Source organism: Aulonocara sp. 'chitande type north' Nkhata Bay, linkage group LG18 (assembly GCF_057382095.1).
Source record: "Aulonocara sp. 'chitande type north' Nkhata Bay isolate Kocher_YH1m ecotype deep benthic linkage group LG18, A_spYH_male_GT1.1, whole genome shotgun sequence".
In the NCBI taxonomy this organism is placed as follows: domain Eukaryota; kingdom Metazoa; phylum Chordata; class Actinopteri; order Cichliformes; family Cichlidae; genus Aulonocara; species Aulonocara sp. 'chitande type north' Nkhata Bay.
Genome location: NC_141361.1, coordinates 16913162 through 17440103, shown reverse-complemented (window position 1 = coordinate 17440103; position 526942 = coordinate 16913162). Strand labels below are relative to the sequence as shown.

Genomic DNA, 526942 nt, shown 5'->3' with positions numbered 1-526942 from the left:
GAAAGCCCAGGCGGGTTGCATTAGCTGAGGTCTCCCTTATGCCAGCCACTCACCATTATAAACAGGCCAGGACTTTCATTGAGACAACAGGAGGGCTGTCACAGCAATGACACAACTCTATTAAAATAATTACATCTCTGTTTAATAAAAGGCTGACTCTTGGTCCAGATGGATAACCTTGATATTTTCCTTTTTTTTGTGTAGCTGGCTATTTCGATAATTGATTGGCCTTTTATGTTGTTTTTAAAGTAAAACTGAATTAATGTAAGTTATGAAGTGTGAAGATGTGTGTTTTTGTGCTTTGGATTGTTGGTCAGACAATAAAAGCAATGGATGATGTCACATTTGGTTAAAGGAAATGCATTTTTCACCTGTTTTTGTTTTTACATTTTATACACTATACTAAACAAATAATTGAATATTGGGGGCGTTTCTTCAATAATGATCACTAGTTGCATCTCTAAGCTGAACATATGGGACATTATTGAGGTCTACAGTGTTTTTCATTGGTAGGATTGGCATGTAGCAAAGATACATATCTGTACTTGAACCTGTGGCAGTCAACAGCTAAAAGCTCTAAAGCCATGATATCCCTTTATTTTCATTTTAGCCCCAAATGGCACAAAAACTGCACACAGAGAACTGCCAGCGTCTGCTGATCCAGTCCCTGTTTTTCACCACTAGGTGATGCTAATGCATCGTGAAAGCTGACGCCTGCTGACTTATTGGGGAGGAAAACGGGATGCAGTCAATTCACGGTGGACTCAAAACGTTTGAGAAACCACACAACCATTTGAAAAGTTTATTTCTACCATACACAAACTGTACAACACAGCGCATATCTTTATTATGAAATATTAAAAGTAATAGGAAGTTTAAATTTACAAACTACCTTAACTGAAAAAAGCATTACATTTTAATGTAAAAGAAAAGAAAAATACAGTACAATTTCATATCATACTAATATCGTTCCACAAAAAAGCATTTCACATTACAAAACATCAAATACTAACAGGGAAAAAAATAAATATTATTCACAAAACTTCCTGAGCAAACAATGTGTGGTATAGGAATTACATATAAGAAGTTACAAAGAAAAAGATCGTTAGATTTAAAGACTGTGATTCAGTTTTTAAAAGATTAAAATTGTTTAAAATGTGTCGAGTATTTGGATAAAACAGGGTCTTGTTTTTCTGTAATTTGGCTCTTCTGCTGTTACATTTTCATCTTCAAAATGTCCTAGGCTACATGTTGTTGATGTCTTTTTGCAGAAATTAAAAGAAATGTATTGCTGAAATGGATAGCTCTTTTTTTTTTTTTTTATCTGGGGATTAACCAGCCGGTCCTTTTCTTTTATCAAAGGTCAGTATGGGCAACTAAAAACACAAAATAACTCATATACAAAAGTGCAATTGATGCAAACAAACAACTGATTAGCCAACAACTATCATTTTTCTATATTTTTTTTATTTTTTTGCTTGTAATGATTGAAACTAAAATGCAGGTTGCAGTGGTCGTCAGCTCGGTTTTGAAATAGCTACTATTCAAATCTGCCCAAGGATGTTCAAACTGTAAGACTGGCTGAAATGTTAAGGCCTTTAAGCAGATAAGAGATATCCACTCCTTCTTATTTGCCCCCTCTCTGCGCTATCAAAGAAAACAAAACAAAACAAATTAACACCAGACTTTCAATCTCAGTCATGATATTTCAAAACCTGACTCTGAGATTACAGCTACTGAGACAACGGCTTTCAAACAGTCATCAGGAACGTTTCCGCCTATGAAAATAATTGTACTGTATATTAAATCAGACACCATTCACATAATACTGTCCTACCACAAAACATAGTACTTGTATATTTTTATGGATTCATATACATTTAGGCACATACTATATGCACACTAAAAGTGTGCACAGAAGGCAGTTTAATATCTATATTTTTTCGTTTTGTTTTTTAAAAAAAAGAAAGACATCTTGACAAAGTGATCGTTTTGATTTTTGTTGCACTCTTTTTGTGGTCACACTATGCAAAGCAGTATCCGACATTCAGTTCACAGAATGATGTTGCATTTTTGCTCAGTGTCACCTCCTCATTGCATTCAGCTGTTATTGGTTGAGTAGAAAAAGGTACAGTACATTTGCATTGCAATTTCTTTTTTTTCTTTTAAATCTTGGTGTTCACTTTGTCTTACCATACATTCAGTCTCCAATAAGGAAAGAAAGCAATGCTTAAAAACATTGATGCTTAGTAGTTTTGGTAGGTTTTCACTTTGAAGGGAGATTCAACTTATGTTCTAATAATAATAATAATAATGATAATAATAATAATACTAACAATAATATAGGTTTTTCAACACTAGGTGGCGAAAGTATGCCATGAAATTGGAATGTGCTTCTATGTAATTTACAATGTGCAGAAAGTCAAACTGATTTCTCAAATATTACGCATTTACAGTTTTTAGAAATAAATAAAAATCGAGGAAATAAATACACTGATGAACAAATATAGTAATAAATAGCAATAATATAAGAGTGACATGAACACATACAGATTAAAATCAAGCAAACCATACAAAATAATTAAGTGCAAGAGGGGTTAAAAAAACAAATCTCACCAGGATAAACATATCGAGTGAATGCAGAAACAGTAGAAGCATTACAAATCTGGCTGGTAATTTTCTCAGTGCAGTGTATTTACCAGAAAATACCAAACACATTTCCGAAAGCCTTGTCTTATACATGCAGCCAAGCCAGCACTCTTCAGTAAAATAGAGCTATCTAGTGTCATTATCCCAAGTCAAAGAAACCTCTTGGTAGCTCCACAGCTTAAACATGGATGCCCTTAATAGCCTGTTTGATATTATCCAAGAGGGCCTTGCACTCTGGAGAGTATTCATGCTCCGAGTTGTTGTACATATCAGTTAATGTGTTCACATAGGCTTCAAAATTATGCTCACCGATGGGCCCCTGCAACAAAAACATGTTTGACTATTAGTGAAAACAGCACAGCAGAAATGACAATTTCAGGAAAATGATTATTTATTTTTTTCTGGACAGGTTAAACACTGTGAGCTGGAGTGGATACTGTGGTCAAGGCTTACTGTACCATTTGAGGCAGCTGAATGTCTGTTAGACTGTTAATAAGAGCTTGGCTTAGGTGAGCCAGCTCCTTCAGTAGGCTATCGTTGTGCTGTTCGATCATCTTGTTTTCCTCTTCAATTGTCTTCAGGTTACATTCCATAGAGGAGATCTGCTTTCGGGTACAAAACAACAGGGATCTCATCAAATTGAGCGGGCAAAGATCTCGCGCCTTTATTTTAACCAATGATTTTTGTGAGAGTAAATACTTACCTGGGTTTGGAGCTGCATCATGTCTGCTTCTATTTTCATGTTGGATTCGTTCAGTTCTTTTATTTCATGATCCAGATGTTGAATATCATCTTTGTTTTCAACACCTGGGTTAGAGGAGATAGTCTAATTTATCATGTTCCAGCAGAGATCACAGATTTTTTTATTTTATTCATTCACTGGGTTTTTTTGTACCAGTATATGTGTCACTAATAGAAAAAAACTTGCCATGCCACACAAAATGTCAGAGTAGCTTACCACTGCTGGCTTTAAATTTGATAGTCATCATCTCTTCCTCGGAGTACTTTTTCTTGATATTTTGTGCGTTCAGCGGGCAACCGGACAAACTAGTTCAGCAGGCCATAAATGACAATTTTAGACAGGAGAAAATCACCGAAACTACTAAACTTTAACATCTTCAAGACTGTGGATAGAGTAAGACTGCAACATGTCGACTAGCGGTATTGTTTAGAGATAAAATGGAGGACAGGCGGCCTCACCTTCTGTGAGTGGCAAACACATTATTGGCATGTCCAAGGCCATTGCAGCCAGGCAAGGGACAATGGGGCAGTTCCTGTTTATTGGACTTCCAGGCAAAGGGCATCCCATTGATGGACGACTCCTTCTGTCTTTTGGCAGCGAGTGGACAACTGCCTGCACTGCGGTGGGATGTGTATTTTCCCGATATATGGCCCTGTCCGTCACATCCAATTACCGGACACCTACCGTAGTGACAAACAAAGAGGATGAGGCGCTGAAAACATGCATACACTACGGAAAAATCTAACTAGCTTGCATTTAATAACATTTGTTATTTTTTGTGGTACCCACTGAACAAAATCCATCCAGCTGCGCAAAAACAACAGCAACTGCTTTATTGTCAAACTGCAAAAAAAAAAAAAAAAAAAAATCTCTGGGACCATTAAAATAAAAAAAAATCTCTTTCAATAACTAGACCGGAAGATTTGTTAACCATTAAGTTGATTAATCCATCTAAATGCTGATTAAAAAATGAAGTCGCCAAAAACTAGAGATGGGCTATGAAAAATCACATTAACTGTAAGTAACTAATCCTCTAAACTTGAGTTTGAATGGGCCCTCTGTTCACTGTATACATTTCCAGGTGGATGGTATTTGTGTTTGAAAACATAAGCACAACTCACATTGAATATCATTAAGAGTTTGTCAGTTGCATTTTCAGGCCTGTTTTCTGCAGGTCAGTAATGGAGTGACATGAATTACAGATAATTGTCATGTATCCCCTCATGCGAAAGAATGTAATTTGGAGGTGGCTAACCCTTTCCCTTATTGATAAAGGTGAAAGGTCACCTGAGATGATACAAATGGCACACATGCTGTGGAGTGCTGCTGCAAAAAGCCTGTTTCAGCATTTTGTTACTCAACAGCAAAGCAGCACTTAGAGGACAAAACAACACCGGTCCCATTACTTACATCTACCACAGGTAGGTAGCTTGATGCAAGGCACCCGGACAATGGAGGCATGCCATATGGCCCACTATTTACAATAATCTAGGGACATTTGCTACCCTCCCCCTTTCTCTTCCTTTCTCTCTTAATGTGTATGAGATCTATTCCAGTTTAATTCCTAAGCTCGTGCCCTTGCATTAGTAATTAAAAAAAAAAAAAAAATCAGTGTCCAGATGTATAAGTAAACAAGGGCTCATATATCAGACTTTGGATTTAAGCTGCAAATCAATTCCATTATATTTTTTTTCCAATAACACTTTAACAGACAACAGTGATTAAGCTCCAAATGAGTGCAATGCCATCACAGCCGGCAATTCAACATTTTCTTAATATACTATAATTATAAAGAAAGCACTCTGTGAAGAGTGATAAGCCAGATATCCCATTCAGAAAATAGAAAAAAAATACAAAAACCCTGGTGAAATCCTGCAGAAAAAAAAAACATGTTACTAATCCTTTGAAAATAATTCACTAATGTTAGGACAAGAGAAGTATTATTTTCTTTGTTTAACTTAATGGCCTCCAGGTACTATACCCCCGGGCACAAAAGCATGACGCATTTTCCCAATGTTTTCTGTTGTTTTATTTTTAAAACAGAAAAAAAAGCAAACAAAAAACAAACAAACATGACAGCATAGGATGAGCAAAAAAGAAAAAAGAAAGAAGAAAAAATCGTACTTAAGCTCTTGCTCATCTTTGTCATCCTTGTTTGGTGTGAGCTTCAAACCTCCTTTTCTGGCACGTGGACATCCTGACAAGCTGAAAATGGTTGGAGACAGTGAGTTAACTTGAAAGAATCTATTCATGAGGTACAATAAAGGCTGGAATTGTACAGGCAGCCGTGAGGTTTAGGAAGTTGCAATTTTTTCATGTTTTTAAAAAAAAAAAAAAGATAAGTTTTACTGCATTAGCACATATGTAGCTGAAATGTGCCTATAGATGGATAGACAGATAAAAAGGCAGTCAAATGAATCGAGAAAAACAAGAAATCAAAAAGTGCAGCGTGTTTTTAAAGTGAGACTTTCACCATCTGTTTGAATGCCATGCATCTGACAAATGTATTTCATGCTCAGTTGTGATGATTTCTCTCAGCTACCTTCTGTGCGAAGCATAGTTCCCAGTCACATGTCCAGATCCATCACAACCAGGTGTTGGGCACCTGCAGGTTGAGAGACACAGAGACCAGGTGCTTTTTACAGCAAAAGACTGGGAGCAGAGCTGGGGATTCATGCTAATATGCAGAAAAGTAGCACAAATAGAAAACAACTTCATGTTGAGTAAATGGAAATCATGCATAATGTGAAGTGAAAAGGGAAAGGAAAAGGAAAGGAAGGAAAACAAGATGACCCAAGCTGAAGCAAAAACAAGCTGCCTAGTTTAATGTGAAAAATCCTTTAGCAACAATAACAGTTTTCAGAACACATACTTTAGTTCCTGAGAGTTGGCTGCCATCAGTGATTTGAGTGTTTTGTCAGCGAGGGGACATCCAGACACACTAGAGAGGATAAAGAGCTAACAGTCATTTTAATTCACTCTTTGATCACGACTGAATTAAATAATCTTAATACAATGCACTGCATATTTATACAAAATTACTTTAAAAAAACACAATTCTGCTTGTTCGTCACGAGAAAGCTTTTTTGTGTCATCACATTTTTAGCACATGACATATGCTGCAAAAAACCCTACGAGCTACAAGTGACAAGTTTTCACTTGTAATAATCAACATAATTAAACAATAAGCATTGTTTCCCTTGTCTATATATCTGCTAGCTGGTACTAATGAGAGTGTAATTAATTACAGTACCTCCGATGTGATGCATAATTCCCCGTCACATGGCCACTGCCGTCACAGCCTGGGGTCGGACAGCTGCATGAGAACACAAAGCATTTAATACGCAGATTACTCCACTTCCCACAGACTTTCCCAAGCTTGAACTGAATCTTTCTTATACAGGGGGAACCTTTTTATGTTCATTAGAGAGAAAAAAAGAGTTAGTACAGCGGAAAGTTTAGTAGAAATTTTTCATTACATTGCTCAACATTCAGTTTAATAATGTCTCTGAATGTCACAGGGGAGGGGATCTGGTGGGGGGGGGTGCTGTGCTGCGGAAACTAGAGGATCCTACGTTTCTCGTGAGGAGACCCAGCAGAGCATGCACTCTAACTACAAAGAGTCAAGAGTTGTGTTAAGCTTAGGTCGGACATACGGGGAGAAAACTCACTTTTTAAATAGATACATTTCTTCTCCACATGAACCTGCAGACATACCAGTTACAATCATATGTAACAGTGAGTTTCATTCCAGTGTTTTGACCCACTATTGGAACAAATGTATGGTTTGGAGTGACACTTTTTCTTATTAATACTGACCATCTGCCAGCTAAAAGGAATGATCACATCACACGTGTCTGGCTCGATAAAGCTGCTGCGAGATGTTTTGCTGTTTAATCCCACATACCTCAGAAGCTCTTTCTTCGAATCCCGTAATGGCAGCTTGGCCTTGGAGCTTAACATGCTGCTATCTCCCTGGTAGTGTTGGTCTTCCAAGGAGACCTGATCATAATCCTCCTGCTGAGGCAGAAATAAAATAACAGCATGACCTTAACTGTCCGAAGTATCAGACATCACTCTGCAATGACCTGAAAGTGAATAATTAACAAAATCCCTGAATAATACTCTTAAAACAAGTCCTGGGGGTTGCGGTGCACGACGCAGACGAGATTACACTTGCAGTAGTAAACCACACATCCATTTAAAGTCATATTTAATCCACGTGTTGTTTGTGATGTACAAACTCGACGTATGGGCCTTCTTTTCTGTGCCATCACCAGATGTTGTGTGTGATGTAAAAGCAGGGCAAATTTGACAACTCTTAATACGTGGTACAAATGAATACCACCTGTGAGATCAAAAGAAACGAAACCTTTAGAGCCCAGATTAGACTCATTCAGACCCTCGGGCAATAGATAAGCACGTCCTCAGTGTAAATATAATTCATACATCTTATAGATTAACAGATTTGGCTCGAGCTTCTGCTTGGCCTTAGAACATGTCTCCATAAATGCTCTTAGAAACACTGCATGTCATTCAGCCTGGGGGCGAGGTCTACACTTGGATTTTTTTAAATTTTTTTAGGTAGGTTTAAGTTTATTTTTAGTCAAACTATTGAGCAAAACTGAGTAAATCTGGCAGCACTGATACATTTTTTGTTTGTTTTAATTCCTGTCGGTAAGGAAATGCTATGAAACAACAATCAAGGTGAAAATGAAATGGTAACACATATCAGGATACTAAATTCCTGAAAATTCATTTTTCCCCCCAGTTTCCTTACAAGATCTGTGTAATCTGGTGACAATGACAGAGAAACTGAAGAATTAAGAATTCAGCGGGTAGATTTTGGGAAATGACTGCAGACGGTATATTTAATAGCTAAATACATGAATAAAACACACACAAAAAAAGAACCTAATTAGTCCTGGAGGGAGTTCAGGCATTAACTTATTTGGTTTATTTTCTTATTTATATTTTGTCTCGCATATAAATTCATCGTTTGACCCGAACATTTCTGATTTGGATAATCCAAATCTTGTTTATTTTACTTCTTTTTTTACCTCTTTGTCCTGTAAAACGCGAGCTTTGCTGAAGTTGACAGGGATGGGGCTCTCCCAGCTGTCTCTCTCACACAGCGGCTGGTAGAAGGCGGGGCTGATGAGCACACTCCCACCTTTGGCCACAGCGGACTCAGGGGGAGACAGCAGGTCGTCGGGAGGCGTCCTGCTCTGGGCTTTTACGTTTTCCTTGCACTTCTTCATGCTCAGGTCCAGGGTGCCGTTTTCATCCACCTCTATGAGCATGTCCTAAAGACAACAAAGGTGAAATGCACAAAATCTGATGTGCTACAGAAGAGTACAATAAATCGGATGTGGCTTATGAAAACAAATAAGCCAGAGGATAAAATTAAAAGGCATTCTCTAATTACAGCCTCAGGAATGTAAATAAGACAGCACAATACCTCATTAATATGACAATGAGGCAATATGGCAGACTTGAACCCCAGTAACATTTCTCTGTAAACACGAAAACTGACTTGAAAAGCAGCGCAAACAAACAGTGTATTTAAATAATACATACGGTGGTTATCTCACACCAGACAAAGTACCAAACTAAGCCAGCGTTAATTCTGCTGAACACAAAAAAAAATATAATCACTGGTGTGTAGTTTTTCAGTGACAGCTGTGTCATCTGTTTTCTGGGACACACAACCAAGATGGCAGCTGGGGGGTGGCTGCTGGTTTTAGGTCATCATTATTATAGCAAAAATTAAAAAGCTTAATGTGGCATAAGTTTCCCCGCTGACAGATGTGTTTGTCGTTTTTGTGCTGAAACGCAATAGCATGATGACTTATGGCTGTTTTATGGTATTAAAAGTTGTACCTCATTAGATGTTAAAATCCTTTCCCATAAATGGAACCAATTATTCAATCCATATGTTTCATTAGACCCTATACATCATTATTTTTTGTAACAAAGAGAAGTGTGTGTGTGTGAGATCTTTCAAATTAATTAAAGGGGATAATTTTCATGAACACTGGATGAGGCCGTCCAGTTTAATTATCCAGCCATTTGATGGTGTGTGTACCTAATCAAAATAACATCACTGTAAAACTAAAGGATGCGCAGACTTTTTGTGATTTATTTTCCCTCTAACGTCAGCTGGAGCTAAAAACAAAGACTCTAAATCTATATGTGTTTTTTTCCATATAACTGACATGTAAATACGGCCTTTAAACGTGCAAAATTATTCCGTTTTCAGCGAGCGTTTTTCTGCATTTGATATTTCAAAGCGTATAAGTTAAAGCACCAGACGACATATCACACTCTAAATATGGCCCCCTTTTTTTCAGACTTGAAAGCTGTTCTTTATTTTGTACGTCTCTCCAAGACAACTAAGCTGTAAACGAGAACAGATGATTAACTTGCTAACACTGTTTTATTCATTCAGTGGGCTGGTACCTGGTACAGGGCCACATTCTCAGCTCAACAAGCTGGGAGACAAGGATCTGTGCTGTGTAGGTGTGGAAACCTTGAATCATCTACAGTACAGTGTGCATGTATGTAACCCACAGAATGCGATCAATATTAATCATGAAGTGACTTGGAAAAAAAGTTGACTACAATGCCATATTACAGATAATGACAGCAGAAGAGATTTTGGATCTATGCTCTTCTCCAAAAAGAGTTTGGATTTTGTGTGAATTAAACTTTTGCTATGTTAACTCCTTTATCTGATGGGCTTAATCCACTCAAATGCTTTTAAAGACTATCTGGTGTAGACACACAGCCTATGCTGGATCATATAACTAAGCAAAATATCCTCTGCCATCTGCAGCGGGCAAGATGCATTCTCAGACAACAGTTCAAGGTTTTTACATGCCAGCTGATGTCGAAACAAAATACAATACCACATGTTTTATTAAAAAAAAAGGCGAGTAGTTGTAATTGAGAAAGAAGGCTGATTGTACTTCTTCTTTTGATGTGATTACACAAATTTTCATTTGTGTACATTAAAGCTTTATAGAGTGGAAACCTCCTTGTTTTTGTGCCACCAGAGTGCCAGGCTCTCTTTGCCAAATCCAGTCTTTTGATGTCTTCCCTTTTTATACACAAATCAGAGTTCCTTTAAAAATGACCACATTAAATACCTTTCCAAGTGGTCTAATTTGATTACCTTTGTGGAGGTTGCCAAGGGCCGGTCGGCGACAGCCTCCATGTTCTTCCGGTAGCGGGTGGAGAGGTTAAGGATGGCGGCTGTCGCTGCTGCGGCTTGGAGACCGTCTTCTTTTTTGAATTGACTCGGCGGGCTGTGTTGACCAGAGGTGGGCAGGCGGCCACCTGGAGCACCAAGGAAGCCAGGATACTGCTGAGGGGCTAAAAGACAAATAATTAGCAAATCATTTAGATATTGAGACACCAGGTGTTCAACCCAAACTTAAAAGTACCCAGAAAAAAGAGGAGATTTTTTGTTGTTGTTTTAGCATCAATCACAGATATTTAAATAAAGGGCAGTCTTTGCAAATATATACAATGTAGATCTGTGTCGTTTGTAGATAGAGGTTGTAATTAGTGGCTAAAAAAAAGCATCCACATTTATCCAACATCCTTATTTACAAGTGTTTTTTTGTTTGTTTTTTTCAAAAAATGTGTGAAACTTACAATCAGGGTAATGCATCATTTCTGGGTCCTGGTTGGTCCCCATCAGAGGCTGCTTGCCGAAGACTTGTGCATCAAAGCTGGCGTAATCAAAGCGAATTCTGCTGTACTTGTCCATGTCTTTTGTGAGGCTAGTTTGTAAGGCTGCTACCGGGTGAGAGAGCCTATAGTTCAGCTGGTTCATCTCGAATTTCTTTATTAGGCCGAGGGCTCTACGAGGAGGAAAACAGATGACAATAAAATGCTTTACCATGGTAAAGAATCGCCTAGGAACTTGTGAGAAAGGTGCTTAGAAAGTTAATATAAAGCAGTAAAGAGCAGACATTGTTTTTAACCATTGAGGGATGCCAGTGCTTTTGTACACTCAGAGTCTGGGATCTGATGTGTGTTGTAGATCCACAGCCAGGTTGCCAGACTAATTAATATAGTAGGAGTGGGCATCCTGCCCATGATATATCCACAGGGAACAAAGAGTTCTGCTCTTTTATCATCTCTAATAGAGAGGAACTCACAGGGACCAGCAACCATTGCTTATGTCTGCTTGGAAAGCTCAAAATAGGCATGTTCTGCTGGGATTGCTGAATAAAAATATTCTACACCGCCCTTAACAGTAATAGTGTTTATCACTTTTTTGCATAACCTCAGTTATGTCTGTAGAACTTCAGTCCACTACAGAGCTCGCTGTAATTATTTTCCTGCATGTGACCACACTGAGAGCACTGAAAACGTCATGTGGCATAATACCTCGGTGAGCGGTCAGGTGTTTGTCTGCATTTCAGGCTCTCATCCTGAGGTTTGGAGACTTTCACTGCAGCAGCGATGGGGCAGCCTGAGAGACTGGTTGGGGAGGAAATCAAACACATTAGCCTAATACTGTAACTCATGTATAAACAGGGTGCAGAGTTTCTAATGGATTTCTCCTGTGGATGTACCTCCGGTGGGTGCTACGGTTGCTGTTGACATGGCCTCTTCCTGTGCACCCAGGCGTAGGACATTTGAGGACGTTCTCGTGCATCGCCAGGACTGAGGGGATGACAAAGAACAGACAGACATGACATAAGCGCAGATAAGCAAAGATAAACATTTCTAAATTAGCAACATGCGAGACATAATCAAGCTTAAAGATTAGGATGGTAAACACACAACGTATATATATGCCGAGCATTTTGGAAATAAAACAAATACATTTTCCTGCATTAAGTGAAGATTTATATAACCGGCACATTAGAGCCTACACAGCAAAGATCCTACAGAGACAGAAGAAGAAGAAAAAACACACACGCACACACAAACGGCTTTTCTCATTGTGAGGAATGCTGTAATGTGGCTGAAATGTAAATAGCTTAGTGCAAAGAGAGAGCGTAACAAGACAGCTGATTATATTCTTCAAAACAAACACGTCGTTAAAGGTCCGCTCTGTATCCTTAGAAACTTCTTTTCTGTACATATCCTCCAATTAGTTTGTTGGAGTTGTCTATTTATTTTTGAATACTGCGTTAGCTAGCCCTTTGATTTGCAAATACGGCCTCCAGTCTAAGAGCATGTGCTTTTTTGAAAAAGTTAATTACTTTTTCTGTTCCTTTTGTAACATTACTGTTTAATGTTGAATGTTTGTTGAGTTACATTGAAATGACTTAACAATCGCCAATGCGGGGGAAAAAAAAAAAAAAGAATTCAATATTCACACATTACAACACATTACAAGAAAAAGAGGGAGGGGGAGAGAGAAAATCCTTTAAGTTTATTTGAAAAGTTTTGTGCACGTCTTTGAATTCAGCTAAATGTATAAGCAGGCCTTTCTTGTTTTGGGCTCGTGCTAAGAGGATTTCAATTACCGTCGGCTGATTGTAAAATGTAAAACTGGTCGTTTTTGTGAGTGTAAACCATCCATTACACTGTTTGCACACACAGAACCGCTTAGTGACTTACTCTCTGGGGGGACTCGGACTTTATGAGGACACCCAGACAGACTCCTGTGATGAGGGTACAGGCCGGTGGCGTGACCAGTGCCATCACAGCCAGGAGTTGGACACTTTATATCCTTTTTATCTGCCCGTGGAGAATCTGTAGAGTCAATAAAGAAAGATTTTACAACTAAAATCTACTAAAGAAATATGAGTGTCATATTATATTGTATATATTGTTCTGAATGCATATTACACAAAGGTAAAGGTAAAGAAACTGAAATATCATGCAAAGTCAGCCTCTCTTTTTTTCACAATACCATCTATTAATCTGTCATTTTAGTTATGGCTGCAGTTTAACGGAGAGCATTCACTTCTTAATGCCCACCCATCGAAAGATTACATCTAGGATTACACATTTAGCTGCAGTCATTTGAAGAATCAGAGGGAAACATGAGAGGTACTTTAGGAGGATTTAAGACTTATGGTCATGGTTAAATATCCAGTTGATTCCTATCAAAATCCAATATTCTGAGTAGACGCAATTCCATCAGAAAATTTTGTTCTTTTTTTATTTTAGACTGTTTATTTATTATTTCACTTGTTGCCAAAATGTTTTTAGTCTTTAAGAGGATTTCCTCCCTCTGATTACCCCACCCCCCTAAAAGAAAATGCTTCTTTTATTCCTTTTAATGTTTTCTGAGCGCCCAATCATCCAAATCACAAGTGGTCCATCTGATTTAAACTGGATGAAACTGGATTTTTCTTTAGATCAACCTTTTTATTTCTTATTACCTTTTCCTCCATGATAGGTGAGTCTGCCGTCCATCTCCATCATTCTGTGGTGCCTCCTCTCGGTGGTCATCTGCTCCATGAGGAACCGGTCCATCTCTCTGTAGGCATGGTGCAGGACCTGCCTTTGCTCTGTCTGCAGAGCTATGGCCTGCTCCAGCAGGCTCAGGTTTACCCTCCCTCGGCTCATTTCAAGGCCTCTCTCGTGGAGGCCCAGAGCCCAGGCGTCTAGCCGAGGCGGCCTATCTGCCTCTGCTTCCCCTTCACTGTCCGCCTCCGTGGGGAGCAGCCTGTATCGTAAAGCTTCAGCCTGAAAAATGTTCGCTCTGCCCAGTGGACCACCTAATTCTAAGTGAGGCTCTTCTTTCACGTGCCCATTCCTGCCTGTAACATCTTCAGAGAGTCTGGAAGGACTGCAGTCTGAGCTGTTCACCTTGGCAGACAGAGCCAGAGGCTCCCACTCGGCTTCCCTCATGTCTCCATATTGACTCTGTGGCGAGGACGTACTGCTCATCCTGTCGTGACTTTGGTCTTCTTCATTATTAAGAAACTCCTCGTCATCTTCATCCATCAGAGGTTCAGATGTGTCCGGCTCACACTGTGGCGAGCCAACAGACGTAACTTCAGACCAGCCAAGGGAACTGCTGGACTTTGCTGCCACATCATGGCAGCCATTTTTGTTAGTCACTCCATTGACTGTGTTTAAGTTTCCATCTAAAACAATAAGACAACACTGATTATTCTACACGTTCAAGTCTTTGCATGCTGAACTTGCTCATTTGTGACCCTTTAGTCACATAGCATGATAAGAATTGTGCGCCCATGGTAATCTTCTGTAAATCCTTTTAAGGTTTTAGATTTTGTGTTACTTTTCTATGAAAAATATCTTGCGAAAAACATGTTTTTATAACCATTTATGGGATTTAAAAGAGTACATGATGCACTGGAAAGATAATCACAAGGTTGTCAGATTTCCAAGCAATTCCTCAAGCATATTTTAGATAACATACATAAACCTTCATTCTGCTAGTTCAACATGAAACCCAGACATGAGGAAGACAATTGTTTTTTCACTTTGTTGTTGTTTCCAATTGGAGCAACAACCCAATATAGATTTAGGACAAGATTATGAAAGGATTTACACAGTGTTGGGTGGAAAACATCAGTTTATAATTAGTTATGTGTATTTTAAAGTGCGAGCCAAGCAGCAACATGTTGTCATCCGAAAAACCGATTTGAAAAACATAATGTACATCTTGTTTCGAGGGATAAGAGCAAGAAAAGTGAAGAGGATTCCTGCAAACAGAGAATAGAGAAAATAGATAAAAGAGACAAATCTCTGTAAGATGGTGCTGTGTGTGTGGCAGAACCTGATTTAGGAAAAGCCAGCCATACACCGCACTCACAAAACTGATGATAATATTTGTTGGGTACAAACGGGAGCCCGCTTTGCCCACAAAAATGAGAGACTTAGTGAACTTGACCCAAACTTGCTGAAAATATGAAATCTTTGGCTTAATTTGATTAGATTAAAAAAAAAGAGCCATTACAGCACTTTAAAAAATAATAATTTTCAGGGCATTTACATGGAAAATTAATGGTTGTCAAAGTGTCAAAAGCTGAACTGAAAATAAAAAAATTATCAAGCTTTTACAAGTAAATTTGACTGAAACTGTTAAATTAAAACAGGTGTTTGTGAAATATTGAAATTACATGTCCAATGTGTGATTGTGTACTGTATGCGGAGCACAGAATAGCTGCTGATACGAGCCTTTCCTATGTTCTACATGCTATTTGCTGCCTGAATTTGTGCATGTAATATAATGAGCTTATTAAGATCTTTATTTTTTTTTTTTTTGCCTCGACATATTTGCTGCTTACTGGGAAGCTGAACCACATATAATATTATTTGAGATTAAAATCAAAGGCGGGATACTGCAGTAGGAGGTAGATTCATTACGAAAAAGTTTTAACGAATAAAAGCTCTTCAACAAATTCAGATTTTTATTAAATCAAGCAAATTACTCAGTGTTTAGCTTTTGGCATTCTGTATCCTATGTGGGTGTTAAAGAAACCACATATAATGTTTCAAGTGCAGATGAATAAAATATGCACGCATGTCTTCTTATATATAATCTCTTTTTTCCGGCTTATTTTGCTGAGTGCTCTAAATAATTCAATTTGCACCGACCTTTGGCCTGCCATCTTTTTGAATAAATCCAAAAATCCCAGTCATACGCACAGAAAGCCACAAGATTGTGTGAAACCTTATGCACTGAAAGTCTGATCAGTGGAACAGACAAAGAGGGTTAGGGTTATCCCTCAAAATGCATCTGAGACAACGTTTTATTAACGCCACTGATCATATTAAGTCATGGTCAGTGATTAACAATGGAAAGCTATCATCTGGATTGATTCAACAAAATCTCTCTTGATCCTCGAAAATCATACAAACTTATGCGCTATTAAAGCTCTTTGGACTGTGAGGGGTTTTACTTTCAGTAGGCTGCACGGGAAGTCTATATCCTCTTAAGTAGCCACACATTAGAGGCCAAACCAAAAAGTAGGATTCAATAGATTGAGAAGATAGATAGAGATGGATTGTGAGAATCAGATCACACAGTGCAGAGGACGGTACAGATACAGGCATTATCAGACAGCTGCGACTCATTAATGGGAGCGACACAAAAACCTAATCCTTGCCAAAACAGCTTTAAAAAACGACAGAAATTATGTGGCACTAATGAAAAAAAAAAGCTAAATATACGATTTCCTGCATTGTTAAGTGCACATGTCTGGTTTGACATGTCTGTGCTTTTACATGCATTTTTGCTCAGGCGACATTACGGTGTGTTACTATCTGTTCCCTGCTGTGAAAAATATTTCGAAAGAGGCATCTAAAGACAAACCCTGTTGAATGAAAAATTAAAGCCAGTTACACATATTTACATTTATGAGGCAAGCAACAAGGGTTTTGTTTTTCATCCAGATGGACTCCCAGGCCTGACACAGCCGCATACAGTCAGACAAGCACACAGACATCCACACACACAAACACACGTATATATATGCACACACACACACATACACAGCAGTGCAATGAAAAAAGGAAAGACACGGAGGAAAAAAACTTGGATCCCTCCGGTGGTTTGTGTGTTGGAACAGGTGAACAGTTTGTACTCCAGAATAGCCATTACCAGCACTCTGCAGCAGGGCTGCAGTTGGCTGGAGTTGAACACAGTGTGGCTCAACCAAACGAGAGGCTTATTTTTCTCCCTTTTTGTTAAAATGCAGATATGACCAGCTCCCTTCTGCAAAAATTCTTACTGCCTCCAGTCCACTTTTCCAATTTTTGTTTTTACCACAGGAAAATAGCCCCCACATCTGACAATCACAGCAAAATATGTTCTGAATATGTTTATCAATATTCGTGTTCTTTTGACACATTCAGATTTTTTTTAGTTTTTAAAAAAATTCTGGCTTGATTTTGTTTTGTTTTAGTGAATATCAGGTTCAAATAAGGGGGAAAAAATATATAAAGCAGTCAATCAATGATAAATAGAAAAAGTATCTGGAATACACAACAACAAAAGGAAACACTGGTGATGCACAGTGAATAACTTAGATAATTGTAATGTAATATGAACCCAGGAAACAAATAAATTCCATTTCCAATGAATCCACACAATTTAGTGAGCTACTCTCCTGGTCCATTTAACTACACACATGTGTACTATAATGAGCTGTAGACATTATGCCTAATTATGTATTAGACTGTGTTAGAGGGCCTAACAAAAGCTTTTGAAAGGGACAATTACGTTTGTTGCTTAGTTACATCGTTAAAAATATACCAAATCAGTGCAGATTATAGTGGGCGAGAATGCACATGTACACCACGAGCATTGTTGCCAAAATGCACAAAATTCAATTTATTAGGAAAAAAGAAAACATTTTTGCTTGTGAGAAGGACGGCGGCATAAGTGAAAATCAACAATTTTTAACTGCTGCAGATGAAGTGTCCCTGCGGGTAAGTAAAAAAAAAAAAACAAGAAAAAGAAATAAAACAAAAAAAAAGAGAGTAAAACAGCGGAACGCCAGCCAAGCAGCGGTGACAGCTCATCTGTTTTTCACAAAAGGCAACTTCAATAAAAATTTTGTAGAAAAGAATGGAGGAAGTTTAATTTAAATCAAAGTGAACTGGTGCACGCCTCCATTCAGTTTCTCATTCTATGGATTCAATTGATTTGGACTGGCTATTGAAAAAGGACAGATGAGGGGTCTGAAATTTGGCCTCATCAAAAGAGGGTAAAGCCACGCCAAAAATATCATGGCAGATCAGCTGTCAAAACTTCAATTTGTGGATGTGAGACACAACTAATGTGGACCCAGCAGTGTAGTCTTTCACTTCCACTGCACAATGACTGCGGCTGCTGGCTGATGGTAGAGGGAGGGAAATATGAATGCAACAGATGGGATTTTAAAATTCAGCGTCAATTGTTCATCAAAACAGACAAAACAACAGGACATCTGTTTACCTGCTGGAGTGTCAATGTTCCTCAGCTCTTCTTTGTCCTGTGGCGGTGCCAGGTCCTCACTCTCCTCTTCACATGCCTCGCTGGGGCTGTAGTGGCGGGGCTTCATCAGCAGGGACTTTCTCTTGTTGATGGGGGCACCCTGCACCCCTTCCTGAGCACTCCTCTTCCTCGCCATGGACCCATATGGGCTGGAGGGGAACAAGGGAATAGAGGAAAAACCCAGCAGGGTCAGCGGAGGCCTCAGTTGGCCTATTTTAAACTTCAGACTACAGGTTTTTTTTAGCAATCACATCTAAGATTTGGGAAGAACGTGATTCCTTTCTGGCTTAAAGGCGAAAATGTGCGCGCACTTCATAAAATGCTTACCTGTGAGTCTCAGTGATGGAGTCAGCCAGCCCTGTGAAAAATAAAGGCCAAGAAATAACAGATAAAAAAAAGTTGTGTTTACATTTCCACTGCAGCAGCACAGCATCTGTCAACATGTTTTTCATCTAAGGGTTTAAGGCAACTGACTACTTTTGGGCTATTAGTCACGAAATTTTACAACATACTGTAAATATTTGTTTTGTAGATAATGTTTTAGGGGTGATACCACATGGGCTACCCGCGCTTTATCCAAGCTTTTAGCATAGATTTTTTACTCCCTTTTACAATGCCATCAGGTATAATCAGCATAAGGATGTAGAAGTGGTCTCTTCATTGATCTGAAAAGCTTTTCATTCAGTCTGCTCATTCTCTGGGAAACCAACAGTAGCTCATCTTTTGACAGTGTTGACAACATGATCTAAAAGGGTAAATCAATTTTCCCAGAGGCCTGCATAAATCTCATTCACAAGTTCTACCCCTACTCCCATGAAGCACGACCAATAATAACACTTTTCATGAATTTTCCCAGTTGTAGTAATAGCTCCAGCGTGAGCAGGAAGGCCTCAGAGGCCCTGAACACTTGCATAATGACATATCCAGTCTAGAGGTTTTCAATCACACAATATATACACACTCCTTAACTAATTTGAGCCAGTGTTCCAATTTAATGAAGTTATTCCCCTCTGAATAATGAAATGGCGGTGCAGTGCTCTTCAGACCGGTAAGATAATACATAAAATTGACAGTTATAAAGTTGGATTGTTGAACTGATACCCCTAGCCCATGGTGATAAGTGGAATGCGTGTGTGTGTGTGCGTGCATATCTGTGTATGTGTGTGTGTGCACATATTTAAAAGCAAACTAAACCTGAAAGCTGCACTCACCTGTGTTACTGTCACATGTTTTCAAGGTTTGCTCCTCACCTTCAGAATCCATCTGCAATAAACCATTAAATGTACAGATGAGCAACTAAAAGAGCCTTTTTAATCCATTTAATGTGTATTAATTAAATTCTCTTAAATTACAAAAGGCTTAAATACTTAATAGATTAATGTGCTTTTTTTTTTTTTTGCCTTGTTTGGCAGGTAAGCAGGGTAACCAGAGCCACTGAGCCTCAAAATCTTTTTTTTTTTTTTTGCGGGGGGGCAACATCACAAAGAGCTCTAAAAACACCAGTAATATGCAAACACATAAAGTATAATGCCAGGAAAAAAAGTTTCAAAGGTGAGTAAAAATGTAATGACACTAAATAATGACATTAAAGTACGGACAGCACCTCAGAGAGTGTGTTTAGACAAAAATAGTTGCTAAAATCCATCCACTCTCGCTGGCTGTTGCTTGTGGGTCCCAAATAAAACCTATTAAACATAATTATTCCAGGCTGATGGTGGCGTATAGTGGTCACAGGCCAGTGAAATCTGTGAGTCATAGGATATGCTGTTACTTTTCCCTGGTAATGGGAAACATGACTCCTCTCTCTCGTTTGCTGTTGTGATTGAAGGCACTGACCTGTCATACATTTATAATAGGGGAGCAGGTGTGGCAGTGATGGACCTTAATTTCCTTTAATAAACCTTTTATGTGCCACACTCTTAATGCCACGCCGGGCCCTCAGAGGTCCTGCTCATAATAGGTTCATTACTTTTGATTACTAGAGCCTATTGAGACAAACAACTCCCAAACACTATAGATTACATTCTGTAAAAATGAATGTACCTCATTAGTTTGTAACACTTTTCCACACAGACATGCTTTAACATTTTGTATAAATGTGTTGCTCTGAAGGCAAAATGTTGGTCTTGCATCATGCAACCTGAGATTATAACATGGACATTAATCAAAGTTCAAATGATGTTATCAGTGCACTGAAATATCACAGCTGACTCATAATGTTACCAGGGTGTTTTTCCCCCCCTTTCTTTATGTGACATTTTAGATGTGCCTATCTTATGTAAATATTTACATAACTTTCTTATATTATTTTATAGTATCTACATTTTCTCTGATCAGTCAAGAGTATTGTGTGTTATGTACGTGAAGTAAGCAAGCTTCATGACATTAATGATTATATTAATAGGAATAATAAGAATAATAGATGGTAAGTATTGTGAGCCTAACCAGTAAAAACTATTTTGATATAAATAGTTTTAGTGGCTGTTTTGTATATTTAACTAGAGCTTCTTTTTCAATCAATCAGTTTCACGTATAGAAGTCTGAGTCTGTTTGTGAGCGCTGCTCCGAAATGGAGACACACAGGCATTTCTGACGCACTGTTAGCAGTCGTCGTGACACAGTACAGTTTGTATCAAATCCATATAACAAGGAGTGACACGTAACAATAAAACAAGGAAGGCCTTGTTAGGTATCTGTGGTTTCCTAACAGGTATTCCTGGCATGGCAACAACATGGGTAAACATGTGATGTGGAGTGTTTACAAAAGCAGAACAAATAGATACAATCAGGGTCAAATGGGAGCTTTTATTGACATCCCCTAAACAATCTGGCTAAAATCATTATGTAAGTTACCTTTTCATTTTTTTTCTCCTATGACAGTTCTTCTCGTTAGTGGATTATACATTTTACAGGGTGACTTGTGATGGTGTACAGGGTAATAATAATAATCTATATCAAACCTCCACATATGGCATTTATAAACAACATTTTGCACATTTATGTAATTTATCATTTATATTTGTCAGGAAGTACAGCCCCAAACCCTCTACACTCACAAAGACAGGCAGGTGTAATAATGTCTTGTCTGTACTGAGAGGAAAAGTCACAATTGTTCACAAACATCTTATGTTAGCAAACATAGACTGTCCTTAAAAATGTTAAAGGGACAGGTTAATATAAAATTTTACCGCTGGAATTTAAAATATGCATATTTTTACTGTATAATATTCTAATTCTAACATATTAACCACCGTAATTATCTGCTAAAAATCAAATTAATTGGTCAGTGATATTCAGTCGAACCAAGTTAAATAAATATAATTTGTTTAAGTTATTCTGCTGATCTTAAATTCATGAAAAAATCCACTTTGTAAAAATTGTAAAGTAGGTGGTGAGACTTTTTTTTCAGATTTTCAAGGTGTGCAAGTCAGAAAAAGTTTAGATCACTGATCTAAATCTAAAAATAAAAATCTATAAAGAAAGATAAATATATAGAGAGTTATATCACACACACACGCACGCACGCACGCACGCACGCACACACACACACACACACACACACACTCACACACACGCACACACACACACACACACACACACACACACACATATATATATTTTTTCTTTCTTTTTTTAATTTCTTCCAACTGTGCACACAATATAGAGGAATAAATGGGATTGCTGTAAATGCACTCAGATTAGAACAGAATATAGGAAAGAATAACGACAACAGTAAATTTTAAAGCTTAATAAGCTTTTACTGTATTTATATTTTGTCTATATGAAGTCACTGATTTATCTTTACTGATATATTTGTGAGTTCCACACCTACACACTAAAAAGCAGCACAAAAAGGAAAAGAGCAAGTGATCAACATTTTGCATACTTTAATGTTGGTGAAACACTAGTGTGTCTTTAAAGTCCTTGCACTGAAATAGTGCTGAGTAAATCTCTCTCTAAACTTTCTACTAGGCTACAAATCCAGTTGAGACAACCTGACATATAAAAGGCAATCATCACTTAACAAAAAGCGGATTCAGCAATAGCCTGTAAAGAGTATAGTATCTGCCAGCCACCCACAGCCCTGCATAAGTAAAAACCAATCTCACTTTATGATCACTGTGGTCAAAGGGGCAGTGGCACTCCACCACTTAGCATGCTACTTATCCAAAACACTGTTACACAAGCATTTATCCCTTTCTGTCCCTAACAAAACTTATTTTTTACTTTGTGTTTACACTCTAGGCTCTGTCTGTGCCACGTCTGTGACAGATTATTTACCTTTGATTGTAGTTTCCCAAGCACTCTGTAGACTAAGATGCCAGATCCACACTGTTCACCCTGGTCGATGATTTCACGCTTGTTATCTTTCAGGAAATGATCATGTAATTCATTATCTATGAAGAAAAAATAAAGACATAAGTACAAGTTTAAAATCTTACCCCACAATCTGTAACTTTTTCACATATCCCAAAACCAACTTTTGGAGGGTTTGTATTCATAAATTTTTAAATTGTTGTGTGAACATGAACATGTATTCAGAAAACAGGTGGAAAGAGCATATTAACATCTCACATGGAATAAGGAACACGATGCAAATTGATTGCTTGACAGGGATCAAATTGCTTGCTTCTAATTAATACAAAACATCCAAGAGGGAAAACAAGGATGAACACAATGAGTACATTAAGCCTCTTCACTTCACAGATCTTATTATGGAATTATTTATTTCTGTTAGCTTTGAAAAAAAGAAAAAAACATCTTCTTAATTATAGCTCACAGAGCGTTTCCCCGGAAAAACAAAACTGGGGGGAAAAGTAGGGGGGTGGGGGTTATTCACTCAGTTTCATTAGCATATGAAAAAGACTCACTACTATTCGGGCTTGTTCGTCATCTGCTGAATCATATTTATGCCCCCCGCACACACACACACACACACACACACACACACACACACACACACACACACACACACACACACACCCCAAGTCCAACATAAATAATGCTTCTCAGAGGATGGTTTCCCTGCGTCTAGGGCAGATTTCTCAGGGGGAAAGGAGGCAGCCTGATGCTGAGGGTCCATGAGATTTTCTATGTGTTAATCTGGCTGCTAGCTGTCCTTGAGCCCAGCCCATTCCCCCCTAACCCCATCTGCTAGCATTCCCACCACAGAGGAGAGAATGGGCTGCGACTGGGGATAGAAAAAGAGAGAGACCTTCCCAGTCCAGCAATCATGAATAACCATTGCCTCGCACCATTATCAGAGAGGCTGGATCCAAGCTGAGATGGTGGAGAGCAAATGTCTGTAAAACACCCCAACGCTCCTGACGTTACTCAAACCGCACTCTCGCATTTTGTTGTAAGTGATGCTATTATTATTATTTTCAAATAATGCCTTATTAATACTGTGCAGCTGCTGTGGATATTCATCACTGACCTTGAGTCTTTGTGTCCCCTTGTTCCCAGCTTATCCGTGCACTTGGGACGCTCTCGTGTAATTAACGCAGACATTATTGTGATGGAGTAAAAAAAAAAAAAAAAAACTCTGAGCAGATACCTCATCTTGAAACCAATAAAGCGGGCCAGAGTAGCAAAGTAAGATTCTGGAGACCATAAAATTAATTACATTATTTACATTTCCTTTAGATAGGGGGGTACAGGCGAGATGATAGAGGCAAATGAGATTACACAAAATAAGATTTCAAAATGTCAGTGCTGCACACTCAACCAACCAACCAACTGTTATGATTAGATTACTCTTTTAATATAATTACTGTCTAAGGCTGTGCGTGTGTGGAAACAATGCATACATAAAACACAGGAGCAGCGTCTTAACTGATTCCCATCCTTTTCTCCGCGAGTCTTTTTCTCTTAACCTTTCTTCAACAGTATCATTTTGAATTATAGGGAACGGATGGGTGCTCTGTGCAAGGTCACTGTCTGGTGTGTACTCCCCCCCCCCTCCTCCCATCGCTCCCTGTTTTTGTTTCCTCTTCCAGAAGCACACTGAGTGAAGGGTTAAAACTGGAATGGATTTAATTATGGAATGAATGGAATTATAATGCGCCTGCAGCAAGTTTTCCTCCTTATTTATTAAAGCAGCTGATGGGCCAGGTTTGATGAGCCACTTCTGGCATAATTGAGTCATCACACAAAGAGGGTTCCTCGCATTCAGAGTGGTTTTATCAGCAGCAAACAGACCTGATTACTGGCAATTACACTCTGATCTAGGGGAAGGAGAAAAAAAGGGTAAATGTGCAGGGTAACTTCTGTGTTTATAGTTTACCCCGGGAATAATTTTCACATTAATTTTACATGCTAAGTGTTTTCTGTTTGTGTATAATAAAGAGTGAACGGCAGGCGATAGCACCTTTTACTTTCATATTTTCTTGTAATGAATTTCTGCGAGGAAATTGTGAACTGATCTCAGTTCATACTGACCCTATAGGAGGTTTGAGAACCAGCCAGACATACAGCCTGCCTAGCTGAAGCTAAAGGGTGAGCTACCTGCTTGGAAAGTGATCCCATCATCTCTGTAGAAGCAGGTAAAACTGTATGCACAGCTAAAATGACAGATTTTGTTGTTGTTGTTTTTTAATTATGTCAGATGGAAAATGGATAAACTTCTGTTCAAAGCGACTTTTTATGTCTTTTTGAGAGATTTCCATGAACACAAGAAAAAATATGTAATTTAGAAGGTGAAGTGATCATAATTTTTAGAAGTGCAATTTATAGGTTTGTTTTTTTTTAACATTTCACAATGTGTAATTGTCAGTTACCTTCATAGTAAAATTGACAGTTTATCAACACTTCACGGCGCTGGCAGATTTGCTCTGTTCATAATATTATTACATATTTTCACCTGAATCTAGGGACAAAAGAGGATGAACAGTCTTGCATTTCCCCTTATATTAACAAAAAAATATTTTGCACAACTCTACTTTAAGAGCTCAGAAAAAGAAAAGTATTAGGCTTTTTTACATGTGCAGTATGTATGTGCAAAAAAATACTGTATCTTAAAAAAGAAAGAATCTGCCAGCAATTTATGAGCATTCCTCTGTGTAATGGAGGTTTCTGGATTCATGCAGACACAGTCAAAATCTTGAAGTCAACTGCGATTTCAGATATAACAGCCTCACAGCTACCCTGACGGCCAAGCAAAGTGTTTGTGCCTTTTGCCAAAGAGTACTTTTATAGAGAAGCGTATTGGCATCTTATCACTTCTCCAAGACAGAGATGCTTCAATAAAAGAACACAGCTCACAGAATTCTTAACAGACAATTAGGAGCCTGGCTAGCCACTAACGCTTCAATGATTTGTTATGATGGCATAACTACAGGGGAAACTTGTTATTGGACAGAGTTAGCAAGAGTCCCATAAAAGAGTCAGATGGTGACACCTTTGCCGAGGTGATTTATGAATCTTGTAATCGCTTTCCAAAGTCATCCCAAAGCCTTCCCTCTAAATTGAGTTCATCTGGAGCCGGACCACACAGAAGCACCAAGTCCAGATTGTTTCTTCTGACATCAAAGAGCCAATTTTTGTTTTTGACCAAATTTCTGCTGCTTTTAGTTCCCTCATCGTATGAAAGGCTAGATGATATGCTATTTTATTTGTGAATTTCAATCCAATTACGGACACCAAAATATTGAGACAAATAAAATTAGTATCTCCTTTCACTGCACTATCCATCAATAGGATAATAAATGGAGCGGCAAACAATTCATCCATTGGCAAGTCTCCAGCCTGCCAAACCGCTCTCATGTTAGTTTGAATCTTTGAATTCTGTCATGTACATGGTTTTTCAAACCTGTCTAATTTGGGGACAGGTGTTTGGGGAGAGAGAAGTTCCAGCCCCGGTGTAACAATGAGCAGAGTAATCCTGCTCATTGTTCCTGCCCAAGGAGCCCCTTTCATGAAGGAGGTTGCATGAATGCTACCAGGTGGTCTGCAATTTGGAGAAACGTAGTAACCGTTCCAGCTAATCCCCCGTCACAAAAGGCAGGTCTCCGGCGCTCTGGGCCTCTCCGGGGCAGAGGGAAAAGTTTACCTTGAACACATAGTGTCTGAAAGGAGTCAGGACTCGAGCAGTGATTCCTAATCAGATTGCGCTCAAGTGAACAGCTCGCATGGCAGCTGTAGTTTTCCCAGGGTTAATTACCTTTCACTGCTCTCTCTAAATGAGTCAGCTGTTCCTGTCATTAAACAACTCCACTCTATCTCTGCTCCTCTGTCCTCCTCACACATGTGCACAAGTGCACACGGGTGTGCACGGTCACGCACACACTGACACTGCGCCACACGCACACGGACATGCCCCTTTGTTTTTCTTACCCATTATATTTAGTGCATTGTGTACGGTGATCAAAGAGTGTTAAAACATTATTTAGATATTAAAGTGACTTTGGTCGAACTGCAAGTCAGTCGTGGCCACAGAAATGGAGGTTGCTGTATTTTTATTTATGCTATGGATGTTTATGCAGATAGAAGGCAGTAGTCCCAACACACCTCCCCTACCCTGCTGAGGAAAAATAAGACCAATCTGTCAAGGTCTTATTCTAAACAGACCCTTTAGTATTAATTGAGCACATATAGGAAGCAAACATGGTCACATATGCGCACACACAAACACGAGCATACGTACATACACAGAAACATGCGGATACACATACATGCACACACAGAGACAGAGTCCAGCTCTGTAATAGTTGTGCTGTCATCAATTCTGAACAATCTGTCTACTCACTGGGCTCAGTGGCTCAGGATGTTGGGGGAGTTTTAAGTGATTTTTGCCACTGTATGGTAAAATCCCTCGGCCACCTGGATTACAAACTCTAGTCCTTTAACTCATGCCAGTATAAATCCGTGTTAACTCGGATTTACCTCTGGCATATGAATTCTCAATCTGCGTAAGCTTTGTTTGGAATGAGTCGAACATAAGTATTTCATGCAGTAAGGATGCCCAGTGGTGAATTCCTATTTCTGTGAAACACACACTGGGACACAGTTCAGGACTAAATCAGTCATCAGAACAACTAGAAAAGCCTGAAGCTGTGCTTTAGTACGGTCAAAAGGTGAGACCCGTATGGCCGCTCGCATCCAGGTGGAAGTGTGCAGTGCTGCACTGTGAAATCCACATAACCATGGTGAGAGATATAAACTCAGAGCTGTACACTGTGGTCAAGAGTTTAATCAGATTCCTCACTCCAAGCTTTTGCTTTGCTTATTGTCAGGCAAACATTGTTTGCTCAGTTGTTCAAACACAAGTCCTGGTCTGCTACCAAAGCGATCATGATAAAATAAAATATGGCATGAGCAGCCTGGAGGATCTAAATTAAGTATTATCCAATATCCATACAATCTCTCGCACTCACACACACACACAGACTTCTGGGATAGCAGAGTTAAGCCAGACTATTTTGTACTTAAAAGGTTAGCAGGGCTGTTTTGTGAGTTTGATCCACGCTTGCCAAATCAGCAGATGGTCCATGAATATGATTATATGCATCAATAAAAGGAGTAATCTTTAACAAAATGTAAATTTGACTTAAGTCCAGGGTTTAATATACAAGATGGACTTTCACCCACTTCCCAGCCTGACAGAAGAGCACGATAAGCTAATGCACTTCAAATTTCGTATTACAGCAGCCACTACTGACGCTGCCTGCTACTATTGTGAAGATCAAAATAAGGAGTCGGAGGAAAGGTAAACGATATCTGCACGGCGCTCAGATGTGCGTGTTTGCACTGAAACGTCCGTTCACTTTGAACGAGCTAAGCAGTAAAGCAGTCGATACCAACCGAGCCTCTCTCGTGCTGTCCTGCCTCTTTTTTACGTTAAACACTCAATGCATTTTAGGCAAAACCGAGCAAAACAACAACATTAAGATATCTGACCATCGCAAAAATAAATGAACCATTATATGTATAAACATCTCTGATGACTGAGAACCTTCACAGATATAAACATCTCTATTTTTTCGTGAATAACAACCAAGTCATAGCTCCGATGTAAACTAACATAAAGTTCAAGCAGCCTTGTGGCGAATGGAAAGAGACGAAAAAAAAGTTTGAGCAGGAATTGAGAAGTTAAGAATGATGAAGTGAAATGTGGTGATCTTACTCTGAGCCACATAAAACAGCATCACTGTTATTGACCCGGCCATGAATCTACTTATCTGAGCCCGAGGCTTACACAGCACATCGCATCCTCACACAGCCACAATCACTTGTCTTCTGCATCTAAATGCACTCGTGTTAACATGTCCGACAGGGCAGAATCGCGAGCTCGACTTACCATGCCCCCTTTAGCCTTTGTTTTGCATCTCTCGGGGACATCGGGGAGGTAGACGGAGCAGAAGGATACCGAGGTGGGGTACAGGGTAGTCCAGAGTCTCGCTGCTGAGGAGAGTGTGTTTGGTTGGGGTTTGTGTGTGTGTATGTGTGTGTGTTGTGTGTGCGTGCGTGTGTGCAGGGACACTGTGATATTCACCCGAAACGCTAAGCTTTTTTTCCCCCTCTTTTTTTGTAGCCTTTGTGTCATTCACTTAACAACCAATCTCATTAGCTGCTGGGCTACAATGGTCTGAATTATTTTCTGTATAAATACACCACATGGTGATCTTCAAGGTAAGACCTCTGAAGGTCTTTTTCTAAACCAAAGAAAGGTAGATAGCCCATAAATAAATAAATAAATACAAAAATATATAAAATAATTAATAAAATGGGGAAAAAATGGATAATAAAAATAAACTGAAATAATTAAACGCAAGAGTCATTTAGAGTGGTTTTACTGTAACAAAAGTGAATGATGATACTTGACGGTATACATACAGTATGCATTAGAATTTGTGCTCCAACTTAAAGGGGGGAAAAAAACTTAAGAGGACTGTCGAGATTAATTATATGACCATAGTTGAATAAAAAAGAAATAGATGTCTTAAAACTGGGTACAGCTTTAGTTATTTAACACTTCGCTTGCTGGTGTGTTGTTGCCGAACCCTGAATGCATGTAAAATGTAACTATTGTAAGTACTTGAAGTCATGACAGCTGTCTATAAGCATCAGGGACATGTCTATTGGCCAACTTGACCCTTGTTAGAAAACAAAACAAATACAAAAAAGAGAATACTGCAGCCTGGGACTGCCGAGCCGGGTCACTGGAGATTTTCCAGACAAACGCCGCACAGGGGAGGGGAGGGGAGGGGAGGAAGAATAAAAAGGACAGGCTCAGAATCTCATTTTAACAGACCGCACACAATCTGGGCTCCCACAGAACTATCTCTGCCTGACCGCTTTCTATTTATCCCTTATCAGTGTTTACCAACCGCTAGTTTTCTTTCATTCACACTGTGAGGCAGTTCTCTTACTATCAGTCAACAGCTGACACCGTGGAACAGCCTCAAAGGCAAGAGGAAGGGATCAAAACTAAACCAAAGCTGTTTAAACAATACAACAGAGGAAATAAATTCATAAATCCTAATTCTTCCCAACCCACAAGGGTATAAGCAGATCCTTTATAGTTAGGCCAACAAACAAAACCACAGCCAATGAGGTACATTACAATCAAGGTAAATTCTGAAATATATTTAGAAGGGAAAAAAAAAGAAGGAAAGAAAGGCATTTAAAAAAAATCCCATGTAGTAATAATTGGGAACATTTCATAGTCTTGCCCCTGTCAGGCAAATATATGTATTCACTTAAACCTCCTTTTTTTCTCTTGTCTTTTATTGTCTTTTCAGGAAAATCCCACCTGATTCAACATTAACGTTTTTAGATCATTTTATTGTATGCTACCAACAAGCTTAAAAACATGTGTGACATTATAAGCAGCTCCAAATATTTTATTAAGATTTGGAATAAATGCCCAGTTACAGTGCTTTGGTTAGAATCATTCCACTTTTAAAGCACCAATCAGTAAAAATACAGCTCAAACCTGTTTTAATTTATATAACATAAATTGCCTTTATCAGTAATTATGCACAACTCATTAAATATTATAATATTGACTTTATTACTGGCTCAATTTGAATCAATGCAATATCACCTCTTTTAATTTAAGGGACATATTTCCACTGTGACAAACTGTGGCTTTTTACATTTATAAAAGAGCATATTTAAACAATACTTTCAGACTGCAGGCAAATTATATTCAAATGTTCAGAGAAATAAATAATAATATTGAAAGGTACTGTTAACACTGTTGCTTTACATTTTTCTCCAGCAGGACAAACAAACATCACTGTTTTTTTCTGGAATACTCTTCAAAAGTTAAGTAATTAATTACATTTATCCTTTCACCAGCTGCTCAACAGCAGATGGATCATTTCTGAGACCTTGTTGAATTAAATCCACATAATTCATTTTCCTGGATTAACTAACTGAAAGTTTGAGCAGTGGAAAAACAGGTAACACATTGTGTATTCGTCTGAAATGTATTTTATACTTGACAATGTGAAGACCCGACGGCAATTTGTTTATAATTAAGACAAGCTCTTCGTGTTTTTTTTAAAGGAGGCCAGAAGTTAAATAACATTCATTTAGTTGTGTGCTAAATACATGAAAATAGGTACAAAACAAATTTGCCATCACGGTCATTTAAAGTGTATTTCAGCTATGTGAATGGGTTTGTGAATCCAGTTTTGTTGAGCAGCAGGTACCATGGACAGTTCCTGGAGGCAAACAGAGGTTACGTTAATGTGTTGTGTAGCAACTAACTTCCCTGTGCTTTGAAGAGGAGGGTGTGGAGCAGAGAGGAATAATGCCTCTTACTTATCACTGCTTTAGCACACAGCCCTACCACAACTCTGCTGCTTTTATAATTAAAACAAAGTGTGGAGGTGCAACTTTGTAACTTCGCTCTCCTCATATGTTTTAATCTCTGTATAACGGGGCAAACTTTTCAAAGGATTACTCAGATGTGTTACACAATACTGTATCATCTGATGTCTTTTTCATGTTTATTAAGAGATGAGTGCTGCCTGTCATGAGATGATGACAAAACTTATGATCAAATGGAGACAAACAGGCACAATGACAAGTGGCATTTAATATATTTTACCACTGAGTCATATCAGTGGGAATTCTTCTAATGTAACAATGACAGAAAGAATCATTTCCCTCACAAAAATAAAAATCACTGGCAAATATAAGAGATTTAGTTTACATTTATATAAGTTGTATAGAAATACTGAAGTATTTAGCTTATATCATTTAGATTTTTTTTTGCTGAAAAAAAGAGAAATAATATTCACGTTTTAATAATTCATACACTAATCTACTCTTGACTCTCATTTAAAAGAAAATGCTCCTTAAATTAAAAAAAATAAAAAAAAATAAAAAAACAGGGATCAGCTTGAAGATGGGTCATACAAGCAGATTCTGAGGCATTAGTGTGCTCCAACTTACTAGTAAATGATGAACTTTTCCAACCAGCATCCATCCTCTTAAATCAATAGTTGCTCTGGAGACTGTTGAGTGCTTTGACCCCTTACAATTTGGTCAAAGCTAAGTCTTGCCCACGTCTACCACAAAAGTTCGCTAGTGGACTGTGTTACTGTCTCACTACATTTGGCATTAGCATATAGTTTTGTAACTTTGCCACAGTTATGATGCAAATGATAACATAAATTCAAAACAGACTGTAGCGCTTCGGCCCTGTGAATTTGTCTAAATCTGAGATTTGTCCTCAGACAATAACACAAAAGCTGATTTGTGGATTTTTTTTTTTTTTGTCAAACTATGATCACTATTAACATATCTTTTTCAGACTTGTAATACAAATTACAGAAAGCCAGGACAGGATGCAATAAAATACTTGACTGACTGCTCAAACACGTTATTGGAACACAGAGTCAATGTTTAAGTGCATTAGGCTCAGTGGTCTTGTATGTACAGCTGTCACTGTCAAAGCCACAGGCAACCTGACAATGCTTTGTCTCTACACACAATACGAACATGTGTTATTCCTAAGACAAGCTTATACTCTACACAAATGCTGTGAACTTAATCTAGGTAGACAGTATCTCATGCTATCTGGATGATCAAAAATAGGTCATGCCTCTCAAAAAGCAGTTTGAGCCATTTAATCTCCTCTCAAACTGTCTGAAACCTGGACAGAAGCTGCGCTCGCTTTCCAGCAAAGATTTTAAGAACACTGATTTGTATCAGGAAAGCAGTGTTCATGTTCATCTGTGCAACATTTTCTACAACAAACACTCCCTGACACAGTTAAAAACAACTGCCAGCACAATTCTTTTTCACATAGTCATGCAAATTCTGGACGAGGCGAGTTCCGCAGCCGAGTAAAAAAAATCAAAATTCAAAAATCTAAGTGTAAATCTAAATAAGTTTCTAACACTTGTGCGTTTCAGCTGCTGCTTTGGATCGCACAGGACAGCATCTAACAGCGTGAGCTAAAAGCCTTGTCGTTCACATTTGCGATACAGCATATCACTGATGACAAATGCTGACCAAACTGACAGTATATTAAATAAAAAGAACTTTGACACCAACCTAGTGCTGTGATCCAAAAAGTTTGATTTTCTCCCAGTCTCTTGATAGCTTAGCTGGTGCTGTGGCTTTGAAAGGTAGTCCCCAGGAATATGACATACTGTGCCTTTGACAGCCTCGAGATAAGCACCTGCGTTCGGGTCCCTTTTTACGTCACACCTCCCCATTCACAGCCCTTCAACATGATGCACATTTGCACATCAACAGCCACCAACCCCCCTCCTCGCTCTACTCCCACATCCGCAAAACACACAAACAGGCACACAAGAAGGCAGATGCGCGCACTGGGCTCTACTCATGCGCGCGTACTCTCACACAGACACACACGCAGGCACCACAGATTTGTGTGCGCTTACTGAGGATGCAGCCTACATGCAGGCAAACACACATGTGGACACATATACACTCACGGTGCACTCACAGATGATTTATTCCTTTTTCTTTTTTTTAACTCCTTCATCCAGACTTATTCATATATTGATCCTCGTTTTATGTGTTTAAAAAAACAAAAAACTTTCCCTTGGTTTGTCATAAGACCAGGGCATATGCCCTCCCAAGCTCCTCATACATCACTCATCATGCAAATGAGAGGGAATGTCACTCCTCAGCAGCAGATGGCCAGGGATGATAACAATGGCTGAACAGACCAGTTTCAATGTCTGCGACTTTATCGCTACGGCAACAACAAAAATAGATGATATGAAATCCTTGTCTGTTAATTTGATTCTCCTCCTTTTTAGTGTTTGTACCTGTCAGCCTGTTTCGTTTCTCTTGGACCATTTCAATGTAAAAGCTTTGTCTGAGGTTTTTCTGTCATCAGAAGTCTGCCTATCACTAAAAGGCACAGACCTGGAAATGATTTTTGGTGACTACGGAAAGCTGCTGCCTAGCAGTTATTCAAGTAATTAGGTGTAATTCCTCCCTGTAGTCCATGTTAGCCTCCTGAGTTAGCTCATGCGTTCGACAGGCCTGGATAGAGACAGGGAAGAATAAAAGAAGAAAGGGGCCCCGAGAAATCACAAATGCAGCTTTTCAAACCACCACCACCACCCCCCAGCCAAAGTGATGTCACCCTGCATCCTGCTGACTCCTGTTCATACAAGCCCCCATAGCAGAGAGTAAACAGTGGAAGCATTTAGCAAACAGGGCCAGATTACAATGACAAAGGCAACCACACTTCTGGGTGGAGCCTGGGGCGAGGGGGGCAAAAGAGGGGGGTGGGTTGGTGAGGCTCAGGATTTAAAATAAGTGATACCCATGAGGGGGCCCCCCCTCAAGATCCAAGCCTAGCCCTTCCCCAGCTGATGGTAGGGGCCACCCAAACACGCTTATCTGATGGTGATGTCCCCCCAGTCCCCGGGGACTGACGTGTGAACACAATATGTAATAATAATGAATTTTCAGTTCTTTTTCCTGTGATTTGTGCATTTGGTTATGCAAGGCTGGGGACTTGAGGATGGAGAATATCATTACTTAAGGTTTGGCAGTTGATCATCACCTTGTTTAATGCCTCATTTGAAAGTCTAATTTCTAACTGTCTTCAAGAGCCAATTCATGGTACACTGTGAAAGAGACATACAAAGAGAGCAGACATGCTCTGTTTTACCCTCTTTTTTCCACAATTTGTACCTGATAATCGTACAAATATATGAAAGTAAAGGATCATCTATGTAAGCATCTCATCACATGGCATGTTCTCTCATTCCTGATGTAGACAATCTCACTGTGAGGCCATGGCAAGCTTGTTCTAAGGGATGATTATTTCATGTCCACGACCAGACATCAGCTTTGTTTGAAGAAAACACAAAAACAATCAACTCGTGTTAAGCAGTCCCGGCAAATTGTGAGAGCATATTGAAGACCGCGCAACAACACCATTTACGAAAATGTAACATTTTCTTTTGCCCATAACATCTGCTCGGATCTCGAAAAAGAGAGAACTCATTCAGAGGCAACATGCAACATAAACTAGTGTTTTGTCAAGCTATTTCATCAACTGAAAATGTGGGCATAACTGGAGAGAGCTGATGGAGAAATGAAAGAGGAGTGGGTTGGACAAAATTACATGTCAAACAAGGGTTCACATTTAAAAAGTCCTGCTCATATTTGTAGAAAGTGTTTGATTGCATTTAGAAAGGTATTACAATGGGTCACATCTGTGTCTAAAAGCTTTTTGCATTCTGCTGCAAATTATGTAAGCAAAGTGAAGTGTCACAGCACCCTGTTGTTTTGAGCACTATACCTTCCTCCTGTGAAACCTACACAAATATGTTTAACTGAATTCTTCTAATGTACTGCAGGATCAAAATGTCAGCGGTATAACTTCAACAAACCCCCTCACTCAACACCCCGCCCTGTAATTTCAACAAAGCAACACGACTAATTTTGCGTGGCAGCCCGTACAGCCAAACAACAATGCATATTCACTGTCCCATTGAATGTGATAGACACGTAGAAATCTATATTGAACTGTGGTTAATTTCGGCTGTAATGCTTCAAGCTCGGTCTAAAATGACACAAATGGTATTTCTTGGTGGTACTGAACCCTCATTGTGCAACCACTTGATGCCGCTTGTTCATCGCCACAAAGTCACATAAAAGGACTGAATTAAATTTTAAATTAATTATTTGCATATGCAAATATGGGTAACCAAACATAAGTACATGTTGTTGATATGGCTCCAGGATGTAGAACTATCTTTATGTTAATGTCAACAGACAGGGAATATTCTTTTGAAAATACAGTGCATTTTTCATGGGGATCATTATCTACACTGCATGTCAGTGTGTCTCAGTTAAAGGAAATGATTAGATTACTTCCCAGCAATCCCCTTTTGGGCGATTTATGTGTGACCGTGGGCAACCTTACAATATGTTTATTCAGTGTCCTTTGAAGAGACTTCAATAACATTTGGAATGTTTTGTGAACAAATGTAGGTTGGTTTTATTTATCTCTTCATTGAACCAATGCCTTTGGAGCTACTGTAGGGCCACGGTTATATTTGAGTTTGAAAAAGTTTCTCCAAACTTGATAAATCCTCCTCTAGTAGGGTGTGAAATACTCTTTTTAATGAACTAATACAAATTACTCTGTAGCCAAATTTCTGTTTTTTAAAAAAGAAACAGGTGACCAAACTTTTGAGGTGAAAAGGGTTATAGGTGAGCTTGTATGTCACTTGCAAATGTTTACTGAAACTACATAGGAAGAAATGTTGTTTAACATAATTACAGTGGCATTAGCATCCATACATCCAGTACATTCAAAATGAAAAGGAGCTTTTATTATTAGCTTTGCATTTATCTGACTGATGAATTAACCAAAGAGCCAAACTTTAAGGTTTGTATGGCAGAAAAGCTGCACACGGGATCATAAAATCCAGAAACCACGGTGATTATTAAGACTGCATCACAATTCTAATTGATTCCATTTTATTTTATGTTTTATATGGCATAGCTCACAATTTGCTATTTACCAAGACGTTTTACCATTGTAAGCTTAAGCCCAAACAATGTAAAAGTGAGAACACAAAGAGTCCACAATTATCTATATAATGTATTTAGCAATTTCAGTGAAAAGCCTCATTAGTCAGCGATTGTTTGTCCTCTTTCTCTTTTTCCCATGTTGATCAGATTTTACAAAACGGGGCAGGTAATCAAGCAAACATTATTTTCACATCTATAAAGTGCAGTCATAGAAACAAAATAATAACAAAATAAGAGTTTGGTTTAAATATATTTACATCTATAAGTATCAGTGGCAACAATCACAACTGGTTCTTACATTTACCAGCCTAAACTGAGAATGTCTGATTGGTTACATTTAATAAATCAGCACTTGATTGGTCAGTCGATGTCTTCTTTTTCAAAGGCCTGTAGACTCACTTTGTTGTGTCATTGAGAGGTTAGGTCCAGATATGAGTGCCCATCTTTTTCACTCAGGCAGGCAGACAATGAAGCAGACACGCCTATAAATGGCGAGATAGGAGCTTGGATGTTCAGCCAAAAACGAGCATCTACACAATGGTAACAGGTGTGTATAATGCATGCTTTGATAATGACCTTGGTGGCTGTAATAGTATGTCTAGACACAACTAACAAGAGGCATTTGTGTCTGGTCTCAGAAGTCCTAGAGGTGCTCCGTAGCAAGATCCTAAGGATAAGATATTCATTAGAGATTGTTGGTCATTAAAACTAAAGGAAAAATGTGTCAGATGTATGTAGGCTACTAAAATAAAAGATTTTTTTCCATGACACTGGAAAAATTAGGTATCAGAAAAGTTTACTTTATCACTCAACAAAATATTTGCAGGGCTGTTTGCATAATAAGCTAAAATCATCTTGAGTATTCAGAGATATGCACTTGAATAAATAGAAAAAAAAACTCCATTAATGTGGATGGCTTGCAATTTTTGATTGCGCCAGATACAGGAAGCTTGCTGACATGAACGAAAATGCAAATGCCCTTTGAGCAAAACAAAGAAATTGATTATGAAGTAAGTTTCTACAGCACAAGTAGCTGGCTTTGAGTGATTAATGGGGGTGGGTCATTGATTTCCTTTTGTTTAGATCTTGGTTAACTTTCTGGAGACACAATTATAATTTGTTTCCAAACAATAAATCCAATCTAGCTTGAGCAAATTAAATTTCCCTATGGCCTCTTCTGCGTCATTTTACATCTGAAATGGATTGTTATCAAAAGGCATTGCATGTAAATGTCTGCTGTTTCTGTTTATATTTGTTACATTTTTGATTAGATATTGTTTTTCTCGGTATACTGGAAGGTGAGCACTTCCTAAGATTAGAAAGAGCTGTTTACAGAGATCTGCATGACTTGTCAGCTACAGTGCCAGGGGTTAATCCCCCAGTTCTCTCTTCAGTAGCTGTTTGTAACACATATCAAGATTTCTGATATCAAATCTATCTAAGTTGTAAGAGAAATGTTGTTCATCTGTTGTCTGAAACATGCTAAAACGTTTTGTATTCACTGAATGAGCACACTTATATTAGCTTTGCTAAAGGTTGGGGAAATATGTTTGAGATATTGCGGCACAATTTACTTGCAGCATATTTACAAGTCAAATTGGAGTGTTACTGACTACTTTATTTAAAGGCTTTTGCCATATTCTTCAGCTTTACAACTTTGAAAACTTCCACAGATCCAGACATTTATACTTCCTGATTTCTCGCATCATCTCTCCAAGATAGTGATAATACGATTTCTGTGTTTTTCGCTGTTGAGAAACAAACTGGATTATGAACAGATCACTACATAAACAGCTTTCTAAAAGGAGGCAGCTATTTTAAAAAAGGCTGAAGAAATGCAAAGAGGGATTTAAATTTTAATTTGAATTTATTCCAGCAAGTGAAAGGTTCTTTTGAGAGGGGATTTCAGCAAAGATGATGGTATTTAAAAGTGATAAACAAGCATCTAAACCTCCAGTGGAAAACAGTCATTCTGCTTCTTTCTAGTGTAGGGGAGGAATTGGGCTTGCTATGGTCACATCCAAAAAATAAGAATAAGTAATAGTAGTAATTAAAATGTAAATAAATGGGATCCGTGGAGATATTTCAACTGATTTCTCTCATAAATTGTGCAATTAACATTTTGTCTTGACACACCTTGCGACTCCGGATGTAAAGCTATATGTCCTCAGGTGCAAATTCATGTTCTCCGTGTACTTGGCATCGCATACTTTTTACTGTATTGGATGCTTAAAAAATCGTTCACACTTATCACATGAAATTTAAATCCTGTGCCTCAACATGACAGAGGAACACCAGGCAAAGTTCAAATATAAATGCTTTACAAATTAGAATTTGCTTTTAATTAAGGATTGTGGCTGTGCGGTTTGAGGCAGTATCTGAAAAAAATCTAGGGATATTTTTTTCTTCTTCTTTTTTTGGTGAATGACTCACTCTGGGCAGTGACATATCACATTTGGCTGACAAAGAATGATTAACCAAGGCTGTCATCTATTATATATATAATATATGGATTATAATGCTGTGACTGGATTTCAAGTGTTTCTATTCTCTACCGGATGACCACTAAACTTAAGCACAGAAACCTATGCCACACAAGAAAGACAAAGAGTTACATCATTTTGTTGAAGAGTTAATCCGATCACGGACAGTGTGTGTGCATTTGCTATCTTCGGAAAATGCCAGCAAAGGCGCTAAGTAAACCTATTTTACAAGACTCCCTCACAAGGATACAGTGCCAGTATCGGGATAAAATTTCACACAGCGGCATGGCTCAGTCACATAACCTAAGCAGGCTTAGGAAAAATGGAACACTACAAAGTATTGCACTTTCTTCTGCTCGTATGTCTGTTGCAGAATACAAAATGCTCAGATGCATGATGTGAGTTTGAGCATGAAAGCCAAAGAGAACTAATGGCTGAATAGCATGTAGATACTGTTGTTAATGCTCCGAGTTGTTTAAAATGGTAGATTATGGAAGTGTGCACCTGGCATTCTGCAGGCTAGCCTGGCAACACTCCTCCCTTATAATTATAATGAACACACTGTAATTCAGGGTTGAGGCTGAAATACGAATGATGTCCTCTGAGACAGCTTGTTTTAATGGTTATGCAGAAGAGTTCCTAGAAGTGCAGATGGCAGATGCAGTGCCTTTGAAGCTATTTACAGATTGTACACTACATGGTATGGAAAGACCCATAGTGTGAAGCCATATTGCTTTTTTGTGCTCCTCAATTAGATATTGTGTTGGCTGTATACTAATAAAGCACTAATAAAAGCTTAAGATGTGATTTTGAATATTTAGAGCAATACTGATAGAGCACGTTAGATATCATGGCTACAAAAGCTTGGTAATGCCTGCACGGCCTGTGTGTTTCTTTCAAATTCTTAGTTTGACCACATAGGGGTGCATTTGCTCAAAACGTGGGTCCTCATGCAGTCCTTCATTACAGAGTTTTGGAAAGCTGGTATCTATTTTTTATTTTTTGGGTAGATGAAACTCCATAATACTGCATGTAAACACTCAGTGTATGGGAGATAATATGCTGCAATCAAGATAAGCGAAACCAAAAGAACCCATATGGACACTTTCTGCTGTCCATTTAGACACTTTAACTTGAAAATATTGTCCACGTTTATAATTTTAACACAAATAATGACTGCCTATTTTAAAGTAAAATGTCGGTACCTGTTTGCATTGAAAATATTCAACCAGTGTATTTTCCCCCCCCATGTAGCCCATACTTAATGTATCTCTCTCCCTGGCACAGTCCCAATCCTTTATAAAAGAGTGTGGAGCTTTTGAATCAGTCCACTGCTGTGATACAAGAGCAGGTATTGAAACAACAAAAATGTTAACTCCAAGAAAAAGTTTTGCCGCATTAAAGTCACACAGGAGCCGCATTAGCATGTGAAAAGAATAAACAGGAGCATTCTCAGTTACACACTCCACCTGGCTGCTAACCAGCGTCCTTGTCAGAAGTCCACCCACCGCACTGGCTAACACTGAAAGACCTCCTGGGGACCGCAGTGACCATTCACTCGGTTCTCTCTTTTTCCCATGCACCTGTGACTGTTTTTGTGTTTGCTATTTTTTGCTTTGTCTTTTTCTGGCAACACTGTATCATCGGAGACACACTTTCCCTCAAAAGGAATTCTCTTGCCCAACAATGTGGTTTGTTTGTTCACCGGATATGGCAGGCCAGAGAGTCAAATGAAAAAAAAAAACACACACAAAAAAACCCAAGTCACTGCAGTAATAATTAAAATTGCCACAAGAAAAACAAGTGGATAGACACATTAGTATGAATAGACTAGAAATAAGAAAATAGTGTACTTTTACCAACTGGTTTCTTGCCGAGTTGGGGGGCTTCACAGGTGCAGTTGGAAAGGCTCTTCTCCTTACTCTCCTCGGACGGCTCATCCGGCTTCTCCATGGTCCTGGACCTTAGAGAGCTGCTTTTCCATTTTCCAAAGGACTTTGCCACAATCGCTTTGTCCGCTCCTTTCATTGTTTTCTGTAAAACACATTTACAGCATGACTTCCCAGGTTTATCCCTCTTGTGAGCCATCTGCCCCCTTTTTTGGCTCTCAATAAACCTGGGCTCATCTTTTCCAAACCCAAAGTAAGAGAGAATTAGGGCATTGTGTGCATATGCATTCTCTTAAGCATTCCAGAAAATTTCCTGATTGCCCTGGCATCTTTTGTAGAGAGAGCGCTTGGACATTGTTTTTCTCCTGACATTTTGCAATCCTGTGTGGAGAGAGTCGTACTGATTGAAACAGTATAAAACAATACTTTGCAAAGTACCCACACAGTAAACAGTAGATGGAAGCTGAAAAAAAAACCCAAACAAACATGTTTTCATATTTAATCCAACTTAAAGGAAATAAAAATAGCACATTATGCCCTAATTGAGTGCTGTACAGTCCACAAATACTATTACAAGGCCGATCAGGATTAGCAGTGGAACATACCTAGTTATCTATTTCTGAGTGCCAAGACTGCTAGCAGTGGGCAACTAAATTTCAAAAGCTGGCAAATCCAGTTGTCTCCTAAATACAGAAAGTACTTAAATCCAGAGCTAACAGAAGAAAAAGACGGATAAAGGGTGCTCTGCATATCACCGAAAAGCTTGTGCACTTTTCAGAATCACTGGCTAGGTTAAACAAATATGCTAAGTAGAGATCAAAACAATCCTTTGATCTGCAGCCTAGTTTCCAGAGGAATGGCTTGGCTGTTGTTGTAAATAACTTGTATAAATCTATATACCATTTGCCTTCAGGTAATATCAAAAGTGCCAGGGATTCACAGGCAAATACCTTGTGGTTAGGAAATAGATCAGATAAAAGCATATAAATATTTCAGCAACACTGCACTCTGTCATTTCCTGTATTACAGCAGAGCTTTTTTAACCCCATATGATCGTGTTACTTACTTTGTTCTATCACAGAGAAATGAGTGAGAAAATAAACTGCATACGAAAATGACTTTCTACTCCTTTCTATTTGATAGTTTTTAAAAAATGTTCCTACCTTCAGCATGCCATTCAGGTCAAACACAGTGTAAAACATTGTGCTAAACTTCATACAAAAGAGGCTTGAAGAATCAGAATGCAGAAGCTATGCAACTTGCTGACTAACTTTGCCCTGTGTTTTGATCGAGCACACAAAGAAAAACGCTGTCCATTCAAAACAGACAGCATAACTCTTTTCAGAGAGGGGGGACCGTGAACAAACGAGGCCATGTCCTGTGCTGCAGTCAGTTTCCCATCAGGCCTGCACAGTGCACGGTGAGGGCCACAGGGACTGGGACCGGCTGACACCACACTCACAGCCAACAGAACAACTTTTGTGCGCACTATCGTCCTTTGGAGACTTTTTTTTTCTGTCACCCAAAATTGGACAACCAGGCTTTTTGGTTTATAGCTTGCTCTACCTCATTGCCCTCAGACTGCTGACAAATTTAAAAAGCAAAAAACTGTCTGGTAAAAAATTTGATTTTAAGATTATATTCTTTAAAGAATATAATATGATTGACATTAAAAAATAAAACATGTTGCAAAGCTAAAAACTCGCAAATTGTGGGTGAACAGAAATTCTGATGCTATTCGACTTATTCAGACTTACTATTTGTGAGCAGACAAATTTCACCAGAGCTCTTTTAAGCAGCGCTCTTACCAGGGTAACTAGACTGGTTGAATAAAAATTGAGAAAAATGAAGCAAGGCTTAAAACATGTTTAATTGCTGGTAGCATGAATAAAGCAACTAGGTAGGGGGCACTTAAACACCAAGTTAAACTAGCCAGCACAGCAGGCAACGTTCACAGACTGAGATGCTTGGGTAACTGATGTACTATCAAAAGTATGTTTGGAAGGTAACAGACAACAAGTTAAGGGATAAGGATGTTTTAAATGGCCTGTGCTGAAACTGATACGCTTTTTCTGACGAGGGGCTGAGAAAAGCATTATATCTACACAAAGATGAACAACCCTGGACTTTTCTGTATCATGTAACCTACTGTAACGTGTCTGTAACATGTAGCCTACATGTTCTGTGGAATGCTGTATAAACTATAAATAAAAGTAGAATATAATTGTATGCATATCACTGACACCCTGTATTATTATTATTAATATTAGAAATAGTGCAAAGACAGCAATTTTAGTGAAGTTAGAAGCTGGCAGGCATAAGGACAACGCTGGAAAAGTTAAACAAAAAGCACCCGGGTTAATTAGGTTAATTAACAAACATGTCGGAGTATTAAAAAACACATTCTAGAGAGCATGGGTTTTTCTGTACTTCACATGGTGAGCTATAGCTATTTCAGCAGATAGTTCAATTTAAAAATAATTTTTGAGGGTCACTGATCTTTGAGCCCTGAGATAGCTGCTTTAAAAATGGACATTATTCTGTAGTAGAGATCAGTCAAGAGCTCAAAAACACTGAAAACAGAAAGCACACTTAGTCCCCGCATCCACAAATACAAGTTAGTCAGAAAGTCCAACATCTACAAAAAAACAAACAAACATATAAACAACATGTACGTGGGTTAACTCGCACATGTGAAGGCACCATTAATGCCGTACGTCTTTTTCAGGGAAGGCCTTGCTAATATCAGCAAAACAATGTCCATCTAACCCTGTACAAAACATGACGCTGTGGTAATTTATTCAGGCTAGCTCACCTGCACTCAAGATCTGTCCCTCACTGAAAGAAACATTATAAAATGAAAAATATAACACTGAAAGTCCTGAACTGTTGAGCTGCTGAAATACTGCAAGTACAGGAAAACATTTGCTTTAAAGACTACAGCAGTTGGTCTCCTCATTTGCCAAACACAGTGTTGTTAAAAGGAGAGATGATGCAACCCAGCAGTAAACATGCCCCTGTTCATGCTCTCTTTTTTAAGGGTTTGTCTTAGTACTCTTATGGTGTACTTTCTGCTGTCTTTGTACAATTATTAATAAAATAAAAGGTTTAAATGATTTGATAAACATCGGACTTGGTATTTTTATCCACATTTTAAACAGAATTTCAACTTCTTGGAAATGGTATTATACTTGCTGTAGCACCGGGACCCCTGGTACAAAACTATTTTTTTTTTGCTGTGCAAAATGTGTTTGCAATAATCTGGTATTTGAAAACACTAAAATGCCACATTTTAAACATGTTTCTTGAATAATTTTAAAAATAAAGCTATTACTGTGAATTATATATAAAGGATGTATGCATTTTAGATTTGTTGTGTGATTGTTTTATGTGCTTTGTGAGTTTGAGTTAACAATTCTTAGGAGGATTGCTGTTTTTATAGAGTGTATATAGACACTTAAATGCCTACCAAGAATCACGTTCTATGAAAATTATGCAGGCACGAGTCTTTTAAGACGAAATATCCCATAATTTCATCGCTACAACCTATTTTTACACCTGACGAGACTTTTTAACCCTAAAAACTTCCCTTAGGTGTCTGGAGGATATCACGGGAGCTTTATCTACCTTCTCTAGAGTCCTGGAAAAGCAATTTTGAGAGAGAACAGAATGTACCATATTCTTGACCCGTCTGCCTCAGATGCTTGCTGTATATGGAACTGAATACTGGACGTGAATTGTATCATTCTCTGTGTCAACTTGTTAGATGGCAGTTGCTGTAGTGGAGTGGTGAGAGCGGCACATATGCATTATAGGAGAAAATTGTGAAATGACAGATTCCGGGTGTGATACTGAGGGAATGACTAACTAATAGGAGGGGTGCTCCAGGCTGTTAGCTTTGAAAAGCAGTTTGCACATTACTTTATCTTGTCAATCAGATTCCTGGAATGGAAGAGGTGACTGATAACTTGAATTAATTATTTTCTTATTGCATGCATGTGTTAATTCATGTTAATTTATGTCCCTTACCGGCCCAAGCCAGAATATCCAGAGTAAAGCGCCACCTCTGGCACCCAGATCACCACACCACTCTCTTTGCATATATTTATATCAAATGAAAGACTTTTTTTTTAATCCTGTTGGAACAAGGACTCACTGCCAAATTTGATTTTTAAATGTACTTTTAAGCTTTTCATGGTTTCTGCTTGCATTTTTTCATAACAACTGAGCATCATGGTGCAGTATTTATGGCTATGATGGGATTTGAAAGTTACAGATTATTTTTTTCTAAGCAAATCCTACACCTTCTTTTCTTAAAGAACACTCAAATAACACAGCTAAGGTCAACCCCGAGAAGGCATACTGCGTTCATACATACATTCTCTTCATCCGTAATTTAATTTCTTTAAAAAAATACAGTTTATCACAAAAATGGAAGGTTTACATTAATAAATCGGGCTTCCTGACTGCATTTCATCGCAAACATGAGCGGCAGCCATTCTGTACAATGCACAGAGCATACTTTAAACAATTGCTTTTCATTAAACATCTTTAAACATTCTGACAAATTTAACTTCCCATGAACACAGAGGATAAGAGGAAAAACATTTCTCTGATGAGAACAGAAACAGCAAGAAGTTCTAACAAGGAAAAGCCTGCCAGGTGGCGAACTGGCTGCACCAACAGAACGCACAATCTGTCTGCTTCTCCTTCCAAACCATTGACAGCTGCCATCACCAGCCTTGCACACTCGCACTCAGTGGCTCCTCAGCTCCCTGCCCATCCCTCTTTAGTGTTTCCTGCTAACCTCAGAGACAGGGTCACCTGGCCCCCTAGTTGCCCGTCTGTGGGGCCCTGCTGGCCCCCTGGAGACTGGCCTGCATGGGGATGCATGGCTAACAGAGGTCTAGTAAATCCTCTTTAATATGCAAACCAAGGGGCTATTCCTTTGACCCAAGACCGTAGCTTTTCTAACAGTGAAATCCAAAAATATTCAAGTGATGTACAACGATGAGATTCGATGAACCGTTTTTGATCTGCTGGCTGTTTGATATTAAGCCTTATCACAGACAAACAACAACATATTCAGGCTGTCTTTAGTCAGGTAGGATATTTCAGTTAAATCAGAGTCATGTGTCGTGTGATGGAAGCAGATTAACCTCCCCTTTTTAAAAAAAAAACAACAACAACAACAACTTACAGTTAATTTATTTGTAAAATTAGAGCAGCAGTTTTGCACTGAGCAAAACCTAAGCACACAGATGCACAGAGGCTAAAGTGAAGAGTGTTCCACAAAGCTAGCATTGCAACTGGGCTAAAAATAAAACCTGGCAAAGTTATTCTGATCCCTTATTGGTCCCATAGTTTGATTTCACATTTAGCATTTGCATTCCCCTCCGCATAAACATTTCATTCTTCCCCTCCTGCAGTACAATGAGACTTGAGTGACTTTGGCAGCAGATTTTGGATCGGTGCTCCTGAATCCACCAGTGTATGTTATCAGCAGGTAAACAAGCTTTCGAACAAAGCCATAATGGAACTGCAAGCGGCATAAAGAGGCTCATCTCAAAAGCTATACAGCCCATCAAAGCTGGTGTCATTTCCTCAACACTGCACTGCAGCTGGAAAATGCATGGCTGTTAGTTACAGTTTAAATCGCCTGTCTATTTTCAGACACTTCGGAACTATTTGTATTGATTATTTACTTGTCAGTAAGCAGCCAGATTACCAAAATAAGACAACAGATTTTAATGTTTACTGGATTCTTCTCCGTTTTTGTTCTGTGGTAGGAAATCAAAAACTGTGTCATGCACTAAATTAAAGGGATTTGCACTATAGGGTATTTGAATAATTATTTTCTACTGAAAATGAAATAGTTCTATCTATATTTGGAAGGATTACTGATGGCATTGAACTTAATGTGAAAATAATTTGCCTTTTAAATACATAGTTAAGCTATATCCTACACTTTCTGCTCACCAGATGCAATCTTGTTAACCACACGCCTGGATGCTTGTCACCAAACTTTCCACATATTTGCCTTTTGGGTACAGCTCCGATGCACAACTAAACCTACGCACTCTCCTCCCAGTGAGTGGAGAAGCCTCAAAGCTTTTCTTTCACATGCTGCATTATCTCTATAACGGTAATTATCCATAAAACTATGCCATCAGATGGTTATGATTTCCAATATGAACCCAATAAATGTGTTTAAATTTTGAATTATCATATTTATGTAGATATGTGTTACTAATAGTGATTATGTTCGTCATGTGGGTAGAAAATCAACCATCCTTATATTCTCACATACTCACATATTTCTCAGACATTTCATCACACATTTAATCTGCCCCTGTCTAAGATTTTCTACTGAACCTGTAGTCAAGGCAGAGAGAGGACAATAACGGATGAGATTATGAAGCATGTCTGTTAAAGCATGTCTGTTTGATCATCATTCTGTTTAGGTGAAGTTCTCTACTTGGTCTCTTCAGTCCCTGACAGCAGATATATAACCTAATCTCTTTCCCTAACCCTTTTCTTAGGCATGAATAGGGTGGAAATGTGATGGCATTAAGTCGATTTACTCCTTGGTTTGCAGTTTCAGCCTTAATGCCTCTTGGCTCTTCTTCAACACACTCGCTCCATTTAGATTTCTAAAATATAAATGTTACGTTAAGGCTTTCCTATTTATTTTCATTTATCCATCATTTGAAGTTCATGCATATATTTACTCTACAAATAATGCTTGTTTATTTGCAGCACCATCTATCTAGTATAGTGTCAGAGATATTGGAAAATCAAATACAACTTGTGTATTATCTTCAAATACAGAATATATCAGCAACAAAGCGCAAGATCTCAGACTGTAAGACATTATTTGTGAGTCGTCTTTGACATCATTTTGATATTTCACATTTACTCATCTAAACCTTCATTTAGTGCCTCTGGCATATGTTGACATGCAAACAAAGGCATTTATAATGTGTCTTTGACTTTTAGCTGATGGCATTAGAGCGCTGCATTAATATACCTGTCCTTACACAATTACCTGAGTATATTTGTAATGAATCTTCCGAGTGCTTCAGAATATTAACAAGTTTTTTACTTTTTCATGCTAGTTATAAATGAAATACAATTTCAGCCTGTGCATGAAAAGCTATAGTCTGTTCCTAATGTTTTGCAAGGGGACTGTTTTCCTAGTGTTCTTTACAATGTTCCGTATACAGTAACCTAGTTTCAGTGTTTACTAACAAAGATGTGAAAGAAACATCAAGTCTTGCAATTTTATTTTTCTTAAATAACCAAGTGCAAGTTGGAAGAAATTTTTTTCTCATTGTTATACCTCTCGATTAAAATTGGTTTTTAAAGTGTAACTGTCCAAACTGCAGAAGGAACTACCTGATTAACTCAGACTACAGTAATTTCTATTTAAATCCTTTTATTATGAAATCAGATTTTCATATTCAATCAAATTAAATTTAAATGACCTGGTTGATCATATATACACACATACGTATATATATATATATATATATATATATATATATATATATATATATATATATATATATATATCAGATGTAGTCTACATAATTTTTGCTAATTGTCATTTCATTAAAGCTCATTATGTATGTGTGTGCGTGTTAAAGATATAAATAAATTAAACTGGTGACATTTAAATACAGACACTACACTATGACTTACTAAGCATGCAGCCAAATTTCACATTCATTACTAAAGATAAGAACTCAAAAATGTTACGAAAAAAAGTCTTGAGACTAGACTAGCTTGAGACTACACATGGCAGTGTTAAATCCCATTCAGCCTGATGAGAGTGACTCCCAGCAGCACTGAGCTCAGTGGGGGGTTGTAAACATTTACACTAAGAGCCTGTCCAGTGCACATGGTTGGTGCTTGCCAGGCACCTCGGTATCGAATGTTGTGTTGCATATTTTGTCATTCAGGCCTGTCCCGAAATTGTAGGAATCACACCATCAATTTATGAAGGAGCCATCCAAATGTGACAACAGGCTTATGCTAAATGGAGAAAATAGAGCTAAACATTGTTAAAACACCCCTAGACCCACATGGTAGAGAGTGCTCGGCGGAGAGCTGCTATGCTCCCCGCTGTGAACTGGGAAAGTGATGTTGGTGGGCTTCCTTCTCCATGAGGGCCGCATCGTTCTTGGGCCCCGATTTGAAGCCTTTTTGAAGTCTGTTTCCTGCAGCACCGTGCCAACATTAATGTTTCCACAAAAGCAAAAATGCTAAATCAAATGAATACACTATACTATGCTATTCCACATTGACTCCTGAATTTCCCCCAGGAAAATTTTAAAAATCATCATTATAGGTGCCATTTACTATATATGCCTTAAAAGCTTCTGCTGTTTTTGTTTTATACAAAATGGTTAGAATGACGTGTCAGTGAAAAATAATAATTGTCGGCTTTCTCCTCCCCAATGAAACATAAAATATCTCACCTGTAATATTAATGTGCACATAAGTATTTGTTACATTTCTGCATCAGAGGAAAGAATGAAAAGGAAAGAAAAAAACTATTGAATCCATTTGGGATCAGTCCTTTATTGTTTCAAAACTCTAGCTTTTACAATACAGTAATTTATTGTTACATGTGATTTGATGGGTAATATACAATGTCTCCCGATAATGAAACACAGTCACAAAGTATTCCTTTCTACATATCAATATTCTATGATAGTGAGAAGTTTGTGCTGATATATTTACTTAGTTCTGACAGCTCAATTAACTTCCCTTTTCAAATCAACAAAAGCATTGTTTTGAAAGTGCATTTCAAGGATTGCAAAGACGACTGTTTCCATTAGTCAGTCATAATGTACATTTCAGTATTGACACAGGGCCATACTGTTTTGTGAGTAACAAACAGCATTAACTACATTTCCAACTACAACATTTATCTGGATAAGTAAATCAAAGAAAATATATCAATATGCATGCCATGAACATTCCTCCATAAACATTTATAATAAATGTATATTTTTCATTTAATTATGCTGATAATGACAGTATTTTCCACAAAAGGACAAATGCTGATAATGAGAACTAATATTGAACATCCAAATTTCGTTTAAGTTTACATACAGGTCAGATGGCATTATGCCACAGTGTATAGGGCATTGCCCTAATAAGTTTAATAGCATTTGGTCCACAATAACAAATCTGGGTTTAAAAGAACAAAAAAAGTGATAGCAGGTGGGATTTTAAAATAAAATGCAAAACCATAGGATGGCGATCTTAATTCTTTCCATTTTTTAGGTCTTTCGATTTTCAAGTTATGAGTTATTATGTGATGTTTCTGTTCAAAAATTAAACTATATAAATATACATTTTAGCTCATTACTTGGCTATTATACTTTTCTATTCCATGGAACAGCTTTCACTCTGTAGAACTTGGTTCCTAAAGGAACCTTGAATCTGTTTTGGGCCTGAAAAAGGAGAGGAAGAGAAGGAGAGAGAGATCATTACAAGAAACAATGAAGGTTCAAACTTTGTACTTAATTGTAAGAACATTACTGACATGACTTTAAAAAAAATCCAACTCTGATTTAAAAAAAATATATTAAAAAAAAAAAAAGACACTTATAGGCCTACAGTTGAAACTGTAAGTAAAACAGGGTTAAATGTTAATCGAATATGTAAACAAAGTATTTTTAGTACTTAAGTACCTTTTTTGCCTGGCAATACTCCTTCTCCATCACCTTTCCAAGCACCCACGGCCGTCTTGAGGTCCCTGATGCTAAACAAGAAAACAAATCGCATCGTTAAATAAACTTAAGAAAATGTTCACCAATTTTATGTGTAAAATAAAGCCAACAAGCATCAGTAGCAAGAACAAAGATTAAACTACATTTTATTTTAGCACCCATGTACACACAACACACAAAGCTCTCATGTTTGATTTATATATATATATATATATATATATATATATATATATATATATATATATATATATATATATATATAAATCAGAAAACAATCAGTCGTGCCTTTTTATTTTATTATTAAAAAAGAAATGTGTAAAATAAATTTCAATGACACAACGCTAAACTCAAAAGGGTTTGATGAAGCTGACCTGGTTTGAGGTCCAGTGCAGTAAGAGACTCAGAATGGAGGAAGTAGAGGGTGGGACCAACTGTGAAGAGCACGTAGTTGTCATGCCTTTCATCCAAGATGATTAGAACCAAATCGCCTACCTGGAAACTGAAACATAAAAAAAGACCAATAAAGAGACCAAATGATGATGAAACCGAATTGCAAAATGAAAACACAAAAGAAAATACATTAACGGTAATCATATGTGTATAATTATACCTACATACATAATAATGTACACAATAATGACAGAAAAACCACACACACATCAGCAAGGACATGTTAAGGCCCTGTGTGTTTCGTTTTTTAAAATTCACTTACTCTCTGATGGCGATTTTGTCTGAATGCCGTGATGACACAGACGACATGCTCTGAGACATCTACACAGAAGAGAAGGGCAACATTACTCACGTTATCAAAGCAAAATTAATAATATTAACAAGAACTGACTTCCACTGGGGATTATTAAATCATTTGTCTGTGACATAGGCTTTGAACTCTTATACTTTTACCACCTGACAGAATTATATCATAATCTAAACTATACCAGTCTTCGAGTTATGCAATATTAGTATTGACTAAATCTTTTCACACCAGAAAAGTACATTTTTGACATTTGTATTAGTATACAAGTTTGTGCTTCACTAAAATTCACCCCTTGTACATTTCAATGATCCTCTTCCTAAAGACTCATTTTTATTCACTGAGCTCGCTGGCCTCCTGGGTCAGGATTCTACTCTTTGATGCTAGTGCCACCTGGTGGAGAAATTGTTTCATAGCCTATAATGAAAATGATAAACTGACCAGTCTTTGACTGAGACGCTTGTTTTCTTCTTCCTTCATGTGCAAAGTCTGCAACATATATTAAATGAATTAGTCAGACATGCCTACACAAACAAACTCTTATCCAGTCAGATGCAATGATAAAGATGCAGCATGTCTAATTACCCTCTCAAGTAAGATTATCCGCTGTTTCTCCTCTGACATCATAGTATCACTACAAAAACAACAACAACAACAAAAATTAACAAGATGCAGTATACAAAAGGTAAAACTAAATAAATAAATCATAACATTTTTTGACTTGTGACCACTTGGCGCTTCTTAATATTAAGAATTTAAAAAATTATTTATTTATTTTAACTTACACTCTCGGTTCCTAGCCTCCCTTCCTTGGACTGTCAAATGTCTCTTCTGTTCGTCCATTTTTGGCTAGTTTATACAGTTGGCTCTCGAAACACAACACAAAAGTCTGTTTCTCTGGCTCGCAATCGATTTGACGGCATCTAAACAAAACTTACTGTCTATGAAGGAAACCTTTTTAGGTTTCACTATGAATTTGTTTGAGATTAACATGTTGGCGCAATAAAATCCACGTACTGCAGCACTGCGAATGCACAGAAATGAACACACTCAGATTCTCGTAGTTTCCTTGTCCAACTTAAACTGTAACTAAAATCTTAATCCAAGGTGCAGTCAAAGAGATCCCACTACCCAACCTATAAAAAGGCAAAAACTGTCCTCAAGTTCCATTACGGCCCTTTTGTGAAGCTCTACATTGTTCCCTGCCCTCTTGCACCTGTAGGGATTGTTCATTGTAGGAGCTACTCTGATCAACTGCGCCTGACAATATGGGAGGATTTTACTGTGTACATTCTTGTGAATACTGTCATTCCCCTGACTTTATGGACTTTGAGTTTAGATAGTGCAGATTCATCTGTCATGTCATTTGAGCACCGGTTGTCATTAATAGTAATGAGCCTTGTGAGGTATGGCCAGTTTGATGCAGACGTTACTGTCTGCTTTCAAAGTAAATGTGAGCTCAATGATGAAATAAAAAATGCACACATAAAAGTGGTCAGAACGGCCATCCAGGGAGCAATCTCAGTGAAGCAGGAGCTGCAAGCTATGCATCACTACGCCAGGAGATGACCTTGAAGGGGATATACTGTTAAAATTTTAACCAGTGATGGTTTATCCAAACTTTTGGACTTACATTACATTGTGCATCACAGATTCCACAAAAACTATTATGTATAGAATAACCAAAATTCTGTGCATTCCTTTTACATGGACCTCTCTATAAACTGTGGCTACAAGATCATGCGCAGGTGAGAAGGTTTCTTACGTATTTTGCAAATGTTGTTTGAAATATAAAGTGTGGAGTAAGGATAAACACATTGTCCAAATGCAGCCCACATAGTTGTTAACCAGGTGAGGTTAGGATAGGATAACTGGTTAGGATACCTGTCCTAACCGTGCTGCTAATGTGTGCTGCTCTGATTTTTCTTTCCCCATGAACAGTAATAGTGTCAGGCACATAATCACGTGGACGTATTTCAGACTCTAAACACAATGTTTATTTTAGAGTAGATGCTTACTGGACGGTCACCATGCTGGCTTCCACTGCTGAATCAACATGTTCGTCATCTCGAATGGCTGCCACAGAGGCCAATCTATCAGTTTCAGTGAGGGGCTCAGAAGAACAAGCCCCAGCAACGGGCAGAGCTCTAGCTGCTGCTGCTCCGGCTTCTGAGGCATCTTGAGCTGAGGGGTTAGGGTTGAAGAAGGCAGAGGACACCAGTGCAGTGCTGCGGAAACGGTTGAGCTCCTCTTCCAAATGTTTCTTTTCCTGCATCACACTAGCCCGGTCCTCAGACAGTTTCTCTATCAGAGCTGGAATAAAAGTATAAATAAAAACCACTGACAAACACAAAATAACATTATTTTTGACAAAAGCCTAAAAATGAATATTATGGCAGTGAGAACAAGCGAACAGGACAAGTAATGAATATTCATGAGGTGCTACCATGATGTCTCATTTCCAAAACTGTAAGAAAAACAGTGTTCAATGTGGACAGTACACACTCACCTTTATCTTTCTCCTGCTGCTGGGTAACTTTATGCAACTTCTCCGTGAGATCACTGATGATCTGCTCCTTTTTCATTTTCTCTCGTGTTAGAACTGTGTTGAAATTTGTCTGGATAAAAAGATTAATAATTATTATTATTAACATTTTAAAAATTTTGACAAGCTTAACAACCATTTTAGTGAGAACAGAGCATTTATATCAAAGCATTAATTATTTCATTTTTAATTGCCAATTTCTGAGGACACAGATCAGCATGCAGCCATGGGAGTTACAGTTGTTTTGTTAGCTTTTACTCCTAGTATTTTGATATTTTTGTATCGTACATCCATGTATTACACCAGACAATAAATAACAAAAGAAATCAAACTGTATGTGCTCCTAACAATTCTGTTTGTTGCAAGTCTCATCAGGTTCAACTACAAAGGGAGATGTAGCAAAGTAAGGTGAGATGTCCTCAATTTTTTTTTTCGTAAACAGTAAATGAAATAATACAAAATCTATAGCACAGTAAAATAAATGTCTGTCCACATATGAAGCGATCTGCTCATCGTCCATAGCATTGTAGCTAGTTGGTCCCTAGAGGAAAATCCAGACTCTGGTTCCCTAGGTGATCCTGAAAAATATTTTATGACCTGTAATATGTAAACGGTGTCATTCATCCAGTTGCCAATGTATTAGTCATCCCTACTTTTACTTAGGAAGGTGGGAAAAAAGACAGAAAACTAAAGGTAGGTTTTATAAAATGGATGAGATCTGACCCTTAAGTACTGAATACTCAGTACACAAGGGTTGTAAGGTCAACACTGAAACTTTTGATGGCATGTTGAAGGCTTTTGTCTATAGGGAGGATGAACTGTATTTAAAATATTTCACACTACCATAACGCTATACTGACAAGCACTTTTTCTACTGCTAATATTTCTCCATGGCAGCCTGCCATGCTAAAATCTTTGCTGCCAAACAAGAAGCGTTGTGCATATATAAAGAAATTGGGTCACCGTGCATCGCTTGTAGCTGACAGCTGGACACTATAGTGGACATTTTAGGCTAAGGTTCACTGGTAACCCTCTTATACATCCCCCGCACTGTCATGTCAGTCAATGGTATCTCTTTGCTCCCACTGTTTGCAGCAATAATTGCTCTCCTCAAAACTGACAGTAGTTTAAATAGGCATCCACCCCTCTTTGCACAGCTAAAGGTTATTTAGCCTGTCAGTGCTGCAAGTCTCTGGTAATCAAATTGCCGCTAGTTTCTTCCTGTGTGTATGCTGCTTCCAGCTGAGTTAGTTTAGGTCTTATCCCCTTCACAAACAGCTTTTTCCATTTACAACACACTTTATGACTGACTAAATGAAGATGGCCACTGCTAATTGCATTCACTCTCCTATGGCCAAGGAAACACGTTAGTGCTACTACTACTATTCCCATTCATCGACATACACAGAGTCTATGAACAGTTTTGCAGATCGTTTGCTACATGTTATAGCTGTTTGCTGTCACCTGGGGGCAGTGTCACAAACAAGCGGTCTGTGGGCTACTCTTGGTAATGCTCTTGTTGGTCTTCAGCCAACTATCTGGTCTTTAGCCAACTATCTGGTCTTTAAGTGATGACGTATGAACCCTGCTTCTAGGTCCAAACTACTCTGCGTTTATTAAGGCTGTTGCGTTTTTAACATGTTTTAATTCCTTGTATCTTTTTCTATTTAATCTGGACAAGCCCCTAAAAAAAGGGCAGTGATCACTGTCGGCCTCTCTCTCAGGTTTTATTACCACTATTCATTTTAACGCTCAGTTTTTAAAATCATACAATGTAACTACTGCCCAGCTCATACAGCAGTATATTATTAACCAACCTCATATTGTGGATGGATTATCTCAGTTGTTCTTCTGACAGCATCCTGCCATGCAATCACATTTGTCCCTAACCATTGCGTTAATTTTTATCGACTGGAAAAAAGTTAGCATTCATCCTCTGGATTCACTGTGTTTATATTATGCTAACATAGCTGTGTTGCTAGCATTCACGTAGCACATCATTATATACAAGCTAGTTCAACTTCAGTAACACTACAAACATCACTGCTGTTTAGTTTTCTGTCTTCATTTATGTCAGAAGTGATAGCAGAGCTGTACATCTTAATTTGTTTCAGAAATCTCTCAGTCAGAACCTGGTATATTATATTTAAATGGAAACTAGCGAGCTAACTCCCTGCTAACTTCTAACTCCATTAAATTTCAGAAATTCTGTTTTTATGGATGCCTGGATGTTAAACTTAATTGTTACACCTGGTAGAGCAGCCACACTAATCATTTTATTACAGATGAAATAATTTAGACAGTTTTTAATCTCTTAGTGATGCCGCAGTGTTTGTTTGACTTTAATCACTGACGAGTTTGGACCCAGAAACGCCTAATAACGTCAGACTTAAAGACCACATAGAGAGGAGCAAAGTTAGAAAATACAAGAGAGCTGAATTGTGTTACATAAATTCTGCTGTGTCCAATGCAGTGACTGTCGGTGCGTGATGATCTTTGATGGTTTTTTTCCCCCACAGTTCCCCCGTTTATTATGAACTCCGCTGTTGCTCTCTTTTCTGTTCCAGCTTGTTTTCAACCAGCAGGCATTCAACCTATGCACAGCATCATCCACGTTCAGTCACATGCGGTTGGGTTTTTGGAAGACTGCACACAAGTATGTTAGCATAGGTCCGCACTCAAATATCAACAAAAGACAAATATCAACAAAAGCAGAACCCTAAAATAAGCTAACAAGAGCAAATACAAACCTGTTGCTCTGCAATAAGTGATGTTTTGATGTTCTGTATCTCCTCATTCTTCTTTTTCTCCATGAGCTCCATCTGTGCCTGCAGAGAGGCCCTTTCCTGTTGCAGAGAGGCCCTTTCCTGTTGCAGACGCTCTTGTAGTGCTGAGTCTAGAGACAGAGGTGCTCCAGCATCTGCACGTCCGTCAGCATGCAGGGACAACCCTTCATCACTGAAAGGCACATAGCAAACAAAGTTATCAACTTAAACTACTTAAAACTAACCATGAAAAACACTTTAACTGAAATAAAAATAGATAATAGAAATCCAGAAGCTACGATGTATGGCCTCAATATTACACTTTATTACTGTACTTTTCCTAACTTATTACATCTTAAATTCTGAAAAAACGACCCATGTAATAATAATAATAATAATAATAATAATAATAATAATAATAATATTAAAGTTAATACTAAAAGGAATGTTAAACTAACCTAAGCACAGGAAACTGTGGAAACTAAACTGAAAACCCAAATTTAAAACTAAAAACAACTTACAGAAAATGCAAAATCATAATACCTCTAACAAAAACATTAATCAGCCAAGTGATGAACCTGTAACTGTGAAAATAATGTGAAGAAACATGAAGAGCAAACTTGTTTTGGATTAAACATTTACCTTTTTGAGGACCGGACCTCATGAAGCTCATTTTCAAGTTGTCTAATCTTGCCTAAGAGTCTCTTCTCCATCTCCTCTTTCTGCTCTAAGTCTTTAAAGACATCTGGTGCTGCAGCCTCAGTGGCCTTTTCTTTCTCTAAATGTTTCTCAAATGCAAGTCTGTCCTGCTCTACTTTTTGCGAAAGCAGGTCATTTTCTTGCTGCAAACTGCTGATAACAGTCCTCAACTCCTGCTCCTGTTCTTGGAAACTATTCAGTTGCTTTTCTTTTTCTTCACAGACAGCAGCCAGTTGCTGATCTAATTCCTCTTTAAGTTTCCGATGCTGCTCAGCGTGGTTCCTCTCAGCCTCCTGGGCTTGCTGCTGCAGGGAAGAGAGCTTGTTGCTCAACAAAATAGTCTCCTCTTCGTGTCTGTCAACAAGCTCTGAGATGCAGTGGTCCTTCTCAATCCTCATGAGAGTCCTGAGCTCTGCTAGGTCCACTTCATACTCTTCATTCTTTAGCTGAAGCTCTTTTTTGACAACTGCCAGTTCTTCACCAAGAACTTTGGTCTCCGCCTCTATTTGGGATTTGACAGCCTCTTCCTGCTGTATCCTGGAGTCTTCAAACAAGCGCTTTAACTCTTCTGTCTCTGATTCTTTGAGGGCTAACTCCACCTCTAACTTGCAGCGGAGTTCTGCAAGCTCAGCTATCCGAGCCTCCAAGTCCTTGACCTGACTGTCCTTCTCTTTTATAGCAGTGGCATGGTGATCAGCTGCCTCGCTTAACTTAACACTATTTTCAACAGCAAGATTTTCCAGAGCCTCGTGGTTACCCTTGGTCAGTGTCTCCATTTCTGCCTTGTGTTCATGCTTCATTCTGTCCTCCAACTCTTTTAAATTGGTCTGTGCAACAACTTCCAGCTCCTGTCGGATCTTCTGCTGACTGCGTTCAATCTCAAAGTGCAGATTCTCAAGCTGAGTGGCCAAAGAGTCTCTTGAGGCTGCAAGCTTCTTATTTTCTTCAGCTTGATCACTGATAATCTGCTCCAGGTTGGTGATCTTATCAGTCTGAATACCATCCGTTTGAATCCATCGCTCTCTCTCATTCTCAAGCTGAGTCAGTTCCTTCTCCTTGCGCTCCATAAGCCCTTCGAGCTCCAGCATTGCACGCTGAACATCTCTAACAATATTCTGGTTTACTTGGTTTTCCTTGGTTAGTGTCTTTACCTCCTTCTCAAAGTCCTGCCGTATGGCCAGAAGCTCACTTTGATGCTGCTCCTTCAACGCTTGTTCATGGGTCTGACAGATGCTATCCACAATATTGTGCACCTCTGTGCTCATACTACGCAGAACAAAGCCAAAGTCATGTTGTTCTTTTAATACTAGACCTCGTAAATGACACAGGTCATCCTTTGCATTTCTTAAGCTGGAATGGGACTCCTCTGCAGCACTTCGATACCTCTCAATAACTTGCTGAAGAACAGCGATCTTTGAGTTCTCTCTCTCTAGTATTGTGGTATCTTGCATTCGCTTGTTATCAATAGCGTTAATGACTGAAGAATACAAAGATTCCACCATCATTTCAGGGCTAATAGGATCACTGATAGGGTTTGGAGAGGTCAAGTTCTCTTCAATCACAAACTCGTTTACAGCAGACATGAAGTCTGATTCAGGGCTTTCTGCCAGAGAATCTAAATCAAGGGATCCCTGCTGTAGGACTGGATCCATGTTTGGATGGCCAATGGTTTCAAAGTCAAATGTTTGTGCATCAATGCTGTCTGGCGATAAGTCCTCTAGAGGAGCTGGGACAGGAACATGAAGGGGTTGGCAGCTGGGGCCCTGAAGGCTGAGAGAGGAAGGAGTTTTGGGCGACACCGCTGTTGTGGTAGCAGGCATTTCAGACTGAGGAGACAATGTAGTTGATCTGTGGGCACTCTGACTACAAGATGCCTAGGGAGAAAAAAACAAAACACCCAAGAATAAATAAATATATTCTTCAAGTTGGAGTTTAATCTTAATACGAAAAGAGAAATTAAACAGTATTACAAAAAAAGAAAGAAAAAAATTAGAAAATGCTTGACCTAAAGTTATACCTCAGTATTGTTTGCTTTTTGATAGTTGTTCTAAGTTATGTGTTCATTTCAGACTAGGACAGCAAATACATATATGTGTAATATAACCAAGGTAAATCATTACCCTTTGTTCACTTAGCAGGTCAGTAATCGTCTGTGACATCTCGTCCACGCTCTGCGCAGCTTGGACCAGCTGGTGAAGTGTCTCTATGTGGTGATTTAAGGGCTCAAAGTTGCACACTGTGGGAAGCCTGCAGAAAAAGATTTTTTTAAACTAAACAAACACGGACATATTGGTAAAAACTATGTTGTGAATTTCTTCAGTTTAAAAAGATTGCTTAGAAGGTCTTCAATTTGATGCAATTAAGAGATAACAGAATAAATTTAGGCCACTTTTCACACCAAGAATCTGTTCAAGAAAGCAAACTGAGTCTAAAGCTGAAACTTATTTCTTGAATTGATTAACTTAATCAAGGATTAAACAGTTGTTAACAAAGTTTGGCTGATCAACTCCAAGTATGTTCCCTTTTAGTTAAGAGAGTACATGGCGAATGAAAAAGAAAAGGCATAATTAACAGAGTTCTGAGACCATGATCACCACAGTAATGGGTAAATAAAGAGCAAAGCCTTAATTCAGTAGAATTAAAACTGTGAACTATGTGATACATGAAACTATGCATCACTGCAGTGACAAATGCAACTGACGGCAACTGAAAATAAAAATAAAGCTCAAACAATACTTTAGATCGTTTACTTATAGATGATCATATCGGACCTTTACTTTATAGTCTTACCAAGTTATAATGATTCTGGTTATTAGCACTTAATTATAGTCTGACTTTTTAAATTAACTTTTTAATATCTAGTTTAAACTGAAATATTTTGCTCTACAGCGTTAGAGAGCCTGCATTTCAAAGTGCAATCTGCATAAAATGTTGTAAGACCACATTCAGACTATATTCAGATTATTCACATAATCTCCATCATAAAGAACTATAAACAACTCCAACTATGACATACTTGGTCCCCAAGTAAGACCAACCACAACATGTCCCATGATTTATTCATTATTCAGTTTCTTACATATCTAAAGCTTTTTATATCTTTATTGTTTTATTTATTTAAATAAACCAAAGATAAATGCATTTAAATAAACCAACAAACAGTGCCAGGGACCTGGTTGAACACTAAACAGCTTATTTTGATAACAAACCATAAATTCAGTTATGTTAACTATTGGTAGTTAACGAATAGTTTTTCCATTTTTTCTCAAAAAACCCCATTTAATGATATTTAAAACCACTAATGATTCAAGACAGTGACTTACATGAGGAAAGGCTGCACCTCAACAGGACAACAAGATTTCAAGTACTGCAGGTCCTCAAGTGAGATGTCTGGAAGTTCATCATCAAACCTTCTTGGCCTTCGTGTCTATAGCCAATTAAGAACCATGAAAAAAATAGACTGTCAAACAGTGTGAAACAATAGTGCTAACAAAGAAAAAGTGATACACACGATAATTCAATCAAACTTACACAAAATGATGTTGGAGGCCATGAATCAAGTCCTCTAAACAACCGATTTCGGAGAAAAGACTTTCCTAAATAATAAATAAAACAGTAACTGGGTCAAAATTCTGTTCTTACGTGGAATTGGTGTGTTATTTAATCAGAGTTTCTCAAAAACACTTACGAAAGAGTTTCCCAAAGGATTCCCGTTTAAATTTCTCTGCCTCATAAAGTTGTTTTCCATCCTTGACAAGTGCATTGGCCCACTGAAAAGATTTAAGAAAAATTTAATTAAGATTATGCAATAAATTAATAATTATGTTTCAAAAACATTTTCACAAGAAGATTACATTCCTTAACATCGTTTTAATGTTATTTAGATTTGAGCATTTAGACATAACTTAATGGAAGGCTTGCAGGCACTCTTCAAAAAAAGCCAATATGTATGCAGCGTCCGTCAAAACGAGCAGTTACATTTTTTGCCAAAAACTACATCAATCAGAGGAGCCATCTTTCAAGCAATTCCCAAAACACAAAGTGTTAACTTCTATTCTTTCTTGTGACTGTGAAATAATAAAGACCAAAAAATTAAGCTCAAATAAAGGAAAGTTTCATCAAAATCATCAAAAATCTGTCTTATTAGTCAAACCTTCTCAGAGCTAAGCACCCTTTTTGCACCTTTACCATAGACCGTACATTGCTTAGACACAAGTCACACACCTTTAGCTGTCATAACATATCACAAATTAGGCATTATTTTCTTTTCTGCTGCTGCCAACACAGCACACCACAAATGGCCAGATGTTAGAAAATTGGACACATCTAGACACTTCATAGCTGATTACAGTAACTTAATTCCCCCTGTTAGCACAGGCTTCCTAATGGTTGCAACTTTGTGTTGATAATGTTATTTCTTACACACTTGAAACAGAGCTGAATTCTCACAACAAAACCCCCAAAGACCATCCATCCATTCATTTCCCTCATCTTATTTAATTCAGGATTGGGTCATCAGTCCATTGCAGGGCTAACACACAGTGACAGACCACCATTCACATCTTTATAATTTTGAATAACCAATTAATATAAAGAGATAACTTTTTAGGAAGTGTAAATACCCAGATGGAACCCACACAGAATCTTCTTAAAAGAAACCCTTTCTTTAGGCTATATATGTGGTTTTATGTACTTTATACTATTTTTCATTATATGATTTCATACTGTACATTGTCATTTCTGTAAATCTTATTGAGATGACTGTTTTTGTTAAATTGCTACATCTGAATGCATGATTAGTTTCTAATAACAGTACTGACCTCTCTGTAGTGGCGCATGAACATTTTTCTCCTGACTACCTCTACAACTGCCAAGCAGTACATCTGGGGCACGGTACTGAGGGCCTCCACCACCCTCACTCTTTCCATTAGCTCGGTTAGAAGTCTGAATAGAGCCTGAAGCTTCTCTGCATCCTGGTCTGCATGAAGCATCACGTAGCAGCACCATCTAAAATTATTCCAATCATTAGAATTTGAAAACATAATTCTCATAATCACATTTTTTTAAACATATATTAAATACAGCAAGGTACAATTTATTAAACATAGGATTAGGGCTGTACGATATAACGATATATATCGGATGACGATATTAAAACGTCTATCATTTCATTTTATGCTATTGTTTGTTTCATGGTGTCACAAAAACTGTTTACTGCAATATTTTTTCATTATTTTGATGGTCACTGTAGTGGCTATATTAATTTCTTAAAGTTCTCTCTTTCTCTTATATTTAATATAACCACACTACAGACGGACAAGTGCCTGTTTTTATGCGCTGTCATTAGCAACAACAACAGTAAAACCATCGCGTGTCCGCTTGTTTATTTTCCACAACCTTTCACAATAAAGCTCAAGCTCCTGTTGAGACTTTTCAAAATAAACTGAATCACGTGAAAGAGTATGCAGAGTATTCACAGATGAGAAGTAAAAAAAGAGCCGTCAGGTGCTAAAAAAATAAACCTTAGACTCAAACGTTAGAGCAGGCTTTTCCCCGCAGCATGCTGTGTAATAAACACTCACAAAGAAAACGGCAGCCGCTACAACTTATGTCTAAAATTAAAACACCTGACTCCAGGTACGCGACACCCAGCTGGAAACACTTCACGGAAGTCGAGCTGCCCGAGATTCACAGAATTTACAGAAAATGTAAAATTTTTGTAATTTATGTTGTTATCAGACGATAGATGTCTTATATGAGATTTTGGTCATATCGCACAGCCCTAGTCAGGATCAGCAATTAATATGGAAAAAGAAATGGTTTCCGGTTTTACTTAAGTCTGACTTGAAGGTTGTTTGCTAGCTCTTGTTTGGCAGTGGTGCACTTCTTTTTAATTTCCAGCAGCTTTCTGTGGTTGTTCAGCATGATCATCAGCTGGTTGGTGTGACTCATACACAAATCAGGCAGAACAGATGTATCCTTCAGGTTTTCAGCCCGCTTCTGATTGGCCAAAAATCCCTGGAAGCAAAAACATGTGAGCACAATTCATAACACAACAAAAAGCAGAGAAAACTATTTAATACTGCTTTTCTTTGCATACCTGAGCAAGTTCTTTCTGTTCATTCACCAACTTCTTGCAGCTTGCAAGCATTTGGTCTAGAGCATACAACCTGTCTTCAAGCCCTTTGATGGATTTCATGTTTTGATTATCTAGCTTGGAAATTGTGTCATGACATTCTGTTAGGAAAGGCTGAATGGTCCGCGGGTCAAGCTGAAAGACACAAAATCAAAGTCAAACCTCTTATTCCAATTTAACACAGCACATTTAAAAATCCACCAAGACCTTTTTAAAAATAGATCAATGACTTACCCTATTGATGGAGTCAAAACATTTCCTTACAACCGATTCCACATCATTGGGCCTGTCCTGGACGTTGATCCAATCTAATAATGTAACATTGAACACGGACGGGTTGGTGAGCTCTGGTGTGTCATCATCTAATAGTGCAGCTCTCAGGCCACCACTGTCAGTCATTTCATTTGATTCCTGGTCCTCAGCTGGCTCACAAGTGGCTGTCCCTGAAGCGGAGAAGGATGCTGATGACTTAGAGGGCATCTGTGTTTCAGTTGTGCAGAGCACAGAGTCAGTCGATTTTTCTTCTTCCGTCTCATCTGAATCCTTTGCAGGGGTTGAGCTGGACTTCTCCATGCTCTCTCTGTAACTCTGACGTGTTAAACATTCCAGCAGAGGTATCTTGGCCATTACTGAAACTGCTGTCCCTAACCTGCAATTATAACAAAAGATGAGTTGAGGCTTGTCTTGATGCATGCTCATCCAGGTAAGTAAATCCCAAAAGGTTGATTCTAGTTTCAGTCTTTGTGCAAATTTACTGTTTATAAGGTTGGAGAAATCTGCAGTCAGCTGAGACTGAAGAAGGCACTTGTATGAGTGACGAAACATTTCTCCGACTGAAAACACTACATCCAGATGATCAGAATCAACCTTCTTGTGAGTTGAGACTGGTTCAATTTCTTTACTATTTTATTTGTTTTAAAAAAATAACATTATAACTACATTATTTAAAATGGTTCCTCTAGCATATTCTCTGTAGACTTATTTACCAATAAAAACACAATATTTTGCATTTTAGGTTTAAACTTATTGAAAAAGATCAGCAAACCAACACTTACTTACATTACACAGTTACACAGTAACACTTACTTTGTAAGTTTCACTTTGATTTCCTCCAGATCATGCTGATAATTTGTATAAGCTGTGTTGAATTTTATAAGCAACTTCTGATAAGATAGGGTGCAGTCATCCAGATTCGCCATTATAGCAGCCCAGCCTTGGTGTTGAAGGTGTTCATCATGAACCAAACGTTCACAGAAAGAGCAAAGTTTGTTGGCAACTTCAAACATTTCCTGGAGGGATTAACAAATATTTAACTCAACATTAGAACATTTTCAGAGTATTCTACAGATGATTGATTAGTTATTATTTCTTGTAAAGAAATTCAGTTGAAAAACATTTCATGGCAAATACATTCAAAAACTTTTTTCAGGCCAAGGTTTAAAAAAATGTTGTTAACTACCAGAGCAAGTTGTGTTCGAGAGGCAACAGTGTGAAAGACAGCTGGCATCAAAAGAGACTCCTCCACCTTGACCTGAATCTCACTCTCAATTGAGAAGGTGGTTTTGGGGATCGTTGGATCCCGGTCAGACAAGATCATCTCTTTGTTGAACAGGAATATAGGGTTGGTTTCCTATAGATAAAAATAACAGTGTTTAGAGCATTATATATATTCAAGGAAATAAAATCAACACCTAACAAACTGAAAAACTCACAGTGCCAGCACTGTAGCTGCAGACCCGTCTCTCTGCAGCCATACATTCTCCTCCATTAACAACGAGGACTTGATGTGGAATTGCAATTTTATATTTGGCTTGGATGGCATGTTTGAGCTCCTGTACACTGAGAAGAGGGAAAACACTTTTTAGGTCACACTAAGCAAGGCGTACTGACCACTGTTTCAGATTAATATTACAATGCCAGCTTCTTACGTTTGGACAGCAAGGTCAGTATCAAATGTCAGTGTGCTGCCATTGTTGACCTGGAACACATACAACTTCATGTTTGATCTCCCAGAGTTTTTCCCTCTTGCCTGTCTTGTTCATTTAGTCACTCACCACAACCCTGCAAAATTACACAATAACGCAAAAAATGTAGTTGAGAACAGACAATAAAAACATCCCTGAAATCATTAAATTGAATTATATATTCCTCTTGATTGTATTTATTTCTCCTGTTTATTATTTATTCCTGCTGTCTTACCATTAATATTTTATCCCTGCAAAGTTGGTGTGGAGCACCCATAATTTTGTTGTGCATGTACAATGACAACAAAGGGCTATTCTATTCTATTCTGAAGACAAGTAATGGTGCCATTTATTCAGAGCACAAAACTACTTGAGCAATATTTATATTATACTGATATTATACTGTTACACCGCATGTTATAAGTAGTTATAACAATATACTTTACAGAGTCTATAGAGTGTGCTTATGCAGTACAGTCATTTAAATTAACTCAACAACAAAAAGGCAATATAACTACATTTTACTTTTCCAAAGACAGCCCGTGCATTGTTTCCTACCGAATAATTAGCCTGGTAGCTGAGTCACTACACGGTAGGCTGGGCTATTAGCTAGTTGTTTGGTAACCAGATAGTGACCCAACATATTATTCTAACCAAAGACACAATCTGTCTTTTGAAACTACCTGAAGTAGTAGATTCTTCACACGGGTTTGCGTTTATTCTGAAATTAATAATGCAAAATGGGCTGCGCTAATTAAAGTTGAAGATAGAACAAAACAGTTTGCGCTATGTTAGCCGTTACAACGATAAACAACTTAAAAGCCACACTGCTTTCTGAATTGCTTGTCTGTTAATTGTCTTTAACAACGTTAACGGTTTGTATATCTGCGGGGCCTCCAATCCTTTAGGCATACTCCGGTACCGGGGTTCATGTTTGCCATTTTTATGTCTACTGAAAACACTCAACCGCTGTTAATAACCTCCAGGCCTCCAGTCCGTCATCATAAACACCGAAGAAGTGGTCACCAACAGCTGCTAGCAGGCTAGCTAGTCAATAATAACCCGTTGACTAACTGGCTATTAGCTAAAACGAGCTAGCGCAGGATAGTCAACACTAACGTCGACAAATTTAGAAACATAAACTAGAGGAGTTACAATCATTAGTTTGGATTTATAATTTATGAGAATGAGATATCATGTCGGATTTTTAAAATAAACGATGTCTTTAGTCTTACCTCACTTTGCTCATCTCCCTCTTCTCGCTCTTGGCTTCGCCTTGGCGAGCTGGCTAGCTAAAAAGCTAGCACTCTAGCTAGCTAGCTAACCCGTTTTGGATTGGCATACATAGAGCTAGCTTAGCAAGCCCCTCAGCTAATGTTGGGTATACTAAACCAGAGTAGAATAACTGACAGTCATAATTAGTTCCACAAAGTAAGCATGCTTCAGTATAATAACGTTCTAATTTGGCAAACTCCAGCCGTAATGGTGTAGCACACGGACTAAACCACTAGTTGTTTATCTCAGGTGGCTACCTACGCTAACACCCTCTCTAGTAGCTGTGCTTGTTTTGTTGTTGTCATCTGCGGATGGGAAGTCCGCGAACGACTCGTTCATCCGTTACGACTCAAAGCATTCAGAGTTCAGTCACAAGCCGAGTAACTCCTGTTTCAGCCTGAGGACCGACTCTTTTTAAATAATAAATTAATAATAATTATTATTATTACTATTACCTTTGACAAATTTATACTAAAACTGAACATTTTATTATCACCACAGTAGTATTTTCAGCACAAAGATAAACTTTTTCTTAAAGTAACTTATTCACTGGCCTTATCACAGTACTTCTTGTGTATTTTTTCTATAATTTTCAAAGTTTAATTTTTTCATATTTAAATTTGAAATGATGAGGAACTTTTGCTTCATTTCTTTTGTGTATTTACTTATGTTTGGCTTACCATGCTGTCTTTTTTGTTGTAAAATCATGCTATCAAAAGTTTTAAAGAAAAAAGTTTTATAACTTTTTTAATAAGTTTTATAAATACAGTTTTACTATTTAATTACTTTATTGTGCTGTTTTTAATGCAACATTTTACTTGTTTCCACCACTTAAATAAATAAATAATTCAATAAATAAATAATTGTCAGGCAGAGGCGAGTCAAAAATGTAATTTATTGTCTCAAAATTTCAAGTTAGGTATATATTTCTATATTTATATGGAATTAATAAAATGAACGAATAAATAAACCAAAATGTGCATTTTTACTGAATAGTTTTAAAAAGTATGCTCTCAACCTACTGCTAAATTTTCCATCAGTATGCATTCGTCACTGCACTTTTCCAGGTGTATTCTGGGAAAAAACGAGGAAAAAACCCCCAATCTGCTGCAACATGAGAAGGGGTGTGGTTAAGGCTGCAGTGTGTGCATGATACTGCTGCAAAGAAAAGGTAGTTTGGGGATTAAGTTTATCACCAACTCTGATGGAAGATAAGACTTTATAGAACACCGTCTTACATAACATCTGAACATAATCAGAAAATCAATAAATAATACAGTAAACACAGCTTGTTTTTATGCGCCTTTAAGAAGCGGGAAAAGAAAAAGCAAAGGAACGGACTTTGTCCGACATTTAGTCAAATCGTTTTTTCCTTGATTGCGTATCTGCTGATCGCACTCTGTGGACAGCAGTCTGTGATGATTCATCGCATTTTCTATCTTTACCCAATTTCTTTTATTTTTAAAACAACCATAATAAAAAGAAGACATATTAGTTATGCAATGTTTAACATTTTTACTCTCCAATGATGATGAGATGAAAGCCTTATATAAGTACACAATTTCTGTTCATTTCACAAAGATATTTGAGTTATTCAGCTAACAGTAGTCCTTGTTTCATGCTAACAGTCAGTGATCCACAATATAAGCAAAGGTTTATTGAAATTGGTTGACAGTATGCATTAAAAAAATCTGATACAGGCACCTCCAACCAAACTGCGCTGCATCATTTCTGTTACATTTTTTTTAAATGTATAAATTCTAATTTTGAAGAATAAACTCTGTAATCTCTGTGACGTTTTTAAGACAAACGCCCACTAGGGGTCGCCATATCACAGGACTTTTTTTCAACCAAACAATATGTTGAAAACATGTTATCACCTTTCACACTGCCACACAGTGCTTCAGTTTAAATCAGGTTTTCTCCCTGCAGACCATCATAACCTCAGATAATGACTATACACTTTAATGGTGAGCAGAATTTCTCCAGTGTAAATGAGACACAGTTATTTGTACTGTTTAACATTACAAGTTTTGACAATAGAGATTTTTTTTATATGGGAATGACTTAACCCACCTAAACCAAGTCTGGTTATTTGCTAAAATTGAAAAACATTAAAAATGAGCATAGACATCATTTTTACATTGTTTTATATTATTATTCTAAGGTAAATATCAATGTCCAAATAAAACAAATAAAAGCACATGATCCCAGGCCTTTTGAAAATGCCAAACAGAAGTTTGGGTTACAGTAATGTACAAACACACAAGTTTCTCAGATTTACAGAAATTAATTTTGTTAGTAAAAACTTTTTAAAAGCATTACAACAACCATAAAATCATCAATCCATTTTGTTCTGCTTCCAGTTCAGAGTGGCAGGAGCCTATCCCAGCTGCCATAGGGCAAGAGAGAGGGCACACCCGGGACAGGTTGCTGTTGTAGGGCTAGCATAGAGAGACAGACAACTATTCACAACTGTTGGCCATTTAGAATAACCAGTTACCTAACTGCATTTTTGTACTGTAAGAGGAAGAGGGAGTATACAGAGATTCCACACAAAAATAGGGAGAACATGAAAACTCCACACAGAAACGCCCAGGCCAGATGATTGATTCAAACCCAGGACCTTCATCCTGCGAGGCAACAGTGCTAACCATTCTGCCATTGTGCCTACTGCATGCTTTTATAGATTATTGCTCCTACATATTACAGAATCATCTTGACGTTTTCTCAAATTAAAGTGTGTTACATTAGGTGTCACCACATGCTATAAGAAAACAGACAGATTTATGTGCTGCAACATGAAACCAGGATTTTAAATACATTTATATTTTTTATAGAAATACTCATTAGAAAGCTTCTTCTTGTAGCCCAAATGTGCTGACTGGCAAAACAATTCAATACCAAGTTAGGATTTTTTTGTTGTTGTAAATAAACTCTATTAAAATTATGACCTTCATTCATTGGTGTTAATTACTGTGTTTGAAATGGTTTTTATAACTAGAAACTTGCACTGGAATAAAAAAAAAGAATCCTCCAAAATATCCAGCAAGGTCATTGTGCTGGTCCAAGCTGAACTATCATAAATCTCTGCGAGGCACATGCTCAGCAAGGCCAGACGATGTCTTCGCTCCACTGGTTACATCCTTAGATGGTAGTTAAAACTGATGTGTTTGGATGGCACCCAAGAAGGTCCAAACTTAAATGAGAGTCACGTCTTTCTCCAGCAATTACTTCAATTAGCTCATGAAATGATGTCAAGTCATGTGCATACTAATAACTCATTAAGCTGTGCATTCAAATTCCCTCTCTTCTCTATAGAAATTCACGTGAAAGATTCATGATGTCTGTGATGTTATTTGTATTCATTTCAGTGTGATGTCAAACCATCTCTATGTGTCATGGTCGTTTTGAGTTTTGGCGAGGTTTAAGGGTTTTGTAGTTTTGATTATTTTTGTATTACACTTCTCTATTTAGTGTTGTTGACATCCTGGCTTTGTGTTATAGAATTATGATTATGTTCTGTGCCTTCAATTGATTAGAGGTTGTTTATCTCCGTTTGTGTTCCCTTTCTGTTCCCTTGGTCTTCTCTCTGTGTTTTGTTTTCTCTCTCTATGTGAAGCTTGTGTGTCTTTATCTTGGTCTCGGTGTTTGTTCCTTCCTGTTTTATTTTGGTGGTCCCTTGTCCTGTGCATTTTGTTCAGTTTTGCTTCCTCTGTCTCTTTAGTCTATGATCCCTCATCAATCTGTGTATAGACTGTCTCGGTCTCTCTTTGCCCATAGTGTAGTTTAGTATTTCAATGCGAAGTTCCATTGTTTCTTAGTTTGTATTCGTATTCCAAGTTTTTCCCCTGAGGCTTAGCAATAAAGCTCATTCATGTGTTTTGAGTCCTACATTTGGGTCCAACCCTGCCTGCCACACAGCCATCCCTAACACTATGAGGTTTGGAGACTACCTAGGCTATTCCATGACCTTAATGTTTTTATTATTTAGACACTCCTTTATTCCATCCGTGGTATGTTTTGGGTCATTGTCATGCTGGATGATCATCCACAATCCATCTTTAGTATTCTGGATGAGGGGAAAAGGTTCTTGTCCAAGATTTTATGGTACATGACCCCATTCACTGGCCCCTCAATACTGTGAAGTCATCCTGTACCCTAAACAGAAAAACAGCCCCAAAACATAATGTTTATGCCTCTGTGCTTGACTGTACTTTGAGTCATTTGTCTTTCTCCAAACACAGCAGCTAGATTTTGGTTTCATCTGACCGCAGCACTTTCTCTGAGTCATTTAGATGTTCACTGGCAAAGTTAAAGCAGGCGTGTAGATTTCTTGAGCAGGAGTGCTGCAAGATTTCAATCTATTGCAATTAGGTGTGTTATCAGTATGTTCTTGGTGACTGTGGTCCCAACTGCCTTCAGATAATCAACAAGCTTCTCCCATTTAGTTTTGAGCTAATCCACTAACTTTCTTATGATCACACTCACCCCTCATGAGGCAAGATCTTGCATGGAGCTCCAGACTGAGGTTGTTTGATGGTTATTTTATATTTCTTCTTTCTGAATAATCACACCAACAGTGTCACCTTCTCTCCGAGTTTCCTGATGATTGTCTCATAGCTATTCCAGCATTGTGCAGGTCTACAATCTTGTCCCTGACATCCTTTAATAGGATTTTCATCTTGCCCATAGTGGTGGAGAGGTTGCAATGGAAGAAAGTGATTCTGTGGACAGCTTTGGTTTATACACCTAATGAGTTGAGATCAGGCAGACAGTCAATCTGTCTCTGGCTTGGTTGCAGGGAACCAAATATTTGACTCAATGACATAAAAATCAATTCATAACTTTTTTTTGTTCTGTTTTTGTGTGTGTGTGTGGTTCTGTTCAACGTAACTGCTTTCATTGGAATTAGGGTGACTAGAGGGCAAGTATCAGCCAAGTGCTGCTAATGAAATCAACTTCATTATCCAATTATCAGCAACTGTGAGAACTTTTATAAAAGCAAAGGTTTTAGCATTCAAGTGTGCTTTAACAATGCTGCACTGTTCCCTGAAGTTGACATCACAGTAAGGTCAGTCAAGGCTAACAGGCAGGTTGGACTCAGGCACAGGACTTGGAAGATCACAGTTAAATGCGTTTATTTATATTGGATAGATATTTACACAATGCAGAAGTGGAATAGCCCTTCAGGGGGGTCCAGGAAGGAGGGGAATCCATTCATCCAACATTTACAGGCAATACACTCTTAATCTCAGAGTTAGGATCACCACACTCCAGCGAAAGGAATCCAGGAGTCTGTACAGAGGATCCACAGTAGCCAGAGACTCAAGAGCAAAGACCTAACTAGGTAGTTCAACAATCTAGCAAACAATGACCCTTAACCACTACCTTAAGTAGTAGCTGCTTCATGAGATCATCGTCACAGATGTGATTGGCCAAAGCAAGAAACCCGCAATGAGTCCCATCCACAACACAGACAGAAACAAACGAGGACAGATAAAGAAGAGACTAGAGAAAACCAAGGGAGAGAGACAGAAAGCCAGGGAGGACTGAGGGACCATAACACTCAGACTGTACAATGCTTCAAAAACCCAAGACCTACATTTCAGACTCTACAAACCCGAATCAGCAAGTTAAATGTTAAGCTTCTTCTCTCTAAATACAACATAGCAATAAAGCTTAAATTTGCAAAGTTGTATCTGAACAAACCATGAGATTTCGGGAATAATGTTCTTTCAACAGAAGAGACAAGACCGAAATGAGATGTTTGGCCTTAATGCACAGCGCCATGTTTGGAGAAAACCAAACACAGCCTATCAGCACAAACACCTTATTGATGGGTGGGGAAAAAACAGAAAAAGAATCAAGATGTTCCATTATTAAAATCCAGACCTCAACCTGAATAAAACACTGTGCTGGGATCTTAAGATAGCTGTGCATAAATGAATACCTACAAAAACCCTCAGTGTCAGTGTGAGAGTCTGATAAAGTTATACAGAAAATGATTACTCAAAGTTATTTCTGCTGAAGGTGGATCAATAAGATACTGAATCATGGTGTGTATTTATTTTTCACAGAGGAGATGCCAGGTCAGAACACAGATAACCAGCTAAGATAGAAACAAAGACAAAGTTCAGTATGACGTATTTGGCTTATACGTGACCACAATGGTTTTATGTCACACCACATCGTGAATGAAGGTTGAATGAGGGGTGTGACTGGCACTTCACACTCAGACTTAACACAAATTTATCATTGCTTCATGCATTTTGACATTTGAACTTACTAAATTACACAATATCTATTTATACTGTGTATGCAGAAATATAAAATATTTCTGCAAAAATATGCAGGAAATCAGTGACTGAAATTATTTAGCTAATAAGTATGAAAGCTTCCCTGCATTTAGCTAGCAGGATGTTATGACTCCACAGCACAGCTGCTATCTGCAGTATGTAAAACAATGGGTATATTATGTGATCAATATTAATATAACTTCATTACAGTGTGCATGGTGCATTGCTAGAAAATGTTTTATAGTGCTCATTTAAAAGTGGCTCCATCTTGTCTTGTCAACAAATTGATCAGCATTCCTGTGCAAGCTCTGAAATAGTTTTATAGCTACGTGGTTTTAGATCTAAACCCTACGGTTTAGACCACAAGAACTTCTTACTGATGTGGGTGAAACATAGCTGGAAGCAAAAAATTAGATCCTAATCTTGCAAGTAAAAATGAAAATCAATAATTCAGAAGGTTTTATACATAGAGCTTGACTATTCTAATATTCACGGTAGCTCCAATTGCAGTGGGGCAGCTCTCTGAGACTCTTGCAGATCATTTGGAGTGAGAAATGAAGGAATTCAGCGAGGGGATTTATCTAATCAGTTCAACTTATGCAGTACTGTGAAACAATTTAAAGTTAATATTTAACTAATTCCAGAAAATGGCTTTATTCAAACTGAAAAAAGGTCATGGGTAGTGTTATACACTGAGTTTCTATTCCTCTTAATCTTTATTTGTGTACTATAGGTGGATATTTGTGCTTCTGCTCACCCTGAACTTGCATAACAGTCAATAAAGATTAAATTAATGAAATAAAGGAAGTAAAATGCAGAGATATTGCTGTAAATGTTTACATTTTTCACATTCTGATTGTGAGAAATGGCCTCGCTGTTTAATAAGACACACTTGGTGCCCTGTTGTGTAATGCAGTTATTATTAAGTAGACTTTTGCCAAAAAGGAAAGCCCTGCAGGAGGCTTGTTCTTGTGTCATCGCCCTTATAACACAAATTGCTCGGATGAAAAGATGCAAGGCGATTAGCAGTGCCAGCCACAGAGTGAGTCCAAACATTCTAAGCCAAAGAGTTACCTGCATAATTCATGTAATCAAAAAGGGAAGTAGCCAACTGCATAGTGCTGAGTGAATATCAATCTATTTTCAGTTCCACCAAATTTAACATGTTGCTCCCTGCTGCTTTATATTTATCAAAAGTGCTTATCAACAAGCAGGGCAGGTAATTGTCATCATTATGCTAATGCGGAAACGGAACATTGTTATGAAATGAACCGACGAGTGACAAGTAGATTAAACAATCATTGTTGCTATAAATGTCGTTTACACCAAAATGGAGTGTAACAGGATGGGCATAGTAATGTGTGCTGAGGAGTTCCATATTTGGTCAACAGATGGTGGCAGAAGGCTGAAGATAACACATGTGCAGTAAAAAGAAGCATCTAGGCTTTTACCCCCCCGCCCCGCCTCATTTTAATCATGTATTATAATCTATTACAGCGGATTTCTGGGAAATACTGTTAGTATCTTTAGAGGGATTCTTAAAATTTACTGAGGTTTTCCTCATCAATGTGAGGACCCAGCTGAAGCAAGTTGTTCTGTTGGAAAAACATAATTCCTCATGAAACTCATAATAATGATCCTAATCTTCAAAACAGCAGGTTGCTCTCGCTGTTGAATTTATAATTTCCTGCTGCTGCGAAGAACAAAAAGTTATGTGTCATACTGCAGCTGTTCATTGATGTGCATTATCATACAACAGGTTTGGTTACATAATACATGAAATATACATGATCAGGTGAAAAAAAACATCCCAAGCATGGTTTTCATTAAGTAAATGCCAACCTTTTGGCTTGCATGAGAAACTATTAGAGCTTCATACTACTGAACAAAAAATTGTGATATTGGTATTTTCTGGATTATATGCAGTTATGTCTCTTTAACATAACTTGATTCAAAAGCAATATTAATCTCTAGTCCGAATACATGTTTTCAGTTGCCACACTGGGAAAATAACAAAGGATGATTACTGCAGTGTGTATTATTAATGACATGGAAAAAGAGCTGCACTGCTGCATGCTTCCTGGAAGCTGAGAGACTGAAATACTTTAATGTTTCCTGTATTATATTCGAATAGCTTTACATTTACTTTTAGATATATAATTTCAGTTTTCAACAGTTTTTCTTCCCTGCATCAAAAACCTAAAACACTTGACATACACGTGCGATGTCACCCAGATTGCATCCATGCCCTTTGTTTTTAGCAGTGCTCAGTCAATCCTTATCAGCAGCACCACACTGCTGCAACAACATTAGGACCTTGACTGGCAGTGACAGTCATCTGGCCTTGAACAGCTGTTGTTGTAGTGTGCGTTCAGGCCAGCAGGTGACTCTGCCTCTTCCTCTTACTGGGGAAGAAATCACAACTGTGAGCCATATAAGAGCACCTCATCTAATTCTATAATGGAAGTGATATAAACAACAGAAAACATGCAGATCATGGGATAAGATGAAGGATTTTTTACTTATGATTTTTTTTAAAAAGATTTGTTGTTGTTGCCTTATATAGCTGCATAGGTATGTCAACAATATGGGACTGCAGCAACTGCAAAAGATAAACTATAGGCTTGTGGTGTTCGGGCCTGTTCTCCCTTGTGTTTTTGAAACTTGCTTTTGTTGCAATCCGTAAAACTGAAAAGAAAAAACGGTATTTTGGAATTACAAGCCAGTAAACATTACTATGTAACATAAGTGAGAATGGTGCAAAGAAGTCCTATAGTCTAAAATAACATCTTGTGTGTGTCTGAGTGTCCACGTTCGCGCACACAAGTGTGAACGTGTGAATGTGTAGGTCTGCATGGGAATAAAATAGATTGAGGTCTTCATGCGAAAGAAAACCCAAACTAACTAACCGCAATGTGACTGCTAATGTAAATACGGAATCTACTTTCACATCTTGCACTAACCCTGGGTAAAGAAAATTATATTGGGGGGGGAGTGTGGGGCTTGCATAACTGTCAGGTAGGTTATTACGATGATGTGCACGTTGCGATTTTCTCCCTTCACCGTATCCAATCACACCCTCCCCCATTCTCAAGTACAATTACGTGATGGGTGACGTTTCAGCATGCGGAGGAGGGCTCTGGGCAGGGACCACTTGGACCAAAGAGGACTAAACACTATTTCATTTCGGCGCAGAAACAACGCGTTCAAGGCAGTGGACCAGGGCGCCGCGCTGAAGCCTAGCCCATTGTCTGCCTCAAACATAGCAACTAAGGAAAATCGGCTTTGACCAAAACAGCGCTATTGCCCATAGGAGTGTCCAAGTGGTAGGCATTGCGGGTTTGTTAGCAACAGAAAAGGGGCCCTGGACAGATCTGGCCAATAACGGAAAATGAATCACAGTCAAGTTTTAATAATATGAGCCGCGTTTTGTTGCAATAGGCGACCAACTATTGATGCTTCTGCGCCGATCGTTTTCCAGACCATCAAATCGCGCGGACTTCTTTTGTTCGCATCGCTTTTATCCCAAATTATAGTCTGCTTCTTATTTGTGTTGCCGCTGTAAAAGAGTTAGTAGCTCTAAAGAGAGAGAGAGTGAGCGAGAGAGAGCGAGAGAGAAGAAGAAGATGAATTTTCAGGCGAACGTCCCCGTGTCCGGTATCTCGCAGCAGTCTCAGCCAGCCATGCCCACTCCAGGAACGGTCCCGGCGCCTGTTCCCGTCCCAGTGCCCCAGTCTATCCCGTCCCAGTTCGGATCCGGATCGTCTGCAAGCTCAGGGGCTGGTCAGTTCGGTTCGGGGACTGTTTCGGGCCAGGCTGCACAGCCCGGCCCGGCCGGCTCGCAGTTTGTTTTGTCCAACTCAGCGGCCATCCGGGCAGAGATCCATCGGTTCGAGTCTGTCCACCCGAACATTTACGCAATCTACGACCTGATCGAGCGCATCGATGACCTGGCACTGCAGAACCAGATCAGAGAACACGTAATTTCCATTGAAGGTGAGTAAAGGAGGAATGACTGTTGTTTTTGTTTTTTTTTCTTCCTATTTCGACTAGTGCTTTTCATTCATTGAGATTCAGGGAAAGGGGGTGTAGTGTATGCGTGTGTTTTCCTTTTTTCCCCCATTCTTTTTTTTGAAGTGGGGGGTGGGGAAGGTGTGGGGGGTCCTCATTTCCTTTCTTTTATGCACATTGGTAACATTGCCCTGGGTGCATAGCCTAGTGTCAACAATCACACTTTGAGGCTGGGGGCGTAGCTGATCTCATAGTCCTGTTTGCGGTTTGAACTGCACCCATGAACTGCAGTGTTAACAATAAACTCTTCAATTGCTCTCACAAGAGACAGCCTGTGCAAATGTAATTAGCCCCCCAAAATTAGTTCTGCTGCTTAATGGCATTTGCCAAAGGGTACCTTGTTTTCCATCTGATGCTGACCTCCAGTAATGGGCTGAGATTTTTTTTCTTTCTTTTAATATTGAGTTCACGTGAAAAAGAGGCTTCCAAATGTGAGATCACGTGTCCTGTGAAAGTAGTAATTGTCCTCAACAATGCAGAGGCAAAATTCAACACTCACATGCAGTCAGGGTAAAAAAGGAGAGAACACATTATGATGCACCACTACAGATGGTGATAGACATGATTGGGTTGGTTATAAAGCCTCTCCTGGGCATATTCCTTGTCGCACTGGAAGTCAATTCCAAATCTTGTGAGCTGCCAAAGCAAGGATGACAGAGGCTGTAAAACATAGCTGCCTTGTATGTGGGAATCAACCACATCATGACAAAATCGACTGAAGAAGATGCACTGTCAGATATAAACATCTGAAATGATGATAGCAGATTCTTAAGCGCTTCTCCACCTTCTCACACGACCGTTTATCAAATCGCTGTGAATCAAAACTCAGAGGCCTGGAAGATCAAGTCTCTGAAAGTGCACATTTCTTTTGGATTTGGACTCATTCCTTATGATTAAAAATAAAGAATCAAAATACAGGCTGAATTAACAATGAATCAACAAATACATAATATAAAAATAAAAACCCAATAGTGCTTTTAAAATTCTGTTTCTAGAATAGGAAAAAGAGTATGAAGAATTTGTGAAATTAGTTTAAGGCAGAAATCATGAAGAGAGAACAACTGCAAATGGAAGCTAATCCTACAACATTGTTATTGTTCATATTTGACTGGAGTTTTTCATTAAAACACAAATATAGCCGTGGTTATGACACAGCATGACACAACTACAGTTCCCATTAAGTTTTGTGAACTCACCATTAAGCTATGATATATGTGTAGTTTAATTAGAAGCACAGGCCAATCTATGGATGGATTAATGTGTTTGCACAAACTTTTTGGGGGTTTTGACCTGGATTTTCACTACACGGCACTGGTCACTGCCATAAAAATGAAAGCAGGATCAGAACATTATACGGCGTGTCTGGTTTTTAGAGCAGGTTCAGTGTGAAAATGGAAAATCATCTCCATGTGAAAATGGAAAATTAATTGGTTGGCCTGTCTTGCCTCATTTCAGCCTTTTGAGGAAAGGATGATATTCTTAATTTTTCTGTTGCTTTGGGATGGTTACATAATTTTCTCTTTTTTTTTTCAATGTAGACATGCCTTTATTCTGTTTGATGGGACAACACTGGAGCCTTTAACGAGTTACCTCTCAGATGTACCTTTTTTACAAGTCAAAAAAGGCTATTCAGATGTCAGTTATCATACAAATGTTTTGTTTCTTTTTCCTAAAAAGGCAAGCGAACACTTGACCCAAAGCAAAACAAGCCAGGCAGTTTCAGTGCTGTTTCCCTGTTGGCTGTCATAAATATGGAAAGCATTCAAGGGACAATTTTGTGGTGCAGAGCACAACTTTTGTTGTGGATTTGTTCTCTCTCAAGTTGGTGTGTTTCCTTCAGCTAAAGAAAGTCTGCTTTTCCTATGATGCACATCTCTGTTGCTTGTGGGGCTCGCACACAAGAATTTCACTCGCATGTGCTGTGCCAGTGTGCCTGCACATGTGATGTGACAATAAAAAGTGATTTGATTTGATTTGATTTGATTTGATGCAATTAAACCATCCTCTGGAAAATAACAAGGCTTTCAAATGTGATGTAAATTTAAGAGAGGATGTTTGCATTTAACTAAATGCGGCCGACCAGTTTATGCACATTGGTTCTACCTTTCTGTTGTTCTCAAAACATGCCATATGGGCTGCATTAATGTACAGTGCATGTTTCAGTTGTATTGAAGCATGCTTTCTAAAGCTTTATCATTATGATGCACTGCATGTTTGACTAGAAGCCTAGTGCTGATGCTTTAGAAGGGAAATTGTCATATTCCAAATGATAAACTGGGATAATATGTTTAGACATTTGTGAATATCTGACACCTAACAACAGAATATGCACAGATATTAACTGAATGTTTCCCTTCGGCTTATTAGTTATCAATTAACGTAGCACATTGTTAGCATTTTTAGGATTAACTGTCTTTTGTTCATACAGAACTGTAGTGAACTGATGTCTCTCAGCATGCACTAGAAGCAAAAAGGCGTTTTTGGCATCCCTCTGATGAGACACTGCAGTGGTCTGATGGTGCTTTGTCATTCTCTTAAATAAGATACGGTCGCCCTAATAACCACAACTTTAAGGAGCTTTGAAAACCTGCAACAGGAGACATTGGTTGACTTCTCTTCACCTGCACTGTGAAACTGCAGATCTGTTCCTCTTCAATCTTGCATCATTGCAGAGTCTGTTGCTAAGGAACCAGTGGCTCGTGCATTTAGCTGAAAAAAGAGTGAATAGAAATTACACCCCTTACAAAATGAATTCCCATCGATACTAAGGTCTCCCTGTTGTTTTGTTGATTAATAAGGCCTTTATGTGATGATGTCTCACCATGCATGGTGATACTTTTGCGGTGATTGATATTTAGGGTGCTGCTTGCTTTCTGGAAGCCATTTCACATTACAGTTGCTATGATTACCATTCAATTTTTTTTTCCTCTTCTACCTTTTTTTGTTATTTTAAAGAGCCGTGTTTGAACATCGCAACTGAAGTTGATCTGAATTAGAATTAGTAGGAAATATATGATGAGCTAGGACAATTTACCAGGGAATACATGCAAGCAAAATGGCTGTGAGCACTAGTAGTTGGAAAATCTTGAAGACGCTACGCTGTTAATCCGAGACACAGGAATAAACATGGCCGGGAATCCAGTTTGGAGAGCCTGGGGGAAAACATTTGTACTGATACACATACGCAGCTTCCTTACATTTTTCACAGACAACCACAGAGGGGTTCCTATATTGAAATAGTATCTGGCTCAAGGCTCTCTGTTTATCAATAGGTTTGTGGTAACTTGATGAATTCCAGCTTTTGTAGGAAAACATCATCAGTAGCGATTATATATAATACACTAATACAGAGCCTAGATGTATTTTAGAGGTGCAAATTTACTAACAAATTTGTAGTGTGAAATGACACAAAAGAGCCGTAACAAATGGAGAACCTGGGATTTCTGGGCCCCCTGTGGATAAATTGTCTGCAACCCAAACCGCAGTTACTGTTGGCCTTCATTGATTAATGCTAAAATGATGACGGTGAGGCTCCTAGTGTGGAAAACCCAATCTTTATCAATTTGGTGAGTGATTACTGTGCGTAATCCCTAAAATGTTTTTAGCATTTGTGTCGGTTAAACTGTTTTCAGTTGAGGATAAATTACCCAGCTTTGAACTGTTATGACATGAAACGTGGAGTATTTTTTTCAAAGGCAAGCACACTGACTGCCAAGCTCATATTTACAGCGAAGTAAAGATTTGCACACTGTCTGCAGTAATCGATTCATTGCTGTTACATACGTATAAGCCTACTCTACAGTGAAAAGGTGACTTATCACATCACAGCCTAATTATTAACATTTTATTGAGTATCTTTTATACAGAGGAGTATATGGATCTTTTCATCTATAATCACAATGATGATCATCATAGGCTGTCCTCCTGCCAGTGATCGCCTCAAAGCCTCACTGCGTACAACAGCTGTTTGCAGACCGATGATTGCACCACTGCACTGGTCAGCTGATTGCAGGCTAAACAAAACACGGAGTCATACAAAATATGTACTGTTAACTTGTAGCCATAATTGCATCCTGTATTTCTGTTAAATGTTGCTTTTATTCTTCTTAATGCACCAGTGATAATTCAGCTAACATGCCTGTGAATACCAAATCAGGCATCTGGCATGAAACTGAATTTGAGCTAAAATTATTTGTTTGACGTAGCAAGTCAAGACAACATAGGACAAACTTATGTTTGTAAATGTAGTTTCTACCGAGTCAACAGTGAACCAGGACCTTGAGAAACATTAGGTTTAGGTTTGTTAAGGGAATAAATCATGTTTTTGGACTTATAAGAAGAATATAATTCTGATAACTGATATATGGAGATGTAGCTGCAGAGATGATATCTGTCATGTGATGATTTTAGGTATTCGTGCGAGTGTAGAGGGAAATTCAGTTAAAGCTCTGCCCTAGAAATATTATCTTTAGTGTTACTCGTAAAGGAAATGCTGATTGATGCTAATTTACATTTTAATCGAATCTATCTTGTATAAGGGCTTTGTTTTCTAAGGACAGTTGCAGGGTAAAAATTATGGAGGTTTGTAAAATTTAAATATCACCTCTAGACTGACAAGAATTGCACAGATCAGTGAAAGACGGAGCAGAGTGGTCTGACTCCTTCCTGCTTTTTTAACCTCACGGTGGCGTTGCACTTTCTGAGTAGCACGTTATGATTTAGGGGCAATGTCCCGTGTGTATTACTGGGGGATTTCCTTGGGTCAAGTGCTAGAATGTCCTTACATTATTCTATATCTCGAATTATAAGTGGATTTCATAAAACTGGAAAAGCTCATATAGCATATTTCCAACTGGCAGTCCAATGTCAGAGCAAGGGCAGCCACCTAAATCTATTGCTACTCAAGAGGGGTGCTTGGGATTTCAAGAAAAGGACTAATAAGCTTGCACAATGGGTTATTGTGTGCTCAAATAGCAATAGGGATGACACAGAGAGATACAAAAAGCACACAGACTGAAGCCTCAGAGCTCTCTGTTGGCATTGTGTGGCACCTAAGCATCTCCCCAGTACACACTGCTTCTCTCTTGTAGTCAATCACCAACAAGAGCACGAGCATAGAGCTCATCCGCTAATCACAAGCAGAGAATGAAAATAATAAATCTTGACTCCTGATCACTGACATGTAAAACAGTAAAATCATAACTAACACTGTTTCCATTGACTGCAAGATGCCATCCTGTAGTGAGTTATGGATGACACTGTTTTTGTCATTTAATTCGAGAATCATGATATGTCACAGGGTCATTAAATAAACATGAAAATGCGGCTCAGCAGAGGTTTAAAGTGTAAGGTGTGTGTGTGGTTGCGGGGTTTGTGTTATTCGACTGGGTGAACTGGGCAGTGGGCCATCTGTGTCAGGCGAATGCTGCTGCTACATTTAGCAAGTGAAATCTCCACAATGTGCTCATTATATTTCAAAACCATATCTGTGAATATGAATAAGAAACTTTCATAGAGTTGGAAAATGTCAGTCAATAACGGCAGCTGGGACTCTTACGCTCTACGTCAGTGTAAATTTCTGTAAAAGTGGAATGCTGTTGTTTATAGAGTAGCTCAGTAAGTATTTACTAGTTGTAGATCTTGTGCCTAAATAAAACCCTCGCATAAATACATCTGTGAAGCGTGGAATAAATTCAGCCGTGGCCCCGTTTTCCACTTCCCTCTCTCGAAACACAAATTGATCAGCTGCTATTAGAAAAAGAAAACTTTGTCTCTAGGATGTGGTGTTAAAATGAATTAGATAAAACTTTTATGATCCAGCCAAGAGATCCACAAATATCTGTACAAATAAACTGCACAGCAAAACTCGGGTCTTATATAAATTATCAGAATTTCACACTTGTTCAAATAAATATATCACAGATTTGCAATTAGCCTATAAATTAAAAAGAAAAAGAAAAAACCAAACCACTAAGCATAGTCATTAAAATATGTCAGAGCAGCACAATGAAGCTTTTACTGCTTTTGCAGGTGGGATAGCAGATTAATCCAATTGCTGCTGACGCTTAAGTATTTGAGGAGCCTTATTATTATTTCTTGTAGGAAAAAATAGGAATCTCTTGCCTTCTTAGTGAAAGTAAGATCAAAAGATTGATAGCTATTCTCATGCCTGTCTTGTCAAGTATAGAGCTGAAGCCTGGGGGCGATTAGCCCACCTTATTGTAGAAGCAACCAGCCAGCCTCTCCAAAGCTTACAACACATTTTATCTTGTCTATTTATTCTACTAGCACATGCCCATGCTACAGTATTGTTAGGTCTGTGATGTTAGTCCATTTTTAGGTGGTTGCTATGGAAAATGATGATGTCATAATATAATCACACATAATTAGTAGATACAAATTAGATGTTACTGTTGCGCTATTAAAGAGTTCTGAGGTGTTCAGGTGCATTTAGCCAGGTGGTTGCTATGCAACATATCTGATATAGATAAGAACCCCCCCCCCCCCTTTCTGGGGCCTAAGATATACCTGTGTGCTATGTTTGATTGCTAAACTCCTATTGTCGAATTTAGCTGACGAACACAGTTTGTTTATTATAGTAAGATTCATGAAAATAAAAGAGAAAATGGAAATTTATTGATTCTTTAATTCTTTGATATTGCTTCATGGATGCTGCTGTGTTCTCCTTACATGTTTAAGCTTGGTAACCAGCCCCAGTTCACCTCTTTAAGTGGGGCAAGGAATGGTAAGCTAAACCAAGCATCACACTCTTACTTTTGGGGTCATACTGGCTTAAATGTCCAAATTGCACTTTACATCTGATGTATGTTGATACTGCAGGGAATCTTTCTCAAATCAAGAGAGAGAGACATCAGAAACATCTGTGCTGGATGAAAGAGCAAGCCAGCGACTGTAGATAGAAAGGACTCTCTTGCTGTAACTCGTGTCTCAGCGGCCTACAACACCACTGTCAAGCTTTCACTCAAGTCTGTTGGTGTGATGTAATGAGGATCTGAACGCTTCAATTGTGCATGAAGCTCCCATGTCAGTCGCCCAAGTGGGGATTAATAAAGTATTCTTCTTTTGATTTCCCATTCACTTGAAGACATTGTCAGATCTGCAGAAATTGAACCGAACCACCCCTGTGCACGGCAAGTATCAGGTTTCAAGCATATTTAATCCTCGAGCAACACTTCTCGTCAAATATATACGTCACAGGTTTATTCTTCAGAGTGTAGTAGTAACAGACTCCCCCCTCCCCGACAGATGCTCACCAGATAACAGGGTTTGCACATGCCTCAGACTCAAACGGCTCTCTGTGCGGGATTGGCCTTTACGATTTCTGTCATGTGCAGCCTCAAAACACTCATGACAGCCCCATTAAAATTCACAATAATGCTGCACTCGACTCCTGACCGCAGGTCAGCAGAGATGAGCTCAACTGGTAAGCTGTAAACAGAGGCTTGGTCAGAGGGCTCGGTGGGTCTGTGGGGTCAGAGTGCCATTTCTGTATCAGCCCTGCTCTCCCCTCTGTGCTGCCACACCATAGCTTATTGAATGTGACGCTATCCTCTACAGCAGAATGTCCTCCATTGTGCCATTGAACAAAGGTTCTCTCTCTCCTGTTGATGGACGCCTTTTTAAAAAAAAAAAAGACTAAGCTGGTCAGTTTAAAAAAAAAAATCTTTTAAATAAAAAATTTGGAATCTACTCAACACAATCTCTTGTAAATAGAGAGTTTATAAGAGATGTTTTTCTCCCTCTGTTTTTTCCCCCCTCTGTCGAACCGTGACATTGTCGGTTCTGATTTAATGTTTTATTGAAGGGAAAAGCCATTGAATCTCTTAGCTGAGTTCATTTTGAATAACTAGGTTTTCGGTACAGAATAAGAGATGCGCTTTTCCCAGCCAAGCACGAATCTGCAGTTGTTCAGCAGCGAGCTTTATTAGATTTAGATGTAACATAGTGGAGAAAATTACCAATTTTCTTAGGATATATGGTGATCAGTATGGTTGTTTTTTTTTTTATTGCTTCAGGGATATTGTGTAATTGTGAAGATGTGACTTTTTCAGTTAAATTTCAGATGACAGACTACAACAAAGAGCAATACCCTCGCATTCACCAAAGTTTGTAGTCATTTTATCCCCAGAGATTTGAAGCGGTTTTGTTATTTCACAGTCAAATAACTATTTTCACGATTGATTAATCGATAAAGTCGTTTTGAGGAAATAACATAAAAAGGCACTTTCCATTTTCCTACACTGAAATCTTGAGAATATGCTGCTTTGAGTTTGTAGTATTGATAAGGGAAAACAAGCATCATCATCATGTCAGCTTTTGCTTTAGGATATTGTAAAGGGATATTTCACCTCATATTTCATTTTTCTGATTTTTCATGGATTAAACTTTTGATTCAGAGATTAAGAGCCAATAAATAGATAATAAAAATAAGCTGGACCCCTACAACTACCCTTAAATTGCTTCTGGATGGCTATAATTTTGCCATTTAACATTATTTTTCAAGCTTGAGATGTTGGCCAATGAAATTAGCCATAGGCTATTGCTTTTTTTTCTTTCTTTCTTTCTTTTTTTTTTTTGAATTTGTGCAGCAGCCATATCCTATGGTGGAAGTGCTCATGTTTCCTGCCAGTGGGGTAGGGCTGGAAGCAGATGGCTGCTGACAGAGGAAGGGGTTTGGAAAGCAGTGAGTGAGCAACAGATGGAAAGACGCATATGCCTCCAAGTCCCCTCAGCTTGCCAACAGTCCCGTGACTAACTGTGGGAAGATTCTGTCCTCATCCAGGTTGGGATGGAGAGAGGATCATGGAGAAGAATGAAGTGTCCTTAGAATAAAAGACCAGTTTGTCTCTGGAAATTCAACTGTGGCAGGATTCAGATCCCATTTAATAGGGGATGAATAGAGAATCGTGGCATCAAATCAAATTGAGTCAACCTGGGCTGCAGCATCAGTTTAGCCAGCGGAGATATGTTAAGCAGAGTCTTGTTTTAGTTATCGTGATATTTTAGGAAATTAGACCCAGTCGCCTTTTCTCCTTTGAAGGGAAATGTGATACAGGGACTTTTCTGGCCTCCGGGGAGCCCAGTTTCTTTACTGAGGACAATGCTGGATAACGGAAGTGTGGCTCCACACAGTATGTGATGCTGTGAATGTGCAGTGTATGATTGCATGCACAGAGCTACAAAGACAGCTCTGGAATTATAAGTTAGTTACTCCTCTTGGAGAGTCACGTAATTGACAATGTGCAGACTATTTAAAGGCAGCAGGGCAGTGGAAATTCAATGTAATTCCCTTAATAGCTCAGGGACGTGTCACAGTTTTTCTGTCTAAGTCAGTCTTCAAGGACAGTTTGTTTGTTTCCACATGAGGCAGGTTGGGTTATTCATGAAAGTTACTGTGGTGTGAATGGATCCCACTGAGCAAGGAGGGGAAGGGCTGTGTTGTTATCTACTGCTATTGCTACTCATTATGCCTGAAAGCCTGCAAATCCTCCTCATAAATATCCCTTTAAAACGGACAAAGAAACCAGTTTTTACTTTTAAAATCCGCTCTCTATGACAATACTTAACTCTTGCCTTAGCAACCATTAAAATAGGATCACGAGGCACATTTGTAGTGGTTAAGGAAGGATGTGTGTGTGGCACTGTGACATTTGCTGTAAATGGAATATCCTTATATATCACTTTTCCTCACTGTATTTCTTATTGAACTTATAGTAGTTGGGAAAACCTTATCAGCGCTAGTTTTTCTGATGTGAGTCCTCCTGTCAGTACAGCTTGTTTAACATGCGCCAGCTAAGGGTTATCACCCAGGTCCTACATTCCTTTTGTAGATGTCAGTGTTTTGAGGGTGTTCCAACATGTCCTCTGGCCTCGTCTTCCCTGTCTTCAAACAGCCCAGGCAGGCAACGTGCCAGGTGTTTGTTTTCTAGTTTGTTCTGCTGCTGATTGTTTCAAATATGACTTTGGCTTTGTGTTTTCCCACAATTGCAAAAAAAAAAATTAAATAAATAAATAGAAAAATGCTCCAGTGGACAGTTGGTTTTGATAAAGTATTCATCTGTTCTGAAGCATCTGTTACTCAGCTTAAGTCTGGATCAGCTCGGATATTTTGGTCACTTGTTTTGTGAATCATAACAAAATTTTGCAGAGCTGTTTGTTGTGAAAGGATGTTTTAGTCTGTGGGAATAACTGGGGAGGAAGTGTAATGTGACCCCCCCAGCCCCTATTTACTGTTTATATCCCCGCTTCCTGCTAGTTGTTCCACTGCTGGGTCCCTCCGGCTATGACCTGTGCTCATGTCATGTGGTACAGTATGTGCGCTACATGTGCTGCAGCCGCTTTAGGAACACAATCGCAGTCTACTCCCGAGTCAGCACCATTTGGCATAAGAGATGACATCCAAGCGGCAAACATCTACTTCCTGTGGAACTCTCTGGAAAACTGGAGTCTGAAAGTTTTTCCATTTCAGAAGTAAATAATGACTTGTGGTGAACAAAAGTAGTAACCTTAATACGTTCTACATGTGTGGATTTAAGGTCATAATTACGCGCTAAGCCTTCGATTTACAGGCGTGTCCAGAGGGTAAAGAGTTAATATCTCTTTGTGTGCTTGGAACCTAATGATTTCTTGGCTGCAGCATTCTCCATCCATATACATAAATCATGAAAATAAGTGGTAGGAGATTTTCCCTATGTGAAAAAAGTAGAGTTACTGGCAGAAAGCTGGCATATTTATCTCAGGGTTCAATCGAATTATGGAAGGCCGCAAGATGCCAGGACACGAGAGGCCGATGCCAAACAGCAGATGGGAAGAGCGAGTAAAATATGAAGAAATCATTCATAAGTGTCATATTCTTAATAAGCTGCCAGTTAGGACCAATGTTTCTATGGAGATTTGGAGAAAGAAGACCAGAATTACCAGAATGCTACAGTGTTTGCCGAGCACCATTTGGTCAGTTCTTAAAAATGCAGCGTTTCTGATACGAGACAGTGCTGCAGACGGAGTGACTGTATCGTCCTCTCTGCGAAGAGACACTCTGCAGTGCCCATTTGAAATAAGCCATTCAGAGTCTCGCTCAGGGCTGTGTCAGTGCAGCTTCTCAATAGCTTCGGTTTGGATGATGAGATTTTCCTCATTGAGGAGTCTGGCGTGAAAAGTGCACTGTTCAGCAGCCTGGCACTCGTTTTTTTCTCCTTCTTTTTTTCCTTCTGAAGATGAGCTCTCCCTCGATTTTGTGATCGCGTTCTGGAACGAACTGCTGGCCCCAAATAAAATACTGCACTGGTAAAAAGGAAGAATTATGACACTCGTGTTGTCATGCAGTATATCTCACGCCCTGCTGTGCTCTTGGGCCCATTCTGTTGTGAAATTGGACCAACTGGTGTCTAGAGATGCACCCTGCCTCCGTATTAAAGCATAGTGAGCAATTTGTGTCAATTCTGTAAGACATTTACAAGGCTTTTATTTCCTTTGCACACCTCTTTCTTAGCACCGCTGATTTGCAGGCTCTGTGTTATTTGCCCAATTGCAAGCACTTGCACAAAATATGTTTAGGCCAGTGGATATGTGTTACTAATGTTTGTGTCTCTGAAGGCCTTCACTCTACTAAACTGTGGCTTTTCACATATTTGGCTTCAAGAGACCTTCTGCGGTTAAAAAAAAAGGTTTCTATTGTTGTGTCAGAATCTGGCATGAAATCTAGATTTGGTCTTAAAAAAACTGGCAGCTAATCGCAGCCTAGACTAATTCAAAGCTCCATTTTGTCTGTTAACACAATAAAACAAATCTTTCTGTGGTCTCTTCATGCCAATAGGGCTTTTAGTAAATAGGACCCTACCTTTAGTGGGCTGGTGAGTGAGAGCCTGGGCATGATTAGTGATCCACTTTGAAGATAAATCCTTTGGCCAGACTCACCCTTGCGGATTGTCAGATGTCACGTTTGGGAAGAGTCCATCTGACTGAAATCTCAGCTTACACCGACAGGACGGGCACAGGTCATTAAGCATCAGCAGCAGTGCGGGCCTGTATTAGTTTGTAAAATGAGTCTTCTAAAGAGAGACAAAGAAGTCATCTATATTGCTTTAGCAGTGTACGAGCTCTGATGATGCATCTACGTCGGTGGCTGAGTGTAGTGCAGATCGGCTGGTGCATGGGTAGGCAGTGGCATGCGTTACGCAACACAAGTAGGTGGCTGGAGTAGGTCTGCATGAGAGTGTGTGTTTGTGGTGTCCCTCTGGTGTTTTCTTTTCTTTTCTTTTTTGTTGGATGTGTGAATTTCCCCGCACGCGAGCCTTTGCCACTGAACCTGGAGGGGTGTCTGTTGAATTCAATAGCCTGAGGAGATGGATGTGTTTGGAGTTTTGCTGAGGAGTAGTGACAAGGTGCTAGAGTAGTGTCATATTCTAGCAGAAGGTCAGGAGTTGTTGTTGTAGGGGTTAGACTGCCGTCTAGGAAGCCCTTTCAGAGAGCTTGTCTGCAAGAATCAGTCTGCACCATTTTTTCAAGATTATAACCATTTCCTTTTTTTACTCCACGCTCTCAATACTTCTATAGCCTCAGTGCAGATAATTGCCCCTGCTGCTGCTGCCTCAGACCCCTTTTGTTTGCAGCCAGTCCATGACTAGACATCCTCATTTCTGACAAAGAAAGAATCAGATCTCATCAGATAGAGTGCCCTGAGGGTAGGTTGACCTGTGGTTGTCTGAGCCTGTGCTGCTGGTCTGGTATATTTGGATAGACGATATAATTCAGCACAGTATTTGTTCTCTAAAACATCCACACTGGTTTATTTGCAGCCGTACTCTTTGTGCAATCACACATGAGAGATATTTTAACCTTTCAGTCAACCCTAAACATGCATTCAATCATTCGCCTTCTATATCCATTTACTTCTGTTTAAGGTCACAGGTGGATGGAGCACTGGGTAATGAGCAGGGAAATGCTTAGAAATGCAACCTGGCTGTCACTGGACGACCACATATTCCAGACAGCCAGATTCACACTGGCTGCAGGCAGTTTTTGGTCCAGTTGATCTGCATGATAGTTGATGAGCCAAATAACACAAAATAATCTCTTAACATCTTGATAATCAATAAATCCCCTTCTCGTTATGGTTTTGAAACAGCGTTAGGATATAAGATCCTTGCAAACCATTTTGTGCTCTAAATTATGTATAAAGTGATTTACAGACACCTCCACTTTCTGTTTATTACTTTCCTTTCATGGGTCGTTGCTTGAATTTTTCCACTTCATGTATTTTGTTGGTCACTGTGTCTCACAACACAGCTACTTGACTGCAGGAGGAACCGAGCAGGCTATTATATGATGCACTGTGTGAATTAACTGGCGTGCTGATGACTCATTGAAAATTCTTCTTGCTGCATATGATCCGTGCTGAGCAATGCAACGCCTCAGTCTGCACTGACTCAAGGACGAGGGAAGCTATGCAAATCCAAACATGGAGTGGTTTAGATGACTGTGAGTTATTGAGTTATTGGACATACACTGGAACCAGGAGGGGCATATGTATATATATATATATATATATATATATATATATATATATATAAAAAAATTTTTTCTCAAGATGGGAACAGTTTGTCTGGTTGTTGCTATGGAGCTTTACTGGAATATCTTTCCTCTTGTGTCCATCTAGAGAGAATAACACCTACTCTAACATTCTTGTTGGATCCTTTGTTTATGAGGACCGTTTTATTGCTTAAATGCTGTAAAATTGAAATAGTCCGTGCTTAGAATATTATAAAATGTTTAGTATTTTATCGTCTTCCCACTGTGTCTGTATATTCATGCAGTAGGGAATTGGTCTGGGCATTTTAATCAAGCTATAGTTTCAATTTCGAGTTTGACTTCTGTTTGCAATAATTTTCTTTGTTAGGGTTTTCTGTGATAAATAGAGTGCCCCCACTCCCCACCCCTACCCACCAAAAGCCCAAACTCATTCCCTGTAATACCTTTGACAGATACAGTTCAATTTAAATATATTTCCTTTTGAGTTTTATTGTTATCTTTACTGTTATTGGTAACTGAGTTTAGACACAAATATTTTTTGCCACAATCCTTCTGTCCTTTTTACATGTGAACTTCTGTGGAAATTGTTTAGATAAGCCATTCCCAGACTAATTTGAAATCTGAAAATCCAACGTGGCCTTCTTCAGTCACAGCTCTAATCAACACTTGAGGCATAATAAAAGTACTTCTTCCTTTTTATTTTTGATTCAGTTCATTTCAGTTTTATTTATACATCCTAAAATCACAACAACAATTGCCCCAAGTCGCTATGATGACTCTCTATGAGCAAGCACTTGGTGACAGTGGGAAGGAGAGCTCCTTTTTGACAGGAAGAAACCTCCTGGCAGAACCAGGCACAGGGACGGGCATCCGTATGCTAGTGTCGAACTTCACTGTGCATTCATGGCTCACCAGGGGCCTGCATACTGATTTTTAGGCTTACCCTCAAGCGCTACCGGGTCTTCAGATGGCTCCTGTTGAAGAAGAAATTATGTCAAATAATGCAGGGCAGTTCTTTTTGTGCAGTTTCATCAGATCAGGTGAACCATGGGTGGTAGATAAGTAGATGGCTTACATGCAGAATTAACTAGTTGATTTAAGGACTGGAGATTGAAGAGCACAAGCAAAGATAATGTAAATATCTCTGATGCCAACAGATGTTTTGATGAGATGTCACTGAGCTGGGCTGTTATCTTGCCATCTGATAAATATCTGTCAAAGATTAAGCTTGCAAACAGTATTTTACACTGCTATTAAAAAAATCCCACTTTAACCTATGCTTGCTTCAAAGACATAATGAAAATGCCATCCAGATAGAGCGTCTCACTGGATGAAGCATACCCTGATGAACTGTGTCTGTTTGCGACGATTTTCATGAATTATTCACTCATTATTTTCAGATACATTATTCTATGCTGTTGCTGAGCTCCATTAGACAGCTTGCGTAAGTTTTGCAAGGAAGTATCAGCAAACTGTCAGCAAACTAAACTATCAGTGAAGATTATTTCCTTTAATGAAAGAGAACTCATCGGGTGGCAGGTTGAGAGTTTAATGTGAACACTGGCAAACTTTAGATCATTACACAAGATACATGCTATCAAATCGATGCATGCATTTGATAGCATGGGTGGTAGGTCTTATGAGGTAGCTCTCAGCCTTCCACAAATTTCATACTTTATGAATTGTGTTTTGAAGTCAGTATTTATAGGGCAGATAAGTAAGAAGGCTCACGGGTCATGTGGTGTCTCATTAGAGTGTACATAGAGTCAATAGATATGATTGATTCATAATGGAAGATGTTGCCTTATTGAGTAACCCACTGAAGTTTGGAGTGATTTATTTTTAACTTCACATCTATTGGACTTTTCACTGATTTTCTTTGCTTCTTCTCCCTCATGCCCCTGATGCCTTTGGCCCATCTCCACGGACTCGGACACATTTAACTCTGCAGGTAAGCCCCACAAATACTGAATAATATCAACACACGACGGGAATGGCTATATTGTTAGACACCATCATTTTTTAGAAGGTTAATTTTGAAAACCCCTGGGTGAATTCGTAGATTCATAGACTGGGCTTTCTGACACCATCTGTGGCTCTCAAAGAAGACTTCCCCTCTGTAGTCATGGAACCAGCTGTTGAGTGTACCTTTGTATCATTAACTGTGCTTAGTGGCCATCTGACAACTGGTCATAGTGATTGTCAATGGGTACCCTGCCAGTCACAGGTCTAAATAAGAGCCAGAGAAGTATAAAAACATTTGCTTTCCATGCGCTTAAATGCTTAAAAGGGTTTACTTTCTGACTTTATATAAGAGCCTTTTCTAAAGTTGGAGCTAGTTTATCCAACCATAAGCCTTCTAATATATTACGTAGGTGGATTGTTTGTTCTAATCTGATGAAGGAGTAAAAAAGGGGAAGAGGGGGTTTAGCCTTGGGTTTCTGTGCTGAATAGATTTGAATCCAGTGTTTTTATTTCCAGCATATGCTCCATGAAAGGTAAGGAACATAGGCCAGGCTAGATCATAAGCAGGACAGTGGTGGTGATTTATTTAGAGGTCTTAGGAACAAAGGGGTTTTGGGAATCTCAGATTCTTTTAGAGCACGGGGGATTCTCACAGTGATAACCTCCAGAGACGATCCCAGATGGGGATGCCATCCTTTCAGCTGGCCTACTTCCCTGCCACTCGTCGCACATAGCAATTTGTGCAATCCGCCTTCACCACTTGTCCTGCTAAGCCAGCCATGTAATTATTGTGTACATTTTAGCCTTGCTGCAGTGGAAGACATTCATCTTGCTGCATGAACAATTTCCATACGGTTTGGACGCTGTACTTTGAGTGATTGTGGTTAGAGCTCCGGCATGGCAGGAGTGGCAGGAATGACAGCAGAAAACGTGTTTCTAACAGGGATGCTGTTATGTCTTAGGTAAAAAGAAAGAAAAAAACACCCCAATCCACATCACTGTGTAACACCACAGAGCTGTGGGACATAATATAGTGGGACTTAAGTACAGTGTGCTACAGCTATTTTCTTTTTCAGTCACCTGCATGATAACGCACGTGAAGCCATTCAGTATTAGCTCAATAACAGGTCTTGGTTGGGAATACAGCTTTGGTGTCTGCTGCTGTGAAGATGCAGCTGAAATTGGTGTCCTGTGAGTTCAGTAGTAAGTCAGTCCTGACCTGAAGGACAACTTTGGTGTGTGTGGTGTAACATGCAGCAATAGCCTTTGATTTATTGGAGGAATTCTGTTTATGAAGTAGTTCAAGAGCTTAAGAGAATATTTTTTAAATGTTCTTACAGTGGCTGCCCTGATATCAGAGGTTCATGTTGCTTAAAAAAAAATGGTAACAGTGTTGTGATGATTTCTATTGAAAATCTGGTGGGAAAAAGGGAAAAAAACAAAACAGTTGTTAAAAAAATATTATTGTGCTACAAGTCAAATTAATCTATAACTACCATAAAATTCATCATCTGTAGTTATTGTGATGACCCCAATTCTCCATAAATTTTTAAACATAAACTTAAAATAAGTGGAGTCAACTCCCTACTCTTCCATTGATTCCCAATTTTAAATTGTGTCTGAAGTTGGAGTCTGTGGTTTGGTTTCTGAACGCTCCAGCTGACAGTTGCAGATTGATTAGGAGTTTCTGTTTACTTCTCTACTTGCTGTAAACATATCGACATGGACCGCATGGTTTTGGCACTAGGTGGCTACATAAACAACATCGAAAGGTTTCTGTGCAATAAAAATCGAATAGCCTAACTTGTAGGGCTTTGATATGTAACAATATCAAATGTGTATTTATCTATGAGACCTGCAGAGTAATTTCCCTTAAAAAAAACAACTAACTAAAACAAATTAAACTGTCAGAGCAGATTTTATCACTCAACTCGTTCAGTAACTGGTGTTTCTAATATTAGGTTATTCAGCATTTGCATTTGTGAAAGACAAAACAGAAAACCTATCACCAGTTCCAGTGTAAACTTTGTTTTTCAGTGATTTAGCTCTGTGTGTAAATGGTACTTGGCAGCAAAGCCTTCTGTACTTGTAGCTGATAGTTGATGGTTCAGTGTTCATGGAAAAGAATTTTCTGTCAGAATTTGTGACGTCTTTAATACAGTGCTGTGCAAAAGTCTTGAGCTCCTCCTCATTTCTTTATATTTTGCTTGGAAAATTAAAAATAGGTGGAGTGATTTATTGAACCATATGGATATACATACAGGAAATACAGGATATAAGGGAATTCATTCTAATGAGCTTAAAAGTCAACATTAGATATGACCTTTATTCTTCAACACAGTGGGAACTGTCTCTTGTTTTTTCCTTATGTAGTTTTCAGGACTAGTCCTCCAGACATCCTGAAGGACATTCGAAGCCCTTCTTTGGATGTTGGCTGCCTTTTGTTCTGTTCTCTTTTAAAAATGATCCCACACTGCTTCAATAATGTTGAGGTCAGGGCTCTGGTAAGGCCTGGTAAGGTGTTCCATGGTATGTTTTTCTATCTAGTTATGCTTTTAGTGCGTTGGCAGTGTGTTTGAGATCACTGACTTGCTGAAAAATGACCTGTTGCCACTGAGTTTCAGTCCAGTTCTTGTGTATCTTGGCGTTACTCAGCCTTTCCTCTTCGTTTCCTGTCTCTAAGAATGGCTTCTTGAACATTTTTGATGAGGCTTCAGTGGACAATAGATGGATAAGTTAAAAGGCCAGGATCTCTGAGGTCCTATGTCAGATCTTTGCTGGATTTCCCCCCCCCCCCGTATTTCTTAAGGATATCAGATTCTTCTCATCTGCTTCAGATAGGTTTTAAGCCTGCCACTTCTTCTTTTGTCCTCCAGTTGTGCAGTTTCCTCTTTTTAAGGAAACATTGAACACCATGTTGAAATTGCCATATTTTCAGCCAGTACCTCTTTGGGAATCAACAAAGCAGTTATAGGTGACTTAAGACTTTTGCACACAACTGTATATTTCCTTTATGTGTGGAGTTTGGATGCTCTTCCCATTCCTGTGTGCCTTTCCTCCGGGTTCTTCTGGCTTCTTCCGCAGTCTAAAGATATGTTTGTTTGGTTAACTGGTGATTTTAAATGCTCTGAGGATGTGAGGTATATAAAGTGCTTAAAGTGCATTGAATAAAGCACTTTATAAATGTACGGCTAGTCCAAAGCACTTTGAGTGGTCAGTAAGACTAGAAAAAGTGTGATATAAATGTCATTCCATTTCCATTATTCTTATAGCTACACTCATGATTTTCCCCACGCATGATCTGCTTCTGTTGTCCATGTTGTAGAATAAAAAATGCTCGTTTAGAGCATATTTCCTCTTCCTATTGTCTTCTTGTGCTAATGTAAATGCATATTGACGTGTATGAGTTGTTCTTCAATAGCCAATGCTGCCTAAACCCTGTTAATGCTTTGCCTGTGATTTTGTCGCATTGAATGAAAATAAGCAATACAGTCCCACGCTTCAAAGCATCCACTTGTTCCATTATCCAACTTGTTCAATGAAAAGGGAACAAGGACATGGATAAAGAGAGACAGTTCACCTTCAAAGTATACCTTGCATGCTTTTAAGCGTGTTGGCTGCAGTGGCAAATTTTAGGAGAACTAGACTAAATAAATAAAAAGGCAAGGGAAAAAAAGTGGTCCAGTGAGTGACTCTGATACGCAAGGCTTCACTCAGTAGAAACTTTTTTTCAGGACAAATCTAAGTGGAATTGATCAAAGCCCACTGATTGGCTTAGCCTCATCTTTTTGTCCGAACCCACAACACGCAGCACTCACCTCAGAAATAATGATTTTTTAAAAAAATCAATATTAGCGTAATGGGTCATCACGAGCATGGTTACAGATCTGATTCCTCATTATTTATTTCAGGCTTGCTGGATGACTAAGCGTCATTTTGCTCTTTTGATCCCAAATTGAAAGAAACCTGTTTATGTCCACACCTCACTGCCTATAATCACATGTCATTTATAATTCTGTTTTAGCTCCTCAGACACTATTTATGAAAATTACCTCATTTACTTAAATACACATCAGACTACAACTGAGCCAGATCAAGGGAGAAAATTGCTTTAAGTATGCCTTTAGGTGCTTTTTTTGGTGCTTTTTGTAACATTGGATACTGTTTGTGTTGTAATTGGTTTGAAGACCTGCGGCCGGACAACAGCACCTGGTGATGATGGCAGGTTTTATGTGATCCATGTGGCTTAGGCCCCTTATTTTTATTTATTTTTTGCATTTCCTGTTGTGTTTCTGTACAAATCAAGGCACTGGACACTGGGTACAGGCAGCACAGGAATCATTCAATGACACCCTGTGGTGTAGTTCACAGCTTCTCCAGTTGAAGGGGGTTACGCAAGATCTGCAGCATCACACTTAAAGAGGAGAGTCATAAATCAAACAGCGCAGTCACAGCAACGCAGCAACTTTGTGTCTGAGTTGCTCTGAGTGCTCTTCATCTCTTCTGCTTCGTTTCCCCTCTGCTCGCTCTCTTTATCCAATCTGGAGGAGATAACAGATAACAAATAAATAAATAACTTCATTGTTCTTTTTCTGAGAGTCTTTCAGTATTTGTGTGGTTAATGACAGCAATTCATGTGAAAATTTTCTTATCCTTTGTCATGTCCCCACCTCTTTCACACTTCTTCACTGCAGTGTCCTTTAAGCCTGTAAATTATAGGCACACTTTTTTTTGCCTGAATTGCCACTTTTCCTGTCTCACCAACTTTCCTGAACAAAGAAGGAAGTCTGAGATTGTTTTTTGCTTACTGTTTCAGCACCAAGTTGCAGGATTTTGGCACGAGCATCTCTTGAACGTCTTCCAAAACTCTGAAAAAACAGAAGCTGATGCAACTTTTTTCACCCATAGTTGAATTTAACGTTTTCATTCAGGTAATTCAGTTGCAGTTACACACTCTTTTTGAACAGATTTATCTCTATTAAAGCCGTAAGTTTAATTAAGTTTTAGATTTCACTTCTGTTTTAAAATGACCGTCTTCCTCTTTTTTTCTTTCCGATAAATACTGTTTTAGAGGTGGATGCTCATATATAATAAACATGGTCATTCATTTAAAATGAATGAGGTCAGCGTATGTGTAAGAAATCCACATGAGAACAAAGCTCAGGCTTCAGATTGCTGTAAATACTCAGATTCCAACAGTTTATTTCGACACCTGGTTTGTGATGAATTCACCAACACTAACATTATTTCTAATGTGGTCATGTCAGGCACACAGCGCAAGGCCTAGTTTGGAATAAGTAAAGGTTATTTTGAACTGTGAATCATACAAAACTACTCTGATGGACTCTATTGAATAAAAATACAGAGGTGCATAAAAGACCGATTTAAAATAAAATCCTAAAGAATCATAAAAAAACAAAAAAACCAAACTGGTTACTACTAGGTATCTTCTTTTTTGCAGAAACACAAGTTTTATGCTCTTTGTGGATAAAAAATTTTTGGACCACACCTCTTAATTTTTGTATTCAAATGGCCTCAGTGCTATTCCCACAGGTGTAGCTGTGCAGTCTGCCATACTAAAGAGTTCACTGAATTTGAGTGTCATAGTGTAATAAGATGCCAACACTGCTACAAGTAAGTGCATGGAATTTCTTCCCTCCTAGCTATTCCAACAACTGAATGTGGTATTTTGGCAAAATTTGAGCAAACTAGCAGACCATGTAAAGTTACAGAGCGAGGTCACCTAATGGTATAGTCAACATCCTGCTGACTCAATAACTGCTGAGCTCCAAACTTCCTCTGGCATTAACGTCGGCACAGTAACTGTGGGCCGGGAGCTTCGTGGCTTGGATTTTCATGACTGAGTGACTCCTGTAGGTGTAAGGTGGATGTGGCCCAGTACTTTTGTTCATATACTGTAAGTGAGTAGTGAGTGTAGGCATTATATTTTTAAGTGATTCCACCTGTCATCCATCCCATTATTGTGAACATGATATCCCAGGAACGTTGGAAGGGAATTTCTTCAGATTTGGCACAAATGTTTACTTGAACTGGAGCATGAACATCTAACATGGGAGGTCAAAGATGTCGCAACACATGCTTTCAGGCACAACTTGGAAAATTCATATTAGAAAATTAGTTTTTAATGATAAAGTAATAGTGATGATCTTTAATGTCCATAGGTCAAAGATCAGGTTTGATCAGATGATGATGGTAGTTAAACTTTTATGTAAAAAAATATGTGGCCTCTCTAAAGAGCTTGTACTGCTTTGACCTTCCAGCACTCCCACAGAATCACGTTATGTTCATAATAAACAGTTTAACACCTCGCTGAAGTACAGAGACCGGGGAGCATCCGGTATCCATGGCCATGGCTGGCATGTGATAGAAGAAGGAGGAGAATGGGACTCAGCCGCCGGATGTGTAGTCAGGAACCAGTCATCACTCTCTTCCTAATCTCCCTGTTCACCCCCCTGTTCACCACCATCTGGAGAGGATGCCAGGGACTGGCCTGGTGGCAGAATTAGACTCACGGGCTCGGAGCGCTGCCAGGCTTGAGAAGAAAATCCTAGAGGGAAAGGGCCTTTTTGCTGTTCACGCTTGTCTGTCCTGCGTCCTTGCTCTGTGGAATTGGACAGCAGCCTATTGTGCTGACGTAGGCTGCCCGGCATCTCAACAAGACAACATCTAGCTCATCTGGCACCCAAAACATGCTCATAAGAGCAAAACCCTTGATTGTGGATTAGTCATTCTCTGCAAAGAAGCATGAGTTTAAGGTGTATTGAAATCAAGCTGCACACAAGATCACTGTAGCTATCTGTAATCAAAGCCTCTTTTATGCTTTCCCCAAACCCTCCTTTGTAGCAACTGTCTAATTCAAAGCAGTTGCAAGGTTAAATTTGTGGTAGAGGTGCCTATCGTTTGAGCTCTACTCCCCTGGAGATCACCAAACTGTAGAAAGCTGTCTTTTGCCAAATAATGAGAGTTTTAGCAAAAATAATGAGTGCAAAGATGCACTGAGGATGTGTTCAGATGTTTCTGGTGTTTGCTGTACGTTCTATAAATAATGCTTTATTTGCTTTGAAAAATGGGGAGCCCATCAGATATCATCAATTCTGACCCTCTTGTCTTTTGAATCGGTGCAAGTTGGCTAATTGGTGATGTGAGCAGAGATGCAGAGTGAAGTAAACCCCTCTCCATGGTTACCCAGGTTTTATGCTTACAGCAGGCCACAATAAGGAACATTTTGTCTCTGTCAGCATGGTTAGTAAGCCAGATGGAATTGAGGCTGCATGGAGGAATAATTTTAGTTCATTCAGTGGACTGCCACTGCCAAAATGTCTGATTATCTCCTCTTTCTGCACCTCCTCTCCTTCATCGCTACCAGTCAAACTAGCTTTAATAACCTGGTGGTCACTGCTTTGCTTTCACCTTTCATATCCTGACAGCTCAGTGGTCTGCCGAGAGACGAGACGAGGACAGGAAGTTATAATATGTCGTTTGAGGAGGCAGGGGTACAGCGCCAATGTTTGTGTGTGTTCACAAATGAGCGGCCTTGACTATGAGCCACGAGAGGAGCTCATCCTCGCTGATGAACTGCCTCTGATAGATTCCCTCCCCCTGCAGTAATATGGGTCACAATCATGAGGGATCTTCAAATGATAATACAGATCAAGTCCAACATGATTCCCGTTTCACTTAGACTGCTAGGATTTTGATGTAAGCGGTTTGTACTGTTTGTACTGATTTTGGAAATGCTGAACTTTTGATTGCTGGCAGCAAAGACCCTAAACACTAAAAAAAGCTTAAATAGTTTTCATATCGGGGGATTTTTTTTCTAATTGTCATTTTGTATTGAGGTCTTTTGTTACAATTTCTTTTAAACATGAGTGCGAGACCACTCTTTAGCCATCCCTAAAGGCACACTTCACTGTCCGGGGTCGACTGTCTGAGACAAATAAAGATCCACAGCACTATAGTATCACTGCGTCTATGCAGGATTTGAACTTGAAGGTGTTCAGTCACAATGGTAGCTTAGCATTGTTTGCTCCTATCTGACCCGCAGTTCCTACGGTCGTGCATTGGTTAGGACTGGGTTTTAATCCACTACCTGGGTGGGGCCTTTTTATCTAGTGTTTGTATATTTTGTGAGTTCTGTCATGCTAATTGGTTTTCTTGTCGTAGTCCAAAGAAATGCATTTTAGGTTGGTTGGCAAATGTAAATTAATTTACTTGGACTTAATCATGAACCGATTTGCTCACTGTGACCTCACATCTACAGAATGTATCCACTAATAGTCTAAAATGACAATTTGATGACATTTTATATCTAAAAAGGTCAAAGGTCAAGACTGAACAGGCATGGATGTAAAGTGCAAGCTGACTCGATGGTGGAGGCATACTTTTAGTTTTTGATTAAGGTGATAATCAGCGCATGGCTCCTCCTCTAAACTAGAATGTAACCTTGCTGTTATCATCAGTAGCAGCTACAGTTCATGTCCCCATTTGCACCATCAGACCAGTTTATGATCTTTTAAGATTTTTAATATGGAAAATAAATAGCCTTGCATAACACGACCGCACTTTGTTTCCCCCGTTGCTGCTTCTTAATTATGAAAGCTGCGTTTCACAAACAGATTTCATAATCTTGCTGCAGTATTCTGAGTTTGAATTCTGTCTAGACAGAAAAAGCAGCGTTTCTTGAGCATTGCTACGTTAGAAAAACATGGAAGCTGGAGTTGTTCGCTTTCCCCCCCGTGAAAATCAATGTTGTTCTGACCTGAGGGATAAACAGTACCTGAGTCTGTTGAAGTGGATTTCAAACAAAATGAGTTTCCTTTTTCCTTTAATTTAATTAACCAGAAAATTGCTGAAGTTCAGGAAGGACAAATGTGTTCCCCGCTGTATATACATAAAAAACCCCAAAAACAAAACATAAACATAACCTATTGGTGAACACATTTAGAGTTTGCGTATTTCCCTTCTGGCTCTAGTCAGCCGCTCAAACGGGGCGATAGTAATCAAGGCCTGGCACGCCGCCTTCGATGTGTATAATATGCGAGCGTATTGTTTGTTCGTGTAGTCGTTTGTAAGAAAAACAGCATGGAGCAATATGGTTTGTCCTCCCATAATGTATTGTTGGTGTCTTACTGTGAAAGCAAGGTTTTCTCCTGTACTCCCTCCTACTCTAACTCCCTCCCTCTCTATCTCTCTCTCTCTCGCACTCTGCAAGGTTGAACGTGGGCGGCTGTACAGAGCATGACAGCAGTGCTCTGTTGAATGTAGACTTGAAATGAGGAATAAAGAAATCCAGCACCCATGGAAACACTGAGACAGTCTTGATAATGGTGCTTGTTTGTCTTTAGGGCAGTGGATGTGCAATTGTTGAGCCGATAGTTGCAGCGCCATTTTGTGGTTTTTGTTTTGTAGTATGTCCACGTTTAGGGAAAAAGGTGGATTGCGAGACTTTCCATTCTATTTTATTTTATTTTAAAAAATTTGAACGTGAAGTTTGTTTTTTTAATCGATGCTGTGTTTGTGGGCCAATTTCTAGTTTGAGTGTGTTCGTGATTTTCTCTGTCATGCTGTATATTTTGTTTGTTCATGCCAGGGGATGTTTGCATCCCATAAAGCCTTTGTTTCTATGTTCGCCTTTATGTAAGCATCCTTTTTCTTCCATCGTCTGCGCTCCTGCTGTGAATTGTTCAGCGAGGGGCTCAGCAACAGTGACACTGATGAGCACAGCATCAGCCTCCAGCAGTGTGTGTGTGTGTGTGTGTAGTTGGGGTTTTGTGTGTGGTTGTCTGTGCATGTGCCTCATAGTGAGTTTTTCTATTTGTGTCACGCCCCTCTTGACAGTGCGATGGCATTGATGAATGCAATTGCAGCTGGGCTGAGCTGAATGTTGCTTGTGATTGTGTATCTTTTCTGCCTGCTCTTTTGTTCTTTTGGTCTCACCCAAAGTCAAACAGCAGAAAGACGTTTTTCCAATTTCTTGACACACTTTAGTTTCTGATAGAGAGAGGGGAAATGGTGTTGATTAGTTGGATGGCTGCACAGCAGTCAAACTGGGTGTGGAGCAAAGGCTGCAGTGGGGAGCTAGTTGATGGGTGACTGTGCAGAAATCGCAGCAGAGTGGATTAAATGTGAATTGAAATTTAACCTAATACTCTTTTAATGTTCTTAGATTTTAGACATTAGAAGGTCATTTAAATGTAAATAGCTAGCCAGAGAATCTCATTTATCATGTGTACAAGTTTATGGAAAGCATTAAACTGTAATTCCCCATTGCATTATGGTAAAACACTGGCAGCTAGATTTTCTGGTGTTAAACTGTTATTTTACTGTGCACCTATCTTATTCCAATACAGTACTGTGCTATTATCTTGGTTTCATACTGTTATTTACTGTTCTTGCTGTAATGTGAAAAAATAACAACAGCAAAAAAACTGTTTATTTTTATTGATGTACTAAAGTAATCTGGAACTATGCAAACACGGTGCCTCGGCTTTGTCAGAGTACCCTGAACTTGTGGGCGTTGTAGCCTAAATATTATATCAAGATAGTTCAGGAAAATGTGCATTTTATTGATGCTTGCACCCGTATTTAAAAGTGTCAGTAAATTAAGAGTATTTTCCATCCTTTTTTTCCAGTCAGTTTCTGTCATTGATGATGCATCACATAATTTGAAGTGTGAATCTATTGAAACAAGATGTTAGCACATGCAGCAGCAGCATTATAGTGCAACAGTAATGACACGCCATTATATTTAGTAGCTCCCATTTTAGGTATTAAATTGTAATGGCAGTGTGACACAGCTCTTGCTCTCAGACATGCCCGGGCTTGTCTTGTTGTCTTGTTGTTGGAAGGGGAGTTAAATGTGTGGCATTGCTGTAGCAATGATATCTAGATATTTTTAGTTCATGTTAAAAATTAAGGCCGGTATTGTCACGACAATGAGCTTTTGGCTCCCTTGCTCTTAAACACTTAACCTTATGGGAATGCTCCTGCATTCAACATGTGAACATTTGTACACCTGAGCCTGACATGATTAATTGGACTCTTTCTTTGTAACTTCTTAGAAATCACGTCACACATCCAGAACAGTCACAGTTTAAATGCAGCATTAAGATTGGAACTGAACCATTGTGATACTACTTTATATTTTTAGCTCATCATCTGTCCATCAACAGTTGACAAAAAGTACTAATTACAAACTTGCACAGATTGTGTCAGGGTCACATTTAAACCAGGACATTCTGCTTCTGTGTGTGACTTAAGTCATTCAAATATGATGCAATGTGATTTTTCCCACATGATGTAGGAGCTGAAAGAATTGAACTGTGTTAACTGGGAATGGTAATGCCCAGAATTCCTTTATTTTATTTTTTACGGCAAGTTGTTAGAGTGTATAGTCTACAGCAAACTCTTGGTTTGAGTGGTTTTATTTCCAATACTTAAGAGCTCAATAAGACGCCCTCTTTCAAAAGAAAAAAAAAAAAATCAGACTCCTGTTATGTAACTGCAATTATGCCAATATCTGCCTGCTTAGTTGTTTTTGTTTGATAATTGATTTTGATCATGACTTTGGCTGTGTTTCACTCCAGCTTCATTTTTGCACATATAATAATTGCTTTGATGGAAACAAGCACATAGTAATTGGAATTCAGATTATACTCATCCATCTGAGCTATTTCAAGATGATCTTAATCATTTTTTTTCGCTGCTCATGGCCTACTTTGTAAAGACTAAAGGCTGCCACTTTTTTTTTAGTTCTTATCATCTCATGACTGATATAAGTCAGCATCTAATTGGCTGTTTCAAAAATTCTCTTCACTTTTATCAGGATGCTGTGGGGTTAAAGTCTGAGCACCAGGTTTTGCTTACAAAAAGCAACAGGCAGATGTGGAAATAAAATCATGAATGAACGGATGAATGAAAAATGAAGTGTTGTGCAAGTAAAATGTAAAACAGAATTTGTCTTGACACTTAAACAGGCACGAGGGCTTTGAGGTTGCCTAGGCAACTGGTTGCCTGTGCGATGGATGGGCAAGTGGGCGTGGAGTCAATAGGGGTTTGTGGGCCGGCGAGAGCGGAGGCAGCCGATTGGCACACAGCACATGCAGCACGGGGGCTTAAAGCAGAGCTCATCATCTGACAGTGGTGTCTACCCGCGTCCATCTGCAGAGAAATGAGGAGGGTCACGGCAGCGCGGCATCCTGGGAGTCCACACCTTTGCCTTTGTATCCCACAACAGCTGTTTGTGAAAATGGCACAGTCATGGGGACTCCCTCCCCTCGATTTTTTTTGATTGCCGCGTTCTCTGGATGCAGCTTTAAAAAGTCACGTACTGCGCCTCTTAACATCAGACTTTTTAGTCATGAGCTTGAGCTAGAAAACAGAATAAGAAATGCTTATTTATTTTTTGATTACTGGTCCATATTCCAAACTAATGTCAAGATTATCCTGGCAATATTGAAACCTATTGATCTCCAATGAAGTCCTGTGATCTAAAACCTCTTCAGAGATGACATACAAAAGCATCAGATCATCACCTACTTGCAGCAAAGGCAACACATTACACACATCTGGCAAAGCTAATGAGTCTTCTATTGTTTGAAAAGCTATGTAATCAGCTAATATTTGCAGCTCTGGTTTACTGTAAAGTGAGACAATGAAAACAACAAATCCTCACACTGGAGAATAATCAGCCTTGAATTGCCTTGCAGTAGTCTCACCACTTTCAGTGTTGACAACCTAGGCATGCAGCAGTGTTTCCAGCAAAAACCACTGAATAGAAATTCAAAGCTCCCTATTAAAGGTCAGAGGTCTTGTGGTTTGCACATTACTGTGCGCTCTAACCGCAGCGAGGACTCCACTGACCCCCACTCTGGTGTTTATTTACAGTTGTGTTGCAAAATGATACCCTTAGCTATAAGACAGGTAGTGGTTTAGCATGAAATAAACAGCTATTTTCACGGGTATATATTTGTTATTCCAGTGCATAAGTGTTGTTTTTGTTTGCAGTAAGAGCCTAATTAGTATTCCCTCCTGATAGCATCTCGTCTGTATAAATACATTTAGCTTATGGGGATGTCAGCAGCCATTTCTCCTCAATCATACAGCCGCCCAGGTCATTTGCATTAAGTAGCCTCTTTTTAGGAGCTAATTATTCACATGAATTTCTAGCCTCTGCACTGTTTTTTCCCCCTCAGGCTGTCACCTCAGCCATTTTGTTCTTACTTTGAGTGAGAGGCTGATCAACAGTGAGAGATTCCACTGAGGATGCATTGTGCGTGGGCCACTACCCCACTGATGAGCTCCTTATGTAATATCCGTCTTCCAACCTCTCAGTGCACACTGGTGGTGGATTGTCCACAGTCAGCGCGACCTGGCAGATTTCACTCTTGTGTGGACACATTTAACATATCTCACCCATGCATGTGTAATATAGTAGCTGCACAGGAATCTGGAATTTCTTTTAGGTAGATTCAGATGGGTTTACCCTAATACACACATGCAGTAAAAAATATGCCATGTGTGTCAGAGGTCATCTTTGTTTCTTTCTGTATCTCCTGTCACTCTGGGTTAAAAGGGCCTTTAAATATATATATATTTTTTATTATAGTCTGTCTAGTGTATTTGGTTTTTATATAGCAACAGTGGCCCCCTGTGGTGAGGCTCTGTCACCACATACACAACAACTGAGGCAGGTTTTGACCTTTGGTGTGAAAGCTCTCTTTTCACATTTCATCTCACAGAGAAATAAAGGACAAAGTGAAGCCAGACTGCAGCAGAATCACTGCAACAAGCAGTATTACCCACCAGCACCGGGGTGGGGGGTTTGCAGAAAATGAGGGTGTCTGTTGTGTTGTGCCCTGCACTAAGTGGGCAGAGCTTATGCTGGGATTGACATCAATCTCTTTCGTTTATTGTGTCAAGGCTGCGCTCAGTCGTTGGCTAAAGTCAGATTAGCCATTTATTTACTCTGCAGCTGTCCCTTCTCCAGACGCAGTGCAAAGGCATTATTGTGTTCGGGTTATTATCTCTGGATCTAGCAGGCGATGGAGTACCCTCCTCAAAAAAAAAAAAGAAAAAAGAAAAAAAAAGAAGAGTCTGTTACAATAATTCCCTTTATCACTCGTCTGGCTAAATTGCCTTTTTTTACCATGTAGGTTTGGTTGGTTGAATGAATGGGAACATCCTTTTCCAACCTTTTAATATTCTGGAATCTGGAATTTTCCGGATCCGGAAGTTTTTCAGCCATTTTCTCTGGTAATTCAGCATTTATGACAGGAGCTTTAAATGACTGTGCTGACTTTGCCTCAAGACGCCCTGCATTTTGATGGCTGAGATGCTCATTGAGAAGTCAGAAGGCATATAGGGACAGACAGAGTGAAGAAATCAATTAAAACATCATTACATCTTCACAGCATTCACGGCATTGCACCGCTGATGGTCTTCACAGCAGCTCTGAATCATGTGACCGTCTCCTCTGATGATAAGGCATAAAATAAGTCAGAGTATCCGAGTCCTAACATGTATAAAGGCGCCTGACATGCAAGTAAAGTGAGGTTCATGAATACTTTGATAGATGGATAAGCCGTAGATGTGTTCTAGCATGAGTCATTGCCGGACCATTAGGAGATATGGACACACCGATAGGATTACAGTGCACTGAGCAGCTGTTTATATGTAAAGAGGATAATTAGCAGCGCTTCTCCCACATATTTTTATTAATAGAATAGACTTCGGAATAGTCAAGAGAGTTTATTTGCGGTCAGTGCCCCACAGGATGCCGGCAAGTACGGCCTCTGTGCAAGTAATGCATTCTCTGTGGTGTTTGTTTCATGCCGAATGTGCGTGTGTCATGACTTTTTCAGTGTGTGCTTTGAAAGCAAAGTCTACTTAGCACAGAGAAAGTGAAAGCCAGCACAAATGAGACTGAATCCCGAGAGCAGCTGCTTATCTGTCAAGTATTTCATGTGCAAACATGTATTTACCTCCTTAGACAGTTTACACAGGATGATGATGATTTGCCATTCGAGCGCCATAGAGATCGACGCCATATACAGTTTCTTGGTTCATGTAAATATTTTCTGTGCTGCTGATTCCCTCACACACACACACACACACACACACACACAAACACACACACATATACGCACCATTCTGATTTTCATTTACGTTAATTGCACTGTGTATCTTTGTTTTTTATAATTTCCACGCCGGACACCAAGATAATTCTTTGAATAGATGGAATTTAATTTGCGACTGCAGCGGACTGTGTCAGGGTGATTCATGAGAAAACTCATATCGGCCGCTGTGAACCCACAAGATCATCACTTCTTGAATTTATGCATAACAATAAAATCAATTTTAAATCTCTCTGATCACCCCGTGCCTTGGTGTAGCACATAAAAATGACCATCACTAAAATAATCATTCATTTTGACAGCAGCAGCGTGGAGATAATCACCCGATGGCAGTGCAAGATGAAAGCAGTGATGTCACCTGCATGCATGCATGTAGATGTTCACTGGGAGGTTGGATAATGATGAAATACGCTGAGGGCCGCGTGGTTCCTACCGATCATCAATGAAATGCACATCAGTTAATGGAAACCATCGTTCTTCTCATTCACTTGCCACAACTGATATGAAAATGCACGCTTTCAGCTTGTTTTCTATTAGAGCGTCAGCAGTTTTATTGGCTTTCAGGTGCTTTAATCATCTGTTTGATGGCGCTCTTTCCATTAGGTAGTCTGCGTCAGCGTGCCTGACTACATACCAACACAAAGGAAGAACATCAAAGGATGTGGACTTGTTTGTTACACACTCCTTGGGAAACCCAGTTTTTTGTGTTGTAGCTTATAATAATTTCAGTGGAGCTCATTTAATTTTGAGTATGTTTTCTTTCCTGTTGCATCATTTCCTCAAATGTCCTAAATTCCAAGACTGCATGCTTTTTAGTTTGCTTATATCTTTGACAGGAATTTGCCTGAAAGAAAGAAACAGACTTTTTGCACTCAATTTATCCACAGTGGGTCACAGAATCTGTTACTGACTCAAACAATCAAGGCTTTCTATTCGAAAACTTGTACAAGCATATATCTTATACAAGAATCGTGGCCTAAAATTAAGTTTTTAACTTAATTAAGTTTTTAACTTAATTTTAGGCCACAATTTTAGGCTCAGATGTGATTGGCAGCATGGGGACAAACAGTTGTTGAGCTGGTCACAACTGCTACACAGCAACTGGTCACAAGGTTTTGCAATTAGCCATACCTTCTTTTTAAGTGGCCACAAGCCAAAGGGACAGGAAGTCAGTGACAACCCCCCCCCAAAAAGCATAGCATATGACTGAAGTAATGGTTAGCATTTAACAGTAAACCACACTGTTTTTGATATCTGTCACAATACACATCTACTCAGTAGTTCGCTGCCTTCTCTCCTTTTCTATTGTTATTCCTGACCAGCTTCACCAGCTCTCTGAACGTTACCAGCCCTGTGTCTTTACAACAAAACTGTAGATGAGGCAAAAGCGAGCGATATGCCAGCCATCCTGCAGCTGTCACTCTGAAGAGGCGCAAAACCTGACACTGCGGCTGTGCTCATCTCATTGGCATGCACCAGCAGTGACCAGGCAGTCGGTTCAGACTCAGTACAGACAAAAGGGCCTATCAGAGAAAAGCGACAGCAGGCTTCACGCGCCTTTACCTTTTGATCCCCAAGCACTGACCTTGACTCCCAACTGTTTAAACTGCCTTTGTTGCTGCAGAGGTAAGACAGGAAGGGAATGAGGCTTGGGATCTCTGTTATTTTTTTGCACCATGTGGTAGCTTTCCATCATCGGCCCTGAAACAGTGGTGTGCTATGGCACCTTTCAGCAGGTTTCTCTCATACCTGATTCTTCCTGCTGGGAGCCCAGAAATAGTGCACTGCAGCAGTGTGTTTCTCCTAGGGGTGGGCCGCCATGTGACCTCAGAAACTACCTATGGAGATGCCTGAGTAAAAATAGCAGAGCCGTCATCTTCTGCTAATACTGGAGATCAGGCTGTGTGTGTGTGGGGTGGTGTGGGGGGGCTTCCCCTGAATTTCATTAATCTCAGAGTGTCTGCAGTTATTTATCACGCAGGATTGCATAACAGAGAATCGCATTAAAGAGCTGCATCTTCCCAGAAGTGCGGATGAGGCTGATGCATCTTGGAGGGTTTGAGGTAGCAGGTATTTGTAATGGTCCAGTTAAAGAACAGGTCTCCCTTCTGCTAGGGACTCTGCTGATGCAGTGTTCAGCAAGCACAAGAGGGGGATGGAGGATTGTGGGCGGATAGGACTGAGTTAAGGATGAAGAGATGCAGAAGGAGAGAGGAGGAGGAGGTGGAGAAGAACCAGAAGGAGATCACATTCTTGTGTCATTTCTGCTGCTGAGGATTGTGTTCCTGTAGCCTAAACCTAAAATTCACAGCTCATTAGCCTGCTTATTTCACTTTGGAGTACAGAAAGGAAGATGTGGCGTGCGTGTGGAGTGTGTATGTGTGGCAGTGTGTTTATCATATCGAAACACATTAAACCTTAGTGGCAAGGAAAAAAAATCAATTGCTGAAAAGTTAGCATGGATTGGAGGTGTAGGAGGTTATGACACTTCAAATCTCAATGAGGCCATAGTGTTGAATAATAATGCACACTGTACATGCTCTGCATACAAGGTGCTTTCTGTTAAATGGATTCAAGAGGACTCTGGAAAATGAAATGTTTAAAACGGGTTAGATCGGCATCTCAAGTGCAACATTGTTCACTCTTGCTCATTAAATGGCCATTTATTGCAATTTAGATGCAATTTTCTTGGCTTTTAATAATTTGTTACAGGTGAGAGGGCGCTAAAATTTTCAGCAAATGGCTCAGTTACTGATATTAGGGCAGGCTACGCCTAACGTCAGTAGCAGTCTGGCTTGGCGAAGAACACGATGTTGACGTCTCAGCAGTGAAAGCGGAGAGATGATGACTGCATCATTCCCATGGATGTTTCAAGGTCTCAACTGTACTTCTGTGGCAGCTGTCTGCCTGGACACTCTCCACAGAAGTGCAGAAGTTATTAAATTAATCTCTTTGGTACAGCAGCTACAGTATGTTCCTCCATTAAACTGACTAGATTGTGACACATCCAGAAGAGAGAAGTCCCCCATGTCTAATAAAGACCACTTGTCAGCATTTTAAAGAATCCAATCTGTGGTTTGGATGTAAGCCCGAAGAAGTGTGATCAGTTAATATAAATTCCAAGTACATTTTATATTTTGCCCGCAGGTCTGTTCACATGATATCTCACAAGCCTTTTGCCCCTCTTAAAAAGAAAATCCCCCCCCAAAAAATCAAAGTAATAAAAAAACTGATCAGTGCTGCTTCTGTGCACTTTCTGTTTCGCTGATTTGACGGTGATTTTTAAAAGGTCTCTCGTTCAAGCTTTTACGTGTTTTTGTTCCACCTCGTCTGTGTCAATACCCGACAAAGGCGCTGCGGTAAAATATCAGATGGAGGCACAGAAGCTTCGCATCGAGCTCTCTGCGGTCATGAGAACCGTCAGAAGTTGACAAACGGGGGGGAAAGTGCTGAGCTTATGTGTGTGCGACATATTACCGTTGTTTCCGTGATTAAGCAAAGCCGTTGTGCGTGTCCTAGCTAGTCCATTACTCTCCTGCCATTTTCAGATTTGGCTTACATTGTAACAAAAGCCCTCCAGCAGGCCTCAGTTTTTTGGAGAGCCAAATTGCAGGAAACACTGTTTGGGCACCATTACTCAGTGTCTCCATGTCAAGTCTAATCAGGTCAGGTTTTGTGATTCATTTCGGCCTGCTGCTCGTGCCCACACCATGCTGGACAGAAGCAAATAGCACAGCGAAGTGTTTCCTCCTTCAGTGTACCTGTCGGGGACAAGATGATAGGCCATTATGTTAAGGGGACCTAAAAATGTCACAAGGAGATGCACAGCTCCATATTGACTTGCACTAATAGAGCTGTCACGAAACTTCACCAAGTACGATACAGATGTTTTCACTGGTGTCCTCAACTTCTTTGTCATTCAGCCCCTGTAGATAGCAGCTGAGCTGGAACTAAGCCTCTGTGTCTGGCTGTCTGGGTGAGGACGCGCTCTCCTCCAGAATACTGAATGTCTGTCATTTCTGATAGAGGTTCAAAACGTTTACTGTAAATGACTTTCAGGTTATTAAATTTCATGCTAAAGTGCCACTTTTGATGCCTTGGAGAGACGCCGGGCCTGTGGAAGTTGCAGAATGGGAGTCGTTATCTGTCAGTTTGGTGGGTTTTTTTATATCTAGATATTGTAAGTGAATGTTTTCTGGAAAACCCACAATCTGCCTTTGATGGATGTTAGTAAGCATGTTTCAATGGCGTTCACTCGACTGAGTGCCATTAAACTGGAGCCGCTGGAGTGGGAATTAATTTTCAGTCACCTGTAGAAGTTTGTCTCCCATGGCTTTTCCACAGGCTGAAGATATGAGATTCTCATCAGTCACAGATATGCTAGTTAGGCGAACATAACAACAATTAATCCCACACTGAATGCAGAAATCGACGGTGCGTCAGAATTCTGGAGCCGTTATCTGTTGAAAACAAATTGCGTAACTGTATGCTGTAAGCCAGCAGCACCGAATCTATTCACATGCAGCTTTTATTTTGCAAACCTGGGGTTCATGAACTCAATTCAAAACAAATAAATGCCCCTATTAGCTGCTTCACAGGCGTGCATGAGGACGGGTCACTTGTAGGTATGATTGTATCCCTCCTGACTTCTTGGTTGTTGTTGTTTTTTTTTTTAATTAATTATGTTTTTTAAAGGCGCTGTTGTCAGCTTCATAACGAAGCTCCCAGCTTATTGTTTCAGCATGCATGGGCGGCACAGGAACGGAGACAAAAGGCGTGGGAAATTACATGGGAGCTTGTGCCCGAATGTGTCGCTATTCTTGGCCCTCTTTTTGGAACAGCACAGGAAGAAAAACCTTGAAAAGGAGTGAAAAGACTCGACAGAATCAGACAATATACTGTAGATTCTGTGGTAACGCAGCAGAAAGAAATATGGCCCACTTACGTATTTTGCACAATTACTAGCTTGTGAAGATGGAAAGATAAAGAAAACAGTTATATTGCAATCGGAACTAAAGTAAAAGTCTCCTAATAGTTTCGAGTTGCTTTACTGTGCTTTAGCAAGATGACAGCTGCGATTGGCTGCTCCATTTATTTTTCCAACTGCAGGGTTGCTGCAACAGGATGCCAGTGAGATACAAGAATGAAGCTGAAAGCCAGATGGTGCATGACAAATTACATTTTGCTGCTAGTAGAAAAAGAAAAAAAAAAACTGAGGGAAAAGATGATCCAGTGATGATCCAAATATAGTCCAACTCCAAGTTTAAAAAAAAGACCACACAGCTTGATTAAAAGGATTTCTTTCTGTTTAAATTGCTTCTCACAAACCGTGCCCTACCTCTGACCTCTTTTTTATTAAGCAACAGTTTAGCTCACACAGATGTCAGCGAATCATTGCACATCCTAGCCATCGCGGCTCGCTATTTTGAGTGGATTAATTCACTAAAAGCGAGCATATCTCTTATCAGCTTCGCAAAAAAGATCATTGAGGATCGCCTTTATGTAATAACACTCCAAATAATGCTTATATTGCTGCTGCTTGCACATTTCAATAAAGATTACACAATATGTGCAATAGCACATCAAAGCTATTAGATAAAAGCAAGTTCGAAGGCAAGTATGAAAAGATGATACCAGAAGTAAGCGGGGGTTTGCAAACTAATGTGGAGAGGAGGAGGACTGGGAGCCACCAGCCCACACAGATCTGCCTGTAAAAAACAAAACAAAACAACAAAAAACAACAAAAAATGTGCATCTCTCTACAGCTTCCTCCTACGTCTTCTTAGTGGTCATTTTGTCATCTTCTGCAAACCAGTATGTTGCCTCCGTGTTTCCCTGCTCATGCCCAGTTAGTGAATTCCAGGCTGACCTTTCCTGCACGCACTTGTTTCATTCTCTTCTGCCAAGTGTGCAAACCTCATCTTTTCTGCACAGTGAATTACTCCATGTGGCATCACATGGCCAGTAGTATGTTAGCTGGCAGGGGCGGCTGTGATGATTACATGACACGAAACTCAAAAAGTCAAGTCTCCCGCCTATTCATGCCCCCATGCACATACAGTAGACTTGCAGATACAAAACATAAACACACAGCAAACAAACACTGATCCCTGGTACTGTTTTATTTTCTGTCAAAGGGAACAAGAAAATTAGCAGTGAGCAGCTTGGATGTCAAACATTTTAATTAGGGCTTATACAGCTTAGGTTACGCAACTAATACACACTCTTGTCACTGTCCCTCTCTCCCCCATTCAATCTTGTTGCATTCTCTGTCTCCGTCGTTCTCTCACACACACGCTATACAAACGCACAAGCGCTCGCTCTCAAAACCTGAATTTTAGAGACAGAAGCGTCTGGAATTTTTTCACAGCCTCCCACAGACGTCCTCGAACCTATCATTTTCTCTGCAGTGGAGCAATGGTGACGTATGCTCGTCGCTAGTGCAGCTGAATTTTAAAAAGCTCTCCACCCACGCTCAATACCACTACTGCAAGCATAATTATCATAAACTTTCCTTGCTGTCTGTAGCCCCTTCTGTGTGTGATTCTCTTGACTTAATTCATTTGCAGATATTAATTCAGCATCGATGTGGGGAAAAGAGGAGTGGTGGGGTGAAAGGGGTCTGGTAAATTTATGTCTTTTTCAAAATTGGCAGGTCATTGTGTAATTAGCAGCACTGTGTAATCACCTGGGCGAAGCGCTTGTTTGCATATATATATATATATATATATGTTTTTTTTCTTGTGCCCGGAGGTTTGTGTGTTTTTACGTGCACAGATCGGCTTATATCCCTCTCAAACTGTTTGTTTACATTGTGTCCGTGGCTGATTCTTGCTTGGGAATAAATACTGTTGCACAATATTTTTTTAGGGGAGGAACACGTTGTTTTAGTCCTGAGCTGTATGCAGTATTCACCTGTGTTTCTGTGTAGGTTTTATTAGATGTTCTGCAGATGTTTGTTGAGGATTTGCAGATCTTATTTGTGGTTTTTGAGGGAAGCCACCGAGTGCTGAATGTGCCACACAGAGACCTGAATATTCACACTCCAGAATAATTCCCCCTTAAGACTGTTAAGGCAATAATTAATTCGAGGGACAGATTTTTTTTCATTTAATTTTTCGGTTTCGCTTACTTGTCCTTGTGCAAGAGTGGCATAATCAGTCAGGAAATACTTCTGTATTAAAAAGATCTGTTGCATTAAAAGAATGTGAGAGCATGCACCGAAGCAATCTTAAAAATAACAGTTACACTATGATTACTGGTTTTCATTTTCACTCATGCTTGAATAAATCCCCCCATACCTTCCCTGGATACTGATTCCTGTGATCTCAAGGCTGTATTATCTCCTGATTGCTTTCCAGATTATTTGATTGCTCTGTAAATCTCATATAGTAGTGAGTTTTGCATAGCCAGTAAAGGTTATATATGTGAGATGTTACTGATATAGTTCCCATTTTCTCCCCCAGTTGCCCTACTGACTCCTGGTCTGTGTAGAGCAAAATTGGGTCTACAGAGGGTTTTTTTAGTGTTAGCACAACTGTTATTATCTCTAGATCTAAATACAGCGTGGAAACAGTAGAAAGAAAGACGTGCAGCTGTGTGAAAACTGACTGCTATGAGTTTGGCATCATTATTTTGCAATATGCAACTGTCTGGAAATCATGCCAGTGATGATTAACGGAGCTGATAAGCTTGGAAGGACATAATTTTGAAGGATTGGGCAATTTGGAACCTGTTCTCATTTCTCATCTCCACCTAAAGCTCCAGGTTAAAACCAACAAAATTGCTTGTTTTTACTGACACATTCTTGCCAGCTAAAATCTTGTTTTCATGATCACTGAGGTAAAGCCCAGATTTTAAACGGGTTGGTTTACTTGAGAGTCAGCCAGGGAATTTAAAGACAATTGACTTCAGTCACTATGTACTGATTTCTGGTTTCTGCTTCTGTAATATTACAGAAGATTCACCTTACAGGCACAGAGTTCAGTTCAGGTTTACATGCTTTGTCTGCCCTGTGTATACGCTTAAGGAGCTACATAGTTTAAAATGCAATCATCCAATTTTATTAAAGATTAAAATTGGTGTTATCAACCTTAAGTTTCCCATGTTTTAATAAATCCTTGTTCAGCCTTATATTTTTTAAAACAAGTGGTCGCTTGGAAACTGTTCCAACCAGTCTTGCCATGTTCAGTCTTTTTTTTCTTTTTTCTGAACCAGGTCAACTGGCAGCACGTTACGTTTAAATGCTAAAGCTTCAGCTAAGCTGATTTGAATACAGTTATCACTAAGATCTTGAAGGAAGCCACACGGGTTCCACTTCTGTCAGCAAAGAATAGGAAACCGAGGCAGCAGTTTACATGAGCTCACCAAAATTGGAAAATGACAGATTACAAATTTGTTGTTTGGCCTGATGGATCTCATTGTGTCATTCAGATGGTGGGGTCAGAATTAAATAGCATGAAAGCATGGATCCATCCTGCTTTGTATCAATGGTTCAGGCTGGTGGTGTAATGGTGTGGGGATATTCTCCTGGTGCACTTTTGGCCCCTTAGTACCAAATGAGCATCTTTTCACCACCACAGTCTACCTGAGTATTGTTGCTGATCATGTCCATCCCTTTATGACCACAGTGTACCCATTTTCTCATGGCTGCTTCTGGTCAAGATAACACGCAGTGTCACAAAACTCGAATGATCTCAAACAAGTTTCTTAAACATAACGATGAGTTCGATGTACTCAAATGGCCTCCACAGACATCAGATCTCAAGCCAATGGAGCATCTTAGGGATGTACAACTGACAAATCTGAAGCAACTGTGGGAAGCTATCATGTTGATATGATCAGAATGTCTGACGAGTGTTTCCAGGATTTATGCCATGAAGAATTAAAGCAGTTCTGAAGGCAAAACAGGAGTCCTCCCTATTTGTGAGGTGTACCTAATAAAGTGTCCGGTGATGGCGTTATTCTGACGAGTGCTCTGAGAATTGTTTTTTGTATTAACCCAAACTACACCCCAACCTTCTCCCTTTTCTCTATCAAAAGAGCACAGCACTTTTTCTTGCATTTTTTGGAAATCCAGAAGATGCCACCAGGATTCCTTTGTTATTAGAGCCTCAGGCAGTCTTGCATGAGGTCAATTAGCAATTCCGAGCTCCTGTGTTTCGTCTGTGATGATGATGATGATGATGATGATGATAATCACAGTACCTGACTCTCTCCAGTGAGGGCAAACATCTCTTCAATCAAGGGGTATTTCTGATAGCTCTGAGTAATTTTCTCCTGTTTCTCCATGCTGCGCTTCCCGAGCAATATATTACATTCACATGTTCACACGAGGCTATATTTAAAGCGTGACATCAACACCTATGAAAAGTCATGAACATTTCTGTTCTCATTAAAGCTTGTTAGTCACTGTGGCAAACTTTGCCACCAATTTGTCACACAGAGCTCAGTTTGAAAAGTTCTGAATAAATGTATTTGTGTTTTTTAGAAAGCAAACAACACTGGAGTTTTTTTTTTCTTCTCCTTTCTCCCCTCATACGTAATGCTGGAGAATACCGGATGCCTGAGGCTTGAGCTGTGCTGATGTGTGAATGAGGTCAGCAAAAAACCATATTCGAGAAGAGTTGGGCTACAGCCTGCTACCTGCCGAGTGCTAATTATAATAAGTCGGGAGGCCGCCTTCAGTCTCTCTTCCTGTCACCCTGTTTGCCGGAGGAAGCAAACCGTCTCCGCCAAGGAGTTTACATATGTACGCGGCCGTCTTCCTCACACTGACTCATGTTCTAATACTGACGAGGAATTAGTAAGCTTTACTCATGTGGCTTGAATGCATCATGCAATCTGCTAGACAGCACCAGTGTTTGTCGCACATAGTGTCTGCGTCTTATATAAACACACTAGTTCTGACTGTCTGCTATGTCTGCTGTTGAGACATTTCCGTTATGTGTGTGTGAGTCTGTGTGTGTTTCCAGCTAATGGTTATCCAGACATCATCACAAGCCCCAAAACTGCTTGAGTCTTCCAGATAAGTGATGTTGCTGTAAAAAAAAAAAAAAGGCCTTCCCAATTCAGCCTCTTAGTTACCCCGGGCTTACAGGGCCACAGAGACCAGTCTGAGTGAAGCTTCTTAGTTTTGAAAGTTTTCTTTGTGTTATGAAATACTTTGTTATTTTAATGTAACTGATATAATGTTATAATTAGGATGCAATTCCTTAGCGACGTGACTGCCCCCCACTGGAAATGTGGTATATTGTGTCAAATGATCTAATATGAAGAGAAATACTGCTGACTGGCAAAAGCCTTGATTGAATTCGATTAGAAAGTGAAGGCGAAAACCCCAACAGGCAGTCTAATTAGGGATTTGACGAGATTGTCCAGTCAAATTTTATAATGATGCCTGCTTTGAATTCAATTCTGATGCCGCCATAATAACAAAAATGAAAGTACTGTAGAGATGATGTGCACGCTGTATTTGTGACACATTTAAAATATAATGTCGTCTTATGGGATGCTGGAAAAGTACCAAAGGGGTTTTTTGGGATGTTAACCTGACAAAGAAAGATTCCAAACGTAGCTTATAGGTGAGATAATAATCGCATGGCGAGAAAATTGTCTTGCAAAAGTACAGAGCGTACCTTTCTGTTGCTGAACGACTAAGGAATGTAGCCTAAGAAAAATTGAAAGAGAAACTCAGGTCGGGGTGTTGGCAAAACAGCTACGCCTGTGTTTGACAAGGTGACGCACAGAAATGAGATAAACGGCCAACACACACAGTATGACCTCCGCTTACAATCAGGCAGATGTGTACACATACACACAGGGAGATACAGACGCAGAGGGTAATTCTGAAACCTCAGAACATGCCAATCCAGTTTTTCAGAAAAGGTTTTCCCTCCACCTTCCATCAAGATACAGTTTCAAGACGGAGAAATATTTAGCTGCAGGACAGGGTTAAACACAAGAGAGGCTCTGTTACCTGGTCAGCACTTTGAAATGCCAGGATTTACCGCAGCACAGGTTTCCTTTGGACCGGACCACAACAAAGACAACAGGATAGTGGATTAACTTTAATCCTATCAGGACTTCCTATGTAGGACCCTGCTAACCAACACCTGCATTAAGGAAAGGACTCAAAGGGAGCGATACCACATGGCCTTTCTGGGCCGCCTCCTCGGACTGTCCATTAGCCGCTCCGGCTTCTGCTTGTTACCACAATATCAGGCTGGCATGGAGTGCGTGCCAGAAATGACAAAATAGGTTTTTTTTGGTTTCTATGCTGGACAGAAAAAAACTGGGGACTAACTGAGCTGCAGATGTCAACAGAAATGTCTGAAAGAAGCAAAGGAAGATAAAAACCCAGGAGTGGCGCAATGAATCAAAGATGATCAATAATCTGAACGTGGATTCAGGCACCTAAATATCTTTGTTTCTTTTTGGTTATATCACGGAAAAGTGCCTCTGAGGTTATAGCTAGAATATGTTGATGTGCTTCGGGAGTCGCAAGCAAACTCGAGACCGGCACGAGATCCAGTGGAGTGAAAAGGACCGTTTACTCGACGATGAGACCCACATCCTTTCAAACCCCTGCTTCCTAGACACAGGTAAAGGCCGAAATTACAACCTCTGACAGCCTGATATGGGATTCAACTTTGCTGCTGTACTTGCTCACTTCAGATTTTTCTGACGGTGCACGCGCTTGGTTAGAGTTTCCTGTAACAATATCTAAAATGCTTTTGATTGTTTTCATTCTAACACCGCTGAGTCAGTTGATAAAGAGACATAAGGGAGAAAGAAATGTGCCAAGAAACACTTCAAATATCAGGAATATCAAACGTACTGTAGATGGCACACAACGGCAATAGCAATTGGAGGACTTTAGGGAGACGTTACGAAAAAACAAAATCAGTTCAAGTCAAATGCTGTTGAGATTTAGCGTTTGGCACAAACTGCAGCAGTTGGGCTGTAACTTTCTGCCTCCCGGTTATTCTGGTTTCCCCACAGTGATGCACTCAAGGAATGGCCACTTGTTGTTGTTGTTGTTGTTATTCTTCTTTCCTCATAAGCAGTGTTGTTAACTTCTGATTATGCATCTGTTTTAGATATATGATTTTTGTCCAGGCAAATCACACCAGCTTTGAATGGTTATCCAGCCGATAACAGTACATGCCCAGTGAACATTTTCCCTTCCAGTGTGCTTTCTCTTGTTGACCACAAAGGGGCAGTGTTCCAGTCTTAACCACACTGGGTGCTGCAGAGTTGTGGGGGTAAAATCTGCCTTGATTCTTTGTGGTGCATGGCTGTCTAAATGAGCTCTGCCCATTACGCTGCACTAATGCACCAGAAGATTGAATAGGCCACGTAAGGCTGCTCAGTCTTTTTATTCTCTGCATTTAATCGAATGCCAGCATTCTCAGTAGCTCAATGTGCTAATTTTCTCAATGAAGTTAGATGCAGGACTGCCCACGCAGTGAATGTGTAATTATGTTTAGATTCAGAGAATGCCATTTTACATAATGTCCAATGTACTGCTTTCTGCCATGGTAACCATTAGTGCTTTAAAAAGAACAAGTTCCTCAACAAAAATAGCTGTCAGCCAATCTTGGAATTAAGTTAAGCTCTCCCATTGAGTGTAGGCTGTATAGTGGGAGCCACTGGAAGGTTGGTGTGTGGTTGTGTGGGTACTCCCATGTTACTCCGTGGCTGTGCTGCATTAGTATTCTCATAGATCCTGGAGCGAGGGAGACATTTTGACTTCTGCGTCCCCGTAAAAGTGTTTAAAACCTAAGCAGCGTATCCCCAAAGCTGATGTGTTTAGGTGAATCAGTCAAGTGTCTAAATAAATACGAGAAAGTTTATAGTTTATTCTTTTCTTCTACCATTGGTCAATCCAAATAAAATGCCCACTTATGGCTGTTTCTTGTGGCTTGTAGTCTGTATATATCAGTGTGTAATCAGCAGAGTCTTATCTCGATCCTGTGTGTTCACTTTTGTCTGTTTATACCTCCGGGGGCTGTTAGCAACTCTGGTGAAATCATGAGGGCGTGTTCAGTGTCCTTGGGATCCACTCCTTGTTTTCCATGTGTCCCGGGGGTTGGAAGGCAGCTGAAAGTTCAAACAGAGACACACTCCCTCATGCTCTACATGGCAAGAGCTCAGAGATTAAGGGGTTTCTCTGCACCGCCAACAACAGGGATTGCTCGCAGTTTGCAACTTGCCAAAGAAGAAGGATGATTCAGTTTTTTTGAGCTGTAACTTTTGTGTCTGTTACAGATATGCCTTTGTTGCAAAATCAGCAGTTAAAGTTTTGTTTTTCTTCTGTGCATCTACTTGCTCGAGACAGGTAGAATAGAGCGGAGCAAAAAGCAGCTACCATCTAAATGCCTGTTTGATTCTGCTGAGGAAAGGAGCCAGAGGATGCAGGTGGCAGCGAGGCTTTGAACTAACTTGTTTGAAGTTGTTTTTTTTTTTCTTTCCTCATGTCAAAGGTGAAAGATTATACCTGGCAGAGGAATTTAGTCTTCAAATGAAGGACTTCATGAGCTGAATCTCAACTCTCTGGCAGAATGTAACACACTGGTTTCAGTGTGTTAATGAGGATGATTGTGTGAATCCGTCTGAATGAAGTGTGATGCTTTTCCTTAGCAGTGGGAACGTGGATGTGACCCCAAGGAGTACAGCTATAGAACAGCAGCAGCAGGAGATAACTGTATACCAAGTCTCTGTAATCTTGAAAGAAACACATACAGATGCACCGGTGTCAGAGCTGGAAATGGGCCAGGTCACTCACACCCTGGTTGGGAATTGTCAGCCAAATGGAGAAATGACTTGTATAGTCCAAATGGAGAAAAGCCCGAGGTTGGGCAAGGCACAGCACGAGCTCAGCAGGTGGCTCTCCCTCAGTAGCGCCGGGAGGCATAGAGAGGAGGTAGTGGTGGAGGAGGATGAGGAGGAGTTGGAGGAGGTGATTGCGGGAAAAATGAAGACAGACAAGTTTTTTAAACCACCTTCAAAATACACAGGAAACTCCTTACTGCTAACAGCTCAACCAGACGCCAAGGAGCAGCTCATTCAGAGCTCAACATCGTGCTCTGCCACCATCCAGGCTAAAGGACTTGTTCATGGGAATCATGACAGTGCACCAGGAAGAAGGTCTCTGCCTTGGGCCCTGCTACGAAGGTCACATCAGGATGAAGCCCTGCTCGGCAGAAGGACGATGAGCATGTATGACGGTCCGGTCAAGGTCCAAAGAGATCGTCAGCCCGAACAAGAACGACGGCTGCTAAGGCCCAGGAGCGTTTGCATGCTTCCAGGCGCAGTCGCAGTTCTGCCAGAGCCCCAAGCCCAGGAATCCTGCAAATGGACAGGAAGTTTAGACAGCCACCAGCACAGGAGCAGGAAGGCTGAGCTAAGAGCAGTGGATGGCCTCAATCCTGTTGTGGCTCAACGGCCATCAGGCCCTGCGGAGGTGAACCTTAGGGTCCGCCAGAGGAGCTGGAAGCCCAGGCCCGTCAGTATGACAGTACTGGAACTAAAAAAGAGGGGCTCTGATGATGAGATAAACAGCGAGAGGAGTGGCAGCCACAGAGGTGGCGAAGGAGAGGGATTTTTCAAAGGAGGCTTACGACGGAAACTGTTTGGCAAAACCTCTCAAGAGAAGAACAAGGAAAAGCAAAATGACAAAGATGCTAAAATTTCCCCCAAAAACAACAAATCTGATACTTCAAGAAGTACACTGAGCTCTTTAAGACGGAGTTTTAGTCTGCGAATCAGGAAGACTCGTCCTAGGGATTTGGGTCCTGGGGTAGAGTCAAAGGAGTACTCTCAGACTAAAAGTACTGCTGAAGAGGCAACGATGCCTCCTCAACCCTTCTCGTACCTCACAGGAAGAAAGATTTCAACTTCCAGTGATCAGACGGAAGATGGAGGCATGCAGTACATTCAGTATCACAGCAGGGGGAAGGTCAAGGTAATGGAGGTACCTCTCCATCCACCAAAACTGACTTCCAAACCAGTTCAGGAAGAACAAAGTATATGGCAGCTCATAGCAAACCGTTTCAGGAGGAAAGACCAGCCAAGCAGTGGCAAAAGTGAAATTCAGCAGTCCCAAAGCAAAGACAGTGGTCAATATCCCCAGACTGGGAATAATAAGTCACAGCCTGTCACCATAGAGACTCTGGCAGGCATTGACTCCCACAAAGGTCAAGGTAAGACCTGCAAGACTGCTGATTTATTTCTCAGCTCAGTGCTCCATTTTATATACCCCCTCTTGCTCACTGCACAGAAAGTTACAGCTCGAGAGAAATAAGGAAGTGCACTTTTTTTAGGCCAAGCAAATGAAAAACATGTGGGGGAATTGTGAGTTTGGATGGCATTCAAAAAAAGTCCAAAGAGTCCTTTTGGAATTTCTATTTCGGGTATTTTATTTCTCCAGTGTTTTTCATGTGTGAACCTCAGTTCGTGTGCACATGCACAGCAATTACTTTGCCTTCTTTGAGGTTTTTGTAGTTCAGTCAAAAAGTAGGTGAAGTGAAATCACCAGTGACTGCAAAGAACACATGATAACAGTTTGTTTTACAGAGGGGCGGCTGTGGCATAACACAGTCCCCGTGCTATCTCTGTGTTATCCTGACCCAGGCCTGCTTATTGGTCTCTCAGAGACGCAGCTTAAAGAAGTAGCATTAAAGCAGTTAGTGGCTGTAATGGGGATGCATTTGGCAGTCTCGCAATGCTAAATTAAGAGGGCTTACATACTGTAATGATGGGGAGAGGAGCAAACGACTTAAGCGCTGTGTTTAAAGGTTAACTCTGACAGTGAAGTGTGTTTGTCCAGTTGCCTGGAAGAGCAGGCAGAGAGGCAAATATTTGTAACTATCTGAATTAATGGCTGTGATTTGCTGCGTTTTGTGCGTCAAGCTCCAATTTCACACCTTTTCAAAGAGACCTAATTAGTCGTCTGTGACAACCTAATAACTTCCCCCGATGTCAAGTTGCACATGTCATGTATATATTCGCAACTTTTGAACCAGCAAAACATTTCTTTTGTTTTAATTTTCATGTTAAATTGAGACTCATGAAGGGGCTGAGGTCAGACTTGTTAATCTCTTGTCTGTTTGTATTCTCCCATGACACGTTACCAAGGATACCTATTGATTTGTTTTCCAGAGTCAAGTGGTATTTGTCCATTTCTTCCACTGCAGTCAGTCAGTCAGTCAAGCTTCAGGAATGTAGGTGTGCCGATCAGCTTCAGTTAAGCTGGGTGTTCAATGCCCTGGGCGGGACTCTGCGCTTGTTGCTACCTGCCTAACTGTTGGTCTTAAAGTAAATTAAATCCAGAAAAGCCGAAGCCCAACTCTTCTGTGACTGAACGCTTGCATACACTCAGGCTGTACTTGAGTGTGTGTATGACGTTTGGGTGGAGGAAGGGAGTTTAACAGGGGGAAGAGTTTGAGGTGTCCCCACCCCCACCTGTCGAGTAAACAAAGCCATCCTGTTGGATCCAGGAGTGGCCAGTGAACTGTGTGCTGAAATGGGGAGTGGGGTGTGGTCTCTGGGGTCCTTAGAGTCGGAGAAGCAGTGTAGGTGGTCAGCGGTGCACATGTGTAGCAGAGGTTGAAATACTGCAGTGGTGCTGCAGATAGAACTCTACAGTAACCTGTACTCTAACCTGTCAATGTAGCTTGCAGACAGGAAAACACTCAGTGATGGGTATTTTTTGGAGTTACCTTTTAGAGAAGAAAATCCCCCCCACGAAGGTGAAATCCAGACTCATTTATCTTAAATCTGACACAAAATATATTCATGAGGATGGAATTCCCTTTGTTTCCCTTTCGCTTTGCCTCCTTCCTGTATGTGCTTTACCTTTCAGATGGAGTGGGCCTTACTTTAAAACCTGCAGAGGGAAAAATAATTAGAAAAAAATGCTTTTGTTTTTGGCGTTCATATCAGCAGGTGTAGTTGAGTCCCCAGCAGGTAGCTATGTTCAAGATAAATACACTTTCAGGGGAAGTTGAATAAACAGTGACACAGCGATAATGCCCTCTCAGCTGCAGCAGGACACATAGGGAGACGGCAAGATATTGAAAAACCACTGAATCGCAGACAGTCTGGTTAGGAGCAGAGGGAAATCTGTTAATAACTGAATGTAACTTGTATATGAGCAGCTGCCACTGCAAATCTCAGCTCCAGTACATTGTGTTTTTCAGAACTGTGGCTCATTTGAAGCAGGATCCTGCTGTTTCACCAAGAGGTCTACCAACCATTTGCCAAAAAAGCTGCAATTTGTGGATCTTCTCTAACTTTGCTTTCAGTTTCATTCATGCATGACTGATTCCTTTGGTTTTTGTTCTTTTTTTATTATTCCTTTTTGTAGCTGCAACGATAACCTCTGGCACATTCCCTTCTTAATTTGACAAACTGAGTCCGTCAGCCTGGGCATTCCACTGCAAGGCTTCTTGAAAACCCAATTTGCAAATCTCATGTTAAATGTGAATTGGGATGTCCAATTTATTTTAAGGGGAAGTGATCAATGCCTTTCTGCAGACAACACAAGGCTCTGGGAGCTTTAAGTAGGCCAGACCATCCAGGTTGCATTAGACGAGCTCGGGGTAAAGATTTTCACCTTGTTCTCTGGTGACTGTGTTTGTCACTTACCTAATTTGATGGAAATGACTGGCTTGTGCTTGGGAGCTCAGCAGAAGAAAAGTAAGAGCTCTTATGCTTGTTTTTTTCTGTAATTTCTTTCTTTTTTTTTTGTTTTTGTAGAGCTACAGAAAGAAGATGCTGCAGGACCGTCTTTGTCATGACATGCATGATAAAAGTAGCCAGACAGGGAATGTCAGTTGGTGAATCATCAGAGTAGAAACACTAATTGCTAGCTCAATTCTCACTCTGTAATTCATGACGGAAGGAAAGTATGGTTGGAAAGTTGGTCAGAGTAAGAGTGGAAGTTTAGATCTCAAGGTTGTCCTCTCTCGTTCCCCAAAAAACCACTTCAGATTCACTGCACATTGGCACGCATGCATGCATGTGCATACGCACAGACTTGCTGCTCACATTAGATTTTCTTTTCTCATGGAATAAGTTGGGGCTTCGCTTGTGCTTCGCTACCCTCAGACTGAGTGGTCATTTTTATCTGAGCAGACGTGAGCAGCGAAGTGAAAGACCTGACAAACATGCTGCCAACAGTTTTACCCTCACAGTTTTACCCTGGTGTCCTCTGTAGGCATCGCGAGTCCCGGGGCTCCCTTGTTTCCATAGGCATTCTGGGACACAGCGATATGGGGATGGTCATATTTAAAGAATGACGTAATGCTGACCACATGGATTCAATTAGGGGTTTTTCTTTTAGTGGGGGAACAGTTCGGTTCCACTTTATCTCTTTCGGGATGGCAAATTTCAGGCATCTTCACCATGATGCTGTTTCTTTGTTGTGTTCTTGATTTCAATATTATTTTAGTGAAAGGCACTCATTTTCTATTGCTTCCTTTTGTTGTTATTATTGTCTGTGAAAGAATAAGTGGTGCTGTTTTCCGGTAGTCAATGCGGTGCTCCAGAGAGGAAGCGATTGTCAGTGGCCAACAACACAATTTCTGCATTGACCTGCGATGACCCAAAATTTCCCTTCATGGCTACACGTTAGTTGGGTTGAGTTTAAAATACTCCTTGTTTAAAATCTGAAAATCATGTTTTTTGGGGGCTTCATTTATCAAATATTATTCTTTATTCATTCTGCTTTATTTCACTAATAACCAGTTCTTCATTAAAAGGACAATCTAGGAACTACTTGCTAATTATATTACTGTACTGACGAAAGCATCTATGTACCCATGATGGCAGGCTTGTGCTAATGATACAGTAACAGGATGTAAACATTAGATGGGCTGTGATGAGACAGTAGAAAGAAAATAGTTCCTATATGAAAGTGCCGGACCATTCTAGTAACAAGGTCATGATACCACGTTTGACAAAAACATATTTGTTGGCACTTTAAGTACAACAAAAAAAGCTGCGTTGAGTTCCATTATATTCAAGAGAAAGCAGATATTACTACAGCCAGTATAAATGACTCACAATCTAGTCAGATAAATAGCAATGCATCCCAGAGGAACATACAGAAAGTTTGATTTTGGGTGAGCTGTTAACAAAGCCTGAAAGACTGGCACCTTAAGATGGGTTCATGTAATTGCCATTTTTGAGCATTACCGCTGGTTGACCTTTCAATAACAAGAAACAGGAACTGTAATAAAATGGGGCGGCAGCCTTATCGGAGATCGCCCCAGAGAGCCGTGACCTGCATTGAGTTTCCTGCACTTAAAAACTGAGGCAGTTTGGATGTCTCCGCTCATGTTCTGACATGTCAAACCCACACTGAGAGGGCTTAACTGGAGGCGTGCTGTTTAAAGACTCCTCTGCTCCAAACAATGGTTGGTGAAAGGCCCCTGTGTTCGGGATGCACTCTCCTCTCCCACAACAAGTGAGACATCCACAGCAGAGTGACGCTCTTTGTAAATGGATTGGAGAAAAAGTCAAGATTTTAACTGATTTTTGTTTTTGTGGGGTTTTTTTTAATGGACAAGTCAAGGGGAATTTTTGGCTCATGTCTCCCCGTCTATGAGTCATTTATGCTTTTAGCATATTTTGGAAAAAAAACCCTGAAACATGTCCTATAATGACACTGGGGTCCTTACTGTTTATGCTTTGTGTCTTTTCATATTGGCATCGCCTGCAGCAAAAAGAAAAACCGCCATAGCTGTGTAATGATGGTGTACGAGTAGTTTAATTGTTATGGTTTAGAGATGTGGAGGGGGTTACCTGTGCAAGGCGGCATGTAGGCTCCTGTATTAGAGATGGTATCTTATTTGGGAGGTTCAGATGGCAAGAAAGCCTTGATCCAAAACAGGAAGGTGGTCTTTGTTCTAATAGATGTTATGACACATAGCTGTACTCCATCTCTGTGGGAAATGGGCACAGCTTGTGGAGCTGTCATTTGTGTTTTTAGTTCTGAGGGTTCACATTGTACTTTATAGTGTTCTGCCCTTTTTCAGAGCTCTATTATCTAGTCAATGTCTCCAAATGTCACTGGTAAACCTACCATGCTGAATCAAGCCTGATAATAACTGCCTTTTAAAACAGATTAGCAAAATCCCCTCCTAAGATTGGGCTGTACATTGAAATGGCCTTCACAGACTGCATTAACTACTTCTTCACACTTGTGTTGTGTACAAATAAACAAATCTAGAGGAAACAGAAGAGTCGGACAGATTGAAAATCGTGGGGATCGATCCATCCATCCATGCATTTTCTTAACCACTTATTCAAATCAGAATCTGGGGGCTGGAGCCAGCTGACATTAGCTGACAAGCAGGGTAGTGGCTCTTGGGGCTTCATCTAATATCGCCGTTAGTTTTTGGTTTAAGTTGCTTTAATCAAAGTGCTTCTATCATTGAACTAAGCCTGAAAAACTGGCACCTTAAGATTCCTTATACTCTGAATGCAGGGAACAGTTTTTCCAGGTATCCGTTGTAACCAGCAGATACCTGGTCCAAGGTATTTTGTGATGTTTACAAATGGAGATAAACTTTTTAAAAAGTTAATTCGTCTTCAGATGTTAGCTGATGAATTTAAGATTGCATTTCAGTAAACGGGGTTCCACTTTTGAGGGGACCTGCATGCAGCTAAGGCCTGCTTGGATTTGATTGGTCGATTGAATTTGAACTAGGAGCGGACTATAGACTGAAACCAGAAAGCTTCCAGCACTAGAAATCACCAGAAGGTTCGAATTCAGCTCATTCATATGCAGATATGTTTCTGGAGGATTATAAAAAAAATCCTACTTTATGCAAATTATTATCACAGAAATATGAGATGCACTGATTGTAATTTTCTTGGCTGATTTTTATTTCTTATTTATTTATTTATCTACTGATTTATTCATTTAGTTATTTATTTAATTTTATTTTTGCTTATTCCAGTTTTCTAAGCTCTATAAGGGACAGCTTATACAAAAAAATCAACTTTTTTTTTCTATGCGGGATATTTTTACACTAAAATAAATTATTACGTTTCTTAATTTCCCACAAACTGGACATGATAGACTCTCACTGAAAGAACTGAGAATAAAGCTACAGATAATTAGCTAAAATGGGTTTCTATACATTTGCCTTTACTTGACATATTTTACCCTACCAAACAAAAGCAGGTTTATCAGATTTATATATCAACACAAATGCAAGTTACATAAATAATATAATAATTATGTTTATAACTTCATCAGATAGCAGCACGTGGAACCTTTGCTCTTTTTTTTTTTTTTTTACTTGGCTAAACAATTTTTTTTCTTTTGTTCCTGCTTTGAGCCCTTGCTCATACCGAGTCTGTAGATACTGAGCTCTGGATAGCTTTAGCTTTAGCCACTCTTCCTTTATTAGCCTCTTTAAAATGTCCATGTTCAGCTGGGTGAGGGTGATTTAAGTGTCTCATTAGGTTTAACATTTCATGGCGGTTCCTCCATGGTTTACTTTGGCCAACTTTGTGTCTTCCTCAGAGCTCAGTAATGGCTGTGAGCAACTATTAGCCTGTGCTGCTGTGCACATGTTGCACATGCATAATCAGACATATGTGAGGCTGTCCTATTGGTCACCAGTCAAGAACACAGCATGACTGTATCTTTTTCTTTTTACTTATTTAAAAATTCTACTTTTTTAAAGTTTTTTTTTTTTTTTACCTGTCTTGTCCAACAGCATTTATTATCATAATTATGATCTGAATGCACTGTTTGCCATACAGATTTGGTTTGCCTAAACTCTATAAATAATGTTTTAATAATTCATATATTTGTATTATTATTCACATAGGATATGTGTAATTTAGCAATGCCAAAGCTGACAAGCAGGGAGGGGTTGAAGTGGTAAAGAGAAGAAGGGGGGAAATTAAAGAAAGATAAAAGAACAATGAGGGAAAATAGGAAAAAGGTAAAAATAAAAGGACAAACATTAGAACACGACAGGCCAAATGGCTATATATTCATAACTACACAACTTTTTCACTAAAGTTGGCTCTATCTATCTGCCATAAAACTTTGATTCAGTGGTTCTGGTTAACATGTGTGCAGGAAATCTTTTTTTTAAAAAGGGCAACAACCCCACAATTCCTTTAAAAATGTTTTACTGTAATTGACTGCTGTGTAAGTCGAAATGCTTGATGTGACTGGTGTAGCATTCAGCATAAAACTTATTGCAGACTCTTTAAATTCAGCCGCTAGCAAAAGCTGTCGGTGCCATATTATAGCTGGGGGTCAAATAGAACAGAACGCATATTATCGCTTAGTACTTTTTGCTTTTGTCATTTACGTCTTCATTTGTCTTTTTCTTTTTAGACTCTTTTGTCAACAGCCAGGAATGGACATTGAGTCGATCAGTGCCGGAGCTGAAAGTGGTGAGTAACTTTTTTTTGTTGTTTTTGACAATCCTGGTGTTAATTTGCCCTCAGAGGTTTCATCTTACTAACAGATTTAAATGTCAGTGGGAAAGCATGTTCTCTCCATGTAATACTAGTTTTGCATTTCACATGAGAGGGAACATTTGAGAAATTGGCTGGACTTTTTCCCTGGCACATAGTGGGTGATTTTTAATGAGATGCGTTGGCATGGCGATACAGGGTGGTTTTGCAGCAGGACACAGGATGAGTGACAGTTTTGGGCTAGGCCAGTGACACATCCTGGGTCCGCTCCCACCCGCCAGTGAAGCACACGCACAACCTCTGCCAAATGCACTACTAACATCCTCACATGATTTAATGCCATACCCACATAAAGACTAGCAGCCTTGAAAGGCTCCGGTCTGCCGTTCTCCCAGTGGATATGATATTTTCAGTGTTAGGGGAATTCATTGTTGTGGCACCTCGAAGAAGGGGAAACTTCAATGGGGGGATTCACAGCAAGCACAAAGACAAACTTCCTTTATTGGCTTCAAACACTTTTAAATGCGTCTGTTGCTTTTTATGTTTCTAAGGTGTTAATTGGCAGCTTCCATGCGGGGGTTTGTTAAATGGACCCGGTAAGACTAAATTAAGTGTCGCAAAAATAGTAATCATTCTTTTCAAAACTTTCACAGAGTTACCGTGCAGCGACAAGGTCGTGCTGAAAGGAAGTTGGTTACAACTCTCAGAAGCTTTTAAAAACGATAGGGGGGAAAAAAGCAGGTTTTGCTTTCTTCCTCTTTGATACCACAGTAATAGGGGTCAAAACAATTCCTGTAGATGAATTAAAACGATTAAAACCATGTGAGAAAACCTCTAATTTTTTTCTGCCGCAACAGTGAGCTGTACTCTGGTACTGTTGATTTCGTGCTGGTGACTTGACTGTGGTTAAATCCTGTTTTATTGTCATCTTTTGATCATCTCACATCAGAGCTAAACGTCTACAAAGAAGAGTGAAGGTTCTGTAGTAGCATAATGCTGATACAGCATTTCGAGATCATAAATCCTATATACCAGCGGGCCACAAAGCCCAGCAGTTAAACAGCAGGAGAATGCTGGTTCTGTGGCACATTCAAAGCCTTTTTTTTTTTGACTCACAGCTTTTACAGCACCACAACTTTTTGCTAACTTTGAATTTATTCATAGCTTATTCTTCTGGGTACCTCATGATATACATACTTCAGTTATAAAGAAGCTAGACTAGGAAAAGACCTTGAACACACCTTTTCTCTTGTGCCTCAAACTTCCCTATAATTAGAACCATACCTGCTTTAACACCCACTAATGATCTGTGGAAGGAGAGGGCGATGGTGGGTAGAGGAGGAGCTGGAGAGGGAGGAGATGAGGCATGTTGCAGTCTTTGTTCTTCCCAGACATGCTGGCATCGTCAGCCCACCCTCAGCCATGCATCACCCCGAAGGCACTGCAGTTTGGTCTGGTCTAGACGGCAGGGAGAGGTAGAACAGGACAGACTACAACCAAAGTCGGGTGTAAATCAGAGGCACTTGGACAATATTTCAAACTCACATGCCCTACGAAAGGGACCTTTACCCCCTTGAACACAAACCATATGGAGTTTCTTTTACTGCCTACTACCTTCTAAAGTTTTTAATTTGATTTTCTTCCACCTAGCCAACACTTGTTTTCACTTCAGGCCAGTGTGTAATAAAAATCTACTTAGCAGAGAAGCTAAAAAATGGAGTCACCTTTAGGTTTAGTGTGAAAGTTTCATTACTTTTTCAAATAATTACACCTTGACCAATTTTAAGAGTAAAAAATAATAATAATAGAAAAATCACACCCACAAAACTACATTTTTCATTTTTTGAACAAGAAACTTGCATACTGGTAAAAAAAAAAAAAAGAGTTAGTCTTTTCAAAGATGCCTTAAATGCAGCACTTCTTCTTTTTTACTTATGTTCTTAAATGCACACACATTGAAATATATGCGCAATAAAAATGCCCAGAACGCCAGTCTTTGATTTTTCAGTTGAGTTCTGATGGTATGTCTCTGTAGAAAGAATAATCTCTAAAACTTTAGTGACTCATACAGCTAGGATTTAAGACTTAGCAGCATAACTAAAGATTAGGAATTAAATGAGATGTGGAGATGGTTTTATTTCTGATATTATTGACCTTGATGCAGTGTTTTCCTTTTTGCCACACACAATTTGCACACACTGGGCTGAAAACTTGCAAAGCCTTTATGATTGAGGTTGAAGCTTCAGTTTTTTGGAAAGAAAATATAAAAAAATAAAACTCAAAACAGCACGACTTATGCAATTTCAGTGCCTTTGTGGTAGGATTTTTTTTCTTTTTCTCTGTCAGGTCACTTGAACCTGTACATCATCTCATAGCTTTTTGCTCTTGGACTTGCAGGGGATTGTGGGAAACCTGTCCAGCGGGAAGTCTGCCTTGGTTCATCGATATTTGACAGGGACATATGTGCAAGAGGAATCGCCTGAAGGTAAGAGCCTGCTGAAGAAAGCGTGGGTCAGGAGGTGGATTACAAACATGATGCCCAGCACAAAGATCAGAGCATTGCAGATTAAATGCAGCATGTTTACCGTGGCTCTTTTGACCTCAGCGCCTCAGCTGCCGCAGCCTGTCATATGTATTACATTGTTGACGATGTGTGAAAAGCTGGTTTTGTCAGCTTTCTGTTAGGATGGGACGGTTGGGTGACCATATTTGGAAGAGTGTAATAGGATATTTAAATAATGAAGAACAGCACTGTTTTTTGTTTTTTTTGCCGCTTCTGTGCGTATTTTTATAATTAACTTCCATTAAACTGTTTTGTTTTGGATTTTGTTAAGCTTCCAAATGGCGAGATTGATAACTGGCTCAGTTCTATTTCTCCCTTCACTGAAAATGGAGGGAAAATGACAAAATGTAACATTTCTAGTAATTTGAAGCTCATTACTAAAACATGCAAGTAAAAGTGGCACTGTAAATGAAGGTTTTTGTCACACTCAGGTGCTTTTTACACATTTAAAGCACTTGATATGAAAGGAATCCTTTTATGTGTGTGTATATATATATATATATATATATATATATATATATATACACACACACACACACACACACACACACACACACACACACACACACACACACACACACACACACACACACACACACACACACATAAACCAAGAATGCCCCCCTCTGGCCTGAAGACTGCGTCCTCTACAAATTCCAGCAAGATGTTGGCAAACCCAGAGTTAACTGATGATCTTTGAGGGGTTTGCAGTGTTTCATTTTAGTGTAATTATAGTGAGGATGAGACATGAAGCGCATAATTAGTTTCTGGCATTTTGCTGCACCATGGGAGAAGGAAAAAAATCCTCATAGCTTAATTAGTCCTTGAGAAATCAATGGCTGAAATGCTGGGGGAGGAAAAAAACCCCAGATCGACCCTTGTTGCTTTAATCAGGGAAATGTATCGGCTCATATATGTCCGTGTCCCTTCACATCGTTGCTCTGATACGACGTACCTGTCTGGCGAACACCGGGCACCTCATTGTTTCTTGCGCTTCAACACTGGCTTCACTCCAGACTGACTATTAACACTGCAGAGAAGCTTCACCCAGCAGAGGGAAGGTTCATCCGTGGCTGTTTCTTCACTGTTTTGTTCCTGGGCTTTTGCTATGATATCTGAAAAAAGGTACTGGGGTGTGTTACTATGGCAACGCCGGATGGAGCTCCGTTGGATTGTGGCTCTGTGTCAAGGTCTAAGCCTCCGTGTAAGCAGAGTATGCTTACTGCGTGTTAACCATGCCTACCAACTCACCGTCTCTCTGTAGGCTGTGTGTGCAATGTTATCACTCGCCTGTTTTTTTTTCTCCTTTATGAGACGTTGAGCACAAATTCACATTATTCATAATTAGTCTTCATCACGCCAGGAAGAGAGAGTGAGGTAGTCTGCCTCATTTATTCACAGCATTGGCTTATTCAGGCTCTAAATAGAGACGACGACATTCTGGATGATTATGTAACTGAGATGTTTGCTTTGAATTTCCATCCATGTTTTCTCCAGAGCCGTATGCTTTCATTACAGATACTGGTTTCTGAGAGTCTCCTCCATAATCCGTTCTGGAGTACGAACATGTTGCCAGCTTCCATGCAAACCCTTTTCTCTGATAAATCTTTGGTTTGCTCTGATGCAATCAGCATTCACACATACAGATGCATAGTTTCTCAGTGCTTTGTCGGAATCTGCAAAGCGCTTTGACTTCAGTAGAAAAATATAAATAAATAAAAAGCTGACTGGTGGTTTATGAATCTCTCTCTCTCTCTCTCTGCATGTTATGCAACCAGCATCCAGCAGGCTTTGAGAGCCCGTGCAAAAGGCTGGGAGAATCCCCGATTTGCAGAGCGGGCTAAAATCGACTTAAAAGCGTGGAAGTGTGGCTCAAGTGCACGCTGACACAGGAATAGTGTCCGACTATTAAAAAGAAAAAATCTGGGGCCCCGCCCACTTACAGCTCCTCTGATGTGTGATCTTTAGTTCTGTGGGCTGGTTTAACAACACGATTTCCAACTTGTTCTTACTCAGTCGTTCCAGGAGTGCACACATCTGCTGCCTTCAACATAATTTTCCTTTTTTTTCGGGGGGGGGGGATACATTTCACGATCATTCGTAGACCTTTTTAAATGTGTGCCTTATTCAGTTTTTGAAACGGCTTTTGGCATATTTTTTTGTATTCATGAGACATCGTTTTCACTCCCAGGGACATCTCTAGCCTCACAACTTTCTCATTTCAATGTTTTTAATCTCCACAGGATCGAGAACCATTCAAATGATATGCAAAATCTAATTTACAGCGTGGTTCTCCCATTGGTGTAGTCTTTATCTGCAGCCAGCTTTGCTAACGGCAAGGAAAATCTATTTGGGCTACAAAAGAAATGAAGAAAAGGGGAGAGAAACTCAAGGCAGTATGGATGCTACGTTCTTAACTTTCCACCAATTTTTCTGGGATGTGACTTAAAGCAGAACAGTTTCGGAGTCACGACACATTTACTGGATTCTGATGTTTATCTCCCATTGCTTCCTTTCCATCCTTTTATCATCTTTTCTAAAATGAAGTCTATTTGTCTTAAGATATCATTTATTACAATTAGCCGGAGAGTGTTTGTGAAGCAAAAGTCGGGCCTTTTCGTGACTCATGGAAGTGCAGTGATAGTGGCGCTGAACTGGTTCCCTCAGCAGCTGTGCATTTGACACGCTAAATGGCAATTTCTCGCCCACATAATTGGCTCCAGAGAGACCTGGTTTCCTGTCAGCATGTGATCCAGGCAACACCGTGTTCAGCAGGTCTAAATTGAGAAGCTGCACTTAAATTCAGATGCATATCAACAAACTTTTAAGAGCCATACATTTCAATTGCTTTCTTCTTCTTCTTCTTTTTTAAATTATCAGTGGGTGTGAAATGTGTCTGCTGTCTTTCCTTTTTTTTGACAACCCCCTGGTGGTTGGTTTACGTTCTAACAGACAATTTACACTTTGATTAATTGACTGGCTGTGGAGTAAACTCTTGGAATAAACATCTCTTCCTTTAGGTGGACGTTTCAAGAAAGAAATTGTGGTGGATGGACAGAGCTACTTACTTCTGATCAGAGATGAAGGGGGGCCTCCAGAATTGCAGGTAGGATCCTTAAAAAGGTCTCTTTAATCAAAAGCTGCTGGGTAGAAACTGTCAAGCTGACAGAGCCTGCTTAGAGACAGACCATTACTTCTCTACAGGACTGTTTGGAGCAGACAGAACTCTGTGGGTGTTCTAACAAAAGCAACAACGGATCGATGCAAAAGCCAAGTCGAGATGATTTTTGTGGTCAAAGAAACAACGCCTAATTATCTTATTAGTATGCGAAATCTGAAGAGTTATGGTTAATTTTTAGGAGAAAATGTGATGTTGTGACACGTGTTATGACAGTGCAGCCATCAAAATCTTATCTTCGATTATTTGTGAACAACGGAGGGCCCAATTTTGAGCTACTGCAGGACTTTGTGACATTGGCTGTCTCCAATTTATATACTTTATCCAGTCTAAGAAACTATGAAGCTGAAGCATCAATGTCTTGATCAATCATCCAGGTAAGGAAACCCCAAAAAGTTTATTCTGTTCATCTGGACGTAGCATTTTCGGTGGGAGAAACATTTCATCGCTCATCCGCGTGACTTCTTCAGTCTTAGCTGACTGCAGGTTTCCCCAGCTTTCCCCAAGAGTACATTTGCAAAAGGAAAATAGCACCACTGGCAAACAATCATCATGATCAAAATGCTTTCCTTTGTAAAGCACGATGTTAGAAATGTAGTAGAGAAGTAAGAAGAACATTGTCATGCTACTTTATTATTTATACTTGAAGTAGAATAAGTAAATCCACTTAATTATGGGAGTGCCTGTGATCACTGGCACTGTTTGTGTCAGCAAAGCATGATATCTGACAAATCTCCTTGTTACACCCTGTTTCCACCTTCACTCCTACAAGGCTCTACTCAGACCGATTTCCATAGATGGGAGGATTCAGTTTCCCATAACCAATCATGAGAGACTAACGTGCCCCCCCCCCCCTCCCCACCCCATGAATGTAACCTAATTTCAAGTCCACCTTGATGCATGCTAATGGCACCACACTGTTATACAGCTGCATAAACCGTGAGTTTAGCCTGTTCCTTCGTTTAACTGCTGTGCCTCAGGGGTGCCAACAACAAACATGCACTGGCCGTTTAAATTTAATATCGCTGTTGTGGCACAAAGCTTGACTACAGCCCATGTCAGTGATTGGCTAATTGGCACTCATGGGACACCTGTTTTTGTAACTGAAAAACTGTTGTTTCATGACGTAATGTCCGGCCAATGAACACGTCCAAAGAGCTTGACTCATTCAAAGCTGGCGGAGCTTTACTTATAAACTTATCTGAACTGATGACTTCCTCATGAGGTCACAGAGGAATGTGACGACATCTACGGTACCTTTTTGTCGCCTAGCGGCCGTAAGCTCTCGAACACATGAAGGAAGGGTTGGGAAAACAAGGGGCAGGGGTCGTCACACTCCTTACTGTACAAAGTCGGGCTTCCAGCAACACAAGCTTGAAACATAGTGTTTGATGACATGGACAAAGAACAAATATAGATTCCTTAAATTTTAGTGAGATAAGAAAAAAAGTAAAGTTAACCCTTATTTATGTTTTTTTTCCATTTGACAGCAGTAAAAATACCATAAAGGTCATTTTTTTTAGCTTGAAATTTGATGACTTTCTTAAAGTGCCCTGATATGCCACATTTGCACACAGAGATGGCCAACTTCTAGCTAACCCATCTAACTAATTTTTAAATAATAATAATACAACAGAATAATAAAAAGTCCAAACTTTATGTCCTCCTTAACATTTGTACTTCATATGTACTTAACATCTTCCAAAAGTCATCTAATGGACAGGATTGAAGTGTTCACCGGGCTGATTCTGGCCCCCAGATTTCTGTTTGACACTCCTGTCTTAAACCAATAACAACATATAAAAGGGGTTAGGGTTAGAAAAAAATCACACTGATGTAAAGGTCTAAAAAACACGTGTCAGATGTGATACACTTGGCGTTACAAAGTTAATACATGCTTTGTGGTCACCCATAATTACAAACTCACAGATTTAACGTTGGTTCTACTGCCCACTTCTTAGACATTAGGATTCACTCTTCCCATTCTCACCAGCATGGTTTCCAGCTGCAGCAGGCAGCTGTTTTAAGCAGAATCTGTGATAAGCCCAGTGTATACTAAACAGCCCAGCACTAAACACCAGTTTAGCAGTGTTAGCAACAAACACACAGGGGCACATTTAGCAGGTAGAAGGCTTTATATGAAACAGGACCCATTTGCCTGGTGATCAGAAACAAATTAATTGACTTTTTATGTTCACAGGTTATACTTATTGGCCCCAAGTTGGCTAGTCACAACATCTTTTTATACACTGAGTAATATGTACTCAGTTACTTTGCACCCTTAAAGTAAATAAACTCTCTCACGTGAGTCTTTCTTCTAACTGCAATGTTATTAATATTTTCTGTTGCTAAGCTTACATAGATTTGATGAGGGATTTAAAAAGATTCAAATGTAATAATCGGATTCAATTAAAGGCCCAAGTATCAAAACCACCAGCCCCGGAGAATATAGACAAACTTGCTTGTGGCTTCATTCACAGGGTTCAGTGTTTCCGGTGTATTTACCCTGCAGTTGTTTTAGCGGCTAGTGATGCCTGGCTTGGCAAAGCTCCGATTTACGCTTGCATTACGCTCGGCGAGATTAGGGAATAGAAATGAGTGCAGCTCAGTTGTCAGCTGCCTGTATAATTACTGGCATAATTAAAGGCCTCCATTATGTTCCCACTCGCAGGAGGCTGAGCACAGTTGTGGTTTGGAAGCTCGATTTGCCATTCAGTCCCTGTGGGGGTCTGGGCAAACGTAAAAGCTGAATAAAGAAGAGGGCATTACAGGAGAATAGTTTGTCACTTGATTGTCACCGTTACTAGTACTGTGGAGTCAGCTTAGCCTATTTCCTGCTGTGGATGTTGAATCAGATTGATTCGCTCTGCTCCCTGTTGGATCATAAACTATCCAGAAATTCTGACATATATAGAGATGACACAGAAAATACACATTTTCCAGTATTATGGTAGCTGTGGGGATAAAGAAAGCAGATACGCATTCAGTAGTAATCATTATTCATTCAGTCTGTTCACCTTGGTCTGGTATCTTGCCTAAAAACATGTTTCAGTGTCCTAAGATTGTTGCTACACTGCCCCCTTGTGTAGATATACATGAAGTACAATAACAGTAAAAGTGCTGCAACCTATTATAAGGTAAAATGTATTCATAAAAGCTAAAACAAATAATGGTTTCCATCCCTGTCTCCCATTATCCCTTTTAAAATAAAAAAAATAGTATATTTTTGTGGTCAGTGCATCAGCGATAATAATGCAAACGTTAATTTGTGCAAATGTTCTTGTGGTAGCTTTTTTCTTTAACACATTACCTCTGCTCTGCCCTCAGTTTGCTGCCTGGGTGGATGCAGTGGTTTTCGTTTTCAGCCTGGAGGATGAGATCAGTTTCCAGACGGTCTACAATTACTTCTTGCGCCTTTCCAGCTACAGGAACACAGCAGAGGTCCCCATGGTCCTCGTTGGAACACAAGGTGCTTGCCCTGCATCTGATATGTATATACAAATGTTCTTTATTGCCTCTTACATAATGAAACTATAGCTGTTATATGCTATTCTTTAATAAGTGAGGTATATTGAATTTATATCTTAATGTCAACAAAAGTCAGGAGAAGACCAAAACAGTTTTTGTGGTTTGAGTGCCGATTTGTTTTTGTGCAAAACGGACCTCTGTTGCTGTCCACACATCATTAAAACACACCAGCAAAGCACGCTGTTGCACATCAGTACCCATCAGTTTTGGAAATATGGAAATATGTAGGCGTCTTTCAGATTCCGAGTATATATTCGGGACTTCTCTGTGGGGGTTTTTGGTGAAAGCTGTTGACACTGGGTATTGCCAGCTTCATTCATGGAATTAAATGTTTGATCCACATCTTTTTTTTTTTATTGCTCTCTTCTGCTAGATGCAATCAGTGCTGCCAACCCCAGAGTGATTGATGACTCACGGGCCAGAAAGTTGTCAAATGACCTGAAGCGCTGCACGTACTACGAGACCTGCTCCACCTACGGCCTGAATGTGGAGAGAGTCTTCCAGGACGGTGAGAGGGGGTGTTTTAAAAGTGCAGATAGGTTAAACAGGAAGGTGTAAAGCGTAGCTTGAATGTAATGACGTTTTATTTTACAGCCCACTTTTAGTTCGATATACTTAGTAGGTTGTTTATCCTGCAACGCTTCAGTCAGTCGAAAGAGCAAACACTTGTCAGCATTTGCTAATTTTAGAATAAACTAGTTCTTCAAATGTAAGGATATATGCTTAGGAACAATGTTGCAAACTTTGGATAGGCATTTTACATTTTTGCTGTTTGTAATGACCTTCATCTAAATTGCCTTATTCCCAGGTTCCATTGCAGGCAAAACATTTAAATTTGCCTCATTTCAATTCCACTCTCAGACTTCCACTTAGGATTTCTTGACAGTTTCTTGAAGAAACATTTAAATTGCAGTTTTTCAAATACCGGATTTTGTGTGAATCCGACTAAGATATGCAATCTTGTCACCTCCTTCCAATTTTAGGAAACACGGTCCAATTTGGTATAACTTGTATTTGCAAAACTATGAGCCTAGTAATTAGTGTAACCCTTATATTACACCCTCTGGAACTGGCTCAAACTGGCAGGGAGGGCATTCACAGAAGAGTTTTTCTCAAAACCAATGTAACTTAATAAAGCTGAAACTCACAAGTCGGCATTATTAGTGTTAGTTATTAGTGTCCTGTTTGCTGTGGAGGTGCTGAAAGGTGCAAAAAAAATGAAGGGAACAGGAGGTTTGAGGGAATAAGCACATTTTTATAGCCTGGAAGGTCCAGCTGCCAGTCTGCCAATGTCAGCCAGTTTCCCCCTGATGCACAGCCTCCACTGTGTGATGCCGCTCCCTCACATGGGAAAATGTTGGATCAACTCAATAAACTTGGATCAACATTTTCCTTGCTTTCCCGTGTAACTTTGTAAAGACGAGAAGAATTTGTGTCGAAATTTCCATAATGACAGTTGTTTCTCTGTTTCTCTTTACCTCAGGCTACATGCAAAGTACTATAATATTTCACATTCAGTAACATATGATTGTCAGTACTGCAATTAGTCATTGTGGAAGTTAGATTCATGATCAAGGCTCGCATGTAAATGTGGACTTCATTCAGTTCGGCATAAATGGCGGAAAAGCACCATCTTGTATATTGTCTCTTTTTCAACTTTCTGGAAACTCTTGAGTTTTTCCCTGAATCCATAATTGAAGTCATGAAACTGTTATTTGGAAACTCGGCTGCTTCAACTCTGGCACATTTTCCCCTCGGGCGGCAGCTCCTTTGAAAGGCTGTCATCCCTTCAGAAAACATCTGAATATGTAACGCTGTGTTCACTTTGCATTTAACTGACTGTTGATGCGCAGGCACGTTGTCTCCCCCCCCCCTGCCTTAATTGCTTCCTGAAGCTCAATTTGAAATAATTAAAAGAGATGAAGGGAGCGCTGGCTGTCTGGAGAAGTCGCCCAGTATCACTCGCACCCTCTTTCTGTATTTGCCATGCTGCAGCAGGCAGCCGGGCGTTATGGTCCCAGCTGTCAGCACGACTTCAGATCATCTCCCCTTCCCTCAATGCTAATTCACGTCACGCAGCCCCGAACATCACCTCCCTCCTTCGACGCCTCGCGCTCAACCCAGTCGCGTGTGCAGCAAATTAACGGTTTACGCCACCACCAGCATAGCCAATCAGGCTGTGACACAATAGTTCCATTTGGCTAACATCACACTATAGAGCTCCATGAATGACAGAAAAAAATTAAAGCAAGTCATTTTGTATGATTACTTTTCTTGGTAACCTTATTGTCCCAGGAGACATGCATAAGCAGTATGTTCCTTATTACCTGCCTGGAAAACAAATGGCCCGAGGAGGTCTAGATAATGTGCGTAGTTGGGAGTGCTAGTTTTCTTTCATTGCTTTTAGCGCTCTACAAAGACTTTTTTTGGCATTTGAATTGCATTAAGACTGAATGTTGTGATGCTGTAGTCCAAATCTACAGCAGTCACAAGGTGAGATGCCTGATGTAGTTTTTCTTCTATCTCTTGCTCTAATGCTGTCAAGAAAGAGTGGAGAATTTTACATACATGCGACCTTTAATAGCTTTTGAAAGAAAGCTATGCAAGTAAACGCATCAATCTGCTATTTACTATAACTAATAGAAAATTATGTCTGCTACTAGCATATCCCAAAGTGGAACTGTTTCTCTAACTTTTTATAATTCTGTAGCTGGTTTATACCTGAAACACATTCTTACAGTCATGTCTAAGACTGGTAGCTTGCCAGAGCCAATTCCTGTTAATCTTATTGTACTGTTTTGGACAGTCTATTTGGGCACTCCTGAATCTCTTTTAGACCCTGTGCACTCATATGGGGAGATTAGATCTAGTCTTTTCTGCACCTTTTACTTTCGCACTTTGTTGAGCAATGACTTTATTGTGTTATGCTGTAAAAGATACCCATTGTGCCAATATGAAGACATACTCTTTTTTTTTTGTTTAATAACAAGAGGATCTATAATGAAGTAACAGCTTCCTGTTCAAAGAGGAAGTTGGTTTTTGTACTTATCAGGTCCAACTACTTAAATAACTGGGAGAAATTTAAAAAAGCATCTCAGACAAGAGCTCGAGTCTCAGGAGATTCATAGTGAGTGAACTGAGCTAAAACCCCAAAGTGTTCTTCAATTTTAATAAATATAATATTTTTGTGTTTGATTTGATGTCTGAATCGAAATAAAAACAGTCAGTTTTATTTGTCAGTTTTTGTCTGTAAAACACAAGGATGCCGCTGACGTGTGCTGATTGGTTGTAAATATTGTAACCAACCTATCAGCCGACGCATTCCCTCGATGGCACTCAGTTTTGTTCAGTGACCATAACAGACATCTGAACTAAAACCACTGAACTAAAACAAAAACTTTTGTGTCAGAAACAGCTGACACAAAAGCTCAAAAGGGAGCGCTATGGGTCCAGAAAGAGGCTTTTGGTTCTGTTATGTCCCTAAAACTTAAAGTGTTTTACTAAAACCTAAACTCCATAAATGTTAAACATAATAAAAATTCATTTTATTTCTGTTTTTACTCCCATGAACATTATATTTTTTGGCTTAAATGGCATATTTATTCTGGACTGTCGCAGAGACCACCTGTTAAACCTGAAGTTGAAGAACGGGAATTCTCTGTCTAGGAATTCGTTGAGGTTTCCCACTGTTGCTCAGCAACCGAGCTACTCTGCATCATCACACGTGATCCTGGGTTTCACATTCTCAAAGTGTAACCCACTAAATCCCTAAAAACTCTCCCAAGGTTGGCTGACCGGACTAGTTGACCGTATCTTGCTGTGTGTTTGCCTCCAGTTGCCCAGAAGGTTGTGGCCATGAGGAAAAAGCAGCAGCTCTCTATTGGTCCATGCAAATCACTCCCAAACTCTCCCAGCCACTCATCAGTCCCCGCTGCATCGATCCCCTCTGTTCACATTAACCAGGTAAGATCCAGATATTCACAGCCCACACTTAAATCCTCCACGTGAATATGTAAAAAATCTCCAGTTTATGTAATTCTTCTCATGGTGATTGGTTGTATTGTTAGTGAGTGGGTAATTTTGTCCACATCATATTTTTCCTAAATTGACCTGGTTCTGTCTCCCCTGTTGTTGTTTTTTCTTTTCCTTTTTTCTTTTTACTATCCTCTCTCCTCTTCTTTCCTCCCACTTTTCCTCTGATTCTGTCGGTTCGTGTTAATCCCTCTCGCTCCCCAGGCGGCCAATGGTGGGGGTGCATTCAGCGACTACTCCTCCTCCGTTCCCTCCACCCCCAGCATAAGTCAGCGGGAGATGCGCATTGAGACCATCGCTGCCTCCAACACGCCCACGCCCATCCGCAAGCAGTCAAAGCGCCGCTCCAACATTTTCACAGTAAGTATGCGACAGCTGATGCAAAGCAACACCCACTCACACTACTAGGAGGCATGTTGCCGAGCGCACTTTTTCCACCAGAGGGAGACAGGTAGCTCAAAATGCATAAAAAAAGCCACCTCTCCTGCCTTCAATGCAGGCAAAGACAGTGTCTTGTTCACACAGCACAATGGGCAAAGGAGAAAAAGACAAAATAAATCTCATTAAATCCCTGAAATGCACCAAAAAATAAAAAAAAATAAAGAAATAAAATGAAACCTTAAAGCAAATATCAAAGATAAACACTGTGGAAGAAAAACATTAACTCTTTTCATGTCCTTTTTCTTTTCTAATTGGATGTAGTGAGTGCACATGAATTAAGTTCCTCATCTCACCCATAACAAACTGGGCCCTCTGCGCTGTCTAAATCTTTGACCTCCCTCCCCCTACCCCTCTTATTTTTGCTAGATCCTTTCTTTGCAGTGACTTCCCTTTTGGGGGAGAGACGGCAGCGACAAAACCGCCAATGCCACTTCTCCTGCCCCGATCAAGCTAAACTTTAAAATCCCAGCCAACCTGTGGCCCGTTTACACGCTGCTAATAATGCATGCTGGCACCCTTAGCACCCCTGCTTCAGACAGAAAGTGCTCTAACTGGCCACTAATCAACTTGCTGAGTCCCCATTTTACATTTGATTTCGATCGCTAAGATTAACTACCACACCAGTATCCCGACACCCCTGTCTGCCTGCTCTTTACCCCATGTCCTGTCACATTTGCCCTTTGCCCTAACCGATAGCGTATATGTGCACTAACCACTCTAATTTCCTTAGCTGTCCTAAGCTTGTCTTTTACTTGTAGCCTCTGCCATGTTTTTCTACCCAGCCTGTTCCCCTTCTCCCCCTTTTCTCTTCCCAGCCTTCTTCTTTGCTGCTAAGCCTTTCCTAAACTCGCTTAGCCGGACCTGGGCCTCCTTAAGCTCAGGGAGGTCTGCAAAAAAAGTACAAATCAGCAAGCTTTAAAATCAGTACAAACTATTCTCTAAAGTTCCCTGGTTGGGGAAAAACAAATTCCCCTGCGAAACCAGTGTCTCATTCACATGCCATCTTTGTATCCAAGTTTTAAATTTTTTCTCTGCAGAACTTTTTGAGCTTTATGAGACAGATCAGGCTATGTGAGATTACCCCTTTCCCTCTCCCTCCCAGTCATATCCCCTTTCTTTCACCAATCTACCTCCCTCTCACCTCTTGCTGTCACCTGTTTCCCATCTCATTCCTATTTCCTCTCTCCTCTCTTTCTAACCAACTCCTTCTCTAACCCTCCCCGATCTATCCCTTCCCCTCCTCTATTTGTCCTACCGCCTTCATCTTGTTGCCCCAGCTGCTGGGGAGCCGCAGGTTTTGTGGCCACCGAGCAGTACAGGCTGTGTGCTAGCTCCCCTTGTTGTCTCCCTTCCCCCCCGCTAGGTAGTGACTAACCATGTCCACCAGAGAAATGAGCCTCTCCCAGTCCGCGTCATGGAGATGCCGAAGCACGCCACCTACCCAGTGTGGGTGCCAGAGTGGCAAGCCGAGCGGGAGTTTCAGCTCATGACCTTCTGAGGAGCAGCGAGCCGAGGGAGGGAGGAGGGAGGGGGAGGGAGGAGGAGGAGGAGGAAGGGACGGAAAGTTGACGGGGCGATGTCGACATTTCTTCAGTGACACTCGAAGAGAGCAATGGGCTCAGGAGAGGAAGACTTGCTTTGCAAAAACCTCCTTGCCATTTTACGAAAAACAGCAGAAAGAGAAAATATTTCATCAACACAACAATGCCGAGGATGTTCCTTTCCTAGCTTTGCACGTCTTAAAAAAGAAATTGGTATCTGTGTTACAAGTTCACAAAAAGTTCTGCTGGTAGATCGCAGGTTGCCAGGCACAATCTCGAAAGTAGGTGAGTAGATTGTAAAGCAGATCTCAGAAGGCCTCAAGAGAAGGTCTCCAGAAAAATGCCTTAATGTCATCGATAGACGAGCTCTGGCAGATCAACAATAGACTCTCTTTAGTCACTACATACGAGGTCCGGTCCTGTTATAAATCTGAGATAATAGTAACACATGTAACAATCATGGCACTGGCATTGGGACTCTTAAAAATGAAGAAAAATCCTTTGCATTGTGCAGTTTACTTAGATAATACTGCTCCAAATATACCAGATATGGTTTACGTAAAAAGAAAAAGCCCCTTGAAATAGATCAGTGCTTTGCATTAATACATTTAGATTTTTTTTTAAAGTAAGTAAATAAAACTCAAAGCTTTACATCAGAAGATCTTATCACTCCGTCTTTTCACCACCCTCACAAATCACCAAACCACAATCATTTCAAGCCAGTTTCCACCATAACTGTCATTGGCCACTAGGTGTCAGCACAGTACACGTTATTCTTTCCTAGTGCTTCCATAGTCAATAACTAAACAATGTGTTTTGTAGTCTGTCTGTGGTTTCCTGAGGTCTTCAGGTTGTCTGTCCCCTTTTTGTGTTGAAAAGCACACTATTGAGGAATATAAATGAATATTACAGCATTTTTATACTTAATTCCATCATTCATTCGACCCATTTATTAATGTCCGCCATTCAGTGTTTCTCCATTCTGTATTTCAGTCCCTGAACTTGTTTCTCGTGTGAAACAAAACCCCAACAACAACACAAACAATATTCATTTGACACTGTTTTTTAATATTTGCAGATTTGTGCTTCTGTTTCCAACCTTTCTTCAACAAAAAGGGCTTTCCAACTCCTTCCGAATTAGAAGAGCATGATGGTTAAAAAAAGAAAGAAAAAAAAAAAAGAGTCCCCCTGCTTTGCCAGTCCTGATAGAGAGGAAATTATTGGTTGAGGACTTTCAGCTTGTTGCTGCTTTACCCTCAGTGCCCTATTGCATTTCGGGTAATGCGTAGAACGTGTGGAAAACGTAGGACTTTGCGTCAAATGCAACCTAAAGTCGAGTCCACTCAAGTGTTTGAGCGCACTCAGAGTAGACCGTCTAATATCACAGCATGAGACAAACTGTAGGGACTCTTGTGGAAATGCCCCATCCACCCCCTTTTTTGCCCTGCCCCACCCTCTACTCACTACCCCGTGCTCTCATTCAGACACGCCACACAAAAAAACAAAAAACATGCTGTACAGTCGAGTCACTTTTGGAACTGTTACCCAGCCACCTAAAGGACACAACCTTTTCCTTACATGACATCACGCTGCCTTTTGCCATAAATGAGGACTCAAGGACTAGAGGTGCCAAGTTGTTGTTCTTTTTTTGTTTGTTTGTTGTTGTTGTTTTTTTCCTTTTAGATTTTCCTCGATTCATTTGGTCTGTTTTTATTTGACTCGCTCTCCTTTTCCAGGACGTTTTGAAGTACTGAATGGATGTTGAAAATGTGATCTAAAGGTATTAGCGCAGAGGTATTTTAGATTAAAGCAGTATGGGGTAAATTTTATGAAGGCCTTCATAAAAGCTAGTGTAGATCGTCAGGGTGTTGAGGTAATACAGAGGCATAATATACGAAAAACAAATGAAACTGGGTTGCACCGACTTGTATGAATGTAGTTAAACTTAACAGTTATTTTCCTTTTATTTATTTTTAATTTATTGGGTTGGGGTTTTTTTTTTTTTTTGTTTGTTTTTTGCAGATTCAATTTTAATTTATTTTTTAATTTATTTTCATTTTCCTCGGTTTAGGTTTGGTACAGAGATTATGAACTCTTGCATAATCGCTTTTCTATCATGAATGGATTGACAAAAATATAGACTGCTGTATATCTTGTATTGTATTTTATTTACAATGGTACTCTATAAAAAGTACATACATATAAGGAATATATGAAATAACTGTCCATCCTATATTTTGTGGGAACTGCAATGTTTGGCTCAATCTGTTGAATATTTTGAAGTGACTTTGTGACTTGCTTTGTATGGTGTCTGTATAGAAGCTAAACAAGTCATCATAAAAAAAAATAAAATGTTGGAAAAAAATATAAACGCCAGAGTTGGTTTACTTGAACTCAGACTACCTCTTTTCCATTGGTGACTGGACATCTCTCATGTTCTGAGTGAGACCATACACACTCATGTCTGTCCCTACCTGTACCTCATCTCTTTATTTGTGTTGGGGTGGGAAGGTTATGATTAAACTGTTTCATGTCAAGTTTCAGTCGCTGTACCACTGGGTTTTCCCCCCCCTCTCCACAGGCATTCCCGGGAGTTTTAATGCTGATGTATTTTAACTTCTCTGACACTTAAATTGTCTGACTTTGGCAGATTGATTTTGTGTCCTTCTAGGTTTTGCAGGCTGGAGGAAGAAATACTACCAAAGCCTTTTTTTTTTTTTTTTTAAAAGAGAGAAAGAAAAATAACCACTCTCCTTTCTTTCCTTTCTAACCTGTTATGACGTTTAACATATTGATCGTGCTATACAAGCACTTATTATTTGACTATGTGAAAGGCACAGCTGATGCTGCAGTGGGTACAGCAGCAGGTGGTCTGCAGGTCCACTAAGGGCCCGCTCTGGGTCTCAGACAGAGGGAAGGATCTACCAAAGGGTTTCAGGGCTGAGTCATGACTCAATGTGTGGTCGTCTCTGGTCTCCTCTGTGTTGAGATGTGTCCAGTGTGGTCTTGGTTTGGTCTCTATTTTTCTTTAAATTTCTTATTTTCATTTTTTTTTGACTTGCACGTCGGTGTTAATGCTGTTTGTTCCGCTGGTCTGCTTGTCTGTTAATTTGAGGCTTCTTTTGAGACTATTTTTTATTTTGCAACGCTTAGTTTACAGCAAATGTTCCAAACACCCTCTGACCCCCAGTCTCTTGCCCTCACGCACACACGCCCCAACACGCACGACCCCACCCAAATTCTCCTCATACCCCCACGGCTCCCATCTCGTGCTCTGTGCATCGCTTCGGTGTCTGACTGACTTTCTTGTTTCCTTGCAGTCACGGAAAGCCAATGAACAAGCAAAGAGCGTTGACAGTAAAACAGACAGCATAGGCAGTGGAAGGGCCATACCTATCAAACAGGTAAGCAGTCTTACTAACCCTTTTTAACTACATTTCCCACAGTTCCTGTGGTAAGTATGGCTTCTTTGGTCTGAGTAGAGGTTTAAAGTAATTTTATATTCAGTGATTTTGGAGAAAAGCCGTATGCTACAAAATCCACTAGATGGCAGCACAACCCAATGTAATAAATGCTTTACAAGCAGGCACCACTACCACTATTATATGGAAATCACACACACACACACACACACACACACACACACACACACACCTATCAAAGTGTACACTTCCAAAAAACTAAGGCGGAAATTTTAAACCCTGGAGAACTGATGAGTTTGGTTACCTTTGACCATTGTTGGGTCATTTTGTTCTCAGCAAATGACACGATCTGTCAGAAAAAAAAGAAATCAACATTAATATTTGATGTGTGATTTTTCTGAGCAGCAACTATAAATTTATAGATTATATTTAAAGCACCATCGTTTAAAAAAACATCCAACTTTGTGTACTGCAATTTTCCAGTCACAGTTTAAGGCTTGTTAGTGGATAATAAAGATTTTTGTGTTTTTCCTCAGCTGTTCCTTAAAGGATATATCTTGTTTTGACTGTGGCTACTAAACAAATATTTACGGGATCTCAGAACATTATTTAGGGTCAGTCTCATCTTGTAGTTGAACCACTGACTCCACCTGATTGTGCTGAACTAATATTTAGTTCATTCATTCATATCTATATATTGTCCCAATAGGCATTTTTTTTTTTATGGCGGCATTTTATTTGATTTTTTTGAGCCATGGTAAAAATGCTACAGCTTTAATGGTAATGATTATTACACAAACACTGCTGGAATATTAGTCTAATATTGGTTTGTTTTAAAAAATCTTGTCATTATTTATTGATTTTTTTTTGTACCTGTGTTTCTTTATTGTTTCCCTATATTATATTTGTTTTAGTCACACGCTGCAGTGAATGGAACAGATGCACAGCAGCAAACCACCGAATAAAGCGTTTTCTAAATCCTTTCTAAAGGTCCGACTGTAAGGAGGAGTAAATGGTACATTCATTAGTAATCACTCCTGATTATATGAGGGCTTTTGAAAATAGGTCAGCATTCCTGTATTATCATCTTTACCTGCAGCTGATAGAGGACACTGTCCTTTCTTTCGAAAATGTTTTGCCAGACCTCCTCGTTCCCTGTGGGAGAAAATTGCCAAGGCTTTGGGTCTAGCTGAAATAATGGCAGGGTGATGCTTTCTTAATCAAAAACGTTCCTTTGTGTTTAAAGTAGAAATAGTTGGCTATGAGGTGATCACTCCGTGGGCAACGATAGTTGTTTGTGTAATGGATAAGGCTTTTTATTTATTTTTTTATTCAGCAATACGAGTTCAAATTATGAGTCTGAGAACAGCAGCTTGAGAACAGCTAAAAACTCCTTTAAAAATGTTTAATACTTCATGATGGCTGTTCTACAAAGATGTAATTTAGGTCTCAGCGAAGTGGCTGCGTTTTTGTAGATCTGTGTAATTCCCTGCAGACGCTCATTAGTCCACAGGTGATCAGGAGTTTGATTTTCACAGATTAAACGAAATCCCCCTCAGAGCAATCTTTAGTGTAAACTCTTTCAGTCTTAGCCCGTGCATTAGTGGGACCTCCTTTCTAAAGTGCGCAGCCAATTTCCCTGAGTATCGCAGCCACTTTTGGCAAGATCAGAACCGATGCTTTATCTAAAGAAAAAAAAAACACTCCTTCTTTTGGATGGGTAGGGATGCAGTTCACATACAGATGTGGAGGGACAGATGGAGTATTTTTGTGTGTGTGTGTGTGTGTGTGTGGTGGTGGTGGGGGAGGCATGTGGAGGGGGACTGACTAGCTGATCTCCAGGCCAGTGAAATGCACAATCAAGGAGATCAAAGCATCAATGCGAGCTTAATTACCACTACTCCCCGCGCCCCCACCCCTCACCCTCACACCATCAGGCCAAATTACACATTGCATGCCCCCCCCCCCCCCCCCCCCCCCCCACACACACACACACACACACACACACACTTTCTATCTATAAAAATAGTGAGTGAGGATAACAATGTACTCACTGCTGAGGAGCCGTCAGCAGCTCTTCACCCCCCACACACCAGCACACACACTTTTTTCCCTTCTCCTGGTGTGTCACAAAGGGCCGGCCTATCAGTCAGCCACAGTGGCAGTTTGCAGCTTTCCTCCTGGTAATCTGACAAAAGGAGAGAAAGACACTATCTCCTCTGTGTAGATATCACAATTGTGTGGACACAGAGAGCGCGTCTGACAACTGGCCCGTTTCCTTGTTTCGCACAAGCTTGACACACTCATCCTTTTGTGTGCGCGCGCGCACCCTCATGTGTGCGTCAGTGTCGCGGGGAAGCGCTGGACTCCGCACCTCTCCTCGTGATGTCACACTATCCCATTTTCTAATCTGAGACAGAGCCCCGATGATTAATTCAATTAAATCGTATGTCAGGCTTCCAGTTATTGAAAGTGACCTGATCTATGATGATATTTATCACAGTCGTAATGGGCAACTGTTCACATAAAATAACAGAAGAATTAGTGTGCATGCGTAGATTTTCGCATAATTGCCTTAGCATCTTTATCGATCTGCTTCACGGCTCTGATGAATAATTTGAAGCTCCACACTGATTGCGTGTATAGATTTGTGTATGGTTCAGTAAGGCCACAAGATGAGGAACATATTTGCTTGTAAAACATGCATTATAAAGTTGCTAGAGGCCCTCTGACTGCATCATTTACTTTGTATGATTAAAGACACGTTTAAAAAGTGTTTACAGTTCTTTTATTGACCATATTGAGAGAGAGCCCGGGCAGTCAGCAACTAATCGATCAAAAGGACACAAGTTTCTTCCTGGACAAAAAATCCTCTTCAAGTATGAATAGTTACAAAAGGGTTAACAGTGGCTTTTGAATATTAAAAAATATATATAGTTTAAATTCTAATTTAATGGCCTGTGTTTTCCCTGTCCTCATTTTCCATCAAAACTTTAAATGGTTTCAAAATATTGTTCTCATTTTTGATTCATCTTGTCTGAAAACTTATGGGTTCTTAAATGTATTCCAGTACAAGTAATTCAGCAATACTTCATCTTAATAAACAACAGGCTGTACCCAGTGGTACGGGATCTGACAGAGCCGGCCTGCTCCCTCATTTTTCAAAGCTTACATTTGGATTTTCTTTTTTTCATTATAAAAATGTTATTTCTACTCTGTAAAGTAAAATTCAATTATTTCAGATGCAGATTTGTTGATAGGATATGAAGCCTGTACTTATGAGCACCAGCGTACAGCCCAGTTGTCAGGACAGTCAGGATTCATTTGTGGGGGGTGGAGGGTCGTGGCAGATGAATCAGGGTCTGGATTAAGATGATTGTCGGCAAACAGCCTGGTGCCCAGGTCACCGAGGGTCAGCTCTTCCTGATGTGTTAATCAGGATTAAAGCCTGCGGGATGGTCCTTACTAGCAAAACACTACCCCTTTGACCCCCCTTTTTTCAGCTCACACACACACACACACACACACACACACACACACACACACACACACACACACACACACACACACACACACACACACACACACAGGGCCGGGCTGTAAAAGCACAAACATTGCCCCGACTTAATCCCCTAATTAAGCAGGCCCCTCCTCACTATTTAACCTCAGAGAGAGCCTCCTGGCCCTTGCACTCAGCAGCCTTTGGTCACCTCCAGCAGTGGAACTCTATTGTTTACTAGTGGATTTACTAAACAGATAAGGAAACCTTGTGAGGCCTTAAAAGGCCCCAGAAGATAAAGTTGAATAGAATAAGAGATGAGTGGGCTTTGAAGAGGGTAGATCACACTCTCTAATCCCAGGATTGAGGGGTCTTCCAGAGTTCAGCATGTTATGTGCATGAATGCAGGGAGGAGGTCTGGCAAATTGGATTGTCTCTGTTTCTGAATGGTCCCTATAGCAGAGGAACTTGTCCAGCTTTGTAGGTTCAAAAGGGCGCAGAAGCAAAAGCAGCATTTCATTAAACCTGTCAGCCGCCGAGCTATAACAGAAAGAGATTAATTGCAATTGTTAGGTAATTGCCAAACTGTTTTTAATGTAATTACTTCCATACTGTTTCATAATTGTCATTTAATATGATGTTTGTTTGCTTTATGGTGTACCTCCAAGAAAATTCTCCATGAAAGCGCAATAACAAATCTGTAATAACAATAACAGCACTGTTTTATGGTATTTAACATCCATAATGGCTCATATCATCGACCGCGCTGCTCTGAGAGGAGCATATGCTCACCGTGATGGCTTGTCTCTTACAGGGAATCCTTCTGAAGCGAAGTGGCAAATCCCTCAACAAGGAGTGGAAAAAGAAATATGTCACACTGTGTGATAATGGCGTCCTCACTTACCACCCCAGTTTACATGTGAGTCCCCCCCACCTCCACACACAGACTTTTGCTCCTTCCTTTGCTATTTCTTTTCCACTCTGCTTTATGGGTTTGTTACACCACTGTTTGTACTCGTGGGTGCTGCTGGATTTTTTTAATGCAGGACTTTTGTAACCGCTGAGCACGATTCTCTTGATGCGATTACATTTGCCACCATTGCTGTAGGAAACTGGATTGCAACCACATATGCACACGATGTCAACAGAGACTTATTGCTGTGTGTAACGTAACGGCCATATTAGCAAACCCTGGGACTTTGAGCTTAGTATTAAAAAACGGGGTGTCCTAGTGGTCATCTCTGCCCACCCTGTGGTGCCAATCCACGGTGTCTGCTAATGGAGACATGGCTGTGCTGCTGCGTGCCTGCCGCGCCCAGGCCTCACGCTGGCTTGTATTTATAATGGTTCTCACCGCATGGCAGCAGAGCCTGACCAGCCTCCCACATCCATCTTTGTCAGAGTCCCGCTGGGCTGCTAATACCTCTTAAACACTCGGCTGGCTGGCAGCAGACAGCTGAAGAGCCCGGTGCTCCACTCAGAAATGCCCGTCTCTGCCCTCGGATTCCCTCCATCACTCTCTGATTCTTCCAGCCTTGCGTTCGGCATGTCTAGATCATTCGGCCACATGAAATGAGCGATATTTTCAGCATCTTGTCTCTAATGAGACAACTCAAACTTTGAAAATGGGCCCAGTGGTTAGACATGAACCCTGTGTGTGGTCTTTTTTACTCTGACATTGTGTTAGTGGTTTAATTTACAAGCAGTTATTAGTAGAGCGGTGCCAGGCTAAAGTGATGTATGTAATTGACTGAACAGGCTATCTCTTGATCATTACAGCTATTACAGGTCATCGGGGCAATCTATGAATCTATGAATCTGTTGACTTACAGAGGGAGGTGAAATAAGGCTGACAGTTACATTAGCTCAAGCTCATTTTGAGCAGTGGAGCAGAGAAGGAGTAAGAAAAGGAGGGGAAAAAAGGGGGGAAGAGAGAGATTGAGGAAAGGCGCGAGGGAGGGAGGCAGCCTGAGAGTGAAAGAGGGGAACCTTTAATTTCGCAGTCAGCCAAGCCATCCACACAATCACCTTCTGTTAATTCTATCTGCTACATCAATTAAATTGTTTGTAGAAACTAATTGAATGTGGCTTAATCACACATCTTAATAGCTTTGCACGCTTCGATCTGGCTGTTAATTCCAGCAATAAAATGAAATGAGAGCGCTCACTGGGTAATTAGCGAGGAGGCTTGGGAAAGAAATGAGTGCTTTATGACACGGTAATAAAGCAGAGGAGCCGGTGGGGGGACGGCAAAGGCCGAGCTCGCCTCTATCTGGATCTTTTTCTGCTGAGCCCAATGATTTTCACCTTGGCTTCCCACATTTGGGCGGCAGTCGCTTTAAACCAAATCAAATGACCAAATTGAAAGAGAATGAGACAGTTTGCATTCATTAAGCCTACCATCTCGCTATTTGGAGAGACGGCGTGGGCACAGGTGATGTATAATGGCTTTACAATCATTTTCCCACTATCACGCAGCCGTAGTGGAAGGTCTAAGATGGGTTGTGACTAATGGGGATGGAAATTGAATAGTCTTTTAATTTGTTTTTCTTCTATAATTCCTGGATTCTTGTTGGTCCACAGACTGTAATCAAGTAGGTAAATTGTGGGATATATCTGGAAATACGAGCTTGTGTAGGGTGAAGGCTGCTTGATACAATTGTCATGCTCTTATTTATTACTTCCTGTAGGACTACATGCAGAACGTGCACGGAAAAGAGATAGACCTGCTGAGGACAACAGTTAAGGTGCCTGGGAAGCGACCGCCCAGAGCAGTGGCCACCGTCGCCCCCACTGCTAGTCCCAAAACCAACGGGCTGACCAAGGACCGCAGCACTTTGCAGCTGGGCATAGGAAACACAGGTCAGAATCCCTGCTTCATTATTTGTCCAATGGGCAGAATTTCTGCTCTTTTTTCACATAAACAGTTATGATACGATAGGATTAATAATTTTAGGGTGCTGTGTCACAACATGAATGACGGTATCACCCTCTTCCTCCCTGCTCTGCGTCCACTACACTTACATTACACTGCACTTTTGTACAAAGAGCACAAATGTGAGCAAAGTCTAATTATTTGAGGAGCTCATAGTTTGCTCAGCTTTGCAGATTTCAGATTTAATATTTTATGTTTAAAAACTTTATACAGCTTAGTAATGTTAATGTTAATGTATCAAGAGAGGCACACTTTGCAGTTTTGGTATAGTTAGCTGGCACACCTGATGCATTCTGCTCATCTAGATCTAAACCTGCACCGTTCTCTCAGCTTTGGGCTCAAATAAACTAGAGCAAAGTGTAGGACTGCACATGTGAAAACACCCTTAGATAGACTACAAATATGGTGGTGCAAGCTTTTTAAAAAAAATTTTATTATGACTTTTTTTTACATCATTGTGGTTTTGGACAAATCTCAAAAAACATGTTCTAGTCATCAAGTATTTTTATTTTGTTGTTGCCATAGTACAACCTTCACTTCATCCTTTGGACTTCGGAGTGTCCAAAATGTAGTCTATTGGGAAATGATTTGTATATTTATATAATCTACTGATCCAGCTTAATCATAAAAGTTGCAATTTTAGCCGTGGTATTGAGGCTAGTGCCACATTTATAACGCTCACTTATGCTGGTAAATTTAAAAGCATGGACACTTTTAAGTTAAGAGAGATCATATATATACATTTCAGGCTCTTAGAAGAAATAAATCATACCTTGAATATGTAATGGTTACTCAATTAGGCTTTTATTACATTACTAATTTTATATTGCCCTCTGTTTGCGATTAATCACAAAAATGGCTCCCAACAGGTTAATTATCTTTCTGTATGTTTCATATATGCAAATTAGCTGCCGTGTAGTATACACACTGATGACTTAATGAGCATCTATGACAAATCTATTACTTCTCTATATTACTGAACAGGGAATCGCAAGTTGTGTTCAAGTAAATGCTGCAACCATGTTTAAGAAACAGTTGTTTATCGTTGTCTTTTAAGTCACTGACCTACTTATTCTCCATCCTCTGTGGTACTGTAGTGGTCACAGAGACAGCAAGCAGTTTAGTCCTGAGCATCGTGCCAGGATTTTTCCACCTTCAGGCTTAAAAATAGAGCTCTTCTCTCAGCAAGCAGTACCACTGGAGGCTGCTGAGAGTCTGGCAGCCGTATAGAGAGGAAGCCCGTGATTGGATTTAGGGGTTAGGATTAAGAGTAATTAATACTAATTAGCAGAGTGATCCCCGAAGGGAGGTGGGGTCCTTCGTCAGCTGTGAAATGGGCACAGTGTTTCCATCATTCAGGCTAAAGCTAACTGGCTGAGAGTGGGTTCAGTGCCAAAGATGTGCCACCAGGGACCGTTAGGACTGTCCGGGCAGGTTACTTTCAAATGTGGCCAAGGTGCTGCCACAGCTGAATGAGTTAATCAGTCACAAGCAGAAAGATGTAGGAGTTTACAGAGCGCAGGACAGGAGATCAAGGTTGTGTCATCCTGCAAAGTGTTGACCTTGAGTGCAGGGTTGAGGAGAGTCGTCTGAGTGGACGAAGGGCGGTGAAAATCAGGCCAGATAAGGTTTTGGGGAGAATAAAACCCACCACCAACTGGGTTGTTTTCTTTCTTGTTGTTAACGCAAAAGTGTTGTTTTCACCTGATAATCATTTCTTGGAAAAGACTCATCAATGATAAATTCCCAACATTTTCAGTTTTCATCTATGTCTGCATCAGGGAACAATGTGAGAGAGATTTGCCTTAATCTCCACTTAGGAAAAGAAAGGTTACAAATCACATCAGGTCTCTCTCCGGGTGGAGGACCCTCTTCTGATTATGCGATCGGGATTTTGATTTCATTAGACATGCAATTGATGAAGGGAACAAAGGGGTAATTTTTCATTCACAGCGTCCAAATCACAAGCCTTGTCTTTGCCTTTGGTAATTCATTCATTCCTTAGATCTAAAGACCTTTATAATCACTGGGAGAAGAGGGATAGCAACCGGGAGAAGGAGGGGCAGAGTGGATGGGGGGAGATAGGAAGATGAAGAGGAGAGGTTGAGAAGACAGAGAGTAAATGTGGGAACGCACGCGCCCGCGAGTTTGCCAAGCGGCCAGGTTTAATTCCTTTGCTGGGTGCTGAGCGGAACCATTTTAAATATGATCCTCCCTGTTAACATGCGTCCTGCCGTGTCACCAGCGACAGATACATTGTATCAAAGTATTAATGGGCCCAGTCACTTTTAATCAATCCTCTGGGAGGGAGAGATGCGCTCACCACAAGGGAGGAAAAGGAGAAAAGTGTTTCGCCCATTCCCTCCCAGCTCTGCGCCATGATTTGTCTCCAGCTTATATAGTGCTACAGAACTAAGAACCACACACTCCCTAACTAACAGGCCAGTAACAACTTCGGCAAGTTGAAATATTTCCCAATCTCTTCAGTCTGAATCCCTCAACCCTGTTGGGTAAGCGAAAACCATCTCCCATATTCCAAATGTGCTTAGCTTAATTATCTAAAAGTGAATGTTGTTTCTCTAAAGTTGCTTTATTGCAACACGGAAGTGCTGCTGGGGATCCCTCTGAGATCCACTGAGAGAGTTAATTGTTCGTATCGAGATCTGTTTTGTCAATAGAAATAGACGTCATCAGATGGAATCTGAAAAGGAGCTGAAATGGAGAAGAAAGCATCCGTAAAAATGTCTATTTCCAAAGATAATACAGGCTGTACTTTCATACACAAGGGCTAAAATCAATATTTTAATGTTAATTTGTTGCGTACAGTTTAAGAAATCATTGTATAAAATGCATAAGTCTGAATGCAAATGCTGTAGTGACTTGTGATTGGACTAGGAGCCGCAGTATGAGAGGCGAAGGGGGACGTCTGGGCGTTGGTCATGATGATGATGGTGGTGGTGGATTACACAGCCGCAGATGATATGTTGCTCGGCCCACATTAGCATGAATGCTTCATTATCTCACTACTTGTACATAATGGGAACAACTCCACGGAGGGGTCAGGCCTCGTCACGGCTCATCAGCCCACTGACGGCCCGGCCTAAAGAGAAATGAGAAGCAAGGCAGAGCTGCTCCCCGCTAATCCATCGCCTGTACTTAACACCCGAGCCTTGGATCGCCTGCAGTAGAAACTATATGGCTTTTGTTATCTCTTTTTACACATGACAATAAAGTCCACAGTGGGTTTTTTTCTGTGAAGAGTTTAAGCAGGAAATGAACAAAAGTTAAATGTTTAGCGTGCTTTCTTTATAAGAGAATCAGTGTCAGAATGTGTTGAAGAAAAGTAGCAATTTGTTTTGTTTTTTGGTGATATTTTTTTAATAAGTAGATGCAGTGGTAAAAGAATTATAGTCTAACAGATAGCAATATTCCAGTATAATAATGCCCCATTACAAATTAAATTATAATGTAATAATATAAGTAGATCATTATGGTACATAGCACAGTATTTTTAATGACTGTGCAGAAGGATGGTTTAATCTATAGAAATGCTATTATTCTAAGCTTAATGAGGAAAGCTGTCAAACAAATAAAGCTGGGCAAAAAATGTAACATCCCAGTAGTCTAATATTTAGAACTAAGCAGTCTTTGTTCATCCGGATTTGCTTATTTTACTGTTTATATTTCATGTAATGTCAACATAAATGGCTGCAATGGTTTTTCATAGAGACTTAAACAGCGACTGGACAGAATGAGGCCTCAAACTGGGGTTTTGGTTCACCCACAATTCAAAATAAATCCAGTTATATTGTCAATAATCATTAATTACTAATATTTTGTATTGTCTATGACACCAAAATCCGTGTGAGAGATTTCCAATTGAGTATTAATCCCTTGAATCTCAGTTTGAGTCATAATGTTTCGTCATTGTCAGTCCACCGTAGTGCCACTGTTAAATCTATAAAATGTAAAGGAGTCGGGCCTGGCTGGAGCTTTGAGTACAGTGTTCTTTTAATGCCACAAGCTGATTATTTCTCCACTGTAATTACATTATCCTCCCCTTTATGCAGGAGTGGTCTCTGGGGACTAATGGATACAGCCATGTATAATTCATTAATCATTAGCATCCAATTTGACAATTAGACATGATTGTTGAATTTTAAATATCAATCGAAGTTGCCTTGGAGTTATCTAATCCTTCCCCCCCCCCCTCTCCTCTCTATTTTAAGGTATCACAGAGTGAAACTTTGCACTCTGTGAATTAAAACACATTTTGAATAGTGGAAAAATGGATTTTCTGTTACAAATGCCTCTAACTTTAAACAGTAACACTAACGTTGGCTCTGGGAAATAACATGCAGTGGTGCACTGCTGTCCAAAATCACATAATAATAAAAAAACACTTACCAAGAGCAAATGTATAGAAGTCAGAGCTTTTTAAAAAAAAACTATATAATTTATGCGGCACGTTTTTGGAAAACAAAGTTTCACATTTTCTTTTCAATTCTCCTACTCCAAGGCTCTCCCCCTCCCCTCCCCTCCTCCCCCCCTCCTCCTCCTCCGCTCTGATTTCAGCATGCTAATTTAGTCGGTGCTCCTCAGCATGATTCCCTCGCTCTCTCTCCCATTCTTGCTGCGATTCTGCTCCCTCCCCTCTGGGACCTGAAGATTAATATTCCTGGGCCCAACAAGATAATTACTGATACTAATTAGACATGATTATGTGAATTTGATACACTTATTACTCTAGATAATGAGTAGGACATATTATCCTAACAAGCACCCGTGCCGCTTAGTTTACTTTACACACGAGCCACACACTATATTTTCTGTTATTGTCACCTCAATCAGAAACTGATATTCTCTTGTAATTATTAAATAAAGGGCCTTGATGTGTGTTACCTGTAAGATGAGGAAGCTTTGTCAAGAAAATCAGAAAATTGTGTTGATTTCCATAACAAAACCTCTGATGTTTTAACCTTCTAAGTGCCAGTGTGATATCTATTGGCCTTATTAAACTGACTTGTTTTTACAATGTCATGCAGCATGTGTGTGTGTGTGTGTGTGTGTGTGTAGACGCCCACGCTACTTTTAAGTAGCACTTACTTTCCGTTACTTTTATTTATTATTTATTTTTTAGAACATATTTTCATGTCACATGAGAGATTCCCATTCATCAGATTAACTGTCGGAGCTGTATTTTCCACCTCCGACAGTTAATCTGATTCCGCTCACATGACTGGAAGCATATCGATGAGTTTTTCAGAGTAGTTAGGACGTGTTGTAGGAGCTACTCACGAGCAGGAGGGAAGGACCCCACATGGTTCAGCCTAGCCCATGAATTAGTAAAGAGAGCCAGGCGTCCGTGGCTTGCCTGATTGGAAGTTAGGGGGAGAACGCCTGCTGACGCCAGTGGAGATCGATGTGGCAGTCAGAGGGATGAGGCGAGATAATTAGCGTTCAGAGTGTATCTTGTTAATTAAGGGCTAATTAGAGGCAGAGGCGGAGGGAGAAGGGTTTTGTGTGTGTGTGTGTGCGCGCGTGTGTGTGCGTGGGGGGTTGGTTGACAGAGATATGTGCACAAATAGGGTGGCAGCAGTGTTGCAGTGCAGTAGAAACTACCTAAAACTGTTAACTCAATTACATCATTATCCTCTGAGCTTGAAGAAAACAATCCTGCAAGTAAAGAATTCAAACAGCTGTATGCAAAATAAGAAACGAGCATTAATTTTTAATTTTTTTTTATTTTCCAGGCGCTTCTCACTCCAACAGCAGCACATCCCTCCAAACGGGCGGGTCGGCGTTTGGCGGCAGTAAAGATGGCATGCACCAGCGCTCCTTCTCTGTGTCCAGCGCCGACCAGTGGAATGAAGCCATCAACACCAGTACAAGCAGCGGAGCCCGTAAGCCCTCCACCTACGCTTTCTATATCCTCACTCGCCTCCCGAGTTCTTATAATTCGCATATAATTCATTATTGCCACAAAGAACAGAATGTATTAAAATAAACTTAAGGGGACCTGATCCTGAGTTGTGGAGTGATGGAGCTGCCATTTGCTGAGCTTCTTCGGCAGGTGAAACAAGCCTCATTTTCATAATTAGCTGATTAGAGCTGTGATCGCTGTGACCTTTTTGGCTGCTGCTCTTTGATAGAAGCAGCATGTTCAGAGGAGAGGAACGGTGAAGGTTAACTTTCCGCCATCGATGCATCTCCTCTTGCTGCCTCCTTGTCACATTTCGCCCTGTCACTGTACTTGAGTGAAGTAAGAAAATATATTCACCATGTCTGCTGCCCCCCCCCCCAAATCCCATCCTGTCTTTACCTTCCATCTTACTCTCTGCCCCCCCTCCTCCTTCTGTTTTCCTCTCTTTTTCTTCCGAAGAGGAAAATGAATGCTTTTCGGGGGTACCATTCATCACCAGTTATTTCCCTCTCTTTGTGGTTGGCAGTAAAAAAGCACTTAAATGCACATCAACAGAATAACAGTCATTTCCATGCATGTTTGCACTCTGGTAGTTCTCATTAGCACGGCGGCGGCTCCCCCCCTCCCCATGGGCTCCCAGGGGCCCCGGCAGTTTAAAGAGCGCACTTTACGAGCGCTGCTGGAGTCCAACTGCACGGCCCTCGTGGTTCCGCAGACAAGCCTGTCTCTCATTTGGAGCTGCCAAACGATCAATTCTGCCTGGACGCAGGCACTTCCATCACCCCCTACCCCTGTCTCCCATCAGCAGCATGCCCAAAGCAGAATTACTTAGATTCGTGGGGTCCTCAAATAAATGAGCATGAGTGTGTGTGTGTGTGTTCGTGTGTTTGCATGTGTGTGTGTGTGTGTGTATATATATTCTGTATGTGTTCTTGCAGAATTTTTGTGAGTGGCTGTTTGTATGTGATTTTGTTTTCCACAGAGCGTGTTTGCATTATAATGTGTGTGTGTGTGCGTCTGTGGGGATGTTTGTGAATGCGGGTTGGGCGACCGAACTGCAGAGAACAAATAGGACTTCCTAAACATTGTGCTATTGGAAATAAGGAGGCTAGAATTTCCTATTTTCATGTTTGGTAAACTGTAAAGCCTTTAATATTAACATAGCTCATTAACCAGCATCCAGTCTTCAACTAAATCAGATACAATTTGCTCCATTATTTTATTTTCTTCAATTATTTTCATGCTACTTTTAAGGTAACCACAAATGAGCTTGAATGAGGCAAATGAGCTGAAAATAATAGCAGAAGCGATGTGTCAAATGATAGATTATGTTAGAGGAAGAGAAGTGTCTCTGTAATCAGTGCATAGTCAGTGCAGACAGTTAAAGGCTTACGCTGAACGCAGCATCAGAAACTTTGCTGAATATCTTGCCGTTAATGTCTCCTTACAGTTTAAGGACGTGAATTAAAGTAGCGGAGCAGATCTGCAATGTAAAGTGATGCCGGGCTGTCACAACACAAACTTGATTGAAACGCAACCCTCTTATCTTCCTTCCTAATGTGTCTTCAATAATCAATAGAGGGTGTTCCGCAGTAACGGCTGCTCATGTTTTGCCATGTGAATTGACTCCAACCATGCCCAATCACTCCATTATCCTTGGTGAAGGTTGCAGGTTAACATAAAATGTGATTCTGAGATGCAAAAACAGCAGATTGATGATTCACTGGAGAATGAATGCATCTTAGCCAGGTAACCATTTCCATATTATTTAAAGAATGTCCTCATTTGTAAACCTATTGAACGAAGGCAGAAGCCAAGGTAGTAGCATCTCTTGAATATTGAGCGCAGATTTTTGATTAAATCCCGGCCCAATTTTTCTATTGCTTGCATTCATAAAGACACCCATTCTTAATGCACTGGATGCTTGTTTAGATCCTGGTCTCCTTCACGCACCTCAATCTTTGAGCCTGAATTAAAAGCAAGAGGCTCAAACAGTCAATTGATAGGCTGGCTGATGACAGTAACTTAAGTCTTTGTCAATGCGTGAGTGAAAGTCAAAGTCAAAAGACTTCTGCCTTTCAGTGTCACCGATGCCTTGAGCCAGGTCTTAAAACAGGGGAAATTGATTAAGTAAAACTTTACATCATTCAAAGGTTATCTTTTCATGTTTTCTGATATATTTTTGGTTTATAATAATATTTCTAGTTATATTTTATCACATTTTATTTACGTTAAATGTATAAAATTGTTTTGTCAGAAATAAGTGATGCTTACGTGGAACAAAGAGTTGATTAATTAAGAAGTATTTATCAGGTTAACCTGTAATAATTGAAATAATTGTTAATTGCAGAAGGGCTTGTGAGCCGTGTCAGTTTTCATGCCAATATGAAAATATGAATTTTTTGACAATGCTGTGCTGATTATCAAAACCTTAGTCCATGCAAAGTTTGCGTCGCTTCCCTTTTTTTAATCCCTTGTGCTCCAATTTATTTTTGCACCATTGCTAATTTATTTATATAAGAGTGTTTTTTTTCTCTCTTCTGAGTTTGCACATCAGCACACAGGTACTTAATGCACAGATAGCCTTTTCCTGTGGCACTGTGTTTTACACCTTGGCCTCCCAATGCGAGGGTGATGGCATGTGGGGCGTTTGATTTCTACGCCAGGCCGTAATGAAGTTTGACATTTAGTTTGGAGAGAGCAGCAGAGCGCGATCAGGCCTTGATTAGTACGCTCTAATTGAGGATAATAAGGGGGAGGCAGTGATTGTTTCTAATTTTTGCCATTAATTGCAGCCGTTGGCTTTGATTGAGGACAGGCAGGGCTGCCATGTCAAGGGGCCTGGCGGAATCATAGTGCTCCTTACCCGGAGCCTCTTGAATAACAATGAAATGACTCCCCCCCCCCCCCCCCCCAATTCTCTTCACCCTCTCCCCCCTGCTGCTCACTCTCTCACCATTTTTCATTCTTATTCATTTTGAGCGTAGCGTTGGTAAAGATGTTAGCAGCGCCCTCTGTCTCACCCATGGCCTCCGTTCTGGAGCTGTCATCTCAGTGCTGGGAGTGCAATACACTGTAATCACAGGTTAGCCTCGTACCTACTCTGCTGCCCAGGTGATCTTGGCTGAGTGGGTAAAGAGACTTCTGGTCCCCAGCGTGCTTCATTACCCAGCTTGGTCCTGATGGCCCTCATGCACGCTAACAGCCAGCTAATAATGCCACGGTGAATTCCTCGCTTGCAGTTTGCTTTCAACTTCATAATTGTCAACTTAACAAATTTTAATTAACCTGCCATGCATCATTTAGAGCTGAGAACCACTCAGGGGCTTTATATAAAACTATTATATCTCACACGCTTTGCTATTGTTGCTTAGTGATGTGTGCTGTAGTTTTAAATGTCCTGCTCCTACACCTGAATATCACAAACTTCTTAAAGCCCAGTGGATGCAAACAAAGGGGTGTGTATACCTTTTTACATATATATATGTTTCAGGTGCAGAGCGAGCTGTGCCGGGGTCATTTTCCACAACATTAAGGGCAGAAATTGATAATTAGAGGTGTTTATGACACGGTTGGGCCCCCCTGAGGGGCAGCCCTCCCCTTTAACCTCAAGCGACATTAAACAAATGCTGGCTGTCACTTTGGAGGCAGGTTGGAGCTCGAGTCTTCCACCCGCCATACGGAGCTGTGCTGGCGGGACAGACGCTGGTATGGAGAGGGAGGAGGAAACAGAGGGTGGGGGGTGGGGGGCACATTGGAGGACCCCTGTGCCCCCAGCTGTCTGAGCCAGCTAATGACTCGTCTCAGGGGGGCTGTTGTAAGAGAGCAGGGAAATTGAAACAGACGCCTTGACTAGGAGCTGCTACATGTGTGGCTGCGCGCTGCCATTCAAAACACCAGAGAGCCTAATATATGGGCTCCAGCTCATGCACTAATGTTATGTTTATTAATGTGATGGCATATAATCAATACATTGCTATTTATGCTGAAATATTAAGATTACCTTTAAAGACACTTCTCCTGTTTTCAAACAACTTAGAGATCGTTTTAATGAATTTGTTAATTTTTCCCAGTAATGACTTTACGGTTTGTATACATTAACTCTCATCAAGAATAATTTGGAGGGCAGGCATAATGATGTTCGTCTCAGGTGTCGTTTCCTATATTTTGCCCACACTCGAGCAGTGTATCCCCGATCCTCTGAGCTCCCCCCACCCCCGCTCAGGCATCTTCAGTCCCCCGCTGAGCCCATCTTACTCCTCCAAGACAGCCCCATCTCCCCAAAGGTAATGACCGAATTAGGCCTAATGTTGTACACTGGCTAATGGCACAGTGCCGCACATTATAGCATGTGCAACTGGCAACGACAACAGCAATAATCCCTGAGCCCCTTGTCCTCCTGCACTCCACCCCTGGGGCTGGGACGGTGCACAGGGAAATGAATGGAGTTTGCCACACTACAATGAGCTTTTGATGGGAGACAATGGAGGAGGCTGCCAGCACCACACAGGGTGGTAAGATGAGAGCAATATGGGGCCCATCTACTGGCCCTCCCTCCCTGCTTCCCCCAGGCCCCTGGCCCCCGCTCCCAGATTCATAATGGCATCCGGAGGGGGAAAGAAGGGAAAGTGATGTCAAATGTCAGGAAATCAGAAAGATGGCAAGCTGACATCCCCCTCCTATCGTCCCATCCCTCCTATCCCTTTGCCCAACGGTAGCACAGGTTAATATCACATTTATAAAATCACTTACAAGAAACAAAGCCGACTCTTAGCCCCCTGTCACTCTCAGACAGTCATATAAAGAGCTTTGCCGCAGGCCAACTTAGGTAACCATTTGTTCAGTGATAGCCCCATACCTGTCCTTCAGACCATCTAAAGCTGGAGTTGTTACACAGTTACTTTTAGAGCTCTCGTAGCCATTTTGAACTCCTCCTACTGTAGATGCAATACTGGATTGTGACAAGTCTACATTTACTTTTCATGATATTTTCAATATTGTAAACACTCAGCTGTCATTTCACAGGAATTAACATGGTGCAAACATACTTTTTCACCCTTTTTAGGACATGTGATAAAATGATTATTATTATTTTAGCTTCAATCTCTGTTTTTGTAACTCATTGCGTTAACGCTTGCTGTGCCACTAACGTAAGAGTTTTGAGACATGTGTATATCTGCAAAATATTAAGTCTACATTGTCCACTCAAAGTCACCTTGATGATATTGATCTGCAAGGGAAAAGTCATTTATGGATACATATGAAGTCATTTTAAAATTTTTAACCCAGCATTCCCTTTTTCATCCATATTCTGCATCTCTTTTTCTAAATGTATCACGCATCATCATAGCAAAAGACAGAAAATCCCGCATGACCTTGTTTTTCTTCACTGTCTCCGTCAAATTTTTCCTTCAGTAGTCGTGAAGTCATTACTCTGTGTATTCGTTGCCTGCAGAAGCTCCAGAAGAAAATCATAATGTCAATTTTTTTTCCCAACATGTCAAATCTAAAACAAAGTTCATCCTCACAGTTCTTGAATAAATCATGATGTTTTTTTTCTATTGTTTGGAAATATTATCTTGACTAGAATTGATTCTGTCTAAAAAAGCAGAACCTTATTCTACACATTTCTATGAGTGATCCACCAATGGGACAGCTGCATTTAATCAGGTTTAAAACGAGCTAAAATTAATAAACATACCTGTCATACTTTACTTGTTTGGTGAGGTTTGATGCCAGTTAGTAGTCAGAACTACGATCATCAAGCTGATGATCATATAGTAAAAATTAAACTTAAAGATAAGGCTGAAAATCCAGAGTGTGTTTTCTTTCGCTGTTCAAAAACAGTAACTGTTTCCCCTTTTATGCTTTTTTTCCCACAGCTAACGGGACGAGTGATCTGACCGGTTCGAGTGTGGGCAGTGCAACGAGTCCTAAACTTGAGCCACCTCCCTCGCCACACGCAAACCGCAAGAAACACAGACGGAAAAAGAGCACAGGCATCACAAAGCCAGATGGCTTATCCGCAGGCAATGAAGGTATGAAAAGTTACAATGCTACATTAGCTAGATGATAAAAGTTGCAGAATGAACAAAAATATATAAATCTTTCAAGTGCTGCACAGGGGACTGACTGGCAAAATACTCACCTACTATTATAGAGACTCAGTTTCATTTTGTGGAGCAAACACACAAAAAAAATTGCGATTGTACATGTACAGTTTGTGTTTCTATGTTTAACACATAGCACCAAATTTACCAGATATGCCATCTAATTCTTTCTCCTTCAAAGTTTTGGTTATTGGTTGCTCTGCACACACACACAGATACATAAAGTTGCACAGATCTAAACAGTAGCCCTAACTGGTAGGCATGAATGTATACAGACAAAAACTATAGAAACTTCTTTGCATCCTTTTACTGTTTTTATTAACATATGTGCTATTCAGTGATCAGATTTAAAATGACTCCTTATAGTCGTCATGGAATAAGTGCATGTAATCTTCTTTATTTTGGCTGAATGTAGCCTATGATACACATAAAGGTGTGTAGTTTTGTATCTCCCTGTGGCCCCCTGCACAGTTCACCCTCAAAGCCTCCATTTATTTTACTGTTGCGTGAATAGCGAATGTGGCCCTCCTCAGCAGGGGAGTGGCAGTCAACTCTCCACCCAATTAATAATGATTCTTCAGTCCAATGATGAATGGACTAGTCTAATTGGATGGCATTGTGAAAACACTGTGGCGCATTTCAGAGGCCATAAAACTGATGTCACCAGAACGGGATGATCAATCAACAAGATTGATACGCTGGATAACAACAACAATGGCATTGACGCCTCCTAAATGGGGCTTAGCATTTATAATCATTATACTTTTTTATCATGGTCTCTGACAGCTTCTCTTTAAAGTCTGAATGGGTCTGCTGACCACATTGTTATATAGAGGGAACATCATCAGCATCACATAGATAAGTGGTATGAGATAAGTGGTGCCCTTTTTATTGCTAGGGTAGTGTGTGGTGACATCGGCTTCTGTAGGGGTAGTCTGGCAGTCTTAAAATATTCTGAGTTAGCCTTCAGAACAGACATCGCTGTTTCCAAAATAGTTGGGACGTTGTATCGAATTGATTTGCAGTCATTTGAAGATTTGTTAAATTCAGAATACAAATGTTGAAATTGAGACATTTTGCTGTTTTTTGAAATAATATATTTCAATTTGATTTTGTAATACATTTATATATTATTTTTTTATAATGGTCACTATATTTTCAGTGTGTCTGCCGCGCTGTCTTAACACGTGGCATGGTCTCGTTGTCTGGATGGCAGCCATTCTGCTCTAAAACCTGTATTTATCATTAAGCATTATGGTGCCTTCACAGATATATAAGTTATCAGTGCTATCACTGAGGTTAGCTTTATTATATCGATAATGCCACATCCACGATTTGCTAAATAAATTACAAACTGTGTACCATGGTGATGAAATCCCACCTTCCTTGCATTTTTATGCTCTTAATTTATTGAACTATATGCCCACGAAGTCTTTCCGTCTCGTCTCTTGGAGATGTATATTCAATAACGTTCCCAATTAACCTAATTATCTGCGAGCAGATTGTCTTCCATGACGCATGCCCCGATTTTTTTGAACCATGTACTTGGGATCAAATTCAAAATGATTATATACTTTTCAAAAGCAGTAAAATCTAGCAGTTTCAACAGACTATTTTCAGCCTTAAAGTGATTTCCAAAGCAGTGCATTCTGTTTTTATTTACATTCTAAACAGCGATCCAGCTTCCAAGAAATGGGATGAGCTGCTGTGTATCTAATCAAGCATCCTTTTTTTTTTTCCAAGGCACCCGTTTCTTCAGTTTTATTTGACATTACTTAGATCTTAATGTATATCTCCTGACAGAATTACACAGTCACATTAAAGTCTTCACTTAGCGATGGCTGGTATTATCGAACCCCTTTATATCTCGGCAATAAGTGTACCACACGGTGCAAGGTTTACTTCAGAGACCGAAGTATAAGAGTAATCAGACAGGAGGAGGCAGATTCTCAATGTTTCTCACATCATCAAACATGCACATTGTTTTCTGTCTCTCTCATTGTTCTCTGCAAGCTTTTCTATTAGCATCAGCTTGTCTGTTCTGCTGAATGCTCTGGAATACAGACGTATCGCTTAAATATTGGATTCACCCAAGTCTGGGATGTGAGTTGTGTCTCCTGTTAAAAGAACAGGAAAGAGAGAGAGGAGAGATGAGGTGGGATCCTTGAATAAATTGCTATCAGTTTATCTCATTTACGGGGCAAATCAGAAGCATGCAATGCAGGCTGAAATTGAATTTTAGTAGTTGTGAAGCATCATAAATCAAAACAGCGTGAGCGTCTTAAGGTGAGAAATCATTTTGGTCAACATGGGACGTGTGGGATGTACATGGGAGCCTGGAGAGACAGTCGCTGCAACATAATTTCCAAATATGGCACTACAGTAGTTAGCGAGGCTTCTCCCAATCACTGCTAAAGTGGAGAGAAATTTAGACTTATGTTAAAACTAAGTTCATTAGTATGAAGATTACAGGCTAAACACTCGGCAGATGGGCTCATACTTTCAAATGGGTTTGAGTCATCCGTTGTACTCTCTTGTAATTTAGCTTTTATTGTGCTTCAAAATGATTTTATTTCAAATTAATGCAAGGCCATGTTTCCACAATCAATTTGAAGCCATATTTGGATAAAGTCAAAACTCTCTGTTACGTCTAATGCGCTGCACTTGCACCAAGAATAGGCACAAGGGACACAGTCCCTAATATCCTATGCACTGTCAGAGCTGTGCGGTGTAATGAACTTCTCATGTGCTTAAAGAATGATGCAGGATGCATGGCGAGACAACTGACAGCCCCGTAATGTGTTTCCCAGCAGCCGCCCGGCGACGAGCTCTCTCGATGTGTCGCTCGCCATAAACCCACTGGAAAATCGATGGCCGATAAAGAGTTGTGTTCAGGGGGAGCCCCCTCTGATTAATGCAGACTGTCAGGGAGCATCATTAATGTATTTCTCTTTTAAAGAAAGTGTATCAAATGCTCATTGTTTTGGGGAGTTTAGCTTGCCCAATGTGAGCTGGGGTGGGGGGTGTCGGGACGGAGGTAAACTGTGACGAGACCTTCCTTGCTGATGCTTCCAGTTTTATAGGTGGAGATATTTATTCTTGCTAAAGTGGCAGAAATTAAAAGAAAATAAGAATGTGTTTGATGTGCAGACGATAACGAGATCTGCAGACGTCCAGTCAAACAAAGGCCGTCAAACTGCACGTCCATTTTTGAAGACTTAGGGAACTTGCTTCAGACACTAGAACATTTTTATTATTTAAAACTTCTATAAGTCAAATTTAAGACGTATAATATCTGCTATTAGATTTAGAAAAGATTACGGTATGAGATCATCAACTAACGTGCCATTTTGACAACTTTTTTGTTCTATAAGTAGGAGTTTAACGTTTAATTTGAGTCATTGTTTTTGTCATTTTTGAGACTTCAGTGCATCTACTTACCCATAAAACACATAGAAAAAACACAAACCGTAACAGATCAAAAACTCGGGCGATGAAGTCAAAGGAGTGTCTGAATGTAGCTCTTGCAAGAGTGATTAAAGGTTAGTTGCAGCGTCAAAATCAAACACTTCCGCGAAAGCGATGCATATTATAAATATAATTTTAGATTTGATGTGACTTACACTCCTAATATTTATAAGTAAATGCTTAGCTGCCTGATTAGAAATCGTAGTAATAGATGCAATTTGAATGTGAATTTGTGTTTTATTGTCTATCAAAGTAACTGTCAGTAACAAAAAGACGTAAAAATTCCAGAAAAAATGAATATGATGAATTCTAGGTGTAAATGTAATGTAATATAAATCTGCATCTAAACATCAACAAATAGGAGACCCTCAGTATAACCTACTGAATCTAAAATTATTAAAGCACTCAGACATGATAATAGTTAAAAACCATTCATAACATTTCACATTAATATGACATATTAAGTCATAATATATGATAAGAAGACATAAATGCAAGATAACATCTTCCTTTTTTTCTCAGTTGGAGGCATTCAGAATAAAGCGTTTGTTTGTGACAGAGCAGAATTGGATTCAGTGTACTCTGTTTCACAAATTAATTTTTGAATTAAAAAAAGTGCAGAAACGGGATAATCACTTTAAATCTTTGAGTAGTTTCATTTAAAATTTGAGCTGATTGAGTTTAAAGTGGCTGAAAGCACTCGATGTAATTTTATCAGCAGTTAAAGGAGAATCGGGGAAATTATTTCTGTGTTTGTAAAAGTGTGGACTCTCAGAATCATAATGGTAACCGCCCTTGTTAAATTACTGGAAAGGTTAAATTGAATCAGTTTGAAGATCGTGGCCAGAATGCTGATGCTGATGGGAACTTCACTTTGGTTGAAAACTGTAGATCATCTTTCATTTAAAAACCATTTAAACTAAATTTGATGTTGTCAGTCTGCCACAGTCGACCCAGTGGAATCATTTTACTTTATATATGAACATGAAGAACTCAAACGGACTTAAATAAGCAAACCCTGAAAACTAAATGGACTTTAATACCAATGTAGCACGTTTCAGATCATCTTTACTGTGGCTAAGGAAGAGGTATAAATGGACTGAAGAAGCTTACCACTGGATGCGGATTAGGAGTGTGATAAGTGTAATAATCTGGAATTAATGACATATTTACCTGCTAGCAACTGGACAAAGAAACAAAACCAATTTGCAGTGATGTTAAATGAGAACGCCTAGCATACAGTGCACCAACCCAACTAGTAACACAATATATTTAAGTGCCTGCTGCAAAATGTTTAACTGCCTTTATAACATTTATAATATTCATTCATCAAAACTTTTTTGGACTATGTTCCCTAACCCAGGCCAGTCGATAGTAAGCTAAAGTTTTGCTTATATTGAGAGTCCGGCTGTAATCCAGTATTCTGTTGTCCTGCACCTTAGTAAAGTAAGGGTTAATATCCTCTGGAGTCCAGCTGGGGATTAGGAAATGGAGGTTTAACTGCCTGTGCTAATGGTGGGTGTTTATCTCAATACTTTGTTTTGTCACTCCCTGACTCGCTCTCATTTCCGAAAGCTGTCCCTGGAGCCTCCACTCTTGTAATGGCTTAGCTTTCTGAGCGCCACAGTACAGAGGGAAAGGAATAACAAGATTCTCATTTGGGCTCTATACACACTGCCCACAGATACATGTATAATTGGCCCTGTTTTCATTCTGCTCTGTTGTTAAATGCACTAGCTATTAGGGTAGTGGTATTGGTGCTGATTTCATGTGTTTGTTTATTGTTGGAAGGTGTGCTCCTCGTTTGTTTGAGCACGAGTGTGTGCGTGTAAAAGTGTGCAGAATTGTGTGTGTCAGATAGATAAAGAGTGTGCTCTATCTCTCTCTTCCTCTCTGCTTTTTTCTTTCGGAGTTTGGTCGTGGTTCCCCTGGGGCCCCTGTCGCAGTAATGGCCTGCTCCTGATTGCTCTGATACAGGTTAGGAATATTGGCTTTAATGATGTGTAAAATGAGCAAGCAGTGCCTGTGACATTTACAGATGGCACCGCCTTGGCCTGTTCTTCCCAACTGCTCGTTAATTCACGGGAACGGCAAGCACTTCTTTAAGTGACTGCCTGATGCATGCATACGACACAAAACAGCACATCCTACACACCAAAACAATAGCTCACCTTATGTACCTCTGCACCTTGTCATTTCAGTGAAGCGCTCACGCAAATAGATGAAATAAAGAGTCCTCAAGGTGAAGAGCTGTTTGCTAAGTCATCTCAAAGGGTTTGTGACACCGGTCTCCAGAGGTCTTTGAAGGGCTTAGACAGATAGATCCAGGGTTGCAGACTGCGTTTTAGACAGCACAGCTGGGCTCAGCACCAAACCCCCTGAGGTGCTAATCTGGTCCACAGGTTCTCGATGGTACATCTGCTGCACATGCACAGCTATAGAGGAAGCACCATCCTCGAGTCACTGTCTTGTCTGTGAGGTTTCAATTTGATTTTTGCACATCAAGTAAATATTTTTAATGGCAGCCAGTCAATAATAAAGGAAGTACTCAATAACATCGGTACAATAACACAAAGGAGACAGCTATCCCCTAAATGCACTTAAAGCATTATGTGTGAATAGTGGATTCAGGTCTAGAAACTCCTGCGTACAAAGTGTAGAAGACAGTATACTAAAATAAATAATAAAGCAAACAAAATATATATCTTAACATAACACAGAGCTCCACTTAGAATTTGTAGTAGATCACTATCCAAAAATTTAATGTTTAACATAGAGAGCAGGACTCGAAGCCCTGCTGAAAACAGGCAAAGCACAAACATATTAAAACATGAAAAAGAAACTGTTATATTAAAGTTTCTGTTATATAGAAATATAAAACTGTAAAGAAAGGAACAGAGAGGAAGGAGAGAGAAATGGAGGGGCGAATAGACTTCCATATGACTCTCAGTGCATCTACATAATGAATATTTCCCTCCACCATTGTGAAATCGTTGGACAGAGTAACGCCTGAATTATGCTCCTGCGCTGAATCTATGCAGAGCCTATGACGCAGCCTGTGCTAGTGGCCGACTCCATCGGCAGCATTTATATCTGTGCGAGTTGCAGTTACACGTTACGAGACACATGTCACGTCACAGCAAAGCACACTTTTTATATGAGTGACAGAAACACAATTTTCTGACTGAAACCCTAAATTTGTCTTATTCTACACTTGTATTCCCAAGATGTAATGTTGATTAAATGATCATATGCTTCAGTGACTCTAGATGTGGCTATTATTATTTAGCAATTCTAGTGTCAGATTGAAGAGGTGTGTCTTTAAAAGTATAACGCAACGAGCCGTACTGGTTGCTTTTCTACAATTTAAAATTAGAACGTAGCAAGTTGAAGCTTGGGCGGAACTGACAATAACTGCTGTATCCCTAATTAATTTGTCTCTGTGAGGAATAATGCATGTCTGACAGTTTGGTATTGAACAGTTTGGCACATAAAGCGACTGGCATCAGTGTAACTTGGTCATTTCAGGCTGAATGTGAGAAGCAGTGTACTTCTGAGAAAACTGGCATCATGTGCTTTCCATCATTAAATGTGATTAATAACCTTGTAGCAGTGGTATGGAAAAGCTGCAGCCTTCCTCTAATGTTTTTGGAAGAATATTTACTGGACTACATTACTGCGGTAGTCGAGCCTGCCACAGATGAATGCCTGAACACGTTTTTCAGGATCATAACAAGTCAGAAAAACAGCCGTCTCTCTAAGATGAATGATGGTTGCTCACAGTCTGTCTTATAACTTCACTTGTTCACATTAACATATAACTTAAATATGAAATCAAAAAGGGGGAGGGGGGGTACAGTATCTTCCTTTGTAATTACATTGTAATTACACAATGTAACTACTTAAGCAGAGGTACTTAAAAAATCTGAACTCATGTAAGTCCAGTGTAGTTAATATGTAAAAAAACAACAACTATTTGCCATCTATTTTTGTATCTTGAAGAAATGTTTTGCTAATTAAAGTGCTTTTGTGTTGCTGCGAGGTGCCATCAAGTTGCGAATGAACCTGTGACTGAACAGTTTTATGATGCATTTAATGTCGGACGAAGATGTGTATCTTTATCTGTTCCTTCCTCTTTAGCTTTATGGCCATCACACTATAATTTCTTTTTTATTATGCCATGCTAATTGAGGGAAATCATAGTTTGGTCATTCCTCACAGTTTGTGCCTCCATTGGCTTTAAATTGTGTTCTTCCTCGTCCGCCCACTCGCAGAGCTGTGGTAATTTACTTCTAATTGGCAAGAACTTGTTGACCTTAGGCTCCCAGATTGATATGGTCAGGAGGTTAATGCTTATGTTAATGTGAGAAGGTGATGGTTCCTCTGTTAGCCGTGTGCTAACCGCAACAATTGAGTAATAACAGAAGCGCTAATGGTGCTTGTACAAGCTCATCATTGCAGGTGCCTGCGAGATAGCAGCGATACCTTTGACACTCGGTTCACGCTCAGATTTACTGAAACACTCTGACCTCGGCTCACGTGGAGCTGAATTGCTGCACTGTGTAGTGGAGCTGCATGTAATGACCGTACATGGGTCACACATAAAGATTCCTGCTGCATACAATCGTGTGCTACCTCCGTGGTTACACCATGTTTCACGTGTGTGCATTACTATGCATGGAGAATTGGATTTGTTTTGTCTTGTATACTCATCAGTTTAAGAAACCAGCCATCCGTCGCTTTTTTAATCTCCATAATGAAAGTGTTTTAATGCCTCCAATTTATTGCCTGGGCAGCCAACAGAATAATTAGCTTTGTTCAGGTTTTTAAAAAGATGAAAACACAAGTACAACAACATTTGAGTCTGAAAATCACAAATTATAATCAGATGCATTAGTTATTGTACCTGAAGGTATATTTGACAAGAAAAATGGATTTCTACTGTGGGTATTGCAATTATTCTTTTTTCTAAATGTAATTTTCTTTTATTTTCTTTCACCTATTTGCTTCTTTATCTTTAATGGTAGGCTTCTATCTTTTTAAAAAATATTGTAATCCCATCAGTGTTTTCTTATGTCACACCAACATAAAGACTTTTTCTACTATAAGTCTAAATAAAGAGGCTTCCAAGTCTTTATTGATTCTCTGTGACCTGAAGTCGATTCCACAAACTAAATCAGATAATTGAAGTCGGCGTCGAGCTAATTGGATTATTGCTTTCCCCCTGAAGAGATGGCTCTCCGCCGCGGCACAGGGATCGCTACATTAGTGGCGTCCATCAGACATCTGTCATTTAACAGCACAGGCTCGTGTCTCACAGCAAGGAGGGTGAATTGATTATGAATGGGGGAAAAAGTAGTAATTTCTTTGATTAGATGATTTGCCTGACAATCTTATCGCCATGTGATAGCCCTCATTTTATAACTCATACAGAAGCCGTTTATTGTTAAGCATCTCCTTGTGTTCAGATTTCGGAATGGATTGCAGTAAAAGCATCAATGCATCTGTGCAATTAAAAAACTTTTAAACTTATTTAATGGTAAATTATGTCAACACGTTTGGCAGTAAAAAGCAGCACAGATAGCTTATCAGTAGAACTATTTCCATTGGATAAAAGCTACATAGGAGGAGAAGAAGAAAAAACCCTTCCTCTTGTGTCTATTTGCCTCCAGTCCTCCAAGCATGGTTTATGCAAATGAGATGACTATTTGCATAGACATAATTAGGTAATTACAAATCATTTGGCTATGAGCTCAAGCATGTGCAGAGACCAGAGACGTTACACGGGTACAGTACAGAGTTAATGAATTGCTGCTGAACAGCAGAATCATTACAGCATGTGTTGGAACATATGTTGTGTCAGACCTCTTCTTTGCAAACGACAGGTGACATTTTCATAAATCTTAGTTAAACACAGTGAATGGATGGAAAAATGGATTCAAAGCAGCTTGGTTTAAAAATGTATCTGTGTGTTATGACGAGGAGGAAAAATTGGGGGATAAAGGATTAAATTTTTGGTAGTAGATTTTAGCATTCAGTCGATTCATAAAATAATTTTTAAGGATATATGACACAAATATTTATAAGCACCTGCTTATCTTGGACTAATAACTGTTGCTGGAGATGTGGCAGTTAATTTACAAACAATACAAAACATCTACAAAAACTCTTTGAAAGCTAGTAATGGTATACTCTGCATGAAAACCCAAATCTGGCCCAGGATTGATATTTTTCCTCCTCTACTTTTTGTTTTGATCCAGAGGATGCTTAATAAAGATTGAGAGCTAATCTTGGACTATCATATTCAAGTGAGAGCTGTACAAACATCATTTTATCAAATGCACATTGTCAGCTTTAAGCAATGAACTCTGTAACTGTCAACAAAGCAGCCTCTGCTTTAAGAAGTAAGAACATGAGCTGTAATGCCATTCTTCTGGTGCTCTGCTCTAACTAACCTGACCAGTGCCAGAGCCTCATATCAAAAACTGTAGAGGACAATTGCCTCCCAGACTAGTCTTTCTGGTAAGACATAGGCAAGAGTTGACCAATCCCAGAGTTTTAAGAGAACAAATGTGTCTGCTGGTGAGATTGCCTCTGATAAAGCATCATTTAGTTGCATCTTTGATTACAGAAGGGTTGACGACTCAAAGAATAAGCAATGTCTATCGATGTGTTTGCACAGATAGCTTCTGTAGAGCTCAAATAGGGGAGGTGAAAGTTGGTGACCTTGACTTTAGCAACCTCAAGCAGATAATGCTCGAGACTCTACAGGTTATAAAGCTAACTTTGCAGTGACTGTGACCCTGATGCGGTATAAGTATTTTTTCTGAGTCTCCAGTGGTTTCTGATTGTCTTTTAGCAATGTGTTTCCAGTTGAACCACCAACACAATTTTTCTGTTTAACGTTGGATGTGTCACCGATTTCTGAGCTGAACTTCAAATCATCTGTTTTAGGTCTAATTCATGACTATCAGTGTCAAGTCAAGCTAATATATTAGCTGGTCAACTTTGCAGCACGTCACTCTCATACAATAATTCTTGTCTATCTGTACTATTTATTGTTAAAAGAGGCTAAAATGACCAAAAGATGTTTTATACACATTCTTACCAAGCATCTAATTATCTAATCAATACTAATATATTGTGTGTCTTTTTTGTTTTGTTTTCCAGAGCAAGAGGATTCCTTTGAGTTCGTGATTGTGTCGTTGACGGGTCAGACGTGGAACTTTGAAGCGTCCACGTATGAGGAGAGGGAACTGTGGGTCCAAGCTATCGAGAGCCAGATTTTTGCCAGCCTGCAGTCTTGTGAAAGCATAAAGAACAAGGTACAGTTTGTCATGAAGGATAAAGAATATCAGAGGAACTGGACAGGGTTGGCGATTATCATCTAATCAAAACATCGTCGTGATCGTCATCATCGTGCTACATTTCTCCCACTTAATTTACATTCCTCTTTTTCTCCTTCTTTCCAACCTTTATCACGCCTTCACCCTCCTCTCTTCCCCCACTTCAAGCTGTCACATGTGGGAGGTTGTCAGACAGGTGCACCGCAGTGTGGGGGATCTCTTATTAGAAGTGACAGACATCAGAGATAGAACACGGCTTGTGTCAGCATACTGGGGAGACACATCCTAATTTTCATATTCATATTTTCTCTGCCTGTGTCTTTTCCCGAGACTTTGAAAAACCTTTTCTCTCTCCCTTTGCTTGTTGTCTATAATTTGAGTCCAGCTATAATTGTTTGCTTTCTCGTGATCGCCAGTGAAATAATTAGTTCCCGTTGATTTATTCTCACCTTCATTTCTCACAGTCTCGGTTGGGCAGCCAAAGTGATGCAATGGCCATTCAGTCCATACGAAACATGAGGGGGAATAGCTTCTGTGTGGACTGTGACGCACCAAGTGAGTATAACTCTCTACGGTTAAAACACATCTGAACACATTGTCTATTACATATGAAATACAGATATTAAAGGAACAGATTAAAGACAAAAAACCCAACATTCTTCCCCTCTTTTGGTGACATAACAAAAGGTAGTAGAGGTCAAGATTTTGAGAGGGTTTTTTAATCTTTAATTTATCACGTCGTGCGTAAAAGCAAACAAACAAAAAAAAAACTTCAGTTTTCATACTCCTGTAACCAGATTCCTTAGTTTTGTCAAAAAATACTTTAAAAACTTTCCATACAATGCACCTACAGTGCAACAGGGCACAAAAAAGTCCACTTAGAACATTAAACACTTTGTAGGAGAGTTGGTAATGCTATATGAAAATTATGACGTCATATTATTAGATAATAAAAGTGGGTTGGGTTTGCATTTGGAGGTGCTGCTACATTTGGGAAGGTGCAAAAAACTACATTTTGGGGACCAAACAGCAACTGCAAAGGTTTTATTTGATATCGAGTCATTTCTACCAGCTTTTCTCAAGTTAGAACTAGTATTCAGCACTGTTAGAAGTACTGCATCTTGCAGTTTTGGCAGATACTGATTATTCTTGTCTGACTAATTTAATTGTACTGGGTTTTTTTCCCTGAAGAGGTTACCAACATTAAACCATACTCAAAATAGGTTCATCACAAATTTCCTGGTGAGGCTTTCAAAGCATCTCTTGTTAATACTTTTAATTTTTTTATTAATTCCTATCTTCTGTCACGCAGACCCCGACTGGGCCAGTTTGAACTTGGGTGCCTTGATGTGCATCGAATGCTCAGGCATCCACAGGAACCTGGGGACCCACCTGTCTCGCGTGCGCTCTCTTGACTTGGACGACTGGCCGGTGGAGCTCAGCATGGTGATGACTGCCATCGGTAACGCAATGGCCAACAGTGTGTGGGAAGGCGCTTTGGAGGGGTACACCAAGCCAGGGAGCGACAGCACCAGGTTAGCATACTTCTACAAATAAAGGTGCTGCTTAATGAAGCGTGCAGAGATTATAGAATGAGAAGGCAGCGCTGTCTTCTCTCCATTAGCTGCCATTTATTAGCCACCCACATTTGAACAGAGGCAATTCACATCGCAAAATGCTCCATAAGAAGCACCAGGGGTCCATAAATGTCAGCCTATTGAGCCAAAAACACAGTATTTTATGTCTGAGCGTCAGTCCATCCTGTACACACTGATCGCTGTGCTTCTCTTGTATCAGTCACTGCTTTGTTGTTATCAACAGTCTCTGTTATGCTTCTGACCCTCTGTCCACTGGAAAACCATATTTCACCAGAGGAATGTGACATCATTTTGCACTTGCCTGATAAATGCTCTGACTAGCTTCATATCCATCATGTTTGTCATTTGATATGTAAGTACTAATCAAGAGAAAATTAGCAAACCAAAACCACATCTGAAACAGCTCTCTGTTCAGGCTTTCTTTTAAGATCCAGCATGTGCCGATAAGTCTGGGACTTTCTCAGCACTGTTTGCAAAGCCAGTGTGTTTTACTTTAGATCCTGGCGAGCGGCTCTTGTTAATATGTTTTTCTTAAATGACACTTTTCCATTCACCTTGTGAACGCCTGTCCTAACCTAACCCACCCCGACAAATACCTTTTCCCTTTCTTCTGAGATCTGGTAGGAGGATTGTTTATCTCTTGGTGACAGGTGAGGCCTAGCGTTCCCGCCTGACTAATGATCTGCTGTGTGGCTGTGCAGGTAATTAAGCACACCATTAGGGCTAAACCCCACCCTGAGAGACAAGCCCTCAGGTCCCAAGCTGCCCTGTCACATATCCATCATACAGGCCTGGGTCATCACTCTGTCTGTCACACAGAGACTGTCTGTAGGGTCTCCCTGGTGGCATTAGACTGTTTAACATCACAGCTTTGTAACTTTAAGAAAGCAGGACGTCTGGTTACTTTCTTTGCTAGTACCTTTGTTTTTACATTTCAGAGACTAAAATCTTTCCAAATTTTAATTAAATATATAATAAAATTAAAACAATATGGCATTACAGGGACCCTTTTTATTGCAAACTAATTAGAAAACATTTTTCATACCAACTTGATAACGTAGATGTATTTTGATAGTATCCAATCAATGTGGCCAACCTGTCTTATAATGAAACATAAATAGTGGTTAGGTTTAAAATTTTAATGTAACAGACTTTAACATGGTAGAGGTGTAACATCTTTGTTTTGTCATTTTAAGCCAATGCTTAGTAGATTAAGACAGTATAATATGTTAAATAGCAAGAATGTGTTAAACATAAATGAACCGCTCTCACTTTATAATGGTCCTACTTTGTAACATGAAAGGACTATTGCACTGGGGCAGCTGTTGCTCAGGAGATAGACCGGGTCTTTTGCTGGTTGGAAGGTCAGAGGTTCGATTCCACAGCTCCTACAATTCATGTGTCGACATATACTCAGGCAAAATACTGAACCCTGAGTCTGAGTGTGTAAATGTTACATAAAAGCACTAAGAGGGTGAATTGCAGTAGAAAGTGGTTTGAGTGCTCAACTATAGCACGATATAAGTACCTGAACCGTTTAGTGAAATTCAAACTGTTGGTGTGGAAGAGAATGTATTAGGAAGATGTCACGTTGGGCTATGAAAGCTTGATGAGCTGGTCATTTATTTTTGTAGTATTTTGGACTACAAATAGGTTAATCGGTTGAAACCTCTAACTCTAATAAGCACTTGAGTGATTATGAGTGGAAACGGTCATCAGTTCCCGGCCTAATTCCAACCTTCGGGTGATACTATGGCTTGATTGATGTGTGCATTTTAGGCCAGTGCACACTTTGTTTACAGTGGTGCTATTTACAAGCCAAAAGTTGCATATAAACAGTTAATATTACACTTATAACATATTGTTGCTACATGCCAAAACTTACTGTTGGAGTTTCATTAATTATGAGTGTAACCTCCATTGCTGCTAATTCATAGTATTTTTTTCCTGTGAGTTTAACCTTTGAAATCACTTATTATAGCTTAGATCTCTTAATAAGAAAGCAGCATAAGGCTGTAAAACTGCAAATTGTATCCTTTATGAACTACTTTCTTTAGGAAATGCATATTTTTCTGCTCACAGTTGGCCCACATAAAATGATCTGTGCAACATTGAGCAAGTTTTCAGTTATTTTTCCTCTTGGATTCATTCTCTGACTCTCCGGCCAGTTCAGACCTGAATGATGGCCTACAGTTGTTTATTGAATGGTATCTGTGTGAAAGTGCTCCACTGTGGACTTGATGAAAGATTATTGATGTTGATTTCTCTCCCTACCGCTGTCAGTCGCACGTCGCCTCGAGCAGGAAGGTTCTTCATTGTCTAAAAAATCCGATCTTATCCCGGAGCAGCATCTCCATTAGTTTTCACTGTCAAACAATAAATCTCATTTGCAGGATAACTAATCTTTAGCCAAAAAACAGAACTTGGAAATATCATATATGGACACCGGTCATTTAGATGCTCTGGACTTTCTGCTCTGCTTTGCATCGGACTATTTTGCTTTATCCTGAATGATGAATTCAAACCAATTTAAAGGGATGCGGTTTCTTTTATTATTTTTATTGAATTCTGACGCCACTTCTGTGGGTGCTTCTCTTAAATTGAGCACCGCGCATAAGGGAGAATTTTAATTGTGTCACACCGGTGACATGCAGCAGCTTTGTGATGGCACCCAGGCAGGCGGTGTATGGCTCCTGACTTCTACTAAACATTAGTGACACCTAATCTAAACGATTCAGTAACTACCTGAATATCAAGTCGGCGTCTGATAGAATGTCTCCTGCAAGACTAGTTTTACCCCTTTTGCATTTTTGAGATTTAACTTAAAAGCACTCATCCACAAGATTGTTTTAGCTTATGATATTCGGGTGCGAAAGAACACAATATATAGATTTGTCGTACGCGGATCTGCACAGCAGTGCAATTGCTGGCGTAGAACAGAATGATTACAGACATCATAATAGAAAGCGTGTTAATATGCATGGATATGTACGTAGGATTACCTGCTTTTGCAGAAGAATGCAAGGTACCAATAAAGCATCATTTGCAATGGTAGTAATTTATTTGCTGTAGTTTTGTTTTTTTAAGCATGAGCTATTAACTAGACTTTTTTGTCCGTGTGAGAATAATGCAATTAATGTAATTCACAAATAAATACCCACGCACCAGTATGCGTGCATTTAAAGGATTTTTGTTATCATTAGATAAATATTTCTCAATGTTTTCTAAGTTGGTGTTAAATTTGAATATTTTTGGAATAGGCATGTTAGACAAAGTCTCTTTGGCTTGTTATAATGCAGTTATAACTGCTATTGATCCACCAATAAATGCTCAGGGCTTTCAGGTTCTAATGAGCCACCAAGTCTGCTGGTTTTCGTGTTCTCTTCAGTTTTTTTAGTCCTCATCTTATAGGATCTCTTCCCAGAACGAAACAAGGAAAGCAGTTCGATTAACTAAACTGCTCTTGTGCTAACGCCTTACAGCCAGCAGATTTATAAATAATTATTTATTGGTAGAGCGGTAAAGCTTCTTCAGTATCAAGTAGTGCCAACATGCTAACAGCAGAAGTCAGATCTGGCCAGGATACAGTTAAATGTGTGATAATAAATCTGCGGGAGCTGTGCATTGTGGCTGATCTCTGCAGTCAGCATATTGCAGGGGAGTTGTTCTTTTAATTAGCACCTGGGAGTCGTTGTGTTTTGCATGTCACCTCTAATTGCGTGGCATGTTTGTGATAGAAAAACACTACAGATTATTTTTACGGAAACTGTGGGAGAGGTCTCGCGGTTAACTTTACCCCTATCCTTTGCCGCGCACACACACACACAAAAAAATGAAACACATACACAAGACACCAAGACTCATTTGGGGGAGATGTCCTGGAGCGTGGACGGATGTGGACGGCTATCCCTCACTGACGTGGGCCTCTCACTGTCACCCTCTGTAGGCTCCGCGCTGCCCTCGGCCACAGGCAGGTAATAGCTCTGATGAGAGCCCTCCACTTTGTTTCAGAAATAATTTGCCACTCCTGCCGCCTGCAGGGGCTGCGTGGTAATAAAAATGAATCACACCGCTAACCTCTCCAAACCTGGCCCCGTTGCCTTTTTTAACCCCTTCTGCTCCAGCAGTGCCACCTTGGCGTGCCCTGCCAAGTTCTTTATTGCTGCTTTAAATAATAATAATAATATCAGCCATAAACTTCTGTTTTAGGATCTCACCAGATTGGCCTCTGTGCTGCATATTAGTTCCCAAAACATGGAGCAAAGCTTCCAGGCTACTCACAGGTTACGAGTGCGGGAACACCAACTCACCAGAGAGATTTTAGAATAGTTGGCCTTGCCAGGAGCCCCGGTGGAGGAAAGGGTAATTAATTAAGACAAATGAATGACTGGGCCTTACCATGTCCTCTGCCTCTGTTTCTCTCTAAATGAAACCCACAGGTCAGTAATTAGCCCTGTGTGGGAGAAGTGGTACTGTAGTCACTAATTGCCCACATGCCACCGGGTTTCAGGGCCAGGTGGACATAGAGGAAGGACTGCTTCATTGAAGAAGGGGCCTAAGCCATGAAATTAAGATTCAATATTGTTAGCATTAAAAAATAAAGACTAATAAAGAAAAAGAATCCAACCCAACTGCTTTATGTGATCGAGATTTTTTTTTTAAAACCTGCGTGCACTGGGACGCACACTTAAGGGGGGCATGTGCTCGTCGTCCCCTCAGCTTTGTATGTGAGGCGAGGGTTCAGCAGGGGTTAACAGCATGAGCATTTAAGGGTGTTAGTCTTGCTGGCACAAAAACACAGCCACTCCATCATGAGGAGGCTGACAACCTCATTAATGTCACAATATATTCAACTCATCCCTCTGCCTGCCTACAGCAGCCAGATGCTTTTCCACTGGCCTTTCTTTAGAGCCCAACACAACAACCTTTTGAATTCTGGTCATCTGTTCAGACCGCACTCTTGAAGCGAGAGAAGCAGCATCAATTCCACTTGTAAAATATTTGTCTTAATTCTTTTGTGTTGTTATTCTCAGAGCAGAGCACACCATGTCTACAGTGTAACCCGCTGGACCATAGGAGGCCTTATTTAGCACTCTTGCTGTGGCGTTTACTGTGTTGCTCCTTCATTTCTTGCCCTTAGCAACCTTTGATGCTTTGGGGCCCAGCTTTCTTTCCCTGTTGTGTGCTCTTTTTTTTTTTTTTTTTTTTTTTTGTTCATCTCAGTAGTTTCCCTCTGAGCCCCCTCTCTGTCTTTCTGCTGCTGCCCCTCTTCCTCACTCTCCCCTCACACACGCACACACCCACCCCTCGGTTTGTGGAAGTGAAGCTGCTGGCTGCATGGGAATTGGTCCCATACAAGTCGCCCACCCCCACTGTGAAGTCTGTTCAGGCTGGTCAAACCCAAAGACCCTTCCCTCTGCCATTTCCACCCTTCAGTGCGTCTGTTTGATGTATCCACAGTGACTCTGGATGATCATGGACGAGTGGGAGGAGCTTAGACGCTTTGATAGTTTAGGAGGACTCGGCATGTGAAAGATGTGCGATGGCCATCCTCCTGTTCCTCCAGGCCAAGGCACCACTATTGCAGGCACTCAGATTGGTCATTCCTGTGGCTCCTCCACCGTTGGCTCCACCCGCTTTGTCTCAGTTTCCCTTCCCTTCCTATAAATTCCTGCTTGCCTTTGTCTTTCAGGCTTGACTAATTATCCTTGTTTGTTCCTCTTTATTTGAATTCAGTCATGTGTTCTTGACTCCGTGGGCTGGATTTAGGAGAATCATTCTGCCATTTGCCACTTAATTAAGTCAGGGTCAGAATCCATTGCTCAACGGAGAGCTGGAGGGACGGAGCTCTAATAGAATTATAAAAGAGGCCTTTCTCCACTGTTAAGGCTGCTTTTATCTAGGTGGGCTTCGCATAGGAAAATGAAAGGGGACACCAGCTCTAAGCAGGAATCCCATTTCCACTTTAGAGTCAGTAAGTGTTTTGATGTTTGCCCAAAGATTACATTGGAATCAAAGCCAGCGAAAGAAAGTTAAACAGCAGTGATCGGCCGTGAGATAACTCTGGATGACGGAGGAAGTTTGCGGCGAAGCAAACACCTCTTCTTTTTTTGGTTGGAGGCGCAGGCATTTTTATTGGGAACCTTAAGGTCCCCTCTAATCCCTAAGCGACAGAGAAATTTAGAACAACTATGTGCTCGAGCCTGGGTGGGGAAATTAGTGTCTGTGTGCTTAGATGTCTGCTCGTATATAGAGAACTAACCATCAGTTCAATTTTCAAAATTCCCCCCCATGCTGTGAAGCTCACTCTCCTTTCCCTCTTTACCTCCCCTGCTACTCTGTCCTGGCACTTTGACATGCGAAATCTGCTGATTTTATTTTTCTTCCTCCTGCGGTGAGGAAGTGTCCTTTTCAAGGGTCTCAGTTCCCCCCCCCGACTGTCTAAACCCTGCCTCTGTTTGGATTGTTTTTCAATTTCAAACAAAAGACAGAGGCGGGATTACCATTTCACTTCCTTTCACACTCTTTCAAGTGGCAGCAGCTGAGGTTTTTTTTGTTTTTAAACCACTGCCTGGCTGTTCTAGCTTTTTTTTCTGGTCTGTCTATTCTTGCTGAATTTAAAGCACAGCATCAGCAGTGAGCGAGGCCTTTTTCTGCAGGTCTCCAGGGCTGATTTCGTAGTGAGGGCTAACAAAGTGCCCTCAGGGCTCCTTTCTGAGTTGTTGACGTCTTCCTAATGGCTCTCCTCAGCCTTTTTGTTTTCACATCTTGGTGCTAACTTTCTGCCTCATTTAGCTCATATCAATTCACTGGGCTTTACGGATTCAGCATCTCATTCAGCGTCCAGCTCTCTGAAGCAAACTTTGGACAACAGGTTGTTTTTAACCCTGCTCGGATTTTTGTTAAAGGTTGTAGAGTTTGCCTTCGGGATTACAGCCAGTCAGTCAGATTTCTGACAAACTTAAATGTCTTTGGCTGTAAAGAAGGGAAATAATGGTGGACGGCAGGATGGCCCCTTCCTGTTCTGAGCAGACCACCGATTCTGAGGCCAATTGATTTGCTAACCGGCTTGTCCCCACATAATGACTGAGTAGGGATTGATGGAGGTCTTACACCATAAAACTGAGCCACAGCAATTGCCTGCTATTAGGGCTGTATTGTTGTTCACAGAATACCCTCTGCCTAAAGAAAAGATTTGCTTATGCTGTAGCGGGGGGGGGGGGGGGCTTTCTCCGTCATTGCTGCATTACATTACATTACCACATTCCCTTTGAGGTCATAATGAAAAAAAAATGTACCCATGTGTCTATAGGAGCAATTACTTTAAGGCTGTTTTGAGATGCGGGCTAAGTAGCTTTATGAGCTGCTGGGTTTTTTTGCAGTTAATCAATCTCTGCTTGGGTGCTGATAGAAGAAGACTTGCCCCTTTTTCATCACATCCTTAACTCCTGTAGTTAGGGCGGGTGCCAGGCTGCTCTGTGCAAGACTGACTGCTTTGTGAAGTAAGCCTGGCAGCTGACATATGAGTCTGAACACAGTTGCTGTCTGCGGTAAGTCGGCAGCCTCGACACCGGGCTGCTAAGGCAATAAAAAGTAGTGGCGAAGTTTGGTTGCTGTTTTTAAAATGGTTGTTTCTGATTGAGATGTCGCTAACAGGATCTGTTGCTAAAATACTGTGAATAGATTAAAAACAACAGTGAAATTATCCTTTTCAGTATCTGTGTAGCCAAAAATTTGACCATACCATAGAGCTGCACTGTTGATGGAAAGCACTTTGTATAAACGTTCCTTTCCTATGATGAACACAGGGAATGCACTTCTGCTGATATAAATTAGTGTGTGCTTCAAAAGTTTATTATTTGCTTTAATTGACTTTTTATTGGTTAGCGCTCCCTTAAACTTTTCCCCTTTTATTTTCGGCCATTTTTTTGCAACTATTTTCACGTATGTGTGTCTGACCGTAAGTCTGTTTACGTGTCTGTATGTTTCAATATATGTACTTATCTTCACTGCGTAAGTTTTATTAATACTGTGAAGCACCCTATTTTTTTGAAAAGTGCTATACAAATAAAAATATTATTATTATTATTATTATTAACCCACAGATTTTTAATCTGTCCAAGAAATATCCAGCTGTTCGGGAAAGAAAAAAAAAAATTTGTGAGCTATGTTTGGGCATTTCAGTTTGTGGGGAAATTGGCGAGGGACCTACAGAGTGGAAAATATTAACAGATAAACTAACAAAACTCACAAATGTAATCTTACATGATGGGTAGCTTAAACCAGAGCATGTAGAACTGACTTACTTCATTTGTGTAAACCAGGTCTTTATAGTAAGCTGATACATACACAATGTTATTCACTGTGTAGAGACAGATTCTTCCACTTCTCATCCAAAGGTAATTTTTTAATAAATGATGATGAAAGCTGGCCATTATTTGATGATGAAATACAGTTGAATTGAGTTAGAGTATCCGTTTGTACTTGCTGCTATGCCTCGACCCGCTGATAGAGAGTCCCACGAGAGCCTTGTCACTCTAGCCAGCGTTGCTGCTTTAACTTATCCTTACAAACCTTCCCCGTTCTGTCACTCACCCACAAATCCAAACAACAGCCTCTTTTTGCTCCTCTTATCACACCGACTGACAGGGTCACCGGGTTAGTACCACACTGGGCATGCTCAGTCATTCGCGTATTGATATTGATTTTTTTTTCTCCCCCTTTCCTATTTGTACAGTTTGTATGTGGGCACAGAATGAAATGGGGGGTCAAGATGGAGAGCAATAGATAGAATTCTGCCTGGTGATAGAGGATGGAGCCTTCCCTCATCCTCTATTCTCTGCTGCGGGCTGGAGTGAAGGAGCCCCACATCCCACTGTCCCTTTCTGGCTGCCATTCAGCCCCATCGATCTGACTCAGGGCCCAGCCACCCCAAGGGAGACTGGGGCTCTGAGACACACTGCCTCTTTTGTGGAGGGGATCCACCAGTTCAGACTGACAGCCGACAGTGCTGATAAAAATACGTCCCCCGCCTTCCCGTATTGTCCACAGCAGACATGCTGTTCAGGATGTGTAACCTTTAGAAAGCTGGCCAGGCTTTAACGGTCATGCTGACGACCATAATCACTAGAAACTGGAATATTGCCCAAAGCGTCACACCCTTTGGCATTCTCTCATCTTTCCAGCACATCTTGCTGTATTATTTCCCACTGTGATAGTGAAGGCTAGTCACTTTCCTGTGCTCTAATAATTTAGAAATGTCACTGCACTCCGGTGAGTCTCTTAGGCCAATTACTCTAATATTTCCCCTGTGTGTCTGCATTTCTCCTTTTGTACATGTCTTTGCCTTTACGTCAAGGCCTCTGAATTATGAGATACGTTTCGAGAAAGTTCTTTAACTTGGGTGCGAAATTGCTCATAGCGTGTTCGTCATGTTTCACCCTGCCTGACCTGTGTTGCCCCTGTCATTTCCTTCCCTCCAGGGAAGAGAAGGAGCGCTGGATCCGAGCCAAGTACGAGCAGAAGCTGTTCCTGGTGGGACTGCCCCAGTCAGATGTGCCTCTGGGGCAGCAGCTGCTTCGGGCGGTGGTGGAGGATGACCTAAGGTTGGTGGTGCTGCTGCTGGCCCATGGCACCAAGGAGGAGGTTAATGAGACCTACGGGGATGGAGATGGACGCACCGCTCTGCACCTCTCGTGCGCTATGGCCAATGTAGTCATCACACAGCTGCTCATCTGGGTGAGTGGGCTCCACTGAGCGTTGTTGGGAGCATTGTTAAAGGTGGATGAACATTTGAAGCAGTGAATTCTGCTTTCACAGCAGAGCATTTGCAACTGTCAGTCATGGAAAAATTATTTTTAAATTTACTTATTAAATGATTTTAAAGTAATTCAAAAGGGATTTTAGGGGAAATTATCTGGAAATCTACACAAACTACTGTTTCATTGTATGTTTTGGTATAAATAGTAGCACTTAAGTACTTAGTATTAGGTGGCATTTTGAATTGGATGGACAACAGAGGTATTTCAGTGAGTAACTGGGCATAATTTCACAACATGGAAGAATTCATTTGGCAATGTGGAAAAAAAGAGGAGAACCTTGGGGGAAGGCAAATGTAGGAGGCAAAATATTATAGAATATTAGTATTTTCAAGTATATTATAGTATATTCAAGTATAAAAACGGCACTCACAACTTAGCAAAGAACCATTTTTTAATTAGTCATCATCACTATGTACAGAGGAGATAAGGAGAAAACAGTGTATACAAGAACTGGACTGAAAATCAGCCCTAACAGGTCTCAGTACATAAGGAGGTCATTACAATGTACAAAGCTTGCCTAATAGAGGCTGTGTCATACATACAGGTGTTCATACCAAATGTTGGCTTTTGTGCTTGTTCAGATGTAACAACGTCTTTCTTATATGCTGTATTTCCAACTTTCTTAGCAAAATACAAAGAAATGGGGGGTGGAGGATGGCTCAAGACTGCACAGTACTGTACCACCCCACCAAAAAAGGGCTTTTCACAGAGTGCTTTCAGGGAAATCAAAAACGTATCACATTATTACTAAATCTAATCAATGAACCTAAATCATAAGCATTAATTCCAGAGGACGTGCCAAAAATAACGTGTAGTTACTTGTACTTTATGCTTATGTCCTAAATTTGGCCTTTGTTCTTTTCTTGCCAACCATTCTCTCCCACAGTACGGTGTGGATGTGAAAAGCCGAGATGCCCGCGGCCAAACGCCGCTGTCCTACGCTCGGCGGGCTGTGAGCCAGGAGTGCGCGGACATATTACTCCAACACGGTTGCCCCAACGACACCAGCAGCCTGACCTCCGTGCCCACACCCAACATGAGCCGCCGCAACCCCAACATCAACAACAACAACGCCCAGTGTGAGCTCAACCGCAGTATCAGCATCATGTAGGAGCCAGAAAGCAGCTGCAGACGAGCACCCACCTAAACCCACCCGTGTCTCCTCCCAGTACTTCCTCCTCTGTTTCTCACACTGTGTAACCCAAAACCAGTACGCACGGATAGGTATCAGGAGTGACGGACCTACTGCAGATATTCCACCGCGCTGACAGAAGCGGGAGCGTTTGGGGTTTCGGACATTGTACATTGTTTATTTTATATTATTATTTTTTATTCCTGTTGTTTGTTAAATTTATTCAATCTCGGTCTGAAGTGATCACGATGAGCTTTAAGCTTTTTTGTTTTTTAAGCGTCAACCAAACAAATGACTTACTTTGGCATTCATACCTACTCTACGAAAAGCATTTCCTTAATGCTTGAACATTTCCTTTTTATGTCTTCCCCTTCTGCGATGTGAACTGATTATACAGTGTGAATGAGAAACTTCCTTCAAATTTCCAATCCTAAGTGTAATAACATAAAACTGTAAAGAATAGTTTTAGAAGTGACAAAACACTGATGTGGGAAAGAAACTAAATCTCTCTTGATATCAGTGGCTGTTGCAGGCTTTCGTAATGATGCATGTCTTCAACACAGCTATCAAACTCTTGACATACTATTCATATACAAAGGCAAAGCAATTATAGTTAAAGAGTCCAAATGATTTAGATACTTAATTTACAGGGAAATGGATTCAGATCATCATAAAGGAGTTGATTGCACAATTCCTATCGGGTGAAATTGAGTCATTTCCTTCGCCACCCTTATTGTGATGCTCGGGTAAAAGTGTCCGTGACTACAAAGGAATTAAAGGGCATAATGTTTTATGACCAGTGAGCCACATGGCTTTGTACGCGTTCCTCTTCAATCAGAATTCATTCAGATTCAAAGGTTTGATTAAAGCAGTGAAACTGTGCCATTACAATCTTTTTGTTGGAGTAATTTCCCAAATGACAAGATTGTGTTGATAATTGACACAGATTCGCGCAATTTCATCCCGTGAGCGTCCTGGAATATCCACTCGCCTCCTGGGGCCGAAGGCTGTCGTATTTGGTACTCTAAAGAAGACTTCCTCTGTTGTTGCTGTGAAATGCATATACTGGTACTGTGTGTGTGCGCGCGCGCGCGTGCGTCCGTACACAACGCTACGATACGTCTGTGCTCGCGTGTTCGTGGGCATTTCTGTTGTTGAAAGGACGCCAGAGAGGAGACAGAAACTGTCAGTGACGATTTGGGATCATAACTGTGTAACAATGTACAGACCACTGTAAAAAGTAGTTCTTCTTCCTTTGCCTTATTCCTTATAAGAAGTTTGAACTTAGTCGATGAGAAGCAGCCTTTTACCTTCTCCTTAAACCTCTGTGCTCTCCCCCTGAGAACCTGTCAGCCCGAAAGCAGGGAGCTAACAACGCGCATTCACGTGACTGACGTGAGACATTTAGGGATTCAAATGAGCAAAGATGTTCATATATATAGAGAGACGAGTATAATTAGTTTGCATTATTACAAATGTACAGTATTCCACAGACGTGATAAGCCAGCTCATTTAGAGTAAGTGGGACTCGGACGTAAAAATGACTTTAGATGGAGTCGGCACAATGTGGGTGTATTTCTCCTTTTATTAAACTGCCATTTGTGAGGTTTTAAAACATCTTGATTTTACGTGTTTACATAGGCAGAATTTTTGTTTACAGAGCAAGTTATGAACTTGGTACCTTATCTACATGGTTTCGTTGTTGCGTTACAGTATTCCTGTTTTCAGAGCCTACTGAAAATGACCATGGGGTCAAAAGAGGGTTTTGTTCATCCAGGCGATGGAGATACTGTAAAGGAAAGTTTTGACATTTAAAAAAAATATATGCTTATTTGCTTTCTTGATGGGAAGATTGTGTACAGATGTTTTTCCAGAGCAGCCATATGAAGTAGTTATCAACCACATTTGGTAAAGGTTCTACTTAGGTACATTGCACCTTGTTTACAGAGCCGTTACCACGATGGAACTAGGCTTAATAAAGAAGTTACTCCATACGTCCCTATATTTCTGGGGTTTCTTGCTCTGGAGTTTATGCACACCTAACAGTCGTATCGATCTTCCTGTCTTCCTCCCAGCAAGAGGCGCATAAGCATATTTAATAAAATGTCAAATTAATCTTTGAAGACATCCCCAAAAGAAATCAAACTGACTTCTTTGAATTTACTAGTACTGTAATGTGATACTGGCCTTATTTCTGATCTTTACTTGACCAACCTGTTTCATTGAGTGCATTTTGTTGTCCAAGGGGATCAGTAAGAGGAGTTAAGCGTGTACAGTGATTACCCTTATTTACATACTGTAGATGATTTAAAAAAAACACTAGAAATCTGCCTGTTTTTCCCCTGAAAACAAGATGAAGTGTAAATATTAGCTTAATGCTTTTATCTGAAGACAAACTCCTGAACTGAAATGGTTTTCGGTCTTCCTGACCAACAAACCGTATTTTGATATGTTTTGTTTTGTTTGTTTGTTTCTTCTTTGGCATATTTTTTTAAGGTACTTCTGTTTGGTCTTGCCGTTATCCGACCATCTTTGGTACTTGTGTATAATGATGTACATTTAACATATTTATAATGCAGTATGTAAATATATTTTCTTGTTTTTGTTTTGTTTTTTGCTCATTTTCCTATTGTAATTCCTTTACATTCAGAACGTGAATCAAAAGCTAAAGAATAACTTGTTGTATGCTTGGATGCTTGGCTGACAGTTGACCTATTAATAAACACTCAAATAAAAACGATGTAGCCTTCCCTGGATTTAGGGAAATCAACGCATTTGTCTTGTGTATGTGTGTGTGTGTGTGTGTGTCGCTCACTCATTATCCATCACACTCCTGTCTCTCCCATCTCTTGTCTTGCTGTGCCTTAACGGTGAAGGTGAGGCTTTCTTTCAAATTAGAAGTCGCGTTTCCTCTTTTGCGTGTCCCTTCATCAAACTTCGTGTCCGAAACAACTCAGCCAGGCCTGCCTCGAGGTAAGTGAACCACCCTCTTCACTTCCTGCTCGAGGGACCCCCAACAGTTGCTGAAAGAGGATTAAGATAAAGAGCTGGGCTTAGTGTCAGGCAGCACAACACTGTGGGGAAAACTGAAAGATCTGTGTTCAGAGGAGTCAAGCCCTCACTAATCCACTTCTTATTTCCTGCTAATCTTGTCTCAGCATATCTTCATCCCCTTCCTCTTTCTGTTGGCCAGCATTGTTTGCTCTTTATCACCTGGTTTCTCTTTAGTTTCTCCTCTTCCTCCCTCTGCGCTGCCTTGAAATGGAGACTGACTCCCCCATGTCACGCTTTAAAGCTCTTAAAAACAAATTTTCTCAACCAACTTCCTTATTAGTAATTGGGTAGTATTGTCTTTGCTTACTTCACCTTGCGGATTAGTGACCTTCCTCTGGAGTCTCCTCAGAGGGAGGAAATTAATAGGGCTAATTTAGAATAACATTATCACCAGCTATCCTTTAGCAGCATTAGATGGGAGGTGTTCGGTTGCTGTCATGAAAAATCAAATCCATCTCACATTCCTTTGAACTTATTTTCGTTTATACTCCTTCTCTTTTTGGCCTCTATGCACTAATCATGAGATATATATCTAACAATTCCTCCTGTTTGGCTTTTGATAGCAATGAGCAACTATTTGGAGGAAAAGTTCAGCTTACAAAGAGCTGAGAGTTAACTCAGATTAAGGTAGCAGGCCATGAAACCCAGGGAATGTAAAAAAATGATATCAAATGAACCTTTAAAGGTAGTCTGTGGGACTATTGCAAGATCAGGTAACACTCTTGTGTTTTGTTTAATAATAATAATTGTAGATTTAAGATTTATAAACCTTCAAGGTCTTTAATGTCAAAATTTAAAGGGTTTGCTCGCACATATCTAAACTAGTGCTTGTCTGTTCTTACCTAGGGAGAAAAAAAAAGGTCTTGTAATTTATTACCATGCCTCGTGTCTTGGCAGACCCCGGCCACTTGTGTTTGTTGTGGTGAGACTGGAGCGCTTGTTTGCACCGCCGTGTGTTTTGATATTTCATCAGGGCTTGCTAAACAGTGAGGAGGGCTCTCTGCCGCCCACCTCTTCTCAGACAAATTGCCTCCGAGATTGCAGAGGTGGGTCTGAGGCTGATGGATGGGCACACAAAGACCTGACGAGACCATATTTGCAAACATTAAATCCATACTTCCCTTATGCAGAAGCTGCTTGGCCGCAGGTCACCGGCAGTGAGTGATGCACCCAGTCCTGATATGAATGCTGCATCAAGGTGGCACTGAACAAATGTTTATCTTACATGTTCCTTGCTGCCTGTCCTGATGTGGATCTGTTCTGTTGCTCCCTGTTTTTCCTCCTCTTTTCAATCTTGCAGTCTCTTTAACCAGTAATTATATCCTCTCTTGCCCTGACCCTCTCTCCTCTCCTGAATCCCCCACAGACTTAAACATCCATTATCAATTCCAGCTCCATCATGTCTGAGCAGTACATCCATGTTGCACCCTGCCCTTCCTGACTGCCCCACGTCTCCATACTCATTTCCCCATCCTCTCAGTGATCGACCTCTCTTTCCCTACTTGCTGCCCAACCTGGCTGCTTCATACCCACCGTGCCATCTTCCTCTTCACCCTCCTCTCACTCCTTTGTCTTATATAAACGCTCTGTTCCCATCACTCTCTCCCTTTCCCTCCTTCTTCCCTTACTTTTTCTCCCCTTCCCCGTTGGCTTTTGCCTGCATTTTGCTGTTAATTTGCCTGAGAATGCATTAGCTGTAATGAAGGCTGAGGGCCGAGGGAATCCTCCAGGGTTCCATTAATCATCCCCCCTCAGACAGGCAACCTTGATTACAAGTGGCAAGAAATTCATTAGAGCCGGGCCTCTGACAACTCTTATCTCCGCCACTAGATCTGACTCATTAGGCAGCCAAATTAAAGCTATGATGGCCCTGATGAAACTCATCGCTTGTTTATCTTGTGCGATTTGATGCATCTGCCCATACATCACTGTAGCCACGACCGTCCGGACCCTCCCAAGAAGTCAGGCCTCCAGTCGGCGCTGAGCAGCCTGCACACTCACACAACCAAGCCAGTAATGAGCTCCCTCGCTTTCCTCCCTCCCTTTCTCTCTCTCTCTCTCTCTGCAGGTGGGAATGAGGGAATAGTTACACGTCTTTGCTGGAAAGAACTTCTGATATTTCAATTTGTGATTCAAGTAGCACAATGGCAGAATATGGAGTCTCGAGATTGAAGTGTTTACTGAATGTGCGGCTTAAAAAGAACAGACTGTTAGAAACTTTGAATGGATTAACACAGTAACCCGAGAAACTCAAGTCTGCTACACATTACTCTCCTCCAGAAAGCTTCTGCACGTTAATAATTCATTAATAATAACAGCAATATTATTTCTTTCCACACTAACAGCTCTAAACCTGCAGGATCTCAGTGATAACAGCCAGTGCCTATCATGAGTTTTGTCATGGCTCCTCATCGTCAGTCCCTCCATGCAGCGCATGCATGGGGTCTGAAATAGCTGTGGCACTCTGGCACAGTGACGTGGAAATAACCAACTATGTTAGTCAGCTCTTGGACCATAATCAAACTTCCACTGCACCTTCACACGATCATCACTCCTTGAATCCCCATGTGAGTGTCACAATCTTAATGCATGAGGTGGACGGTGAAATAAAGTTTACTACTCATGGGTGCCCGGGTCATGAAGTGTCTGTTTATGCTCTGAGGTCAAGCCTGTATTCAACAGAGGCGTGAGGAAAATTAAATGTAAAGATTATTATAGATGTCTGTTGCTATTTGAGATTAGTTTTTTTTAAAAAAAAACCCAAACCCACCTTATTGTGGCAAAAGTTTAATTTCATGAAATATTAATTATCTGAGGAATCCTGCCCCATTATCATATTTCAAATGATAAATAAATAAACGTGATCTGACGTCTACTGAATCTTTCTGGAATCACGAAGACCATCTGATATAAAGTTAAAAAAAAATCCAACATAAGGTTTTGTGCAAGCAGCTCAGAGACAGCGTGTAAACCGAGGACCGTGATGAAAGTTTTCACAAAAACACCAAGCCTTCCTCCTGTAATAGGGTAGCTGTTTCTGGTTAGAGATTATGTTAATACTGCTGGCATGTAGAGTACAATTTCCGATTTGATTTCATTTAGCACCGCTTTTATTCGCTCAGGTCTGTTTCTGTAAGTACAAGACGAGTAACTGCATTTACTAGCTACAGGTCTGTGTATGTATCCTGAAGAAAATCCGCGTTTTAGGAGCAACATAGCTTCTTACAATCATAACATTCATTAGAAATCAAACTTATAAATATCGTCTACTTCGGCCATTGAAACAAAAGATGAAATACTTCATATTTTAGTAAATCTCGAAAGATGTCGACATTTCTGAGGGATATTAGTTGTATTAAAATGATGCATAAAGTATCTCGTATCTATTTGGTGACACAGCACCAATAAATTATGCCTTCAAAGCGGACTTTAATGCGTCCTATTAAATGACTTCTTGTTCATATTTAGTTCTTTTTGGATCGATTTACAAAAAAACATTTTTAGCGCCACGAGATTAAAGAGCTGATGTCTGTTTGTGTCGGTGCAGTGACTGATAGAGAAGTTCATTACAGAGTGTTGAATGTGCTCAGCCTAATGAGGATCCATCAGTTCAGTTGAGACAACATGGCCTCCTAAAGAGAAATCAATCACTGCTGCTGCTACCTTAAAAAAGACTGTTCCACGTCTCAGGTCCTTGATGTATCTAAAATAAAATAAAAATAAAATAAAATAAATAATTAATAGATTCTAAAAGAATTTGCAACTTCAGGAAATTAAGACTAACAGATGTGCAGCAGAAGCTATGAAATTACACAAAAACAGACATTAATGTGCTTCTAACGCCTCACTGAAACTCTCTAAAAAATGCTTTAAAAAGGTCTTCTAAGTCCAAAAAAAATGAACAGAAATATTTTTTATGATAAAATTTCAACGTTTCATCAGGATATATTTTTAGTCAAAACAGCCGCCTGACCGTAGTTTTTTTTTTTTAAATGAACTTGTTCAATAATCTTTCGTGATGTTTAAACAGTAAAGGCCACCTTTGTTTTCATTTTAGCGTAATCAAATGATTTCAACAGCTGTTGCTCTACATTTTAATAACAATGATTCAACCTGGATTCCAGCTTTCGTATAAAGCGATTTATTAGGTCAATATACTTTACAGTTGTCTCTTGTTTGGTCGTTAATTCCTTCACATTTTTTTTGTTCTTCCACAAATAGCTTTAAAAGGTGGTTTCTACACTTGCCAAACAAAAAACGCCTTAAGTTACATGCAAATGTCTCCAACAAATTGTACGAAACACAAAACAAACAAACAAAAAAATAAATCCAGAATAGCTTCATCAAATGAGGACATGCACATAACCAACAAAACAGTTTGGCCCTACATATAAATACTTAAAAAAATCTTTACAGTCGCATCTCATAGTGCTCATTTGTACCAGTTTTTACCCATTTATATTTACATATTAACAGAAACAATAAATAAAAATGAGAGCATATTGCCAAATAATTGGTCTGTCTGTGAGTAAATCCTCTTCTCCCTCAGACAAAATAATTGGAACATCCTTTTTGTGCTTCATGCGTTCAACAAATCAGTGGAACCTAGAGTCAAGTGTTTCTAATAATATTCTTTTTTTTTGGATTTTCATCTCAGTTCATGGCCTGGTCCCTTGCTCTATTTGTTGATGCTGACTCCTCACAGCGAACCTGTTGACGTGCACCGGGATGGGGACCACAATTTTGGGATTTCTCACCGGTTCTCCCGACCGGTTGTTGACGTTGCCCGCTTTGATCCGTTTCCACTTGGCCCTACGGTTCTGAAACCAGATCTTCACCTGCACCTCACTCAGTTTGAGTGCGTGTGCGATCTGGGAGCGTTCAGTCAGAGAAAGGTATTTTTTACAGTGAAACTCCTTTTCGAGTTCGAGTAGCTGCTCGCTGGTAAAAGCTGTTCGTCTCCTCCGGCTCTTCCCTGCTGAGCTGCCGGTCGGTAGCGCCTCCTGCGAGCCCGTTTTTAGTTTGCTCTTCTGGGACAGGGCGCCGCAGTTGTTGCCGTCCGAGAAACTTTCGTTCTCGCTGTCCGCGGAGCTGTCCTCTCGGTCGCTGCAAACTGTGTCTGCTGATTTTAGGTCCAGCTTCTCGTCGTCTGAACTGTAGAGTTTGGTCTCGCCTAAAATGCGAAGATAAACAAAGAACACACGCAAACATACGCATTTAGTGATTTTATAGTTTATGATCCCGCAAATCAGCGGTGACAGCTGCAGATGTCTCACAACGTTGGACGACACTTGGTGTGTTTTGGGGAAAAAAGGCTGGCAGAGATCATGTGAAAGAACTTTTTTCAGAAAAAAATTTCAGAAAAAAATCAGATCAGTCATGCTGAATCATCAGCGGTTTGTTTGTGGTCACTCAGTTGTTCCATAAGTTTCCACCGCAACTGAGAAACTTAGAAAATGCTGCATCCACATATAGACTGGAGTTCTTGGCATTTAGCTCTGTTTTATGCTTTAATAAAGACTGGTTCAGAAATCATTCCAAATACGGCCTTTTAAAATAGCAAACGTGCCTGAAACGGCAGTTCCCTCATAAAGCTTCGCTTTATGCTGCATACTCGGGATTTAGTAAAATGCATTTTAATCAAGAGCTCTAAATGTGAAAAGATGAGATTAACTAGAACTATACACTATACCTGCTAATTCATCTTCACCCAAGAGGCCACTAATCTCCGCTTTATCGCATTTTACGCACAGTGGTCACTTTTACGCGGCAGCCCCCGAGGCTTAAATATAATGAAAGAGAATGACTTGTAGAAGTGGTTGAGCCTACCTGATATTGTCTGAAAAGTTTCCGAGAAGTTGAGCATCTCAGAGCTCTTGTCCCGGCTGTGCAGCTCCTCGGAGTGTGGGCTTTCTTGCCTTCTCGCTCCCGGGTCGGCAGCGCTTAAACGTGGACCAGGCAGCTCTTGTGGTGGATAGAAACTGTCCGGGGGATCCGAGAAACTTGGCATCGTTGTTGTGAGCGCAACCATGGACGGCACCCCCTGTCCCAAACTGGCACAGAACGTGTTGGTGAGTCGTCCCGCAAAAGAAGCCAATGGCGCGAGTGGAGGTATACCAGACGATAAAGGAGAATGGGATAAAGCTTGTGGGATAACCAAAGGTCTGTATGGCATGAACATAGGATAGCCCGTGTAGAGCAGGTGTCCCGGTCTGGGCTGAGGGGTCCCTATCAGGGAATCGATTGAAAACGCCGTCCCTTGCCCGCCTGGTCGCTGCATTTTGCAGGCAAACACTTTTGTTCGGTGAAAACTTGAAAGCAAATGTCCTTCCGTCGACGACGAGCAAAACTTTCAGTTTAAAGAGAGCGTGAATTGAAAGTAGATCCTCTGCTGTGTTGTCATCCCTGGAAGTAGACCTCTTCTTCGGATATCTGCGCTCTAAATGCTTCAGTCAGTCGGACGCTTTGTTGTGTGCACCAGCGCTACCCTTTCCCTCTTATTTGTCACACACTGAGACATAAACACACGCTCCCTCTTTCTATCTGTCCCCTCTTTCCAACTCCTCCCTTCACCCCTCTCTGATGCACAGTGTGTGTGTGCGCGAGGAAAGAGAGGGCGAGAGCGCATTGGTTATCATCTGCAATACAAGAAGAATGAAAAGGGGGTGTTTCCCTGGGGGCTCATCCATCTTCCTCAAATTACGCTTCATTTCCTTATTCAGCCTCTGACTTTTTGGCCGTCTTGAGAGGCGGTAGTTTCCCAGTGGAGACCAAATAGACGAGTCACCCCCCTCATCCACCCCTCCTCAAGCCCTCCTCCCCTTTTGCCAGGTTCACCATTGACTGCAAAACGGTGTGAGAGACTGTTCCAGCCCTTCCCCTTCTATAATCGTTGACCACACCAACCCAATCAGCTATTATTAATTTTGATTGATGATAAGTAATTACTCTGGATTCAAGGGACAGCATAAAACAACGGTGGCTTTTGTTGAAATATTGGGACCGATGGGCATCAGAGTCGGGAGGGAGGAGAGGCAGATGTTTCTCCCATTCTCCGCGGCTAAAAACAATGCGTTTGGCTTCAGAAAGAAGAAGTGCCACGACAATCGCTCCCCGGAGAGAGAGCAAGCGAGGTAGAGAGAGAGCGAGAGAGAGAGATGCTGCTTGCGAAATTAGATTCAGATAAAAGCCGTTTGTAAGGTCAACTTCAGTGTGGACACAGACTCACAGTGGCTAAAGTTACTACCGGTAATCCCCAAATCTAAATCTATAAATCTATAAACTTTAATCTCTTTTGCTGGCCATATGCCAATTAAAACAACGTGTGCTTTTTTCTGTCTTTCTTTTTTTAGAAACTAAATAAAGCACTAATTTTACTGTGCGCTTTTGGAAAAGTAATTTGTCCCTGATCAAAGTCGCATAGGGTGGGAAGAAAAAAAATCTCTTTTCTTAAGCACTGGTTTAATCGCAGATCATCTCACCTTTTAAATGGCAATGGGAACTGATGATGATTAGCCCTATTGAGTCCTGGGTGCCCGGGCTCTCCAACTGGTCGTCTGATTGCATGAGGACATAAACATATCACCACCGACTCTGATTAGCAGTGGAGGGCCAGGGAAGGCTAATTCTTATAATTGCAAGTGACTTCAGCAGCACCTCGCTTTGATCTACTGAAACCATTTGCCGAGCTCGTCTTCCTTTCTTTTTCGGGTTATTCTGAGTTTACGTTGCTGCTCTTTGCGCGCTTTGTGAACGAAATTCTGATTGCCTGTTTCATTTCTTAAAGACCAATTAAAACTGTGTTAAAATAGGGCCTGTGTTCTCAACCTCTTTATGACTAAAAACAAAGTTTTATACGGCAGGGATATAAAAATGATACCGAACCTCTATCTGCTGTCTGTAAATTCACATTAAAGCTGTTTTCCCCCCGTGTAATAATTCTAAAAAGGTCCAGATCGTCTCCATCTAAACTTTTCCACCCAGTAAGTAATGGAACAGAAGAAGCGCTCTTTTTTTCGCCTGTGTTGTTCTAACCTCAAAAACCAAATCTAAAAATAATTTCACAACACACATTCAAATATCTCTAAAAGTTATTCAACATATTTCTGCTTAATTTGATTTCAATTTTAAATTTTTGAGGGCATACTGGATTGGATACCGGTGCTTCCTAAAATATTTTTGTGTTATAAATTAGTAATTTCCAGAAAAACGCGGCAATGACAAAACAGCCAGTAAACACACACAGAGAAAAATGACTACAAGCAAAAACATGACAGAAAAATATAAAAACACGAAACATGAAAAGAACAATGACCAGATCATGCAGCAGTAGTGGAAAACTTTATTTTCATTTAAAGCCTGTTTTAATCATATATTCATATAATTACAGGCATCTCAAACGATTAATGCAAATATTTTGATAGCAATACTCGATGTGCAAAACATAATTACTATGCTCCCTAGCGCTGACCTATGATAATAACTATGTATACAATTTAAAGCAAGTCGTCCTTTTTAAATTAAAGTGTAAAAGTAAGAGAAAAAGAAAAGAAAAAGTGATCAAAAAAGTAAAGAAAATATAAACCAATATAGCTGCAGCCCCACTGCATAATTTAATAATTCTAGTCTGTAGCGCCCTCTTGTGGTGCAACATCAAACGTGTTTCTGCGCTGAGACATGGATCAAAACATGACAGGAAACGACTCTGCGTCTGCCTCCTGAAAATCTTATGTATGGCAGCACGCAACCTAAAAAAAATCTGTGTATTGATTCACATTGTTGGACTTTTCTCACCATCGATATTTGGTACAAATATTCACACTCAGATTGGACTTTTAGTGAATGTATCCTCTGAAATCCAGGAGAAGATAGTTCTTGATGAACTTGGGCAGATCGAGCTTTGGGACCACTTTGTGTACCCGGCCTTCCAGGAATCTCCTGAGACTGCAGCGAGCCAAGTGTTGCAACGAGCGAGGAGTCATTTCCAGGGAGAAGACTGACTCATAAAATTCTTTGTGTTCCTTTTTTGGACAGAAACACACAAAAAATAGATTTAACTGATGAACTGATACTAGATTGATGGCTCTATATTGATGCTTTGATATTCTGAGTTTAGTTTTGCAATCAGCTTATATTTAAAAATGAATGATTAAAAAATAGCTTTCTGAATATAAAATAATGATAAATTACTTAATGTTCTTTTCATTTTTAAAAGCCCTCATATTTATAAGAAACTACAATATTTTTCTCTACCTAAGATGGGTTGAGATGGGTCACTTTAAAAGTATTAATTTAAAGACAATGAAGACTAAAACATTTAACTAAACATAATAATAATAATAATAATTAAAAAATGGTAAACCTAATTCATAATTTCACATTTAAAAAGCTTGCCTTAAACACCTCCTCTGACACGGACTCAACCCAGGTGTCCGTGACTTTGAGGTGACTGTAGGCATTCAGGAGAACCTCAACAGTGCGTGGCGATTTGGAGCAGTGCATCAAAACCTGCAAGGTGCATCACAACTCAGAGCAAAGCAGTACGATTTAAACAATCAACATTTAAGTTCACGAGCAAGCATGTGACTCCATAGAACTGAAGAAATAAAGTAATTAAACACTTGTGAAATGAACAGATTGGTCTTCCCTCCAGGGGTTTAACTGGAAATTATGCAATTAGTGCTAATTAATCTCCTATTAACACTTGCCTAATTAGGAACCAGGCATTTTGTGTAGTGCACGTGGGTTCACTGATAGTTGTAGTCTGTTTCCCGCTGAGAGTGCAACACTTCATGTTGTGCCATGAGATGGTAATGATTTGAATGTGAAGTTGTGAAGTCTGGAATATCGCAAGGAACAGTGTAGTGTTTCAAAGAAATCTTAGTCAAGGTGTTACATGTGCAGTACTTGCTAATTATGCAAAATGAGCCACCTTGATGAATAATTGGCTGTAGCCGTGATAGCATGCTTCTCCACACGTTTTATTCTGATTCCATGTAATATTCAAGCATTTAGGTCCCTACCTTCGGAAGAGCACCGGGCCACACCCGAATGGAGCCGTGGTTGAGCAGAGAGCGGACAATCCTCTCAGGACTATGGGAAATCTTGTAGGCCACCACCTTCAGGATGTTGTGCATTGGAGCTTCACCTCCATAGTCCATGTTGTTAACACAGGCCCCATTTTCCAGCAGCAGATCCACTATGTCTGGGTTCGCATTCTTACAGGCCATGTGCAAAGGAGTGCGTTTGTCCTGTTCCTCAGTGTGGATGTTGGCCCCTGCGTTTATCAGTATCTGACACACCTTGAAATAATTACGGAGATCCTGTGCCTCCTGGGGCTGTGAGCAAGCAGAATTGATGGAGGTGAGACCCTCATAGTTCTGTTTGTCCACAGCAGCTCCATGACGCAGGTACAGCTCAGTGTGGTCTGGGAGGCCATTCCTGGCAGCCACATGGAGAGGAGTGTCATATTCATCTACAGTGCAGCCGTTGATTGCAGCTCCATACTGAAGGAGATACTTGGCACATCTGCAGACAGGATTAATAGAATCAGGTAGATCAGTTGTTCCTACACTTTAGATTTTTTTTCCCTTTCAGATTCAAAGGCATTTTAATGCATTATGCTTTTTGTCAGCTGTTTATATTACAGCAAAATTTACAACTAGGGGCAGCAGCAGTCCCAAATTTAATATATTTTACTGTCACTTGTAGCTTCACCTCCTGCTCCTGGAATATGTAACTCCTGAAGGAGGAAATGACAGAAACAACAGAATGTTTACTCTGCAATAAATACACCTTTTGCTCAGGTAAATATACTCAGGGGTTTTGTTTGCTTTTATATAACCTTGCAGCTACAAGGATACAAGTTCAAGTACTGGTGCTTAAGAGTGACTGAACTAGATGAGGAATGAAAATACCCTTACATAGTTTTACTGGATTTCACTTACTCAAGGGATTCAGGGCTTGTACAAACATGCAAAGGCAGAAGGCCGTCCTCTGAGACAGCATTGGCATTGGCACCGTGCATCAGCAAGAGTTTGGCACACTCTGGTTGGCAGTTTTCACAAGCCTCGTGCAGCGCAGTGGTGCCGCCAGGTGCTAGGTCAACATCTGCGCCGCGCTGCAGCAGGAGCCTCAGGCAGTCCGCGAAGCCTCGGCCAGCTGTGATGTGAAGCGGTGTCGTCAGCTCCTGCTCATAAGTCAGTGACCACAGTCCTGCCAACAGGGAGCAAAAGTGTCATGAAGCCAACATTGAACTCAAGCCATAAAGTATATATGTCACATATATGCTTCAGCAGATATAGTATACAGCAGGGGTGACAAAAATAAGGCCTGGGGGCCAGAATAGGTATGGCAAGGCTTCAATCCAGCCCAGGGGATGGCTTTTGGAAAACATTAGATAGGGAAAACATTTTTGGAAATTCAACTGTATTTTTATATGTTTTACAGCTTTTCCCGCTATAAACTAATAGACATAGTTAAGTAATAGATAAAGAATGAAATGACAGAGAAGTACCTGTTTTTCTTGGTTAAAACATAAAACTTTCAGTGGAACAAAAACCTTAGGTTTTTAAATACATGATAGTCTGAGCTACCAGGCATTTTTTTGTACTTTTACACATTTATCATGCGGGAAAAACTGAGATGTCATGTTGAAACTACACTTCTTTATCTTATATTAAGGTACCTCTGGGATCAGATGTTTGGTTAAACATCCTTACACTGACAAAGTTGAGTTTCACCCGTCTCGCCCACTTAAAATCAAAGTGGACTGTATGTAACCCTCAATGTAATTTGACATCCCTGGTATACAGCGTAACATTTTAATGTACTCATAACATGTTTCATCAAAATCTAGTTTAACCTTGCTGATGCAAGATTAAACATAAAAATTAAGGACCTACTCAGGCCTCTGTAGTTAAATCTAAAGTTCTTCCACTCCTCCAAGTTGCTGGTGTCATAAATTGCATCAATAAGGTAGCCATACTCATCATCATCCACGATACCGAGGATAGTCAGCTCATCGCCCACGAGCAAAGAGTTCCAGAACTGCAGGATACAACCTGTAGCCTTGGCTGTGGCGATCACATCTTCTCTGTATTTCTTTTGTTTGCGCCACTTCACTCTAGGTGCTACGTAAGCCATATTACAGCGAGCTAATTTGTTTTTAAAATGTATTAGTTGTGAGGTTTCTCCTGAAGCACCACTTATGCAGGTTGTTTGTGCAGACAGGGCTATTTCAGGGAGGTGTTATGTGATATTGTGCTTGACCCTTTGAACCAGTGGCATGAGAGCCAATGACTGCATTGCATGTAACCTGCCTAATTATCCAGCTAATACAGTTTTGCAGTCTAAGAAATTAGAAGTGACACATTATTTCGCAACAACAAAAAAGTCCTTCATGATGTTTTGCCAGTGACGAAACAAGTTATTGAAAACGGACACTGACTCAGTCTTTAATGGAAGGGTCACAACTGAATCTAATGGATTGTCCTGTTGCACAGAACAAACAGATGACTCGCAGGTCTGATTATGTGGTGGGCATATGATGGTTTCTATAAATAGCTCTTCGGGTTCTGTGGCTATAAATATTGCATTGATTTATTGAGCGAGAGGCGCCAGATGCACGTTGCTCAGCAATGCACAGCAGTGATTTCTTTATATGTTTTTGCCTTTAGTTTTTTCGTGAAATCACAGGAAATATCGGTTGTGTTCAAACCATTCTGATTTTGGATGCCAATCTCGAGAAAATACGGTCCGATTCATGTGACTTCTTAGATCACTGATGAAGACAGATGTTGTCTCTTACCTTCCCCTCTGGCAGCCCAGCGCATTTCCCCTCCCTGTGGCTCAATGATGAGGTTTGCTGTGGATCCTCTAGGAAAAAAGTGCTGCATAGCCTCCAGGTCTCCTGTATACAAAGCATTGTGGATGACCACATCGTGGCAGACAGCTGGTGGCAGGGACTTCAGCAGTGCTCTGTTGTTGGCCTCCTTCTTCAGCATATAGCTACTCAGATTATGAGAGGCAAGTTGCCTGCTGTACTTGTATCTCTCTAGCGTGTCCTTGTCAAGTTCAAGAGAACGCAAGGCCATGGACGTGAAGACAAAGCTGCCTCTCGACATGCTTGTTGTGCGATATGTGTATGATTATGTCTAACAAGTCCCTTCTCTCTGTTTCTGTTGTTATTTCACTCTCTCTGGCTGATGTCCACTTTGTACCCGCCGGCTGTTCACAGGGTTGATTCACCGAGTTGTTTTGATATTCGGCATGAGACCCTCCCTGCAGCGTGACAAGTAAATGCTATTTTTATGTCTCACACGCAGCCACTCAAACCTCTCCTGTTTGCCTCCAGCAAAGTTATAAAGTCTCTCTGTTAGGCTGCTAGTATCAAACCCAGTGCATGCTGTTTTAAAAGTAATACAATGTTTACTAAAATTACATGTAATTTAGCAAAACCTTACCAAAAGGAGGCTTAAAAACTACTGATTTTCAGTGTGGTTCTTTCAACTTTTCCTACTTTAAATCTATTGAGCATAATAAGTCTGAAAAGTCAGTGGATGTGAACCTTTTTGTCCACTGTTCACCTTCACTGTTTTAACAAAAAAAAAAAAAAACATGTTAAAAAATAAAAAATCTCCAGACCTATAAGGTCAGATTTTGCCATGACATTTTTCTTAGAGGAAGAGCAAATAAGAATGTCCTATTTGTAAGCCCCTGAGTAGCTAGCAGAATGCCTTTTTCAGCTCAGTATTTTTTTTCCAAGAGCTTTAATGGATTTTATGTATCCACATGGCTCCCTGCATTAGAACATTAGGCTGAATGACTGGCAACCGCTGTGTCACTCTGCCCCACGTGTAGTGTTCTGATGGCGGAGGGACGGCACATAATTAAGCCTCTTAAGCCTACTCGCTAGGCATCTGACAAACATCTCTTTTGACTGATGAACAACCATTTTCCAGTAGTAGAAATTCTACCCAGCAGAAAAAAACTAAACAAAACAAAAAACCCAAAACAAAACAGATCTCACAGCTCTGTAGACACCAAGGATGGAAGGGTGACCTTCAATTTGACACCATCACCATCTAATTTTAGCAGTATTTGATACATTGCGTATCAAAAACACACTTTTTAAGGTGTATTTATCCGCCTTCATGTTGGAGTCTATTAAGATGCCTGCAAGCTCTGCGGAAAACAAAGTTTGCGCCACAGGTGGAGAAATACACGATATTGGCGAAGAGGTTTTACCTTCTTTTCTACTCGAAAACACAGAGGCAGAGCCGCATCTCATCTATACCTTAACGACTGTTCTGGTATGGAAATCAAGGTCATTTATTTTATGTTACAGTTGGTAATAGATGCCACATTAAACTGAAGGCGAGTAAGAGTTTCAACTTTGAAAACACACATTACCAGAGAGAGACTAGGAATATTGTTTTTGCGGCTGGAGTACATCCTTTTAAATGATATACATAATGAGTTTATAATATGCATCTGGGCTACCTCCTCTCTACTTTGATGTCTTCCAAATGGCCCGGGTGTCATCAGCAAAACATGTAGGCACTTTCCCGCCTCATTGACTCCCAAATGTATTTTAAATATCATTCCTGGTAACGCAATTATTTAAAACGCTGAACTAAACACTTACTAATGGGGAAAAAGACAGCCACTTCGATAAATTCATTTCTCAAATGGTGGGCATTCGTGTTTCCTTTTTTCCCCCCTTTTCTCTCTCTGTGAAGCGGAGGCAACTCTGATGATAACAAAAAAACATCAGCAGCAGTAACACCCCCTGCCCTCACAGCCCCCTGTGGACATATTAAATCTATGGTTTCCTCACATTACCCACCAGTAGCTGCCTCTCCAAGGCTTTCTGCATTGTGGTCAACCACCTTCCTATCCCAAGGCAGTCAGTAAGAGGCTGGACATCAGCAACGGCCCTGATGAGCGCGAGGCACTTCATTTATGCAATCATAGGCAATTAGTTCCCTCTGATTATGAGGCTCTTAATGCTATTTTGAGTACTGTGTGCCACAGTACTACAGAAAGAAATTAAACTATAGCCCTCCCTCCACACTGAGCAGTCATTTAATATACTGGGAACATAATGAAATGTACACAGTAATTACAGTAATATTAAATGCTAATGTGTTTGCAATTGGCTCTGCTGTTAGCTTAAGAGAGTCAGAAAGACCGTGCAAGTTTAGACATGAATCAATTATCCATCAGGTGTTTCTTATCTTAGTGGTTTATGTGTTATTTCATGTTATTCCTATCAGAAAAAGCGAGATCAGTGCCTGAGCAACTCTGTGCTGGTTAATACGCTAGATACACATTTCAGCACATGTCTCTGCCATGAAGTTTGCATTCAGGTCGTGGAACAACTGATAAGAGATGATAGGCAAGTTTAATTGGCTATTGACATTATCTAAAGACAAGCTAGCTGTTGCACTTACTGTATGTATTTTCCGATTTTAATCCAGGCTCACTTGTTCTAATTTTCCTTGTATCATACTATAGTTCATCCAGTTGTATTAAGCTAGGCACACACAATCTGCTTTGCATATTTCATACCATTAAACATCTTGGATAACTAATCAGCAATGCTTTGCTTCTATACATGTGACACATAAAAGTCTACAACTGGGCTTAGGTGAGGTTTCCTGTTTGCAAATTTTCCTCAAATCTCATCACAATGCTTGAGATGTTGGTGAAGAACCTAAATGAATTTATAGAGCCTTGAATTGAACAGTAGCCCCAGACCATTCAGTGGAAGCATGATTACTTTTTCTGTATTCTTTCAGCCCTTAGCCCACTACCTATAATGTATTGTATGGGTCTTTGCAGATTCCAATTGTCTCTCAATGCACTGATCACCACGCAAATAGCCCTCTGTTTCATCATGACAATTGAGAGGTTCATATTTCAACCTAATAGTCCTGTATAACTTTAACCATCTATCACAACCTCATTTCATTGCGGTTGCAGTTAATACGCGCTTCCCTGCCAAGTGGAACATTTTCTAATGATGCACTCTCACATGAAAACAAGGCAAGTCATCCCAGGCTCTGCATCACTCACTAATGCACCCATCCATAATGTGTTCATAGCAGTCTGCCTAAAGGAGACAGCGATGACTACTACTAGGCATGGGCATAAGAGGGGATATGGGGAAGAGTGCAAGACACAAAACCTAAATGGCCACGATTATTATGAACAAAGTCACTGCCATTAAAGGCCGTATCACCCTCATAATAACGTCTCTAGATGTCATATCATTACCAAGAATACTAGGAAATATCTGAGATGGTATCTCAACAATAACAGTCAGTGGCAACCTGCATTATCACAGTAAGTCTGGCTTTGTGGGACGTTGATAAGTGCAGTCTAATAGGTGTATGTAAAGCCCGATGTAAACACCATCCTAATTAGAGAGACCTTTATCAGTTCCTCCGCTTTATGCAGATTGAACTGGTGCAAACGCTAGTGTCATTATCCTGTAATCAAGTAGCATTCAGCTGATGGTGCCGTCTCTTAAAAACCTGATTATAATGCATAACAAGGACACAGTGTTGCTTTATCTCCTCTGTTAGTTTATAAATATTTCAATTTTAAGGATGACCTAGCCAGATAAAGATCTTGCAGAGGTTTGCATGAACTTCATCATAAGTGAAAAGATTGCTGTATTTTAAAATATAAGTAAACAGAGGGCTAGTGTGTATTTAGTCAAAAACAACACAAAACAAATGTTGACAACATACCAAACTTCGAAACTTATAAACACCACTAAGTTTTCCTTCAATTAAGTAATTGCTCTTATTTTATAAAATTATCATCTCATTTTTTCCATTATCATGATGGACAAAATTTCAGAAATAACTTTTAAAAATTATTTCTTTTACTTTTTTTTCTTCTATTTTCTCGTAGCTGGACAGACAATCCGGAAATGAGTTCAAATGATTAGTGACCAAAACCAAAGACACTTTTTTTGTTTCAGTACATGGCATAAGTCAGCATACACTCACACATGTTAAATAAACCTCCCTTCATTCTTTCATCGTCGTCAGGGTTAACAGGATCACTTGCTAGCTAGCTAAGCTATAGTTTAGCTAATTTTCTAACGTCACTTTTCATAGTTACAACCGCTCAGGTGCTTCTGATAATATCAAAACTGTTATGACGATGATGATGACGATGTCTGAAGTGAAAAAGAGACTATTATTTGTGGTCGTACAGACTATGAGGTCTCGAATCATAATAGAAAGTATACGTTAAAAAATCAAGGCGATATTACCTGGCAGTGATCAGGTTCAAGTTTACATGGTGAAACTGGAGACACCTGTTTAAGTGCCCACCTGTGCCTGCTGCTGTTGTAATCTGCATCTGTAATCAGAAAGAAAGTGTGATGTCATGTTTTAATCAGAACCATGTTTTCAATAGGTTTGTTATGGACGGCATCCAGCAGACATATAGATCCATACATTAGACTGTACCGGTGAAATATGGCAGACCTCTACCACACCATGTTCGCTCATTGTGGTAAGAGAAAATTCGCTAATGGAGCTTAATTTGGACATTCTTGATATATAGAAATATTCAAGCTCCCCGACAAAACATGATAGCATTCAGTGCACTAATGGGTTGCTAAGGTAGAATTTCTAAAGGGTTATTGCTGTTGTATTGACTTTATTGGCTTTTATAAAAGTTATCAAGCCGGTGAAAGGAATGTTAATGTTTAAATGCGGAGTGCTACTGGCTTCCAAATGAGTAATTTCTAGTTTGCCATCACACTGCGGTATACAACTTATGCAAGGATGAAATGCACAAGTCCCCTTTGAAGGTGCATCTGAACGAGATAGATCCAATTACCCCATCTAGTGGCGACACCAGCCACGATGGCTTTACTTTATTGGGGGGGAAAGAAAATAGAAGATCATGGCTTTGTGAAATATTTTAATGACCAGCTTACAAATCTGCCAACTCTCAAGTTTAAATTCCTCAACATAACGCACTGGAAGTTTTCACTTGGAGCTGGTGTACTTGGTGACGGCCTTGGTTCCCTCAGACACGGCGTGTTTAGCCAGCTCCCCGGGCAGCAGCAGCCTCACCGCAGTTTGCACCTCTCTGCTGGTGATGGTGGAGCGCTTGTTGTACTGAGCCAGGCGGGACGCTTCTGTGGCAATCCTCTCGAACAGGTCATTGACGAAGGAGTTCATGATGCTCATGGCTCTGCTCGAAATCCCCGTGTCCGGATGAACCTGAGGGCAGGAAGAAGGGTTGCCATGCAACTTAGAGGACAAAGAAAACCGAGGCAGCCGTAAGGTTCGTTGCGCCTTTCTTCTTCTTCACCCACCTGTTTCAAAACTTTATAGATGTACATCGCGTAAGTCTCTCTTCTTTTGGCTTTTCTTTTGGCTTTTTTCTCAGTTGAACTCTTCCCCTTCTTTTTGGATACGTCGTTAGTCATGTTAACTAGTCAAAACTGCTATATCCACTTATTCAGGAGCGGTTATCCCAAAGCTTGGCTGACGGGCAGCTGCTTATGTAGCGTGCCTTAATTAGTCATTAATTTACTTCACCTGGTTTGCTTCTCTAGGCTAGACTGATAGACATCAAAGTATAGCCAAATACTGACCATGAGAACGGTTATTTATCACAATAGTATTATTCATTTTTTCCTTCGTATTCTGTGTTTTAGTGGCTTTATTTATTTAGTTTTACATTTTTTATTGCAAGTGGAAGTAGATTTCTATATTTAGGATGTTGCGCCTAACAATGGTGTCCACTGGGTGGCGGACTTGCATTAGTTTTAAAGACTCGACATGCGCTTGAAAGCGGATTTCTATACTTGCTTTTGATTTAATTGCAATCCACTTTAATCTTCCTTCTGCCTCGTGGGTCATTAAATGTACCAAACATGTGGATGCTATTAAGCATCATAACATTTATCAATAACACCTCTGAGTTCCATTTGCAGTCATATCCAGTGTTTAGGTGACAATCAGCCAGACATGTAAGGTTATACGGTTTTCCGATAGATTAATGCGCACTGTGTTTATTAAAAATGCATGTCATTATGCGCAAGGTTGAATTAAAGCTTTAACCCCAGCCCCAAAGCCCAGAGTTCATTTTGTTCACAGTAGTATTTTTTAGTGTGACAAAATTAACTCTGCACTCTTAATGGGGCACAGTGGTGCAGAGGATTGGACTGCTGCAAGAAGGCTCGGTAACCCCAGGTGGCCAGCTGGCAGTCTTTTTGCCATCTCCTTGTGCCTGTGAAGGTTTCCCCTAACCGCACCACTCTCCTCCCACAGTCCAAAATATGCAAGTTAGGTTTACTGGTGCGGCACGGTGGTTAGCACTGTTGCCGCACAGCAAGAAGGTCCTGAGTTCAATTCCACCATCAGGCCAGGGTCTTTCTGTGTGGAGTTTGCATGTTCTCCCCGTGTTTGTGTGGGTTCCCTCCGGGTACTCCGGCTTCCTCCCACCGTCCAAAGACATGCAGCTTGTGGGGATAGGTTAATTGGATAATCCAAATTGTCACTAGGTGTGAGTGAATGTGAGTGCGAATGGTTGTCTGTCCCTGTGTGTTGGCCCTGCGACAGACTGGCGACCTGTCCAGGGTGTACCCTGCCTCTCGCCCTATGACAGCTGGGATAGGCTCCAGCGCCCCTCACAACCCTGAAAAGGGTAAGCAGAAGCAAATGGATGGATGGAGGTTTACTGGTGACTCTTAGTTGCCCAGTCTCTTTGTGGCTGTACTCCACCAGTGCTTTAAAGATAATAGAGCAGAGTGAATGGATAGATTGAAAAAAAAAAAAAATTCAGTGTGATGCTAATGATTGTTTCCTGCCACATCCATCCATCCACCCATCCATCCTTTTGACCTCTCCGGACATGTCCCCTTTCACATGTCAGAATTTATGCTTCAGCTGAACTTTTACAAATGCAAAACTTACATTATTTATGATGATTTTCATGATTACTGCTCTCATTAGCAAACAGAAATCACGTGTTTAAATATAGACTGCTGTACTAACTGTTGAAATTTCCTTTTTCTTTGTGTTTATTTTGAAAAACTTGAAATGGAAAACTTTTCATTTGAGGAGTAATACGACTATTACTGCCAGAAGTAAGGACAAATTAATGGTAGCAGGTAATAGAAGTGAGCCCATAGGTTTTTCACTCTTCTCTTTTAATGTTAAATACTGAATACAGGGAGTGCAGAATTATTAGGCAAATGAGTATTTTGTCCACATCATCCTCTTCATGCATGTTGTCTTACTCCAAGCTGTATAGGATTGAAAGCCTACTACCAATTAAGCATATTAGGTGATGTGCATCTCTGTAATGAGAAGGGGTGTGGTCTAATGACATCAGCACCCTATATCAGGTGTGCATAATTATTAGGCAACGTCCTTTCCTTTGGCAAAATGGGTCAAAAGAAGGACTTGACAGGCTCAGAAAAGTCAAAAATAGTGAGATATCTTGCAGAGGGATGCAGCAGTCTCAAAATTGCAAAGCTTCTGAAGCGTGATCATCGAACAATCAAGCGTTTCAGTCAACAGGGTCGCAAGAAGCGTGTGGAAAAACCAAGGCGCAAAATAACTGCCCATGAACTGAGAGAAGTCAAGCGTGCAGCTGCCAAGATGCCACTTGCCACCAGTTTGGCCATATTTCAGAGCTGCAACATCACTGGAGTGCCCAAAAGCACAAGGTGTGCAATACTCAGAGACATGGCCAAGGTAAGAAAGGCTGAAAGACGACCACCACTGAACAAGACACACAAGCTGAAACGTCAAGACTGGGCCAAGAAATATCTCAAGACTGGTTTTTCTAAGGTTTTATGGACTGATGAAATGAGAGTGAGTCTTGATGGGCCAGATGGATGGGCCCGTGGCTGGATTGGTAAAGGGCAGAGAGCTCCAGTCCGACTCAGACGCCAGCAAGGTGGAGGTGGAGTACTGGTTTGGGCTGGTATCATCAAAGATGAGCTTGTGAGGCCTTTTCAGGTTGAGGATGGAGTCAAGCTCAACTCCCAGTCCTACTGCCAGTTTCTGGAAGACACCTTCTTCAAGCAGTGGTACAGGAAGACGTCTGCATCCTTCAAGAAAAACATGATTTTCATGCAGGACAATGCTCCATCACACGCGTCCAAGTACTCCACAGCGTGGCTGGCAAGAAAGGGTATAAAAGAAGAAAAACTAATGACATGGCCTCCTTGTTCACCTGATCTGAACCCCATTGAGAACCTGTGGTCCATCATCAAATGTGAGATTTACAAGGAGGGAAAACAGTACACCTCTCTGAACAGTGTCTGGGAGGCTGTGGTTGCTGCTGCACGCAATGTTGATGGTGAACAGATCAAAACACTGACAGAATCCATGGATGGCAGGCTTTTGAGTGTCCTTGCAAAGAAAGGTGGCTATATTGGTCGCTGATTTGTTTTTGTTTTGTTTTTGAATGTCAGAAATGTATATTTGTGAATGTGGAGATGTTATATTGGTTTCACTGGTAAAAATAAATAATTGAAATGGGTATATATTTGTTTTTTGTTAAGTTGCCTAATAATTATGCACAGTAATAGTCACCTGCACACACAGATATCCCCCTAAAATAGCTAAAACTAAAAACAAACTAAAAACTACTTCCAAAAACATTCAGCTTTGATATTAATGAGTTTTTTGGGTTCACTGAGAACATGGTTGTTGTTCAATAATAGCATTATTCCTCAAAAATACAACTTGCCTAATAATTCTGCACTCCCTGTATATTTCAGTCTGGGCTGGTGTAAATGTGTGATTGTGGCTGTTTGCTTAGTAGTGCCGTGTTTACATCTCTAAGCTTGTGTTTGATCCTGGGCTCTTTCCATCCCCGATACATGTAAGCTTTTCATGCTGATGATTAAGATTAAATGTTTATGCTCCAGGCCTGTATTTATTCCAGGTATTGTTGTTGTTGTTTTATCTGGAATGAAAAGTTTACCGTCCAAATTGGCCTTCAGCATGTGATCTATTCATTAAATAGGATATTCAAGGACGAGTTAGAGCCAACGTGATTATAAAAACATATCAGCATTTGACTTTGTCTTTAAAGCAGTGCGGTTACTTTTTTTATTCTTTGAAATTCTCAGCATTGTTGCATCTTTATGATTTTAGTTGGAAAATATTTTCTCCATATAGCAATAAGATATTTCCTAGCACTGGCACGCTAGTGAACGTGTTAGACAAAATTGCAGTCGAAAGCTTTATCAATCTTGTCTGATCCGTTTGTGCATACTGGAGGTCTTAGCTTCTGTATCAACAGCAGTTTATCTGTTTGATCGATGAGCTCCAAGGTACAGGAAGTAAACTGAATACAAATGATTCACATACAAATCTCTCTAAACGGCGTAGCACCGTGTTATGCTCATTCATTTCCATCATAACAAAGCTTTCTACAGCCTTAAACATGTTTGAAGTGAAATTTGAAATACATACAATTTATTTCCTTATAGGTGTCTACAAAATGTAGGTAAATTTGCTTTTCTGAAATAGGCACTTTAGGTTGCTTAAGGCAACTGAATTCTCTAATGCTTGAAAACTCTGGACTACTTTTTAAAAAACTTGAATCTGCAGTTCTGTCAAGTGGTATCTGCTCATCAAAAAGCATACATAATTTATATATAGCGTTCAGCTAAAACATTAAAGTCACCGATAGATGATGTAACATTGCATTGCATTGTCTGCTAGAAAACAATGAGCATTTGTGTGGATGCGACTGACTACCCACCTAAATATTGCTGCAGACCAAGCATGCCTCTATGGCAAAAGCGCTCCCAGGTAGCAGCAGCCTCCCCCTGCACGATACTGGGTTTGCACCTCACAGCAAAAGCTGCAAAGCATCCAGCTCCAAAAGATCCAACTTGATTGAGCTTCCATACGATGCTCTAATGACGATGATGATGATGATGATAATGATGACAGGTTTCACAGAGGGCCCACTTCACAGCCACACTACAGGAGACGCCCAGAGGTCTAGTGTCCTGTGCCCAAGCTGTTCTGGTGGAAATTAGACAGTATTATGCAATATGGAAAAAAAGTGTATTGCAGAAAAAAAAAAATCCATACTATTTAACTTCACCCCCAACTGGGTGTGGCAGGTAGCTGCCCCTCCCTGTATCTGGTCCTACCAGAAGTTTCTTCCTGTTAAAAGGAAGTTTTTTCTTTCCACTGTCGCCAAATGCTTGCTGATAGGGGGTCATCCGATTGTTGAGGTTTTCTCTGTATTATTTTAGATCTTTACCTTACTATATAAAACAACTTGAGGCAACTGTTGTGATTTGATCGTGCTACAAATAAAACTGAAGTGAACTGAATTAAAATTGAATTGAACTGAGCTTAAGGATTTACTCTTTATCACTGAACAGATGTCGTAGATTTAAAATTGTCTGTCTTTCTTTTTCTGTTTGAAATTTGCACATTTGTGTTAATCAGTGAATTCTCAGTGTTAACACAAAGTGTTTGAACAGAGCCAAATTTCTTCATAGTGCTGCATTATGCCAGTACTTATTCCAGAGTCCAGGAATTTGTCTTTTCCTGTCGCAAGCACACATTGAGCAGTAGCTTACATATGAATCGGCTTTTATCTCAGAATAGCATTTATGCAAGGTCATTTGCAGCAACTGTCACCGATTAAGTAGCAGCCATTGGATGAGAAGGCCATCTTTTTGTTTCTGTTGTTTGACAGATTTTTGCTGCTGAACTTTTGCAACTCAGAAGAAAAGATGAGAAAAAAAGGTGAATCTGTCTGACTGTCACATACAAAAAGTGAGATGTTGTTCTTTTTTCTTCTTCTTCTTCACAGTTTAATGTTGCTTAAGGCTTTGAAACATATTTGTTTTATTGTATTCTTTTCTATAGAGTTTGTTGCCCCTTAGAATGAAACTCGGCTCGATATCTGCAGTTATTACAGCTCATGTTGTGTCTCAATGATGTATACAAATACATCTGTTTCTGTGAGCATGCCCACACTTTCATTTTGCAGTCATTGAATGAGCAGTCCAAAGCCTTGATAACAACACAGCATTGTGCTTAACATTGGTTATAAAGTCTTAACCCCCACCCTGAAAAAGGCAAGACTAGAAAAAAAGTTCAAACGTTTTGACATAATTTGTCTTATCTAATGGGTAACCTCTGGGTAACATGTGGAGGTGTGTGTGTTGTGGGTGGGTGAGGGGGGGTTTGTTTTACACAAACAAAGTGCGAATAGTTTTAGGTTTAGTGCTATTAAAGGAACTGTACCAGGCTTATTAAATTATTGAGATAAAAAATGTGAATGGAGACCCAGTAAATACTGAATCTTACAGTGCCTACTTATTTAAGCTATTTTTATAGGTTTGTTGTGATTAACTTATTTGTTTTTTCAACTTTAACTTTTTTAACTTTTATTTGCTGTAACAAGAAATGTCCTAGCTTTGAATAACTCTTCTCTTATCTTGTCTTAATGAAGAGTACATAGCCTGAAGTAGAAGGATAATTTCCAACATTACTCATGTGTCTGCTCTGCAGTGGGCTATTTATCATTAGATGGTTACAGTAACACCATATTTCTGCTGCATTTATGAAATTATAGAACAACAATAACTAAAATTGTGTACTTTTTATTACGTAAAGATGAGAACTGTTGTGAAGTGGAGGAAAAATGTCCTGTTTAGAGTGACTTTGCCAAAGCTCTAGAGCTACTTTGTAGTTAATCAAATGAAAAGGAGGCTGGTTTGATATCCAGTAGAGCGATTAGCAGTACGATACCTCTGAAGATACTAAAAGTAAACAAACAATATGAAAGTTTCAGTTTCATTTTCCAACTGCAGATCAAGCAGACCAGCAGCCAGTGTGAGCAAATAAATGTGTCCAAACACTGTGAAATCCTCTGTTTTCCTCCATTACTCTTTTTGTAAAATTCATAGTTAGCGGGACTAAAGAAGATTTTATGTGCCTACATCCATACTGCCTGCTGTAATTGAGGTTCAGCAAAATTAAGAGGGTGTTTTTCATAATCATGTGATTCTGTTTTTTGTAAAAGCTACAGGGAGGGATGGACAAGAGAGCCTTAGATTCATTTTGACCTCTTAGTGTGTTGATCTGAGGCAATGGTTCACCAGCCGAGTATCAGTTCCACCACAAGTTGATTTCCAATCCTTTGCAGAGATTTCAGTTTCCAAATCTTCGTTCCATGCATTCAGCTTAGATTGTGAACTCTGGTATGAAAGAGCAGATTATAAAATTGTGATGCGATTCCTTCTTTTAAACAGCCCTCTGTTGTGACATTTTCAGCAGGTGTTAGTGGAGATCCAGTATGTGAATTATGTTGAAGCTCTATAAAGCTTTGCAGCTGTAGAAAGTGAAAAATGCTTTCTATTCAGATTAAAAATGCGTCTCGGTTATTGAAAAGACATGATAACATCAGAGTTTGGATGATAGAGATCTTAAATCTTTCCAAGCCCTTAAGAAGCCCAGCATTTAAATGTAGCATCTGTTCCTGCGGGGATGAAAAAGCGGTTACTCCATATTCTGCAGTGTTGTGACAAAGAGTTTGGCTCTTTAACATATTAGGTTTCAATCACATGTTTTAACAACTGAAGCACCAATCTGCTTTTGCACTTTTTGGCTGTTTAACTATTTTTAGCCAAAAAAACTAACTCTGTTACATTTATTGACTTTGTTCTTATAGTCACAGTAACATTGTTACAAATGTGCTTGTGCCAACTTTCGAAAACTGTATATTGGAAAACAAAGTGCTTAGAGGCTGGGATCACACTTTTAATCTAATCAATAGTTCAGGGTCTGTTATTATGTCTTCATCCTGGCACTGCCCCCTCCAGTGCAGTGTTGCATCTTTGCTTCTCATTCTTTACTTAATGATATATGCGCTCTTAAATGTCATCTGCTTTAATACCGTGTCCAGTTGCTAACAGGGTAATCTGTTCTCAGAGGTGCTTGCCAAATCTCCATAACTTGGGCACTGCATAGAAGGACTTGCTGTAATTGCTCTTTTTTTTAGCTCTGCATCATATCAGGGCGGTTTGCTTGTCATGGGAATTTTTTGCTGAACTGTCGTAATTATAGCTCATTACTTAATGTCCAGCACCGTTTAGAGTCACATAAAGTGGCAGCTGTAATCACGTGCTGTTTTCACATTTATTGTCAGACCAGGTAAAGCTGTGTTAAGAGTACTCTGAAGATTGCCAAAGGTTTTGCAGCCTCGTTCTCATGAATGAGAATGAATCAGTGTTTGTGACTGTGTATACATTTTAATCTAAACTCTTACAATCATCCCAGTGATCTGTTACAGTCAGAGCACAAATAATAGAAACTATTTTCAGTAAGTCTTCCAGGCGGATGCATTTGGTCACATTTCTGGCAGTGCTGCAAGCTTTTATGGACGAATATACAACACATTCGGTTTGAGTCCACAAAAACAAAAAACAATATATGGAACTGTAAACTAGATATCTACCATTTGAATGAAGTATTCTACTGTATATAGAAAAATGGAGGAATATAGATTATGACTTAAAGCTTAATTGTATCACACATTACTTCATCATTGTTTGTATATAATGAGAAAACAGGTTCTCGTGATCGCTAGTAAGCAGTGTTTATGACACAGACACATTATATTGTGTCCCTTATGGTACATAGTCCAAAGCCCAGAGGTGCTTGGGGCCTGGAAATTTTACAGAACATTAGTTAATAGTTTAAAGTCAAATTCAAAGGCTCCTTCAAAGAGAGTACAGTGCTTAGTAGTGCCTTAAATATTACTCTTCCTAATTAATATTCACTGCATTATGCTGTGCATTCTACCATCCACTTGAAAGCCAATTACTGCTGAAAAGTCTCCCACTTTCATGCTGCAACTGCAACAACAGGCTTACCTGCTAGTGTGAATTTAGGTTTGTTAATGTTAACACAGGATGATGTTATCAAAATATAGAAAATGGAAATAAATACAGTGTGAAAAGCATTTGCATTTTCTGAGTGTACGTCGAAAAGAGAATGCAGATGTATGCAAAAGTGATGATGAAAATCACTATAAGATAAATACTGAATATTTATTGAGGTGTGTACGAATGTTTCTATGTTTATTCCATTAAGGGTGATTCATCTACTTTAAATTCTAATCAAGAGGATTTAAATCTATTGAGGTTTTAAATGATTGTTTGGTTATAGTGAAAATATGTCAGTATTGTTGCTGTTGGTGTCACAAGAGTTTCACTTTAATGTTTTCTGTTTTTCTAATACAAGTGAGTGAAGGTAGCAGTGGTGCAGATCTTCAACAATCTAATGATCTGATTTGATTTGTTAGTGCCGTGATTTCATTCAGAGTCACATCTCGATTCAAAAGGATACTTCATGTCATGTAGAGCATAGGGTCCTATGCTCTACATGACAGTACATTTAGAAAAAAACGTATTGCTTCTGTGAAAGGATGGCTAGGAGAAAGCCCTTTCTCTCTAAGATCATGACAGCAGGGCTTAAGTTTGCAAAGTTGCATCTGAACAAATGATAAGACTTCTGGAACAATGTCCTTTGGGGAGACAAGACCAAAATGAAGATGTTTGAGATGTATGCACAGTGCCACATTTGGCGAAAACCAAACGCAGCATATCAGCACAAAAACCTCCTACCAGCTGTCGAGCACAATGATGGAGGGGTGATGATTTTGTGATGATTTGATTTGCAGCCACAGGACCTGGGCACCTTGCAGTCACTGACTCCTCAGTATACCAAAGTATTCTAGAGTCAAACATGAAGCCGTCTCTCTGACAGCTGAAACTTGTCCTGGGTTTGGGTACATGAAGAATCAGGGGAAAAAAGCGGATGCTGTTCTGTCAATGTTCTTTCTCTGCTAGTGGACAACAGCTTCTCTTCTTCTGCATAGGTACTTAGGGAAAGCCATCATTATCCAAAAGGCGTGCAGATGCAGGGCTTTTGAAGCAAAACACAATATATAGACAGTTTTTGTTTTGGGTTTTTTTTGCTTGTCACAGTTTGTGGGAGTTTTTTTTTTTAAGTGCATCAGTTTGTGTTCGACAGATTGTTTCATTAGGTAGTGCTCAAGTTCAGTGCCCTTCTCCACTAATCTGTCATTGTTGTGAAATGTTTACGAAATGTAACTATTTGCACAGTTAATTATGAAGTCATTAAATGTGAAACAGTCCCAAATTCATTTTAAAATATTGCTTTTCCACCTTGTTTATTTGAACAAGGTTTTTTTTTTCTTTGTTTTTGTTGTTTTTTTGGTGTTTGGGAATTAACTCACAATCACAGAAAATAAGAATCACAGTTCTAATGTATTGCATTTTTTCTAGCCATTATTTTAAAAAAAGTAACATTTCATCACATTAACAAAAGCCCAGCCCTTGCAGAGGAGGTTGGGTGTTGTTGCTGAACATGTGTTTTTCTACATATTGTCTTATCAGCAAACAGCAGAATTGGCTGTTTTTAGTGCAGGGACTGCCACATCTAATGCTCCCTGCATCCATTATGATTTAATGCTTTCCTGTCACTTTACACAAATATGTATAAAGTACCAGAAGCATTTAGCCATATTCCTACTTGATTTCTGTTTCAGGCAGTAATTTGACGCCTCGGTGAAGGATTTTTTAGTTTGTTAGTGACTCTCACCTCGCAGTCATTGAGTTGCCTAACCCTGCTCTGTGAGTGAAGCCATATTTAAACTCAGTGAAGGTCTCTAATGCTAAAGCACCATCCATCAATGTGTTTTTTAGCACATTAATCATTATCAGTTCTCACTGTGAATGCTGAATCGTATTCATTTTCAAATATTGAGACAAGCACAAACCGCTTCTTTATCCAAACATCTTAATCAAGCTAATGACATTTTGACAAGCAATAAAATGAGACAAATACAGACGTGTCATGATGTTATGAGTTATTAAAGTGGCTTAATCTTGCTCTTATATTGTGGTGGGAAAAAAAATGCAACTGTCTTGTAGTTTGGAAATTGTTATATTGTAGATTTTGTTTTGGTAGACATGTTCAAAGCCTGTGTTGTGATGGGTAGATTTTAAAAGTGCAACAGCCTGTCACTTCAGGCATCATGTTCCATTTCCTTCTGCGAGCATTTTTAAAATTCCATCTCAGCTTTGACAAATGTCTTTTTTTGTGGGTTTATGTGAAATGTATACCTCTGTAGTACTCTGGCTATAGGTTCCTATGGGCTCCACGGTTGCCAGGACAGGATATTGATGCCTAAAGGGCTGTGGTCTCATCCCTGGCAGTCCACCTATTGTTAAGATAATAAGTGATCCCTGAGTAGCCAATGAGTGATCGTCTTGTTTGGTTCCAGGAGAAATTGAAGGGCTTGTCAGAATGGTGAGGTGAACTTTTGACCCCACAAGAAAAATCACCAATTTCATTACTGGTCAAGCCTAAACTGTAATTATACACACAACAAATAAATGTTCCAGGACTGCTGCAGAAAGACTCTGAAATGCTTTGGGATTTTTGTATTGCTTGAAGCAAAAAGAAAATGTATATATGTGCTATATATGTATGTATGTGTGTGTGTGTGTATATATATATATATATATATATATATATATATATATATATATATATATATATATATATATATATATATATATATATATATATATATAAATGTCTTTTTGTTCATTTTTAAAATAACTTTTTAAAATTTTTGTTTTATTTTTTATATATAAAAGACAAAATGGAAATCTCATCGATGACTGGATTAATACTCAGTTATAATTATATTAGGTGGCTTGGAAGCCATTTTTTCACACTTTACTTGTTGACATCGTTATAAAAAGGTTAACATGTGGAAACTTCTGGAACACCATTGAACTCTTAATATGTGCATCGATGCAGTAAACAACCTGTGGCATTGTTTGAGAAAATGGTTGATGACACAGTGACTGGACAGTAGGTAGGAGCAGATTAAGAAATAATAACACAGTGATGGTGATGTCCAGATTGAGAGACTCCCCCTGTGAGCACAGAGACACAAACAAAGCAGCCATTCAGCAGTGGAATGGATCCTGACTACTAAAGAGGAGGAGAGAGAGCGAGAGAGAGAGAGCAAGAAATGGGGGAGTGGTGGGAGAGAGAGAGGGAGAGAGAGGATGCGAGAAAGAGAGTGAAAGGCTCCACACGGCAGAATATAAATCTGTATGTTAACAGGACTAAAGCTTGGGGTCTTGGAGCGGCTTTAGCGGTTATGCTGGTGGGGGGTGATCGTAAAGCGTCAAGAGGTGGTCATCCCTATTAACTGAAGATCTGTGCAAATAAGGAAGTGGAACCCGTGGAATCTGTGAACGCCGGTTGTCAAGCACACTGGTGGGCTGGTGGGAGGTCTCTGACCCCCTCATTTTCATTTCTGGAAGAAAGGAGAAGCGCAAAAAAGCAAGGTGGCAGCGAGGGACCAGTGAGCCATTTCTCTCTTTATTACCTTCATTCACAAAACCATTGCATCCCATTATCATAGCGATGTAGAGGCATTCTCTCCGATTGGAGGAGGAAGGGTCCCATTGACTGCTCAGGCTTAGCACCTCTCTCCAAACGCTAGCCCTTTTCATTGCAGTGCCCCCCCCTCATCTCTCGCCTCTATCCTTACGCCTGCTATATTCTCTGTTCTTTCTTTTCTTGTCCCTCGTATTCTTCCTTTTCACACGACTCAGGAATCAGGAGGCATTGCGTTTGGGTAGAAGTGGCTGTTTCTGTCATTGTGTTTGGTGCCGTTACAAAGGACAGCTGAGCAGGGAGTGTGAGAGACAGCTTTGGAGATAATAAAACAGAAGCCTGAAAGAACAGGGGAGACCTGGGACTACAAGAACAGCTCAGTGGAATGCGAACTGTCATGAAAAGAAAACTGTTACAGAGACTGGCAACCCTTTTAAAGGTGGCTATTTATTGAGACCGTTACCACTTCTTGAGGGAATAAAGAAGCAGTGTGGCAAACCAACACTGCTGGTTGGTTTCTGCTATTCTTGTTGCTAAGCAAAGTCTCTAACCTGAAGTTCTTGGGGTGACAGTGCTGAGCATCACTCTACAGCCATGAAGGGAAGCTCAGAGGAAAGCATAGAGAGCGTCAGGCCCTCCAACCTGCAAGCTTTTGCTAACATGTCCACCCTACATGGCATGAGTCACATATTCGCTTATGGGCACATGACATTCCGCCAATTTCTTTGGACGCTTTCTTTCTTGGGTTCACTGGGCTTATTGATGCTGGTCTGCATGGATCGGGTGTCATATTATCTGGAGTATCCTCACGTCACTAAGCTGGACGAGGTGGCGGCAACAAACCTCACCTTCCCAGCAGTTACCTTCTGCAACCTTAATGAGTTCCGCTTCTCCAAAATCACCAAGAATGACCTCTATCATGTGGGAGAGCTCCTGGCCCTCCTTAATAATAACTACCAAATAGCCAACCCGCACCTGGCTGAGCCTGAAGTTCTGGCCGCCTTAAAGGATAAGGCAAACTTCCTGAACTTTAAGCCAAAACTGTTCAACATGACTGATTTCTATAACCGAACTGGTCATGACATCAGTGACATGCTGCTGCAGTGCACCTTTCGAGGAGAGGACTGCCACCCGGGGAACTTCACCACAGTAAGTAGCCAGGGGTTCTTGTGCTTGTCCTTTAAGCTGCTGTAATCCTATCTCGTTTCCTGCTCGTTTTGATAGTCTGCCGCTTTATTTTGAATCTGGATAAGTTTAGACCCAGTTTCAATGTGACTTTGCAGTTTACTTGGAACAGATGTCTTGCTTTAGTTTGTGTTTTTACTGCTCTATAATGTTATGAATTATATCTTTAATAAGGATAAGGTCCTGAGGTGAGATACCGCTATTACTTGCTCAGTGATCTCAGAAGACAGTTTGATTTCCAAGAATACAGAAAACATATGTAGTGTGTGTGTGTTCATCTTGAAGGAACCTATATTTTCCATTATGGGGTTCATTGAGGTCAGATACACAGTTTAAGTGCACGTAAACCTTTGTTTGTGCAAATCAGACACTTTAGTCACAGTGTTGAAATTAAGCCTCCTAACTGATTATTATTTTGCAGCTGTTTTGTATTCAAATGTTCTCTGTTGTTGCTCTGAGTGATCTGTTTTCAACAAGTAATTTCTCAATTGTCACTTAAAACAATGCAATGTAACAGATTTATTTTTGTTTAATTTGAGAAGTTGTTCAGGAGAGGTGTTCTGATGCCGAGCTATCACCAAGCATCCATACTCTGTGCTTTGATTCATTCCACACTCCATTTGGCAGTCACACACAAACTCTTCATTTACTATTCGGTATGAATGAAATTCACTAAACTGTAAAGTGCCCTTCTGCTTGTGTGGTAATAGGAGACCCTCATTCATTTAAAACATTGTGTATAGTTGGTAGGAAAGGGAACAATTGGAAAGTCATTTACAGTACATATGCTTGGTTCAGCCATTTAGAGTGACAGACTTAATTATTTAAAGCAGAGACCTGGATCCAGGTAATATGAAATAATTGCCTTGTCCAGATGTTTAAATCTGTCAGGTGAATCGAGTTGACTGGAAATAAATTGTAAGAGTGGAACAAGTAGGCAGTTTTGTCTGGCATCAGCTGATGCAATGATGTCTCCTCAAAGATCTGAACACACCCAAGGACTGCAGCTGCGTTACACTGTGAAATGTGTCTGCATGTTCTTAAAGAGTGACTCCTGCACAGGCAATGTGTTCTTACTGTTTTTCATTGTGGTTTACTGGAATCCCAGTTTATTATTGTGATTAATATTATGCTCTAAGCATTTTCCATATAAGGCAACCTGTGATCTCCCTGTTTGCTGTTGTCTAGTGCGTTGATGCAATTTCAAGCTTAATCAGCCTGTTTAATTGTTATTAGCTCATTTTGTCTGAGTGAAAAACAGACCCAAAAAGCAGCAGGGAAACCTTGGCTTGGTCTGGTGTAGCCATTATTTGATATAAAGTAGACTTCTGTACATGGGCCAGTGAATAAATAAACAAATAGGTGCAGCCTAGGGATAAGCTGCAATATTAGCTGTCTCTGTTTCACTCCCATTTCCTTATTTTAAGGTATTTTACTATTCTCAGAGTGCCCGTGTCCTTTATTCCATCTCTTGCAGTGCAGGTTTGATAGAGTAATACTTAACTTACACTGAACTTGCTAATCTTTCAGTTGAATCTATCCACTCGGAAAAATATGATTGCTTATCTATGTTGTATCTTTAATCAACCCTGAAATAACCCCCTCCCTTCAAGATGTCCAGTTTTTAAGTGAGTGATGGCACTATCTTCAGAGTCAATCATACTTCTTCTCTGCTGAAGGAGGAGATAAAACCCAAATGTAATATTGCCTTTCAGGCTTGCTTCTTTTCAATTTATGTTGCAAATATTGCGAACTGGGAATGTCTCCATTTACATGTTTGTTTCTGAGCAGCACTCAAGAGTGTCTTGAGAAGCAAATCGTTCATGGGAAGCTAATTGCTGTTGTACGGGTTGATTGAAAATGCTTGCGGCATCAAATGAGCTGTTAGAAAAATTTAATAACTTTGGTTATGCTGCACGTTGGTTTTTCGTTGCCAGGTAAGTACGGCAGATCCAACAGTAAACTTCCACTTGGCTGAGGATAGGTGTGCCATATTTAAGCAGTCTTATTTGTATCCATTAATCACTTTTGTATGTTGTTTGGATGGACCGGTCAAAGCAGTGCAACAGCCCTCGGCTGTGCTCTGAGTGGTCTGTCAGGACTTGGATGGGTGACAGTATGCCATACCCATCTAGCAGAGTGTTTGTTGCTGTATCTTAGAATCATCTCTCACAAGTAAGTGCAGAAACTGCTTCCTGCTCACTAATAGAGTGACTAAGTTCATAACCTGCTTCAGTGCACTGGATGCTGCGAAAAGACCCAAATTAATCATCAAACTCATAAAGCAGGTTTGATTAGGCTGGCTTGATATCATAATATATCATCATTGAATTTATTTGTTTTTTTCTTTTTAAAAATCAGTATTGTGGTGGCTGTAGCTTATATTCAAATTCCCCCCACAGACATGTTGAGAAGCAGATTTACAATGCAAAGGACAGTGGGAGTGATGAGCTTTGACCTTGAATAAATGAAGGAAGAATCCCATTAAGTCCCGGTGATGATGCAGTTGGGAAACAAAGCATTCAAGATGTTTTGCATTGTAATGGATTGATGGGCAAGAGGAGAATGTTAATTTGTATTTTGAATACTATTAAAAACTTTAATCCCTTGTAATGATTTTACGAGGCATATATTAACAGTTTTGCAAAGAATTTGGATTCTTCTTATTTCATTGTTTCCTGCATTTAAAATTTAAAATAGCTGCTGCAACACTGACAAGCTTTTTTAGTTTGAAATTCAGGGAAGTTTCAGTTTCTTTGGAAGTATTGTGCACTTTGAGTATCTGCAACCTTGAGTCTCGTGCTTAAATTCATTGTAAAGTGAAGTAAAAACATTCTCATTATAAATCCCACCTCCTAAAGTGATTTAATATGCAATCATATCTAAAGAGAAATTCCCTTTTAAAGTTTAATTTAACAAACTGGGACTTATTTATGTCTATATTTATTTGTATAGCAGAGTTATATTTCTAATTGAGTTTAAAAAGGTGTGTTCAAGAAAGTGACCTTTTTCGAAATGCATTTATTGAGTTGCTGTGACTCTGTAAGACCTATGACTAACACTATGTAAATGGAACCTTGGTCGATGATACACTGCAGCTAGTGAGCAAGAAGTTGATTATCATAATCTGATGGTGTGGATGTAGTGCTCCATTCTTAAGTCCTGACAGGTTATGACAAGTCCCCATGGGCTACATTTCTGTCAATTTCTTACAGAGTGTGTGAAATCTGTATTCATCATCACATTCTGCTGAAGCTCAGTCTTTAAGATGTGAGTTGTCTTTCATCTTATAATCCCGATGACAGTGGGTGCCAAGGGTATAAAACACGGCCAGGCTGACACTATATGACTTGTGGGTCTAAAAATTTGGAAGAGAGAGTCTAATTTTCTGCCTATGAACAGCCTGATGCTGGAGACAGACAGTATTTTCAGGCTGTTGCATTGTTGGAATATATGTGCGCTGTATGTCAGCTTTTGTGTTTATATTGGCTGATGGGTTCAAGTGTCATAAAACCAACTTGAAGTCATTTAAAAACAGTCATTATTTCCCTGTTTGTTGAGCAGGTTCTTTTGTTTACAGTACTCTGCGACAGCTGAGTTGGCGGAGTAAAATATCACAGTTCAGCAGATGGTGATGCAGATTCTGTTACTAATAACTAATGATTAGCTATAAAAACGCGGCAATGTGTGTCTTTGTCCCAACTGTTTAACAACCTAAAAAATATCAATATTTCATTTTTTTTTATATATCATGAAAAGGAAGCAAACTGAAAACATAACACTGACATGTTTTCTCCTAATAAATGTTGTTTCTGACTTTCATACATGATTATCTAACATTGACTAGCTGTGTCTTCTTGTCTAACAAATGTTCCTGTTACAATTAGGTCCAAAATTGAATTTATTTTACACCTCTGTTCACTACCAAAGTGGATTTTAAATTAAACAATCAAGTTATGATTGAATTGCAGACTTTCAGCTTTATTTCAAGAGGTTTAACCAAGAAGACAAAAAAAAAACAAAACAATCCATTAGCTGTTCAAGAATTACAGTCATTTTTTTTATACATGGTCTCCCATTTTCAGAGGCTAAAAATTAATTGAACATCCTAACATATTTATGTATGTAACCAGGACTGTATTTATTTGTATTTAACACGAAATGTGTGCTTTATTGGGTTTAGATTAAGTGACTAGTTAATCTTGTACTGAAGAATGAGAAACTCTTGGATTGGTTTTGATTTTGCTTTGGGTCATTATCCATTTGCTCTGTGAAGCTCTTTGCATTCAGCATTTGGCTGAACTTCATCTGAGTGTAGCCCTGCACACTTCACAATTTATACAGCCAGCTCTCTTATCAATAAACACTAGTGACACAGTTCCACTGCCAGTCATACATGTCCACGCATGTCTAATACCATGTTTGGCAGATAATTCGGTATGCTTTTCACCTCCCATCGCTCTGGTACAAGAACATTTTGGTTTCATTGGCCCATACAGGTTTCTTTAAAGAGCCAGACTCTTTTAGCCTTAATCTGGTCTTCCTGTTCTTGAGTGTAGACAGAGGTTTTACCTTGTTGTAAACAGTCTTTATTTCCATGAAGGCATTTCTTGATTGTAGACTTTGGTAGTGATACACTAGCTTCACAAGACTGGCATCATTAGATGTTGTGAAGTCGTTTTTTTAAGGTAATTCTGTTATCATCCATTTTTGTCTTCTGTGGACTTCCTGAGCTCTTTGGTGTTGCTGAGTTTGCCATCGCACTCATTAAAAAAAGAACTAGATTGTTGATTTTGCTATCTTTATTGTAGTTTTTCAGCCTAATGATGGCCCCGCTCACTTGCACTGACACCACTTTAGATTTCATATTTAAAATAAGAGTAAAAAAGTTAAAAAAAAAAAACTAATTCAGCACTTTGAATCTGATCTTATGTCTGCTTCACTTGTCATGAAATAACAGGGGAATCTGCCTCATCTGGACATGAAACTCCTTGTCAGTCAATTGCCCAATTAATTTGGAGCCTTTGAAAAGGGGGTGCCATGTATAAAAATGGCTATAATTCCTAAATAGCTACTGCAATAATTTTTGAGACCCCCTTGAGTTAAAGCTGAAAATCTGCACTTCAGTTAGATGATGATTTTTTTCCATTTAAAATCCACTGTGGTGCACAGAGGCAAAACCACAAAAAATGTGTCTTTGTCCAACACATTTTGGACCTTACTGTATTTAAGAAAAATGTCCCAGCTTTTAAATCTGTGTATGATTCTATCATTTATATTTGTTTCTGTCTATTGTTAAATGCTCTTACAATCTATTTATTGGAGCTTTTTCATTAAAAACAACTGCCAGTGTAGCTAGAAACGGTGCTGATGACAGCAGTACGAGTACACAAACATAACGGTGAAGGGTGATAATTATGTGATTCATTACTATGCATTCTGCTTAATTATTACACACAGTCCTTGAATCCATTATAAGATTTTTCATTAGTATAGCTTTGTAACTGAACATTACATCACTGCTTTTCCTGCTGTGCCTGCTGTCGATGTGACTTTTGGGCTCCAAAATATTTGTATTGATTGCTAAAATCCAGCACCAGACAGGCTTAAATCAGTGTGCATGCTCAGAATTTTATTTGCTTATCTTCTTACCGTATGTACATGCACATAAACACAGGGGCTTGTCTGCAGTCAGAAACATGGCAGCTGACACTACCACAGGAAGCCTTACGTACACACACAGAGAGCAAGCAACAACGCTTCACAAAACTGCTTCCCGTAAAGTACAAATTTTAGCAGTAAAATATCAAGCTGCTCCAGCAGCCACCGAGTAGACCTCCTGTAGTCTTTTTGTTAAGTGGGTATGTGGGCTGACTGTGTGGAACAAAGCTATCCTCACTCTTCAGCTGGACAGAACGAGCAGTCTTTAAATCTGCATCATTAAGCCAATTGGTTTTAGAAGGGGGAAAAAAACTAAATGTGTGTCTCCACGCTGTGCCACTTGCTGCTCAGCAACAGCAGCTGATATGTGACGGCGAAGCGGCAGTGTCAGGAAAGAAGAAAACAAGACGCTCCACTGAGTAATGTTTCATGAGTTTTATAAGAGGTGTTGAGTTATGAAAACTTATCAGAGTGTAGCAGACACACTCTGTATAAACTCAGGAGAAGATGGAGATGGGAAAAATCAGAACATGGGCATGTCTGAAAAGTAAGATAAATTGATGTTCAAATATGGCTAAGGTGCCGTGCATTTTTTCAAAGAAAAATCTGTGAGTGCCACTGTGATTCTCAGAGCTGACAAAATAGAATATATTCTTCCCCTTTTTAGACAGAAGTTTGTGGGATTTAACACATTTCCACGTTAAAGCGATCCTCATGTCACTGTGATGTGCCGGTTCCTCATGTGGATACACACAAGGAAATGTGCTAAGAGTTATTATTTTTAGGGTCAAATATCAGCCACGTGTACTTTTTCAAATACGCCACAGTCACCAAGAAATACGCAGAATGGCACATGGGCATATTTTCTACAGCAAGCCTAATTGGAAGCTTATGTGGGGATAAAGTCAAGTCAAAAGTCTGTGCACATGCTCGGCTTCATGAAAGTAAAGATGAGTTGCTGGGACTAGTGGTCAAAGAAGTAAAGTTTCAACTAGTGTGCAATTTAACGTCACTTTAACATTGGCTTCTACATCGTGTTTGATGAACAACAGTATTTCAGGAAGGAAGCAGTTACAGGAAGAAGTATAGGCCTTTTTCCCCCTCAATTATATAAAAGTAACAACCCAGATCTAAGAATAAATCCATGATACCTTGAAAAAAAAGAAAAGAAAAAAATTGACAGGCCATAAGAAAAAGAAATATCATTACATGTGAGGCATTTACTTTAGAGTTCATTAATGTTCAGCAGTTTGAAGCATCTCCTGAAATTCACAACAGGCAGAGGTGTTACAAAGGCTTTACCTGCCTCCAGGCAGAGGGGCTTACTGTCTACTGCCCTAAAAATAGACACATTTATCATCAGTGTGTATCTTGGAGAGAAAAGATGTAGCCAGTAGTAGCACAATTGCACATTTAATATAGGGAGTTAACTGCTCATTGGAGACAATGATTCCCTAATTTTGTCCTTTAAAGCAGTGCAGTGTGCTATTCTGTACAGAAGCACTGTCCTGAGGATAAGCTCAGTGTACAAGCACAAGTACAGTTATCTTCTGTCTCCCCTAACCTGTAAGCTTTATGGAATACTATAGAACTAGATGAAACGCTGACATCAGGCTAATTGTGCAAATGCACAATGATCACCACCTGCACTCATGTATATATCTTTCTACGTAGCACTCTTAATTCTTATTCTCATGTATATATCTCATGTATAGCTCATGCACATATCTTTCTACGTAGCACTTTTAATTCTTATCCCTACTTTTATTTTTTCATGTCTATTTAAGTGCTATTTATGACACTATTTAAGTGCTATTTATGACACTATGTTTGCACTGAAGCACCGCAGCAATTTCCTAATGTTGTAAACCTGCTCAACATTTGGCAATAAACCCCTTTCTGATTCTGATTCTGATTCTGACAGAAATGAAGCAGATAGCACGTCCAGCTACAAAGACACCGGCACAGCTCTGACTGCAGGCGAATCCATCCTGGGACGTCTTTGACCCTGGCTTTGGTTTTCTCATAATTACCAGTTTTTGTTAGTTTTTTTTTAAACATTATACTGTCCCAATATAAATAGGCTTTATTCATATGAGATAAACACATTATTTTCTTTTGAAACATCAGCAGTGACATTTTTCAATATGACAAACGTTTGGCAGTGTTGTCTCAGGAAGGCTGAAACTGTCTAGCCTGGATGCAGTTTTTGTCACTTCTCCCACCGACGATGGCTATTCTCGTCTGCATTCCAGTCGGTCCGTTTGCTGAGCTTAATGTCTGCCGAGATTGCCTCGTGTCAAAGCTCGCATTTGGCATCAGCAGATAACGTTAGTTATGACAGCCTACAGCTTCTGCAACCAAATGGCACGTGTGCTGTAATATTCTGTGTAATGCTCTTATTAATCAAAAGTTTCTTCTTAGTGACTTTAGATTACACGAAAGGTGATCTCTGATAGAAACTGTTGTGTTTACAGTCATGATTGCTGCATTTTTACCAGATGATTATAATGAAACAGTTTTGGTTATTTAGACTAAGATGATGCTAAATTAGACTTGGATCATCTGAAAGTGATTTGTTCTATTCAGTCCTCAGTATAATGTTGAAACACACAAAAGGAATAGGAGTATTTCTAGTTTTGTTGATAGAAATGTTCACTTCATCTAGAGGCAGTACTTCAGCACTAGTTTAGATAAATTGAGATAAACAGAAGCTGAAATACCAAGCCGAGAACTTCTGGTAAGTTGCAGTTATCATATATAAAATGCTGATGTTGATACGATAAAGGCTGGCATTCTTCTTGGAGACTTTAACAATGAGAACTTCTCAGAAGTGAACTGAAAGATATTTGCTTCTTTAATAAAGAAGCAAATAAAATAATAAAAGCAATGCAAGCATAAAAGCTTTTCTTTGTCATAGCCAAGGCTAAATAATGCCATGGCTTGTTAGAACAAATATTAGGAGACAGGTATACACACTCCAAAGCAATTTAAATGGCTGACAGCTTCATAAATCTCGTCTTCTGGATAATTTTGCAGCATCCGATCAGGAAGAGTTGTCTCTGGCCATCACATGCCCTTTCCTTTGTGTTCACTGTCCCAGTCACTTATGGAGTACCTCATGGCTTTAGTTTAGGCCCCATTAAATTGCCTTTATAAATATATACCTTTAGGCTCTGTCTTCTGCCATCAGAATCACAAAAAATGCAAGAAAGCTGAATGACAGCAAGACAAAAATAAATTGACTTGGTGTTTTTGTTTTCCCCCAAAATTGTTACTCTTGAATCCAACCTGGGGTGGCTGCGTAGCGGTACATTTTCTTTTTTTCTTTTTAAACTTGCTGTCATTGTTGATCGACACTGTAATCTCACAAACAAATGACCTCTGTGTTCTGTTACTGAGGCGTGTTGCTAAGATGAAGTAATCTCTGTCAGCGATATGAAAATTTTTATGGTCGCAGCTCGTTAAGGCTTTGCAACTGTATCAGAGTATTGGCCAGTCCCAGTTGTCTGGTCTAATCAGAGCTGGTCTAAAATGCTGCAGCAACACTCCTAACAGAAAAACAGACTGCATTACAGCGATATGAGTAGCCCTGAACTGGCCCTGATTCTTATATTTATTTTCAAACCTGTACACGACACCAATGTACTTTGTTAGGAAATAATCCAGGCTTCTTAGATGCGCTAATCATTTGCTTTCATTTAACCACAGTTGAGGCTAGTGGATAAGGGACATGACAGTGGCAGCTTTGGAATAGCCTTCAGCTTTCAATCGAACATTTCCCCTCCAGTGATACATTCATTCAGTTTAATTCGTTTTTTAGTATCTTATATTTGTTTCTTTTACAAATTTCATTCTTTTATCCTTATATTTCAGCACATATTTATGAATGGTGTGCACAGCATTTTGCCACATTGTCATTTTTAAATGTGCTAAATAAATAGCGTTTGTTTGATATCTGCTACTTTTTGTATTTAGGTTTGTTATGCAGTAGAACATGAAACTTCTATTTTATAAAAGTCTTGAAGTGGCATCCCAGGCCCTACTTCTTTCTATAAAATTGACCAGCGTCGTGAATTAACATTTACATTAAAGAGATTTCTCAACAGAAAATTTATATCTGTGCTCTGAAACGTGAAAATGGGTATTTGTTCGAGTATCACTCCCCCTGAGAAAGATGACACCACCAGAACAACAGCTTACACCTTGAAGCTATGTGTTGCGCCATTATATCTGCAAATGGAAAAGAACACGACTCATTCAGTTTGCTTGAGGCTGTTATTGTCATGAACTTTTGATCCATGTGACCCTAGGTAAAGTATTATCACTTAATTAAATTATTTGTAGGACTGTGTGTTATTACTGCAGAGAGTACAATCATTTATACAAAAAGCAAAGGGTAATCTAGTTTAGTTTACAATATAACTTGGCTGTACTGAACAACAGATACACAGAGGAGGATGTTTCTTTTTAAAAATGAGAACTTCTATACTTTTGGCATTGCATAAACACAATGAGCATTTTGCACCTTCTTTTTGCGTGAGTGCTTTATTTTCCATTAACATGCAGCAACACAATGAGAAAGGACAAATGAGTATGTCTCTGCGTAAATTGATTTTTGCCTCCTACAAGTTCAGAATCTTTATTAATTTCCACCACATTTGGCCCAGAGGTTGAAAATAGGCTACTCCTTTAGTCCCTTACATTACATTACATTACAGTCCATCAGTGAACCAGAATTGTGCTAGAAGTCATTACAGCTGTCATTACTGTGATTGTGACCTGTGCTGCACCACAGGGCTGCATTTCCTTGCTCATTTACATTCATGGGCTGTTGTGGTTTGTTTATCTTTTCCTAAACCGGATTACTGTTTATAAGGGCCAAGATGTCAACATGTCTTGTCTGTTTTGTACAAGCCTGGTTTATGACAGAGTATAATAAATGCATACAAATAACAGAACATCTTCACTTCCCCCCCACAAAAAGAGAATATTTTGTCCTAGTAATAAAAAAGTTGGAGTTTCTTCTCTGCTTTACTTTGATATGAGATAGCTTGGAGTTTTGAATTGCTGTTTAATGAAATTAATGTTAGGTTGCTATGTGCCTCTAAGCTCTACACTGGCTCTTGTGTTTTGTTTTTTGTTGTCGATTTTTTCTTCTTCTTTTTTCTCTCATTAAATCCACTTATTTTGCCTTCGGTATATAATGTGCTCTGTCATGACTTGTCCCTTTTATTTGTCCTGTAACAACCAAGGCCAATACTATTATATTTGTGTGGATAATACCAAATCCAGAGTATCTCTTCACTTCACATGAGGGCTTTCCATGGGTGGCAATGCATTATGCGATTTATTCTTATTTCTACAGCTCATGTGGTACATATTGTGTAGTATCACTGCTGCTGCAGTGGCAATATGTTGAGTAATGCATGCTGTAGTAGATCAGTGGTTCTCAAACACTTTAGCAAAGATAAAAAAAATCCACTCTGCAAGTGTTTTAGCCAGAAATGAAGACACTGTCACAAATAGGCTTTGCAGTGGGTTTATTTCTATATGCTGCTAGAGTCTGCACTCACAGTACATGGTGCAGTTATGGAAACGAAGCTGTTAGATGAAGTGATAGCTCACACGGTCAATGGCTAGACAGAAGGTCACACCTCTGCTTTGGGAGTAACAGACGAGTCCAGCATTTATTACGCCTTTCCCATGTGGGAAACTATCTGAGCTGAACGTCTGAACATTTAATTTGCATGCTGTATCGATCGATAGATAGATAGATAGATAGATAGATAGATAGATAGATAGATAGATAGATAGATAGATAGATAGATAGATAGATAGATTTATGAAATATAAGAAAAATGTGTATCTTAGATTAAGACATAAAGTGAAATTGCTTTTTATTCACTTAACATTTCAAAATCCATGTCAGAATATTTTTTTTTGCAAATTTTTCTTTAAAAATGTATGAAGTGATGAATTGATTGGTTTCCACATTTTTTCACATAACAGATAAATTACCTAATAATTTTGGCTCTAACGAGCTCTAGAATAGAAGTTTAAGCATATTTAAGTGTGAATTATTATTCCAGCTTTCAGCAGTGTTTTAAATATAGTCTCTTGCGATTCAGCAGTCCTTCCCTGCACATTTTTTTTTCCAAATGTCTCTCTGTGGTGGTTAACTCCAAGATTTCAAAAGATGTGGCCAAAGGGAAAGTTGTTGCATTGACAAGGGAGCACAGTGTGTGCCTTTTGAAAGCTTGTTTAATCATAATTATCTTTGTCTCCCTTTACTGGGTCCAGCCAAGGTCTTATCTTAAATAAGCACAAAAACAATTGAACCTATTCCATACCGTCACTGTCATTATATTAATGCTGCTATCCTGTATATATTGTACATACTATTGTTTGAGTACTTACGATTGTTTTTTTTTGTACTTTTTATATTTTACATTTATATTTATTATTGAAACTTGCACCAAGGGAGTGGCACTCCAATTTCGTTGTACTCTGTACAGTGACAATAAAGGCTATTCTATCAGAAACAATTTAAACAGTTTCTAGGCCATCATATATACCATTGTATCTGCTGCAGTATAACAAGCTAATGAATATCTTGAATTTAAAGTTGTTGTTATTGAATAGTTGTTAATTACATTACACGAGGCTGCTGATGAACAGATGCTTTTTGTGACCAATTGTCTGGATTTTTATTCCACATGACTGCCAGTAATGGATGAAAAACAAAACTAAATTTAGTATGTGTTCTAGGTTCTATCTGTAATGACTAAAACACCATTAGCAGTTGAATACCAATTCATTCTATCTGTGTCTAATCAGTGTTGATAACCTACTTTTATTAAACCTTCAGTCTGGATCCATTAGACCAGAGCTCGATATTTTGGTTGATGATAAATGTGTTTTTTTCCTTTTCAGGGTGAAGTGAAATTCATTCGAGCCCTATGTTACCTTGGGGCAGTCTGTTGCCATGGCAGTCATCTGTGAGGCATGTTCCTATGCTGGTATCAGGAATTGCATTACTCAACATTCTGCACAATTACCCGACTTATCTAACCAGCTTTTAAGGTGCAGCTGGAACTCTTCTGATGGTTAACATGGGGCGTGATGCAGAGTTGAACCAAATATCATGTTGCCTTTGCCTGCTGTATTTGCTCTGTAGTTGTACCCCTGAGTGGAACGTCCCATGGGTGATCAACATGTGACCCTGCAGGCAGTAAAATTACATCAGAATTGAGTGCTGATCAATTTATTACATAAGGGAGCCTTAAAGTAAGTGTAGATTTCACTCAAATGAATCAATATGTAAAGAAAATGGTACTTTCAACTCCTTTGTTTAGGTGGTAGCCACAGTGGGTAGCTCCACATGGCAGTTGTTGTTTTTTTTTGTTTTGCTTTTACACCAGACAGACTTCCTGACACTATGGAGGCACAACAGACTCAGTGTGCGAGTTTGAGTCATATAACATTAAATAATATTTTACAGGTGGCACTTTCATCTCACAGAGAGAAGGTACCTGGTTTGAGCTTGCTCTCCAGCTAAGACTGCATGGGTTCGCTCTGAGTACTTGGGCTTCCTCCTACAGTCCAAAGACATGCTTCTTAGGCTATCTGGTAACACTGAATTGGCCATAGGTGTGAAGATGAGCGTGAACAATCGTCTGTCTCTCTGCAATAGACTGGTAAGCTGTTTAGGGTCTAGCTCCAGGCCCCTGTGCCCTTGAATTGGATAAGTAGTTAAGAAAATTGATGGCTATAGTATATTTTACATGAGTCAAAGATTCATTGCAGGATGCTTAGTTTTACATGTGAACTGGAGCTGGGGCTCAAACTACTCACCTTCCATACTGAAGACATGGAAGGTCATCCACCAGTCTGAAATTCAGAGGTTTGCTCTGTGGCTCTTCTATCCTTGTTTTAGGATAGCGACTTAGGGTAAGATACTGAATAGCAAATTGCTCCCGATGCATGTGTGTAATGGGTTGAAGTTCTTTATATAAAAAAGAAATCTCTGTTTTGATCTTTTTTGTATAAAAGATAATTGTACCCACTGGAACACAAACCATTTGTCACTGAAGTCCCGTTTAAAGCCTCAAGTTGACCATTTTGGCTGTGGCCACCTTGGTCTTTTGAAACTGGATGACACCAGTTAGAGCTAGATCTGTAATTCATCTCCTCTCCACCTCCCCTTCTGTGATAGGAGGATTACAGCCTAGCATGGAGTAAAGAGGAGGGACAGGTTAATGAAATGATAGCACTACTCAAGTTGAGGGCAATTTGTTAACATACCAGTGGAAAGGGTACCTGCTAACGTGTGTTAAGATATCTAAAACTAATAGAAAGATGTAGTCTAATGACAGGGAAGTTAGTCCTGGCCAGATCATTGGCAGCGTACCCACGTCTTTCAAATGGGCAGGAGGAGTAACAGTTAAAAAGCAATCAAATTTCTATCTGTACTAAACGACATCAAGACTTAAAAAGAAAAGAAAGAAAAAGAACCAGTGACAGGGTTTGGGACACAAAATTTGAATTAATGTAGAGATATTTATCCTGGCATCACTCATCTGGCTTAGCTGATAAATTAGCCCTTTAGTTTTATGAATTCATGCCACTTTACTCTCTCTGCTCTTTATGTTTGGATGCAGTTCTAAAGATCAAGCTTGCTGCTTGGTAAGAATCAGTGCTGCTTTTCATTATTTGCATTACCTTGCTTTCTGTAAAACTGCAGTTGCTATGTGGGTTGTGTTTGTAGTTATGTGAATGAGATATGTGTTAATTTTCAGTTGCTCAAAGTTGATTTGGGAAAAACTCACAGCCAGAGTATATTGCTAGATAAAGTTTCCTTCTAATGTGATAAAGCCACAGTGTGACAACTGTAACAAGTTTCAGTATGTTGGCCTCTCCTGTCCTTGTTTGTATTTTGGAGAGATGCTTATTATGACAATGTACTCCCCTGAGACTCATTATGACTCTGGATCTCGAGGATATAAAATAATGGTTTCACTGGGGATGCGAGTGTCACCAGAAACCTGTTTTTGGAATGGGAAGTTTCCAGCTTGTGTGTTTCCTTGTTTAGTTTCGTTAAGATGCTGGACTGTTGCAGTTCAGACACTGAAATGCCAATTGTGTGTACTCGTGGTCACACCCTTCAAAAGTGCTAAAGTGACTGTTGTCATGGATATCCAAATGTGACTCAGGCTGAGCTCATAGTTTGGGGTAATTCAGAATTACAGTGGTGTTCATTTATTAATGGGTTTGATTGGGAGCTGTCATGCCACCTGTAGATTTTAATGGAGGTCAGTCAAAAAGTGGACATTGTGTTGTTGAAAGAGCACAGCCAGAAATGCACTGGAGGTGTTGAGAATGTATTCTCACAGTTTGCACTCCTGCTAATAATGAGTGAGCTCTATGAATCAGACAGTGTCTGTATCACCACAATGCCTGTCTTTAGATTTGCAGTGGTTTCAACAATAGCTCTATAAATGAGGTCCAAACCTCCCACCGAGTGAGCTGGAAGGGTTATTGGGAGGACGTTGACAGGGCTGCAAACCTGCAAGAGATAGTGAAACAAAATCACGCAGTTGGCGCGGCACTGAATTCTGGTACTGTATTGTTATCTGTAATTGTAATGACCTTACCTGAAATATGTTGTTCTGATACGTGCAAGGAGGAGTGGTGACTCATCTAGTTTGCATTTTCTGTAACTGTGCTTATCTCAAAGTGTCTCTATTCTGCAGCACAGTTTGTACCTTCCTGTCTCCCGTCCCTGCCTCTGATTCTGCGGATTAGTGAACCTTTGCTGCTGCTGATTCACACTTTGCCCATTACGACACAATCCACAGCTCACAGTGTTTTGAGCATAAAATGGTTCATTTGAACATGTGAGGTGTATACGTAACGCCCGTGTTAGAGTTTGTTAAAAACCTGTGGGTGTTCCATGTGCTTGTTTTTAGCTGTTGCATCAGTATGAGCTCAAACAGACCCTTCTCGACTCCTTTGACTGTAATACCTATGGTTTGAGTAGCTTTGTGTTGAAAATCCCACTCCCAAAAGAGCCATTGTTTCAGTCATTACTGGGAGCCTTTGAATGTGGTAATTACTAAAATAATGTAGCACTGCACTTATTACAGTATCCAGTTTTCATTTAACAAAAACTAAATTGTGTACCATGGAAAGCAAGTGAATCTTTGCTTCTGTCTCCTTATTATTTCCTCATCTCTTCTTTAGTTTGTCTCACGCTTCCTCTCTGTCTCAGCATCTCTGTCATATCAGCTGATAAAGTCTATTAGGTGTCTCTGTGTGACAGCCACAGGGGGACATTCCTTTTAGAAGACACTTTACTCTGAACACTTAAAACAGTAATTGCTATTAGGAAACTGCTGCTTTGGTAGCTGAACTAGCTCTCTCACTGATGGCTGGTTTAAGGCTACGCACTCCTCAGTCGTACTCCCCTGAAAATGCTGGAGTCGTCAAGGTTCTTTCGTCCCTGTTTTGCTGTTTACACGCTGATGCCATATGGAAACTGTGAGGTCTGGTCAACATCATGTTAAGCAGCTGTTGCGTAGACACCGGAGTATCCATGCATCGATGTAATGCTGTTGCAGTGAGCCGATGGAGGCCAGTTTCTCTTCAGTGGATCGTGGGAAGGCTCTTTGCAGACAAGTCAGTGTCTCACTCGCTCTGCTTAGTCAGGCCAAACACACCCGGGGCAGATCACTCTCTGCCTGCATATAAATTAAAGCAGATAGCCTTGTCCATGCTTTATTATGTGCTGTGCTGCCGAGTGCTGTATCAAACTTCTCACTGAGGGGTGGTGCTCGTTTCACAGAGGCTAATGACTGGAGCGTCGACCCTTTTCTCATGCCTCAAGCTGAGGACGAGTAACGACCATCGTCATAATTTATGGGAAGTGCTGCAAATAAATGATCAGTGATTCATCGCCATTCTGTTTTTGTCAGGCTTTTATTACAGTTTATTTGTTTACAGTCCGTACATGAGGGACTACATGTGTGTGCTTCATTTTGAAAAGACAAATTCTGACTCACACTGATTCACGGATCTTACCAAAGGCTTTATTTTTCAACCAGTAATTTTTTGGGGGGTTTGTGTTCAATAAGGATGTGTTCAAGGGCTTAGTCATATAGTAATTAGCTCACATACTCTAATGATGACACATTTGTATTTGTTTTTCATTATTGTCAGTAGATATATAGGATTCTGAACTTAGCTAATAAAAGATAAGTAACATCTTTGCACTTGTGACAGACTACCGACCTTTTTAAATGCCTTGCCGTTTGACATGTGGCAGCTGGGATGGGCCCTTGGGTTGAATAAGAGAAAGAAAATGGATAGATGGATGATGTCTGTGCATCAGTGTATTTTTAAATGTTCAATTTTACAAAAAATCGAAAATGCTGCATTTAGTTCTCCCAGTTTACTTTTATTTTCTGTGAGATGTTACTGGTGTCCACCTGTGGTTCTGACATCAACTGTGAAGTGAAAGACATTTGGAGCCAGTTCTACTTTTCCTAAAGTTGATGGATTGGCAAAGCTGAACTTCAGATGTTCTCAGCAGAAAAACAACAACCTGCCAAAAGGATGGCTATCTTAGCAGTACAACCTCCATCAGCCCTTTTGAGTAGAGTGGTTCGATGGCGCCACTCTTAAGAAAAACGCAGCTTGATAGCTTGCATGGAGCTTTTACAGGACTCTGAAATCATGAAGAAGAAAAGCCCACTAGTGAAGGGATAATCAGGTGAACAATAGGTGGATTGTTCATGTTATAGGGGTGCAGCTTTAACCCGGGACTGAGGACAGTGTCAATGTCAACTTTATTTATATATCACTTAATAGTTCCACCAAAGTGCTGCACAGCAAAAACACCCAAAAAATTGATAGGAAAAAAAGAAGAAAAACACAGAAGACATGAATAAAATGATGAATAAAATAATTCATTCATTTAAAAAGAAATACAAAAATAATGAAAAGAATAGAAATTTTTAAGATATCAAGCTTTATTTAATTCAAAAGCCTGAGATGGACGGGGCTGAGATGGACGGTCACCTCTACTTTTCTGATTTGGCCTGAGAGCAATTGATTGTTTGACCTTAGTGTTCTTGTGGATGTATGGTGTTTCACAAGGTCCTTTCAATATGACAGGGCAAGACCAGTAAGACCCTTAAAAACCAGTAGCAACATTTTAAAATCAATCATGTAATGTACGGGAAGCCGCTGGAGTGAAGCCAGAACTGGTGTTATGTGTTTCCAGTGTCAGTTATTCTTTTCTTTCAACAATGACCCAAAGCATACAGCTACAGCAGTGCAGAAGTGGTTTTAGGACAAATCTCAAACTGTCCTTGAGTGGTCCAGCTAAAGTCGAGACTTAAATCCTAGAGAACATCTTTGCAGAGATCTAAAGATGGCAGTTCAAAGACACTTTCAATCCAATATGACAGAGCTTAAGAGGATCTACTGGGATGAATAGCAAAACTGCACAAATCCAGGTATGCACCTGTTGTAGGGACCTATTGAGGAAGCCAAAAACCGATGATTAAATGTCCAAATACTTTGATACCTGAGTTTTATTTTAACAAAAAAAGATAGTTACAAAGAAACTTGTATGTAGCATGTTTCCCTCGTGTAGGGATTAGTGACTGTACACTGGCACTCTACAAGATAATAAAATACGTGTAAATAGAATAAGTTATTATTAAGGTGTTCAGATCCATACATTTGAAAAATGTAGGATTAGGATCCCTTATTGTATTTAGTCCCTCAGTTTGCAGAAAATACAGCAGTAGTGAGTTTTATGGCCAAATATCCAGGATTTCTTTTCCAATATCATTTGTTTCGTTTGTCCTTTTATTGAGCTTGACAGTGAAACTATATAGAGGAAATGTGGATAGACAGGGAGCATACTAATCACAATGTTTGATGTATGTTTTGGGGGAGGTGACAAATGAAAGATGACTAAATAAATTGTGGCAATAGCTCTGACTTTGATGCTGAAGAGGTTTAGAGTTGACATTTATAATGGTTTCACAACCAAAACTGAGACAGTGTCAATTTAGGATTACTGTCTGGTCTTTGTAATTTGCTAGAAAATGGGACCAAGATGAGAATAGGTGCAGAGAGTTTGTGGGGAAACATACATGGAAATAAAGTATATAAAGCAAAAACAGAGTTTGTATAATTCTAACAAGCTTAAAGGTCGATGTTTTGTGTGACCGCCTTTATTCTTCAACACAGCCTGAACTCTCTTTCAGGTTTCACGTCATTTCTTTAAGTAGTCTGCAGGAACAGGCTTCTTGAAGGACATTCAAAGCTCTTCCTTGTATGTTGGCTGCAGGTATGTTTTCATTGCATTGGGAGTGTGGGATCATTATCATGGTGAAAAATGAAGCCACATACTGTTCCATGCTAAATCCAAATCTGATTGTTCTTTTCTTTGCAGTTTCATCAATTTTGACAAAATCTCCAACACCTTTACCTGAAATGTAGCCCCAAACGGTGGCAAAGCCTCCACAATTTTTTACATACACCTATAGATATACACTATCCTGACCTCCTGTGTACATTCTGATGACGAAATTTTAAAATTTGGTCCAGTTCAGTCCAGTTTTTGTGTAATTTTTCATTCTCAGCCTTTTTTTGCCTATTTCCTTTAAGGATGGCTTCTTGACAGCCACCTTTCTAAGCAACTGAGACCAATTCTAATGAAGCTTCAGGGAGCAGCAGATGGATCAACTGAAGGGCCAGATACATCTCTCGGGTCCTTAGATTTTTTCTTTTTCCGGTTTCTTAAGGACATGACTTTCAGATATGCTTCAACTGGTGCAGATGGGTTTTTAAACCTGCCACTTCTTCTTTGTCTTCCACTTTTCCAGTTTCCTTAAAATTTTTAAGGATACACTGCACACATTGCTGAGATGTGCCAAGTTTTCGGCTAATAGCTCTTTGGGAATTACCTTGTTGGTGCAGAAATACAATTTTTATGGCTGTCAAACTACATTATCTTTGACATTTTTCATAGATTCAACTCAAGAATTGGGAACCAATTATGTGAATTTTATGACAGGCTGCAAGTAAAGAAGTGCCTAAAGATACAATTTAAAATTGTTCCTTTTCTAAGTTGTTTGTTATGTGTAGACATGACACTCGTTCATCCCCCAAGTTAGGTGATTTCTTTATGCTTGAATGTTTCATAGGTCAGTTTTAAGTGGGTTAATAAAGAAAACTTTAAAAGAACTTCATATAAACAGCTGCTGTTTGTTTTGACAGCTACTGTTAACATAGTATCTGTATTCTGTCTGTGGTGTGTTTGAATGATTGCTTTAGGGCATGCATTTATTGCGAAATATTGCGAAACTAATCTATGTTGTTACCACAAATATCCAATATCATATATTATTACTGGCTTCAAAAACCCCACATAGGTCAAGGATATTTTTGTAAAGCCGCATGTTTGAGTGCAAAACATCAATTTACAAGCAGACACAGCTGTGTTCATTTAGATCATACTTATACTTTCTCAGCGGCAGTCATTTGAGATGCAAAATATTTCAACCATTGTGCATTCTGCAACATCTTATCTGCTCAATACATTTTTTTGAGTCTGTTTTGCTTTGCTAATCTAAATTGCTAGTGGAGAAGCTAATACAACAGTTTAAGATGCAGAATAGAAAATCAGCCTAGGCTGTTTCATTATCCTAATGAACTCATTATGGGTCTGATAATTCTCCTCAGTTGGAGCAACTGATTGGAAGCTGTTGGCAAGTGATATTTCTCTGAGTTTGTTTTCAGTATGTGTTGATACAAGAATCTGTGTAACATTCTGTAACGAGACAGCCATACTTATTGGCACTGCACTTTTAATTTCTATTTTTGGTCATTGTCGATGTGGTTGTGATTGCATTTTCACAAGTGTTGCCTTCGTCTGCTCAGTCGCCTTCTCTTACATATCCATTTACAAAAAAAAAAAAAATGTAAAAAGCGATGGAATTAGCAGAACCAGAAGAACAGAACATGTGACAAGATTAGCTAGATCCATGTGAATTGTGCCCACATCGAGTTTGGGAACAACAGTTGTGATAGTGATTCAAAAGGGGGATTTTTAGGAGAGATCACACATGGAAGGGTTAAGAGTGCTTCACACTGGTTTAGACAGATTCTCACTGCTGAATAAATTCTCAAAGACAAATGACTTTCTGTGGTTGTTTCAACGAGGAAAACGAAACAAAAAGAAAGAAAAAACAGTTTTATAAATAAAGCTTGCTGCAGATTTTCCCACAGCACCACTCAGTTGCTATGCATTTTATATTTAAGAAGTGATTTGTTGCTTTTTTTTTTTTTAACCTATCATCAGAGGGATGAGAGAGCCGGGGGAAAACTCACTTAGGCTGCTGTTACTCCTCATTTTCCAGGTTTAGGTTTGTACTCATTCAGGCTTTCACAGGCTATCCTTGTAAAGAGGATTTCATTGAAACTTGTGCCTCCTGCCTCCTTCGCCTTCAGCACCCACCCCAATCTCATTTACCAGACCAATTTCCTCTCTTGCCTGCAAACCAGAGCCAATGTAAAAAATGCCATGCTCTTGTCTTTTATTCATGTTAGGTTGCTGACATGTTTGGTGAGGTGAACACTGCATATAATTGTGATAACAGTATAACAATACTGACTCTGGCTCCACATTAAAAGTGGTTGGCAGAGGGATGCTTTGATGTGTTTGCATCTTTGATGTTATGCTATTTCTGCTGTGGTGTTTTGGTATTCCAGTTTTATAATTTAAAATGACCAAAAATGTATTGTTCTTAATTTTTCTCTATTTACACATGTTGGTTATGTATACAGAGGGCTATGCTGTGATGCACTTCAAGCAGTTGGCGCTAGTAATGTAGCATCTATAACATGTTGAGATTTTTAACCTTTGCCACTCCAAGCTTTGTGTGTTAAGTTTAATCTGTACAATAGCAATAACCTTTTTTAGGAGTGACAACAAAATTAAGCTCCAAATAAAAGAGAAAATGAAGTTGTAAAATCTTAGTAGTGAACTGACGTTCAGCTTCTCCCTTCAAGACTTGGTGAAAGTCCCACACGCCACAGGCGTGTTCTGGCAGAATGGTGCTCGGCTTGTACCAGGGGGGTGAGAAACAGCTCCCTCAGCCAGCAGGATAACATTCTCCTCCCCTCCAGTCTCACAAAAGTGCCTCCTGCCAAGAGCCTCCTACTGCACAGCCACCTGGTCTTCTGTTGTAAGTCTAATCCCAGCCAGAGACCCATCCATAAGGCCGCCAGGTTTTTCTTATGAAGCTGTAGTCCCACCATCAGACCTCAGCAAGGACCCTGGCAGCGACTTGTATGAATAAGCGAGCATCAGTGCCAAGTGTTTAGCTAATCTTTGTTTAGGTGTGATTGAATTAGAGGATTGAATAAGCAGAAAATTAATTGTTGTCCTCTCAAATGTGTCGGCCAATTAAGGTAGTCACTGATGGAGAGTACTGCACATATGGTAGGACAACATATTAAATTCAAAGGTCCGTGTCATTGTAGATTTAGTAGTTCAGATGGAGGAATTACACTATAAGAAGTGACATTTATGTTGGTATAACAAATGTCTGTTTTCAAGAATGGGTGTTTAAAAAAAAAAGGAAAAAGAAGAAGAAACAAAGGCAAATGTATTTAATTCGTTTGCATGCTTTTGATACAGGAGGCCAGAGCCGTACAGGGACCCAGACCCCAGACATTTAGTTATTTAGTATGAGGAGAGCTGAGGCTGACCTTTTTAAATGGAATTTTCCCTAAGAGCAGTCGCCAGTGACCAAATTTAAGTCTTCAATCTTGTAGATGTAAACTCTGACATTCAGAGCCCTTATGTTTATCTCATTGATTCAGCAAACGTCAAGCACCAGGGGGTTTCACGGAGGCTCCCCGCTCGCCTCCCCGCTCGCCTCCCCTCTGCCCAGCATTTTCCCCCTCTTTTTGAGGGGTTTGTGAATAGTGAATACAAATTGTACTTGATATTTAAACAGCCATAACATTTGCCTGAATCAAACAGTCATTGCCCGAAGCAGGTTTCCTTCATCAGCAGCATGTTAAAAGCATTCTGATATTAATATACATATATATCAGTATATAGCCCAATATCATATTATTGTACAGTTAAATTAAAAAGAGATAATGGTGGGATCGTTCTTTATTAAATTTCCAGCAATGTATTTCACAAACTAGTTAGCAACCTACTGTGAAGACACTGCTTGACTTCCCACCACCGTCTGCTCTGCTCATAATGTCACCATTTCCAAATTATCTGAAGCATCATTATCTGCTTTATTTTCTGTAAAGAAAAAAAGTTTTCACATCCGTGCACATCAGACAACCAGTGCTGATCTTGCTTTAATAGGCCAATATGAGCTGTTAGCTAATACCAGTGTGGCACTCATTTATGTGCCAGTCTGTCTTTCTGAGTATAGACTACAGCTGTGCAAGGTACAGCTGCAAAAGTTTACAGGTGTTTTATTAATTCTCCGCTGTGTGCATGCTTGTCATTCTCTCTGTCTGCAAACATGATAGCTTGAAAGTTTTGAATGAATTCTGGGTGTTGAGTCCTGTTAACAATCCTTTAAAATTCGGCTTAAATCCACTCAGGTCTTCTTAAATAACAGGGCGATCGTGGCTAACAGGGCGATTGTGGCTCAAGAGTTGGGCGTTCGCATTGTAATCGGAAGGTTGCCGGTTCGAGCCCTGGCTCCAACACTCTCGGTCGTTGTGTCCTTGGGCAAGACACTTCACCTGTTGCCTACTGGTGGTGGTCAGAGGCCCCGGTGGCGCCAGTGTTCGGCAGCCTCGCCTCTGTCAGTGCGCCCCAGGATGGCTGTGGCTACAATGTAGCTTGCCATCACCAGTGTGTGAATGGGTGGATGACTGGTTGTGAAAAGCGCTTTGGAGTCCTTAGGGACTAGAAAAGCACTATACAAATACAGGCCATTTACCAAATATTTATTGGTAAAAAATTGACAAAAAGCCTAAGCTATTTAAAGCTATGTTTCATATTGCTATTGTTAGTATTGACAACATATAGGCATATAGGGAATTATATATGGGGATTAATATCGAAATATCAAAAAAGGTTTCATAGTTTCATAAAATGTCTTTTATTTTTAAAGCTATGCTTAAAGTCATTCTGCCTTTTGTTTGTATTGGCAACATTTAGGAAATGTTGCTGGTGTAGGGGATGTTAAATATCACATTATAGTTTGTATCCAAATATCATTTTAAATTTGACCTCTGAACTTGCTTTTAATTTCCATATCTTTCAGTTTCACTCCAACACCCATCATATACTTAACCTCCTGAGAATCAAAGTCTTTCAGGGCATGCACTTTTAATTTATCTTTGCTATTTGGGCTGATTGGGACCTGATGAATGTAAAAACTAATGATTATCTTTTTACCTGATTTTGCTCTACAAGGGCCTAATATTCACATATGAGGTCATTCGTTTTAAATTTTGATAGAACAGTGGCAGTATAATGTCCTCATCAGTGGATATCAGGCCCTTGTAGAGCAAAATTTAGTATTGTGATCTAAACAACCCAAAATGTGATGTCCACATATGTGGACGCCAGCTCCTAGGAGGTTAAAGGGCGATCGTGGCTCAAAGAGTTGGCAGTTCGTCTTGTAACCGGAAGGTTGCCGGTTCGAGCCCCGTCTCTCGGACAGTCTCGGTTGTTATGTCCTTGGGCAAGACACTTCACCTACTGCCTACTGGTGATGGCCAGAGGGGCCGATGGCGCGATATGGCAGTCTGCCCCAGGGCAGCTGTGGCTACAACTGTAGCTTGCCTCCACCAGTGTGTGAATGTGAGAGTGAAAGAATAGTGGAATTGTAAAGCGCTTTGAGGGCCCCGAAAAGCGCTATATAAATGCAATCCATTATTATTATTAAAAAAAGTATTGTCAGTAGTTAGTTAATTCAATTCAGTTCAATTTAATTTAATTTAATTTAATTTAATTTAATTTAATTTAATTTAATTTAATTTAATTTATATAGCACCAAATCATAACAACAGTCACCTCAAGGTGCCAGGAGTCAGATATTTAGTTAGAGTTATACTGAAATATACTCTAGTATAATATTATATAATAAGCTCCTGTTATTTATGTCTTTCTTACTTACAGATCAATACATATTACCCTTTGTGTACTCCTCCATAATAATTGTATGAAAAAAAAATGCCTGTCATGCTACTTTTATTTTTACTGCACTACACAGATCTTAAAATGGGTTTAAAAAGAGCAAACCCCCCCCCCCCCCCAAATTAATATACAGAAATATGTATATTAATATATACACTAATCCCTTAAAAGTTAATACTGCCTAAAGTGAGATCTGTTGGTGGAGGATTGCACTCTCTAACTCCTTCTTGTTGAGATGAAAAAAAAAAAAAGACATAGTGTAAAGGTGGATGTGGTTTGATCCATGAGTACTTACTGTTGTACAGTTTTAATGTTTTAACAAGTACTACCAGCATGTTGACATGTTCCTATATTTAATTATTTAATTGAAATAGCTGATCTACACTTATTAAGTCAAGCAATAATGTAGAAGTGGTGTCGTCGTCTCCCCCCCGGCGAGCCTGGCTCTATTTGAGGTTTCTTCCTGTTAAAAGGGAGTTTTTCCTTCACACTGTAGCCAAGAGCTAACTCAAAGAAGGTTGTTTGATTGTTGGGGTTTTCTCTATGTTACAGCAGGATCTTTACCTTACAATATAAAGTGGCTTGAGGTGACTGTTGTTGTGATTTGGAGTTGATTGAACTGAATTGAATTAATAAAATGGAGGACAGAGCCTTTTGTAATGCCACAATTAGATTTGTTTCAGAAATTTGATCTCCAGTTGACTGTACACAGCATAGTTCCAGTAAACACTTTACACACTGTGCACTCATGTTTTTAGCTGGCAGTTAAGCTAATTGGTGGTGATAAAGGTCCCTGAATGAAAGCAGCTTGTTTGTTTAAAAAAGGCTAAATGCAATTTACTGAAAATATATTACAGTAATATATTACAGTGTTCTTTAATGAACAATATTCCCCACCGATGCTGTTAGCTGTGTCATGCAGACAAAGACGCTGGTGTGTGGTGTTTTACCAGCAGTCTTGAAACTTGCATGAGCATTTCTATTGTATTTTTCTTAACATGCTAGTATATTTTCGAGGGAAAACTTCATTTACTTTACTATGTTCATTTGACAGCTTATGCTATTTGTTAATTTCAATTAAAGTTAGACAATTAAAGTGAAGCTATCCCATTAGTTCATTAATGGTGCTTCAGGTAAAAAAAACAACAAAAAACTAGACGTATCATTTTGCACAATGACTGCTTTTGTTTTTAGTCCTTCAGGTATAATTTGATGATAATATTAGTAGACTTTAGTTACATTCTGAATGTTTCCCTTACATGAAAATTATTTTCACTGCCCAAGTCATACATTAGTTTCGTTTCAGTTAAAGATGTGTGTATTTTTTCCTCTGAGTTTTACAAACATTTAGCCAGCACCCTCTTTGTTTTGATATTAGTTTAATCTCCCCCACCTCAACCACCAACACTACTTGGAGTAGATGAGGGTTCTGCTTTGCTAATTTTATGAGATAAAATATAATGCCAACCTCTGTTTTGTCAGTAAGTTACACTTTATTTGGTGTTGTTGCGCCATTGGGATATTCATTTATTTAATCACGCTGAGAAAAGTAAAAAAAAAAAAAAATGGGTGGTAGATCTTCTTTATATGAATAAATATTAGAAAATATTCTCTTTCATATTGAAATTCAGTGTACCTATTTTTCTTCTTCTTCTTCCGTGAAGCACCTTCAGTGCTGTGGGATAATGAAGAACCTTTCCTTTTTGGGGCCATTGTGTTGAAACTCTGTAATTCAAGCACATTGAATTGAATTATTAAAAAAATAGGTGGTTGCCAGGCAATGTGATGCTGCTATAATATATCATTTATATCATAATATTCAAGTTCTTGGATATAAATTATATGTTGTTCACATTAAGTTCAAATGATATGATAATTTTATATGGTGCTATATGGGCATAAATTTATAAAATGGATCATTTTAGCCTGTTGGTAGGTTGTTGCTAGGTAATGTAACGACATCATAATACTGGATATAGATAAGAACCTAATATATACCTGTGTGCCAGTTTTGGTTGCACAACTCCTGTTTATGTAGGAGGAATCACACTGATATTTGGTGCGTTACAGGAAGAAGCTGACAAAAGTTTAAGTCTGTGTGTGGAGGGACAATTTCCAAATTATTGTTCTACATTTTTAATTCTTAACGTTAAAAAACCATATTAATATTGTTCACTCATGAGTTATACCCACTTTATCCTGTAAAGGGTTGCTGGGGGAGCCGATTCTAACTGCCATTTGGGAAGAGGAGGGGCATACTCCTGCCAGTTCTTTGCAGAACTAACATAAAGAGACAGCCAACCGTACATCATCAATTAACCTAACATGCATCTCTTTGGACTGTGGGAGGAAGCTGAAGCACCAAGAGAAAATTCTTGCAGACACAATGGGAACATGCAAACTCAGAAAGAGAATTCTTGCTATGAAGAGACAGTGCTTACGACTACACCCACACGCCGCCTGCGATTTTATCAGCAACTAACAAAATCAGTTTTTGGACTCTCTGGATTGATTCAGAAATGTGGTAGATAAAAATCACATTTGCGTTCCCTCCGTCACCTTGACTTCATAGGGACATTCCTTTTTTTCTTTTCTGAAAGCAAAATTAGTTATAGGTTATGATTTCTGCATGATAACAAACATGTTACTCCACAGTTTTACTCTGCCAAATATACATACAAAGTGGAATGATGAGTCACCCTCTTCCTCCCACCCCAGACTGTGTTTTATTGACCAGAGTGAATCTACAGACTCATGTCAGTGCAAAGAAATGTGGGGCAAACTCAGCTAATTCCTCATGGCTGTGTGCCACTGCGGCTAGCCTGACCCAGAGAGCACTGTTTCTTACTCAAGCATACACACAATCCATCACAGAGTCACCATGATGAGCTCTGGCCAGCCTCAGCTAAATAGGTACAAGGAAAGCCATCTACCTTGATTAATAGAGTAGTTGAGTGTCAAATGAAAGTCTTTATGTACCTTACATTTCAAACAAATTGTACCGAATCACATTTTGTAGGGGTAAAACTCCTTTTTTGTGTGTGTTTTGTGTGTTTTTTCCTGACTCTGTTCTGTAGAATAATCAAAATTTTTAACCCAGCCAAGTGATCTTGTTACACCGTTAACAAGCCTAAAAACAAGCTTAAAATAAGTTTTACTGCCAGAGTGCTTGATTAACAAAGCACAACTGCATTATTGTAGAAATCAATATGCAGCTAAATCCACTGTGCCCAAAGCTTAAAGCCAACCTAACACCACACGGGATCTGCATGCTGCCTTTGTCCCCAAACATTGCTGGAAAGAAGGCAACATGAGCGAACAAATGACGAGGCAACTGCATTGCCCCTTCATTCTTTTCTGAAGCACAAACAGACAAAGTGCACAAAGCTGCAGGAGATTAGATTTTTTTTTTCAGTCTCTTGCATCATTGCATTGTGAAATGGTGTTGAACACAGGATGTAATTACCTTAACCTCAATAGGTGGGTTTACAAACTGAATTAAAATAGCATAGACTGCAAAAGTGAATACAATAGGTGAGGTGAAACCCAGCATTTGTGGTTATTCTGTGCGTCTCTGCGTGTATCTGCGTTGTGGACGAGCGGTTACTTGTATTGTGAGGAAGCCAAATAAAGCCAAGTCTTATTTTACTGCAGTTTATGCTTTCGATACACACTCCCATCAGACTGTGGTGCAGTGGAAATATTTATGTGAGGTTGTGACACACCCAGACTGTTCTTTGAGCCTGACCTGAGGGTTTCCTCTGTTCGCTGAACACAGTGACACGATTTGAGTCAGTGACTCGAGTTTGTCAGGAGGGTTTTTGTTTTGATTTCAGGGATGTTCCTCCAGTCCTGTGAGTGAGGAGCATTTATGTCAAGTGGTAGTATTTCATGAGTATTTCATGGGTGGTTGCGGGCTAGACAAACCTTTTGATTACTGTGGACAGATGGTGTGATTAATATGAGAATATGGCAGTGTTTGTACACATAAACACTCGTCTTAAGAGTTTAATAATAATAAACTGTACATCTGCAACATACAGTAAACATACAAATATGTCCTGTTCGAGCATTGTATACCCCAAGGTGAAATAGGCAGTGTAGCTGCAGTGCATCTAAAAAAGGCCTTTAGCTGTTATGGTAAGCCCTTATCAACATACCTTGTATCTGTATGACCATAATTTCCAGTGTCAGTCACAGATTACACTGAGTTAAAGAGTCAAGTCTGTTTCCTATTACCTCCTTGACTTGCTTGTGTGAAGACTCTGTGTGAAGAGAAAGAATGAGCATTACCCTGTTAGCTGCCCATTTTTAAATATTTATTTATATTTTTCTCACTATAGTTAAAGTTACAGCCACTGTTTAAAATATGGGTTGTTAACATAATGAATATACAGTTTACACATCAAAGCTTTGATGCAGACACAGGAAGAGAGGTAAACTTAAAGAGGCAGAAACAGACAAATGAACATGTACGGCCTGTCCTCTAAAAGACGATTCACTGCTTTGAAATGGAAACTCTAATAACAAAGATATACAGTTAAAGCTCAAAAACTGTGTAGACACACATGTATAAGCCCTATTGGCAAAGGCCTTTTCTCAGATTTAACCGGCAATAGTTTATGGCATTAAGGCAGTTTGTTGAGAAAAAGATGCAGTAGTTCTTGTGGAAAAGGACTTTATTTTATATTAGAGATATTTTTACGATGCTCTATGGGTGGAGGAAACATGGGACGTGGGGTGAAGGACTCTTCAGTGTAAGGTGATATTTACTTGTTGAATCGATGATACTGAAGGTAAATTCTGCAACAATAAAACTATGTGAAAGGCTCTTATTTGTATTTACAACTGTTATCGGAGCATCTTGTTTCTACTGAAGTCACAGTGTGGGTAGTTTTGCTGTGTATCACAAAGATTACATTACCATTCTTAATTTGATTTGGTGAGGAACTAGACTGAAAATGACCAAATTATAGACGAAGTTTATTTATATGATATTAAGTAGTTTTACTGTTACAAGGCCATGCAATGTCAGAGGAGTGGTTTCCGTCCCATTTCCATCTATTAAACTTTGTGAATTAAGAGGATCTTTTCTTGCCACTGCAAATGTCTGTAACTTAAAAGCTTCATGTGCTTTTTATTTAGTGACATATTTAAGGATAACTAAAATAGATTTTACTTTTAAGCTGGAGAGAAGTGGCATACATACTGTGTCTCATAAACAAAACAAAACAAAAAAGAACATTTGCTAAAGATAAAAGAACTACAATCCATTCACAGACATGCCAGCCAGTCTTAAGAAGAACCCTTTCTTTAGATCATTTGCTCAGATAGCTTTGTGATGTTACTGTATTTATTCTTTGCTATTGTTTTGAAACATATCAGGAAATCAATTACTTCTGTGGCAGCCAATGTCATTGCCAATTGTATCTTCTTGGTTCCTCTGTTTTTGGGACACGGCTGTCTCGTGCTCTTGCAGACAAAACTGCTGACGGGGCAGCTTCAGCCCAGCAGACCATGGAAAAACACAAAATTTGGTTGTTATTTTGTGGCACTGCTGCAAGGAAATTCAGAAAAGGTTTGATAAGAAATGCATTTGTTATTACCGTTTCCCTCACGGCACCTGATTGACAGCTGAGAAAAGATTTGTCTGCATGTGCTCAGAGATCCATTTGGCTAGTTTTAATAACTGTGTGAGGGATTACGTCTCCTTTTTCCAGCTCTTACCTTGGAATATAGAGAGGTAACTGAGGAAATCTGTTTTGTTGCAAGGGCTTGTGACCTGATGATTCCCGTGTCCAGATTTTATGACGTTCGGGGGTTTTGATAAAGCCAGCCAGAATATTGATGGATGCCTTTGCAAACGGCTTAGGTATTAAAAGACTTAGACTGAATCATTTAATGTGTCCTTGGCCAAAGGTTTTCTGGTGCTTAAAAATATCACCCTGTTCAATGAGCCAGAGGTGCAGCTTCTTTGCTGATACATAGTTGAAGTTGAAAAGGTCATGTGTGTAGACTGACTGAGGTTTGTTCGTCCTCTGTAACTCAATGAACACCTGGGCCCTGTTTCAGGAAGCCGGTTTAGTGGAAAAACTGAGTAAGTATACCCTGAGTTAACGAAAACTCTGGGTTTTCGGTTTCACAAAGCGAGTTCAGCTGCAGCCTGAGTGAGTCACTATGACGACACACTCCGTGAAGCTAACCTGCCCCCTAGCAGGTTTACTACAACTAACCCTGACTGTCTCCGCCCCTTTGTCGGAAACCTGACAGTAGGAAGTGTCGGACATGGCGTGCCACTTCCTTGAAGAGCCAGTAGATCGTGAAGCCCAAATTCTCCGCAGAGCTCTCCGCCGGGAGAGAGTGATCAGAGCGCGTTTGGACATTTTATCATTTCCTGATGATTTTCTGTGCGAACGTTACCGTTTCTCAGCACAATCTATAATTTATTTGGATAACATCCTCAGGCCATATATTACGCATGTGACACATCGTGGACATCCTCTCAGTTCATTGCATATTATTTGTATTGCACTTCGGTTTCTTGCAAACGGGAGCTTTCTGTATAATATTGGTGACGCTGAGCACGTTTCCAAGGCTACCGTCTGTCGGGCAGTCAGGAATGTTACAGTTGCACTGAAACGTCTCCTGTACTCGTCTGTGGTGTTCCCCGGTCATAGACCCACAAGATTTATCAAAGAGGGATGCCACAAAATTGCAGGTATCAGGATGACCAAAACTTAATGTATGATGTGGTGATACTTGGACTACTACTTAAATTGCACATTTATTTTCAGGGTTCCCAGGCGTGATTGGCTGTACAGATGGCACTCACATTCCAATCATTGCTCCTTCAGTAAATGAAGGAGACTATGTGAACAGGAAGTCTTTCCACAGCATTAATGTACAGGTACATAGTTCCCTGTAGCATTTCAAACTAACAAATTATTTCATCATAGTAATGGATGCTAATTTGTGTTCTCTGCACTGTGAAGATCATATGTGATGCTGCCAACATTATCACAAATGTGGAAGCCAAGCGGCCAGGCTCTGTCCATGACTCACAAATATTCCGTGAATGTACACTGAGCACAAAATTTGGACATGGTGAGTTGAGAATACTTTAAAATATATAAAGACCAATTGCTTCAGGGACATTTGAACTGAAGTGTACCCTTCTGTCTTAGGAGAGTTCACTGGCTACTTGCTTGGTGATAGGGGGTATCCATGTTTACCCTATTTGCTTACCCCTTACCCTGACCCTGAACCGGGCCCACAGCAGCGATATAATCTGGCTAATTGCAGGACAAGAGCCAGAATTGAAATGACTATCGGAATGCTTAAGGCCCGGTTCCAGTGCCTGCAAAGACTCAGGGTCACCCCAGAAAGGGCATGTGACATTATTGTGGCATGTGTGATTCTTCACAACATTGCCACAATTAGAGGAGAACACTGTCCTTCTGAACCAAACATCAGCAGTGATCCAAACCATGAACATCCTGACCCTCCCACGGACATACAAGATGGAAGAGCAGTCAGAGACACCATATGTCACAATCATTTCTTTTGACCCATCACCTCAACATGTTGAAAGAAGAATAAACAGATTTTTTGTTCAACTGGCTTTATTGGTCGCCTGTATTTCCTGTACACAAAGTATTAAAAGATGTAAACCTCATAAAGTGTCTCTGTTGCTTCCTCCTCTGTAACAGCTGTCAATGTTTCTTCATTATTTTCCTGTAGTAAAGAAATAGACAACATTGCTGTTCTACTGTAAACTCATATAATCTGTGGAGTATTACTCACAACTGCATGTTGGTCTGGCTCAACAGGAGGCTGCACCAGATGCAGTACACCATCACCATCAACTGATAGAATATGAGGTTTATACAGGTCACTTATAACTTACAAGGGACCAAATGGCAATTAACAAACATACCAAGCACCTTACACTTCATTGTCATTATGCTCTCAAAGACAACCAAGGCTGAGGGAAGGCAAAATCAGTCGGAAAATAACTTCACTACAAAATAATTCATTATGGTAAAGAGTTTATCAAATGAATGTGTCGCACTGCAAAGGTGACTGTGAAGAAAGGATGTATGCACATCATGTATTATTTTGAATTTACCCCTTATGTAGGCACTTGTGTCTTGCGGGGTTATTGACTCAGAGGATGTCCCCGCAGAGATGCCTTCGGCCACAGGGCGCCCACTGTTTTGGCTGAGGGCCAACTGCTCAGCCTCTGTGAGTGGTGGTGGTGGAGGACCCCCACCTGTTTTTCGGGCCTCCGCTTTTTTTCTGTTGGCTATAACGGGCCACATTTGAGCATACAGAGTAAGCAAATATGTACTTGTAATGTGCTCAGATAATTTCAATAAGTGCTTACAGAAAGAAAATTAATGTAGCCTCTAACTGCAATTGATTTACATGGGACAAACAGACCAAGCACTATGGCTCATAATACAATTACACCTTACCTGTTTGGACTATATTTTTATATTTCATTTTTACTTGCTGCCAGGCACGTTTGGGGCCTGTTGGGTTGCACCTGCGCTCACATCACATCACAAAATAAAATGTATAAAATAACAAATAAAATAACATATGATAAAATAACGTGTTAAATGGGTGGAAATCCCTCGATCAATGTTTAAATTAACACTCACGCATTGACTCTGTCGGCTATGTTTTGCCATGCATGCTTTTGCAGCTGTGGCTGTGTTACTTTTTTCCGCGGAATTTGCATGTTATCGGCATATGCTGCCATCAGAATTTCGGCCTCAAGCGCTGTGAAATACATTGACCGCGCCTTCTTTCCCTCCGTCTCCATGGTGACTCGCTTAATCTGTGCTCCGCTTATCAGGGCTTTATGTATCCTCGTCCGCGCGCTTCACTTGGGGTTAAAGCAACTCCGCGTTGACTGAACTAATTGTTATCAGCCTTTCTGAAACGGAATATTCCGAGTTGGACAGTTCGGGGTTACTCAACCGTGAGTGTCGTTTTTCACTCTGAGTTTTCCAAACCGGCTTCCTGAAACAGGGCCCTGATGGGGAAGGGTAAAGGTGCAGTGAGTTTATTATTGATGCATACATGTTTCACCGAGGCGGCGTTAACTGTCACAGTCGTAGCCAACCTCACACACAGTAGTGCTGCTGTGATGTGCCAAGGAAGGAGGGAATAGTTTTTTTTGTTTCATATTTGCATCAGCACATTTTGCTAAGTAATATTTATTGCTATGTCGGTTTGCAGCCAAATTCAAAGTACTAACAAGCGGTGAGCTTGTGATCATACTTTATGAGTACTCATAACAGTTAATTTGTTGTTTCTGGATGCTGTTGTCCAAGTGTTATACAATAATGTCTTTTATGTCTGTTGCTCTCTCAGACTTACTGCTGTGATTACCTTTAAATAATTGGTGAACTGACAATATAATAAAAGACAGAGTGTAAAAAGTGATGAACAGTTAAAGCTGACTGAGACAAGCAGGATTGTTTCTACTATTTATCTGTTTTTTCTCTGTAATAAAGTCATAATTCTCTAGTTCAGATTTAGTTTTTTATTCAGACACCAAACCAAAATAAATTTGGGGTGTTTTAATAGAAGACAACAAGCAGAAAATATTCACATTCAGGAAAGTGCAATTACATTAGGATTAATTATAAAAATGGCAGCTAATTAAATTTCTGTCAATCAACTGTTTGTTTCAGTTCTTAATTGAATTAGTTTTCACCACATTATTGAGTTTTACTCATTTGTTTTTTCGCCCTCTCATCAGTCATCGGTGATATTTTGGTCTTGTTTGTGTCAGTCAGAACAAAGCCACAGTAATGTTGGCTGTGAACATCCAGCATTCAACTTTTCTCATACGACTTTAAAGTTATTTTTGTACTCTAAATAACTTTGATTGTTTATTCAGTCTCATACAAACTCATTCCCATTTTTTTTTCCCCATTTGGTATTTTTTTATGCTGAGGCACAAAAACAAGACTTTCCCCTTTTTAATCACGCCTTCAAAATTCTGATTGGCTCAGTTGTTTATCCAAGTGCCGCAGCACCAGATGTACCCGAATCACTGAAACACATCTTGGATATGGGCAGAGATTCAGAGGCCTGAAAACAAACTGCAGCCAAACATCACAAACATGCTTGGCTCTGGGATGTTTGTGATTTTTTTTTTTCACTAAATCAGAGAGCAGTTGCTTATTAACATTTTTGCATTCGTAAAAGAAAAAAAGTGACAAACATACCCACTCAGAATCTGCATTTGTTAACAATCAATTGTTTTTGAAATAAAAAAAATAAAAAAAATGGGGCTATATATATATATATATATATATATATATATATGTATATGTATGTGTGTGTGTGTGTGTGTGTGTGTATGTATGAGAGAGAGAGAGAGAGAGAGAGGGCATTCTGATGTAAATTCAGGGTCGTACAAAAAGGAGGGTTGAAGAAATACTTGTATTGTACCTAAAGAACTGTTCCCACACAGCTAATTATCATTTACCTTTCAAGGAAAACAAACTTTCTTCATTATATTTACTTGTGACATTTCAGGAATATAATTGAACTGAACATGGCTACTGGCTACTCACTGTTACAGTAGGACTGTGACAAAGGACCCGATTCACACAGCGTTGCAAGATAAGTGGATGTTTATTTACAGCGGTTGTTCGCTCTTTGCTTGCGTAGCTTTCCAGCTGCCTTCTTCAGCTCCACACCACACACAGCTCAGGTCCCGGTATCCTACTCAAATAAGGGAGGCATGATTAGATGATGGAGGTCAGCTGTGTTGGTCAGCCTCGCTTGGCACCACACCCTGAACCCACTACTCTACTCCTTCCCTGCAGCAGAGCCATAAAGCACACTCCACCACAGGCCACTTTATTTGAGTTTTGCAATGGTGAAGCAACATTCCAGTTAGATAGATATTTACACTAAGATTGCATGAGTGTCCCTTCCAATTTAGACTTCCCAAATGCCTAAATCAAAGAAAACAGCAAGCAAAGCAACACAAAAATCAAATAACCTCCAGTATGCACTAGGGTGGTTTATGTGAAGTGCGAATCAGAATCAGCACCTTCAAATCTGAGATCATGTTTCTCAGCTGGAAAAGGGTGATTGCCAACTCCGGGTCAGGAATGAGTTGCTGCCCCAGGTGGAAGAATTCAAATATCTCAGGGTCTTGTTTAGAGTGAAGTTAGAGTGGAGTGGGAGAGTAACGGATTGACGGTGTCTGCAGTGATGCAGACTATGCTGGTTTCTTTTGGTAAAGAGAGAGCTGAGCGTGAAAGCAAAGCTCTGTTTTTACTGGTTGATCTTATCCTACCCTCACCTTTGGACATGAGCTCTGGTTAGATACAGAAAAAATGAGATTGTAGCTACAAATGGTAGAAATAAATCTCCTTCAAAGGGTGGCTGAGCTTTCCCTTAGAGACAGAGTGAGGAGAAGGGCTCATTCAGGAAGAGCTCAGAGTAGAATCCCTTCTCCTCCTGTTGAGGTGGTTCAGACATCTGACTAGGATGCATCCTAGACACTATCTAGGTGAGGTGTTTCAGGCATGTCCTAGCACGAAGGGGCCACAGGGCAAACCCAGGGCACGCTTGAGATACTATGCATTTCGGCTGGCTTGGGAAGATCAAATTCCCAACGTGTCCTCTCAGATAAGCTGGAGGAGATGGCCGGGGAGGTCAGGGTGTCGCTGCTTAGTCTGCTGCCCCTGTGACCCAAACTCAGATAAGCGGCAGATAATGACGGATGGATGGAATTAAATGGTGCGGAAAAAAATAGTTGAACTAGCACAAGGTTTGGACTTTTGGATGAAAGTCTTATGTCTTGATTATACCTCGTCGTGGACACGGACAGTTGAGTGATCCTGTTAGACCTCTTTGAAGTCCTGACTTCAAGTGCAGCGTATGTGCATTTGGTGCATTGTTATGTAAATTCTCCACAGACAAGACCCTTGTAGTCACGAAAAACAGACAGGCACTCGGAGGTCCTACCCTCGTGCTCACCTTCTGATGATGAAATTTGTGCCAGTCAGGCCCAAGTGGACCCTGGTGGACTTATGGACCTTTAAAGGATAATCAAGGTTTTAGACATCCAATACTCCACCTACCCCCTTATCTTTTTCTTTTTTAAATCTCCCTCAAGAAGTCATTAAGGATACAGTTTCTGTATATTCGAAGATACAGACAGGTTTGCTTATTTACCTCAGCTGTGCTGTGTCACAAAGTATTTTCTCTGAGCACAGCCACAAGCAGTGAAGCATGACCTCGTCATTCAGATACAGATGAGCATTATCTACTTGGCAGAGGCCTGTAGCACTAGCACAGGAAGGGCTGAATTAATTAATTATTACTCTCTTAATTATACCTTTGACGACACTGTAAAGTTTTCATAGAAGTTTCTCCATGCAGGAGGTCAACTTATTCTGTTTTAGACTGAAGAACCCCCAGGGATGCATAAGAGGGGAAATGAGAGAATTGATCTCTGTCACAGTTTTTATGATCTTTAGCCTTGTTGGTGCTTTAGTTGATAGCAAAAGGTCAAATTCAGCTGGTGTACATTCAAGACAAGACCTGGGAGAGCAAATAAATGTTTGTGTATACTCACTCACACTGACACAGAGAGGCACATTCCCATGCATGCACGTATCCACCCACTGGTTTGTACACGCAGAAACACACAAATACACAATGCAGCCTCCCACACATATATATGCACACGGCATAGGGATTGTTACACACACACACACACATATACACGTCATGTTCCAAGTGTTTACATGAAAATCCAACCTGTCTTTTAAGTCTGCATTAGAGAGCATTTTGATCCTTCACTTTTTTCTCCTTGCAAGTTAAAAGAAAGATTGGCCAGTCATTACAAAATAAACGAGGGAAGTAAATTTAGTGGGCGGGCCTGTACTTTCATTATCTCCTTTAATTATTTTATGAGACAATTTTAGTACGTGTGCACATGCCTGATAATGGTGGGATAGTGATGTATGCCATAAATCCTTATGTTTAAAGTTGGTTAAATATGAGCTCAGTTCAGTAGTTTGAACTCGGACCATTTCAGGGAGCATTTGTTTTATGTCCCCACTGAGTGGAAAGGGGATTTTAGTACATTTTGTGAATGTCAAATATTATTCTACTGGCTCTGACAAAGTCTTTATGCTCAGGTGCATTATACCCCGAACTCTTTTCACAGTGTGCTTTAGTGGTATTGTGCTATATTAAATGCCTTTATGTAGCTTATTAGGCTACATAGCTGACAAACAACACAATATGTCTTGATTTGGTACGAACAGTAATAGGTCTCAGCTGAATATCTTTTTACTGAGTGTGAAACAACTGGTGTCTTATGTTGAATGGGCCTCATTTATCATTTTACTTCTTCAGTGCACTGGAGGTAGGTGTTGATGATGTGTGGGGATCCTTCCAGAGATGCTTTGCTTCTTCTTCGGGGTTTTAAATTACTCTTTATTTTGAATAAAGCATATTGTTAACTTTGTAAATTATGCTCCCAATTAGAACTAAGTTGATGAAAAAGCTGTGTGTTATTTAATGTCATTTACCTGCTATACCCATATGAGGCTGCAGCATCCTTTGATATCTCAGTCATGTGCACTTGTTGCTCATCACATCAGGTTTTTTAAAAAAGGGTGTCCCATTACCACATGTTTATAAAATCAAGCACATAGACATAAACATTTGTGAAAGAATGGATCATTCTAAAGCACTCACTGAATTCAACTTACAGTCGATCGTACAAGTGTTTACAGAGCGGGGTTGCCGAGTGCTGTGGCAGATGGAGCGCAAAAGTCACCAATGCTCTGCTGGCTCAGTAACTGCATAGCTCCACACCTCCTCTGGCATTAACATCAGCACAAAAACTGTACTGAGAGCTTTGTGGCATGGCTTCATGGGTTTCTCTGGCCATGTAATTCCTGTAGCTGTGTCAGCCTTGCTGTTAAAAAACAAATCCAGGCTAGCAAACAATGCTGCAAATAGTAACGTACCATCTTCTAGCTGCTCCAGTTGTCAGTAATTTGCAGCCATGATAAAAGCCACAACCACTCAAGATTAAAGTTTTAAGTTTTAAAGTAAAGTAAATATGCTGAAAAAAATATATATAAAAAAATGAAATTAAAATCCAATATGACTTTGCAGCTGGTCTTTAGATTGGAGCACACAAAACTGCTTTTTGAGCCCCTCAGATATTTTTGTGCTTGGGTTGTTGCCCCCAGGGGCTAAATCAGCAGATTGGTTTGTGTCTGCTGGTTTTAGCATAGGCCTACCACTAAAAACTCTCATGTTCTTCATTTTAACCTCTTAAATAAAGCATGGCTTTTAAAGGAAGATTCACTATTTAGTGCTTAGAAAATTGGGAGGGGACACAAAGACCCTGACATACGCTCACCAGCCACTTGATTAGGAATACCTATTGAACTGCTAGTTAGTGCAAATATCCATGCATTTTAGAAGCCGAGGTTCAAACTGAGCATCAGAATTGGGGAAAAAAGAGGATTTAAGTGACTTTGACCATGTTTGTTGGTGCCAGATGGACTGGTTTGAGTATTTCACAAACTGCTAATCTGCTGGGATTTTCTCCCAGAACTAACTCTGGGGTTTAAAAAGAACGATCTGAAAAAGACAAAATATCCAATGAGACAGTTTTGAATGGGCAGACTGCTTTGAGCAGCTAGGATGGCATAAGTGTCTGGTTTGTTAGCACAAATGTAAGTTTAACTTTTAAGGAAGTAAAGTAAATATGCTAAAAAATAAAAATAAAAAAGCATTTGAAATGAAAATCCAGTTTAACTTTGGAGCTGTTTTTTAGATTAAAGCAGATGGAGGTACAAAACTACTTTTTGAGCCCCTCAGACAGTTTGAGATTTCCAAACTAGTTTGAATTTTGTTAGCAGAAAGCTACAATACTCTCTGCTGAGAGAAAACAAAAAAGGAGAACAGTGGGCAGCAGATGGGAGGGAAAACTTTCTCTGTATTAGTATAAACATCAGGAAAGAGCCGGTGTAGCCTGCTGGTTTGATTGGACTTCATTATTTTTGCCACCTCTCTGCAGAACAAACAGCCCATGCAGCTCACGTCTCCTTACCCATTGTAGCCTCAACATTTGGCACGTTGCCCTCTACTCTTCTTTATTGTGTCTTTTTTCTCACATCAGAGCACAGACAGTTGCGGCGTCGAGCTGCTTCCTTATTGAGCTGCGTTTTAACACAATATGGTGAGAAGCAGTCACATTTGCTGTTTATTTTCACAGAGTGCGTCGTATCAAGTACCTTCATTACCAGATCCAAGAAGGCCACATCGTCACATTTTGTGACTCAGTTTTATGAAGCTACAGGTACAGGGAGTTCTTTTTAGAGTGCGCTTTCAGCTTTTTCTTTACTACTTCAGGGTTCACATTTACACACTGGATCACTTTTTCTTATCTGCCAATTGTTGCCGGAGTTAATGGTTCATCTTGTATCATGATACTAACCAAAGCAAAAATTCACACCCTTTCTGTGTATTTTTTTCCTTCTTCAGAGTTTACCTAGGAAGTGTGCCCATCGGTATCAGCAGGGAGTCTGAAGACTTGTTTTTTTTATTTCTGCACTCCAAATGCACTGTATCCAAAGGCTCATTTGTTGATATTCTGTTGCATTTTGGCTCTGTCTCCCAAGTTTTCCCCAAGGGGCTGAGAGCTTGGGTTCCATGTGGCGTGGTGTTTGATTGATGCAGGCCTTCTCCGTCTACACGATGTGCTCACTGATGCGGTGGTGATGGAGTGAGATACCCCTGCTGAAGCTGATCTAGTGAGCAGCTGGCCTGTGTTCCTCGCTTGCACAGTGGCTTTGCAGTTGTTTTTCCATCACATCTTTCCCCTTCATTATCACTTGAGGGGTTTTTGTGTTGGTGGCTTCTCTTTAGGGAAATGGAAGGATTTACTGAGCCGCTTTCCACCTCAGGTTAGTCTTTTTGATGATACCTCACTAGAATTTAGATTCACGTTTAAAAACTTGAAGTGACTGAGTGCTGAGAATGAATATGTCACTGTAGTTTATAGCCACTGTTACTGGTGTGCCGGTGACTGAATGCAGCGATGTATTGTGTCGGTATGGGTTAAGATATGTGGCTGAGTTTTTAATTCAGTTTTAATTCCTTTGAAGGTTTAAATGACAGCACATCACAGATGGTATATTATGACAGATTTAGCTCATGAATATTAATTCTCTAAATACTAAAATTGAGTTTTCTCTACAGCCAGGTAGAGGGAAGACAAATGTCATTCTGTATCACTATTCTATAGCTGTAAGTGGACTGGGTATTCAATTTACTCTGAAGAGATTTTCGCCATTTAACTTTATTACATATAAATCTTATATTGCCTAAATTGTTCTGCACATGGACTAGTCTATGTAATAAGTAACATGTACTCTTCATATGAATATGCAGATTTTGAAAGCACGGGATAAGATTTTTGCTGCCAGAAGCCTTTTGGTTTTCCTTTGTTGTCTGAGTTGTTTTGACCAGTCATCTTTGAGCAGGCTTTGGTTGCCACAAGTAAACAGTCAGTGTGGTAATAAAAATATGCGGTTGCATTTGCCAAAATGAAATTAAATGAGCACATATTAGATCTCTCAGAGAAATGGTAGTTGCCCTCAGGAGCTAAATCAGCAGATTAGGCGGTGAGCTCAGAGATTGGGTTGTGTCTGCTGATATTAACTTTGTTATCAATTAGACCCACCACTAAGAAATCTCATGTCCTTTTAACCTCTTAAAGAAAGCAAAAGCAAAACTGCCTTATTGATAACAGAGGTCAGAGGAGAATGGTCAGACTGCTTTGAGCAACAAGGATGGCAACAAGTGCCTGATCTGATGAGTCTCGATTTCTGCTGCAGATTCCACTGGTGAGGTCAGTTTGGTGCACAAGCACACAAAGAATAGATCCTGCCTTGTATCAACAGTTCAGGGTGGTGCAGGTGTCAGAGTTGTATGTAGGGGATATTTTCTTGGCAGTTTTAAATAGCAGAGCCTATTGTTGCTGACTATGCCTCTCTCCCTCACAGTGTACTCATATTTTCTTGACTGCTTCAGCATGCAGGTCACAAAGCTCAAATCGTCTCAAACTGATTCACTGTACTCACTCAAATTCCCTTCACAGTTGGCAGATCTCAATCCAATAGAGCACCTTTAGGATGTGGTGGAGAGGTGGACAACCTGCATCATGCTTGTGCCACCGTCAAATCTGCAGCAACTGTGTGATGCTGTCATGTCATGGACCAAAATCTCTGAGGAATGTTTCCAGCAACTTGTTGAATCTATGCCGCAAAGAATTAAGGCAGTTCTGAAGGCAGAAGCAGGTCCAACCCAGTACTAGCCATGTTTAACTTGTGAAGTGGCTGGTATGTTTTTGTACATTTGGAAACTAATAATCTGCGCTACCATTAAAATTACGCTAACAGACAACAATTTTTTAAAAATACATTTAGATTTTTAGTTTATTTGCTTTATTTGCAAAATTAGCTTTTAGAAGGTGTGGCAAAACTGGATTTACAACTGGATTTAGATTAGTTACCTGTAACCATAGTAACATGGTTGTTGTTTGACAATAATAGCATCCGACCAGCTTTGTCTGTATAAGTGTAGGTAGTGCAGACCAGCTGTCTCTTTGGAGTCACTTTACGCAAGGATTGTGCAGTGAGAAATAGAGCTACCTGCTGTAAAGACGCCTCCGTAGGGATGGCTCATTTCATGCTTTAGTGATGTCTGAGTGAGGTAAATGTATCTGCTCATTTTGAGCAGAGAAAGTCACCCTGACCCTGTACCTGCTTCCTGACTATAACCTTAGCTGCTGTTTCAGTGCATGGTTACCGGGTCATCTCTTACAGGAATACAGCTTAAAAGCATACAGTGCGGTAAAGAAAAATGATTCAATCAGACAGACAGGCTCGTGGTTTTAAAGTCAAAGTGTAGTCGTACTATTCTAGCTTTTTGTGTATGTATTATATACATATGCACAGTATATGGATATAGTATGTATTTTTCTAACAGTTATATTGGAAACTAAGGAATCCAACTTAACATTTGCATGGGGGAGTGGTATTACTGGAGTGAATGATTTTGTTCTATGTTCATTTAATGCTTGAAAAAACTTCAAGTGTCTTATAATAAGTTTCAGCTTAACCTCACTGTCACAGTTCAGTCAGTATTGTAACTGTGAATATCCTGGAAAAACAAGACTCTAATCTTTCATGCAGTGTGGAACTGCTCCTTTGGCATTACATATCCTGAATTTGAAGACTTGGCCAATGTTTATTTAAATTTACATCCAAATGAGCATTATGTCATGGCAGGACTATCAGTCCTAACCAGAAAACGTAAACAGAACACTAGAAAATCATTCCAGGTACAGTTAAACAAGCTTCTCCGTTTCTTCCCACTTTGTTCTGTGAGGAGCTGGATGTGACACTGCAAAATCATTTTGCTGTGGTCTCTGGCATTCAGCAGTGAATGTTACTATAAGGGTGAGGAAGGTTATATAACAGCTCAGGAGTTTGGATATGAGAGAGTGTTAGATTTGTATTGTTGATTGTCATTTATGCTTAGAAATATTTACTTATATATGCTTGAGTTTTGTAATTAGTTGTAGATTGGTAGAGGTTTTGATCCTTGATAGTCTGCAAACTTTGTGTGTATTAGACAGCACTTTGGGAGCATGAGAGGTCATACCGTGTCTTATTGTTTTATGGTAGGATTAACGTAGTTGCGTCTGTTCTAGTCTAAGTGCTCTTTGTTTAGATGAACTGCAGGACTTCCTCACCGTGTTATCTAGGATGAACCATCTAGGGTGAGGGGGAGGCTACCCTCTTCCTGACCAAGGATGTTTGACCCTTTGATCAGCAGTACACACACACACACACACACACACACACACACACACACACACACACACACACACACACACACACACACACACACAGGCAAGGTACTCTTTGTGTGTATGTAGACGTCATATGTTAATGAACTTATGCATATTCATGTAACCTCAATAAAAGAACAGTGGTACGGGAGAACGGACGAGAGCAACTGGGGTCAAGCGAAGGAACGGTGCCTGTCCGGTTCTCTCCCGTGCACGAGAAACATGAAGAAGCTTGCCTACTTGTGTCTTGCTTTGCAGTGTAATTATATTGTCTTCAACGTTCCAGCGGATGGGTTCAAGCTACAAACCTATCAGAGAGAGTGATATGAAATGAAATGATGTACATAAAGACAGCCAACCTTAAACATTAAATAAATATATATATATATATATGTATATAAAACAGAAAAAATAGCTAAATGTTTTGTAATGTCTGTAATTGTTCTCTTAAAGATTGTGGGGTAATGTGTGCACACAGATTCAAAGAATTACTCTTAGGACTTACCCTAAATAAAAAATTTTGTACATTAACACAAACAAATAAAAACATGTAATGTAGTTTTCAGCGTTTGCTAAATGATAAGCCAGTACCTCCTGATGAATTTGAATTTAACTAACCTAATGCTCAGAATGCTGCTCTTCTGTTAGCGAGTAACCTTTTGATTTGATATACCTTTATTAGTCCCACAAGGGGAAATTTCATAAGGCTGCCGACCTATTGCACGCAATGGCGGCGCCATCTTACCCTCCGACCATACATACATACAAAACATCAGAGGTGGGACCAAGTCATTGTTTTGCAAGTCTCAAGTAAGTCTCAAGTCTTTATCCTCAAGTCTCAAGTCAAGTCTCAAGTAATGTCAGGCAAGTCAGAGTCGAGTCTCAAGTCACTGGTGTAAAAGTCCGAGTCAAGTCACAAGTCTGAAATTTTGAATTTCAAGTCCTTTCGAGTCTTTAAAAAAAAAAAAAAAAAAAAGTATGTTGCAGTTATGCTAAATGTAAATATTAGACCATGTAATTTTTAAATCTGTGTTTTTCTCAACACATGACAAAATAGTGAACTTAGAAAATATACACAAATTGTGAAATTGCACCTCTTTAAAATGCAGCTCAATTAAACCTAGCTCCAAGAATAATTTTCACCGACAGTTCTGAGATAAGCTGCATGTTATTCTTGGATGCGGTTGTAGGACCGGTGTTGTGCCAAAAAGTGATTGTCTGCCAAAAACTGATTTCCGGTATTTGCCAAAAAGCGATTGCTCATATTTAAAGTGCTATAAGTAACTTGTTGGGCTATAATATGTTAAACATATGTCAAATGCATCCCTTATGGATGACATAAAGTCATCTTGAGCCACAAACAACATTCGTGTAGCAAGATACAAGCCGCAATCAGTTTTTGGCAGCGACTTTTATATAACCTTTATTTATGCAGTAAAAAAAATCTCATTAACATTAAAAATGTATTTTGTAAGAGTAAGTTGCCCAACAGGACAGCAGAAATGGCAGCAAATATTACAATAGTTCTGTAAAAATATTTTAAGTGGGGATAAAGGACCGGATTGGTTATAATGTAAGTACAAGTTGTAAAGATACTTAAAAAACAGATAATTTTTTAATTCTTTATGTAACCCCTTTGTATCCCCTGTTCACCGAAGTCTATTTACGAACATACGTAAAGATATTACACATAAAAAATACACAGAAACACTGGAAATCACTTTTTGGCAGACAATCACTTTTTGGCACAACACCGGCTTTAAAATCGCATGACAAAAATATCATATACATTAAAAAAACTGCATCACCAACGTAGCCTGGACAACATTTGCTAGTTAGATGAAGTCAGCTATCTCATCGTAGCATATTTATATGCATATTTATAATTATACGGTTCTTGTGAGTGCATACACTCGTGAAGTTTAGTAACTTCCGGTCACTGCAACAAGCCCAGGTACAGTTTACCGACGGATGGGTACAGGACCTTGAAACGCACCGTGTAGAAAGTAAAGACCATCGTACGTATCATAAGTTTACCAGTCTCACAAATCGTCGTCATAAATACACAATCGTTAACCGTTTATTAATATAACCTTTGAGCTTAACGGTAATTAATTAGTAGTGGAAATAATTTCTGGTAGCATCACAGAAATGTAGCAGTGACAATAATATTGTATGCTGTAATCGCACTGGACAATTAGTGATACAAAACAACTGTTTTATTCTGTGAATAAAAGCATATGTTTTTGTCAATGTACCATAATAACAGAAGCGAAACGCAATATTGTGTCAGGACAATTCACTATTTATGCACAATAAATAAAGGAGCATAGCGCGACAATTTCTGTTCAGCGCCAGACTTGCTTGTAACCTATATCACCAATTATGTTATGAAAATGACGCATTAACTACAACAGCAGACTGACCTTTGTGTAAATGCTTGGAGCAGACTAACCTGTGAGCTGGAGGGTTCTGGGACGTTATATTTGATCTTTGAATGGCTGCAATCCAGTCGCGTCTTTGTTACTTCGGAAACATGGCTCGAACAATTTCTCTTCAACGACGTAATCCGATAACAACCGATCTCTTTACTCGTCGGCTTCCCGTGGCTGTCATGCGACCGGCTATTGTAGTTAATAATACAACAGCTTCTTGCCATTTTTGTGTTTCTTTTTATCGCTGTGTGACTGATTTCAATTGAAAGCCTGCGTGCGCTAGTACCGCTTGCCACGAGTTCCCAGAATCCTTTGCGGTTCTACCCGTGAATGACGTCACATTTTCAATCTCTATATAATATGCATGTTAAATTTTATATTTGGGGTAAAATATCAAGTCTTTTCAAGTAAACCGGTTCAAGTCCAATTCAAGTCCCAAGTCATTGGTGTAAAAGTCCAAGTCAAGTCACAAGTCTTAGAACATTTTTTCAAGTCAAGTCTAAAGTCATAAAATTAATGACTCGAGTCTGACTCGAGTCCAAGTCATGTGACTCGAGTCCACACCTCTGCAAAACATCACATGGGGAAGACAGGTCAGAGAGGTATAACAATGGAAATGCCCCCAGACTGAGCTCCAGCAGGGAGATCAGTTTGAGAACAGAAAAAAACACCTCTGCACATGAAAAAACTCTTAATACACCAAAGAAACACATGACAAGCAACAGGGGTGAGTAAAGGGTGAGAGACAGCCAAATTAGACAGTACATCCGGGCCTGCAGCCTGTGCGCTGGTCTCCTTGATCCACCGTCAGCATCGGAAGGGAATAAGCGTCGAAGGCGTTTGGAAAGGGAGGGGGGATGAGTGTGTGCATATCAGTGTATATGTATGTGTGTGTGTGTCCAGAGTTCAGCTGAGACAGTGTCCTTCACCCTGCTAGGCTAAGTAAACAGTCTTCCAGCCAACCCAGGTGGCCTTGCATGGAATGGGAAGAGTCTAAACACAGTTATCAGGGTGTTGTTGTTCGGCTCCAGCCTTGCGACCGCAGCTGACGCCGAGAGGGTATCCGCATGAAGTGATGGTGGTTTTTACTTTAGTGGGAACAGCTCATATGAATTTCAAAGCTGTTCTAACAGTTCAACAGTGGTATCTAAATCTCCCGTTGGAGAGCCGCGAGCTTCGCCATAATTCTGTGATGTTGTCATTTCTTGTGCTCAAGGAGCCGATTCTGAGAACTCAGAATTTGCGTTCAGAGATGTTATTCCGAGCTAGCCCTTCCGAGATGTATCCAGTCTGCAGTCAGCGATCTTATTCTGAGTATTCACAGCAGCCGTAGCCTCTCCAAGATCTTATCCGTGCTGCACTCAATGAGCCCATTTTGAGAAACTCACGCCTCTCCCATCGTTTCAATCCCAGCGGGCAGCCTTGTGAGGGTTTGAACAGCCGGTTCCGCTTTCTTAATTCTTCGATAAGTCAGGGCCAAGCCAGCTCCGATCAGCCAGAACCCTGTTACCATGGTTCCGAATAGGTAGATATCTTCAGCACTCAGGCTCACCCAAGCCCAAACTTCTCGTTGAGAAAGGGGTGTCAATTGCATTTAGGGACCAGTTGATCCAATCCATAATTCCTCTTTTAGGTTTTAGAGAACAGACTGTGAGAGAGTGTTCCAGGGAAAAGTAATACAAAAAACACAAGACTAGACAAGGACATAAGAGGCTAAGCAGGAAAGCTAAGGGAGAGGAGGAGAGGAGAAAAGTGCAACCGCCTTCGTCAAGAGCAAGAGAGATTTCTGTTTGGATCAACATTTAGTTAAAGCAAGAAGATGTTGATACCTCCTCTAGCTTTGTATAAACTGGATCTTTATTTCCTTTCTTACAGGCAAGAAACATAATGCAAAACATTTGGATGGGTGTTATATTGAACCATATGTATGCCCAGATGCTGTATGGCTGATTATAGGTACTCATCGATGTCAATGTGCACGATGTGCTGCAGCTGCTTCTCACAAGAAGGGAGTTACATTAACATAATAGCGCAAAACATTTGTGACAAACAGCAGCTTGGCTCAAAGAATCTGAGTTGAATTGGGGACCTTTGATCCATGATTTTTCTAGATAAAAGATACAAAGCTAGCTAGCTTTTTGCAAAAGGTTTGAGGCCAAATACTTTGTCTATCATTCTACCATGAGAAAGATGACTCACAAGTTATCAGTTAGCTCGGAGTCATGTAATGAATTCATCCCGAGGTCAGAGTCTACAGGCCACAGTTGGCATGTTAAATTTTATGGTTCAAGACAGTACAATAAGAAAAATACTCTTTAATTCAATTTTCAATTCAAGTGTATTTATATGACACCAAATAGCAATAGTTCCCTCAAGGTGCTTTATATTGTAGCATATAAATACATGAGATTCACAGAAATTCACCCTAAAATTATACAGAGAAAACCCCAAACATTTAGATGACCCCCTGTGAACAAGCACTTGGCAACAGTGAGAAGGAGAAACTCACTTTTGACAGGAAGAAACTGCAGGAAGAAACAGGCCGGGGTGATGGGAGGGGAACAAAGACACACAGTGGAAGAGAGACAGAGACTGAGGATGAAGACACACTGAGTGCATGATGAGAAGCCCCCAGAAGTCTAGGCCTATTGCAGCATAACCAAGAGAGAGTTCAGGGTCACCTGATCCAGCCCTAACTGTAAGCTTTATTAAAATGAAAACTTTAAGGCCTAATCTTCAAAGTAGAGAGGCTGTCTGTCTTCTGAATGCAAACTGGGAGCCGGTTCCACAGAAGAGGGGCCTGAATCCTAAAACCTCTGCCTCCCATTCCCTTGCCATGTTAATTTGATTCTGGACTTAACAGGGAGCCACTGAAGAGAAGCATTATAAGAGGAATATGGTCTCTCTTTCTAGGTCCAGTCAATACTCTTGCTGTGGCAGTTTGGTTTAGCTGAAGGCTTTTAAGGACAGCCTGATAATGAATTACAATAGTCCAGCCTAGAAGTGATAATCTAATATACCGATCAAGCATGGCTTGCTTGGAAAAGTTTTCAGGTGAAAAGTACTTGTCTCTAAAAAGAACGCAGCAGCATGGCTTATTTTTTGCAAAGGTGCATGTGACCAAACCACTAAACCTCTGGAACAATGTCCTTTGGACAGACCAGACAAAAGTGGAAAAGTCTGGCTATAGTGCACAGTTCCATGTATGGCAAAAAGCACACATATCATATCAGAACAAAACCGTCATACTAACTATGGAGCACGGTGGTGGATGAGTGATGATTTTGGTTTGATTTCAGGCATCTTAGCTGAAATTGGGTCATATAACAGGACAATGATTTATAGTACATTAGCAAATGTGCAACATAATGGCTGAAAATGAAAAGAATCAGGGTCTTGCTCAGTCAAAATCTAGTCCTTAACCTGATTGCAATGCTGTGGTGGGCCCTTAAGAGAGCTGTGCAAAAACAATAAAGCTCAATAAACTGAAACAATGATGTCAAAGCAGAGTGGGCCAGATTTCCTCCACAATCATGGGACAGACTGATCAAGTCACACAGAAAATAAGTGATTACTACTTTTGAAACTTGGTTTGAGGAGCAGATGAGGATTTTTCTAATGTAATGTGATCTTATAAAAATTATTCCTAGAATGTGTATTTTTCTCTAAATATCAAATCATTTGGGCTCCTTTTTTTTAGCATTTCAATCAAAAACGTTGACCTAAACCCTTTTGGATGTTGACATTATGGGACATTTTCCACCCAGCTTAAACTGAAAGGTATCAGGTTAACTCAGTATATCACAAAAGACATTGATTAATCTAATTCTGTCCATTTTGTTTTTGTTGTAGCAGTGCAGCCTGCAATGAAGATGGAGTTTGAGGCATTGATGCCTGACTGTAAAAATGGAAGATACTGTGTTTGCTTCTGAACAGAGGGGTGAATCCATGACATCACTGCAAAGAAATACCAATCTATAGTTAAACGGAATGTTCACGATCATCCTTATTTGCATGTCAAGACCTGTATTTATGCATCATTATCCAGGAAGGTGCGCTGAGTCATCCTCCTCCTCACTGATATTTTTTCCCTAAGCAATTTAATTGAATCATTTTCACCTTATACGCAGCGCAAGATTCAGCATTCACCCCTTGAAAACAAGTAGATCGACTGTGGATCTCCTCTCTGTGGACAGCCTCTTAACAGAGCCAGTTAGTCACACATTGGAGCACTCTGACAAGTGATTTTTTTTCTTTCATGTTGGCCAGCTGTAAATCTTCAGTCTAGAGCTGATTGCTGCCCATGTGTATTAGACTGACTGTTTAACATATGTGGGGTAAACAAAGCTTCATTATTTGACTGCTGTTTTTGATGATTGTGAATTGTTTCCGGCTTTGTGTTAAATTTGTCACATGTATACTGTACTTCACTGAGACAATCAGAACAATCACATGACGCTTATAACCCCTGCAACTCATAACCATTCATCTCTGCAAAGGCTAAGAGTGAAAAATCAATCAGTTATAGTTGTGGTACTTCATTGCGGATTTCACATGGCCCTAGTTGCTATTGAAAAAAGAAACTCTATTTTCTCTCTGTTTATCCATCCATCCTTTTTCTTCTGCTTATCCAATTTAGGGTCACCAGGGGTGTTGGAGATTATCATGTGACATATTGTCAGTACCTATAGCTGCTTCTTTTATTATTAATCTCATTGATGAGATTAGTCAAGTGAGAATAAGTGGTATTTAATCTTTGAGAAGCCTGCAAAAATGCTGCCATTTTACATTTTCCCAAAGCATGTAAAAAAAAAGAAATACATAAATAAATACATTTGTTTATGGCAGGAGAGATAACGAGCTTAATGTGAAAATTGGAGCAAATTCAAAGAAAGCAAATTATGTAATTGGTTAGATTAGATTACCTAACAGCACCAAATCACAGGCAAAGTTAACTGGTGAGGTCATCATTTGGTCATCTGGTCATCTATTCATATTAATTAATATTCATATTAAACCAGAAAAGAAACAAATAAAAACATAAATAATAGAAGAATGTCAATGATAGGCCTGATTAAACAGAAAAGTTTTAACAGTTTTTTTTAAAGACTTCACAGCTAAACGGATCTGTAGTAAACTGTTCCAGAGCCTCGGTGCCACAGACTGAAAGGCTCTAACTCTCTAGTCTTCCGTCTTGTACAAAGGACAGCTAATAGGTTTTGAGCTTGTGAGCAAAGAGAGTGTGCAGCAGTGTGTTTAACAAGAAGCTGATATATATAGTCTGGAGCCTGTCTGTCAAGTGCTCCGTAAGTAGGCATGAGAATTTTTAAACAACTGTGAGCTAATGTAAAGAGAATAAAATGGGGGTAAAGTGACCTCACTTGCTAATGTGTGTTAGGAGTATGGCTGGAACATTTTGCATTACTTAGAGGCGTGAAAGCGATGATTTATCTGAGATGGTAAATAAGGCATTACAATAAGAAAAGTATGGAAAGTGTGGAGAAGGAGGGAAACACCTCAAGATGTGAAGCATAGCACATTGTCTGGCAAACATGGTGGAGGAATTGCTGAAATATGGGCATGTGTAGCTGCCAGAGGAACCAGGCCACTGGACAGAAGCAGCAGCATGAAGCTTGAAGTGTCCAGGGCTATCTTCTCATATTCAGCCAAGTGCTGCAAGACCCATCAGACACATGGTGGTTGTTAAAAGAAAATTATAGTAAAAAATATATAAAATTGTTCATAAACTAACTGTAGTACCAAAATTCTTCATGTTATGGCTTTTCTTTGCTTATTGCAAAATTTAAAATGTAGTTATTGCTTACATTTTAATTTCTGTGCACTGGAACATTTTTTTGTTAGTACAATTTGAGCCATGTGATTATCTACAAACACATTCTCAGAATTTTATTGGAACAAATTAAAGTAGTATAGTTGAGTTTATTACTATTAAGTTGTCATTGTATCTTAAATTACTTGTTTAGAGCTGTGCATTTAAAATCAGAGAGTGGAAAATTCCAGAAATGTATCCCTGCAGTAAAGAGCGATGAAGTTCCTGGCTTAGGATTTCTGCTCCACTGATGCAGGACTTTTGTTTTCCTGTCAACACACCTCAGACCTCGACTTATTCTGTTCCAGCAAGAAGAAAGACAAATGAAATACTTTTTTCTCCCACATGTTAAATTGCCACATTTAATTACACAAGACCTGATTAAACCGCTGCTTCCCCCTGAATACAACAGAACAAATGGATGCACTATATTAGGTTGTATTAGAAAATGTGCTTCCATTCTTTGCTGAACCTTCAATCGTGAATGCCGAGAGAGTCTGCAAGACGCAACGAGGCCAGCCTTATAATTAGGAGGGGCTCAAAAAAACAATTTCACTAGTGGTGCTGAAGTAATGACTGTAATGAGGTTTAAATAATAGCAACGCCTTCCATAGAGTTTTCCTTAATATATAGGTATTGAATTAATGTGTGTTTATTAGCTATGCAAAGGCCAAATTATTGCAGTTGCTCTGAGCTTAAACTCCAGATAGACAGGAGCTCCTCCAGACCTCATCGTTAAGTGAAAGCTAATGAGTTGTATTGCTGATGACAGAAAATATACATTTTTATTCCACCCTCAGTAACACCTGATTTTAATATTTCCTATTCGTCATTTGTTGATTTTCGTCAGTCTGTCTTTTTGCTCATTTGCAATAAACAATAAAGGAGTTGACAGCTGCAGCAGGCTGCAGGTGATTTAATCCAGATTATGAAATAATTCTGTTTGATTTACATAAACTGTAACCTTTCGTATCAAGAAGGTATCGGAACTTTAAATTGTGCAGTATGGAGTGAGTGAGCAATCTTGCGTTTTCCTTAAAGTAATGCTTGTTGGCATTTGTAATGACCTTTTTGCTCTTGACAGAATGGACTGTAATGAGAATTATCACAAGCCCCCTGAGAAACACACAGGCAGATAAAGCCAGACAGACTAAAAGCAGGCAAGTGGAAAAAAGAAAGTGAAGCATCATTTCGAGATACTTTGCTAAAGCAAGATGACGCCAAATGCAATATGTTACAGATGTCTGTGCGGTATGGTGGCAATATCACAGACCTTCTAAAACACATAAACATCTCCTCTATAAAAGAGGAAAGAAAGAAGAAAGCATACTAAATGTCCTTCCATCAGATGCCCTGAGTAAGGTGGCACTCTGTGATGGAGAGTTTCAGTCATTATCCAGGGGTACATAGCAGGAAAGTCACAAACTGTAACAAAACATTATCAGCTGTATATCTATGGATAGCTCAACAAATAACCAGATACTTGTCTTTCTTAAATTAGAATAATTCATAATAATATCCTATATTATATATCTGATAACAAGACGTAAATATTCTCCCTATATAGCGCTTTTCTGCTCTACCTAAGCACTCAAAACACTTTATATACAACATGCTTTATCCACTCATTCATATAAGCACTTTTTTCTATGCTTATGCTTTGTATCTAACATTCACACACATTCACACTCCAATGAATGCAACTTGGGATTCAGTATCTTGCCCAAGGATACTTTGGGATGCAGGATCAAACCACCAACCCTCTGATTAGTAGATAACCTGCCATACCTCCTGAGCTACAACCACCTCATACAACCATAAGTAACAGAATGTTTAGTACTCACTATTTATATACACAGTGTTAGGGGGAGTGTGTATACCAAAAGCCTTTAAAGTAATTTGTCCAAATATTACAGCTACTTTATGGTTAAGTGCAAAAGTCTTGCGCCACCCCTAATTTAAAAAATATGTATTTTGGTAGGAAAATGGGAAATAGCTGTAGTAATTTATTGAAACATGTGCAAGCGTACATGGAAATATAGTGAGAGACAAAAACATAGTTATTCAATTCTAACAGTCTTGAATTTTATAGGATATTCAAAGATTGTTAGATGCTGGCTGCTTTTTGTTCTGTTCACTATCAAGATGATTCCACACAGGTCCAGGTTCAGAGAAGACAAATCATTGACTGATGATCTTCTGCAGCATGTTTTTCTATCCACCTATGCAATACTGATTTTCATCCAGTTCTTGGGTAATTCGGTAAAACCTGTCCCTGTTTCCTTTACTGAAGAATGGCATCTTGACAGCCACCCTTCCACTGAGAATATTTCTGATGAGGCTTCAGTGAACAGTAGATGGATCAAAGGCCAGATGCATCTCTCACCTTCTGTGTCAGGTCTTTGGTGAATTTTTTTGTGATTCTTAGGACATAACTTTCAGATATTCTTCAAATGCTGTATTTTTTTAGACCTGTCACTTCTTTTGTTCCCTGCTTGTCCAGTTTCCTCCTTTTTAAGGGCACACTGAACACCATGCCAGCTCTTCAGCTAATAGCTCTTTGGGAATCATCTTTTTGGTTCAAAAATACTATTTTATGCCTGTCAAACTGTGTTATCTTTAGCATTTTCTATTGATTCAACTAAAGAATGGAGAACAGATTGTTTTTTGTGATGGGCTGCTAGCAACACAGTGCCTAGGGAAACAATTTAACTTTGCAAAATCCTTTACCAAGTTTTCTGTTATGTTGAGTTAGGTGCCTTTTGATGCTTGAATGATTGATAGTAACCAAAAAAGCATTCCTCTGAAGATGGTCAGGATTGGACTGAAAATGAGTGAAAAAGCAGCCAATGTCCAAAGAAAAACCTGGAAAGACCTTCAGGAAGACTGAAGAACTATTGCTCAAAACCACTTTAAAAAATGATTTTGCCTCCTTATAACTGTAAAATATAAATAAATGAGTGATCGGTCAAGACTTTTCTTACTAGATAGTTCAGCAAATTAAAAAAAGTAAAACAAAATGCATTAGTATTATTATAAGAATGCAGTTTGTCACACTCAGTACGAACAAATGTTTTCCAGTTTGACTCTTATTGGTGCTTAATCGTTTTAATGTGTTAAGAATCTATGGCATTGCCACCTAGGACAAGTGCGACTGTGTTAACTGAAAGCTATTTTTTGCATGAGTAGTTTATAAGGCTCCACTTAACAGTGTTAAACCAGTCTGTTGGCTTGTGTGCTCATCACACCCCAGTACAAGTATAAAGATGAACTTTTTTAGTCAATAGACCAGGACGGGGCATGTTCAGGCTTAAACTGGGAGTTCATTTGCGCTCAACCTCATAACAAGTAGTGTCTCCTGAGGTCTCTCAACAACCATAAGGCTACTTAAGGAGCAACAAAAGGGGAAAATGTGTGTAGTAATGGGTTAATGAAGTATTCATTTAAAAACATGAGGGATGTCAGATTCACTTCGCTTTCATATTAAAGCGGGAGTTTCCATTTGCCAGGTCATGCTCAGGCAGTGATCTGTGGGATGTCAAACAAGTCAGTGCTTCCTCCATTTTCATTTTGATAAGTTGAGTTGACAACAGTTGAGTGTTGTTGAGTCATGGCATTTCACAAGTCCAAGTTCAGTCAGGTGAAAGAGGCAAAATCAGCCAGCAGTGCCAGAGACTGTTTAAGTTATGCAGTCACACAGTTGTGACTAATTATCTACAGTTTATAATCCATCCATATCCAGGTGGTTATGATCAAGCGATTACAAAAATGAAGCTACTGATGACAAAATCAGATGCTCATTTATACGCTTGCCTTGGACGTGAGAGATAGCATAAACTTGATAAGTTAAGAAGATGAAGAGGGAAGAAATGGCAGTTCATAGCAAAGACAAAGGGCAGTGAAAATTGAGGTGTCAATTTAATGAATCATGAAATAATCACTTAGAGATGGAAATGTTATCGGCAAGAGGAGCATTCCTCTTGATTAATTCAGACTGTAAGAAGCGGAGCTTAAAATTTATGAAAAGGCTTTAAATTGCTCATTGTTTATATTTCATATGGACATATTGTTGACTGTGCCATCATAACAAATGTGTTATATTTTTATTAATAACCTTTGATCAGTGTACAAAGAAATGTAATGTGACGTACTAATTAATAAACAGCATCTCCGTGACACAACTGCTCAGACACCTTCTGTTTAAAGCTTAATTATCTAGTATCATATGAATCCTCCTCATCCTGTAAATTCACAGGGGCCAAAGCCATTAAAACATATGCCTCATTCATATATATTTTTTAACTTTACTACCTACTTACTCCCAGCAATCAGATTTTCTGTTACATCTAATTTGACTGACACAGCAAAACCCTCCATTTCCTCTTTGCAGAGAAAACCATTTGGTAACAGCTGTAATAAATCTTCACTGAGGGTCCACGTACTGCACCGCTTTAAATCACCAAGCTGCCCATGGACATATAATTGCCCAAAGGATGTTATAACTTATACACTGATGGTGGGATGATGGCAAAAGTATGTGACATGAGCAAATATTACCGTTACATTTGACTGTTTTTTCTTGAAAGAAAGGTAAGCGATACCTGAGACAAAACGTGTCTGTAATCGATCGATCACATTTGTTCAGAGTAAAACATGCACAGTGGCCAAAACATGTAGATTAACTGCTATATTTGTTGCTATTCTTGTATTTTCTGAGATGCTCTGCATATCTAAGGCTATAATTTTTATCCTTTTCATTTGTTTCAGTGTAAATCTTTTTCTTTCTTTCCTTTTTTTAAAGCAAGGAAGGGAAAGAGGGAAGATGTGGGGTGTGCTATGATTATACTCAATCTCCTGGAGCAATCGCTACGAAGACATGTGTTCAATAGAATGAATGCTTTGCTGCAGGCACTTGATTGTATTGTTTCTTTGCTATTGATTTGGGGGGGGCAGGCTGTGGGGGGGGGGGGGGGGGGGGTGTAAGTGGAGGATGGGATATCAAAAGGTACCACATGAGTAGGCACAAGGATAAACAACATCTACAGCTGCAGAGTGGATATTGTTTAAAATGCAGGAGGTATAAGGGAAAAAAAGGCTCATTTAACCCCTGCTAAACAACAGAAAGCAGCACCTTGGGGTGTGAAAACTATTTTAAAATTACAGTATTTGTGACTAAGTGTGGGTTTTTCTCTGAGGTAGGCAGAGGAACGGAATGCAAAATCAAATTAAAGATACATAAAAGATACGAAACGTTATCATATTATGGTACTGGGGAGTTTGGGTAATTTCCCCTGTTACATTGTATTACTTGTGAAATAAACCTGACGATGAGGCAAAAAAAATCTCCACTGAAGTCATGTTACCGGTGGTAAGCAGACAAGTTTGGAGCATCCATTTTTTTACCCTGTAGGCAAATCTGAATCTGTTGTCTACACCGTTTGCATATATGAATCTACATTACAGCGGTAAGTGAGACCCCAGCCTACACACATTGCTGTGTGTGTAGGAGGGGGATAGGATGACAAGCCCAAGATACATAGTGCTTGAGTCAAGCTCACTCGGCGTTCCTTCCTTCCTGTATTTCAAAACTAACATAAATCACACGGAAAGGTAGTTTTCATGTCAATACCCACCACGTGCCAACTTATTGTCTACAGTGATGGTCCACATCGCATCACGGTGCATAAATAATATCCTCTTCTTACCAGCTGTGAGAGCTACAACAGCAAAGAGATAGATGAAGAGGTATCTCTTTGTGCCGCATCCATTTGATTCTGCACCCCCCAGAGCTACAAGCCGAAGCCTTCTCCAGCTAATGATCCTTCACGAATTAAAAAGCTGCAGCCCTGAAACCAAAGCCCTCCCTTCCCATCCATCAGAACATGCCTATCATTGGACCAGTCTGTATTAAATAGGCCTAATACTGTTTCCCTCACGCCCTGATGACACAAGGCTGCACACAAACTGCATAATCAGTGTGAGAGGATGGAAATCTAAAGACCAATTGATCATTAAAATTAACAGTCTTTCTATGACTGACTGAGCATCTGGTCTATGTTCAAAGGAGTAGGTTTTAATAATTGGGTGCATAACAGTAACTTAGCCGCCCTGATTACACAGGTAAATCAATGCAGGCTTGAAACGCATATAGGTAAAACCACTTCTCTCTTTTCTGTTCCTTCACACTTTACATTCAGATGTGATTACTGTGTCAGAGAAAATATTTGTCTTTAATTTGTAGGCTGTGTTTATAATGACAAATGGCACCACATGGCAGGGTTTTTTTTCTGTCACCCACAGATTTGCCCAAAGAGCATTTATCATGGGTGGACAGGCTTGCTTGCCGTATGCTATTGGTCATGGCAGCTTGAGAGTAATAGGTGGAAAGCCAAGTCCTCTTCCACTGCCGTGTCCCGGCACTTCTCAGAGGCACCCAAACCCGCTGTAATCTCTCACACGAGTGAACTTAAATTAAATTGAAATTCTCAGGTGTCAGAAATGTATAAGTGCCCTCTTTGCAATGCTACTCTTAAGAGCTCACAGGCATGATTTTCTAGCTTTCTTAGATGCCTGAAGATGAATGAATGACAGCTCTCATTTATTGATGTTCAGTTATCCAATCATATGAATAAAGTGTTTTTATAGTTGTGCGCCTTAGTCATTTTGAAATAAATGCAGCTGAATATGTCGTCAATGGGAACAAAAATAAAATAACATATCGCAGAACACAGACAAGTGTTCACTGAGCCTTAATCTGGAGGCTCGTCTCTGCTGCAGATCTGGACCAAGACAGATAAATAGATTGTTTGCTTGGACTAACTGAATGATTTGGGGCACAGTAGTTACTATGTAATGGAAAGCACACAGCCCATGTGTGCGTATGCCCCTCTGTATAGTTAGTAGGATTTCCCAGCACACTGTTAATTACTTCATTTGCCTCGTTTCCCAGGATGGATCATATGTTTTTAGAATGTTGTGTTTAATGCAAATCCAATTCTAAAGAAGTTATCATGCTGTGTAAAATGTTAATGAGTTTGTCAAGTGGTGAGCCAGGACCCAAATGCAGATCCAGAAAGGCTGAACTAGTCCTGGCCAAAGAGACACTAAGGAACAAAGGAACATACTGTTCAGTCACAAAGACCATGTCACTGAACAGTATGTTCTGACAAAGACAACAGTGAAGACTCAAACAACATCTCACCCAAGGTCCCCGTTACAGACTGTTAAAAAGAAGGGTGGATGCTGCACAGTGGTAAATACGGCCCTGTCCCAACATTTTTTAATGCATTGCTCTCAGGAAATTAAAATAGAAATCTTGTTTATTACCTAAAATGGTAGATTGTCTAATTGTTTAAACATGTTTTCTGTGTTCAATAGAGATCAAATTATGGGTTTCATAACCCATAATTGAATGCATTCTGTTTTTCTTTACTTTTCACCCAGCAGCCCAACATTTTTGGAATTACACTTGTGTATTGTTGTGTTTTCATTTCAGCCAGTCGATATGCCAGATATGTACATGCTGTACCTTTAATGTTGTGTTGTTTTTAAATAAAAACACCGAGTACGGTGTGATTATGTAGCATCTTTGTAGCCAGCCAAGTTCTACAAACAGCTTTATTGTTTCTCAATCATGCATTCACACCTAAACACTCACATGCCAATACTATGCAAGATACTGAGCTGCCACTGGTAGCCGCCTAAGTGTCTTCCCCAAGGACACATTGGAACATTAAGGAGCTGGGAATCAAACCACAAACCCTGCAATTTCTTTCCACCAAGCTTTAATATTTGAGCCATGGCTTCCCAGTGTTTAACTTTATGAGATTCACATTTCCAATGCAATCCAATTTACTCTGGCACAGAAGCACAGCCGTATTCTGCTTTACTGACGCTTATGAATACTAGTTTCTGCAGGATGTTACTTCACATATGTGCGTTTTTCTAAGGCTTTAATACAATGCATCACAACCTCAGTAATATGTGTAATATCCTCTCTTTCATGTGTGTAAATCATTGCAATCTGCAGCCTCAATATTATACAGAAATTCATAGTTCTCTGACAGCGTCAGGCAAATGTGGACAGTATTGTCTTTGTGAGATAAAAACTATGGCTGGGCTATTGCATTGGGTTTTACAAGGCAGCTAAATAAAGAGATCACTGAGTGTATTATGTAGAATAAACTTTTCTTCTCCCTATCACATTCATTTCAGACACAATAGAAACGATGTTTTGGCCCTGGTTAAATAAACATTGCCACCTGCTGCCAGCCCTTAATAATTGAAACATGGCACAAAAAGATTTTTTCTAAGAATTGCTTTTTTCCCCATTCACTATGTCAGTCCACTGCCTGACATTTAATTTTGCTGTCATACTCCAACAGATTGCTTAACTGAAAGGGAGAAAAGTGTCTTCAGCTATATCATCAAACATTTAGCTTTTCTACTTTGTGTTTTACAGATATACACAGCCAGTGCAGTTGTTTAAATGTAAAAGCTCCATCTCTGTTGGAGAAGCAGCTGAGGCCTTGAAGACGGTACTACCCAGGGGGTGCAGTCAGCTTGTGGGGACTGTGACGATGGCGAGCGTTTGGTGGATGAACAGTGGAGATGCGCAGCAGATAGCTCTGAGGCACTCAGGAGAGCTCGTTAAGGAGGCAGCTGAAAAGGATAATGGAAGCTTGTCACTTTACTGTCTGTTAAAAGGCTCAGACACACGCACGAAATACTGCTCTGAGAGTAGACGTGCACCCAATACAATAAGCTCCGGTGCTTTTTGCGCCCTCAAGGTAATATCAAAAGTGGCGAAATTGGGACAGAGATACCTAGATATCAGTGAAGCTGTAAAAAATTGGAGGTAGCAGGAGAGGTCTGGTGTTATTACTTTTTTTTTTTTTTTTTTATCGCCCAAAACAATTTCCAGTTGTTTCAGACACTGTGCACTATAACATTTGAGAAATCGGCGATCCACTTAACTTTAACTTAAATAAACTTCATGCAACCTCAGTTTAGTGAAATTATTTGTAAATAAATGCAATTATTTTTAATATTAATTGCAAAGTCATTGCTGAAGTGTTCTTGACTTGGCTTGCAAATTAACAACTATGCAGAAATATACTCTTCACCATGAAGGCAAAACATACAGACGACCGAAAAGAAGTAAATAAACTTTAACAACTAGAATAAATTGAGTAAAATGAACTCGTTTAAGTTAAATAAGGAGAGCGTTTGCGTTTACAGCTTGAATTCCTTTGGAAAATTGCTGTTGAGGGTGAAATGCTTCATATTTATAAGCCTCAATGTGCTTGCTTCTGTCCTGCTTGGTTAACCGCTAGAAAGACTGATTTAGTTAATCCCGGGGGAATAAGAGAAGAAGGGTTCAGCGGGGTGTTCGCATGGATTAATGTCACAGGTTGTAGCTGAGTGAATGTTTACTTGCCCAGTTTAATTGAATTCCTCATGCTTACACAGCCATTACGGGTCGCAGATAGCCTGATTAGTTAACTCAAGCTTGCATCCCATTGACAGTTCTCTTCCACAGCAAACAATCAGCTGTAATAAGGAAAGATTCTCGAAATCAGTAAAAATACTGACTCTAATTCCCCTGATTCCCAAGTGGACTTATGTTCTCATTTATTTTATCTCAGCTTAAAGGTGCCTGTCAGATATACACAAAGAAGGTAATTGGTTTCAGTGTGTTGTTCCCACACACAATGTGTCTGTCACGCCTCAGCTTACCAGAGGAGACCACGCATTTGTCTTTGAAGGTTTATTAACAAAACCAGGAGACAAATTTAAATATGTAAACAAGTAACTTCTGCAGTTTATCCAGTGCACGGATGACTGGGCAGATCTGTTTATGTAGCACTTTTCAAACATCAAAGAATTAAAATTACTTTAAGAAGCGTACAAAAATATTAAATCAGCATTTAAGATTCATTACAATTAGATCTTATAAAATACAAATACATAAGGAAATTAATGGTAATGCTGTTGGTGGAGTGAAAAACATCAATCATCAATCAAAATAAAATAGCAATAAAATTAAATTAGATGCCCAAACCTCCAAAATTAGAGTGAAATTAAGACTTTTTTCCTTTTGTTATTTTGCAATTAACAAGAAAGTCCACTAAATAAAGACAATTTATAAAGGTTGTTCCTTACAAGCCTATTCAAAAGGTCCTCCTTGTCTGTTTTTACCCAAATTAAATGTCATCACGTCTTCTTATTTACTTTCTCTAACCAATGGCACAGTGGGGAATGTGTTACAATTTGCGAAAGAAGTAAACACAAGTCTAAACCGAAACAACATAATGAATACCAGGGGAGGGACGGAGTGACTGATTGCCTCTGTCAGCCTTTAAAGTCGAACATCCAGCCAGCATAGGTGTCACACGTCCCTCTGAAGGACTTCTAGCCAGTCTCCCCGAGAGAGAAGTGAGCAGACAAAAACCACGCAGCACTTCATGGTCATCAGCCTTTCCAGTAATTCTGTCTTTCTCCTCTGTTTCATTTTCCAGACAACTGTTAGACAGCTATCAAAACAATCAAGCTCCCTCCAGTAGTATATTAATTGGTCTGAAGCAATTTATAGCCACTATAATTAATGGCTGTGGGTGTGAGTCACAAGCAAGCTTGCGCTCTCCATGCAAACTTTACGCCTAGGCATTAATGCGAAAAGGGAGTAATTCTTTATTGACGTGCACTGTCCAATTCCTCTTTTTGATTGTCAGTGCTAATCCAGTTAGCTGACTTATACCGCAGTGCAAAGACAGGCACGGAGGACATTAGACTGTGGGGCCGCCAAAATTCTCAAGTCTATTTACTGGTATCAGCATTGCTTTAAAGATATCATACTGACTAAATACAGCAAACTACTTAGCTATAATGATGAGTGATAAATGGATTCCATCAGTCAACATCACAACAGATACTTCATGAATTTTTTACGATTAAGAAGCAGGATGAGCGTGTTTCTCTGCTTGATAGAGGGGCAGAACAGAAGAGCCTTGTCCAAAATATTTGTTCAGTCAGGGTTCAAAAGCGTCTCACGGTCTTCACCACTGAATAGAATGTCTAAACTCTATTTTTACCAAAATGTAAAATCGACTGCTGTCGCTGTTCCCCAATTATTTACGTGACAACAACAGAGTACAGTTCATCTGCTAAGATGCTTCCAGCTTCCAGTTTGGATTCGGGAGACAGACACGCTCTCACTTTTAAGATTAGGCTTAAAACGTTTTTTTTTAAAAAAAAAAAAGCATATAGTTAGTTGGATCAGGTGGCCCTGAATCCCCTCTTAGTTACACTGCAATAGGTCTACGCTGCTGCGGAATTCCCATGATGCGTTGAGTGTTTCTTCTTCAGTCACTTTTTTCACTCACTACCTCTCTACATTTAATTATTAGTTATTATTAATCTCTGGCTCTCTTCCACAGCATGTCTTTTGTCCCATCATCATCCGCTCACCCCCAAACCGGTCGCGACAGATGGCCGCCCCTCCCTGAGCCTGGTTCTATCGGAGGTTTCTTTCTGTTAAAAGGGAGTTTTTCCTTCCCACTGTCACCAAAGTGCTGACTCGTAGGGGCTCATATTAATGTTGGGGTTTTCTCTGCTTTACAATATAAAGTACCTTGAGGCAACTGTTGTTGTGATTGGTGCTATGTCAATAAAATTGAATTAGAATGCAGACCTTCAGTTCAGTTTATTTTGTCAAACTACTCTTTCCATGGTCAAAGTAACAATGGACTGCTCAAGACTGTCCTCTTAACTTTTTACTTTACTTTTAAGGTTCATTCGAAGTAGAAATACTATTTGATATTCACAGATAGCCATTTGATCATACTGAGAACTGTCATGACATTGCATAGCTGCAAAGGATATTTTTTTCCTCCCACATATTTTGAAGGGTGGAAAACAAAAGAGTGTAATAGTCTTTGACTTTGCAAGTTTCTCTTGTTTGTATAGTTTCACGTTGCCTAACCACACAACACATGCATTACCTGTCTGGTGCACAGACTGTATATAAAAGTAGCCATCTTGCCTTTCCCCATTGATTATAGATGTCTTGTTATGAAGCCTCAAGCTGAGCATTTTTGCTGTACATGTAGCTACCTTGGTGTTTTGAAATGGAACGAGACAAACAAAGAGTGCATCTGACTGAGAAGCAGAAAGACAGTGCACAGACGTGGGTAGTGACTTGTCAGTTACAAAGCATTCCCCCTGCTTTATTGCCTTTCTCAACACTAAATGGGGCAATAATAAACATTGCTCATATTTTTTTCTGTAAGATGCTGGAGTTGCATGGAAACGTCATGACCCATATGAAGATTTAAAATTGTAATTTTGTTGCAAAAACATGAAGGATGAAAAAAGCTGCAGCCTTCAATGCTAAGTGTCTTATTTTCCCTTCTTATAGAGCAAACGAAAAGAACGTCTCTCATATTGTCTGTTACTCACCAAACATGCAAAACAAGCACGACTGTCATGTTTTCTTTCTTTCCTTGGTTCCTTTGATTTCTCAGATTATTTAAAGAAGTGGTCACTGTCCAGCCTACAATGAGAGAAAGACTGCTCTCTTAACGGTGGCTTGTAAGTCCTTGGCTTCAGAGTTCTGGGCTTTTGCTGCCAAATGGATTTTTAAAATTATGATCCTGCCTACGTTATTGGACCAACCTACAGTGAGTTGTTTTGCAGTAAGATACCATGTTGATGCCTCATATTAGTGTGTCTCAAAAAAAATGAATATCTGGATCTGAAAAAAGATCTTTTTTTTCATAATTGAAATTCCAAAAGATTAACTTTCATATATTCTCTATTCATTACATGTAAAATGAAGCATTTCAGGAATTTGGTGTTTTAATTGTGATGATTATGTTTTATAGCCCATGAAAACCAGAACCCCAGTAACTCAGATTATTAGTATATTGCCTAAGAGCAATCACAAAACAAGAATTTACAATACAGAAATGTAATGTACTCAGTACTTGGTTAGGGCTACATTTCCTCATGAGCTCCTGCATCGGTGTTGTGGAGGTGATCAGCTTGTGGTACTGCTGAGGCGTGACTGAAGCCCAGGCTGCTTTGATGGTATTTTGAGGTCAGGTGTTTCTCGTGGTCTTCTCCGTGGGTTCAGGCCAGGAGAGCTGACTGGCCAATTATGCTCATTAATAACATGGTCAACAAACCTTTTGGTACTAGGTTTGGCACTGTGGCGAGGTGCTAAGTCCTGCTGTAATAGGAAATCAGCATCTCCATAAAGCTTGTCAGCAGATGGAAGCATCTGGTAGATTTCTGGTTTTCTCTGTATTATTGTTGGGTCTTTGCCTGAGAATGTGAAGCACCCTGAGGCAACTGCTGTTGTGATTTGGCACTATATAAATAAAATTGAATTGAATTAAACTAAAAATTTGAAATGTCACCTTGCACTTTTAAACACCCTGGATTATATGCCTCTTCACTCGTCCTGCAGATTCTAGGACCTTGATTTACAAGTGAAATGTAAAACCTACTTTCTGAAACCAGGACTTTAGACCACAGAACAGTCCAGTTCCTTTTTCTCTTTACCAGGATAAGCTGCTTCTGACACTGTCTGTGTTTCAGAAGTTGCTTCAGATTAGGAATGTGATATTTGCTCCTCTCATCCTGAATCAAGAGCCACAAGAGCATTGTGGCTCTTGATGCACTGACATCGGCCTCAGTTCACGTCCAAGTCCTTGGACAATCTTTTCTTTACAATCTTTACAAGGCTGTGATCATCTGTGTTGCCTGTACACCTTTTTCCTGTGACGTTTCCCCTCCAATGATCTAAATAAGCTTTAATAAAGCAGTCTGCAAACTTTTCAGTACTAACATTCTGTGGCTTAACCTCCTCATGGAGGATGTTGTTGATTGTCATCTGGACAACTGTCAAGTTAGCAGCCTTCCCCATGATTGCTGTTACGTTTACTGAACAAAGCAGAGAAATACATGCCATGTATACTGTGTGAAAAACAATTTACTCAAACTGTAAATTAAATATTCTAATAATTTGAAATATTTCTGATCAAAATTAAAGCAAAAAAGATTGGAATATTTCACGTTGTATGTAATGGATATTGAATATATGAAAGCTTTCCCTTTCGAAATTTTGGAATTTTCCTAGTTGGGTTGACTCAGCCTGATGGGATTTTCAATAAACATTCTTCTCTATAAGAGGTACAACACTTGGACTCAGTTAGAGCCAGCACTTTGCTAAATTTGGCTGGAAACCAAGAAAAGGACAGAGAAAGCTATATTTAGAAACATCTCTCAGACCTAGAGTGTCCATGTTATCAGTGATTTCATCAAGTGGAGCTTCAAGTGGAGCTTCCTGGATATTTTTCTTGTGTTCATGGAGTCAGTGAACTTTTGAACAATGGACTATTCACTGTAATTTCCTGGAGACCTGAGCCCTTGTTCAGGCAGGGGGGTAAGAGCAACAGATTCAGAAATAAAAGCTCCAACAATACCATGTAACACAAATTCCACTAAGTCAGCAAATTAAGATCCTCCCCTTCATTATCCAGATAGCCCTGGAGAAAAGTGTCTATTATCACAGGTTAAGGATCACCTCACATACTGGTAAAAGTAACCATTGATTCAATTTTAAGATGGACGTTTAATTTTAAGTTTCATCCTCAAAGATTAGAGAATTAAAGTGCTTCCTAGAAAGTGACCTGGACTTTTCTTATCCTCTCTTGAAGCTGAAGTAGTCCGTCATTCGTCAGACTTAAAAGGTCGTCTGGTGATGACAGCACAGGTTACAGGCTTGTCTCGTGTATGACTTTGAGGAAAATGGAGTTATTCAGAAAAATAGAATATTGTCTTATTTGAGAATAAAATGCTACAGCAGTGTTCTCTGACCCTTAGACAAACCTGTGAAATTAGTTTTATACATTTCTGAAAAGTTCACTCTTTGAAGAGGCCGGATCTTCGCACCATGCACAAAAATGTATCAGATGGATTTTTTTTTTGTTGTTGTTGTTTTTTAAGATTTGCTTCTTGAGAGCGTTGTTTCCAAACTGCTCTCTTAAAAGGATAAGGGAAAAGTCACCTTTTATTCCCCTTAACTGTGCTTAGAGCTACAGTAATTGCTGTATTTTTGAAAGCTCTTTGAAGTACCCACAGTGAAGCTTTTCAGCCTTTCATACTCAGTGTGATTACTTTGGCAGCTGTATGAAGAACGCCGCTTGTGCCTGATGAATAACTGTCAGCATGGAGTTAGGTATTAAAACAAACTGGGGAGGGTTTCTGTCATTACTACGAAATACAAAGATCGTTGTCTCCTCTGAAGCCGTAATGCATGTGAAGCAAAGATACAGTGTACACCACTGCATCTTTGCAAGCGCCAATTCGAGCACCTTCCTTTTGCTAATGTGACAGCCATTTTATCAAGGATTCTCCTGTGTTTGGGTCAATACTGAAATATTGAATTTCCTCATTAATCGCTGCCCATTTCCTGCTTGCCATAAGAGAAAGCAGCTGCGCTGTACACTCACTGAGGCCACAGACTCTGATTATTGCCATTTAAAAATCTGATCACTTCTTATGATGTGAAAGTGGACCAGCGGATGGTAGCTGCAGATACTGCACTGGCATTAAAATGTGTGAGTAGTATGTAGTCCTGGCTTATTCAGATGACCAGTGAGTACTTCTGCATACGTGCAGAATGAAATAAAGGCAAATCTAAAATTGTTTTTGCACCATAGAAGCTCATGGAAATGAGGTGTTTTGATTGCAAAAAGAAAATAAAATAGTGCTGGTCAAAGGGGACCTCTTTTGTTAAACTGCAGCTCCTTGTTTTTATTCTGGCTGCCCCTAACAAATAGAAGGTTTTGAGGATCAGTCTGTTTGCACATTTGCACAAATTGCATTCATTTTTGCTCTGTTCTGATAAACTATTTACATAATTAAGTCATCATTTGAGTGCTTAAAAAGATTAAACATCCACTGCTTCGGGCCTGAACTGTGAATGTCTGTTGAAATTCCGAAGTTGAACTGAATTAAATATTTTGGAATAATGGACTTTTGTTGGACAGAACAAGCCATTTCCTGCAACACGCCTTGGGAAATTGTAATGGACATTTTTAATGTTTAATGTTTTATGATTTACATCATTGGATCTAATGGAAATAACATTATGTGCAACCCAACAACAGTCTGTCAGTCACAGCAGTTGCATTTGCACACTTTGATGAGATTGACAATGGTTAAAAGTTCTGGGAAAGAAGAGAAAGCAGACTATGAGTTTAGATCATTGAGTGGCTTTTCTTATTTGTTTTCTTCTGTTTTTTGTTGTTTTGTTTTTGTTTTTTGCTATTTAGCATTCAGTCCCTCCGGTCACTAAAAGACGTCATCACTTAGGCGAACCCTAAAGCCTAACTCCCAGAAGGTTCGGGGGTCTGAGGTTTAAAACATTTTGAGATGAATTCCAGCATCCAGCTCTCACCCTGCATTTTAATGAGCCTATTTGCATACTTGTTCATCATTATCTCTGTAAAGCTTATTGATGTGAAAAGTGTCGTCACATTAATGTGTTAGCTCAGCACTTTCAAACTCGGCTCCTTTTCTATATTTTGATTTTGGAAATACATGAAAGGACTTGTCGACATGTGATGAGAGGAATGAGGGAAGACAGTTGGGCAACACTTACATAAAGTCACTGTGGCTTGAATTCTACTCATGCAGGACATTGTACCTCCCAGCTGTGACTGCTGGCCTTCCTGCCACAAAGATAGCAAGCTAATTAGGATTTTCGGAAGATTTCGGATGGGCAGGTCTGACACTTTACCTCCACAGTCAGTATTTAAACGAACCTTATACTTTTTCAAAAGATGTTCCAGTAGTCACCTATAACATTCCCTTTGTCAGATTCAGCACTGACAGTCTCGACACGGTCGGGATACAAAGTGGCTGATGAGAAGGAGGACTTGGATATCTGACATCAGTAACCATGACACGTGTGAATCCAGCCTCAGCTCCGTTTTCTTCTTGCTGTAGAGTGAAAGAAGGTGCTCCCAGGCCACAGAGAAGCCATGATGTACTGAACTGCTGATTTCTTGCGGCAGCGCATTAACCAGTACACTTAACTTAAAGCAGCTGGAAAAACTCCACAGTGTATTGATTGAGCAGTGGCTTGCACTTCACTTAGAGTGCACCTATTAATTACACGAATACACTGTGACAACTTTAGCGTTTGTTGTAGTTGAAGAAAGATAATTCCATTTCCCGAGAGATGATAAAGAAGAGCGGAGATGGTACTTACACAACATCAGTGCTGATTTTCCTGAAAGCATAATGAAGAAGTCTCTAATGAATTCACAAACAGAAAGTCTCAGTGCCTCAGCAAACTGCCTGTACATTAAGTCATGGTTTAAAGATACCTTCTTTAAGTTGTTCTATGTGAACCCTTATAGTTTCACATTTTTATGCTTTTTTTTTTCTCCTGTTGGTTGGCTATCTTCAAGGTTTAAGAGCTTTCTGGTTCCCTTTTTGTTTTTATGTACACACACGTCAATGCTCGACTAAAGTGTGCTACACCTTTAAAATATTTTCTGAACTTCTTGATTTCTTAAGAACTCCCATCGAGGTTTGAGGTTGTTTGTCTGTTATTTTATTGCATGTGTCAAATTTTAAATGGCATTTGGTGGGAAAACAACAAACAAATGATTAGTTTTTGTTGCATCCTGATGTTGCAACATAGCGTGTTGCTCGTCATTTCATGTCACGAACCCACACTCTGACCTTTTATGTGTTATTTTAGTCTGTAGAATATTTATTTGTAAAAATAATGAGCGAAATGGGCCCCCACCGGCATGCTATTCATACACCATCCTATAATATCACATTGTTTGTTTTGAATTCAGGAATAGATTTAAAAATTAAAGGGATATTTTAGCAATTTTCACTAAGCGCATTATTTGACCTTAATCACTACAAACAAATATTTGCATATGAATGCGCGCAACTTAAAGCTTTTTGGTTCCTGCTGGTCGTTTGCTTTGTAGGCTTGAGCTTAATCTGGAGACTGAAAAAACACCACATTCTGACTGCAGTTTAGTTTTGTTAACACTAAAACTATTCGGTCAATTCGAAACATTTTGTTCAATTCAGTAAATTTTATTACTTACTGAATTTAAGGCCATGTTAAATGACTTGACCTGCTGACTGCAGATGTTTTGCCTGAATAGAACATTACTTTTACTAAGGCATTTGTTCTATATTGACACTGAAGTTTATACATTTGGGTTGTGGTTATTTAATTTGTTTATTAATTAATTAATTCATGTATTTATTTTGCCAGTACTTAACTGGTGTATGGATTTATATATCTATGTGCTATTAATTTATATTAATTTATGCAACTTATGACAGTACTGCTGTCCTTCTTGGACTGGACACTGTAAAAAATCCTTTTAATCTCAAGAGTTTTATTAAAGGTTAAAAAAATAATAAGCAATTATTCCACCTTTATATTGTAAGGTGAAGAGCCCACTATATTAGAAAATCAGAGGCTCTCTTATGAGCAACACTTGGGAGCAGTAGTGAAGAAGAACTCCCTTTTAACAGGAAGAGACCTCCAGCAAAACAAAACTAGCCTCAAGGAGGGACAGAAAGCTACCAACAACCAGTTGAGGGGTGAGGGGAAAGAGAGAGAAAGGAGAGAAGAGAGAGAAAGATTAAAACACACAAATAGTTGGCAAGAAAAGGCAAAAAATAATGCTGTACATCTATAAACAATGACCGAAGGGTGAACAGGAAGTTTATCCCTGGATATGTGCAGCTACACAGGAATAATTGAAAAAAATCAGCTGTTGGCCCAAGAGGTTAAGTCAGCAGACTAGCCAGTGGGTTTGCAGACAAGCCTTATATTCATGGACATTACAGTTTGTGTCACACTGATCACAGAAAACGTGACAAAAAGCGTAGTGCTGGACACCTTTTTTAATCAAAGAAATGCAAAATAAAATGATAAATATGAGTGCATGTGCACTATGCATGCAAAAGTACGTACCATCAGTACTTACTGCATATGACTGATGGTGTACGTACAGTCCGTTTCCGGCTGGCACACATTAAATGATAGAGTTAGGGCTATGACAGTGTTAAGTGCATATGGGGAGGTAACAACTTAATTAATAATGTTAGAGCTCTTAAAGCTGCACCGATCAATATTTTTACATTAGCCGAGAAGTAAATGACGGTGAGTAATGAGCAATGTTGTTGTGTTGTTTGTCGTAATGTAACCAAGAGTCACCCTGCAGTTTACCCTCAAAGTGTTTTAGTGCCTTCAGTTCATTCATTCGGTCGTATTGCCCACAGCCTTTTCTTTCACATTCATTTCCACTGCTTTCACAAGCATCAGGAGGCAGATTTTCTTTCATGAAAGTCTGGTTCAGAATGATTCGCCTGCCTCCAAACTGCAGAGAAACAAAAATTAGCAACTAGCTGGTGAACATTGTGAAACTGTTTTCAGGTGAAGAACCAGATATTTCTCCTGAGAGTTGGTGGGGACCAAAACAGAGGTGAGAAGGAAAATTGGAGTCAGAGATGTGTTGAAGCAACATCTTAAAATTTACAGGGAGCTTGCTATTGGACTTCCAATTGGTTGCAAATCCTTTGTAACACGGTTGTTATTAGATGTGATGAATACGTTCTGCTGTTCCACCCACAAAAAGCAAAAACCATATCTGATTTTAATTTTTAATTTTTGATGATCTCCCATGTGAGGTCGTCTCCTTTTGCATCTCCTTTGCACATGCTGCTTAAAGTCCAGTTTTCACCACATATGATGGTGAGTGACGATTGTGTTGGTGTAGCCAATAATCTCCTGCCTTTTTAATACACTATGAGGGGGGCACACAATGGCACGTACTGCAGAGGAGGCTGTTGGGCTGATTGGGGCCAGACCTCGGCTCAATCGTTTTGGTTCCCACCCAGCTCTCGTCACTCATGCAGATTCTTGGCATGGAACTCAGGTCATTTTCTCTGTGCACAAGTTTTAGGTATTTTGTGAAGTTATAGACGTACAAGTGGAAGTATTCAGAACAGGATTTGAATAGATCGATCTAATAATGTTGGCACACAGTGCTGAAGTGCTCAAAGAGACAAATAAAAGTCACCTAATAATTTTGCTGGGTTGCTTAAACTTTTAGATGCACATATCATGAATACAAGACAATACGACTCACAGAAGTCAGCTGTCACTTGCAGCAACTAAGTAAGTGCACATAGCTGAATAAAGAAAAGGAACAATAAAGTGAGATGGAAGCATCAAAAAAGCACAAAGAAGTAGATATAAATCAGTAAATATAAGAGATTACTTAGTAGGGAAAGAAAGCTGGTCTGAACTGGTTAACCAGCCTTGTTATAAGTAGTCCTGGCAGGCCATTAAAGCTGTGGCTGAGGTCCCAGCATCAGTTACCTTATTAACTTTGCTTTAAATGAATGCTCCTCTAAGCTGATCAATTCTAGTCGAGACAGATTCTCGCCAGTGTGAACTGAAGTAGCCTCAGGCTCACATTCTGCAAATATACACCTCTGTCCATGAGTAAAAAAATATGCAGGAGGGCGCATTAATAATTGATGCAGTTACAAAACTCATGATAAGGAGACTGCGGCAGGACAGAAGAAGATGTTTGCTTTAAACTTAAAGGATCAGGTACATGTGTACTGAGTGACAAGAACTTAGTGTACTTATTTTAACCCATTTCAATGGTTTAAAAGAAATAAGTCAGATATGTATGTTACCCTCTAACATAATGCTTTGTATGTAAAAAAAAAAAAAAAAAATCTTACCAATTACACACTTCATAACATGATTAACACGGGTGTCATATTTAGATTCTGTCAGGAGGAATTAAAAGTTAACTGAAAACCATGAAGGAGCAAATCTTTGACCTTTCAGAACAATCCCTATGCAGGTGCTATTAAAGAAAGCACTAAATTATTACTCCAGTGTAGCTTCTAAGGTGTGTGGCATCTCAAGCTAAATGTGAAGCTAATTGAGAATTCATCACATGTTGTAGCTTGAAAATGTCAGCTGGCTGTCAAACAGCCATGTTTTTATCTGCATGACATCATATTTATGATGTCTCCGAGGGTTTTGACCGGCTGCCACTGATTAAATGACAGTGAATCATTCAGTTTGAGATAAAACAGTAAAAGTCCCCAATGCAAGTGTTAAAGGGAAGTATTCACAAGTTAACACAAATAAATGTCTGGAAGCTTCCACTAGAAAAAGAATTTTAACAGAAGAGAATAGTATTTGAGTACCAGAGGTCAGTAATGTGCTTCACTTTCACGTTTGCCTTTCTGCTGCATCAATCTGGACTCTATCCACTGCTACCCGTTGAAACTCTATCTCTTGCATTCAATGTGCCCTCTAAGATCTTATTGTGGAATGGTTGATATTACAGTTCATTGCTGCTTCCCAGCTCCAGATATCCAACCCTTTCCCCTCCCTCGGGTGGGAAAGGGAAACCAGACACTGTCTTGTCCAGCCTCCCCTTGGTTGGCTAAACCTCTCTGCTACCATCAGTTTTCGTTAGGGCACCGCTGCAGCCACACGACATCTGACAACCGCAAAACTTGACTGAGGAAAAATTTGGAGAAAATGGGAGCTCCAGAGGAGGAAGCGCCACGTCCCCCATCAGACATCACTGTTTTCGGGGCCAACTGTACGCTCCACGGCCTGAGCCACATATTTCTGCCCGGTGGAGTGACTTTCCGGCGGTTGCTCTGGGCTGCTGCATTCAGCGCCTCGCTTTCCATCTTCCTGCTCCAAGTGGCCGACCGTGTGATCGAGTATTATCAATACCCCCATGTTACAATTCTGGATGAAATGGACAGTCCCGTCATGTATTTCCCAGCCATAACCCTCTGCAACTACAACACCTTTCGAAAGTCCCAGCTCCGGAGGAATGATATCTTCTGGATGGCTGGACTCCTGGGTGTGGAACAAGGAGACTTTGATGATTTCATGGCCGCTATAGGGCAACCCACAGACAGCAACACCAAGTTTTTCCCCAGCAAGACCTTCAACATGCTGGAGTTTGTGCAGAGGACTAGTCATAACATAGAGGAGATGCTGCTTGACTGCAAATACAGAGGCAAGGACTGTGGTCCAGAGAACTTCACCACAGTAAGTAAGGCTCCTCATGTAGGTGTCACCTCTTGTGTGATCAGTGTAGCCACTCAATCATTTAGGGCTAAAACCAAAAAATCCCAAACAAGATCACAATGAGAGGTTGAACATGTTCTCTCTGCAATATTTCATAATGTCTCAGCAGGTTAATTGCTGATTCATTAATATTTAAACAAAATATTTAATGGGAAGTGTCAAATCGTGTGTTAAAAATCTTTAATTTGAAATTATTAATAGAAAGCTTGAAAGCAAAATTTGAACAGAAACAAAGCCTCAGGCAGAAATACCAACAACTGTGAGCTGTTCAATATTCATTATAAAACTACGATTCCAGCGCTTCATTTTGCCCGGGGGTGAAGTGAAAAATGAGTCTGTTTATGTTTCTAAACACCAGGAGATCTGCTCAAAGACGTTACATTTCCAAAATGAGCACTGTCATGATGTCATGATGAGCATAATCATTCAAATCAGATATCGTTAGTAGAGGAGACATCACTTTGATTCAAATTATGCTGTCACTGCGTAATTTAGCTTTTTTTTTCTTAACATAATCCCTACTTTATTTTTTAAAATACTAGTATAAATGACATGTTTGTGAAAAGATAAAGTAGCTTTAGGGAGAACAATGGGTACGTGGGTGGAAGAGGAAAAGTTTCTGAGGAATACTAATAAAGCAGCACTTTATCTCTGTTTACAAAGCAGGAATGTGTTTCGTTCGCCTTTATAGTGATGCCAATATTTATGCTGGGTCCAGTTCTTCACTTTGTGACTGCTATTAGCTGTAATTTTTCTTGAAGGAGAAATGAAAGTTACTTTCTTAAAAGTGTCCTCCGAAACGTTTAATCTACTGAGGTGCCATATGGTTCAACAAATCTCTGCTGGCATCATGCATCATGCATTATGAAGCAAGCATATGCTGTTTTCAAGACCAGTAGGGTTTTTAACACGTTACTGTTTTTCTTTGTAAATACCTCAGAAGGATTGTCGTCTTCATCGTAGTAATGGCACCAAATGTTCTAAATATTTGTCTCCGATCACAAAAATCTAAAGCACATAATGTCACAGGAACAATGTCATTGTAGAGATGAAAAGGTAATTTGTCTTAACTTGTGTGCCTTCATTTTTTTTTTTTTTTTTTTGTGAACTCCAGTTTTTCCTTCTCAATTTTCAGGTCTTTACGAAAGAAATAAAATTATGTCAGCAGAATCTGAGCGGAACTTAATCGTCCTGCTGCAGAGACAGGGGAAGGGTTGTATTTCGATGAAATGGGCCATTGATTTGAGTGATGAAAACCCAGCCTGAGACGGGTGTCTCATGCTGCACAGTTTCTTTGGGAACCAGCAGTGAAACAGAGGCAAACGATTTATACTAATTACCTAGCTGTTCTAATGTAGCGCTACTGTTGCTATTTATTTCTTTTTTTGTTAGTGACAGTGATTCACATTAAAAGAAAAGGTTTGGCTTTTCAACTCAAACCAAACCTGACACCTACTATGAAGACTTGCACATTTAAATGACTCATCAGGTTTGAGTCATATTCTCAAAAACAACACAGCGCATATGAGCTAATAAAGATACATTTTGATATCGCTGTGATCAGTCAGATGACCTTGGCTTCTTCACATCCCTGCATACAAAGGGCACATTTCAGCTAAATGTCAGAAACTGGAGATGCTCGGAGGGCCTAAGTATAGAGGGGACTAATTAAAGATTCATAGAGCTGCCTGAATTCCCCCTTCCTCGATTCCCTCGGCCTGCTGATCTTTCTGTGGGAGGCTGAGAGGCAGGTCCTCTCATAGGAGATAAGATGGGATGGAATTGAGATTACCCATTATATACTTCAGCAACATCAACACAAAATGACTCACACAAGGTCTAGACAACATCCGACAATTAGCTCTGTGTATGTGGAAAAACCTGAGAAAATATATGCACTGAATCATTCAGATACCTCTGCTGATGCACTTAATTGATCCATTTTGGTATGGCTTTTAAAAGGACATCATTAGAATAAACATACGGCTCGATTTTCCTATTTAAACCTCTTAGTACAAAGTTTTGCAGCTATTCGACCATATTAGTTGTAGCATACTAATACTTCACTTTAGTTTGATAACATTTTTCAGATGTCCTTTCGGATCTATTTCAGTACATGCATGCGTGTACGTATGTGTAGCATTTTAGACAAAGTAACAGTGGCTGGAGAAACTTGGCATGCCTGACAGTGACAGGAAAGACCAGATGTTTCAGCTAATGAGCTGGGTATGGGTGCAGTCGTATTGAGAAATCTCATAGGGGAAATATCAGCGCCCCCAAGTGCAATCACTCCCTTTGCATCAAGTAATGAAATATTTTTTGGGGGGAGAGATGCTGTAATTTGCTGGTGGAGAACGACTCTCGTATATTTAAAAGCTGGCAGATGGTAGAGGCTGGGAATGTTCTGCCCATGCGGTGCTCTAAATATACATAGAAACATAGCCTTGAATGTCCCTGGATCAGTCTGTGGTAACAAGCCGTGCTCAGATTACAGTTTTTGGTAGCTAGGACGCTGTATATGACACAACATCACATTAAAGAAAACCATTTTTACATTATAATATATATGATTTGCCAAATAAGTGTCTTGGTGGAGGCTTTACTTCATTATCAAATTAATCTCATGCCTCCATCTTGGTGCCTTACTGTCTGTGAAGTGGCGTGTGATTGATTACCTCATTAATACTCAAAAGCGTAAGCACCCCAACACACCCTGAATCATTGCTGTGGATTAAGCCTGCAAGACTAGCTCACACCAAATAAATCATCTGTCATTGTGTATATGCAGGATGCATGCCGAAGCTGGTGTAATATCATTTCAATCGATCACCAGCTCAGCACTTTAGCCGGCCCATGCCACTGCAGAGAGCTGATCCTAACATGTTTATCCCGTTATGCTTGATCTTCTATGTTGTCACTGAACTTCCCGTAGATCTATTAGTTTATGGTGTAACAAAAGACCTTTGGTTTAAACTTCCTTTTTAATATTACATTAAGTCTTGCCTGCCAAAGCTAGAGCCAGGAGCTGGTGTTTTACTTTATGCGCTGCAGTATTGTCTGGAGGCTGATGTTGGCTTTGGAGGTCAAAGAAAAGAAAAAGGTGAGTAAAAGAAGCAGAAGACAGGATTGAGCGTCAGAGATGCAGACAGAGAGAGAAAATAGGCAACGTGGAGAAAAGTACAAAAGAATAGCTCCTTATACCAAAGAGAGGTGGAAAGGGTGAAAAGCGACAAATAGATCTGAAGGGGAGCGCTGACACAAAATGGAAACAAATGAGAAAGAGAAAACAGAAAAAGAGGCTGCGCTGTGCTTAGATTGAGGTGGGACTGGGACTCAGCTGAGCACTGACACCATCACTGTGATTCAGCCTGCTTTGGAGCAGAGCCACTGCCTCGATGCACAACTGGAAGCATTAGGAGAGATGAAAGGAAGAAGGTGTGTGAAGGAGCACAAAATTACACTGCTGCCTAGAGCATGAAAAGGAGAGTAGAGATAAAATAGAGTATAGTGCAAACAATGAAATAAACAAATCTGACGCACCGAGCGTAGATGACAGGCCAGATTACAAATACTTAATGTGTTTATTCCAGTACTCAGTATCAGAAAAGATTACTGTGAAAATCGCTGTTACTCTAAGTGCAGCATTGGCAGTCCAGTCAATGGCACTGAGGAGGAATACTGAAGGAATTCATGGAGGGGATGCTGTGTGAGGGTGCTTTATGCTGACTTGCACATCCAGCATACGACCATAGGCAGACATCGGAGGTGCCCGTTGACAGAACCTCTTAAGTTAATTGGCTTGTTAGGTGGAGACACCGGACACAAATATGGCTCTGTCCAAAACCAATAGAGCCATTATGTTTTGTTGTAGATTATCAGCCTCCTGGCATCATGATATTCAAACAACAGCATGCATTGTACTCCCAAGTTTTCCTAATCTACTGAACACAGATGGAGCACAAATGACTAATGGTTCATATCACAAGGTCTTTTGATTTTTGATTGCCTCAGAAGCCATATTTAGCTTCTTTTTTTTTCCTCCACTAATGGCCTCTGGGATCTACATCCTGGTCTCTTAGCCAATATGTTATGCACTGCACCTTTCAAAGTGTGGAGTTGCTTTCTGAGATTACTCTTCAAGACTATTTGGTCAATATCATAGACTGTATATAAAAGATGAACCCACTGGTTTGTGATACCTTGTTGTGAAACATCAGCATTAGTAATTTGGCCATGTTTGTGCCATGTTGTTGTTGTTTTTAAGGCAGAATTGATCATATATGGACAAATGGAGTATACTGCATAGCTCCATTAAACTGACACCATCACCAGGTATTATTGCTAAGTAACATGCAAATGAATGATCCGCACAGCAGGCCATCTATTTTTTTCTTTCAGATAAATCCACTAAAATATCTGAAAACACCACAAACATGCTGCAGAGATCCAGTTCAGTCAATTAACAGGGGTGAAGCCTACTAAGCCTACCAGTGAGTTAAAGTGGAAATGGCCTAACTTTAAGCCTTAATGCAGTTTAAATAGTAAAGCTATAAAATAATTTATCACCTTTTTTAGTCATCTTGAAGAAATAAATTACCCATAAATACCAAAATACATTTTTGTACCAGCATGTGAACATGTTTACATTTCTGCTATTTTTGTTACTTTGCATCGTCTTAATTTTTCAACCCGTTGCACCTTTAGACAGAAGAGCTTAGACATCACCTATTGTTGGAAATGCCTTATTATTAGGCCACACCTCTTTCAATACAGGTGTTTTCACTGCCACGAGCTTAAACTTGTATACAGTCAAGCACCTAGTAATGCAGTCTGCCTTAACAAACATTTTGAAAGATTATGCCGTTCTAAAGAGCTCACTGGATTCTGTGAGATTTCTTTCCTCCTAGATGACTAAGTGATTTTTATTTTTGTATGTACTGTATGTTTGTATTTATTTGTTCAGACTGCAGTATAGTAAGATTTAAAGTAGCTGAGTAGCTTCAGGGTTCACCTGAAGGTTCTGAAGGTAAATGAAAGAGAATCTAATATCTAAATGAGGTCTGTTCTGTGAATTGCCTCTAAATTTAACTTATGGGCTTCTTTCAGTACCGAGCCCTGGAAGAGAGGCAAACTGACTGTTTTATTAATGCTGAGAGTTTTAAAGTCGTGCTGCTATGGAATGTAAACGATGCAAAGAAACAGACGAGACATTTTTGTCTGAGACATATATCACCATATCGTCAGCATACATCTGTAAACCTGCCCCATGACTGCGGTGAATGATTTATATATTAACTGAAGTGGAGTGTTAGAGAGGTTAGAAAGGATGGTTTTTTCATTATTAATAACAACTCAGCGATTAATGTGACAGGCTGAGTTAATAACAACTCAGCCTGTCACAGTCAGATATTATAAACGCAGTGTGACATGCTGCATATGAATGCATCAAAACACTATGTAACTCATTTATATCACACACACACACACATGCATACTTACATAGGGTCTTAGCCTTACTATATAAAGTGCCTTGAGGTGACTGCTGCTGTGATTTGGTGCTATAAAAATAAAAATTAATCGAATATAGTTTTATAGGTTAGAATAAGTGATTAATTAGTATTATTAACATACTGTTTTCAGTTACAAAGATTTCAATCTCTGTAAGGTTGTCAGAAAAATTAAATTTAGAACTCATACGACTAAGAATGTCATGATTTTATGTTGTGATTATGAATTGCAGCAAGTCAGCCACCAAGTGTCAGACCACATAAAGTACTGAGGCACCAATGTTGTGGTAACTCAGTAAGTGCACAGCTCCAAAACTACTCTGGCATCCTCTGGCATCTGCACAAAAATTCTGTGTCGGGAGCTTAGTGTCATGGGTTTTCATGGCCAAGTAGCTCCTGTAGGAGTAATGTGTGGGTGCCCAGGTACTTTTGCCCATATAATATACTTCATTGTTTGTTTTTTCAGTTGTGATTTTTAAACTATGAATGTGTAATTGGCTTTCAAAATTTGCATTCTGTAATAAAAGTCCTTTAAATGCTGGCGAGGGAGAGATTTGGTGTATAGCCTCAGGAACGTTTAAGGATATGCTTTTTATTCTTAACACATACATGAGGAGGGCAAAAAAAGTTCCTGATGGAATGCTGGGTTACACTGTGGCAATTTTAGACTGCTGGCAAGTGCTTATCCCTGAATGGATTCAGGGTACCAAAAGCCTCCAGCTGAGCAAACAAGATGTGGAAAAAAAGACATTATCCCTGCAAAAGTACCGGTGAGGAAATTCAAGGAGTGAGTTTATCAAAGTGTGACTGCAGGCTGCAGAGTGAAAGCTTGAGTGACAGCATTTCTTGGATTCTGCCTGGAATGGAACAAGGGAGAAAGACAGCAGGTGTAGCCAGCTGCATCTGTGTTTTATTGATACAGACTGCATCTGCCCTCCACCTGGTTTGCTTGGGAGGATATACTGTACATATGCTGCGCCAGAGATCTTTGTAATTACTCTACATTTTAAATAAGTAATGGGAGGGCACGTTTTTAACTGAACCAGAAAAAAACATGCTGCCTCAGCTCAACAAAACAGCACTTTTTTTTGGGGGGGGGGGGGGGGGGGGGGGGGGAATGTAACAAACAACAAGGACTAACATTTTTATGTCCAATAAATGTACACTGAATATGTTCCTTCTGAGCAGCTTTGGTGTATTTTTTGTTTAATTAATTTTCCTACGTTTAATAAATATTCCTATGGCAATATTTCTTCCTTTTGATGAATTTTATATGAGGCATTTCACAGTATAAGCCTCTCCTAGCAAAAATATCCACTCAGGGTTTCCGTGCACGACTGGTGCAGCATACAAAGTGGCTGTGTGAGAGGTTAGTTTCATTTAGAGGCAGGCCACAAGATGTCTCCCTCTGCTAAAGAAGCTGCCCGTCCAACAGAGTGACAGTCTGATTGCAAACATTTCTGCTCTGTCTGGCTGTCTCGTCCAGATTTGCATTTGTTTGGTCATTTTAAATCACAGTGTCTCTCAGCCTGTCTCTCAGCTGGCCTAAATCTAAAATTTGGAAATTCTCAGAGAGTTTTTCAAGTTTTCATGCAACGCCGAGTCTGACATGCTGCATAGCAATGAGGAATCCTGACCTCATAGAGAAAATGTTATGCTACTCAGTGTGCTCCGGCTTCATTTATTCAAGCTCTAAATAATATAAATTTTTATCTTAAAACTTTCAAGGCTGACACTGAATACTGTTTTTCTGTCAGTGCGGTTTGGCCTGCTGATCGGAAAATGTGCTGAGTGGAATAAATCAAACACGTTGCAGTCGGTGTAAAATGCAGTTCAAAGCCAACACAGGGTCATTTCTGTTTATGCATTAATCCTTTTGTCAACTGAATAAGCGACTGTTTTGATAAGCTTTAGATCAGTTTAGATTCTCCGAGGCTGACAAATGTTCTCTGATCTCAGCTTATCAAATGTTTAGATTTGTGTCTGACTTTAATATATGTTATTTGACTGGCGTTATTATAAAGGAGACGATCCCGAACTCTGCGGGGGAACTTTATATGATCTAATCAATACATCTTTTAATTAAAGGAAAACTATATATAATGTGATTATTTAACAGACTGATTAATAATACATGTACTATAATAGCAGCATCCTTTTTATGTGCATTTTCAGTAAGCAGGCATTAGGGCATTGGGACAGATGAATTAATTATTTTCATTATTAATTAATCTGAAAGTTATTTTCTTGGTTAACTGTTTGCGCTCTCTATATGTTATAGAAGACTAAGAAATAACGAAAAGCTGAAAACAGTGTTTGGCATTTTTGCTTAAGATTTTCCTAAACAGCTCATAAATACCCTAAATGACTAATCAGCTAATTAGCTAAGCTTTAATAGTGAGTGGACATTAATGCTGGGCATGTCTTGTGTCCAGCTTCTTCTCTTCCCCAGCTGCACTCTGTGAGGTTGTGATGTGCATCTAATTGCTGCCAGGATTTCATTTGGTGTTGAACATTCTCACTGGCCCTTGAAGGAGCTCTCCCCTTTACTCAGTCAAAACTCTGCTCCTCCTCTAATGAGACCGCTGGGGTTTGCCTCGGCTTTGACATAAAAGAGGATGGTTAGTGTCATTCCCTGACAGCCTGAGGGATCACCGAGTTGCTCTTTAAGTCGGGCTAGTAATACAAAAATCTGAAAGAATAGATATTTCAAATGGTTCTGCTTTTCTTTGAGATGCTTATTTGAATTTGGTAATTTTTCTTATTATACCATGCTTCTTTACTGAGACACAGTTTAAATACATTTTCATCCAAAGGATGATAACAATAGCAGTATGTGAGCAGCAGACGTTTGTTTTCAGTACGGAGGATAGCAATTTTATTGGTAAGAAAAATCATTACATTTTGCCCAGAGTGCTATATATTCTTGTGTCAGTGCAGCACTGTGTTGGAGGGGATATTTTAATTAAATTAATGATTTGGGAAAGAGTTGACAAACAAACAGAGTTATGAAAGTTTTTCATATTAGAAAAAAGTTTGAAATCATTGCAGTGCTGTGATTACAGTCTGACACCAGATTTAAAGCTTTTGTCTTTATATTTGTCGTTAGCCCGGGAGTACAAAGCCCCTTTTTAATGCGATTATGTTGCTCTTCAATTCAGGAAATCTATAATTATTTTACACAAAAATGTATACAAAGAATAGTTACATTTGTCCAGTATTTACTTTTAAAGCTACAATACCTACTACTATAAAATCCCAGAATTATCAACTGACTCTAGTTTTAGTGTTTTTGGCTGAGCTCTGACTGTGAGAACAGCAGCTCCGCCAATCTGCTGTTCAAACCTTCTGTTTGCAAGGGGCAGCCAATCAGAGAGGAAGTTGACTTATTGCGAGGGTGGCAAAACTAAAAAAAAAAATCTGCATGAATGAAAAATGAAATAAGATTTTCAAACTGTGAGTCATGCAAAGCCATCTAGTAGAGACCAAGAATAAAAAAAAGTTTTAGCCGGAAAGAAGCATAATAGGTCCCTTTTAAGTACACGGTTTACTTTTGTTTGAAAATACCACATCGAAAAAAGGATGGATAGCCGCTGTCAGACAGAGAGCACATGTTAAGAGAGTAAAGATGATTGTCATGTATTGCTAGTGCGTAACCTCTGGAGATCAGAGTAATGAAATTGCGTTTTGGTTCAAACTGCTGACGAGGGATGATTCTGAGACCACGGGAGCAGCCTGCCACACGCCTCCAAAAATAAATGAGCTCAAGCAATTAACTTACTAGTTAAATGCGCTTCATATCTATTGGCATCTTTCCAAAGACGATGAGAATAGAGGAAGTCTGTACAGCTGGTCAATAAATGGAGAAACAAGGCAGATAAGACGGTATTGTTGGGTGTCCTACTCTGCTGCTACCCATACAGCATTAGTATTCTTGTTCTCCTTATTTTGCCTGGATGACTTTACTGGGTCTGAAACAGAGGTTGTCAAGTGTCGTGTCAGTACAAATCAAATATCAAAATTTGACTGGATCGCTGTCACTGAAAAGAGCTCGTCATGTCAGTCTGGTTTTCCTGCCATGTTGTCTGCTCGATGTGAGACATTTATTTATTTATCTATCTATCTATCTATCTATCTATCTATCTATCTATCTATCTATTTATTCATTTACTTATTTATTTATTTATTTATTTTGGGGGGGGGGGGGGGGGGGGGGGGGGTTGCTTGCCCTATGATATTGATGGGGCACATTAAACCTGGATCCTTCCAACCTGTACAGGTTTCTCAACCAATTCTATAATTCAATTTCTTCCTGATTTCCCTGAGTATACTTTCTCATATGTGCATATCCTAAATTTGTTAGAGGTCCCCCCCACTTCGCTTTATTATCAGTCAGTCTCTATCATCTGGCTGCATGCCAGAATACTTTAAAGCAGTCACCATTTGTCTGTTTTAAGACCCCTCCCTGTATCCCACTGTTTTAGACAATTATAGGCCAATTTACAAATTGCTGTTCATTTCTAAAATCCTCAAGAAAGCTGTTGCTCATCAGCTACTTGAAATAGGGTAACAATATGTTGATAAATTCCAGTCTGGTTTTCAACAAAATTATAGCACTGGAACAGCGATACTTAAAATTACTAATGAGATTCTTATGAGCTTAGATAAAGGTAAGTATTCCATTTGAGTATTGCTTGACTTATTCGCCCTTCATTTTTATTTACAGATTATAGAGTTTCTGGGTCAGTATCTCTGGCACTTCTCTTTTTCAAATTTCATTTTTATAACTACATGTCCTCCTCAGCACCCCTGATATGTGGTGTCTCCCAAGGCTCAGTTCTTGGTCCAGTTCACTTTTCTTTCCATATGCTACTCCTGGATTATCTACTAAATAGCTACAAAGGAATCTGCTGCTGTTGCTGTGCTAATGATACTTGACTGTAGTTTTCTGTCAAGTATCATTTGGCAATATCTGCTCAAAAAATTGCTACTACTCTTGACCAGCAAAGATCATCCAGTCTTGTTTTCTGCTAAACTGCAAATAAAAATTAGCCATTAGCTAGTACTGGCTTCAAGTGAAATTCCAGTAAGACTTGTATTCCAGGGGTTCGCCCCTCGGTTGCTCTTATTTTGAAACCAGAGGTGATTATTTTGAGATTGAAGCTCACAAACTTTGTGTAGTTGTGTAGTTTTATACAAACTGTGAAGCACTTTATAACTGTGCGTTTTGAAAAGCACTATGCAAATAGTTATTCTAATTAAAGTTATTATTATTAAAGATACCCTATTTCTCCAATTAAACGCTTATCCAGTTGTTTTTATAGAATAAAGTGGTTCAGATATAAGGCTAAAAGAAAAGCAATACTGGGCATCTGTTGTGTCTGGAGGGCAAAAAGGATGGTTGGTGCAGACATGACATATAGTAGCTGTTAGAGCTAAATTCAGCCAATTAATTTACTTGTTTTGCTGCTGGAAAGCTAGAAAGGACACAGAGGGAAAGTAACCATTATTACTGTATTGAAGCTTTAACCTTCTCTATTCTTTGTTTTTCAGTATCCAGGCATTCATTAATCTTATCAGACTATTAATATCACGACTTTTGAACACAGAGGAAACAGTGTTGCTTTATTTTTGTAATGCATTTGTAAATTTGGCTTTAATAAAATGGCTGGGTAGAAATTCTTTTTATATAATTCTTTCTTTGAATCACATTTTGCTTCTTTGAAGATTAATAAACAACCTATATTTATCCTGCACTAGTCAGAAGCTTTGTTTTTTTCTAATCACACTTACACTAATGTATACTTTGCTGTCAGCACTGATTTTGAGGACAGCACAAACCAAGACAGAATAATTTCCGATGAATATCTTGACGCGATCACCACAGACAGCACAATAATTTAATAACACGACATGTGAAAATAGAAGAGATACCACGAATAAATTAGTGGTGTTTCTTGGCACTTTAAAGTAGATTTGATGGCTGCTGGGCTTGCTTGAAGTGCCATGTGTCTAATTCAATGTGACATATCAGACTTTCCTGTGGATTACGTGCAAGCATTTATTTTGAGCCCATTTTGCTCTTACAGGGGTAATTTGACATTTATCTGCTTAGGTGTGATGCAGGGTTTTGCAGACCATCATCTATATGTTGAAGCGTTGTACTGCCGCCAGGTGGCAGTGTCAAAAATATGTGGAACAGTTTCTTTTAATTGTGTTTATGTTGTTTATCTTAGCCCCTTCCCCAGAAAAGACAGAGGTTGTAAAGAACTCCTTTGTAGGAAAGTGTAACCACTTTAAAAAAACAAAACAGTAACTGATCCGCAGCCCTCGTCAGTGCTTTTTATAAATGCTGTTTTAGAAGCTATATCTAGCTACTCCCTTCTTCACAAGGGGTCCCACAGTGGGGAGCTGTGTTTGAAGTAACATCAGATTCCCTTCCTGACACAACCCCAAGAGGTTAGCTTCTTCTGGGACTAAAGCAGGGATTGTTTGACGATTGAGTATGACGCTGGAGCCAGTTAGCTTAGCTTAGCATAAAGCCTAAAAGATCAGGTGAGGCTAGCCTGGCTCTGCCCAAAGATGACAAAATACTCTTAATATCACAATGAAATCATTTCATATTTATATAGATGATAGATTTTAGTTGGCTGTCCAAAGACTGTCTATACTTCCTTAGAAATTACAACCTGAAAAAGCAGAACGTTAAAACAAACTGTTGCCCAGCTCAGGGCTGATGCTCTGAGCTGATGAAGTAAAATGACCATGATATGTACATCAGATCTCAGTTTACTGCTCATCAAGGGGATCATTTTAGTGTCAGGTGTAATAGTTTGCTTTGTTTTTGTTTTATTAACATAAAAGGCCTGAGAAATTTCTGTTTGGTGTAAATACATCTCTTCAGATGCGGTAACCTCCTGGATTCTTGAGCAGCCAGGGCAGGGCTAGCCAACTGTGCTTCGCATTTACCCAAATACTAATCTCTATGCACATGAATCTGCCTGTGAAATGCACATTATCCCAAATAAATGAACATAAATGGTAGTTTATGTTGCTGAGCGCTCCTGTTGCTCTTGTCGCCCTTCTCTTTATTTATCTCTAGGAAGATTAATGATTGTATCCAACAGTTGGACGGTGACCACTGGTTGCATGCAACTTATTACAAGGCACTGTGGGATACTTTAAGTCCACTGCAGAGGGACAGCAGCTGTAATTTCAGGAATTAGCTTAAATTATTAAACGATAGCCGATCGGTTACTTGAATTCTTCATTTGTAATATCTCAGCCTTTTTGCAAAAAGCCAGGTTTATGCCCTCAAATACTGAAATAATTTACATGAATATGTTATTATTGTGTTAACAGAATCAGTTGGTAGATCCTCTCTGGCATTTAATCAGTGAAACCCAGACTCTACGAAGCCCGAGAGTCATTTACACTCGTTTGTGTTATATTAAAATAAGTTCATTCCAATTATTTTTTATTAGCTCCCACCATCCAAACCTGCAGATGACACCCTCTGGTCTAAGTCTGCACAGTAATAAAACATTTTTTCTTTCTATTTTTAACTTTGCGCAATAATTTTTTACAACCATTTGTCACCTCAGCTTTGATCAGGTTACCCAGCCAATACTCGCATTACAGATTGAAATTATTCCAGCTAAAATAATGGGGGGAAAGTATCACTTTCTGCCAAACACAGTCCTCTGATAGTCTCACTAAATGGAGCAAAGCACCTTTAATATCAGCCAGAGCCACATCTGCATGCAGCAGGATGTCAGCCCTCATTACTCTGCATTTGTGAAATTAAACTTGAAACTGGAGCAAAAGAAGATCACAGATTGTACTGTGACATATTTTTCTAACACATTTTAAAGGATATTTAGCTGTTTTTCTCCAACTTGCTGCCTCCCTTTCAGTCTTCAATTATATAGACATATCGACCCATGAGCGAGCGATGCTTCAATATTAAAGAACTTCAAACTTCATCTTTTTTTTTTTTCTAGAGGAATTTCTTTAGCACAATTATTTGTACTTTGATCAATACCACCACCAACCCCCTCCTCTCTATACCATTGGAGGTGCACTTCATCACCGGAGGAAAACAATTTCATCCAGTGGCTCCACCTCATTCTCCAGTCGACTGTAGAGGGAGTGAGTAGGGGGGCAACAAGCTTTATATTCCTTTCTGCGGGCTTCAAGTCAACACACTAAAAAGCATCTCTTCAATCTGTGGAAAAAGGGAGGAGTTGGGTTCTGGGCAGCTACTGCACAAAAAGAGAAACCACTGAAATCTGCAAGTATTGTCTGGCACTGGAGAGGGGGGATGGAGGAGTGAAAGATCTGAGCAACAGGGGTAAGCCTCTCCGAATTTTCAAAGTGATTACCTCTGGGAGTGAAGCTGTCGCTTACATCTGCAATTATCACGTCCATTTGTCTATTGACGAAGGAGTGTGGATAGTTACGCTGGATGTTTCTGTTAATGGAGTGATTCAGCTGTTTTTCTCATAAAGGAATCATTATGTAAATCAATTTTACATCCCCCAAGGAGCACAGTTCCTTTGTTTATATCTTCATGGCAAAGTGTTTTCAAGCCTGAACAGTGGGACAGCTGCATGTTAGGACTCCAGTTGCTGCTACCTGGATTTTTTTATACACACACGCGCTGTTACACACATATTAAGGTGCATGTCGAGAAAATGTGTAAATTGTAGTCTAGTGGGGGCAGCTGAGAAACTGCACTTGACAACGAAGCACTTTCCTTGACTCGCAATTAAGGTTTAAGACTCCACATCCGAATCTGTTTCCATGGAGCCAAACAAATCAAGTGATGCCCAGAAGCCCCCTCTTCAGAACCCACAGTCCAGCTCGCTGAAAGCAACATGGAACGAGATCACGGTGGATTTCATAATGAGGACCAAGATCCACGGTTTGAAGTTTGTCTTCTCTCCGGACAAGTCGAAACCGCAGCGGGTCATCTGGATCATGGCCTTCTTCCTTTGTCTGAGTCTCCTCTTCACCTGGTCCTGGAATCGAATCCTCTATTTGATGTCCTACCCCGCTGTCACCAAGATCTACATGGTCTGGGCTCACAACATGTCCTTCCCAGCCGTTACCTTCTGCAACAAAAATGTTTTCCAGGTATCCTCTCTGACTAAAGATGACCTGTATCACAGCGGCTACTGGTTGGACCTCCTGTATCATAATCACACAGTCATAAAGAGGAGCCTGTCTATCCTTAAAGACAATCACAAGCAGGGTCTGCTCACTCTCCTGGACTTCAGCAGCTACACCCCACCCCCCAATTATCACACCAACACCACGGAGATGATGGGTCGGCTCGGTCACCAGCTCGAGGACATGCTGCTGGAGTGCAGGTTTCGTGGGGAAACCTGCACCTACAAAAACTTCAGCACTGTATGTACAGAAAGAGAGATGGTGTTTGCCAGGTGTGGATGTGAGCGTTGTTTATATGGGGTATTAATAATTCATGTTAGCATTTGACAAAGCTACAGCAGGCATTCTCTCCAGGTCTTTTAAATCGTTGATGTTTCAGAGCTGCAAAACAAGCCTCTCCTGCTTTTTGCCTTTAAGACATGACAGCTGTTCCCTCATTAAAACCCATGTCTCCTTAAAATTCACTCAACAGCACAAACACAATGATGTGGCTTCAGTGTCTGCTGTATTTAAAGGTTTCGTATTTGGCTATGTTGACTGGCTATTTCCCGAGTCCCTCTAATGTCGTTTTTGCTTTATAACATGACAACATTTGGGCGAAAATTGAGCGCATTAATAATTCAGACGTCATAAATCAGTTCAAATTAAAATTTCAGCGTCTCTAATTAAACATCTGTTGGGCACGAGGAGGATATGCGTCAAAATATGCAGCTGAGTTTCCCATTTAAACGCACCAGACGTGGATCCATTACAGCCATTCATCTCTGAATAACTGAAGCGAGAAAGTGAGTGACATTTGCAAACCATAGTCCCGCTCTTCCGCGTGGTGATATCTTGAGTAAATACATTCGCACACAAACCGGTAGCTTATAACATCATTAGAAAATATTAGCAAGGGCGACTGGGGAAGTTTCTGCAGTGGTAAGCCTGCATGCAGAGGGACTGAGAATATTTTAAACCTGGCAAGACACATCCAGATATAAAACCCTCACCTGTCACAGGCGTCACATTTAGCTCCCTGCCTTTGCTGAGGTGGGTCTGAACAGCTAGATCCAAGTCATAAAAATCAAACATGTAACTGTGACAGCTTCAGCTGATGTGAGACATTTACAGTGGGAAGTCTTACAGGCTGCAAGAGGTCAGCTACCCATGGTGGCTTCATAGCAACGGAGAGGCTTTAAAATCTTCAAATTCTCTGTTTTTGGCCAGATTGATGGCTTGCGATATGCAGGATTTACATTTTGCTATCTGTTTGTTGCTCTTGAGCAACTCATATTGGGTCTGCGGCATGGATGATTGATGCTCTCATTTGATCTAAACATAAATATGAATATTTTAAAACAGTCATAAATTGTATGATGTGTATAGGCACTCCCTCATTATATAGCCAGCAGGGAGGGGGGAAACTTATCTGTGTGAGATGGATGTGAGTCTGTCTGGGTCTGGATGTTGAACGCTGAATCTGATCTCTCGAGATCAGCTTTGCCATGCTGGCTGAGTTTTAACCAGCAGCCCTCTTTCTATGACCTTACCACAGTAGAAATGAATCCAAACTTCAGTCCTTCCTGCACATCAAAAATCTCATGCTAGCAGCACACATTTTTGTTACGATGATGAGAAAAGGAAGTCTATTAGGGCAGCTATGATCATTAAAACAGGACTTTAAGGTCTGTAAGCTTTCACTTTTACCTGAGATTGATTTCAATTCATCATTACATAAAATAATATTGTAATTCAAAAGTTTACAAGCACAGATTGCAAACTATACATCACAGAGTGAAACTTAGATAACATAAATTTAAATTAATACTTCTGAATTGGCAATGTTTTTGAGAGTAAGAACATTTGCAACTGCCAAAGTTTCATCGACACTCATTTTCATTTATTTATGTCCCCTTTTGGCTTCCGTACTATGATTCTCTTGTTTAGCCATAACTTATCGCATTTTAATGTGTAGCCGTTGATGTGAACACAAACAGCAGGTTGCTGCACACGTCATGATGATGAACATCTTGAAATGCTTATAGTTTGTTTAAATCTATGGAGAGTCGATGATTTTAATTCTACATTTTCATTCTTCTTGACTGATTTATATTTACTTGCTTGGTAGATGACATAGAAATTTTTCAATTATAGGTAAAAGCCATAAAATTGAAAAAGAAAAAAATCCCCTCTGGGGCACAGAACCTGAAATTAAATTATTTAAACATAGAAGAAAATCTACTATAGTGATTGCACATCAAACATTAAATCCTGCTAAGCTTTCCTGGCAGAGGTTTGGTCTATTAAGAAGTTTATAAAGCAAAATACAAAAATGTCTGCTTGTGTGTCCAGATTCTTCCCCCTCATATGTTTCTCATTAAGTGATGGCAAAATAGTAAATTCAGTCTAAATCACTCAGCTGCTACTGAGGAGCACTCATTACTTCCTCAAATCAGAGCCAGGTGCCTGTTTAAGACCTGCGCTGTCTTCTCTGATAATCACAAAATCTTTGGAATGATTACCTGCCCTGCACAATGTGAGACTGGCATGTAATATAGCTCGTGCTGCTGCACCGTGAAAAGGATCAAACGTTTTATTTGTGCTTATTTTTCTCTGTGTGTGTCCTATTTTTCTTACAGATTTACACACGGTATGGAAAATGCTACACTTTCAACTCGGGATTAGATGGCAACCCTTTGCTGACCACGTTAAAGGGCGGCACGGGGAACGGCTTGGAGATCATGTTGGATATTCAGCAGGATGAATACTTGCCTGTTTGGGGCGAGACAGGTCAGTGAAGCATTTTTACAGTAACATCTGATTTGCGCAGATTTCCATGTGGAAATCTCATCAGCTTGTTGGTTTATCCCTGAAGTCCTGACAACTGCCACAGTATTTTGTCATCTCCATGACAAATGGATGCTCCACAGAGGAATGTTGTACATCTTTCACTTTACCTATAAATCTTTGCCTATATATTTTTTTGCACCACACTGAAGCAGACAAAGAAGTGATGCACTACCATGGTTAACCACTTATCATCTTGATATGTTTCTCCAGGTCTACAACTGACATCAGACCCAATAAAACTGCATTTACTGACTTATTGTTTCTCATTTATGGTGGACCACAACATAATGGGACCATATATTCATAAAATAAATAGCATGTAATTAATTCTGGTTCTAAATCTGTTTGATATTGAACCGGCACACTGACACAAGAGTTTATTTCTTATATTAGCTTCCATTAATATGATGAAAGCGGAGGGGTAGAAACCCTGGATTAATGTGACTGCTGGATCGCTAAACAGCACTGGTTTCCGTCGATGACCGTACATGTTGTTGTATTTTCTGGCGTGCTGTATCCACAGATGAGACCTCCTACGAAGCAGGCATCAAGGTTCAGATCCACAGCCAGGACGAGCCTCCTTTCATTGACCAACTGGGATTTGGTGTGGCACCTGGTTTTCAAACTTTTGTGTCATGTCAGCAGCAACTGGTACCTAACGTTCGGCCTCCTCTCCGACCCCAGCGTCTTTTGCTCTGCTTCATCCTGTGTTCGTCTCAAAAACCCTTGCCAGCCAGTGTCCATCACCTCTGTGTCACAGAGCGCGGAGCAAAATCAGATCCAGATCTTAGTATTACCTTTGTGTTGAGATGCGCGTCTAATGTGTTACATAGACAGCCGATGAGTTGGGTTAGAGTAAATGAAACTTAGTTATAGCCGCCAAGAAGTACTGATAGAGCAGGGCCGAGTAATGATTGCATGCAGGAATATGAGCATACTGCGCTTATCAGAGCCAAAAAAGCTTTAGACTGCACAGCATGCAAAAAATATATAGCAGCTCAGGGTGTTTAGTTTACTTTTTTATATTGAGTCTTCATTAGTTGGAGCTCAGGAGAAAGAAAAAGGACAACAGGTTTTTATTTGCAGCACTGAAAATCATCTCTAGTGACACTAGAGTAAAACAGAAGCCAGCAAAAAACATTGAGGACTAATCCACACAGCCAACTTCAGCAGTCTTTAATCATCGGACATTATCGCTGATTAACTCTTTTTAAAAACCCACACTTTACAGTTTTTAAAGAGAGACTTAATGTTTTCTTATGACTAACTGTTGGGATCGGCATTTAGCTAAAAGCTGACTATATCTTAAAGGAAATCTACTAAAACTGTCATAATGTTGTTTATGTCAGTTTGGACCATATAAAGGAGCCTGGTGCACTTCTCGTTACATTATTTTTTCTCCCAACACCAGTAATATGGAAAAAGCATGCGTTATTGGATGAGAAAGATGACCCACGGCTGTTTTGTAGACACATTTTAATATGTGCTATGATTTGATGACACGGTAAAAAGAGAAGCAAAATGGCCCGTGGCCGGTTTGTTGACCGAGTCCACGACACTGGCGTCACTGAAGGATGAAAAGCAATAACTATAGTTAAGCCCGAATTGATTGAAAAGCCCGTGTGCAAGGTCATAACGCTGAGCTCACATGGAATTTCCATCCAAATCTAATGAAACAATACGGCACTTATGTGATCTGCCAGGAGAACAAATTCAGACTCTGTTGCTTTTGTCCACACTAGCGTAGCTCACAAAGACAAAGAAAAGTCTTTGATTTTCAAACAGAAACACTGACAGAATAAGGAAATATCCTCTGACAAACAGAGAAGCACTCAGTGTAAATCCCAAGAAAATGGCGGCAGTGCCACAGAGGATTTTAGGTTTTTGCAGTGATTACCTTTGAGATCAAGTGTATTTGTGCCGCAGGCTCCTTAAAAATTTCCACCGTATAATCAGTTCTTGTGAAGTCATGATGTAACGGACGCCTGAGCAGCGCTTTAACTTAGTTTCTTTAGCAGTTAATTAAGCCTAATTGAAATGATTTTGCTCCTAAATTGAATTGGCTCGTTCACCTCACAAGCTTCAGCGTGCTAGCAGAATAACATGGGATGGTTGAGGCACGGTTGGTCTCGTGAAACAGACACATGGACACCACAAGAGATGACAAATGTAACTTTTGGGAACTTGCATAGAAATGTATCTTTCTCTCATTTTTCTCTCCTTCTCTCTGCAAATGTTGTTGGTGCTCAGAGTGTATCATCATTCAGCCATTTCCAAAAAAAAATAAACCTGCTCTGTTACTCACCATCACAGAGTTTCCTCCAGGAGGCAAAAGTGCATGGTTTGCCATTTACAATCATGACATGAGCGCCCACACCACTGACAGCTGAAAGACGTGTTTATGGCTTAAACGATGTGATGACTTAATTAGATTGTCATTATAAACTCTGGCCTGCATTCGTTTCACTCAGTGTCCAACGAGTGACATTGCTCTCGGTGCAATAAGAATAATAGCACTCGTGATTTCGAGGCTTTACATTTGTAAATCTTCTGTCGGAGGAGTTTAATTTTTAATAAGAGACTTTGACTTGTGAGCAAAGAGAGACATCGATACTCCACCACCAACAGTTAGAAGCGATCTGTAGCTCAAGACTGAGTGAAAGTAAGAAGAGAATGGCTGAATGACAACCTACCAGTCCTGCTTGGGACTCTGACAACAGGATGTTTGTCTGGAGGGGTCATTTTCTGTCCCCTTGCCTTACTTTATCTCCTCTTATATTTCGATAATGATGTGGGCTGTGTTCCCTCACCCCTTACCCCTAGATGAGACGTCCTATGAGGCCGGCATAAAGGTACAGCTTCACACTCAGTCAGAGCCTCCTTTCCTCCACGAGCTGGGCTTCGGGGTTGCCCCAGGCTTCCAAACATTCGTTTCCACCCAAGAGCAGAGGGTAGCGTATGACTGACTGGGCTTGCTGCATGCCACAAAATACTGTATTGTACATACTCATTAACTTCCACACTTTCATCTCCTGGTCCCGCCCTCTCAGAGTAATGGACCCATGTGTGCCCCCACCATCCCCCCCACCCCCTCCTCTGTGTGGCTGAAGCAACGATATGTAACAGCATCTGCAGTCTGTCCTTGTTGCCATCTCTGCTCTCTGTCCTCACCAGCAAAGAGCTGGAAAGGTGTTTTATTTCTTTGAGCCATTCATCCAAATCTGTGTCTTTATCAGAGCTGTTGTTTGGCTTTACCCTTTCACATCCACATCTGCTTTTGTAAGCATTTTGTTTTTGCTTATATGTGTTATCGGGGTGATCCACTGGACCTCTGCTTAATCTCATCTGCAGGGACCAGACAATGTGATTCATTAGGTTTTATTACCCATGAGAACTCTGGCATGAGTTTATAGTCTTGATTATATTGGGGGTTTTATCTCCAGTGTATCTCCACTTATGAGAGTCTGTGGGCTAGAAATGGAGTTCAATAAAGGCTTAATCATGTTTGCCAGTTTAAATCCACTTCTTCTGCGAATCACACTCTATCTCTGTCACTTTGTATTGGCTAAATGACAGTTACATTGTCAGAGTTAGCACCTGGTTAGAGCTGGTGGAAATGATTGGGAATTACAGTGAACCTTAATGTGACAATGGAGGTGTAAGTTCTCTGAGAAATTTCCCAAGAAGAAGCCTTTGGCAGAGATTGTTGGCTTGCTCCCCACTGCAGTTAGCGGCTGAATGCGCAACTACCCAAGCATCGCCGCCCTTCATAAATAATTGGCTTATTTTTGTCATGAAAATAAGTAGCAGGCAGAAAACAAGACACTTAAAAGGGGGGCTGGAAGTCTTGTTGGTGGTTAGAGGCCACGCTGTGCAGCACACCACAGAGGAAGTCCCTTTAACGTCGAAGCAGATCTCACACAAAATGGGGCACGCTGCTGCAGCTCCAAGACGGATGGCGAGGTCTAATGTTAAGTGTGAATTGGGTCCTTAAAATTCACTTGTTAAATATTCTTCCCTAATGGATTCATTTAGAATTCTCAGAGTTATTCATAAATGTAATGACCTGCTCTCACCTTATAATGAGAGTTCTACCACTAATGAGACCGCAAACTGAGTGTACACTACATCTCCTCCTGATTGCTAAATTCATAGGGATATTCAGGGTAGTTGTGTAATAAACTCTCACGGGCATCAATGAGAAAATATAGGTTGTTAATCAACAGTAAAACCTCTTTAGAAAGCTTTCATTGACTGGATTATTTAGGTTAACCTACCGTTATATACTACTTATTACCATAAGAATTTTTCTTTAAAAAAAAGCTCCGTATGTTGTCTTTTAAATTCAATGAATCCTCCAGTAAACCGTTGATTGTTTTCAGTTCCGTTCTCAAGGTTGTAAAATTTGTCCATTGATTGTGGTGTCCTGTCTGTATCTACATATTTTACAGATTTCTCGTAAGCTTGTCTCTATCCCCATGGTACTCTGCTTTCTACCGGGGCCTAGACCTGCATCAGTAACGTTATGCATGATGTCTGCTTGCTGCTACACATGAGCGATGATGTTGTTCCGACTGGACGTTTTATGCCAGTATTGTCTGAGTGCACATTTTCATTCAAGTGCTTCTGTATTTTCTTTTCTTTTTTTATGTTTAAGACATTTGTGTTGGGTTCTGTCAGCTTGTTGTCTCCCTTTTTGAAATTCTGCTACACCGGGCTTGCATTATGGTATTTGATGTAATCCTGTGTGCTGATACACTGAGGGCAAAACATGTGCTGCTCACTCTTTCAGCTTCAGTACCTCCCACCACCTTGGGGAGATTGCAAGTCTACTCCCATAGACTCTGATTACTTCTCCACGTACAGCATCACTGCATGTCGCATCGACTGTGAAACACGGTACCTTCTGGAGAACTGTAACTGCAGGATGGTTCACATGCCGGGTATGAACTGAGAGTTACTTGACCAATAAAAAACCCCATAAATCTCTGTGCCCTCGTGTTGCATTTATAAATAAGTAATCATTTTCACTTTTATGTTGGTTCAAACAGGAAACACAGCCGTTTGCACACCTGAGCAGTACAAAGATTGTGCTGATCCAGCTTTAGGTGAGCGCACACACTTTTTTTTTATTGGATTAAGTGTAAAATATTAGTGTGAGGTATTTGCATTAACAGCGGTGCCACAAGCTTGTTGTATCCTGTAGATACTACTTGTGTGAACCTTAACTTCAAATTACTTTAATTCCAGATTGTGCTGAAACAAAAGCAATAAAGTAAAAATCATTGTTTAAAAATCCCATTAGGAAGATTTGTGATGTGTCTGTGCTTCGCTGATATCAAATAAATCCTGCTGAGTTTTTTCCCCCCTTCCTCTGTTTTATGGCTTCAGTCATTATTTGCTTTCATGGAAAGTGAACGATGGCAGCGAATGTAGCTCTGTTGTGCGTTGTGTGGGATATTTTTAGCAGGGCCTCTGGATACAGGTTTGTTTGATTGTGATCGCAATATGAATGAAATATGAATTGAAATGACTTTGATCATCCACAGACTTTTTGGTAGAGAAAGACAACAATTACTGTGTCTGTCAGACCCCCTGCAACATGACTCGCTATGGCAAGGAGCTGTCCATGGTTAAGATCCCCAGTAAGGCATCTGCTAAATATCTGGCTAAGAAATTCAACAAAACTGAGCAATATATTGGGTAAGTATTATTAGCTAGTTATTTAGATAAAGGCCTCTTTTTCCTTTTCCTGTTGATGGATGGATGTACTGTGGTATAGCATGGTCTGAGTCTCCATCGTTCACCTTCAATGTAACAATAATGAATGATAGTTACGCAGGAGATGTGAGTTATCATTCGTTCTGTTGGGAAAATGGCCCTGGGGGAAATCTGATGGATGTGCTCGTGTGTGTCCTCTCTCCAGAGAAAATATTCTGGTGTTGGACATCTTCTTTGAAGCTCTGAATTATGAGAAGATTGAGCAGAAGAAGGCCTATGAAATTGCTGGACTTCTCGGTAAGATTCTTGCAGTTTCATATTTACTGTGAGAAAAAATAAATAAATAAATCTGACCTCAGAATCAGCACCCTCGGCGGGCATCCCCCCCCCCCGCCGCATATTTCGCATATTGTGTTCATCCCTGGTGCTTTGAGGTTCCCTCTTTGAACTCGTGAAACAGGCTGAGCATGTTTTCATAATCTGATGCTCTTGCAAGGGCAGCTGCGTTTGTGAAGTTGGGGCTGGTTGGACAGTTTTGACAATTACGCTCAGATTCCTCAAAGAGATACAGAATTCAATGTGACAGCAAGGGGGAATGGTTTCACGCACCATTGTTTAATTACCCGTATCTGTTAATCTCTCCCTCTGTAGGTGACATTGGAGGCCAGATGGGGCTATTTATTGGAGCCAGTGTTCTTACAATACTAGAAATATTCGACTACCTATATGAGGTAAAGTCATGATCTTTGTTAAAGATTTCTAAGCAATAACTAAATGAATTCTTCTGTTTTTAGATCACATTAAATTCATTTTTAGTAACCTTTACATTTTTTAATTCAGTAGTTGAGAACTTATGGCTTTCTTGTGGAGTCTGGAGAGCTTAGCATAAAGCATAAAGTGTCTGCTACTTAACCTTTACATGCTGTTCATATTAGCTGCCTGCACAGTATGGTCTGGGTCAAGAATGGTCTCATAATAAGTGTTTATAACAAACTACAGATCTATTTAAAATCCAACAGTCCACATAGACAATCTCACCTCACAACAATCTTCTTGCTGTGAGGTGACAGTGCAAACCACATCCACTCTTTTACAGATTTAATGTCTGTGTTAGGGCACACTCTGACCCCTGTATGACCGCTGTTCCAATATATTGTCACTCCGGTGCAGTTTTACTATTTACTACTTTGAAATTCCCCCATGACTGTTCAGAGACCTTCAGGATTCCCTCAGAGACCAGAAAGTACCCGTCTCTCTGGGTTCCCCAGTATATGTTGTAGAAACACAGACAATTCTCATGACAGTGACAAGATTCCCATTGAACTCTGTCACCAGTGCCCACAAAGAAATGTCATGTACAATTTCACAGGTTTCTAAAACAACCATTTTCCTATATTTGACCCATGCTGGTGGATCCAACTCAGTAGATTCGATTTAATTCAGTTCAGTTTTATTTATATAGCACCAGGTCACAACGACAATTGCTTCAAGGCAAGCAAATGTAAGGTTACGATACTACAAACATGGATAATGTAATAAATGTAGTTAAACTGCAGAGATTCTGGTCAGATTTGACCCGGAGCACAAATGTAAAACAGTATAAAAGATATTTTCATTTTGGTGTATTTTGGTCTCTTTAGGAAAAGACATAAAATGTTTGTTTATCAGAAACACATCATATGTGATGTGAACAGTATGTATGGGTTAAAATGTTAAATTGGAAATAATTCTACTCAAAATATACCCAAAAGTATTCTTAACCTAAACATCTTAGACTTCAAGCTTTTATGCAATTTTTTTGTGCAAGATACGATGCTTCATCTTTATAGATGCTGTCAGCCTCAGTATTGATCCTCTTCACTCCCCAAGAAAGCAAACTATTGGATGTGTGAATCTGTAAATAATGCTTTTCTGATGTTTTTTAGGTGTTTAAAGATAAGCTTTTGGGTTACTTCATTCGCAAGAAACGGCCACAGCGCTGTCAGAGCGACAACCTGGTAATTTTTTAGTCCCTAAGAATACACTTGATTGAGTGAAGTGAATGTGATGTACAAAATAAGCTCAGGAACAATGGTCACAGCAACATCAAAATATCTGCTCACACTTGAAATGCTTTTAATGAACAGCACCAGAGAGAAAGCAAAGGCATTATGCCATCATTAGTTTCAATTAGCCCTGCAGAAACAAAATATTTTTCTAGAAAACACAATCATTAATCATACGCACATATTTTTACTGCACAGTGGGAATGCATAATTAGAGTAGTATTAGACGCATACAGTACTTTCTTTACATGATGAGAAGCAGCATAAATTATTCCGTGTAATGACAAAAAATCTGGGATGCACATAAGTATTCCAAAAGAACAAATTGACTTTGTGCCCCTTTTCTTTTTAAGCTTTTTCCCCAAGTGTTTTGCCACTTAGTGCGCTTAAATCTCAGTGCATGGAGAAGTAGAAGTAAAGAGTTTGACCTGGTTTTATTGGATTTTATTCATGACTCATAAACTCTGTTTATTGTCAGAGGTTATCTCATTTTATCCCACACACTAACCCAATTTTCAGTATTTCCACACTATATAGTAGCTTCTCAGCGTCACCCTCTTTTGTACTATTACAGAGCTGTTATTGTTATCCGGGTTTTACCACCAAAATTCTAAAGAGATTTCATTAACATGGTAAAAACAAAGCAATGGAAACTGTAGTACTGCGAGGCGTTTCAGTCATGCCCTAAATAACAGCATTTTCATCAAACCCTGTGGTTTAGCACGCTGCATCCAGAGGCATCTCCACTCCTCCTGTTATGCAAGTTAGGAAATGATTAATAACATACACACATCGTTTTAGGATTAGCAATGAGCTGTTGTTCAGGACATAATGTTAAATCAAGGCTTATAACATATAGAAAGATAGATTTTAATCACTACAGTTACACCCATGCAAATAGTGGGTGGTTTTCATATTTATCTAAACAAAATTCTTGAATCAACAAATTATTGCATAACATAGTTTAACTGCATGTACTTTACTACTTCCCAACACTCGCTGTGAAAATATCAGTGCATTTGACAAGTGCTAAATACCTTCTGTCAAGCTATAAATAGATTTTATTGATCATATTGTGCGTAATGCCACTCTGAAAGAGTTTTAAAAAGGTAGAGGTATAAATACAACAAAGTCCAGCTTTCTTTGTGTTTGCTGGCTTGACAGAACTTAAAACGCCAGTGATTATCAGCTTTCTCTGTTAACCTGAGCATTCTGCACCATTCTGTGTGTCCTCAAATAAAAAGGGGTGTTTGACACGGCAAGCGAGTCTTTGTGCACACAAAATGATCCCTATGAGTGCTGCCTACTCCTGTCAGAGATGTTAATAGATGATGATGATGATAATATAGTGGTAAATATCTATAAAGAACATAAAAATATAACAGTAAAATGCAACACTGTCGCAAATAAGACAAAAGACTAATGCTGCAGAAAATCGTTAAACTGGTGATTTAACGCACAAAGCAATAAAATAAACATTTTACCACTGAAATAAACAGCTGCTGTTTGTTTCTAATGCGACCACAGCACATTAGAGCTCTGAAGCTTTAAACTAGACACGTTTAAACATTAAAGGTTTCTGTCCCATCGCCTAATAAAGGAGACTTCAGTGCTTTAGTTTGTCAATAGATCAAAGTGAAATTAACTTTACTGACTGAACAGGTATTCTTGGTGTGTTGCAGCTGCAGTTCCAGCATTGTAAACGAGATTTAGCAGCAGATTAGGATCACCTGTAAAACGTTATTTCTCTTTCAGCAACATGGAAATTCAAGTGACAAAGGGATGCACAGTTTGCATCGCAGCAACTTTACACTTTCATTTGTGATGTTAGCTAAACAAGTTGCACATATGAAATATATTTTACCAGCAGATGCGGTTCACTTAAAACACGCTCCTCAGCCAGCCTAAATATTTTAAACCAAGAAAACTCAGAATCTGCTGTTATCCATGTTACCACGGTGATTTAGGCAGGTAAAAAAAAAAGCTACTTGACATAGAAAACTCTGACTTTTAGCTCGACATAGCTCCCTAAGCCATGGGTCTCACTTTGTAGTGCACACCTCAGGACTGGTTTAAGTTTTACCTCTTTGATAGCCAGGAAGCTTCTTCAGTAAATTGTTGAAGTCTTTAGGAGAACTGCATGTTAAATTAACTTGTCTGAAAAGTATATACAATCAAAAGTAGTAGTAAATGTAATGTATCAACCTTTCTACTTTAGCTGACCGGATATATTTCTGCTTGCAGTATGGTAGCCAAAAATATTTTTTAAAAATCCACATTTTCTCAAACTCAACGTTCACTGAAAATAGAGCTTGGTATAAGAGTATAAATAGTGTACATTTTTTAGTATCATCATTTTTTCTTTATATTTAGAATTCCATTATCTATAAAGCTACTTGAACTAGGTTCTTTGATATTTTTAAGGCAAATATCAGATACTTTCAATGTGGAATCTCAGGGCTGTAGCTCAGGTAAACTTGAGTGATGGGTGCTTGAAGTCCCTAAAATATCTGGATGCCTGATCTGTGACAGCAGTTTCGGAGACTGGTAGAAACTACAGTTTTCCAGATGTGAGGCTGATTTTGGTTCATGTCTTGGAAATATTACAATGAATTTTGGTGAAATTGCGTTTTTTCCATGTTTAAGCTTTAATATGTGTGGAACCCTTTATCTGATTTGGACTGTGCTGCATAATCTTATGTGCTCTGTCTGTATATGAGAGAAGCCATAACTAAAATATCTGTCCCCTACCTGCAAAACAATGTTTTTACAGGCCTCAAAATATGCAGTCAGAGATTGGGCATCCAAATATTATAAAGGCTCTATCTTTCTGTTAACTTGAGCTACAGAGAGTCGACCTTCACAGAGGTAGTTGCACTAAAAGAATTTGAAGGAGCTAGCTCAACAGGTTTCCTAAATAATGGAATTTTTAAAACAGCCCCTTAAAAACGATTATATAAAACATTTAAAAACACTACCTAGTTACGGTAGGGACCTGTTGTTTATGTATTTTAGCTAATGAAATCAGATACCTACCTGCAACATCTCTTCTTTTCTGGTGCTGTCATAATGAAAAGCATTTAAGCAGATTTTTGTTAAGTGCAGAAATTGCCTTTTGTCCCTGAGTTTATTCAATCTGCCAATTTGCATTCCTTGGCTTCATGCTGGAAATGAAAGCTGTGCTCTCTGTCATACATTATTAGAGGTAAAAAGACAGCATGCAAAATAAGTTGTGGCCAATTCTGTCTTCAAATCTGTTTGAAAGTTGTGGTTTTGTTTCTGCATGAGGGCTGTGCTCTTGCATGCTTGGGTCAGTATTGAGTTTGTTAGCTGTTGTAGAGGAAACGATCAAAAATATGTTTAATGTCTTTTACAAAAGTGGAGGTTTATAGATTTTAAACAAAAATATCAATCAGGAGATTCGTTTAGTCGTTTTTTTATTAAGAAAAATACTAAAACAGCAGGAAAGAAAGCTTTCATTTAGTGGGCTGCACTCAAGCTTTTATAGTGTTTTCTCTTCTGCACTCTGCTCCATTCATGTCATGTGTTCACCTCGTTACAATAAACCATCCTCTGTACTTCTTTTTTCTCACATTTAATTATATTTTTTCAACTAGTTCACTGTCACATCTCCACTCAGACAATCTGTTAATGAAGTGCTTTAATTGTTCAAGAGACATCCTTCTGGGTGACACTGACTTTAGCCTTCCCTGCTCATTAAGAAACCCCCTCATATTTCATTTTGAACGATCATCTTCCTTCAGTGCTTTAATGATATCACCGTGTTCCCTTGGGAGTTTAACTGATAGCATTTACATTGTATTTTATTTTCATTTCAGTCACCCTCACCCATCTTTCTTTTCATCATGTCTATTCCAGGAGTTTCCAGAGAACCCAACCAGCCCTGGTGTCACGCCTAATCATGCCCCCAGGTAGCACATCCCATTGATAATAGATGCTCCCTCCCATGCTGTCCCTCTCTTTCATACATACTTGAGATCATCACATTCATCATTTTCTCCATGGTTACAAATGATTTGGTTGGCAGTCAACAAAAGAGAGGGGTGATTATCCAGCCGTAGCGAGCACTTTTAATATCTGCCGCCGTGTAAGAACAGGTTAGTTGTTGTCTGCTTTGACAGAAGGGTGCTGGGCCGAAGGAAGGCTGAAGTTGGTTGGATTCTCCAAGTGCATAAAGATCTTATTCTCTGCAAAACTTGTTCCTTCCACCGAATAATGATGCTTTTTTTCTCCTCGTAGGATAAAGTGTACTCCTGTGAAAGCATATCACATATTTATTGAATTGCACAAAACTCTGAACAACATGAGATCTATTTGTTTCCCTGCAGCACTAAGGTCTATTTAGAGGCAATGCATTGGAAGGTCCGAGCCAGATAACATCACTAGATGCATTACTTTGTGATGTTATCGCAGGCCTGCATGCAGTGAGTTTGCACAAAGATAGGTTCTTTGTCGATGGGACTACCGGTGTTTGTTATCCACATATCTGCAGTTATCTGCTGAATAAGGGCCTTTGTACATGACGAAAAATGCAGGCATAACTATCAGAATTACACATGCTAGTGTAAAACCAGGACTAAAAATCTGCTGTTTTCTTTCTCTTCTCCCTCCTTTCATTCATCTTACCCCATCATCTTACCCCCTCAATTTATCTTCTCATTACATATGAAACATATGCAATGTGGCTGATGTCGAAACCCCTGAATCTGTTGTACTCTTTGCCTCATCATTGTGCACATATGTTTCTGTCATTCATTATCCTTTCATTCACAATCATTCCCCCATTTTTTCCTGTTTTTGATCAATTTCTCCTTGTTACATTGTTTGTTTTTTCTCCCCTCTGCATCCCTCTACGATTGTATTGGCTGCTCTCTTTTTACCTGCGGCTCATTTATTTCCTCCATCATCGGCATCATCATCGCTCCCTGCATCGCTCCTCCCTTAACCCGGTTGAACTCGTCTCCCCTCCTCCCCTCCTCTCTGTTTCTTGCAGAGCACCTGTGACACCCTCCGGAGTCACTCGGACAGTCTCGGATTCACCCCGAACATGTTACCTCGTCACCCGACTATAGGCAACTTTGAGGAGTTTGCTTGTTGACAACATAAAGCAGGGGTTGGGGATGGGGTGGAACATCTGGGTACTTGACAGCAAACTGTGAAATCATTTTAACAGAGAAAGGCTCTTGAGTGTATGCTCACAAAATGCGTAGTACAGTTTATCAATGCCTGAATAGAAATAGAATACTATCATCAGAAACAAAAGAGACCACTTCCAAAACACAACTCAGGTTTAACTGCCATGTCAAGGCATCCATGTTAATTTACTCATGTTTCATTCAGTAGATTTGTTTATGTTATCGAGTATACAATACGTGAGGATAAACGTGTTCAAAAAGAGGAATCTGAACTGTGTTGCGATGAGTCATGTGGTACTGCTGTGCTAGTATTGATGTACATCAATCAGTCTAGTTAAAAAAAAGCAACAACAAACGCATGTGGATTTGTATGTGTAGCAGCGTTTATCAGTGTTATGCCTCCAGCATCTAACCAATGCTGTATTGAGTGACCTTATAGCAGTCACGTTTTAACGGAAGAGCCTTTTAGACATCTGCTCCACTTTTAATGAGCTGATTGTTGACATGAATTAAAACACTAGACTAGTGTTGAATGTTGCCTTTTGCTACTATGGGGCTTTAAATTGTCTTTAATTAGACATGTGTGCTTACCCACCTTTGAAACACGAGAGGAACTTGATGATTTGTATATATGCTGTTTTAAGACTCCTGAATTACATGGTTTTGTTGACTTTAGGCTTTTTTTAAGACAGTGAGGGTAAAAAAAAAAAGAAGTCAGAAGGCAAAAAAAGGCAGTTGACTGTACTGTTATATTTCATTTTCAGTCATATTTCCATTTCTTTATATAGTTGCTGCAGAAATTGTCCCCATAAAAGCTGGCCCTGTTTTCAGTTGAATTCACTCCAACAGAAACAATCTGAATTTCTTTTGCCTTTCCTAATAGTTCAGTTGTTTTCATCACAATGTCTTAAAGATTCATCAGCACAATCCCCTGTGATAGTAATCTATTCTCTATTGAAAATGCTGTGAGTTTAAAAGGCTTGCTGGTGACATTCCTAAACTTGACAGAAATTTGTAAATACCCACAATCAAATGCCATGAAGAAATTCTACATTGCTCATGTGAAACATGTCATATATACATATAAATATAGATATATAAATTTAAAATACAAAAAAAAATCTTTCTTCATCCGTTCTTACACCACAAGGAATTTGGACTTTCTATCTAGGTGGACCGTCAAGTGTCTTTGAGTACAACATGGATGGCAGACTTTATTAGGTACAAGAGACTTTGCCTCAATACATCTATAACTCACTGCACCTCAGCCCCATTCAGTTGATTTATATTAGAAATGCATTGTAAAATTTTACCATTGTAACCTATTATTATTACGATTATTATTATTATGATTACAGAATATGTAATAAGTCACAAATAACAGTTTGTGATGTATAAATGATCAAGTATAATAAACTCTATATTTACTCATCTTACTCCTCATGTACACAACTTTTCTTCGAACCTTCGTGTCAGTCTACTTCCTTTCTCGTTTAAATAACACAGAGCGTGTTATTTAAATATTTCGGTTATGATTTGTAGGTACTATAAATACTGGGAACCTTTTTTTCGTGAAACTTTCATGTATAACGCCAGTCAAGTGAGTGGTGTTCATAACTCTGTAGCTTTATTACTCTGTTGTCTGTGTATTAGATGACTGTTGATGTGAAGCACAAACCCTTGGAAATCAGCCATCACTGGAAAGCCAATGACTGGGCGTCTATCGTTGTAACTACCTTTTGTGGCTCTAGATTTAACTACACACACTGTTATGTGGTGTGCTCACAGCTCCGGCGTTATCAGGAACAAGACTGGTAATTTAAGCAGAGCCAGAGAGCACCTTGTGGAAGGACTTAATCCAAATGGAACTTTTGCCTTTCAGGAAGCAGACACTAAGAAAAAAAGGGTTAGTCAGTGGCATTGTGTTACGAGCAATAAATGCACTGAATCAGACAGCACTGTTAGCAAACTGACCAGAAAAAGATTGATTGAGGATCCAAATGATCAGTTTGTGATGTATGAAACAGTTACGATGGATGTAAACCGAGCAGCTGCTGCCTGCAACAATGATGTATGATATGACAAATAAACCATCATGAACTCAATAAGAGACGCAGATGCCAATTCATGTTACACAATGATCCTCCTCTGATGCTGTATTGCCATGATGATTTTGAGTGTGTGTGTGATGCTGCTGGGCTACAAGTGACCCAACATTACCGCAAACTGTGGAGATATGAAGGCTTTACCTCTCTCTCGCCCCACCCCCTGCCTTACTACCAGTCAAAGAAGCAGTAGAGTGTATCTGAGCTGGCAGAAAATATTCCTTAACTATTTATTCTCATTAACTAATCTTTCATGGATATTTACAGCATAGTTACGGCCAAGTAGAAAAAAAAGTTCACTATATATTTCTGCCACCAAATACCTGAATTTGATTGATTTTATCCTAATAATTTACAGCACATCACCCATTTTCTTCCTTGCATGTGTATTCCTATTATCTCTGATCTATTAATGTAATATTAGCTATGCTATTCACTTTGTACTGTTCAAAGTGTATTTTCTTTGGAGTCAGATGAATCAAAACAGTGTTCTCCACATCCTGCACTACAATGTCCTGGATATTATGATTACATTATGATGTAAGAATCCTCCTCTAACCAGGCTTGGGACTGTGCAATACACAGAAGAATAGTTTTTGTGGCTTGATTAAACTGTGTGGCTTGAAATCAAACTAAAATGTGCCTTTAAGACAGGTTCTTACAGGTAACAAAGATTTTCCTGTGCCAACACACACATAGAGACACACACACACATACACACACACCTGGAGAACAAGAAGTTGTTTCATCTGGCTCTATATGCTATATGTGCATTTTATTGTAGATATGTGATTTTAACTCTAAGCTGTACATTAAATAGTTAACACACTTAACTATGTGTAACGTAGTCAGTTTTAAATAAAACTGTATTGGATGTTTGTTTGCTTTTTAAACAATACTTACAGAGGATGTTATGTGCCAGCAAAAAAAGGTAACATCCAGCTTAAATAAACCTGATAAAGTCTACAGTGAAGCTAAAGCACAACAGAATATTCTAAACGGGTAACAAAGGAGAATAAATACTGCAAAGGAGGGTTTTTTTTTTTTTTTTTTTTACCACTAGTGGTAATATGATAGTAGTTGTTTTGCCTCTGTACTCTATCACAGTGCATTTTAAATCACACAATAGAAGTTTCCAGTTTTAATTCAAGGGATTTTAGAGAAAGTTTCCCCATTAACTGTTATAATATGTGATTGAAGTGCAGACTTTCTCTGCAACAAAAGTTTTACATTAGCTGTTGAGAAATTACAGCCATTTTTAGACCCTAGTTTTTTCATAGGATATCAGTAATTGCACACACTATCATCATTTTAATGATTGTTTTTAGCACTTAGATGAAACTCATCTGGATTCGGTGACTGCCTGAAGTCTAGTCTGTGCCATTTATTTATGTTTTATTCAGTTTGTGCATCTCTCTGCATTCTTTGTATTTCATAACTGAAAAGGATGCTCCCTTAGGTTGAGATCAGATCTCACGTTCAAGTTAACCTTGGATTTAAGTGATTAAAGGTTGTTTTCTGGAACTGTGCAGGCTCTAGTGGTTTTCTGGCAAAGCCTAATCTAGCCTTCTTGTTCTTGAGTGTAACCAATGGTTTGTACCCTTGTTGGCCAATCCAATCATTCGTTTTAAGAACATAGCTAACTGTTGATTTGGTCTCTCTGAAAGGTTTGTTTTTCAGCCTAATGATGATGTCCCTCACTTGAGCTTCAGATTTACAATTACAGTAACCTACGATACAAAACTTTAAATTAACTACTGATATCATGTTTGTTTCCTTTATCTTTAAATAACAGGTGAACAGGCCTCACCTGGCAAAGAAACAGCTCGTCAGTCAACTGTCCAATTAATTTTCACCCTCTAAAAATGGGGACTGTGTATAAAAATAGCTGTAATTCGTAAACAGTTCACGCAAAACTTTAAAAAACAACTTGAATTAAAGCTGAGAGCCTTTATTGATTGATTTAGACGCCGCTGTGACGGTGTGAAGAGGCAAAACTACAAAAATTATGTTTGTCCAAGAAATTATGGACCTTACTGTATAATTATTATACCCACACTCCTGTCCATTGTGTGTGAAATCAATCACAATTATTTGGAGAGTAAAAATAATTATTCGTGTGTCTGGAGGGTGGAATTGCACTCTTTTTAAACCTCAGTGATGTACAAGGTGAGACATAAAGAAACCCGTTTCAACACATGGAATCTACAAGAAAATGTAGAAAACAAACTGCAAAATGTATTTCAACCTTTACGAACATCAGCATTATAACCAAATTTACCTTAAGTGGCACTGATTATGCAAAATATTATTTTATTGTATAATGCAGTATTGCATTATTAATGTGTGGTTTTGATATAGGCTGGAGTTCTTTCATATTTGCCTCCAAAATTTATTGGACTATATATTAGAAGCGTGGCAGCAGAAGAACATGAGAAGTATACAGCACTGAATAACATGTATTTAGTTCTACTGTCCAGTGATTTTCATTATAGATGATTGTAACGTCTTCTCATCTAAGGTGTGCACTGCTATAGGATCACTCTGTCAATAACTGTGCACAAAATGACATGCTCCTCCCCCCCAAATTACTGAATAATCAAGCAGGAAATTCATTTTAAATCAAAGCAAACTTGTATTTATGTTGACTTTACTGAATACTGAGTCTTATCAGCTGAAATATACATAAAACATTTGCCCCACAGTCTACCAGCAAAAGCAGAGACTAGACAAAGTGCAAAATCCACTCATCGTTCAAATTCAATTTTAAGCCGTTTAAATGGTAAATGTTCTGCAAATGTTCTGTCAATACAAGTGGATGAGTGAAAACATGTTTTGTTTTTTTCATTATAACTTAATCCACACGCCCACACAACCTTCAAACATTTGAAAATCCTAAAAATAGCCTGCAAAACACAATAGACTGGAGCATACTCAGTTCATTCAAAGAGTTTTTGTACTAAATGAAAGTGTGCTACATTTAAAAATAATAATAATTAAAAAGTGGATATTCCATCATTAATAAATACATGCATCAATTTTTTTGTTTTACATCAGCGAAAAGAAAATGAACCCCTTTCCTATTAAGACAGCTACTTCAAACACAGCTCATTATGGATGATTTCTATGGGATGACTAGAAGCTCTGTAACAATCATAAGCAAAATAATACTGCGAGCTGTTAACCATGTTATTAAGTAACTGAAATGGAAACAGTTAATGGTGCAAAAACAGTTATTACGCAAAAATACAGATTATCAGCAGATTATCTGGGTTTGTTTTTCCATTTTTAACAACTGTTAGAAAAGCATTTGAGAAAAGTGTTAGTGTCATGGTGATAGAAATGTAAAAAACAAATAAAAATGTTCAACAATGGTCCACTAGTCATTAACACACATATATATTAGCCCATTTACTGTTAATTGGTATAATCCTGGCTGTCAGTGTTCAACGTATTTTAAGGTAACGACAACTAAACAATCGGAAATAAAACTATCACAAAGTGCACAAAAGATAAATACAAAATGAGAGAATAAAAGCCTGAGAAACAGAAATGATCAGTTAGCCTCTCGTGCTATCCAAAAATCTTGTAATAGGTAATTGGAAAATGAGTTTTAGCGTTGGTATGTAAAATATCAGAAAACGCAAAAGTGCGTACAGCCCAAGTAATCAAAACGGTCTCTAATTGTCTCACTGTTTTCTGCATTGTTGCCAGTCAGTTTTTAATTTGGTACTAGCTGTAGGAAAAAAGGCTCATTTATTCAACAGATACACTTACAGTTAAGTCTGATTAACAGCTAGCATTACCTAATGAGTAAAAAGAGTGATTAAGGTAATTAAATTTAGCTTTTAACTGGGGGGAATTCCCATTTCCCTTTGATTATTACCAAATGACATATTAATATTCAGGAAGCCCCCACGGAAGCTTTTTGAAAGCTTGTGTTACAAAAACATTGACTTATGCCTTAATCATTTTCAAATGAATAGCATGACTCTAAAGCCCACAAATCTATTAATGCAGTCTAATCGTAAACGGAAGCTCTGTAGCATCAGTGGCCTCTGGAATGTGTTAAAAATATTAAATCAGTAAATGTATATATGATGGCTAATAGGTAAACAGCTGTACAGACATGCCACATAAGAGTATGAGATCATTTAGAACGCCACCATTAAATTAGTCTGTCCACACGTCTCAGCCATATGTTTTAATAACCAGATTCAGGTGGTCAATATACCATCACATATTGAAAACTTTCAGATATAAATATTGGAACTGGCATCAAAACCTCTACAAATGATAAGACTTCAAATCTGCTTTGAAAACAAAAACATAATAGAAACAATATATTTACAAAGGCTTTTTAGGGGCTACTGTACTGCACTAAAATTGTAGTTATTCAAAGTGAATTCACCAAATGAGATTACCACAGATTCTAAGGGCCATTTTTAATTATGATATACCGCTTTCACACGTATAAGGTTTATGCGGTCCAACGTCGTCCCACATTTGTGCCAATTAACTGGAAAGTGTGTATGTGCCAAATTAAAAATAGGCTTTCAACTTAAAAGAAGCTAATAAATCCTTGCAGCGACACTAGGACTTTGTTCCTCACAGAGGCACAACAGAATGAATAGCAGGGGGAGTGTTTGAAAATCCAGTGAGGGATTTGCCTTGTTTTGAATTTTTCCTGAAGTCCCAAAAGAGAGCGGGGATGGTTGATTCTGGCAGCTGACGTTTATCGAGAGGCAGTTAAGCATTTATGGTGGGCAGAAATCAGCAAAGTAAGGATGCTGTAAGGCCTCTTCTGCAGAGATCCTCTGGACAGGATTACATTTCAACAGGTTCTGGGTGAGATCAAAGGATAGATTTTAAATTAGTGATTAGCAGTATCAGATTTCCTACAGCAAAACTTTTAGCTGGGCTAATCCATCTCAAATCATCACATTTTTTAAACATTTTTTGCTTTTTTTTTTCATTTTTTATTTATTTATTCTTTTTAAATATTCTGCCTACCCACTTCCTGCATTTTTCCCCCAACACTTTGGAATCCAAGGCCATTTTAACATATCTAAAAACTATCAAATAGTTTAAAATTTTCACTGGCCTCCTTTACTATAAAAACAAATTATTGAATATTTGCTAGTCAAAATTAAAATAAAATGTATCATATTTGAGCATATACTAAAAAATATATTATTGCAAAAGACATCGAGTGACAATTTTTTAATGTTATATAGATGTTTTTCACAGTAATGGAAAATAAACATGAAATTCTTTTGTCACAAAAATAAACCAATTTTGTCATCGAGCAAATGTGACAAGTTACACCACAAAAATGTCACTAGACAGTCTAATCTAAATACAAAAAATTCTGGGGTTTCCAGGGGGTACTCTAATTATAACTGAGAAAATAATTTTGTTAAATATAGGCTTATTTTTGCATTTTCACAACCCACTTTGCAGGCATGCACATTGCCATGAAGGAGTCAGATTTAGTTTAAAATGTACTAAGAGGCAATAAAAAATGCATAAACTATAATTGCAAAAGATTTTGTTCATAGAAATTAATATAGCAGCATAATTAGGAGTGATAAAGAAGGGATTAATAGCTCATTTCATGTGAGGAGCCTTGCAAGGCCAAGTTGCTGTGTCCACATGGAACAATATGGTTAGGGTAGTCTGATACAAGACCCTTACCCTCTAACCCAGCCGTGACTGCAACAGGCAAACAGGGATCATGCTATCCTCATGATGACCATTGTAAGAATTGCAATATTTATATATATAATTTTGCATTTTTTTGTTAACATATTCACGTCCAAATATTGCAACATATTTCAACATGTGAAAAAAAAAAAACATGCTAGAATTGGACCAATCATTTTTCAAAATTGGGGTGGAAAAAATACAACAAGAACAAAAACACAAAAACACACACACACACACAAAACACCAATCTGAAAATTATCAAGTAAAACTTTACTAAAAGTTGTCTAAAGTTTTTCAGCAAACCGGAGGTGACTGAGCAGAAGGCCCACAATGATTTTAGATGGAATAACCCAGCTACAATAACAGATTTCCATTATTTTACTGTAGCTACTCAAATATTGCGCAAATTTGTTTTAGAGTACCTGAAGTAGATCCCGTCCTGTGCTACTTAATTTAGGGACCACATTAACCAGTGAGGTGGTGGCAGGATACATGGGATATGGCTAAAGGAAGAAAAAGAGTTTGTAAAGAATAAAAACAATTCAGTAAAAGCTCAATGCACTGGAAGTTTTACAAAGAAATGACATCAAAAAAACTACCTTGTAATCTGGGAGTTTTGTCATTGTTGGCCACTGTTCTTCAGTTGGTGTTCCCAACAATGTACAGAGCAGTTAAAGACAAACTTTTAACATTACTTTTAAGACTTGCTGTTCATAAATAATTTAAATATGAGTAGTTCTGCCCGAACAAACCAGAGACCCACACACCAAACTGTATATCGTCAGAAGGTACTGCATTAGCATGGAAAGGATATCTGAAAATTCTTTTCAACTGGTCATCCACATCATTCCCGGGGAATAAAGGCCTTCCAGCATTAGCCAGCTCTGGAAAAAAAATTAAATAAATGGCATCAAATTAAGTTACCATTCAAAACATGAACACAAAAAACCAACTAACTATCCTTTAAAGATGCTGGCCTCAACCACTACACAATATGACTGTTTACTTAAATGTTGAGTGACTTTAAAGAAGACTAGACAAGAAAGCAGGGGGAGAGAGCAGGGACAAGCGGCAACTCTTTAACTTAAATCTTTGTTTGCACATTTATTACTTGTATATAGTATTACATCAATTATTTTGTTACTTTATTGATAAAGTAAGAGCTTTACTTTACATAGTAAAGTAAAGATATTTTTATCTTATTAAAATATTGATTTTTATTTATGAATGGAAAAAACAAGCCATCCATATTAGCCTCTTATTGTACAATATAAACATTCTGTTTATTTATATGTACGAAGGACAATGACACTATTTCTGCATAGACTTCAAAGGCCTTTGGGTTGGAGTTGAATCCAGGCTGCTGTATTTAACTTTGTAGCTTATGGTCACCTGCTCACACTGTGACCTGAACTGGAACCTTCAAAAGTAATACTTTAAATATTAATAATACTGTAAAATAATATGAAACTACCAGAATCCTAAAAAGAGATACATTTGTGGTCTTACCACCCAGCACCAAATTATTGGATTACTTGTTTAATTTTATCCTCATTTGATTCCACAAACCACACACACAGACCTGCAAATATGCATCCAGCAGACCACATGTCGATAGAGGTAGAGTAAAGTTTGGCTCCAAACAGCACGTCCGGAGGCCGATACCACAATGTCACCACCTAAAAACAAATCAAAACAAAATATATTATCACAACCAGACTAATCTTAAAATAAATGTTGGGCATAATGATGGCTCTCTGAGGTGGGTTTTACATTTGGTGTGTTTCACAAAGAAATTACTTTGGCAACACTGTTACTAATACTGAATGGCATATTTAAATCTCCCTCTGCTTTCCACCACAACTTGTTGGCATTTTAAAAAGCTGCTGCTGTGTCACACACTAATTTTTCCAAGGACTTATGAAAATGAGTCGCCTGGAGGGCACCGCAGGAGTAAAAAGGACAAAAAAAAGAAAATCAAATGCAATTATAGAAAAATTCCACTTTTCAGAGCAAATGTGTGGGCTGACTACAAGTGACTATGCTTCAGTTTAAAAAGTGCAAAAGTTCACCTTAGTAATTGTTGTGCAAATTACTAAACATGACTACCTGCTACAAAACAACTACTAACTTTTCTTTTTATAAAACTTATACTTGTAGAGCTTCCAGCTAGAAAAGGATTTCAAGTTTTTCAACTACGACAAATGAAAAAAGTACAGTGTTGTTAAGTCCTTGCTTCTAAATATGATAAAACTGGCTTTTATAAGGGTTAGCTGAATAGTATTGTGGATAAAGTAAAAACTTAAAAAAAACAAAACAAACCCTATACTACGTTTAAGCTGCTCGTACTATGTATATTATATAGTATGTCGATGTAACAAGAAGCAACTGTGGAAGCCACAGAGCAATACATCCTCTTAAATGTAAATGATATTTTAAAATCTCAATGCTTCAAACTCAGGTCTCCACTAGATTTTCTGTTTATTACATTTTCAGATCAGCAGCATCAACCTGGGTCAAAATCCCCATGAGAATCGTTTGCCAGGTTTTTAGGTAAGCCTCGCCCGTCATTTCTCTCAAAGCTTTAGCAATAACAAAAATCAAACACCCACATGCTGAGACATGCGTCACTCCATTTCATCATTAATTAAACAAATTAATTTGAAGATAAAAGAAACAACTTGACGACCTTAACTGTGTGCACATGAGAGACTGCAAAGAAAGCACATTTTAAAAACGAAATAAAACACTGAAAAAGTTGAAGGGAATCTACTGGTTAGATGTAAATACTGTGCTATATTCTGGCTCCCTTTTATATTTAGATCTTAAGGTAATTAGGTCAGTACACTTCTCAAACAAAGCTGGAAGCTTTCATTTTACTCAGGAAGAGTGGTTTTGTTTTAAAAACTGAGATAGTATGTTTCATCATAAGATTGTTAACCTTTTGGATACCAATACTTCTTGGAAAGCCAGCTTTAAAGTATTCTCACACCATTAGTTTACACAACATTAAAAATAAGTTGTCCTCTCTTTAGACACAGCAGGTGCCAAAAATTGTGCTTTTAACACTGGTCATATGTCTTTAGTTTAAAGCAGTGAGCTGTTATTACCTTCTGCATTAATGATGTATAACCTACCTCTGCTGAGTAACACCTCACAGGAATTCCAAAAGCTCGAGCCAAACCAAAGTCAGCCAGCTTCAGCTCTCCGTTCTACAGACAGATAAACAATTCTTACTATAATTATCAAAGCATATAAATGGATACATGTCTGTATCCACATTATCACCTCCCTGAGTCAATTTATTAAAATTTTGATATAAAAACCTTTGTTTTTTTTTATTTATTCTAAATCCCACTGCTTTTGAATTATATTATGTATATTATCATTTCATCGTCGCCCCGTGAATGCAATCTCTGTATCACACGTGGTAAACTAAGACACTAGTAAGCTGCAGTGCTCAAATGAATGAACTTCAAAACAAAAGATATTACACAGAATCTCAATGATAAACTCAGTGGTGCTTGTTTTCACAAAGAAAACCAGTGTCCATCTCACTTAGTTTTCACTTTAAAGAAATAGTATACTGATGGAGTCCACACAGCAATGAATGTTTATCAGCCATCAAGTCCAAATGCACCTAAACACTCACTCTGTTGATGAGGAGATTCTGCGGCTTCAGATCTCTATGAAGAACATTTCGACTGTGACAGAAAGCAAGGCCTTTCAACAGCTGGTACATGAATGACTGTACAGGAAAACAAACAGCATCAACAATATGGAGTTAATTTGAAATTTTAAGCAAAAAACAGGCTTTTAAGCAGTCAGGTTTACATAGTTTAAATGCTCTTCATGTTTATGTCTCACCTTCACAGTTTCAGGATCTAGATCCCCGTTGCAGCTGTCGAAATACTTCTTCAAATCCTGCAGCAGAGAAGAGAGACATATTAGCCTCAGAAGGTACATATTAAGATATAGTGCGTTTTAGGGGTGATCAACTCACCTGATCACAGTATTCAAAAACCAAGGTTAACTTCTTGTCACTGTGCAAAACGTCATGTAGTCTAAAAAAGGCAAAATAATATTCTGTTGGTGTTTGTTGACATCAGGGTTACATGCAAACTGGAGGCATTCAGCTCTTCTGTCAGACTTACCTGACAATGTTTTTATGTTTCAGTTCCTTCAGAAGACAAATTTCTCTCAGAGCAGAACTAGGCACCCCCTAAAAGATTATTTTTAAATTTTAATAAAACAAAACAAACAGCTTCCATTTAGTACTAGCCTGCTAACCACTAGCTAACAAACACTGTGACTCTCATATCATTTTATAAAGAACAAACCTCGTCGTCGTCGTCCAACCTGACCCTTTTCAAAGCCACAATTTCATGGGTTTCCCTGTTTTTTGCCTTAAAAACGGTCCCATACGTACCTATGGAGCAGACAAAATTTATTTAAACCACATATCCCGATGAATGGGCACAGCTAAGGGGTCCTAATATTAGCTCGCTACATGCCCACCGTTAGCTAGCGTTAATATAGTAAAAGTGGAAGGCAGAGCTCTTCGGACTGGCACTGTTACTAGCACATACTAGTGCGAGTAAAAACTCGCAATGTTTCCATGTGGTTAACTGGGGCATACATCAACGAATACATATTGCTTACAGATTAGCTAACTTTAGCCTTCGACCTGCATGAATGCTACATTAGCATGCTAGGCTAACTAATATCAACCTTGCGAAATTAACCAAAACGAAAGTCTGAAACTTACCCTCCCCGATTTTTTCAAGCTTTTCATATTTCTGCATGTTTGGCCAGTGAAGCCAGCCTCGAATACGTTAAAAAACCAACGAATGACAACACCCCAAATTGGGGTGAAAAGAAAATGTTATTGTAGCTAGCGTTAGCTTAAATCTGTCTACTATGCTGCTGCTCTTCGGATTGCAGCCGAGCATGTCTTGTTTGTCATCTACAGGCTGAAAGTCGAATTACAGCAACCTTGAAACTAATCTGCTATAATGAACAGCATTTTAACAAGCAGAATTTCGTGTCCTTAAAAAACATCATTTGTGAAAATCGTGTAAAACGCAAGTTTATGTACAAAAGTAAAGTAATCCATAATAGCATTAAAGCTCATTAAAGATGGCTCATTCACAGAGGTGTTGCTGCAGACAAAGTGATAATATGAACATGGTAGAGATGTGATTATCTGGGGCGATCATTACTAACATAATCTTAAAGTGCAAATGTATTCTAGGAAGTTGTGAGACTGTTCATTTCTTCAGTAGACTTCCAATATGGCCTAATATATATGTGTAGTGATGTAAACACAACTTTAAGGCGATTAATTTTATGTCCTTTGTGATGTGATCAGCAAACAAGCCCAGTGTTCGGAATACTGATTGCTATTGTTTATTATTACAAAAGAATATGTCAGCACATACAGCTGCAATCCTTAATTTTTTGAACAAAAGAACAATTTTTTGGTGTTTCCTCTATACACCACAGCAGTGGATTTTAAATCAAGCAATCAAAATCAAGCTGCATATTTCCCGCTTTAATTAAAGGAGTTTTTACAAACGTTTTGCATTCACTGTTTAATTACAGGCATTCTCTATAGTCACCCATTTTCAGAGGCTTAAAAGTAATTGGACAATGGATTGACAAGCAGTTTCATAGCCAGGTGAGGCCTGTTCCCGTGTTCTGTCATGATAAGTGAACAGGACATAATATCCAAACTTGATTAAACGTTTTGAGATTATATTTTAAAGCTTTTCGCTGTAATTTAAAATATGAGACTCAGAGATGTTAGTGCAAGTGAAGAAGGCTATCATAAGGCTAAAAAGGACAATAAATCAATTTTAGGGGAGGCCAATAGAATAGAATAAATCTTTATTGTCACTGATGTAAGAACAATGAAACACAGTTTGGCATCTCTCTGTTTGCAGCTTATAGAGATGCCAAAATGTGTTTCAAATCAATAACCTGGTTCATTATTAAACATAAGGAATGGGATGACCAGCTCAGCAACACCAAAAGGCCTGAGTGAGTGCAAAACTAATGTGGATGATGACAAAATTATTTCTATGATTAAGAAAAACAACTTCACAACATCTTACCAAGTTAAGAACACTCTCTAGGAAATTGCTGTGTGTGTGTGTGTGTTAGTCCCCATAGGGAAATAGTTCCTCTGCATTTAACCCATTCACCCAGTGAAGCAGTGGGCAGCCATCAATGCAGCGCCCGGGGAGCAGTGTGTAGGGACGGTACCCTGCTCAGGGGCACCTCAGGGTAGACGTTCAGTGGAGTCGAACCCCCGACCTGCCGGTCATGGGGCCACCACTCTACCTACTGAGCTATCCCTGCCCATATGTATAATGCTGTATTATTGTTGAAGTTTATAATCAAGAAACACATTCATGGATTCAAGAACAGAGTGTAACAACAAAACATTTTAAAGAGCCAAAAGATTCTTTAGTCACGTAAACCAAGATTAACTTGTACCAGAACAATGCTAAGTAAAAGAAAAAGCCCATAATCGTGCCCATATAATAACATGGAGCCAATGTTATAATATGGGCATGGTATGCGCCACAAAGTGTGATTGCTGACAGAATTAGCAGGATGAATTGCGTGCAGGGCTATACTCTGCTCAGGTTCAGCAGGGTAAACTGAGTGGAGTGAGCATCACGATGCAAACAGTGATCCAAAGAATGCTGCAGAAGCAATCCAAGAGTTTTTACAAGAATCAATGTCTTTATATTTAAAATTGTTAGTTTGTCCAACTAGTCTTGAGCCTCTGAAAATGAGGCATTATGTATAAAAATGTCTGTAACTCGTACAGTAAATAGTTAATGAAATTTTTGTTAAATGTCTTGAACCTTTAAGTCAGATGTAAAATCCACTGTGATAGTGTACAGACAGAAGACTACAAAAAGTGTCTTTGTCTAACAAACTATGGACCTAACTTTAGTCTTTTAAGAGCACAAGGGATATGTGCTGGCTGTGAAGTTTCTTCTTTACATGTGGCCTGGATGTAGTAAAACTATATATACAAATGTATGTGGAGGCAAAGAGGAATGATGCCAAAACAGCAATTCCTTCCCCAGAGTTTAAATTTAGAATAATGTCAGTACTGATCACTGGTAAGGGTCTGTGTTGAGTTTCTTTCAAATTTGTAACAAGAAAGGTTTATTGTCACCCACAAACAGATAAAAAACACTTTAAATTAATTTAAGTAATTTTAATATTTTGTCCCAGCACATTATAATCTATCATTCTATCAACAATATTGGAAATAACAGCGCATACAGTAGTGTAATTTGTTCATCACAGGCCAATCCACATTGGTCCATTTGTTCATACACATTTGTAAGTTCTCATAAAACTAGTCACAGAGCTGGCAAATTTACAGTACATTTTAAATAATTAATTTTCCACACATGTCTTGCTATGCATTTCAAAATAAACACCATTATACAGTATTATACAGCTACTGTAAACAAATATGGGTGTGGTCATTTTTGCCCCTCAGCTCTTTGCCTGCGGATGAGATCAGAATAATATCCTCCTTTGCTCAGCAGTTCCACATGTGTCCCAGCCTGTAACAAAAAAGAAAAAGGTGTTAGATATAATAAAAATTGATATAACACAATCAACTCAACAAGGAAGCTACCAGTATGTCCATATTTATTACTGAATACTGAAAGAATTCAAAGTACATCTCTGACATTAAAAGCTAGAGTAAATTAGCTGGAGGATTTAAATGGAGGTCAGAGTATGTTCTGAATACTCAGCCTTCTCACCTCCACAATACGACCATTGCTCATCACGCAGATCAAGTCAGCCCTTTGAATGGTGCTTAATCGGTGGGCGATGATGAGCACAGTGCGACCCCTTGTGGCTCTGTCCAGAGCCTCTTGCACCACTCGCTCTGATTCTGCATCCAGAGCACTTGTGGCTTCATCCAGCACCAGAATACTGGGGTTCTTGATCAAAGCGCGGGAAATGGCAATGCGTTGTTTCTGTCCACCTGATAATGTCACACCTCGCTCACCTGGATTTAAAGATCTGGAGTTTAGAATGAACAAGCGGCACCGTTTCTTAACAGTCGTGAAAGCTCAAATGGGAGCACATACCAACCACGGTGTTATAGCCGTCTGGGAAACCCGTGATGAAGCCGTGAGCATTGGCTTGCTTTGCTGCATTAATGACCTCAGCATCTGTAGCCTCAGGCTTCCCAAAACGGATGTTCTCCATGATGGATGATCCAAACAAAACTGGCTCCTAAAAGAAAGGAGAAAGAGGAAAAAAAGAAAGTTGCAGTGAAAATTGTTAGGAACTAATACTTTTTAAAAATTGAACATGAAATGATCAGCAGCCTTGACCTGATTGATGAATCCGATAACTTGGCTCCTGAGCCAGCAAAGGTCAAGTGTTCGAATGTCGAGGCCGTCCAACATGACTACGCCGCTGGTAGGGTCATAGAAACGCTCCAGCAGGGACGCCACTGTGGACTTTCCTACAGGGTTAAACATTTATCAGATGACCCAATATTGTTTCAATGTCGAACAGTTACTAAATGAAATGTCAGAAATTACCTCCTCCAGATTCTCCAACAATGGCGACTGTTTTACTGGGTGGTAGTGTCAAACTGAACCTCTGCAAGACTTGATGGCCTGGTCTTGTTGGATAACTGGAAACATATCAATAGAAAACAATACATCATTCACAAAACATTCTTTTATGTCTGTGCTCTGTTGTAGTTTTAAACTTATATTTGATTTGGAGCTGAATTAGAAGGATTTCAACCTGAACGAGACATTCATGAAGTCCACTCTTCCTGTGAGTGAATGGTATGGAATGCGTCCTCCTCCAGAGAGGGGGATAGTGGGCTGCAAAGCAAGGTATTCAAAAACCCGAGCCCCAGAGCTCATTCCTCTTACCACCTGCGACAAATGTTAAGAGATTGCCAGCAAAATATTTGAGGCATTTGGAAATGTTCACATATTATAATACTCCGGTTTCAAATCTGGTTGGATAATCAGATAATCGTAGTTTTTACTTACTTGACCGAAAAGTATGGAGATACTGGCCAAAGACCTAAACATAAAATGAATGCATGACTTGTAATTAACTACTTTTGAAAGAATACATTTAACAGTAAAAGAGAAATCATCGTGGAGCAAGTTGTGTGTTTTTACCTCTGAACAGTCTGAGAGGCAACCAAAAAGGACATTAGGTCTCCAGGAGACATTTCATTGCTTGAAATTAAAGTTCCTCCAGCAAAAATAGTTCCAAGGACAATGCCTGTATTAACACGACACAAAAACATTAGCATAATGTTGGTAGTTTAACAGCCTGCTAAAAAGTGTGTCAACTAATTAACATTGTAAAAGACACTCACAGTTCAGGGCTATGTTTGACAGCCCTTGGAAAATGGCAATCCCAGTACCAAGATTTTCATTCATTTCACATGATTTGTCAACTTCATATGCATATAACCTGTGTAAAAACATTACGGAAATCAAAACATTGTATCTCTGTCATAGTGCTTTTCTGAAAGTACAAAGGGTAGAAGTATAACAAAAAATATTCTCACTTACTGGAGCTCTCGTTCCTCCATTGCAAAAGCTTTTACTGTGCGGACATTACCAAGTGCCTCATCTGCCACCCCTGTCGCCTTTGCTACCTTGCATTTGACAGCAAGAAGTAAAAACACAGTCAGACAGCAAATTATACTAATTTTGCAAATAATAGCTCATGCAGTGCTTTTTATTGGTTGCTTTGAGTGCCAGTGGTACTAATAAATTAAGCACTGCTGCATTCGTTTACATTTTACTGCATTTCAAAATAGGAGTTCAAACTTAACTAACATCTGCTGGCAGTAATTAGAACAAATCTTGAATTTATTAAGACAGCCGCTATATGCTTATAATACATGAAATATAACATGCATAGTACAACACCTGCTCTTGAGCCAAGCGGGATAGTCTGCGAAGGAATGAGCCAATGAGAGCTCCTGCTCCCACAAGACAGGGGAGGACAAGTACTGTCAAACCTGTGAGTTTTGGAGAAATGACATAGAGGGAGACAAAACATCCGACTGTCTGTGTAATACTCCGCAGACCCTGAAAATATACCAAAAAAGTGCAAAAAAATAAGAATTAGAAGCGTAAAACCAGAAAAACTTTAGTAACAAAATCATCACTGCCGGATCGTTCTTGTGTTATTACCTGAGAAATAACCAGTTTAAAGGATGACTTGAACTCCTGAATGTCAGCAGTCAAACGATTCACCAGCTGCCCGGTTTTATTAGCATCGAAGAAAGCTACGTCTTGTCTGAATTGAAAGAAAGCAAACAAGACAATGTGAACTATGGGAATCCCTGCCAGACAGTGGATGTCATACAGTCAGAGTTACGTGTATTTGGATTATGACACCGTTTTTGCAGTTGTGCTTCTGTACACCGCGACAAAAACTTTAAATTAGACAATCAAAGTGCAGACTTTCAAAACATTAATCAAAGATTTTGCACTAACTGCTTAGAAAGACAATTTTACACATAGTAATTGGATTACTTAAAATGCCCAGTTGCTTTTGATGTTTTGAAAATGGGTCACTGTGTTAGAAAAATGTCTGTAAATAAACATTACAGACATAAATTTGTTAATGCAAATTTCAGTCTGAAGTCTTTATGTTTTGAGTTAAAATCCTCTGTGGGGAGCACTTAGAGCCCAAATTACAAAACTTTTCTCATGGTCTAAACACTTCTGCACCAAACTATACATAACATTTATTGTATACATCGATTTTTTTCCCTTTGTGTCAATATGTATGTATGTACCTCAGTAAGGATGCAAAAAGGGTCTTTCTCATGTCTGCCGCCACTCTTTCCCCCACCCTCGAGAGCAGAACAATGTACCCACTCGTCAACAGTCCCTGCACAAAGGAGGCAATTAAGTACCAGTTAAATAAACAATTTTCATTGAATAGATTAAATAAATAAATTATACAGTGAGATCTTTAAGTGCCAAATGAGTAAGATGAGAGAAAATGTGTGTGTATACGGCTACACAACAATTTAATATAGTTAACTGAAAACGCACTGACTATAGCATTAGAATGACTGCATTATAAAGCTGATAATTGCAAACTTCATGATTGTAGTATTTATTTTGTGCTTGACTCATGTTCACAAGTAAGTTGTGCAACTAGTGAGATTTCATGTGTACTTACCTGGATACCATACAGTCCAAGTAATTTCAGGGCTGGACCTCTTATCTCATGAACATAATTCCCAGTATTTTCTCTCAGGTAGCGTGCCACAACATTTACCAGATCACCGAGCATCAAGGGGATTTGAATGTTCAAGATAGCAGCACCAAAAGCGAGCTGAGGAAAACAGCCCCCCCCCCCCAAAACATCCATTTTAAATGATAAGCATAAATGTCCTAACTGGCTAAAATCTTTTGCTTCACTGACATTCTTGATCAGTAAACAGATTCAGTCTTACCACAACAGCACAGACGAGAGTGAACAGCTGAGGTTTTACAAATTCCCACAGAACGTGCCATTTGAAGTCAGGCACTGGGTTTTTGGCTACAACTTCCACGGGGGTGTTATTATTCACATCTGCCTCACAGTGGGCTACATGGCAAAACAGTCGAGCTGAAACAGTAAGTACTGCTGGTCCCAGGATAAACTTCAAAGCTACTCCCGGGGGTTTCGATGTCCTGGTGGTGGACTGACGGACAGCTCTCTGAGTCAGGCTCCAAATGCGACTGACAGCACCGCCACGCTGCTGTGAGGAGCTGTTTGCATTAGACCCTGGGGATGTGTACCACCTGGATACAGACCAGGACAGAAATAAAATCAGGGAATCAAAATCATGAAGGTTTTGCAACACTAATGTAACAAAAATCCTGGCCGTTATCAGCTACTCAATTTTAATGAATTCGTTCCCCTGTGTTACAGTTGAGTAGCACAAGGAAATGTGGCCCAACTGAAACAACATTTTTGTTTTAAATATATTTTATTGACAACTTCGTATTAATAAAATATACACACACACATATATATATATATATATATATATATATATATATATATATATATATACACACACACACACACACACACACACACATATATAAATTGAGAAATTAATGAGACAGAAAAAAACAAGAAAACAAACAATGTTAAGAGAACCTGTATTTAACAATTATAACGAAGTGGCACTATAATCACAGTTACACAAAAGAAAGCATAAAGTATAAAACCAGTATAAAACTTTCTCTTCAGTTTATATATATATATATATATATATATATATAGTGATAATATGTGCAAATACAACGGATTTGCTCTATTGCGTTAGGATTACGTACGGCTCGTGTTAATAGGTGCGGTGATTACAGCGATTGATGAGCCTTTATCTGCGTGGGAATTTGAGTATAAACCGCAAATTGTTGTTTTTTTCTTCCAAAAGCCAAAGTTTAATTTAACAGAATGCATTTACTTGAGTATGTTAATGCTACTTCACTATTTTTTGGGCAAATGTTGAAGTTTTTATACATTTATCTTACAGTTCAGGAAAAATTCAGGAAAACTAGTCGAAATTTTCAGTTATCTCAAAAGTTAGAAAGAAAAATCTCACATTTGTGTGTTAATGATTTAATATTTTTAAAGTGGTTTTGTTTTGATTTGTTTTACTGTCACAGTACTGCTTTTTTCTAAGAGAAAAGATCTGAATAAGTCTGGCAGTGCTAAAGGAAATCAAAGTAGGTCAAGTGTGACAGTGAGGAGAACCACATATATGGGATTATACAGCTGGTATAATCTACAGGTCGCCTGTCACTGGCTAAATTAGCTACCGGTCACTTTAACCTACCGTGAAAACTTCCATAAGTCTGCACTTTTATTGCACCGGCAGTGCAACGACAATGGCCGCAATGGTGCAGCAGCGATGTTTGCTCTACAACTGAGCAACTGAAGCATCCTTTACTCCTTTTTCAGTGATAATAAACTCATGAGGTCAAAATAATCTTTAAGCTCTACAGTAATCCAGCGAAACTCTGCAGGTTGCCATGTTCAAACTCTCCCAGGATGCATTTCAGCTGGAAAGCTAGGACCGTTGCTTTAAGATGATTTTTTCTTTGTGAAACCCACAAGCAAGACGAATAAATGCTTACTTCACAGCAAGCTATATATCGATATTTGGGACTATTTGGACGACGCTAAAAGCGAAAAAGTCGGACAACAGAGGGTCTGCCATGTGAAAATTATTTAAAAAACTACAATTGCTACTCGGAAATTGCGTCAGTGTGATCAGAAGTGACGTCAAAGTCGTTTTGTTGACATTTGTTAGCGAAAGACAAAAACAGTGCACACGCACAGGTTGATGTATTTTTGGAAATCAAGTAACGGACCGCGGAACCGACCGAAGACAGCCGTGTTGTAACTGAAACGAAGTTGTGTGAGATAAGCGAGCTGTGGTGAAGAGGTGGACACTGAGCAGCAAACACTAAAAAAGGGATAAAGATCAGCAGATGAACCGACGGCAGACGGGAACAAAACAAACCGTGTCACCCTGACTACAAGACTGGCTGAATCATTCACAGGTTAGCCAGCCGCTGCACAGTCATTTGGCTCAGGTAGTAATCTTTTATTAACGTAAGGGACGCTCATTACTAACTATACGGAAGCTTCATGTGCTGAATTGTTAACTCCAACGCAGAATTTTACTTGTCATCATGGTCGTGTAGGGTTACACAAGCGCCGTCCGTTAGTGGAGCAGGTTAGCAGGCTAATGTTAGCTTTAGCTAACCTCCTTTCTTCCTGAAGTGCTCGAGCTGCTAAGTAGCTAGCTGCAGGATGTAGTTGTGGTTGCTAGTCTGCTTTCGTTTCGTATAGTCTTTAGTATAAGTAGCTCGTTAGTTGTGGAGGGGTGACCTGAAGAATGTGAAGCACAATGGCCAACTTTGAAGCTTACCAGGAGTATCAGAGAATTGATGACTACGAGGAGGACTCACCACCAGGAGAGGAGGATTTACTGGTGCACGTGCCTGAGGGCCTAAAAGGTAAACATATTATTATTGCTTACGTTAAAAGTGGTTTCTAATGTATGTTAAAGTTTGTACTTGTTAAGGTTAAAAAGGCTGGCCATCTGCTGACAAATGATGCAACAAAATAAGAGGTTAAGTAAGTTGTAAAAGACTTTCCAATGGTCTCATTTCTGTTTCAGACTCATGGCACCATATCAAGAACCTGGATAACTTCTTTACAAGGATATCCTTTTAAACTCTGTGAACAAACTGGCGAAAGCCAGAATGATCCCTTTTACATCATTTGAATGTCACTTCTGCTGCTGCTGCTATGGGATCAAATATGAATATTTAGACATTGTGTTACACTGATTGTTATCACTTCACTGTGCAGTCAGCTTACTTATAGTGAATGTCCACACCCTAAATACTTATAGTTAAAATAATTGCATACCTGTTGTAGGGCTGTTTAAAATTTTCCTTAACCATGTTGTTCACATATATCACTTTCATCAAAAAAATGGCTTTGCCTGTATGATGTTTTCCGAGTTCTTTGAACTTGCGTAAGTACTGAGTTGCACAGAAATACTCACCATGTTGAGATGGCTAAAATATTGCACCATCATAGCAGGTGATACACATTGAATGCAAAACATTAGGTTGATGTGTGTTTGCAGATCTAAGAGGAAATTTGTTTGGCCTTGTGTATGTGTCTGTGAGTTAAGTGCACCCCAGCCTTTGACGACAATACCCTTTTTTTTTTAAGCAATTCCGTCTCTAAATGTTATTTTGTATCTTTTTTTAATATGGTCATTTATTCTGTTATGACTTTTTCTGTTAGGATTAATCCCTTCACCAGCTGCCATGTTAATGCAACATATTTTTTATACTCCTGCTGTTTGTGCTGCTGCCATGCCTGTATGACATTTGTTATTCCTGGTGTTTATCAGATGGGGCGACTTTACTTAACTACAGTGTGTAGTGTAGTGTATTGTTTATAACCTAATTATTTATAGCAGTTAAACATTAAACACTTTTCATTGTTATCTTTTGGTTTTCTTGGTATTTTCATTAAGTGTGTAACCTAATCACTCTCTTTTTTTTTTTTTTAAATCTCACTCTCACAGTCAGCTATTGTTTGTTGTCACATTCACAACGTTCCTTGTCAACTGCGTGGAATACGATGTCCTGTTTGCCAATCGAGCGGTCAACCACACAGGGCCAATCCAGAACCCTTTGGACCGGAACAAAGTCACACTGCCAGATGCCATCCTACCAACTCAGGAGTGCACTGCAAGGTAATGATGGCATATTACAATCCTACAGACAGTTTAGGTGTCTGAAGGAGATTCGTTTTCTTTTTTTTTTCTGGTGGGAAAAGGATGAGTTGACTTAATCTGACAGAATGTACAGGCATGAAAAGTCATGCACATTCCAGGAAGTTTGATTAGACACTTTGTTCTCAAGCAGAGTCCAGGATTAGAGACAGGCCTTTAGAGGGATGTCATTATTCTGACTTAATACAGTCGCAATTAGACTTTCACACTAAATCTCTTTATGGGCTGTAAACGATTTGGCAAGAGTGCAAGATACAGTCACATACTCTGAGAAAAGAAAAAAAAAAAACTATTTAACTGTAACCAGCATGTTTTCTCCTTTAATCTAGAAATCTGTTAGAACTCACTTGTGTTTGTAATGCAAGGCAATGGTTTGTCATCAGATTAATTAGACTGGTTTCTATATTTCATTCAGTGTTTTTTTTTTTGTGTTTTTTTTTTGTTTTTTTCATTTTTGGTTTAATTCACCCTGAGATTAGTAGCTTCAACATTTCTGCAACTCATGGTTACTTGGAGGGAGGTGTTTGTTTTGAGAGCTCAGCCTGGCTTTGGAGAACAGAGCGATGTAATTGATAGCTATGGTGAGGTACAGCTAGCCAACCGAGATGCTGACAGCTTGGCTGGGACAGCGAGCTGACTACCACATGACACCTCACAAGCTGACTGCAGGAGTAAGCCCCCCACCTACCCCTCCCACTCCTGTGTTGTCACATTTTTTTTTGACAACATGTAGCCTAGACTCAGCTTGACTGCAGCTCAATAGTTGTTTATATCAAAGGCAATGACGTCCGCTTGGATTTCTAATTTGGGAACAACTTGTCCCACAGTTTAGGCTCTCTCTGTCCTCTTCATACCCCATATCTAATTTCCCTCATAAAGCAGCTTTAAAACGCTCGGACTGAAAACAAGATTGTATTTTGTTTAATACATCTGAATGTTAACTCATAAAGAGCTTTTACAGTTGCACTGAAATTTGCTAATGTTTGTTTAGACACATGGGAACATTAAAGGGTTTCCTTAAATTTAGAATAAAATGAGCAGACATCCACCACTGTACTTCAAACACCCCCCCACCAAAAACATGTTAACTGAAGTTTACTAGATTACTCCATCTAAGATCAGCTGTTGCATACTTCATATAAATATTATGTCATTAGATAATGAAGAGCCAACTTAAATTATTAGTAGAGGAGAGGGGAATGTGTGTAGATAGATAGATAGATAGATAGATAGATAGATAGATAGATAGATGAATACTTTATTAATCCCGCAAGGGAAATTGTTGTGTTACAGTGTGTGAATGTGTGTGTGAATGGGTGGATGACAGGTTGTGTAAAGTGCTTTGGGGTCCTTAGGGACTAGAAAAGCGCTATACAAATACAGGCCATTTACCATTACTGCAGCATGATAAAGAGTAAAAATAGTACTGTCTACAATAAATGACAAATAAACAACACAGTTAAAATAAAAGTGCCACAGATGCCCAGTACGGGCCTTATACTGAGATAGTGCAGGGATTTTATACACACAACAGTGATTAAAAAACAAGTAAAAGTATAAATGAAGTTAGTTAAAAACCATAAAGTATGACCGACATTGTGTAAGAGATTTTACAATGACTCTACATTATGTACAGTGTTTACTATGTATGAATTGATACATGAAGTTAGCCATGTTTTAAAGGAGCTTTTGTTTCTGTTCAGGATTCAAGAGAACAGCTGGATCATATTCCTTCTCATTATGGCTGCTATATTCTGGATCTATCGTCTTATTAAGGTCATTTGCAACTTTTTGAACTACTGGGAGATCAGGCAGTTCTACATCAAAGCACTGAAGATCAGAATGGTGAGTGCACCAACTTGAGATGAGTATTAAGGTCATTCAAACAAATTTTTTTGACTCATGTTCATTGGTATGCAGAGAGATGATAAATCTCAGTGTTTTAAATTGTGGCTTTGTCTCAATGTGAGTGGGTTCCTTGTGTCTTTCTCCCAGGATGAACTATGCAACTACACATGGCAGGAAGTCCAAGACCGTCTAATCAGCCTCCAGAGGGAACAGCAAATGTGCATTCACAAGAAAGAGCTGACAGAACTTGATATTTATCACCGGATCCTACGTTTTAAGAACTACATGGTGGCTATGATAAACAAATCCCTGCTGCCGGTGCACCTGCAGCTCCCCCTGCTGGGCAATGTGGTCTTTCTAACCCAGGGTCTGAAGTACAACTTTGAACTCATCCTTTTCTGGGGCCCTGGCTCACTCTTTCAGAATAAGTGGAATCTGCACCCCAAGTACAAGCGCAGTGGAAACCGCCTGGAGCTTGCCCAGCAGCTCAGCAGGGTCATCCTCCTGATGGGTTTGGCCAATTTGCTGCTATGTCCCTTCATCCTAGTGTGGCAGGTGCTCTATGCTTTCTTCAGCTACACAGAAGTGATCCGCAGAGAACCTGGGAGTTTGGGCGCACGTCGATGGTCCCTCTACGGTCGTTTATACCTGCGTCACTTCAATGAGCTGGACCATGAGCTGCACGGGCGTTTGGGTCGTGGCTACAAACCCACTTCCAAGTACATGAACTCGTTTACATCGCCACTGCTGACTGTGATTGCTAAGAACATTGCCTTCTTCTCAGGCTCAGTGCTGGCTGTTCTCATCGTACTTACAGTCTATGATGAGGATGTTCTGACAGTGCAGCACATTCTGACTGCTATTACTGTGCTGGGGGTGACAATAACTATCGCAAGGTGAGTCCTCAAAGCAAGCCCACCCAGTCAGTCATCAAAAAACAACTACAATATACACTGTTACAAATTATTTGTCTATTTTTATTTCATTTATTCAGCTGAAAGCTAATCAGTGAAGTAATTCTTTAAATAACTCACATTAAAACTATGAGCAAGTATTAGATATTCTTCATCAGGTACTCCCATCTGAATTTTTAACTTTTTATGATAAAGCTTTTCTCTTTTGCTTATCCATTTGTCTCATATGTGCAGGTAATGCACAGCTGTAATGCTGACATTTTGTACCTGTCCCACGCCAGGTCTTTCATCCCAGATGAGCATATGGCGTGGTGTCCAGAACAGCTGCTGCAGTGTGTGCTGGCACACATTCACTATATGCCAGACCACTGGAGGGGCAACGCTAACAAGAGTGAGACCCGTGACGAGGTGGCACAGCTGTTCCAGTACAAAGCGGTGAGGAATGCAGAAACTCAGTGGATAGGAACACACTTGTCACACTCAAGTCAGACTGAAATTATGTGCTTGTTCTGGCTGTGATGAGGGTTTTTAATCTAGGACCTGGGTAATGCTAAAACTGTCAGATTGGTCACAGTCATATTTTTATAGGGTGTACATAAAATAAAACGTACAGAACCAGAAATTCATGTCATCTCTGTCCACTCAGGTGTTCATCTTGGAGGAGTTGCTCAGTCCTATTGTCACACCCTTCATTCTCATCTTCCTCTTGAGAAACAAGTCTCTAGAAATAATTGACTTCTTCAGGAACTTCACCGTGGAGGTCGTTGGAGTTGGTGACATCTGTTCCTTTGCCCAGATGGACATCAGACGCCATGGAAACCCAACAGTAAGACCCATTCCTTTTGTCTGGCAGGAGTGAATGAACAAATGTCTCAGTGAATGAAGACTGTGGAAAAAAAATGATATCAAAAAGGTGATCTGTCTATTGATGTTTTTTCAGTGGCTGTCAGAAGGACAGACAGAGGCATCTGTGTACCAGCAGGCTGAAAATGGCAAAACGGAGCTGTCCCTCATGCATTTCACCATAAAGAATCCACGGTGGCAGCCCCCTCAGGAGAGCTCAGTGTTTATCAGCCATTTAAAGGAGAAGGTGCACCATGATGCACAGGCCGGCCCCTCCACTCAGCTGCTGCTCTCAGAGGCGCCTCTCTGCACCTCGCTGCAGTCCAACGAGTCTGGCACTGGGGTAGGAACCAAGTCGATAACACAAACAGCAAGAACTACTTATTTGCTCAAAAATGATATAGGCAGCTAATGTACAAAGAAAACTCAGTAATGCAGTCATCCCTTTCCATTAGGATCATCAGTTTTTCCCTATAAATACTTAATGCCTAAACTACTAGAAATTTGATTACTGATAATGGCTTCATTATGAAATATATTGTTGTAATTTCTATTCTCATTAATTTTTTTCCTTTATTTTTTTGTAACTTTCTGACATTTGTTGTTTCCAGGCTGATAATCTTTTGGCCAGTGTCCTGGCTCACCCTGTTATAACTGCATCTGGACTGCAAGGGCGAGACCATCGACTCATCCCACCGAGCACCGCTGCTTCTGCTGCAGCCAGCGTTCTCGCCTCTTTGTCCACGTCTCAGCTCGCGCATACCAGTCGTGGCCGGTCACACGGCCTCCTGCCCTCCTCCGTCCACCCTGAGACTACCATGTACCACAGTGAGCGCACCGTAATTGACAGGTATTTTCCAATATTACATTTTATATACTTCTATTCTGAGCTTATTTATAACAAAACAATACCAAACAAAATCCAAATGCTTGTTGAAAAAAAAGTGTTTGGCTTTTTTCCCAGTATGTCTAACAGTGACTCTCGTGTCCGGAGCAATGCACTGCAGTCAGAGTTTGCCTCAGCCGAGATGAGTCTCCATGCCATCTACATGCATGAGGTAATTTCCTGTTCATGAACTATAGCCTCTCAAACGTGTGTGTGTGTGTGTGTGTGTGTGTGTGTGTGTGTGTGTGTGTGTGTGTGTGTGTGTGTGTGTGTGTGTGTGTGTGTGTGTGTGTGTGTGTGTGTGTGTGTGTGTGTGTGTCCAATGTCCCTTTTTTTTTCCTCCAAAATTTTAGGTGCTATTTTTGCACATAGACATGCACAAACATGCAAATCTTTACTTTGGTCTCTCATGTATCATCGTAGCTTCAGTTCATGGTTTCATTTTTAGTATTGCTTAAAAGATTTAATGCTCGAAAGGCACATTTTGAGCCAGAGTAATGCTTTTAGTATCTTTTGTAGGTACCATAAGTTTAGCACCCGTTTCTGCTGCACACTGAAAACTGTTTGTCTCTTCAGCTCCACCAGCAGAGCTCCCACCCACCAAGAACTTCAGGCCAGTGGCATAATCCAGTGCCAATGAGAGATCTGCACACACACACTGGTAAATGAAAGTGTTGATTTTTAAGAACCTGTTATTTTTAATTCAGCCAAAGATTATGAATATTAGTTTGCAGAGGACTTTTATAAATATTGTTGGTGTCAGTTCAGAATCAAATGAATGTGACAAAAATTCTTGTTGTGCTGAAATCCTGGTTCTGATGTGGATACCCTGATATTACAAATCATTAGACAGCAAACCAATAGATATTATACCCTTATTCTCAGGTTACCAGGCACACAGCGGCCTCAGTTCCAGCATTTCTGTGCCCACCACTGTCCATCTTGGTGGCTGGCAAGAGGTAGAAGAAGATGAAGAAGACGATCAGGAGATTAATAGTGGATCTACTCCAAAACAGGGCACTGGGGGTAGTTGTTGAAGTGCCTTTTGTCATAAGGTATACGCTCTCATTTCAATGCTCTGTGGTTCTGTATTTTTGGGCATTGTTTGTCCTGAAGCTACAAAGCCGTGATCATTTCTCTTCTTCTTTTTTTGTGTTTTTGTTTTCTTTTGTTTTGTTTTTTAGTGTTTACATTTTACTTTCTTCAACGAAAGTTGTGGCCTTAGATGATCTTCATGGAGAATTTAGCATGGACCTTTAATACACCATTCAGCGTTTTTAGGAGGGACTAATTGAATAACCACAGTCTCTGCACCTCTACGCCTCATCCTGTCATATCAGGCAGACTATGGCATCAGGGAAACCATATGTCTTCCGTCCACATTGTCACAATTTTCTTATCAACTTGTAGGAACTTTTCCCGAAGCTCGTATGACAGAAAGATCGATGAGGTGTAGGGTAATCATAGATCCACCGTGCGACGATGGGCGCGAAACGCGAAAGGTTCATCACAACTTCTGCTGCGCACAAATCGAGTATTTGAGCATCACAGGGTATTACGGTGCAAGTATAATTTAAGTTTTCCACAGAATAGTGTCTCAATCTGTGCCACAGCATGAAGTCTTCAAATTGTATCTTGTTTGCCTGAACAATTTTAGTCATCTGGGGGGAAAAAAAAGCATTTCAGAGTTGTGCTATTTGACTCTTGTAAAATGTAAATACACTTTTGCATCTTGCTTGTTCCTTCAAAGGTCACATTTTTACTACTAGATCCAATTCCTGCAAAATATACCAAGTATTGAAATGATTCAAAAGTTCACTATATACAGTAGCCGCACTGCTAAAACACTATGTGTATCTGGGAGTTCCTTGAGCCTAAGCATGCACATGGTTTGATGCTGCTGTCTGTGTTTAGTGGTCCTAAATGCAGATTTTTGTTCAGTGTTGTTGTTTCTGCGGCTCATCTGTCAAGACAGTTGCTTTTCCTCAAAAGCAGAGCCGTAGTAATGGGCACCAAGTACACTTGTCTTAGAAATCCCAATGCAGATAGAAGATGTAATTGAAATCTGTTTAAGCTGGACAGAGCCAGCGTTATGCCTTAACACCGATGTAAAAACATGTATTTAAATCCTAGTTTTCCGCATTACCTCAGTTGTGGAGGAGAAAAAACGAATACACAAATCGATACCTCTGTAGTGTATTTACTCTTGTGTAAATATTTATTATACATAAACGTTTTTTTTCATTCTAGAGGTGCATCTTTCGACTGCATTTTGATTTTAATGGCAGGTGTAGGTGGAAACCATTTTTAAAAGAACAAAACAGTAAGGTGTTACTTTTTTCAAATACTTTGTGTGCTTGTTACCATTTTTTGTGCTTTCCCTCAAACTGATCATATAAAAATGGAACTTCATCATAAGGGCTGATTTCAGAGTGCGTGCTAAGGACGGCAATTCTGCTAAGACTTTATTTTTCCAAAGTAAGATCATTATATATATTTATTTCCCTACATATGTAATTGATACAGGTATATAGAGAGATATAATTTATTTAGGAAAAAAAAATTAAACAATCATAAACTTTTACGAATGGAGGTGGTGTGTGGCCCCTCTTACAATGTGGTTTTTGTCTTTAATTTTGGTGTTATTGCAAAGATGCCATGCCCAGCGGCAAGATGGTGAATGCAATTGCCGGTAAACCCTGAAATAAACTGGGACAAAATCTCATAGTTGATCTAGTGATGACAATATCAACCCAGTTTTATTGCATTCTGCAAAGGAATATAAATTGAGCCCTCCACCTCTATAAGACTTCAGAGTGTGTCCTAACCCTCTCGTGTGTTTAGAAGTTGTTTCACTCTCACGTTGAGCGTGCATGCGTCTGTGGAGGGAATGCATTTTAACATCTGCGTAATTATGCTAACACTTTTGCACTGATTGAAAAGCATTTTTAATGTGTGTGTGTGTGTGTGTGTGTGTGTACTTGCATCCTGATTTAACTTTATAGATGAGCATTGCATCAGCCTGTCTTGTGTTGTCATTTGTCCTCAGCAGACTATAAGGAAACACTGTGGCCAAGCACATAATGTTTTTTTGCTGGGTTTTTTGTTTTGTTTGTTTTTTGTTTTTTCTTCTGCCGCTGGTCAGTAAATGTCTGTTTCCCTCACACGGCCTTAAATGTGCTTACACGCATTTCTTGTGGTCGCAGTTCATTTGTGGTGTTTTTTTCCATATGAGATGAGTTTGTGTTGTAGAGACACTGGAGCTCAGCTTTGAACACAGAGTTTTGATAGTCTCCACATTTACACGCCATGGTAGTGTCTAATGTTAGTCGTTTTATTATAAGCAGTGCCTTGGTAATAAGGATTAGCATTTGCTCTTTTTAGAAGCCGTCTCATGTTAACCAACAGATTTGCTTTCACATATTTACCAGCACATAGGATGTACAGTATTTTTGATTTCCATGCCATTGTGTATAGCATCGAGTGCATATAGTGAAACTGTGGATGTGTCTTGTTAGCTGACAGGTCAGTCTGTTGTATCTGACAGTGTATCTTTTGTCATGGGACTGCGCTGTCTTTAACATCCTGAAGAAACGGGAGCATGCCATTATGGCAAACCTTCTGATCATACTATGGTTTCTTATCCACTATATAGACCAGTCGAAGGATCACAGTGACTGGAACAAGGTGCTATGTTTTCATCCTGAAATGGTGAATTTGTTTTCTTCTTCTTCTTCTTCTTCTTGTCTGTATGTTTTTGTTCTGTAAATTGAGCAGCATTAGCTGAAATATGAAACATGCCAAAAGAACTTGTTTTCAGCACAGCTTTACAGTACGTGTTGTTTTCAGAGACTGAGTAGAGAGGCAAATACATCTAATTTTGAGTGTATTTAATCGTTCTGTGTGTGGTTGATTATGTAATGTTTATTTAAAATAAAAAAGAATAAAGTTTAATTTTCTTTGTTTTTGTTTTTGCTGTTGCTTGGAAGTAGTTTTTCATGTAACTTAACTTGTAAAAACTTAAATACTTAAACAACTCGATTCTTTACCCTCACATTTTCCAACCAAAGGAGTCTACTGTGTTTTCCATTTGTTTGGTTAAATAATAACTGTAGACAAGAGACATTATAGATAGATAGATAGATAGATAGATAGATAGATAGATAGATAGATAGATAGATAGATGCCTAGAAGTTTGAACTATAACACCTAAATCTATATAACAATAAAAAAGAAAGTATTTAGTGAACAGCTTCTGAATGAATATAAAGGTTTTATACAGACTTATTCACATTTTGTTACTACTGTCATATATATGTTTTCCGTACTTTTGTCCTTTGTCTCTTTCTCCCCTTTGACTTGCTCTATGACTCTTTCTAACCAGTTGATTCTGCTCACAGTCTTGTTGGAACTTATGAAGGAATAGCACATATACATGGTCCATTGATTAAACGTCATTTTACATCATACAGCATCAACAGCTGCATAAATCGCATTCAGTGACCCTCATTTCTAGAAGAGCTCAGTGGCAGTGTTAGGGTAACCTGTTGATCAAGTCTTTTTTTTTTGTAAATCAGGACTTTTCGTATGGAATAATTAAGGTGAGTTGTTTTCTTTAACAGCACCTCACTGCCACGTGTTCCCACTATTGTCCTGTGCTTGCTATAATACTGTAAATACTATCAAGACTGTAAATAAAGATGTGCTTCTTTTTTGCTAGTTTGTCTCATTTTTTATTTAATTGTTTTATTTCAAACATATAAGTAATATTAAAAAAAAATATTGGATACAAAAAAAAGGAATCGCTCTACCATACAATTTACATGCTTCAAAAGGGGTAGGATGAAGCTTACGCCTACTTGATCCTGCCCACCTTATTGCTTGTTTTTAATGTTGTCCAAGCCCCTTGAGTGTTTTGGGGAGGACATGCCTGCCATCTGCTGTTCAGTCTTAGTAATCTTAATCTTTGGTAGAACTATGTGCTGCAGTCCATTTTATTAGTGGCTTTCTACTGTGAACATTGTCTGCTGTTCTTATTATATTTGATATTAATGCTCTTAACTGTATTATTTTATTGTTTTTTTGTAAAGCACTTTGGTATGCCTAGGCTTTTAATGTGCTCTATAAATAAAGGTTGTTGTTGTTGTTGTTGTAAAATTTGTCTCACTTGTCATCTGCCATCGTTTCACCTCTCATCCGAGAAGCTTCTTCAGTTCTGAAGAAGCTTCTCGGATGAGAGGTGAAACGTCTTCAAGCAACTTAAAGAAGTCTTTTATTTGCAAGCTCCTTTGATTGTCATCTGCCATGTAACTGTTCTTAAGGTAACACCCATGTGTTTCAAGCTGTGAACATGATACAGCTATGACCTTATTCTCGAAATGGCTGTGAGGTCAAGTGGAAGGCCACGGAGACCGGACTGGAGAGTATGCATTGCTTCCATTTAGCAAAAAAAAAAAGAAAAGTCTCATTACAAAGACATGTTTTACTTAGTGTTTAATATTTAGGTTGCTAAATTATAGCCAGGCTGTTGGCAGGTGCCATGAGAGGGTGGTTACTGTCTGCAAGTGAGTTTTAAACATTTACCAAAAAGTTGCAGAAATATGTCGTGGTGTTGTTTTGGTATATTAAGTGATTTGAAATCAAGGAACCTAGCCTGTGCTAATTTGTGACACAGTACCGCAGTAGAAGGTTTGGACGTATTTCATGCCAACACAGAGGATAGCATTATCTAAACTATTTTCTTCCTCAGTACACATACTCTAGTTAGAGTATGGAAACTAAACACAGTGGCCAGGAGAGGATGAAGCAGAGGAAAGCAGCAACAGTGGATTACCGTCTGCTAGAGTTTCTGGGAGTTTAAATCAGGGTCCAGGCTACCTGCTGCTGTCAGTCACTGGCACTGGGGGGAAAGCCCGCACTGGAAGAGTAAGAAAATAACATGGAAGCCAAAGTTTGGGGACAAAAGGGTTAACACTGGCTTTAGTCACTTCAAGTAGAATGATTTTTTCCTAAAAGGAAATTGAGAGTCTATATTAAAAATGTGCACTGCAACCTGAGGTTTGTTGCCATGCTTTATCAAGTGATTTAATCAAAGTGAATACTTCACTAAGGATACATTTAAAGTATTACTGTATTCTAGTCCTTTCCACAATATGGACAATATGAAGTCATAACTTCATTCTGGCCCTGATGAGCTGGGGACAGCAGCTGTCACAGTGGATGTTGTGGAAAACAGTCTGCTGCAAGCTCAGTCAACCTCTCAGCCTAATCATAAGCAGATTAAGTGGATTTATTATTCACTACAACTACTGCAAATGAATGAACTATCAAGAGAGGCAGACTGATAGATTTATGTTTTTGTTCAGAGATCAGAGCGGGGTTTAATTCTATAAATAAGCAGAAGAATGAGGAAGCTGTTTGTGCCTTTGTCACCACTGCAAATGTTCAATGATATCAGAGTGCAGGCTGGATTCTGTTACTGGTAATATGATGACAGGGACTGGATTTGTGATGCAGTATCTAATGATGTCTTGGTGTTAATTACCTTCACATTTAACCTGGCACATCTTGAGCTGTTGTAAGCTGAGGTAAACTTTCATTAAGTAGAGACAGAGGTGGCAAGAGATTGATTTGAGCATCTCAGATTTGCACATCTAAGAAAGTCTGAAACAAGTGAACAACAACAAGCCAAGAAGTGGAGGTTCAGTTTTGTTTGCAGCTCTGTTAAGTCTTCAAATCATGAATAATCCCCTACGGGACATAGTTTTCAGAATTATACCCTGCCTGTGAATTTGTGTCAATTACCTTGACTATCCAAGTACAGAACTTAAATCAAACTCATTTTACATGTACTTTTAAGTGAAAAATCTTAAAGGAAACTCATCTTTCTGTCAGGATAAAGAAGTTTAACTGAACATTCAATCCTTGAGATATCTTAATAGGAGAAAAAAGAAGCAGAATTTGGATTTAAAAGTACAAAAATGTGTAAAGTTATTTAATTACTTAAAAGAATAAAACTCTATCTGTTACTTCATTACATGAATAGACATGGGGGAATTTTTTGTTTCGGAGTAGTAAAATCTCTAAAACCACGAAAATACAGTAAGTCCAAAATATATGCCCTCCTTTACATTGGAGGGGATAATTGACAAGTTTTGAATACAGTTAAAATGATATTAAAACAGAAGTAGTTAATAGGTGTTTAAACTTGTGTGGTAAAAAAAAACTTTTTTGTGGGCCGATTTACATGAGCCTGATTCTGCTGGCAGGGGCAGAACCAGAATTTGTTTATAGGCTTGACTATGGGGGGGGGCACTAAAATCTTGGGGTGGCAAACCCAAAAAAAAAAACATGAACAGTGCAGCATGTGATGATGGGAAATGTGAGGGATATATAAAGTGACACCTGGGTGAGGGCGGGGAGGGGGGGGGGGGGCGTGGGGGCACGGCTCTCCCTTGGTAGCGCCCCTGTCTGCCAGAGGTTTCTAACTGTTAAAAGGGAGTTTTTCCTTCCCGCTGTCGCCAAGGTGCTTGCTCATTGGGTGGGTCGTATTATTGTTGGGTCTTTAACTTATAATATTAAGCGCCTTGAGGCGACTGATATATAACTAAACCTGAACTGAACTGAAACTCAATAAACTGCTCCTGCTTGACGCGTCCACACGCGGCACATTTACACCTAGTATGAGTTGTTTATGACTTGTGTCCGTATTGCCGTCTCCAGCCTGCAGCAGCAGCAACCCAGCAGAAGCCAGGCCAGCCTGCTCTCCTTCCCGAAGCCACCATCAGGCTATCTCCAAATGACAGGTCTATTTTGGAAAGGAGGCTGCGCCAAAATAGGCACGTCAGCTATGTGGCATCATGAGGCACCAGAGAAGAAAGAAAACGTAAGTCTGCTCAACCGCCCACTGCAGGAGACGGGGGGATGTTTCACTATCTTGGATTTACAACCATTTTGAAATATATTTGAGGTCAAAGAAGACTTTTTCTTGCCCCCCATGTGGAGCCCCTGAACGCTGTTGGAGAGGGCCATCATCCGGAAATCCTGACGGGCTATTGATTGTTTGGCCCACATGATTCAGCGCCTGAATTTCCTGAGCGGTTAAGGACTCAAGGTGAAGAAGCAGTAACACAACAGTTAACTCATTTTCTTACAGTAAAGTTTACATAGGAACTTGGTCGAAGTTAGAATTTCTTTTCCTTTTTTTGTTGGTTAATTTGAGCTTAGGTGCAGCTCAAAGAGGTAGATAGCTGTCATTTTTCACCTGTGACTATTACAGGGGCGGATTTGAGTTCATTAGCTAACCGCATCATCCAGCTGAAGTTTCTGTTATATTTAAGTAAACACAAGCTCCTTTGTCGAATTTTTTCCGTGATTTTTTTTAGTCGTTCATTAAATTCCAGTGTCTTTTTTTACGAGTTTTCCTCAGCTGGTAGAAAACGGACAGTGCTAGAAATGAAGTATGTTTGTGAAGTGGGAGCTTTATCAAACAGCTGATGTCCCTTTCGCTTCTACAAATGGCAATGGACAGAGACGGAGTCTGACAGCTGAGGTTATTTTTGGGACATGCAGTTAAAGCGGCGGAGGTGACAAAGCTGGTAAATGTCACTGTTTGAAAGACACATAAGCGCTCTTTCTGACCTTGTTGTGAGGGAATTTGTTTGCTATTTAGCTTCTTTCCCTTTGAATAGGTCTTTGTATTGATGAATGTCCGCTGCGGCAGGTCAAGGATATGTTGACTGATATATAGCTACTGTAACTGTCAGCTATAAATATGCCACCCTAACTCTGGATTTATGTCTATTTTCATAGCATAACATATTTTAGAGAACACATAGCAGAAGGCCAGATTTTACAATGGGTTTGTGTAAAGTTGACAGGTGTTTGTGGAGGAATATGATCTACAGGAAATAATAGTAAATGTATTTATTTTTTCTTGATATAGTTTTGTAATTTTTACATTTGTACTTCCTGGTTTATTTATACTTGCAGTTGAAGATTGGTGTTTTTAATAAAGGTTATTAAACTTGTACATATATAAAATCAGTTTTGTATTTATTTATTTAATATTTTTATTGTTTCAATTACTTTATTTGTACCCATGGGTAGATTTGGTCTGGAGTAGAGAGTCATCCATCTTCCATCCATGTTTGTCAGTGCAAACACAGAAAATATATAAGCTTAATAAAAAATACTGAAGAAATAATTATACTATAATTACAGAGAATTCACTTGGCATCATGTAGGATAGCAACGCTATGCTCGGTTAATCTGAGTAATGGCTGCTGGAACAAAGTTGTTTTGTAAACCGTATTGTTTTGCACTTTGGGACGAGAAGCTGAAAGTCACTATGCAAAGGGAGCAAATTGTCCAGTAAAATCATGCCCAGCAGACACTATAATTGTGGTGTACAGTGATGCTGAGCTCAGCCGTGGCTCACCAATCTGCCCTTTCTGTCCTTCACAGATAAATATCAGTTCAATTCAATTTTATATACATAGCACCAAATCACAGCAACAGTCACCTCAAAGTGTTTTATACTGTAAAGACTCTACAGTAATAGAGAGAAAACCCCAACAATCAGATGCCTCCCTATGAGCAAGCATGTGGTGACAGTGGGAAGGAAAAACTCCCTCTTAACAGGAAGAAGCCTCTGGCAGAATCAGGCTCAGGGAGGGGCAGCCATCTGCCATGACTGATTGGGGTCAGGGTTAGGTTGAGGGTAGGGCGAAAGGACAAAAGAGAGAGAGGCAGAAATCAACACCGTGACACCAAATAAAAAGGATAAAACAGACTAAAAAAAGCAGGATGAAACAAATGGTTTTATCAGTGTGGAGATTTTTTGCACACATGTTGCTTCAAAGTTGAGTTTGGACTCAATAACTGTTCCAAGATATTAATAAGACTTATAAGATGTGTAATATTTGCCCTTTGTTTGATCACAGGAACAAACGATGGAACAAAACTTGTTTGGAGGGGTCCCCAGGTTTCTCACTCGCCCAAAGGCATTTTCAGTGTGTGTGGGCAAGGATGCCACACTCAGCTGCACAATTGTGGGCAGCCCAACTCCACTGATAACCTGGGAAAAAGACAAGCTGAAGCTGACGTCCGGAGGCCGCTTCAAGACTGTGGAAGATGGAGACGCTTATCGCCTGACCATCTATGACTTAACTCTGGAGGACAGTGGACAGTACATGTGCAGAGCTAAGAACAGCGTCGGTGAAGCTTACGCCGCTGTAACCCTCAAAGTGGCGCTGCCGACAGAGATGTCTCAGAAGGCCCCTGTTTTCATGGTGAAGCCTGCCTCTGCACGTGTTGTTTTGGGCGGTGATGTTGTTTTCCACTGCCAAGTTGCAGCTTACCCTGAGGCCAACTTTGAATGGGAAAAGGATGGGCGCTACCTGGGGGAGACCAGTCGCATCAAGATCATTTCTGAGAGCGATGGCAGCACTTTAAAGATCCAGTGCGTACGAAACCTGGACAGCGGCACTTACACCTGCAGGGCCCAGAACACTGTCGGCCGCGCACAAGCTGCGGCTGCCCTCGTTGTAGATGCTCAGGATTCCCACCGCCAAGCTGTAGATAAGAGCAGCTCCCTTCTCTCTCACCTACAGAAGCGCAAAGAGGAGATCTCCATCTACCGCAATGAAGAAAGCAGCGCCTCCATTTCTTCCTCCTCCACGGCCAAAATCACGGATGCTTTCAGTTCTCTGGGCCTGGAACACGATCTGCGAGCATCTGCCCTGGCGAAGCTTCCTAAAGGTGTATTCACTCGTACCTGCACCGTGACTGAGGGGAAACATGCCAAACTCAGCTGCTTTGTGACCGGTCACCCCAAACCCCACACTATCTGGAGGAAGGATGGAATTAACATCAGCGAGGGCCGCAGACATGTCATTTATGAGGACCAAGCTGAGAACTTCATCCTGAAAATCCTGTACTGCAAGCAGACTGATAATGGCCTCTACACCTGCAATGCAACCAATATGGCAGGGCAGACCTACAGCGCTGTGTTAGTAACAGTCAAAGGTAAGCTATTACCATTTTTGAGCAATCGCAGTTAAGAAAATCCTCCTGAATTAAGTTTTTAGTAAAGATATGTTTGCATACTTCTAATAAGTATGCAGGGAAATATTAAGGCTGGCTTTACCTTATTTTTTGATAATGCTAACAAATCTCAACTCACTTTCTGTCTGTAGTACTCAGGTCAAAGACCCTAACCCTCTGAAGATACAAATGTTTATAAAAAGCTCATACTTATGTACATATTTAATAGTTTAGAAGTCATGAATCCTTTTCTAGGAGACGTAAATGGTTTATTTGATGAGGATATTTTGAGCTGCATATTAATTTATTACACTGTTTATAACACTGTCATGGTGTATCTATAATCTGCAGCATCCGTTGTACTTAAATATCGTGTCCCCCATGCTCCAGTGTGACTCATTTGTATATTTTAATAGTTACAAACTGAGAGCAGTGCTTACTGGGAACTGTAATTACTCTTCTGAATCTTCTGGGTGTTGTTGTTTGCCTTTTAACAACAAGACTGAATTCTGGCTCATGTCCTGAAGTAAGGTGTTGTGTTGCAGCTATTTTCTGCTGGTGATGAGTAGTTCACAGTTGCTAAGATGGTCACTCACTCAGTAGATCACTTTGGCACACTGCTGATGTGACTTCCCTCAGGAAGATGTTGGTCCAGGATATGAAGCGGTAGAGTTGCAGATTTTAATTTCAGATATTAATTTCCAGTCAGTCCGATGTCGAGTGCCAAGCTGCCGATGTACCAGCTGAATTCAAAGTGCAGGAAAATTGGTTCTTTGTGTGATATTTTCCCAGCAATTTGGTACTTTGCTGGAGTTTTGCAGAAAGCTTTGAAATGGAAAGAAGTTTTACTATATGTGGCTAGAAAATAAATGGTAGTGTAATGGCAAATACAGTATCCAGCACATGAACTGCATGATAGTCTTTATATACCATTCTTTACATATGCACTGGAGAAGTAGTTTGCTAATACTCATCCATTTTCTTTAGTACTTGTCCAGTTTAGGGTTTAGGGTTGAAGTTAAGCTGGAGTCTACCACAGCTGTCAATGGGTGGATAAGCTGGATACACCCTAGACAGGTTGCCAGTCTACCACAGGGCTAACATACAGAAAAAGAAAGCTATTCACACTTACATTCACACCAAGAATCACCAGTTAACTTAAAATAAATGACTCTGAACTTTGAGAGTAAGCCGTAGTGTCCGAGAGAGAACCCACACAGGCAAGGGGAGAACGTGCAAAATTCACACATAAAGGCAGTGGATTGGAACAAGAACAAGAATATGAGATGAATAAGAGATGTTGACAGAAAGGATCCCATTCCTATCAGTGCACCTTATGTATTCTATAAATGTGACAGACTGTCCATGGTGTAACCTGCCCCTTGGATTTGGAGTTTATTGCCACTTCTGGTGATAAAAAGTAATCTTATGTTTGCTTTGGAAGCCATCCTGTATTTGAATCTTTGCAGTGCCTGTTTGGATGTTATTACAACCATGCTTGAAGCAAAAATATTCAGCATGGCAAGATGAAATTAACTCACTTAGTCTTTGGAGAGCACAGTTTAGGAAACATATTGGAAAACATGAATGCAAATGTTAAATATTTTATTTGGCTATACTGAGTGCTCAGGTTGAACTTATCTCACTTCTTAAATCAGATTTTCTACACTTGATTCCTGAATTTAAATGTTCTAGTTTCTCTCACTTTATTGATATTTCATTAGCCTGACATATATTTGAATATGTGGGTAAATACATGTAGAAGTTGAAAGTGTGATGTAGTTCAGCTTTGGTTAAAGATTCTGTCATATTTCCTTGTGCCAGAACCCAAGGTGCCATTCAGGAGAAAGCTGCAGGATGTGGAGGTGCAGGAAAAAACCTCAGCCACACTCATGTGTGAGGTGCCTCTTAGTTCCACTTATACCAACTGGTTCATGGAGGAAACGCGACTGCAGCAAAATGCTAAATATCGCATGGAGCAGGACGGCACCCTCCGTCGCCTCACCATACACAACGTTACCACCAACGACGATGGAGTTTATATATGCGAGATGAAAGAGGGCAGTCGCACTGTGGCTGAGCTCACAGTCCTGGGTACGGTAGAGACTCTTTTTCTTTCCACTGTTCTTCTTCAGTGTTTGTGCACTTATCAAGTGTAATTACAATTGTCTATATGGGTTTAATGTAAATATTACATGCATCTCATGTGGATACGTAATGCGACATGACCTGGTCTGTGAATGTTTACTACATTGGACCATTATTTACTGCTATATCTATTTGAAAAATGCAGTTTTCAGTTCTGTTTTCTTCATCTCAAATCAGTTTCTTCTTATATCTCAGGTAACATAACTAAGAAGCTTCCTCGGAGGACAGTAGTTCCTGTTAGCGACACTGTCATCTTCTGCGTGGAGCTGGAACATCCCTATCCAGACGCCTACTGGACTCGCAATGGCGAGAAGTTAAAAGAGGATTCACGTATTTCAATCGGCTGCGTGCTTAGACAGTACACACTCACAATTAGAGATTGCCAGGCAGAGGACTCTGGAGAAGTGGCGTTTGTGGCTGGAGACTGCAAGACATCCACCCGATTCTCAGTTACTGGTGGGTTAAATGTTGTTTGATACATTCTAATGATATCTGTAGTAAATATATACAAAATATCTTGTGGCGATTGATTTAAATTCAATTTATTTTATTTATATAGTGCAAAATCATTTCAACAGTTGCCTCAAGGCGATTTTTATTGTAAGGTAAAGATCCTACAATATTAGAGAGAAAACCCAACAATCAGACAACCCCCTATGACTAAACACTTGGCAACAGTGGGAAGGAAAAACTCCAGCCATCTGCTGCAATCTTTTGGGGATGAGGGGAGGGTGACAGGACCCTTTGGTACAATAATGAACCAAACATTTATTGAATTATACAAAACAGTGTATCTCGATATATTTCTTGTTGTTAGGTCAAATATCAGCATATATTATGTAAATACAAAAGAAGAACTGAAACTAGTACTCCAACTAAATAACATCACAATATTTTTCTCTAGCTGCCCGGAAGCATCCTCCCGATCCCCCAGTTGACGCTGTGGTGCAGAACAAAACAGAGTCCTCCATCACCATTCAGTGGTCTCCTCCTGATAGTGACCGCCCTGTCCCCATCAAAGGCTACGTTGTAGAGCGAAGGAAGGTTGGTACCCAAATGTGGCAGAGGTGCAATGCTGAAGAAACCATTGTCACAACAGAGTTTACAATCTGCAACTTCACTGAAGAAGCTAGCTACCAGTTCCGTATCTCTGCCATTAATGACTTTGGGCAGAGTGCCTACCTGGAGGTACCTGGAACCTTCTACCTTGGTAAGACTGAATTCTCTGTGATTGTTGTCATTTATGTCTATGTTTGGTTTTTGTTCTTCCTTCTTAAAATCCTGTTTGCGGGCCTCTTTTCAGAACCCACTGCAGAAATCAGAAAAGGTCTGATTAACAGCACTGCAGTCTCCGGTGAGGAATTCTCCATCTCTGTCGAGCTGTCTGCTGTTTGCTCAGGCTTCTGGTCCCTAAACGGACGCCTTTTGCGCAGCGGAGCCGACTACCTCATCACCAGGTCAAAAAACATACACACATTGCTCATCCGAGTTGTGACCATGGAAATGAATGGAACTGAAGTCAAGTTTGTGGGTGGAGGCTCACAAAGCAGTTGCATCCTCAATGTGAAAGGTACATACTAGAGAAATGACCTCAGTCCTATTAATTTGTGTCTTTTTTTGTGTTTTTTTTCTTCCAATCAGTAATACCCTCTTACAGTGCCACGTTGTTTTCAGCCCCTTCTGTTAGGTTCACCAACAAATCCGATCATCTAGAGGTGGTGACCTGCAGTGCCCAAGCCACTGCTCAGCTGACTGTTGAGGTGTCAGATTACGACACACAGGTTAGTGATAGAAATATGTAAATAATTTGTTTTAGTTTTTGCCTTTACAGACTCTATTAAAACAGCTGTTTTAATATAACGTTTAACGTCTTTTTGAAAGAGCTTTGTAGATGTGTCAATAGGATATTTAATTATCCTAATTCTACGTCTACATATTATTATTGTAGGGTCTACCTTACAATATAAAGCTCTTTGAGGCGGCTGCTGTTGTGATATGGCGCTGTATAAATAAAATTGAATTGACCTGACAAAGACAAAGAGCTTTACTTGAGTAATTTACTTAAGTACTGGTTTAATGTACCGGTACTTGTATTTTAATTTAAGCACTTCTGTGTAGTGTTACTTCCTGCTTCTACTCTACAATATTTTGATTCAAATTCGACATGATTAATGTGCTTACTTTAGGTACCTCAAATTATATTTTGACTATACAACTTGTGCACTATTAGATTACTTAATAGGATTATAACTTTTACATCTGTATACATTTTTTTCATTTTACCTAACACAAAATTCTGTTTTAACTCTTGTGTAACACAACTTTTCACTTTTCATTGAATACTCAAATTTCCTGTGACCGCCTTGTTCTTTGTCCTCCAATGCTACACCCTTGGTGCACCCTTTTCTGAATAATCTGCAAATGAGACACTTTTGTGTTTGAGTAATTCCAGTTAACATTAATAGCACATGTATGTGTTTGTGTGATCCTAACCTGTTTAATTTGGAAAGCATTTCTGTATTTCTTTCTTCAGGTGGTTTGGACGAAGAACGGACGGGAGCTAAAAATGGGCAAAAAGTATGAATATGTGCTTAATGACCGCAAGAGGATCCTGATGGTACACAACGTCACTGAGGAAGATGTGGGCATTTATGATTGTGTGTTACCTGATGACAAGATGTCCATGCAACTCACTCTTAAAGGTATGTGTAAAAATTGCAGCTAACTTTACATCATTTGTTGCTTCAAATCACAATTAGGATTTTCCAGAGAGGATTTTTGTAATAGGAACTAGGTTCAGGGTGCAAAACACCTCAAATGATTTACTGGAATGTGAGCTGCTCTGACTGGTTTTATCTTTGAGGCATCAAACAGATTCATTAGCTTGTCTCAAAAGAAACTGCCCGTGCTTTCAAGGACAAAATAAAACAGGCAGAAATGGTCCGCTCTAATTCAAGTATGCTCTCTGTTTATTTTTCTGTTTTTAACTGTAAATGAATTTCCACATTAAGTGACTTCATCCTCACTCTAACCCATTACCCGAGTATTCCTGCCATTAAAAAAACAAAAACAAAAAACCCCATAAAAATGTGAAAGCCTAAAAAATTTAAATGCAAGAAAAAAACATCCATTAATTACAGGTGACATGTTTTAGATGAGTTTTTTCTAATGTAAATATCTCATAAAAACACAAGAACATCATCCACATGTCACATGATATGGACCCACAGCATTATACAATTCAAAGTAAAGTTAAAGAAAGTTTCTTCATCCTCTGCTGATCAACCCTCTGACCTGTGATGTGCTTTCTTATATTTAACGGGTCACTGTAAAGTGGCTGCTATCGGTTGGAATTCATGTATGATAATTTAATAACTGCTTCCTTTTACTTTATTAGAAAGGAAAGGAAAACATGTTTAGTCCTTTTGTTTATTTAAATGTTTATTTTAAATTAATTGAAAATAAATCCTGAGAAGAAACTGCTTCTCAGGCTGCCCCTGTTGTTGGAAGTGGTTGGGCCGTGGCCAACCCTCTTCCTAAACATGAGCTCCTGCGTTAACAATCCAACCAAACTTTTAAAAAAGACATTTAATTTTATTATTACACATAAGTCACATGGTAACTTTTTATTGCTTTTCCCTCCCTAAGATGAACCTGCCAAATTTCTAAACAAAGCCAGAGGTACCATGGGAATGTCATCGACTCTCAAAGGAGATCTTGAGCTGAGCTGTGAGGTTTCATCTGCCAGTGCTGCTGTTGTGTGGAGAAAAGATCAAATGGAAATCACTGAGGACCAAAGAACTACCATCATCTCCAAAGGGACTCAAAGGAAACTCATTATCAAGAGTGCCAAGAAGATTGATGAAGGACATTATTCGTGTGAGACAGCAGCTGACAAAATCACATTCCAGGTTAAGATAAAAGGTAACACTGCATGATGGCACAAGGCTGGGTTTTTTATGTTGATTTGGGAGTATTTGATGGCACAGAAACTTCTTTTTTCCTCACAGAAACTCCAGCTGTAGCTGCCTTCTCCAACAAAGAGTCAGTCCAAAAGGAAGTGAAGGCCACTCTCTCCCAAAAAGCAACTCTTACTTGTAATGTGTCAGATAGCAAGACAGAGGTGAAATGGTACAAAGATGGCAAGCTGTTGATATCCAGTAGGACCATATACTCAGAAGCAAAAGGCAACACTCGCCAGCTGGTGATTGAAAAGGTGGAGAAGAGTGATGCTGGAGAGTATACCTGTGAAGCTGGAGGGGACAAGCTAGTCTTCAAGATATTTGTCACAGGTGGGACAGCCTGGTTGATTCATTTAAATCTAAAGATTTTTAATCTTTATAAATGTATAAAATTCATAGTAATGCTCATGGTGTACATTTAATCATCTAAACCATCCACTATCTTGAAGTGCCAAAAATATACATATTTAGATTTATCATATCATCCTATCAAGCGCTAAGTGTGTGTTTCATATTTTGCCTCTAAATTATTCCAATCATCTGTGATTTTAAAGCTTATGACAGCACTGCTCTTCTTACTTGTGTTACCCTCAGATTCCCAGTCAGCTTTCATCAACAAGGAGTCTATTCAGAAGGAGGTTAAAGCCATGCTTTCCCAGAAAGCCACGTTGAGCTGTGAGGTGGTCGATACCAAGACAGAGGTGAAGTGGTACAAGGATGGCAAGCTGCTGACTTCCACCAAGACAATCCATACTGAGTCAAAGGCCAAGAATCGCCAGCTGGTGATCGACAGTGTGGAGAAGAAGGATGCTGGAGAGTACATCTGTGAGGCTGGGACTGAAAAGCTTGCCTTCAAACTACAGGTGGCAGGTAGGGGCAATGATCTAACTGGTTTGATTCATGGGGCTTGCAGGTGCTGCAGAGAGAGAGAAATTTATCATCCATATTCATGGTCTCCTCAGACACACAGGTCCAGTCAGCTTTCTCTAATAAGGAGTCAATCCAAAAGGAGGTAAAAGCCACCCTGTCACAGAAAGCTGTTCTATGCTGTGAGGTATCTGATAACAAGACAGAAGTGAAGTGGTACAAAGATGCCAAGCTGCTGAGCTCCAGCAGGACAATCCATACTGAGTCAAAGGGCAAGAATCGTCAGCTGATGATTGACAGTGTGGAGAAAAAGGATGCTGGAGAGTACATCTGTGAGGCTGGGACTGAAAAGCTCACCTTCAAACTGCAGGTGGCAGGTAAGATCTTTTGAAATCATAGCATTACTTAGTTTCTATATTTTGAATAAATATCATCTGATGTTTTTTCCTTTCATGACTCCTCGTTCAGAGGCCCAATCAGTCTTCTATAATAAGGACTCTATACAAAAGGAGGTGAAAGTCACTTTGTCCCAGAAGGCCACTTTGAGCTGTGAGGTTTCTGATTCCAAGACAGAGGTGAAGTGGTACAAAGATGGAAAGCTCCTGTCCTCTAGCAAGACTATCCACACAGAGTCTAAGGGCAAGAATCGTCAGCTGGTGATCGACAGTGTGGAGAAGAAGGATGCTGGAGAGTACATCTGTGAAGCTGGGACTGAAAAGCTTGCCTTCAAACTACAGGTGGCAGGTAGGGGCAGTGCCCTAACTGGTTTCTAGTTTTTCCTCTTGAGTTATGCGCCTTACAGATATTAAACCTATTTGTTTCTGGACAGCAAAGAATTTGAATTTATTTTCATGGTTTCCATAGACACACATGTCCAATCAGCCTTCTTTAACAAGGATTCAGTTAAGAAGGAAGTGAAAGCCACCATCTCCCAGAAGGCTGTCCTGAGCTGTGAAGTAGCCGACGCCAAGACAGAAGTGAAGTGGTACAAGGATAGCAAGCTGCTGACTTCCACCAAGACAATCCATACTGAATCAAAGGCCAAGAATCGCCAGCTGGTGATTGACAATGTGGAGAAGAAGGATGCTGGAGAGTACATCTGTGAGGCTGGGACTGAAAAGCTTGCCTTCAAACTACAGGTGGCAGGTAGGGGCAATGATCTAACTGGTTTGATTCATGGGGCTTGCAGGTGCTGCAGAGAGAGAGAAATTTATCATCCATATTCATGGTCTCCTCAGACACACAGGTCCAGTCAGCTTTCTCTAATAAGGAGTCAATCCAAAAGGAGGTAAAAGCCACCCTGTCACAGAAAGCTGTTCTAAGCTGTGAGGTATCTGATAACAAGACAGAAGTGAAGTGGTACAAAGATGCCAAGCTGCTGAGCTCCAGCAGGACAATCCATACTGAGTCAAAGGGCAAGAATCGTCAGCTGATGATTGACAGTGTGGAGAAAAAGGATGCTGGAGAGTACATCTGTGAGGCTGGGACTGAAAAGCTCACCTTCAAACTGCAGGTGGCAGGTAAGATCTTTTGAAATCATAGCATTACTTAGTTTCTATATTTTGAATAAATATCATCTGATGTTTTTTCCTTTCATGACTCCTCGTTCAGAGGCCCAATCAGTCTTCTATAATAAGGACTCTATACAAAAGGAGGTGAAAGTCACTTTGTCCCAGAAGGCCACTTTGAGCTGTGAGGTTTCTGATTCCAAGACAGAGGTGAAGTGGTACAAAGATGGAAAGCTCCTGTCCTCTAGCAAGACTATCCACACAGAGTCTAAGGGCAAGAATCGTCAGCTGGTGATCGACAGTGTGGAGAAGAAGGATGCTGGAGAGTACATCTGTGAAGCTGGGACTGAAAAGCTTGCCTTCAAACTACAGGTGGCAGGTAGGGGCAGTGCCCTAACTGGTTTCTAGTTTTTCCTCTTGAGTTATGCGCCTTACAGATATTAAACCTATTTGTTTCTGGACAGCAAAGAATTTGAATTTATTTTCATGGTTTCCATAGACACACATTTCCAATCAGCCTTCTTTAACAAGGATTCAGTTAAGAAGGAAGTGAAAGCCACCATCTCCCAGAAGGCTGTCCTGAGCTGTGAAGTAGCCGACGCCAAGACAGAAGTGAAGTGGTACAAGGATAGCAAGCTGCTGACTTCCACCAAGACAATCCATACTGAATCAAAGGCCAAGAATCGCCAGCTGGTGATTGACAATGTGGAGAAGAAGGATGCTGGAGAGTACATCTGTGAGGCTGGGACTGAAAAGCTTGCCTTCAAACTACAGGTGGCAGGTAGGGGCAATGATCTAACTGGTTTGATTCATGGGGCTTGCAGGTGCTGCAGAGAGAGAGAAATTTATCATCCATATTCATGGTCTCCTCAGACACACAGGTCCAGTCAGCTTTCTCTAATAAGGAGTCAATCCAAAAGGAGGTAAAAGCCACCCTGTCACAGAAAGCTGTTCTATGCTGTGAGGTATCTGATAACAAGACAGAAGTGAAGTGGTACAAGGATGGCAAGCTGCTGAGTTCCAGCAGGACAATCCATACTGAGTCAAAGGGCAAGAATCGCCAGCTGGTGATTGACAGTGTGGAGAAGAAGGATGCTGGAGAGTACATCTGTGAGGCTGGGACTGAAAAGCTGGCCTTTAAGATACATGTGCAAGGTATGCCTCTATGGATGTCACACTTATAATAATATAGTGTAACGTGTAAAACATATTTTAGATCGTTTAATGCAAAGGCTTCTTCACAAAAAAGTGTTTTTGTGTTTGCATTGAATACATTGTTGGTTGCTTCAGTTGTGGGATGTAGTATTTGGTTTAATTTGATAAAAAATTGTTGCAGCCTTTGAGTAGAAAATTGAGTTATGTTGTTCAAATGACCTGCTGAGCTCCATGTTTTGGTCTCTGGTTACAAGATCTGGTATCTTTAGCTGGTTATTTGCCAGGTTCTAGTTATCTGAGTTATCATGCATTTGCTGTGCGTTTTTGTGTGATTTCAGTTGAACTGTTGTTTTTGTACAGGTAATTGTACTGTCACCTTACTCCATTATAGTTGATAACAAGACAGAGGTGGAATGGTAAAAAGATGACAAGCTGCCAAATCCCAGCAAAGCAGATCACATGGATTCAAAGGGCAGGATTACTTAAATGGTGATTGACAATGTAGAGAAGAAAGATGCTGGAGGTTATATGTTAAAAGCAAGTGAAAATTGGGGATGTAACATACAGGTTAAGTGTTTTAACACCTAAAAGAGAAGTACATGCAAATTATATAACAAAAACTATGTAATAGTTATTGTCATTGCTGTTATTTTAGTAACTATTAAAAGTGAATATTACAGTAACTCACTGACTCCTGAATCATCAAGCATCATACATCAATGTTGAATTTATAGAAAAAACTGTTGCAAGACAGATGATTGTCTAGGCTCTTTGTGTTGCTCTGAGTGGAGATGAGCTGAAGGTGGTGGGCACTAAGTTTGGAGCTTTCAGGTGGGGCATTGTAAAGACGTTGTAAGAAAAAGGAGAGTACTGGAACACAAAGCAAAAACATGACAATAATCATGCTCTTATAATATTCTTTGGTTGTGAAAATTGTAATTTAGACATTATAGTCAATCAGCTGATCTGACTCGTCATTTACATAGATTTATACATTTATAGAGATTTTTTTAAATACTTTATGAAATCTTTGTTTAGGTTTATTTTCCTGACACCTGAATTGAGTAAAACTGTAACAGAAACTCAATGAAAGATTTAGAAATTTTTGTTTTTGGTTTGGTGGAATTGCAGATGTTTTCACATATTTGCATATTTTGTGGTCATGTTAGATTTTAGCTGTTAAATATTGTTCCCTGGTTTTGGCTTTGCTATGTATTTATCCACTTTGTTGCTATGAAAATTGATTTTCTAGGTTATATTTATCTCACATCACACTTAAACTTGCTACATTGCCATGACATTAATCACTGTTATTTCTGCAGAGATCCAAGTGAAGTCTGCCTTCTCCAGCAAAGAGTCTATCCAAAAGGAGGTGAAAGCTACTCTCTCTCAGAAAGCCACTCTCACCTGTGAGGTATCTGATATCAATACAGAGGTAAAATGGTACAAGGATGGCAAGCTTCTGACCACCAGCAAGACAGTTCATGTAGAGTCAAAAGGCAGGAGTCGGCAGCTGGTGATCAACAGTGTGGATAAGAAGGATGCTGGGGAGTACATCTGTGAGGCTGGGTCTGAGAAGCTGCCCTTTAAGATACAGGTGTTAGGTAAGCTCAATAAGTTGTCTCTAGTACTTTCCTACTGTATGTCAATGAGCTTTAAAATAGTCTTGTTGTGTAGTATTTCTGCCAGATTGCCTCGTTTGTATCCAGTAAGTTGAGTCATAGTTGCTTAAAGTTTTTTTGCATTTCACATTGATTGATGTTTTTTTTGTCCATTTGCTGGTCAGAAGCCCCAGCTGGCTTCTCTAACATGGAGTCAGTCCAGAAGGAAGTGAAAACTTATCTCTCACAGAGAGCCACGCTTAGTTGTGAGGTTTCAGATTCCAAGACAGAGGTAAAGTGGTACAAGGATGGCAAGCTGCTGACTTCCAGCAAAGGAGCCCACATGGAGTCTAAGGGCAAAACTCGTGAGCTGGTGATAGAAAAAGTGGAGAAAAAGGATGCTGGAGAATATACGTGTGAGGCTGGAACAGAGAAGCTGGTATTTAAGTTGCAGCTAACAGGTAAATTTATTTTAAATATAACATGTTGCCAATGGATTACCACTTATTTGTACAAAGTACTGAAAATAAGTTCTTCTTTCTAGATTTAGCCATAAAGTTCCAGAAGAAATCTGTCAAGGACACATGCGTGGTTCAAACAAGTGAAAGCATTGTTTTATCCACTGAACTGACCTCAGAGGGCGGTAGTGTGAGATGGTTTAGAGATGGCATGGAGCTCAAGGAGAGCAGCAAGTATGAAATGAAAAAAGAGGGCCTTTCTCGTACCCTGATAGTGAAATCTGCAGAAATGAAAGACAGTGGAACGTACTCTTGTCAAACTGCGGATGATAAACTGGAGTTCAAAGTTCAAGTTAAAGGCAGGTCATAGAAAAGTCTTAAATACAACTCTCATGCATGTGCAGATGCAAGATTTTTCTTTGAACTTTTCCCTCTCATGCTTTCTTCTCAGATTCAGCTTTGAAGTTTGTTCTCCCTTTGAAACCTGCCACAGTGGAACTGGGAGGTACACTAAGCCTGATTTGCGAACTAAATCAAGCTTCAGGGGATGCTGTATGGCACCATAATGGCCGTGAGATTAAACCTGGAGGCAGGTTCTGTGTCAGAGCAGATGGTGCTAGGCGAATTCTCACTGTGACTGGCATGACCAAGGAAGATGAAGGAGAATACAGCTGTGAATGTAGAAATGACAAGACATCTGCTAAAGTCTCCTCTAAAGGTAATTAACTAGTTTAACTAAAAAAACGTCTTTCCAGGATGGAAGCCTTTTCTTTTATATAATTATGCTTTATTCCTTTCAGCACCAAGATTAGTGAGGTTGGTCACCAAACTGAACAACGTGGTTGCAACGGAGCGAAAAGATGCCGTTTTCAAGTGTGCCGTCAGCCCAGCAGACGTCAGCGTCAGATGGTTCCACAACAGTATCCTCATCGTTTCTGGGCAGAAGTATAAGCTTGAGCAAGGTGGTGGCAGCCACTCACTTACCATCACCTCAGTCACTCAGAAAGATGCAGGAGAGATAAGTGTTGATGCAGAAGGCAAAAGCTGCAAAGCTACTCTACAAGTGCAACGTAAGATAATAATGGGAATTATTGTTTAACTGTTTATATAAATGAACACATACTTCCATCTAACATTCTTTGTGTCCCTTCCAGATGAACCTGTGACTTTCAAGAAAAAGCTAGAAAACCTGACAGTGGAGGAGCAAAGCGAAGTGAGGATGGAAGTGGAGCTCAGTAAGGCATCGGATGAAGTCAGGTGGATGAAGAACAGTGTAGTGCTGCAACCTGCAGGAAACATGGAGATTCGGGTAGAGGGAGCTAAGCAGGCTCTGGTCTTCAAGAGTGTGACTTATGCTGACCGTGGCATCTACTCTTGCGAAACTCTGGATGATAAGACCCAGGCCAAGCTCAGCGTGGAGAGTAAGACTCATCAAGATTAATGTTTTAAATACAGAATATGATGTGCATAGCATACAAGAAGAAGAATGTCATTGTCATGGCGCTTGTTATCACAAAATCAGTCCTACGTGTTAACACTCTTTTCCTTTTCCCTTCAGTGAAGAAGATCCAGGTAATAAAGGGTCTAACAGAAACCAAGGCACGTGAAACAGAGACAGTAACACTTGAGGTAGAACTCAGTCAGGTCAATGTTGAAGGCTCCTGGAACAGAGACAGGGTCAAATTAAAGTCAGGGCCAAACTGCCATATCACAGCTCTGGGAAAGAAGCACATCCTGACGTTGTCCAGTCTCAAGCAGGAGGATGCAGGAATGATTTCCTTCCAGGCAGAGGGAGTGCATACTTCAGCTAAACTGATCGTCACAGGTAACGGTGGGCTCATGTTTGTCCTGATGAGGTCTAGGTTTCCTAAAAAAAATCCAGTCTAAAAAAAGTCTAATGTGCTGATTCTACAGAAGCTCCTGCTATGATCTCCAAACCTATTATGGATATGAGTGTTCCTGAGAAGGAGAAGGTTACGTTTGAATGTGAAGTGTCCAGAGCGAATGCAGATGTTAGATGGTTCAAGGTGAGAAATTATTACTGTCTGCTGATTTAAATGTGTGCAGTACACATGTAACATTTTGAATAACACCGAATCTGCAGGATGAGGTAGAACTAAAACCGGGAAAGAACTTTGCTATTCATTCATTGGGCCAAAAGCGCACTTTGGCCATCAACAAATGCTCCCCTGAAGATGGAGGCACGTACATCTGCCGTACTACTGATGATAACACCTCCGCCAAGCTCACTGTTCATGGTAATTACTAATTATGCAACAAAGTAAGGAAATCAGTAAGGTACAATTAATCTAGGTTCAGTAAAGTTTTCTGTACTTGGCCTCTTTTTCCTGCAGCCAGAGATATCAAGATCATCAAGAAGCTGGAAGATCTGGAGGTAATGGAGAAGGAGAGTGCTAAATTTGTCTGTGAAATCTCACACGATGAAGTGGAGTGCCAGTGGTACAAAGGAAACACAAAACTCAAAGCCACTGACAACATAAAGATGAGGCAAGAGGGTAAGGCCTCAAGAAATTGGAAAACCATTTTAATTAAGCTAAGCATGTAGTGCTACAGGATTTGCCTTAATAAAGATTGGGAATAATAAGGATGTTTTCACGATGATGTCTGTTTCTAATTCCAGGCAGAACTTATGTGCTGCTTTTCAAGTCTGCTACCCCAGAAGATATGGGTGAAATTAAGTTTACAGCTGAGAAAGCATCTTCAACTGCTAAACTTAAAGTGAAAGGTAAACGAATATGTGTTCTGTGCACTAAAATCGCATAACACTGAATGCATGGTTGCATGGTAATAGCTTATCAGTCCAATGCTGTTACACACCGCGATGTTCAGTGTGGCTGCAAATGGATTATTTCTTCTCACTGTGTTAAGAGCTCTTAGAAAATTGCAAACAATAAAACACACGTTTAAATTTGATGAACAGCTTGACTTCTGTTAGTCGGTTATTCTCCCAGAATGCGTCCACATCATTTACTGATACAAACAATAAAACTTGAGGAAGTATCATTCTAAGAGAGTCACCACATTGTGCCATTCTGCATATATTTATTCTTTCTATTGGTAAGATATAAAATCCATTTGCAACTTCACATTCACATTGTCACTCCTCATTGAAGCTTGATGGCAAAATGAGCACTCAACAACAGCACAGCTTTACAGTTTTATAATTTTATTCCAGAGGAAAAGCATTCTTTTCGTTTTTAATGTGTGATGGCTTATGAAGATTGGATCTCAAAATCTCCAGCAGTACAAGAATGTGATTTAATTGTGAAACAGATTACTTGTACCCACAATGCAGTATTGTTTCACCAGTGTTTTAGTCTATTGCTATGTGATTTCTTGGCAACATGCTGGCACCATAATATATGTTTTGTGGTTATAAATTAGATATTGTTAGGGCAGCACAGTGGAGCAGTTCATGGCATGAAGGTCCTGGGTTTGAATCCACCACCTGGCCGTGGGCTTTCTGTGTGGAGTTTGCATGCTCTCTGTGTGGCTTCCTCCCACAGTTCAAAGACATGCAGTTGGTGGGATTGGGTTAACTGGTGATTCTAAAGTGCCCACAGGTGTGAATGGTTGTCCATCTCTCCGTGTTAGCCCCAGGACAAACCTACAGGATAGCCTCCTGCCCTATGACACCTATGATAGGCTCCAGCCTAGGCAACATTATGACATCAACAATATGTGGTGTAGATAAGACTTCAGGGGCCTAAGATGCATTTGTGCCAATTTTTTTTTGATCGATTGTGAAGGAGGATTTTGTAGGCAAACAAACAGATTTTGTGTGTTATAGTAAGATGTACGGTAGCCCTGAGAGGCCAAACAGACTGCAACTTAAGAAAACACCAGCAATAAGAAAAATGCTGCAAAAGCACGGAAATAGGAAAAACGACAAAGGAAATAGGAAAAAACGGGTTTCCAAAAGCACAAGGAAAGGGTTTCTGGGGAGACAATAACCCGACGGACCAGTTGCAGGAACCAAAATATGCTAAGAATTGCGCTGGGAGACACTTAAAAGATGTGGAGGATCTATCGGTTTTGTGAGGAAACAAAAGATGACTATTAGCCTAAAAATCTGTCATCAATATTATATGAATCATGATAAAGCACACCTACAATGTTTTGGGTTCCTGCAACTGGTCCGTCGGGTTATTGTCTCCCCAGAAACACTTCCCTTGTGTTTTTTCCTATTTCCATTGTCATTTTTCCTATTTCTGTTTTGTTTTTTCCTATTTCCGTTGTTGTTTTTCCTATTTCCGTTGTTGTTTTTCCTATTTCCGTTGTTGTTTTTCCTATTTCTGTTTTGTTTTTTCCTATTTCCGTTGTTGTTTTTCCTGTTTCCGTTGTGTTTTGTGTGCTTTTGCAGCGCTTTTGTTATTGCTGGTGTTTTCTTAAGTTGCGGTCCGTTTGGTGTCTCACGGCCACCATAAAGATAAGATATTTAGTGCATCTGATTTCTATTAGTATGAAAAGATCATTTGATCCTGAAAGAGAATAGCTGTCTAGTTTTGTATCAGTTGCTGTAACTTGCATATATGGGCTAATTTTATGTTAGTGCCATTATATACTCTTTCTTTTTTCTTTAGCTTTTGCAAAACATGTTATATTTCAATGAAAGCATTAATATATCATCAAAAGCATTAATATGCAATACAATTCATATACCATCTGAAATTACTTTAACTTATGCATAGACACCGGCAAACCCTTTGCAGCACACATAATAGTTTTCATTGATTAAGTGTTATTGTTACTGTAGAGCTGCCTGTGAAGTTTGTGAAGCGACTCAGGGATAAGATAGCGATGTATAAGCATCGTGGTCATCTTGAATGCCAAGTGTCACGTGCCAGCGCAAAGGTGAAGTGGTACAAGAACAAGACGGAGATCAAACCCAGCAAGAAGTACGAGATCAAAAGCGAAGACCTGTACCGAAAGCTCACCGTTATTGATGTGGACTCTGGGGATGAAGACACGTATACCTGTGATGCCACTGATGACAAGACATCCTGTAAACTGCTTGTGGAAGGTAAAACAGTGGATTGTGACAATAGTTCATTTTAAACTTACTGCCACTGTAAATGTAAATACTTTCTCATTATATCCTCAGAAAACAAGCCATCAGTGTCCAATTCAATGAGGTGTATGCCAATCTGAAATAGTGTACTAATGGGAAATATGTGTATAATAGGTTGTTAATATGTTATCTCTCAGTTGTTCTATAACAAGCCTAACCTACTAAATTAATTAACATTGAGGTTGAAATTTTAAGATTTTTCTTAATCTAAATGAGTAACTAAATTTTAGTGCAACCTGTTTTTAGTTTTGCTGATGTGTTGAAGTTTTATGTTGGGAATTTTCTGTTATTACAGAAAAAAGGCCTTTGTGCATGTACCACCGTGTGGGGTACAGTGTATGAAGTCACAGGACGACTTCATACACTGTATGAAGATGCGTTGCTCTGGATAAATGAAAGTCTTATACTTAAATACAGTTATTTTGCATATGATGTGTGGTGTTTCCATCCTATAAAGTAAGATTTATAATTCCGAACCCATTGCTAATAGTTGGTAGCGATAATAGTTGCATACAGCCTTAAAAAAAATAAATCCCTTATATGAGCTATACCATTAAAAATTCACATATCAACTTCATTAAATATGGGCAAGCATATAAGCAGTCATATGTGTAAGGTCATTAAACTGTCATATCATATTTGAATATCATTGATGAATGTTTACACATGCTAATAGATCATCCAGACGGTTGTGCATATTTTAGCAAGTCAAGTAAACAATGTGTAGGGCTAGACCAATAAATCCTAACGGTGAATACATCAGAAAACATCACGAGAACATACTATAAACAAATCGTGTCTGGGGAGAATATTGATGAAGTTATATATTTGCACATCAAACATATCTCTCAATGTGAAGTTTAAAAAATAAACAAGCATTAAAACAGTACAAATCTGAGGGATCCCTATCAAGATTGTTTGCTTATATTTTGTTTTGACCTTTGAACTCTCAGATATCCTTATCAACCTTAAATTCCATCAATCTAAAGCTACACTTGTTAAGTGTGGCCTCAGGGTTGGCCTCAATTTTTAGTTCATTGAACATTAACTACAAATTTAAGCAATGAGATAATCTTAATATAAAAAAGAAGCACAATTTCAACAGTATGTCTCAGTTTTTCTACATGATATAGACATGCTGTTGTAGTAAATGAAATAAATCTGTCAGCACGACTCTTTGGGCTTAAAATTGTAAGTAAATGTGTAAAATTACATAATTTCTATTGTTTAATTACTTTGTTGCCATCAGGGAGGTCTTTGTCAACTGGAAACACTGTAAAACATACATACAATCCTTCTTTACATTTTCCAATGTTAAACAACGGGCTGGATTGGAGTCTTCGTATTGCTGATTCTGGCCCCTGGACTTTATGTTTGACACCCCCGCTTTAGTTCTTGTAAAATGACTTTCATGCAAAAAATGGATGTCATTTCTTAATCCCTGGGAAAGAATGTGAAGTATTTGCAGTTGATGAATTCTTTTCACTGATCCATTCTCTTTTTATGATCCCTCCAGAGCAGTCCATCAGCATAGTGCGGGAACTTAGTCCAGTAGAAGTCACAGAACCCTTTGCAGCTGTTTTTGAAGTGGAAATCAGTATGGAACTGGTGAAACCTCCTGTATGGACTTTGAATGGAGTTGCTCTGCAGGAGGGGCCTGATGTCGAAATGGAGAGAGAAGGCACGATGCACCGTCTCACTTTCAAAAAGACTAAAGCATCAATGACGGGAGCTGTACAGTTTACAGCTGGGAAGAGCAAATCTTTAGCCCAGCTCACAGTTAAAGGTAAATGTTTTCAGTGTTGTGTTCCCCCCAAAAATTCTGTATGTATACACAGAAAACTTCCATTAGATTTGAGCTGAGTCTAATCAGTCATTGTTGCTCACATTCAGAGCGCCCTCTTGAGATTGCAGAAGTTATTAAAGATGTTAAGGCGAAGGAGAAAAGTTCAGCCATACTCAGCTGCAAGTTCTCTGCTCCACCCAAAGAGGTTAACTGGTTCAAAGGTCGAGTACCTCTGGCAGCTTCAGACAAGTACAACATCAAGCAAGATGGTACACGTGCCCAAATTACCATTCACAGGCTGACTGAGGAGGACAGTGGAGAGTACCGCTGTCAGTCTGGACCTGCTGAGACCAAAGGCACACTTACTGTTGAAGGTACGTTTTCCAACTTTAAATTGTCAAAAGACTGTGTTTAAAATATGGATGAAGCCACCGTGACATCAGCCACCTATTAGTTCCCCATTGTCAAGCCTCGAGCTCAGTGTTTTCACTATCACCATCCATTTTGGTTCCTTGAAACCAGATGTGAGAATCTGACTGAGAAACCGAGGACATTGCACGCTCTTTGGCTAAAGATTTTCAATAATAGTTAATATTGATATTAGTGTCATTCTAATATCATTCTCAAAAGACTTTTATCCAAGCAGAAGTCTCTTTGCAACCAATAAAATAAATGCAGCACTTCCACGTTTGCTTTTTATTTCAGATCGAGAAGCTACATCCATCTTTTATACAGTCTGTTTGAATATCACAGAGTTCCCCTAGCATAAACAACTGATTTGAAATATTTTGTGATTGCTCTTCAAACTGAAACTGCTGTCCCGATTCATCTGCCTAGTGCGTGAAATCAAAATCACCAAGCACTTGGCCAATACAGAAGTCGATGAAGACAGCGATGCGGTATTCACCTGTGAGATTAACTACGCTGATGAAGAAGCTCAGTGGCTTCTGAATGACAAGGTGCTCTTCACAAATGAAGTTAACACCATCGCTCATGAGGGGAAGGTTCACAAGCTGACACTGAAGAACCTGGCACCTCAAGATGGAGGAACAATCACCTTTCAAGTCCGCAAGGTCAAAGAGTCTGTCACACTCAAGGTTAAAGGTGAGAGCATTAAATACAGTTCCAGAGTTATTTGATATTTCACAAATGAGGCTTTTATTTATCCCTCAATCACTGTTTTACTTTCTGCAGAGAAGCGCGCTGTGTTCCTCAAGTCACTAGACGATGTTATTGGAGAAGAGAAAGGCATGATCACTCTGGCGTGTGAGGCATCCAAGCCAAGAGTTTCCCCCACATGGAGAAAAGAGGGTAAAGTCTTAAAAGCTGGGCCAAAATATGAGCTCCTTCACACAGGCAAGTCTTTGGGCCTGATCATCAAGGATGCCACCAAAGATGATGCTGGGGAGTACAGCTGTGACCTTGGCACTGAGGTATCCAAGGCAAAGGTTACGGTCAGAGGTGTGTTTTTCTATCATTTTGTATATTTATTTGTACACACTGTTTTTCGTATATACAGTTAACTTATACACAATTTGGTTTCTGTCATAGAAATTGGTATTGGAATAACTAAATGGCTGAAATCAGTTGAAGTGAATGAGGGAGATACATGCAGCTTTGAGTGCATCCTGTCTCGTGAGAGCACAGATGAGTGCTCCTGGACTGTCAATGGCCAAGCTGTTACAAACAGAGGCCGCTTTAACATCTCCACCAAAGGACGCAAATACATGCTCACTATTAAAGATGTCTCCCCTGCTGATGCTGGTGAGGTAGTGTTCAGTATCAAAGACTTGAGCTCCAAAGCAACATTGACAGTTGAAGGTAAGCTTGATATCAGTCTTTAAGAGGCTTTGGCAATGATTCAAATCATAAAATAAACATTTGTCCTCTTATGTTGCAGGTAAAGCTTCATCTGTATCAAAAGGACTGCAGAATATTTGTGTCATTCAAGGGGAAGATGCTGTTTTTACTTGTGAGGTGACACAGGCTAGTTTTGCTGTAAAGTGGGCCAAGGATGGTAAAGCCATCAAAAAGAGCCAGAAATATGAGCTCAGCCAGCAAGATAGAGTCATGAAACTGACCATCCATAATGTGTCTGCTCAAGACTCTGGAGAGTACAGCTGTGAAGTTATTGGAGGTGCAACCACCAGAGCAAAGCTAGAAATCAAGGGTAAGACTCTAAGAAAACTCAAAAATTGCCTTGGTCTAATTTCACAGTTCAGCTTTGATGGGATACGATTATTCTACGTTGTTTTCGATTTTCCACACACAAGCAAATAAACACCACACACATACGTAAAGTAACACAAAGGTGCTTGTGGGTCAGTCCTTCTGGAAGCAGCACCTAGTGGTGGCTTTTATACTAGCTGGCAAGAGGACCTTTAAAAAGTATTTGTGATGATGATTTAATTCATCTGGAAAATATCCCTGGTAAAGGTATGTAAAGATAAAATGACAATTGTATTTATATAGCACATTTCATTACATGAAAACTTAATCTGTTTAACGCAGAAAATCATTCTACATTTTCTCCAGTATGCCAGCTCAGGTGTGTATAGGTGCAGGAATTAGTAATGATATTCCAAGTTGAAATATTTGCTAGACATAGAATATGTTCTGGAGTCTTTTTTAAAAAAAATTAAACTATAGATTAGTGCCGTAGTTTCATTCTGTGGCAAACATTGTCACAGCGAAGTTTCCTTTTTGCAGAGCCAATCCATAAATTCACTAAAACGCTAAAGGACAGTGAAGCAGACGAGAAGGGCTCCGTGACTCTGCAATGCACGACGGAACAAATCCCATCCACGGTTGTATGGCTTAAAGGTCACACAGAGCTCAAGGCTGGAGGGCGATATGAGATGTCTCAGAAAGATGGCGTCTTAACTCTCATGATCAAACAACTGGAGGAGAACGATACTGATATCTACACTTGTGATGTAGGCACTGCCAAGAGCATGGCCAAGGTGACCGTTAAAGGTGAGAACTTTAGCATGAATGAAGGTGAGACAACGTTTTGTTCTTACTTACATTACTACACTGCAGAAAGGTTTGAGCTAAGTTTTCTTTTAATTTTGAGATTTTATTTTATTTTTTTAATAAATTGAATCCAAAAATCACAATTTTACATTTTGTTCTCAAAACACACGGACAGTGGTTACATTGTGTTGTACCCTTGGAAGTCCACTCTGTCACTCAAGAGGAGTCACAGGAGATCAGAGCGCATATGCAAACAACTGGTACCAAACCAGCTGATACCATCCAAGGAGTTTACAAGCTTGTGGATTTTTATCTTTATGTATTTATACAGTTCTACTGTGTTTTTCTACAGTCATTTGCAGCATTTAGGTTACTGCAAGGAATTCTTTGCTTTTGTGTTAAGTGGCGTTCATATCTTTGTCTGGTATATGTGTGTTTGAGGTATTGTCTGTACATCCACAAACTGTGAATGACATTCATGAGCATGCATTGGCGTTTCTGAGTGACCATTGCCCAAATTCATTGGATTATTCTCCTTTCATTTAAGAATTTAAATTTTTTTAGTGCAGTAAAGTTTGGGTTTTGCTCCTAGATTTTAATCCACTGTTCAGAATCAGCTGCACTGTTCCAAAGACTAATGTTGGACAACTGGAGCACCTGAACTCCATCCGCCGTCCTAGCTTCCCATTATTCATTCTTCTTTACAACCCAACAAAACTCAAAGTAATTTTCCATTTTGTTTTAGCCCTGCCTGCTACTTTTATTGAGAAGCTCAAAAACCAGGAGAAAAAAGAAGGGGAGAGTGTGACACTTCGCTGTGAGCTATCAAAACCTGCAGCTGTCGTTCAGTGGAAAAAAGACTCTGAAATTCTCAAACCAGGAGAGAAGTATGACATGAAGCAGGCAGAGGGCTCTTGTATACTTCAGATTCTGAATTTGAAGATAGAAGATAGTGGAGCGTATACATGCATATGCGGGGACGAGAAGACGTTTGCAGCCTTGAAAGTCACTGGTATGGATTCATGATGTTTTTTCCAGCATAGTTTTGGAAACATTTGTTTGCGAATTTTCAAAGAGACAATTCTGTGGCCTTGTTAAAACTGTTTGTATGACCTAATTGTGATGAGTAATGAAAACATGCTTGTGCAGCATTGCCACCAAACTTCACGCAGAAGCTGGAGAGCCAGCAGGCCGAGGAGGGAGCTGACATTATTCTGCACTGTGAGCTCTCTAAAGCTGGAGTCCCAGTAGAGTGGAAGAAAGGAACGCAGATCCTGAAGTCTGGAGAAAAGTACCAGATGAAGCAGAAGGCCTCTGTGAATGAACTCGTAATCAAGAAGGTGGTGCCTGAAGACAGTGGAGACTACAGCTGTGTGTGTGGAGACCAGAAGACCACAGCCAGCCTTAGCATAAAGGGTAAGAGAAGATGTATTTATTTATTTATTTTTGTTTTTGTATTATTATTTTTTTATTTCAAGCTGTCACTGTTTGCCTTTTGTGTTCTATGTTTTAAACCACTTTTGTCTCCCCCAAAATATATGTCATGTTGTGGGATATAACTTACTATTAATAAACTAATAAATGTTCAGCCCAACCAGTCACCTTCAGACAGAAGCTGGAGAGCCTGGAGGCCGAGGAGGGAGGCAGTGTTACTTTGCGCTGTGAGCTCTCTAAGGTTGGAGTCCCAGTAGAGTGGAAGAAAGGAACACAGGTCCTGAAGTCTGGGGAGAGGTACAAGATGAAGCAGAAGGCCTCAATGAATGAACTTGTGATAGAAAAAGTGGTGCCTGAAGACAGTGGAGACTACAGCTGTGTGTGTGGAGACCAGAAGACCACAGCAAGTCTCAATATCAAGGGTAGGAAGAGGATTTTCACAGAGTTATTCCATATAGTTTATGTCAGCATGCCACTGGTTTCTCAGTATTTGTTATTTAATAGTTGTATTTATTTTATGTGTATATTTGTATTTTATGTCATGACATATCACTGACTGGAAATGAACCAATAAATGCTCAGCCCAACCAGTGACCTTCAAACAGAAGCTGGAGAGCCAGCAGGCCGAGGAGGGAGCTGACATTATTCTGCACTGTGAGCTCTCTAAGGCTGGAGTCCCAGTAGAGTGGAAGAAAGGAACGCAGATCCTGAAGTCTGGAGAAAAGTTCCAGATGAAGCAGAAGTCCTCTGTGAATGAACTCGTGATTAACAAAGTGGTACCTGAAGACAGTGGAGACTACAGCTGTGTGTGTGGAGACCAGAAGACCAAAGCTAGCCTGAGCATAAAGGGTAGGAAAAGGAATTTCACAGTTAGTTGGTGCAGTGGATTCAAATTTGCATGTTCTTGTGGATCCTTGTTTCTCACTTTGTTATTTTGTATTTTTGTTATGTGATATTTATGTTTTCTGTAATGCCCTGCCACTGATTACTAACCCATTAATAAATGCTCAGCCCAACCAGTCACCTTCAAACAGAAGCTGGAGAGTCAGCAGGCTGAGGAGGGAGCTGACATTAGTCTGCGCTGTGAGCTCTCTAAAGCTGGAGTCCCAGTAGAGTGGAAGAAAGGAACACAGGTCCTGAAGTCTGGGGAGAGGTACCAGATGAAGCAGAAGGCCTCTGTGAATGAACTTGTGATAGAAAAAGTGGTGCCTGAAGACAGTGGAGACTACAGCTGTGTGTGTGGAGACCAGAAGACCACAGCTAGCCTGAGCATAAAGGGTAAGAGAAGATGTATTTATTTATTTATTTTTGTTTTTGTATTATTATTTTTTTATTTCAAGCTGTCACTGTTTGCCTTTTGTGTTCTATGTTTTAAACCACTTTTGTCCCCCCCCAAAATATATGTCATGTTGTGGGATATAACTTACTATTAATAAACTAATAAATGTTCAGCCCAACCAGTCACCTTCAGACAGAAGCTGGAGAGCCTGGAGGCCGAGGAGGGAGGCAGTGTTACTTTGCGCTGTGAGCTCTCTAAGGTTGGAGTCCCAGTAGAGTGGAAGAAAGGAACACAGGTCCTGAAGTCTGGGGAGAGGTACAAGATGAAGCAGAAGGCCTCAATGAATGAACTTGTGATAGAAAAAGTGGTGCCTGAAGACAGTGGAGACTACAGCTGTGTGTGTGGAGACCAGAAGACCACAGCAAGTCTCAATATCAAGGGTAGGATTTGTGATTTAAATCTGTATTTAAAGTATATCAAATTTTCTTTGTAATACAGTAACAGTTCTCACCTTTTGTTTTTTCAGACTCTGACTTTTTTGTCACTACACCTGTTGTTTACATTTAAATGCAATGATAATACCTGGATTAAACCGCGTGGATGATTGTCTTATATTTGACTGATTTTATCTCAACTGAAGCGCTTGTACTGTGGCACTTGCTTCTGCTTTGAAATTTCTCCGACTGTCTGTTTATTTAGTTGTTCTGTTTCTGATGGATAATGAAATGTCATTCATGTGGGTGTTACTCTATCTGTCACATTTTAGTGCATCATCAGGTTGAAACCAGTCTTCGTCTGAATTGCTTTTCTGCAGTGTACCTGCGTTTTGACAGTCTGACTTTTCCTTGAAGATTTCACTGCTTCTTCTTTTTCACTTCACCTATTTCAGGCAGCCTTACTTGTTGCTGCATTTTTGTGAGTTTTGGTTGTTTTCATCGGTGGTAGTCTTGGCACTGGATCTTATATTTATGTTGGTCTATAAACCTCTCTTGTCTACATTTCATCTGATCTGTTCTGTCGTGTTATATTGCAGTTATTGGCTCTGTTTTATGGGGTCTAATCATTCCTGAAACTCCCTTTTGTCAGATGATAGTTTTCAATTGATATATTGGTGAAGTACAGCGATCTGAAACAAAATTATTTCCTCTCAGCTGTGAAGCTGGCAGCTCCTCCTTCAGCTGCTACAGAATCTAAGAGGCAGGAAACCAAAGAAAAAGGTATGAAAGGATGATGGTGATGTAATAACATAACTGTCAGTGTTATGTTGCCCTGTCCAGCTTGATAATGGCCTCTGCGCTGCCATCTGCAATCCTCCTTTAAATTGTACCTGTATGCTGTGGCCTGTAAAATGCATGATAGATATATTTGTCAGTATGCTGTTTCCTAGATTTTGGCTGTATCGAATATTCCTTCTGTCTTACAATAGAGTATTTAGGTCTCTTTCCCTTAAGGCTACAATGCGTAATATCTATATCATATTTGTATTTCAGAATCTCTGTCTGTAGTTGCTAAAGACAAGCACAAAAGGCAAGAGATACAGTGGGACAAAAAAGTATTTAGTCAGCCACCGATTGTGCAAGTTCCCCCACCTAAAATGATGACAGAGGTCAGTAATTTGCACCAGAGGTACACTTCAACTGTGAGAGACAGAATGTGAAAAAAAAATCCATGAATTCACATGGTAGGATTTGTAAAGAATTTATTCGTAAATTAGGGTGGAAAATAAGTATTTGGTCACCTCAAACAAGGAAAATCTCTGGCTCTCACAGACCTGTAACGTCTTCTGTAAGAAGCTTTTCTGTCCCCCACTCGTTACCTGTATGAATGGCACCTGTTTGAACTCATCATCTGTATAAAAGACACCTGTCCACAGCCTCAAACAGTCAGACTCCAAACTCCGCCATGGCCAAGACCAAAGAGCTTTCGAAGGACACCAGGAAAAGTATTGTAGACCTGCACCAGACTGGGAAGAGTGAATCTACAATAGGCAAGCAGCTTGGTGTGAAAAAATCAACTGTGGGAGCAATCATCAGAAAATGGAAGACATACAAGACCACTGATAATCTCCCTCGAGCTGGGGCTCCACGCAAGATCTCATCCCGTGGGGTCAAAATGATCATGAGAACGGTGAGCAAAGATCCCAGAACCACACGGGGGGACCTGGTGAATGACCTGCAGAGAGCTGGGACCAAAGTAACAAAGGTCACCATCAGTAACACACTACAACGGCAGGGAATCAAATCCCGCAGTGCCAGACGTGTTCCGCTGCTGAAGCCAGTGCATGTCCAGGCCCGTCTGAAGTTTGCCAGAGAGCACATGGATGATACAGCAGAGGATTGGGAGAATGTCATGTGGTCAGATGAAACCAAAGTAGAACTTTTTGGTATAAACTCAACTCGTCGTGTTTGGAGGAAGAAGAATACTGAGTTGCATCCCAAGAACACCATACCTACTGTGAAGCATGGGGGTGGAAACATCATGCTATGGGGCTGTTTTTCTGCCAAGGGGACAGGACGACTGATCCGTGTTAAGGACAGAATGAATGGGGCCATGTATCGTGAGATTTTGAGCCAAAACCTCCTTCCATCAGTGAGAACTTTGAAGATGAAACGAGGCTGGGTCTTCCAACATGACAATGATCCAAAACACACCGCCCGGGCAACAAAGGAGTGACTCCGTAAGAAGCATTTGAAAGTCCTGGAGTGGCCTAGCCAGTCTCCAGACCTCAACCCCATAGAAAATCTGTGGCGGGAGTTGAAAGTCCGTGTTGCTCGGCGACAGCCCCAAAACATCACTGCTCTCGAGAAGATCTGCATGGAGGAATGGGCCAAAATACCAGCTACTGTGTGTGCAAACCTGGTAAAGACCTATAGTAAACGTTTGACCTCTGTTATTGCCAACAAAGGTTATGTTACAAAGTATTGAGTTGTATTTTTGTTATTGACCAAATACTTATTTTCCACCCTGATTTACGAATAAATTCTTTACAAATCCTACCATGTGGATTCATGGATTTTTTTTTCACATTCTGTCTCTCACAGTTGAAGTGTACCTCTGGTGCAAATTACTGACCTCTGTCATCATTTTAGGTGGGGGAACTTGCACAATCAGTGGCTGACTAAATACTTTTTTGCCCCACTGTAAATGAGATGGTAGAAGGTAATTTTCAATAGTCTCGACTTGTTTGCTAGTTTATCCTGTTTCCATTGTGCCTTTGCAGTGAATCAGTGTATGCACAGCAGCTCTTTGTTGAAAGGAGTCACAAATTAAGTAAATGAAGCCATTAGGGACTTTGTACCTCTGTGTTTGGCTGCTGACCTTTGCCAAAGAGAGAAAGTTGTTGGGTCATGACTTAGCTTAAATTGTCTTGTTGCTTTCTGGCGTAATTTCTATTTAGTTTGCTTTGTTTTTTGTGGGACTGCTGTTGATTTGCTGCTGGAAAACTGCTGTTGATTTGCACTTACTGATGTTTTGGTCTTTGTCATGTTTTTGTGGTTTGCGCTATTTTTGCAGAAAAAAAACAGCAATATTTTCAGTCTCCACATCTGTGGATTTGTGTGGTCACTAGATTATTTTGTTGCATGGAGGCTGACGTAGTATGAAGATATGAAGCTGTCTTTGATTCCATTAGCTGTTTGTGTTTCTGCTCTTGATGAGACTTGAATTACATGTTTCTGCTACTTTACTGTGACAAATTCAAATGATGGGACCAATGTTGTGTTCAATCGTTTTAGCGGGGACATTGACAACAACTGAACAAACTCCTAAACAGGATTTTCAGGGACATTCAAGAGAGCTTAAAGTGGGAAGTGAAGGTAATGCAGTGCGTGTTTGCATGGATTTTTCTGGACACTGCAAGAGCAGTGAGAAAATTCAGTTGCAGTCTTTTAAAATGTTGTGCGCAGTCCTGTCAGTCTTTGCTTCAGTGTGTGCTCATCTATATGTACTGTGAGGTGAATGGCAAAAATACAGAATGAAGTTGGCTTTCGTTGTATGTTTTTATTGTGCCAGCTGCATTGTGTTGTGTGTTAAACAGGGAACATTTTGTTGTGTTTGTGACGCATTTTGTGTCGGATCACTGAGATAATGGTCTGAGGTGTTTTTGTTTTTTGTTGATGCTTGTAGGTTTTTTCATTTTGAAATATTTCAGTGCTTCATGTCATCACAGATATTAACCCCCCACAACCGCCCCGAATTATTTTTACCTCCACCAAGAAGGTTTTGTTTTTGGTAGCAGTGGTTTGCGTGCTTCTGTGTGTGTGTGTCATTCGTTAGTAAATGCAATAGCTCGAAAAGTTTTGAATGCATTCTGATAAAACTTTGTAGGGGTGTAGAGTGGGGGCATGTTATCAGTCCTTTGAAAATCTCTTACATGCACCCTTTAATGTGAGCTTAATCATTTATCGGTCAGTAATCGACAAAAAAACATATCTTAGAAACTATGGCTCCGTGTGTGTGGTGTGTATTGTCAATTTACAGAATAAGAATTTAAAGTATCATACTCCTATTAATCTACTTCAAGATTAATCGATTGATCTGAATGTCAAAGTGATAATAATGCTATATAGTGCTATTTAAAGCTGTTTAAACGTCTTACTGTCATTGTTTTTATTGACAACATATAGGGAATGATATATGGAGATCCTAAATATCGTGTTACATCTGATCTCTTTTTAAGGCTAAATAACAATAAAATAACTGAAATACATGTGGATACATTTTATGAAAATAACCAAAAAATCTTTAAAAATTATGCTTAAAATTCTAATGACTTTGTTTGGATCGTATACATTTAGGAAATGATACCCGTATATGGGGATTGTAAATCACATTATAGTTTGCATTCAAATGTCGTGTCACATTTGACCTCTGACCTCACTTTTATGTGTCACATTTACCTTTATTTCAAGTTGACCCCAAGATGTGTTATATTTTTCAAGACAATACTGTCAAGAGGACGATAATGAGCTGCCTTGATAGTTGGAAATATAATAACTATCTAATAGGATGATATTATAAAATAAGGTCAAATTATTTACTCTTCCTTTATTTCCACTACCTACCCCTACGTGTTTGTGTAATCAGAGTAAACATCTGTCCTGCTGTCCTTATCTGATTTATACTGCACTGATTATTAAAGTAGCTTTAAAAAGAACAAAGAAAACAACATGAAATTACACAAAATACAATAATATTCCCTTAAAATAGAGACTAGAGAGTGTGCTGCCTTGGTGGAGGTTTGTACTCTCTGAGAACTTCGGATCACATAAGAATGTGCGACATTCGTGTTTGTGTCTGTGCCTTTCTAATTCTGGCTCTTGTGTTAAAGTTACGCTAGAACTCCAGTTGTAAGATTATTGTGTTTTATCCCAGCTGATAAGCCTTTTGCTGGAACCACTGACAAACCAGCTACCCAGCGACAGGGGACCAAAGAGCAGCTCGCGGGTACGCAAAGACTTGACTTTTGCATTGACCAGCAGGTTTCTTGCTGTACAGTACACTTTATTGCTACATTACTCTCATTGTTAGTTTTGCTGCATGCTTGTGTTTTCGTCACATTGTTTGGCGGATTGAAATATGTTTGACTGTAGCTTGTCTGTGTGACTTTTTAAAAGTTAGTTAAATTGATTTCTAAGGTTAAGTCAATTTAAAAGCAAACAATTCGATGTTGTCTGAGTTTTTCTAAAGAACTTCAAGTCTGAAGTTGCACTTTGGATATTTGTAAATCATTCACTGTTGATTTTTATAGACTTTCTTCTGTATTTTACTAGTTTGTTAACAAGCATTTTCTCTTATTTATCCTAAACATCACCATTCTTCTTGTGTTTGTTTGGTACTGTGTTTATGACTGAAGGTAAACCTGCTGGTTTTGATGTCATCCCTCTGCTACAGCTGGATACCAGAGCGCTGGAATGAAATTAGTGGCACTGTGCTTTCTTTATTCTCCTTGTTTTGTTTTTATTCAGCCGAATTGGTTGTTACTCACTTGTTATTACCTCTGAATACCAGATTTGCAGAATTATCTTCTTGTTCTTCTCAAACAGGAATAGTTGAGAGCTGTATTTGACAGACTTTTACGTGCTATGTTTCGAATAGGCAGAGGTGTACCTGCCCTGACTGTGTATCAGTGTTATTTGTGTTTGTGCAATAGAGCTACCATATTGGATGCTTTTTATATTTTCTATTTTTGTTTTTAGTAGGTTAAAAATTATATTTTTATACCAAACTAATCTTTTGTTATTAAATCCTATGGGTTACCATAATACATACCAACAGATTATTTTATCTATTTAATCCCAAGTTCTTCCAGTCATATTCATTCGAGACCTGGAGAGCCAAGTAGCTGAAGAGGGAGGTAGTGTTACCCTGCACTGTGAGCTATCAAAACCTGGAGTCCATGTAGAGTGGAAGAAAGGATCAGAAGTCCTGAGCTGTGGAGAAAAGTACCAGATAAAACAAAAAGGATTCTGTCATGAGCTGCACATTCTTGATTTGTGGCCTGGAGATACAGGAAGCTATTCGTGCTCTTTAGAGGATACAATAAGCTCAGCATCTCTGGTTGTAAATGGTAGGATGAAGCTATCGCATGTTTTCTTCTTCTTCCAACAAGTCCTTCATTTGTTACTTCATTTCTCCTTTCTTCATCATCCCTGTTCCTTTTTGCATAATTACTCCGTTTTCCTTTTTTTTGTCCATCAGCTCTTCCAGTTATTTTCACAAAAGAGCTGGAAAGCCAAACGGCTGATGAGGGTGACAGTGTCACCCTGAACTGTGAACTATCTAAAGCTGGTGTTCCTTTGGAGTGGAGGAAGGGAGAACTTGGTCTTTGTCCTTGTGCAAAGTATGAAATTAGACAAAAAGTACACCTGGCTACACTAATAATCCATGATGTTGACTCAGAGGATTCTGGGAGTTACACATGTGATGCCGGTGATCGTCGTAGCACTGCACAGCTAGCTGTGAAGGGTATGCTGTTGTTAGTAGTTTAAACATAGTGGCAATAGTGACTTTTTGGTTGATCTTTATTAGAATGTTGCTCGAAATATCTGACTTGACCTTAGGGTTAATACTCTAAACTCTAAACTAAAGTATGTAGCTTTGACTCCAACTTCTGCTGCTTACTTCTTCACATGTGCGAGTTGAAGGCTAAAACTTGGCCTAAGTGTATTCATTCTTTCATTTCTCCTAAAATATTTCCCTCATTTTTTCTCACTTTTCTACAGCCAAGCCTGTCCTTTTCAAAACCCAGCTACAGAACCTTGAAGGACAAGCAGGAGAGAGCGCCTGTCTTCGTTGTGAAATCACAAAGCCGGGGGTCAGTGTGGTCTGGAGGTGTGGTGATCGGGTGCTGGCATCCAGCAGCAAGTATCACCTGAAGCAGGAAGGGACTGTAGTTGAGCTTATTATCTACAAACTGCAAGGAACTGACTCAGGAGAGTACTCCTGTGATACAGGCAGGCAGAAGACTTCAGCTGTCCTCACTGTGAAGGGTAGGATTTTTTTCTATTTAAGACTCCTCCTCCCATGCACTCTCTTGAGCTGGAGCCCAGTCATCCTTCATTTCCAACATACTCCCTCTTATTGACCATCTTCTCACAGAGCAACACTTGAGCATGAAGTGTTTTCAGTGTTCAAGAAAACTTGCTCGTCTCATATTCCGTAGCACCTCACTCTTTTGTGCACTTCTTGTTATTTGTATGCACTTTTCTCTTGAGCTCAATCACTGATTTCACCATTTGAGCCTTTCACATTTCTGTCTTCACAAATATTAACAAACACTACTCTGTTTTCTTCACTTGGCACTGGTAATTGTAGCTCAGCAGAAATCTTCATAAATGATCAACTTGAACTTCACCAAACGTTGTGTGCTTCTAAACTGTATTTGTCAAACAGAGGTCGAGGTTAAAGTACTGAAATTCTTGGAGAGCTGCGTTGTGTACGAGGGTGAAGATGTCTGCTTTGAGTGTCTGGTTTCTCATGAGGAGGCACCAATGGCACTGTGGAAACTCCAGGATGTCCCTCTGCAGAATAATGAAATGAACCTGATCAAGGCTGAGGGCCGGCTGCACAGCCTCACACTCAGAGGCGTCACTACAGCTGATTCGGGGACAGTAACTTTCACTGTGGGAAACCACACTTCCACAGCTTCTCTGACAGTCAGAGGTAAGGGAATTGTAGGCAATGTATTCCTTGGGAACATCTTCCAGTTGGCTTCTACAATAATTTTGGGACTATCTTCTGCTCATTTGCTGTCAGTCTTCTTGTTTTTGGATACTTTCTCTCTATTTTTTCAGAAGTTCTTAAAAGCAACAACTGTCTTGTTATCTTTTCATCTTGCTATGGCATCTAAAGAAAATTCTCACTTTCCATTACATTTCTATTTCCAGAGTACATGCATGCTTACCTTACTTTCCATTGAACTTGGAACTAATAAAACTCTTTTACTTTTCATTTTAGTACTAAAATTACATATTGGTCTTGTTGATCAATGTGTTTTCATCCAGTAAATTTTTGTACATCACCGAATGCTGTTATAACTGTTGTTTTACTTTTCTTCAGTTAAGCTGAAGCTGGAAGTGTTGAGTCTTTGACTTTTTCATGTTTGGGGTTACTTGGATTAAGGATTTAAGACATGCACCATGCACCACCAACAGCAAAACTGTTCTGATTGTTGAGTTTTTTCTGATTAGTTGTATTTGTGACTTTCTTTAAACTTATGAATGGGTGGATTGTAGGTCTCCTTGGAGCACATTGATTGATTGTATGTAAATTTTGGAAGGACTGTGCAGCCTCGCTGTGGATTATAGTGTGTTTTCTGGTGTCAGTGTTCACTTTCTAAAGTTTTAAAGTCTGTCATCGTAATGAAATTGGTGTCTCTGGCAGCTGCACCTGTAGTATTCAAGAAGGAGCTGAAAAGTCAAGAGGCCAAAGAAGGTGGCGAAGCCTCTCTGTCCTGTGAGGTATCAAGCCCTGATCACAAGGTGACCTGGTGGAAGGGCTCAACTCTTCTCACACAGGGAGAGAAATACACCATGGAGCAAAAAGCAACCACTCACATTCTGATCATACACAAGCTGATCATAGAGGATAGTGGGGAATATACCTGTGATACTGGAGACCAGAAAAGCACTGCTACCCTGACTGTAAAAGGTAACAGAGCACATCTTCATCTATCATCTGTCTGTGTCTCTCATTTCCTTTCCTCTTGTCTTCATCCTTCCTGAAGTTCATATTCACCGCATTATCAAGTACTGGAGAAAAGTGTATCCTCTACTCACAGCTAATTCTCTTGGATTCACAGATTTAGAGAATCCAGTGCTTTACTGGAATTATCTGATTTTATTTATATGCATTGTTGATAGTTTAGTAGCTCTAGGGTGTTAAAAAACACCACATCTGGGAATGACATGTTGAGTAAGCATATGCCCTCATAGTCATGATGTCTGGAAGCTCTGCACAGAACTGATCTCTGATCTCTCATCATCCATCATCCCATTCACCCTCAGAGCATGTGCGAATCATTCGAGAACTCTGCGACATTACTGTGACCACTGGGAAAGACGCCGTCTTTGAGGTTGAGCTGTCACACTCTGGTGTCACCAATGGGGAATGGTGGCTTTCAGACAACCTGCTTCAAAATAATGATCTGAATCAAATGAGCATTATAGGGAGAGTGCACCGCTTGGTCCTCAAGATGGTAACCACGGATGAATCTGGAGATGTTGCCTTCGTGGTGGGAGAAGAGAAGAGTGTGGCCTGTCTTCTGGTGGAGGAGAAACCCAAAGGTAAAGGAGATGAGAGTTTTCACCCTCAGAGCCATTTTCATCAAAAACCACAAATTATTATTATTCTTTTTCAAATCCACTGGCATTTCACATTTTTTGTATTTTCATTAAATATATTTTATAGTATTTATTAATTTTAAAGGGCTGATAGAGGTACTTTAGCTCAACAAAGCAATACTACTGTAAATTGTATGTTTTAAAACTGGGTAGTTTCAGATATATATAATGTAGTTCTGCAGCATAGTTATTATTGTGACTGTATTTCCCATTTGGTGAGGTAATACATTTCTTACATTAGTCTTTGGTGCCCAGCCGTTAAATTCTGTATGTAATTTTCATCCCTGTGCTTGTTTATTAGTCTAGCTGGACATGGATTTAAAGTAAATTTGACTGCTTGCTAGAAACATACAAACACAACACAATAATTCTACGTTTTTTTAAATTGTCATATTATTTTATGTATAATTTGTGTTACAGTAGTGCACAGAAATCAAGAATGAAAGCATAATGCCAGTGCAGAATGGAAAAGGTTGCATATAAATGCTACTTGTCCTGTATTTGCAGTGCTAATATTAGAGAAGCCACACAACACTGTTGCATTAGAAGGTGAAACGGTCACTTTGGCCTGCACCATCTCTGACCCCAGTGGTAAGGTTACATGGATCAAAAACAATGTGGCCCTCCAAGCAGGTCTCAAGTATGACCTAAAGAAGAATGCAGCATTTCATCAGCTTCGTATTCACAACCTGGTGGCTGAGGACGCCGGAACGTATACCTGCGACACTGGGGATGCACAGTGTGATGTCACGCTGACTGTGGAAGGTAAAAACATTGGATTGAAATGGACAACTAAAATATTCTTGAACGTCCACCTCCTTCAACCACCCAGTATAGTCTGAAGCCCTCAGGGATGTTTCTCTCATCATCTCCACTATTTGACATCGAACTTGCCATCTCAATATGTTATATCAACTTTTCTTACTTTAAACTCTCACCAGGTGCCCCAGTCTTCTTCCAGACAGAGCTCAAGAACCAGGATGCCATAGAGGGTGATGATATTACTCTGCACTGTGAGCTCTCTAAGCCGTGTGTTTGTGTTGAGTGGAGGAAAGGAGGATTAGTCCTCCGGCCTGGTAAGAAGTATGAGATGAGACAGTCAGGGTGTATTCAAGAGCTCTGTATATGGAATCTGGAGCCTGATGACAGTGGCTACTACACCTGCGATGCAGGAGACCAGCTCACTACAGCTTCTTTAGCAGTGCAAGGTAGCCTCCCATTCAGTACTGTTGCAGTTTTTCTTAATTGTGAAACTTCTATCTGGCTCATATGTTGTGTGTTTTTTGTTTAGAGTTGGCATTATGATGATTATGAGTACATTTAAGGCTCAATGTATTCATATTTTCCACTCAACAGCAAAAGAAGTCTTCATTGTTTCTGGCCTTAAGTCCACCGATGTTTTTGTTGGCGAATGGGCAACTTTCTCCTGCCAGCTCTCTGGTAAAGCCCACGGCAAGGTGCAGTGGTGGCTGGATGGCAGCTTGTTGGAGAACAGCCCCTTTAGTGAGATAGGGCTGGCCCAGGGCCACATCCACACACTCACCTTAAAGAACCTGGCCACAGATGACTCTGGCACTGTCACCTTCAAAGCTGGCAGTTTAACATCAACAGCCAAGCTCTTGGTCAAAGGTATCATGAAAATGTTAACTGCAGACTGAGATAAGCTTTTTCCCAGAGACTGAGATAAAACAGTCTCTTTTAGTCTTATACAATCTCTAAGGATCCTGCAGTGTTTTAATTCTACATTTAAAATCTTAATGGGTCAATTTTCCTACTTCAGTATTCCTTATTATTTTGAATTAAATAGTAGAAGCAGGAAACTAATATATTTATGTTTTCTATCTAATAACTGGCATTTACTACAAAAAAATGTGCCATTCTTAGTGAAGAATATGGGGTTATATACTATGAAATATAATCATATTTCATATATAATCATATTTTTTACTGCAGGGTTCCATCCAGCTATTTGACATATTAGTGCTCCATCATGCATGAGAAGCAGTAGTTTGCATTTCATTAATAATAAGAAGTTATGTTTTATGCAATATGCTTTGATATAATCTAAAAAATACAACTGGGTGCAGCACCACAGTAAAGCTTTAGGAACCTTTTCGACTCAATTAACTAGTATTAAAAATGCTGCTCTTCTTTTGAATGTAGGGCTGCTGAAATGATGAAAAATAATAATCACGGTTATGTTTCTCACTTTGAAACACAATCAGATTTACTAATTTTGTGGAGCATTGTTATACCTTAAGAAGTACTTTCTGATGCATCATCATTGACGTGTAAACAATGAGTATAATTACACAATAGTGAAAAGGACAACTAGAGAGCAACTTGCAATGGGATCACACAAGCCCCCACACCTGGTCTGACTAAATCTAGCAACGTTGTGACAGTTTTGTTGATAAAATCCTTTACAAACGGATATAAACACTAGTTTTCTAATGATGCTAGCCTTATATTGTTCACATTCAAGCTACAGTAGACAGACCTCACTTTGAGCCTGGTGTAAAACAGAACACAAAAGGATTGATTCAGAGTGATGCTCTGGTCTAAAACCTCTCCCAAGGAGGTGATGTTTTTAGAGGCATTAGTGTGCATGTGTGTTTCCTACAAGGTCAGTAGATCAATCTGAGGGTTAAAGTGACAATAATGATATATATGGAGGTATTTAAAACTATGTTTCTTACTGCCATCATTTGTATTGTCAGTATATGGGCATGTGTGTGCATTGAGTTCTTCTTCAAGATAAAATAATGTTGAAACTTAATAATGATAATAATGTATTTTATCTTTAAAAGTATGCTTTAAATTTTACTGCCTTTGTTTGTATTGACAACATTTGGGAAATAATACTGGTATATGGGGATAAAATTTTTTAAATACAACATTATAGTTTGCATCCAAATATCATCTGAAATTTGAAAAATTATTCTCAAAATTATATCAAGTGTGTTAAAAGGATTTTAACAAGGGAGGTGTCCAAAAGTACTTCTAGAAAACAAAATGAATATATACAACATACAGTACTACTCTCTTGAAAAGTAAATACTGCCCAGGTTTGGACTCTCGGAGTGCTTCTTATTAGTTTAGTCTTCATTGTGAGTCCCTTGTGGTTTAGTCAGTCTAGCTATCAGGCTAGCTGACCTTTTGGCTGGTGGGTGGTGTTTCTGGTCCACATCCTGTGACTTTTTGTGTTTGATTTTCCTGCTTTAACATCTTGCCGGTTTTTTCATGCTCAATTTAAGGTTATATGCCCAGATTCAAGCTTTAATTACACTCGTATCTATACAGTATACTATTATCCATATTCTGACTGCAAATGTTGTAGCCAAACAGCTATTAAAGTTGTAAGCAGCTCCTTTTAACCATGCCTTCAACAACAGGGAAGGGAAGACCAATTAATACAAGAATGCTGAAAACAAGCATCATCAATCTGGGATTTCTTCATTCATTTTAAGCTTTTTTTAAGCATGATCGTGATTATTACAATGTTAACCTGCAGCCCTAACTGTAAGTATCCCTCAGTAATATAAATAAGAAGCCTGTCTTATTTGATGTTTGGATTCAGTAAAAAAAACAAACATAATCTAGATCTGGCTTCCGCCATGTTAAAGTTCACAGATGGTGAACCAGAATATTGAAATGCTTGAAAGAAAGTGCTGCTCCACCCATCCATACAGGCCGGCTGCTCTCAAATAGTCATGCTCTATTCATCTCCTCTGTCCCATCCTACCAAACCCTTCTTCTAACCTTCCAGCATTAAAATCTCTAACTCTTGTAGATACACTTTGAGTTTGGCATTTCTATCTACTATCACTCCCTTCTTCTCTATGAGCTGCCAGTAAGTCTTGACCCTTGGTTGTGAACTTTGACTGTTGGACTTTTTGACCCCCTGAGAGCTTATGTAGGTTAATGCATTGGACGATTTGAAAATACATAAAAATATACATAGAGTATTGGTACCTTACAATCAGTAATTTCAAAATAGTATCACTCACATATTTACACTCAGACATGCTTTTGGGGGTTATAAAGCTCTTATGTCAGTCGGCATGGCCCGCTTTTATCCTTACATCTCATGGCCAGGATTTGATCCTATGATCCCCTGACCCCAACCTCAGATCCCACAGTTGAAGTGGTGAGCGAGATGGAGGACCTTCGGGTGGTTGAAAACCAGCCGGCTGAGTTCATCTGCCAGTACTCAAGACCAGTGAAGGCTCAGTGGAAGAAAGATGGGCAGCCTTTGCAGCCTGATGGCCGAAGGGTGGTAGTGGAGCAGGACTGGAATGTGGCTCGCTTGTACATTAGCCATGTGTCTGCTGAGGACAGGGGCACATACTCCTGTGAGGCAGAGGGGACCTGCGTGGTCGCTTCACTTCATGTGGAAGGTGAGCTTCCCTCCACATGGAAAAAGCACCAGGCTTTAGGGGATCTTCTCTGCTTCTTCCCAGAAAAACGTCTTTGGAAAAAAAAACCCAAAACAGGCCTTTTACTCATCATCACAGCATTTTTGCTCTTGGTTGACAAAGGCTTAACTATTTTACTTTTGTCTTTGAGAACTGCAGTCCTTTTATAATCTATTATAATTAAGTTACCATGGTTTCTTGCTTTCTACAGCCAAACCCATTACCATTGTTCAGGGCCTGGAGAATGTGGACACTTTTGATGGAGGCGAAGCGCTCTTTGAGTGTGCCCTGTCTCGTCCTGAGAGCAAAAACTGCCAGTGGCTCCTTGATGGTAAACCACTGAAAGAATCCCCGAATGCTGAGGTTGTATCATTCGAGAGCGGTCGTCGCCATCTGCTCCTGCTGAAAGAGCTGCGCGTCAAAGACAGTTGCACGGTGACTTTCAGAGCTGGCGCAGCGTCCACATCTGCCCAGCTCACTGTTAAAGGTAAGTCATCAAAATGAAGACTGTACAACAGTGAAGTTGTAGTAATATTATGATCTTGACTTTAGTCAGCTGTGAATTACGACTTTTTTGTGGATTTTTCCCATGTAAGGTTGGCAGTTGGCCATTGTGAAGGGTTTGGAGGACAGAGTGGCTGCAGTGGGGGAGAAAGTCGAGTTCTGTGTTGAGCTCACGGAGGTGGTCCCTACGACAGAAGTGGTCTGGTATGCTAATGGAGTTGAGCTGAAGCCCAGTGACCTCTGGGCTATGAGGGCCGATGGTCGGTCTTACCGCCTTGTCCTGAGACAGGCGCCTCTTTTGCCCCAGCAGGAAATTACATTTGCTGCCAGAGATGCTATCTCTCTGGCCAAGCTCACCATCATCAGTAAGTGTTTAATGTCTATGTCTATGTCTATGAAAAGATTAACAAATATCCCTGTGTCTGATGTGGGCCTGTCTGATCATTACTGTGTTTTCTTTGAAAGTAAAATCTCAGCCCACACAAATATATCAACAACAGTGATCACAAAACGGTGTATAACTGAACACAGTAGTGCAATTTTTAACCAGGTCTTCCCATTAACACCTGACCTGCCCAGAGGGTCAGTCAATGAGCTCGTCAATAGCTTCAATGCTAACATGTTAAATGTAATGGACACTATTGCTCCCATTAAGGTGAAGGTTATCTCTGGAAGGAAAAAGTCTCCATGGAGAAACTCCACACTGGTGAAAAAAGAAAAAAGAGAGTGTAGGAAAGCTGAGCGCAGATGGAGAAAAACAAACCTCCAGGTTCATTATGACATTTATAAAGAGAAACTTCACAATTATAATTTACAACTGAGGAATGCAAGGAGGTCCTACTTCTCTGACATCATCACTAAAAACAGCCATAATGCTCGGGTCTTATTTTCTACAGTTGACAGGCTAACAAACCCTCCTGTGTCAGTGGCAGCTGAACTTCATTCGACCATGGCCTGCAATGACTTTGCCAAATTCTTCACTGAAAAAATCCAAAAAATTAGACAAGCAATTGGTACATCAACAGCAGATCCAGGATATGTACTGTGTCCACCAAAAAACTGTTTAAACACCATGAAACAGTTTCAACCTATTAACAGCAAAGACCTGGAGGACATCTTAGGTCAACTGAACTCCTCCTCCTGCTGTTTAGATGTCCTGCCAACAAGTTTTTTCAAAAAGGTCTCAAAGACTTTAGAGTCAGACCTGTTACAGATCGTCAACTTTTCTTTATTATCAGGTGTGTTTCCAGAATCACTAAAAACTGCTGTAATCAAACCTATACTGAAAAAGGACAATCTTGACAAGACACAAATGAACAACTACAGGCCGATCTCAAATCTCCCGTTTTTAAGTAAGATCATTGAAAAAGCAGTTTCTCAACAGCTCAGTTACTTCTTAAAACAGAATAATTGCTACGATGCCTTCCAGTCAGGTTTTAGACAGAACCACAGCACTGAAACTGCTCTGACCAAAGTGTTTAATGACATATGTCTGAATACAGACAGTGGAAAAATGTCAGTCCTAGTTTTACTGGATCTCAGTGCAGCATTTGATACAGTTGACCACAACATATTACTCAAACGACTGGAGAACTGGACAGGTCTTTCAGGAACTGTACTAAACTGGTTCAAAACATACTTAGAAAACAGGAAATACTTTGTATCAATAGGTAACTTCACATCTGAGCAGACAAGTATCACATGTGGAGTTCCCCAAGGTTCCATCTTGGGACCCCTTCTGTTTAACATCTACATGCTCCCACTGGCACAGATTATAAACAACAACAAAATAAACTATCACAGCTATGCAGATGACACACAAATATATATCACAATGTCACCAGGAGACCGAGGCCCTGTACAGGCTCTTGGTAAATGCATTGAGGAAATCAATGACTGGTTGTGCCACAATTTTCTCCAGCTAAACAAAAACAAAACTGAGGTAATAGTCTTTGGCGCCAAAGAAAAACGATTACAGGTCACCAGAGAACTTCAATCTATACATCTAAAAACCACAAACCAGGCGAGAAATTTGGGTGTAGTGATGGATGCAGACCTAAACTTAGAAAAACACATTAAGACAATAACAAAGTCAGCTTACTATCACCTCAAGAATATATCAAGGATAAAAGATCTGATGTCTCAACAGGACCTGGAAAAACTAGTCCATGCATTCATCTTTAGTAGGCTTGATTACTGTAACAGCATCTTTACAGGTCTACCTAAAAAATCAGTCAGACAACTACAGCTCATTCAGAACTCTGCTGCTCGAGTCCTCACTAAGACCAAAAAAGTGGACCACATCAGTCCAGCTCTGAGGTCCTTACACTGGCTGCCTGTCCGTCAGAGGATAGACTTTAAAGTTCTGATGCTGGCCTATAAAGCTCTGAATGGTTTAGGACCAAAATACATCAATGACCTCCTGACCCAGTATGAACCTTCCAGATCCCTCAGGTCATCTGGATCCGGTCTTTTATCAGTTCCCAGAGTCAGAACCAGACACGGAGAAGCTGCATTCAGCTTTTATGCTCCTTATATCTGGAACAAACTCCCAGAAAGCCTCAGATCAGCTGAAACACTCAGTTTATTTAAATCCAGGTTGAAGACTCACCTGTTCTCAGCTGCATTTGAATAAAGCACCAAATCCACACTTTAAGCTTAAATTTCAAAACTTACATTTAACTACTGATTTTATCTACTGTTCTGATTTTATCTGTTTTGATTTTATATACTGTTTTGTTTGTTTGTTTGTTTGTTTGTTTGTTAATTAGTTAGTTAGTTTATTTGCTTGTTTTAATCAATTTTAAATCATGCTTTTTATTTGTTCTTGTTTCTAATGTCTCTGTAAAGCACTTTGAATCACCTTGTTGTTGAATTGTGCTATACAAATAAACTTGCCTTGCCTTGCCTTGCCTTGCCTTGCCTTTAAACCTGTATATAGAGTTTACTCCAATTTTTTGTAATTCTGAGTTTCAACCAGGGAGCGCAGAACCAGAATTAAAATTTTGGACAATTCAGGGTATAGTAGGAAGCTAAGGTAATAAAAATCTTTTGAAGAAGTATTGAGCAGGTATGGCATACCATCAAAGCTTCTTCTTAATACCTCCAACTGTGAAGTTTTATATTAGCTAGGCAGTTCAGTAGTAGTTTGAAGCTCTCTTCTTTATCCACACTCACAAAGGGGAGGTCTTGCTCCTCCCCTTTGTGAGTGTGGACGCTTCATCTCTTTGCTCTTGAATGCTTTGCTTCTTATATTGATTTTTATTGATTTTTATGCTGATTTTTTCCCTTTTTTCCGTGTGAGCTTACCTGCGATAACTTCTGGACACTTGTAGATCATTAGGACTAGAGTGTTCTTAACAGAAACAGCAACATTTTATGGTTACCTTGTCCTCAGCGCTCCGTGTGTCTGTGGCCTAGACACAGCTGAAGCCTGATTACAGCGTCTGAGCACCGAGCAGCCTCAATAGCCTGGAAAGGTGCTAACCGCTAGGCTAACTAGCAACAAGATGCCTTCCCTCTCCACAGATGACTACCACAGCCTCCTGCAGAAGATTGCAGTACTGGAGACAAAAATTCATCGCTTAGAAGTAAACGTGGAGGTAAATGGACTGTGTGGAAATGAAACAACCTTGCCTTTGATTCAAAACAATGGCGATGAGCAAGCTAGTACACAGCTAAGGAGCACAGATAACATGACCAAGAAAGTAGACTCTGTGCATTATTATAAATCCTCAAGTGATAATCCCCCCTTAGACTGTCTTGGTGCAAAACCAAGACATAAATCATGTCTCCTGGAAGGGGGAGGACGTATCACAGGCAGGGCACAGCGAGCTGAAATCTCTGAAACCGACTGGCCTTCACTTCCTACGAGACAGAGAAGCTCTTCTACCCCTGTATACGGGAGGAAACAGGACTGGACAACCGTGAATAGGAAGGTTAACAACAAACCTCCAAAACAACTGAATGTGAAACTGCAGAACAGATTTGCTCCACTATCAAAGGACCCTGGATCTATATCGGACAACCATCCATCTAAAAGCAGCGAAATAAGGTCTGAAAATCTGTTGAAAAGTGAAAGGCCACAGGGAAAGCTAAAGGCTAGGCCTGAAACTCTGATTGTGGGTGACTCTGCCGTAAAGGATGTACAAAGGATGTGCGGTAAGAACACTAAAGTCCTCTGCTTTCCTAACGATATGGTCAACAACCTGAAGGAGAGAATTCTTCAAATTGCAGATGAATATCCAACTGTGACAAACATTGTTCTGCATACAGGGTCAAACGATGTGTCCAAACAACAGTCGGAGGTTCTGAAACGGGACTTTACTGGATTATTAAATACTGTAAACTCTCTGAATGCAGCTGTATTCATCAGTGGACCTGTACCGCCGGTCAGAGGAGGAGACGAGAGATTCAGCAGGTTGTTTACACTGAATAAATGGCTTATATCAGCATGTGCTGACCACTCAGTGCATTTTATCGACAACTTTAATATTTTTTGGGAACGCAGGCATCTGTTCAAAGCAAATGGATTTAATTTTAACAAGTCAGGGGTGAAACTGTTCACCTCCAACTTGTTTTATTCCATACGTCATCCATCCGTGCTTGGTGCCAAGGCTGAGATAAACGAGGAGTTATCTCATAAAGAGGAACAAACAGTACTCCAAGAACAGACAAAGCCCAGCAGAAACCTTGAGGAGGAGCTCCATTTGCCCCCACCCGGGAAGAGCCTCAGAAAGGAGAGACATCCATGGCATCTGAGGAAGAGCCTCAGAAAGGAGAGACATCTAAGGCAAGAAGAGGGGTCCCTATTTGCCTCCAACTCTCTCAACAACACCAACGACCAGGACAAGGGACCACGACCTTCCCCAGTCCCCCAAACCCCTGACAGGCCATCACCCTCCTCCCCCTCCCTTTCTCCCTCCTCCCCACACCTGAAATTCACTGAGGAGATGATGGAGCGGGTCAATGCTGGGCTCAGATCTACCCCCCGTCCCAATCCCTTTTTGTCCCCCATGTGTTTCCAGAATCACTAAAAACTGCTGTAATCAAACCTATACTGAAAAAGGACAATCTTGACAAGACACAAATGAACAACTACAGGCCGATCTCAAATCTCCCGTTTTTAAGTAAGATCATTGAAAAAGCAGTTTCTCAACAGCTCAGTTACTTCTTAAAACAGAATAATTGCTACGATGCCTTCCAGTCAGGTTTTAGACAGAACCACAGCACTGAAACCGCTCTGACCAAAGTGTTTAATGACATATGTCTGAATACAGACAGTGGAAAAATGTCAGTCCTAGTTTTACTGGATCTCAGTGCAGCATTTGATACAGTTGACCACAACATATTACTCAAACGACTGGAGAACTGGACAGGTCTTTCAGGAACTGTACTAAACTGGTTCAAAACATACGTAGAAAACAGGAAATACTTTGTATCAATAGGTAACTTCACATCTGAGCAGACAAGTATCACATGTGGAGTTCCCCAAGGTTCCATCTTGGGACCCCTTCTGTTTAACATCTACATGCTCCCACTGGCACAGATTATAAACAACAACAAAATAAACTATCACAGCTATGCAGATGACACACAAATATATATCACAATGTCACCAGGAGACCGAGGCCCTGTACAGGCTCTTGGTAAATGCATTGAGGAAATCAATGACTGGTTGTGCCACAATTTTCTCCAGCTAAACAAAAACAAAACTGAGGTAATAGTCTTTGGCGCCAAAGAAAAACGATTACAGGTCACCAGAGAACTTCAATCTATACATCTAAAAACCACAAACCAGGCGAGAAATTTGGGTGTAGTGATGGATGCAGACCTAAACTTAGAAAAACACATTAAGACAATAACAAAGTCAGCTTACTATCACCTCAAGAATATATCAAGGATAAAAGATCTGATGTCTCAACAGGACCTGGAAAAACTAGTCCATGCATTCATCTTTAGTAGGCTTGATTACTGTAACAGCATCTTTACAGGTCTACCTAAAAAATCAGTCAGACAACTACAGCTCATTCAGAACTCTGCTGCTCGAGTCCTCACTAAGACCAAAAAAGTGGACCACATCAGTCCAGCTCTGAGGTCCTTACACTGGCTGCCTGTCCGTCAGAGGATAGACTTTAAAGTTCTGATGCTGGCCTATAAAGCTCTGAATGGTTTAGGACCAAAATACATCAATGACCTCCTGACCCAGTATGAACCATCCAGATCCCTCAGGTCATCTGGATCCGGTCTTTTATCAGTTCCCAGAGTCAGAACCAGACACGGAGAAGCTGCATTCAGCTTTTATGCTCCTTATATCTGGAACAAACTCCCAGAAAGCCTCAGATCAGCTGAAACACTCAGTTTATTTAAATCCAGGTTGAAGACTCACCTGTTCTCAGCTGCATTTGAATAAAGCACCAAATCCACACTTTAAGCTTAAATTTCAAAACTTACATTTTAACTACTGATTTTATCTACTGTTCTGATTTTATCTGTTTTGATCTTATATACTGTTGTTTGTTTGTTTGTTTGTTTGTTAATTAGTTAGTTAGTTTATTTGCTTGTTTTAATCAATTTTAAATCATGCTTTTTATTTGTTCTTGTTTCTAATGTCTCTGTAAAGCACTTTGAATCACCTTGTTGTTGAATTGTGCTATACAAATAAACTTGCCTTGCCTTGCCTTGCCTTGCCTTTATCCACCACTGAAGATTTCACTTTGAAATTTGTACAGTCTAGTGGCCTGGTGTCCGTCTTCAACAACATGTTTGCTAGTAGGTACAACGTGTCATTTCATAACATACTACATGCCACTAGTATGGAGAACAGATTTCAAATATTATGTAAACAAGAAACAGTGGTCAGAAGTGTGGTCTTAAGTTCCAACACAAACTAAAGCAATATAAATGGATAAATAGGCAATGCATTGCTCCAACAAGGCTGTGTTAACGCTAATACTTTCAACATTTGCATTAAATGTAAGAATCTTTGTTCCCACTTTATGTGGGAATGCCCTCTGATCTTTTTGAAAAAGGCTGCTGGAAATATGTAACCAAATTTCTGAGTAATAGATTCCTCTTAATTGTAATTTATGCTTAGTAAATATTTATCCCAGATGGTGCTGTGATCTCTAAGAATATCAGGTCCTTACTTAACTTCTGCTTTTTGGAAGCCAAACAGTACAGAGCTTTCTCTTTGAAGAAGCAGCAAACCTGTGCAAATTTACAGCGGCCTAAGACGTTCTTTAGAAAAGATAAGCTATCTAACAAAAACATGGAAAGTTCTGGAGCATTTGGAACACCTTCAATATAACTTTCATAACAGATTAACACTGTAGAGTATTTGGTTTTTAATTAGTGTTCATAAATATATCCAATGGCGGTTTTTCTTTTTCCCTTCCCCATAGCTGTGCCTGATCCTCCAGAGGATCCGGAGGTCCTCAGTAAGACAAAAAAGTCTGTTACCCTCTCTTGGTTCACACCTTTGCATGATGGAGGAAGTCCCATTCTGGGCTACAGAGTGGAGATCCGAATGGTAGACAGTGCCCTCTGGCTTCCATGTCATTCTGAGCCTGTGCGTAACACCGAATTTGTGGTTGAAAATCTCAGTCCAGGCAGTGCCTACAGGTTTAGAGTGGCAGCCATCAACAGAGCAGGGATAGGGGAGCCTGTTGAGCTGCCTCAGACTGTTCAGCTTGGTGAGTGAATGTACGCTTCACTTAACACAAGTAGCTGCTTTTTTCTGTGATGTTGTGTTTATAATTGCAATTGCAGTTCATGTTTTATGTCACATGGTGATATGAGATCAAGCTTTATGCAACTGCAACATTCTAGCCAAAGATGTAATGCTAGAAACCAAGGAATTTTGATATTTTATAAACTTTAATATCATTTGTTTTTCTTCTCTTCTTGAAACACAGAAGCACCTCCTCTGCCACCGATTACTCCAGGTAGGTCACTGTACGCTGTATATGTGGTACTTTTTGTATTTCTCCACAAGCTCTGCTGTAGCCCTAATGTAGCCCTGCACATAAATGTTAAACGTAAGGATTAAGCACCAATTAAAGAGGGTGTGGTGCTGTATGGACCATAACTGTAACTCCATTGTGGTCATATGTGTAGATGCAAAACAGGAAGTAACTGAGGCACTGGGACAGCCCAGTCTTCCTCCTGAGGCTGCTGAAGAAGGTGATCTCCATGAACTTTGGGAAGCATCAGCCAAGAAACGACGCATGAGTCGGGAGCCAACTCTGGACTCCATCTCTGAACAACCAGAGGAGGATGGCAAAAGGGGTCAGAGCAAATTAGACCAGAATCAGCTTCCACAATCTGAGAAAGTGGAAGTCAAATCAACAGAGAAGGAGCAGGCCATTGTGTCAAAGAAGCAGACAGAAGCCAGCCTGTGCACCAGCTCTGAGGACGAGTCTGTTTCTGGGCGTTCGACGCTTGTTTCCTACCTCAAAAAGAGCAGCAAGACTACTGAGACAGTGACAAAGGAAGCAGATACTCTAGCTACTGAGAGGTTCTTCGCACATTTCCAAATGTCAGAGCAGAAAACTGTGCAGCAGACAGAAGTGAAAACAACTGTAGTTCAGCAAACCCAAGAAAAACACGTGTCTACAGAGGAAACTAGCATCATGGAGATCGGTAAAGAGGATGACCCTGAGCTCAGAGAAGCTGCTGTTAAGATTCAAGCTGCCTTCAAGGGCTACAAGGCCCGCAAGGACATGCGTCCTGTTTTTAAAGAAGTCTTCAAAGACCAGACTAAAGAACCTAATGGCACCATACATCTGGAATGTGTGACAGAAGGTAAACCTGATAAGGTCCGCTGGCTGAAAGATGGAGAACCACTGACGGATGGCAAGCATCATCATATTGATATCTATAATGATGGCACCTGCTCACTGGTCATTACTGCAATCACCACCAAGGACACTGGAGTTTACACATGTGAAGCCACTAACAAGTTTGGGGTAGCTTCTCACAGTGGTAAGGTGACTGTGGGAACGGTAAGAGAATCATCGGGCCGACGGCCGCTTACTGTAGGTTACAGTGCTGACAGTGAGCCTGAGAGCTCCTCCGGAAGTGAGATGGATGAGTCGCTGAGACAGGCAAGCAGACGCCTCCGGCGCCTGTTGCGCACGCGTCTCCCACCAGATGTTGAGGAAGAACCATTTGTCAGTGCAGATGAAGGAGACTTGCGAGCCCCAGACCCACAATCTTACCGTGAAGATGACAATTATATCTACATTCGTTTTGATTCACGGACAGAAGCTGAAGTTGCCTCTATGAGATTTCAGGAGATGTTTACAGTCCATGGGGTTCCTGTGGAGACCACAATCTTACCTGCAGGACCTCACAAAGTGGAGCTGCGAATTAAAAAGATGAGCTACATACAAGATGGTACACAGACGCCCACACAAGATAGACAGCCTCCTGCTTTCATGACTGGAGCTCCAGGTAAGAAGCAGCTTGCTCTCTGTTAATTATAACTTTCTTTATTCTTACACACATTTTGTCTGGTTAGTAATGCACCAAGTTCAATACACCAAGAACAATTTCTATGTAAGGGGTGGGATTTTTATATTTGCTTTCCGTTTGCTCTTGTTGCCAGCTGCACCGGTCTTCTTAACCGAGCTACAAAGTCAGGATGTTCCAGACGGTTATCCAGTCAGCTTTGACTGTGTTGTGATTGGCAAGCCACCTCCCACTGTTCGCTGGTATAAGGATGGCAAGCTGCTGGAGGAGAACGACCATTACATGATCAATGAAGACCAGGAGGGCTGCCACCAACTTATCATCACCACTGTGTTGCCTACTGATATGGGGGTCTATCGCTGCACAGCTGAAAACAGCAGTGGCATTGCATCTACTAAAGCTGAACTCAGGGTTGACAGTAAGTGAACAGATGATACAAGAAACACACGTTTGCTTTTTAAATACCTGTCCTGGGATAATTGACTAGGCAAACTGTACAGCATCTGTACATCTTTAATGACTTAAAAAATGAGAATTTGGTGCACAAATTTGAATTTATTTTGGACACCAAATTCTTGTTTTTTGAAGTCATTGAGATGTATGCTGTACATCATTCCACCCTGGAAAAAGAACAGTTCAAAGAAAGCATGAAATGTGGCGACTGTGGTTCAGAGGGTTGGGAAGCTTATCTTGTAACCAGAAGGTTTGATCCCCAGCTCTATCTCCAGCTCTATCTGTTTTGGACAAGACACAGACCTACTGCCCTACTGATGATGGCCAGAGGGGCCGATGGCGCGATATGGCAGCCTTGCTTCTGTCAGTCTGCTACAGCTGTAGCTTGCCTCCACCAGTGTGTGAATGTGAGAGTGGAATTGTAAAGCGCTTTGAGGGTCTCGAAAAGGCTATATAAATGCAATCCATTATTATTGTTATTATTAAAAGGGCAAAATTACTACAATATTCATGCCCGTAAATGTATGCAAACTTCTGTATAGCTTGTTTTTTTAAAACAGAAGAGAACTTCAGACAAAGTCAGAGCAAAACTAGCATCCAGAATATGTGAGATGGACCTTGAGCCTCCCCTAATATAAAGGCAGGTTTCTCACCCTGCCTTTATATTAAGCAGGGGTAAAAAAACAACAAAAACAAACCCACAAAACCTACAGCTATACAGATGTAGCATTTAACTGAAGCATGAAGCTAATTTCCGAACCATAAATCAACATCTTAGAAAAGCAGAGTCCCTTTACACCTTAAGCATTGTATAAAACTATAATAAAATTCCTCCATCAGTGTCTTGCAGCTCAGATTATGACACTGCTGCTGATGCCACTGAGACGTCTTCTTACGTCAGTGCCAAAGGATACATGTCCAGGTAAATATATTTATGTTTATTTATTTATTTATATGAACTAAACCTTTATATTGAGGCCTTCACATACAGTTATAGATATACTGGAGCTGCTGTGCTTTACTCTCCTCCAACAGGGAAACTGAGACCTTTGAGTCTGTAGCTGAAGATGATCAGCTACCGCAGGTTGTGGAGGAGCTTCATGATGTTCACGTCTGTCCAGGTTCACCTATTGCAAAGATGCAGCTTAAAGTAAAGGGTAAAGTAAAGATTTGTTAATCCATCCCAGTGTTCTAAAAACATTGCATATGATTTAAGAATAATGTTTGTCAAATTTTTGTTGTTTTCCAGGTTTCCCGAAACCCAGAATATACTGGTTCAAAGATGGCCACCCTCTACGACCTTCAGAAAGAATTCATTTGTTAGCAGAGAGAGACGTTCATGGCGTGGAGATCACGGAGGTGAAAAAAGAGGATATGGGGGAGTACTCCGTCTACATCAGCAATGCAGCTGGTTCTGCTTACTCCTCTGCCCGGATGATAGTATTGAGTATGTATACACGTGCCTGAATACAAAATACAAATCTCAAATGAAACGATGAGATACACTTTATACATTTGCAACACTTTTTGCAACAGGTCCTGGGGAGATTTTACCACAAGAGAAAAAGGGTAATTTAACATTTATCCTACAAACCACAGCACAAGTATATGTACTTTCAGTAGACATGTCCATATATTCAAAATGTCACATTATACACTTTATTTTCACAGACCCTAAAGAGCCCCTGGTGCCACCCCGCTTTATTGAAAGGTTCAGCAATAGGAAGGTGAAACAAGGAACAAGCATCACTCTGTCTGTGAAAGTAGAAGGTGCGTTACTACACTTTTCTAGATAAGAAGAAAGTCTAGATTTTGGGCTCTATCTGCCACGCATCATTATTACAAAGTCTCCATAATCACCCTTCTTCTCTCTTAGGATCTCCTACTCCCATGGTCAACTGGCTAAAGGAGGAATCTTTGGAGGATGTCCTGTGGATCAAGCCTGACACTAAAGGATACAAAATAGCAAGCTCTGGGCGCCACCACAGTCTCATCTTGATGGACGTGGGCACAGAGTACACTGGTGCCTACACCTGCATTGCAACAAATAAAGCTGGACAGTCCATCTGCACTGCTCACTTGGAGGTGGATGAGAGTAAGGAGAATAACGTCATCAAGACACTTTATTTTGAAATGACAGGTTAAATGAGTGTCTTCTTATATCAGAAACACTTAGCAGTGCACTTTCCAAACCACCCTTCTGCTTTTTTTCTCCCTCCTCTCTAGCTCCTCAGCCCAAGAAAGAGACAGTGGCTTCAGAGTAAGTTATTTTTGAAACCTTTTGATTGCCTTGCACATAAAAAGATGTCTGTAGTAAGTACATTTAATATAAATGTAAATACATGACAAATTTTAATACTGAAATCCGCTCAGGGTTCTTGGGATTACAGTTAGTCCTCCACAGGAAGATACTAGCAAAGGAAAAGGTAAGACGTACTAGCTAATCATCAGGCCCAGTAATGTTTATTTTTGATAAGATATATAAATGAATAAAAATAAATGTTAAGATATTTATGGTGTTCTTTACTTTTTGCCAACCCTTAAGAGGGCAAAATGCCTTTCCTAGGTGAAGTAGGTTCAGAGGAATTCCTCATGAAACTCACCTCTCAGATCACTGAAATGGTATCAGCCAAGATCACCCAAGGTAAGTGGACCATTATAGCTCTGCATTAAATATTCAGAGACTAATGAGTTCATCGTACTTTATAAAATACAAACCTTTATGTCTATAAGGCATTTCAGAACTGGTCTATTCCGGCTTCAAGTCTGGTTTAAACCAAGATAAATGAATGATTATGCTAGCATTGGACTTTAGCTCCTTCTCAACAAGTCTCATAAACAGTTTAGATTAAAAAGAAAAAACCCAAAAGGTTTCACCTCAAGAGAACATACATTCTCAGGAGAACAAACATTAAATTATATGACTTGAACGATCACAACACCTTCAATCTCTTAAATTACCTTGTGTCTGTAGTTGTACTAAAAATGTGCAGGTTAACTATCCATATTCCCTCTGCAGTGACTGCATTTGGTAGTTACTAATGCTGAAGACTGAAGTATGGATCATAGATTATGTTGCATACAGTGCTTCTGTTGCATTGCTCTGTTATTTTCTTGTCAGGTTTGGTTGAATTCTATGAATTCATTCTGGCTGTTTAAGAAATGTTTAATCTGAATGCTTTAATGCTTAAATACTGAACTGGCTATCACTTTCCTTTGTTTCTGAACACCAAACCTGACCGAGGAATGTTTCTTAGTGCCATGTTAGTGCTTATCTAGTGCACGCTTTAGCTTATTTATGCATTTATGACATAAAATCTCCCATTCCTTCATACAGACATCATTTCCTAACCACCTTTACACCCATTAGTTTATCACTCCCACTAAATAAATACTCATTAAATGATTAATTTGTTATTCAGACAGTTTACAGAATCATGAAGTGCTCCAGTGGATGAAATCTTGGCCCAAATCTGCCAGTATGTATCCCAAGTGCATCAGCATCACAGATACTCTGCAGTTTTCCACTGAAATATTTTCTATCTATTAATAATGACTTTATAAAACAGTTTTCCTTACATTTCCTTTTACATACAAGAAATATTTAGTTATACATACAACAACTCTATTTCAGTGTCAGCTTAATAACAGCTAAGCCATCCCCTTTTATTTCTGTTAGTGCCCTCTATATCTCCTTACTCATCCTCAATGAGTTTCCTCATCCTTTCTCTTGTTACTAAAATAGTTTTTGCAATAACCTATGAAGCTTCTGTATAAGTGGAATACATGCTCACCAAGCAGACATGTATGTGGAGAGCTGAGATAGAAGTGAAGCTGCCTGTTGTCATGATACTAATACAGTAATACATGTTAGAGCATTAGAATGATTAACCACTGTGGATTTCTCCCCTCTGTTTTTGCATCGTAAAAACTATGTCGTTACTTCAGTATACAGAAAAATTCAAATTGACCAGGTAAATACAACACTGGTACACGCTAGCACACAGTTATGGTTTTAAATATATATTTAAGCTGATGGACCTGAGTGAGTGTGGGTACTAATACCTACTGCATAGGTTTAAAGGACAGATTATACTAATTGGACATTTCCGTGCGACTGACCCGTCCTCTTTTGACTTCCTCCTTACTGCTCCAGCTTCATTACGCGTACCAGGTGGTGACAGTGATGATGAGACCAAGACACCTTCTCCATCACCTCATCACGGTCGCTCCCGTCCTCCCTCCCTCATTGCTGACTCCTCCTCTGAGTCTGATGAAGGAGACGCCAGGGGAGAGGTGAGATACAAAAAAATTTCCATTAAGTTCATAATGTTCATAAATTTTTGGCCTTTATATCAGAATTTCATCGATTAAATTCTGACACACCATGGCAGGATACTATATAAAACAAGGAAATGAAAGTTTTAATGGTGCAGTTTATTTGAAGAAATAAAGGGAAATTCAATTAAGTTTTTTTTTTATACATAGACAGGTGTGAATGGTTATCTGTCTCTGTGTGTTAGCCTTGGGGCAGATTGGTATTCTGTCTCTCACCCTCTGACAGCTGGGATAGCTTCCAGTCCCCCTGCAATCCTGTCATTAATACACACACATATATATATTTTTTTTATAGATGTTTGATATCTATGTAGCAACAGCTGATTACAACCCCATCGTGGCGAGCAAAGATTCCATCTCTCTAAAAGAGGGACAGTATGTTGAGGTTTTGGACTCGGCTCACCCGCTCAAGTGGTTAGTTCGGACCAAACCCACCAAAACGACACCATCCCGCCAAGGCTGGGTCTCACCGGCCTACCTGGACAAAAAACTCAAAGTATGTCTCAAGACAATTCCTTCCAGCTCGCCACTGCATGTTGCACGCATTGGGTAATATTTTTTTTAAAAAAATTAAAATTTCTATTACAGCTGTCTGCTGATGCTGGCGATCTTCCAGAAACAAGTGTGGAAGAGGTGTCTGAAGGAGAATACAAGAGAAAATTATTGTAAGTGAAGCATGTTTGTCGTGACAAAGCAAACCAACCAAAGAACCATAACAAACTATTAATTCGTGCTTCTAGCCAACTGATCCAGGAACTGATAAACGGAGAATCAGAGTTTGTCAAGGAGGTGGAATTCTTCACCTCCCATCACCTGAAGCATGCAGACAGTTCTGATGCACCGCCTGACGTCACCAGCCAGAAAGAGGCTATTTTCAGAAACATTGATGATATCAAATCCTTCCATAACAAGTGAGCTCACCTCTTAAATGTTATTTTCAGCCATTTTTTAGTATAATCAGTATGCATCATTCTTATGATTTTCTTTTTAGGGCATTCCTTCCGAAGTTGAATGACTGCGACACTGATGATGACATAGCCATGTGTTTCCTGAAGAACAAGGAGGGCTTTGAGAAGTACCTTCAGTATCTTGTAGGTCATAGTCAGGCTGAATCTGCCATCAGTGACAAGACTGTGCACAGCTTCTTTAAGGTAACAGCAGAATTGTTATTGCTATACTATGAATTACAAATGTGCCAACTGTTAAAATCTTTTTTTTTAAACTCCAAAAAACAGGAATATACTGACACAGCACAGGCTAATTCAGACCCTGCAGATCCACCAGTAAGAAGCATAAATGCCTATCTCCAACAGCCACTGGAGAGGATTCAGAAGTACAAGGCCTTCCTGAAGGTAATAGAGTGCATGCATACAATCATCTTAGAGTCAGTTATTTACTTTTCAGTCATTTGCTTTTAGAGCCTTTAAATTATGTACACGATCAGTGTAACTTCAGTTTTGTTGAAATTTCTGCTGCAACATCTTCAGGAGCTCATTCGAAACAAAGCAAGAAATGGTCAGAACTGCTGCCTGCTGGAAGAAGCTTTTGCAATGGTGTCTGCACTCCCTCAGCGTTCTGAGAATACCCACCATGTCTCCATGATTGAGAACTATCCTGCCACCCTCGAAGTTCTTGGAGAACCAATTAGACAGGTACCACGTAGCTGCCGACTGTGCAGGGTCTTGATTACACATAAGCATTTGACTGTCTGCATATGCTTACTCTCTCCCACCAGGGGCCTTTCCAAGTGTGGGAGGGTGCTCCTGGAATTAGAACGTCCTCTAGAGGTCACCACCGTCACGTCTTCCTCTTTAAGAACTACTGCATTATCTGCAAGCCCAAGAGAGACAGCAACACTGATACACAAGCATATATTTTCAAGAACATGATGAAGGTAAGTGTTTTTAACATAATCTAGTTTCATCTTTTCTTTCATGGTCAGCGGCCTAAATGATGTTTGTTGGTTTCTTTATCTTGTTTCAGCTGAATAACATTGATGTGAATGAGACAGTGGAGGGTGATGACCGTGCCTTTGAGATTTGGCATGAGCGCGAGGATTCTGTGAGGAAGTACACCTTACAAGCCCGAACTGTTACCATCAAGAACTCGTGGCTGAGAGACCTCAGAGAACTGCAGCAGCGATACAGCATGCCTGCATGGAGTGAGTGGGACTCCATGCAGTTTTACTTTTTTCTTTACCTCTCTATTGCTTGGAATTTCTAGCACAGCTTTTTATACCAAACTATTTTCTAGGTTCCCCTGATTTTGATGAAATTCTGGCAAACTGCACAGCAGAGCTGGGCCAGACTGTTAAGCTGGCTTGCAAAGTTACTGGAGTACCCAAACCTGCGGTTACCTGGTACAAGGGTGAGGCATTTCCTCTATGGTTATTAGCCATGTGGAGTGACATTCAAAGACTGTTTCATGAGTGGTTTTGTTTACTTGTTGGATGCAGATGGACGCGCAGTGGGGGCAGATCCACATCACATCATCATCGAGGACCCTGATGGTTCCTGCACACTAATCCTGGACAATATGACTGCAGATGATTCTGGTCAGTACATGTGCTTTGCCACAAGTCCAGCTGGCAATGCCAGTACTCTGGGAAAGATCACAGTTCAGGGTAAGTGGCACATCATACCTATATATAGGATGATCCTAAGAGTATTCTTTTCTACTGCTTCATTACACTTTTCTTGTGAACAATGATGAATAGTCTAAAACATAAAACACTGTCATGTGTTTCTTTTAGTACCTCCTCGTTTTGTAAATAAAATAAGGAATGCCATCTTTGTTGCCGGTGAGGACGCTCAGTTCACCTGTGTAATACAAAGCGCCCCCAAGCCCAAAGTGAGGTATGGATACCTTCCTTATGTTTTCTTCTTTCCTTCATTTTGATTCAGTTTTGCAATTTTTTTTGAATATCAACCCCGTCCTCTAATCTTGTCTCCTCTCTGCATGTGTCCCTGTTCAAGGTGGTTCAAGGATGGCAGGCTGCTGACTGACCAGCAGAAATATCAGACCTACAGTGAGCTCCGGAGTGGCGTTCTGGTTCTGGTAATCAAAAACCTGACAGAGAGAGACCTTGGACACTATGAGTGCGAGGTTGGTCTAGACTAATTCATTTCCATTTATCTGTATTCGTTTTGTGACATTTCAGAGTGTACATAATCTCTGGGCAATCACTTAGTAAGGTTAAGACCATACAGCATTACATAGAGAGATATAACAATTTGAAAGCCCTGTTGCAAGTAACAGTAAAATAAATACATTTAAGAGGAAGAAATGTCTGGCATGAAGAGGCTCTGGGAGGGCAGTTATAATATGTGAGACAGGGAGACTCGTGAACCTCGAGTTTTGTACACTTAATGTTAAATGATTGACATAAGTACTCCAAATATATTAGGATCATTAAAACTATTAAGATCTATTTGTTCAGAATTTGGAGCTCTACAGTAAGAGGTCTCAATACAAGAAAATATCTCAGATAATTACAAAAATAACATTTCCTTTATTTTTAAGGGTCAATGAGGGGAGATTTTAATGCAGGTCATGCATTTGCCTTTGTGCCTATAAATTAGTTTCAAGATAGTTGATATTAATTAGCAGCAGTGAGTTACATTTATGACTCTAAAAATATATCTGTTGGATTTCAGTTGTCGAACCGTCTGGGCAGTGCAAAGTGTGCTGCTGACTTGGTCTTCCCCTCCGCTGTGGCTCGCTCTGGTGAGCAGGCCATCACCATTGAAGGTAGCAAGTCTGGCTTTATCCATACAGTCTTACTCTTTTCGGACGTTTTGTGGTTTTTGTTGAGCAGAAAATGCTTTGAGTGCAGCTTTAGCAATGCAAAATAACCATCATGCTTTGTCCATGTTCCTCCCACAGTTACCGAGCAGGAGACGAAAATACCAAAGAAAACCATCATCATGTAAGTACGATCAAAGTAAGATCGAATAGTTGGATGTTGAATAATCTTGGATTTTCTTAACTTAACACTACAGTATACTTTAATAAAATAATTTCTATATAATATATATTTTAGGAATCTTTAAGGGGGTTCTTTTAAGATAAAGTTCCACTGCAGTTTTGGGGTTCATGTATCTGTGTAGGTATTGCTTTTATCATTAGATAACATTGCCCATCATAGGGCATTTTGGGGCATTTTTCTGTATGTGTGTGTGTGTGTGTGTGTGTGTTTTTCCTCTCTGGCTCCATGTATGCATTGTGTAGTATTTATAGCCTCGATGCAAAAGGAATCTATCACAAGGATAATGAAAGGGTGGGCTGTTCTCATCAGGGTGCTGTCTACTTCAACTGTCAGCCTAATTACTGCAGCTTATTACTATCATATTATTTTTAAATCCAAGACTCCAAGCAAGGTGGGTTTTATTTACATAGGCCTAATGCACTTCTTATTCCAGTGAGGAGACTATAACCACCGTGGTGAAGAATCCTCGAATGAGAAGACACAGATCACCTGGCTTGACTCTTGCTGGTGTCCACCGCTCTGAGACTTCCACCCCCGAGCTTCCTACAGCCAGGACAAGGAGGATGCCCACTCCAAGAAAGACCACTATCCCAACTCTCTATGTTACTGATCCCCAGGGGGCGGAAGCCAGGGGAACAGAGAGCAAGCCCAGGTGGGTTGAAGTAGAAGAGGTCATCGAGTATAAGGTCAATAAGTCTCCCAGGTTGTCCAGGAGGAGAGGTATTTCGCCAGCAGGGTCTGATCGTGCAGGCACACCCTCGAGACCCAAAAGGTCTCCAGTGGAAAACCCAAATGCTAACAATTCCAACAACAAGCTTGTGGAGCAAGCACAGGCCCACCTGCAGGGAGACATCAGCAGCCAGCCGCTCTCATGGGAGGAAGAGGTGACTGATGCTGCATCTGGGTCTGCTTCTGGGGAGCCGCACGAGCTCTCTTCTGTTCTCGCTACAGCTGGAGAAGATCACGACGACCTGGATGATGAACAAACTGTAATTTTTGAACCCGATGACGAGGAGGATACATCTGCAAGAAAGCAAGAGCCTGTGTTCCTAAAACAAGGAGATCGTGTTTTAACCCTTGAGGACTTGGAGGATTACGTCCCAGAGGAAGGAGAGACTTATGGCTCCTCCCACACGCAACACGTTAACGAAAAGCCTTGTGAGATCTCTGTGCTTCAGAGAGAGATTGGCGGTTCTACAGTGGGACAGCCGGTGCTTCTCAACGTGGGCCGGCCTGATGTGGTGCCCCGGCAAAGGACTGGCTTCTTTAGTCGGTTCAGGGAGAATCTCTCCAGCAGCCTTTTCTCATCTGCTGTCCCACCGCAGGCCAGGGAGGCTCGGTCCAGGGCGGAGAGGAACGTGCCTATTCAAGTGAGCCATGCAAAGCTGGAAGTGAAGCCTTCGTACTGCTCAGAGGTGCAGAGAGTTGAGGGCAGGCAGCAGAGTTTTAAAACCAAAGTGTCAACTCAGACCTATGGTTACACATCAGTTGGCAATCCTGTCACTCTTCAAATTAGAGATGACCTTTATCAGAACCAGTGAAAAGCAAACATTTAATTTGGCATCACAAACCCTCTTAGTCTTAAATAGGGACATTCACTAAACATGAAAATACAGATGGTAACCTGAGCAACATTTACTGCATTTGACAAACCATTCCATTTTTAGCCTGCCAATCAGATAATAGTGTCATCCTTAGATATTTTCTTGACAGACTGTTAGACTCTACTGTCTCTTACAGATGAGATGGAAACTATAGGGATATACATGTTGTGTGATGTACAATATGCATGATGGGCAGAAGCTAAGAAAGGTCTGACATTTACTGATTAAAACCTTCATATCTAATGGTGAGTTGAAGTCTTTAAATAAAATAAATGTTTTTTGGTTATACATACAGTGATTGACAAATTTATGAGACTGCCACCCCAGTGTAAGGTTTATGTCACAGCTCCCTAAATTAACAGTACTGGTGATTACCAACAAGTTTTATGTTTCTGTGATGGTTAATCCACTGGTATACCATATTACAGTTATTTACTTGCATGATTGTTATAATTAATTTGTGACTGCAGAGAAATCTAGTGTCTATTTTTTATTGGTCTTTATTGGGTATAAAATGCATTTTTGAGAGATAACAAATTACAATGATGTTTAACAGTGTACCTACGCTGAATGATCAGCTTTACTCCCCAGTATTAACTGATCCAGATGTAATCCTTAGTCCATTGCAACATACATGAATAGGATTTATATTTTTTCAGGTTTTACTTTGGTACCATTCAGGTCATGCTATGGCACTTTGGATTCCTGGAGCTGGAAATATTGGGAGGTAATGAGATGCATGTTTCAAGTAAACAACACTGAATATAAAAGTAGTGTAAACTTGGGGATTGTTGTGTTTCAGGAGCTGTTAGTTAATCAAATTGGAGAATCACAAATCTCTACTACATTATTTTGTGGTGTTGTGAATGATTCCTTAGTGAGCAGTTTATAAACACGACATTTGCGCGAGCAAATCATTTGGTAGGTGAACAGATGCCTGTTTCCAAGTTCCTACCATCAACTGAATTTTTTACTCAACTTTTTTGGCATTTGTGTCTGCTAGTGCGGTGAAACAGCCTGTAAACTCAGGTTGTTACAGGGATATTCCTATGCAAGTGACAAATATGTAGATGAGTGACTGCATGTATTTGCTTCTCCAAGACAGATGTGTTTCTCTAGAATAACCAGTTGTCATCCTATATTTGATTGAGCGCAGATGTTTATGCAAAGTACTTCAGCTGACAAAATTTACTAACTTTTTAGTGCAATTTAAAAGTAACTAGAGTAACTTCCTAATTAAACATGTGTGGTGTTTGTGTTGATCAAAAGGTGTCTGTTAAAAGGATGATTTTATGTAATAATTTTAAATCACAAACTGATTGTACTTGCTTGTACTGTACATGTGTAGTTTTGGACAAAACATGGTTGAGTACAACGTGTTCAATTGAATAAAAGTACTGCAAATATGCCACATAATTAGCTTCTGTAGTAATTTCTTTATATAGCACAAACTCTGCATTGTTGTATGGTAACATTTACTGATGTTTCAACATAAAAGTCATAGTGCTGAGTACATGTTTACAACAAGCACATTCCTATAACAGCTAGTTTGGTTTTAAAGAGGCCTTCGTGTATTTGTTCAGCATGATGTAACATTTGTGAGACTTGAATTTAAATAGTAGCATCAGGAACATAAAGTACTCTGAGCAAAGGAATGAATGTTACAAGATACAGGAATATAACGATTTAGGCATAATTGGCTATCCAATCTAAAATGGACATTTTTAAAATATTTACTGTTTTCTCAATTCTAAGCAATAAAAAAAAAGCAACAAATTTGCTGTCATTTTACTGTACAGCTAAAGCTGAAACTTACACAATATAAAGTTTTCACAAATGTACAACATTAAATAAACATGTGTTATAAAAGAATACAATGTAGTTGTACTGTTTCTAACTCTGTGATGGGATTCAATTCTACATGAGCACAGCAGTATTTAGTTTTCCAGCAAACAAAGTGTAAGGAACCAGGACATTACCTGGCAAGTTATATAACATAATAAAAAAATAAAGCGTTTACTAACTCTGGAATAATGTTACTGTTTCAAAGGTATATCCCCTAAAAGTAAAGAGTCACCACATGTTCCTGATAGGCTTGGCCAAAATAGTCTTTCTTACCTTCCTCACATTTCACCAAGTCTACGATTACATTTGTGTAAATAAACTAAAAGCTGATGATGACAGATGACACTTCAGGTAGGAGGGTGAGAGATTAGCTGGCTGAATGCTTAATCTCTCTCACCCTCGCTAGCTGGCACCAAAAATATTAGTTTATGAAACTCATGAACATTATCAGAACACAACACTGATTCACGATTAGGTTAAGCGGCTATCTGCCAAATTAAAAATAAAATAAAATCAGCTTTCCTGATTATTTTGATCTTAACAATGCACAGTTGTGTCAGAATAAATGGCTTAACTACACAGCCAGAGCGTAGCAACACTACTCAGTACAGGCAGGTGGTGCTCACTTTGAACTATGACAAACTGTTTATCTTTAGGGAGATGAGACTAAACTCGAAATCCACCCCAACATTTGCAACTGCCATGTTTCACAGCTCACTCAGCTCAGCTGTTAATCAGAAGTAATTGCCCTCTGACGAGTGCTGTGCACTACAATATGACCTAAATACATCACATAAGCATAACACAAAGGAGTGTCTGTATTTTTAACAGTACAGAAAGTACTCTGTCTAAAAAAAGAAAAAGAAAAAAAAAGCCTGGTACCACACGATACTAAGATACTGCCCAAACCTACTTACCAAATTTTAAAGGGGGCCCGAGTGCTGGTTTTAATCTCTAACTCTGACCATCACTTGTGTATTTCACTGCATCTAAGACATTAAACATCAACACAGTGTAGCTGGTTGCAAAAGACTGAAAGAAACCCCACCCCCCTCAAAAAAACAAACAAAAAAACCCTAATCCTTGAAAAACCAGTCTGTCCAGATGATGCAATGAATTGTACTTCTGCAAAAGAATACGGTTGCACACAGTATTTTCTGTCTGCATCAAATTGTTCCCGCTCATCATGCCAGTTGTACTTCAAGTAAGAGTTCTCAGGGTGTCTCCTCTTCAGTGTAAAAATAAAATGTGAAAAGCACTTTGTTTGTAAAAAAAATTAAATAAAAATGTCCCACTTTACACTAAGTTATTTATTAGTAACTACTTCTAAAAAAAAAACCTTTTTGTATATCTGCTGAAGGAAATTGTCCTAGTTTCAAAGACCACCATCTGAGGGAATGTACAAGAGTGGAATTGTGTGTCGGTGGAGTGGCTGAGCGACGACCATGATGCTGCTTTCTCCTATGAGGACACTTTCTTGACCTTGTGAATTTCCTGCAGGAAAAAAAAAAAAAAAAGGTTTTATAATTAGTCAGGGAACACATCGATCTGTGGCAAGAAACTAAGAACAGACTAAGAACATGAAAGCAAGCCTATGCAACGTTTGCTGAACAGTAATCACTCTGGCTGCAAGTAGTTTTTTTATAGGATGTGGTTCCAATATTTTTCTTATCCATAACCTACCAGTCATACCGGACGAAAATCCTTTGAGCTAACGGGATTCAATAAAGGTTTATTCTTCATCAACTTTTAGTAACATCTTTCTGACAAACATCTAAGGTTAAATGCATTTTACACAAGTCCAACTAGTACAGAGGGCTTACTATAAATTTAAAACCTCTCTGAAATGATTGAAACCTGTAATGACTGCAGTCATTCTCAATTTGGTGACAGTTTGATTAGATTGCCATCAGATTCATAAAGTTTAGATAGATTTTTTGTTTCAGAGGTTCCATGAGGTCCTGGTGGACTGAATGTGAACAGTTAACATCAAATTTCTGTTTAATGTGAATTTCTTTGTATGCAGATGGCAACAGATTTGCACTTTCCACCTGTTTGTTACAAAAATTGCATGCACTTGCTGACATGCTCCTATTCAACTGCAGAACATCTCCGTCTTATTGCTGTTTATAAATCACAGTTTTGTCATTTTGAAGACAGAGTAAATATCCCTATTCGGATGTTTAGTTTAGAATAAAATACATTGAATAATTAAAAGTGTTCCTGGCATAACATTTAAAGTTAATGTTAAAACTTTAATTGCCAAACTTTAAACTGACAGATTGCAAAAAACAAAAAAATAAATAGAAAGTGTGTGTTGTGAAATCGTAACTCACCTCCTTAAGAGCGTCTTTCAACTTCGCATAAGCATCGTCCAAATTATCATTGATGATTATAACATCAAACGCACCAGGTTCTTTGCCTAGAAAGAGATCCATTCATGGTCGGTTATGACGTGCAGATTTATAGTTTGTAACTTTGATCTGTTGAGAGCAAATCACAGCTACTTACTAAACTCCATCTCGATTTTGGCTGTCTGTAAACGCTTTTGGAGGCTCTCCTCCGACTCTGTTTTTCTGCCTCTTAGACGCTTTTCCTGAAACAAGAGAACAGGTTCAACCTACAGAAGCAATTCAGAAGCCAAAACCTGTTTTACCTGATCCCTGTGATGCAAAATTTAACTGGTGACAACACCCACTTGTTTGGTGGCAAAAATGGGAAACTACAGACACGTGCTGTGTACACTTCAAATCTTATGTGCTTACCAGGATTTCCATGGATGGTGGCTGGATGGAAATGAACATTGGATTGAGGTCTGTCTTTTTGATGTTCTTCACACCCTGCATATCAATGTCTAATAAACAGATGAGGTTCTTGGATTGGACCTCTTGGACAGCTGCTTTACTCGTCCCATACAGGTTCCCGGAAAACTCTGCACTCTCAATAAAATCGCCATTGTCGATGCCTGCCTGCATCACATCCCGCGTAACATAATGGTAATCTGAAACCCGGGAGGAAAAAAGAAAAAAGAAGAAGAAGAAAGAAAGTACACAAAAAAAGGACAATTGAGAAAAAAATCCAACTGTTTAATCAGCCTGCTTTCAGGTTCATTGGTTGTGAAAGAGCAGTGACATGCCGTACCTATGCCGTTCTGCTCTCCAGGTCGGGGTTTTCTTGTCGTATCTGAGAACGGAAAAGACACTTCTGTCACACTAGAGTTTAAAAATCTGGCGCTGCAACAATTTGTTACTCGCTTAGGGAGAAAATAAAAGCTTTACTCATGACTAACAAACCTCAACAGCAAAATAATAAATATTAAAAGTAATGTGAAATTCTTTACAGGGACATAGACACACTTACGTGAGATGCTGAAGCCAAAGACACCTTCATATTCCTTCATGAGCTTCTTCAGCAGAGTGCTCTTTCCCACCCCTGATGGGCCACTACACACCACGGGCCTGGGTCCAGCCATAACTGAAATAACAGCGGAAAAGAAGAGTGTGGTTTGTTATAGGAAACAAATGGGCGAGGCTGCAGAGCAAATCTGTAACCACACAATATGAGTCATCACTGGACCAACTTTACTCTGTGCAGTCACAAGGGTTTTTGCTTCTTTTGTTAGTAAAAGGCAGGTAAAGAGAAGCCTCGGCGAGGTGAGGGACACGCCATAAAATGCTAAGCCAGCAATGTTTAAAAAAAAAAAACCATGATGAGAGCAAAACAGCCCTCAGGAGAGCTAAAGCAATCAACTGGTAAGCAAGCTGTGAAGTTACCATAGTGCTGTCGAGGAACAACTACTAATTGAAGCACCCAACTCTGGTTGTGAGTGTCAGAAAGAAAAGGAAATTATCTTAAATTTAATTAACAGATATTTTTATTTACTCAAACTACACCTTCATCAGCCTTCAAACTAAAATCTGCAAACATCTTGTGAGCAGGCAGTCAGAGTTCTTTGTTTCTCTACATCTCTCTTTTTCTTCCCTGTTACATCACATTTCTTTTATTACAAATTGCTTGACTATCAACCAAAAGTAAAGAATTAAGCAATGAGTCTCACGTTCCTCCTAACCCCCTTACCTCAAAACACACAGAGCTGACGCAGACAGGAAAATCAAGTCAACAGGAAGGGAACGATTGTGTGTCTGCAGATTGTGTTTAAAAGCAGATGGGTGGAGAGACGGGGAGTGGGCAGGGCCAATTTTACTGCACTAGTTTTTTTTTTAAAGTTCCATCTTATGATTCAGTTTAAATATCTTATGACTTGGTAGTGACTTGCTATAATGCAGCCATGTATGCATTTTGGTTTCAGCCCTAATGCTCAAACAACCTCTCATTACAAGACACTCAAAGTGTCTCGAAAAAAAACACTGAACCTAGTAAAGAAGATAACACAGCATAATAAAAGGCATTAAAACACTAGTTTTAACTACACTACTACGTCAAGGTGAGGTGTCTGAATCCCAATAAAGTCTAAGCAATCTTTTAAAATGAAAGCAAAAGTAAACTGATCTGCATGTTTGGATGCTCGTGTGATCTTTTAAGAGCAGAGAATAAAATTCACATTATTATGAGGTTTCTGATTTCCAAGCAGTTTTCCTCCATCATCTTTCAAATGCTTCCCATAAACAGAATCATGGCTAATAAAAGGATGTAGGAGTTCATTTTATAAAAACTGGATTCTTTAAATAATTTATAGGATTTTATGTTTAATATTTGATTATTTAATCCAGCAGGGCTGGACTGAGACTGTAAATCATGCAAAGCCACTCTAGCGGAGTCCAAGTATGAAATTATCAAGCTGTAAAGAGCATAGCGTGCACCCTTTAAGTAAGAACACAAGACACTAAAATAATTAACACAGAACACCTTTCCTACATAAACTGAGCAGCATGAGAGGAAATGAGAGCCATGTGAGTTTATAATCAACACACAGCATTTATTGGAAGCTGCATGGCGCCTGACTTTAACCACGTGCACTAAATTGCATGTAATGCAATCATTTCCTGAAGCGCGATTTGAAAATCACATGCAATGTTGCATTTTTAAAGTCAGAGACAATCCGCTTCATGTTCAGTGTGAACGTTACAAGAAATAAAAATCTGGATATTTTTCTTTAAAGAAAGTTTATGCAGCCTCCTTTTAAGCAAATATTTCTTGATATTTTGCATATTTGGTTCTTATATGGGCTTAAAAAGACATTATAATAATATCCCTGGTCTCTGGAATTTTTCTAAAAAGCCCCAAAACAAAACAAAAATGAGTATGTCAATACAAACCACCTTGAGGTAACTGCTGTTGTTATTTGGTGCTATAAAATTAAAACTGAATTGAAAAAAAATCTAATTGATGTCTAATTGAACTGGGAAAATGTAGCTGGAAAAAATAAGTTACAAAGCTTTGGTCCATCTTGTAACAATCCTGTAATACCACACACAGGATGTTGGGTGAACAGATACAACAAACTAAACGTGGGGAAAAACAATGACGGGAGGTAGTCAAATAGATTAGTGCAGCTTTTCCAAATCTCTTACTAAGTAAACACAATAAGGATAAAAGGCAGCTAAAGTTAGCTTTTGCACCACATGAAAGCTTTATATACACTTCTGTATCTTCTCTTAGTTCAGCTTCTATTCTGTCTGGTAACAGTCTGTCAGTTTCTGTAGGGATCCACAAATTGGTATACATTTTTCTCAGCAGTTTTTAGGCGATTATGACACACACAATTTAGCTGCTGCTTCGTTTTCTCTATAGTATTTTCCATTATAGCTTTTTTTTTGGGGGGGGGGGGGGGTAATTTGTAATTTTCGCTGATGGGCCCAACATTAGATGGTTTACTTAATTTGACTGTAATAAGAAGCCTGCCCTTCATATTTACTGGGTAAGGCCCAGAGTTTAGAAAAGTGTGTGTCCTGCAGACCCAGCCAAAATGTGGGACGCTGTCTCAAGATGTGTGAAAGGCAGGAGAACAAAAGAGGGGACATCTGGTCGCCCTAACACTATGTAACATCAAGATAACAGTGGCTTTGTTCTAATCAGGAGGACAAACAGTTCGTATCTTTTTCACATAGTGAGGCCTCGTCATCTGTTTCTCATATGCATTTGATGTTAATATATAGCACACAGGAACTGCAAAGTCTGTATGTTATAATCATATAAAAACTGACATTATTGTAATAAGAAGTTAAAGTTGTTGGAAGTGAAATGGGGATTTAAAATAGGCTTAAATGCACTTCTACCATTATTCCATGCCTGAATCACACATCCCAAACCAGACTTACTAACAATTAAACCACAGGTAACATTGTGTCAGCCATGTTAATTTAAAACACTCTGGTAAACACATGAACCATCTTCTTCTCTTATGGGACTCCAGGAATGAATGGCACGCTCAGATATCGTGACACAACACGCAATTTGGAGAGAGCAGAAAACCCCACCAAACGTCCTCATTCCTACCTGAAAATAGCCTGGAAAAATGTCTCATTATGGGACAGGAATAGCGTTAATCCACAACTTAAAGCACCGTCTCCTGCGTGTCTTCTCCCTCCCTTGCTGTGCTCCGAGTCTTCACCGCGAGAGCCATTAAAGATACCCGTGCTGCCTACGTCATCACCACAGGCCAAAACACCAACAAGTGACGTTCACGAGCGTCAAGAATGCGCGCGAGAGAATGCTGAAAAAGCAGGGCTTTTAGCAACATTAGCCAAACAAATAATGACGAAGACGCTGATATTTTAAAGCTATTATTATTGTGAATGCATGTATGCTTTCAACTGGAATCAGGCAGCCTCTTCAAAAGCGGCAGTACCGACATGTGCGCGGGCTGGCAGTAATTACTATAACCTAAAGACGCATATTAACGATTTTAAGCTAACTAGCGTTTAAACAAACTATTTCCCCTGCGCTCTGCGGAGACTTGGGGAAACTGGAAGCAGTTTGCCTCTAGGCAAAGGAAGCATTACCACTAAGAAGCAAGCCTCTCACCAACAGGTCCTAGTAACCATAGGGAATTTAAACTTACCACAAAAACTCCCCGGATGAGTGTTAGCTGAAGGCCTAGCCGGTCGCGCGGGTCATGTGCTAACGTGGCTAAAAGTTAGCTCTTCGCGTTAACAGGACGTTGTTTTTGCCTTAACTTTTAGAGATACCCGATTAAAATGTTCGGTTCCTCGAGATCTGGAGGTGTACGGGGAGGTCAGGACCAGTTCAACTGGAATGAAGTGAAAGTCGACAAACACAGAGAAAACTATCTCGGTAAGTACAGGAGATCGTAGCCATCTGTCTGCTATCAGCAGCAACCAGATGCGGTGCTGCTCATATCGCTCTAACTGAGCTCTTAAACTACGCACACCACGGCCTCACATGCAACTCTCCCATACCTTTTGTTGTCGTTTCCCTCATTACACGAAGTCTGGATGGGTCTAATGGCTGGGTTTTCGCCTTGTCTTTCAGTCTACACAAAGCAAGTCCTAGCTTTCATTGCTCCCACCCCTGAGCACAGACACGTAGTCTCTCCGTTATGTGAGCCTACACAGTTGCCAGCATGCCCAGCAAACCAACAGCAGCTAGCCTACATAGCGGCCACCACCGATGAAAAATAGGACTCCCAAAAGTAACCCTACTTAAATTGTTCAGGAACGTGCATTTTAAAAAGCACTCATGGAAAAGCATCATATTAATATTATTGTACAGTAAGGTCCTCATTATAGATGATGTTATCAGCATATGTTAAAATATATTGTTTAAACACGTGGCTGTGGAGGGGAGGATGCTAATAGAAAGATAAAAAAAAAAGTATTTTTTCTTTTAAGTTGTACATAATAAGGAAACTTAAAAAAGGGACAATACTAACAATACCAACATCATCTTTGCCATGACTAATGAATAAGTCGTTTTAGTGAGGGGCCCCTAAAATCCATTAAAGTTTGTGTTTGTGCACATTTTTGTACACACACAATTATCGTGTGTACACAAGACATTGTTTTAATTGACTTTACCCTCCTATACGTACTGTAAATAATTTCAAAACAAAAATGCACAATTCTTGACTATTTGGGGAAAAAACAATGTTGACACCATCTGGATTTCTGTAACACTGGCTTCATTCAGTGTTATGCTATGGCCCAAAACATAAACCTTTCACAATAAAGCTCAAGATCCTGTTGAGAGTTTTCAAAATAAACTGAATAAACCTCAGACTTAAACGTTAGAACAGGCTTTTCCCTGCAGCAGCCCTGTAATAAATACTCGCAAAGAAAACGGCGGTCGTTACAACCTATGTCTAAAAATGTGTAGTTTCATGCATCGGTAAAACACTCGACTCCAGATACACGACGCCCAGCTGGAAACACTTCAGCTACCCGAGATTCACAGAATTTACAGAAAATGATAAATTTTTGTTATTTATATCATTATCGGACGATAGATGTTTTTTATCTGGATATGGTCATATCGCACAGCCCTACTTAAGAATGAAAAGGAAATTATCATACATCATGTTCTGGAATCCGTAATCTTTATCACGTGTCATCACTTCCTCTGTTTCCAGGTAACTCCTTGATGGCACCAGTGGGGCGTTGGCAAAAAGGCAAAGATCTGACATGGTATGCAAAGGACAAAAAGGGTGGTGCACCTTTGTCCAGAGAGGAGGAACTTGCTGCTGTCAAGGCAGCAGAGGAAGAAGCGTTGATGGCTGCACTGTATGTACAACTTCCCATAAAAGAGATAAAACAGGAAGTTTAAACTGACCAGTTTAGTAATTTCTCATTTTCCATTATCAATTTAGAGGGCACAAGAATATAAAGAGACAACCGACTGGTCTAACCAAAGAGGTGTGTGACTTAAATTATGAATGATTAAAAAAAAAAAAATCTGCTATTGTTCAAAAGCTTAGTGATGTGAATTTTTATTTGACTTTCTATGGCAGGACCTTGTAGAGGTTTGCAGGAGGGACGAGGCTGATGGCGACGAGAGAAATGTTGACCGTGTTTCTGGTTTAGGAAGCTCCAGGTGACTTCTTTTTATGTTTGCTTTTTCCACATGAAACAGTGATGTTTAAAGGTGCTTTATTTTTGGAGTAAAATAAATAAATCTAGAAAAGCAACAACATAAAAATAAATGAATATTTGTTAAAAGGACAGTATGCATCACTAAGGTGAAGGTAGAACCTGAAGGTGAAGGTAGTTTAATCTTTATCAGGGACTCTTGTTTTAAATTAATCATACACTCACTGGTCACTTTATTAGGTACCCCCTTGCTAGTTCGTTGGGGGTTATTAGGGTTCAACGCCATTTTGCCTTCAGAAATACTTTAATTCTTCGTGTTATAGATTCAACAAGATGCTGGAAACATTCCTCAGAGATCTTGGTCTATATTGGCATGATAGTACCTCACTGGATATCTTATGTTTTAAGTTAAAAAACCCCAAAACAAACTATTCTCTGTAAACGCTAGAGATTGTTGTGTTGGAAAAACCCAGTATATCAGGAGTTTCTGAAAAACTCAGACCAGCCCATCTGGGACCAACACCAATGCCTTGCTCAGTGTCACTTTTCTTCACCAATCTGATGCTCAGTTTAAATTTCAGCACATTTTCTTAAACATGTCTACACATCTAAATGCACTGAGTTGCTGCCTTGTGACAGGTTGATTAGATATTTGTTGAACGGGCGTACCTAGCAAAGTGGCCAGTTAGTGTATTTGATAAGTCAGCAAAAATGTAAACTGTCATCATGGAAAAAGTGGTGTCAAAAGAGCTTCTTTTCTCAATGTTTTGATTCTAAAGTGTCTTATTGTGTTTTCAATGTTTCCTTCTGCAGTGCAGGGTCTCGGAGAATGGTCCTGTCCCAGAAAGAAAAGGAAGTTGCTAAAATGGGCTTGCCGGTTTTTACAGTAAGATTGTGTTATTACCTTTTTTGGGGTAGTGGTGCTTAGACATTACTCTGCTTTGAGGCATTTTACACTCTGTGCAAAAATTAAGAAATGCTTTTTGTCCAGCACGTCAGGACTGAAGGTCATACAGAAGCTTCAGCAACAAAAACAAATGAGAGTGCAGTAAAACAGGTGGAGGAACAGAGGTGAGACTGGATAATTACTACTTGTAAAATATTGCAGACACACAAACTTTTAGATTTACTGGACAAAATCTGACCCTGTATCCAGTTTCTTAAGTTTTCTTTTAATAATAGCCAGTGAACAAATGAATGAGAATGCGTAAATAATAATAATACTGATAATAATACATTTGAAATGAAAAAATAATGTAATTTGTTGAAATGTAATCTTCACTACTTTCTTTTCCCTCTCTGAAGGCATGACAGTAATAAGAAAAACAAAGAAAAAAAGAACAAAAAGGAGAAAAAGAAAAAGGAAAAAAAGAAAAAACGAAAAAGGAGAGACTCATCCTCCTCCGATTCTGAGGACAACAGGAAGAGGTTGGTTTATTTCTGCATTTAACGTTCAAACACTATTCAGCGTGAGTCTGGACCAAACTCAAAATATGTTTTTAGAATCGTGTTTTTAAAGACGGGTCTGTGGAGGTAGATCAATCCCTGGCTGCTCCCACTTCTAATTGGAAGTATCTTTGGGCAAAGAACCCCAGTCTGCCCTCAATGCGTCCATCGGAATGTGAGCGTGTGTGTATTAGGTTAAAAGTGCTTAGGCATGAAAAAAAAGCACTTCCTCAAGTAGGTGTGTGAATGGGTGAACGAGGTTTACATTAAGAAACACCAAAGTATTTGCTTACGGAGCTTGCTTCTTCGACATCTTTAAGAGTTCTAAACAAATGTCTGTCCTCCTCCAGAACATCTTATGTACGCAAACGTGCGTTACAACTTATCTGGTGCGGATCTTTTATTTTGATAGCGAACCACTTATGTGCAGCCCTGTTTATATTTTTAAATTACATTGCAGTCTTTTTGTTGGGAGCCAAATTGTTGTGTCAGCACTAGAGGGCAGTGAGGCACTGTCTTACATGCAACAACTTCACTTGTTGTGTTATATATGGGGTGCATGCGTCACAAGACTTTCTTTATATTTCAATATTTGAAGAGGCAGATTAAACATTGTTATTTATGTGCTTCAGTAACTTGTGCGATAGGAAAAGAATAACAATAACCTTGAACACAATTTTATCAAACAAAAAAAATAGCCAGTTATTTCCACTTGCAGGTGCCGTTTATTCTTCCATACCCTCACAGCATTAATCCCAACACTATTTGTTTCCTTGTACTTTTTAGGCACAGAAAGGACCACCATCATCATAATCCATCATACGTTAGTCAGAGCGGAGCCAGACCCCATGACAGCCACTCAAGGGGGGGAGCAAAGGCTGAGCGACAGCGCTCCAACCCCCATCATCGAAGGCAGCGGCACGACACAGACTCCTCTGATGGAGGATCTCCTGTCCCTCGCAACCCTGCCAGCCACAAGAAGGCCCCTGCTGGTGCCACACAAAGCCACAGGCGGCGCCATGACACAGACTCGGACGACTAATGTCGTGCCCACCCCCACCCCCGATTCAAACATGCATAATGTGGACAGAGTGCTCTACAGCAGTTTGACAGACCCTCAAGACCTTATTTACTTGAACAGCCAAACAGACTGTGGATGGACTCTAATCAGTGTAACAGACTTTAGCCTCAGGTTTTAACTTCTTCATTCAGAAGGTTGCTCATGTGACACTGGTGTTTTGGTTTGACAGTTTTTGATCACGTCGAGTTATTTAATCATCAAATATCAAGTACTCTGTATTGCTTTAAGCTTTGTATTTTGGGGGTTTTATCTTGGATAAATATAGAAACTTTTTTTCCAAAGCTAGTGGAATGATTTTCTTCCTTGTCCTCAAAGCTTTTATTTAACATTAGTTCAACCCTGATCATTGTTACTGCAAGCACACACAATAATCCCTCATGGAAATTCTTACATGACCCTGTCATGACATGACTCATTCAGTTATTTACATGAACGTGTCTGATTTATTTATTTTTTTTAAGGTTACCATAAAGACATGGTGCAACTGGCACTTTTTGCACAGGAATGTAGCTTCAAGGGCTTGCTGCCAAAGAAGCCTTCTACGATTATAATCAAACTGGTAAAAGAGTGTATGTTAATAAGTATTTCTTTTCTTGAATCTAAGCATGTAGTTTTGGTGCCTAACCACACAGTGACAGGGAGAAAAACCCCATATCAAAACAAATAAAATGCATAGACTTGAACCCCATTCTTTTGAGTGAAAGTTCTATTCGAGCCGTTCACCTGACTGCCTAAGCACTTGCCGGCAAAAATCCTTCAACACAAACTTCTATTGATTACATTTTCATATTGGAAAACCTAAACATTTGCTCCTTCAAGATGCTTCTTGACACCTTTTTTTCCATCTATACATCTCCGTCTCATCCTACTACTCAGACACTGGCCATTCTCCTTTCTAAGTAATCCCTCGTCATTCTAGGTTCAGCTCCGACTGGTGCGATACCATTGGAATGCTCTTTACTGGTCATAATAGAGTAGTGTTTGCATTTGCCTTGAATTGGTCTGAAAGAGGGTATTCTGTGGACTGGCACCTGGGGGGGTACACTAAAAAAAGAGCAAGGCATTCATAAAGAAGAGTGCAAAAAACTAGGCTGGCCCTTTTTTTTTTTTTTATATGGCCGAGTACCGTTAGACCGCCACACACAAACCAAGCTGATGAAGCAGCAGGAGAGAAGGCTAGACAAAGCCACCCTATGAGGGACCCAAGACTCAAACTACCTCCTCTTCCACCGCTACCATACTCTCCTGCCATGTTTTACAGGCTTGGCTGCATTAACCGTAGCAGCCTAATCAACCTGCAAGAATGTGGTCCTAGATTGCCACCCTTACACAATGTGAAACAGGGTGTGCTCTTCACATAACTGCTTTAACCTAAGCACTGGGTGGTTTCATCACCTTGGGGCAACATATTTCTTCCTAGGTCAAGGGGTGATAGCCTTAAGAAGTCACAGACACAAGTTTGGGGCCTTTGTAATAGTAATTCTATTAATGCTGCAACTAAAATCAATTGCCAATTAATTGCTGCACATACGTGTTCTCATATTCTGTTTTAGATTGATTCGCTGAGCAGAAAAATGCCAAGGTGATGCCTAATCCTTTTGTCTAAATAGTCTAAAACTTCATTTAATTCTGTAATAGTTGATGTCAAGGGACAGCCTACAAAAAGCAGCATAAACTTAGATTTTATTACATGGTGTGAAACAAAATGAAAATCAATTGCAGTATCAAGCTTTACATAAGAACACAGACAACCAGAAGAGAATAACATTACATTTTAGGCAGCTAAAAATCAAACGATGCAATCAGTTAAAACAGCCACACCCTTTACAAATAAGTTTTGGGGGGAGGGGGGGAAGTGATGTGTCTCATATTAAAAAAAAAAAAAAAGGCATTTATGGACGGCCAGTTTACGAAAGAAAACCCAACGTGCTGCAAAGGAAAACATTGGCACTAATGTCATAGCTGCACAATGCAAATTCCCAGGTTTGAGTTCAATAAAAGGCAAACGTTAATAGAGCCCTTAGTGAGGATGCTAAGCCACTCCTTACAACAAATTAACAGTGTATGGCTATAGTAATTAGTGGGCTAAGAGTTCCTTTGCAGCTGTATGATGTAAACACCCAGTAGATAATAATGCATGCCCTTAAAGACAAACAGACTACATCATGCAGTTTTGCTAACAAGTACATTGCAAAGGCAGCACATATTCAACCTGAGACTCTAAAATACAAGAATTCAATGCAGGCTCAAGAGGCTGGCTCCTCCCTGTTACCCCAAAGCAGGTAGATGTGAGGTCAATGCAACATTTCTTAGTTTAAAACAACAAAGGCTGGTAGGTGTTCACAGATTGTGCGTGACGGAGGTGGGGGGGGCAATGTCAGTACATATAGTCAATGCCAGTGTTTATACTTATTTTGAGGCGCTGGTACTTCTAGTTACTGATAAAAATTACCAGTAGTAGTTGCAAGTAGTGCATAATCAGTGTATGATTCTTTATTGTTTCTAATAAAAAATTAAAATCAGTCCTTACAGTACGTGTAACCTTTATCTGCTGGTAAAGTCCCTGCCTTTGTTTTTCTATTCAATGCACACATGGCTGCCCAACAGCCAGAAAGACAAATCACCACAGTAGGATTTTAAAGCGTGCAACAAGCTGCCCCATTACCAACTTTATTTACACTTACATAAAATGTGAAAAAAATAAAAATAAAGCTGCTTTACAAGAATAGCCCACCCCCACCACTGGCCTGCATGTTTGTGGTAATAACAGCTTCCAGTACAACATAACTCAGTTTAGCAAGATCTTAGCAAGGTCAGAGATTGGGGTGGAGGAGATTGGATTTTAAAATGCCGTAATCATTAATGGTTCTTGAGTTGATTAGACAACCAGTCCAGCCCTTCATAGAGGCCATCTCCGGTGGTGGCACAGGTCGCCTGGATGTACCACTGTCGGTTGCGCAGGGAATGAAGATTGAGCTTGTCTGTGAGTTCTGCTGCATTCATAGCATTTGGGAGGTCCTATAAAAAAAAGAAGGTGAGAAATCATTAGACAAAGGAAAGGTGAAAAGTGTTTATGATGTACACCTGCTTATATAAAAGACTTGATGACTTACTTGTTTGTTGGCAAACACTAGCAGCACGGCGTCACGCAGCTCATCCTCTGCCAACATTCTCAGGAGCTCTTCACGAGCTTCTCCACATCGCTCTCTATCATTGCTGTCCACGACAAAGATAAGACCTGGAGCAAGTGCAATCAAATAAATGGGTGTAAATCTTCTAAATACAAACCAGAAGACATGTTCAAATAGCAGTCCTAACATGAGCCATCAAATATCAGGCGATGAGGAAAAAACCTACCCTGAGTGTTTTGAAAGTAATGACGCCACAGCGGTCGAATTTTGTCTTGACCGCCGACATCCCATACAGTGAAACTGATGTTCTTGTATTCTACCGTTTCCACATTAAAACCTGTAGATATGAAACAAATATTCACATTAAAAACAAACCGAGTCTTTAGGCTTCCTTCCTGTGTCGTGTAAAACAGTTTTTGTATTACCTATTGTAGGGATGGTAGTCACAATCTCTCCGAGTTTAAGCTTGTACAAAATCGTTGTCTTTCCAGCAGCATCCAGACCCACCATGAGTATCCTCATCTCCTTCTTCCCGAACATTTTAAACAGTCCTGCAAACATATTCCCCATGGCGGCTGGTGACAGGAACCCAAAAAGGCCAAAAAAACAAAAAGAAAACCTGTGAAGAAAGAGAGGAGTTGTTCAGCTCCAATACAGAGACGTGCTGCTGGTAAACATAAGAAAACACCAAACCGTGTTCCAACCTCCCAAATGACGGACACACTGCCTCTGATTGCTGTGACAGTAAACTGAAGGTCTGAGTATGTGTTGATCACACCATCCAGGCTAGAACAAACTTCAATATCGCCATACATTAAACAAAAAATATTGTGTGCAACTTAGATACAGTTTTAAAAAATACATATGTATTACTATTATTATTACTCCCACTGCACTTAATGTACATATAAAAAAAACAGTGGTGCATTTTTCTGCATATAGCAATTTGGTATTTTTTGTACACTATTTTATTTTCAATTTTTATTTTTCTAATATATATCTCTAACTTGCTTTTTCTTCCTGTCCCTTATACTATTGTAACAAGTGAATTTCCTCTGTGTGGGATTAAATAAAGTCTATGTCCATGACTAAAGTTTTGTTAGCCTCATCTAATCAGTGAGATGGGTCTTACGGCGTGATCAAATCATCTTACAGACAGCTACATTTGCTTGTGTCAAAATATTAAAGGTGAATGTTTGAAATTTTGCTGTTATTGAGTCACGTGGGCAGCATGGGAGTGCAACTGTAAAGGCTGTTAGACACTTTTAGGACATTTTTAAATATCCTCAGAAATCAGTATGATGCTACTGTTGTGCTAAACACAATTATCTGTAAGCAGTTTTCTGTTATCGCACTCGCATTAATCAGTGTGATGTATACTATATGCAATATATGAGCTTCTGAATTCTACTTAAAGGCAGAAACTCGTGGTAGCACCAACCTCGATAAAAGGGACGTTAAACGCTCCGTGACTCCTGAAAGCTACTAAATGAAATTATAAGGAAACTCGCTAGCTGTCACCCTGTACCAGTATTTGTCTTTTCAGTTTATGCAGTTTGGAACCGAATATTTTACGCGGCTAACTGGAGCATTTTCAATATTTAGCTCGGAGCAAAAACTTTCAGAGCAGGTAAACAAACGGTGATGCTAGCTTGTTACGGTGCAACGCTAATAGTCGTCCGACCCGCTCAGATTTTAAGAGTACCAACTTGAGAAATAAAAACAACAATTGCATTTCTATTTATGTGTTTCCCAGTTACACTGAATATGAAATCATGTGCGAGAGAGTACAAAAAAACCTCCCACGCACACAGAAAGGAAGGACAGACTCGTCGATTCAGATAATTCCGCTAACAAGGTGCAAGTCAGATTTTTCTGACTATGGTGATCGGAATCGCACACACTAAAGCCGATTTTGCTTGACAACACATGGGGTTTTGTACATTTACCTTCAGATATTGTAAAAGCTACCTTTTCTTTTTTCTTTAACAAAAAGTCTCTCTTGCACTTACTCAGTTGAAATGTTTTGTTCCCTCTAGGCGTTTCCTTCCTTAGGAAAATGGCGACAGTCTGACACGTCAGAGGTTCCTGCAAAACTCCTGCGTTCACCGTGCCGGGAGAAGTGTCTCCCCCTGTGGTTGCGGGGAGAAACACACGCACACATGACAGCCTCCACTTTTAGTTCGTTTTTTTTTTTAGTTTAGGTTTTTTTTTTTTTTTTTTTTTTTTTTAGTTATGGCACTATTTAGAGTAAAAATAGCTTTACCTTGTACTGGCAAGTACAAATGCACGATAAGCATGCTGTGTCTATGACCTGTTGACTTTAATTTACTACTGAAATTGAATCTTAAATTTCCCTGAAAACTAGGAATAGGAATTTATAAAGTTTTTTTTATACCAGTGCAATCATTGCATCTGCTCACCAGCCCAGCCCTTATTGATCCTTGATCCACCTTTATACATAAACAGATTTTCAGTGTCATCAAAACTGATTTTTTTTTTAATTTATTTTAAATCCCAAACAGACTACTGCCTATTTCTAGATGTAACATCAATCTCTCAGTTAACATCTAAAATCGAGTAAATAAAGGCAGACTAGTATGGCATTCATTTTCTTTCAGGCTTTCTTAGTTAAATAAAATTTTTGTTACACATCTGCATTGATGAGCTGCTCGGTTGGGAAACTGTAGCGATAGCACTTGTGGTGCACATCAAATACATGACACTCCTTGAAGTGAATCCCATGTTGCGTATGTTGCTGGTGTTAATTATGTTACAGACATTACAACTAACACGGCTATCATCTGTCTTCATAAAGCAATGCTTTGTAATCATTCGTCTTCCCTGCAATGACTCTTTTTTATGGCAACACTAGACACGCATGTATGACATTGCTGATCTGAAATTAATGTGCATTGCCAGCAGCTACAGGGATTGATAAAAGAATTGATAAGTTCAGACACAGTTCCAATGCTTTGAAAAACTTGGAAGCGGTTCCCAAGTGGCATAATTTTTTTAAAAATTCCTATCCCTGCTGAAGACCCACTAACTGCTAAAGTTCCCAGGAGTAGCTTATTAGTTGCTCGAGGTTCACCTCCTTTCCAACCGCACTAATCAAAACCTGAAACACTTCATGTATCTGAGTCCACAAGTTACTTGTGGTTAATCATTCAGCTTTATAATATTCTTCTTGACTGATAAGATATGAAAGGAAAAAGCCAGAGCCCTGTCTTATGAGCTCATTTCAGCTTCTCTTTGGCAGAATCTGTTGCGATGGCCACCATTAATACAGCTAATTTGTCCTGCAGAGACCTGACCACTGGACTTTCCTACTTCTATGAGCAAGTTATATATAATTCATTTTGAAGTTTCCATCTTTTAAGTTAAGATTAAACGAGAAAATCTGATCCACCTTTTCACTTGTGAATATTGGGAAAGTTTTTAAAATCCATGTCAGCGCTGGACAAGATGCTCAACTGGAAACTTCAAAACAGACATCACAGTGCCTACATCTAGCTTCTATATACAGTCTATACTGTAAGCACTGATTAAAACAAGTAATTTTGACTCGTAGTGCATTCCAGTGGTAAATTAATTATCAGTAAAGAAAAAAATATTTTGAAAATCACTGGCTGTATCTATTTTTAATAGACTTCGGTTCCACATCTGAAAAACAAAGCCAATGCAAAAGTGCCTTAGACCTGTGTTACCTCTGATGGCCAGCAGTGGGCAGCTCTTCTGACTGCAAAAAGAAGTCTGATGAAGACTATCTGAAGCCAACCCACCGTCCCAGTTTAGATATGACCTCAGGAAACGATTTTCTGTTGAAAATATGGTGGCAGCCACGAGCTTCACTTTATTCAGCAGTTAATTATGGTGACTAGTTTATCCTTAAGGGGGGTATACTGATAAATTAATCACACACACCAAAGTTGACTCATGCTGGGGGTGGATTGCTGGAGGCTCAGACATGGAACTTGGTTAAAAGCGACTGCCAACAGTCTGTATACCAATTATCATTATTATTACTATTATTACTATTATTATTGCTATTGCTTCCAGTGGATGCCACACACTGTAATTGAAGAGGACAAAAACCAAGGTAAAGATGTAAGAAAGAAGAGGTGCAATTTAGGATTAACGATAAAACCACTATCTCCCGATGTAAGTAAATGATTCACTGCTGGATTTAAAAACTGTAAATGCATCCAGAGTACTCACAGTATAAACCCAGGACACACATAATTATATTTAAGGCCTGAGCAATTTTGCTTCACTTTTCCTTTTTAATTATTTTAAACATGTGCGTTTATACCCAAAGCTTGCCGCAGCATGCATCATTTTCTATAGTCTATCATAATTTTTTGATTCAGATTCATTTGAGTTTCTTTTTCTTTTCTTTTCTTTTCTTTTCTTTTCTTTTCTTTTCTTTTCTTTTCTTTTCTTTTCTTTTCTTTTCTTTTCTTTCCTTTTTAATTTTGCAGTTTCCACTTCCTTTTGTTCCATGACCAAGCCAATAAGGGAAAAACTAACCATATTATTACCGGGACAGTTGAATTTTAACCAGGGTCAACTATGCCTGCTAACCCCAGCAGAGGGGGCAGCAGGAGGGGAGAAGGCCAGGAGAGAACAGCAGGAGGGGAGACTAGTGAAGGACCACACACTGAAGTCTCATAATGCCATTCACTCTGCCACCGTAATTTGTGGTTTTGCCCCGCAGAATGCCATAGAGATCGCTTTCAGCATATTTTCAAAGCAACAGTTGTCCTTCTTTAAAGGTGTGGAAGGTGTTTAATAGCAGCAGTTAAAAGTTTCTGCAAAGTGTTACTGTCTTTTTAGTTTGGCCTACATTTTTCGGAAAGCTGTCGGACATTTAAAATCAACGCTGCCATCCAAAACAAACGAAAAATAAATACATTTTATTATATATAGTTATTAGAAAGAAGCAAAGACCCCACTATGTTTCTGTTTGTTTGCTTTTAGAGATAGAGAGCACACAGAGAACTTTGTTGAGACAGTCAGGGAGGGGGAGCATATTGGCAGAGTGTATACTGCAAACTGTTTCTGTCAAAGCAAACACGCTGCTAAGTGACAAAAAAAGGCCAAGAGTTTCTGTTTTTCAAAAACAAATCCTGACATGTGCCAGTTTGCATGACTGTCATGCTTTGAATGACACGCTTTTCTTAGATATGTAAAGATGATGTAATCTGTGCTTTTCTAAAATGAAAAAGACCAATTCAATTCATAACACAAGGCGTGGAAAAAAGCAGGAAAATGAATGATATAAATCTGATGAGTAAACGGGCATTCTTACTTTTAGAACATTTTAAAGGCAAAAGAATACGTGGTGTACATCATAACAGTTGCTATGCTCATTTGTATCCACAACATCTGTGCTCACATTGTGGATGTGTCTTTCTGTCGAAGAATGAACACTGTACAGTCTGTTATTACCTGTAGTTAGTAGAGTAAATTAGAGGTTTGTCCACGTTTGTGTAGTACTAACAAGATTAGAAAGCATAACAAAGCATTTCATTCTCCCCACTGTACTGTCATTATGAACATCTGAAGTGAGTGCAATTAAAATATTGATATCTAATGCCATAACAGAGAGCTCCTTTTTGTAATCCCAAGACAAGCTTAAACTGTTGCAAATTTTCTCGTTAAAATACAATCAAATACTGTCAGCTAGCGTTGCCAGCATTGCACTGTTATTATACAGAGCCCTTACTGAAATCTACTGCAGTTTCTTTTGGTAAAAAGTAATAGTGGGCTTGAGAAATAGTTCGTTAATCTTTCCAAAGGACTTTCAAACTTTTTCTTTGGACATGGGCTGCTTTTTCACTCCTTTTTTTTATCCAGCCCTTGTACTTCACCATTTTCAGATGAACAGTTTTTTCCCCTTTGTTTATTGAACCACTTAACACTAACCTATGATTCATTCAGGCATACAAAAGACACCTAACTCAAGCGATCAAGCAGTATCTACACCTACCAGAGAATTTAAATTTTAAATGGCATCTTTCGTCGTTTAGCTACTAGCAGCCTGTCACAAAAACAAATTATTGCTTCCCATTTCCTTAGATGAGTCTCTGAAAAAAAATAATGGAGACTGACATGCATAAAACAGAGTTTCTTCACCAACCAAGTGATTCTCCAAGAGTTATTATCCAAAAAACTTGGCGTGGTGTGCAGTGTGGCCTTAAAGGAGGAAAGTGGACAAGTCGAGAGTAAAATAAGGGATAGCAGACCCAAAACGCTCTCTATAGAAGATGAAAAGTGTATGCAAGTCAGGAAAAGGAAGGAACAGGAGAAAAAAAAGTCCTGACACATGACCTGAGAGATGCATCTGGCACTTTAGTTCATCCATCTGCAGTTTACTGAAGCCTCAGCAGGAACGATCTCAGCTGAAAGTTGGCTGTCAAGAAATAAGATAAGGAATAAAAGGCTGAGGTATTGCAAATTACACACTAACTGGACTAAAAACAATTGGCAACAGGTCTTATGGGGCGAAGAATCCAGATTTCAAATGCCTGCATACATAATCAAATGCTTGTCAATATTGAGAAGGTCAGCAGAGAGTACAACAGTGAGTGTCTACATTCATCTGAAAACACGGTGGAGGCTCTGTTATGGTTTGGGGCTGCATTTTACCCAGTGGTAATGGGGATCCTTTGAAGGAATTACTAATGCTGGAAAATACTATCAGATTTTGATCCAGCATGAAATACCATGTGGAAAGTATAAGATTGGCAACGTCTTCATTTTTCAGGATGACAATGATCCCAAACACACTGCCAGTGCAGTAAAAGCACAGCTGGATAGAAAAACACACAGTGGAACACTATCAGTCATGGATTGGCCTCCCCAGTGCCTGGACTTCAACGTTATTTAATCAGTGTGGGATCATCTTGACAGAGGACAGAACAAAAGGCAGCCAGCATCCAAAGAAGAGCTTTGAATGTCCTTCAAAAGCCTGGAGATTTCTTTTATATAAAAAAAAATCACAAGAAAGCTTGGACAAGAGAGTTCATGTTGTGTTGAAGAATAAAGGGGGTCACACTAAATATCGACTTTCACTTTGCGTGTTTGCAGGTGTTTCCAAGATTCGCTGCACCTATCTCGTGTTTTCATATCAAAATATAAAGAAATGAAAGGTGACTCAAGACGTCTGCACTGTACGGTATATTTTTATTCTCTGCATTTTCCACAGCAACAAAACAATGACTCAGTGTTTTTGCACTACTTTACTTTGCTGCTAAATAATTGTTCAGGATAAATCATCAGGATGATTTAGAGATTCACTTTAAAATTTTACACTTCCAGACATCACCGCTGATGGGTTTCACTTGTGGAAAAGAAACATTTTATTTAAAACTTTGCACGAATAAAGAATTTCATTTCAAAGAGTTTCATGTTGTGCATCAAAGTTTTTTTTTTCTCAGATAGTGAGAAATATCCATACCTAAATACTTGTCCTTTATCATATCCTGACTTATATTTCTATGATTTCTTGTACTATTGTATAAATCACCCTGAAAATGAACACTGGCTGGAGGTGATTAATTGCAACAGTAGTTTCCTCATGGTGACCCATTGCTAAATCTCCACAATCTTCACACATCCACAAAAGTCTCAACATTAAAACCTTCACTGAAGATAATTTGTGCAGATCTGTCCATAATCTGAGCAACTGCCTCCTTAAATTCCGGCAACAGAACTTTTACTACTTTTTGATATGTTTACTTTGAGGCAGACTTGTTGCGAACTGTTGTACCTGGATGACTTAGAAGGCAAACAACAGAGTAAGATATGAAAAAGAAACAAGAAAGAGAACGAAAAATATTGTATTATTGTATTATATAATTGTATTATTAAGCAGCCATCTGAATGGCTTTCCATTTACGTTTACTGGTCCCATCTGGACCAAGATAAACCACAATACCTAAATCAAAGAAAAACAGAGAGCGAAAAAAGAAAAGAGAGTAGAGAATAAGGCTTTATTCGTGCAGTGAGTTTGTCAGCTTCATCTGTCAAATATTCTCTACTTTTTCACTATAAAAATGTCACATCTCATCCCACAAAAAGTTTGCTAGAAGTTTGGAGTGGAAGTAAAAAAAAAAGTAGCATTAAAGCTTTCTTTATTTCAAATGTACTCCATAGAACTAAAGAAAAACCCAAAACAAAATCAAGTCCCAGTTTTACTTTTTACACACAACCACAGCGCAGGTGCTGCTGTTGAGATGTGACAACTGAGATTAGCACAAAAAGTTACAATGCAACTTGTCAAATTCATATTTTATAACTAGATATTGTCCCACAGGATTTAGCCAAGTCATATATCTGGAATTGGAGATAATCCCTTTCGCTGGAAAATTATAGCTTTGGGCTGAAAACAATATTGTCTGTGAACATCTGCAGACAAATAGGCAGAAATAAAGCTAGATAATCTGTAAACTTAAGGATCATAATAATACAGTGTTATCTTTTATTGAATGAGGATATTAAGTAAAAGCAGCAGAATTTATTGGATTGATCATAATATGCATTTACAACGTACCATGTAGGGAGTCGAAAGTACAGTAAAGATCCCAGAGGCAAACGCTAAATCCAACATACTCCCCGGGGAAAGCCAGCGGTAATATCCAACTGAAGGGCTCTTCTCTGTATTCCTTTTCGTCTTCATATCTCACTGGATACTGACAGCTGTGATGTGCGGACAGACGACTAGAAATAGGACAGTAGGGGGTTTATATGTTACACCCCCTCCCCGAAAGCACACACACAAACACGCAAACGCAAACAAATTTTCATGGCATCATCACGCTTAACAGCTTTCTCCAACACATGCACAAACTTGCGCACACACATACACACGTGCATTCTTTTTTCTTCTTTTTTAAATAGCCCCCCAAAAATCCCCTCTTTATTCATGTTAAATGTGTCCCTAGAAGACTTATGCCCTCCTGGGGGGCCACGGCTTCAGATAGATACAGTAGGACTCCAAGAAATGGCCTCTGTCTGGAAGGATAATATGCTTCATGTTTACTTCTGTGATGGGAATATGGACTACGTCTTCACCTATGAAGCATTATGGCCATCTCCGCCTGAGTCAGTCATTTCCAAATCAAAGTAATTTTAAGCTGATGAGACAGAAAGCAGAGCTCGTCTGCTGTTAGTGAATGGAAGATGGCTACCAAGGGGCAAAACAGGCTTTGCACAAGGAAGTGGGTAAAAATCTCAGTAGGGGCCTGACTCCCCTCTGAGACGAGGCCTAGCAAGGATAAAAACGCTCAGTAAGGGGCTTGGGAACACTGATCTAGTGTGTGTGTGTGTGTATGTGTGTATGAAACAGGCAGAAAAAAAGAATGGGTGTGAGCATGCATACATTTCTATGCACAAGAGATGTTTTATTTGTAATCTCACGAGCCTTCGCATTGCGTTAACTAACTTATTTTGGACTTGGGGTTTTGTGTTGTGGGGTTCCATTAATCTTAATAATTGTGATAATAGTCGCACATTATGAAATGGCTCGGAGGCAACCAATAGACTGCTGTGTGAGTCGTACAAAGGAGTTGGTTTGGCTAAGCAGTGTTGGAACTCGGATGGACAGGCATGGGATACCTCCCTCTGCGTCTCATGTACTGGATTACGGGGGTGTGAAGCAGGAAACAAACCGAACATTATTACAACGACCTGCATCGTTGCCATGAGAGGGTCCATGCTGGCCTCTTCCATTGGCAGCAAGTACGACTGGGCACCTTACCCCACGCCTATCACAGTAGGGGGCGCCACAGAGAGAGACAGGCCGGGGCAAAAGGATAAATGTGCACCAGTGTCGCCTGCCAGTCACCTTTGTATGGCGATTGTCGGCGGCCTGAAAAGGTCGTTAAGGGGATTTACATAAAATTTTGCACTCCGCCCCGGGCATGTACGTAAATGTTCGATTCAATATTGAGTCAATACTACTTTAAGGTTGTTTGAGTATTTCACGGCACAGTTTCTGGAAACAAAGGTAATGAGGTGGCTTGACTGAAATGCATCAAAGCTCAGGTTTGGAAACATCAAATCTTTTTCCCATAAAACGACTTGCCCAGTGCAGAATTCTTCCTTCTTGATGTCAGAAAGTATTTGTAGTTTGGTCTTTTATTTTTAAAATATTCTTTTAGTTTTACTTCCAGTGTGACCCTTTCATTCATTCAGTTACCACTAGTGCAGGATATGTGGGAGCCAGTGGTGTTGATGGGAGATGGTGACATCCGTGACAGATGGCTGAGACAAGCTCTTTAAAGACGCACTTCCTCGGAAAGGACATGAATCCTCTGGCGTGGTAAGGGTGATGTAATAAGAATGGAAATTGCTGGCTCGAGTATGTGGGTATACTGGCAAGGTGTAAGAGTACACATAGAACACAACGTCCATGCCAGGGAACTGGATTTCCTGGTTAAGGATGACTTGGTCAGACGTGAGGTTACCATGGTCCATTTTTCGAATTCTAAGCGCCTTCTGATGACCTACCTCGAACCAGACATTTCATCACCTTCAGTGAAGCCAAAGGGCAGTTTGATGGATGTAATATCTGAAGCTGCCTCTTCTGCTCTCTTTGAAACTCACCTTAAGCATCCACATGGGCTATGACGAGCCATTGCAAGATGAAACAATAGTGAGGATAAAAGTATTTCTTTGAAAGACTTTTTTGTTTCCCTCAGTGGGTTGGTTTGAAGTTGATTCATGTTTGCTATGTATACAAGTTTTTAAGGGTTGTCCCACCCTTGTTCCCTGTTTAAATCCAGCTATATCCCATGTGAGGAGGCATCAAAGATTAGAGTGTGAACCTGTTGCACCTCAGGGTAGATAATTGGTTGGAATGCACAGCATGTTCTAGCAGGGCCTGAAGGACAACCAGCAACAACCAAAATCTGTGGCATCAGAACCGAGGCAGTTTCCAAATTTGGAAATTAATTTTTTCTTTTTTTTTTACTTGTCATGTTGATCTGGTATTATTTGCAGTTCTCCGACATTCAGCTATCTGTGACTTTGACAAGTTGATTATGAGTGGCCCTTTGGCCTAACATGCTACCAAGGTGGTCCAGGCAGCATGTTTTGATTGCTACTGACAAGAGTTTTGTAAGCCCCCCCAAAGAGCATCTTTAACTGCATGAGTAATGATCTTGGATGCATTTCTAACACAGTCTTCAAGCATGGGCATTACAATTAATGAAATCATGCGGAACATAATTAATATTTTTGACAACTGATGCTTCCTCATGCATCGAGACTCTTACCAGCGTACCATTTGTCTGGTCACTTTTTTTTGTTGATAGAAAGGGCTTCCTCGTGTGTGTATGCTTGGTGTGTGTGCTGCTTGACGGCGCACCTGTCTGCCTTGAGGCTGCAGGTAGAGGTACAGCCTCTCATTTCTGGCTGGCACTCGTGTGGTAATACATTAGAGGGCTTGTCATTGTGCTTTACTGAAGGGTGCTGACAAGCAATTTGACACTCTTGACAGGGTCAGGGGTGTCAGCATGCTCAGACTGACAGGGAGATGGTCACACGAGGGCGCAGGTTGCTGCCCGAGTCAATTGGAGGTTGTTGCCCTAGGGCACTTTACTGCCCTGCCAAACCAAGATGCATTCATGTTTGATTTACAGAAAATAGGATAAAAGCTGGTCATGTTTTGGCATGTACAGTCTATATAATCATGTCTTCATGATTATATTTGATGGCTATTGCACAATTTTTGGCCGTATCAACATCTGAGAGGGTTGCAAGTTGAGTGATAATGACATTAGACATTTTTTCCCCTCAAATGCATGTTATTATAAAATGCACAAGACAAAAACAACACATTCTACCAAGTAATGTTAAATATTGTGTGTACACTTGCATTTGTAAAGATGTTAAGATGTTAAGATGTAAAGATGTCGGTAGAAGAACTAGAGACTTGTAAAGGCCAAAAAATGGCAAACAATTTAGCTGAAACTGCACAGGATGGAAATAATGGCACAATGAATTCTAAAGTCTCAAATCCTTGTTAAGACCCTCCATCTTTCAAACTAAACTGGATCACACCAAGAATCTCCTATCCCTTTATCCTGTTTAGATCCTCTAATCCCTCAGCCATTTTCCATTCTTTCTCTTTTTCTCATTTCAAATGGTAACTGTTTGGTTGTCCGGCATTGGAACGTTGAGAATTTGTCCTCTCAGTGAAAGGAAAGTAACTATACTGAAGAAAGGAAGAACAGCTTGACAGAGCCAAGAATGCTACGGATCTCTTTAAGTCCCATAATGAGATGTTTTCTCTGCTTGGAGCTTGTATTGACATGGAGACTAATGATTTCCACAAAGTAATAGATTGAGAGAGTAATGCGCAGGGGTGGGAAAGACAACACAAAGTGATTTAAGTCCTAGAATAGCCAAGATGCTCAGCTTCTTGCTTTGTATGAGATGTGAAGAACCTTAATAATATCACTTCTGTGGAGCAAACACTCAAAGAAGCATTATTACAGAGTTTGTAACCAATGTGGAAGTCACAAACATTTTAAAAAGCTTGTGTTAATTGCTACAAAATAGATTTGGTACAGACACACAAATATGTGCACTCAAGAAATGTGAAGAGATCTTTAACAAATGAAGAAGAAGACATGAGTTGTATGAAACTTTCCTGAGGTTCGGGACCTTCCAATTAGGGACTAATGTCATCTATATTAACCCTTCGCCCCCTCCCTGACTTTGCTTTATTGAGGGAAGGGTAAGGGGGTTGTGGCTACCTCAATAAAAACAGCACTAAAAAGCAATTACAGTGCTGTGAAGAATGGGACTTGTCAGTAATTTGCTGTCTAAAACTGAGGAGATTGCAGGTCTGGGGCCGACAGGAATTCTGAGCCTGCAGTGCAGTGTGGGAAAAGCAGTGGGAAGGCAAGCACCACCCTTTGTGAGGTAATTACTGGAACTACCAGGGGCCAGCGCCAGTCCCTGCTAATGATAACCCCTCTCATCTCCCCTGCTGGTCACCTCGTAATTGATATACCCAATCTCACTTACCCGGGACATGTCCACAATAATGCAGAAAAATCTGAACCTTTTATCCATTTTTGCTTCAAACTGCACTGAGCAAATCTCAAACCCCTCCAATGTGAGTATTTATCTGGAGGATAAACTGATGATTAAATGCACCCAAAAAAAGGAAAGGAAGTCAAATAAGAAACAGAAATAACATTTTTGGCATGATTTACATTCAGATATTATTATACTCAGTGTTACTTGGAACCAGGAAGTAAGCTGGTTTTATTTTTCCACCATTGCAAGAAATGACAGTCTATCCTGAAAGTCTGCATTCATTTCAAAGACTTTCAAGGCACGTGTTTGAAACCCCGACACAAGCAGGAACCAACTCTCACAGTTTGCATGCTCTGAAAGCAGCAACTAACTTACCAACTAACTAAAATCACAGCTTTCAGACTTTAAAGTGACAATAACTGAAAACCATGATGCTGCAATGATTTCTATGCTGCTGTAGATCTTAAAATATGATTCCCCAGAAAGAAATGAATGCCAGTGAGAAAGATTGAGCCTGCAGCTGGAGACGCTCATCCTACCTGCTGAACTGCTTTGAGCTGCAAAGAGGTGAAAGGTGGACTAATGAGTGATTGTGTGGGCCTCCAGCTCACGCTGATCTGGACCCCTTGTTAACCTAGATGCTCAGCACTCAATTACCAACTCATCTTACAAAAGCAGATCTAAACACATGTGGCTTCTTCGACAAGCATTGATGAGGCAAAAGTGATCAGGGTTGGTATCGCATACACATGCCTGTAGTGCATTAGTCTCCCCATATCCCCCCCCCCCAATGTTATCAGCCCAGCTTGACTAATGTTCTCTTGTAAGAACAGAGGTGACAAAATTCCTTTGTGAGCTTCAACAATACAAACAGGCACTTCAAAAGGGGATGAGGCTGCTTTACAGCTGTCACATCTCTTCTCGTGAAGGCTGCCCTCTTTAGAAATCTCTCAGATAAGCCATCATCCTCATCGAATGCAGGTGACACGCATTCCCCTTCGGGTGTTGATGTTAGGATGTTTCAGCATGGGAACAAAAACACATTTTTTTCTGTAAAAGATGATTTTTCTCTTCTCGTGATTCGAACGTTTATCCAAAAGTGGCAAAAAGTGACTGCTATTGTGTGATACGCAACACGTTAAATCTTTATTTAGAATTTAGTGGGTGAGGTGTTGGGTGAGGTGTGAGTGCTGTCAGGGTTTATTTATTTAGAAAACAGAAGTGAGAGCCATTATCACCTCCAGGGCATATGAATACATTACTTAATATACATTTCAATAGTCTGTGATATCAAGACGAGACTTATGATGTGTGTCTTAAATTCATTCATTGGCTGTCAGGCCCTGTAGCAGTACACCACAAATGTTTCTAATATCCATACATATAAAATAGTTTAACGTCTGTTCTACATCCGCACGCGCTGCAATGTTAAATGCATGAATCCAAGGGAGTGATCTGAATCCAGAGAGAAGAACACCCAGACATCAAAAGACCGGCTTCAAAGTCAGTTACATAATGAAGCGCCCACACACTTCACTCTTCTCTGTAGCTCAATTTTGGTCTGTCACCTCTGCTGTGTACGGCCTACAAAGAACAGCTTTGAGAATCATTCTTTAAAGCGACAAGCTTTGCCCCAGAACATTTCAGGTTCAAATTCTGATTTGCTAAGTTTCTAAGATTTAAATCTACCTTTAAATATATTTCAAGACAGATCAAAGATCAAATTGAGCGTATCACAATAAGGAGTAATAATCCCGACTTATAGCTGAGCATTTGTGATTCTTGTGTTGGAATAAAGATCAAACAGATGCAGAATGAGGAAAACAGAAACTGGCTGTAACCAAAGTGTGACTTCTGTGGGAGTATTTGCATTGTGTCATGAGAGTGTGGGCCTTTGCGCTGCTCCGCTGCATATATGTCGCTCTGGTCTCCTCACAACAACATGGCTTTGTTGAGATGCATGCAGCGGTCTCGACTGAATGCCAGGGTGAAACTAAGGACAAAAACTAAAAAGAGGACACTGATTGCAATTAGGTCCATTGTCTTCCATTTATATGGTTATTGGGTGGCGGCACTTGCAGTCTGGTCGCGTCAAAGTTCTCACAGTCAGGATGCCATCTCACTCAGTGCAGCTTCTGCAGCCTCCTCTGACAACTATCTGCTAACAATGTTCATCTCACTTGTGTGACAAAGCAGCAAGGAGGGTCTGACTGAAGGGGCTATTTCCTTAAACGAAAGCACACTGTTGCTGCAGGGCCCGAGTTTCTGTTCATCCTGTGATGTGTTTCATGTTCTCTACTCATTCGCCTATTGAGCTGGTGTGAAAAATGTCAAAGGTTGCATTGTGGAATGAGCTGCCGACACCCTCCAGGCCGTTAGATAACTCCTGAACCTGGCTGGCTCCCAGGTTCATACACAACAGAGTTTTCAACTTGTCTTTATTCATTTTCAGTCATGGGGAGGGGTTTAGAAGCTGCAGCACTCTAATGAGTGTCTGAGTGCACCCGCGTAATGAGTTAAACTGGGACAGAAAGCTTAAAATATAGCTCGATGTGGAGGTGAGCACACTAGTAAATTCACATGAATGACAACGGAAGGGTATCACTTTTTTGTGGTGCTTCCACTCTGGAGGGGGTGTGTATCAATCTTTCTGTGTGATAATAGGGTTAGATAGCACTGAGACCTGGCCTCTGGTGGTGACATTGTTGCCGGGCTCAAAGACTATCAGGGGTCCAGCAGCTGAGCTGGAACACTGGTGGGCTCTATTCACACCCAACTCCTAATCTATCTTGAGATAAGGTCTTTCTCCTCAACAAAGCTCCATCTTATTCTAAACTCTCATTACTAAGAATTTTTTTTGCCATTATTGTTTCTTAAAAAGCACAGCTGGCCTCTGCAGTTTCTCAAAGGAATCAAATTATGAGTCCAGCCTTATTTTTTCTTCTTTTGTCCCACAACAAATCCATGGGCATTAGGATCTGAATCTATTGGTGTTTATGACTAACTCAACATACCAATTTTTAATTTTCTGCTTAAAAGATAAATCTATCTATCTATCTATCTATCTATCTATCTATCTATCTATCTATCTATCTATCTATCTATCTATCTATCTATCTATCTATCTATCTATCTATCTATCTATCTATCTATCTATCTATCTATCTATCTATCTATCTATCTATCTATCTATCTATCTATCTATCTATCTATCTATCTATCTATCTATCTATCTATCTATCTATCTATCTATCTATCACTTTTATCTTTGATAATGGGTTGGCATTTTCCCAAGGGCCAAAATGAGCACATGCCCCAATAAGTCTATGAAGAGATAAAATTAATCTAGAGAGTCCCAGTCCAATCTGACCCTTTGGGGAAATGAATTGGCCGCCCCTGTTTTAGAATAGAATAGCCTTTATTGTAGTTGTACATGTACAACGTAATTCAGGGTGCTCTACACCAGTTGTGCATGTTTTTACAGTTTTTCTCAGTCGCTTTGGTGCATTCCTCAGAACACCATTAACATTTGCACAGCAGTTAGTGCATTTCCCAAAACAATTAGTGCAAACTGCAAAACCTAGTGGATAGCCTGCAAAAGCACGTCACATGCACAGAATTGATTATCCATACCTCAAAAGCAAGTATCCATGTCAATGAAACTGTCAGTGCCATCAAAATGAAAAGTCTTGACACCATCTTTATGAACAAGATAGTCAAATGGCATTGTCATGTTTCCACTATGACAGTTTATAATTTCAGTGTTTCCCATTGCAAAAACAATTGGTGACACCTGAAAATGCTGACGACAGCACTATGGCCTACCTGTACAGCCATCTGAAATGTGCAGTAAAGTCACTGTAGATGTTATGGGAGTCTTGGGAGTAACTGAGACACTGAATACGTACGTTTCACATTTCCATTGTGTAGAAGTGTTTGTAATCCTACAGAATTGTGCAAAAGAAAAATATGCTACAGTCACTTGTTCACTGTAGAATACATGTAAACATAAAATCACCCATTTGGTAGAGCTGTGCACTAATGTGAACAATAAACAGCACATGTAACAGTACAGTAAATCATTCTGGCACATCCAGACGTTCCTGTCTGTCTGGCCACATATTTTCATCTACATCACAACAGATGTTATCCCTCGCAATGCAGCGAGGAAAGTATCTCCTGGAGTGGCGAATCCATCCTCTGCAGGACCCTGCTGTGATGTCGTCACATGCTGCATCCATGGCTGCTAGCAGGGCCATTTGCTCATGTGGATGCCGGTCATAAACTTTCCACCTCCAGGCAGAGAAAAACTCCTCTATTGGATTAAGGAATGGGGAATATGGAGGGAGATATTCAACCAGAATTCTGTCATGTGCTGCAAACCACTCTCTGACCTGATGGGAGTGGTGAAAACGGACATTATCCCAGACAACAACATACTTGCTGAGTTGGCCTCCACCTCTCTCATTCTCAGGGACTAGGTCCCTGTAAAGAGTGTCTAAAAATGTCAGGAGATGTTGGGTATTGTATGGACCAAGAAGGGCGATATGGGTGAGGACGCCGTTGTCTGAGATGGCTGCACACATGGTAATATTCCCTCCGCGCTGACCAGGGACTTCAGTGGTTGCCCTCTGTCCAATGCGATTTCTTCCACGCCTTCTGCCTTTGGCCAGATTGAAACCTGCCTCATCAACATATATGAATGTGTGCAGTGTTTCCCTGGCTTCCAGCTCCAGTACACGCTTTAGAGAGAGACAGAAATGCAATGTCACAATATGCCTGTGTACAGTAACAAACAGTAATGCATGCATTTAGTAAAACACATTGTAGAGTATGTGCTGTGGAATTGCAAGTGTATTGCATGAAACTACGAAGTACTGTAAAACAGTTTGCAGTGCAGAACATAGAAGACCAGCTTTACCTGCACATACTGGTGACGGATCTCCTTCACCCTGTCACTGTTTCGTTCAAATGGCACTTTATACAATTGCTTCATGTGGATTTCATTTTTCTTGAGTACTCTGTCAATTGTTGAAATTGAAACAGATTCAATATTGCCAAATACCGTGTAATTCTCTATGACAGCGCTTTGTATGTCTCTCAGCTTTATTGCATTGTTTGCAATGACCATTGCACAAATGGCTTCTTCTTGCTGTGGGGTAAAAAGGGGCCCTCTTCCGCCTCCGCGAGGTTATCTTACAATCCTATGTGGTGCAGAGTGAACTTTTTGTGAAATTGCAAATACAGTACAGTAACATGTGATGTGTCTGAGATGGCACAGTACAGTACAGTGTATTACTGTTTGCATACCTGTTTTCCCTACGGAATGTTTGAATGATTGAACTGACAGTAGTTCTTCCAATATTGGGTTGCACCCTTCGACCAGCCTCCTCCATGGTGAGGCCGTGATTGACAACATGGTCCACAATTGTAGCCCTTATTTCATTAGGAATCTGCCTATTTCTGCCTCTTCTCCCTCTTCCCCTTCCCCTTCCTCCCCGCATCCTCACCCCTCTTCCACGGTGCTGACCTTCCATTTTGTGTCACAGAAGTGTAGAAATGGTACACACTAGCTCCTGCGCAGTTTATATATGCTTGCCAATTGGGGATTCACAGGATTCATCCATAATTGACAGTGAACAAGTTGTTTGTCATTGGTTACAACTAAACTTTCACACGCCTCCTCATGAGTGACAGCTGTAATTCACCTGAGATCAATTGTTCAATTTCGGAGACATTTCCAGGAACAATGATACAGAAAGGTATAGGATTTGCTTGACAGATGGCCAATATTTGGCATGTGATAACTAGTTCAACAATTTTGTGTGTGATGACTCAAGCAATGGATGTATGACTATTAGTTTTATTGGGAACGACTATTCAGCATCCATAGGTATGATTACTTTTGACTGACATGACATAAGCAAATGGAAATGTCAGAAAGCAGCAGGGAAATGTATGGAAGCAACTGATTCATGTCCAAAATCATTTGAAGTTTGTTCAGAGAGAGGAGAAATTGCTACTATGATGTGCACAAATGACTGAGTGTTGTGGAGGTTGAACTAATAGTTATGAGAATTTCAATTCTGATCTGAGAAACGCACCAAAGCGACTGAGAAAAACTGTAATAAAAATCTTCAACCACAGAAAAAGAAACATTGTCTCTTTTTTTTCTTTTTTAAAATATTTTTTATTTTATTTTGGTGTTACAGAGTTAACGTTTAGAAATCTACTACAGGCAGTAGGACAAACACCTGTATCCAGTCAGTGGAACAACAGAGATGAGGTAAAAAGGCTACAAGTTACAAGTCACACAACACCATTTCAAAACATGTATTTCCGCAAATATATACTTTTAATTACTAATATGTACATAGCATAAAATAAATAATTATAAAAAAACATCGGCTTTTAGAAATTCATAAAAACACAGAACTAGTTTGTACAAAACTTTGGATTTAAAGACTTAACAAAAACAAATTAGAACGAACCAAATTATCCATACAGGCGATCACTCACAGAAAAAGTGTACTGTAACAGCTCTTTTAGTATGAATGCTGGTTGTTGCGTAGTTTGCTAAAAATGATCTAAAATGTGAAACTGGTTATGGCTGTTTATTGATATTTTCAGTCGTGACGTTATCGAATCCTGGGTGGGCATTTTTGAATTAAACGCGCACGCCTGAGACGTAGCATTACATTAGCTGTAAACATTAATGAGAAACTCTACACACTCCTCCACAGTGGAGGCGATCAGTGAAACGCACTTTTCATAAACTTTATGTAACTTTCTGTCTCAGCTTTCAGTAGTTTTATATTTTCCACGTAAGTAAAAAAAGAATTTTTATTTTGTATTTCTTCTCAAATTAAGAGAGCACAACGTGTTTCATCTTAGCCCTGGTGTTTTAGCATGACTACAAGGTAACAGATGACTAAAATAACATATTAAACTCTATTCTGGTCTATTTGGTTAAACTGTATGCAAAAATTAGTAAAACTTCACTTTTTTTTTTAACCCAAACTACTTATAATAGATTTCTTTCACAGAAAGAATCAATACATGCCAAAGAATACACATATTAAACAGACAGACGAGGACAAACTGTGTGTAAGGACCTAAACACGTACACATATTATCGTAGCAGCATTAAAACAAAGGAAGTATTGATAGTTTCAGTGATGCTGCTTGTTGTTTAGTTTGGGAACAAAAAGCCACGGCTGAGGATGATCGCATACACACGTTTTGGTCATCACATTACTGCAAATTACACTGCAATATTGAGAGCTTATAAAATACAGCTTTGTCTGCTTTCTTTTTTTGCTTTTTTAAATTACCATTTGTGCTGTGTTTACCAGGGAGTATGCTTCTATTTGATTAAATATTATATTATATGTGTATATGGGAATACACCTTTAATAAATAACAGCTTTCCCCACACCGAGTCACGTGGCACATCACTAATACTGTTAAGAATAAGGAGAACATGCTTCATATTCATCAATGGTACTGACTATCACAGCCTCATGCGGTGGATGGGGAGGCTCTTTTCTGGTCTTTGGTCATAACTCTTGATGGTTTTTTTGATCCAGGTGTTCTCTGGCCTTTCAGGAAATGTGCAGACTGCGTACTATATTCTCGTTTTGCCGACGCTTGTTGGATGTGGCTTCCTTTCTACTCGCGAATAAAATTAGTGGTTTAAAGCAGATATTAACTGGTTAGCTTAAGAGATTGAGAATGTAAACACATCACAGCAAACAACTACATTCACTCAGGTGCAAGTGCATTCTTACCCAAACATCAGTAACATATAACACTTTGTAAAAGAAACACTCACGCACACAATGATCGTGTTAGTGTTCAAAAATACGCAAATAAAGTAGTCATGTCGAGGAGGAGAAAACATGCTGTTGAGTGTCTGATCATGTGACCTGCTCACAACTCTTGTTACTTTTCACTGCAAAAACAAGCGATGATTACACACTGAAGGAAACGTTCACTTTCAACGAAATGCCTTTTTTTAATGTTTTTTTTTTTTTGCCTTGCAGATTTGAAAGCATTGGTAGTGCTGGACTATTCTTGATTAAAAGTAACTACACTGGGAAAAAAATCACCAATATGGTGTTTGTCAAGTTCTCCTTTCCTACATCAGGACACCTTTTTCATGCTCGGTAAGGATATCAACATTATTGCCATCATCACAACTATCCATCCATCAGGGTGACGTTCGTGGACTTTGACACCTACTCAGCTGTTTCAGTTAATTTAGGCAGAGACTCACTCTTTGTAGCATCAAAACAAAAACACGAGGCAGTTGTGTCTTTGTCTGCGCACATGTCACAGAGCTTTACAGTCTCTCTGGTCTTGCAGGTGGGAATCTGCATTTCTTCTTCAACCCAGTGAAGTCATTATGTTTTGGTGAGAAAAGACAAAAACCTCTCTATTTGCAGGTGTGCACATCGTACACCCTCACGCACTCTTGACAGCTGACATAGCAGCACCAGTGGAAAATACAGTGACACTTCTCCTTTCTTTTCTCAGTCCTCGTGTTGTGACCTCTGCCGCAGCACAAGAGGTCACACCCGTCTATGCCGTGGGACGTCAGGTTGCAGATGCGATCCCGAGTGCCAAAGGAGCCGGTCTCAGGATTGGGGTCACAGAAATTGGGTGAACTTTCATAATAAACCAGGTCGCGCTCTGTAGGGGGTTTGAAGTAGTTGTACTTGGGTCTCAGGGTCTCCACCCATCCACGGGACTCCTTATGTTTCTCAACCACCATCTCAGAAGCGCTGTCATACTTGTCCTTCATGTAGTCCCCAACAACTCGGAAGTCAGGCTGAGACCACCAGCATGTCTTGACCTCGCAGCTGCCAGAGAGTCCATGGCACTTACACTTCAGAAACATGTTGTCGTTGAGAGACTACAGATTAAAAAAAATAAAGTTTAGTTAATATAACTTTTAAAAGCAGAAGAACTGCTACCACAGACACAGCAAAAACATGAATAAGAGAACTAACCACTCTCCCTGCTTCATTGTTATGGCGGTTCATTGCTGAGCGTGCGTCAGGCCGATTCTCTCTTGCATCAGCAAACTCCCGGGACACCATGCTTCCAAACTCCAAATCCTCACTGCAGCCACCCCACTTCCAGCCCTCACCAGGGGGGCCTTTGTGACGTGTATCACATCCACAGATGTTGGCTGAACCCTCGGCGCAGGCACGGGTCACCGCAAACGCCACTCCCGCTGAGGCAATAGCGTGAACAAAAGCTGACTCTCGAGTGGCTGGAAAGACAAAGACAGACAAGCATCACTTGGATAATGTATCTCTTGAGTATTTCCAGAATTCAATTTATATTAAATTTAAATAAAAATGAATAAGAAAGATATAGCTTTAATACATAATATATAATATATACAATGTGTAAATTTAATAATATGTAAGATATGCTGGCAGCAAACATCTTCAACCAAACAAAACAAGAAAGCATCAAACAAACTAAGTAAACCTTTACTCCTGTCTGCTGCTTGTATTTGGGTTGTATCTACTATATCGCAACAGTGTGTGGGTTAATTTAACCAGACATCAATCGTCCTGTCTCTAAATAAGGCCAGCAAGGCCTCTACGTCTCTGTCTGACATAGCTAACTGATGAGTCAGAGGGATCAGGATCTTCCAGAGAGATGAGAGGAAGAGACGGGCCTGACAGGCCTATAATTAAGAGACTCAATTAAGCTTTTGAAAGGTTAGGAAACAGCCTCACACTGAGGGGACAGCTCATAGACACAACATGGAGATGGGTCTTTAGCGAACAGATATACCATTCCAAAAAGGGAAAGACTTTCCTTCTATCCTTTCCTTGTCAGCTGCTTTAACATGAATCATTAGACGGAGTGTTTGCTTTGAATATATGTACTTGTATGGTCTTGCAAAAACACAAGCAAAGACAAAGAAGGAGAAGAGACAGGATGAAGTGGAAACTTCAGGAGTAAACATGAACTGAACACACTAAAGATAAAAAAAAGAGTAAAAGAAATGGTTTAAGATCAATATTGAAATCTTGCGCTGTCTGCGTGAGATGTGTTTGAGTATGTGTTTGATAGAAACAGTGCACGTTTCTGTCTGAAGAACAAAAAATGATAAAGAAAGAAAGAAAAGAAAAAAAGTAAAGGCATATAAAGCTGAGGGGAGAACGAGCTCCTCCCTTACAGCAGGTTCCAACCAGTTCCAGGACTAAAGGGCATTAGAAACAATGATGCAAGAGAAAAGGTCTACTGGCATCCCTCACCACCCATTTCATTACCACTACTGTATACACACAAGGTTACTAATGTTCAAATACATTTGAACTAATGCTCTCCTTCCTCAAATCCCACTTTGTGAATCCAACACGTTTCTTTTTATTTGGTGTTGTTTCATTTTCGTGAAAAGTCAAAGTAGCCAAAGACTGCGCCATGAAGGAACTGTCTACAGTGATTAATTACACATCACCATGCTTCATCTAAAGCTGACTGAGCATGAGCTTTGTGTTTTCAGTTTGAGTGAATATCTAAGGTGTTTGGCTTACATTAAATCTGAAGTGACTTAGAAAACAGATTTAATTTCAAATGCCGAAAAAGGATTTTGGAACTAACATTTGTGTCTGAAAATATCTTTGAACATACTTCTGTGCTACTAAAAAGAGCGCACAGCCATCAGCATAGATATTCTGTGAACTTGTCATAGAATTATGTGAGGGGAGTGCAATGTTGTGGTAAAATAGTCAGTGGAGAAGGATTGAAGCACACGAAAAATATCCTGGCATTTCTGTGTGAAATAATAGATTTCTTATATAGTATTTACAATTTTCACAAGCTACTTTACAAGATCTTCACAAAGCCTGGTGTTATCAAATGAATAAGCATTCAAGAAAATGGAAATATCTCTAAAATTTTGAAGAGCTTTGCTGAAAATTTGCCCCATTTGCCCCACCTGCAAGCTTCTGATTCATCAGATTACCTTTTTTGTTGATATTGACTATAAACATACAACACATTCTAAATTTAGTTTCGATGGTATGGTATCACTGTTCGTGTGTGGCCCATTTATACATGACAGTAAAAACTCACTGGAAGGAACTAATGAAAACTTAATCAGAACAATCACCCATTTTTTTAAACGCGTGTTTTCATTTGGATTTAAATCCACCTCTGACAGCATTCACTGTACCTGGAAACTCCACCTGTGACATTAGCTCCACTGCTTTTCCTTAGTTTTATGACCAATTTGTGGTATTTCTTCTCAGACAATGCTTTTCCACCAAACTTTGCCAGACTCTGGCAGGCCAAGCGGTCCCTACAACCTGCTGGGGGGTTGAATCCCCTATTGTGTTGCCACTGTCACGCTGTGTTAGTCCCACAATAGCCCCAGATATTTTATATGAAATTTGCCCTGGCTAGTGATTAGTGGGGACCAAGTTAAGTCATAGCAACAGAGAACTATGCATTGGCTGGACCCTGCTTGTCGGCAGACAGGGAAATCCCTATTCAAATGGTTTAATAAAACAATCTAAAGGGCGTGTGAATGGGGAAAAGCACTTTTTCTCCTGCTTAATCTCATGGTTGCGAAGATATTGTGCTCTGAGCAGTGCCCAGCGGGGAGTGGGGCTAAGGTCCCCCCATCAACTCCATTTACCACATCCCTTCTTTCTTTCTTGCACAGAGTTAATGATATACTGGTGAGCCAGCTTCCCTCCCCCAGCATGGAGAGACATACGTCTCATGAAATGCAGGGACCTTTTGGCTCATCCTAAATAGTTACTCTTTCTCATCCTCAGGTCATAGGTCACAACCCACATCCCCTGGCCTTTTCCTGGTTAGTTTAGATGGAACTTAATAATTTAGATCAATTTAGGTATCTGTATTTCCTGGCAAACAAAGCATCCTGCCCAGTGCAAACGTGCCCACAGTGAATGAAGACAAGCTAGAGCTACAATAGTGTCAAACTTTTCAGTATCGCTAACAAATTACATAATAGGAATTTCCAGTGAACTTCATTATCTTCAAAAAGAAAAATGACGGTGCATTGACTTCCTGTACGGGTGTTAAGACTTGTGAAACTGTGACTGTCCACTTTTTATAGCAAAGAAACCTAATCCCATCACATGAGTCATAAACTGGAGACTGATTATACCCATATAGCATTCAGGTTTTCTGTAAATACCAAGAATGCCGAAATAGCTCTGGGATCGGCTCTGCAGACTGAGGAACACCTGTGCAGCTTTCTATTACCTTTCATCACAGGCAGATTCCAGTGGTGCATGTTTTGACACTTTAGTTAATGTAAATTAATGAGCACTGACGCAGACATAGCCTGGAGGCAGGGGTGTGGAGAAAAAAAGAGGTTTAGACCATGTGTAAGGAGAGAACATGATATAAGATATGCTTTTTTCTAAAGTAATAATACTCTTAGATGAGTGTTTGTGTGGTCAACTAATGTATGCTCACATTGAGTAAGAGCATTTTTATGTGCATATAGTTTAATGTAACCCATTAAACTTATCTTCAAAATGCACAACCTGTTCATTTCAATTGATTTTTTAGTTGTAGTTCAACTCCGTTTACTACATTGCCTTCTTTTTTGTAAAGGCTTTACTCCTTTAGTCCCTCTTAATCCACTTCTTTAAAACAAACTTCTAATGTTCTCAGTGGAGTTGAAGTGGACACGGGCAGTGATGCACTGAACTGACAGTAACTAAGCCTCTGTAGCAAATAAAGGTGCCTACTCTTCCTTTCAAATCTGGCAACAAAAAGGAAGGAGGAAACTGACTAACAAGAATCTGAATTTCAGACAAACTGACACCAGTGAGGACAATGGCCTGGTTGCATGGACAAACACTAGCATCAATCAAATCCAATGAAATGGAAGCTCTCTCCTACTAAGTCCTATCAAAGGCCTGTGAGCCCCTGAGCTACTCTCCTCAGCCTTTGACAAAGGCACTTAATCCAGCCACTTTGACCTCTCACATTATTAAGGGCCTGAGTGACCTTAATCCAATCAAAATGATTTACTAGAGCCCAGTAGCCGCCTTCTCTTTCCAGTCAGCACCCCTGCAATTTAGGCCTGGGAGGGGATGCAGAGGGAAAGACGTGGTGGCATTTTGCACCACAATAGCAGTGGGATTGAGAACCCCTATCGTTAGCCACCTACTTCAACTCCAGCCTCTTCTATCAACTGGCTCAAGAGTTTATTAAAAGCAATTGCCCTACGTGACCCCCGGCCCCCTTGTGTTTACATCAGTCTTCCGTAAACTAGATGACGAGTTTGGATCACGACCCTCAGCCACTGGGGCCTGCATGGATTCTTGATTTTAACTCATTTCAGAAATCAGGAAGAAGAATTCATCTATCCAATCAAAGTGTGAATCTGATGTTTTGGGAAACAGTCTCATTTGCTTTCCTGCTGGGAGATGGAATAAAGTAAAAAGATCACACTTATGTCTGCACACTAAATATTGCACTAGCCCCTCATTAATTACTAAGAAATATTTCACTCTTTAAAATTTTTATTATGATCAACTGCATTAACTATTAAATATACACATATATCATCTTTCTTTCTTTCTTGGTTTTATGGCTAGTTTTCTGGGCAATGGGGATTTCTCTTGCCTGAGCTCATGATTAGACACATGCCTGAAAAGTATCACTGCATAAGCTAAAATGTATTTTGGAAAACCTCTATGCTTCAGTTCAGTTCATCTCTTGGGTAAAGTACATCAGAAGAAAATACCAGCAATCACAGGGGATCCCCTCCTAAAGAAAACTCCAACAAGACAGAACTCACTCGACTTAGGCTAGTCGTGTACATCGTTGCATGCATGCAGACCCCCGAGACTTGTTCAGTCTAAAGTCTATTTAAACAAGGATTTGAATCAGCATAATGAATGATGCATGCTGGGAGTGCAGCTCTTCTAATGCAAATATAAGACAAAGGGAATATAGAATTGTTAATGGGAGAGTTAATCAGGAGAGAGACATGATAAGTCACTTTTATTGCTCTTTTTTTTCAGTCGGTTTAAAGAGCTAAATACTTCTAAGAACTTTGCAGAGATTAAGACATTCTCAAATACATATTCAAAGACAGTGGAGTCATCATAAGCTAATAATACTACTTTACTCTGGTCATCTTTTCCTGTCAAAGAAAGGCATAGTTTGTTTTTCTTTCTGCAAAAAGTGTTGCCTACTTTTTACTGATAAGTGGCATTTCTTCAAGAAAATATCTTTATAGACTTAAGGACTCTACAAATTGTTATTTTTTGACAGAAAAGTAGCAGGAAAGAAAACTCTGTGTGCTTTGTAACATTACCTTTATCTAACACTGGACCAAAAATGGCCAGACTGTCATTGATCGTGGTGCAGTTCCAGCGTCGGCCTCTGAACTGGTGCTGACACTCCTGGATGCCAATCTTCACCCCCTCAGCCACACTCGGCATGATTTCCACATAGTTCCGGCAGAAACGCAGCTGCTTGGGCACTAGGCCTGGTATGCTGCCACAAAGGATAGGTTGAGTGCCCAGTGATGAGTACTGGTGGCCGACTGCTAGTGACCTACAAGCAGAAAGGAAGTCGTGTTGTCAGTGCATTTGGATAATTATATCTTATCTGTCTGCATCTTTATCTACTGATATAACACCACTCAAGTGGGGGACTAATTTCCCTCCTGGTGCAGTGTAATTTTACGTCTGAGTACGTTTGATTGTGTGTGTTTATTTTTCTGTATCAGATGCTACCATTAGACATCCATTCTTTATCCCTTCAACTACCCTCTCTGCAGGCACCTGGCCTTTGTGTGTATTGAAATTGCAGCCCTGCAGTCTCAGAAGCAGGCAGTGTTTCTGTTTAAGATGAAAGTCCGTTATGCATCCAGAGGTCTTCATAGACCTTAAGCTGACAACTTGGAAAACTGCACCTTGTTATTAACTGTCCGCACACTTAACAGGCCTTCAGCTTAGGGTAATAAGAGTGCAAACCCTACGCTGAAACTTCAGAGAGTGTATTAAGAGTAACGCTGAACCTCCCCTCCTTTTTTCTTTTGAGGAAGGTATTCTGGGATACAACAAGTGCAAACTTGGTTCACTGATTACATCTCTCTCTCTCTCTCTCTCTTGCTCTCTTTGTGCCTGTATTGCTTTCTCTTTGTCTTTATTTTCTGTGTCCTCTCAATTAAGACTTTTAGCAGGTAGTAATCACAGATATTGGATATCCATTTTATGAATGACCCATTTTTAAGAAGGACTTAAAAAGACACTGCAGGGTGCTTGCATGGCCATGTTTTGGAATTTCCGCATTGCACAAAAGGCATACTGATTTATGCCATTTTGTTTAAAATTTTATATAGTTTTCTTAGAATTCTAATCAAGCAGTGCAAAAAGTGTTGGAGGCTGATTCGATTTGTCTTTAGCCTAAAAACAGCAAAGCTCTGCCCCTCAATGACTTAAAAAACAGATTTCCAAAGCAAATCAAATATTTACTTCCGGCTTCTAATTCTTCTCTTCTACCAATATAAAAGCAGTTAACAGGTTTGAATTTGGATTCTGAACTCTCCATTTAAATACATTTGATTATATATATATATCTATAAAAATTAATAAATTGGCCGGGATAAGCTGGATAGAAGCATGGATGGAAAACAGATGGATGAAAATGATATTTTTTCTTTTAATGCATGAATAACTGGCCTGCAGTAATTGCCTTCTATGGTAAATTATCAAATCAGCACTTTGACTCTTTCATAATGGCACAGAACAGCCAAATTACTGAATAGCACAGTTCCTGTTATCTTTGGCAAATACCTTTTGGAGTAGCTACAAAGTAGCTTGCTGGCAATCAAGACAAGCCCTTAATTTACATCAACTGTCTATTAAGGACTGAACGCTGGAAGGAGTGTTCAGTTTGTCATCCCCTGGGCGATGCTGGAGTCATAATGGTTAATGTAGATTCTCTATAAATGCAGCTTAAGAGCAGGTGTGCAGTGTTTTGCTTTGCAGTTAGCTCACTATCTGCTGACCTGTTCACTGCTGTTCAAGGACTAATCGCTGATCAAAACAAGATTACCAAATTCCTGACTTTGGCCCTCAGGCAGGGTTTTTTTTAACCTGAAGAAAAGAAAGAGCCTCACAGTCAAATGACCCCACATGTTGACGGTTTCTGATGGCTTTCATCGTACCAACCTTTAATACCTCAATTAGGTTTTACATTCAAAGGTTGATTTTCAGCTCTCTGTAATTATTAAGGATGTCTGCCAGGTGTCAAAGGTGCTCCTGAGCCATGAACTGACCCAATGAGTTACTCCTGTTATTTCTCCCAAGAAAACATCAAAGCAATGAGTCACATTGGTTTCAACAGAATTTCTTGCCTAATTTCTACAGACTACACCAGCCTAATTCATCATAAATGAGACAGCCAGTAAGTGAGCAATGGCATGCTAAAAACCTCTTCAGAACATATCGCATTTATCTGCCTTTTGTCTGCTACAAACAACAATACACAAGGCAGTTTCCTACTACAATTGACCTCTTTTTTACTGGTGAAAGTTCATCAGCCAAAGAGAACTGGTACAGATGTTCAGGTTAGGAGCAGAGCTCTCTTTTTTTTAATGGATTTGAAGGGAGTTGTCAGTTGTAGCTCTTTCTCTGTCTCTTCTTGAACCTGCATTCAAATTTTTTTGGCAAGTGTGCATCTCAACAGCAGGTAATCATGAAGGTCAGTGGCAATATCATCTTGGGAAAACCAGCAACTTTAAAGGTCCTTGTACTCACACCAATGAGGGTCAGCAGAGGTATTTCTGCCCTGTCACTGTCTTGAACTGTACCCCACAAGCTCAATGTGAGTCAGTGTGCTTAGGCTGCTTGGCTCAAGAGTCTCCATGCCTGTCTCATTGGGGCTGAGTAATCCCTGCCACCTCTTTTCTGTGTTAGGAAATGGCCCGTGAGAGGCGGCGGGGCATGTTTCACCATGGATGATTTATGATTTTTTAAGAAGTTATTGCACAAAAGACTGTGTTGTTGGATACTAATTCCAACAACTATTTTAAAATACCTGCTGTATTATTTAGATTTTAGGTATTTATTGAGTCTTGGCAACTTTAATCTCTTTAATTCTTTCTAAAAAAAAAGAAATCCACTGATTTTCTCCTGCTTTGCAGAGATGTTGCACATGTGATGTTTAGTACAACTAATGAGGAAACACAGGATTCACTCATGCTCTTAAGGCTATTGTTTTCAAAGGAGCACCTTAGTGATAACTGTTACAGATAAATTAAGCAAAATATATACGATGTATATGACTTTTTGCCTCAGTACAAAGTTTCCCCCACTCATCTAAGTTTATCCAGTACAGGTTTAATGCATATTTCAGCAAGCCCAAGCAGGGTGCCTTAGAATTACCACTTTACTTGTGGGCCCTGAGGCCTTGGAGCCGACTTTGACATCAAGAGAATATGTTTGGGAAAAGGAATGTGCGGCAAGCTTTCACCTCCAGGTATTTATCTTCTAAGGTGGGGTGGACCAGTGAAGAAGGTGGTGGGGTGGCGGGTGCAGCCAGGCTATGTCATGGCAGGTCGAGAATAGACAGACATGAACCTGTCTTAGTGCAGAGCCGTATCACCAAGAACGACTGCGGTGCAGGGGTTGAGAGTGATGCAGCTCCCATGGCTGCTTGAAGGCAAGCTTCTGTCAGCAAAACATCGTAAGCTGCTTTTCACAGAAGGTCTAGATCATAGATGGCTGGCATGCTGTTAGCAAACGGAAAGACAATGCAGGCATGCTAAGTGCAATCCCAAAGGAACCACATTATTTGACTTGGGATGAGTTGCCATGAGGCAGAAAAATCACTCAAGTAATCTTTCAAGTTAAAAAAAAGTTCAGCATTGTGTCAGGAATGAAAGAACTGAAAAGTGATTTCATGAGTTACTTTTGCACTTAGACATTATTTGTATAGGCGGGAGTGATGCAGCAAAATTTGCTTCCATTATGTTTACCCCTGTTGTTAGACCCTTCAATCACTGGCACCCTCCAAAATCAAACAATCAACACAGAAGTTAGCTCTGGGCTTGCTGCAGGGTTTCAGCTATGACAGAATGGAAAACTGTTCTTCCATTGTGTCATTCATAACAAGCTCCACAAAAAAAAGAAGAAAGAAAACTCTTATGAAGGGTGAATTTCAAGGTTTTCCCTGGCTGTGTTTACCAAAGTACCAAGAAAAAAAATGCAAAACTTTATCTTGCACTGGCATCAAATAAATAAAGTAAACCAAACATTCAATTACACTGGAAAAAAAAAAAAAAAAAAAGTAGTTTGTGCAGTCCCCCCATCGCTCCATCCAGAGGGCCCACTTTTATATCAGGATTTCCTTCCAGCTGAGCATGTAATTAGTTTCTCATCAGTCTTACCACCAGGGGACCCATTAAGAAAAGTAGATTAAGCGTCCTCCAAATATTGAATGATTTATTAGAAATCAGGCAGAAATATATATATATATATATATATATATATATATATATATATATGTATATATATATATATATATATATATATATATATATATATATATATATATATATATATATATATATATATATATTTATTTCTGTGCTTTGATAACAGCTAAGACTGATGGATGAAGCTGAAATATTACAAAACAGCACAACATACCAAAATACAATAATCCTGTAGTTTTTTTTAAACTAATTACACTATCGTAATTTTAACGCAGCTCTGCTCTGCTTCATTAATGTCAGCGTCACGCATTTGGTTCTTTTTGGCATTTACATGGCAGAAAGACTGAAAACATGAAGTCGGGAGCTAAGTGCAAAAATGACAACACATGGCAACATACAATGACAACATCACCATCACCACGCGCGCGCGCGCACACAGACACACGCACACACTGGACGCACGAGCACACATAGACACACGCTTCCAAGCACATAAAGTTTGCACCTGCTGCATTCTGGAGATCAAAATTGCTCCCGATTTGCAAAGTTGTACGTTTCGTTCATCTCTTGCGTTTACAATTCAGCCCATCCTTTCGCCTGTATACTTTCGGTTTCCATGGGTTACTAAATGTCATTTTAATGACCCGATTAGAAAGTCACACTGTGCATGTCTTATAATATTATAAAAAGTAACGTTAAAAGATCACCGTCACCACACGCTAAAGCTCTGCAGCTGACAGACAAGCAGTCACAACTATAACAACTCAAAATTACAGGTCATCCACAATCCCCGCATGTTTTTTAATGTGTCACTTCTTGTCCGGGAAATAATGAAAATTAAACTTACCACCAGATAGGATAGCTTGCCATGACATGCGTAAGCCCACAGAGCAACAGGAAACATCCAAGGTATATCATCCTTAAAGTTTCGTAAAACATCTCAAGCAGAATGCCTACATGCGCACTCATCCGCGTACGGATTTTAACCGAAGTGCTAAGAAAAAAAAAAGAAAAACAAAAGACGAAAACGAAGCTGCACTGGCAATTTTTTATTTCTCTTCTCCAAAAGAAAAAAAATGAAAGAAGAAAAATCAGAGGCAACTCTCTCTTTCGCGAGTGCTCGTGGCAGAACTCTCAGAGCCAAATATTAAAAGTTAAAAGCCGCTTGCTTTTTTTTTTTTTTTTTTTTTTTTTTTTTTTAGGACCCAATCAGCAGGTATTGCCAAAGGGGGAATTCTGATGATATGTTCCCTCTGTTGCCATGTCAGGGAGCTTGAACTCAAACACCAGAATGAGCTAATTTTAAGATGTGTTTTAGTGCTCACTGAGAATTGCTCGGCATTAGCATGCAGCGTGTGTGTGATATATAATGTTGTTTAAAGGAGAGAGGGAGGGTCTGAAGGTTTTTAAATAGACATCGGAACCCCTGTGGATTGCGTAGCTATAACAACCTGTCCGGATTTCACTCCCTGGCTTGAAGCTTCTAAAATGCAGAAATAAATATGTGTGAATTGCTTCAGACCACAATTAAGCCTCTCCAGTCCTTTATGTGCGCCTCTTTGTCATGAATGTAAAATTAGAGGTTTGGAAGTGCTTCTAACAAGCTGAAGGGTTGGCTTAATTTAATAAATCTGGCCATAATAAAAAAAATAGCAAAAACAAAATTTTATTTAAATTCCCTACAAATAAACAGCTAATATCTTTTTATATAGTTTAAAATCTGAAAAATATATAAAACCTCAGGATTTCTGTCAGCAGCATATAGTTTCTGAAATTGTAAAATGTGAAAACGATGCTCTAATTGTATTATTTATTTATTTTCTATTTCTATTTTATCAGCCGATAAATTAGGCGCACCTTGGCGTTTAAAAGCCACTGATTAGCAACATTTTCTTTTATTCTCAAAAGGTATTACCTCATCCACTTCTAATGCTACACACTTAAGAATATTACTATCTGTATGATGAGCTGTCAGATTGCCATTCCAACGAAAATATCCGATAAAATTGGCCGCAACACTGACTCTAAAAAGCTGACTGTCGGTTTTTCCCTTCTCAGTGTCAAGTGGCTGTTGATAGCTGATATGAGGTGGACCGGTCTTTTATCTACAGGCAGTGATGCTTGTCGTTGGAGTTAAAAAAGGAAGAAAGGAAAAAGCTGCCTGTTGTGCAATATCAGAGGCTGGTGACGCGATACAGAGGGGGGAACAAATTCACTACTTCAAGTTTTAGTTAAGTTCAGTCACTTCAGTGTTTTAGTCAGCACCTGTCGTTGCTATGAAGATGATCGTAACTACGAGAGTAGTGAGTTCAGTTTCAGTAAACATCCACATGCATTATTATTGCTTTTTTTGGAATTTGGGGGGAATTTGTTCAACAACAGGAAAAATTAAAAAACTGGATTAATGTACGGCAGCTTCAGCTGCAGCAGCATCAACACATGCCCAGCCATGGATTGTTTGATAGCTGTGACTACCCTGTACAGAAAATACGCTTGCACAAAGTGAAGGTTTTATTTGCTTTACTGCACAAATGCAGCTGTTCCATGTGCGTCTTGCACACTTTCTTACGGTCTCCACACCGTCATACTTGGTCTCCTGCAAAATAAGTATACCCGGTGCGTTCATTTTGCCGTTCCCTGGCCGGTTCAGTGACTCGTTAATTGGCTACATAGTGGCCACTCAGCTTTGCCTGCCATTATTTTCAAATTTCCTCACGTTGCTGGCAAACCGAAGGCGCAGAAGGCTGAAAGCCAGCGCAGAACGAAAAAAACACCTTTAATGGGGTCGAAGACTAGATGTTACCGCCATCTAGTTGACATCGTTGTACATTGCAAGTCAAGCAAAGGGTAATCACATCTTTTCAAATAAAACTAACTTTACAACATCAACTGCAATACCATTATCACGGAGCACTAAGATTCAGTACAAACTTTAAAGCTCTTACTCACCACTGCACGTTAGGTTGGATTGTCTGCATTGTCGCGTCATAGACCCAAGCACTGGTTTATTCCTATTTAGAAGGCTATTCTTGGTTTGTTCCCATCTTAATTACAGACTTATATTCAATAAGTGTGGGAATTTATTGTCTTATATACCCAAGAGTTATTCCTTCTATCTGCTACAATGAATTTGGAAAAACAGCCTTAAGATTTGCACCTAGCTCCTTCCTCCTGGAATCATCTAAAACTAAAGGAGCGAGTCTCACTTGATGAATGTAAGGCAGCTTTAAATGACTTGAATGCAGTTAAGTCTGTAAATGTTTTGCCTGAATATGATCATTAGACAATTACTTTTACTAAAGTATTCATTCTTTACTGACACTGAAGTTTATACAGTTTCTGCGTTTTGGGTTTTTTTTGTTCTTTTTACTCCTTGCCTGGACTTAACTGGTGTATGGATTTGTATGTATATGTGCTATTATAGTTAAAACAGGAATGATGCCACAGAAGAAGTAGTTTTTTTAAATTTATTATTATTTTTTATTTTAAGTACCGCATGTACTTGCTTACAACACATGTACTACAGGAGAACTTTCTCATGTTAAGTAAAAATCTCAAACAAGAGCAGAGGATATATTTCCCCACAGTAACTGAAGATTGCTATTTCCTTGGACATTAATCAAAATCGGATTATTACTATTATCATGTTGTTATTATGTATCATTAGTCATAATAGTAGCAGCATTAGTCTACAGTATGTATTCACTAGTCACTTTGTTATGTTCAACCACTCATTAATGCAACTTTGCAAGCAACTGTGTGCATGTAGACACGGACAAGTTGACCTGCTGAAGCTCAAACCTAGCATCAAAATGGTGAAGAAAGGTGATCTTACTGATTTCGTTGTTGTTGCCAGGCTGTCTGGTTTCAGTATTTCTGAAACTGGTGATCTACTGGGATTTTTCTTAAACACAGTTGGCATAAACACCAAGACAGCACAGATAAATCCAGCCCTGCATCAAGGGTTCAGGCTGGTGGTGGTGCAATGGTCTGGAGGATATTTTCTTGGCAAACTTTAAGCCCCTTAGTACAAAGTGAACACAGTTTAAACACCACAGCCTCAAATGACCTCCACAGTCTCCAGATGTCAGTCCAATAAAACACCTCTGGGAAGTGGTGGAAAATGAAATTCATGTCATGGATGTACAGCCAACAATCTGCAGCAACTGTGTGATGTCATCACATCAATATAGAACATCTCTGAGGTATGATTGCAGCACCTTATTGAATCTATGCCTTGAAGAATTAAAGCAGTTCTTAAAGCAAAACGATGGCAAACTGTCAGATAAATGTTGCGGATCCTACTGTCGTTGCTGCTTTAAATAACTCATCTACTATTACCATAAATATAAATTGTTTGCTAATAAATAAATAAAACCAAACACTAAATAAAAATGAGAAATGCACTGTACAGTCAGTGGGTTTTAGGCAACCGCAGAGGTGGAAATCTGGAATTTGGAGCAGCTATGGACTGAGTCAGTAGCTGTCAGCACTGGTACTGAGGCCAAGCCAGTGAATGTTAAATACATGAGAAAAATGTGATGCCTGCTAAGCTTATGGCACCTGAATATAGAAGACTTACCAGGAAGTGGAAATAGCTCCTTAAAGATTTGAGTGCAAACATGTTGTTATTTCTACATAGTCACACGATCAACATGTCTTCTTATAATAACCGGCTCACTAACAAAACGTAAATGAGGTTGTGTTCAGTTTCTTTTCTCCATCTTTCACAGCTCTACTTCATTCCCTGCAGCCCATCTAGTCAGGTTTTCCCCCGGAGCGAGCAGAAGGACATCAGGGCACCTCTGTGTGCCCATGGTGACCTCACTCTGATGGTGATGACATTTAGAAAAGCACCCTTAGAAGGGAGTCGTGTCTGACAAGTGAGTCTTGTCATTGCTCTGCATCATCGGCCTCCCCCTGTTTGACAAAACACAGCCACGCTAACATCATGCCATAGAAAAATATCTGAACTAATCACATTTTCATTACTTCACTCAATTTTCCACAAATATTTTCCTGGTGTAACATGAAGCTGTTAATGCTAATTCTTACACTAAAGTGTTTACATAAGATGTAACAAATACAACAAGGATTTAAAGGATTTTAAGGATTTAATGCAGCTACTGCACTCAACTAGGTCTGTGCTACGTGAAAATGCAAAAGCACCACTAGATGTCACCGCTGTAGTGGAATTGTGATCCGCTCTTCTATCACTGCTGAGCTTTTAATAGAAAAAAAATCTAAATTTGAAGCGTGTATGCACACATTTTGGTTGCTTTTGTAAAGATCTGAAATTTAAAAAAGGCAAGGACTTTTATATCTCTAAGGAAGGGAGGTTGATGTCAAGCAATATAAAAGAAGATAAAATCAAAGATAAATCTATTCAATAAAGTTAGATTAAAAAAAACCCCAATTGGTTGGAAATGCAGTAACAGATAACAAATACAAGTTAAACGTCAGGAAATAAAGAGCTATGTAGCTGCGTCGTTGACATTATTGAATATTTCTATCAAATCAGACTTGATCTGTGGTGGTTCACTTTGATAATGTTTTCTGATTGTTCTGGCGAGCACAGAAGAAAACAAACAAAACAGATGTAAGCTGAGCATTTGCGACAGCCTGCACTGATCTCTCTCATCATCATCATCTGTTGTGCTGTGTCGCAACCACAAATGCTCTTTCCTGTAAATGATCATTAAAAACAATACCACATGTTTGCTGTGTGCTGCCTCAATAAGATGTGACACGCCCCACGAGCTCACACCTGGAAACAACTCATCACTTTCCCTTGTGCTTCTCTGACGATCTCCAGACATGGGAAACAAAGCTAAGGCTCTGCCCCTGCTTTGACTTTATCTTCAGGATGGGCATTACCACAGGCGTTGACGTTTCTATCTGCCCCGCTTGCCTCTTGGCAATACAGGGTGTAAAAAGCCTCCTGATAAGGGAAATCAGGAACTTCAAACTCATGTTGACGTCACATTTGCTGTGTTTAACTACACACCTAAAGCACGTCATTTATTGTAATATGGCATCTTAGCCGATCAGTAGAATGGAGGGCCAAGCAGATGCAACGAAAAGATTAAAGACATTTTTGAAAGGATAAACTAATAGAAGCAAACATGAGTGAGAATACTGTGTGTTATAGCCTTCAGTCACCAGATCTCAACCTAGAAGCCAGTTATAAATATAGTGAGGGAGGAATCTGCTTTGCAAATTGGAGAAAAATTGGACAAGTAACTTCAAATGAATTCAAATTACTCTAGTTATCAGATGTCACCCAGAAAGTTCATGCTGCAAAGTTTGAGGATTTTGACTGAGTGTAGAGTCACAAATCTAAAACTAACTGCTTAGTTTATCTAAAAGACATTATTAGAGCTTCAAAGAGAAGTCCTTTAGAGAAGTATTAGCATAAAAGGGAAACATATCTAATACTAAAATTGCCTAAAAGACAAAAACACATCGGTGAAAGGGGTACTAGAGGATATACAGGGTTCTGTTACACACATATGTAGACATAGAGTTAAAGTCAAGCTGAATTTGATCTAAATGTAATAAAACAACTCCCTAGGAGGTCACGATCTGAAACCTTGAGAAGCAAATAGATGATTGTCTCTCTGTGTGGGTCAAAGCAAGTCTAAATCAGTCTTTGGTGGAGGTCTTTGGTCATAAGATTTTTCCTCAGAGTGACTCAGATAATTGTCTTAGTGGTGAAGTCACACATTAGGGCAGTGAGATGAAGCTCTGGGGGCCAGAAAGCACGAAGAGACAAAACAGCTTTCGTTACAGGAACAGCCTTGCATGTCATATCAGGGAGCAGTGCTTTTTATCAGCTGCTGAGAAAACGACAAAGTCTTCATTTCTCCTCTGTCTTCTTGATCTTCTTCACTCATCTTTTCCCACACATTGACACTTTTTCCTGGGGTCATCCCAGGTTGCAATCAGCAGAGGGGGAGACTTGCACCGGCTGCAGCTGCTCGGCTGGACTCTGTCTTGTTTCATTAATGCTAAGCAAAGCAGATCATACCGTTCCATCAACAACACCTGCCGGTCAGGACCGCGACCCATTCACTATACATTTACCATCCCGTCTGTCTATGTACAGCAACCTGTAGTTTCCTGGCACAGAACTGCTGACATGTCTTGGCTTTTACTGTTGAGACTGCTTTGTGTCATTCTAGGTGCTCTCTTCAGTCGAATGAAGTCAACCTAGATGAATAGCAATGCTTGTTCAAGGGCAAATAGAAAACTGCAATTCTGCAAACACCTCTCAGGCTGGGTGTTTCACACGTGGCTGGAAAACCATGAGGTGGATTGTTTCAAGCTGCTTGGGCAATAGCAGCCTGCGGTCTGATATTAATGTTATTGTTTACAAGAAAGCATAATGTAGGCTTGCGTGAGCAAAACTGTTTTAATACAGCTGTTACATAACAAATTTGTTATACAATGAAACAATCCAAAATATGCCTTTTGGAAGGAAAGTATCCATTATGCAGTTGCATGGCAGCAGTGGCTTAGATGTGCATACTTAAACATTTTCAGGCCACAACACGCTCGCATACAATTTGGTTCAGGTGTGTCATAACACTTCACTAGAAAATGTGCATGGATGATAGGTTAACTGCCACAAATGAAGGACTGGGATTAAGTTCCACAACAGAGAGAGCAGCTACTGTTTTGTTTTTGCACAAGAAATCCAAGAGTGAGAATTAGACAACAATCATGGTGTCTCCTAAATTAAGAGCGGCGTGTTTTTTAGTGGGGCTTTTTGCTCCTTTATTTTTTAACTTGCAAAAAAAATCTTCCTAGTGGAAGAAAAACATGTTAAATGTATTGATCAGTAATCCCCAAACTGTTGCTGTCTCGGATGCGATTGGAGGTTTCCAGAGCTCTCGTGATAGCCCACGAAGACGGACTCTTCCTGTATGTATCCTGAATGCTGAGAACTGCTGCAGATGGTGCGCCGGTTGCCTGAAACAGCAGAGTGGCGCAGACGCACCGTCAGCCTCCAAACCTAAGCCACAAATTATGTCTGGTACATGGAAAAGATCATGTGGCCCTGCAGCGGAGTAGAGGTGGTGAGAACAAGGAGTTTGGTGGTAACTGGGTTGGGATTGGACGGATACGATTTACATTCCTCTCCAGGGATGTGATATCAAGACAAGGTCAGACCAAGGCTAATACACAAGTCTCCGAGGAGAGGGAGGAGGAATCTAATCTTTGCTCTTTACTCAAAATGACATTTTATATAGAATGCAAAACCATATTTCTGCGTGAACTTTGCATACCTTTTACGAGATGCAATCTGCCTTGAATTAAGCTAATTGCCTACATCTTTCTAGATCACCTCCTATTGTCTAATTTGCCTTGTATACCCTGTTTCTTAAAATATGTGCCGTAACACTGAGATGTTTTGAATGCATTCGCCTTCTCAAGGAAATACCCCAGACTCGATTTACATCCTACACTACATTCCAACTTATTTCAATGGTCAGACTAACCTCAAAGCCCAAAGGGAACTTCATTGTAATTGCAAAGAAATGTAACACTGCAGTCTAACACTCTAATCTGAAATGAGTATTCTGGTCACACTTGGAGCTGAAACAAAGTTGGTGGAATTTTTTTGTGTGCTTTTGTTTCTTTTTCTGCATTGTATTACTTGTCTTAATCTATTAAAAAAATGCATTTAGTTCCCTTATATGCATGTTTTCCTCTGAGAGAAGGTCTGTGAAGCAGGAGGAGGCCTAGCTACGGGATCTGCAACAGCAAAGAGAGGAATATTCCAGACAACCTGAAGAGATTAGGGTCTATTACCAAACAAATTTCTACTACCACCTACAACACTTATGACAGCCTTCAGTTCAACTCTCATAGGAGCTTTAGGGGGTAAAAAGAAAGTAAGAAAGAAAAAGAAAAAGAAAAAGCACACGCTTTTGTCCTCATAGCGGTGTTCCCTCGACGCCAGAATGAAACAAGCTCTGTTTTCTCGGTTGCTCGGTCTGAGAAGAGGGGGCGAGCATGTTTTAAGAAGGGTGTGGGAATCAATTATCCCACTCAAGAGACATGCAGGACCAGTGGGTATTGCTTGGGATTAGTGTCCATTCTTGTCATGTACTGACAAACCCTCCCGCTGATCTCCTTAACACCAGGTGTTATTAAGAAGCAAGGCCCTTACAGGGGGCCTATAGGCTTTTGAATAACTGCCCTTTAGGAAGGACTGACAAGCTTATAATGATGAAAAAAAAGCGCATTCCTGTGCTTTCATGTGCTCACCTGTGCGAATTTTCAGATTATATTGAGCACTGTCCAAACTGAAAGGGAAATCATGCAAAAAATAAACTTGCAAGAACTACAGCTTGAGCTGTCTTGATTAACCTGCTTTGACAAAGTGACTAGAAATATGCATTCAGATGGGCAGTAAGATGAGAAGATCTTTTAATCTTTATATTCAGCATCGCCTAAATAAAAAGGGTGGAAACAGGGAGGTATATTTTAAATACAACACAATCTCCTTCTCTTTCTGAAGCTTTAGCTGATTGCAAAAACTAGAGTATAAAAACATCAACACGTAGTTTTATTGTGGACTGTGGTGGTGTTCTTCCAACACATAAATCAATGTAAAATGTCAAACTACCTTGATTTTTCTATGGATTGTTAAACCAATATGTGATATTTAGAGGTGCTGGTAGGTGGATTTAAATTTTTTTTTTTAACCTTTGGTCAGCCAAATGTAAGCTAAGCTTGTATTCTGTTCAGCTAAGGTAACCAGCTGCATATTCTCCTAGAAAGCTAATAAGCATTTAACTCAAAATACCAAAGTTCTGCTCATAAATACTTTTCCACACTAGTTCAGTCAGTGCTTAAAACCTCTGAACGAAAGATTAATTGCACAAAAAATTTGAAAGATTAATAACTGCTGATGTGTCTTTTTGGGGAGTGATCAGCACAGATCCAATATCACCCAGAGCGTGCAATTATAATTTTAAAACTTGCTGGCTTTAATCTTTAATTTGAGGTGCTGTTGTGTTTACACACAGTAAGTAGAAAGTTGGCTCGGTGAAGTCACTTGGCCCATCTGCGCTGAATGCTCTGGATATTGTTTGAGATTGGGAATGAATAGACTTCATCTTGAATCCTGGCAGGAGTGCTCCCCAGGTGTAGCTGAGCAAAACCTGGACTCGTCCCAAGTTCAGATCCCTCTCTCTGTTTACGTGCCAAAAATCAAGGTGTGTGTGGACACAAAAGATGTTAGTTGGTAGCTGAGCGATTGAAAGGTGTTTACACAGGAGTTAAGAAGGGTTGTCCCTGCCTAAAGATATTCTCAGCTGGCAAACAGTAAGTGGATATTATTTACAAATCAAGAGGTCAGCTATGTCAACCAGTGCTGCTTCTCACTCCCACTGTAATTGCACTGATTGTGTAGAAATCTATGAACGCTGTTGTTTTATCAGCCGGGTGTTTCTGGGAAAAATAAATAACAACCTAATTGTGTATCATCAGAGGATAAAATGTGCATTCATTAAATAAAGCTTTGCAGTTGTATATGTTCATGGGCCATATATGTTCTACAAGCATACATGTTTCAAACACCAGTGAGGCAGAGGTGATCGCATGTTAAAGAAGGCATTCTGTGACAATAACCAAAACTTTTGGTAATCTCAAAATCTTGAGCAATCGGTGCGTAGGAAGAGTAAATATTTTTCAGGAGCAGGCCTGCCAAAAGGTTCACATTACTTCCTTGAACGATTGATAGCTTGCCAATTGATTTATGATGCTCAATATGATATTTTGCAAAGCGATTAAAGGTTTCATCTTCTGCTTTCAGATTTCTTGTGAAATCGCCTACAGTTATATTTGCGGACAAATTTACTTCATTGTGAACTGCGGGTGAACTCACCTCAGCGCAGCTGGTTTAGCAGAACTGATCACCGCGTCTTGCAAAAAGGCAAGACCTGACGGATATTTAACTTCAGTAGACACTCTTTAGGCAAGATCTACAAAACAGGAAGCTGTAAATGTGTGAACTACCCCAAAATCCTGATTACAGAACCAAGGTATGACACACTTTGGAGGATAGAAATGTCTACAGAGGGATGCACACAATCTTTTTCTTATACAAAAAAGAACAAAACAACAACAACAACAACATTATTGTAAGTAGTAATCTGAGTAAAATTATAGTCAAAGGAGCTTGCAAAGAAAAGCGTCTGGACTTCTTTAAGTTACTTGAAGACGTTTCACCTCTCATCCGAGAAGCTTCTTCAGTTCTAAGGTAAAATTATACTACGAGTAAAATTATACTTGTAAAGTATCAGAAATGAGTGTGAGTGAATTGCCCATAACAGCAATATAAAACTTCTAACCTAAACAAATCAAACATGAGTTTATAACACAATTGCCATGCAAAATACACTTGTAATAATAATAATAATAATAATAATAATAATAATAATAATAATAAAAACTACTCCAGAAGCTGCTCTGGTGCTTTCAGTAAAATCACATGATCTTCCTCTGTAGTCAGCGGTGCCCTTGTGGTAAGGGTTTTTCATCAGCTGTGCATACTTAAGTATACTTATAGTATTTGAGTATCTGAGTAGAGTACTTGTAACAATAACCCTCAGCTAGTTTCCAACACGTGCACATGAAAGACATTTTAAAACACCAAATCCAAAACAAAAACACACCTGGACTTCTATGTAGGGCAGTGTATAGACTACAATAACACTGCTGCGATATTTCAGTGCTGCTTGTGCTGCACTCAAACCAATTCTTGGTTTGCCATTCTGGAAATAAACAGTCACTGAGTGCAGGTATTTTATCACACCGTCCAGTCCGGCTCAGAGCGACTTCAATCTGCACAAACACCGACTGCGTGGTGCTTAAAACGCCCACAGAGGAGAAACTGTCACACCAATCATAAATTAAGACGCACTGAGATGAATAATCTTTCTGAAACATGAGAGGGGAATTGTGAATCAGTTGGGTTGTATGTATCGCGGTGCTGCTCCCTCCCCCCCCTCTCTCCGCTGATGGGAGGAGCGCAGAGCAGCTCCTCTCTGTATAAGAAGTGTTGAACGTTCAACAAGGGATTTTACACAGCTACTCAGGAGAAACGAAATGATCTGCCCTGGAGCCGCAGCAAAATGCTGGATGGACACCTACTCCTGGGATGGTTATCGTTCACAGTTATAGTGTATCTTCTCAACTTGCCTGGACCCACCATAGCATATTTCGGGTAAGAGATGACAGACGCACTGTTAAGTCCATGATGCTACTTTTCATTGATTTGATTGGTTCAAAGCAGGTATTTTTTTTTAAATGTCGTAAGTCACTGAAAACTCTTTAGTGAGTTTAGAAAGTGGAATTAGGAAGTTTATTTTTTTAAAGCACTGATTTCGGGTCAGCGAGGTATCACCTGGAGGCCTCACAGCTGGTGTGTGCAGCCGGTTGTCTGCTCAAGAATTTACCTCAGTGAAGGTGCTGCTAATTAAAAAAAAGTAGCAGTGTGTTGGTTATCTTAGAATGACATTAAATCAAATATAATCTAATATAATATAGGTGGAAGTATGTATGATTTTGACCGGTGAGAGCCCCCTCCCCTCCATTCTTTCCCTGACAATTGAGCCAGCGCCCACTGTTCAGTGAGCGCAGCACGTTTGAGTGGCAGGTAGCGGTCAAGGGGTTATTTTGCTGAAACACTTGTAAAATCATATCCTTAGTCGACTCTGAAAACAGCCGTGGAGCCGAAAGGTGAGTGTATATGCCTCAGACTCAACAGCTGGTAACAATAAAGCGATCTGACTGACTGAACTGGTGGCCGAAACGTCTGCTCAGCTTGCACAGAAAAAATCCCCCCATCCAGCAAAAACATCACACAACTTTGGCAGTTTTTTTCTTCTTCTGCTACCTCCATCAGATAAAAACGGGAGAAACGAAAACAGCTGGAACACGTGTCAGGAAACTAATCTGAAAAATTTAGCGTTTCGTGAATCGCGTCCCGCACTTAACATTGTTTCATTTAGAAAGCGCACACGGGTGTATATTTCAAAGTAAGTCATTCCCAGGGAACGCCTTGGATTTTAGGTGTAGCCCACTATGACCTCCACTTCAGAGTGGCTACTCATGCTGCACTTTGCTTACTCGTACACTCTACACTCTTAGCTTCCTTTTCTGTCTTAGTTACAGAAGAACATTAACAGTGCTGGGAAGCCAAGGTCATTCAAATGAGGTCAGCATGTCAGGTGGGACCGCAGCCATATTTCACCTGGAGCTGGAGAGTTTTAATCCGAAAAGAAACCCACAGACTGGAATGTACCTGTGCAAGTGGAAATGCACATTAAACACATTTAAGATCTTGGTGCTTTTCTGTATTATCTACAAATATCTCTGTTGATGGGTGCTATTAGTGCTCCCCTACAGGGTAGGCACACACACAGACACACAGAGACAAACGGTTGTAGACTGCAGAGTGATGACACTTGAAGCTTTGCCAGCAGAGTCAAATTTATGGTAGGTATGGGTGTTGTGCAGGATCCAGGAGTGTTAGGTGATCTGGGAACTGATGTGAATCTGCAAGAGAGCACAAGAACTGTCCCCTAAGGGCCCATTAACCTAGTATGTCAGACCTGCCGACCTGTTGAAGTGGGTTTTACATTCTCCTGGAGGCAAATGTTATCTGAATAGTATGTATTCGCTATTGAGTCAAGGCAAAAGAAGTTTTGGAAGTAGTAAAACGCTATGTATCTCACAGTAACTGTTTTTCAGATCTCTGGGTAATATTTTTTTCTTTGTTGGGGGGTGGGGGTGGAGTGTTGCACAAAGTGTTGGCACTAATTTTGGAAACTGGGTGATGCAAGCAAGTTGTATGACACCTGCAGTAGTTCCGTGTGATGGAAATATCTCAGCCCCTTCTGAGCAAAGCATCATCATGTCTAATACTCATGCACGTATCAAGTAGTTTCTCTCTCTGCCTCTTGGTCTTTGGTTTCAATTCATTTCTAAAATTGCATTAGAAGGACAAATGTATCACTGCTCTCTGTTTCTGTCTCCCCTCCTGTTGCAGTGTCGCCCTTTGGCAGGCACTTGTATTAAAGATGACGTGCCAAATTGGCACCAAAATCAGCCCTAATGGTTCTAATGGTAATGCATATTTACTTATTCAGTTAGCACTTGCTTTCAATTACCTATGTCAGTCTGTTCTCTATCTGTGGCATGTGTAGTGCAGAGAGACATGTGGTATTACAATACTCCAGATTTATTATTCTGTGGCCCAGGGAGAAAGGAATATGAATGAGTGTCAGTGAATGATTTAGCCTTGCTGCTGAGGAACATGAAACATACTGAAAGAGCCTGCGCAGGTGACACAGACACAAAATGTGACTGCCCCGTGGCCGGCTTCCCAGAAACTCGACACCGGTGACACTCCAGCACAGTCTTGCTCAGCTTTGACCAGGGGGCATACTAACACAAACCTGTTCAAATAAGTATTCCATGAGCACGAGGCATCCCTGGGTACTGATTTACTCAAAATAGAGGGTCAATGTTGCATACCCAATATCCAAAGTGCGGTGGAGCATAAGTGTAACATAAACACAATCTCTCCTGCCTCTAGTCTGCTGTAGCTGAGGGTGGGGTGGGATTCCTGGCGTAGCCAAGCACCCGCTTAAATTGTCATCCTTTGCCACAAGAATGTGAACACTCATTTTCTTTCCCTCAGCCTGTTGTGGCAGGTGCTGGTTCTGCTAAATCCGTTATCATTAGAGCTTGAATTGGAGATGCTCACTGAGCTTGCCTTACTTACCTTAAGGTTACAGCACCTTGATTAGATATGGCGTTAACTGTCAGCAAAGGGGATGATTTGTTTGCTCAGGTGACCCCGTGAGGGCTTAGAGTGCTCTCTGAGACGACTCTGTTGGTTTAAATTTAAGTTTTGGTAAAAGGCTTGTCATTCTGCGGTCTTGTAAACTGTGCTGGATGTGAGTCCTTACACTGAGTCAAGGGTTTGTTTTTCTTTAGCACACATGCGACATATACAGGAAGGCTGCCCACAGTCATGCAACTGGGATTTACTATCACAGACGCGCCGCAGCATCCGGAAGAAGCAAATATAGCGGTTGCTATTTAATTGCTGCAATATCCTTAAAATCTCTATCATCGGTTTGATCCTGAAGAGTAGAGCTCCTTTCAGATGCAATTATTGTTTTCAGCGCTCCATTAAGTGAGGCAGTAAGCCAAGAGCAACAGGATAGCAAATGGGATGTGTGTAAATTTATTGAGGAGTGATGTTTCTTTTCTTTTTTCTTCAGTGTGCAGCCCGTCTGAGGATTTTATCATTTTGCTGACTTAGTTCCTGGCATGTATCAAACGGCATTTTTTTTAAGTTTCAAAGGAGCCTTACTTCTTGAGCACAGTGCAAAAATGTTAAAATTTGTTTTTTAAGCAGCTCCATCTAACCATTTCCTTTGGTTCCCTCCTCCCCCCCAACCCTCCTGTCTTCTGGCTTGCCTGCCTTATGTGCGTGCTGGCATCCCTGCAGTGGTTTGTGGGGAGTTTCTGGGTGATTACCACTCATTAGAAGGAGCAGAGTTAGTGCGGGCTCAGGCTGGCGTTGCCTGGCAGACAGTGGTGGCAAGCGTCTCATTACCAGGCCTTAAGGACTGATTAGCCCTGACGTGCAGCAGGGCGGGGAGCACCGTTGATAGAGGGATTTCCCAACTACATAGGATATCCTGTGGCCAAAGCCACACCTCAAAGGGTATCACTTTAGCATGAGCCAAGAAGATAGGATTCTCATGACAGTGTAGTGTAGTGAGATCACGCGAACCTGGAAGCTTAGATAGCTGACCGCTCGTCCCTCTTAAAAGAGAGTTTTGTTTTCTTTATATTTCTGTTTGATACATCCAGATTTGAGCTAAGCCAGGCTTTGCTTTGAGCTCTGTACCCTGTTACATCCTTCTGGAGTCCTGCTATGTTAGTGGGTACCACATGGTGGTGCAGTACTGTCTGAGAGTGCAGGATGGTCTTCCATCAGCTCTTTCTTGTGTATAAATAGGAGACAAAACGTGAAAACATTAAATGTAAATGTAGTGCAACATTTACTTGGCTTATGCCCACTTGTGGTCATCCTGCATGATGGGTTCAAAATGTCTTTGAACTTAAGCTTATAGAGCAAAGCTGTACTTTTTTTTTTTTTTGCACAAATTTACATGTCTTTAAACTGGAAGATGCATAGTGTAGCTGCTGATTTTATGGGTTGAACCATCAGTAATTACAGAGCTTGGTACTCACCTTTGTTAAGAAGAGCTCGGTGGCCCCTGATGTGGGCTGTTATGGGGCTCATACTGTGTAATAACATGGTTGTGATGGATATTTTTGAAGATTGAATGGTTTGGAGAGGCTTTCAAAATGCGTTTGGCATGCTCACATTTGAAGGAGGTACAGTTCTCGTGTCATCAGGATGCCAAACAGACCACAATTAAGAGACGCTTGATTATAAAAGGGCAGCAGGTCCAGGCGTACATTTCATTGATGGATTGCTTGAAGATACGGAGAGGAAAATCTTCTTGGTTAAAATGCAAACATATGATGATCTTTGCAGATGGAGCTGGAGACATGGGCAATTTGCAAAACAGGAAAACTAATATAGACTCAAGATACTTTTAGTGGTCAGGCATTGATGAGATGATGCTAGTTAGTGTGACCACTATGTCCTGTGTTTTCCATCCTTGACCACAGGCGAGTTTTCTCTGCGTAGTTTGTGGGGATAGAAGAGACATGGCACCTCACACGTGACAAGATTAGCAGACTGTCAAAACCCTCACTTAAAACTTTGGCCTTCCAGAGAATATCTGCTTTTATCACATCCAAGAAAAATAGATTTTGATACATTTAGTGTCTTTAAAAAAAAAAAATCAAACAGATTATTTCTGCAGCAGTCAGCATAAAACCCTTTTTTTAGTATCATCCACCTGTTTGCAGGGTAACCTGAGTTTATCTTGCATAAACACGATCATATAGAAGACTAAGCTGATGTGCACTCAGATGCTTCACTGGGATGGGTGTGCTTATATACTCTAAGATTCTCCCAAAAGGCTTATTTATCCATAAAGGCAGAATATTAGTTTGAGAATGGACACAGTGAGACACACACTGATGTGAACAGGCCAAGGCACGGAAGACGTTCTGCGATTCACCCTGGGGCAGATTTCATTTCACGTTGAAAGTGGCCCATTTGCATGACGTTCAGCTGCTTTTTAAATCATCAAGCACTTGTCAAGAGTCAAACTCTTCTCACTCCCGTTAACATACGAGTCACGAGTGAGCACAAAAACAGCCGAAAAAATCGTCAGACGCGGTTAATCGACACTTCGCGTCTTTAACTTTGAAAAATGCTGTGACAAAAGGTATTTGGGCTTTAATATTTGAAATGAGATTTAAAGGAATAACATGTTATATGTGGAAAAAAAAAGTACTGTGTTTGTATCTGCTTTGCTGAATTTCTCTGACCTTAAAGTCTCACCAAATAGCCACAGTGTGGTTCAGCACGTGGAATCGGTGAGAGCCGAGTACAGTATGTGTGCCTGAGTGTGTTTGGTGTGTCGGTGCGCTGGTACAGGGCTACTCTGTGCCATGGTGTGGGCTAGAACTGGGGAGTCATGCGGACACTGCTGCACGCCCAATCTGTGCCAGTCACACAGTGACTATAACTGAGCTGCTGACCTTAGAAGCCTCGAGTTCTCACATAGCAGTTAAACCTCTTACCATGCCCCGCACTCCCATTCCCAGGGCCAGATCCTATAGTGCTGCCACTCGGCTACCAGTTTCCACATTCACAGTCGTGGATTAAAAAGTTAGGCTGGACACTAGATTTTTTCCCCCCCTTTTCCTACTTTTTTGACCTGTAAAACAAAAGTATTTTCTAGTGAAACTTATTACCCATGCGTAGTATCATATACATTTAAAATATCAGAGTCCTGTCTCCTTCAGATACTTTATGGGAGTAGTCTGACATACCCTCTGTGGGTTGTAAATGACCAGAAACGACAGCAGATGACATAACTTTGGGTCATATCCTGTTAAGTCATACAAGATAGCGGACTTCCCCCCCTAGCTTTGTGAACAGCAGTACTTCTAGACATTGCACGACATTCCCACTACGCAGAAAGGCTCATTACTCAACTAATAATGACTTACTTAAGTCCCAGGCCAGTACCACTTTGTTTTGTCGTGTTACTGCACTGTGTCAGTCACAGCTTGTTAGAAGCAATCACAACACCCAGCGCTTTCAACTAGGGACTTATCTTATCTTAGCCATATACACAATCGTTTACTCTTTCCCCCATTTTTTGTTTTTGTTTTAATGATTCGGGGAATTAACAGTTTCTTTCACCATGGAGAAAACGCCTGAGGTCAGTGTAGGATTTCTTCTCTTACACTTCTTCTTGGAGGTGAACAACAGCAACCAGAGAGTCATTCGACACTGATACATGGTTTCTCCAATTATTCATGTCTAAGCTGTGGAGCAGATTGTCAGCAATGGTTAGAGAGGGCCAGTGGGAAAACACTACACACGCTCACATTCCTACTACCTCTGGCATGGCCTGGGATACACCAGATGGGACTTGGGCAGGGTGGTCTGAAGTTCATCCAACATTTCTGAGAAAAGCACACAACTTTCTCCCCCCCCAAAAGGAGGATTTTTAAATGCTGTTATGGCAGCAGGAAAAAGTGAAAGGAAAAGAAAAAGGGATCGCCGATGGTAAGCCTAATTTACTGCAAAAACTCAGAGTTTCAGAGTAATATGCTTTCTTACATTGCACATATTAATATCAGGTGAGCACGGCAGTTTGTCTTCATCACAGTTAAACTTTTCCAGGACACATGTTCACGTCTATCATTGTCTTGTGTAGGTTAAGGTCGTAGACGGCAATAGTTTTGTCTAGAGACCGTTTTGTTTTGAGCCAACAGCTGGGTTGGAATGATTGACATTCGTTTAGACTAACTGACCAGTGGGAATAGGGGAAGTTTGGAGAAAAGGGGAAAAAAGGAGGAGAAGAAGGAGGGGGGTTGGTTGTGATCTAGGAGACAGTAGACCACACAACCTGCAAGTTGAGGCTGATGGAGAAATTGTGGCTTTTGTGCTTTTTTTTTTTTCCTGTCTGGGCGCATTTAGCCACAACTTGTAGGTGTTGACTTAAGGTTGTAAGACTCCACGTGCGTGTGCACATAGATCCATGCGTGTAGCTGCGTGAATTCTTACCCCAAAAAACAGAAAACTGAAAGTTTTTTTTGTTTGTTTTACTGTATTAACTTGTTGTTTTATTTAAGAAAACATATTTTCAATGATATTGCTCGGCAGGTGGTTTTCTTATCTCCAGGGGGTGATTACACACTAGGTCAGCAATCTGTAATATCATGTTTACTGAATATGGATATCTCCTACAGAGGCTGCAGATCCTAACATAGAAAGCATCCATACAGAGCCGCAGCTCGAGCCCTGTACGTTCTCTTAATTCTTTAAGACTCATCCCTTCTTATGTATCGTCAGCAAAAATTTCTGTTTGGCCGCCAACTGTTCAAAATTCAAACGCACATTAACAAAAAGGAGAAAATAACCTCTTATTCAACAACCAGATGTTTGGCGTGTTTGCTTGATTTAGATTTGCTTTTTCTAAGGTTTTCAACTTTAGACTCTCGAGATTAATGTCTATACAGAGACTGTTAATATATGTCTCTGTGGGCACATGAGCACCACGAGTAATTAACAAGCTGCGTTTGTAGTCTGAGAAAGAATTTGTTTAGGCCTAGCACATTTAAGTAATAGGATTTTTTTTCTGACTATGACAGATAGTAGGTATTCTTAGCTGTCTACATACCTTACTAATAAAGAAAGAGCAGAATTACCAGCTGAGGGTCACTTCCAGGAGTGCAATGTAAAGTCAGAGAGCGAGTGATGATGGCAAAGTTTAGAGTTAGTCAATGATTTCCTTGAAGGATTGACTGTCGTGCTCCGCCGCGTGAAATGGGCCGTTTTCGCTGAACCCGCTGCATTGGAAAATGTATATAAAGTAAATGTCACGGGCAATGGGAGGTGCTGACAGGTGGAGAGAAAGGACTAAACAAACTGCACTGTTACCAAGTGAAAGACAGTGGAGGAGGTGCAGCGTGAGAGTAGGTCAGTGATGTCTGCACAGTGTGTAGAGGCAAGAGTGTGAATGGAAAAAGCAAAGCTGAGCAAACATCAGCAGGAATCCCACCTCACATGGGATAATAATGAGTTTTATATGTTGGTGTTATATTCCGTGTGTAATTGGTGTTGCTGTGCCAACACCTCAAACAAAAACACGACAGAAAATGGACCGTGATGTGAAAACACATGTTCGTGCTTTCTTATTCACTGTGGGGAAGATACTGCGAAGATGCATGCGCGTTGCTTTGAAGCGCGCACGTTTCGTGATAATCACGTGGATTCAGGATGGATGCTTTTAATGGACGTGATATAAACGACATGTAGGAGTGAAAACTGTTGGATGTGTTGATGTGAACACGAATCTGACAAGGTTAATTATAGGTAACTTTAAAAAATTGGATATCTACACGGTATATTAGCAGCTGTCTTTGCGTCGTTCACCTTTGACCTTTTCTGTGAATTACATTTATTCTAGAAAAAGTGGTCCCATATTTTTTAAGAAACGCTCTCATGGAGCGAGCGATTGTTGTCACCGTTGCAGGAAGACTCCAGTTATTCCTTTTTGTCCGAGTCTCAGAGTCGACTTTATGATTGACCCAGGTTAACTCTTATCCAATTCTTTTCCTCTTAGCGAGTTGAATGAGTTCATTCTTCAGCAAACAGCAGTGTGATTTATTTATTTATTTATTTTCTCAGATCATCTTATTGGAATGTGTGCGACCCTTTTGTGTGATAGCAGGGGTCACTGTCCTTCATCCAGGGAAAATATTATCTTGAATCCAGCGAATTTGAATCGGATTAAAATGAACAGCTCCTCTCATCAAGTATTAAAAAGTGCATCCATTTGTAAACATTTTTTTTAAAATATAGAAGAAAATAAAGCACGGTACATCTGCGATACTATTTGACTGCGTTCTCGTCTGCCACAGAGTGGAAACATTGCACAAGAGTGAGCTTTGGCCAGTAGTTTCTTCTCCAGAGATGTGAAGAAGTATTTCTCTGCTCGAATGTCCCTCTCCTCCTCGCTTTGCCTTCAGGCTTTCTTTGCAGCTAGCTAGAACCCCCCCCCCCACCTTTCTTTGAAAAAGAGACAATGGTGCTGAGATCAGTGTCGTGTCATCTTTGGCTTCCCTCCAGCTTCACGCTTACCATCATTTTTGTCTCAGACAAGTAGACGTTGCCGAGGCATCTGAGGCCTGTCGTTCTAATACTTGCAGGCATGTAGGGGTTTGGGAAGGTCTGAGCTGATACGTGTTACTGTGCATGTCTTTCTGAGGAATGTCCACAGCATATTGGTATTCGTATATTTCAGCTACCATTAGCAGTCTTTCCAAAGCAGTACACTTAATCGATGTCTCTGTGTTCATTTCCAGACATTTGCATGAGCAAAATGTTGTGTGCATTAAAAAAAGTCTTACATGTTCTTTAACATGACAGGTTCTTTGCTCTGCAGCGTTATTCAATCCCTGACATTCGCTTGCAAAAGAAGTGCTGAGGAAAGGTTGGCAATCGTACGCGACACGCCGGGCCCGTTGGATTTGTTTGTTTAGAGACTTTATGTTTGTTTCCTTGACATTGCAATCAGAGTGTCTTAACAAAGCGTGAAACAATTTAGAGGAAAATGTCAGTTGTTCAGAGAAAGACACCCTTTGCCTCGCTGCGTACGCCTCAAACCATACATTTTTCTTATTCTCCAAGTGTGTTGGGAGGGCGATCTCTGTCAAGACGCAGCTTGCCAGGTTTCCATTTGAACTTGCTGTCAGACAAGTTAAGAATAGGCAAACACACTTTGCAAAAAGAAAACCGTTCGACCCATTCTGAAAGCAAACCCCGAGGACTCCTTTTTTGATTTGACTACACGGATTCTCAACCAGACTATGAATTTATTGTAAAGAAAAATATCAAATAACATCTGTGAACTATTAAGTTCACTGATATTAAATTGAGCACTCGAGGGGAAACATTTCAGTCGGTTATTGGACTTAATAAAACAAATCTTGTGTTGAATAAATCCTGTGACCTTCTGTTCGTGACTCAAGTGATCATGAGTGGTGACAGAATATTCTCTGAAAAATAATAAAGAAGTCTAAAATGTGAGTAATGCGAATCAGCGCTCATCGCTTCTGGTACATTAACTAACCAGGTGTAGACAGTGAGCAGGTGCTCTGCACCTTTACAAAAATATTGCAGAATTTATTTCCATCTTCTTTTCAGACTGCTTGGCTGTAGTAAACTGTGAGGCAACGTTCCCATTTGCTGCGGTTATGCTTCACAGTTATAAAGTTGGACTTCTTTTAATTGGTTTGGCTGTATGCATACTTTTAGCAACCAGGAACGGATGGACAACAATTTATGACTGTTGGTATATTAGTGCTGTGATAGTGGAAATATGAAGGATTAAAGTGTTAATCTTAAATGCTAAATATGTTTTGTCATCACAGCTGAAAGCAGCAAACATTGGCCCAAAAAATAAATGCAGTTCCGATTGCTCTCTTTTCAAAATAAAATAATTCTTCACTGTCTCTCAAGTACGCTTTTTCAGATGTTGTGCCTTGGTGTTGACATGTGCAAGCTGTAATCCTTAGTGCACTGGAAAATTCAGCCTACACTGAATGCCAGAAGTCCAGATCATTGATAAATAATCTCATTGATAAATACTGTGTCGCTCCTTGCACGAGTATCCTTCAAAAGTCTGAAGTCCGGCTGCAAAAAGCACACAGGCCAGAGAGCTTGTGCATTTTGTGAGTTCAGTAAATCCATTTATTCTTCAGTTTCACTTTAACAGTGTAAAGGAGGCCAGAAATTACACATAATGAACAACTAGGGTGCCAGTCCTGTCAGTTGGTGTGACCAAAATGGTCACAGGCTGACAGTCATGTCCCCCGTGTGTGTTTATGAAAGTAATGCCCTGCGCTCTCCATCACAACCTCAGAACGCTGGTTATAGGTTTTGCCAGCTATGTGGCAGTCCCCGCTTTGTGTGTTTTATATATGCATCCCTTAAATAAACTGACGAAAGGAGTGCAAGTCTGCCACATGTTCTCCATACCATGTTTAGAATTGAAATTCTTACTTGCTGTATTTAAAGTACAGCAAGTAATACAGGTGCCTCATTTATGCAGTTGTTCTTAGAGTCTTAAGCTCATTCCTGATGGTCTGCCTTTGTTTGATTCATAAATGTTGCTGAGCGTAATAATAAACAACAAATTTTGTTTAAGCATTATTTAAAAATATAATTTCTAACTTGTACTCGCTTCATCAAGAGCACTGGGATTAACTTTAACCATTGGCTGTCTGGAGCACCGTGTCATTTCCCAGTAGCCTGAGGGCCACTTTGGGCTACTGTGAACAGTCATCTTGACAGTTTGCTACATTATATGTAGCAAACAGGAGTGAGTTGAAAGACCTCTCAGACACCCTTGACTCCCGCAGACTGCATGCATCTCCACAGCATGCTTAGCATCAGAGTTCACACCCCAAAGACTTGCACAGATGTGCACTTGAATCTGCTCATTCTCGCTTTCTGCAAGGGAGTGCTTCTTAACAGGTAACACCTGTTAAGAAGGTCTTCTTCAATATAAAAGGTTAAAAAAAAGGTCTGGGTCTGGGTGGACTGTAGCTTAAACACACACCCTTCTTGTGGCGGTGTATCTTAAGTTCAGTTTCGGGGGATTTTGTTTGATACTTTTGTTTGTCAAAAAATAAAGCTGCAGAGTTCAAGGTTTTCTTTGTGGGCATTTTGAGAGCACTGTTAGCATACCTGAAAACCTCAGTGTTGAGATTGGCTGGTTGGTCCCATTGTGTTTATAATGTTGTTAACATTTATTCCAGATAAGTGGGCCAGTTTCAGTGACGGGGTTTTGCTACATACCATAATTAATGATAACTGTGACATTATGTCAAATCAGATAACGATATTATGTCAACATCACAAAATACAAAAGAGCACATGAATTAACTTGTTGTTCTTTTGTAGAGTTTATTTTATTTCATTTTTTTCTTTGTAGATACCGACACTTTCACCATCAACATACTTTCCAGTTTCCAAAGTGGATGTCCAATAATCTTTTGACATAATAATTATGTAGTAAAAAGCCTGATGACCAGGTAGTACTCGATTACAATTTGCATGAACAGAGTGGCGTGGGATGGAGTCAAATTGCTGTTCCAGTCTGCCCCTAAGTGAAACCCCTTGATGACATCATAAATGAGAGTTTAGCCCAGAGTGAGGTGGGACAGAAACACAGAACTAAAAAGATCACCACGTTTTATGTCCCCTACAGAAAGTCTAGATTTTCAGATGTAAAGACTTTTATACGATATATAAGACTTTTTATAATGACAGCAGCAATACTGTGTGCCATGTTTAAATCTGTACAGCGAGGTACAACCTGCCACCCATCTGAAGGATCTGGTATAAATATTTAACCAACCATTTGCTGGCTACTGTTTTACTGTAACACGACAGACACGATCACAGAGTACAAATGTTTAAAATGTCCCCACACTAACTGAATGCCTTGTCATCTGCACATTATAACCTCGTACTGCAGTATTAAAGTGTTCAGTATGCAGCTGATGCTGTAAGTTTATTGCTGTAAAATGGAAAAAAAATTGATTTCAGGAACCTTTGGTAGAACGTCAATATACAGCCCATAACCTACGGTCCAGTTGCCCATGTAAATCTTTGTGAATAGGTTGCAATTTTCAGTACAAAGACTTGTGTTCCTACTGGTACTTAAAATGTCACTACAGTAAAAAAAACATAGTAAGTAACCTTTTTTCAGTTTTAAAGGAGAGGAGAAACTAATTACAACTACAGGTATTTTTAAAGCCCACACCACTAATAATACTGTGTACTTACATTGTAAGGGGCAGAGATATTGATTTCCCTGCTTCTGAAATAAAAAGTTACTGAGTACATTTTCTTTTTTAAAAGTACTCCAGAGGCACTCTTACATTAAGTGCCCCGTTTCTTTTAAATTTCCCCGTGGATAAAAACTTCTCACAAAAATGCTAACAGTATAATTTGTTTCTCCTTTGCTTTAAAACAAAAGCTAATTATAACTCCATTGTTCTACAACGGGATTTTTAGGTATCCAAAATTCAAAAGAATTACATGGTAAACCTGACTTTTCCACCACTGCAGAGAATTTGCTCTTTACTCAGACACACCTCCACCGAGAGTTGATCTCAATCTCCAGCAAATGTTGAATTCCCCTGAACATTAACCACTGAACAGCTGAATTCATTTGAACATTAACCAAACTTTTGAGCATTATGTGAGCAGCTGTGCTTCCTGTGCTGTTTATGCAGTATAGCTTTGTCAGTATCCTGTTGTTCTGTCTGAATACTTTATCAAGACAATCCCAGTATCTTTCTGTTTCCAAATGGCTTGTGATGCTTTCTTCCAGGTTGACAGGTAATGAACCGTTGTCTGTCCTGCCACTGAACTCTTTACCAGAGGAGAGCATAGGCAGGGCCCACTTCAAGCTGTGTGACCGGCTCAAACTAGAAAAGAAGCAGCGCAGGATGTGCAGACGAGACCCGGGCGTGGCGGAGACTCTAAGAGAGGCCATCACCATGAGCGCCCTAGAATGCCAGTACCAATTCCGCTTTGAGAGGTGGAACTGCACCTTAGAGGGGCGCCACCGAGCCAACATATTAAAAAGAGGTGATTATTACTACTTTTCTTCCCATTTGAATATGCATTTTATTCTTGTGCACTTAAAACCTAATGTGTGAGTGAGCCAACTCTTTAGAAAACCCTTTATTTTCCTGTCTCCCAATTGCCACTCTCCATCGGGCTTCTCTAGGATTTAAAGAGACGGCCTTCTTGTACGCCATCTCCTCAGCGGGTCTAACTCATGCCATGGCCAAAGCTTGCAGCGCAGGACGCATGGAGCGCTGTACATGCGACGAGGCCCCCGACCTGGAGAACCGTAAGGCGTGGCAGTGGGGAGGCTGCGGAGACAACCTCAAATACGCAAACAAGTTTGTCAAGGACTTCCTGGGCAAACGCTCGAACAAGGATCTACGTGCACGTGTGGACATGCACAATACGAACGTGGGCATGAAGGTAAGTGCGTCAAATGGTCATGACGTACCGACCGATAGCACTATTTACTTACTTGGTCTATCCAATGACGCGATCTAGCTGCACCATGGGAAATGGGGGATTCATTCGTTCTGGAGCTTGACCCGTGCTTCGAGCCAAAAGTCAGCCGACGCAACAAAAGCAAATATCTCAACATCTGCTGCTTTGATCTCAGATCTCCAACTCCTTCTACGACATTGTTGCCTCTTAGAGGTATATGATGGTCTGTGACAGCAACAATATTAGCTAATAATTTATTGAAAACATTAAATTCGACTTCATTTTAATTTGTGACAGTTATTCATCTACATGTCAGCGATGTTGGAAAACTTTTAAGGAGTAACAGTCAAAGAAAAAGAAAGATTTATCAAACTCTAATTTCATAGCAGTATATTTACCCAAAGTGTCAGCTTCACTCGCCTTTTATTAACGCTGCAATTTCTACAGACTTTGAGTTATTCCATACACATGAATCTAACTAGGAAACACACTTCAGTTTGAAGAGGGTCAGAGTTCATATGGCGAGACAGACATTATGTAAACAGAAAGGTTTGCTAATTGCTTGTATGAATCATTTAAACGATGGGAAAATAGCATTAATGCAATATACTCTGAGTTCTTTTTGTCGGCAAACATCAATGTGAAGTACCGATTCATTTTGCGCCATATCCCGGATACACTGCATTTCCATATCTTGGCTTTTGCTTTTGTACTGGAGTTTAAACATTACAGCACTGCTGTTTGACTCAAACTGCTCCATCTTAACTGTCTCCAAATATGTAATTAGGATCACCAGATGGGACCTGAACTTCCCTACACCTGGATGATGTTAACTGGGGCATTTTGGGAGAGCAAAATCAATTGAAAATTGTGAAGTGTTTCAAAAATCCAACACACAAGTTTAAAAGAAACCCAGAGTAATGCTGCTGTAAATTTTAGTGAAATCTGAAAGTGTTCATTAGTCAATATTTGGTTTTCTCTCTCAGATTAGATAGGCTAAGAGTCTCATTTGTGCTCTGGTAGAATTCAGTGATTGTTTGTGGTGAGCAAATATGGGTTTTTCATCTTGGAAGTGTTTTTAATAGCAGAATAAATGCTCCTAATATGTCAAGCCAAAGCAAACTAATGGTCTGGAATATATTTCTTTTACTGTGCTTTGTGCCTGTTGTGGCCTTTTTCATTTTGGTTTCAAAATGAATTACAGCTAAAGCACACTTCCCAAATATTAACAGATATAAAACTCTCCCCCAAACGAATGCGAGCTCTTCCTTTTCAACTTGGCTCTCCTAAATCCAGCCTCCTTGGAGATTTTATTTGTGATAAAAGATTTACAACATTGTTTTGGCTCCTTCTTTGTTTTTTTCTTTTCATAATTTGCACATGTAGCGAGGTGTATCGCATTCGCTCAGGATGAATTCCCACGCCGAGGACAAAATTGGAATGTGCGAGCCTCTGCATCCCCCCGACATTTTAAAGGCTGACCTATCAAATTTTCTTGACCTGCTGGTGTGATGAATATGCACTTCCTGCTCCCCGATCTCGCTCACAGTCTGAGAAAAGATTTGTAAATTGTTTCCAAACCCTGTATAAGACAATATGTTATTGTCATTGATTCTCGCGGACACACTCTGCTTTACACATTGTGGTGGATGCAGAAATGAACTCTGGCTGACTGCTAGGGGGTCAAGTGATATTAAAGTAACGTGTTGTGGTCTCTTTAGCTGATAATTCCTCTGTTTCACTTGCAATTATGTGTGATTTTGTGTAAGACAAAAAACGGTTTCTTCGATATTCTTTCTCTTCCCAAACGTTTGCGTGACTTTGCTCTGGGTTATGCCAAAATGACCGCACTATAGCGCTGGGTTGATCAACTCTGGGCTTAAAAAACACATTTTAGTAAAGTACCCAGTACAGGAGGAGGTATGAAGGGTTCCCATAGTTGACTGAATGGATTGTTTTGTGGCTTCTTCTTACCCATAACCTCCCCTCACTTATCATAATAACCACAACTGTTTAATCAAAATTTCATCTGTGGTTATTATAACAAAATCAATCCTCCCACAAACTATAATTCTCTTTTTCTTTTATACAAGAAGCCTCAGACGCCATTGTTCTCCTTTAGTTCACAAGCAATAAGTGAAGTTTTTCCCCTTTAATTATGATATGAAAGAGAGCAATGAATGTAAAATATATGTCTATAACCTTCCCAAGCCGCCGTACTCCACCCAGTTCATCTAGTTGTGAGAATACTTTAATGAATCGGCTCTTTCAAGTTCTGTTTGCTAAACAAAAGCTTGTTAAATTGCATACCTTTCATTGTGTGCCTTCACTGGTTCTCAGTGGTTAACAGTATTGCTCTGTCTCTGGTCCAGGTAATCAAGGCTGGAGTGGAGACCACTTGCAAATGCCACGGCGTATCTGGCTCCTGCACCGTCCAGACCTGTTGGAGGCAGCTCCAGCCCTTCCATGAGATCGGCAAGCAGCTGAAGCAGCGTTACGAGACCTCCGTCAAGGTCGGCAGCTCCACCAACGAGGCCACCGGGGAGGGAGAGATCTCCACGGGCCGCAACCAGCAGCAGCAGCAGCAGCAACAACAACAGCCCCTGCCCGGCCTGAACGATCAAATCCCCCGCACTATGGACTTGCTCCACATCGAGGACTCACCCAGTTTCTGTAGACCCACCAAATATTCACCGGGCACCGCAGCCCGCAAATGCTACAAGGACAAAAACTGTGATGCTATCTGTTGCGGGCGAGGCCACAACACTCAAAGCAGGGAGGTGACCAGGCCTTGCCAATGCCAGGTGCGCTGGTGCTGCTACGTTGAATGCAAGCAGTGCACACAGAGAGAGGAGGTCTACACCTGCAAGGGGTAAACGGGGCACCGTTCAGCCCTTTCAGTCTGAGGAAGGTGGTTGTGTTGAAGAGGAGCATTTTTTTTTCTCATGCAGAGTTTTGCTTTCAGTGTCGGAGCAGCATTCTGCAAGCAAAAAAGGAGCGAGCCAAGAAGCAATAAGCACTTTGAGGGATTTCTGTGGGTTGGGTTTCAGAGGTCCTGCAGAATAAAAACTTTCTCAGACAACTGGGTCAACATCTCAAGCTCTTTATCACAGCGTTACCTTGAAGAGAGACGCTTTCACTTTCCTTTAAGAAAAACAAAAATCTTTGTCATCAATTCACAAGAAAACCGATTAACGCCCAGTTAATGAGGATACAACACAAGGACAGTTACATCAACAGACTGATTTCTGGGGCTTTGCCCAAAGAGGAATGGTGTGTGTGTGTGTTTGTCAATTTTTACGTGTGTACAGTATTTGTAAGCATGTGAACATGAGGTAGATAGCGAGGGGGGGGGAGCGGAAAAATTAAGTGACGACTTTTTATGGCGATTCAAAACCATATACGGAAACTGAAAAAAAAGGAAAAAGACAGGGTGTAAGAATTACTCTACACGCACATATTTACACTCACACACATTGTGTGTTTGCATATATATGTACATAAATTCAGTTATATTGTAATGATATTATATAAGCCACTTATCTAACTATGTTAAAACAAACCACTAACCACACAAATGTTTTGTTGTTTGTGTGCTCTTGCTCAGTTTTCTTTTTGATTCATGTTGACAAGGCCCTTTGGAAAGCAGCACGCTTGTGTCTGACATCTTTCTGTGGATAATTTATAGATCCTTTGGGACTACTCCTTCATGAGGAGGAACAAAAATATCTTTAATTTTTTCTTTTTTTGTAATATTGTAATATGAAGCTGTTAGTGCATACATTAACAGAAGATAACTAAACCAGTCAGTTTAGGCTATTCTCGGCCAGTGTTCAGGGAATAACTTAAACCACTATATGTGTTTGACTAAACCAGAAAGAACATCTGAATCCAAGGTGGAGATGACAGCGGCCTTGTTATTACAGTCAAAAGCATAGCAACAGGTGATCTCTTGATCAGCAGAAGGCCCACGTGAGACTCGGATCAAAAAGTGTAGAGCTTTGTGAAGCTTAAATCTACTTTGTAGTTCTAAAGAAAACTGTGGAGAACTGGAGGAATTTAACTCCCTGCCATTTCGTATTCTTCCTTCCTCTTCTGCTTCCACAAATTTGATTGAGCCATATGAAATACATTGACACGCAGTGTGTACAGTGGAAGTTCAAACAGTATGGGGCGACTGACTTTTTGTTCAAGTGAAGATGAAAGCACAAGCCTCTTAGCTAATATAAAGATCTATTATAAAACTAATATTTGTGTAATTGTTCCGCAAATTTCTTTCTTTCTGAAGTCAGTGAAGTTGTTTTTATAAGTTAACTTTACCTTTTCATCTTATTGCTGAGCACCTTTTGACACAGTTAACACAACGCAGCATGCTGACCCCACCATACAAGAGTGACGGTCTGACACTGCAGGAAGTACTGCGTGGTATGAAATAATAAACTTCAGTCTGGTTTTTCCTTAGCCTATCATAAAGAAACAGAGGAAACTGCTACTTTTAACAAAATTTGCCCATCAGCACCTCTAAACTCACTGTTTGGCCTCCTATATCTTGTTTGTTTAATCCAGGAAGTTAAACCACGCCTCGTCTTTGTTACGCTTTTTTGTACATATTAAACAGACAGGATGTAACTTGTTAATCAGTGAACCTTAAAGGTACTGAAAGGTGGCTTTTGATACCTTAGGGCACATTTCAGTCTCACTGTGTCCAAGTTTGCGGCGTTTATGCAAAGCTAACTAGCTGACTGATAAGAAGAACATGCAAATTGTTTCCATTACAGTTTTATGAGAAATGCCTCTGTGCACACAAACAATGCAGACAAAATTTTGTCATATTCTCAGCACTTAGTGCTTAGAAACATTATATTTTATCAAATACAGGACCTTATAGGCCATATTTTAGATTGGTGTGAATTAACTACTGAGTGAGGGACCCAGCTTTGTATTATAGCACCATTCACGCACTGAAGCCCAAAAGCCCTTTAAAGTATTTAAAGATCTGTATTTATGGATACAGTGCAGTGCAGAATCTTTTTTTCTTCTTGTTTTTTATTAAAAAATGTAAATAGCAAAGGTTTCTTCTCCTGTGGTATAGAGACAAAAGTGAGGCACATGTTCAACTCTCACAAGCATCTGAAACACAAATTGAAATTAAATAAATGAGTGAAGCATTTGCTGAAACGGCATATAGCTGCTGAAACGAGATGATTACGGATTTCAATCATCAATGCTGCACAGTGCATTTTTAAAAAGGAGTTTCACAGTGATTTAAATCAAAGCTCCCTCTGATAAGAAGAGAACCGTGCATGGCTTATTTGTCTAAAGGAGATGAATTCCAAGCATTTTGATATGAGATGGCATGCCAAATAAAGACTGGTCAAAACATATACATAGAACTTTGCACGCTACATGGAAACCATAATAGCTATGCAGAGACGCAAAGCACAAATGCCTGCTTGCCACAGCTTCTGGTGTGTGTTTGCGCCACACACTCCGCCTCAGCCCAAACATGGTGAGGTTCTCTACCATTGAACGGATTCAAAACAGACACGACAGGAAATGCAAACAGATTGCATTTTTGTTTGTTTATAGATTGTACATAGGCGTAGAAATTTAGTCCAGAAAAGAGGAGCATGATGCAGCAGTCCGCTGGGTTTTTAGATGTCACAGTCATCCACGCTCTCAAATCCAAAACTCTGCACTGTTTAGTCATCAGTGGATCATGTACAAAATTCTATGTTGTAGAGAAAAGAAAGATAAATTATTTTTTAAATATATTATGAGCATGTGTTTAGTGTAAATAACTTCAAAGTCTAAATTGATTTTATATCCTGTATTTTTTACTCTGTTTTCTTTTTGGGTGTTTGTTCCTTTTGGGGTGGAGGCTTCGAGAAGCAGTGTATACTATCAACATATTTCATTTTATATCTCAAGATTGTTATCTAAGCACTAACAAATCCTAACAAAATTCAAATCAGCTCACTTTTAGTTGGTTTAATTCACTCGCGGTAATGCAGTTTCTGAAAGCATGCAAAGAAAATCACAGTTATCAAGAATATTTTATAGAACTTAATCTTGTATAATCAGCGGTTTTGTGAAAGGACTGATGATCAGTATGGACTTGTTCACCTTAGGGTCACTTTACATGTACATGTACTTTTTGTTAGGATTTGTGCTGTGCTTGTAAAACAAAGATAAAATACACCAGCTATGTATTGTCCTTTGTGATAATATTACACCAACAAAGCTTTGTCCATGTTCACTTATTCATGTCTTATGGGAACTCTAAATTATTTTCCTCTACCTCATGTGTATAGCTTGTAGGTTTAAACAGATCACAAATGACTGGTAAGAATGTATTTAAGTTATTTAACATCTTTGTATAACAAAGGCGGAAAAAATCTGAAATAATAAATGGATTTTTAAATTATTTAATATGTACGTGCATTATTTGGTAGCATTGAAGTTTAATTAGTATATCATGCCTTGAATTTAAAGTTCTTCCATTACTGATGACACATATTTGCTGGATTCAGCCTCTGAAAATGTGAAATTAATAGTGATGTGCGGATCGATCCTGAAATATCGATTCCTCCGATACCAATCATTTATGTTCTAGAATCGATTCTCACATTAAAATATCGATATTTTAGTAATTTAGGGTAAATTTGTAGTTTATCATTAACAGGAACACAGTGGAAAGAAACTATAACATTCGGATTGTCTACATTCGAAGGAACAACTTCCTCTTCCGGGTTTCATAGTCATGTGTGAAATATAGCTGTATAAATGTGTCGCAGCCCCTTGGCGTGCGCACTCACAAGAATGGCTGAGCGTAATTGGAGTCATGTGCGGACGTATTTTACCTCCACAAACAGCTGAGGCATGGTTTACGATACATGTGGCAAAAAAGTGAGGTGCTGTGGCAACACCACTGACCTTGTCAAACACCTCAGAGTAAATCATATCACAGAATATGACGAGCATATGTTGAGGCGAACTGAAGAGGAGGAGTGGACAGGTGCTGCTAGGGCGAGACAGATGTCTCTCACTGAGTCCTTTAGTGCTGCAGGCAGGCAAGGTGTTCAAATAGTGCAAAACTTCAGTTTTTTATTTCTATATGATGAACTCTGCACTATTAAGTGATAAGAACAAGTAATCTGATGTCCTGTAATCATTATGACGCTATAATTTGAGATAGAATAAATTAAATACGTTTTGTATAGGGTATCGGTATCGTATCAGTATCGTCGATACCACCCTGAATTTTACTTGGTATCGGATCGGAAAGGAAATCAGTGGTATCGCACATCACTAGAAATTAATATGTTCATTCCTGGTTCCTTTCTTAGGTACACATGTTCAACTGCTCATGAATGCAAATATGTAACCAGCCAATCACATGGCAGCAGCTCAATGCATTTAGGCACGTAACAAGTCAAGACAATGTGCTGAAGTTGAAACAAGGTGACATGGTGCCAGACCGGCTGGTCTGACTATTTCATAAACTGCTGATTAACTGGGATTTACCCACACAACCATCTCTAGGGTTTACAGAGAATGGCCCAAAGTAGACCTGGGTTCAAATCCACCATCTAGCAGTAGAGTTTGCATGTTTGTCTGCGGGGGTTCTCTTCAGGTACCCCACTTCCTCCCGCAGTTCAAAGACATGCAGTTAGTGGGGTTAAGTTAATTGGTTATTCTAAATTGCCTACATGGTTGTCTGTCTCTCTGCGTTGGCTGTCCAGGGTGTACCCCACCTCTTGCCTTATGGTAGCCGTGTCAGGCTCCAGCCCTGCGCGACCTTGATAAGGATAAGCGGAAGCGAATGGATGGATGGATAATTCAAAATAGAGAAAACTTCTGGTAGTTGATCATGATCAGCAGTCCTCCAGAGGTCAAAGGAGAATGGCAGTAGAAAGCCAGTACTAACCCAAATAACCACTTATTACAGAACAGCATCTGTGAATGCATGTCAAAACATGTCGAACTTTGAAGCCTGTCTACAGCAGCAGAAGACCACACTGGGTGCTACTCTTGTAAGCTAGGGACAGGAAACATAAGCTACAATTTGCACACAATCACCAACATTTAACAATAGAAGATTGAAAAAACATTGCTTGTTCTGATAAGCCTCAATTCCTTCTATGCCATTTAGATGGTAGTGTTAAGTTATGGCATAAATCAAATGAACACATGGATCTATCCTGCCTTCTGTCTCTTTTCAGGCTGCTGATGGTGGTGTAATGGTATGGTGTATATTTTACACACACATTTAATATGGACCAAAATCTCTGCGCAATGTTTCTAGTACCTCACTGATGTTATGACGCAAAGAATTAAGGCAGTTCTCAATGCCTAGGAAGGTGAGTGCAATTTTTAATTTTAAATGTTCAGTTACATTTGAGTGGGTGGCTTTTCTCGGGCATTAAATTGTAGCAATTTCAATAAAGATTTCTTTAAATGAATGGTATTGGCTTAAATTTCCAAAAATGGAGAAAAAAGAGAAAAAAGAAATAAAGATTCAATAAATTGTTTGCTTTTTTTTGGTATAATTATTATCTGTGAGTAGTCAAAATCAAGCCGGTATTGAGAGCTTTTCCTCTGTTCTACAACAGTAAATAACATGTGAGACACAGAAGGTCTCCATCTGGGAAATGTTGGGAAAATAAAATCCCTGAGACCAACCTTTTAAATAAGAAAAGTGATTTTGCTACGTAATAAGACGGTTGAGGTTAGGTGTTTTGGGGAATCTGATGCAAACCTTGCTGGATCGTCACTGTTTCATGCTGTATCCCCCCGCTCCCCCATTGCTATGACAATTTATATTGATTTAGTGTAAACTGATTATAAAAGCCTCTGACATATTACACTGTATATTACCGTAACACTGATGTTTTTACATCAACTCCAAACAATGTAACCATTAAAACTATTGAATGCAAGACATAAACATTTCTGTTTTGGATTTACCGTGTTCGGACATTTGCTATGAGCTGGGGAATCACCGTGTCGAACTCATATTATTTCAACAGGCTCTATCCCCCGAGCAGAGTGGAGATTTCAGAGTTTTCTCTTTCAACAATCTTTCAAATATGTGGAGGCCTCATCATGTAAGTCTTAAAGCTCAATTAATCCAAGAGGAAAGTGGTTCTGTGATCTTAGGCTAATAGAAGCTTCACATACAGTAGTGAAAACAAAACACAATTACGAGAGTATCTGCTCTAACACCTAAAACATCAGCGCAAAAGCCTTTGACATGTCTGACATGTGTACCTAAATTAGCGTGGGAGCAGTACCTTCTTGGTGTTAGCAATTCGTCCCCTGGGTCCTAGCTGCTTTGCTTTGAGAAACTAGGAAGCTTTAATGTGCCCCGCTTGCTGGACTCCTCCAAACTTCCTGCCCTGTACCAGCCTCTAATATGAACTGCAACTCTGCGGTCTGCTGTAATAAAAAAACGTTTTGACAGCTGTTAGCATGAAGGAAGAGGGTGCAACTAAAGCACAAGGTGGAAAAAAAGTAGAAAAGAGCGTCATTCCCCACCTCCTCCTGACAACCTACCATTCCCACTGTCATCCTCCTAGTCTGCTCTGGTTGTGGCTGTCAAGCAGAAAGGCAGAGACTATTTTTGAACTGCTGAAAGTGGCAGATGAGTTGTTTTTCCAGCATCACCTCTCTGCACACGGTGCATTTATGCTGCCTTGAAAGGGCTTAACTAAAAGGTGTTGATTGTGGAGTGGTTTTAATGGATAAAGAAATAGGATAAATAAATACGAACGTCACAAATAAGTGATGTGTGATAATGCAAATTTTGGTATCGATCCAATACCAAATAAGTACAGGGCCAGTATTGCCAATAACCTATAAGGGCAACTTTTATAAGGGAGAGAACACTTCTCATCATCAGTTTGCAAATTCTACTTTCCACTTTCCATTTTACTTTCCACAATAATTAGTTAATGCAACAAAAAACAGCTTTCAGCTCTTTATGTATTTTAAAACTGGGTTTTTAGAGACCTTAAATATAAATACGCCTGCCTCTAAAGTACTTTGGGTCAACCTCTGTTGTTTAAATGTGATATAGGTTATAAATAAAAAACCACAAAAGGTTTCAGACATTTTTTATAGTGGATGTTTGAGGTATATTTTCTAATCCCCCCCCCCCTAAAACAAATTCAGTGGGCTACATACTGAACTTCAGGATAGAAACAAAGTAACAATCCTATAGTGATGTATCAATCCAATACCAATAAGAGCGTTGACATCAATACTGTTGAGATTTGGACGTAAATAGTGACCCTTAGTCACAATATTAAGAGCCCGTTCTCCACAAAGTTGTATCCATATGCAACTAATTTGCAACACCAAGTACATTTTTTTTAATTTTTATTTTTTTTTAATAGTTAATTTTAAGTTGACGTTAAAAATATTATTAAAGTGTTTGACCCTTAGACAAGGGTCAACTGCATTGGCTACAAAGTCATACTCTGAACAGTTTCATCGTACTTTAAAAGGTAAAGGCACTCGAAATCAGTGCATAAAGGAATATGAGATTTACTATAATTAGTTAATCTTCAAGCATTAGCTTTATAAACATCAAAACATTGCTTTAACATATGTGCTGAGCACTGTGAAAACACCTTAGCTCATAGCTCCGGTCTGAGCAACTCACAGATTTCTGTTTTTTTTTTTTTCAGTAAGTTGGGAAAAAGCGAGTTCCTCTCTGGAAAGTGTGATAGGGGTCTAAAGAGTATGTGCCTCTTGCCTTCTTCCTGCACCCTGCCCAATAGCATACCCTGTTTATAACTGTTTTTGATTGTTGTTAAGCACCTGTCAAAGCTCCTGCTTGTTCCTCATGCTGGAAAAACATGTGAGCTCAGAATCTCTCAAAACATGGGTTTTTTTAAAAAAAAGCACCATAATATGGAAAAATATTATTACTCAGTATAATGTGTACTGAACATCTTGTGGTGTAGATCTGTTGTTTGTACAAGGATGATTTTAGTTGAATTGCTTGAAGAATTTCAGTTAAGACAAGTGAAAAGGTTTAGAGAGGCTGTGTCCTTAAGCAAGGCAGCTTACATAAAGATTAACACTCCATATATAATGAACCAAGTCTGATAAAAGATTTCAACTCACCCTTTACAATCAGCAGCACATTTAACAAACCTGTGCAACCACAGGAAAATTTTCTTCACTGGAAGTTGAGGTCAGTCATACAAAAGGTTTTAAAAACAACACAGATCTGAGCTCTACAGTAAAAACTGTAACCAAATTAGTTTTAAAATCAATCTAAACTATGAGGTTGTCAAGTCATGAAACTGTGGATTTGCTACCTGAGTAAGGGATGAGTTCTTGCCTGAAGTGGAGGAATTCAAATCCTGCACAAGAGTGCAGCACTGCTCTGTTGTGGTGAAGACGTGACCTTGAAGGTGAAGCTTTTATTTTACCCATGGATTTATGTTCCTACCTTCACCTGTGGCCGTAAGCTGCGGACACTGAAAGAGTAGGACTGTGGATACAAGCTGCAGAAATTAGTTTTCTCTGAGGGGTGTCTGGCCTAAACCTTGGAGACAGGGTGAGGATTTGGGATTAGGTATTCGGGAGGAACCAAAAGTAGTGCTCCTGCCTTTCCGCATCCAGGAGCCAGGTGAGACAGTTTGGGTATCTGTCTGTGAAGCTTCATCGTATGGTTTTTAGGGCGGGACCAACTGGAATAGACCCCGGACAGACTCGCTGGAGATATCGCTCTGCTGGCCTAGGACCACCTCAGTATCCCCTCCGGAAGCAGCTGTGACTCAGATTCAGATAAACATTAAAAAAAAAAAACACTGAAAATGAACCGGCTGCACAAATGACTAAGCACCATCATGACCGCTGACATGTAATATATCTTTAATATGTCTTGTGATACTATTTGCTGTAAAAACTATCAGTGTTGTTTTTTTCACTGGAATGAATCACTCTGTACTGGAGGTCCCCATGCTTTTTTTTTTCAAACCTGTGAGTAGGGGGAAAGCTCATAGACCATGACTGAGGCCTCTCCACAAACTGCGATGGATAATGATGATAACTGGCTCGGGAGGTTTTCAACACTTGCTCACAATCATAAAAATGTCAGCTTCACATGACTAAGCTCATTTGTCAAAAAACACTCCTTCTGTTATAACATGCTCCACTCCTACCTCTGCACAAATGAAGAATTTAATATGGCACATAAATTGTAAATAATAAAAAAAAAGGAAAAAAGAAAAAGTAAAAGTGAGCAGACCTGAGTTGACATTCACCTTCTGGAAAAAATAGAATACTAAACAAACAAATAGTTCTATAAATAATAATGGAGCATATGTTTCTTACATTGGCAAACATACTTGAAGACCAGGGAAAGCCCCAGAGACCCCATAGCAGGGTTTCTAGGGGGATGGGATAAACATAGATCTGTTGAGATGCCTGGTTTTTTTTTTGGTTTTTTTTTTTGGGGGGGGGGGCGGGGGGAAGGGGGGGTTGGACATCAGTTGCACCAGGAGAATTGTATTGCTAGCCAGGAGAGGTGCAGGGTTAGAAACATTTTATTCTTGAGGAAATTCCTCGTATTACTCCCTTATTCATCATAATCTCGGAGGAGATGGATGCGCTAACTGCTCTAACAGAGACTGTTTTCAGGAAAACAGTTCATCAAAGTAGATATCCTAGACAGGACAGTGTTCTGATGTATTACCAGTAGGATGTATGCGATGGATATATACTCCTCAGTCCATCAATTCACCTAGACAGTAAGTACTTTGGAGATCAGTGAATGGATATTCAATACCATAACTACATAACATTAAATGTCAGAATAGAACAGTCATTTACAATTGTGAAGGAGAAATTTCCTTTAACCAGGTCACCACCTGTTTTGTGCATCAGGGATGTATGAAATATTAACAACTGGGACAAATTCTGTTTAGTTTTTCCCCCCAAAATGTTGATGTTATATAAGCACATAAGGGAAAGTTGTACAACTGCAATTTGAAGAAGATCTGGAAGTTTCTATCAGCAGCTGCGCTGACCTTCGAAACACTCATTTGTGCGTGTGTAATTTAGGGAAATTAGGTGCACTTGCGGTGACTATGTGTGTGTTGGTGGATGGAGGGTTAAAATGGCAGGCCAATGAAAGCGTGGGGGTTTACAGAGATGGGCCATGAAGCTGCTGTCCAGCTCATGCTTCAATTGTGCAGTAAAGATTCCCCAGCTGTCCTAAGGATTAGCCTGTGCGCTTATGTGATTAGGATACATGGCACCGTGGCTAGACCAGGCGCCTCTGACCCGGAGAATGCAGAATGAGATGAGATGGGAGGAAAAAGGATGGACGGGTGATGCTGTGGAGGCCAAAAACATCCAACGTAAAACATGGGTTTGTTGCTACCTTTAGGTATTAAAGGCTTAGCTATTGCACCATTGCAACACAACACGAACATGTGCTAAATTACCAGAAGGGTTGAGTGATGATGATAAAAACAAAGGTTTTCTGATAACCCAGTGCATAATGCTGATCCTGGATAACTGCAAAGTCAGCGGTTGTATTCTGATGACTTAAATTGCATGCTGCCCCCATCTTTCTTCATTTTACTTGCTTACCTCCAAAACACAATCAGGCCTCCATCTTTCAGGTCATATGTACCTGTCGTCTTAAATAACCAGTAATAATAGTATTCCTGAAATGACTTATGGAAAGGTTTCCTCTTCAAAAGACAGAAAACAACCAACCCAGGAGGCATAGTGGTGATGGCAAAACAAACATGACTTAAGGTTTTAGCACTCAGTGTTTGCTTTCATTTTCAGTCTCATTCTTCCAGAAGTCTCTTCCTGTTAAAAGAGAGTTCTTGATTCCCACTGTTGCCAGGTGCTACCTCATAGGGGATCGACTGATTGTTGGAGGATTCTCTGTGATATTGTAGGGCTTAAAGGATTTAAAGCACCTTGAGGTGACTGTTGTTGCGAATCGGTGCTTTATAAATACGATTTAATTGAAGTGAACAGGCTGGTTGTACTGTTGAGATTGTATGTGTTATTTTTTTCAATTAGAACAGCACTTCACAGTTAATAGAACAAATATGACAATTTAACAAGGAAGCAGGACTTTATTTACTCATCTTGATGTTTCATTCACTTTGTGCTATAGAGTGTTGGCTTAATTGGCATCATTATCCACAGCTGCTGAATGGATAGAAACTTCATGTTTAGCTTTAGCTTTCTAGGATGTTTTCTTATCAGGGATGGATTACAAAGTACGAGTGAGCTTCAATTTCCTATTTATTTTTCTAGCTTCATGCATCGTCCTCTAATTACAAGATCATTTATACAGACCACTTTAACAAAGCAGACTAATTATGCTCACTAGTATTGTATGGAGATGTTCTGTAATGAAAATTGCTATTGTATACTTTGAAATCATATTACTTCATTGCAAAGTTAAAGAAAGAATCAGAGAATTAAGAACCATACAGTCACCTTGCTATAATGGATCGGACCCCCTTTTGGCTGCAGAACTGCCTTAATTCTTTAAGGCACAGATTCAACAAGGTGTTGGAAACATCCCTCAGAGATTTTGTTCCATAATTACATGATAGCGGCACACAGTTGCTACTGATTTGTCAGCTGCACATCCATAATAAGACTCTCCTGTTCCACCACATTCCATTGGATTGAAATCAGATGACTGTGGAGGTCATGTGTAGGGATGGGTATCGTTTAGGTTTTATCCGATACCGGTGCCAAACCGGTACTTTTGAAACGGTGCCGGTGCTTAAACGGTGCTCGAACCAGTGGTTAAAGAATGGAGAACACAAACTTTGTCCAAAAACCTCTCATGTTTAGCTCTTTTTTGTAAAAAGATAACAATGTTAGCCTTTTCTGCAGCTATAGGGCATATATGGTATCACTCTTGGCTGGATGAAGTGCTTAAACAATGGAAATAAAACTCAAACTTTGTCCAAAAACCTGTTTAGCTGTTTTCCACTTTTTCTTGGTCATTTTAGCCTTTTTGGCCAGGGTGAAGGGAGTATCTGCCAACAAACAAGAAGACAGCCACATGTAACTGGTGTTGTTGATGGTGTTTGCTAGTTCAGCTTACAGGCATTAATTTAATAACCTGGTTAGCCTACTCATTACACTCGAACAACATTAAGCTACTCACGCAGAGACGAACGGCTGCTGCTGCCATCATCATCCGTCATCATTTCTGCTACACTGGCAGGGCTAGGGGCCAGGACTCTTCAGGTTCTTGGGGGATGTTGCTAACTCCGGGTCGATAACAGGCACCACACCCGCAGTAGATGTGCCGGTGTGAGGTCTCGCAGCAAGCTATCAAATACATTGCATTTCTTGGCTTTTAACAAAACGCTATACGTCGCCAGGTTCGTCGTCAGATTCAAGGTTTTACCTCCTTTGCACAGTATCACCTTAAAGCACTTGTTGCAGGCTGCTGAGTTTGCATCTTTTGCTGTGAAGTACAGCCAGACTTCTGACCGCTTCGCCTTGGGCATTTTTAATTTGTAGCTCTGCTCTAAAAGAACGTACCTACCTGGGCCCGCCTACTATCCTTGTAAAGGTAAAATGATTGGCTAGAATCCAAAGTGTATGACATCTCAGGGAAAAAAAAGCACCGAAAAAGCACCGAAATGTGCGCTGCTTTTTGGTCTGGTTACTACCGTTTATGTCAGAACAGGTGCCATAATGGTTTTGCGTGTGCTATAAAGCCTAACCAACCGCATGTATTCTGTGTCATTAGAGTAGGTCTTGGAGTATTTGCCTATGGGAAACACTGATGCAGACACAGGAAGACTCAGTGCTTCTCCTTTTGCATCATCTTACTAAAATGTGTTCCTGTTGGCTTCAGAGACCTCAGTATGACAGACATGTGGAATGACAAACAGTGTGACAGCATGGTGTGTGTTAGTGGCTCTCCAGCCCAGAGTCCTACACAGCTGCACATTGCCCGCTTGACTGTACCAGACGCTGTGGCACGGGTTCAACAGTAACGCTGACCTCATGGGTCACAACCAGCGTAGCCTGCTAACAGCAGGCGGTGAAGCCGCTGCTATTGGATACAAATTAAGACAGAGTAGCACAAATAGGGTAAAAGTGCGAGGCATATGGAAAGGCCGATCATTCATTCAGTCATCGCCTCAACTGTTATGCCACAAACGACAAATTTGGTGTGGGAATATGAGCTAAGGAGATAGTAATCCCGTCTATAAATGCAAGATAGTTTGCTTTAGTTGGATTCCCACCCTTGCTGTTTTTGTGACAAGCATTTGCCAACTAAATTGAATCCCAAAGGATAGTGGGGTTTAGTTTAAGAGAGAGGCACTTGAGGATCTGTCACCACAATCTCAACAAGTGTGGTTGGCTGCTTCAATAGGAGCCTCTCATAAGGACAGAAGAAAGGAAAGACCATATTGGTGACGGGGGCGGGTCTTCATTTTGTGTGAATTTGGTCATTTGTTGGCTGAGGTCAGCTCCTTAAGATTAGTATTGGTGGTGCTGAAGGTGCGTGCATGTGTTTGTGTGTGTGTGTGTGTGTGTGTGTGTGTGTGTGTGTGTGTGTGTGTGTGTGTGTGTGTGTGTGTGTGTGTGTGTGTGTGATGAGGTTGGACTAAACTGTTAATCCACTGATTTAGCTGGAGTTAACATGCTGGCCGGGGTCCAACAGAGACTTAAGTCACAATTGGAGCGGGGCAGATATATTGAGAGGAGATGGTGGGAAAGTTGAAATACTGCTTTTCTTTGACAAAAAGAGGGAATTTGAAGAGGAAATTGAAGCAACAGTCTGCGGTAGGTTTCTTAAAAAGTCATTTACAATTTTTCTACACTAAACTTTGTAATTTGCTTTTAGTAATATTTTGATATTTCACAACAGAAATACAAAACAGCCAGCCACATTTGGAAGTACATGTACATTTTTTAGGCAGACTTATTGAAAAGACAAATTGCAAAAACTTCACAATCAACGCCAAAAATCTTACACAAATGTTTTGCTTTATATCGCACTGACAGGCCAGTATTTCGTTGGCAATGCAAACATGAGACACATTGTCATCATGCATGAAAATAGTGATGAATAATTTCATTTTAAAGATAATGGAACAAGGGCTGCATTGTCAAATATATTGACCTGTAGACAGATTCAGAGATTCTTGGAACATGTTAAAACAGGACAGTCAAAGCAGAACCATTCAGGACAAAGAAACATTCCTGGTGTCAGTGATACTTGTGTTTTTTTCACGTGTGTGTTTTCAATTATCTTAGCAGTCTTGTTGAGAGAGACAAGCAAGATTACCATGGAAAAAAAACACCCATCATACTAGACAGCTATTTCTGGAGCTGCTGTAGCTTCTCAGGAATGGTCCTCCACCTTGACTTATTGAATTATGGAGAAGCTGTCGACAGGTTGAGCAACTGTCTCCTTCTCTCTGTGTTTCCTTGCATACACTTTATTCAACACTGTGCTGCAGCTGTCAGTGTGTGCTCCATTACTTGGCTGCAGCTAGCAAGGGTAGAAGGTTGCACCTTGCAGTCTCAAATCACATTGACCCCAAGTCTTTATCGTTCACCCCTCTCCTCCTGACCAGCTGAATGACACAAGAAACATGCCCACGTATCCTTTTGTAATTTGGCACCTATGATATAATTCCAACACCAACATTTAATGCAGAAAGTAGCAGACTCTTTATGTAGGTAGTGGTTAGAAATATTTGTATGAATCTTGTTGGACGGCAGACCCGGGAACCAGTGGTGGATACTCATTTTAAAGTTTTAAACAATGTAGGAAATGTGCAAGAAATCCATGTAAGCAGAAGCCTCGGGCTGCTTTAAATCTTTTGACTAAGGGAGATCTCATGCGCTTTCATTTGTGGGTGAGACGCCCACATGGATATCCACCTGCTGACACGAATAATAGATCGATTTAAAAAAGGTTTTTTTTGGTTGGCCAAAGACAAAAGTTTAATTTACTCCAGCCAGTTGATTTTTTTTCTAGACTGTTGTGTGACAAAAGCAAAGTTGTTTGTTTGCTCAAGCCATGTAACATGAACCTGAGGAGTTTGTCTAAATTACTGTTGAAAGATAAGGTGTTCGTCTTTAAAATTACATCAATGAAATATGTTGTATTAAATTACACATTACTATGTTTTGAGTGAATGCAGTGGACGGTTTTACAGTGCAGCTAAAACGCAGTCTATCAAATCTTAGAAGATCTGATTTTATGGGTAAAAGCAGTTATAAGGAATAGTGCAGGAAAATATAGAGTACTGTGCAAAAGTCTTGCACCACCACTCGTTACTTTATGTTTTGCTTCCAAGGAGCCAGGCTTTGTTGTAAGCAGTCTTGAGCAATAGTTCCCCAGGCATTTGGAAGGTCTTTGGACATTGGCTGTTACACTCATTTTTAGTCATGTTCTTTAAACTGACTATTTTCAAAGGAATTTCTTTTTGCTTTCTTTTTGCTTGTTAAACCACGTAACGCTGACCCATGAGTCATTCAAGCATAAAAAAGGCACCTAACTCAACACTGCAAAATCTCCAGTGTTAAATTGACACCAGAAAGTGTCTATGTGTCCACTGTTTTGAGTGTGAAATTAACTCTTTTGAGTGTGAAATTAACACTTTTGACAGTGTTATATTTCTAACAGTAACCTAGTCAGTGTTAAAGATTAACAATGACTAACACTGAGCAGTGCTGATTTTCTATCACTGGAAAATAACTAAAAATGCTAGTAATGTTTCAGTGTTAGAAAAACAACACTGCTAATGTTAGTCATTGTTAATCTTTAACACTGACTAGGTTACTGTTAGAAATATAACACTGTCAAAAGTGTTAATTTCACACTCAAAAGAGTGGATACATATAGACACTTTCTAGTGTCAATTTAACACTGGAGATTTTGCAGTGAAGGGATAAACCAGCATTGTTTCTACACATAACTGACATCTTAGCAAAAAACTGTGAATTTTAAATTGTATCTTTAGCAGTGTTGGTCAAGTTACTTGAAAAAAAGTAATTAATAACTAATTACTGATTACTAATTTTCAAAAGTAATTAGTTACTTAGTTGCTTTTTAAAAACATAATACGCAACCTGAATAGGTAATAAAGCAATAGACCTTTCAGCCCAATTCTATTCTTTTGCATAATCCATCATATAAAATGTAATCAAGTGAAAAAGTCTATTTTTTAAAATTGTTTTATGAGTTTTAATCTTTTAACTTTATGCACATTGCCTCAAGCAAAAATTGAATTATATGCAAGAGTCTTTGATTTGAAGAAATTTGTTTAACATTTAAACCTATTTTCTGCATATTCTGGCATATACAATTTAATATTTTTTTGTGTTTATACTCACTTAAATAGATGCAAATAAAGCAGCAGAAAATAGTAATCCCTTACATTACTTGTTACTTGAAAAAAGTAATCGGACTACAGTAACACGTTACTTGTAACTGCCCATGTCTGATCTTTAGTCAATTTGTTCTTGCACCAGCAAGCAGATTTTGAAAGAGCTATTAGCCAGAAATTTAACATTTCTCAACATGGTGTGCAGTGTGTGCTTAAAATATCTGTGGAAAGTGAAGGACAAAAGAGAAAGTAGTAACCTGGAAAACTGTCTGCAGGAGATGAACAGTTCTTTACAAAAAAAGGGGGGAAAGACCTCACACAGGACCTGAGAGATATTTGTGACCTTTTAGTTGGTCCGTCTCCTGTTTGAGAAAATCTCATCAGAAATGATCTCAGTGGAAGGGCGGCTATCAAGAAGTCACTTTTAAAGAAGGGAAACGGGGAGAAAAGCCAGAGGAATGCCAAATTATGCAAGAACAGGACTTAAAATCAGTGCCATCATGAATAAATGTGTATTCACCCAAATGGTTTGGCAAGCAGTTGCTGGCAGTTGCTGTGTAATTGGTTGCAAAGAGATACACAGTGGTGTACCAAAACTTTCTGTGATTGCTTTGGTTGCTGGCAAATTGCTAGCTGGTGCCCAAACTTTGGTTCAAAGTTTCAGAGAACTTTCAATGTTCTCTGTTTCTCATTTGTGTTATATTTTTACAAGTTTCCCTACTGGTCAGTGGTAAGTTAGCAAGTCAGACAAGTCAGTGTCTACCATGCAAACTATGGGCGACTGTGGCAATATGCGAGTACAATATACAATCACAAGGAGGTTTTGGGTACAGAGCATTCTTTACAATTGATTTCACTCAGAAACAGCCAGCAATTGCTCACAGGCCTATGTGATCAGGGTCTTATGTATACATGGAGGAGGAAAATGCATGAGAACTCTACAACTTTTGAGATGTGCAGATGTAGGTGTTTCTTTCATTTTTACTGCCTCAAAAGACAACTGCTGCTAACACAACAATGACTCTTTGCAAGCATCTGCTAATACAGCATACTAACACCAAGCTAAGAGTGAAGAACCCGTAATAATTTTAAAGCTGAGTGTATGCAGACCCAAGCAAAGCAGCCGGAGTCTGATTCCAGGTAACAAAAACAGCAATCAGGCTGTTTCTATAGTAGAATCACTTTAGTGATTACTGTGACACACTCTTTGGACTATTTTTTTGCCAGCTTTGTTTTACTGCTTACACACTAAATTAAAGAGGCTTTTCGTCCTTTCCCTCTGTAGAACTGTACCCTAAGATATTTTTTAAATGGCAGCACATCGAAGGCTATGTAAACAAAATGCAAAAGTAACGTAATGAGAAGTGCAACACATTTATTTCTCATGGGAGTGAAAAGTAACTTAGATAGTTTAATTAATTGCTTTTGTGAGTAATGATCCCAACTCTGGTTTTGCTGTCAGATGTTCATGCCAGTCACTCTTATTTTCTGTGCGGCGTTAGAGAGCCAACATTACACTATGTCAAGAACAAGAAGGTCTATATGTTGAGCTTTATCACTTTCTGTTAATCCCCTTGTACTGAACAACTATTATATTTACATTTATTTCATAGGAAAAAAGCAAACCATTTATTTTTTATTCATAATAATATAATTTTTAGAAAAATAGCACTGATACTGTCCTTTTGTATGTCAAGCCAATGTGGTCAAGCCAGTTTTCCCCATTAAAGGCACACATTTCCAAATGATAATTATAAGAGACCATTTCAGCTTTTGCTTGTTCTGTGGCCTCTTCTGGTCAGCTCGGTCAGGCTCACAGCTCATGTGATATTTCACCTCTCTTGTACTGGTTGTTTGTTTTGGGCCTGTTTTCCTACATAATGATGCAATGTAACCGGGTGAGTTTTTATTAATTTGACCAAATTCTTCTGTGTAGATCTGCATTCACCCTTTTGCTTTCATCATTAGTGATATCATCTATTTGTTATTTCCTCGAGCTGCCACACACACCCAAGCTATAGCAAGGTCGCCACTGTTTTTGACAGACTGGGTGGCACTTTGGGTAATGAGCTGTTCATTGTTTTTTCTCCACAGCTTCCTCTTTGTGTAATTTTAATAAAATTTGATTTGTAGTTTCATCAGCTCATAAAACATTTTTTCATTTTCTTTTTATTCTGGTTTTGAGACATACCACAGGTATGCATCTTTTGAGATACCATCGAACTCCCCCAAAAATATTTCTGCTCAAAATGCATAAATATTAAAGTTATCTGATTACATGTAAATTTTATATTTGCCTTAATTGATTATTTATTTGAATAAATAAACATTTTACTTGATACATTTCAGATGCGCTTTACTCCAAATTATTGCATCATGTTTGTGAGTCCAAGGAATCTTTTTTTTTTGAGTGCATGACGTATTGATCTTGGAATTGACAAGAAGCCATGGATGCCTACAATACAAAGAGCGATCTTCACTATCTCTACAGTATTTATGCTTAAAATGCAAGTCATGCACTCCACTGCAACTCGTCATTTTTAGCCTTGTGGTGGAAATCAAATGCAATGGTTTAATTGGCTGTTGTCTTATTCACTTGTACGATGACCTCTTTAAACTTTTCCTACTGACAACTCCACCTTACTCTAAAGGGCAACTTTCATGTCTCAGTCAGCTCTGAGACACATGAGCTCTGTTGTGCATGAGCCAAGGCTACGTCCAAGGCTATATTTCCCACAAAATTCTTTCAATAGTGGCACAAACCTTCTCAAATGAAAGCTGAGACTTGGAACTTTAATATAGTCGGATCAATTAGTATTCTGCTAGTTTAGTTCAGTGTGCATGTGTATATTTGTTTATTAGTGCATCCTCTCAGACGTTACAACTGCGATTCAGGGAAGTCCAGGGAAGTGAAACGGAGTCAGACATTTTTTTTTAAAAGCTATTAAACATTTCGCTGATGCTGCAAGCTTCGGGCACTCCACTTGTTCATGTGGCCAAAAAATACAATTAATTATAAAGCAGGTGTATTTTCTGTAAAGTGACCTATGACATTTGGGTAAAATGCTCATACAAGTCGCATAGAGTAATGTGTTGATTCCTGTAAAAGTGCACAGCTGTTCACTTGAGATCTTGCTGAGCTTTACGTTCTTCAGCAGTGTGCTGTTCTAAGTTTGTTTTCTTCCTTTTTTTTTTATCTAACTCTGTATCCCTGCAGAGTTTTTATGCCTTTAAAACAAGAAGTGAAATATATTATATATTATATGTACATATGTGTGTGTGTGTGTGTGTGTGTGTGTGTAATCATATATATTATATATATATAGATCAGCTTTATAAAAGTAAACTTCACTTGCTTGGAACCGCTAATATGAATTATATGAGCAAAACCTGAATACCTGCTGAGTTTAGTGATATTTAAAAACTGGAGGTCATTAAAATATGAGTATGCAGTTCAGATTGTGATTGCTTTTAATTTGTAGCTCTCAGTTTTGCCTACAGGGAATAATGACATCACTGTGTGGATGGTGAAGAAGGTGGCTGGCGAGGACCAGACCCATGGATCGCTTCCAGAAACACTGTAACCTTCCAGTGAATCTGGATGGAGGTGTTCGGTTTCATTCAAACTGACGATCCTGCTGCCAAAAAGGCAAATTCACGTGAAGCGGATCTGCCACCTTCCTGGCTTTTCCCCTCAGAGCCCCGAACCACACGCTCTGTGATGAGTATCAGTTGGTTAAGCTGAGCATGCGGCCCTTTAAAGAGCAGCGTGGTCCTGAGGGGCAGGTGGGAAAGGTGTGGCAATCAAATGCTGTCTTGTTAACTGGAAATATCCGGCAGTGGAGACCATTACAGATTAATGTGCAGCAGGTGTCTAGACTAGCAGGGAGAAGTCTACTCGATGAGTAATTGACAATGCAGGTGCATCTTGGGCCACTGCCAGCATGTGTGGCTGCTGTAATGTTTTTTAGCTGCATGACATCTCTGTTTAAGGGCTTGAGCTATTACATAAAATGCCTCTGAGCTATGATAAAAACACGGTGCCTGAGAAATGCTGGATTTGCTGTAAAACATCCCTCAACTCTTACGAGCTTTTGTTTCTTTTACATTGACAGCTATTAATGTAATTTCATATGTTCAGTTTTTGGCTTGTTTTACTGATATAAAATGACTTGGCAACCTTTCTGGAATAAAACCCTCCTGACTTTGTCCACTTAATCGTAAAAACCTGGTGGGTTTGGCTTCCTTTGTTGACTCAGAGATGCCTGAGGCCAAGAAATACAATCAAATGGTCTTGAAAAAGCCAGTCATGGTGGGCAATGCAGACAGGATAATGTCACTTGATATTCGGTGATATTGGGATAATGGTTTGATGTTACTCGCTGATACTAATGGTCTTTCTGTTGTGGTAGTGTAACCTTACAAGGGGCAGGGTGGGGCTCATGTGTACGAGTAAATACTAGAAAAATACTTTTTGCAGCATGAATGCTTCTGCTTTACATTTAAAGTCCCACTGCTAACTTCTAACTGAGCATTTTTACCGCTTTCATAAATCCAAGCGCTATTATTGAACGCAAAAGTCCAATTTTCACTTTCTTACTGTAAGAGGGATGTATTTACAGTACACGGGGCTGAAAACGAATCTGTTTGGTTTTTTAAAGCAACTTTTCAATAGATCAACAAGTGAGCAATATCTGATCTGTGTTAAATTTACTGTTGCCGTAACAGCAATGCCAGTTTTATTCCCTGATCTGTGTGGCTGCTCCTGGCTCGAGGCCCTCGCTGGCTATCAGTCTCCGGGGCTAAGAGGATAATGTGTTAGCTGATATCTTAGCTCAGTGTGGTGCTGAAATGGGAAAAGGGGAGGAGGCAGTAATGATGGACCACTTTGGTTTCTCCTGAGAACAAGGAATTCAGACCCAATCTCAGAGGGTCAGTTTATGCGCAGAACTGGTTTCCTGAACAACAACTGTGTTTATTTCATATCTATGCAAATTTGCTATTCAGGTGCAACAGAGCGTTACAAGTATTTTTTTTTTCTTTTACCATCATATCAAGAGATAAAAGTGCTTTTAAATTATGTTGGAAATTTAAAGCTATGTTTATTTGTGCAATCAGATAAAAAAAATATGTAACCGAAACCATGTTTTTATGACTTAGATAAGCCACGAAACGTGACTTCAGCAAAGTGGCTGCATGGTGAAACAAGTGCAGAGGCCGTGCCAAGCGAGGGTCCTCTTTCTCTCCTCACACTGAGCCTCTCCAGTCATGGATCACAGCGCTGGAGAAGCAGCTAATAGGTCTCTCTAGCTGGGTCTGTGCTAAATACTCCCTCCACTAAAATTATTCCTCTGAGAATCAATGGGCCCATTCTTTTGTGAGCTGTAGTTTGCTTGATGGTCCCAACCTCAATGTGAAACATTAGACAGCAATGGGGAAAACATAAAACATAATACTTGTGTGACCAGCTTGTCATTGGCTGTGTTAAGAATTTTGCCCAAGATAGTAGGTTCAGTGAGGGAGAGAGCAGCGAGGCTAATAGGCTCTCCGCAGATCAAATCACAGTACTGATGCACAGAAAAGGAGGGGC

At 39.7% G+C, this 526942-nt stretch overlaps 16 protein-coding genes and 1 long non-coding RNA gene across 36 annotated transcripts; 7 read left to right on the top strand and 10 right to left on the bottom strand.

The window, feature by feature from the left end:
* Nucleotides 1-2150: 2150 nt before the first annotated feature.
* st18 (ST18 C2H2C-type zinc finger transcription factor) lies at nucleotides 2151-41968 on the bottom strand. Of its 6 annotated transcripts, none has more exons than XM_086271419.1 (23): nucleotides 41850-41968; nucleotides 40657-40831; nucleotides 22602-22717; nucleotides 19532-19583; nucleotides 18648-18678; nucleotides 18282-18469; nucleotides 13750-14460; nucleotides 12980-13114; nucleotides 11983-12073; nucleotides 11795-11887; nucleotides 11054-11262; nucleotides 10569-10768; nucleotides 8452-8697; nucleotides 7299-7411; nucleotides 6645-6707; nucleotides 6264-6332; nucleotides 5934-5996; nucleotides 5516-5596; nucleotides 3850-4071; nucleotides 3608-3696; nucleotides 3353-3456; nucleotides 3108-3254; nucleotides 2151-2968 (listed from the first exon to the last, which is right to left on the bottom strand). In XM_086271419.1, the coding sequence occupies exons 1-23, from the start codon at nucleotides 41901-41903 to the stop codon at nucleotides 2828-2830; spliced, it is 3393 nt and encodes a 1130-aa protein (XP_086127545.1). In that variant the 5' UTR covers nucleotides 41904-41968; the 3' UTR covers nucleotides 2151-2827. The 6 variants fall into 6 exon arrangements, with proteins under 6 accessions (XP_086127545.1, XP_086127546.1, XP_086127547.1 ...); XM_086271420.1 differs by having other exon boundaries at nucleotides 3108-3251; XM_086271421.1 differs by having other exon boundaries at nucleotides 7299-7408.
* Nucleotides 41969-49252: 7284 nt separating this feature from the next.
* Nucleotides 49253-66910, bottom strand: rb1cc1 (RB1-inducible coiled-coil 1). 2 transcript variants are annotated; one of them, XM_086271139.1, is made up of 23 exons: nucleotides 66531-66910; nucleotides 65260-65392; nucleotides 65044-65170; nucleotides 64791-64961; nucleotides 64418-64620; nucleotides 63566-63980; nucleotides 63296-63466; nucleotides 63029-63213; nucleotides 62016-62202; nucleotides 60884-60965; nucleotides 60727-60791; nucleotides 60519-60622; nucleotides 59316-59442; nucleotides 57139-59069; nucleotides 56482-56689; nucleotides 53696-53804; nucleotides 53205-53499; nucleotides 51772-51820; nucleotides 51628-51675; nucleotides 51145-51203; nucleotides 50804-50931; nucleotides 50394-50464; nucleotides 49253-50153 (listed from the first exon to the last, which is right to left on the bottom strand). In XM_086271139.1, the coding sequence occupies exons 2-23, from the start codon at nucleotides 65328-65330 to the stop codon at nucleotides 50076-50078; spliced, it is 4884 nt and encodes a 1627-aa protein (XP_086127265.1). In that variant the 5' UTR covers nucleotides 65331-65392; nucleotides 66531-66910; the 3' UTR covers nucleotides 49253-50075. The 2 variants fall into 2 exon arrangements, with proteins under 2 accessions (XP_086127265.1, XP_086127266.1); XM_086271140.1 differs by lacking the exon at nucleotides 66531-66910 and adding an exon at nucleotides 65979-66166.
* A 53857-nt stretch (nucleotides 66911-120767) lies between these two features.
* agap3 (ArfGAP with GTPase domain, ankyrin repeat and PH domain 3) lies at nucleotides 120768-193370 on the top strand. Its single transcript, XM_086273317.1, has 18 exons — nucleotides 120768-122814; nucleotides 129984-130042; nucleotides 132464-132551; nucleotides 135650-135735; nucleotides 139135-139276; nucleotides 139709-139843; nucleotides 143171-143298; nucleotides 143572-143727; nucleotides 148670-148753; nucleotides 153085-153189; nucleotides 154961-155132; nucleotides 160959-161108; nucleotides 167011-167166; nucleotides 177877-178031; nucleotides 178517-178607; nucleotides 179365-179587; nucleotides 189133-189388; nucleotides 190358-193370. Exons 1-18 carry the CDS (start codon nucleotides 121239-121241, stop codon nucleotides 190580-190582), a joined length of 3987 nt encoding a protein of 1328 aa, XP_086129443.1. The 5' UTR covers nucleotides 120768-121238; the 3' UTR covers nucleotides 190583-193370.
* Nucleotides 193371-197689: 4319 nt separating this feature from the next.
* gbx1 (gastrulation brain homeobox 1) lies at nucleotides 197690-200197 on the bottom strand. The gene is made up of 2 exons (XM_086271983.1): nucleotides 199487-200197; nucleotides 197690-198830 (listed from the first exon to the last, which is right to left on the bottom strand). The coding sequence occupies exons 1-2, from the start codon at nucleotides 199935-199937 to the stop codon at nucleotides 198316-198318; spliced, it is 966 nt and encodes a 321-aa protein (XP_086128109.1). The 5' UTR covers nucleotides 199938-200197; the 3' UTR covers nucleotides 197690-198315.
* A 1785-nt stretch (nucleotides 200198-201982) lies between these two features.
* asb10 (ankyrin repeat and SOCS box containing 10) lies at nucleotides 201983-211039 on the bottom strand. Of its 3 annotated transcripts, none has more exons than XM_086272859.1 (6): nucleotides 210951-211039; nucleotides 206466-206567; nucleotides 204604-204871; nucleotides 203680-204184; nucleotides 203051-203164; nucleotides 201983-202677 (listed from the first exon to the last, which is right to left on the bottom strand). In XM_086272859.1, the coding sequence occupies exons 2-6, from the start codon at nucleotides 206551-206553 to the stop codon at nucleotides 202492-202494; spliced, it is 1161 nt and encodes a 386-aa protein (XP_086128985.1). In that variant the 5' UTR covers nucleotides 206554-206567; nucleotides 210951-211039; the 3' UTR covers nucleotides 201983-202491. The 3 variants fall into 3 exon arrangements, with proteins under 3 accessions (XP_086128985.1, XP_086128983.1, XP_086128984.1); XM_086272857.1 differs by having other exon boundaries at nucleotides 206466-206938; nucleotides 210951-210989; XM_086272858.1 differs by lacking the exons at nucleotides 206466-206567; nucleotides 210951-211039 and adding an exon at nucleotides 205561-205920.
* Nucleotides 211040-211592: 553 nt separating this feature from the next.
* Nucleotides 211593-212183, bottom strand: h2bk1 (H2B.K variant histone 1). The gene is made up of 2 exons (XM_086270943.1): nucleotides 212010-212183; nucleotides 211593-211914 (listed from the first exon to the last, which is right to left on the bottom strand). Exons 1-2 carry the CDS (start codon nucleotides 212121-212123, stop codon nucleotides 211678-211680), a joined length of 351 nt encoding a protein of 116 aa, XP_086127069.1. The 5' UTR covers nucleotides 212124-212183; the 3' UTR covers nucleotides 211593-211677.
* An 11661-nt stretch (nucleotides 212184-223844) lies between these two features.
* asic1c (acid-sensing (proton-gated) ion channel 1c) lies at nucleotides 223845-333624 on the top strand. 6 transcript variants are annotated; one of them, XM_086270941.1, is made up of 11 exons: nucleotides 223845-225294; nucleotides 316904-317054; nucleotides 319938-320065; nucleotides 321907-322057; nucleotides 322166-322222; nucleotides 322664-322817; nucleotides 323041-323132; nucleotides 323487-323566; nucleotides 324761-324832; nucleotides 328760-328812; nucleotides 329895-333624. In XM_086270941.1, the coding sequence occupies exons 1-11, from the start codon at nucleotides 224740-224742 to the stop codon at nucleotides 329971-329973; spliced, it is 1572 nt and encodes a 523-aa protein (XP_086127067.1). In that variant the 5' UTR covers nucleotides 223845-224739; the 3' UTR covers nucleotides 329974-333624. The 6 variants fall into 6 exon arrangements, with proteins under 6 accessions (XP_086127067.1, XP_086127066.1, XP_086127068.1 ...); XM_086270940.1 differs by lacking the exon at nucleotides 319938-320065 and adding an exon at nucleotides 317638-317765; XM_086270942.1 differs by lacking the exons at nucleotides 223845-225294; nucleotides 319938-320065 and adding exons at nucleotides 298692-299562; nucleotides 317638-317765.
* On the top strand, nucleotides 256257-257821 carry LOC147308312 (uncharacterized). The gene is made up of 3 exons (XR_015126047.1): nucleotides 256257-257108; nucleotides 257194-257305; nucleotides 257386-257821. It is a non-coding gene; the product is annotated as an uncharacterized LOC147308312 (long non-coding RNA).
* A 1132-nt stretch (nucleotides 333625-334756) lies between the features above and the next one.
* Nucleotides 334757-343024, bottom strand: cdk5 (cyclin dependent kinase 5). The gene is made up of 12 exons (XM_086271581.1): nucleotides 342619-343024; nucleotides 342191-342279; nucleotides 342005-342072; nucleotides 341854-341914; nucleotides 341718-341774; nucleotides 341503-341598; nucleotides 340988-341062; nucleotides 339433-339529; nucleotides 338665-338734; nucleotides 338450-338510; nucleotides 338273-338353; nucleotides 334757-336985 (listed from the first exon to the last, which is right to left on the bottom strand). The coding sequence occupies exons 1-12, from the start codon at nucleotides 342653-342655 to the stop codon at nucleotides 336899-336901; spliced, it is 879 nt and encodes a 292-aa protein (XP_086127707.1). The 5' UTR covers nucleotides 342656-343024; the 3' UTR covers nucleotides 334757-336898.
* A 2051-nt stretch (nucleotides 343025-345075) lies between these two features.
* abcb8 (ATP-binding cassette, sub-family B (MDR/TAP), member 8) lies at nucleotides 345076-351392 on the bottom strand. Its single transcript, XM_086270691.1, has 16 exons — nucleotides 350740-351392; nucleotides 349363-349693; nucleotides 349086-349241; nucleotides 348694-348788; nucleotides 348083-348188; nucleotides 347816-347977; nucleotides 347453-347538; nucleotides 347254-347351; nucleotides 347051-347156; nucleotides 346916-346949; nucleotides 346659-346795; nucleotides 346448-346542; nucleotides 346235-346368; nucleotides 345986-346133; nucleotides 345653-345903; nucleotides 345076-345448 (listed from the first exon to the last, which is right to left on the bottom strand). Exons 1-16 carry the CDS (start codon nucleotides 350844-350846, stop codon nucleotides 345365-345367), a joined length of 2130 nt encoding a protein of 709 aa, XP_086126817.1. The 5' UTR covers nucleotides 350847-351392; the 3' UTR covers nucleotides 345076-345364.
* On the top strand, nucleotides 350986-361683 carry atg9b (autophagy related 9B). Its single transcript, XM_086270690.1, has 14 exons — nucleotides 350986-351928; nucleotides 352093-352140; nucleotides 352395-352455; nucleotides 353020-353190; nucleotides 354933-355074; nucleotides 355225-355973; nucleotides 356273-356426; nucleotides 356638-356817; nucleotides 356932-357177; nucleotides 357446-357684; nucleotides 357799-357892; nucleotides 358297-358381; nucleotides 358606-358775; nucleotides 358905-361683. The coding sequence occupies exons 1-13, from the start codon at nucleotides 351820-351822 to the stop codon at nucleotides 358755-358757; spliced, it is 2430 nt and encodes an 809-aa protein (XP_086126816.1). The 5' UTR covers nucleotides 350986-351819; the 3' UTR covers nucleotides 358758-358775; nucleotides 358905-361683.
* Nucleotides 361684-365530: 3847 nt separating this feature from the next.
* On the top strand, nucleotides 365531-430785 carry obscnb (obscurin, cytoskeletal calmodulin and titin-interacting RhoGEF b). Its single transcript, XM_086273535.1, has 82 exons — nucleotides 365531-365833; nucleotides 367665-368748; nucleotides 370591-370860; nucleotides 371110-371370; nucleotides 371819-372124; nucleotides 372218-372484; nucleotides 372589-372695; nucleotides 373448-373616; nucleotides 374563-374838; nucleotides 374925-375206; nucleotides 375471-375746; nucleotides 375839-376120; nucleotides 376212-376487; nucleotides 376608-376889; nucleotides 376982-377263; nucleotides 378125-378406; nucleotides 379729-380010; nucleotides 380193-380468; nucleotides 380552-380824; nucleotides 380917-381183; nucleotides 381266-381535; nucleotides 381620-381886; nucleotides 382024-382290; nucleotides 382380-382492; nucleotides 382570-382723; nucleotides 382820-382981; nucleotides 383107-383211; nucleotides 385243-385509; nucleotides 387074-387343; nucleotides 387451-387717; nucleotides 388181-388447; nucleotides 388538-388804; nucleotides 388895-389164; nucleotides 389244-389513; nucleotides 390053-390319; nucleotides 391065-391331; nucleotides 391469-391735; nucleotides 391909-392175; nucleotides 392336-392602; nucleotides 392765-393031; nucleotides 393206-393472; nucleotides 399732-399998; nucleotides 400256-400522; nucleotides 400926-401195; nucleotides 401916-402182; nucleotides 402539-402817; nucleotides 403382-403639; nucleotides 403816-404082; nucleotides 404231-404503; nucleotides 407008-407274; nucleotides 407504-407779; nucleotides 407889-408161; nucleotides 415200-415490; nucleotides 415713-415742; nucleotides 415915-417252; nucleotides 417407-417688; nucleotides 418564-418645; nucleotides 418759-418880; nucleotides 418973-419170; nucleotides 419260-419292; nucleotides 419395-419493; nucleotides 419600-419818; nucleotides 419950-419983; nucleotides 420097-420149; nucleotides 420269-420367; nucleotides 421146-421202; nucleotides 421880-422019; nucleotides 422357-422557; nucleotides 422650-422726; nucleotides 422802-422972; nucleotides 423053-423212; nucleotides 423297-423413; nucleotides 423549-423713; nucleotides 423797-423955; nucleotides 424045-424222; nucleotides 424315-424428; nucleotides 424517-424684; nucleotides 424814-424916; nucleotides 425037-425166; nucleotides 425718-425811; nucleotides 425947-425989; nucleotides 426483-430785. The coding sequence occupies exons 2-82, from the start codon at nucleotides 367674-367676 to the stop codon at nucleotides 427588-427590; spliced, it is 19905 nt and encodes a 6634-aa protein (XP_086129661.1). The 5' UTR covers nucleotides 365531-365833; nucleotides 367665-367673; the 3' UTR covers nucleotides 427591-430785.
* On the bottom strand, nucleotides 429070-437034 carry guk1a (guanylate kinase 1a). 4 transcript variants are annotated; one of them, XM_086273528.1, is made up of 7 exons: nucleotides 436878-437034; nucleotides 432859-432972; nucleotides 432640-432681; nucleotides 432264-432499; nucleotides 432010-432094; nucleotides 431835-431920; nucleotides 429070-430992 (listed from the first exon to the last, which is right to left on the bottom strand). In XM_086273528.1, the coding sequence occupies exons 1-7, from the start codon at nucleotides 436897-436899 to the stop codon at nucleotides 430960-430962; spliced, it is 618 nt and encodes a 205-aa protein (XP_086129654.1). In that variant the 5' UTR covers nucleotides 436900-437034; the 3' UTR covers nucleotides 429070-430959. The 4 variants fall into 4 exon arrangements, with proteins under 4 accessions (XP_086129654.1, XP_086129656.1, XP_086129653.1 ...); XM_086273530.1 differs by lacking the exon at nucleotides 436878-437034 and adding an exon at nucleotides 436520-436771; XM_086273527.1 differs by lacking the exon at nucleotides 436878-437034 and adding an exon at nucleotides 435955-436334.
* On the top strand, nucleotides 436106-441315 carry lg18h1orf35 (linkage group 18 C1orf35 homolog). Of its 2 annotated transcripts, XM_086273526.1 has the most exons (9): nucleotides 436106-436488; nucleotides 436641-436752; nucleotides 438047-438197; nucleotides 438284-438329; nucleotides 438425-438507; nucleotides 439317-439389; nucleotides 439495-439574; nucleotides 439809-439931; nucleotides 440736-441315. In XM_086273526.1, the coding sequence occupies exons 2-9, from the start codon at nucleotides 436656-436658 to the stop codon at nucleotides 440989-440991; spliced, it is 909 nt and encodes a 302-aa protein (XP_086129652.1). In that variant the 5' UTR covers nucleotides 436106-436488; nucleotides 436641-436655; the 3' UTR covers nucleotides 440992-441315. The 2 variants fall into 2 exon arrangements, with proteins under 2 accessions (XP_086129652.1, XP_086129651.1); XM_086273525.1 differs by having other exon boundaries at nucleotides 436106-436752.
* A 1381-nt stretch (nucleotides 441316-442696) lies between these two features.
* Nucleotides 442697-446379, bottom strand: arf1 (ADP-ribosylation factor 1). Of its 3 annotated transcripts, none has more exons than XM_086273533.1 (5): nucleotides 446111-446379; nucleotides 444587-444780; nucleotides 444388-444498; nucleotides 444144-444268; nucleotides 442697-444048 (listed from the first exon to the last, which is right to left on the bottom strand). In XM_086273533.1, exons 2-5 carry the CDS (start codon nucleotides 444729-444731, stop codon nucleotides 443890-443892), a joined length of 540 nt encoding a protein of 179 aa, XP_086129659.1. In that variant the 5' UTR covers nucleotides 444732-444780; nucleotides 446111-446379; the 3' UTR covers nucleotides 442697-443889. The 3 variants fall into 3 exon arrangements, with proteins under 3 accessions (XP_086129659.1, XP_086129658.1, XP_086129660.1); XM_086273532.1 differs by having other exon boundaries at nucleotides 446174-446366; XM_086273534.1 differs by lacking the exon at nucleotides 446111-446379 and adding an exon at nucleotides 445603-445933.
* A 17050-nt stretch (nucleotides 446380-463429) lies between these two features.
* Nucleotides 463430-477118, bottom strand: wnt3a (wingless-type MMTV integration site family, member 3A). The gene is made up of 4 exons (XM_086271353.1): nucleotides 476537-477118; nucleotides 471559-471800; nucleotides 466235-466500; nucleotides 463430-466137 (listed from the first exon to the last, which is right to left on the bottom strand). The coding sequence occupies exons 1-4, from the start codon at nucleotides 476656-476658 to the stop codon at nucleotides 465658-465660; spliced, it is 1110 nt and encodes a 369-aa protein (XP_086127479.1). The 5' UTR covers nucleotides 476659-477118; the 3' UTR covers nucleotides 463430-465657.
* Nucleotides 477119-487793: 10675 nt separating this feature from the next.
* On the top strand, nucleotides 487794-508406 carry wnt9a (wingless-type MMTV integration site family, member 9A). Its single transcript, XM_086272427.1, has 4 exons — nucleotides 487794-487930; nucleotides 501297-501556; nucleotides 501699-501961; nucleotides 504352-508406. Exons 1-4 carry the CDS (start codon nucleotides 487839-487841, stop codon nucleotides 504853-504855), a joined length of 1119 nt encoding a protein of 372 aa, XP_086128553.1. The 5' UTR covers nucleotides 487794-487838; the 3' UTR covers nucleotides 504856-508406.
* The last annotated feature ends 18536 nt before the right edge of the window (nucleotides 508407-526942 follow it).

Bases quoted from the DNA above. Each gene is read 5' to 3' on its own strand.
- st18 (XM_086271419.1), bottom strand. From the start codon at position 41,903: ATGAAGTTTAGCACAATGTTTTACACTGTGTTTGACCTGAATGGCATG. The intron at 3,697-3,849 runs GTGAGGCCGCCT...CTGCTGAACTAG, and splicing joins GTGTTTGCCACTCACAGAAG to TTTGTCCGGTTGCCCGCTGA. The intron at 3,457-3,607 runs GTAAGCTACTCT...CCTCTAACCCAG, and splicing joins CAAATTTAAAGCCAGCAGTG to GTGTTGAAAACAAAGATGAT.
- cdk5 (XM_086271581.1), bottom strand. From the start codon at position 342,655: ATGCAGAAATATGAAAAGCTTGAAAAAATCGGGGAGG. The intron at 342,280-342,618 runs GTAAGTTTCAGA...TCTGCTCCATAG, and splicing joins GCTTGAAAAAATCGGGGAGG to GTACGTATGGGACCGTTTTT. The intron at 339,530-340,987 runs GTAGGTTATACA...ATTTGTTTTTAG, and splicing joins TGAGGTGTTACTCAGCAGAG to GTGGTGACATTGTGGTATCG.
- lg18h1orf35 (XM_086273526.1), top strand. From the start codon at position 436,656: ATGTTCGGTTCCTCGAGATCTGGAGGTGTACGGGGAGGTCAGGACCAG. The intron at 438,330-438,424 runs GTGTGTGACTTA...TTTCTATGGCAG, and splicing joins CGACTGGTCTAACCAAAGAG to GACCTTGTAGAGGTTTGCAG. The intron at 438,508-439,316 runs GTGACTTCTTTT...TTCCTTCTGCAG, and splicing joins TCTGGTTTAGGAAGCTCCAG to TGCAGGGTCTCGGAGAATGG.
- agap3 (XM_086273317.1), top strand. From the start codon at position 121,239: ATGCTTTTCCTTAGCAGTGGGAACGTGGATGTGACCCCAAGGAGTACA. The intron at 139,277-139,708 runs GTGCTTGCCCTG...CTCTTCTGCTAG, and splicing joins GGTCCTCGTTGGAACACAAG to ATGCAATCAGTGCTGCCAAC. The intron at 139,844-143,170 runs GTGAGAGGGGGT...GTTTGCCTCCAG, and splicing joins GGAGAGAGTCTTCCAGGACG to TTGCCCAGAAGGTTGTGGCC.
- rb1cc1 (XM_086271139.1), bottom strand. From the start codon at position 65,330: ATGAAGTTGTATGTGTTCCAGGTCAACAATGGCAGCACACTGACATTT. The intron at 60,966-62,015 runs GTCAGTACTGTT...AAATCTTTTCAG, and splicing joins TCATGCGCCACTACAGAGAG to TGGGCCAATGCACTTGTCAA. The intron at 50,154-50,393 runs GTACTTAAGTAC...CTCCTTTTTCAG, and splicing joins AGTATTGCCAGGCAAAAAAG to GCCCAAAACAGATTCAAGGT.
- asb10 (XM_086272857.1), bottom strand. From the start codon at position 206,781: ATGTCGAGAGGCAGCTTTGTCTTCACGTCCATGGCCTTGCGTTCTCTT. The intron at 204,872-206,465 runs GTAAGAGACAAC...CCCTGTTGGCAG, and splicing joins CTGGGCTGCCAGAGGGGAAG to GACTGTGGTCACTGACTTAT. The intron at 202,678-203,050 runs GCAAGCTTTTTA...TGTCCAAAAAAG, and splicing joins TGTCAGAGGAGGTGTTTAAG to GAACACAAAGAATTTTATGA.
- obscnb (XM_086273535.1), top strand. From the start codon at position 367,674: ATGGAACAAAACTTGTTTGGAGGGGTCCCCAGGTTTCTCACTCGCCCA. The intron at 381,536-381,619 runs GTAAGATAATAA...TGTCCCTTCCAG, and splicing joins AGCTACTCTACAAGTGCAAC to ATGAACCTGTGACTTTCAAG. The intron at 404,504-407,007 runs GTATCATGAAAA...CCCCAACCTCAG, and splicing joins AGCCAAGCTCTTGGTCAAAG to ATCCCACAGTTGAAGTGGTG.
- asic1c (XM_086270937.1), top strand. From the start codon at position 313,914: ATGGAGCCAAACAAATCAAGTGATGCCCAGAAGCCCCCTCTTCAGAAC. The intron at 324,833-328,759 runs GTAATTTTTTAG...TGTCTATTCCAG, and splicing joins GCTGTCAGAGCGACAACCTG to GAGTTTCCAGAGAACCCAAC. The intron at 328,813-329,894 runs GTAGCACATCCC...TGTTTCTTGCAG, and splicing joins ACGCCTAATCATGCCCCCAG to AGCACCTGTGACACCCTCCG.
- abcb8 (XM_086270691.1), bottom strand. From the start codon at position 350,846: ATGCTTCAGTTGCTCAGTTGTAGAGCAAACATCGCTGCTGCACCATTG. The intron at 346,796-346,915 runs GTAAGTAAAAAC...CATTTGTCGCAG, and splicing joins TCTCCATACTTTTCGGTCAA to GTGGTAAGAGGAATGAGCTC. The intron at 345,449-345,652 runs GTGAGAAGGCTG...TTTTTGTTACAG, and splicing joins GCAATGGTCGTATTGTGGAG to GCTGGGACACATGTGGAACT.
- atg9b (XM_086270690.1), top strand. From the start codon at position 351,820: ATGGCCAACTTTGAAGCTTACCAGGAGTATCAGAGAATTGATGACTAC. The intron at 356,818-356,931 runs GTAAGACCCATT...ATGTTTTTTCAG, and splicing joins GACGCCATGGAAACCCAACA to TGGCTGTCAGAAGGACAGAC. The intron at 357,685-357,798 runs GTATTTTCCAAT...CTTTTTTCCCAG, and splicing joins GAGCGCACCGTAATTGACAG to TATGTCTAACAGTGACTCTC.
- gbx1 (XM_086271983.1), bottom strand. From the start codon at position 199,937: ATGCAGCGACCAGGCGGGCAAGGGACGGCGTTTTCAATCGATTCCCTG. The intron at 198,831-199,486 runs GTAGGCTCAACC...TTCGCATTTTAG, and splicing joins AACTTTTCAGACAATATCAG to GCGAGACCAAACTCTACAGT.
- wnt9a (XM_086272427.1), top strand. From the start codon at position 487,839: ATGCTGGATGGACACCTACTCCTGGGATGGTTATCGTTCACAGTTATA. The intron at 501,557-501,698 runs GTGATTATTACT...GGGCTTCTCTAG, and splicing joins AGCCAACATATTAAAAAGAG to GATTTAAAGAGACGGCCTTC. The intron at 501,962-504,351 runs GTAAGTGCGTCA...TCTCTGGTCCAG, and splicing joins ATACGAACGTGGGCATGAAG to GTAATCAAGGCTGGAGTGGA.
- guk1a (XM_086273527.1), bottom strand. From the start codon at position 435,982: ATGAGACATTTTTCCAGGCTATTTTCAG. The intron at 432,682-432,858 runs GTAAGTGTGTCT...TTCCGTTCTCAG, and splicing joins CTTTGGCTTCAGCATCTCAC to ATACGACAAGAAAACCCCGA. The intron at 432,500-432,639 runs GTACGGCATGTC...CCCGGGTTTCAG, and splicing joins TGGAGAGCAGAACGGCATAG to ATTACCATTATGTTACGCGG.
- wnt3a (XM_086271353.1), bottom strand. From the start codon at position 476,658: ATGAGTGCGCATGTAGGCATTCTGCTTGAGATGTTTTACGAAACTTTA. The intron at 471,801-476,536 runs GTAAGTTTAATT...TTCTGCTTGTAG, and splicing joins GCAAGCTATCCTATCTGGTG to GTCACTAGCAGTCGGCCACC. The intron at 466,138-466,234 runs GTTAGTTCTCTT...TTTAATCTGTAG, and splicing joins ACAATGAAGCAGGGAGAGTG to TCTCTCAACGACAACATGTT.
- arf1 (XM_086273533.1), bottom strand. From the start codon at position 444,731: ATGGGGAATATGTTTGCAGGACTGTTTAAAATGTTCGGGAAGAAGGAG. The intron at 444,269-444,387 runs GTAGGTTTTTTC...CACTTGCTCCAG, and splicing joins TTACTTTCAAAACACTCAGG to GTCTTATCTTTGTCGTGGAC. The intron at 444,049-444,143 runs GTAAGTCATCAA...TTTTTTTTATAG, and splicing joins TAGTGTTTGCCAACAAACAA to GACCTCCCAAATGCTATGAA.
- h2bk1 (XM_086270943.1), bottom strand. From the start codon at position 212,123: ATGACTAACGACGTATCCAAAAAGAAGGGGAAGAGTTCAACTGAGAAA. The intron at 211,915-212,009 runs GTGGGTGAAGAA...TCCTGCCCTCAG, and splicing joins TCTATAAAGTTTTGAAACAG to GTTCATCCGGACACGGGGAT.